The 576,716-nt window shown below is 38.9% G+C and overlaps 3 protein-coding genes across 5 annotated transcripts; 2 read left to right on the top strand and 1 right to left on the bottom strand.

Moving 5' to 3' along the window:
* The first annotated feature begins 2,642 nt into the window (after window positions 1-2,642).
* Window positions 2,643-49,026, top strand: LOC146002568 (SMC5-SMC6 complex localization factor protein 1-like). 2 transcript variants are annotated; one of them, XM_083140506.1, is made up of 6 exons: window positions 2,643-2,779; window positions 11,702-11,776; window positions 21,641-21,707; window positions 27,923-28,108; window positions 42,436-42,549; window positions 48,268-49,026. In XM_083140506.1, exons 1-6 carry the CDS (start codon window positions 2,720-2,722, stop codon window positions 48,663-48,665), a joined length of 900 nt encoding a protein of 299 aa, XP_082996632.1. In that variant the 5' UTR covers window positions 2,643-2,719; the 3' UTR covers window positions 48,666-49,026. The 2 variants fall into 2 exon arrangements, with proteins under 2 accessions (XP_082996632.1, XP_082996633.1); XM_083140507.1 differs by lacking the exon at window positions 27,923-28,108.
* Window positions 49,027-227,566: 178,540 nt separating this feature from the next.
* Window positions 227,567-364,703, top strand: Pus7 (pseudouridine synthase 7). Of its 2 annotated transcripts, none has more exons than XM_083140504.1 (13): window positions 227,567-227,710; window positions 235,288-235,641; window positions 237,065-237,153; window positions 240,137-240,249; window positions 254,706-254,844; window positions 275,453-275,570; window positions 284,846-285,052; window positions 290,938-291,091; window positions 294,996-295,190; window positions 305,889-306,033; window positions 315,821-316,013; window positions 346,032-346,183; window positions 363,831-364,703. In XM_083140504.1, the coding sequence occupies exons 2-13, from the start codon at window positions 235,307-235,309 to the stop codon at window positions 364,241-364,243; spliced, it is 2,253 nt and encodes a 750-aa protein (XP_082996630.1). In that variant the 5' UTR covers window positions 227,567-227,710; window positions 235,288-235,306; the 3' UTR covers window positions 364,244-364,703. The 2 variants fall into 2 exon arrangements, with proteins under 2 accessions (XP_082996630.1, XP_082996629.1); XM_083140503.1 differs by having other exon boundaries at window positions 363,828-364,703.
* A 4,234-nt stretch (window positions 364,704-368,937) lies between these two features.
* On the bottom strand, window positions 368,938-487,465 carry LOC146002239 (uncharacterized). Its single transcript, XM_083139956.1, has 6 exons — window positions 487,295-487,465; window positions 465,252-465,516; window positions 426,046-426,240; window positions 381,834-382,003; window positions 378,041-378,206; window positions 368,938-369,488 (listed from the first exon to the last, which is right to left on the bottom strand). Exons 1-6 carry the CDS (start codon window positions 487,463-487,465, stop codon window positions 368,938-368,940), a joined length of 1,518 nt encoding a protein of 505 aa, XP_082996082.1.
* Window positions 487,466-576,716: the final 89,251 nt, after the last annotated feature.

The raw sequence follows: 576,716 nt of genomic DNA, 5'->3' as shown, positions 1-576,716 counted from the left end.
ACTGAGAGGGGGGGGGGGGCAATTGGAAAACATACTACAGACATTTAAAATACCAGAAAAACTGATTAAACTGATTAGTCAGACAATGACAGGAACCAAAAGCCAAATTAAAATACAGAACGAACTCACAGAAGACATAGTAGTGAACCAGGGATTGAAACAAGGTGACGGACTTGTTCCTTTACTTTTCAATATGGTTTTAGAATATATAATAAGACAAACTAACATAGACAGAAACGGCACTATAGTATATAAGACCACTCAGATAATGGCTTATGCAGACGATGTAATTATCATTTCAAGAACAATGGCTGCAGCAGAAGAAACATATACTCAATTTAAAAATGCAGCTAAAACAGTTGGCCTACAAATAAACTTAAATAAAACAAAAATGATGATCCAGAGTCGAAAGACCAAGGCATATGATGCAAGAAAAGCAATATCAGTAGGTAATGACGATATTGACCTAGTAGAAGAATTTGTATATTTGGGAGCAAAAATACATAAAGATGGAAATGAAAGCTATGAAATCAAAAGGAGAATAAATCAGGGAAACAAAGTTTATTCTTCCCTATTGCCGATATTCAAAACCAGGGAAGTACACAGAGTAACTAAGGTTAAACTATATAAATCTATAATCAGACCAACATTGTACTATGGAAGCGAGAGCTGGACGTTCAATAAGAAATCCGAGATGGACCTGGATGCTTTTGAAAGGAAAATTATGAGAAGAATATGGGGACCAGTAAGAGACAGAGATGGATGGAGACTAAGATATAACAATGAATTGTACCATCTATACAAAGAATTATGTATATCCCACTTTATTAAATTTAAAAGACTAGAGTGGGCAGGACATGTCCAAAGAATGGATACCCAAGATAGTGGCTTATAGTAAATAGGAGGTAGAAGATCTCTAGGGAAACCCAGGAGAAGATGGATGGAGGCAGTGGAAGAAGATGTGAAAGGAATGTTAGGAATGAGAAATTGGAGGAGGAAAGCATTGGACAGAGAAGCATGGAGGGGCTCTATTATGGAGGCCGGGGCTCGATATCGGGCTGTAGCGCCATAGGAGACGAAGAAGAAGGGATACCACAAACATGTGCATGGGTATAACAATATATAATAATTACATAATACTAATAACCATGTTTGCTTCAGCATAAAATTTTACGAAAAATGTTGATATTTTCACTTTTCAAAGTACAGTGTGTGCATTGATGTGAATTCATTCATGTATTGTGGTACTGGTTTTTGTGTTCCTTTGAAGAAACTCCCCTCAATCCATTGAGAATGCTCTTAATCTGGGAACTACTTTTTCCTAGAATTTTGGCATTGCTGTTCAAATCTGTGTTGTAAAACATATTTCCAATTGCCTTAACACAAGGTTAGAATTCAATATTGTTTTTCCATAACATGGTTGGAGGAATAATTGTAAGAATGTGTTTTTGCTGTGTAATTTGAAGCATTGAAATTGGGGATATTTATTCTGTAAAACCTGTTTATGCTTGAAATTAATTTTTGTTTTAATAATTTGTCATAGGAGGTGTGGCTAGAAAAAAACCGGATTGATGTTGCTGCTGATAAACGGCAAGCAGGTCAAGGTCAAGCAGTGCACGAGTGTATAACGTGATATCCTGCCTATTGACTGCGTAATTTCCCAGGGAGAGCGGTGATCAGTTCCGCTGTAGCTTGTGGACAAAGTGAACTGTACATCTGTGCTCCGTCGGAAAAATGTTAAGTGTGAAAGTGGAACAGCATACCAATTTGAAGTCTGCTATGAAACTCGGAAAATCTGCCACAGGAATGTATGGTTTGTTGAAGGAAGTATACGGAGATGAGTGGTTTCAAAGGTTTAAAGAGGGACGAGAAGTGACCGTGGGCGACTCACGTCCTGGACGGCCTTGCATGTCAAAAATGTAATCAAACATTGCAAATGTTGGTGAATTGATTCGAAAAGATCGTCGCTTGAGTATTCGAGCTATTGCAAAACAACCAACATTATTACATTACGGTGCTGACGACCCTTCGTGAGCGACTAAGAAGAAGACAATCTGATTTGTGGAAAAGTAAGTCATGGATTCTTCGTCAAGACAATGCTCCTGTCCACTCGGCATTGTCAGTCAAGGTTTTTTTGGCCAAGCATGGGATCGCAGTGTTAGAACATCCACGCGACTTTTTTTTTTATTATTATTCCCAATGGTCAAATCAGCACTGAAAGGAACCAGATTTACGACCGTAGAATATGTGAAAACAAAAGCGACGGAGGTCATGAACATTGTTTCAGAAAATGATTTCCAGCACTGCTTCCAGAAATGGAAGATTCGTATGGAGCGGTGTATCGATAGTTCAGGGGAGTACTTTGAAGACAATAATGTTCGTATTGTACAAAATAACCAATAAAAGATTTTGTAGGAACAGTCAGTTTTTTCTAGCCACACCTCGTACATCCTGTATTAGGATCAGAGAGTCATAATTGAAATGAAATACTAATAAATATTTAATCGTGAGTGGTATATGTAATATGTATATTAACAAAAACATGGCATCCTATCATAATAATATGTCATAAAAAACGTTTGTAATTAGTATAAGGTTTAAAATCCTCTTAAAATTTTTATTCTTGCTTCTTCTTTCAGGTTGTGGTGTTCCATTTTCGTCAGTAAAAATAATCTTGTCCACGCTGAAGCCTGCTTGGTTAAATCTTCTAGTCAGCACCATGTTGTTGGAGAAATTTGGAAAGGTTAAAATTCTACAAGAGTTGAACCTTACAAAACTAGTAAGTTTAATAATTTGTGTACTGTTAAGTGATTGTAACTCTTTGGTGCAAGAATTGGGTACTGTGAATTCCCTTATTCTCTATAGGTCTTTGTTTATACAAAACGTTGGTGTAGTGTATAAACTGTGTGAGGGTAGTATAATCACTATTCTTTATTCAGGGCTGAACAAGAAATTAACTGTTCTCTCTTCATGTTGCGGAGAACAAAAACTGCAGAAGTAAGTAAATGCAATGGAATCAAGTACGTACTTAACATTATTAGAATGTAGTAAATACTAGATTCCAGTACATTTATTACAACCGTCTGTAGTTAATTAATACAGTGGAACCCAGATTTTCACATATTTCAGGGGCTGGTAAATAAAAAAATATAAAATACTTGAATCCAATTGTCCCTCGATTTTTTAACTGTGAAGTTAGTGTGACATTTCCTTTTCTTTCCCAATTGTAACAGTAACAGAAGTAGTACATCGATAGCTTCATGCAGCCAAACCCACATGAACTAAATTAAAACTTTTCTGTAGAAAAATTGAAGGAAATATGCTGTCACAGGTGCTACGTAGTTTGTGAACTGTCTTTGCAGGTGTAAAGCTTGAAATGAAATCTCATCCCTGTATAGTATTTTATGTATAATGAACAAAGTAAATCCTCAATGTTTTTACTTTTGAAAATGTTAAGTTCAGAATTAAAGAAACAAAAAAATCCGTAACTGGTGTTACACTTGTTTTGTCACTGGTGTTATGAACGATTTACAAATTCAAGTTCAGTACCAAACAGACATGCTGAAACTGAAAGTGAAACAATAAACACTCTGGATCCATACAATTTGCTTTATTTTAAAGATGTTAATCTTGAAAACATCTATTTAATTAGGTTTTTTTTGTACGATATTTCCCACTTTTATGGATTTGTTCACTTTTGATAAGTAACTACTACACAATCGGCTTTTTTGTGTATAATGCATTTAAAGAAAACCCTCAAGATATGTTGTGAAAAATGTAAATTCGTGGCAGAATTACTACCCTCTGTTGTAGGTAGGTGAGTCAGATGACTGCTTTTGGCTAACATCTATTAAGTTTAGTCATCTGATTGTGTGGGATCTCCATTTACGCTGTTAATTGACATTCCTCTGCTACCTAGGTAGTTTTAGATGTCCCAGTGTGTGTGAATTCGCCCACTAATAAATGTAAACGTTGAGAAAACATTAAAAAAAAAGTAGGCCAATCAGAAATTAGGTCTACAATCCCGTGTGAATTAATTGAAATACGACATTAACTACACACGTTACGTATTTTTTTTGTACTTATACCGTAATTCATCAATTACACTATTCAGAAACAATAAATTACAAATTCGTAATATTTCTTAATAGCTAATCATTTCTTCTTTCTGTTATATAATTTGTATTACACGATTTGTCATAGATTCATCATCATCACGAAACCATAGTCAAGTTTGAGACTCCATCATGCATAAAAAATATCTTGTTCCAATTAATTCGCATGGGACTGTATCATCACTCATCCCCATCTTCGCAAATTAGCCAAAAGTGGCACAAGAAGCAAAGTAAAATAAAGCAAATCAATCAATCATCTTTATCAGTGGGGTGCCCTGGATTTTTTGAAGGCGGCGAGAGTTAATTTTTTTCTGGAATCAGCCCTCTTTTTCATTTTGTCCTGCCTTTCATGTTTTTTTAGGAATACTAGGCCATTGGGGGTTATGACCCCCCACCCCAGGCATGCCACTTATATTTATGTACTCAGGTTGGCGACAGACCTGGAAAACCGGGAAAAGTCAGGGAATTTGAGGTGTCAAAAAAAGTCAGGGAAAATCGTCTTCATTGACTTCGAACACTCTTTTGACGAAAATTGTTATAACTCGGGCACTATGGGAGCTAAAACATCAGCGCATGCAACCATGTACAATTTAGAACACTGGACCGAAAAAGGGGGCTTGGGAGGGGGGCACGTCCCCCGAATTTCAATCGAAAAGACATAAAAATCTGGAGTTTGCCCCCCTCTTCTTCCGTTATTTGGGAAGAAGGCGCGAACTTTAGTATTCTTTTTAAAGAATGGACATTTCTGAAGAGAATGAAACATGTTTCATGTTCTTGGGTGTCATACAAGTTGAATAATAAGCCAAAATGTGATTTCTTTTTTTTGTTACGAAAAATAGGTAATTAGCATTTTTGGAGGAAAATTGTTATAACTCGGGCACTATTGGAGCAATCTACTTCGGATAAGTTTTGTTTTTCAGCTAAAACATCATAGCATGCAACCGTGTACAATTAAAATCGCCGAACCGAGGAGGGGGGGTTTGGGGGCGTGACCATCGTATTTCAATGAAAAAAAAAACAAAAATCTGGAGTTTGCCCCCCTCTTCTCTCGCTATTTTCGGAAGAAGGCGCAAACCTTAATATTCTCTTCAAAGAATGGACGATTCCAAAAAGATTGAAACTTGTTTCAAGTTGAATAATGAGCCAAAATGTGAAACTATTCGGAAATGTGTCATGGATATGTTGCGGAGAGGGCCGAGGTTGGTCATCAATATGAATTTACCTAGGCTTGCTCCAGACCTGTGTCAGAGTTTCAACCCAAACAGAAGAGTATGAGGATCCAAAATGCACATTCATTTTGTAATCTGCACCATGATACCATATGGTTTCATCGGGCCAGAACGACCTTACTCTGATGATACCATATAATATCATCGAGGGAGTAAAGGTTAAGCCTCTAAATATTACGTGCAAAATGCATTGAATTATCATTTTTTTCTTGTCCGTATGGGAGTAGTAAGGAGACGGAACTGTCAACAGATGGAGGGGATGGGAGCAGGTGGCGCCGTCCGATAGTTGTCTGACGTCGTAGTAAGGCATTTTGTTGGGCAAACTGAAGGAACATGGAAACAAATAGGTTCCATTGAAACATACGATTTTTGGGCCTCCCCCATGGCCCAGTGGTAGCGTCTTTGCCTTGTAATCAAGGGGTCCCGGGTTCGATACCTGGTGGAGGCACAAGTGGTTCGGATCCCACTTTAAACTGTAGGTCCAGTCCCGATTAGCCTTACTGTGCATAAAGTGGACTTAAAACAGCAACTCAAACTCGAACAAACAAACATACGATTTTTGTCGAATATCGGCACCCGACAAAGTATCTCATTACAACATGTGACAGAAATTGCATGCATGGGACTCTTATGATTTTTGTTCGATGTCTTCGGACTGCAACATTCAACAAAAATCGTATGCATAAACAAGAAGAGCTTTAGACTGCAAATATGCTGCTGAAATCTTGTTACTCTTCTGGCTTACTTCACCTCATTTAATGTAGCAGTGCTTTCATCCTCCTGACGTATTACTGGTTTCGCACAAGTTAACATACGTTTACAATCACATTAGATATCAAGAACAATCCAACAAAACGGGATATATATTGAATACTATCACGAAAAAATGAAACATAAATCTGAATTGGTGAACGTTATAAAAATTGGCAACTGCATGCTCCCAACCTCGAATTTACTGCAACACTAGTATTGCAATGAAATTAACACCATTTTCTGTCCTGTCTGTTTAAACTCGTGAGAGATGCTCATTAATCTCTCACTGAGTAACGTTAATGTCCAATATTATGAAATAAAATATAATAAATACGTAAATATTTTAATATCATATTTACTCGAATCATTCAATCATAAAAGCAAATCACTTTCTTCAAGAATTGACTTTTTTCTGCCAGCCCTGCTAAATTTTTACTTTCCATCTACTGATTTATACGAGGGGTAGCCAGAAAGTAATTTCCGATTGATTTTTCGCAAACGCCAAAACCGTGAAAAATGTTAATTGCTGCGAAGTTACGTTTAGGAATGTGCAGTGATGTCTGGACATATTTTTCGCCCTTTCTAAATATCGAATTAATGCGAATTTGACATAAAATGTGAATTGTTGGCGTTTTTAGGAATTTTTTAAAAAGAAATGACCTAAAACAACGAAATATTCCATGAAATCCAACATTCTTGTCTTTTCTAGGCCATGTTTGTGTACATAGAACATGCAAGTTTTCCAACATTTTACTCAAGAGTGAACTATAGAGTTATAAGTACATGGAATAATTCCGACAGCCACATTAAATCATGTATTTCCCACAATTTTTTCAACTTCTATCAAAACCATGTGCAGCACAGAGCAAAGTGGCAGGGTTCTAACAGGAGATCGAGTGCGTATCTACCGTCACACGGGAGCCACATCTCCGGGTTTTGTCACGCGAGATGTGTTTTGAATTACCAATCTAAGTTCGCACCATCAGCATTTGTCGAGCGAGAAATAATGGAGCTCAGTCGTTAGGGCATCTGACTACCATGCGAGAGACCCGGGGTTGATCCCCTGCGGAGGAGAACCGGGATGTTTTCCACCTATTCAAACTGCTCCGGCGCCCACCCAGCGTCACATCAAGCGGGTACATGGAGGAAACTTTGAGGGATAAAGGTAGCCAGGAGCGTGGTGCTGATCACATCACCCCCACCTTCAGCCGTGATCAAGAAAGTGTGGGTCCCTAACTCCACACCCCTATACACCTTCATGGAAAAGTGCAGGGGAGCACTTTACTATTACTTTTACTTCCTCAAAAATCTGTTCCAACGTATCAAACTGTCACGAAAATACGTAGACCATGTGATCTACAATTTAAAATAATCGTTTAAAAGCACAATGGAGTATTAAGTTTCGGTATATTTGGCAGATAAATGTTCTAAAACAAAAACGCGAATTTTGGGAAACGTAATACTGACAAGTCAAAAAAAGATAATACCAATTTTTGGTGCCATAATATATCGGTATCTGTCACGTGAGATTGATTGATTTTAATTTTTTGTGTGCGTCGCCACTTATGGTCATTATGCACCCTTCAGTATATATGGGGGAAACTCCATTATCTAAAGTCCTTACCTTAAAATTAAAAAAAGGGGTATGGAAAATAACTTTCCCAAAAGAACTTTCAAGATATCAAACTCTCACGAAGAGGCGTAAGCCATGTGACTTACAATTTGAAACAGTAGTTTAAAAATAACATGAAGGAATAATTTCAGATATTTACCAGAAAATGCGCTAAAATGAAAATGTAAATTTTGAGAAAAATAACTCGGTATAGTAAAAATAAAAAAATAAGAAAATACACCAATTTGAAAAAAAAATAACAAAATATCAAGGTCCCTACCGATTAGGCATAAATAAAACATGAATATCAGTTGTAATTTATTGCATTAGTAACAGTGAGTCTTAACCTAATTTTCGGCATAATCACCAACGTTGTTCTGGCATTTGTCGTAGTATGGCACTAAATTTTCTATGCCCATGGTGTATGTGTCTGACAGAAAAGACTGGAACTATCTCTACCGCACTGTAGCTGTCAAATCCTTGCGCTGCCAGAAACCTCTTCAGTTAAACAAGGAGATGAAAATCGGTACATTCAAGGCCAGGGCTGTACAGGGAGTGGTCCAAGATCTCTCACGCAAAGGGCCCATGTGTACTCAGCTGTATGGGGTTGTGCACATTCAATTGGCCTTCCGTGAATTGTCTGCACCATCATCTGACCATGCACGACGTCCTGTCTGCACACCTCACACAATTGCTGGTGGCTCTGTGCCAAATTCTGAGAGTGCATTGTAGACTAGGTTCGGTGGGAGACTGTATGACAGCTGCAATCTTTAACCTAGAACTGTCCTAAAACGTCTGCATTGCAACTGTACCAGATTACTGCTACATGCCACTTCTTCCTGCCTGCATGGGTGTGTGTCTATCTCTGACCACCAGTGCTGCGTATAGACACCATTGGAGCTTTTTTCAGGATGCTCCTCGTACATGAACTTTCAGAAGCTTTTATTATTAGTGTTTTCCTGTTTTAATGTGTGGTTAGGTAAATCAGGTACCTATACAATGCAATTCTATAAATTCCTTGCGTTAAATATCTAATACCTACATACCCTTTTCGACAGCATTAATGGTATAACTGCATGTTGTCAGTTTCACAGTACTTCACTTGGATATACTGCACTGAAGCAGAAATCCCATTGATAATGTAAGGAAATATGACACTTTATTTTGTTCGATTCAATTGTTTCACTTATATGCAAGAGTTAAGTTGTTTGGTTTACAGAGAAGAGAGAAGTAGCTTTATGCATTGAAAAATGAGTCCGCACTCATGGTTCTTGCAAGCAGAGGGTTCCAAACCTCAGTGGAAATATCAACATATAATACCAAGAATGTATAAGGAAACTGATAAATTACAAATTGTATTTCTTAATCAATCACTCTTCACTCTAATTTCATTTAGTCGTAACTTTAAAAATAATCAAGTATTTTATTTTAAACTTACTGCGTATGACAACATTCCGTAATCCTTCCCTAGCTTGTGAATTGTAATAATTTTCCAAATTCACTATTTTGCAGTTTGAATTCAAATCATAGAGAATAGAGAAATTAAGTCAATTTCATAGAAGATAATATTGGTACTTAACAATACCATACGTGGATCTGTGCGAGTTTATTATTTCTATTTGCAAAAACATCGATTTAGTTTAGTTTGTAATTGTCAGGGAAAAATGTAAATTTTGTCCTGGAAAACCTGGAAAAGTCAGGGAATTTCATTTCTGCTTGTTTGTAGCCACCCTGGTATTGCAATCAAAGTGTCCTGGATTCAATTCACAATAGCAACATGTAGGATGCTTTGGTTTCCATTTTAAACTGTATATTTAGTTCAGATTCCCATCAGCATACAGTAAACTAAAAATAAGCCCACTCATTTTTTTCTGGTTGCCACCTCAACCCCCCCCACCATGAATAAGGCATGTTACATTTTTCCTGTTAGTCAGCAACATATAACCTCCTTCCTCCCCCAAGTACATGTGCTTGTACTTTCAGCTTCATTCTAATTACCAAATTATATTTTTTTTTGCTGGAAAAACTTCAGATTAGAAGTAATTGAGAGAAATACAGACCCGCCCATTCAAAGGAAGAGTGTAGTTCATATCCAATATCAGATAACAGAAGTTGGCAAAATCTTCAGAGGCACTTTTTTCCACAGCCAACGAAAAGAGAGAGAAAATTTCCATGAACAAGTTTCACTCCCTTCTTCCTCGCGCTGCAATGCCAAGGGCCCCGGGTTCGAATCCCACTCAGGCTTGGTTGTTTGTGAATGTCCATTCATCAATCTCATCATTTCATCACTCCTCCCCATCTTCGCAATTAGCCAAGAGGCACAAAACGCGAAGTAAAATAAACTTAATCAATCAATCCCTTCTGCCCTATCCCATTCCCTGTGAACTTGAAAAGGATTCTGCAAAAGCGTGGGTAAAGTAGTAAATAGTGTTATAGTCCCAACATAACAAAATGTTATAAAATTTTCCTCAATTTTACATTTTCCACATTTTAAGTTTGGTCTCCTAAACACACTATATATAATTAAGGTTCCACTTTAGCAACTGTTCCACTTTTGGATCTTTCCAGCACTTCCACTGGAAAGCTTGCTTTTCGAATGGAGTTGACTTACTGCAGGACTTGCAATTTGAAAGCAACAGTATGATGCATCGTGCTCTTGATTGACATAATGTAATAATGATAACCCATAGAGCAACAGCCCATTGAGGGCCCTGCCCTACCTACCGATTGCCGGCCTCACTCCCACCTGATTCTACTGACTCACTTGCCCGAGGTGGGAGACCATCCAACAAGTTGCAGGGTGAGTTTTGTTTAGCACAACAAACCCCCCTGCTGTTGTTGTAGCTCCCCAATTTCCTCATGATGGTGGGTGGCCACCGGCCCCATACACATGGCGAAATCTCAGGAAAAAAGTTATGCTTCTCCCAGGAGGGTCGAACCTGCGCATGTCCTGTTGCCAGAGCCCAAAGCACGATTCCCTAGACTGCACGGCCAAGGTGCACGTACCTTGATTAACTACAACTAAGAAATACTTTTCTTGAACCTGAATTGTGCTGCTATTCTGCCATTTTTTTATGTTCTGGAGAGCGGAGGATGTCTTTTTTTTTTGCCAAGTGAGTAACAATATGGGTGCAGAGAGAGAGGATTGTCCATGTCCAATTCCTCTGTCTGTATGAAGTAGTTGTGTCTGAGGCTTATTTCCAGTGACTTGGATACCACAGTTACTTCTACTGGGGGTGATTTTGTTGATTGTAAGCCATCTTTCAACTGAGGTGAGGACTAGGTCCTCTGTTAATTAATAGAACCTCTACAAGTAAGTTTTGCACAAAAGTTAGTAATTTAGTTGCTTGTATTTGTTGGTATGTTGGCTTGCTCGTAACTGTTATGTTTATTCTAGAGTGGGGACAGATTAACTTGGCTCTTATTGTATCTGCAATACAGGCATATTGATGTACCCATTTATCGATACATTTTGCCAGTTCGATGTATCTATAAATAGCCTGTAATTTAGTGCAGAATTCTGCCATTTTGTTATTTGTATGCATATGAACACATTCATATCCCCTGTGGCCCTGTCTAATACAGTTTCTCTCTCAAAGCAAAGCAGTCACCAAATTCATTCACTACGGAGATTTCAGTGAACTATTCGTTCTTCAAGGAGTGATCACAGAACATCAGTTATCAGTATTATTGGCAAAACTTTCATGTTAGTCCAACCTTAGTTGTTTTGCATGATCTTAAGAACCTGCAGGTTGACTCAACAGGGATATCAAAATCAAATACCATATATATAATTTTTTTTTCATGGGCCAGTATGTTTGTGGTTAGAAACAATAATTTTAATTTAAGAAATGCAGATTTATATTTTAGAAGAAAAGAAAATTGAATTTTTTTCATCTGGAGTGATAACCCGTCCCTTACCACATACCGGTATTATGTTATGTCGAGTAACATCATTTTATTTATACTTGTTAATTTCTGAAATTTTTCAGGTGGATGTTTGGAATGAGCTTAACAGTAGATATGGGAAAGTTACTGAAGATAAAGGTCATTCTGAACCAGTTGAGGTAAGTTCCAAAAAGTTAGTCAATCTGCAATTTGTTACCATAGTTAATTTGAAGCCCTTGGGTCTCCGAGTGGCATGTTTGTGGATCATTCAAGACATGTGTCGTATGCCTGTATATGATAGATCCATTGTATGAAAGGGTACATCACCATACTAGTGCCCCACTAGGGTTCAGTTAATACCAGTGTATTTATTGGTTCAGGAATGTACATTAGTAAGAATTTAATTGCCAGTACCAGCCAATACTTTCTGAAGTCAGATTATCTTAGCATGGTCTATAAAATCAGGGTGGCTACTCACCAAGAATTCCTTGAATTCCGGGAATTATACGTGAATTACCGGCTCCGGAAATTATACGTGAATTCTGCGTGAATTTTTCTCCGTAAACGTGAATAATTGCAACTTTTTAAAATCTAAATCCCATTAAATTTGTACATGCTTAATAATACCCGAAGGCATTTTTTTTTAACAGTTTAGCTTTTATTTTTCTCGAGGAAGGAAAAGAAAGCTGCTTGGAAAATAAAGCAGAATTCTCTCAAGTCGTTTACTTAGGACACTAACAATCTGACAGATGGAAAATTATTGCAGGATAAGAAATCTTGAAGCTGATTAGATAAATTTGAGTTTGAAATTCTTATAGAAGTTACAATTTTTTGTAGATTAATATATCCCGTAACATTTGTGACTTGTGTTTATAGATGTATTTCAAGTCCCAGTATATGAAATGGCAAATGTATACTCCTCACCTTAAATTAAATATTTTAAATATGTATACCATTTAATTGAATTGAATTTGGATAGATTGGAATCACACAGACCTCTTATATTGTTAATACATTTGTGTGTGTGTGGTGAGATGTGGTATTACATAAGGTTGAAATAGAGAATACATCTCCTTGTACTGTTCGCCTTGCAAATCGGGAATTATACTTGAATTTTATCATGATTGTAGAGTGGCCACCCTGAAAATGCTACCCAGAAGTTTTGAGGTGGTGCAAATTAATCCAAATGCATAATTTTTGGTATTAAATGACTGACAGCTATGTCCATATTCTTGTTACTCCATGCAGTGCCTTGTAATAAAGGGGCCAGGCTCATTGCAGAGTGGTTCTGATACCTTAAACTGCAAGTCTACTCGAATTAGCTTACCTGAGCATAAAGAGGATTTGAAACAAACTTTGACAAAAGTGATGTTTACCACAATATGTGAACCTATAAATATCTTGAAGTTGACAACTGAACAATAGTGGTATGCTAACTTTTGTAAATATTCTGAGCTACTTTAAATTATTTAGTGTTGAAATATTGTTATATCTGTTAGGACCTGCATCAGTTCAGCCCTAAACATTATTCTTTCATCCTAGGAAACTCCCCCCCCCCCCTTCCCGCTTAATATGAAAGGGCAAAAGTTAGTTTAGAATGGATATGTATTTCCTCAATAATACAGTGGAAGCTCGAATTTATGTTCCCCGGTGTTATATTTTCCTGCATTATACATTCAATTTGCATAGTCTCAATAGAACAAAATGCCATACATTTTAAGGTCTTACACCTTGATCCCCTGAAAAATGTAAAATCGAGGTTTCACTACATACATGTAAGCAGATGGTAGCTGTGGTGTGTTTGGGCTTGGAAAGGAAACTACATATATGTTTAAAATCGTTATATATGTGCATGAATATTTGGGTTACATTAACTGTTTCTAATACCATACATACTCATGGAAGATTGGCACTGTTTGGCAAAACGTCAGACTTCTTCTATTGTGGATGTGAATTACAGGAACGTCAGACTTCTTCTATTGTGGATGTGAATTACAGGTTATTCATAGAATGAGTAAAATTATTTCCGAACGTACAGAGGTCTGCCATGTAAGCCAATGCTAGGACTGAATCAATACAAGTATCAGCACATGCTTTTCCAGGATCTTGAGTATCCCATGGAATCCACAAAATGTGCAATTTTCATTAATGACACTGGTCGACATGAGTTTTTATGTCTCACACATGACTGTTGTCTCAGAATAATTTCAGCATGCTGATTCCAAAAACCATTTTTACCCATCATGTCTAGTTTTTCAGAAAACAGCAATATATTAACTGCCTTAATTTTACAATCAAATGTGTAGTTCCATTATTTCCCCAATAGAATGCCCTGTTTAGATGGTGGCAAAATATTTACTTTCTACAATACATGTCCTCTAATTTGGAACTATAAATGCACATAGAATTGTATGCATTTAATCTACCTTCACATGGCACATTGGCATAAAAATTGTATGGATTTTGATTACGTAGTTCTGTTTTCTAAATCCTTCGTGAAAATTTCCTTCACCAAAAGTCCAACACTCAATGAATATGGTGTGTTGATTGAACTTCGTGACATGGAGAAAAATCCTGTTGGGGAAGAAGTTGATGTCATTTCTGTGGTCAGCATTCAAAATACTTCCAGAAACACCTATTTATTTGAAAACAACCGAAATTTCCCTCGCATACATTTCTTTTATTGCGTTCCATAATAGCTGTAATGGAATGGCGAAGATAAGAATTTTGATTGAAAAATCCTGACATGATGGGAAAATAGTTGATGTCATTTCAGTTATCAGCATTTAAAATATTTTCTGAAACACCTATTGATTTGAAAACAACCAAAATTTCCCTATTGTTGCGTTATGTAATAAATCTAACGTAATGGCTAATATGAGAAAATTGTGAAAAATTTTGACGTGATGGGAAAGAAATGGATGTTATTTCCGTGATCAGCATTCAAAACACTTTCAGAAACACCTATTGATTTGAAAACATCGAAACCTTTTTCTCAAAATGTCAACCAGTGATATTTGTAGAGCCACATATTTATGGTGAATAAAGGATCAAGATTTTGGTACAAAAACTTGGCATATTTTGAGGTCAAAAGCATTATATAAAATGGCAATTTTGGTGTTAAAATGGTGAATAAAAATCTAAATTTAATTTTAAGACTATACTTGTTACACAAAATTAACATTTTGATTCTAATATCACATTTATATAGTTACCAGCAAGGAACGGATTTATATGTAAATACTGTAGTTACGCATGTGTAATGCACTTGCGTGTATAATGCACTCCCTGGTTTTTGATAGGGAAAAGTGGCAAACAGTTATATATCATTTATAATGCGCAGTATAATTCAGGTGCAAGAAATGGCTTTCTTGTAGGTCGTATAGCTTTTGCTATGCTGAACAAGAGTGAATGACATCATACCTATTCAATGAGTCACCACCTGTTGCTATGTGGACCAAGAGAAGAATATCCTCTTGGGTAAACAATAAGTTACCAACACATGCCACCTCGCCCCTCTCCGTCCACTGTGTTTAACATCTCAAAGCTTTCACTCTTTAACCACCTTGTTTATTCTGTAATAGTAGAAAGCGAGATCAAAATTAACTTATGGATTTGTAGTGCTCAGGAAGTTATTTTCTATTATTTCTTGCTCAACGAATACCGCTGATATGCATCCCATGTGATGGGAGGTGTATGCTTGAATTCAAAAAAAATGTGGGACATGCCCTTTTAACTTTTATACGTGGTTTTGCTCATTTCCTCTTTACTTTTTCTTTAAAAAACATTAAAATATATACTTTTTCCATGACTAACATAACATTTATAGGAGGCACATTCAGGACCCTCAAACTACCAGTTAGCAGCACAAGATTTCTTCCATTAAGGCATTTACACACTCCCTATATGTCATATTATTCGGCCAGTAATGCATTTTAATTATTATTTTCTTCTTATATTTTCTTTTATCCAAAGTACCATAAAAATCAGAATGTTCCTTCGTTTTGTGATTAGCTCATTTCAACCACATTGCACATTAGTGTCGCCATCTTGAATGGAATACTGTTGCCATATTCAGAAACTACAAAGCTTGGGAGGTGATTCGACAAGTAAAAACAAGGAAAAAATGCCATGTGAAAAAATGTCTAAATTGGCTCTAATTGCGAGTGACAGGCGTGCGAAAATCGCCGCAAACTATGTTAAAGCACAATAACTCAAGAAGGAAGAAAGATATCAATGTCGGATTAAAATAATACAAAGAAAGTCGTACCTGACGAATACAATGGTGCAGCAATTGAAGCCCAGTGTAAATTGCGCAAGGCGACTCTCAAAGAAAGTGGGGAATCCCCTGATTGAAAATACAGGAAATGTACTACTATTTTCTACATCATATTGAGATCGGAATGTAACCAGTAAAAAATAATTATGTATGTCTACATGTCCCACTACTGCTGGGACAATGTCCCACACTTGGGGAAATAGGAAAATAACTGCAAATATCCTGTTGCACACGGTTCACATTGCGGTACGAAGAAGAAAAGAAACTAATTTGTCGCATGTCCCACTACTGCGGGAACACCATCTCAAATGGAAAAATATATGGGAAAACCAGGAAAAAACTTTTTCAATCCCCTAATGTTGACACACTACTTTGCAGTATGAAAAGCAAAAGTTAAACAATGGCCACATGTCATCAGGCTGTACATACTATAAGAGAGCTCCCCAAAGAAAGTGGGTAATCCTCGAAGGAATGAAGACAGATAATGGCGAGAAAATGCACACAATGGCATGTAACATTTCCAGGCTCAGCACATCTTGAAGGGATTCCCCTGCGAAGCGCACAACCTCCGCACATGCAGATCGACGGTATGTAGTACAGCGATCTCCAGCATCTTCACTCGCACCTTTCACTAAAGGACACTATGCGGTGCTGATAGGGGCTCACAAACACCGGTATACTCAGAGACGTTTTTAAAAATGCCTGCCATTGACTTCAAGACAAAGATTGCATCGGCGAAGTACTGATTGTCTGGTGCGTGCAAATACCTCTGGCATGACACCAATTGCCCCAGCAGCGGCACTAACACGAGCAACGAGGTCCTCGACACTTTCCGCAGGGGTTTCATACACGAGCCTTTTCATTTCTCCCCACACAAAGAAATCCAGTGGTTTGAGGTCGGGGGAGTGAGGTGACCACGGTAAAGGTCCATCCCTGCCAATTCAACGATCATTGAAAATATTGTTGAGTAAGGCCCTGGCTTCCCGGTTGAAATTCGTGGGGGCGCCGTCGTGTTGAAACCAGATACGTTGTATACCTGCCAGTGGCACATTTTCCAAAAGTTCAGGTAATACGCCATGTAGAAAGACCCGATAATTCCCAGCACACACAGTAGAGGGCAAAATGTATGGGCCTATCAAGTGGTTACCTACTACGCCACACCACACATTCACTGGGAACCTATGTTGATGGCGCACGATGATTGCATGCGGATTGTCCATATCCCAGATGTGGCTGTTGTGGCACTGGTGAACATTGCCTCATTGGTCCACAAAACTCTTGTTGGGAAATCTGGAATGGCAAGAGTTTGTTGCACGTACCATTGGTAGAAATCCATGTGTAGGGGAAAGTCCGTGGGCAGTATGTGGTGCACCTTATGCAATTTGTATGGGTGCAATCCCTCCTCCTGAAGAACGCAGAACACATTGCTATGTCGCATACAAGCAATGACGTGTGCGCTGGTGCCAGGACGGTCTCGTATCACATCCAACACGTCCTCTTCAAATTGCACAGTGCGATTGTGCCTATTGGGAAAATGTTCATGATATGAACACCGTGCTTCACGGCTGTTCTAGTTTGCCTCTCCCTAAACGAGATGCATATCAGCAAGCTCGTGGATAGAGTACTCTGCCATTGTCCTATTCGAGAACTGACCATCAACGGGGCACGTTCCCTCTGAGTGACGGATCACAACTACTGTGATTAGCACCCATGTAATGTCACACAGGTGTCCACGGAGTTGCTGCAAAACGAGAAAGAACACTGGAATACATTGTCCTGTTCGAGAACTGACCATCAACGGGGCACGTTCCCTCTGAGTGACGGATCACAACTACTGTGATTAGCACCCATGTAATGTCACACAGGTGTCCACGGAGTTGTTGCAAAACGAGAAAGAACACTGGAATACGTACTCTACGTACAATACTCCTTGGCGCAATTAAACCACACACACACGCCAGACTATACTCCACGCTGCGACTTGCAGAACAGACAGGAAGATCAACGGTCGACTACACTCAACGTAGTATCCACCAACGCTAATATGTAACAGGTGACCTACACTCCCAGCACCTCTAGTGGGGCTTTCTGTATCACTTAGCTGAAATCAATCTCAGCGTAATATGATGGCATAGCATCATTTTTGTTGAATTTCCTATTTCCCGAGATTTGGACGGTGTCCCAGCAGTAGTGGGACATGTGGACATATGTCGTCATTTTTTACTGGCTACATTCCGATCTCAACATGGTAGAAAATAGTAGTACATTTCCTGTATTTTCTCTCAGGGGATTCCCCACTTTCTTTGAGGGTCACCTTGCGCAATTTACACTGGGCTTCAATTCCTACACCATTGTATTCATCAGGTACAACTTTGTTTGTATTCTTTTAATTCGACATTGATATCTTTCTTCCTTCTTGAGTTATTGTGCTTTAAACATGGTGTGTGGCAATTTTCGCACACCTGTCACTTGCAAACGGAGCCGATTTAGACATTTTTTCACATGGCATTTTTTCCTTGTTTTTACTTGTCGAATCACCTCCCAAGCATTGTAACAGGCATTTTGCAACACCCTGTATAACATGAAAAATCAATGCAAGTGTCACAAAATCATGGAATGACCCTGTACAGTTTCATGTTGGCTGTCCGAATTGTTCCATGCATAATACGAACCACAGTTTTTGGGGGCAAAATATTTTTGAAAAAAGTGCACATTTTACATGAGTAAATACGGTACATATTTATGTATTAATCTTAAATTGGTTATATTTTGTATTATCTTTGCTCATCATGACATGTAGACTCGAAAAATTAAGTTTATTTTTCCATATTTGTACATACATCAGGTTTTGGCTCATATTTTACATATTTCAGTTATTTGTACATATTATTTCAGACATATACTCCATATTTGCACAATAACTACATGTCCTGGTGTGACTGAAAGAGTTGGGTGAATTTATTACGAGTAACTAAGTCTGAAGCGACGTTAAACAAACGAAAGTTGTAAATTTTTGCAATTTTAAGTCCATATTAAAATTCATATTTGCACGTTTTTACTTCCTAGTCATATCATAAATTCTGTTACAAAGTTAATAATGAACTACAGGCACAGTGAGCAAGCTAATGTATTAATATTTGGATGTTACAAAGATACAGGTCTTGCCAACACAGAGCACCAATCTCTGTTCAAAATGGCCACCTCTGGCCTTCCCACAGGCCCGAAGTCTCGGAGACCAGTCGTCGATCGCAGTATGCATGGTCTCGAGGGAAAAGTCCGCCACTTCCTTCACAAGAGAATGCTTGAGACTCGCAATGTTTGGATGCCTCTTCCTACAGACCATACCCTCCAAAACGAACCACAACCTGTAGTCCAATGAGCTGAGGTCGGGACTGCTGGAGGGCCAATCAGCTGGAGCAATGAAATCAGGCACATTCCTCTGAAGCCACTCCTGTGTGGTCTTTGCCTTGTTGGCCGGTGCTGAGTCCTGCTGGAATCTCCACGGCTCATTGTTGAAAATGGTGCGGGTCAACGATTTCACAAATGGCTCCAACACTGTCGCTTGGTACACTTTTGCAGATGTTTTCACAACATGTTCACAGAAGTGGAGGTCAGTTGTGCCATCGTTCGAAAACCCCCACCAAACCATCACTGAGGCGGGATGATGGCCTCTGAGGATCCGTGGTGTGTTTTCACGAGCTTCTGGGATGCCGAGGCATAACCACGATCGTTTTGACAATTGTAACACACTTCAATTGTAAAGAATTTTTCGTCCGGGAAAAGGATCCCCCTGTGGTCACCATTTGCATAACACTGAAGGAGTCAGTTTGTATTCTGCTCCCTCTGGATCTTAAGCTGTGGAGTGAGGAAGTGACCAGTACTTTGTCGATAAGCGCAGAGTCCTAGTTCACTTCGGAGCACATGCGACATCGACATTTTCAAAATGTTCAGCGCTCGAGCCATCACTGCTTGTTTCCTGACAGGATTTCGTCGAATTCACGCCACCACTGCTTTCATGAGCTTCTGGCTCCTCACACTGCGAGGTCTACCTTTCCTGGGGCGGTCCTCAATTGTCCCTGTGTCACAGTAGCAATTAATGGTCCGATGCACGAACATCCTGCTGATATTCAGCTTTTTCAGGGTGTTGAAAATGTCCGATGGTGATTGATTTGCCAACTTTGTGCAGTGCGATTACTGCCACACGGTTCTCCATTCCATTAGACTCCCAGTGAAATTCACCTTTCTGCTACCACAGCCAAACACACAATGATACTGGTTGCTGTTTGATCCAACATTGGGGGGTTACCTTGCCAACCAGTGTTGCCATCCCTGTCTAAACTTTGTAACAGAATTTATGATATGACTAGGTACATATAAATCCGTTCCCTGGTTATCGGAGTATTAGGCTTATTACTGTGTAAAGGAGTCCATTTTTGCTTCTCAAATATTTACATCAGAATGAATCAATTTTCCATGATTTATTTAACTCTCGGGATAATTAATAAAACATATCAAATATACGAGGAGGTACCCAAAAAAAACCGGAATCATAATGATGCGCGGATTACCGATCTCGTTACAGCTTGTGCCGCTAGGTGTCATTAGTATGGGATATCTTGCATCAATCTGCAAGTTGGCATTATTCTGTGCTGAGCGGTTCGTTCGTAGTGTTGCATTATTTGTGGTGTTGCGGCAAGAGTCTGGCGATTGTTGAGATGGCGGACCACAAGGAGCAAAGGACCTGTGTTAAATTTTGTTTCTTGTTGGGAAAAATGGCGACATGTCAACTGAAGACTTGCCAAGGCCTGGCCGTATTTCGACAGGCAGAAATGAAGAAAACATTGGTAAAGTTAGAGATGCCATTAATGAAGATCGTCGAAAGACCATCGAGCAAATTTCTAAAGAAGTGGAGTTGCCCTGGAGTACCTGCCAGCGCATTTTAACTGACGATTTGAAGACGAAACTGGTGTCTGCTAATGTGGTTACTGCACCATGACAACGCCCCAGCCCACACGGCCATGTCAGTGTGACAGTTCTTGGCAAAGAACAACACGGTGCTTGTGCCCCATCTCCCGTACCCGATTTAGCACCATGTGACTTTTTTTTGTTCTCGCGGATGAAGAGGAATTTGAAGGGGAAGTGATTCCATGATGTCATTGAGGTCAAAGACATTACGGACAAAACCTTGAAGAGTATTGCACCAGAGGAGTTTCGAAACTGTATTAACAGTGGGAAAAACGTTGGGACAATTGCATTAAAGCACATGGGCAATACTTTGAAGGTGACTAGAGTAGACATGCTTACCTGAATGTACCTACAACATGTACATGTATGGTCAAAATAAAACAAGGTGACACAATTCCGGGTTTTTTGGGTACCTCCTCATACATCTACACTACTTCTCAACATAATCACAAAGCAAATTGAGACCCTTGTCATATTGAAGTGATGTTCTTTATTCCCTCATCATAGGAAGGTCCAGCAGGCATGAAAACGAAACTAAATTCCCATGGCTACCAATATTCTACTGCCACACATGTATACCACTCATGAAGTGATTGTATCCATATCATGGAGGCACAATGCTGTGGTTCAGATCCCACTTGGCCTAACAGCATAAAGTGGACTTACATAAACATAATAGGAGCAAAGTTATATATTCCAAATTTTTCAAAATCTGTATGCAGTATGCATATGGTTACTTGTCTGTAATCTTTGTCCTTTGAAAATTTAACGACTGATAGAAAAATTCTTTTTTTTCCAGGTTGAAAAGGAAAAGGAAGCAGCTTCCAGGAGCAATAACATAAACATCAATAAGCGAAACGCAATAGGTAATATATTCAGGCAAATTTTACCAAACTTGCTTATGTTTGTTTCCTCCACTAGGGATGATTCCATTATTTGTTTTCTTTTCCCTAAACGTAGCTGTTAACTTTTAAATACCTCATAACATATTTTCTATCTTCACTATTTGCTGCTTCATGTCAAGGGCAAAATGGAAGAAAATTTTGATTCTTATTCACATGTTTGTAGAATATGCTGCTATGAAACTAGAGCAGCAAGAAAATTACTCATTCTGTTCGACGATTTTTTCTTTTTCGTATGTGGGTTAAATTAAATGTTCAGTCAATCCAATTCTGAGAAGAAGACATTAAAAATTTGAAAGTTCACGATTTATTTTTACACTTACCCTGTTTGGGGCGGATACTCATAAAAATCACATATCGTCGATATTAAATGAGCAAACCATGCAGTGGCACCAACTGACAATGGACCCATGAGTACCAGACCGATTAATTTGCAATGCAGTCATAAGAAAATCATTTGCAGTTTTGCAGTGCCAATATTCTATATTATAACAGAAATAATATCACAAGGTTTGTTTACTTACAAAGGGATTCTTATTACCAAAATATTTCAAAATTAACATTACATCTCCAACTAAATGTTATTTATACTATCAATGATTGTATTAATATTATAGAAGTTAATATAGTGATAACTACACATAAGAGATTGTAAGACTTGCCAGCAGTGCATTGGGACCCTAGACGAGAGTCATCTACTATTGCTTTTACTATTTTTGATATCTGCTGGTATCAAACCAAGGACTCTTTGTACCAACTTTTCCATTGTTGCAAATTTCAATCATAAACCTCTACACATAAATGAACATTTGACAAAAACTTATTGATATTTTCAATAATATCATATAGACTACATAAATAAAATGAACTAAAATTATAAAATTAATAAATATATAAATTTAATTAGGGCTGAGCCGATATCGATACTTGAAAATTGCAATAATTAAAATTTGTTCAAAATATATTCGTGTGTAAATTTTCTTCTCCAATTCTATGCATATATTACCAAGAGTTTTGCTGTAGAATATTCAAGAATTACATCAGAATATTAAAGTAGATGATATGTAATCACAGAATATAGTTTTTGTGCAGAATTGATGCAAAATGAAAAGTGCGTTTGAATTTTGTATAATTTCCAGGATAATTGCACTCCACAAAAGTGTCACGCAGCATTTTTGCGAACTCTGTGAAAGACCAAAATACCAAAATGTAACGGCTGGTATCATTAGATGAATTCCAACCAATATTTTCCAATATCAGTACCACTGGTATTGGCCAATCCCGATACATTGGCTTCGGTATCGGCTCAGACCTAAAATTAATATACATTCCCTATTTTCAGAATAGGGGAAGAGGTGACACTCACCGAAATGTATAGTCTACTCATTCTTGCATGCGCACACACAAATGTGGAAGCACTTTACATTGAATGTTTTAGTGTGCAGTTGTTTCTGAAAGCACAAGAAGGATCTTGAACTGATATTGCATGTGTCAATGACATGTTGCAGTGAAACCTTGTTCTTTAACGGTTGAAGGAAATTCTCTTCTTCTCGCTTCTTTCCTATCTTTCTATTAGTTTTTTGCATACAAGGATTTTGTGTTGCAAAATTTGTTCTTTACCATGCTGTTGTTTGAATGCTTTGGTTACTTGATGGTGTGTGTGCATAAAGTGGAACGTTGTTTCTATGTTTTTCTGAGGATCAAGATTAAAAACTTAAAATGTGTGGAATGTTTTACAACATACATGTTTATTGGGATTATGTAGACTGAATTATAATGGAGGAAAATGTAAAATCTGGGAACGTATAATCTCGGATCTTACATTTTCCTGCATTATGCATTCAATCTTGATGGTCCTAATACAGCAAAATGTTACATAATTTTCCTCAATTTTACATTTTCCCACATTTTCAGTTTTTTTCAGTACAATCGAGATTCCACTGTATTTGTGTGTGGAGCCAGGGAAATAACTCATATATTGTCTGTGTGTTAGTCCCTTTGATATTTTTTCTTGTAATATTTGCATGCTGGTAGCTTAAGAGCTCTTGCACACATACAAATATTTTGTTGGGAGTCCTTATCGGCGACGACACTGACACCAGCATGAACTTTGCATACGCGCTGATAAAATCTGAGTACTCACCGATACTTTGGTGGGGACATAAGAAGTTGTTGACAAAGTTCGAGACGAGATGGCTCGTGCCTGGAATGAAAGGTTTTGTTTTGCTCATTGCATCTTTGACATAAATACAACCGTGATAGAAATAAGAGACGTTACTGGGTGCATCCCAAAATGCAAAATCACTGAAATAATCGCAGCCAGATCTCTGGAAGTCAGTTCTTATACTCGTCCAACATGATCTTTTTCTCTCCATTTGGTGAAACTCAGGTTACAAGGAAGTTCCAGCCTTTTCACTATTCCGTGGGACCTTCGCTTTGGCTTTGTCCCAAAGGGAGGATGGGGGGCTATTTTAACAACACGACTTCTTCCTTGATGCAGCTTTTTCATAGCGAGTGTTCATGGATCCAGTCCGACTGTTAATTTGTTGAGGGAAGCTCCGGCTCGATACTGAACTGTCTGGTCATTCTGAAGAATATATCGTGCAGAACCACATGTGCAGCTATGCTGTTTACCCCCATTGGTCTCTGGTACCGAGGATATTGGTTTTGGAGACTGCACCTATTTTATCGGTGGATGTGGAAATGCTCGAAGGGTTGTATGTGTTCTTGCAAGTTCACATATTTGATGAGTGCAAGTACCATGTATTTCTACAAAGTTCAAGCGATGCATATTGAAGTTATAGTTTCTGGGCCAACATTTGTAATGGCAAAGCCATGCAAATAAAGGGAAGTGAATTTCTAATGATTAAATGAAGTTACTATTTCTTGTCGTGTAAAATAGGACCACGGCTATAGAGCCTTAGATGAATTGATCTAAGTAAAGGTCAACTCTACAAAGAACATTTGAAGAAGATTTGAGGGTGATAGTAGATTTGCATTATAAGAGAGAGTGGATACACAAACACATATTACACACACAGTTTGAAGTACTAAAGCAAGTAGAGTCCCATTACACAGTGCAACGTAAAAAGTTCTCTTGTTCAAAAACCTTTTAGAAAAACAACCTAAATTGCATTCGATCTCAGGATATAACTTTCAGTAGAACAAACAGATGTTACAGTACAGTTTTTGCTGAATGTACAGCATTTGATGTAAAATACCTAAAGTCCTCCATAATCAATATATATGACTCAACTACTCTTGATTGATTTGTTGTTTTAAGTCCACTTTATGCACAGAAATGCTAATCGGGACTTTACCTACAGTTTGAAGCGGGATCCGAATCACTATGTGCCTCCACCGGGTATCGAACCCAGGACCCCTTGATTATAAAGCGAGGAGGCCCTAAACTACTCTTGAAATGTATCTTATAAAAGTAAAGTGTGAAGTATTGAGAAATTTATTTATCTGTATATTCATGAGAGCTATAAAAATGCAATACTTACAAGAATTATTGCATTATTCTGTAATATTTAACAACGCTTACCTGAATCATTAGAAAAGATCAGTGTCAACTTTAGCAAAATTGGAGAAGCAAATTACTGATATTTATATTGACCAATTGTTAAAACTACCAACCACATCTAATTAAAACGATGCATCTTTTACATTCTGTACTAGATCGAAGGAACTTTCTCCTGATACTGTAAGAAACATTGGAAACTCTTATATTCTAGCTACATGTCATTAGCCTTGTTGTGACCATTGGCAGTGTTCCCACACATCAGGCACCAAACTTGTTTGTAAACGCACTTATGTATACTAGTTGTGTTCTTATGTTACTGTAATGAATGAATGCTCTTTTACTTTTCATTTTGTGCAAATACTCATGCTTTGCCATTTATTACTTTCATCACTTACAGCTTCAGTTTGCTTTGCACCTTGATTGCTGTTTATGTGGCCACACCTATATTCTTTTAATTTCAAATGCACATATGTCTATTTTAATGATTAGTAAGGTTACATTTGCGATACAGTGTTAGGCTGTGTTAAAAGTTACTTGTGGAACAATACTAGGCAACATTATGATAGGGTTGGCCAACTTGTAGCAATGTATGTTGGTTTGTGGGGCAGTGTTTTCAATTGCACTATAGCACTATGTCCTGTAAATAACATTTATATATGATCTTGATAAATACAGTACAGATATTGAAACATTTTGCTTCATACTTAGGTGATCTAATCTTTTCTTTGGGAAGCAGCCATTGTTGTGAAACACGTGGAGGAAAGTGTTTCATTTTCTGTGTGCACTTAACAAGCTGTAATGTACTCTGAAATGATTATCATCTGGAACATGTGCACATCTTTGTCTACTCTCATGTTGTACATACCTCAGGCAGATTGGAAGCATGATTAGTGATTAGTACATACTAGTTTTTATCCATCTTCAAGAAGGAACATTTGTATTGACACAAGTATGTTGAACAAAAATGCAGCTTAAGTATTTCGTTGCATTAGTCAACAGGATTTTGTTACAGTGGGAATACATAGTATTGATTATTTATTTCAGCTATATGCTACCAGGCTACAATTGCAGTCTCAATGTATTTCACTGTCAACATGCATGCAAGTTGAAATTGGCATTATTTATAGTTAGTGTCAGTAATTGAAAATTAAATTATTAGTTACAATGATTACACTATATTCCTAAACTGTGTTTGTTCGATATGTCCTTCCCATCTTTACAAGACATTGATGTCTCAAGCACATACCCTAGTATACCCTTTCAGTATAAACTTTAACAGCTCTTTATCGTATGGACAGTGCTGGTAGCGGATATCCTACGGTGTCGAGCAGTTGACTGATGTATGAACTAAGAACCAAGATCTTGTCAATGATAGGAGAATGTAATGATCGGAATATTATGCTACATGAAGTTTGCTTGGCAGTATCCATAGCATATTATCCAAAACTTTGGATGAAAATGTGTGTTGCTTGCAGAATGTTGAATTAAACACCTGTTTGATCCCTATGGTATCAAGACTTTTTCCCCTTAAAATTTTGAAAGAATTGGCATGCCATGTTACCATAATTAGAAGTGCCATTCCCACATTGTTTTGTCTTGTTACTTGCTCATGCAGTGCCTGAATTTCTCCTTGATATCTGTTTTCCTTGTTTTCAATGTTGCTTGAACGTTTCAACACATTTAACACCCCTTGAAGTTGAATTGATAATACTAGGGAAAGTAAAAAAATATCTGCACTTTTCACCATAACTTTTTTTAGGTTGGCCACACTGCCTTCAGCACTCGCATGCTGAAAGGTGGTACTCTTGTGGTTACGTGGCCGAGCTTTCATATTAATCGCTCCATTTTTCATTCTTTTCTAACAGAGTAAACATGGCTGGGTGACTATTGGAGTATCTAGTTTTTACTGACAATTCCGTGCCAAAATAACGAAGAGTGCCTTTTTGTTTATTTGTGTTTTTGTAATTTCTATTAAACTGTGATACACATGTGTAATAACTGAACTGGGAATTTTGAGGGAAAGTTACTCAATAGATGGGAAGTTTGATTCAGATGACCATTAAGACCCATTAGCTTAACATTTGTAAGAGTGCAGTGAAAAATGAAAGATTTTCAATCACAATTTATTTTATTTGCAAAATAAACTATTTTCTTTCAATTGCCTCCCCAATGTTGAAGTTGTAAGGACATTGCATTGTAATCAAAAGGTCCTGGATTCAATAAACATTATGCATGAGCAAGTAGTTTGGTGGATGAATTTTTACTTGAACTTACAACAGTGAAGAAGTTCATTTTTGGGATAGATGAAAGATTTTTGCATATCTAGCAGGACCGTAGTAGATATAACTTCCACCTCTTCCTTTATGATCATACCTTCCTCACCGCAACCATCATTCAAAGATTGACAAGTTGGCCATCCCTGATTAATAATGTGAAGAATTGTTTGACTAACCATTGAAAAGGAGAATTACACATTATTATGAACTTTTGTATGCTAACCGGTTACTATTTTTATGAGACTTAGCTTATTAGTTTATAAAATTTTTCAATAATGAAACTAAATTTCCTCATAATAGAAAATCAATTGGTTAGACTTAAATTGAATGGGGGGGATCAGGGAACTAATTTTGGTATATACTGTGAATGTTTGTAGGCGAGACAAAGCTACATGTTGCCTGCAGGAGAAACAAGGTGAAGAATGTAGTGCAGCTTTTAAATATACCAGGAATTAATGTCAATATTGGTGACAATTTTGGCTGGACACCTTTACACGAAGCTGCTATTCATGGGAGCTACGAATGTGTGGAAATCCTGTTGAAAAACTCCCATTCGACAAAGGGTAGGTCATGTTGCCTTCTGTATAGAAGGACCAATGGTAAAGTTTTGAGATACTCAATATTGAATTATCATACCTGATGATGATAATGCAGATGTAGTTGTGGTTAGGTTAGGAAGCCAATTTTCATACTTTCCCGAAGTAAATATTTATATTTTTACACTGTTACATTACCATTGTCAGTTACAGTTCAGTAATGCTGGGTGACGTATGCCAGGATTCAGCACAAAAAATGGAAAAGTTCCCTATTGCTTATCCCTGATCTCAGCTGACCTCTCCCAATCCCCATAAATTTTCAAAAAGTTCTTTTGTACTTTAAAATTTTGATAACTAAACCTAGGTAACTATTTTTTTGAATAAACAATCTGAAAATATTTTTTAAATGCTCATGGGATGGTGAATGTATCATAAGTCCAATGAATGTCTACAATTAAACATCTTGTACATGTGCAAAAACTTAATATATAGCATTGATACCACCAAAGATTCAGAGGTGATAGTGTGCCTTTTAGGACATTCCATACAGCTAGGTGGCAAAATGGAGTGAGGTCGTCCTTTAATTTAACCAGTTTCTGTGAATGGTGCCTCTTGGGTGTGTCATCTCAGTAGCGTTTCTATTGGAAGGAAAATGGATTTGTACCGTTTTCCAGTCACTCAATCTAATTTTCCAGTACTGCTGTGCTACTTAACCTTGTGCATGAAAAACTCAAGGCTTCGATACCTGGTGGAGGCACAAGCGTTTGGATCCCACTTTAAACTGTAGGTCCAGTTCCAATTAGTCTTCCCATGCACAAAATGGACTTCAAACCAAAACTCAAATTCCAGCGTGAAAATATTGTTTCTTGTAACAGTACCTAATTTTAGTTACCAATGGTGGATCCGGGTAGCCTGATTGATAGTATTTGGTTTGGTGATTTCCAGTTTTGACCCAGCATTTGTAACAGGAATAGCTATTTGAATTTGAAGTAGAAGGTGGAAAAATTGACACTGGAAATAAATGGACAATTCTTGACTTTTTAATGGCTGTTGCATCATGGAGATTTCTTTTCTATACCAAACATTAGCGTCTGAACTTCTGTGAAATAAGTAATGAGCAACAGGAATTGAGTATCCTCTAATAGATGCATTTTTTTTTTAACTTTCATACAATACAATAAAGTGTGAGAAAAGAAAAAGCTTTGTTGAGTACCTATATTTTAGGGCATAGTGATATAAAGAAGGGATAAAATTTTGAAACAAAAAGGGTCTTAATTTTTTTCTTTCCATCAGGTTAGATGACAAAAAATAAATGCACTCTTGACAGTATTTTGTGTTGACACAAACTGGAAATAAAGAAGACATTATGATTTGTAGGGTTTTGTGCCATGCAGACTTAGCCGTCAGAGCACTAGGTTCACCATATCAAGTATTTTGTGTGTCCCAATACAATACACAAGGAAAGCAAGGTTGGTGATGAGGGAAATGCAATGGAGGTGATAGGGTCTCTACTTTGGTGTTCACAATGATAGTACACTGACTAGATTGCAGGATCGAAAAACTGTGACCATGACACAAGAGCAAGGGACACAATGGTGTGCACAAAATACACTATTTTTACTATCAACAACGAAGCAGATTGCACAATTAGACAATAAGTTGTCGCCTTGATGTGGCACTCTTTATCTTCTAGGCGAAGTAGTTTCAAAAATGTTGTTTGTAGCAAAAGGAGCATCATAATGAAAGATAGCAACCCTCAACACTTGAAACATTATATTTTTCTGTGATTTTTGGCCCTGCTCCTTCGTTCATATTAAGACCGGTACTGTGACACACAAAATACTCAATATGGCAAACCTAAGGCCACGCCTGCATGATGCAAAACCCTCTAAATTGTCTTTTTTTTTTTCCGCCAAGAGGAAATATTGTCTTAGAAAAAAAAGTTGATCAACCCTGATAGAAATGAAAAACTAAGACGTCTTTCATTTTGAAGTTTCTTCCTCTGTTCATATCACTGTGTCGTCCTATGTATAGTGTAGGTGCATTAAAAAGGGGTAATTGATTATATCAAGCAAGAAAAGAAGGGTAGTGCAACACTATTAGTGGTTACAATCATGTACATATCCACTTAAAAGCACTTTTGGTACCATGGAACAAGCTTTTTGATACCCTATGCATAGATGTTCGCTGCCTAGGAGTTCAGCCAACCCAACACTGCTGTTCTGAACACCTCAGTTTCTTCAAATTGTTGAAATGCAAGCTACTTATTTAGCTGCAAGGTCCAGACTATATGGGGGTGATCAAAAAGTTCCTATCCAAACCTCTGAATCATCTGGAGAGTGAGGGTAGCAGAGGGTGGTCTAGCGTTATCGTGGATAAGAACAATTCCTAAGCACAGCATTCCATGGCGTCGAATATGTGTATGACACATTAATTTTGATAGTGTTTCACAGTATGGCTGTGATGTGATTGTTTTTCCCGGCCCCATAAAATCTACCAAAAGCACACCTTGTTGGTCCCAAAAAATATTTACCATGACTTTTTGTGCACATGGAGTTTGCTAGTACTTTTTTTAGCCTTCGGTAAATGTGGATGATTCCACTGCATTGATTGTTGTTTGAACTCAACATGCACATAAGATATCCATGTTTCATCACCATTCACAATACGGAGAAGAAAAAAAAATCATCACCTTCTCTCTTGGAGCAATGCAAGAATGTACAAGCTAATGTCCTTTGTTTCTTTTTGTGAACGTGTGTCAACATATTCAGGACCCATCTTACACACTGTTTGCAATAGTCTACTGTGTCATGAACAGTATTGACAGTGAAATCTCTGGAAATTCCATGCTGAGAGTGCTAATTGTGTAGTGACTATTTTCTTGTGCATGCTGCACAAGGTCATAGGTGTGAATGCTAGGTCCCCCCACTCCTCTCTTCGTGAACATTTGTACAACCTTTCATGAACATCTGACACCATTTCCTTAGATACAGCTTACTTTATTAACTTCATTAACTATAAAAACATACCGTACACTTCACACAAGTCCAGTGAATTTTGGCAGCATTATGACCTTTGGCGTTTAGAAATCGAGTCACAGATCATACTTCTCAACAAGTGCAGCCATTTTTAACACGCTCTTAATTCACATGATGACCAACAGCTGACTAGTGAAATATGATTTTGTTCCACCAAGGGACCAGTTGATGTTACTGATCACTGTTGCCAGTTACTTACAAATAATCAGGCCTTCTTTTTTTAATGCTGCTCATATTTTTCATTCTATTCTTCTTTCAACATTAGTCTTTCACACACTGACTTTCTTCAGGAACTTAATGGGTACATGTTAATTTTGTGAAATTAGTGAAATGTAAAATCAGTTAAAAAATTGTAAGGAAAATGAAACCTGACAGCAGCCATTGCAACTTATGAATGATTGGAGGCAAGATTTTCTACATATTTTTAACCTATGAAGTTCCTAAAGAAGGTAATTATGTGAAAAACCAAAATACTGAAAGAAGAATAGAGAGAGTGATGAGTATTGTATGTAAGTACTCTGGCCTCTCCCCCCCCCCTCCCATGTACTGTAAGAAATACAACGTTAATGTGGACCTTAACAAAAATTCTTGATGCAAACTGGCAAAGAATATCAGGAAGACATTTTAAATCCTCAATAGAACCAGAGTTTTCTCAACTTCCTTATTAGACAGTAATTAAGATTACGAAGATATCAAATGTAATAGTTAAATTTCACAGAGCAAGTTGAACTACTTGTGTTTCAAATGTTGCATTTAGTCTCCACTGATCCAAGCAATAACACTGACCATCAACATATATTGGTAGCTTTGTAAATAGCTTTACTTACCTGGCACCATGTGGATGTAATCTCAAAACTTTTCTATTGTGGCCCATGTGTGTTTGTGTGTGCTGTGCATCGTCATTTGTTGTTCAGAATGTGGCAGTAAATAAGTGATATTCTCAATTATTATTATTTTAACAAAATTAAGTGAATCAGAATCAGATGTTAAAGGGTTATTCCATGGTCCAGCACTGGGTTGATTTTTAAAAAAATTGTACTTTGTGTTGATAGTTCAACCGATTTTGATTTCTAATATTTCTAGTTAAGAATTTGTGGCCATTTTCAATGTACTGTATGTGCCTGGGGGATGCTTTTTCACAGCTTTGCAAAATTTTGATCATGCTAGGGAAGAGCAATTTTGTAACGGATAACTGAATATGTGTGTGTGATTTCAAATATGAAAACTAAAACCTTCCCACATGTATAATTTCTCAATTACATGTTTGTGCCATTCTGGCAGGGAGCACCCAGGTTAATGGTAAGTTTTCCCCCTAAAATTGGCAACACTGCTTAATAGTAGTACTTATGTTTGTAAGTTGAATTTGGTCTGTGTGTGTAAGAGATATATTACCATTTTCCTAAGTTCAGTTATTATTGTTGGTAGCAGTAGTGTCATTTTGCACTGTTTTAGGATAATGCTATGGCAACATCCAGGAGTCATGGCTGTCCAAATCACTAGATACATTATTTTATCAGGATGGCTCCTCACCAGGAATTGTGCATGAATTATTGGCTCCATGAATTCTGCGTGAATTTTTCTTTGCAGATGTGAAAAAATGCAACTTCTATTAATCCAAATCCTATTGATTTTATACAGATTTGTTAATGCCCTGAGACAAGTTTTTCACATTTTAAATTTTATTTTTGTCGAGAAAGGAAAATAAAACAGAATTCTCTCAATCTGTTTACTTTGTTAGTGTCCTTTGTCCTTTGGTGAATGGAGTGAGTAATAAATCTGTAAGGACTTTTGCAGAGACATGAATGAGTAAAAGCTACACACTTGATGTGTCTGCCACTTAGATATTTTGGCCTGTACAAGGTGCTGCTGCTAAATGTGCAAAATTTTCAGAATTTCAGAACCAATATCTTTGTTAGGACACCTGATAAGAATATGTGATGTCATAAGTGATAAAAATCCTGAGTTGTAGACTCAATGGGAGAATGAGATATGCCAGGTACAAATGTGGGGGAAAATTCAATGCTTTTCACGGTCATGTCTCCTGTGGAGCGGCAGTTAGCTTTCTCCTCAGTAAGCACATGCCATTTCACCCTTACACAAGTTTTCTAACATTGTCTGTGTGTAACGAACATCTGCAGGATAGCTACTCACTGGTAATTCCTTGAATTCCAGAATTATGCATGAATTCTACGTGAATTTTTCTCCATAGGTGTGAAAAGTTAGAAGTTTATTAATTCAAATCACATTGAATTTATACATATTTATAATTGTCCTGAGGCAAGTTTTCCACAGTTTAGATTTTTTATCGAGGAAGGAAAAGATCGCTGCGTGGAAAATGAAACAGAATTCTCTCAATTTGTGTACGTTGTTAGTTTCCTCTGCAGACAATGTATCTTACAGGCGCTTAAAGTTGAGTTTGAAATTCTAATACAATTAACAATTTTTTGTAGATTAGTAATATTTGCGACGTGTGTTTGTAGATGTATTTCGGGTCTTGTGAAATGGCAAATGTAAACCTTCCACGTTCAATTGAATATTTTAAATATATATACCGTTGAATGGAATTGAATTGAATTAGAATTTTTGGATACATTGGAACACATAGGCCCTTTATATTGTTAATATACAGTGTGGGTGATGAGATATATGGTTGAAATAGAGAAAACATCTGCTTGTACTCTTGAATTTTTGGAATGTTCCCCTTGAAAACTGAGAATTATACTTGAATGTTATATTGGTCCTAGAATAGCCACCCTGATCTGGGAATCCTGCTGTAAAAACACTTTCTAACTTGCCTACATGAATTTGAATAGTACCAGTGATCTGTAAACTAAAACACAACACACTTCACAAACATGTGCAAATTGGACACCTGCTATCTAGATACTGAAGCACTGATGTGTCCAGTGCCAAAGTCAAGATAAAGCTATGGGTCTAAATGCTGGCAGATGCATTCTCATTGCCCAGCACACTAACTGCCGCTCCATGGGCTACTTGACTGTAAAAAGCATTGTATTCGGGTGGGTGATCCATAAACAATATATTGACAAACGTTCTGTGAAAAATCTTGGGTACCAAAGAGGTGGAGAGAGACAAGGCTTTGTATTGAGAAGCATGGGAAGTGTAAACTAAGGATGTTGTTTGATATTTGGTTGTAATGCTACAGGAGAAAGTGAAGGAATTCCAATCACAAGAAAGTATACATAAACAGATTTGCAGGCATCTTTACAAGTATAGGGTTTTCCAATAAGAATGATATGATTTTACAATGAAATAAAATAAAAACCATTTCAGATACAACCAAACTTTTTATATTATTTTGAAGCATAGTTTATTACATTATATTTTGAAAAACACATAATTTAAGTGTCCACTTCGACTTTGTGCACACAAGTGAATTCGATGAACCCAATTTTTGATGACTTTGTGCAAAATAACTTGGGCCTAACGTCACGAATGCAGCGTTCAATGTTCAATCTTAATGCATCAAGGGTTTGTGGTCTGTTTGCATAGACTATAGATTTCAAATAACCCCACAAAAAGCAATCAAAAGGAGTTAAATCACAACTTCTTGGAGGCCAACTAACAGTTGCATTTCTTGAAATTATTCTTTCACCAAACTGTTCTTGCAATACGTCGATTGTGGCATTAGCAGTGACATGTTGCACCTTGTTGGAACCACATGTACTCCAAATCAATTTCATCTAAATTTGGCCACAAGAAACTGACCGCTCACCAGTCACTGTAACTGCATCTCATACCTAGTTTTGGAAAAAAAGAAATATGGTCGGATGATGCCACCATGCCATAAACCACACCATACAGTGACATTTCGCGGATGTAAGGGCTTCTCGTGAATCTCTTGTGGATTGTTTTCACACCAAAAACTACAATTTTGTTTATTAACAAATCCACTCAGCGGCGGCTCAAGGGGTAGAGCCGCCGTGCCATGGCACTACCCTCAGAAGAAATTCAAACGTCGCCAAGTAAAGTTAAATTAATACATTGATAGTTTACAGACAAGGAGATTCGAATTTTGCAATCGGTCAAGCTGACGTGACGACCGCTCCAACCTCCTCACTGCATCGCCAGCTGTTTCGTTCGTACCCTCGTGAGGCAACAGTCCGTGCCGTGGAAGAGCTGGCCTAATCCCAAAGTGTGCACTGCGGAACCCTGGTGCCGTTGCTGTCTTATAAAGGCACTGTCAAATGTTCCAATATTTTCACTCAAATGACACTCACTTCCAAATACAGTTATTGACAACGTTGTTCGAACAGATGAATTGTGAAAAGGAAAAGAAAGCAAAATAAGCTTTAGTACATTAGGAATTCTCCATACATGTAGTTATAACACACATGATGATTTATTTACAACAGTTTGTTACCCCATAAATTTTATTAATAACGAAAACATACATTTTAGTCTAAGCAAGCTACTTTTATGTCACATTTCTGTTCGTACACTTTCAATGAAAACAGAAAAAGAAACAAAAATGTTACAAACTGAGACAGTTTAATAGCCAGATGCATCATAACCCTTGTAGTAGAGGAAATAAACAATTTCACCCGGAAATGATTGCAACACAAATGTTTTTTGTGCCAGATTGTGCGGATGGTATAGTGAATTAGACATTAAAAATCCACCATCCAAATGTTTGGGGGAAATCCACCATCTTGGAAAATGGCGACAAAAATTAACCTTAAAAATTATGAAATTATAATATGTCTAAAACTGTGCATTGTACACAAAAATTGAAGATAACCTAAATGAAAGAGCAGAAAAGTTTGCTAAATTAATGTTTTTGTTTGATAGACCTATCTTTTATCTTAATTGAATTAGAAAAATTCAAATATTTTCTTTAATTTGTAGAATTTGCGTAAAAGTTGGTTTCCGACACAAGAAACAGCAAATATGTTAGAAACTATGTAATTTACATCCTAAAGTCACTGAACCAAATTCATAGCTTATGATTTCCTCTAGATATTGGTTTTTGTTTCGTGCCTTTAGTGTCGGGGGTTGAGGAGATATGTAGTTTAATGCAGAGTCATGTGTTTCCCTAAATTTACATGTTCCATTTATTATGATATTGGTGAGAATGTAATGCAGAGTGGTTCTTTTAAATCTCCCTAATTTCAATTAATTACTGTGAACGAAGTACGATGAATTGTGAAATAACTAACACCAAATGAAAGGCCATATCTTCAAGTTTTGTTTTCATGACTTGAAGTTGTCAGTTTGCTCACTACACAATGTCACTGTCGCATAAATAAATTATAAATAAATAATTATATTGTCTTCTGCAGTGTTTCGTTACATTGTTATATGTTGTTTTTGTTGTTTAAGAATGTATGCACACAGTAGCGGTGGTTAGGTGTGTCAACTGAGAAAGGGGGGAGGGGCATTGACCATTTACTTTACTGCTTACTGCAATTGGAGAGAATCGTATTTAAAATGGAATTTGGGTCAATCCACTGTTAGACGAGGCTTAGCATTAAGAGACCATGGTGGGGGGACAGAAAGTGTGTTTCAGGAGGGGAGGGGGACTGCTCCCCATGCCCTTCACCCCTAATTGCCTCTACCATTAATACATTGAACTAATATGATATGGTAAAATATGGTTCTAAACTAGTCACTTAGTCTTCGAGTCCATTCTAGAATTTTTCGTAGATACCTGGTGCGAACATGTTAAATTTCATCATTTCCTCTACATACTGACGTGAACTTGTCGCACAGGTGTTGCCCCTGATGCAGAAAGAGAACAACATAATGCATCACTGATTGAAGATAGAAACTCCACTTCCCAATATGCTCGACTTTAATGAAATTTCGAAGACTATTGAGCATCCTAATGTATTCCAGCCACAGAGCAGCAGCATCCTGTTATCTTTCCGAGTTGAACCAAATCTAGATAAATATTTTTCCACACCTCAGAGCTTGAACTTACATTAGCATCTGCTTCTGAATTGAGGAGGCCAACTATTACCGAACGTATCTCAGAAATATGTTCATTTGCAGTGCACTTTTATTCTTCCAAGTGGCATGTGCATAAACTATGAAATGATCCCTTGTGCCTCTGGCTAGGGCTTTTTCATGTTGATTAGATGTGTTGTAGTTTATATTACGTCAGTCTTCTGCCACTTTTGGCTAATCACGAAGATGAGGACTGATGATGATATGGTGGATGAATGAAGGGACGAAGCGGAAGACAACACAAGCCCCACAGAGAATTATACTGACTTGTCAGTCCAGACATCAGAGCCTCGCAAGTTTTTAAAATGCAGTCCAACGTGTACAATTTGGAAGTGAGGGGCTTTTCCACTGATCATACGTAGGTTATCGTTTGTTTAACAGTATTAACTCCGTAAATGATCTCAAGGATTTGTTGGAGGCGGAATCTTCTATTAGATAACCAACACATCTCAGGAAACTCATCTTGATGTGAAGGCCACGGAGCCTTAATAAGGGTTGCTGCAGGGGACTATTTGAGTTCTCATTGGCTACGATACAGAGTGCTTTCAGAAATATTAGTTTATTAAATGTGATTTATATTTGTGTGATTTGCCTCTTTGCCCACAAATATAGTACAATGTGGATTGAATGCATAACTGGAAGTAAAGAAATCGCTGGTTTCCCTTGATCAATCAACTTTTTCGATTATTTGCTGCAGGACCTGCCACAGATGAACTCGTGTTGTGTCGTCCATTTGTGTTTGTGATTGCCCATTTATCCATCCTTTAGCAAAAAGTGGCAGGAAAACTACTTAATCTAAACTAAAACAAATCAAATCAATCCGGAAATTCCATAGCCAGAGGCACAAGGGTTCATTTCATAGTTTATGCACGTGCTACTTGAAGAAGCAAAGATTACGTTGGTCTTCTCAATTCAGAAGTAGACGCTTATCTAAGTTCAAGCTCTGAGGTGTGGAAAAATATTGATGTACATTTGGTTCAACTCTAAAAGATAACAGGATGCTGCTGCTCTGTGGCTGCAATACATTAGGATTCTCGATATTCTTCGGAATTTCGTTATAACCGAGCATATTGGGAAGTGGATATATCTTCAATTAGTTACGCATATGTTCTTATCTTTCTGCATCAGGGGCAACACCTGTGCTACAAGTGCACGTCTGTATGAAGAGGAAATTATGAAATTTAACATGTTCGCACTAGGTATCTACGAAAAATTCTACAATGGACTAAGGCAAAGTGACAGGTTTAGAACCGTATTTTACCATATCATATTATTTTAATGTATTGACAAAAGCGGCGATTAGGGGTGAAAGGCATGGGAAGCTGTTCCTCCTCCCCTCCTGAGACACCCTTTTTTCTTCCCACCATGGCCTCTTAATGCTAAACCTTGTAATAGATCTACCAAAGCATCTGAAACCCTGGTGTGGGAGCAGTGCCGCTAGTTAAAGTTAAGGGGAAGCCTGTAGTTTGCATATTTTCCAAGGTTTCAGAAAGCTTGGTGGATCTATACCAGTGGATTTGACCCAAATTCCTTGTTAGTAAACGGTCAATGCCCCTTACCCCGTCTCCCTCAGTTTAGACACCTAATCACGGCTACTGTGTGCATACAATTTTAAACAAAAACAATATGTAGCAATGCAAGTGAATGAAACTCTGCAGAAAACAATATACCGGGTGTTCCGTTCAAATCTCCCTAATTTCAATTAATCGTAGAAACGAAAGTATGAATGATAGAGCAATGAGATTTCAGAGAATTGAAGAAAAACACACAAATTTTATTTTCCACACACTAATAAACCTCCACATGTGCCCCATTGGTAGGACGAACAATATCCAGTCTGTATTCAACTTCTTGTCTTCATTGAAAACAACTAGACCGATGATCCTGTCCTTCATTAGACCACACCAAACATTCAATTTTGGGCTATCGCGGACATGTTCTCTGTACACATGTGGGTTTTCAGATCTGTATGTTATTTGGGTTGACAATCCCAGACACGTGAAACATTGCTTCGTCTGAAAACAGGACGTTGTCAAGAAAGTGAGGATTCATGTCGATACTGCAGCATTTCCATACCAAATTCTTTGCGATGCAGCTTATCTTCTGGCTTCAATTCTTGCACAATCTGCACTTTATACTGATACAACTGAAGATGTTTGTGCAGAACTCGATGCATTGTTGTTAGACACACATTGAATTGCCTAGATGCCTTGTGGATGGTGGCCGCGGTGGCTGTCGGTAACGCATCTGACTACCATGCTAAAGGTCCTGGGTTCGATCCCCGGCCGGTTGAAATCCGGGAATTTTTCTAACGGAAGCGGCCAGGGCCTCCAACCAGAGTCGAATAACATGGGTACCTGGGGGAAACCCTCAGGGGTAAAGGCGGTCAGGGGCATGGTGCTGATCACATCACCATCACTCACGACCCGATCAAGAAAGTGTGGGGCGTTACCCCTGCACCCCCTATACGCCTTCATGGCGTGGTGCTAAGCACAGAGGAAAACTTTTTTACCTTTACCTTGCGGATGGATTTATTCGGGCTTCTCTGAACCCCGCTCAAATTTCTTCCACCTTTTCCTCTGACACAGGACGGTGAGCTCCACCACTAACACTGCCAGTTGTTAGAAACTTACTAAACCACAGCCTAATTGATTTAGCATCAGGTGCAACTCCTCCGAACACTTGTCTGAAATTTCATTGCGTTGCAATCACAGATTTTGTCTCAGCATACCACACCACTGACTGTGCACGTTGAACAATTGCCATTTTTATTTATGCGACAGTGGCGCTGCTTAGTGAGCAAACAGACAACTTCAAGTCATGAAAACAAAACTTGAAGATCTGGCCTTTCATTTGGTGTTACAGTTATTTCACAATTCATCGTACTTTTTTCACAGTAATTAATTGAAATTAGGGAGATTTGAATGGACCACTCTGTATTACATTCTCACCAATATCATAATAAATGGAACATGTAAATTTAGGGAAACATGACTCTGCATTACACTACATATCTCCTCAACCCCTGACTAAAGACACGAAACAAAAACCAATCTCTAGAGGAAATCATAAGCTATGAATTTGGTTCAGTGACTTTAGGATGGAAATTACATAGTTTCTTACATATTTGCTGTTTTTTGTGTCCGAAACCAACTTTTACGCAAATTCTACAAATTAAAGAAAATATTTGAACTTTTCTAATTCAATTAAGATGAAAGGTACCTCTATGAAACAAAAACCATAATTTAGCAACTTTTCTGCTCTTTCATTTTGGTTATCTTCACTTTTTGTGCACAATGCACAGTTTTCGATGTTATAATTTCTTAATTTTTAAGGTTAATTTTTGTCGCCATTTTCCAAGATGGCGGATTTACCCCAAACGTTTGGATGATGGATATTTAATGTATTATTCACTATACCATTCCGTACAATCTGGTACAAAAATCATTTGTCTTGCAATTATTTCCAGGTTAGGGTATTTTTTCCTGTTTGTTTCCTCTACTATTGGCCTTAATAACTGCTTGGTATCTACTGTGCATAGAAAAGACCAAGGTCTTGCAGATGTGTTGGCTGATTCCCTCCCACGCCCTCTTCAGATGTTCTTTTGACTTGCACTCATGATTATGGACACGTTTCTTCAAAAAATGTCCATAAATGCTCAATTGGATTCAGATCTGAACTAGTGTTTCCAACTGTTTTGATACATTCAAAACCAACCAGTCCTGTTGATGTGAGCAGTATGTTTGCCCTTGTTGTCCTGCTGGAACGTGAACTGAACTGAACACACGTGGCATTTCAAGTTATTTTTAGGGATGTTATTACAGACATGTTTGTCCATGAGTCCTCCAATGACTTGCATTTTACCAACTCCTTTTGTTGACATACAGGCCCAGATCATAATGGATCCTCCATCGTGTTTTACCGTAGGCATTGTATTGGCAACATTGTCCTGCGTATTTGCCATCCTCCACAGTCTGGTCACATCATCTGATCCGTGCAGGTTAATTGTGGTTTAATCTGACAAGATCACGTTTGCCCTGTATGAACAACATTGTGAGTAACTGTATGTGCTTATTTAGTACTTTTTATGTTTCTGAATTTGAAATGTTAATTTTTTTACTTAAGGCAAGCTACCTAAACACACTAACAGAATGTTGCAAGTACTAGATAGGCCTACATTCTGACTTAGGGCCGTGGAAAATCTCGAAACACTAAGGGCACCGTGAAACGAAAACGTTTGGCAACCCCTGGTGTAGAATAATGAGTGGGGTAGAACAGCAGCACCGGGTTGCCATATAATAAATAGTATATGGACATTGAATGTGGTTCATTAACTTCATACAACTTTATGCTCTCAAACCTGTAAAGAAGTGAAGGTTCATGTTTTAATGTGATATATGCAAGTATTGCCACGACTTGCCACTTTTGTCAAACTGAATAGTGAGTGAAATTACCAGAGTTAGTTAATGGATCCTGCGCTGCAAGATAGGTAGTGTTTTTTGCCAGCGTAGGATCTGTAAAATATGGCTGAAAAAGATGGACAGAATATGTATGTGTATTTATGTAAATATTCATAGAAGTTTTACATAATTCTAAATGATATCTTTGTTGCTAGTTTTTACAATTGTTGCAGGAATGGAGAATCATTTAAGAAAAATGGCGCCGTATCATATTAGGCTTAAGGGAAGCATCTTATGAAAGAGACCATGATCCATTTGTGATTGTAGGATAATATAAAAGGGAATAGCTTCAAAATGTATTAAGACCTGTCACTTTATAAGCAAGTCAGCATTATTTCACTGCTTAAATGCAATTGCATCATACGTTGCAAAATACAAGTCTTGAACAATTTGTGTATAAATTTATATATATATAATATATATAATATTCATAGTGTATAAATTCCTCATGAGGAATTTATACACTATGAATATGAATTGTTCTATGCATTTCTCAAGTGCATAAGCAAAAGTGCAATGCAACATGACATGAGTACAAATCAGACACATTAGTAACTAAAATAACACAGTTGCATCATCTAGGGATTGGAATTAGTAAGAAGTAGTTATAATACATGTACATAAGAGAAGGGGTGCAAATATAGCCTGTCCTTCATCCACAATATGAGTTTACAGCAAAGGGCAGACTATGCATGTTGTATGTGACGAATGTGTTAAAAGCACTGTAACATACCAGCATTATGAATACGGAGGTAAAATCCTATTTATGTAACATCTTTTCCTCTAGATTGTCACTGTTGATGTTATTGCAGCTTAACATAACATATTTCCAATTCTATAGCATATGTGAAAATATTGTGTAATATTTTTATATATTTTTTTTTAGAACCAGACCAAAAGCTAAATATTCTTGCTGCCAGTGAAAATGGAGTTACACCACTGCACGATGCTGTTAGGAGTAATAGCTTAAGAATTTGCAGCTTGCTTCTTGACGAAGGAGGTAAATTTGTGTTAATATTAATTTTATATATTGGTGCTAATTTAGAAGTAATTGCCCATGACTTCATAATCTTTTGTAGAAACTGTCTTTACATAAAAATTATCATTCCAATAGAGACTACAAATTAGTCCAGTCAGTAAATTACAATTAACCAAAATATATATATATTTTATGTCCTGCATCGTGGCCGTATGGTCTGAGACGTCATGCTTTAGCTCTGGTTATGGGATGTGTGCAGGTTCAAGTCTCCTGGGGGAAGCGTAACAACTTTTCTCCTGAGATTTCACTCTGTGTATTTGTATTTGACCGGTGGTCACCCACCATCATGAGGAAATTGGGGAGCTATGAACGAGTAGCCTAACCTGGACATGGAAATCTACAACAATGACTGGGGGATTCGCTGTGCTGATCACACACCCCGTAACTGGTCAAACGATCTTTCACCTCAGGTGAGTGAGTGGGATCGGGTGGGAGCGAGGCCAGCAGTCGGTAGGTAAGCCTGTGCCCTCAATGGGCTGTTGTGCCAAGGGTTATTATTACATATATTTCATGGAGAAACAGTGAAAACACAAGGTGCCAAAAATTTTGCGTACTGTTGCCATTACACCCCAGCTAATGAGCTGTAGGTTTCAAAAGTTCCATGTAGATTTTTAAAAGAATGATAGAAAATAACATGTGGATATTCTTATGTGATATTTCAACTTTCTTAAAAACATTTGAATCAGATATTTTTCTTCAGTTTCAAACCTTTGTTGAGAATAACTAATCTCGAAATCCAAACAAGCCCCGTTTTTCAATTAATGCCTTACAGAAATTTTGTAGGAATTGAAAATATGCTTAAGACTACAAATATTGCTTGTAGTGAAAAGAAGTGGAAAATTGTATTGAATTATTGTGGTAGAGATTTTTTTTCAATAAAGGTGTATTTTCTAAAAAAAAAAAAAAAACACTCTTGATCATAAATTCATGTGTACGTGATAGCTCTTTGTGTTAAACTTAAAATTTGAGAGTAAAGAGAGGAAGAAACATATTGTCTGTGAATGAGTAAATTTGCACGTTTGCTTATTTAGGGCAATGGAGTTTGGTGCATCTTACTGCCCTCTTAACATTTGATGCACTGTTCATATTATACGTCTGGAATTTATCTACAACTGGTGATTAGCACTGAAATGTTCATAACTTACACATATGTGCAAAAGTTCAAGGACTTAGCAGGCAGCAGCGAGTGTGTCCAGTAGGTGGGTTTGATTCGCATGAGGCTAAAAGCCTGTTCAACCAACATGATATTCATTTGCTGGCCTCCATGGTGGAGTTAGCACAGCATTCTACGACCCCAAGGGTCCCAGGTTCCTTGCCTGGGTATGGGTATTTGTGAGCTTCCCTTCATCAGTTTAATTTTATCACCACCCATCCTCATCTTCGCAATTAGCGAACAGTGGCAGGAAAGCGAAGTAAAATAAACTAAATCAATCAAACCAAAATGACAGTAATTGGGACCCAGCTCATTATTTGGCAATGCAGCATGGACAAAAGTGGGCCAACACCATCCTTTAATGGTGGTTTGCCTGTGGTACCCATGTACCTCAGAGCTGCAGATGAATGGATGTAGTGAGGCACAGGTACACAGAAGTGGAAGTTTCGGAGCAGACTTAATCAGGAAGATGGTATGTGTGTGTTTTATTTAGGGGGGAGGTGGGCATGTAGCTACTAGAGTTTCTTGTTAGACTGAGTCTTTGGTATGCAAAAGTGTATTCTCTACTCTCTTCAACTGAAGAAAAATATGACCACTTCAGACAGAGATAAAAAGGAGAATAGAGGGAGAGAGAAAAAGATATTTAAAAAGGAGGAAAGGAGAGAGAAAAAGAGATTTAAAAAAGGGGGAAAGGAGAGAGAGAAAGGGGGAGTCTTTCTACCTCCCTCTCTTCTCTCCCCTCTCTTTTCTCCCTCTCTTCTTTCTCCCTCCCCCTCTCTCTCTCTTCCTCGCTCCCTCTCTTTTCCTCTCTCTCTTCTTTCTCCCTCTCTCTTCTTTCTCCCCTCCCTTCTTTCTCCCTCTCTTCCTCTCTCTTCTTTCTCCCTCTCTCTGTCATAAAGAAGAAAGGAATGAAAGAAAAGAGGAAGAGAGAGAGAGAGAGAGCAGAGCTTATGACGGAATGGTGGTGTTATGCTGTCACCTTACAGTCAAGAGGAGTCCCAGGTTCAGTTCCTGGTGAAGGCGCAGTGCACAGTGGTTTGAATTCTATGTTAAACGTAGCTCCAGTACTGCCATATTGGAGCATAAAGTAAAAATATTTCAACCTGTTCATACAAGAATCAAGAGACTTAGTCAGGCTAATATTTTCTAAAAAGATAAGCTTTTAATGCCACTGTATGAAGTCGTATGGTGCAGGAGTGGGAAATGGTCAGTTAGTCAGTCTTTTTTTGTATTATTGACTATTTGATTTTTTGTTTTCATGTTTGCATTTCTGGTATACATGACTACTTTCCAGTGATTTTTGTTTTTTTATCACAATTAGGGCTGAGCCAGTACCGATACGCTCAGATTCCCACCGATGCTTCAAAATTGCAGTACTTAAAATGTGTTCAAAATATTGATCCATTTTGGTGTGGAAATATTCTTATCCAATATATATAAAGCCCCAATCCCACCACTCACTCACTCACTGACATAAATGTTCTCCATGAAGGAAGCCCCGGAGGCGAAAAACACCCGATTACGACCCCCCATGAAATTGTACCAAAAGTCCAAGAAAATTCAAAATTCGCTCAATCGGCCCTTCCTTAAGGGTGAAAATGCCCTTTTTTCACGTCCCTAGCAACCGTTTCCAAGGCTTTTCTTTTTTGCTCACATTGTTTCCTTCAATTCTTAATTGTCTAGCTACATTACATTTCTCACAGATCAATAGACACAGATGAATGAACTCATGGTTTTGAAAAGGTGCCTGAAACAAGGGTGACATCTACATAATAAGGAGTTTCAGCCCAGATACAATTACGTTATACTCAATGCGTAAATATCTACATCGTGCTTGTTTCAAATAAATGTTTAGGGGGTATAATGACATGCAATTCCTTAGAGCTTGCCGTGCTTGTTGTTCACCATGGAAACGGACGTTGCTAGGGAACTTAAAGAAAGTTTATTTTCACCCCGGAAGCTACTGTAAGGGAATTATGCTAGACTTTTCGAATTTCAAAATACGAGCATCAGAATTTATTACAGAGGCAAGGTAGGATTTTGAGGGGAATGACGGAAAACAGTTATTATCCAATTACGTTCAAAAATGTGAAAATAACCAAATACGTAAATATTGCATTTTAAATTTAGTCGCTATTCAATTCGTTGATGCAAAACATCCAACTACTTATGTTGAAAGTGTTATTATTTACTCAGTTCATTATGAAGAAAATAGACAAAAATAGTTTGAATATTTGTACCTTATTAGAGCCCATACACATATAAAGTTACTTTCTAAACTTTTCAAACTTATACATATGTTCCCCATCATCCAATACAACATGCAGACATTTTCAAAGTCATTAAGATCTATGAAGAACCCTATCTATAAGATGATTGCGACCACAACGTGGCCGAAGGTCACGCATGCGAGCGTGCAAGACGTGGCCAAAGGCCACGTCGAAAGTACGCGAGTCCAATATATATATAGCCCCAATCCCACCACTCACTGACTCACTGATATAAATGTTCTCCATGAAGGAAGCCCCGGAGGCGAAAAATGCCCGATTACGACCCCCCATGAAATCGTCCCAAAAGGCCGAGAAAATTCAAAAATCTCTCAATCGGCCCTTCCTTAAGGGTGAAAATGCCCTTTTCTCACGTCCTTAGCAACCGTTGCCACGGACATTTTTTTGCAGCACACATTGTTTCCTTCAATTCTTAATTGTCTAGCTACATTATATTTCTCACAGATCAATAGCACACAGATGAATGAACTCATGACTTTGAAAAGGTGCCTGAAACAAGGGTGACATCTACATAATAAGGAGTTTCAGCCCAGATACAATTCCGTATATATTGTTATACTCAATGCGTAAATATCTACATTGTGCTTGTTTTAACTAAATGTTTAGGGGGTATAATGACATGCAATTCCTTAGAGCTTGCCGTGCCTGTTGTTGTCCATGGAAACGGACATTGCTAGGGAACTTAAAGAATGTTTATTTACACCCCGAAAACTACTGTAAGGGAATTATGCTAGACTCTTCGAATTTCAAAATGCGAGCATCAGAATTTATTACAGAGGCAAGGTAGGGATTTGAGGGGAATGACGGAAAACAGCTATTATCCAATTACGTTCAAAAATGTGAAAATAACCAAATACGTAAATATTGCATTTTCAATTTAGTCGCTATTCAATTCGTTGATTCAAAACATCCAACTACTTATGTTGAAACTGTTATTATTTACTCAGTTCATTATGAAGAAAATAGACAAAAATAGTTTGAATATTTGTACCTTATTAGAGCCCATACACATATAAAGTTACTTTCTAAACTTTTCAAACTTATACATATGTTCCCCATCATCCAATACAACATGCAGACATTTTCAAAGTCATTAAGATCTATGAAGAACCCTATCTATAAGATGATTGCGCCCACAACGTGGCCGAATGTCATGCATGCGAGTGTACAAGACGTGGCCAAAGGCCACGTCGAAAGTATGCGAGTCCAATTATATACGTTAATTTACCAAGAAATTTGCTTTAAAATATTCAAGAATTACATCAGAATATTAAAATAATGATGAATAATGAATAAATAGTTTCTTTTGCAAAATGTGTGCAAAAAATTGAATTTTGCGTAATTTCCAAGATAAGTAGACTGCAAAAATGTTGCTTGCCATTTTTGTGGTCTTCATGTAAGACCAATATACCAGCAAAGTATTTGCTTGTATCTGTAGATGAATCCCAACTGATACTTTCCAATGCCGATTGGCATCGGCTAAGCCCTATTGTAAATATAATGTAAAGTAAGAATTTTTTCACTTTAATTTAAGATAAGACATTCTTTTTTTGTCACTTTTCATAATCTATTATTGTTATAGGCACAGCAGCCCAGGTTTGAAAGTGTTCCTTAGATTTGCCATGATTGCTGAAAATTTTAAAATATTACTGTTTTCTTCACTTTTAAAATATTAATTTGTTGATAGGCCATCATTAAATTAGTCATTACTTGGTCAGTAGTTAAGTCAGTAATATTGATTGATCCTTTGACTACTTTCCACCCATGGGGTGTAGATTGCAAGGTGGTATGTTCAACTTTGATCGTGTCCTGCTGAGAGGGAAGGGCTCTTCGAAAAGTTGAAATAATAATTGGAGGCACGAGACAACTCATTTGATCAATCTATTAATTTTGAAATGCTTCTGAAGCCTTCATTTTTTTGTATAGATAATCATTTTCCTGTGGGTGCGCAAAATATTTTTTCCTAATTTACATCATTGTAATATTTTTGATAAGTTAAAAATGTTAACTAAACATTTCATCAATCTGTAAAAGCATAGATTGAAAATCAGTATAACTAGAAAATGATAAGTACCTGTAGTGTGTGCAATCTTGCCACCAGTTTCTTGAGTCCTGGCCCAGCCACTTTATAGTGCGTACATCTTTGTCACAGGTGTGTATTTATCATGAATTTAGTACTTTTCATTTTTACTTAATGTTAATTTTATATTATTGACTGTTAGTATTTTAATGTTTCAGGTTCCTCACTGTTAGAAGCAAAGACTGTAGATGGTTATAGACCCATAGACTTAGCAGTGTCTAATAGAATGAGAGAACTTCTGCATACATACAGCAAAGAAAATTCAAGTGCAAATCCCAAATTTCCCAGTGACGGTGCAGTGCAATATTCTTCACAGGAAAGTGAAAGTAATTTGTTGTACCTACTAAGAACAACTATGCTCAGCTACATATGTACATATCAGACAGATACTGTACTGCATAAACTGTGCAATAAAGAAACAGGAACAAAATGCAATGCATTGGAAACATTGAATCACTGCAACAGAGCTGAGTTTCACGTTGATATAGATCGTTACATGAAGGACTTGAAAATGTTGCAGTGTGTGTCCAATCTGATCAATAACTCAGCTTCATGAAATAAATTTGCCGTGATTACTTTTAACTCCAAAGTGCATATTCAAGAACCCTTTGAAGAATAAAAAAAATGATGAAAGTACAAATACAGGAAAGATCAAAATTTGATTATTTTTGTAGAAAGGACAAGACATATTTTGAACAAATGTGATAGCGTGCTTTTGTGCAGTTGGTGTGTGTGTGTTTGTCTGTATACAAGAAAAATTCATGTTCCTTGCACGTGTTTATTTTTTTTATGTTTTACAGAAATTTATAGATTTCTAATAGTTTAGAATGAGTGAGTGAATTGTGTTTAAAATGTTTTCTTAAGTGACTGTGATTTTTAATGTTGAAAATTATGTCCATATATAATTTTTTTCTTCATTTGTTTTTATTTCATTATTTTTATATCTGGTCATTTTGTTGTAATTTGCTTTCTGTGTTTAGAATGCAAATCAACTGAACGCTTCTAGAAACAAATATTATGTTTGTTATCCTCCTGACGCCAACAGTTTTTAGTGGAGCAATTTTTTCCCCTTGAATTTGTTCTATTTCCAGCAGTTAAGACTCTGTTCATGTAAAACCAAAATTTGGTGGAGGCATGCCATTTTTATTTGGTCTTTGCAAGATTTGCTGAATTTATGGGCCGATCTTTCAGTTGGGAGGGGGTTTGCAGTATTTTGTGTAAATTTTTAGTACTGAACAGAATTCCGTTGAGGGTTTTTAGCATAAGTTCTATGCAAAACCAGGGAATGTGACTTTGAACCTGATTATGATTCCCTGCCCCCCCCCCCCCCCTCTCTTTTCGATATACCTCATTTACTTAAAAGTAACTAAAGCCCAATACAATTCATTCAAATCCATCTTCATCTTTGCCTTCCTACAGGTCTCTTACCATCAGAACCAATACAATTAATAATGTGATTTAATTTAAAGCAGTCATCCTTTATTTTCCTGAATTTAAAGTTGGTTTTTTTTTTAGGAAAACTGGGGCAAGAAATTTTTGTTCCCCGAACTCCCTCCCCCCTCAGGCACTCTACTGAATACCCAAGAAGTCAAAAGTATAAATTAGTATGAAAAGTAAATTCTATTTTCTCCCCTCCTGATGTCCTTTTTGTCATTGGTCTTTCTCTGTAGGTAGTGATCATTTTGGCTTCTGTTTGCATCCTAAATGAAATTAACATGTATTTTAAAAATCTGAACTTTGAAGACATTTCTGGAGCTGGGATTGCCTACAACCAACTTACTATACTGTTAGAAATCATTCCAAATGCATAAAGTGAAACTTCACTCAATTAGCCCATCTTGCATATCATTGCAATTGTAGAGAAACATCCTCTGAACATGAATGAACTATTCCCATTGGTTTGTTTTGTTCTGTGACCACTGCTGGTCTTTGAGTATCATGAACAGTTTTCTTCTTCTTCCCCCTCCCCCTCCTTCAATCTGTGTCATTTGTTTTCAAGATTATTAGTCCTCAGCAGCGGCATGCTTATAAATTTTATAGTTGGGGATGGGATGGGGTTGTATTTCATAGGTTGTGATTGTAAGGTGTGGGTTAACATTTTTCTTTAGTTGTGAGAAGAGTAGGATTTATGATGGTACACAACAGAATTAAAAATACAATTAAAATTTTACATTCCCCATTTTACATTTTCCCGCATTATACATTCAATTTTCGTGGTTCCAATAGAGGAAAATGCCATAAAATTTTCCCGGATTATTTTCCCACATTTTAAGTTCTTTAAACTTGGTCCCTTGAAAAATGCAAAATTGAGGACCTGCTTCCTTACTAGAGAATATTGAAATGCATCTCAAAACTGTTCATTTATCAATTATCAGAAGCAAAATCCAGTGTGCCGAGATTGGCATGGCAGCACACTTCATTCAACAAAATGGAGGGGGGGGGGGGGGTTGCGGAAACCTCCCAAACTGGGCGTCAGGAGCTTATGAAATTTTTGTGTGCTAATTATGAAATAAAAACATTAAAGTACAATTTTTTTTTAAATTTTATGTACCCTTTATATAAGTGATCATACCAAAGTTAGTTGCTGCACTTGATATGTGCAAATTGAGTGATAATGATGTCATGAGAATATTGTCTGCCATAGAAGGAGCTCCAGGTCATGACTTAAATGACCTTATTACAAACTGAAGTTCTATAGTACGTTGTTGTAAGCATTGGCAAAGTAAACTAGGTGCAAGACTCTTCAATGAACTTGACGTGGATTTTATCACTGTTCTTTGTGTAGGAAAAAATGCTTCCAGTGATTACAACTTGCAGTACAATGGAACAGTTATTATGGATACCTATAATTCGTTGAGGTGGTGGACAGCACCAAGATCATGCAGTGCACCTGAAACTACAGAAGTGCAAGTGTTTAGTTTTGATACCATGGCAGCAAAGACTAAAGTAAGAACCTTCCGACCTTCTGTAAACAACAGTCTCACTTCGAGTAACGTATCACTCTGCGCCAGCTGTTTGTGAATGGTGCGGCCATCATATGCTGCTCACTTGCAACCTTTAATTTTACGTAACATGGAAAAACGTATTCTTATTTTAACTGATAATCTACACATTGAAGTATAATAAATTTTCTACAAGTGATTAAATACGTGTTCTTGTTCAAGAATGAACATATTTTTCTATGCCAAAAGTTCAATTTATCTGACACTGGGTTAACAGATCCCCCTTCTTCCCTCCTCTCTCAGTATGACAGCGCCAAAGTTATACAAGAGGGGGGGAGAGAATCGTTTCAGTAAAAACCTTTTGGTTTTATTTCCACCAAATTATTGCCCAACATTGTTGACATGTGGAGTATTGTTTTCTCCTTTGGGCAACAAATATACCGCCAGTTTTAGCAGAAGCTAAACAAAGATTAGCCGGGGAATAAAAAGAGATTGTTTATCTTTCTCTCGGTTTCTCATGCACTAGAAAACAAGAAGACGATAATAAGCACATTATTTACGCACGTCTCATGCAAGTAATGTATTTTCTTACCTTGATTCAGTACTTCCTTTTTGAACTTGAGGCATTTTCGGCGCTAGACATCATTCTGTCAGAGTACGGTCTGTCAAATTTGCTTGCCAAAAAGGAACTCAGCGTGGCACAAGAGGCGATTTAACGTTGACTGCTAAAATTGGGGAGATCGTCATCAATCATCACTATCAACATCTTCTCCACAGTGGACAGGACAGCTCTTTGATTGAAAGAATACGAAAGCACCTCGCATTGTATTATTGCGCTTATCTCAAAATCGGTGTACTTGTTTATACGAGGAACAACGTGTTTTTTTTGCGGGACTGAACTTGACCGGTCGTTTTCCTTTCTTTTACCACACCGAAAACACAAAGGTGCAGACACACAATTACACTTGGACACCAACTTCACTGCTTGCTCAGGATAGCACCGACACAACGTCACATAAACGTTAAGAACAACCTGCTTCTTGCCACTTTTCAAACGGCTGTATTTCCGAAAGACTACTCTGAAAACACGTGAGACCTTCCTGCACGCATGGAAGTCGCCATGTTCGAAACTGGCGCTATTTTCTTGCTGTTCACATGATCAATTGTAATTTATACAATAATCACGTATTATTATTATAAACAGAAACCTTTAATGAAAATATATTTTAAAATGTATAATCCAATGTAATTTACACATTTTTCTTCCATTAGCGTACTTTCATAGAACTGACTACATGATGCAGAAGAAATCCGTTATTAGGCTGTTGCCAACCACAATACTTCTCACTAAGTCAAGTACAGAAATGGAAGTGGTATGTCGATTGTCGGCATATGATAGTGTGATTTCACATTGTCAGTGACGATCCTCCGGGGATGGGGAAGTGGGAGGTATGCAGGAGTCGATCTATAATACATCCTCACACTCCGGAATACTTTTGCGGGTGAAGGAGGGCAGGCCGTAGGGTGAGGCAGATTGATTTAAAATGAACACCTCACAACAAGAGAGAAGAAAAATGTGACAATATTTAAAAATTCACCCCCAAACATGCATTTTATTTTATATGTAGCGTACAATAAAATGTGACTGCCTCAAAATATTTCTGTATTCTACAGTGTTCTTTCCCCACTTTTATGCTTCTCTAAGTTGCCGTTTTAGTTTCCCTTGGTGTCTTTGCTGCATAATTATTAATTTAGTCAATCAAATCATATGTATTAGCTTACTTTCATTATCTAATAAATCATAACACTTTCCAACATCAAATAAATTTAATGAAGAAACTCCGGTTTCAAAAACGTAATTTATCTCATGTGTCACATTCTTTTAGCAAGGTTTTTTTAGTAAAATATGAGAGAAAATTAATTAATCCTTTGGTACGGAACTTCTTGGGGATAAGATGTACATTTTGTATTTGTTTTTTTTTTTAATTTAGCGTTGCTTTTCTTCCACTTTTGGCTAATCCCGACGATGAGAATGAGTGATCGTCAGGTGAAATTGATGAAGGGACACTCACAAATAACACCCATGCCGGGATTCGAGCCAGGGAACTTCGGTGATGAATCTGAAAGTCGGTCACCAGGCAAGATGTACATTTTTTTAATACATACATTCAATAACTTTCAACAGGTCATCAGTGATACACTGCTTATTTCGCATCTGTTGAGAAATGGAATGTTTTTACACCTTGTAGGCTATGTGGATTATTTTTTTTCAGAAGTTTGCAACACTTAGGGTACACGTGCTTTTGTTTACAGAAGGTCTTAAGTTCTATGATTCTCACTTTAGTCATATTCGAGGTACTTGCATTAGAGAAATTAGAGATGTATTCTGACATCATATCTATGAGATTGTTTGGATAGGCATGCTGGATTGCCCAAATGCTGTCCCTTCTGGCCAAATATTCCAATTTTCAAAAGCTTCCAGGAGATTCGGTTTAAAATAAACAATGGAATTCATTCCGGGTGTTGCAGATGAATACGTCAAAGAAAAGCTGCCGTGATGAACTTCTCAACTTTGGTCTAACCAATCTAAAGAAGAAGAACCTCCTGAAGACTGTTGAGAAATTCTCCGTTGTGGAATATCGTTTCGAATTCCAGGAGCCTATCATCGTGTTAGGTACATGGTTAATTCAGTTTACTGCCTTATAAATTTCCCTTTTCCAAAATCGATTTCCTCTCTCCTCCACTGAAGACAATGGTATTAGAGAGTGCATATTTCTTGCATATTTTCATTTTTTACCTATGCAACAGTGTCTCCTCTTCAAGATTTGCTTTTTGATCTTTATATGGGCATTAATGAACGAACATATTAGCAATGTAGCTCCAGAAATTTTGTAACCATTTGTGATATCTTGCACCAGATACAGCGGCATTAACATTCTTTGATAACATTGTTCTGGTAGAAACTAAAATGTTGATGGGAGAAGCTCTACATGTTTGAAAAGTACGAAGTAAAAGTGAAATGTTATCAATCCAAACGAGCCACTTGGAAACATATTTGAAAAAAGACATTGCAAACTTTATTTCTGAAGATTCAAAGGACGTTCTTTGAAAAGTTTTTAATAAATATTGACTTCTTGGAAACCATCCATCAGAATGGGGTGATCCTGACTACTTTCAGAGAGAACTACAAATTTTGAAAAGACTTGGAATTGTAAATGAGGGTGTGAAGCAGGAAGTAAAACTGATGCAGTTACAACAAAATGCTGACAACGAACAAGAAAGAAAAGCAGTTCATTCTCCAAATTGCATATCTGTGCCGATATGCAGATGTGAAGAAATGAACGTTATGTGAAGACTGCTGAAACCAATTAAAATGTTATGGGGATGGTTAACCCCCAAGAAAAATCAAACATCTTAATTGTGTTTGGGCTTAAGGGTTTCAAATAAATATTTAAAACTAAGTTTTTCAGAGAATTATATTCTCCATAAGTGTAACAATTCTGAGGGGTGTTTTGAAAATTCAACGAAAAATAAATTTTGACTTGTGTAGCTAAAATGCTTCCACCCAAAGAATGGACTTGGAAATTCTATTTTTGTATTTTCTGTCGAAAGTTAGGGGGGGTCACGTTAACTGCTGAACCAATCGGCTTTGACCAGTTGCCATGGTGAGGGGAATTCTCGTGGTATTCTGCATTGCCAAGTGTATGTCTGACAGCAAAAGTTCAGGATTATTGTGCGGTTTGTTTGTGCTTTATTTGTATCTGTGATTTTTTATACTGAAAGATGATGAGCCTAACGCGAATACACCGGCGAAATCGGAAGAAAAGAAAAAGTTGTCGGGCGTGGTATTCCTCTGCGTGGCCAGACTCGTAAATTAGTATGTGCAGTGGGAGATTATTTTGAAAATGAAAGAGATAATAATGGCCCTTTGATTCCATTTAAAAAAGTGATTGGGAGAACAGCAGCGGCCCTGGGAATTATCAGAATTATCACAACGTCCATGATGTCCATCGGGAAGGAAAAGTCCCGCTTAATGGAGATAGACGCATCATAACATGCTATAGTACCACTGGAGTAAGCAGGATTTTATTTCGGAGGGTTGGAATTGTAAATGTGGATGTTACAAAGCTGCATTTTTTCCGTGGGGCGGAATAAGTAATAAAACATTTCATAATTATTAGAGTTGAACGGATATCCACACCCATGCTGATTCTCTTACCTATCTCACCGATACCCTTGTTTGAAAACGACGCGTATTAATTAAAAGCTGTTCAAAATATTGGCTAATATTAGTGTGTTAAGTAAATACTTCCAATTGTGTGTATCAGTTTATTAGGGTTGTGCTTTAAACGTAAGAATTACATCAAAATCTGAAAATACTATTACGTAATCACAAAATACACTTTTCCATACAACAATGGTTCAAAATAACGGAAACTTGGAATTATCCATAAATTCAAGGACACTGTGAAAGTGCTTGCTGCATATTTGCAAGCCTCGCGAAAGATTAAAATGTTGGAAAAGTATCGGCCGGTGTCGGTAAATATAATCCAACTGATATCTTCCGATACTGATACCACGGTTAAATGTGGTTTAAAGACAAAAATGATATTTGGGAGGTTGATTTAAGAGGTTCTTCAGTTACCAATTTGTTTTTCCTGATTTTTTTTTATGCTTTTAGTTGAAACTTTTGAATTTCTCAAAATTTCGGAAGGGAACTGCAGCCCCATGAGTCCCCCCCTCAACCCAACCACCCATTCTATATCGCATAAATTCTGAATTCAACCTAAATTTCAGGATCTTACTAAACATGCTGTAGATACTCTTGTGAGGATATCAGTAAAACACATAATGTTCGTTCACTTCCAATCAATTTACAATTCCTATTTGATATCACTGTTTAGACAACAAGGAAATTAATGCAAACTATAAACGATGGATAATATTGAGTAATCGGAACTGGCGAGCAAGACGAATTATGTCACGACAAGTAACTGGACCCTAAACCTTGATTGCAGTGAGATGTTCATACGAACAGTCTCCACAATACCCTAGAAAGAATTCTAACCCTCCGCAGTAATTCAGTTTTCAGCTCACCCCCCCCCCCCCCCCCCTACCTCGAGAGAGTCCACCACCAAAAAGGCCAAGCACGGCGAAGCCTGTTGCCACGGTGTAGCAAGCGAATGCGTGGGTCTCCGCCTCCCTGCCTCTGCCTGAAATGCGAGCAAGCGAAGGGTGCATGTTGACAGGAAAAGATGTCCTGTACGACTGGACAAAAAAAAAATCAGACTCTCAGACATTTGGCAACACCGCTTTCCCCCCTTTCATATTAGCACAACTGGAGATGAAAAGTCTGGGGTTCCTCAAGTCCAAACTCTAATCAGAGCGACTTTAAGGTCCACCCTAGTACAACAGCTGCAGTAATAGTACTAATAAAAGTTGGATACAGTATAAGAGAGAAATTCTGAAGTATGAATACGGGCAATGTGGATTGGGTGAGTACAATTATTTTTTTAAATATTTATTATTGTGATTTCACTTATTTTTGTTGGTTGGTTTGGTTAGTCAGCCATAAGAAAGAAACAACTGCTTAATAGATTACAACTGATATTGTGCGTGTGGCCGTCAGATTTAATTCGTGCGGTTGTTACGCACACATTGAAGCTGTAGTTCAAACACAAAATACATAAATATCTTAAGAAAAATATTGTTCATCGCGAGCCACCACTTTCGCCCATCTGTCAGGCAAGTTACGGATTCCGTGGCAAAAGAAGTCCTCATCCTTTGAAGCGATCCAGTCAGAGACCCATTTTTCGATATCTTCTGAAGAAGTGAACCGCTGTCCAATCAAATCGTTATTCATGCAATCGAACAAGTAGTAGTCCGAAGGAGCAACGTCTGGTGAATGCGGCGGGTGGGGTAAAACTTCCCATCCGACATTTTCTAAATAGGTTTTGACCGGTTTTGCGACATGTGGGCGAGCGTTATCATGTTGAAACATAAGTTTATCATGTCTGTTCTCCCATTCTGGTCGTTTCCTGGCCAGAGCTTGCTTCAAACGCATTAATTGTCATCGATAACGTTCTCCATTAATACACCCGGTTGCAGCAGCTCATAGTACACCACACCTTTCATATCCCACCATATGCACAGCATAACCTTTGCAGAGTGAATATCTCGTTTCGGTTGTGATGGACCTGTTTCATCTGTCTTCACCCAGCCCTTTTTTTGTTTCGGGTTCTCGTAATGGATCCACTTCTCATCGCCAGTAACAATGCGATGCAAAAACCCCTTTCTTTTCTGTCTTTGAAGCAGCAATTCGCAAATGGTTTTTCGTCTTTCAACGTCTTTGTCTTTCAATTCATGTGGAACCCAATGTGACATCTTTTGAATCATTCCCATGGCTTTGAGGCATTTGGAAACTGTTGTTTGATCAACGCCTAATGCTTCAGCAAGTTCTTCCTGCATTTGACACGAATCCTGATCGAGCAATGCTCTCAATTCTTCGTCTTCAAATTTTTTTGGCTGTCCAGGTCGCTCTTGGTCTTCCAGGCCGAAATCACCACTTCTAAAGCATGCAAACCACTTCTGACACATTCGCTCAGCTAGCGCATGGTCACCATACACTTCCACCAAAATACAATGACTTTCGGTAGCACTTTTCTGCATGTTAAAGTAATGAAGCAGAACACCCCGCAAAAACACTTTATCTGCCACGAACTGTGCCATGTTCAGTTGACTACAAAATGCTGTTGTTGACGCGTCAATCAAATGCCCTATACTACGAACGATGCGCGCTGACAGGTGTTTTCAACGCATGTGTGGATAGACGGAACTGTGGGACGATACGCTCGTTACGCCATCTCTTGTCCAGGTGCACGAATTAATTCCTAGACCAAATACTTCTTTGTTGGATGTATGGAAATATTGTTATTCTCGTTTTTCACTATTACCACTGATTACACTATCACAACTCTTTATTTAATGGAATGTTAAATCGCAATGCAGTTGTCTGGAGACTTATTTAAAAATACCTGGAAAAGTCTGACTGTGATTTTGCGAAATGGTCTTGAACCCTCATTCACACATACCTAGGTATATTGCTTATCGTAAGCTATTTTGTGGTTTTGAATGAAAAAAGAATTCGTAAGAGAGATTTACAATGCACAGATTCTTATAGTCTATCCATATCATGGTACATTTATTTTCACTCTGACAGAAAATGTCAATGTCAACTGTGAATTTTTGTCATGTGGTTGCATACATATACGTAGGTTAGAAAATGCCATTCTTCGAGGATTCATAGCAACGAAATTAGTAAAACATGATGGAGTACATGAAAATTCTCTAAACATACAGAAGTCAACAAAATGTATAGCATCAATATGTGTGGAACGAAATATGTCTCCACCCTCCCCCATATTACCCAGGGCAGAATGGGGTACTCTGCCTAAAATCTATGGTAGATGCTGCATCCTATGGAGACTGATTTTTTTTCTTATTTTGTTCTGCTGCATCATGGAAAGAGAATCACATTGTAGAGTGGTTCATTTGGGAGAATCGAGCTTATAACTGCGAAAGGGTTAAAGCACGAAAGGGTAAGACTGTAAAACATAACACAGGATTAAACGTGAAAGGAAGAAGATCAAAACGAAACAATCTCTAACAGAATAAATGTGAAGGAATAAGCGTGAAATGGAAATAGCGCAAAAGTTTTAAAGTGCAAAATGGAATAAGCGCCAAAGGAATTATAGCAAAATTGATTAATTCCGAGACCAAAATTAAACACAGGAATATGCATGAAAGGAATAGCAACGAAACGGATTAAGTGTGTAAACAAGATGCAACACCGGAATAAGTGTGAAAGAAAGAACATGGAAACAGTTTAATAATGAAACCAAAATTGAACACAGGAATAAGCCCGAAAGAAATAACAGCAAAACAGATCATGCATGAAATCAAAATTGAACACACAAATAAGCATGAGAGAACTATACGATGCACGCTTTTAGAAGCGATATTGGGCAGGGCCACGCAGAGGGTGTGCGTGGCGATCAGCCAATGGCAGAGTGCAACGTTGTACAGTTAGGAGACTGCGGCGCGGAAGTTAAAAGCTGTGTTCAATATTTTTCTTGCGCGCAAGATGTTTTCATGAAGTCGCCACTTTAAGGTTCATCATAAGATGGGGAAAGACATTTTAAATCTGACTGTCCAAGTCCCATGAATTTCCGTCCCCTACAGCCGGAGTTATCGTTCCTTGAAGAAACAAGGGAAACATCACCTTTTATTTCCTTCCGCCTGTTTTTTTCTTTGCCTCCGTGTTGACGCACCTGAGTTGTTGTGTCTAGGGAAAACTGTGGGTGTTAAATTCGTCTCGATATAAACAATGACCCTTCATTGTTCTCAAACATTGAAAGTCGGGGTCAGTTTGAGTTCAGCATTTTCTTAGCAAGGCTGGTGTAAAATTATTTGCTTATCGTTCACTCGTGCGCCACGAAGAACAGTTTGTGAAAAGATTAAATACAGCCCATTTGTGCAATAGTGTGTGTTCCGTGTGTTCTTTTTATTTTAAATAATGTCACTCTCGAAACCTAGCACCAGTAGTACAGGCACCAAGGGTGCAAAATCTAATCATTAACCTCCAGGAGAGTGACTCGGAAATGAGTGAAGTCAGTGACACGGAGACCGAGGAAGATGACGAGAGCGGTGATGATGACCTGGTAGTTCCTCTAGAATAAATACCTTCAAGCTTCTTTCATGTATGGGTTTCTCGTATATGCTACAGTGATATGATATTAAAATCCTGTGTAGAAATATTCACTACAGTAAACCCTCGTTAACACAAACTCGCTTAAGACGAACACTCGTTCGATACCCGGTGGAGGCACATAGTGGTTTGGATCCCACTTTAAACTGTAGGCCCAGTCCCGATTAGCCTTACTGTGCATAAAGTGTACTTAAAACACCAAATCAATCAATCAAGATGAACACTCGGTTAACATGAACAAAATGTTGGTCCCGGCAAGGATGTATTATAACTTATAGAAAGTTTTATCGGTTAACGCGAATTTCGGTTACCACGAATTACAAACTGTTTTTTTAGTCCGTTGTGTCATTAGATCTCATTTAACATGAACTTTCAAAGTTTTTCATAATTTTATTCTGTTGTTCCTCTGTCATTTCTTTATCTAGGTATGTAAGAAATCGCTCAACAATCTCTATCATCTTGTCAACAGTCAACTTATACAGTATTGTAACCAACAGATTCAGATCACAATGTGTTCAAAGGTGTTTTATTTGCTCGACATTCGCCATCACCACGTCAACAATGAGCTTATACGTATTTAACCAATAAATTCAGTTGTGTGTTCAGATGTGTGTTTTTATTCTTTAAAACGTAGAAGACTGAAACCCCAAGTAGGAGTGTGTGTGCTTGATACAATAAAAGCTTTAACCACATCCTGGGAATCAGTGTCATCACAGCACACACATGAACTGAACATCCATAGCTAGATACAAATGTATACAAAAAGTGAATATATTTACAAGGAAAAGCACTTGATCTTTGAAGGTAGATAAATGTATATTATTATTAGCAGTAGTGGTAGTATTTACAACAAGACATTAAGATAAAAATTCATAACGAATCGTTTATTTTTTCACAGAAATATCCTTCCTGGGCATACATGTCATATTCGTATTTTTAAAAATGTTTCACGAATCATTAAACAAAACTTTTAACTATTTTTATAGAGGCAAATTAATTTAAAAATTTTATAGTTATTGTTTATTTATATACAAATTATTGAGAGCAATTTTCTAACTATAAATTGATTAATACATATATTACACATTTTAGCCAAGAATAGCAAGCACATTATTTTTGAGTATTTCTGATGATAATGATCTGACTAGATATCGTTAAGCTTGTAATGGAAATTAAACAATAGTCTAGTAAAGTGGCAATAATGAAATAAAAATGATGAAGCTATAACCGTGGTAATATCAGCAGATTTTCACTAAATGTTATTTTGATTCTTAATAGGCAATAAATGCTATAACAGTGACTTCTCCACAAAGATAAAACTAAAAGTCATGAACAAATATGCTATGAACTTGTATGAAGGTCCACACAACGTAGTGTGGAAGAAGCACATGACAAAACGACAGCTGCAGGTAAGGAAATGTAGGTTTACTGCTTACTGATAGTCTACGTATTATATACAAATACCATTTGCCCAACAAAGAACAACAATGTACATTCGGAAATTAATAATTTAAGCAATACGAACTAATTTTTTTCATATATTTATTTGAGATTTTCCTTTGTTAGTCAAATAGGATGCATTTATGATAAGGATGAAATGATTTTAACACAATTCTATTTCTTCATTCCAAATATGATGCAAATTGACTGGAATACTTTAGATATATTTTACAGTAATTTATCTAGAATTGGATAAATAGTAGCTAAACAGGAATTTATTGGAATTCCTTGTAAAATTTTCGGAAGTCCACATTTAACAGACAATACTTCTCCTATTGCATTTTACTGTTTAAGTATAGCGTTTGTTTTAAACGGTTGCACACTTTATGAGAAACTTCACAGAACTCAAAGTGCAAAAAATATATTTTCTAATATAAGGCAAATATCCCCCACTTAAGACTTTGTCAGAGAACCACCTCCCAGAGAAAATCGATTTTCAATAACACGATGAAACCTAAATTATCCTTAAGAAATTGCAATACTGTAATGAGCAAGCATCACACTCCAGCAACCATTCCTCCTTAAGATTGCCCACAGGTACCCATTAATAAGAGGCTGTGGGATTTCGAGAGTCACCTATGTCTGGGTATAAAAGGATAATTTTCCACCAGAATAGAAACCCGACATACTTGTACTTGAAGCTCTGCTGACTGTACCACTGCAGATCTAATGTTAGACACCCTAAAAAGTTGCCACTGTGTTGTCAGCATAGGCCGAGTTTCGCCTGTCCACTTGGGGGGGGAGGGGGTTTCTAACAGGGACTAACATTATTCCTCCTTTTAACAGTTACAAAAATCAGCATATTCATTTTCCTTTGGAAACAGGTGACCCCCCCCCCCTTCATATTATCTGACTTTTGAATTATATTACTCCGGTATTTGTGGTACAGTTCAGACATAAAATATAGTTGCAAAATTTAAGTATTCACTAACACTGTATTATTCCTGATTTGATAAGTTTCTTCAATATATTTTTGAACCTTGTCATATTTTCTGGTTTTACATCATTTGGTAGATTATTGAATATATTAATTGCCATCTGCTCGGGTCCATCTTGAACCAATGTTAGTATCCAAAGGAAATGGAATTTGTCTCAAGTGTAATTTTTATTGAAAGGAGTAAACACATTTTTACAGATGGATGCAAATCTATTAAAGAATACATTTCTTCTATAGAATAAAGGACATATAATGTTAATATGCTATAATCTGAATGAGTAATCCTGCGATCATGGTAATAATATATTATAATTATAATGCTGCAAGGCAGTTAAAAGTACTATCTATGAGTACATAGGCAATGAAATAGTAACAAATTAAATCTCTTTAATTTCTCTACAAGAAACCTTTTCATTTTCCTAATTTCTCTACAACTTAGAATGACTTGCGATTAGATTATTGAATAAACTTTAAAACATTACACAAAATTTACGTAACTGACTTATCTAAAACTAAAATTAAAAAAATCGAAATATAAGTGGTCTTTTTGTTCTTCTGAAGATTTTTTTGTCGGTCCTCTACAATTTCAATAGTGCTAAGGAAGAAAATTATCTAGGTCGCCATGCCGACTAAAAATTTCAGCTTGCCGACTGTGATCTTTTTCTGTAATATTGCCATTTTTTAAGTTTCAGTGTACGAGACTTTGAAGATTCTAAGTTCAAATTGCAGTACAGCGTAAGGTAGCAAATGATTTTTTTTATCAACGTTGTGAACATTCTATAGAATCAGTAACAATTTCTTATTCTTTGTCCCTCAACCCCCCATTTCCCGCTTTCTCACATAATTTAGCGATGTTTTGAATATGGTGATGCTCAGCTTATAGACTGATTGATTTGCTTTATTTTACTTTGCTTTTTGTGCAACTTTTGGCTAATTTGCAAAGACGATGATGATATTGATGAATGGACACTCGCAAACATCAAAGCCCAGTCTGGGATTCAAAACTGGGCTCCCTGGTGTCGTAGCGCAATGTTCTACAGGGGCTGGCTCAGCTTCTTATAGTATCCACAATTACTAGTAAATGGTTTCCTGGCGCCTGATTTTCAGAGCTGGCGCCTAGCTCTGAAGATTTTTCGACCACTGGTAATACGTCTCACTGCAGAAGAAGTCGTTTCGACGCTGGCCAAAGTCGCTGTGCATTGTTCAACATTTTGTGCAGGTTATGGAGTGATGCCTTATTTACAGATTTATTTTAATGTTTTAAGTCCACTTTATGCAAAGTAAGGACCTACAGTTTAAAGTGGGATCTGAACAACTATGTGCCTCCACCGGGTATCCAACCCGGGACCCCTTCATTACAAGGTGACGACGCTACCACTGCACCATTGGGGAGGCCTGCCTTATCTACAGATGTGCATTCTTGATTTATCCTCAGCAAAAGAAAATTATTTTTATTTCTGTCAGAGATCTTTTTATCCCCCCCTTAAAAATGGACTTGAAAGCATACAGGATACCATTTCTTAACTATGCAATTAACACATTCATGTTCATTCTAACGAAAAGTATGTGGTCTTGTGCAACTGATCAACCTCACCGAGCCGAGACGTACGTTTCATGGCATGGTGCTGATATTTTACATGTATTAAAGCATTCATAAGGTACTTGTAGGTAGGTTAAATGGACACTAAGTTTGAACTTGTCAATAGAAATTTGGTCAAATTTTGTGTGTTAGTTCGATACCTCTTTTTATGTCTGGGTTTTCTTAGAATGTAAATGTTCTAAGTATTTCTAAATTGTGTAAATGTTATCATAAGATTTAATGACCTAGGTTAGAACCAATGTTTTAAGATACTTAGAACATCAAGGTAAGAGTTTCGTTTACTGACTAATAACACACATACAAATTTGCATACCTAAAAAAGTCCTGATTAACCTATCTGTTACTAAAGTGGACTTAAAATAACAACAACCACCACCTCAAACTTTGAATACGCAAAGAAACCTACCTCCCAAAATGAAGTGCCATTAAGTGGGCACCCCCTCAAAGCCAAACGCTAAATTCGCATAGTGGGTGATCGTATAGTGTATTAAATAATGTAATACTTAGTGGGTAGGAAATAATTATCCCTGCTTGGAATGTGTCATTCATAACCAGAGGGTGGATAGTTGAAGACAGAAGAGGAATGGTTGAAGGCAGAAGGGGAAATTCCTTATCCCCCATACAAATCACACTCTGCATCTACCTTCTCTTGTATTCTGAATGGAAGCGTTATTTGAACTTCTTTCTATGTATGACTGCCACACCACAAAAGAGTAGCACACACTGAATGTTCAATTATTTTTTTTGTGCAGTTTCTCTTTCCTTAATTATTTGATGCTTATGTAGCATGCGCTATGGGGGAATAATGTCTGGTTTGGGTAGGGGGGCTTAACCAGGGTTGTTAAAGATCCAGTAATTTAAAATAAATTCCATTCCGGTTCAGGAGAGAGAATCAACAAGCGTAAATGGGTGCTGCACCATAAAGAACATTTTTATATGTGTATAATGTATTTCAATTCGGTCTAGGAACATTTTTCCGGATCATTTTAAATACAGTTCAGGAACCTTTCTTCCGAATTTGTTTAAATATGTGTAGGAACCTTTTTCCGGATCAGTTTAAATACGTTCCAGGAACCTTTCTTCCGGATTTGTTTAAATACGGTCCAAGTTCCATATTGAAATGAAACAATATCAGTGTGGCTACTCACCGGTAATTCCTTGAATTCCGGGAATTATGCGTGAATTATTGGCTCCAGGAAATATGCGTGAATTCTACTTGAATTTTTCTCCGTAGACGTGAAAAATTACAATTTAATCCAAATCCTATATGCAAATAAAAATTATTTTCGTAAACTTTTCTTAGTCTTATCAAGTTTATAACCATAGCTAGGAGGCGGCGGAAGTCTGCCCTGGGCGCCGAACTATCTAAATGAAAAAATGTAAAATTAATTGATTGATTTGTGGTTTTAAGTCCACTTTATGCACAGAAAGGCTAATCGGGACTGGACCTACAGTTTAAAGTGGGATCCAAACTACTGTGCCGTGTGGAGAAAAAATAATTGAAATCGTTTGTTCGAACACAAATGCTTTAGCACCAACTTCTACCCCCTTTTTGCATAATTCACGAGGATATTAACGTCTTTGATACTACTACTACTAATAATAATAATAACAACAATGTTGGTCCCTGCTGGGTGCATGACCCCTGTGAAGTTGACCCGACCCATTTTCGTTGCCCACCTCAAACCTAGTCAGGGCGTTAGTTCTCATAAAATTTTCGTTACTTGCGAAAATACATAGAAACTATCAAGGAAACACTTTTTCGACCCATATTCAACTTCGAACCGAAAACCATCCAGATCGATTGATTTTCGTTAGTTCTCATAAAATTTTTGTTAGTTCTCAAAATTTATCCAATTTATTCGCCGAACAAATAATTGAGGCAATTTGCAGTTTTTCAATTTTCACACGGAATTTTTATCAAAAAATGGTCCGTATTGGTAGAATGTAGAGAGCATGAGTCAGTTTTGTTGAAACTATAGTATTTTTTTCAAATTTGTCCAATTGATTCACTGAATAAATGATTGAGCGAAATGTGTTGGTATGAGTGGCGAAATTTCGTTTCCCACCTCAAACCTAGTCAGGACGTTAGTTCTTCGTTCTTCTCATAAAATTTTCGTTAGTTCTCAAAATTTATCCAATTTCCTTGCCGAACATATTTTTTCTTTAGTTCTTAACACTAGTCCAAGAAATATGGAGACCATTTGTGGTTTCCCTATTTTCTGCAGTCGAGTTTGACGATACAGCAGTCCATGTTAAGTTTTAAACAATATTGCCCGTTTTTTTTTTGTAATACTTAGGTAATTGTGACAAATGTATCCATTGTATTCATGAGATAAATGGGTTTGAAAATTTGGAGTTGAAAGTCGTCAGAGAAAACAGTTTCTCTTAGGGGGGCTGAGATTTCCACCTCGCAAAATGTTTCATATTAATTGAAATAGATTAATTGGCCTCAATTTTCTAGTTCCACGTCTTTGATGTATGTCACTAATGTAAAAGCACATTTGTATCTAAATTTAAAATACAGCTTTCAATTAGAATTGATAGGTACATAAGCAGTTGTTGGGAAAATATTGGCTTTCTTGAATGCAAGTCCTGTTGCATTTTGGCAATCTAATGTAGTGGTTCTGAACCGTTGTGACAACAAAGAGTAATAACTTAAATTTATTCTAGTCGTTTCCCTACTAATACTAATATATATATATATATATATATATAATATATATATATGGATGGATGGGTGATTGAATGAGTGTGTGGATGTATGGGTGTATGAATGGGTGTATGTATGTATGTATGGATGGGTGGATGGATGGATGGATGGATGGGTGAATGGATGGATGGGTGGATGAATTGATGGTTGTATGTATGTATGTATGTATGTATGAATGGATGGATGGGTCTATATGGATGGATGGATGGGTGTATGTATGTATGTATGGATGGGTGGGTGGATGGATGGGTGTATGTGGATGTACGTATGTATGCATGTATGGATGGATGGGTTTATGTATGGATTGGTGGATGGATGAGTATGTATGTATGGGTGGATGGATGAGTGTATGTATGTATGGGTGGATGGATGAGTGTATGTATGTATGGGTGGATGGATGAGTGTGAGTGTATGTATGGATGGGTGGGTGTATGTAAGGATGGTGTATGGAGGGATGGGTGGATGGATGGTTGGATGAATGGATGGGTGTATGGGTGGTTGGATGGATGGGTGGGTCGATGGATGAATGGATGGGTGGGTGGATGGATGGATGTGTGTGTATGTATGGATGGGTGGGTGGGTGGGTGGATGGATTGATGGATGGGTGGGTGGGTGGATGGATGGATGGATGGCAGGCTGGCAACGACTAGAATAAATTTAAGTTATCGCTCTTTGGTCTCACAACGGTTCAGAACCACTATATTAGATTGCCAAAATGCAACAGGACTTGCTCCATGACCAGATTCAGCAGCCATTAAGTTAAATTATACATGATGCACTTAAAAGACAGAATACAAATATCTTAAGCTACAAATGTAAAAAGGTTTCATAGTAAATTTTCTATTTGGATAATTTAAGAAACAAACTGTTGATTGATGGTATACCTTTGATAAGTGTTTCATAATATGTAGAAATATGTTTTTCCTTTTCTCTTGCTTCCTTTGAATGTTCATATGGCAAATTCAAGAGATGAATTTTATAGTATTAGATTCTATTTACAAAATATATACAAAAATACTTTAGATATGTGAGTATATGGTAGATGTAATAAGCTTACTGAATGTGATGATAAAATTTGGAAATACATCCATTTAAGAAAGCCAATCTTTTCCCAACAACTGCTTATGTACCTATCAATACTAATTCGAAAGCTGTATTTTAAATGTAGATACAAATGTGTGTTTAAATTAGTGATATATATCAAATATATGGAACTAGAAAATTGAAGCCTATTTAATCTATTTTAACTAATATGGAACACTTTGCGGGGTGGAAAAGGCGAAACAGAAAGTCGAGGAAAAAATCTCCGCCCACTAGAGAAACTGTTTTCTCTGACCACTTGAAACTCCAAATTTTCACAACCTATTTCTCTCATGAATACAATGATTACGTTTGTGAAAATTACCTAAGTATTTAAAAAAACAAGACAATGTTGTTTAAAACCAAACATGGACTGCTGTATCGTCAAACTCGACTGTGGAAAATAGGGAAACCACAAATGTCCTCCATATTTCTTGGACTAATGTTAAGAACTAAAGAAAAAAATATGTTCGGCAAGGAAATTGGATCAATTTTGAGAACTAACGAAAATCCTATGAGAAGAACGAAGAACTAACGTCTCACAGGAACATTCCTTTCGGAACCCTCTTTTTTTGCAATGATCTTCCAACACTAGTTTGACATCCTCATCATCTTTGCCCATGGTTAATATTTTTTCTACTCACTGAACAGCAAAAGAGTCAGTCGATTGCCATCGTGCGAGCTAGCCCACCGCAAAATCTCGTTCACTTATTATTCTTAACGACCGCTGGCAAAATTCTACTTGACTCTCATATGAAGACAGAGGATCCACTTCACGGCCACCTTAGAGATTGCATTAGCATTCTTCATGAAGACACCAAATTTGCAAAGATTCTAAATAGCTGTTTGATATTTTCGACTTCTTCTGCACCTATTTACCTAATCTTATTCACTTATGAGTAGTTTTGTACCATCTATTATATGTCAGGTTTATTAACAACTTAACCTCTTGACCATAATGTAGTCAGCATATATGTCCAAGTGACTGGCAAATCCTTAGGAATGAAAATTTGAATAAACTGTTGTGAGAGTACTTTTCACTCCATTTCCCTACTGGACAATAAGATTTACTTACTTGTAACGTTTACATGCATGCCGTATTACCCAACTTGAATTATAAGTTGTCACGAATTCTACGATACTACTGACAATTTTATTTTCGACTTCCAATTACAGGCTCAAGTCAGCATTGTCCACATAAACCGGATGTGGTAAAATGCATATCTTCTTCTATTTCTCCAAAGAACTTTAGCGTCCGAAATAACTTTACACTACAACAACTCCCCATAACTGGTCTCTATATAATACCCTATTATAAAAATTATCTAAATCATTTACTTGTATGACAATTTTTTTTCGCCATTATCATATTTATTATAAGAATTTGCAATTAATTTCTATCTTAAAATATAAATACAATTTACTATATACATTTTAGACAAAACATTGCAGTCGTTTAATCAAAGAGCTGCATATTCTCTTCACCTCACTCTCACAAACTGCCCATTGGGCGAGAGCGGACCCACGATTTTCCGTATCATTAAAATATGAAACTTCGACAGGACTTTCTTGTTAAGCATGTATATCACCTCAGCGACAAACTGTGAACTGGGATTCGAGTTTCTACAACCTAACCTTTTGAAAACGATTCCCACTCGAAGAAAATCCGTTTCCTCCCTGTTCCAGTGAATTATGTTAAATCTTCCCTTTTAAGGAATACTGATAAACTCTTCAAAACAAATTCAACCTAAATTCGCCACTACCATCAAAAAACGAGGGTGAGCTATCGTGTAGCTGCACCTTGTTGCCATCACAAAGGAATAGAATATGCTCACTTTTTCTTTCCATTCTTCCCACACGAAAAAATTCTTGTTTTTCAGTATTTTTAGAAAAAAAACTACCAATTTAATACATTAGTAAGATTTATCAGCAGTTTCAAAGTTCCCGACAAATTTATCTTAATATCTTCTAGAGGCTTGAACCTTAGAATATAATTTGTGCTAATCATTACAATTACAGTGTCAGACAATTTTTAACACGAGGTGAGCCTTTCATTCAGTTGCTCAGAACTACGGCCACTTACTGATAGGACTACATTTCTATTGCCTTTTTCATCTTAAGAAACTGTGTAGTTGTCAAATTTTGCGCCAATCTAACTATGATGCTATCAGTAGGGACATTGAATTTTCGCGATGCGCGAAATCGCGAAATGTGAAAAGAAGATGCAGTTTCGAACATTCGGCATGAGTTTTTTTCGCGAAGTAATGCGAAATGTGTGTTTTTCCATGAAATGAACGCTTTTTCGTGAAATAACCGTAAAATATCATCAAATTAAGTAGAAAACACGCAAAAACCGGCAATCGAGGTTGTGCGCAAACTGTCGATTTGTAACGAAACGTTTGCCTAAAGTTTCCTACCACTTGCAGCTGAAGAACGTTTTATCTTCAATCACATCAGGAATACGCTGCAAATTGGGATTTCCCATGCACATGATCTCAGTTCGAAAACTTCGCTCCCTGTCAAGCTGCATTCCTTTCTTCCCCCGATATGCAATTTAGAAATGAAGTGGTTTTTGGTTGGCCAGCTAAGTACTTGTGTATGTGTACAGTATATAAAAATGAAGTAGTTTATCAATTTATAGCTCTTTTGTTTGTTGTTTCCTCTCATGATGAAAAAGTGTGTGCCATTTTTTTTTCCACCGCTGGTATATACCGCTGATCTAACATTTTATTTACCGCTCTCCTCAGTTTTTATTTACCATAATTTTTTTTCCCTAGCTATCACCAATGAGTTGTTTGTTTTTAAACAACCGCTCGGTAATACTCAATTTATCCAATCTCCTATATCGCATGTACAGTAAGTCAAGCTTTATTCTATTTGTACATGGATTATTTTCACTGCAACCCTGATCTTCGTTTTCACGCGACACTCCTTCTAGTCACTAGAAGTTGGGACAACGTCGCTCCGACTTGGGACTCGTACGAGGAGTTTCCCTCCCACTTGGGGATGAATTCCTTATATTACGACTGCCATGTTCATCTGAAGAATCAAACATTGAGGAGGTCAACGAAACTTCACTCCCCCCTCCCTTTGAAACTCTTATCCTTGGGAAATGAAACACACCGCATATTGGCCACTATTATCTTTAATGTCTCAAAATTTTTAATAGCATGAACGACGTCCGAAGATGTCCTGCATGACAAAAATGCTGCTTTCATTTAAGTGGGAAAAGTGTACTTAACTGCGCCACAATGTGGGATTTCTCAGCTCTCGTTGAACTGATGTTAACAATTTGAAATTTTGTGAGCAGAATTGAAGTACTGTTACCTCATTACTCTTTACATAAGGCGCGTTCAAGATCTTTTACAAACAAGAGCTTGTCCACGTTTGTGCTCTCATAATGCGGCACGAATTACTTCTTTAACTGACCATAGTGCACAAAATCAACCTTATGTTAATTATTCCACTTCAAACCTTCGCTCAATAACTTCGGGACATATTTCAGGTAATGCACCTCCTTAAGTCCATAATGCTCAAATGCTTTCTCAACCTTCACGAGAAATTTCGAGGGAGTTACATTCTATATTAACACATTAAATTTTGGAAGCCTTATCAAGTTTTCAGGTTTTATAGACCACCCTTTCATACAATGTGCACTGATCATCATATTTCCTCAATAGCTTATGGTTCGGATCAGGAACATGCGGGAAAATGCCGTTTTCGCGTACCGTTGATCTTCTTGCCCAAATTAGATTGAAACTCGCCATTTTCCAACAACTATTGTCTCTTTTCAGTTTTCGCTACGTACACTAATAACGGAGTTGTCTATGGGAGATTGGTCCTGAATGAAATTATTTTGCTAAGAACTAGGAATAAAAATATCGGTGCATATACGGTAATAGAAACAATATTTTTCATATATTTTTAGTTTCATTTCCGTTCAACTTTTGTTCAGGTCATGTTAATTTGTCTATAGAATTACCTTCCCTTACATATGTTGAACAAACCTAATCTAAAAGTAATATATGTGTGGATTCGATCGGCAACCCATTTTTAAAGTTTTGTCTTTTACTTAGCTCTAGTATATGTATGACATATATTTTTTCTAAAGAAAATACTTTAAAAAAAAACGTTTTTTGAGGAAATGGTTACCAAGATCTTTGTTACACAATTTTCAGTTGTTCTATATGCAAATATAATCATGTAATATCTGCAGTGGCGAACCGTTTTAAGAGGTCGGAATTTCATTATATATTTGTCTATTACAGATTATGTTAGTTATAGTAATAAATAAATTAGTTATAATTTCATTAATTTATGTTGAATGTACGAGAATATACGTCAAGACCACCGACCAACCATTCACCCACCCGCCTACCGTCTCCAACCAACCATCCATTGGCCCACCCGCCCGCCATCTCCCACCCACTGTCCATTCGCCCACCCGCCCGCCAACTCCCTCCCACCCTCCAACACCATCCAACCATCCATTTGCCACCCGCCCGCCACTCCAACCAACCAACACAGATCCCTCCCGCCTTCCGCAACCACCCACCAACCTACTGTAGATATACCCGTCCTCCAACACCAAACAAACAACCGTTCGCTTGCCCGGCCAACAACTCAAATCTATGGCAGACAATCTAAATTACGGATTCTCATGTCCATTATATAATGAACTGGAATGACTGTTCTTTGACAAATATTCAAGATAAATCACTGGTTATTTAGAATCTTCGTTGAACTTTCAAATACAAGTCAGAGCGTCTAAATGATACCGATTCCTACGACATTAATCTAAACCACTGAGATTTTTGAGTAATTTTAAAATGCCAGTGTTTATTGATTTCGTTTATTTAGTTTCGATTTTCTAACGTTTTTCACTAAATATGAATGAGTAATGATAATACGACGGTACGCCACAGGAGCACTGGTCCCCAAATCGACCAAGTTACAAAACCCAAGCTCCATAACAATTGTGCCTCTTTCACTTTCCTTGATCCTTGAATAAACATGCAAACTAGTTTAACCTTAACGTATGTTTTATGACGAATTGTCATAATTGGCGCCCAGCATGGGTTGAATCGAACATGCAAAATGAAATAACATTGTATTTACACATGTGTATACATTTTATCCCTTTACTGTTGTTTCTTTTCTTTTATTATTATTATTATTATTATTATTATTATTGTTATTATTATTATCATCATTTGGTTTATACCGTAGGCCACCCAATCCCTCCAGGTAGTTTCGCGTACCTGATTATTGGAGGTGCGAAATCAACCAATGACGTGCCCCAATCATTTACCGCCTATTCCCACAAAGAGTAGCCAATATTTTATAATGCTTGTTAAATATGTGGAAAATTAAATTGGGTGGGTGTCGTTTAGCATCCGCTACCACTTGCTGAAACGCAGTGTTTGCAACTGTGCATCGTGAAAAAGTACTGAAAGACAAAGAACTGTGTTCATTAATGAAGTGATAAAATTTTGGAAAAGAAGCAAGGTGAATCGAGTTTCTATTTAAATATGGGACATAAGACTGAACTTGTTAACAACGCCAAGGTACTTTCAATTTTTTTTAAATAGAAACATAAGAATGATAATAAAGGGTAATCTAAAACATAAGTTTATATGACAGAAAGGCAAGATATGAAATCTTGCTCTGGCCCATAAAAAAGATCCTGCGAGCGCTTTTTGCAAACTGTCATCTGAAAATAGCTTTTACAAGTGATTGGTGACAGCATCTAAAAGTCTGTAGTACCCAGCCCTCGCCAATACTCCTATGGCGTCCCGGTTATATCTTGATACTCTGTTGCTGCTTGACTTCTTGGGCCTGGGAGGATCTTTTAGTTTTCATTTCGCGGATGGGTTGACACGGGTTGATACGACGCCAGTACAAGGGTGTAAATAACACCCCAGGCCCCCTCCCCCTCGAACCATGAAATATTTGAATACGAACCTACCAATACCTACATAAACAAAAAAATTGCAAATTTGTAAAAATTTCATTTTTTTTCTTTGCATAAATAAATGTGCTTGTTGTGTAGAAGTCTGTAATCTGCAATATTGGGAAGTTTGAGTTTTATAATCGTTGATGCAAGGCTACCACCGTGGCGGAGTGATTAGCGCGCTAGGACGCAGATAGTTCCTGGTTCGAGTCTCACCCTGGGCAGAGGTGTTCCTTGTGAGTGTGTTCCTTCATCAATTTTATCATATCGTCGCTCATCCTCATCGTCGCGATTAGACAAACTTGGCAGAAAAGCAACCTAAAATAACATTTCTCGCATCATTTCTGATCCTCATTGTCCCACGACTACCCCCTCCCCCTTAAAGAAATCCTGGGTACGGGACTTAGCAACATATACAAAATGACAACGAAACACGAATGCAAGACTAATATAAGTATGACATTTTATTGATAATCATTAGCATATAACAAGAATTAAATATAATATAAAACTTAAAAAACATTTAAACATTCTTACATATTTACGCCACTGCTTCCTGCCTGCATGGAAATCTCCATTTTCCAAAATGGCGCTACTTTCTTGCTGCTCATGTGGTAAGTTGTAATTCATAGAATCATCATGTATTTTAATTATAAACAGAAACATTCAATGAAAAGCTATCTCAAAATGTATGTGTAGATATACAGGGTGGCTCAATAAGTCACTTAACACCCCCGGTACAAGGCCACTGCAGCGCGCAACATGGAAATGGTGATGACCAATCTTTATCAGGCCAAGGGGGAACCACATTGACGCCACCCACACGGTCGGCGGCCATCTTGATGTCCGCCATCTTGAATTCAACTTCAGAATTTTAAATGGGAAGGGGGTCGTGCGACATATCAAAATGGGCTAGAATTTCACGAGAAATGCAATGGTGAAGGTTTTTTCGACGTATCTTTAACCAGTAAAAAGTTATGACTGAATTCTTGTACCAATTAGCTCCTTTTCGAGGTGTTAGAAAAATGCCTTAAAATTTGTTTAGCGCATCGGTAATGCATAGAGATCAAAGTGACGTCTAGGGAGAGACGTTCGCATGCCATTGCACATTATTTTAATCGGATACATCCATGAAGAGCTGCTCATTATGAATGGTTGTCGTGAACAATTTACAGTGTGACGCTTCCATTGAATTAAAAGTCCTTCACAGTGACAAGGCTAATGTTTATGTTCAGAAGGAAGTTTATAAACAGAATATTCGATGCTTTTTATCTGATAACCCATTTTTGACAGATCAAAGCTGAATGGTTAGTGTTGGTAAGTTAATGGTGTGACGTGCTGTGTGGAACACGATTGGTTAGTCAATTTTCCATCAACGGAACCTTAAATGCTTAGGGCTACTTGGATTTGTTAAATAAACAGTTTTTTTCATCCTTGCTTATGGAAGAAGGTACTTTTTACAGAGTTTTTTCAATAGGGAAGAACACCAGAACACTTATGGGAACGTTATGAACCAGTTTTTGTCCAAAGTTAGTTATCAGATAAAAAGCATCGAATATTCTGTTTATGAACTTCCTTCTGAACATAAACATTAGCCTTGTCACTGTGAAGGACCTTTAATTCAATGGAAGCGTCACACTGTAAATTGTTTGCGACAACCATTCATAATGAGCAGCTCTTCATGGATGTATCCGATTAAAATAATGTGCAATGGCATGCGAACGTCTCTCCCTAGACGTCACTTTGATCTCGATGCATTACCGATGCGCTAAACAAATTTTAAGGCATTTTTCTAACACCTCGAAAAGGAGCTAATTGGTACAAGAATTCAGTCATAACTTTTTACTGGTTAAAGATACGTCGAAAAAACCTTCACCATTGCATTTCTCGTGAAATTCTAGCCCATTTTGATATGTCGCACGACCCCCTTCCCATTTAAAATTCTGAAGTTGAATTCAAGATGGCGGACATCAAGATGGCCGCCGACCGTGTGGGTGGCGTCGATGTGGTTCCCCCTTGGCCAGGCAATGATTGGTCATCGCCAATTTCAAATTCCATGCCGCAGTGACCTTGTACTGAGGGTGTTAAGTGACTTATTGAGCCACCCTGTACAATTAAGACTGTATATCATGGAAAGGCCTTTTCCGAATTCGCCTTCCTTCTGCCGATAGAGCGCGCACAGCGTTTACACCACCAGATGTTTTGTCCAGGCAAGCTTCGCGAGGCCCTCAAGAACACGCCTCCTCCGGTACACGGGCAGTTAGTGATTGACAGGTCGTAAAACCCTTGCCATTTCTTTCCTCAGACATGTCCTAGGTTTTGCTGTTCGGGTCGATTGGCATCTTCATTGCCAAAAGCTGATCTTACCATTTCGTGTCAAAATTCCAGACGAACGATAATATAGAGTCCTGCAGCAACAATATGTGGCTTGTAACATACATAATTATGGAAGCTTCTCTTCAACGAATAAGGAGTCCCAGTAGTCTACTCTTTGACCTCCGGGGCGAGGTAGTTAGCACAGCGCGCTACGACAGCAGGGGTCCCGGGTTCGAATCCCGAGTAAGACATGGATGTTTATGTTCTGAATGTGAATGTTAAAAAATATGGAACTGAGTAAATACTGATATATGAGAAAAGCAGATAAAATATGACATCGGACTGCCACGTAGTAAACCCAGGTTTCGATTCTCAGTGTGAATGATTTCAAGCGGAAAATTTTCCAACATTATCCTTGCATAAAACCGACTCTGTGAATGTATTTGATCTATTTTTATAAAACTTTCACTGATACGCAATATATGCGCTAATTTAATCAAACTTGCATATTTTAATTAATAGGATTAGGTCTAAAGCAAAATATGGTCATTTAATACCATGTGGTCCAAAAAGATAATAATTGAGAAAATGGTCAACTTTTTCTATTTATATAGCCTATATTTTTGTTGTTGTAACCCCTATGCAAGGGTAGTATTTTCCTTTATATGACTTCGTTTAAAAATTGCGGCCATGTTTGACTTATGATTTGCGGCATTTTTAGCCTTTGTAGACAGTTGCGGTAATTATGATAACTCATCTAAGAAAAATGATAGCTTGGGTAAAAAACATTGTTTTCAGTACATTTCAAGCTACATTGTATGTTTCGTGTATTTTTTCAACATATTGATTTTGACCAAAATTCAAAGTTTAGGATATTTTTGTTAGGGAAGTTATGTAATATCCGAGAATTTCGGCTGAATTACTGTTATAGATCTTTGATCGTTTCTAGATTCTCCTTTTCAAAATTTTGAGCCCAGATGTCTCCGATCGGGGAGCTAAAAAAAATTATATTTACACGTAAAGATTACTCTATGACAGGTACCTGTGAAACAAAATATTCCAGATTGATATTTCATGGATAACAAACCTACAACAGGGGAGGGATTGGTCAAAAACAGGCATTTTACATTATTATTTACAAAGAAATGTTTGCTTTTTAATAATCATGTAATTAGAATTATTGTATTTATTAATTACATCATGCGAATGGCGTAATAAGTCCGTTAGTAGTGTTACGAATTAAATTTTCCTTTTCCTTTATCCCATTAGTTATGAAGAACTTCATCCCGGCTCGACAAATGTCACAAGGTCTTTCAAACTAAACAATAGACTACTTTATGCCAAATTTAAGTCAGATTACGTGTCAGTAAGCAGTTTTTTTACCTGTTTAGACCAGTACTTCAACTGCGACATTTGTCCGAACGGGAAGTTTACCGATTCTGGCCTATGTTAACTTATTCTTTATAGAATTACAACAAAATTTATTGCTTTGTTATTTTATTTAAATTTTGAAAAATCCAATTGTGTATAAAAAGATGTTTTGTTACTATAATTAACTACTTGTATTTGAAAGAAATTGGTAAAGCCACCAACCTGCATTATGCAATGTGTCTTGAAGGCATATTGGTGGGTGGGTGGCTCTTTACATATTCACAGTCTCGGTTATTTATCTATGCTCCCACGTAGTTATATAGTAGAGTCCCTTGTACTTAGATGCACCCCATGCAGTGGGAGAGCCCACTTTCCTCACCCTCTCCTCCGGGAATCGAACGGCAGTCAAGCTCTCCTATCGATGGTCTTTATCCTCCCAAAACTAATTTCCGAAATAAAGTATGACCGATTTTGAATCAGGTGCAACACAAACAACATTGGAGATATTGAATCGGTAGAGAAAACCCGATTTGCAGGTTGTACACTTATATTGGTTCCCGAGCGTTCGTGTATATAAATACAACCCCCCCCCCCCCCATTTTTTATAATTCTCTAGGCATTGAATTAGTAATGGAGGTTAGTATATTGAATCTCTCACCCGAAATTCATTATAAAATTTTAAAATGAATTCTTAATGATTTATTGATTTGGTGTTTTAAGTCCACTTTATGCACAGTAAGGCTAATCGGGACTGGGCCAGGCATGGAACCCGGGATCCCTTGATTACAAGGCGACGACGCTACCACTGCGCCATCGAGGATGCTCAGTTTTTAATGGGGATGTAATTCAAATTATTAATAGACTATTACAAAAGCCTCCCCTTTATTTATTTCATCCTGTTTAATGATTACGAAGGATTGTTGTTTCAATTTAGCATGTAGAAGGATTCGAACAGGTGTACCAGCCAGATTAAATCGGCGTTATCTTCCAACGTTTTGAGCACATACATAGCAACATCATCTCATCCCTGAAGATGAGAGCAATGTATACGATGGAAGGTAACGTCGATTGACGTCGCCAGGAAAGCTACAACTCTTATGTAGAAGGGTGGAAATACAAACGAGTTGGATGAGATAAATGAGGAAATTAATGAATGATAAGTCTGATGAGATGGAGGCCAAAAAAAAATGTACATAAGAAGATAAAGTGTCTACAATATAATAAGATATTAGATGGAAAACACAATAATTGATTTAGTAATAATTAGAGGTTATTGTAAGCATAAAAAAATGATGAATGAATGTTTTGATATGTTTGTTATGATTAGGGTGCGGATTTATAGGCATTTTTTTCTATCTATCTATCAATCAATCAATCAATCATATGTTTTGTCACTGCCGTTTACCTACTAACTATTCATACTGTGCTTCAAAAGCTGCTTACTTTTAGGGATATTTGATATCGAAGCAACACGTGTCTCTTGGTAACTGGCTCTCAGTAATAAACGCAATCAACATTCATCTTGTGTTGTCTGTTGCTTGTGTGTCCCTAGGACTGAGTTCTTTTTCATACCGTCTATCGTGTCGCCTTGGCCTGTTGTTCGCGCATGCATAGTGAATATTTTGCTTTAGACGGCGTGAAATATCCGTGTCGCTTGATTGAACGCAGGTTTGTGTGACATGTTATCCTATAGCTGTGCGAAACGTTGTGACAGGAACTGTTAATTTAAAGGAATGCCATTTCTCATTGTACATTGCATGAAATGAAACTGTGTATTTTCAGAATGTTGAAATTACTAAAGGACAGGGGTTTGAGGCTGAGAGCTTGAGTATAAATTCCTCGTAAGTAGGGGTAGTTAAAGTGTTTGTTTAATCGGGTTGGCCTGGATCTCAGGATACCAAGAATATAATGTTGAGGATTGCTTGCACTGCCCTAAGTCCTAGCCTGGCTACCTTAGTAATATTAGACGAACATTGATTGGATTGTTCTCTAGACGAACCAGTATCTTTTTATCTTCGTATATTAAAAACAGTAACTACTATATTCAAGGTCTGGTGCTCAAATTTCCTGCAGATCGGAAGTATTCTGGTGGGAAATAAATATTTACAGTCTAACTTAGAAACAGTGGGTGGATTTTCTTTACACCTACCATGAGATGGGTTGATGCCCCGACTACTGGAGAGGGATAGAGGAGTTTCTAGGAACGCAAACCCTTTCCGAAAATAAAATGGTCACTTCGCTGCGCCACTGTTATTGTTGTTAGTTTTATGACAGTTTTGCCATTCGCCGGCTTTACTGATCTTCAAATTTAACAGGTATTATTTATATATTTTATTCAATTTCTGTTATTTAGCGTCATCTTTTAGCCAACTTTGGCTAATCGCGATGATGATGAAGGGACGCCACCAAGGTCTAGTATATTATTGTTGTTGTTGTTTTATTTAATGAGTTCTAATTGTTTCATCATTTCACAATTTGTAATATGTAAATATCATAAACCATTGCATAAGAAGAAAGTATCGAAAGACACGCATAACATGTCGGTGCTTAGTAGTGCGGGGGAAAGGGAGGCACCAAACGACAATCCTGCCCAGCGACTGATCTATGGGGCTGGCGCCTTGTTTCAACTCTCGAACCTCGGAAAACGGAATTCGCCTGAATATGTGAAATGACGGCGCATAGGTTCACAGTTGTAATTTCGATTATGATAATCTGTAAATAATGAAGTAGATAAATAACGTTCAGGTATGTTTGAAGTAGTCGAGACCCAGAGTATGAAATACTAATAAAAAAAATGAAACCTGCAGAAATGAGGTAACGGCGAGGAAGAAGAAAGATCATCCGTGTTAGATGTAGTGAAACAGCATATTTGTTGGTGTTTACCATAAATGTGGAAGTACTGCGCAATTAACATAAAATTTCTTGCCCGATCATTTAGCCATACCATAGAGGTGTACCATTAAAATTCCTTTGAATTAATATTACTTTTCAAACAATGTATTTATATTTATTTATTTCGTCTTCTTTTACATGGCGAAGTTAAGGCTGTGGAGCCTTTTCTTCCACTTGACCATGTTTACAAAAAAAATTGAATGTGAAATAATTAAAATATTGAAAGAGAAAGAAAGAAAAAAAATATAAAATCAAAAGCTGCTTACTTTTAGGGATACTTCATATCGAAGCAACAGGCGACAAGCGACACGTGTCTCTTGGTAACTGGCTCTCAGTAATAAACGCAATCAACCATTCATCTTGTGTTGTCTGTTGCTTGTGTGTCCCTAGGACTGAGTTCTTTTTCATACCGTCCATCGTGTCGCCCTGGCCTGTTGTTCGCGCATGCACAGTGAATATTTTGCTTTAGACGGTGTGAAATATCCGTGTCGCTTGAGGATTTCACCAATTGAACGCAGGCTTGTGTGACATGTTATTCTACAGCTGTGTGAAACGTAGCTGTTGACTGGATTGTTCTCTAGACGTATGTGTCCCTTGTCACTTCGGTCTGCAGCTACATTGAGAAACGTTGCTGTTGACTGGCTCGTTCCCAAGCGACACGGAACATTCACATCAAGCAACAAGAGCCTATTCAGTTTAAAGCAAAACATGCACGAACAACAAACCGAGTCGACATGATACACGATATTGAGAGAAAGTCCCAGTCCGAGCGACATGCGACACGAGTAGCTTCTTTCAGTCATGAACAAGCTATGAAGATGTAATTGAATTCATTGTCACTCGCCCTCCTAGGGAGAACTCACACCGAAGCGACAAGCAACATATGTCGCTTGGGAACGAGCCAATCAGCAGCAACGTTTCACACCGTAGCGGCATGACAGACCGCACATGCCTACGCTCGATTGGTGAAATTCTCAAGCGACACGTGTCGCCGGTCGCTTGTCGTTCCGGTGTGTTTTCTCCCTCCATCACGATTAATGTATTCACATAATATCGAAAGTAAAATATTAATGAAACTAAAATTTAAAAAAAATGCAAGATGTAGGTTCCATTATTATAACATAACATTACATATAGTATAATTGAATGTGCAGTGAATTATTTTTAAAATTTAAATATCTACCTTCAGCATAGTTGTCTTACCTCTTTATGAAATAGATCGGTGTTCTCTAAATGTGAATGTATTGCCCAAGAGTGTTCTTTGTATAGACACAAATTGTATTTTTAAAATGCGTTGAAGTTAATGTGACTATAATTGAAATTATATTCAGAGATCGAGACGAAAACGAGAGAGCGTTTGTCACGGTATCTAGTGACATGTGAAACGCAGTTCGATATAAATTATTTTTGTTTATTGATTCAGGTTATGTTCAGATATAAAGTGTAAGGTATCTTATTTTGTGGATAAATTTGTATCCAAGCCAGACATCGGGAGTTGGGGACGGGTTTATCTTGAGTGACAGCGGAACTGTCTTTTCGGCTTAGGACATGACATATTTGCACCAGCGCGAAGATAAGGAAAGATTGTTTTCGCCGCTACCGAGCTTGAGTCGCAGCAGGCGTTCGAACCCATGTTCACGGATGACCAGGTACACCAGCTGGAGCTCGAGCCTGCAAGGATCGAAGACGCCTCGGTGACCGAGTTTCAAGACAATGGACACAGGTCATTTCCACCCCTCAGAAAGAGAAGCGAAGCCACCTTAGCGTCATTCCCAACGGACAAATTCGAAAGGGACATATAAACAAGAGTACCACGATCCCAGGGACAGTTTTTACCCGGATTTCACAGAGAGAGCATCTCCGCGCTACACTCTCGTGTGATTATTGTTTTGTGTCCGTGAACTTTGTTTCTTTACGTACCGTGAGCGAATTGCAGATAGGGAGTTACCAGTGTGCGCCTTATTTTGGTGAAGATTACGCGGTGATTTGTTTTTGCCAAGCGTGGACTACATAAGAATGGAGGGCTAAAGAAGATTGAGAAGGGAGTCTGTCGACTTCCCTGACCCCGCAACGATGCATCGCCATCTTCCGATGAAGCCAGTCAGCCAACGCCAAAGACGACACCAAAGCCAAACACTGCCCAAAGCCCGAAGGACGTTTTCAGAACGACGCCGATCGAAGCCAGAGGGAGAGATTGAAGGACGACTCCAGAACGACGCTTCCAGAACGACGCCGAATCGAAGCCAGTCACCAGAGAGATTCCGAACCGGCGCGTGACCACGTACATCCGACGCTAGTGGCAAGAGGAACGCCCGAAGTACTAAGGAGGTGCAAGTACAACAGATCGTCGCAATTATTCTTCGTCGCGATCGACCTTGGAGGACAATTTCGCCACAAAGGAACCGTGTGCAAGTCCCGCGTCCAGGAGAGATGAATGACCACGCCATGTAGCAGAGTCTGGTACAGTATACTTCAGAGGGTCTCATGTACATGTAAACGTGCGTCGTTAGTATCAACACCGTACAGTTAACGCCGAAGTCTCACTTATTCGCAAAGTTACTCAGGAAAAACCTAAACCTAACCCCGCGTCTGATAATTTTTGGTATTGTTGTAAAAAGGGGTTATTTCATGTTCTGATATTCTAATTTAATTGTCTGCATTCAGCGTTACAAGCTCCATTTCATTTCTTTAATGTTTAGTGTAAATTGTCAAAAGGTGTGCTCCATTTTTTGTGTAACCAACCGCCCCGTCGCGCCATTTAATTTGTCAATACTTGACTGATGAGTTTTTTTTTAATTGTGGAAAGCGTAGTTGTTTTTATTGCAAGGTCGTGTGCGTGAAATAGTATTATTTGTTGCATAGTGGTTTTTAAGGTAATTTTTGCTCGCGCCGACGATTGATTAGTGTATTCCGGCAGCTGGAGCCAATTAAGTTTTGCATCACTATGTAATTGAGTAGTTGTTCTCATTGGACGAGAGAGGCTGATGTGTAATACCCCCGTCCGGGAAACTAGTATAAAGTCGAGCTTACGACTCGATGCACACGTTCATTCGAACGAAAGATTTAACCACGCCGACCCAATTGTCTTAGTTAACCGCTTTCCGAGGGCTGGCACTTAAGTTAATTTAAAAGAGCACAGGAGCTGGCAGACAAATGCCCTAAATTCACATAAAGGTTTAAAAATTAAAAGGAATGATATGTTAATGAGATCCATGATTTGTATCCATACTTCACATGTAAAAATACCTCATGTGTGTGAAAGAGAGATAGCGTGAATGTTGTGAGAGTGAGGAGGTTTTGTAAACAGCTGTTGATTGCAATATTTTATTTGTTGTTACAATATATATTCACTTTTTACCGTTCGTCAGTGGTGTTATTTGACGTTTTTCAGGTACCAGATCCTATGCTATTAGTGTTTTATGATTGTTCGAATCTACATCTCAAAGGTAAACCAAACAGTTTAACATTTCAAGGTATTAATCTCCGCCTCGCAATAGTATGACAATAAACGACCGTCTCAGTACCGAACTTGATAACTGGACCGTGAGTCACGACCGGTTTCCCGTACACATAACGACGTTTGGCCCCGTGCCGGGGTATGATTGACACGTCATTTCGGGGGCCGTGAGTGCACTCGTTACACGTTTACATAACTTGGGACAAGAACAAGATTTAACGTTGAAAGAGTACCCGACTGTCTCACTTCCTTTCGCTGTGATTTCTGTAGGGCCTCCCAAGGCACGTATCTAGAAATACACCGAACCAATTGTGTCAGGAATAATAATAATAATATGATGTTTAAGTTAAAATTATATTATTATCCTATAAATAGGTAAAAGGATCGGATAACAGCAAGTATTCATTATCTAGCTTACCTGTAGTTAAGATCGGCATAATTTGCATAAAAAACAAGTGCCCTGGCAAAGAAATTCATTTCAAATTGATGAAGAATTGAATATTTATTGAATAAAAGAGAATGTTAGATCCGGTTAGCGAAAAGTAAAGTTCCTGATTAATATTTTATGCATATTGTTATAAATAGTAGCGTGCAAGCATAAATCTTTGGTAATTGGTACTGTCCTTCTAAGCCCCCTAATTCCAATCTTTCTTCCAATAAGTTCAAAGAGTGGGCCTCATCGATGGCGCAGTGGTATCGTCGTTGCCTTGTAATCAAGGAATCCCGGGTTGGATACCCGGTGGATGCAAGTAGTGGTTCGAATCTCACTTTAAGCTGTAAGTCCAGTCCCGATTAGCCTTTCTGTGCAAAACGTGGACTTAGAAACAACAAATCAATCAATAAGTTCAAAGGAAATTATAACCATCGATTATGTAATAAATGCTACACAAATATATTTTCATTATTTAATTTTTGCACTTGGTAAGTCTTTCTTAGGGAGGAGTCCGGACCCCTCCTCAAATAAGTCCTTGAGTTTCCTCGATGAAATTAGTAGTAATTATCTCGCCTTCTATTCAAGGGGTCTCAGGTTCGATCCCCGGTAGAACTACACGGTGGTCTGGATCCCAATGTATCCTGTAGCCCCAGTTCCGATTACCCTATTTGAGCATGTAATTGACTTACAAATTTAATTTTGCTATAATTTATGTAAGATTCAATTGGGACAGTCTCTGTATTAATGTATTTATTCTTTTGGAAAATATAAATAAGACAAATGAAACACAATGAAAAAACAGCCGGGTGAAGGAAATCAACTTTAGATTTTCCGAAATGGTCGGAGCACGGTCAAAAGCCGCCCCCAAGGGAAAAGACGATGCCAAGGGTAGAAGAAGAAGTAATTTAAGCCACGCCCACAGTAGTAAAACCTGGTCAGAGTCATCTATAGGCAAACGGCTGAACTTGTAGGACTTGAACATAACCCCGCCAGGCGATGGCGAGCCCCGGTATGGCTCGAATAAAGCCATTCTCAAAGGTGTTTGAAAATGCATATCAATGTTTGCAATGGCGTATTGTCACAATGGGCCTCTCAATTTGAAAAATAAAAAAATCAGTTTACTCAGGAAGGATGCAAGAAAGGCTTGCAAGGTTAAATTTTTACAGTAACTTAAAATCGGGCTCTATACGCCGATATAAAAACTGAGATATTTAACAGCTAATATCTATTAAAATATGGAAGTGATAAAAAAAAATCGATAATCACTGTTAAGATTCATCCTTTCTGATCAATTCACCACAAAGCTCATTCAAATGCCTCAAATAGTTTTCGAGTAAAAGTGTTCTGAATGAAGGTCTGTTTTTCCGCTGCCCATGATATGGCCTCTTAATATTTATATTTAAGAAGCCTTCTGAAATATGAAGGTAACACAGGAAAAAAGTCAATTAAAAAAAGCCGGCTCACTGCTTATGTCTAGCTGTGAGTTCAATGTCGAAAGTTGTATTCCAAATTTAGATACGAGTGTCCATTTAGATTATAGAGATATATGAGAACTTCGATGCAAGAAACATGCAGTCAAGTTTCATTTGTATTTTCATTGATTTGAAACACTTTGACGAAAAATACAGAAAAAAAGCCCAACTAAATAGCCGTGAAAACTAACTCGTTTTTTAAAGCCACCTTGTCCACTACAGCTCCCTCCAAATTTTGAGAAAATCAACATTTTCAAATGAAAACAGTAAAAAACTCGGGAAATCCAAATTGGTAAATGTAAACTCGCCTCAAAATAACTCCCAATTTCGATTACTACATTTTCCTTTGAAATTTAAAACGAAGGTTAAAAATTGGTAATTTGCAAATAATTTGTAGTGTATCCTACCCGTAGCTAAAGTCGTTTTCACGTTCAGAAGACACAATGGGCTCTTATGGACAATGCTTTTCTTATGGGAAAATTTGAGCGCGCTTTTGTGAAATTTCTCGATTTACAAATTTAGTTTACGTAAAATCTGTACCTGCAGTTTTGCAGGAAATTTTATAGAGAATACGATGGTGAACACATAAAACTGGTAACTTGCTTACATATTTTTAGATAAATTAAAAACCCAAATTTTCTGTGAAAACAAAATTTTTACATTGTTTTCATTCCTAACGTTGAAACATGCCGTAAAATTGAAGCATTCATTATGAAAAAAAATTGACACTGTTTTTAATTGTCATAGGTGATGGTGGTGGTGCTCAGAATTTATCAATACTTTAAAGCATATTCGCATTAAAAAATATTCAAATAAAGTATGTGGTGATTTTTTATATTTGTGCAGTAGAAAATGTCGTCGCTGGCCATTTTTTGTTCTGTGATTCCAAGTAAAAACTTCCAGCGACAAAGTTGTGGAGAAAATAATGAAATTATTTTTTATAACCACTCAAAGGTTCCCAGAAATATTACTTCCACGCATTTGGAGTTTCTTTTTTCCCCGAACCGCGCGCGAAGTAAGGAGACGTTGTCTGGCCATCTTGAGCTGACTCACCGCAGCATTCCGGCTAATCACCACCAACTTTTTCGAGTTGTTATTTTATTTCCATTCAGTAAAAATATTAACTTCATGCAGTTTGTTATAATAGAATTGCAATTACTTAAATTTAATAATTGACAATTATTTCCAATGCTGCTGTTGTGAGCAACATTAGTGCTGTCCTTTTTGTTTACATTACTGTCGACATTAATACTGAAATGAACATCACCTTTCAGTTTCCAAGGTACACATAAATTCATAGACACCATATTAACCCTTTCCAACAAGTGACAATATATGGGACTTCAAGATAGAAATATGATATGCCTTGCTTGAGTCATTGACGTTTTATCAGTTCAAGTGGGCCATAACTCATTTGTTTGTTTGGGTTGCAACTTGAATCTAACCCATGTACAGTGGGATCCACGAGTATTACCCTGCAAATTGTCCATCACCATGTTCATGCACTTTATTTGACCCAATAAGAGCTTCAATAATTAAAATAAAACTCAAAGCATGCTGTTGACAACTTCTACACCAGCATACATAAAAATCCTTCGCTTAAAAACACATTGCATGCAAGAGAAAAATTAATGAAAATAGTCATGGACAATTTGCACGCTAATACTCATGGATCCCACTGTACCAGGTTCCCCTTATTTGAGTGAGAGATCTGCTTTGGTCTGTTTAGACTTTTTTCCTCTCTTGAGCACTCGGTGATTTTTACTTTTTTAAGTGATTTCTGAAGTGTCATTGTTATAGACAACGTGTGTTTATTTCGTGCATTACACTCGCGCGTGTAGTGATCGCAATGGATCGTAGGAAAAAGGGTAAGATAATTAAAAGTGGCGAGAGAACAGCAATCTTACGTGTGTTCGCCTACTTGAAGGAAAAGAACCCCGGTCGTAGTCAATCGTTTATTGTTAGTGAACTTTGCAAAGCGACTGGTGTCAGTAGAAGCACCTTCTTTAGATTAAGAAAGGAAAGTGGCACTACACCGCAAAAAAGACAAGGTGGGCTTCAATATAAAACCAGCAGGGAAGTGAAGTATAATGACTTCGTACGTAATGCTATACGGCGGAAATTTCACACATTTCTGTTTCAAAATGCTCCCCCTACAATTAGGGCCGTAATGAAGGAAGTTAACGATGACAATGATTGGCCCAATTTCAGATATTCAACGTTTTACCGTTTGGTAAAAGAAATGGGGTTCGAATTCGAAAAGCGAGGAAATAAAGCACTAATGATTGAAAGAAACGATATTATATTGTGGCGACATTCATATTTACGGAAAATGAGACAATTTAGGAATGAGGGAAGGGATATTGTGTACTTAGATGAAAGTTGGGTAAACGTAGGGCATACTGTGCCAAAGATTTGGAAGGACAAAACAATAAAAACTCCTAGATAAGCTTTTTTGGCTGGATTATCCATGGGTCTTAAAGGTCCTACTGCTCGGGATCCACGATTTGCTTTGCTGCACGCCGGTGGTAAGATGGGGTTTGTAGAGGGGCCTAAACATGTTTTTTTTAGCAAAATAAAATGTTGCTGACTACCATGACGAAATGGACAGTGTGGTTCAAGGAGCAATTGCTGCCCAATATTCAGCCAGGGACGGTCATTGTTATGGACAACGCGTCTTACCACTGTAGAAAATTAGAAACTATTCCTACTTCCAAAACCCGTAAGGAAGAAATTAGGGAATGGTTGAAATAAAAAAAATATCGCCTTTTCAGATGATTCTCTTAAAAGAGAATTGCTCAGTGTCGTGAATTATGTACGCCAATTTAATATTAATTGCGTTGACTCGATTGCAGAAGAACGTGGAGAAATTGTTTGTAGACTTCCCCATACCATTGTGAACTGAATCCTATTGAAATGGTATGGAGTCAGGTTAAAGGGCATGTTGGGCGGCATAACGTTAACTTTAAAGTGAAAGAAATGGGACCTTTGATAAACATTGCGTTTCAATCAGTTACCCAGGAGCAATGGTCGAATTACTGCAGACACGTTGAAGGGATAGAAGAGGAAATGTGGAATGCCGACCTACTACAGGATGACATCGAACCTTTAATCATTAGGTTTAGCAGCAATTCTTCCAGCAGTGGCACAAGTTCTGACAGCAGTGGCCAATCCTCCCAAGACTCGTCGATGGAGGGTGTTGATCCATTGTCCGATTAAGGTAACAATAATGAATTTATATATATATGTAACACATTACCATATGTCAATGTTATTCTATGAAATAATTACAGAGAAAGGCGAATGAATATTAAATGTGCCTGTGTATTAAATTAAATCTAATGGGAAAATGACATGCTAATGAACTGTAACGTTCACAGTATAATATTAATATTAATAATTACATATAATTATCATTATATATACAAAATATGTAACACCTTCATTGTGAAGGAAGCTCATCATTTCCCGGCGACATGAGCTAGCGCTGTATTAGCAACACTGTGCGGTTTCTCCATAAGCGCCGTTGTGTCTTCTGAACGTTAAAACGACTTTAGAACGTAGCTGTGTAATAACTAGAGCTAGGAATTTTAGGTGCAAGAATTTGCCAATAAAGGTGCAAAAAAAGGTGCCAATATTTGTACAAAAAAGGTGCTAAAATAGGTGCTAATTTTCAGATGTAAAATTTATTATTGTGAGCAGTGCATACATATATGATTCAACTTGTCTGGATAAACACATAGAGTATTCTCTGGTTTTAAATCGTTTAATATAACTAAGCAACGAAGATTCTCTAATACATTAGAAAGCGACATAAAAGAAAACATGCTTCTTCTTACTTGCTTAGAATTAGTCATCTAGAAAACTGTTAAAATAGATAACATTCAAAATTTCTATGTTCTTCTGAGTGAGGCTACATCTGCGGTCACTAAGCATATGCTTGTAAGTTGAAAAAGAACGTTCAACGTCAACAGACACAAGTGGTGCGTATTTTGTTTTCAACCAGTAATCCACATCCTTGTTGGTTGCAACTTCTTGAACATCAGGGTTTTTGGCTAAACTTTGTTCTAACTTCTCTTTCCCGACCCCTTGCAGCTCTCGTTGCACATCCATCAAAACAGCCCACTGTGCTTCCTTTTCAGGACACTGCTCCTCCAGTTTTGTGATTGCCGTAGTAAGGAAAGAAAAGCCATGTCAATATAGAGTTCATCTTGCAATTCCTGTTTTTTGGCTTTTTCTACAGCTGAGGAATCACTAGGCAAAGCATCTAAAAATTTCGATATTGTATGGAAATGATTGCAAATAAACACTGCAGCTTTTAACCATGTACTCCATCTAGTGAGGATGGCAGAGGGTGGTAGTGGAAGTTTCGTAATTTCTACGCACTTCTGTATTCTAGAAGGAGCCTTTTTCAGTATTTTCTTAATGCTAGAAACAAATTCGTTCACATATGTATATTCATCTTTAAGAGCTTCACAAACTCGATGCAAAGCATGAACAATGCAAGTCACATGTTTTAAGTTAGGATACATATTCTTCAGATTAGAAAATGCAGCTAACATGTACGATGCTTGATCTGCAAGAACTAACCACACACTATCATATTTTACGCCCTCCGGCCACAATACAAAACATGCATCATTGAAACTTTGCATTACACTTGCATTATCTCTTTTGCCGAGAAAATAAGTTTTTAAAAGCATGGGTTTCACTTGATGTTCATTGAGAGGTGCTTCTAAAATGTTCAAAACGTACCTGTTTTGCCTATCTGGGGTTTCATCTAGTATGAAATAAACAGCTACCACTTGCCTGATCTGCGAGATTTTAGCTTCATAAAGAGGTTGAAGGTAAGATTTCCTTAAGGTACTCTCATCTGGAACTGACTTCGCAGTATATTTTTGCAAATATGATTTCATGACAGGATTGTTATTCAAAAGAGGTATTCCACACGCTATAAATGCCCTTGCTGTCTCACTGAAAAATTCATTTGTATTTCTGCAAGCACCTCACCAACGAATTGCTGTCGCTTCCCACCTTTACCATCTCATAGTTCTTTATTCCTGACGTGCTTCCCACTTTGTAGATGCTGCACAACCCGAGTGCGTTGTTGTTTGTCATCAACAGCAATAGAAATATCACACACATCACACCTCAGAACAGATCCATCACTCTGAATGCCATCACCGCTTAACTGTTTAACAATGTCCTGCAGTTTCCCAACATTTACTGTATGGTTTGGCATGGTGAACAAGCAAATCCGATGCATCGATCAGTCGATCACAGACTGCAGTTATCTTGCTCGGTGAGATGGGAGAAGGAAACGAAAACAAAAGAGCTTTCCTACAACAATTCGTGAACAATACAGCATAGGACAAAAAGAGCACAACTTCTAGCAATTGTAACGCGTCATGGTTGGCACTGTTTAAAGTCCGCGCGCTTACTACATTAAAGTCCAAGAACTGAAGAAAGCCGATTCATTGTTGTGCGGTAAACAAGAATCGCTTGCCAAGAAGCCGTGCCTCGAATGTAGGTGGGGTTAAACAGCGTGCAAGTTGTATTTAAAAAAATGATAAAGATGCAAAAAGGGCGAAAAGGTGCAAAAGGTTCTGAGATTGTGAAAAGGTGGAAAAGGTTCTGAGATTGTGAAAAAGGTGCAAAAAGGTGCAACCGAAACACCATGAGTAGAGTTCAATACGTGCTTATTTTGGGGATGAGTCACTTTTTTGCCCATTTTTCACAAAAAAATTTAAGGTGCAGCACCTAAAATTCCTAGCTCTAGTAATAACCACTTTTACAGTACTTTACCAGCCCCCTCCGAAAAAATATCTCGCGTTTGCTAGTGGTCGTACATAAAGTTTAACATGATGCTGTTTCTGACGAACGCGGTCCTTCCGGTGCAGTGGTAACTGTCGTTTTGTAGTCATAGTCAAAAAGTCATGGGTTCGATACCCGGTGTAGCCACGTTGTACAATTTGGATTCCGATGAAGCTAAATGAACATAATACCCTTGCAACTGCCTGTTGAGGAGATAGCAACGTTCTAAACGTTCATGTTTCTCTTTTATACTGATCGGAGGCCCAACTGGCAACTGGCCCACTTTTCCCTACATAGCTCTATCTGTCCATCAATCGTTTTCGGAGGTGTGTGCCTCTATGAGTGTCAACAACCTTGCGAAGTAAGAACTGCAGGGGTAACATCGCTCTTCCGTTACATTGTTGCCGAGAGTATGTCTGTTTCTTTGTCAGTTGCTTTTAGGGGTGTGCGGGATCCCGAAAAGTCGGGATAGGGACCGGGAAAAAAATTTCTCGTTCCGGTCCCGACTTTGGAAAATGACTTCCCGACTTCTCGGGAGTCGTTAATTCTCGACGTTTTCTGCATTGTAAATGTCTGGAACTTATCGGAAATTGTTAGTTTTTACCAGAAATGCAAAAACAATCACTTAAGGTGAAAATGACGTGTAGAATTCGAGATTTCAAGAGCTTCGGAAAATTTCGAACATTTTCCGTTCCGAAAATTTCCCGACTTTGTCTGGAAATTGAGAATTTTTCCCCTCCAGAATGTCGGGATTTAAAAAATTTCCCGTCCCGATCCCGTCCCTTCCCAAAAAATTCTGGCCCGCACATTCCTTTTGTTGGCTTGTTTGTTCAGTCTTTTGGTGTTTTGTGTACTAATTTTCCGTGATTTGTGTATTATTGTACAACTTTTATCCAGTAGCGGCGTTTTACAGTACGTTCGGCAACATGCTGTGTATCCGATGCTCATTTGTTTCGTCCAGCCAGGAATTTTCGGTGCCTTGTGACTCGAAAATGACCGATGTCAGTCGAAGAGAAGACCACTGACCGCTGTTTCCCAGCCGCCAGTTCGAATTAGTGATGGGCATAATCGAATTATTTGAATAATCGATATACAACCGATTGTTAGAGAAAATAATATATATGAATAATCCATGGTTTTCTTGAAATGAGTAATTTTGAAGCGATTATAGAATATGAATGATTTTTATACGATTATGGAATATGAGTGATTTTGAACTGAATGAATCGATTGTGCTTGCGCATGCGCAGTGATCGAAACTATATAAGGAGCGGTTTGCTAGGATGTGGAAGCTCTTGTACCGACAAGAGCACACCGCTTAGAAGTGTGACAATCTACCGCGCTGTTATGTACTGAAACGTGTCGGCTCAGTGGTCGAAGGCGTTTAGTGGTGGCATCCCGATCTCACCACCGGAGGATGTTCCCCACAATCTGTAAATCAGTTCCATGTAATCATCCTCGTCGACACAATTGACCTAAATTCGGAGCAAAACGACGTAAAGTAAATATTATTACATATTACATGACCCAGCGGCGGCGATTCGGACAGTTCCCCGCACTATGGCCTGAGAGAACACCACGAGAAAGCGAACTGTCATTAACCCCCCCACCCCCAGTGTTTGCACCCAATCGCCGCTACTGACAAGACCCATAGTAGTGAAATCATACCGTATATTGCCTCTTGAATTTTATTATATGACCGAGCAGGACAGTGAATGAAAGCGCGACAAAAAAAGAAAAAATACCAAAAAAAGTAAAATTGGCGATGAATTCTGGTAGTGTCAAGTCTTCGTGACTTGATTCTGTATGTGTAGTGTATGCCTTGATGAATTACAGAATTACGACCCGCCTACAAAAAGTGAAAAGAGTATTTTTCTTTAATTTTTTTTACCCGACTACTCCCTCCCCCAACTGATGTTCTTCGGTTCAAAAGCTTTAAAAGAAAAAAATTCGGCTTACTCCATCCGAATATAGATTACAGAATCACAGAGCAATGCCAGTACTACAATCCCACCCACGCACGCAAATGAAAACAGTAATCCTTCCCACGTAAAATGAGACGAGAGGCGCACAAAAAGAACTGGAGGAGGGCGCACCACGTATAGCAACCAACACGCACCGCTAGTTCAACCTCAACTGACTGAAAGATAGATAATCGTTCACTAACATTTAACCGCTGTTTCTGGTCCTTATTCCATTTTGACGTTAGGTTTATTTCTCTCCTTTACTACATGGAAAATGAATCTTATGTACCTAATAGATTTGGATCATATATTTCATTCATTCAATTCACTCGATTCGGCAACTGAATGGATCGGATACTGTTTATTTGCTGTAGCCGATTAATAGGTTACATATCGACTACGACACAGTTTGAAATGTTCTTAGAAAAATCGATGCGACGATGGTTGATAAAAAAGATCGAATAACTCAAATTATTAAAATAATCGATTGAATCGATTATTTTAATCGATTATGCCCATCACTGGTTGGAATAGCGAGCGGTATATATAAAGTAAAGCTTTATTTAAGAAGAAGAAAAATGGGTCGATATTACCGGCACTTAAAAATAATTTATTACTAGGTAATCGGTCATTGGTGCAAGATAAGGATGAATGGAATATTCGTTAATATATGTTAAAATTGGATGGTCCAAATCGACGCACATTTCTTCCTGACAGTTTAGTAAACATTTTTCCATCTGCCATGTTTTAACCATGCTTCTCCACTTGTCAGTGGTCAACTCTATACCATTGAAATTAGTAAGAACATTGCGGTCCTGGACGTCTTCCGCAATGAAACGAAACTTCCGGAATGATCTTTCAGCATCATTATCCTTCTGTTTTGCAGTGAATCTGATGCAACTTTTGTTGCCTGAGTACTATTTACTAGGGTTTTGCCTATCTGGGTGTTGACATGGATGGTGCCTTCACATCATACCAGTCCTTTCTGGTCAAAGAATCAACTATTTCGGTTCTTATTTCGGACAAACACAAACATCCATGTCCTAGCCGGGATTCGAACCCGGGACACGAAGGTATGAGAGGGGGACTAAGGGATAAAGGCTCTCGAGAACCACTGACGTAAATAAGACAATCACTTCACTTACCTTTCCTGAAGCACTGACGTCTTCTTGGTGAGACAAAGAACATCGCTTTTGTTCTGGGTAACCGAGCGGCCGCGAATTCGAGTCGACGTAAATATTGAAACTCCCGTTTAAATAAACCGTGCGTCTAAGGTGCATTGCGAAACCCTAGCGACTTCTTTTACCGACCGCGTTGATATGGAACTTTTCACAATATCAATATTGACATCTTCAAGTATCACAACAGAACAGAACTTCACTCTCAGCATTCATAGCAACAGTAACTTTCACTTGCAACAATATTTTTTTTTTGTATTGTTGTTAAGAGGCAAAAATGAGAAATTCTTAATTTAACCATACAAGCGGTGAGGGGCATGAAGAAGAAGAAGAAGAAGAAGAAGAAGAAGACACATTTATGGAAAAGAGTAGTTATTAAAAAAAAATATTATATCTTCTGTTTCAGTAGTTCCCAATGTGTGCGCCGCGGCGGCTTAGAGCGCCGTGAATGGCTTACAGGGGCGCCGTGAAATGTTGCAATATTTTCACTGAATGGTATTATTGTTCCAAATATGTGCTTATTTAGTATTTTTTACACATAAAATGTTTCTGAATTTCAAATATGTATTTATTTTTTAACTTAAGGCAAGCAACTTAACGACAGTAACTGAATGTTGCAAGTGTTAGATAGGCCTACATTGTGACTTGGTCGCCATGCACGGAAAAATCTTGAAACACTAAGGGCGCAGTGAAACGAAAAAGTTTGGGAACGCCTGTTCTGTTTCATGTTACGCAACCTCTAGGGCTTTCTTATTTACAGCAATTACAATTTTGAAATCGTTGTGACAAATAAAAAAATAAAAAATGAAAGTATGATGTGAAATTGTCCGCTTAATACAAGGAAAACAATAAACAATCGATATCTCATGAATATTATGTGAATTCTGGTGTTCTCCAAGGATCAAATTTTATGCCTATTTTATTTAAGTTGTTTATAAATGATTTGCCATTTTATGTTAGATATTCAAAGAACCTCATGTACGCTGATGATGTAAAATTATGTAAAAAAAATAATTCTGTAGGACATACATTCCAACTTGAAAAACATGTAAATGCATTATATAAATGGAGTTGAGTTGTATAAATTACCTTGGCAGTGGCGCAGGAACGTATTTCATTTGTGGGTACAAAAATTCAACCTTCCATATATATATATATATATATATATATATATATATATATATATATATATATATATATATATATATATATGAGGGAGAATCAAATGAAAACCTCAAAAGTGCCATTAAAAATCTTTTCTCTTTCTAGGCGTTTGGAAATTTGCAGACACAGTCCTTGACGTCTTTCCGAGCTGTTAGTATGAAGCAGTGCCGGTAGGTGGGGTTGGATGTGAGTAACAACTGATTCAAGATGGCGGCACCACTACGCAGTTGCACTACAGCGCCTCGCTGTAGTTGCACCAAGCAGGAACAGCGTGGAGTTATTAGATTTTTATGGAGTGAAGGTGTGAAACCGGTTGATATTCATCGGAGAATGCAGACGAAGTATGGGGACGCCTGTCTGTCACAACGGCAAGTCTACGATTGGTGCAAGAAATTCGCAGAAGGTACCACTTTATTGACTGATGCTCCCCGTCCGGGTCAGGCTCAGCGAGATCCATAGCCGCAGCAGATCGGCTTATTGAGGAAAACCGGCGTGTCCCCTGGCTGAAATGGCTTCCTTGCTGAATACGAGCTTCGGTTCGAGTAGTTGTATTGACTGTATTATAAACCCGAGAAAGGAAGAGCTCCCCTCAAGCAGGTTTGGCTACACTTAAAACTAGCTCAACATGCCCATATGAGCTTTTTGCTCTAGTGTGGAACCCTGCCTAATCCAAGATTTTTGTAAAAATGCCCTCGGGAATTTTCTGTGAAAGGAAGAGCCCCCTCAGATTTATTTGCCTACACTTACAAAAGGCACTTCTGTGAGATTGTTGTCCATAAATTTGTTAAAAATATGCTCCTCTTGATATTTTTTTTGGCCACACCTAAAACAGCCAAAAAGCCACACTCACCCATACATATTTACTTCTGGTTTAAGTTCAATTGGGCACCAGGCTCAATTTGCTTATCTAATATTAAAACAATGCAATTCTTCTAGAATTGCTCCGTGACCCTCTTATTTTTTACATCATATGTTTGCATGTTTCTCCTCTGTGTTAGTGTGTACAATTCCCGACACGGTAGTATTGATTTTTGTTTTGCATGTTTCAAGTGGTTCTTCTCTGCGTCAGTGCTTACAGAAATTCCCGAGTATTGAAGCTTTGCGTGCAAACAAAATTGCATCAGCCAGTATTGTGAGAGTGGCTGAGGAGAACAGATGTGTTGTTACAGTGCTTCTCATACTTACAGGCCTGTTTGGTTTAATTCATATTAAATATATTTCTGGTATATTGAACAATATTTTGCCTGATATTTGTTACATCCAGCTTGTTTGTTGTAATCATTTATATTTAGAGTCAGGCTTATATCTATCCCAGCTTGTTATACAAAAATCAATACATAACAAGGTTATTGCCATTCTAGACATGCATGTCCGTGCAGGCATTTGAGCTAGGTCAGTGTGGATCAATATTTATTCTCTTTTTCCACTTGTGGGCTATTAGCTTTACAACCTGTCATAAGATAAGCATAGAGTTTTGATTTAAAACCCAAAAAAGTTATATAATAAACCGAGGATAAAAATTAATAATAATATTAATATTATTAATATTAAGTATATACACTAAATATACAAATCACACTGCTGAACCCAACTTATATTTTTTATTCAGTATAAAGTTTTGAATTGAAGCCCAGAAAATCTTATATAATAAACAACAACAAAAATGCCAAAACAAAAATATTGTGACCAATGCAATAAAAATATATTTAGCTCTAATTGGGCCAGACACCAAAAGATTTGTAACCCAGACAAATGCAGAACTCCCACAAAAATATGCCCCAAATGCCATAGAAAATATAGCATTGAATATTTCACATATAAACATAAAGGTACTTGCTCTGCACAGTCATCAATATTGCCCCCACAACCATCTACATCTGGTCTGAAAAGGAAGCATGAAGCACCTGTTAATGCTGGACCTGCAAAGCAGCCACGCTATGCACCCATCCATAGCAGTTTTAATGGCCAATTAAGGGATTATCGGTTTGTATCAGAGCCAAGATGTGGTATTGAGAATTTTTTGAACAATATAAATCCTGATCTGCAGGCAATTCTTAGTGCACAAAATGGCTCTTATAAGCTCTCCCTCAAATTGTTTGCACAATATAAGAAGCCAAACGGCACAAAATTTACACAGCCCCACATAACAGAAACTGTACCTGTATATTCAAATGCAAATTCAGACACAATAATAAGCAGGTTGATAGATCAATTGAATATTAAACACTCTGAATTTGCGGCAAAAGAGTCTGGATGGAGCCTATGCGGATCTCCACACAAGTTATATGTTAATATTTCTGAATTCAGCCCATTACAAGGATCTACATATTTGCCATTACCTGACAATATTAAAAACAAAAGAGCCGTGGTTAATATAGAAAATACCGACCAGAAATGTTTTTTGTGGTGTATATTAGCTGCTTTGTTTCCAGTTTCAAGGCATCCTGAGAGAATAACTTATTACAAACAACATGAACATGATTTTGATGAAGCAATGGAGGGTTTAGAATATCCAATGTCTGTTCAGAATATTGATAAATTTGAAAAAAAGGCCAGGCATATCAATGATAAACAATTATCTATTAATGTATTTATTTGTTCCACTGGCCGTGGCAATTGTTTGATAGAACCTCTCAGAATCAGTACAATTGATGATGATACTGCTGTCCCGATTGATCTGCTCTTAATTGAAGGGGATGGCATATATCATTACACTCTGATACATAATCTTGAAGCTTTAGTGAGAACACAACTAGACAAATCCAATACAATATTCAAGTTGTGCAGAAGATGCTTAACTGTATTTTATGGTCAAAAAATGGTGAAAGGGGTTCGTGAAGAGAGTGCAGAAATTGCAAAAAATAAGTTAATTGAGCATTTAAAATACTGTAAAAATCATAAACCTGTTCATATGGTGATGCCTAATCCAAGTGAAAATGCAAAATTCAAAAAGTTTGAAGCCTTGTTGGAACACCCAGCATATATTGTCTGTGATTTTGAATCAAACCTCAAACCTCTTGCATTCTGCAATCCAGATCCTGAAGAATCTTCAATTACACCATACCAGCTACATGAACCTTCCAGCTTTTATTATGTGATTGTACAGGATGGTGTTGTTACTAAAAAAGATTCATACATGGGAGCAGATGCCATCAAAAAATTTGCACATAGAATAGAAAATGAGTGCCGTGACATAGCATCTAACATCTTATTAAAATCAAAACCCATGTTGCCTTTAACAGAGAAACAGATTGAAGATTTCAACAATGCAGAAAAATGCCCGGTATGTAAATCTGAATTTTCAGATACAAAAATCAAGGTGAAACACCATTCTCATACAGATGGTAAATTCAAAATGGCCCTGTGTAATAGCTGTAATATTAAGATCAAGAGACCAAAATTTGTCCCCATATTTTGCCATGGAGCATCCAATTATGATTTTCATCATTTGATCAGATATGAGGGGTTTGACAAGCAGAATTTAAATATTTTAGCTGAAAATGATGAGAAATATATATCTATTAGCAAAATAATTAAAGTTAATGGTGTTCCTATTCACATAAGATTTCTTGATTCCTACAGAATTTTATCTGCTAGCCTGGCCACACTGGCCACTCAATTATCTGATGATCAATTCAAAATCACATGTGCTTTGTTTCCAAATCAGGACCTGAAATTAATTAGGCGGAAGGGTGTATATCCATATGATTATGTTACAGATTTTTCTAAATTTGATGAGTGTGCTCTGCCACCACAAGAAGAGTTTTACAGCAAAATCAGAGGATCTGGAATCACTGATGATGATTATCACCATGCCCAATTGATGTGGAACAATTTAAAATGCCAGACATTTGGTGATTATCACATGGCTTATTTGAAACTTGATGTGACCCTCTTAGCTGATATACTGCAGGCATTCAGAAAATCTTCCATGCAAAATTATAGACTGGATCCAATATATTTTTACAGTGCTCCGGGCCTAGCATGGGCTGCAATGTTTTTAAACACTAAAAAGCAATTGGATCTGATCCAAGATCAAGACATGTATCTGTTTATGGAACAATGTATAAGAGGGGGCATGGTGCAATGCTCTCAGAGATATGCCAGAGCAAATAACAAATATATTCGTGATTATAATCCAGCACGGCCATCAAATTATATACTGTATGTAGATGCAAACAGCCTGTATGGTTATGCTATGATGCAAAAACTGCCATATGCAGGGCTTGAATGGGTTGAAGATTTCAATATTGAAGATCTTAAGGATTTTGATGACAGTGACTATGGCCTCTTCTTAGAGGTTGATCTGACAATTCCTGATGATTTGCACAACAAATTTTCTGATCTGCCCCCAATTCCCGAGGTTCAGTGCTCACCTGGCTCTAAACAGAAGAAATTGATGATGACACTGGAGCCAAAACAGGGTTATGTTATATATTACAAAAACCTCCAGTTCCTGATGCATCATGGTGTTCAAGTGACCAAAATTGGCAAAGTTTTGAGGTTCAGGCACTCAAGATGGTTGAAATCATATATTAATACAAACACAGAGCTTCGAACATCTGCAATGAGCAAATTTGATAAGGCATTGTTTAAATTGATGGTCAATTCTGTATATGGCAAAACAATTGAAAATGTCAGAAAACATACCGATGTTAAAATAATTACTGACCCCAGCCTGAGCAAAAAATTGATTGCAAAGCCTAATTTCAATTACAGAAGAATTTATGATGAAAATATGGCACTTTTCAACATGAAAAAAACAAAGATTAAGTTTGATAAACCTATTTATGTAGGGGCTGTGATATTGGAATTGGCCAAATTACATATGTTAAAATTGTATTATGATGTGCTGAAACCTTTTTATGGTGATAGTGTAAAATTGATGTACATGGATACGGATAGTTTTGTTCTTGATATTAAAACAGAAAATGTTTATCAAGATATGGCCCAGCCTGCATTGCTTGAATATTTTGATACCAGTGAACATACAGAGATTCAACACCACAACAAAAAGGTGCCCGGCAAGTTAAAAGATGAGACACTTGGTGATGTTATTGTGGCATTTGCTGGGTTAAGTGCCAAGATGTACAGTTTTGAAACATGTAGTGGTGCTGCTGCCAAAAAAGCCAAGGGCATTGGCAGAGTAACTGTTGAAAAAGAGCTCCAATTTGAAGATTATGAAAATTGCCTCAAATCATGTGGCACAATCAGAACATCAGAATCCAGAATTCAGAGTGTGGATCACTTATTGACTAGCAATATTGTAAGAAAAGTGGCTCTGGACCCACATGATGATAAGAGATGCATTTTATCATGTGGCATTCATACTTTACCATGGGGTCATTGTGATTTGAAAAATGGCAATCAATGCAAAATTCCAGAGCATGATTTGAAATAAATAAACATGCCTATGAACTTATTTGGGTTCAAAAAACAGGCTATTATGGAGCTGCCAACACCACAACCCTCTTCTGATATCATATCTAAACTAAGTGGCTTGTTAATTATTCATCTGAACAGCATACTTACAGATATTGATGATAAAACAGGCAAAATATTGTACATATTTAACAATAATTTAAATCATTACCAATTACCTGTAGGTGGGCAATTGCAATTTATTACAACCCCTGAGGGTGATGTTAAAATTTCAGTAGGGAGAAATATTTATAGAATTAAGCACTCAAACATGGTTTCTGGCACTGTTTATACTGTTTTTGCTGGTGACTGCTTATATATTGAAGTCCCTGGATCTTATGACAAGCTTATACCCTTTTTATAGAATTAAGAATCAGATATTCAATAATAAATAACCGCTAAAACAAAAATGCCTAATGATATATTTGGCCATACAAGACATGAAGATCACAGTGATGAGATTCTGATGCTTGATGTCAGAGTCAAGAAATTAAGAAGTGATTTACAAGCTTTACAAACCACACTCAATGCCAGTCTTCAATTAGAAATTACAAATTTGCAATCACAATGCATGGACCCTCTTCTTAAAATTGATTCTGAACTCAAATTGCTGCTTCAGAAATATACTGACTTGGCCACATTGGATATTTTTCAAAATTTAGAAGAAGCTGTAGCAGCTCTTCAAGCCAAATTTAAGACCCAGGCCACCAATTCTGAGCAATTGAAACAACAATTGGAAGAGCAGATAAATAATATCCAGACACAGCTCCAAACAATTGTCAAAAGCATAAAATCACAAGAAGATTTTGATCTAGTGATTTCCACTCTAAAAGAACAGATTCAGTCACTCCAAATACCTAATCTGGGCCCTCTGTACAATGCCATAGCCGAGGTTAAAGAAAAAATTGAGACACTTGAAAATTTTATGAACAACTTGCCCTCTTCTGATGCTTTAAGTGCAATAACTCGCAGTGTAGCAAATATTAAGCTGCAACTTGAAACATATGAAGATTTTGGAAAAATTCAAAGCACCATAACCTATCTTGAAGGTACAATAGCAGCAGTGCAAAGTGATTTGGCAAATGTACAAGAATCCCGCCTGCCCGGTATTGTACATACCCTTGTTAGTGTCCAGCACCAAATCACAAAGCTTGAAAACCTCAACACTGAATCTGAACTATCTCATTTTCATCATTTGATCGATGATATTCAAACAAAATTTGAAATTTTACAACAATCAACACCCTCTCAGGCAGATATAGCCCTGCTCCAAGATGCTATGCAGAATGTGGCTGATGCTTCTGAATGAAACAATGTAAAATTGGCACTTGAATCTTTGCAAAATACAGTATCAAATCTTCCTACATCACAGGAACTTAAAAATATTAAGAGAGCAGTGAATAGGATATTGAAATCAGAAGATATCAAGAATATCCAGGCAGAGATCAAACATCTCACTCAGACAGTGGCCACTCTACCAACAAATCAACATATTAATGAATTGCATGCCCTGTTTGAGGATATCAGAAGACAGGTCCATGATCTTACTGCTCAAAATTCAAAATTGGCAGTTGTTGAAAATTTGCAACAAATTGTAGCTAATATCAAGAAACAGCTAGGGACCATGGAATCCAATCAAGCAAATGCTCTGTCATTGCCACCCAGCTTCAAGAAATTGTGCAACAATACAAGAAACTTGTTGTGGACATAAAAATTAAGCCAGGCCATGATGATGTTGTTAGGACTATCAATGAGCACCTTGAATCTGTAACAAGCAGATTGCTCACAGCAGAAAAGGAAATAACAGGCATAATCGAGAATCCAAAACATTCAGTAATTCTTGAATTGTACAGCATCCCCAACAAAGAATATGATTCTCCATTTACACCAGGTGGCAAAATATATATGCTGTCCCCTGCACAATTTTATTACCAATTTTTTGTTGGGGGCACATTGAGACCAATCAAGATCAAATATTGGCTTCAACCACAGGCACACCACTACCCCACCTTATCAATAACAAATGCTGATAACAAAGTGAAAATCACCAGTGTAGAATTGGAGGATTTTACAGACCCCAATACATTGGAAACAGCCTATGCTGAAGATGATGGCTCTTTGGAATTTAAAATACAAATAGGGGACAAATTATATTTAGAAAATCCTGCAGTATCAGCTGCTGAACACCCCATAGTTGCAATATTCTTGTTTTCATATTATGTCTAGAGAAATTATTGTTGATGAATTACACAGACAAGCCAGACATAATTTTAAGAGACTCCCAGTAGTCACAAAGGGCATAGATGATTTATGGCAAAGCGACTTGATTGAAATGGCAAGTGGACAGTTGAAAAACTTAGACAAAATCAACAAGGGCCACAAATATCTACTCACTGTAATAGACACATTTTCAAAATTTGCCTGGGCTGTGCCACTCAAATCCAAGACTGGAACATGTGTTACAGAAGCCATCAGGACAATCATCAATCAGAGTGGAAGATCCCCGCGCTATTTGCAAACAGATAATGGCAAAGAATTTTATAATTCAGTGTTTCAACAATTTATTAAACGCCAGTCAATACAACATTATTCGAGTTACAGTGACCTCAAGGCCTCAATTGTAGAGAGATTCAACAGAACCTTAAAAAATCTTATGTATAAACAATTTACCCTCCAAGGTAATTATAAATGGATTAATATTCTTCCAGAACTTCTACAAAAATATAACAACTCGGTCCATTCCACAATCAACATGAAACCCTCTGAAGTAACTTCATCTGATGAGCAAAAATTGATCAGTACTGTTTATTATCCTAAATATCAGCCAACAACAAGAAAGGCCAAATACAAGATTGGTGATCAAGTAAGAATCAGCAAATATAAGCACTTATTCAAAAGAGGCTTTACAAGCAACTGGAGCACTGAATTATTTACAGTGGTTCAAGTTAAACCCGGGACCCTTAATACATATATAATAAAGGATCATCGAGGAGAAATTCTCAAAGGCAGGTTCTATGAACAAGAGCTCAGCAAAACTAAACAGCCTGACACATATCTCATAGAAAAAATCATCCGCAGAAAAGGCAACAAGTTACTTGTCAAATGGCTAGGACTTCCAGAACACAGCTGGATCGATGCAAACAAAATAATAATATGAACACCTGGGATGTTATAAAAAGGCTGCCAGAACCTGAACAGCAGAATAAGAGAAATGGCAACTTGCTGCCTGATAATATTAGGTGTCTTATTGTTGGGCCATCTGCTTGTGGTAAAACTACACTAATGGTTGATAATTTTTTATTGGCACCCAACTGGTTAGACTGGAAAAACAGGCACTTGTATATCTTCTCTAAGAGCTTGGAACAATTAAAATATCAGCAGCTGATGAAGCTATATGATGGATTGGATATAGCCACTTTTGAACCAGATGTTAAGCCACTCCATGAATGTCTCGATAATTCTGTTGTTGTATTTGATGACATTATACTGGATAATCAAAACAAGGTTAGAAATTTCTTTACACAGGGCCGGCACAAAAACATTGATTGCTTCTACCTGGCACAGACTTTTTCTAAAATACCGAAGCAGCTGATCCGAGACAACAGCAATTTTATATGTGTGTTTCATCAGGATCATACCAACCTCAAACACATACATGATGAATATGTAGGTGGGGACCTGAGCTACAATGATTTTTCCAAGTTTTGCAGCAGGTGCTGGAACCAGGACAGTTATGGGTTTGTCACAATTGATATGACAAGAACACCCAATAGTGGCAAATACAGAAATAAAATCAACAATTTTCTAGACATTGAAACATAAATAAATAACCATGAAAAGGCCAATCATTGATGATCTTAAGTTAAGAGATTATCTTGTAAAAAGATTTAAGGGATGGAAATCAGAGAACCGGGGAATTTATGAAAAACACAAACAGAACAGCCCATAATTGATGCTATTGGTGAATTAGGTAAAAATATCAAAACTGTTACAGAGCAAAATCAAAATTTGATCACAGAGCTTGTACCTGTAGCTGCAAGGAACATATTAGATTATCCATTCACCCCACTTTCCAGTATTCATACACGTAGTCCTATTGCTCCTAGAAGAATTGAAGCTACTCAGGATCCTATTGAATTGGGTCTTCTTGCTCAAAAATATTTAACCACACCTAAAGACAATAAAGATGAGGTTTTTGGCTTATATGCTGACACAGAGCGGGATGGTAGCATCATACATAGAATTGGCAATTTCAGAGTAACATTTATGGGAGATGATATGATTGTATATTCAGAATCTCATCTTGGAGAAAAAGGTGCTTTTGTTAAGTACCCCGGAACACCTGGATTGTGGGAACTGATGACTAGGAAAAGACCTGTCAGCTATACAGATCAAGATTATGAATATTACAAAGAAATATTAATAAAATCAGATGCTCTATACCAGAACAATGATCCCACACAAAAAAGGGTTAAGTCGAGCAGTGGGGCAAAATACAACAATTTAATCAAGCCCATATGGTCACAGATCAAGACTGGCAGTGGAATCAAACAATACAACACCCTGCCTAAAGAATTTGTATGGGTTGATGATGTCAGGAAACTTGTAGATAGGTTATTGGTGATAGCTGGGGAGGAAAATGCTGGGAACCACAATTTTTACAATGAAAAGGTTGGAATTATGGACATGATAAGCACCAAATTGTCTAATTTTATAGTGAATGACACTAAGGGGATTGGATATCTTATAAAAAATATTAATACTCTACCACCTAAATTTTGGAATATTTCTGAGGGTCGGGGCCTTGTTAATGACATTATAAACAAGCTGCCATTTGAACTACACATTCCAGGCTATCAGTATTGTGGTCCAGGCACAAAACTGGACCATAGATTAAGCAGAGGTGATCCTGGTGTTAATCCCCTAGATGCTGCTTGTAGAGACCATGACATAGCATACAACACACATTCTGATCTTGACAAGAGACATGTTGCAGACAAGAAATTAGAAGAGGCTGCATTTGGCAGATTTGTAAGCAAAGATGCTTCTTTAAGTGAAAAAATAGCAGCATTGGGAACCACCATAGCTATGAATACCAAACAAAAATTGGGGTGGGGGTTGTGAATATGTATATAATAAACCTACAATGAAGGCCAAAAGTGTTATGTATCAAATACCTTATGCAGGTCTCAAATCTCTTAAAACTATTGACAGTCTTTTGACCAAAAACAGCGCAAGAAAAAAAGCTCTTGTATTGCCAAGGGGCATGGTATGAAATTGTTACTTAGTACCCCCCAATTAAAAAAATTACAGCAATCAAGAAAAAAATCACATGTGGGGGGATTTATATTTACCATCCCTGCCATCTTAGCTGCTCTCGGGGCTGTGGGGAGCTTGGCTGGGGGATCAGCTGCAATAGCAAAAACAGTAATAGATGCCAAGAAGAATAAGGCAGAATTAGATGAGCAGAGGCGCCATAACCTGGCCATTGAGAAACAAGGCAAAGGTGTTAAGAGAGCCATGAATAAGTTTAAAAAAACAAGAGCCGCTTACAAACCAAGATATTGAAGCTTTAATCAAGCCACTGGGCATCAAACATTTTAGAGGTGTGTACATGTCTGATTCTTTACCAGAACAACCACTCAACAAAGAGTGTGGCATTGTTAATTTGGATAAGTACAAAAATCAGGGCACTCACTGGATCTGTTATCTTAAATATTTAAAAAATGAGGCATTTGTATTTGATTCATTTGGAGGTGTTCCACCTGAAAATTTAATAAAATATCTAAATTCAGCTAATCTTTATTACAATAATGCCCGTATTCAAAACTTCAAAGATGTTAATTGCGGACATTTGTGTTTATCTGTTCTTAGATATATGTCTCAAATAAATAAACCATCAATTGAAGATTTTCAAAAAGCCTTGTGGTATCTGAAACATCATGGGGGTATTCCATCTCACCAGCCAAAATTCAATATTGAAACTCAAATTGCATGATGACATAGTGTATCCCAAAACAATAGCTCTCAGAGCATTTTACGGCATGTACTTGATCCCTAATATTACACACCACAACAACAAAATTACAGTTGGGGATCAAAAAATTGTCATCACTCCAGGGCAGTATAATCTTTCCACTCTAAATGCTCAATTACCCAGAGGTGTAGTGTTAAGTCAAAATTCTGTCACTCACAGAGTAGAAATTGTATCTGCCACACAAACAGTGAATCTGGGTACTATAGGAGAGCTGTTAGGATTTGAGAACAACACAAAACTTGAACCAGGCATCAAACACACTGCTATGAATATACCTAAATTCTTAGCCATAGAGACTCTGAATATTCACTGTAATGTGGCTGAGGGTATGATCACCAAATCAAATGGCATAGGCACTCACAAACAAACTGGCATCATTGCAACATTCAAACCTAATTCTGAATTCATGGAGCCCATCATCTACAATCCATCAGTAGGGCACTATACCCGGTTCTAAGCCCTCATTTGAGGCTCGAATCATCATTTGAGGCTCGTCGTAGCCTTTTATGATGTATATTTTGAGGGTATAGAGTTGGCAACACTGTGGCCTATTACTGTAGCTTTTTATGAGGGGCCTATGTGCGCCCAGTGTTGCAAACTCTGTGGGCCCTTGTCGTAGTTTTTTATGATGTATATTTTGAGGACAGAGTTGGCAACACTGTGGGCCCTTACTGTAGCCTTTTATGAGGGGGGTCCATTGCCCTCTGTTTACATCTGGCAACACCGCCGTAGATTTTTTGACAGTGTTGTCAACCTACTGGGTTTTTCACTGTAAATTTTCATTAAAGGGCCTGAGGGGCCCATGTACTCTTTATGTTTGGCAACACTGTTGGGGGCCTAGTGTTGGCGACCTGTGGGCTTTTACTGTAGCCTTTTATGAGGGGGGTTTATTGTTTTTTTTATATTTGGCAACTCTATTGGATGTTTTTTTTTTTTTTTTTGAGGCTTGGGTTTTGCCAACCTATTCGAAGAAAATTCCACTATATGATCTTTCACTGGCTAAGCTAACCTACAAATAGGAATTGGCAGCACTGACGAGGCTCGAATCATCATTTGACGCTCGAATCATCATCTGAGGCTCGAAATCATCATTTGATGCTCGTCGGTGTTGCCAACCCACTCTACAAAAATTCCACTATATGATATTTTGAAGCTTTTCACGGTGTATGTTAACCTCACAAGCAGTGTTGCCAACTCGGGGCGAGGCGTAGCCTTTTATGGTGTATGTTAACCCCACCAGCAGTGTTTCCAACTTGTTGTAGCCTTTTACGGTGTATAATTTTTAGCTTTTTATGCTGTACGAATACTGGAAGCTTGACAGTGACAACCAACAGAGTAGGTAAACCTACATCCAGGAACTGACAACACTAGTTTCTGACAGTGAATTTGAAATAAAATATTAAACAAAATACATGAGTAAGCACTGTGAGTACAAATAGTACCAGTGTTATGCCCCCAACTCCAACTGGGCAACTGGGGGAAATAATTGTACAACAATTTGTACCTAATTGTACAATACTTGTACCTAATTGTACAACATACATATACACAGACATAAAAGAAAGAGCCTTCCCGTAACTTACTTCATGTACAATTTATATGATTTTACAACTGTGAAAAGAAAGCATATGTGTTCTGTATGCATACATTTATTCTTATTTTTCGAAGTTGAATGAAAGCACATGTTTTTACGTTCTCGTAATACTAACCTTGCTCCACTGATTTTAAATTGCTTCCATCCGCTTTTTTTTCTGTATTATTTCCGTATGCACGCAACATTCGCTTTCAATAGTATAATGAAACACAGAAGGAGTGTTAGTATAGCAGGCTCCGAGTTTACAATTTATTAAATTAAACAATAATTTATGTAAGAATATACTTGTACTTACCGAACACAAAATAATAAAAGCACATGTGAATGTTTGCGTGTGTTCATGTTATATGACGACTGAGTAAAAAAATAATGTTGACTCCCCAAAAGATAAAGTTCCTAGTTCGACATCAGATGCATGCAAATTTTATGTTTTGCTCTCCAAAATCTTGATTTTATGTTTGTGCTATTTGTCATACAGCAGAGGAGGAGGAGAAAGAGGGGGAGAGGAGAAGAGGGGAGAGAGAGAGGAGGTACTATCAGCGCCATCTATTAGCAAACAATAGAAATAAAAAGTAGGTCAAACTTTTTCAACACCCAAACATTTTGAATGTTTTCGCTTAGTAATACGATCTAGCTGAAGACGTTTAAAAGAGTACTCTTAGTCGACGAAGCTAATTGCTAGGGCCCTTATATTACTAAAATATTCTTTAATTTGCATATTTTTCATACCGCCATATGTTGTTCTAGTTGACTTCTTCCAAAAAAATGCTAATTAGCGAGAGTTAATTAAGCAAGGCAAGTAAAAGAAGCAAAATAGAACAACATATGTGCCGGCGTGAGAATATGTAAAAATTCGATTCAGAGGTGGATCGAATTAAAATTGGGGGATATTTTGCATTTTTTCCCTATAATGTACAAAACATTTACCGTACATAATTTTTTCTATTTACAACAGTATAAAATAAGAGGAATGTGTGACAATATCCATATTAACCTATTTGCTTACTATTTAAGTGCCAATTTTTTTGCCATGAAATACTATTTAAATTTGGCTATCTCCCGTGAAGGTTGCACAGCAAGACAAGATGTCAAATATTGTTTAAACTATCCAAGCAATTTAAGTGAAAATTTTATATATTGAAGTGGAAGTATAGTAATAAGTATGCACATATGCAGTTTACTTGAAAGATAATTAGAAACTCACCTAATAAATTTGATCACACACATCTTTGCATTCTATTTCCATTCCTCAACCTTTTATATTTTTCCTGCCACAGCCACCTCTTCCTCACTTTCACTACATTCTTCAATTTCAATAACATAAAATGAACCCCCGTGTTCATCTCCCGTTCCAAAATCCACATTTTCCTCTTCATCGCTATCGAAAAGCAACTTTTCAATTGCAGAATCATCTACAACATTCTTAAGCAACATGTTTGCAAGACGTAACAATTGAAGGTTTGTTTACATGAGAAATTACTGAACAAAACACGCTTGAAATGGTATGAAAAACTTAGCAGCACAAACATACACGTCATAGATTTGAAAGATCATACAACCTCTGCCATCTATTGAATGAAAAAGGAACTACGTGATGAAAATCAGGAACCCGTCGATTCGACAACTAGGTACAGGAAGGAAACGTCCAGTCAGGCCGTCGATTCGACGACTAGGTAAGCGGATGGGTTAATTAGAAAAGTATGTTGTATGCTAGGTTAGCTAATTGTGTCTTCTACAGCTTCACTGTATAGAGGGAAGATGGAAAAAAAGAGCTCTACGGAAACTGACGCTCTTAACAATATTGTACGCCCGTGAAAATTATATATAAATAAGACTTAAGCGTATTATCTGCTTTCATATCAGATTTTGCCAACCTGTGAGCTGTAGTGTTTAGGTGACAAGCGACCTGCTCAAATATGATACTGTTGACAATATTGTACGCCCGTGAAAATTACATATAAATAAGACTTAAGCGTATTATCTGCTTTCATGTGAAATTTTACCAACCTGTGAGCTGTAGTGTTTAGGTGACAAGCGACCTGCTCAAATATGATACTGTTGACAATATTGTACGCCCGTGAAAATTATATATAAATAAGACTTAAGCGTATTATCTGCTTTCATCTCAGATTTTGCCAACCTGTGAGCTGTAGTGTTTAGGTGACAAGCGACCTGCTCAAATATGATACTGTTGACAATATTGTACGCCCGTGAAAATTATATATAAATAAGACTTAAGCGTATTATCTGCTTTCATATCAGATTTTGCCAACCTGTGAGCTGTAGTGTTTAGGTGACAAGCGACCTGCTCAAATATGATACTGTTGACAATATTGTACGCCCGTGAAAATTACATATAAATAAGACTTAAGCGTATTATCTGCTTTCATATCAGATTTTACCAACCTGTGAGCTGTAGTGTTTAGGTGACAAGCGACCTGCTCAAATATGATACTGTTGACAATATTGTATGCCCGTGAAAATTATATATAAATAAGACTTAAGCGTATTATCTGCTTTCATGTCAGATTTTACCAACCTGTGAGCTGTAGTGTTTAGGTGACAAGCGACCTGCTCAAATATGATACTGTTGACAATATTGTACGTATATTGTATTGTATAGGAGACTAGAAGCATATAATTTGGCGAAAAAAAACCCAAGTAAGGTCATAGAGAATAGTTAAAAAAAAAGTTAACAATTATATTTTGTATTGCACAGCATTGGGTATTAAATAACATACCCCCAAAAAATCTCTGCATTATGCGTTCTGTAAAAAATTGCCCTACGTGCCAAACTGCTGTGTCAAGTAAAAATTTTCAAAGACACTGTCGTACTTGTGTGCCGGAAAAGCGAATATGTGCGACCAAACTGTGCTCTAAGTGTGAAAAAAATATTACTATTGCCAACTTCAAGCGACACCAGCTTACTTGCAAGAGCACTGGAACATCTCTACCGCAACCTTCCAAGCGAAAGGTAGAAGTAACCTCTCTCGATGCATCGCCACTTGCCAAACGCGTCAAGCTGGCGAAGAAAGCAGACCGGTTTGCGTTTGAGCATTTATTAGAAGACTTTGACATAACATCAGACAGCTTCTGCGATGTGCGTAGTTTTCTGGGGAGCGAGCGAGCTAAGATAATATCCATCCTCAACGATGCATTGGCCACACACTCCACTAAATTCTATGCTGTGCTACGCTGCAAGTATAAGAAACCGTCTGATGAAATATATAAATTCTTCCATGCCACAAAAGCAAAAACACTGCATCAGGCAAATGTCACTGACCTCGACAGCATCTACGACAAGTTTGTCGAGGAGCTTGTGGCAAAGCACGAGGAGCATCAGGCTAAAGGCTCGGGCGGTTCGCTGTGTGGCGACCCCCACGAACTTTGTCTAACACTTAACAAGTTCCTGCCACTGGCAGGGTCTAGCTATATTGCCCTGCCACCCGAGGTTGAAGCAAGGAAAGCTGTTCTCAATATTCAGAACAAAGACACCAAATGCTTCCTCTGGTCGGTGCTGGCAGCATTGCACCCTGTTCACTGGAAAAAACCACTCGTACCGTGTTAACCACTACACGCAGTATGAGTCGGAACTGGAGGATGCAATGGCCGGGATTGCCTACCCTGTAAAAGTCTCGCATATTCGCAAGTTTGAGGTTCGTGCTCGTGACTTGTTGGGCCTGCAATTAGCCATCAATGTTTACGGTCTCACCGAGAACAAACATGAGGTCCACCCCATCCGGGTGAGCAACGTGAGCAACAACAACGAGGCACGAGAAATCAACCTCCTGCTTATCAAGGACGAAACCCATCACCATTACACCCTTATCCGTTCCCTCTCTCGGCTTGTTTCGAGCCAACGGAGCAGTGATAGTCACCATGTCAAGGTGTGTCGCAGGTGCCTGTCCACTTTCGACAACCAAAAACAATATAAATTCAAACACTCTCGAGGACCCAACATTGCTGCTGAGAAGCTAGCTCGCCACATGCTCTACTGTGGTACCAACAAGCCTGCACAAACTATCCTGCCCGAACCTGGTGCAGTAGAGTATTTTCGCATGCACAGTGCTATGGTGAAGCATCCTGCCTATATTGTGGCAGACTTCGAGGCCTTTCTTCAACCTCTGTCTAACTGCCATCCCAACCCCGAAACATCCTCTACTATTCCTTTCCAAATCCACGAGGCCTCGAGTTACTCCTATGTTGTGGTGTGGCGAGACCAACATATTGCCTCCGAGCCCTATGTGTATCGCGGTCCCGACCCGGTCAAACACTTCCTGGAGATAATGCAACAGGAAGGCATCAAGATAGGGAAGGTGCTGTTGGCCCCCAAGCCCATGCTGCCTCTGTCTCCGGAAGACAAGCATCAGCACGAAATGGCTCTAAATTGTCCTGTTTGCAACTCAGTCTTCAATGACGATAACAAAAAGGTCCACCACCATGACCATTATGGGACCGGAAGCTACATTGGCCCGTGGTGCAACAGGTGTAACTTGAGAGCCAAGGACCCGCGCTTCATACCGGTCTTTTTTCACAATGGCTCGGGATATGATTTCCATCACTTGGTCACACATCTAGGGTACGACAATGCAAGAATCAATGTCCTGGCACAAAACGAGGAGCGTTATATTAGCGTCAGCAAGTGGGTGCCGATCCCCGACTCAAAAAGCAGGAGCATCGAGCTTCGGTTCCTCGACTCTCTGAGGTTCCTCCAGGCAAGCCTGGATGCTCTTGCTGGGAAGCTCAGAGACGACCAACTAGCCATTACCACATCAAGTTTCCCGAACTTAGATGTCGCACTCATCAGACGTAAAGGGGTCTACCCCTACGAATACGTCACCGACCCTTCCAAGTTCGAAGAAGAGTTGCTGCCTCCCCAGGATAAGTTCTACAGCCAGCTGAGAGGTTCAGGTATTACCGACGAGGAGTACAAGCATGCTCAGTCTATGTGGGTCAAGTTGGGTTGCCGAACTTTTGGTGATTACCACGATGCATACCTGAAGCTTGATGTGACGCTTCTTGCCGATGTGTTCCAGGCGTTTCGGGCGACTGCGATAAACATTTACAACCTGGACCCTGTATATTTTTACAGCCTTCCTGGACTGGCATGGTCGGCCATGCTCCTGCTGACTAAAATTAAACTTTCACTTATCTCCGATATTGATATCATGCTTTTCATCGAGAGAGCTATCCGGGGCGGCATGGTCCAAGTGTCGCAACGCTTCGCACACGCCAACAATCACCACATGGCCACTGGTTACGACCCCTCCCAACCATCAAGCTACATCATGTACACTGATGTGAATAATCTTTACGGGCACTCCATGATGCAGCCACTCCCAACAGGACAGTTTGAGTGGGTTGATCCTTTATACCACGACATCGAAAAAGAGTGCGACGAGTTTGGGTTTTTTGCCGAGGTGGACCTTGACTTCCCCGAGAAGCTGCAGGATACATTCTGTGACCTTTCGCCTGCTCCGGAATTCAAGTGTCCACCTGGCTCGGATCAACCGAAGCTCGTCATGGACTTGGAGCCCAAAAAGCATTATGTGCTACACTACCGGAACCTCCAGTGGTTAATGCAGCAAGGAGTCTCGGTCAAAGCAGTTTACCGCGTGCTCTTGTTCAGGCAGTCTCCATGGTTGAAGCCGTACATCGAACTGAACACCAAACATCGCACTGCTGCCACTTCGGAACTTGATCGCGATTTTTTCAAATTAATGAACAATGTGGTATTTGGGAAGACCATGGAGAATGTGCGAAATCACGTTGATGTGAGGTTGGTGACGAAGAAAACACAGTGTCGTCGACTTGTTGCAAGCCCACTGTTCAGGTCTCGAACAATTTACAATGAACAGATGTCTCTGATTCACATGAACCGGGGCGAGGTGCTACTCGACAAGCCCATCTATGTGGGAGCTGCAGTTTTGGATCTGAGCAAGTTGTGCATGTTCGAGACATATTACGACATACTACGTGCACACTACAACCACAATATCTCGCTCCTCTACACAGACACAGACAGCTTGGTATACCATGTTCGCACGGCCGATGCGTATGGTGATATAGCTAAAGTTCCAGCTCTTGTCAAGCTCTTCGACAAAAAAAATACCCGGCAAACTCAAGGACGAGAAAGACGGGGATGTGATTGTGGACTTTGCTGGACTTCGTGCCAAAGCCTATGCGATCCGGGCTGAGGGTTCTGTAACAAAAAAGGCAAAGGGTGTAAGCAGGCAAGTGGTTCGGGAGCACCTCAAGTTTGAGGATTACCTCAAGTGCCTCAGAACAAAATCGCCCATTCTACAAAAAGAGCATCGTATCCAAAGCGTCGATCATGTGCTTACAACTAATATTGTCAGGAAAGTTGCTCTGGATGCACACGACGACAAGAGGTGTATTCTTGAATGTGGGGTCCATACACTTCCGTGGGGCCACTATCGCCTCCAAACTAGTAAGGCCTGCCCAGAGTGTAACAAAAAGTAATAGGCAATGCGAAAAGAAAAAAAAAACATGCATGCATGGCACAGCAAAATTAAACTTCTGGAAACTGCTAATTGCAATTTGTACTTATATATATAAAATTCCACATTTCTTATTGTGTGCTATTTTTTTTATTTATTTAAAACTGTTCAGTCACTCTTTCATTCTTGACGTCATACACAAATGTTTTCTCTGCAATAAGAATGACACTGCACAGAGTATCTGCAGGCAAGGCGTCGTGGAACTCGCATAAAATCTTGATGTTGGTACGATCGTTAACAACCACCTGTTTTCTTTTAGATGTGTTGATGACAAACATGGGTCTGCGAGCTATGAACTCGTTGGGGTTGTAGTACATGTCCACATTGCCGGAGGTCACTCTCTTGTAAGCTGTGTACGCCTCGTAAAGTTTCAGGTAATCGTTGTTCGTAATGTTTAAGTTATAATTCTCGCGTGGAAAAACTTCATTCCTTCCATTTTTGAGGTAAACATTCTTAATTTTGCAATTATCAAACTGGCTAGAATCTTTCTCTTGGTTATTATCTTTCCCCGTCTGGAAGAGCACGACCGCAAACTCAGGCATATCGTACCGGATGCTGTTGAACTGCGTAGTAACATCAAATTCAAAATGGCTGCCGGAAGCAGGTTTCTGCACACACTGGTAACCGTAAAATTGGATGGGTACTTGGGGGTTCTTCAAAATGTCGGCTTTGTACTTGAGACCGTAGTTAGATTCGTATTCCACCACAGGCATGCGCAGCTCCATGAACTGGATGACGCACTTGGCTGCGTCGGGTAGAGTGTTGGCAAGTGCTGCACCGTCTGCACCCAAGGTGCTGTAACGCATCAGCACATCGTTGTCGTTGGCGCTTCTGCGAAAAGTGACGCGCAAGCCACCCTTCCACATAATCTCCGTGTAGTCGGAGAAGAAGCCTGGAAGCAAGCGCATGGGAAACAGTACTGTGTGGCTTTGAGTTTTGATTTTTGTATCTGCTTCGAATCCCCCTGCCTGGTAGTATGCTGCATCGGTCTTGGAGAGTTTCAGTGTTCCCACAGCTGTAGAAGTAATCCCAGGGTAGTCAACCCTATCGATGACGGTGCCATGCTTTCTAACTTCCACTTGCGAGAACAGATGCGGCACAAAATTGTCCACAAATCTTAAATTTGCATTGGCGTGGAATGCTTCGCCGTTGTCTCTCTTCACCACATCAAACTTGATATACAAATCAGCTCTGTGAGGGTGAATGAACCCATCCCCAACGTCCACATCGTATTCGATCTCCCTGTTCGGCTCGTTCAAATTGGCGAACGTGCGGCGATTGGGTGGGAAAGATTGCAACTCGTAACTTTCGATTTGCTCCATGATTGTTATTTATTATACGTTAATCTCCACGACGGCGGTGGTAGTAGCTCCGGCAAAATTCACCACCTCATTTTTTTCGTTTGTCACTGCCAATTCTATGTTGTCTATGCGATTACGAGATATAGGGAAGTATATCGGTGGTGAGGGTGTGTAGATAATCGGTTCCATGAATTCAGAGTTTGGTTTGAACGTAGCGATGATACCTGTTTGCTTGTGGCTGCCTGGGATACCATCCGAGGATTTGGTGATCATGCCTTCTGCCACATTGCAATGTATGTTCAAAGTCTCGATGGCTAGAAATTTAGGAATGTTGGCACCGATGTGCTTGATGCCAGGTTCGAGCTTTGTGTTGTTCTCGAATCCCAGAAGCTCTCCAACAGTGCCTAGGTCTACTGTTTCCGTAGCAGACACAATTTCAACTCTGTGAGTTACAGAATTTTGAGATAGCAGTACATTTCTTGGCAATTGGGCTTGCAAGGTAGACAGATTGTACTGTCCTGGCGTGATAACTATTTTTTCATTTCCAACAGTAATTTTGTTATTGTGCTCCGTGACATTGGGTATTAGGTACATGCTGTAGAATGCACGAAGAGCAATAGATTTAGGATAGATGATGTCGTCATGCAACGCGAGTTTCAAGACCGAAGTCTCGCTGGTGAGATGGAACACTCCCATGGTGTTTTAGGTACCACAATGCTTTCTGAAAATGCTCCACTGAGGGGTTATTTATTTTAGACATGTATGCGAGAACGGAAAGGCATAGGTGGCCGCAGTTAACATCGGTGAAACCCTGGATGCGTTCGTTATTGTAGTAGAGGTTGGCAACACTGAGATACTTCACCAACCTGGCAGGCGGTGTGCCACCGAACGAATCGAAAACAAATGCTTTGTCATCGTCAATTTTGAGGTAGCATATCCAATGTGTACCAGGATTTTTGTAACTGTCCAGGTTGACCACGCCATACTCCTTTTTCTTCACAGCAGAGGGTAGAGAATCGGACATGAAAACACCCCTGAAAGTTCCTTATTCCCAACAGTTCGATCAGAGATTCAATATCGAAGTTGGACAGGGCTTCTTCTTTTTTTTATATTTTTTCAAAGCATCGAGGTTGTTTTTTCGCTTTTTGGTCACACCTTTCCCCTTCTTCTCCATAGCCAGGTTGTGACGTTTCTGTTCTTCCAGCTCGGCCTTGTTCTTTTTTGCATCGATGACGGTTTTGGCGATAGCGGCACTGCCTCCAGCCAAGCTGCCCACTGCACCCAAAGCTGCCAAGATGGCCGGAATGCTGAATATGAAACCTCCAATTTTCTGCTGCTTCCGCGAATGCTGCAACTTTTTCAATTGTGGAGTGCTGAGCAGCAATTTCATTCCGTGTCCTTTAGACAAGCATGAACGTTTCTTTTTGAGTTGTTTCTTGGTGAGTAACCCATCGAGGGCACCCAGCGTTTTTAGATTCGAATATGGTATCTGGTACACGACGCCCTTGGGCTTCATGATGTAATTTTTTTTTTACGGTATGTTATTTTATATATGTTCAGAGATTTTTTGTTTTCCCTCCCGTGTAATTTTTTTACGGTATGTTATTTATATATACTTTGCAGCTATTAAACAAATTCGATTATGTGCTTTGTTTTCTTACCAAGAAGTTCTTTTGTCCCCTTGTACACGATTCGAGTTGTGTTCTCGATTAAAATGGATAGCTTCTCGTCGGATAACATGCTAGCGTATCGATCTGGTAAAAATAGACTGTATTGTCCGTTGAGCAACAGACGTACTTTAGGACCAAACTGGGTTGCAACAATTGAACCAGAAGTTATTGCATAAGGTTTGTCCACTTCCAATTCCTGAATTTTTATATATTCGACTGACAAATTTAGCATTTGTTTTAATGCCTGGACGTCACTAATTTTTTCACTCATATCGAAGAAATATTTTTTTTGGTCTCGTAGATTTTTTACAGTGTGTTATTTATAGAAAAAAATTTCGGCATTGCCTAATGCGATCAAGTGATCGATGATCCTGCTGGTTTCAGCATTTGAAGCATACCAGTCGTCTGTATATCGTCTCCTCCCCTGTCTCCATTCGTGAAGTTCGTCCATCTTATCAGCCAATTTTTCATCAGCAGCCCGAAAAAGAGCATAGGGAGAAGAAGAAGATTTCACACTGCTTATTTTTCTCAGATGATCCAGAAGTAGCATTTCACAGGGCAAGCGAAATTGTGGTGTTATTTTAACTAAATCAATAAGCTTTTTAACATCCTCGTGACTATCGTCGAAAGTAAATGTAAATATTTTGTATAACACTTCTGTTGGTAAGTCTGTTATATGCGTAGACATTTTTTTACTGTATGTTATTTAATTACAGCCCCCACCCCAATTTTCGTTTTGTATTCATGGCAATGGTCGTGCCCAATGCTGCAACCCGTTCACCCAGCGAGGCGTCTCTGCTAACGAGTCTCCCGAACGCGGCATGCTCCAATTTTCTATCAGCATCGTGACGCGCATCTAAATTCGTATATGTGTTGTAAGCAATGTCGTGATCCTTGCATGCAGCATCCAGCAGATTTACCCCCTTGTCTCCTCTCTCCAGTCGCCGTTCCAGTTTGGTACCCGGTCCGCAGTACTGGTAACCTGGCAGGTGCATCTCGAAGGGTAGCTTGTTGATGATGTCGTTCACGAGACCTCGACCCTCGGCCACATTCCAGAATTTGGGAGGCAGGGTGTTGATGATTTTGATAAGGTAACCTATACCTTTGTTGTCGTTGACAATGAAGTTGCTAAGCTTGGTGCTAATCATGTCCATGATGCCCACCTTCTCGTTGTGAAAGTTGCGATTACCTGCATTCTCTTCACCTGCGATAACCAGCAATCGATCTACAAGCTTTCTTACGTCGTCTACCCAAACAAACTCTTTAGGTAGGGTATTGTAGAGTTTGACACCGCTGCCAGTTTTAATTTGGTTCCATATTGGCTTGATGAGGTTCCTGTATTTTTCTCCACTGCTTGATTTTACGCGATTCTGTGTTGCATCGTTGTTTTGGTACAGGGCATCCGTCGTGATTAAAATTTCTGTGTAACTTTGGTAATCCTCGTCTGTATAATCTTTAGGTTGCTTTTTGGTGATAAGTTCCCACAGGCCCACAGTGCCAGGATACCTAGTCCAGCTGTTCTTCTCGCCCAAATTAATTTTCACGTCGTCACCTTCGAACGTGACTTTCGATTTCCCAATTTTCCAAACCACACCCTCGTTAGGTTCCACAGAGGGGTACAATCCAAACACCTCGTCCTTTTCAAATTTCCCGGTGCTCAGGTAATCTCTCGCCAACGGACCTAATTCAACTACCTTGTCCGAAGAGGTACTGCCTAGAACCTGACGTCTCAGAGGTGCAGCTCCAAGTTCGAACGGGGTAGTGTGAATACTGGATATCGGTGTAGGCACAGCATAATTTCGAGCAGCAAGTGGCACGAGCTCGTTGATTAAATCTTTATTTTGCTCGGTAACATCTTTGATGTCTTTACCTAGTCCACTTATAGCATCAATAATAGGTTGGTCCTGTCGCTTTTTCTCTTCGTAAATTCCGCGATTCTCTGATTTCCAACCCCTGAAGCGTTTGGCCAGGTAGTCGCGCAGCTTCAAGTTGTCGTCTGCGAGTTTGCGTTTCATTATTTGTTATTTATAATACGTCAAGACGTTTCTTGTAACGTTGCAACGTTTAGAAAGTTGTTTATTTTGTTTCTGTATTTTCCGTCATTGGGTTTCCTCGTCATGTCTATCGTGGCGAATCCGAAATCATCTTGATTCCAGCATGAAGAGCAAAATTTAGAAAACTGATTGAAGTTCATGTCCCCGCCTACATAATCATCGTAGGCGTGTTTTAAATTGGTGTGGTCTTGACGAAACAAGCAAATAAAATTAGCATTGTCTCGGAGAAGCTGCTTGGGAATTTTGGAGAAGGTCTGAGCAAGGTAGAAGCAGTCTATGCCTCTGTGCCGCCCCTGAGTAAAAAAATTGCGAATCTCGTTCTGGTTCTCCAGGATGACATCGTCGAAGACCACCACCGAATTTTCATGGCAGCAGTCTAGTGGCATTACTTCGGAGGCAAAGGTAGCTATGCTCAGCGCTTCGTACAGTTTTGTCAGCTGTTGATATTTTGCTTGCTCCAAACTTTTGGAAAAAACATACAAGTGCCTGTTCTTCCAATCTAACCAGTCGGGAGCAAGAAGAAAATTATCAATAAGTAAAGTTGTTTTCCCACACCCTGAAGGTCCGACAATAAGGCTGCGAATGTTGTCCGGCAACAATTCGCCGTTTTTCCTAGCCTGACACTCCGAGGGAAAATCTGGCAGTCGTCTCACCACATCCCAAGCACCTGTTACACAATCACTTCGTTTGCGTCGATCCAACTTTTTTCCTCGAGTCCCAACCATTTCACCAACAGTTTGTCACCTTTTCTACGTAATACTTTTTCGATAAGATACGTATTGGGGTATTTTGTTTTGGAGAGTTCCTCCTCGTAGAATCGCCCTTTCAAAATTTCGTCGCGATTATCTTTTATTATATACGTGTGACGGTTACCGGGTAACAATCGAGCAACGGTGAAAAGTTCTGTACTCCAGTTTTTGGTAAAGCCTTTTTCAAACATGCGCTTAAATTTACTAATTCTTACTTGGTCTCCAATTTTGAATTTCGGTTTTTTGTTAGTGGGCCGGTACTTGGGGCAATAAACAGTAGAGATCAGTCGTGCCTCATCAGACTTGCTGACATCGGTAGGCTTCATGCATATCGTGCTATGCAAACTGTGATTATAGTCATTTACAAGTTCCGGAAGTACGTCTACCCACTTGTGGTTACCTTGAAGCGTGAATCGTTTCCACATGCGTGTTTTGAGAGTACGGTTAAAACGTTCCACTATGCTGGCTTTGATGTGACTGAAAGTCGAGTAATGTTGAATATTTTGCTTCTGAACAAACTGTTGAAATATCGAGTTGTAAAATTCCTTTCCGTTATCCGTTTGAAGAAATCGAGGTCGCCTGCCACTTTCATTGAAAATAGTTTTGAATGCTTCCATTACGCACACACCTGTTTTAGCCTTGAGGGGCAAAGCCCATGCAAATTTTGAAAATGTATCTATAACAGTAAGAAGACACTTGTATCCTTTGTTGATTTTATGTAAATTTTTTAGGTTGCCGCTACTCATTTCCACAAGGTCAGCCTGCCAAAGGTCATCCACGCCTTTGGTCACCACCGCCAGTCGTTTGTAGTTTCGTCGTGCAGGTTTATGCAGCTCGTTCACGATACCCTGCCTAGACATGGCGCGAAAATAAGAATATAGCCTGGATGGGATTTCTGGCTGCAGACAATGCTGGGTTTTCTATATACAGCTTGTCACCTATTTCTATGTCGATAATTTGAGTGGCATCTTCGGCATAGGCAGTCTCGCGACTTTCGGGGTGTGTGAAATCGACCAGCTCAACTCCTCTTATTTTAGGCTCGTCGCTAATGTTCGTCACGGTCATGATTGGGTAGTGGGTTGCGTGAGGCAAAGACCAGTAGGAAACCTTGACGAACTGAAGTGTGCCAGCGAGGAAAAATTGATGATAGGCTTTTGCAGGAGTCAACATGTAGAGTTTGTAACCTGGATTGAAAGGGGAGGAGAACTCTCTGTTTGGTATGCTGTACAGTTCGATGACAATCGTAGACTTGAGATTGTCGATGCTGGCATTTAGAGTGTTTACGTTGGTTCGAACCTCAGTCTCCACATCCTCCAATCTGCCATTCACCGATTCCAGGTGTTCCTCGATAGCATGAACAACAGTGTCGTAGTTTGGTTTGATCTTTACATCGACAATAAGGCTCTTGAATTTTTCATTTAAGTCATGTAGTTGGGTGCTGAAATTGGCTATAGTCGATTCCTGACTTGCCTCGATACTCCCAATTTGCTCTTTCACGCTGGCAATAATCTGCTGCAGGCTTTCTACAAGCGTCAACTTGGAGCTCTGTATTACAAGGTCGTGGACCTGGGTTCTAATTTCCGCAAACAATTCATGCAGCTCGGTGATGTTCTGGTTGGTAGGTAAAGTCGCGACAGACCCCGTATCGATTCAATTTCGGATTGGATGTTTTTGATGTCGTCGGATTTGAGTATTCGGTTGAGAGTTCTCTTCACGCTTTTCAGTTCCTGAGAGGTAGGCAGGGTGGCCACCGTGTTTTGGAGCGATTCCAAAGCTTTTTTCACCGCGTCCAACTCGGAGGCATCGGCAGCAGCACGTATGCCTTCTTGCAGTTGCGTTATGTCATCCTGGGTGGGGGTAGATTGTTGCAGGGTTTCCAACTTAGTCTGTATGTCGTCGATCAAGTGATGGAAATGAGACAACTCGGATTCTGCATTCAGATTTTCCAGTTTGGCGATTTGCTGTTGGACGTTGGCCAGTGTATCCCTGATGCCCGGCAGTTTGGTTTCCAGCTCATCGTGAACATTCGCCAGATCATTTCTAATGACAGCAAGAGCATCCTCAATATGGGTTATGGTGCCTTGCAGCTTCCCGAAATCCTCGTAGGTCTCAAGTTGGAGTTTGATGTTGGCCACGCTACGGGCAATGGCGTTCAGTTCGCTGGACGACGGTAGATTGTTGATAAAATCCTCCAGCGTTTGGAGTTTAGTTTTTACTTCGTTGATGGCCGCATGCAAAGCATCCGTTTGAAGCTCAGCCTTGATGCTTTTCAACGTAGGGATTTCGAAAGATTGAAACTGTTCGCGCAATTTAGCAATACTAGCATTCACGCGATCGTAGTCGCCTTGTGTTTTAATGCTTTGGATGATAGTTTGCAGTTCGGTCTGGATGTTGCTTGTTTGATCCTGCAAGCGTTGTTTCAGCTGTTCAACGTCTGAGGTTTGCGTTTGTTGCAGCTTCAGAAGTTCGTTCTGCAGATTGCCCACACTCAGTGCCAGCTTGTCGAGATTGTCTATCGACGCGAGGTCGGTGTATTTTTGCAGCAGCGATTTTAGCTCTGCATCAATCTTGAGTACAGGGTTCAAGCACTGAGACTGCAAGCTGGCTATCTCGGACTGGAGGCTGGAGTTGAGCGTGGACTGGAGGGCCTGCAGATCGCTTCGCAGCTTCTTGACCCTGACGTCGAGCATGAGAAGCTCGTCGCCATGGTCATCGCGTTTCGTATGGCCAAAAATATCGTTAGGCATTATTGTTATTTATTATAGGATAGCTAATTTTCATTTCTATGAAAAGAGGGATGAGTTTGTCGTAGTCGTCCAAGAGCTCTATGTACAGGCGATCGCCAGCAGATACATCGTACGTGGTGGTACTGTTCATCCTATCGTGTTTGATGCGATAGATGTTCTTGCCAGAGGAAATTTTGGCCTCTCCTTTATTCTCGGGATTCATGTCAAACTGCAGTTTGCCGGAGATGGGGAATTGGTAATAATTCAAGTTGTTGTTGAATATGTAGAAAGTCTTGCCCACATCCTCGTCGTACTGGGTCAGGATGCTATTCAAGTGTATAATCAACAAACCGTTGAGTTTAGATAATAGGGAGGGTAACAGGTCCCAGCTTGCAGGTGGCGACGGTGCGCTTTGGGCGAATGCCTCCATAGCCTGGTTCCTGAAGCCAAACAGGTTCATAGGCATTGTTATTTTATTTTATATTTAGCAATTCGATTTCGAGCCTCAAATGATGATTCGAGCGTCAAATGATGATTCGAGCCTCAAATAATAATTCGAGCCTCGTCAGTGCTGCCAATTCCTATTTGTAGGTTAGCTTAGCCAGTGAAAGATCATATAGTGGAATTTTCTTCGAATAGGTTGGCAAAACACAAGCCTCAAAAAAAAAACATCCAATAGAGTTGCCAAATATAAAAAAAACAATAAACCCCCCTCATAAAAGGCTACAGTAAGAGCCCACAGGTCGCCAACACTAGGCCCCCAACAGTGTTGCCAAACATAAAGAGTACATGGGCCCCTCAGGCCCTTTAATGAAAATTTACAGTGAAAAACCCAGTAGGTTGACAACACTGTCAAAAAATCTACGGCGGTGTTGCCAGATGTAAACAGAGGGCAATGGACCCCCTCATAAAAGGCTACAGTAAGGGCCCACAGTGTTGCCAACTCTGTCCTCAAAATATACATCATAAAAAACTACGACAAGAGCCCACAGAGTTTGCAACACTGGGCGCACATAGGCCCCTCATAAAAAGCTACAGTAATAGGCCACAGTGTTGCCAACTCTATACCCTCAAAATATACATCATAAAAGGCTACGACGAGCCTCAAATGATGATTCGAGCCTCAAATGAGGGCTTAGAACCGGGTATAGTGCCCTACTTCCATCCCCAACATTATATTTTCCTGTGTGCCATAATAGAATATATTATATTGAATTGATGGTCACTAATGAAAAAGATGAATTAGTTGATTTTGCTGGAGCCACAACAACTGCAATCATAGAGACTAACATTTAAATAAAAATACATACAAGAAGAAAATGGAAAATATTGAGAGTTATGAGCTACAATCATTCCCCCCAAACAGGAGGACATTTGCAAATTTAAATCAACCCAACACAGAGGTTGAGGTTGATCTTGATGTAGGGGATGGTTTTATACACCCCCACAGAGCAGATTTATACATCAAATTTGATGTTGTAAAGCTCGATGGAACAGATTATCCGGCAAATTCAAATATAAGATTGGTGGATAATTTTGTACCGCATCTCTTCTCTGAAATTGAGATCAGAAAGCATGGCGTTGTTATAAACAGAGTGGATTATCCCGGCATTACCTCCACAGCTTTGGCCACATTAAAATTATCCAAAACCGAGGCTTCTTACTACAAAATAGGTGGATTTGAGGCTGGTGATAAGATATTATCTAAGAACCACACAGTGCTGTTCCCTATGCGCCTATTGCCAGGATTCTTCTCAGATTACAAAGATATTATGTGGAAGGGTGGTTTAAGAATTACATTTAGAAGAGCTGCCAATGATAATAATGCTTTGATGAGGTACAGTGCAATAAACTCTACAGGGGAAGCTCTGCCTGATACCCTACCTGATGAGGGCAAATGCATTATTCAGACTATGGAGTTAAGAATCCCTGTTGTTGAATATGAGGCCAGTTATGCTCTTAAATACAAAGCTGATATAATAAAAAATCCACAGGTTCCTCTACAATTTTATACTTATCAATGTGTACAGAAGCCCGCATCTGGTTCTTATTATGAATTTGATGCCACAAATTCATTCTCCAGTATACAATACGACATGCCTGATTTTGTCGTGGTATTGTTTCAGACTGGAAGACACAATAATCAGGAAAAAAATTCAAGTAAATTTGATAACTGCAACATCAAGAACATTTATCTTAAAAATGGCAGAAATGAGGTATTTCCTAGAGAAAATTACAATTTAGACATGTCCAAGAATGATTTCCTCAAATTATATGAGGCATTTACATCCTTCAAAAGAGTCACTACAGGCAATACTGACATGTATTACACACCAGATGAATTCAAAGCACAGAGACCCATGTTTGTAATTAACACTTCAAAAAGGAAACAAGTTGTGGTGAATGACAGGACAAACATTAAAATTATCTGTGAATTCCATGAGGCATTACCTGATGACACCATATGTAGTGTTATTCTCATAGGTGAAAAATCATATGTTTATGATGTAAGAAATGAGAGGGTCACAGAGCAATTCTAGAGGTCCGATTCAAACACAGAGGCCCTTTGATTATAAAACAATAATACCAACACTTTGCTGTCAGGAAATATATTACTTACCCAAATTTTATAGCACCTCTGCTCGTGGCAGAAAAGCTTTTATATATATTACCTACCCAAATAACACAGCACATCTGCCAAAATCTTAAATACAGAAATATGCAATATTTTGTAAGTTACAGACTTGGCCTTATATTATTGCGACAAGACCAAACCTAAATGCAATTCAGTTTGCATGACAAATATCCAAGAAGCCAATACTAGGAATTTCCTCAATATGATGGATGGCAAGTAATTTTCCCTGAAAGGGGCACAGTGTAGATAATAATTTCTCTTTGAGTCCCATGACAAATGACATGTAATTTCCCTCTGAAAAGGTATAGTGCAGGTTATACCAACAGATATAATCTCCCAGGCATTTACTAATTTCTCTTTGATGATGGATAATATGTTATTTCTCTCTGAAAAGACACAGTGTAGATTTTATCTGCTGGCATTAATTTCCCGGGCAAGCATGATTTATTGCTGGCCGAAACATGGGACTGATCAAAAGATTGGAAAGAACATGGAAGCAATTAATTATGTTTGTTCGCCCCTCTCCTATTGTATTGATTGGACAATTTTGCCTGCATAGCTGAGCTGATATTTTTATACCCAGACAACAGCAATAACAAAACTCTGGTGATTCCCAATAGAGAATAATTTTGCTCTGTTGTACAACACTTTTTACCAGGTTTAAGATCTGGGGGCTATCAACTAGCAATAATTATTCTCAAAATCTCACATATGGAAATATTATTTTGCCACATGTATTTCAATCTCTCAGGACTCAAACCCAGAAGCCTCCTGATTACAAGACAACAATATTAACATTTTGCCATCAGGGGAGGCTTCATATTTTATGAGAACTCAAATCCAAAAACCTCCTGATTACAAGGCAACAATATTAACATTTTGCCATCAGGGGAGGCTTCACATTTTACCAGGATTCAAACCCGAGCCTCCCGATTACAAGGCAATAAAAACCATGCACCACACTCTACTGGGTCTCAAAACCCAATAGATATCAATTCAAAATTCCTGGGATTTTAACAAAAAAACATACTATAAACAATAAAATAATAAGAGAACTTGGCATAGTTTTAAGTGTAGGCAAATAAATCTGAGGGGGCTCTTCCTTTCACAGAAAATTCCCGAGGGCATTTTTACAAAAATCTTGGATTAGGCAGGGTTCCACACTAGAGCAAAAAGCTCATATGGGCATGTTGAGCTAGTTTTAAGTGTAGCCAAACCTGCTTGAGGGGAGCTCTTCCTTTCTCGGGTTTATAATACAGTCAATACAACTACTGGTTCGGTACAACACATAGTGCATGACATACTCCGCTACAGAAAAGTGTCCGCCAGGTGGGTTCCTCGACAACTGACGCAGGAACTGAAAGTCCGTCGGGTTGACGCATGTCAAGAGCTGCTGAGGCGTTATGAAGAGGAGGGTGAGAAAATCCTAGCTCACATTGTCACCGGGGATGAAAGTTGGGTGCACCATTTTCAACCGGAGACGAAACGTGCAAGCAGAGAATGGCGACATTCGTCTTCGCCGAAACCAAAGAAGTTTCGCAGCCAGCCCTCTGCAGGGAAAGTCATTTTGACTTTATTCTAGGATAAGAAAGGTCCTATTCTGGAACACTACATGCCCCCACGTACGGCAGTGACTAGTGCTACCTACACCGACCTCCTCAAGAACCATTTGAGGCCAGCGATACGCACAAAGCGAAGGGGATTGCTGAGTACAGGTGTTTTGCTTCAACATGATAACGCCCGTCCTAATTCTGCTCGTGCAACCATGAAAACCATCGATAACCTACGCTTGAAGTGCCTACCACATCCGCCATACTCACCAGATTTGGCACCATCTGATTTCCACATCTTTGGTACATTAAAGGAGCACCTTGGAGGGCAGAGGTTCAAGTCTGATGAAGACGTCCAATCGGCGGTGCACGATTGGTTACACAGTCAACAGAAAGAATTTTTCTCACGCGGTATCGAAGCACTACCTATCCGATGGCGTAAGTGCATTGAACTGGGAGGGGACTATATAGAAAAATAATATACAATCAAACATTATCCCTGCATTAAAATAGTGGAAAAAAATTAATTGCGGTTTTCATTTGATTCTCCCTCGTATTGTGTACTTCACACATATAATGTATACCTAGGTAAAATGTGGGGCATGGGAAATTCCATTTTAGACGCGAATATAGAGTTTGTAAGGCAAAATCTGCCTAAATATTTTTTATTTATTTCTTTATTTTATTGTTTCTTTTTTACAATTTATGACTATTTAAAAAACAGGTTTCAAGGCCAGATAACAATTCCAAAACATATAAAGTTCTGGAGCTTGTTCTGAGCTCATTTTGAATTTAATGGGATGGAAAATCAGGAGTTCCTAATGTCAAAATTGCGAGCAAAATATTCTCAGATGCACCAGTCTGCTCACTTACTTCCCCATCTTGCACTTGAGATGTTGAATTACTGTTGTCGTAATGAAGAGTTTCCTTCTCACGATTATGTCGTCTTACCTCTTGCCCTGTTTTATCAGCCATAATATACACAAGTGTCAAAATTATACCAGGGCAATGAAATTTAAAAGTTGAGAACTAAACACATTTGTTCCTCAAAATCCGAAGATACACTTCTTTAAACGGGTCCTTTACACGGTCGCCAATGACTTGACACTCGACCTTTGCCTAATCCCAAATTACCTTTTAGTTAAGTTCACGGATTGCACAAACAAAAATGTAGACACATCATAATTACGAATTTATATCTATATTAACACAGTTGTACAATCACAATGATAGATAGTATTCACAGCCATTTCTTAGATGTTCAAATTTTATCAACAACTTTTTAAACAATTGAAATATGTATCAGTGTTGCAAACACCTGAATTGTTTTTACAATAAGTTCATAATAATTGTGAATGTCAATATTGGACAGTCACAGGTTGACGTGGGGTCAGCAGGTCGAACTCTCAACCGTTATAGGAGAGCTCCGAGACCGGGTTACGCTACTCACTCGTAGCTCCCCAATTTCCTATATACACAGGCCGAGAATCCAGAGACTGAACCCAGGCGGAGTCGAACCCATGCCGTCTCTTCGGAGTCCAAAGCACAGCGCCTTAGACCGCACAACCATGGAGGAGGATCGTAGTACTGGATAGTCCTTCAAATGTGGGTCTCCCCGATGGCGTAGTGGTAACGTAGTAGACTTTGTATTCAAGGGATCCGGGTTCAATACCCGGTGGAGGCAGATAGCAGTTCGGGATCCTACCTTAAACTGTAGGTCCAGTCCTTATTAGCCTATCTGTGCATAAAGTGGAAAAGAAAAACTCCAAAAACTCAAACTCCTACAAATACGATCTTGGCCTAGCTTTGAAGTTCTTTGTAGCTGTTTTTAAAACCCATCATCGTTGTCAATTCACACTGCGAAACCGATCCTGTTACTACAGCTATGTCCGTTGAACTGGAAACACTGCAAGCCAGACAACACCAACCTTATTTTCGCCTAAGCAGATTCTTCTCTAAACAGGGTTGTGCAGTTACGCGTAAGAAAAAGTGTTTCTACATGGAACGTAAATTGCTTGTAAAAAACTAGAATCAAACTAAAAAATTAAAAGGAAACATGTTTTTTTTTCTGTTTTTTTATATGTATGGTAGTTATCAGTGGTAGAAAGAAAGGCTTTAAAAAACTTTCGTTCCGAATTTGTATTTGCTCTTATATTTGAATTTTACAAACTGCCATTCGCAGTCACATAGTTAGCCTGTGTAAGTGTATAATATGCATGGAAATGGAATTTGAAGCTGTTACTAAAACTTTGAAAACCAATCCAAATGAATTGTCATTAATCGTTATGTTATAAATACAAGCACTAGTGCAAGACGTATATACAAAGAGGTTTCTCGATTTTAAAAATATGTGAAAAAACAGTTCTATTTTTGAAAATCTGTTAGAGTGGGTGAGTATGTGTGGTGGCTGTATAAACAATCTTCAGAAAGTAATGATTTTGTGCTGAAGTATGTGAGGAAATTAAAGTTTAAAATGTAATATAATTAAAGTAGTTCTTTTAAAAATATTTACTAATTTGAGAATATAAATTTCTTTTACATCTGCGTCAAAAACGGGGTTTCTTCGAGAAGAAAGTTACGTATAATTTACGTAAAAAACGTAACGAGTAAATTACCTTGCCAATCCTGCCTCTAAATCAATAATACTAATTAGTTTCGTAAACCTTTTAGAGAATATAGCAAGTCATGAGTTTCCGAAAATGAAATTCTTGTCAAGATGAGAATTAATACACCGGGTGGTCAGAATTTAAGTTCACATACTCTAGAGCCGTGTGGAGCCGCCTGGCACCTCTTGCATCAGACACAAGAGCAGAAGGAGGAACCTCCTTTTCTCACCACGCTCTCTTCCCTGAGCAATTCTACTTACCGAACATCTTTCAATTCTCAATCCCCAATTTCACAATTTTCATAATAAAAAAGGAACAAGTAATGTACCGTATTACCTGTACCCATTACCTGTATATTAAACTAAGCATAATAAAAAAGACAGAGGTAATGTCCCGGACCGTGTGCATGCTGTGTAAGGCATCATGCTTTGGGTTGTAACGAGTGCACTCACGGTCCCCGAAATGACGTGTTATTCATACCCCGGCACGGGGCCAAACGTCGTTATGTGTACGGGAAACCGGTCGTGACTCTTACGGTCCAGGTTTTCAAGTTCGGTACAGAGACGGTCGTTTATTGTCATACTAATGCGAGGCGGAGATAAATACCTTGAAATGTTACACTGTTTTGTTTACCTTTGATATGTAGATTCGAACAATCATAACACACTAATAGCATAATATCCGGTATCTGAAAAACGTCAAATAACAACACTGACGAACGGTAAAAGTGAATATATATATTGTAACAACAAAAAAATATTGCAATCAACAACTGTTTACATAGCCTCCTCAAACTCTCACTCATTCACTCGATCTCTCTTTCACACATATGAGGTATTTTTACATGTGAAGTATAGATACAAATCATGGGTCTCATTAACATATCATTCCTTTTTAGTTTTTAAACCTTTATGTGAATATAGGGCATTTGTCTGCCAGCTCCTGTGCTCTTTTAAATTAACTTAAGTGCCAGCCCTCGGAAAGCGGCTAACTAAGACAATTGGGTCGGCGTGGTTTTCTCTTTCGTTCGAATGAACGTATGCATCCAGTCGTGAGCACGACATTTAACAAGTTTCTCGGACGGGGGTAATACACATAAGCCTCTCTCGTCCAATGAGAACAAGTACACCATTACATAGTGATGCAACACTTAATCGGTTCCAGCTGCCGGAATACACAAATCAATCGTCGGCGCGAGCAAAAATTACATTAATAACCACTATGCAACAAATAATACTACTTCACGCGCACGACCTTGCAATAAAAAATTACGCTTTCCATCATTAAAAAGGACTCATCAGTCAAGTATTGACAAATTAAATGGCGCGACGGGGAGGTCGGTTACACAAAAAGTGGAGCACACTTTGACAATTTACACTAAATATTAAAGTAATGAAATGGAGCTTCTAACCCTGAATGCAGACAATCAAATTAGAACATCTGAACGTGAAATAACCCGTTTTACAACAATACCAAAAATATTTCAGACACGGAAGTTAGGTTCGGGGTTTCCTGAGTCACTTTGCAAATAAGTGAGACTTCGGCGTTAACAGTACGGTGTTGATACTAACAATGCACGTTTACATGGACATAAGACCCTCTGAAGAATACTGTACCGGACTCTGCTACATTGCGTGGTCATTCATCTCTCCTGGACGCAGGAGTTTCACACGGTTCCTTTGCGGCGAAATTGTCATCCGAGGTCGGTCGCGGCGAAGAATAATTGCGACGATATGGTGTACATGCACCTCCTTAGTACTTCGGGCGTTCCTCTTGTCACTAGCGTCGTATGTACGTGGTCACGCGCCGGTCCGGAATCTCTCTAGTGTGGGGCATCAATTGGACGTCGATCTGCAATCATCTCTCTCTGGTAACGGGCTTCGATTGGGCGTCGATCTGGAGTCGTCCTTCTCTCTCTCTCTCTCTCTCTCTCTCTCTCTCTCTCTCTCTCTCTCTCTCTCTCTGGTAACGGGCTTCGGTTGGAACGTCGATCTGGAAACGTCCTTCGGGCTTTGGGCAGTGGTTGGCTTTGATGTCGTCTTTGGTTCTGGCTGGCTGGCTTCATCGGATGGTAGCGGCGCATCGTTGCGGGTGCCGGGGAGGCGACGGCCCCCTTCTCTATCTCCTTTAGCCCTCCATTATTATGTAGTCCACGCTTGGCAAAAACAAATCACCGCGTAATCTTCACCAAAATAAGGCGCACACTGGTAACTTTCTATCTGCAATTCGCTCACGGTACGTAAGAAAAACGAAGTCGACGGACACAAAACAATAATCACGCGAGAGTGTAGCGCGGAGATGCTCTCTCTATGAAATCCGGGTAAAAACTGTGTCTGGAATCGTAGTACTCTTGTTTATATATCACTTTCGAATTTGTCCGTTGGGAAGCACGCTAAGGTGGCATGGTTTCGGTTTCCGAGAGGATGGAAATGACCTCTCTCCATTGTCTTGACACGCGGTCACCCGCGCGTCCTCAATCCTTGCAGGCTTGGGCTCCAGCTGATTCTCCTGGTCATCCGTGAAAACTGGGTTCGCCCACCCGCTGCGATTTCTAGCCCGGTCTCGACGAAAATAATCCTTCCTTTTCTCCGTGTTCGTGCAAATATGTCGTGTTCTAAGCAATGACAGCTCGGCTGTTACTCAGGAAAAACCCATCTCTCAACTCCCGACGTCTGGCTCGGATACAAATTTATCCACAAAATAAAATCAAACCTCACACTTTTATATTTGAACATACAATGAATCAATAAACAAAAAATAATTTATATCGAACTGCGTTTCACATGTCACTAGATACCGTGACAGGGTTGCAGGTTCGAGTCTCCTAACAACTTTTCTCCTGAGATTTCGGCCTGTGACCAGTGGCCACCCAACATCGTAAGAAGCTACGAATGAGTAGCGTAAACCGCTCGTGGCAACTTACAACGACGGGAGGTTCGTCGTGCTGACCATACGTCACCCCGTATCTGGTTGGATGATCTTCCACCTCCTCAGGTGGGACTTAGGCCTGCAGTCGGTAGGTAGGTCTGGCTGTTGAGCCACGGGTTATGGTTATTAAGGCAGATATAATTTCACTGGATCTATTAATGGAACAAACTACCAAATAGAGTAAGTACATCATCATACACAAAAAACATGTTTCAACGTCACCAAAAGTCACAACATCACCCCCCCCTCTCCCCTACTCTCTTGGCCTCCCCTCGTCCCAGTCTATTCGTTCTATCAAAACAAGAACAACCTGAAAGACGTTACTTCCTTCAGGTTCATGTAAAAAGGTTTCATTTGAAGTACTGTACTGTACTTATGATGCTAACAACGATAAGTATTTTATTTTTAGGTCCACTAAAACCGAAGTTGAGGGTTCACTATAAACAGAATTTGTAGTGTATTTCTTCGTGACTAGTGTTTTATGACTATAGACGAATGTTCACTATTACCGAGTTCACGGTATCCAGATTTGACTTTGTGTGTATTTCGCATGAAGATAAGCAAAATGTATACTTATAAAGAGTTTGAAAATAAATACTTTGCTGTTGGTTGATTGAATTTACTTCGTTTTTCTGCCAATATGTTATGAAGAAACTGAAGAAAAGATACACACAAACAGAGAATACACACCTCACAAAGGATTATGCTGGCTGTCGTTCCAAACGCCGAAGCCTCGTTAGCAGTCCATGGTGTACTACATGAAAGAGAGGTTAACATCAGGCCTTCAAAAAAAAAATCTTAAGAAAGTCATTTCACAATAGCTGTGGAGGACTTCTTCCATTTCGTTTCTTGTTGAAACCTGCTTCATTCTCACTTAGGAGAATGCAAATAGGAGAACTACCAAGATGGCAGCTATGGTACAAGTAGATGTTGGTGGAAAGAACCACAACGCCGTCAACGTCTCTAGTAGGAGAGGCAGGAGATAAGACCTAACAATAGACCTTTTAATTGACATTAATGTTTTTTTTTCTTATGATTAATGGCTTTTTTTATTCATTATCGAGGGGTGACGCTATTGTTAATTAATCAACCGGCACGTGTAGGGGGTGGGGGAGGAGATGAGTCATCGATGACTCATGCGCACGTGTGAGTTTGGAATTAATGGTTTTCCATTAACGCTCAAAGGATACTATTATGCATCCCGTTTTTTACCCTTACCTAACCCTATTGTTGTACTTTATATATGCGTTACAACTGGATATGAGTCATGGGTGCCTCATGCACACGTGGGAGTTTGGAATTAATGGTTTTCCATTAACGTACAAAATACACTATTATGGAGTCCGTTTTTACTCTAACCTAACACTATTATTGTACTTTATATACGCGTTACAGCCGGATATGAGTCATGGACGATTCAGGCTGGCGTGGGAGCTTGGAATTAATGGTTTTATATTAGTGCACAAAAGATACTATTATGGAGTCCGTTTTCGGCCTTTTGCATCTCCCATTTATGCTTTTTTATATGTGTTTCAGCCGGATATGAGTCACGAATGATTTATACAGACGGGGAGCCGGGTTTTAAGGTTTTCCATTAGTGCATAATAAATACTATTATGGTACCCGATTCCGGCCTATTCTAACCCAAGGAACCCAGTTCCGGCCTATTCTAACGCAGTTTATGCTTTTCCTATACGTGTTACGACCGGATATGAGTCAAGGCTGATTTATGCAGTCGGGGTACTTGAAGTTAATGCGTTTTATTCACTAACGAGGAACCGGTTTCGGCCTATTCTAAGCCAATTGATGGCGTCACTTGAGGTTTGAAGGCGTCGATGACGTCATGACTCACCATTTTGTCATGGGTGCTGGATCATATTAGGTATAATTAAGGATCTGGATTTATCAGGATTGAACTGGCCCCGAAGGGATCTGGAGTAGTAGATATTATAACACAATATATGGCGTTAGCCTATGTTCGCTTTAAAGGCGAAGAAATTGAACGATGTAGTCTCAATGAAAACGAAGTATACGGGCAGAATGCATGTTATTAATAATAATTGCATTTAATTGCAAATCCCCTCTACAAGGTTGCGCACGAAATTCGCACCAGAAAAGAAGAATATTTCCCCCATCGTCACCCAAAACCACGAGCGATCATTGCCGGACGAGGGTGAGAAAGGGTCTCCATTGTCAGTTCCCGAGGCCCCCCTACGGGAAATGTATGGGATAATAATTTGTAATGGAAGTCATGTGCCGCCAATATTTTAACACGCTTGTATTGATTTTTTGAGGTTCCAATTTTATTTTGCGGAAGTAATTTAGGAGGGTTTTTCTTCCTCTTTTTGTAACATTGTAAAGACTATTTGACCTAAAGCGTAAGGAATTTGGCTGAACTAGTAACAATCAGGTACAGTATCTTCAGGTTAAAGTGGATGCGATCCACTTTTTGCCCTTATTTCTAGGTTTCGTACCATGGACCCTTTGATTATTGCTTTATAAGCTACATGATGGTTGTTAATGCGTATTTCTTACGTAAGATTGACCAGATTTTGACTCTTAGGGCCAATATTTCACATTTTTCGCGTATTTTTACTCAGAAAACGCTATTTAAACGATTCAAGCAAGGTTTTGTATGGCAATTTAGACACACAAAGTGTGTTTCTTCAACTTTAGCTGAAGTTTAAACTTATCTTTTACTTTAATAACACAATTTCATCTATTCAGGAAACATTTTTTTTATTACATTTTGCACTTACAAAGAGATTTTTTTCAACTTTTAACTTATTATTTACAAGTTTAGGCTTATTTTTTACTCTAATAACACTATTTAAGCTATTCAGGCAGGAGTGTTTATTACATTTTGCACTTACAAAGAGATTTTTTTCAACTGTGTGTGTCAAGCAGAGGTCCGCCATATTTTTGGCCGCCATATTGATATCAACTCAAACATTTTCAATGGAAAGGGGGTGATGTGATATGTTAAATCAGTAGTGGGAAATATGATAGGATAAGGATCGGAAAGGAAGAGCTCTCTTCAGCAGATTTGTTTACACTTAAACCTAGCTCAACATGAGCATATGAGCTGTTTGCTCTAGTGTGGAACTCTGCCTAATCCAAGATTTTTGTAAAAATGCCTTCTCAGAAAGGAAGAGCTTCTTAGATTGATTTGCCTATACTTACAAAAAGGCACTTCTGTGAGATTGTTGTCCATAATCCTGTCAAAAATATGCCCCTCTTGATATTTTTTTTTACCCACACCTAAAACTAGGCCACCCTCACCTATATACACACCCACACCCACACCTACACATATTTACTTCCAATTTAAGTTCAATTGGACCTCATCCTCAATCCAATATTAAAACAATGCAATATGCAGAGCTCCTCTAGAATTGCTCTGTGACCCTCTCATTTCTTACATCATAAACATATGATTTTTCTCCTATGAGAATAACACTACATATGGTGTCATCAGGTAAAGCCTCATGGAATTCACAGATAATTTTAATATTTGTCCTGTCATTCACCACAACCTGTTTCCTTTTTGAAGAGTTAATTACAAACATGGGTCTCTGTGCTTTGAATTCATCAGGTGTGTAGTACATGTCAGTATTGCCAATTGTAGAAAACAGTAAACAAAATTTGCTTGTTTTAGAGATATTCCAGTATTTGATAAGCAACAACAACAGGGGCCATCTATGAGCAAATGTCTGAACTCGGTGAACACTTGGGAACAGGTCAACTTTTTTCAATACTACATCATTTTTAACTCTTTCTGTTAGTAATAGGGAATGGTAGTAAGCATTAGACAAAGTACTTTGGAGCCGAATATGCCTTTCTTAAGACGTCGTATATTACTAAAATATCTTTAATTCACATATTTCTCATACCGCTGTATCTTGTTCTATTAGGCCTCTTCAAGAAAATTGCCAATTAGTGAAAATTAATTGAGCACAACAGGTACTAATAGGGCAAGCATACAATGATATGGGGATATGTGAATTGTTGGTTTCTTCGATTCAGATAAATGGATCGAATTGAAACTGGGATATTTTGCATTTTTTTAGCTTATTTGTTGTAATCCACTCTTATTTAGGGTCGGGCCTATACCTGTCACAGCTTGTTATATAAAATCAATACACATGGCATTAGGTCGGTGCCTTCTGGGACATGCATGTTTGTGCTAGGTCAGTGCCTCTGAAGGCCGCTGCTTTCTTCTAGTTCTCAACCAACCTGGGAATCAATATATTGATTTGTTCTTTTGCCTTCAGCAATTGCCTTGATGGATTAGTTCCGGAGAGTCCCGGGGACACGGCGCTGCTGTACTGATTGCATGTACACCCAGCAGAGAAACGGGAGGTACGCACAGGAGCCCAAAGTGGATCCTAAATACAAAATAATTAATATCTCAAGAACTAATTGACATAGAGCTATGCAGTTTTTTTCTCTGTACTGAACCCAACTGATTAAGCATAGAATTTTGATCATAGAAACAATATACACTGATACAATAAAAGCCAATTTTTGGCAGGGGGCCAAAGTGGTTCCTAAATACAATATCTCAAGAACTAATTGACATAGAGCTATGCAGTTTTTTTGTCTGCACTGAACCCAACTGATTAAGCATAGAGATTAGATTTAAAACCCAGGAAATTTTTTATAAATACCAAAGCGAGAAATATTAACACACATACATACATACACACATACACACAAGCACAGTGCTGAACCCAACTGATCTAGTATAAAGTTTTGAATTGAAACCCGGGAAATTGTATATAATAAACAAACAACAAAAATGCCAAATCAAAAATATTGCAATCAGTGCAATAAAAATATATTTAGCTCTAATTGGGCCAGACACCAAAAGATTTGTGACCCAGACAAATACAGAACTCCCACGAAAATTTGCCCCAAATGCAATAGAAAATACAGCATGCAATACTTCACATATACACATAAAAATACTTGTTCTGCACAGCCATCAACATTGCCCTCACAACCATCTACATCTGGTCTGAAAAGGAAGCATGAAGCACCTCTTAATGCCAGAGCAGCAAAGCAGCCACGCTATGAACCTATCCATAGCAGTTTTAATAGCCAATTAAGAGATTACCGGTTTGTATCAGAGCCAAGATGTGGCATTGAGAATTTTTTGAACAGTAAAAAACCTGATGTACAGGCAATTCTAAATGCACAAAATGGCTCTTATAAGCTGTCCCTCAAATTGTTTACAGAATATAAGAAGCCAAACGGCACAAAATTTACACAGCCCCACATAACAGAAACTGTACCTGTATATTCAAATGCAAATTCAGACACAATAATAAGCAGGTTGATAGATCAATTGAACATTAAACACTCTGAATTTGAGGCAAGAGAGTCTGGATGGAGCCTATGCGGCTCTTTACACAAGTTATATGTTAATATTTCTGAATTCAGCCCATTACAAGGTTCTACATATTTGCCATTACCTGCTAATATTAAAAACATAAAAGCTGTGGTCAATATTAAAAATAATGATGAGAAATGCTTTTTGTGGTGTATATTAGCTGCTTTGTTTCCAGTTGTAAGGCATCCTGAGAGAATAACTTATTACAAACACCATGAACATGATTTTGACGATGCAATGGAGGGTTTAGAATATCCAATGTCTGTACAGAATATTGATAAATTTGAAAAAAGAGCCAGGGATATGAACGGCAAACAATTATCTATTAATGTTTTTATTTGCTCCACTGGCCGTGATAATTGCTCAATAGAACCTCTCAGAATCAGTGCATTTGATGATGAATCTGCTATTCCGATTGATTTGCTCTTAATTGAAGGGGATGGCAAATATCATTACACTCTGATACATAATCTTGAAGCTTTAGTGAGAACACAACTAGACAAATCTAATAGAATATTCAAGTTGTGCAGAAGATGTTTACGTGTATTTGATGGTCAAAAAATAACAAAAAAAGTTCCTGAATGTAATACAGAAATTGCCAAAAACAAGTTAATTGAGCATCTGAAATACTGTGGCAATCATAAACCTGTTCATATGGTGATGCCCAATCCAAGTGAAAAAGCAACATTTAAAAAGTTTGAAGCCTTGTTGGAACACCCAGCATATATTGTCTGTGATTTTGAATCAAATCTCAAATCTCTTGCATTTTGTAGCCCAGATCCTGAAGAATCATCTATTACACCATACCAGCTACATGAACCTTCCAGCTTTTGTTATGTGATTGTACAGGATGGTGTTGTTACCAAAATAGATTCATACTTGGGGCCAGATGCCATCAAAATATTTGCACATAAAATAGAAAATGAGTGCCGTGACATAGCATCTAATATTTTATTAAAATCAAAACCTATGTTGCCTTTAACAGAGGAACAGATTGAAGATTTCAACAATGCAGAAAAATGCCCGGTATGTGGTTCTGAATTTTCAGATACAAATATCAAAGTGCATCACCATTCTCATACAGATGGTCGATATAAACAGGCCCTGTGTAATAGCTGTAATATTAAGATCAAGAGACCAAGATTTGTCCCCATATTTTGCCATGGAGCATCCAATTATGATTTCCATCATCTAATCAGGTACGAGGGGTTTGAGAAGCAGAATTTAAATATTTTAGCTGAAAATGATGAGAAATATATATCTATTAGCAAAATAATTAAAGTTAATGGAACTCCTATTCACATAAGATTTCTTGATTCTTACAGATTTTTACCTGATAGCCTGGATACACTGAGCACTCGATTATCTGATGATCAATTCAAAATCACACGTGCAGTGTTTCCAAATCAGGACGCGAAATTAATTAGGCGAAAGGGTGTATATCCATATGATTATGTTACAGATTTTTCTAAATTTAATGAGTGTTCTCTGCCTCCACAACATGAGTTTTACAGCAAAATCAGAGGATCTGGAATCACTGATGAAGATTATCACCGTGCCCAATTGGCGTGGAACAATTTCAAATGCAAGACATTTGGTGATTATCACATGGCATATTTGAAACTTGATGTGACCATCTCAGCAGATATAATGCAGGCATTCAGAAAATCTTGTATGCAAAATTATGGACTGGACCCAGTGTATTTTTTCAGTGCCCCGGGCCTAGCATGGTCTGCAATGTTTTTAAACACCAAAAAGCAATTGGATCTGATCCAAGATCAAGATATGTATCTGTTTGTGGAGGAAAATATAAAAGGAGGCATGGTGCAATGTTCTCAGAGATATGCCAGAGCAAATAACAAATATATGCCTGATTATAATCCAGCACTGCCATCAAATTATATATTGTATGTGGATGCAAACAGCCTCTATGGTCACGCCATGATGCAAAAACTGCCATATGCAGGGCTTGAATGGGTTGAAGATTTCAATATTGAGCATCTTCAGGACTTTGATGACAGTAATTATGGCTTATTCTTAGAGGTTGATTTGACAATTCCAGATCATTTACACAACAAATTTTCTGATCTGCCCCTAATTCCCGAGGTTCAGTGCTCACCTGGCTCTAAACAGAGGAAATTGATGATGACACTGGAGCCAAAACAGGGTTGTGTCATATATTACAAGAACCTCCAGTTCCTGATGAAACATGGTGTTCAAGTGACCAAACTTGGAAAAGTTTTGAGGTTCAGGCACTCAAGATGGTTGAAACCATACATTGATACAAACACGGAGCTTCGAACATCTGCAAAGAGCCAATTTGATAAGGCCTTGTTTAAATTGATGGTCAATTCTGTATATGGCAAAACAATTGAAAATGTCAGAAAACATACCAATGTTAAAATAATTACTGACCCCAGCCTGAGCAAAAAATTGGTTGCAAAGCCTAATTTCAATTACAGAAGAATTTATGATGAAGATATGGCACTTTTCAACATGAAAAAAACAAGAATTAAGTTTGATAAACCTATTTATGTAGGGGCTGCAATATTGGAATTGTCCAAATTACATATGTTAACATTGTATTATGATGTGTTGAAACCTTTTTATGGTGATAATGTAAAACTGATGTACATGGATACGGATAGTTTTATTCTTGAAATTCAAACAGAAGATGTTTATCAAGATATGTCACAGCCTGAATTGTTTCAATACTTTGATACCAGTGAATTGCCAGACTATTTGAATATTCAACCCCACAACAAAAAAGTGCCCGGCAAGTTAAAAGATGAGACACTTGGTGATGTTATTGTGGAATTTGCTGGGTTAAGTGCCAAGGTGTATAGTTTTAAAACATGTAATGCTGTTGTCAAAAAAGCCAAGGGCATTGGCAAAGTAGCTGTGGAAAAAGAGCTCCAATTTGAAGATTATAAAAATTGCATCAAATCCCAGAATTTAATCAGAACATCAGAATCCAGAATTCAGAGTGTGGATCACTTATTGACTTCAAATGTTGTAAGAAAAGTGGCTCTGGACCCACATGACGATAAGAGATGCATTTTATCATGTGGCATACATACTCTACCATGGGGGCATTGTGATTTGAAAAATGGGAATCAATGCCCAATTACAGAGCATGATTTGAAATAAATAAACATGCCTATGAACTTATTTGGGTTTAAAAAACGGACTGTTATGGACCTGCCAACACCTCAACCCTCTCCTGATATACAGTCTAAACTGAGTGGCTTGTTAATTATTCATCTGAACAGCATACTTACAGATGTTGATGATGAAACAGGCAAAATATTGTACATATTTAACAATAATTTAAATCATTACCAATTACCTGTAGGTGGGCAATTGCAATTTATTACAACCCCTGAGGGTGATGTCAAAATTTCAGTAGGGAGAAATATTTACAGAATTAAGCACTCAAACATGGTTTCTGGCACTGTTTATACTGTTTCTGCTGGTGACTGCTTATATATTGAGGTCCCTGGATCTTATGACAAGCTTATACCCTTTTTTATAGAATTAAGAATCAGGTACTCTATAATAAATAACTACTAAACAAAATGCCTAATGATATTTTTGGCCATACAAGACATGAAGATCACAGTGATGAGATTCTGATGCTTGATGTCAGAGTCAAGAAATTAAGAAGTGATTTACAAGCTTTACAAACTACACTCAATGCCAGTCTTCAATTAGAAATTACAAATTTGCAATCACAATGCATGGACCCTCTTCTTAAAATTGATTCTGAACTCAAGTTGCTGCTTCAGAAATATACTGACCTGGCTACATTAGATAATTTTCAAAGTTTAGAAGAAGCAGTTGCAGCTCTTCAAGCCAAATTTAAGACCCAGGCTAACAACTCTGAGCAATTGAAACAGCAATTGGAAGAGCAAATAAATAATGTCCAGACACAGCTCCAAACAATTGTCAAAAGCATAAAATCACAAGAAGATTTTGATCTAGTGATTTCCACTCTAAAAAAACAGATTCAGTCGCTCCAAATACCTAATCTGGACCCTCTGAACAATGCCATAGCCGAAGTTAAAGAAAAAATTGAGACACTTGAAAATTTTATGAACAACTTGCCATCTTCTGATGCTTTAAATGCAATAACTCGGAGTGTTGCAAATATTAAGCTGCAACTTGAAACATATGAAGATTTTGGAAAAATTCAAAGTTCCATAACCCATCTTGAAGGTACAATAGCAGCAGTGCAAAGTGATTTGACAAATGTACTAGAATCCCGATTGCCCGGGATTGTAGATACCCTTGTTAGTGTCCAGCAACAGATCACAAAGCTTGAAAACCTCAACACTGAATCTGAACTGTCTCATTTTCATCACTTGATAGATGATATCCAAACAAAACTTGAAATTTTACAACAATCCACACCCTCTCAGGCAGATATAGCCCTGCTCCAAAATGCTATGCAAAATGTGGCTGATGCTTCTGAATTAAACACTGTGAAATTGGCACTTGAATCTTTGCAAAATACAGTATCAAATCTTCCTACATCACAGGAACTTAAAAATATTAAGAGGGCAGTGAATCGCATACTGAAATCAGAAGATATCAAGAATATCCAGACAGAAATCAAACAACTCACTCAGACAGTGGCCACTCTACCAACCAATCAACATATTAATGAACTGCATGCCCTGTTTGAGGATATCAGAAGGCAGGTCCATGATCTTACTGCTCAAAATTCAAAATTGGCAATTGTTGAAAATTTACAGCAAATTGTAGCTAATATCAAGCAACAGCTAGGGACCATGGAATCCAATCAAGCAAATGCTCTGTCTGTTTTTGCCACCCAGCTACAAGATATTGTGCAACAATACAAGAAACTTGCTGTGGACATAAGAATCAAGCCTGGGCACGATGAGATTGTTAGGACTATTAATGAGCATCTTGAATCTGTAACAAGCAGATTGCTCACAGCAGAAAAAGAAATAACAGGCATAATCGAGAATCCAAAACATACAGTAATTCTTGAATTGTACAGCATCCCCAACAAAGAATATGATTCTCCATTTACACCGGGAGGCAAAATATATATGCTGTCCCCTGCACAATTTTATTACCAATTTTTTGTTGGGGGCACATTGAGACCAATCAAGATCAAATATTGGCTTCAACCACAGGCACACCACTACCCGACCTTATCAATAACAAATGCTGATAACAAAGTAAAAATCACCAGTGTAGAATTGGAGGATTTTACAGATCCCAATACATTAGAAACATCTTATGTAGAAGATGATGGCACTTTGGAATTTAAAATACAGATAGGGGACAAATTATATTTAGAAAATCCTGCAGTCTCAGCTGCTGAACACCCTATAGTTGCAATATTCTTGTTTACATATTATGTCTAGACAAATTATTGTTGATGAATTACACAGACAGGCCAGACATAATTTTAAGAGACTCCCAGTAGTCACAAAGGGCATAGATGATTTATGGCAAAGCGACTTGATTGAGTTAGCAAGTGGGCAGTTGAAAAACTTAGACAAAATCAACAAGGGCTACAAATATCTACTCACTGTAATAGATACATTTTCAAAATTTGCCTGGGCTGTGCCACTCAAATCCAAGACTGGAAAATGTGTTACAGAAGCCCTCAGGACAATCATCAATCAGAGTGGAAGATCACCGCGCTATTTGCAAACAGATAATGGCAAAGAATTTTATAATTCAGTGTTTCAACAATTTATTAAAAGCCAGGCAATAAAACATTATTCGAGTTACAGTGACCTCAAAGCCTCAATTGTAGAGAGATTCAACAGAACCTTAAAAAATCTTATGTATAAACAATTTACACTTCAAGGTAATTATAAATGGATTAATATTCTTCCAGAACTTCTACATAAATATAACAATTCTGTCCATTCCACAATCAACATGAAACCCTCTGAAGTAATAAGCTCATCTGATGAGCAAAAATTGATCAGCACTGTTTATTATCCTAAATATCGGCCAACAACAAGAAAGGCTAGATACAGGGTAGGGGATCAAGTAAGAATAAGCAAATATAAGCACTTATTCAAGAGAGGCTTTACAAGAAACTGGAGCACTGAATTATTTACAGTGGTTCAGGTTAAACCCGGGACCCTTAACACTTATATAATAAAGGATCACCGAGGAGAAATTCTCAAAGGCAGGTTCTATGAACAAGAGCTCAGCAAAACTAAACAGCCTGACACATATCTCATAGAAAAAATCATCCGCAGAAAAGGCAAAAAGTTACTTGTCAAATGGCTAGGACTTCCAGAACACAGCTGGATCGATGCAAACAAAATAATAATATGAGCACCTGGGATGTTATGAAAAGGCTGCCAGAACCTGAACAGCAGAATAAGAGAAATGGCAACTTGCTACCTGATAATATTAGGTGTCTTATTGTTGGGCCATCTGCTTGTGGTAAAACTACACTAATGGTTGATAATTTTTTATTGGCACCCAACTGGTTAGACTGGAAAAACAGGCACTTGTATGTTTTTTCTAAGAGCTTGGAACAATTAAAATATCAGCAGCTGATGAAGCTATATGATGGATTGGATATTGCCACTTTTGAACCAGATGTTAAGCCACTTCATGAATGTCTCGATAATTCTGTTGTTGTGTTTGATGATGTTATACTGGATAATCAAAACAAGGTTAGAAATTTCTTTACACAGGGCCGGCACAAAAACATTGATTGCTTCTACCTGGCACAGACTTTTTCAAAAATACCCAAGCAGCTGATCCGAGACAACAGCAATTTTATATGTGTGTTTCATCAAGATCATACCAACCTCAAACACATACATGACGAATATGTAGGTGGGGACTTGAGCTACAATGATTTTTCCAAATTTTGCAGCAAGTGCTGGAACCAGGACAGTTATGGGTTTGTCACAATTGATATGACAAGAACACCTAATACTGGCAAATACAGAAATAAAATTAACAATTTTCTAGACGTAGAGACGTATATAAATAAACATGAAAAGGCCAATCATTGATGATCTTAAATTAAGAGATTATCTTGTAAAAAGATTTAAGGGATGGAAATCAGAGAACCGAGGAATTTATGAAAAACACAAACAAACAGAACAGCCTGTAATTGATGCTATTAATAATTTAGGTAAAAATATCAAAACTGTTACAGAGCAAAATCAAAATTTGCTCACAGAGCTTGTACCTGTAGCTGCTAGGAACATATTAGATTATCCATTCACCCCACTTTCCAGTATTCATACACCTAGTCCTCCTAGAAGAATTGAGGCTAGTCAGGATCCTATTGAATTGGGTCTTCTTGCTCAAAAATATTTAACAACACCTAAAGACAATAAAGATGAGGTGTTTGGCTTATATGCTGACACAGAGCTTGATGGCAGCATTATTCATAGAATTGGCAATTTCAGAGTAACATTTATGGGAGATGATATAATTGTATATTCAGAATCTCGACTTGGAGAAAAAGGTGCTTTTGTTAAGTACACCGGCACGCCTGGATTGTGGGAGCTCATGACCAGGAAGAGACCTGGCAGCTATACAGATCAGGATTATGAGGATTACAAAGAAATATTAATAAAATCAGATGCTCTATACCAGAACAATGATCCCACACAAAAAAGAGTCAAGTCTAGCAGTGGGGCAAAATACAACAATTTAATCAAGCCCATATGGTCACAGATCAAGACTGGCAGTGGAATCAAACAATACAACACCCTGCCCAAAGAATTTGTGTGGGTTGATGATGTCAGGAAACTTGTAGATAGGTTATTGGTGATAGCTGGGGAGGAAAATGCTGGGAACCACAATTTTTACAATGAAAAGGTTGGAATTATGGACATGATAAGCACAAAATTGTCTAATTTTATAGTGAATGACACTAAGGGGATTGGATATCTCATAAAAATAATTAATACTCTACCACCTAAATTTTGGAATATATCTGAGGGTCGGGGCCTTGTTAATGACATTATAAACAAGCTGCCATTTGAACTACACATTCCAGGCTATCAATATTGTGGTCCAGGCACAAAACTGGACCATAGATTAAACAGAGGTGATCCTGGTGTTAATCCCCTAGATGCTGCTTGTAGAGACCATGACATAGCATACAACACACATTCTGATCTTGACAAGAGACATGTTGCAGACAAGAAATTAGAAGAGGCTGCATTTGGCAGATTTGTAAGCAAAGATGCTTCTTTGAGTGAAAAAATTGCAGCATTGGGAACCACCATAGCTATGAGCACCAAACAAAAACTGGGGTGGGGGCTGTGAATATGTATATAATAAACCTACAATGAAGGCCAAGGGTGTTATGTATCAAATACCTTATGCAGGTCTCAAATCTCTTAAAACTATTGACAGTCTTTTGACCAAAAAGCAGCGCAAGAAAAAAAATTCTTGTATTGCCAAGGGACATGGTATGAAATTGTTGCTTAGTACCCCACAATTAAAAAAATTACAGCAATCAAGAAAAAAATCACATGTGGGGGGATTCATATTTACCATCCCTGCCATCTTAGCTGCTCTCGGGGCTGTTGGGAGCTTGGCTGGGGGTTCAGCCGCAATAGCAAAAACAGTAATAGATGCCAAGAAAAATAGGGCAGAATTAGATGAGCAGAGGCGCCATAACCTGGCAATGGAGAAAAAAGGCAAAGGTGTTAAGAGAGCCATGAATAAGTTTAAAAAAAACAAGAGCCGCTTACAAACCAAGATATTGAAGCTTTAATCAAGCCACTGGGCATCAAACATTTTAGAGGTGTGTACATGTCTGATTCTTTACCAGAACAACCACTCAACAAAGAGTGTGGCATTGTTAATTTGGATGAGTTCAAAAATCAGGGCACTCACTGGATCTGTTATCTTAAATATTTAAAAAATGAGGCATTTGTGTTTGATTCATTTGGAGGTGTTCCACCTGAAAATTTAGTAAAATATTTAAATTCAGCTAATCTTTATTACAATAATGCCCGTGTTCAAAACTTCAAAGATGTTAATTGCGGACATTTGTGTTTATCTGTTCTTAGATACATGTCTCAAATAAATAAACCATCAATTGAAGATTTTCAAAAAGCCTTGTGGTATCTGAAACATCATGGGTGTATTCCATCTCACCAGCCAAAATTCAATATTGAAACTCAAATTGCATGATGACATTGTGTATCCCAAAACAATAGCTCTCAGAGCATTTTATGGCATGTACCTAATCCCCAATATTACACACCACAACAACACAATTGCAGTTGGGGATGAAAAAATTGTTATTACTCCAGGACAGTATAATCTATCCACTCTAAATGCTCAATTACCCAGAGGTATAGTGTTAAGTCAAAATTCTGTCACTCACAGAGTAGAGATTGTATCTGCTACAGAGACAGTGAATCTGGGTACTATAGGAGAGCTGTTAGGATTTGAGAACAGCACAAAACTTGAACCAGGCATCAAACACACTGCTATGAATATACCTAAATTCTTAGCCATAGAGACTCTAAATATTCACTGTAATGTGGCTGAGGGTATGATCACCAAATCAAATGGCATAGGCTCTCACAAACAAACAGGCATCATTGCAACATTCAAACCTAATTCTGAATTCATGGAGCCCATCATCTACAATCCATCACCAACATTATATTTTCCTGTGTGTCATAATAGAATAGATTACATTGAATTGATGGTCACTAATGAAAAAGAAGAATTAGTTGATTTTGCTGGAGCCACAACAACTGCTATCATAGAGATTAACATTTAAATAAAAATACATACAATGGAAAATATTGAGAGTTATGAGCTACAATCATTCCCCCCAAACAGGAGGACATTTGCAAATTTAAATCAACCCAACACAGAGATTGAGGTTGATCTTGATGTAGGGGATGGATTTATACACCCTCACAGAGCAGATCTATACATCAAATTTGATGTTGTAAAGCTCGATGGTACAGATTATCCGGCAAATTCAAATATAAGATTGGTAGACAATTTTGTGCCGCATCTGTTCTCTGAAATTGAGATCAGAAAACATGGTGTTGTTATAAACAGAGTGGATTATCCCGGCATTACCTCCACAGCTTTGGCCACACTAAAATTATCCAAAACCGAGGCTTCTTACTACAAAATAGGAGGATTCGAGGCTGGTGATAAGATATTATCTAAAAACCACACAGTGCTGTTCCCCATGCGCCTGTTGCCAGGATTCTTCTCAGATTTCAAAGATATTATGTGGAAGGGTGGGTTAAGAATTACATTTAGAAGAGCTGCAAATGATAACAATGCCTTGATGAGGTACAGCACAATAAACTCTACAGGGGAAGCTCTGCCTAATACCCTACCAGATGCAGGCAAATGCATTATTCAGACTATGGAGCTAAGAATCCCTGTTGTTGAGTATGAGGCCAGCTATGGTCTTAAATACAAAGCAGATATAATAAAAAATCCACAGGTTCCTCTGCAATTTTATACATATCAATGCGTACAGAAGCCCGCATCTGGTACATATTATGAGTTTGATGCTACAAATTCATTCTCCAGTATTCAATTTGACATGCCTGATTTTGTGGTAGTATTGTTTCAGACTGGAAGACACAACAATCAGGAAAAAAATTCAAGTAAATTTGATAACTGCAACATCAAGAACATTTATCTTAAAAATGGCAGAAATGAGGTATTTCCTAGAGAAAATTATAATTTAGACATGTCCAAGGACGATTTCCTTAAATTATATGAAGCATTTACATCCTTCAAAAGAGTCACTACAGGCAATACTGACATGTACTACACACCAGATGAATTCAAGGCACAGAGACCCATGTTTGTAATTAACTCTTCAAAAAGGAAACAGGTTGTGGTGAATGACAGGACAAATATTAAAATTATCTGTGAATTCCATGAGGCTTTACCTGATGACACCATATGTAGTGTTATTCTCATAGGAGAAAAATCATATGTTTATGATGTAAGAAATGAGAGGGTCACAGAGCAATTCTAGAGGAGCTCTGCATATTGCATTGTTTTAATATTGGATTGAGGATGAGGTCCAATTGAACTTAAATTGGAAGTAAATATGTGTAGGTGTGGGTGTGGGTGTGTATATAGGTGAGGGTGGCCTAGTTTTAGGTGTGGGTAAAAAAAAAATATCAAGAGGGGCATATTTTTGACAGAATTATGGACAACAATCTCACAGAAGTGCCTTTTGTAAGTATAGGCAAATCAATCTAAGAAGCTCTTCCTTTCTGAGAAGGCATTTTTACAAAAATCTTGGATTAGGCAGAGTTCCACACTAGAGCAAACAGCTCATATGCTCATGTTGAGCTAGGTTTAAGTGTAAACAAATCTGCTGAAGAGAGCTCTTCCTTTCCGGTCCTTATCCTATCATATTTCCCACTACTTAAATCAGGCTAGAATTTCACGAGAAATGCAGTGGTGAAGGTGCAGAACGTATCTTTAACCAGCAAAAAGTTTAAAATATTTTCCCCTTTTTGAGGCGTTAAGAAAAAAAATAGAATGCCTCTAACGTGTTAGGAGGAACGCATCGAGATCACACTGACGTCTCGAGAGAGAAGTTTACGCGACATTGCATATTATTATAATCAACGACATTGAATATTGTGAATGGTGTACCAAAAAATACAATGTGACGCTTCCTTTGGAATGAAAAGTCCTTCACAGTGACGAGGCTAATTTTATGTTTACGGTGAAATAAATAAAAATAGTTTGCAATACCTGTGATCTGTTAATCTACATTAGTCAGATCCCAGCCGAATTGCTAATCAAGGGGTCCCGGGTTCGATACCCGGTGGAGGCACAAGTGGTTCGGATCCCACTTTAAACTGTAGGTCCAGTCCCGATTAGCCTTACTGTGCATAAAGTGGACTTAAAACACCAAATCAAACAAACAAACAAAACCAGCCGAATTGCTGGTGCTGTTAAGCTAATGATGTCGTATGGTGCATGGAGAACGGGATTAGTTGGTTCATTTTCAACAACGGAATCTTAAATGATGAGGGCTACTTGGATTTGTTAAGTGAACAGGTTATACATCCTTGCTTACGGAATACGGTACTTTTTTCAGTTTTTCATCAGGACAGAACTCAACCACAACATGGGAATATTATGGTTGTTTCTTCATGGTAAATTTTCCGGTAGATGGATTGGCAGCCCTGAACCTGTTAAAAGGTCTGTACGTTCCCCAGATCTAACACCATATGACTTTTACCTTCAGAAACATTTCAAGGCAATGGCATATGCACTAAAAATCAGTGATATTGAGCATCTCATTGCTGCTTGCGATGGTGTCGCACCTGCTACATTGCAAAATGTTCTATGTGAGTTTGAGAGGTCGAGTGTGTATTGACATTGACAACATAATGAACAGATATTGTAAGTGGAAGATATGCATATAACATTTTGCTGGTTAAGGATACGTTGGAAATACCTTCACCACTGCATTTCTCGTGAAATTCTAGCTTGATTTAACATATCACGTCACCCCCTTTCCATTGAAAATGTTTGAGTTGATATCAATATGGCGGCCAATAATATGGCGGACCTCTGCTTGACACACACAACTATGGTTTTCCCTGGGCCTAACATCTTTCTATCATGAATAATTATAGCGATCATAACTCCTTTACATTTTATAGGGGGTGTTAAGGGACCTTTGACTCGTCATAGTTCATGTAATGAGGCATTTATCAGTCACGTAGCTATACATATTATTTTGTATATTGTGATCCCATGGCAGTCCCAGCTTGATTTTTTCATATGTTTTAGAGTATAGCATGATGTGAAAAATATTTTTTTTCACGATTTTTGGCGATGACATGTTTTGAGATATTCAAGGTCAAAGGTTAAGGTCACGTGACAAAATTTTATTTTTATTCAAATGTTGGCTTGTTACATATCATTGGAAAGCGTGTTCAATTTCCTGTACAATAAACTTTATTTGGGCTTCCTAGGCCAAATAGGGGCGGAGTTACAGCACATTTAGTATAGCTAAACGGACTCATAAAGGGCAATTTCTGCTAACTTTGACCTCCAATAATTTAACAATTACAAGACAAACGAAACTAAAAATTTTCATAATTACTAAGTCCCATGGATAGTTTCAACTCCCCAAATTTCAAGAAAATCGGAGATGGTCAGGTTGGAAATTGCACTTATCTGTGTTGATTTGGCATGGAATGACTGTATGTTTATTTTTCCCCTTAAATATAACAATATAATGACAAATCACAGGACAAGACGATGATTACGTGGCTCTTAGGTCCACCTGCCAAACTTTTTTATCTTAGAAGAAATATTTACCCTTATAGTCTTTTATTCAGGGTACTTTTCAAGTATTACTGACTTTTTGGAGTGATAGACTTAATATTAGGGGTTATTTGCATCTGTTATATCATGCGAGTTTTATTTTTACTACAATCAGGACTAAATTCCACTGACTGAAGCTTAAAGCTTAGGCTCTATAGCATGTTGAATGGTTAATCACAGGTCAACATGAACTTTACAGAGGACTATAGGAGGCATAGGAACACACGCCAGAGCCTTATTAGCGTGCAAGAAGCACTTTCACGGAGTACTACGAGGAAACGAAGTTATTTTTTTTGAGTGCTTTACCAGTTACACAGTCAATATTTGCTATTTCAAGTAACTACATGTACCAGAACATCTTACAGCCCAACACTAACTAGACTTCTATTTATACTATATTAGGTGCTAAATGTAGCAAGAACACTGATTGTACATACTTTTGAGAATCCAACTATATCAGGATTTTTCTATGCAAGTATATTTTTATTGATTACTAACTTTAGCAAACCAATCAGGAATACGGCAAAATTCACTAAACATGATACTCTAGTGTAGGTGATTGCATGAAAAGTAGAAATTATAACAACCACAAGATTTCGCTTTTTGTTTTTGTGACTAATCGCGACGCTGAGGATGAATGGATGGCCAAAAATCTTAAGGACTGGATATATTTTACCACTACAGTCGCATATGTAGAAACACTAGAGTACTGTTAGCTTTCAAAATTGAGGTTATACTGTACTGTTTCTTAAATATTTTGTGTTTGCTTAACAAGTTACACTTATATCCATTTCAGGACAAATATTGCTAAAACTCTCAAATTTACTGTGTAAAAGTTGATATTACTGCTATCAGAGGAATTAACAACTCTACTTTACAAACAAAAGGTATTGTTTACACTTTATTTACTTCAATCAGAGACTAATATTTTACAGTAATTGGATCATTCAGCCCTAGTCAATACTTTACTGCATCAGAAAGTTTGTTATTAATGTAATAAGTATGCTATTTTGTGCTATTCTAAGGTAAAACGTTGTTTAATTTACTGGTTATAATGCAAAGTTTTGCACAATTTTCGATACATTCAATACCTTCAAACCAAACAATTGTACTTATTTAGATCATTTCATTTATATTTTTTTAATTAACTTATGTTTCTTATAATTAACAAACTAAACTAATTACTTTGATATGTTAACAACCAAATTTTTTACTATTTCATATTCTATTAGGTTCTATATTGCTGTTATTTTTATCAATTTATGTAAGAGCACACTCTGGTAAATACACACATATTCTCTTTTATACACACACACACACACACACATACACACACACACACACACACACACACACACACACACACACACACACACATCCATTTTTATATATTAGAAGAAAAGAAAAGATAATATTATATGTGAGCCCGACCCTGTGGCCGAGTGGTTAGCACATCGCCAAGGGTCCCGGGTTCGAATCCCGGTCGGGTATGGTTGTTTGTGAATGTCCATTTTCATCCATTTCATCATTTCATCACTCATCCCCATCTTCGCAAATTAGCCAAGAGGCACAAAACGCGAAGTAAAATAAACTAAATCAATCAATCAATCAATATTATATGTGAGTTTAGCGCAACAATTATCTTCAAACGTTGACGGCAATGGAGATAGGTGCATAGCAGATGGCAAGGGTAAAGGTCACATTCAATCATAAACGTCTCCGCAAAATATTTTCCTTTTGAAAATGCACTAGCTAATCATAACCCCAATCTGAGGGTAATGAACGCACTACAAAATTATTGCAAACACCAGCATCATCACTTAGATAATTATAATGAAAGTAAACCCTACGTTATGCCTTATTTCGAGTAACTGACACTCTTATTTCAATAAAAGTCACATATTTTTTAAACTAAAAACAAATTATTTCAAAATGATTATTTTTTAATAAAATATTTTATTTTACGAAATGGAAATGCTAAACTTTTGTGACAAAGAAAGTGACCTAGAGATGGCATAGAACAGAGTATTTGCTACATTTCCAAAAAGATGCAAAAAGAATTCCACACACAAAAGAAATATAAAGAAAGAAAGTTTAAAAGTGCCAATAATCTTTCAATATTGAACACAAAAGTTAAAATTATTTAAATAACAATAAAAGTACTTACAGTAAAAAAAAACCTTAATTAAAAATGATATACAAATAGAAGAGAATTTTATGACAAGATTAAATATTACGACTCGCTTATACCTCAAGTAATTTTATAATAAATTTCGGATGTAAATATGTTGATAAACTTATTAAAACTACAAATATTTTTCCACATAACAACCGGCAGAAGATTATTATAATATTATATGAAAGTGCACTGATACTATGCAATCCTCTTTTACTGTGTCTTCGTGTCCCACGTAGGCGTGTTATCCTCATTTTGCTTTGTGGTGCTCTCCAAATTATCCAAACCTTCGTTTTCCATCTGATGACAGGCATTTTATCATTTTCTTCCGCTTACAGGTTGTTCGTTCCTTCAGTATGTAATGATCGCATTGATCATTATTGGTTTTTGTGGTATTGTATTAATTTATTGCTGGCCAGCTACAAGGTAAAGACTTAATTAATATGTTTCCAGGTGTGTACTTTTATATGTTATTGCATGTAAGTATATGTGCGTTTTGCTGGACATTAGATTCCCTTTCCTTAGATTCCCAGTTGGGGGACCTGTCCTTCGAAAATACCGTTCTCTGGAAATTTCAAGTGCTACGGGGTGAACTTTCACGGACTCCCACCCCGTCTATAAAAGAGCCTGTTTGGCTTAACAACATAAAAACAGTTTTTCTTTCACGACGACGAGGAACCTTTCCTCTAGAGTTTAGTCCACTTATGGTGGCTAGAATGATGACGGAGAAATTTAGGCATCATTTGGCAAAGAAACCTTCTCCAAAAGTTTAGTTCACTCATGGTAGGTCACAGAGATAGTTAAGCTAACTTTGTGTTTGTGAAAGTACCAATGGTTAGGCCGTAGGTACGCCTTTGTTGAATTAAGGAAATTAGTTCATTTGGTAAATGCACATATGGAAACGCTATGTAAATATGTATATAAAAACAGCGTATAATAAATCCATGTAATCCTACAAGATAATGTTCTGATATGACGAACAACTATAGTACTGATTCACTTCATTCTTCCTTTTGCGACACCTTCGTACCTCAAGTTGGGAAGTCGCCTTCCATCTTCCGTTTACGGCTGTTCGTGCCTCAAGTTGGGAATTTCACTTCCTTATTCCTTTTACGACTCGTTCGTACCTCAAGTTGGGAAGTTCACTTCTTTCTTCCATTTACGACTCGTTCGTACTTCAAGTTGGAAAGTCGCCTTCCATCTTCCGTTTACGGCTCGTTCGTCCTTCAAGTTGGGAATTTCACTTCCTTATTCCTCTTGCGACTCGTTCGTAACTCAAGTTGGGAAGTTCACTTCTTTCTTCCGTTTAAGACTCGTTCATACCTCAAGTTGGGAAGTTGCCTTCCTTCTTCCGTTTAAGACTCGTTCATACCTCAAGATGGGAAGTTGCCTTCCTTCTTCCGTTTACGACTCGTTCATACCTTCAATTGGGAAGTTCACTTTCTTCTTCCGTTTATGACTCGTTCGTACTTCAAGTTGGGAAGTTCCCTTCCTTCTTCCGTTTACAACTAGTTCGTACTCCAAGTTGGGAAGTTGTCTTCCTTCTTCCATTTACGACTCGTTCATACCTTAACTTGGGAAGTTCACTTCCTTCTTCCGTTTATGATTCGTTCGTACTTCAAGTAGGGACTCCCTTCCTTCTTCCGTTTACGACTCGTTCATACCTCAAGTTGGAAAGTTTCCTTCCTTCTTCCGTTTACGACTCGTTCATACCTTAACTTGGGAAGTTCACTTCCTTATTCCTCTTGCGACTCGTTCGTAACTCAAGTTGGGAAGTTCACTTCTTTCTTCCGTTTACGACTCGTTCATACCTCAAGTTGGGAAGTTGCCTTCCTTCTTCCGTTTACGACTCGTTCATACCTTCACTTGGGAAGTTGACTTCCTTATTCCTCTTGCGACTCGTTCATACCTCAAGTTGGGAAGTCCCCTTCCTTCTTCGGTTTACGACTCGTTCATACCACAAGTTGGGAAGTTCACTTCCTTCTTCCGTTTACGACTCGTTCATACCTCAAGTTGGGAAGTCCCCTCCCTTCTTCCGTTTACGACTCGTTCATACCTCAAGTTGGGAAGTTCACTTTCTTCTTCCGTTCACGACTCGTTCATACCTCAAGTTGGGAAGTCCCCTTCCTTCTTCCGTTTAGGACTCGTTCATACCTCAAGTTGGGAAGTTCACTTCCTTCTTCCGTTTACGACTCGTTCATACCTCAAGTTGGGAAGTTCACTTCCTTTTTCCGTTTACGACTCGTTCATACCTCAAGTTGGAAGTCCCCTTCCTTCTTCCGTTTAGGACTCGTTCATACCTCAAGTTGGTAAGTCCCTTCCTTCTTCTGTTTACGACTCGTTCATACCTCAAGTTGGAAGTCCCCTTCCTTCTTTCGTTTACAACTAGTTCATACCTCAAATTGGGAACTACCCTTCCTTCTTCCGTTTACGACTCGTTCATACCTCAAGTTGGGAAGTCCCCTTGCTTCTTCTGTTTACGACTCGTTCATGCCTCAAGTTGGGAAGTCCCCTTCCTTCTTCCGTTTACGACTCGTTCATACCTCAAGTTGGGAAGTCCCCTTCCTTCTTCCGTTTACGACTCGTTCATACCTCAAGTTGGGAAGTCCCCTTCCTTCTTCCGTTTACGACTCGTTCATACTTCAAGTTGGGAAGTTCACTTCCTTCTTCCGTTTACGACTCGTTCATACCTCAAGTTGGGAAGTTCACTTCCTTCTTCCGTTTACGACTCGTTCATACCTCAAGTTGGGAAGTCCCTTCCTTCTTCTGTTTACGACTCGTTCATACCTCAAGTTGGGAAGTCCCTTTCCTTCTTTCGTTTACGACTCGTTCATACCTCAAGTTGGAAAGTCCCCTTCCTTCTTCCGTTTACGACTCGTTCATACCTCAAGTTGGGAAGTTCACTTCCTTCTTCCGTTTACGACTCGTTCATACCTCAAGTTGGAAAGTTCACTTCCTTCTTCCGTTTACGACTCTTTCATACCTCAAGTTGGAAGTCCCCTTCCTTCTTTCGTTTACGACTCGTTCATACCTCAAATTGGGAAGTACCCTTCCTTCTTCCGTTTACGACTCGTTCATATCTCAAGTTGGGAAGTCCCCTTGCTTCTTCTGTTTACGACTCGTTCATGCGTCAAGTTGGGAAGTCCCCTTCCTTCTTCCGTTTACGACTCGTTCATACCTCAAGTTGGGAAGTCCCCTTCCTTCTTCCGTTTACGACTCGTTCATACCTCAAGTTGGGAAGTTGACTTCCTTCTTCCGTTTACGACTCGTTCATACCTCAAGTTGGGAATCCCCTTCCTTCTTTCGTTTACGACTCGTTCATACCTCAAGTTGGGAAGTCCCAGTCCCCTTCCTTCTTCCGTTTACGACTCGTTCATACCTCAACTTGGGAAGTCCCCTTCCTTCTTCCGTTTACGACTCGTTCCTACCTCAAGTTGGGAAGTTCACTTCCTTCTTCCGTTTACGACTCGTTCATACCTCAAGTTGGGAAGTTCACTTCCTTCTTTCGTTTACGACTCGTTCATACCTCAAGTTGGAAGTCCCCTTCCTTCTTTCGTTTACAACTAGTTCATACCTCAAATTGGGAAGTACCCTTCCTTCTTCCGTTTACGACTCGTTCATACCTCAAGTTGGGAAGTCCCCTTGCTTCTTCTGTTTACGACTCGTTCATGCCTCAAGTTGGGAAGTCCCCTTCCTTCTTCCGTTTACGACTCGTTCATACCTCAAGTTGGGAAGTCCCCTTCCTTCTTCCGTTTACGACTCGATCATACCTCAATTTGGGAAGTTCACTTCCTTCTTCCGTTTACGACTCGTTCATACCTCAAGTTGGGAAGTCCCCTTCCTTCTCTCGTTTACGACTCGTTCATACCTCAAGTTGGGAAGTCCCCTTCCTTCTTCCGTTAACGACTCGTTCATACCTCAAGTTGGGAAGTCCCCTTCCTTCTTCCGTTTACGACTCGTTCATACCTCAAGTTGGGAAGTTCACTTCCTTCTTCCGTTTACGACTCGTTCATACCTCAAGTTGGGAAGTTCACTTCCTTCTTCCGTTTACGACTCCTTCGTACCTCAAGTTGGGAAGTCCCTTTCCTTCTTTCGTTTACGACTCGTTCATACCTCAAGTTGGGAAGTCCCCCTCCTTCTTCCGTTTACGACTCGTTCATACCTCAAGTTGGGAAGTCCCCTTCCTTCTTCCGTTTACGACTCGTTCATACCTCAAGTTGGGAAGTTCACTTCCTTCTTCCGCTTACGACTCGTTCATAGCTCAAGGTGGGAAGTCCCCTTGCTTCTGCTGTTTACGACTCGTTCATGCTTCAAGTTGGGAAGTCCCCTTCCTTCTTCCGTTTACGACTCGTTCATACCTCAAGTTGGGAAGTCCCCTTCCTTCTTCCGTTTACGACTCGTTCATACCTCAAGTTGGGAAGTTCACTTCCTTCTTCCGTTTACGACTCGTTCATACCTCAAGTTGGGAAGTCCCCTTCCTTCTTCCGTTTACGACTCGTTCATACCTCAAGTTGGGAAGTCCCCTTCCTTCTTCCGTTTACGACTCGTTCATACCTCAAGTTGGGAAGTCCCCTTCCTTCTTCCGTTTACGACTCGTTCATACCTCAAGTTGGGAAGTCCCTTCCTTCTTCTGTTTACGACCCGTTCATACCTTAAGTTCGGAAGTCCCTTTCCTTCTTCCGTTTACGAATCGTTCATACCTTAAGTTGGGAAGTCCCCTTCCTTCTTCCGTTTACGACTCGTTCATACCTCAAGTTGGGAAGTTCACTTCCTTCTTCCGTTTACGACTTGTTCATACCTCAAGTTGGAAGTCCCCTTCCTTCTTTCGTTTACGACTCGTTCATACCTCAAATTGGGAAGTACCCTTCCTTCTTCCGATTACGATTCGTTCATACCTCAAGTTGCGAAGTCCCCTTTCTTCTTCTGTTTACGACTCGTTCATGCCTCAAGTTGGGAAGTCCCCTTCCTTCTTCCGTTTACGACTCGTTCATACCTCAAGTTGGGAAGTCCCCTTCCTTCTTCCGTTTACGACTCGTTCATACCTCAATTTGGGAAGTTCACTTCCTTCTTCCGTTTACGACTCGTTCATACCTCAAGTTGGGAAGTCCCCTTCCTTCTTCCGTTTACGACTCGTTCATACCTCAAGTTGGGAAGTCCCCTTCCTTCTTCCGTTAACGACTCTTTCATACCTCAAGTTGGGAAGTCCCCTTCCTTCTTCCGTTTACGACTCGTTCATACCTCAAGTTGGGAAGTTCACTTCCTTCTTCCGTTTACGACTCGTTCATACCTCTTGTTGGGAAGTTCACTCCCTTCTTCCGTTTACGACTCCTCCGTACCTCCAGTTGGGTAGTCCCCTTCCTTCTTTCGTTTACGACTCGTTCATACCTCAAGTTGGGAAGTCCCCTTCCTTCTTCCGTTTACGACTCGTTCATACCTCAACTTGGGAAGTCCCCTTCCTTCTTCCGTTTACGACTCGTTCATACCTCAAGTTGGGAAGTCCCCTTCCTTCTTCCGTTTACGACTCGTTCATACCTCAAGTTGAGAAGTTCACTTCCTTCTTCCGTTTACGACTCGTTCATACCTCAAGGTGGGAAGTCCCCTTGCTTCTGCTGTTTACGACTCGTTCATGCTTCAAGTTGGGAAGTCCCCTTCCTTCTTCCGTTTACGACTCGTTCATACCTCAAGTTGGGAAGTCCCCTTCCTTCTTCCGTTTACGACTCCTTCGTACCTCAAGTTGGGAAGTTCACTTCCTTCTTCCGTTTACGACTCGTTCATACCTCAAGTTGGGAAGTCCCCTTTGCTTCTTCTGTTTACGACTCGTTCATGCCTCAAGTTGGGAAGTCACCTTCCTTCTTCCGTTTACGACTCGCTCATACCTCAAGTTGGGAAGTCCCCTTCCTTCTTCCGTTTACGACTCGTTCATACCTCAAGTTGGGAAGTCCCCTTCCTTCTGTCGTTTACGACTCGTTCATACTCAAGTTGGGAAGTCCCCTTCCTTCTTCCGTTTACGACTCGTTCATACCTCAAGTTGGGAAGTCCCCTTCCTTCTTCCGTTTACGACTCGTTCATACCTCAAGTTGGGAAGTCCTTTCCTTCTTCTGTTTACGACCCGTTCATACCTCAAGTTCGGAAGTCCCTTTCCTTCTTCCGTTTACGACTTGTTCATACCTCAAGTTGGGAAGTCCCCTTCCTTCTTCCGTTTACGACTCGTTCATACCTCAAGTTGGGAAGTTCACTTCCTTCTTCCGTTTACGACTCGTTCATACCTCAAGTTGGGAAGTCCCCTTCCTTCTTCCGTTTACGACTCGTTCATACCTCAAGCTGGGAAGTTCACTTCCTTCTTCCGTTTACGACTCGTTCATACCTCAAGGTGGGAAGTCCCCTTGCTTCTGCTGTTTACGACTCGTTCATGCTTCAAGTTGGGAAGTCCCCTTCCTTCTTCCGTTTACGACTCGTTCATACCTCAAGTTGGGAAGTCCCCTTCCTTCTTCCGTTTACGACTCGTTCATACCTCAAGTTGGGAAGTTCACTTCCTTCTTCCGTTTACGACTCGTTCATACCTCAAGTTGGGAAGTCCCCTTTGCTTCTTCTGTTTACGACTCGTTCATGCCTCAAGTTGGGAAGTCACCTTCCTTCTTCCGTTTACGACTCGTTCATACCTCAAGTTGGGAAGTCCCTTCCTTCTTCCGTTTACGACTCGTTCATACCTCAAGTTGGGAAGTCTTCTTCCTTCTTTCGTTTACGACTCGTTCATACCTCAAGTTGGGAAGTCCCCTTCTTTCTTCCGTTTACGACTCGTTCATACCTCAAGTTGGGAAGTCCCCTTCCTTCTTCCGTTTACGACTCGTTCATACCTCACGTTGGGAAGTCCCTTCCTTCTTCTGTTTACGATCCGTTCATACCTTAAGTTCGGAAGTCCCTTTCCTTCTTCCGTTTACGACTCGTTCATACCTCAAGTTGGGAAGTCCCCTTCCTTCTTCCGTTTACGACTCGTTCATACCTCAAGTTGGGAAGTTCACTTCCTTCTTCCGTGTACGACTCGTTCATACCTCAAGTTGGAAGTCCCCTTCCTTCTTTCGTTTACGACTCGTTCATACCTCAAATTGGGAAGTACCCTTCCTTCTTCCGTTTACGACTCGTTCATACCTCAAGTTGGGAAGTCCCCTTTCTTCTTCTGTTTACGACTCGTTCATGCCTCAAGTTGGGAAGTCCCCTTCCATCTTCCGTTTACGACTCGTTCATACCTCAAGTTGGGAAGTCCCCTTCCTTGTTCCGTTTACGACTCGTTCATACCTCAAGTTGGGAAGTTCACTTCCTTCTTCCGTTTAAGACTCGTTCATACCTCAAGTTGGGAAGTCCCCTTCCTTCTTTCGTTTACGTGTCGTTCATACCTCAAGTTGGGAAGTCCTATTCCTTCTTCCGTTTACGACTCGTTCATACCTCAAGTTGGGAAGTACCCTTCCTTCTTCCGTTTACGACTCGTTCATACCTCAAGTTGGGAAGTCCCCTTGCTTCTTCTGTTTACGACTCGTTCATGCTTCAAGTTGGGAAGTCCCCTTCCTTCTTCCGTTTACGACTCGTTCATACCTCAAGTTGGGAAGTCCCCTTCCTTCTTCCGTTTACGACTCGTTAATACCTCAAGTTGGGAAGTTCACTTCCTTCTTCCGTTTACGACTCGTTCATACCTCAAGTTGGGAAGTTCACTTCCTTCTTCCGTTTACGACTCGTTCATACCTCAAGTTGGAAGTCCCCTTCCTTCTTTCGTTTACAACTAGTTAATACCTCAAATTGGGAAGTACCCTTCCTTCTTCCGTTTACGACTCGTTCATACCTCAAGTTGGGAAGTCCCCTTGCTTCTTCTGTTTACGACTCGTTCATGCCTCAAGTTGGGAAGTCCCCTTCCTTCTTCCGTTTACGACTCGTTCATACCTCAAGTTGGGAAGTCCCCTTCCTTCTTCCGTTTACGACTCGTTCATACCTCAAGTTGGGAAGTCCCCTTCCTTCTTCCGTTTACGACTCGTTCATACTTCAAGTTGGGAAGTTCACTTCCTTCTTCCGTTTACGACTCGTTCATACCTCAAGTTGGGAAGTTCACTTCCTTCTTCCGTTTACGACTCGTTCATACCTCAAGTTGGGAAGTCCCTTCCTTCTTCTGTTTACGACTCGTTCATACCTCAAGTTGGGAAGTCCCTTTCCTTCTTTCGTTTACGACTCGTTCATACCTCAAGTTGGGAAGTCCCCTTCCTTCTTCCGTTTACGACTCGTTCATACCTCAAGTTGGGAAGTACCCTTGCTTCTTCTGTTTACGACTCGTTCATGCCTCAAGTTGGGAAGTCCCCTTCCTTCTTCCGTTTACGACTCGTTCATACCTCAAGTTGGGAAGTCCCCTTCCTTCTTCCGTTTACGACTCGTTCATACCTCAAGTTGGGAAGTCCCTTTCCTTCTTCCGTTTACGACTCGTTCATACCTCAAGTTGGGAAATTCACTTCCTTCTTCCGTTTACGACTCGTTCATACCTCAAGTTGGGACGTTCACTTCCTTCTTCCGTTTACGACTCGTTCATACCTCAAGTTGGAAGTCCCCTTCCTTCTTTCGTTTACAACTAGTTCATACCTCAAATTCGGAAGTACCCTCCCTTCTTCCGTTTACGACTCGTTCATACCTCAAGTTGGGAAGTCCCTTGCTTCTTCTGTTTACGACTCGTTCATGCCTCAAGTTGGGAAGTCCCCTTCCATCTTCCGTTTACGACTCGTTCATACCTCAAGTTGGGAAGTCCCTTGCTTCTTCCGTTTACGACTCGTTCATGCCTCAAGTTGGGAAGTCCCCTTCCATCTTCCGTTTACGACTCGTTCATACCTCAAGTTGGGAAGTCCCCTTCCTTCTTCCGTTTACGACTCGTTCATACCTCAAGTTGGGAAGTCCCCTTCCTTCTTCCGTTTACGACTCGTTCATACTTCAAGTTGGGAAGTTCACTTCCTTCTTCCGTTTACGACTCGTTCATACCTCAAGTTGGGAAGTTCACTTCCTTCTTCCGTTTACGACTCGTTCATTCCTCAAGTTGGGAAGTCCCTTCCTTCTTCTGTTTACGACTCGTTCATACCTCAAGTTGGGAAGTCCCTTTCCTTCTTTCGTTTACGACTCGATCATACCTCAAGTTGGAAAGTCCCCTTCCTTCTTCCGTTTACGACTCGTTCATACCTCAAGTTGGGAAGTTCACTTCCTTCTTCCGTTTACGACTCGTTCATACCTCAAGTTGGGAAGTTCACTTCCTTCTTCCGTTTACGACTCGTTCATACCTCAAGTTGGAAGTCCCCTTCCTTCTTTCGTTTACGACTCGTTCATACCTCAAATTGGGAAGTACCCTTCCTTCTTCCGTTTACGACTCGTTCATATCTCAAGTTGGGAAGTCCCCTTGCTTCTTCTGTTTACGACTCGTTCATGCGTCAAGTTGGGAAGTCCCCTTCCTTCTTCCGTTTACGACTCGTTCATACCTCAAGTTGGGAAGTCCCCTTCCTTCTTCCGTTTACGACTCGTTCATACCTCAAGTTGGGAAGTTCACTTCCTTCTTCCGTTTACGACTCGTTCATACCTCAAGTTGGGAAGTCCCCTTCCTTCTTTCGTTTACGACTCGTTCATACCTCAAGTTGGGAAGTCCCCTTCCTTCTTCCGTTTACGACTCGTTCATACCTCAACTTGGGAAGTCCCCTTCCTTCTTCCGTTTACGACTCGTTCATACCTCAAGTTGGGAAGTTCACTTCCTTCTTCCGTTTACGACTCGTCCATACCTCAAGTTGGGAAGTTCACTTCCTTCTTTCGTTTACGACTCGTTCATACCTCAAGTTGGAAGTCCCCTTCCTTCTCTCGTTTACAACTAGTTCATACCTCAAATTGGGAAGTACCCTTCCTTCTTCCGTTTACGACTAGTTCATACCTCAAGTTGGGAAGTCCCCTTGCTTCTTCTGTTTACGACTCGTTCATGCCTCAAGTTGGGAAGTCCCCTTCCTTCTTCCGTTTACGACTCGTTCATACCTCAAGTTGGGAAGTCCCCTTCCTTCTTCCGTTTACGACTCGTTCATACCTCAAGTTGGGAAGTTCACTTCCTTCTTCCGTTTACGACTCGTTCATACCTCAAGTTGGGAAGTCCCCTTCCTTCTTCCGTTTACGACTCGTTCATACCTCAAGTTGGGAAGTTCACTTCCTTCTTCCGTTTACGACTCGTTCATACCTCAAGTTGGGAAGTTCACTTCCTTCTTCCGTTTACGACTCCTTCGTACCTCAAGTTGGGAAGTCCCTTCCTTCTTCTGTTTACGACTCGTTCATACCTCAAGTTGGGAAGTCCCTTTCCTTCTTTCGTTTACGACTCGTTCATACCTCAAGTTGGGAAGTCCCTTTCCTTCTTCCGTTTACGACTCGTTCATACCTCAAGTTGGGAAGTTCACTTCCTTCTTCCGTTTACGACTCGTTCATACCTCAAGTTGGGAAGTTCACTTCCTTCTTCCGTTTGCGACTCGTTCATACCTCAAGTTGGAAGTCCCCTTCCTTCTTTTGTTTACGACTCGTTCATACCTCAAATTGGGAAGTAACCTTCCTTCTTCCGTTTACGACTCGTTCATACCTCAAGTTGGGAAGTCCCCTTCCTTCTTCCGTTTACGACTCGTTCATACCTCAAGTTGGGAAGTCCCCTTCCTTCTTCCGTTTACGACTCGTTCATACCTCAATTTGGGAAGTTCACTTCCTTCTTCCGTTTACGACTCGTTCATACCTCAAGTTGGGAAGTCCCCTTCCTTCTTCCGTTTACGACTCGTTCATACCTCAAGTTGGGAAGTCCCCTTGCTTCTTCTGTTTACGACTCGTTCATGCCTCAAGTTGGGAAGTCCTCTTCCTTCTTCAGTTTACGACTCGTTCATACCTCAAGTTGGGAAGTCCCCTTCCTTCTTCCGTTTACGACTCGTTCATACGTCAAGTTGGGAAGTTCACTTCCTTCTTCCGTTTACGACTCGTTCATACCTCAAGTTGGGAAGTCCCCTTCCTTCTTTCGTTTACGACTCGTTCATACCTCAAGTTGGGAAGTCCCCTTCCTTCTTCCGTTTACGACTCGTTCATACCTCAAGTTGGGAAGTTCACTTCCTTCTTCCGTTTACGACTCGTTCATACCTCAAGTTGGGACGTTCACTTCCTTCTTCCGTTTACGACTCGTTCATACCTCAAGTTGGAAGTCCCCTTCCTTCTTTCGTTTACAACTAGTTCATACCTCAAAGTGGGAAGTACCCTTCATTCTTCCGTTTACGACTCGTTCATACCTCAAGTTGGGAAGTCCCCTTGCTTCTTCTGTTTACGACTCGTTCATGCTTCAAGTTGGGAAGTCCCCTTCCTTCTTCCGTTTACGACTCGTTCATACCTCAAGTTGGGGAGTCCTCTTCCTTCTTCCGTTTACGACTCGTTCATACCTCAAGTTGGGAAGTTCACTTCCTTCTTCCGTTTACGACTCGTTCATACCTCAAGTTGGGAAGTCCCCTTCCTTCTTCCGTTTACGACTCGTTCATACCTCAAGTTGGGAAGTCCCCTTCCTTCTTCCGTTTACGACTCGTTCATACCTCAAGTTGGGAAGTCCCCTTCCTTCTTCCGTTTACGACTCGTTCATACCTCAAGTTGGGAAGTTCACTTCCTTTTCCGTTTACGACTCGTTCATACCTCAAGTTGGGAAGTTCACTTCCTTCTTCCGTTTACGACTCGTTCATACCTCAAGTTGGGAAGTCCCCTTCCTTCTTCCGTTTACGACTCGTTCATACCTCAAGTTGGGAAGTCCCCTTCCTTCTTCCGTTTACGACTCGTTCATACCTCAAGTTGGGAAGTCCCCTTCCTTCTTTCGTTTACGACTCGTTCATACCTCAAGTTGGGAAGTTCACTTCCTTCTTCCGTTTACGACTCGTTCATACCTCAAGTTGGGAAGTTCACTTCCTTCTTCCGTTTACGACTCGTTCATACCTCAAGTTGGGAAGTCCCTTCCTTCTTCTGTTTACGACTCGTTCATACCTCAAGTTGGGAAGTCCCCTTCCTTCTTTCGTTTACGACTCGTTCATACCTCAAGTTGGGAAGTCCCCTTCCTTCTTCCGTTTACGACTCGTTCATACCTCAAGTAGGGAAGTCCCCTTCCTTCTTCCGTTTACGACTCGTTCATACCTCGAGTTGAGAAGTCTTCCTTTCACTACGAGAGAGTTGACATTATTTAGGTGTATTCTCTTTAATGTGAGACGCATGTCTTACAAATATGATAAGTTTCTTTTCTAAAGGAAGTCTGTGTTTTTATTAACTGAGAGAAATGTAACTTAGTTTGGTGTTGTTCTGTGTAATCCTATTTATTCTATTTTAGCAAGGTGTTATCTGTCACATATGGATATTTATTAATTATTTCCATACTAAACGTTTCCTAAGAAATCTTTGCACATTTTGTGAAAAAAAGCCCTGCTTCAAATAATGCCTCAGTGAGGGTAATCGGGACTTGACCTACACTGGAATCCTAAACACTGTTCAATACGCCTCGACTGTGAATCGAAACCGAGATTGGTTGATTAAAAATTTGGAGTATACCACAACATTATCTGTTATGCACATTTATATTTTTATTGATTATTGCTACGTGCGTTTTGATCCAGAACCTGAGAATGTTATTTTTTGGATTATATTTTCCTTCTCGTGTCCCCTATCAACGTCCGGTTTTCTCAGAAATGTTCCAAATAGTGTAAACTTTCATAATATATCATGAAAATTTATTTTTGAGAAATAAGAAATAGAAGTTTTGCAGAAAAACTACAAAACTTTTTAGGAGAATAACTGCGAGTTGAAAGTCTTAATAATTCTCAAACCAAACAATAGTATTTTATATTTTGTAAGATTACGAATTGATTGTTAGAAGTTTTTAGAACTGAACTCCTATTTTTTTAGATTTATAAATTTACTTTAAATAGCATTTTAACAGAAATGCACTTTAGAAACAAGTCAACACCATTTCTGAATAAAAGGAGTCATTGAAATTTATACAGTATTAAATTGGTTGAATTATTTGCTTTAATTTACTTCGCTTTTGTAGTTTTTCTGCAAGACTTCTATTTCTTATTTCTCAAAAATATATTTAATGATTTATTATGAAAGTTTACACTATTTGGAACATTTCTGAGAAAACCGGTAGTTGATAGGGAACACCGTTTTGGAGATATATCAAATCAAAAAATATCCAATATGGCGGATTTTTTTCAAGGTGGCGGCCGGCAGGGCGCAGATATCGATTTACTACTCGATAGAAAATATCTTTAATGGTATAATAATTAATCGTACTAAGTCTGTTGCCTTTATGGAAAAAGTCAATGATTCGGGGCTTAGCCGCCGGCCTCTAATAAGGACGCACTTTTTGCACTATCCTCCATTTTGGGACACATTTTATAACGTATTTGTGATTCAAATGCATTAAAACTTATATTGTTTTAAGGCTTATGAATTGGGCTACCACTTTTATTCCAAACAATTTTCTGTCATTTTATTTATTCAAGTTAAGAGGCAAAACTTCAAACAGTACTAACAAGATTACATATTTTAAAGATTATTTTTTTAAATTACGGTAAATCCACTGACATTAGCGAAAAATTAAACAGAATCTTTTTCGTAGTCCATCTAATGAGTATCAAGTCTAAAACAACATTTTCTGTTTACAACCAACGGTTACTGAGATATAGGTCATTAACTGGAAAGTCCGCCATATTGGACGCCATCTTGAATTACTCAAATTGCTCAAGGTGGACAGAGTCACATAAATCGGATATGAAATTTACATAGCGTAAGCTTTCAAAAACAGTCAAAACATTTTACACGTACCTCAAATCAACGTTATGCCACTTTTAGGCATTTGGCACACGGAATTTAAGGGATTATCTTCTCTGAAGACACCCAAATGCCAACGTACGTAGTACACCGTAGACTCCATTTAGGAAACTAACGAGGCTTTTAGGTCTAGACCCACAGCGAATATAATCCTCTGTGGAAGTTTTGGTCTTGTTTATGTATTTTTGACTGTCCTTTCGTTAATTTCATCTTGTCACCATTCAATCTTATATTCGTAGTTGCCAAGAGTGACAGAAAAAGGAAGCAAAATATATCTAATCAAATTAAAATTCTTTTCATAAACTGTGACTGTGGATATAATGGAATAACTATGCCCTGTGCAGGACATAAATAAAAAAACCTTTCCGAGGCTATGTCGTGAATCGAATAATCAACACGATGTGCCACCTATAGACAGAGGTCGTTTAATATATTAAGGATGGTAATCATCTTGTCATTATGACTCAAAGTAAATTTCTCGTTTCTAAGATAGACACACTATTATTAATGTAGCGTGTAGCAAGCAAGTGGCGTCTCAAGGATTATACTAAATGGGTACAACCAAGACATATTTACCTAAAATTTCGAAACGGGAATGTTTAATGTGTTCAAAGGAACATGTTTGGCTCAAAATTAAAAAAAAATCTAACTTACATCAAAAGAAAATGTGGTGTGCGAGAAACAGTTTTAAGACATACATTTTTCTCAGGGTAAAATTAATTAATTTTATTGTCAAAATATAATTTTGTAACATATTAATAAAACAAATTGATTTTATGTAATTACATTTACACTCTTGAGACTCTTTTAATCAATAGGTATGAAAAAAAGTTTAATCTTTCACAATAAAAGTGATAAGTGCCATAGATAGTTTCACGTACAGTTGTTGCATGGTTTTCTTCCATATAGTAGTCTTCAGAATCCACAAATTTTGGCATTCCTTCTCAACCATGTTTTCATCATCTAAATTAAGTACACCTTACAAAATCTTACACACATCAAAATCAGACAGTTATTTCTTACAATATGTAATATTCATCCAATATATATTGGTACATTTGGTATCGAAAAAATATTACGATATTACTATGATTGGTGAAATTCCCCCACCCCCACCCAGCACAGCCAATACTACAACACGAAACACTCGTCACATCCCGGAATTGTACTCTTTGCCCTTGAGAATACCAAGAAGTTCGTACAAACCTTTGTAAAACGCTGTTATCTAGAGGCAACTGTTGCAAAATATCACTGTGTGAATATTCACCAATCCTAAATCCTGGTTTACAATGGTCAAGTAGACAGGAGAGTAGCTGGAGCGAGTAGGGAAAAGCGAGCTACTCTCCTCGTGTAAACAATTGGAGAGAGCACTGTAGCCAGCACTCGCTCCAGTAGTCAGAACAGTCGAGTGGCTGTCCAAGGAGGACAGCGATTCGACCTATTTGCTTCCTTCCCCTTCGATTTTTTCACTCGCACGTGGGCTGGACAATGTAAACGCTTTCTGAGGACTGTAGAATCTGTGATACGTTAGAGCCCTTGTTGCGCGTTCGCTTATTAATTATATATTTTTAAAATTAACAAGGAATAGGAGACGGTCAGAGTCCGACATCGTAACGTTTATGGAAGTTTACCGTGAACATGAGTAACATTATTGTATAATTGTACTAATTTCTTGTAAAAATGTGTAAATCGTTTCATACTTTCTTTTCATTTGCTAACGACGACGAAAACGGATTACTAATTGGTTCATTCTATCAAAGAACCATTCAAAGAGCACTATCTCGTTTTGCTAGACTCGAGTAGAAAGTATGTAAACAGCTACTCGCCATGGAAAGGTCGAGTCGAGCAGACAGGGCAGTAACTCGTCCCAGTAACTCTCCCGCCCACTCAACCAATGAAAACCAGCCTTAGTGTTTAACGGTTTAACGCCCTGTTTGAGCCCAAGGCTTAGGCAGTGTCCGAATCGACAGCTGCTGCCACCTAATGGACCGTTCCACTCGCGGAATCCCCGTACCGTTAGAGTCCGAATCCGAGTTGGAGATGAGTGGTGGAAGATTCGACAAGTGCACGCTTCAACTCACTGTAGCCCTCCCTACTCTCCTCTGCCATGTTGCAACTTTCACATTGTAGAGGCGACATTTATTGATTAGGTGATCTAAAACTCAGTACTGCCTGGATATTTCATGAATATAATACTGTATTATTGTTCAGTGTAGGTAGTAATTAGGTGGAAAGCATGACGATGTTTGGTTAGGGTCTGTTTTGCGTGACACCTGGCGTCAAAAGTGGCAACTGTACTGCAACATTTAGATTCGGACAACTTCGAAGCCATAGAAAAGAAACGATAAAAATCTCGTTTGCACATTCGGACATAGCCTTAGGTCCAAACGTACTTATGGAACCCAGTCCGTGGGATTTGTGATTTGTGTCCAGTTCGTATACATTTGAAATTTAACTTCTATCATTTTCAGTTTATCAACATTCATCCCAATGATAGTAAGTGACATAACATAAAACAATAAAAGAACTGAAAGCAAAAATGTCTGTATCAGTTTTCAAAGTTACTATTACTTTGCGTCTAGATTAAGTAAACAGCGATTGACAAGACCTCTGCAAGTTTAATATCATCTTCTTATGTTCAGGCGCGTTGCGTGATAATGTTCGCATGAGCACGTGAACACTCATGTATATATTTTAAATTACGTACATATTAAACACACACACACACACATATATTTAATTGAAAAAAATACTTTTTTGATGTTCGAATATATACACACAATTTACTCGGAGTTGACGTCTTTCACGTCTGATAACTTTTTTAGATAGTTGGTAACACTGACTCCTGTGTTGCACGGTTGCGATGAACACAATTGCTGTGTTGTGTGTTGTGAACTGGCAGCTAACGGGCTGTTGGCCACTATACCGCAGAAGTGTTCACTGGTCTGTGCGAACATATGGTGCTGGGAGCCCGGATTCAAGCGGCAATACTTCTTGCATTTGGCACCAGAGTGCAGCATATACAAGGCATGCCTAGGGGGACTCGAGACGGTCTGCACTACATAGTTGCAAACTTTAGTGTGAAGTCGCTAAACCTGGCGGATTTTAAATTCCAGTGGGCGCTAAAGTTCACGGAATAGTGACGAGCGACTTTTCTTTAGAAACTAGTCTGCAGGAGTTACATATCTTTCAAGGTTTATATGATTTACGCATGTGCGGCTAAGGGCCATTCAGACTGTGCAACTTTTTTTTAGTAATCGACGTTTTTAATGCAAAAAAAAAAAGAAGAACTCTCACCGAATTAAATTGCAAAGGAAAGTGCCGACTACATTTACATCAATTGAACGCGCATTTTTCTGGTAACTATACTCAGAATAGTATGGAGTCCTAGGCCTAAATAGCTGTTACCGTAAAAAAAATTAATTGATGTTAGTAAATTATTTTTACTATTCTCTACGTTATTGGAATATGCTTATTGTGTGAAGAACAAAATATAACTTTCAGAATACTAGAGATGCATTTTTGCTACACATAATATTTTCTTCTTTGAAGTTATAAAGTTAAAATGAAATATGCATAAATTCTCATTTGAAATTAAGTATTTTTTTAATGTACATATAAACGCACAAACATTGAAATTTAATTTATTGGTTGGAATAAACCTGATGTAAGTTGTTCTTTACAGCACTTTTTAAAAATATATTTTGCATTTTTCACCAGTAAATTTGATTCAGCAACTTTTAGCGCATGTTGAAGATTTAGCAACTTCTGCGTTTCAGTTGTTGGCAACACTGTTGCTGTTGGAGACCTGCAAGGGACACGTTATTTTTGGAAAGGTCAAGTTCCCTTCCTTTTGCGGGGCAATAAAAAAGCCTATGCTCTTTGGCGGCAACCGGCAAAACGCGGTTAGAGTGGTGTCGACTGTTGGAGAGCGCGATATCTATTGGCAAGCGTTTGGGTGACCTTATGTGCATTGGCTTTCAGACGTGCGTGCGTGCGTGTGTGTTGTGCCGTGTGTGTGTGTGTGTAGTGTAGTGTTGTGTTTTGTACACTATGAATACTGTTAGGAGTTTGAAAGAAACTCCATTTTCGCGAATGAGCGAAGCAGAACGAACTGAAGTAAAAAGGATGGGCCCTCACCAGCCGGACCTCTACATTGTACAAGAGGTAGAATACAAGTAAAATTCACTACAGTGGTTGCAACAGAAATTACTAAAGGAACTGTATCCTCTATAAAGGTAAGTGCCAGCATAATGTAGAATTTAGTTTCTCTTGATATCATTATTAAGTGCATTGTGTGTCGGTGTGTGGCGTTCAATTACTCGACCCACAGTGAGAATTTTATTTTTTTCTGTGTAATATCTAGAGCTCAATTATAGGCTTCGGCCGGTTATCCTTCAGGAGGGAGTTCATGTGCAAATGTATAATTGAAAGTGCATATTTAGAGTGTGTTCTTTGGCCACTTATTCGGACAAATCAGTAAGTAGTCTTGTTTGTAATAGATACATTTAAAAAATATTTTAATATATCTAAAAGAGAATTGTTATTCTTTTTTCATCGGACAGTTCTTGTAATTGAACAATTCACTCGAAGCATGGATGGGCAAAGGACACATTCTGGGCGTTTGTTACCATTTGCACATAGCTATACAAAAAGACTGCCTCTGGAACAATTAGTTTCGTGCAATGCATAAGATCAAGGATGGTAAATATGTTTGATTGATTTTTTTGGTGTTTTAAGTCCAATTTATGCTCAGTAAGACTAATCGGGACTGGACCTACAGTTTTAAGTGAGATTCGAATAACTAAGTTCCTCCACGGGTATCGAACCGAGGACCCCTCGATTAGAAGGCAACGACGGGTAAATATGTTAATAATAAGAGTGTGCCGCGGCATCCTGAGGGGCGCAGCGGAAAAATCTTGAAACTCTAAGGGCCCCGTGAAGCAAAGAAATTTGAGAACCCTTGCATTAAATGGTCAAAAATCAATCTCTCTGAACCATGGCAAAATGATGCTAGGAGGGAAAATACGAAACACGAGGGAAGAAGGAACATATGGAATGTCACATTGACTGATACGTCAATCATAAGCATCCCAACCGAGTTATTGTGGGCGGGGCGAGGTCATTCTGTATAATTCCCAAATATCTTACATACAATTTTTTTTCTTTTTTCTGGACTGGACGCGTCCTCCCCTCTGTCCCGCTAACGATGCACGTGCTTTCAATGCTGAATGAATGTGGTTGGTTAACATATGGTCGGTGTCCTAATAGAAAGTAGATTGCGAAGTATGGTAGTCTTGCATTGTACATACCTGAGATTGCATGTTATACTAATTAGGTTGCACTAACCATTACTAATTGTAAATTGCGTAATTAAAAGGGTGTTAATTGAATAAAAAATGTATTACTTCAAATATAGCGTGATTTTTGTGGGAAATAGTTGAAAATAAGTTGAACTGTTATTCCTACTTTTTCAATTGAAGATGAAGTTACAAGGGAGAGGAGTAAATCTCCATTCAGTATAAAAAAATTATTGTGAACACCCGTATGTGAACCGCACGCGACGCCACTGCTTATGTTGCTACTGAAATTACCGTATTTCTCCACATAAACGTTGCAGCCTGTTTTTCCAGTCCAAAAATTGTTTTCTGACTTTTCATGGCGTAATTGTTGGCTAAACTGTTACAAAGAAATGACATGCGTCGATTTGGACTATTCAATGTTAATGTATATATTCATGAGTATTTCGTGCAACCTAATCTTGCACGAAAGACATGTAGTAATAAGTAAATTATTTTTAAGTAACTGTAATACAGCCAAAGCTTTTGAAAAATGAAGCTACACATAATAGTCACACACCACGTTCTTTGCATGAAAGAATTTGATTAATATCTGCGACGATTGTGCAATGAAATACGGTAATTACTTCTCACTTGTTAAATGTATTATCACATCTAAATCTTATCATTATTAATAATAATGTATTATCACATCTAAATCTTATCATTATTAATAATAAAATAGAACAAACCTTTTGGTTTAAAATTGAGTAGATTCAATAAATACCTTGATGTTAGTACACCTTTATCTACCATAGAAATTTTCATTTTATCCATTGTTCTGAACAATGCAAACCTGGTCAACAATAGCTTAAATGTTGCTGCAAGGAAGAAAGAGTTATTTATTAAAGTAAATATTTGACAGGCAAACCATTCAAGGTCCTCGAGTTTTCGGTAATTTTTAGCTATTTTCGTTTGGTAGGATGTTGAAAGCTGGGCAACAGGACTGAGCCTCACGAGTTGTTTCATACGTTTAAAATTTTGGAGATTACTAAAATCATACTTTAAAGCAAAGTATATCTGTAGAATGCCACCATGGACGTCCGCAGGATTTTTTCCAGGGAGGGGCAAGCAAGGTAATTTTTCCAGGGGGGCAAAGGAGACATATTTTTCCCTACAATATTGATGCCCACAGGGAACTCCCTGGGAGATCGAAAAAGGAACCCATTGATTGAAGGCCGCTTGGCTTCTGTTTACAAGAAAATTTCTCCATATTACAAAAATGGGTTTTTCCAAAAACATACACTGATGTGGCAATTGTTATTAATCGGTGTGATGTACAGTTACCGGCAATAAAATTAGTACATTTACATTCTGAAATACTAGCTTCTCTGCAAGGTGTTAAGTGTGTTGCCTAACTCTACAGCTGTGGTAAAAGTTGTCGAAAATTTGCTAACATCCACTTATCACCTGAGAGATAGTCAACACACATACGGCCTTGCAGGATTAGGTGTTCCATTTTTATGTCTGTCACTCTGCATAAAAACTGATAAAATGTTATTATTAGTACTATTAAACAACATGATTCTTCATTTTGAACCTGCAAAGTAATTGTTAGGTTAGTTGCATGATGTGGTGCTTTGATTTGTAGATTTTGGTAATCGAAGGTTCAAAATTCAGAATATACCATGATTCGTTACGTTGTACAGTAAACGGTAAAGATAATGGTAGGCAAATTGTCCACCGCTATTTTCATTACATTTTTATTCTACACCCTGTGTTGTTTTAACGGAATGAAACTATGTTGGTTCGAAGCAGGATTGTTCTTTTGTTCTTTGCTTATTGACGACTTTATTTCAATTCATTGTCATCATATCGTGTAATTCAGACCGAGTGAAAATGGTGGTGGACAATTTGCCTAATGTTTCTTTCGCCGTTGGGGTACCTTTCGTACTTTCGTTAACGGGTTCAATCTACATAGTTGCCAGGTCTGGCGTACAGTGGCGCCAATTAGTCATTGCGGCGTTCCTGGCAAGGCTGTAAGGTACAAATGGCCTTGCGTCCCTCTTCCAACTGAAATAAAGAGGCCCTCGCAGATGGTAGAGACGTTGACGTTCGTTGTGAGGCTTTGAACTAACATCTACCTGTACCAATACAAAAACAAAATCTCATCAGTTGGAGATTTAGGACCAAGGGCTGTAGTCGAGGTGATACGCCGAATTTATTGGTTTCTGTCAATTATTCATATGCTCAATACTATAAACGGGAATTTGCCTGCAGAGTGAAGTTTTATAAATAAATAAATATTTATTAGTAGGGCTCGGAAGTTGATGCCTAACTAATTTCAAACAATGACCTAGAGAATGACCTTAAAATTATAAAAATTACATAAAAATAATTTTCGCTTTTAAAAAAAAAGCTTGTATTTTTTTCATAAATTTCAACAGAGTAGTTGAATTAGTCAGCACCTGTTGTTTGGTGTTTTGAACTACTGAAGCAAAGGGGAAAGTGATTAAGTGCTAATATAGTTTTCTTTATTTTCACTTCAAGCTTTCTTCTGTGTAAGTCACTTGCTTTCACAGTGGGCCTTGCACGGTACAGTCAGTAGTCGGTCAGCATCTGAAAATACAGTTGTGTTTCGCGTACATCAGATTATATTATTTTTAATATTGTGACTAAAGCCACAGATTAAACCGATTTAGTGGCCAACAAGAGGACCTCAAAGTTGGATCCACACATAATGTTTTAACTGCTGGAGGAAAAATAAATGTAGGCTACCACAATTGATTATTTCATCCCCTGCCAAACATTTCAGTTAAAAGTAATATTTTGCATTTCCATTGACCGTATTTTCGATTGGGAAAAAATTGCAAAATGATTGTTTGATTGATTCATTTGCTTTATTTTAGTACGCCTTTTTGTTCCTCTTTTGGCTAATTTGCGAAGATGAGGATGAGTGATGATATGATGAAATTGATGAATGGACACTGATAGATATCCTTGCCCAGGCTAGGATTCGAACCCGGGATCCCTGGCGTCGTAGCGCAAAATAATAACGATTATAACACCATTAAGCTTTGTTTCCATGATATGAAAAACTCAATATGCTGACCAAGGCAGAAATTTATTTTATTATAAAACATAAACTAAACGTTACGTTTCAACCTTCTAGCAAGGTCTTCTTCAGACTCTGTACCAAGTACACATGTAACAAGGTACAAAACAGGACGATATATATACACAAAAATACTCCCCTCCAGACTATTAGAAAGTTTTTCTGGAACATTCCAGCAGGTGGCTTTCCCTTGTCAACTGTACTTTCACCTGAAAGTGAATGTGGTTGGACTCTTTATCTCACGCTCTATTTCCTTCATTCTTCTTCCTTCTTCTCTCCTCTTTCTCTCTTGCCCTTTCCACTCTTTCTAACACCTTCTTCCATTCTTTGTTTATCATCAGTCCCCCATTCCAGTTCATTGTGCCTTCTTTACCTTTCTTCTCTATTTCATTTGCCTCCTTCCATTTTCTCACTAGTATTCTCTTCTCCCTTCCTATCTGCTTAGCCTCATCCCACTCTATGTCATGGAGGGGAGTTTTTTTGTGTATATATATCGTCCTGTTTTGTACCTTGTTACATTTGTACTACGTGCAGAGTCTGAAGAAGACCTTGCTAGAAGGTTGAAACGTTACGTTTAGTTTATGTTTTATAATAAAATAAATTTCTGCCTTGGTCAGCATATTGAGTTCTTCATAATAACGATGTTTTCTGGTAAGGAAAAGGACTGATATCAAGTTTTGCATTGTTTTCAAGGCTCAGAAAAAAGTTGCCCCCCCACTTTTGTCCCGTACTATACCAAACCTTATCTAAGAAGGGAAAGTAAACTGTCTTTGCCCCCTCCCACCCTAGTTTTGGTACCTTCACCCCTTAGTTTTGGAACCCAATCGCCACCTCTGCATATATGTATATGTATATAATAATTAGAAATATTGGGTTGATGCATAAGTTCGTAGCGTTTGGTTTTGGTATGGCAACACTGCTGTGTTACGAGTTCGTTTATCGTTAAAAGTTAATCATTTGGAGTGGCATTATTGTGACTGTGAAAACGTTTTTCATTTTGCAGATTTCAAGGAAGTTAGTACTATTTGTGCACAACAGAATATGGAGTGTCAAGTACAATAAAAGGGACACTTCCGACATATTCTTCTGTTTGAATTTAATAGAGGAACAAAGGCAGCGGAAGCGACTGAAAACATTTGTGCCGTGTACGGGAAGAATGCCATCTTGGAAAGCACGGCAAGAAAATGTTTTTGTCCTTTCAAAAATGGCAACTTTGACTTCATTGATTCTGCATGTTCAGGAAGACCATCCAGCTTTATGAAGACTGTTTAAACGCTTTAATCCACGATGATCCACCCCATTTAACCCGAGAATTGGTAAATGTGTACAGGAATGTTACCGTCATTGATTACTTTTATTGCCAACAACTCAGATGCCTTGCACCCGCAATTCAGCCAAATCTACCAGGAAGACTGCATCAAGTGTTGCTGCAACATGAAAATGCACGCCCACTCTCCGTTAACATAACTAAAGATGCTATCCAGGAGCTTAGTTGAGAGGATATTCCACATCCCCCTTACTCACCCGATCTTGCTCCATCGCATGTACACCTTTCCTGCTCTCTATTCAACAATCTTCAAGGGTAACAAAGGCGCTCCTGAAACTTGACTTGACGACGTCTTTAACTAAAAATCAGATTGTTTCTTCAGGCTTGGAAGAGAAAAACTGCCCAAGCGCTGGTAGACAGTCACAGACAATAATGGAGAATATATTACTAATAAGTTCCTGTCTTCTGTTCATCTCAAATAAGTATCAAATATAATAAAATAAAAACTTTTGCTGCAGTGATTAAAAAATACTACGAACTTATGCTTCATCCCAATAATTTGATTAAACTCTCTGTGCAGTGAAAGACGTCCTCTTTGGGTGAGATTGGTGGCATTGATATCGCCCCTTTCGTCAGGCTTTCTTAAGAGACAAACCGTTAGAAAAAGAAAATATGGTAGATATTAAAGCTGCCCACCAAAAATAGGTTTCTTTCAAAATCATCTTACGGTATTATCGAACACAACACTGGTAATGAAAAGACCGGCGTTCAAAGATGTGATTTACCAGTGACTGATTAAGGGTCACCTGGGCAATAATAATTCAATTTATCTTTATTAAGGCTCGGCTGGACCTTTGGCATGCAAATGGGCGATTGTTTTCAAATTTTCATCTCCATTCGAAAAACTTCTTGGATATTTCAAAACATGAAACATTACATCAGCTTGGAATTCCTTCTAGAGCATTGACGTGAATTTTCATGTAGTTTCCTTTCATTGTTGTCTAGATATTATCAATAGTTTAATAGACTTATGTAATCACAAAACTATTGATAATATCTAAACAACAGTGATAGAAAACTTCACGAAATTTCACGTCAATGCTCTAGAAGGAATTCTAAGCTGTTGTAATGTTTCATATTTTGAAATATCAAAGAAGTTTTTGAATGGAGAGGAAAATTTGAAAAAATTCCCCCATTTGCATGCCAAAGGTCCAGCCGAGCCTTAAGCTGCTGTTCTTCTTCCATCTAGCCCCACTGGAAACATATGATAGATACTAAAAGACAAAACAAAAAGAAACCTGAGAAACATATTAAAAAGTACGAACAAATACTCACTTGCAAAACTTACACAAAGATATGCATACGAATTGGCTCGATTTGGGCTTGGTGCTATTTAGTCAAAATTAATTAATATTCGATTTACAGATACATTTTAGACAAATCACAATATACAGCTTTCCTCAGTCACTAACAACTATATTATTACTGTTACTATCGCTTTTATATTTGTTTACTTTTGTTGTTTGCATCATTATTTAATTCAAAATTACGAAAATTCATTATAATCCATTGAAAGAACTGAATATCGCAAATATTAAAAATGTCGGACTATAAATAAGTGAGACACAGCAGCCATACACAACTTTTCAATTTAATTAAAATAGGGAAATTTTATATTTAATAATTTAATAACAATAGTTTCAAATTTGACACAGATAGATAAAAATGTCATTTAGACCTTTTTGGCAACATATGTTAATTAAGCCTCTCTCTACATTTATAATTTCCATCGTAAATCTCTTAAATTCTGTCACTCCTTTCTTCCTTTTCCTGTGATCCCTAATCAGAAAAATATTCATTACAGAAAATTTTTTACTCCACTTCAAACAAAGTATTTTGATCTTAGGTGATACCATCTGTTGGTAGTTGAGTTCCTGTAAGGTATTTTCTTTCCACATAATCTTGATACTGAACTAAATATTTGGTTTGTAAGAGGACTGTGCAAATGAACCGGGGGGGGGGGGGGCGAAGTGCCGGGGATTTATTTCCCCCCACAAAATAATCCTGACAAAATAATATTATTTCTATCCTCCTCAAAGAAAATATAATTGATACTCGTAGCATGAAGTATATCATTTTCTAATTGAGTTGACAACCTGATTTCTTATGAGTTGGCAACCTGATGTCTTAGGAGTTGGTAACTGTATTTGTGTTCATAGCCTAGGACCACGTAACATAGTGAGATAGTCCAGATTTTGGGCTCAGTATACGCCACTGTTGCAACCAATACTTTCCGATACTGATACCCTACTTATCTACCAAGAGAAAGTAAACTTTGGACCCCTCCTGGTTTTGCAACCCAATCGCCGCCACTGGCTACTACAAATAATTCTCAAAACTTCTATTTGGGTTGGCAGAACGATAGACTCCTCCGACCATTTCGTGTACGTTCACCTGGTAGAAACATTCTTTGATATTTTTGTGGCCATTTTTGATTCTTAAGATCTTTCACAAAATGAAGGTGAAGATCCTGTTTTTAATAGTATATTGTTTGATCTAATCAATCCTGCTGGCCAAAATAATGATTGGTGTAATAGCCCACTGAGTAATTTGATTAATCAACTGAAACGAAAAACAATATTCAGCGCTAGATGACGCATTACAGAAAACAAAATATCAAACCTTTCAATAGAGATCTCGTTTAGCGAAAATCTAGTCATAAATATAGAAATAATTTTAGAAATGATACGCCATATCTCTTGTGGGTAATCAACCATATGTTCTGGGACAAAGAGCACCCCTGTTAGAGGCCATCTTCAATTCCAACTTAAGCTTTCTTGTCGTAATTGTAATCGTATAAATAATTGTATTGTATACATACAGTTAATTTGAATCAAATAACAATGTTCTATTAATTAGTTAATACACTGGTGTCAATTTACATGGGTCTATGTGGCTCGAGCCCAGCCAATAATTTGTCATGTTATTAAAATAATAATAATTGTTATTGTAGAGCATTCCCTGACATTCGCTAAGAGACTCGGCGGCAAGCGGCCCGGCATCAGCGCTTGTCTTTCCCGGTGAACGGGTCCGCTACAGTCGCTAGAGTCGGCTATTAAAATTACAGTTTTCATATTGTGTACTAACCTTGACTACAGAAGGTGTTGAAAATGATGTCCCTCTGCTGCAACACATTCCTGGCATCTCCGAGGGAAATTGGCATTCACACGTGGAAGTTCGTCTACTGTAATTCTCCCGATTTCTCGTACAATACTCTCTTTTAATTCACGGATGGTGTGCTGATTGTCTTTGTATACTTTATTTTTTAGATTTCCCATTTTTCTTTCCACTTTTATTCAGAACTGACCCTGTTACTCTAAACTCTTTACGAGGTTAAATATAGTGGTCCTATGTGGAACGGGAACACCAGGAAATTTCGTTGCAAAACGTCGTCGCACTTCTCCACAATTCCTCTTTCCGAAGTAACACTCGACAAGATAAATCCTTTGTTGTAATGTAAACTTTTGCGGTGCCATATTAAGCCACAATCTTCAAACACGGACACGACACAACACAACTTCCGAGGGAGGATTATACTGGCGTCAGTCTGCAACGAACAGAAAGGGAAAGAGAACGAAGGCAGGGAGTGCGAAAAAAACAGAATGTAACGTGCGACTGTCGCGGACCCGTTCAGCGAGAAAGACAAGCGCTGACGCCGGGCCGCTTGCCGCCGAGTCTCGTAGCGAATGTCATTGAATGCACTGTATATTTGTTAACATGGCACATGGCAGGGATAACTTATGAGGTTTTCTTTTGAACTTATAACTCAAGTGTTTGGGGCACCCAGTGTTTTTTCAGAAGTTGGCACCCCTGAGTTTACACGAAGAATTCAATGTACTTTTTTACATTCAACATTAAAGAAGTAACATGAAACAAATACAAGATACTATAAAAATCAATATTACCATGTTCGAAGAGTTCAATATGCTTTGGTGCGCGTAGGTAAGGTTCAAATTTACCAAGGAGGGGGTGGTGTTAGGAATTCCCTCAATAAACCCAAGTTGCCATGGCAACAAATGTATATTCTTGTTAAGTTCATGCATTATTTTATACCTCCAAAAACATTTCTAACAGGTATTTCAATTAGGTTTTCAAAGGTAGAGTTCTTCAAGAAGGAAATGCTATTTTATGTTTTCATGAATCATCAATACATGTGCTAACAACATAGGTTTCTTTGGTATTTGTCTGTATATTTTTCTTGTTTTACTGCACTTTTATGCCCTTACAGGCTAAACGTACCTATTGGGATGAATGATTATCAGATGAGGACGAACAAGGCAGTGATTTGCACACACACACACACACACACACACACACACACACACACACACACACACACACACACACACATGCACAATCATTTATGAACATACCACAATATTTTGATTACATGGGTAATTTCTATTTATATTGTCATTAGCCGGCCCCATGGCGGAGTGGTTAGCACATCGCGCTACGACACCAGTGGTCCCGGGTTCGAATCCCGGCTTGCGCATGCCTGCAATTTCATCATATCATCACTCATCCCCATCTTCGCAAATTAGCCAAAAGTGGCACAAAAAAGCGAAGTAAAATAAAGCAAATCAATCAATCAATCAATTATATTGGCATTATATTTACATGTCATCATAAGAACGAAGCGTTTAAAGGGAGATGGAAAAAGAGATATGAAAGAAACTGTAGAAAATGAAAGAAAGGAAAAGAATTAATGAACCTACAGACAAAAAGAGAGGGAGAAATGAAGAAGCGAGAGAGAGAAGGATAGAAAGAAATAGGGCAATAGAGAGAGAGAAAGAGAAATAGAAAAGCTACATGTATAGAAAGAAATATAGAAGAAAAGGTGAATAAGAGAGAGAAGGAAGATAAACAGCAAAAGATCGACAGTAGTGTTGCCCACGAGACGAGACTTTGGCCTGTCTCGTCTCGTGGAAATGCTGTGAAATGCTGTCTCGTCTCGAAAACATTCGTTTGTCTCGGGACACATGATCAATCTCGTCTCGTCTCGAATCTTTAAAAGCCTGTCCCGTCTCGTCCCGTGGGCAACACTAATCGACAGATAGAGAAAGAAAAAAGAAGAAACTGACAGAGAATGGGAGGGAAAATATAGAAAAAGAAATGGTCAAGAAGAGATAAAGTAAACACGAACAAATAGGTACTAAAAGTGAGAAAATATAGAAATCTGGAAGGAAGAAACAAGGATAGAAAGAGACAAGAGAGTTACATATGAAAGGGAGGGAGGAAGAGGAAGTAGGCGACTTACCTTATTCAAAGGGGATCAGTGCCCGGATCTACAAATCTTGGGTCCTCCCGCAAAATATTGCCCAAGGCCCCTCTACCTATTTACCTTCACACACACACACACACACACACGCTGTGTGTGTGTGTGGGGGGGGGGTATGTGTGTGTGTGTGTGTGTGTGTGTGTATATATATATATATGCTGTTGCTGAGAGGTGTCAACTGTCGTCATTTCACATTGCTATCGAGATTACTTAGATTACAAAGCTAACCGCATATGAACAAAACGATTGCGGCGGTTTTAAGAGTTCACTGCAATTTTTTTCACGGTTAGTCTTTTAAATTACATATTTTCTTTTCTAGAATGAAGTATGTGTAATATGTATAAGCAAGCGCAAAATCAGCATTTGCCAAAAGCATTTTATCAAAGCGAATATTCTTAGGGATTTCTCGTATTTTAAGTAAAAGATCCAAAATTTATTTGTTTATTACTGCAGTATTCAAATGAGCCGCAAAGCCATGCATAACCTCCAGCGCTGCTTCTAAATTAAATTAAAAGACTAATGATTATGCTACCTTCGCACGGTCAAAATACCGGGACTTCTTAAAGCACAACCCTACAAGTAATTCTGCCGGCGGCCATGTTTAAGGGACCCATGAAGTGTAATATCCTTCAAAGTGGGTCCCGGACAGAAATTGGGTTCAGAACCACTGGCTTAGGGGGAACCACATTGGTGTGTTCCAAGTAGACGCCGCCATATTGGTGGCCGCCATATTGAATGCAACTCAATTTTTTGTAAATGGAAAGGGGGGGTGATGTGGTATATATTTGACACTGTTTTCTCACACCTGGAAAATGATACATTTTTTACAATCGTGCAGTCCTAACTTTTACCTGATTAAAGATAGTTTGAAGAAACCTTCACCACTGCTTTTCTAGTGAAATTCTAGCCTCATTTGATTCTACCACACGGGAAACACGGCTGGGTGTCTAAGTTCGGAATTTCCCCGGCTTTGTCCCCGCATAAAGCGGCTCTAGGGCCCACCCAGTCTTAAATCAAATGGTACCCGGGGGGATAAACGCGACCGCAGCGTGGTGCTGATCACATCACCTCCAAGATGGCCGAAATCGAAAATATGTGGGGCCCTACCCTCACATACTCTAAATGTGCTTTCATGGCACGGTGCTATATGCACAGGGAACTTTACCTTTACCTGTATATATTGTACTCGTTTCTGTACCCTTGAGTAACCGAGTTAATTTTTTACATACGCATATATGAACCCTCTACTATGTCAATGGCTGAGGACCCCCTAAATGCTTACTTGTCTCCCCCCCCCCCGCACTGCGGGGTTTTGCGGATTGTAGATCCGGCACTGAAGGGAATGTTCATGTCATGAGTTCTTATGATGAATACAATAAGAAACCAAGTTGAAGAGTACGGGAACCTTTCTTACCAGAAAAAAAAGCACTGCCTAACCATATTATAATCTTGGCAGGTAGGTTAGGTGGACATTAACTTTGAACTTGGCAATATAAATTTGGTCAAGTTTTCGTTCTTACTAGTTCGACAGCTCTTTTTTGCGAATGAGTTTGCGTTTTCTTAGAATGTAAATATATTAAGCGTTTCTAAATTACGTAAATGTTATCATAAGTTTTAATGACCTACGTTAGAACTAATGTCTAATGTACTTAGAACCACAAGGCAATAGCTTTGTTTACCTACTATAGGTCTTTTCTACTCTTACGGTGGCTGGTCCTAGTTCTGGTAAGGGAAGTGGGGATCGGGGTACAGCGCCTTGAATAACGTAGTGTGGAAAACGACCCAAGAAACTGGTTCCCCGAGACGATGACAAGTAGATGGCAGTGCGATCGACACAGCGGCTAATTTTGTTATGAAAGTAATGCGGCTTAGTTAGTTTTTGGAATATATTGTGTAGATTTGTTTCTCTAGAAAGGCGGTAAGTGAATTGATGGAAACAGTTATATTTGTGGAGTGATTTGCAGTCACGAAATGGTATAAATTTACACAGAAAAGTAACATAAATACGTTTTATGTGCAACGCAACACGAGCATCAACATATCGCATGTGAGGCTGGACGTCAAACGTTGGATTGTGTACACAAGTTTATTTTTGTATACTAATAAAATTGAAATAGTGTCATGAAGGGGAAAAAATGTTTCGTGGCGTACATATTATGAAGTCATTTTCCCGAAATGCAGATATTCGAAAGAATTTAATTTCATATTCCATGCAGTTGAAATAGCCGATTACGATGTACCTTGTCATCTCTATCAACAAATTGCTTTACATTCGTGTCGATTGGTAAGTAGAACTTTGGTGTTAAGGACTGTGCATTTTTACTCGTGACTTGGCTGTAAAATGTCTACCTTGTACTTGATGAAAATAAACCGCAAATTAATTAAATTAATTAATAATAAAATAAATAAATTAATTAATTAAAATAAACGAGTATTGTCTGTGTGAATTTCCATAAAAATAATATTTGTGACAATGACAATATTAATGAACCTTTCAGGACAATGCATACACAATACTAATTCTCGCAGCAATTGTCATGTTAACGTGTTACAATCCATACCTATGTTTTCTTCCGTATTGTTAATAAAAAACTCAAGGACAGGTCATGATAGACGGTTCATAATATTCTTTAATATTTTACCGACTACTTTACCAAATATCATAACAATTTTCTGATGCAAAGAAATGTTACAAAGAAAAGAATCAGACGTTGCAGCAAAAGCCCCATTTACTTCCATTATAAGCAGTCGAGCGCTGTACCCCGGTGTCAACACCAGCGCCTCTAGCGGATTTCAGTTTCGAGTGGAACCAGCGAGAGAGAGCAAAACCATGCCGTTTTCCACACTACGTTATTCTAGGCGCTGTAATCGGGGATTACGCTGCAACCCAAACCAGGCAACAGCGGTGTCGCCGATAGTCACAACGTCGAAGGGAGGAACTACTACGTGAACCTCGTTCTACTGGCTGCTGCGTTTCTTATCGTGCTTCCCTTGCCGTAACAGTAGAAACGACCTTTAGTAACATATACACAAATTTGCATTAAAAAACCGGTAAATTTCTAATATCGGACAAACGGCTGAAATTTGCTAGTTCATTTAATTTGAATATTCGTACTTACGTATTCTGCATTGAGAAACATTGTTGAAGGTGGCATTTCGCTTATTTCACGGAAATAAGCTCTATTTGCGACACATCGAGTAAGTTTTCTTCGTTTCTTTTTGCCTTCGGTAACACGCAAAATGGCGGTCACAGTTTCACTACCGTACTCGGCATGCAGTGTTTCCACCCCAGTGCACCCAAAAATACCTACGTAGCCCCACAAACCATTGACGTATAGCCCCACGAACCATTCATACATAGACCCACTAACCATTTCCGCTAAGGTTAGGTTAGGTTGGGTCACGTTTAGGTTATAATAGTTAAAAATTGGTTTAGAAAAAAATGCGTAGCCCACACAACATTCTCGCATAGCCCCACGAACCATTGACACATAGCCCCACACACCATTTGCGAAACGTACCTTCTTCAGTTACAAAAACACGTGTTTGGAAACACTGACCGGCATTGACCGTGATTACGTCATCACACACAGGTAACATCCGGCTGGATGATTTACCGGCAAAATTCAATGAACGATGCGAGAAAACACTTCCCCGAACTTCCAGAAGTATAAAGAAACTGCATTCGGTAAGTAATTTCTCCTGTAAATTTGAAGAAATCCGTTTGTCTGATATAAGAAATTTACCAAAAACCCTCCCAAAATGAAATTACAAGTACGCAAAGTGGTCTGTCAACTGTCGACTGTTTACTTAGAATACCCCATGTCCTTACAGTTTCAGCAAGCTTCACCCTGTAACAAACTTGATACAGCAAAGCTGCAGGTAGTAATTATATCCAGTGGCGGCTATTAAGGGGCACTTGCCCCTCACTTTTTGCCGCTTTAGCCCCCACACTATCCTAAACCTTATGTATACCGCGTTTGTTACAACCTGTCCCCTTTCCCGCGCTAGGGAGCGCTCGGCAGTTTCGGTGCCAATGAGAAACGAGGAAAAAATCGTCTGCTGGGCAGCGAGGAGCGAATGGAAGCCAGAAGAGATGCGCTTACGTAGACGCTGTTGCGACGTTGCGTATTTTAATTGGCTGCCTGGCTTTGACTTTCCCCAGCACCGAGAAAAGCCAGGGAGCAACTAGCGCGGGAACCGGGACAGGTTGTAACAAACGCGGTATAGGTACGTACCAAGGAAAAATAAACTGTCCTTGCCCCCCCCCTCCTCCAGTTTTGAAACCTTTCCCCTCCACCCCAGTTTTGGAGTCCAATCGCCGCCACTGAATATACCTTATGCTCTAACAAGGGAATATACAGAGAAAACTAATTGTTGCTAAAGACATCTGAAACTCTGGGGCAGTGCTTCAACTAAAACATTTGGGGGGGAGTGGCTTGTTTCCCCCTTCCCGGCTAGTTCCCTAGATACGTGCGTCTTTTTTCTTTCATATAACTGGGGAAGAACACTCATGTCTATTTATGTACTATAGTTAAATAAAGATAAAATTGAAGAAAACGATAAATATCACTTATCGCCTATTACGTAAAATATGCTTTTACTACAGATAAACGTATAATGCGTTTATCTGTGCTGTAACTAAACGCACATATGCAAGACAGAATCGCAGCTTTACGGGCCTTCTTTTATCAGAAAATTTAATTTGAGAAGTGTGGCAGTGACTTCGCGACGTTATTTTTGATCACGTACGCTACTTACATTTACACTTCACAAAGGAAGATATTACAAAACTGAAGACCATTTGCGATGTCACTACTTTCGTTCTGGAAAACGACTTTTCCGGATTTATTTACTGCTTGTTTGATCTTCCTCACGTTGACTGTGCCCTCTGCAGAACGTGCATTTTCGAAACTTAAATTAATGAAAAAATATGGAATAATACTTTTCGGCTAACAAACATATCCGTTCATTCCTTTATTTTGCATCTACCAGCTTTTCAACCGTTATTTTGTGCATTATAATTATTCGTTTTGTTGAACACTGAGCACAGGCAAACGGAACTGCCAAATATTGGACACATTGTCAAGCAGTTTGCCAAAGCAAGCGAAAGTTATAGTTTTTGGAATGTTATAGTTTTTGTGCTAACTTTACTATCGTTACGTATTTCGTGAATCTGGATTGTTCGGTATATGTTAAATGGACATTTATTAGTTCCAATGTAAAATGCATACTATTTACAATAAACATCAGTTGCACAATGTGGATTTCCGAGTTCTAGTTTCATTTCTCAAACTAAACAAGGCTTAAAAACATTGTAAGCACGATTTTGTATTGAAAGCATAATTTTAATACTATCTTCATAGTATGGGTGCAATGTGGCACCTAACTATGGGGGAGGGATAAAATGGTTTCTACCCATAAAAATAGCATCCAGGATTATTTTGTAAAATTAGTTATATTTACGAAACCATAAAAACTGCTCTTTGTTATTTTGTTCCTCAGGTCCCAGCCGCCCCCCGTGGCGAAGTGGTTAGCACATCACGTTACGACGCCAGGGGTCCTGGGTTCGAATCCCGGCCTGGGCATGGATGTTTGTAAGTGTCCATTCATCAATTTCATCATATCATCACTCATCCCCATCTTCGCAAAGTAGCCAAAAGTGGCACAAAAAAGCGAAGTAAAATAAAGCAACTTAAAAATACGAACCTTTACAAGCAGGAATGAGTATGAAGGGGTGGGAGTGAAAGTTTTTCTCTCCCCTTCCTGGCAGTGGCGCGGGTGCAGAATGAAATTTATAGGGTGCGATGTTGAAAGCGACTTTTGGAACGGCATAATGAACCTCACGAAACGCACGAACACATTTATGGAAGCGGGCCCTAAGGTTTTAGAGGGACTTGCACAGGACATACGCAACACATTAAAAATGTTGATTGATTTGGTTTATTTAACTTCTCCTGCCTCTTTTGGCTAATCGCATAGATGAGGATGAGTGATGAAATTGATGAAGGGATAGCCACACAGAACATCCATGCCCAGGCCGGGATTCGAACCCGAGACCCCTGGCGTCGTAGCGCGCTGGGCTAACCACTGCAGCACGGAAGCCGGCACATTAAAAAGGCAAGCACTCAAAAACAGTGTAAATCCGTCTAAAAATACTGTAAGCTTAAGTGTAACCCTACTTCAAATAATAAATAAATAAATAATAGGAGCCGGCTCTTCTCAAAAAGCTAAAAATATTTGTTAAGACACTGTCAGTACATTCCAACATTGATAATAAACAGTTGGAAAGATTAAAAGTTGCATTTTAAAATGTTTACTAATCTAAAATAAACTCCATGGAATAATTGTCGTCTCCTGCCAAGTGTCTTTTTCATTGCGTGATGCGTGATCGGCGCATCGAATGCTGGTCGCCGCTCTTTTTTCTGGTTTTCGAGATCGAAGCCCGGTACTTATTCTAATCAAATGGCTCCCAATTATCCTCACAATGCTGGGTCGACACCGAAATTTTGGGGGCTCCTCCCGAGAATCGAACCCTGGACGGCTCGTACCAAAGGCGAGAGCGCTCTCCACTTGGGTGCGCAGGAGCCCTTTTACTATTGTATGCTAAATAGCTCGTTATATTAGAAATTCGTCATATCCACGTCACAATCAGCACAGCCGAAGCACCTGACGGATCCACCTCTATCTCTTCCATCTTATCCCACAAGAATAACAAAACTGTAAAGATTGTAAATATAGAAAGTAATATACATTGTAAAGCACACACACTTGAAATTGTTTAAAGTTTATTGCTTCCGGAAAGTGTTCACAGCTGCACCTGAGGTCAATGTTATTAGCAGTATATCCTGAGGTTCAAAGAGGCGTGTGACAAAACATAGGTGATTTTTTTTTTTCAGTAACTCGATTTCGATTCTGAAAGAAGAGCATTCGAATTATTTTCAAAGACAAACTTTAGCGGCAAATGTAAGCAAAAGTAAACACATTATAATCACGTACATAATACCTACATCTAATCAGCAATCTTGCCCTTGTGTAGTAGTCAGAACGTTTGATATTCCTAGCCAAATGACATCTAGTTCTGTGCTCTTTACACAGCGGAACAAGATGAAACTGGTCGTCTCCAGATGCGGAACCTGGACTGTGACAATGAAGATCGGAAATTTAGTGAGTAGATTTAACAAGACCTCCCGGGTTCGATCCCCGGCCGGTTCAAATCCGGGAACTTTTCTAACGATGGAAGCGGCCCCGGCGCCCACCCAGCGTCGAACAACATGGGTACCTGGGGGAAACCCTGGGGGGTAAAGGCGGTCAGGGGCGTGATGCTGATCACATCACCCCCACTCACGACCGGATCAAGAAAGTGTGGGGCGTTACCCCCACACCCCCTATACGCCTTCATGGCGTGGTGCTAAGCACAGGGGAGCACTTTACCTTTTTTTTTTTTAGATTTAACAAGACCTGGGATTTTCATTCCAGTGATTCGACCCCTGCACGCAGCGGCACAGGAAAGGTTTTGATTTGAGAGGGATAAAGTTCAACTTGATCCTTCATGCATATGAATGTGTGTGTACATACAGATTTAATAACAGATCACGCAGCTTTCAATTATTAAATTTAAAATTGCACACCGCAATTAAAAAAAACTATTCACAAAATAATATTGATTTCTTTCATTTCTTTAAAAATTTTATGGCTAATTTTAAATTTTGTTTTACCAATTTGAAAATAGTTTTTCACACGTTTCGAAATTCCCTTTCGAAAATCCAGGCACGCCACTGGATACAAAGTACCTCCTTACCCTCCTTTCTGTGCCACTGGCACACGTACAGTCGGAAGTAAATTGCCGCTGTTGTGATTCACTAAAATATACTCTTTAAAATTCTATAATTGATATTCCCATTTGGCATACAGTTCAGAAAATGGTAATCATTCAAGGGGACAATAAAAGATGCAAGCTTGCATTTCAGGATAGGTTTGTAAGCTGCAGGACTTTAAGCGTGCTTAACCCGGGTTCGATACCTGGTGGAGGCACATAGTGGTTCGGATCCCACTTTAAACTGTAGGTCCAGTCCCGATTAGCCTTTATGTGCATAAAGTGAACTTAAAACACCAAATCAATCAATCAATTTAAGCGTGCTTAACAACGGCGAGTTTCTCCTCACTGTACAAAGTATTAAACTTTTTACTAATGTTACTCTACAAAGTAACTGAAACGTGTCTGTGTTTTGGAACACTCAACCTACATTAGCAACCACGAGACTATGTACTATATTCGAACTTTTAGTTCCTCTAAAGGTGTGGATATTATTACTCCACTACAAAAGTAAAACTTACTTGCACATGCTGCATTCCTTGATGTGGAGGCCTTGGTAGCTGAATATAATTTGACGCAGATCCCTGCCCTTGCCGTTTGATCTCTATACCTTTTTCCCTTACCATGATGCCGCGGACTGGAGTTCCACCCTCTTAGAGGCTCCTCAGCCTTAGACCTTTTGGTGAGTTCAAGCTCACCCATACCACCCCCCACCCTATGTCCCCTTGAGGGCCTCGTGGGCTCCTGCAAGCCCAACTCAGCCCCTTGGGAAGGCCTGGGCACCAATGGCGTATTCTCCCATGTTACCTGGTTTACCGCCGGTAAACTAACTCTTCTCATGTGCATAGAAATTGCAGCAAAATTTGAAGTTTCTGGACTTTTTTTTTTTTTTGCATTACTTGCATGCTTGCATTGGGGTTTTCTTTATATATGCAATTAATAAAAGTTATTGCAGTAAACCAGGTCAAATTTTCAGGATACGCTACAGCTGGGCACCCTGGCCTTCCTTCGAAGGCCCCGGGACCCTTAAGAGGCCCCCGATTCCCCAGGAAGGGGGGAAACCCAACACTGATGAGGAGATCCTGGACGTTGGGGGACTTCCAAGTCGAGAGAGACGTGGGGTACCTCCGCCTTCCACCCCTCCTTCCAGCCGGATCCCTCCCTCCGCTTGAGGATGAATCCCCCGGAGTTAGACGTTGTGTTGGGTGGTGTAGCGGAGGAGTGTGCCTGGAGGACGACCCGCCGTAGCGAATGACGTAAGGGACGAGAGATCAGCGGCGGCTGGTGCCTCCGAATGGATGAAGAGCCATCAGGAAGAAAATAAGAAAATTCTTCCGGGCAGCTCTTCACCTATGAGGGTCAGTCGGTGGAAAACAGGCCACCTCGTCTATCCCGACGTGTAGATGCCGCGGTTCCTCGAAACTCCTGTCACTGGAAGATGGTTCCGTTGTCACCTGGTAGATAGCAGTCCCATCGCATGCTTGTGTGAAGCAGTGCGAGTGTGTGCCGGGTGAAGTGCAGACGTGCAGGGACTTGCCTTTCGGCCATGTAGGCCAGTAAGGAAGAGCAGCGAGCAGTCGTGCGTTTGCTGGTGGCGGAAGGTGCTAGTACGCGAGACATTCACCGTCGAATGACGGCAATGTATGGGAAACATTTCTTATCTCTGTCGCGGGTAAAGGAGTGGAGTCGTAGGTTTGGCGAAGGAAGAGCGTCACTGCAGGACGATCCACGAACTGGACCATCTGGCACTGTCGCAAGTGGTGACCTCATCCAACGTGTGAATGACATCATTCAGCACGATCCACGGTGTTCAGTGAGGTACGTTGCACAGATCACAAGAGCAGGTCACGGCACGGTGTTTAACATCACGAAACACAGTCTCCAGTATCGGAAGGTGCGCGTACAGTGGTTCCCCACAAAAGACAGCAGAACAAAAGCTGTTTCGCATGGGAATGACACTAGAGAGAACCCTCCGATATAACCAGGAAGGTAGTGATTTTCTCTGTCGAACTGTCACGGGGGATGAATCCGTGTGCCATCTGTATGAACCGGAAACTAAGCGCCAAAGTCAGCACGGGAAGCACCCCAACTCGCCAGCACCGAAAAAATCGAAAGCTATGCATAGTTCTCGAGGCCACGTGTGCCCCATATTGTTCTTCGACCACAGGGAGCCTCCGCTTCGAATTTTGTGAGAGAGGTGCAACTGTAACTGGCGTGCGGTATACAAAAACTTTGACCCTCGTGCATCAGGCAATCAAATCCAAGAGACCAGGTTTGCTGTCGTCCGGGGTGGTGGTGTTGCATGATAATGCACGTTCGCATAAGGCCAATGTTGTCCGTAACCTGTTACACAGACTTCGGTGGGAAACACTCCAGCACCCACGTTATAACCCAGACATGTCCCCGTGCGATTATGTCATCTTTGGTGAACTGAAACGCTCACTGCGTGGTCGCCGGTTCAACTCGGATCCTGAGGCGAAGGATGGGGTGAGTGATTGGTTGTTGCAGCAACCCCTCACCTTCTACTGGGCTGCCATTGACCTACTGCCAGACCGGTGAAGCAAATGCCTCAATCCTTACGGCAGGCCCGTACCCAAGGAGCGGCGGGCAAGTGGGCCATGGTTTCCCCCTCGAGCCATGAAATATTGTAATGCGAATTTAAAAAACCGACAATTTTTCAGATTTTGAAAGAATTTAGATTTTCTTCTTACAAAAATGAATGCGTTGTTTCTGGGGATAGGCAAACTCCAGTATACATTATTTAGTAATTTTGTTTTTATAATCATTGATGCAAGGCTACTAGATAGTAGCTATTGGTCTGGACAGTTCACACTATCTTTAATTTCTGCCTTGACTTTTTTCGAACTGCAGTATTGATGAGAAAATGTCCTCTTTTCTTTGGCTAATTCACATTGAGACATGTTCTTCTAATCATTCCTAATGCGTTTCATTTAAGTTATAAATATATTATTTTCTAAACATAGATTATCATTATTGTAAATCAAATCATGGCTGTTCAGCGGTGCTGGTGTAAGACAATTAAAGGAAAATTGAAGACACTCTTAATTTTGGAATACTGTACTATTCGAATACTTTTGAGAATTGAATGTAAGCCATAAGCACCAATCTGTACTGCAGGACGTGCAGCAAGCTCGAGGACGCTTGGTGATTGTCGAGTCAGGGAGAGTTAAGGGGCGGCTATCGCTGAGTTGAATCTTCTTCTGTTGTTTTTTTCTGTTGCTTTGGACCATAATATGGCAACTCTACAATTGTGCGCCCAGCTGAAATATTACCATAGCGTTGGTGGCAACATCGAGGGTACGAAATCCCATTAGGGAGGGAATCAACGATCTTGTTCTAAAATCCCCTCCCCCCACATCAAAATTTTCCGAGGGGAAGAATTTGTGTTATAACAACACATATAAGCAATTAGTATTTACTTCAAACATACTTGACTAAGAATTATATCAGAAACACACACAGAGAAGGAAGAATAAAGGATGATGTCTGTCTGTGAATGTTGCATATCTTGTTCTTTCTTTCCTTCTTTAGAGCTGGCAATAGCATGGGGTTAAATATATATATATAAATATATATATATATATATATATATAGAGTTCCTTATCAGAGCTGTAGCTAGAGATTTCAGCGCCCATCACGAGAATAGATTTTTGCACTCCTTAGATCTAGCTGGCATATTTAGACATTGAAGAAATGCATATTATGTAACCACTTTCTTCCGTTGAATTCGACGAAAAGAAAAGTTAACATTCAAGAAGTGATATTTATATATTTATATACTTTGCGGTAGCAATCCCCTTCACAGCTACGGCTTCGTTCCTTACTAGTGCAATTTGATCTGCAATCAATATACTATTATTATTATTATTATTATTGGTTAAAGTATGGATCACATAAATGATACATTATAAACAACAAATAAAATATGATCTCCCGTTATATATCAAAAGGATAATTGTGAGCTCACTGATCAACCTTTCATGCCTACACTAAAGTTGAAGAATGGCAGAATTCTTTCTCTCCAACTCCATGTAAATTTAACTCGTACTAACAAGATAGACTTCAGGGTTGAGCCATCACGTTCAACGGGAGTGGATGTACAGTCTCGATTGTAAGTATGCAATTGGCTTTTAATTGATTCGTTACAACCTATAAGTGTGCATAACTGTACTAGGCAAGCGCAACACAATTCCCACCGCATTCAGAAGAACGTCAAACTTTGTAGTCAACTTCTAACTTAACAAAAAATCTGTATTCATTTATCGGACAAGCACACCTTAATTTTACATTCCTTCCAGACTTTTTGAAGTTGTGTTACGATTCCAATTGCAACTTGCCACTGATCGAACTGTTTTGCTTTGTCTTCTGAACTAGAAAATATATTAGAATTCATTAATTCATTAGGAATTGTCTTTTCATTTTCTGTCGAGACGAAGAAATTTAAATTCTTCGCGCAGGCCCTCAATGTACGCTCCTTGGTCATACCGGTCATACGTACTTATTCACTGCTCTAGAAATAACGGAACCTACACGAAACAAAATCTGCGACGCGAGATAACTTTGGATAACTTGAAACAGTGTTTCCATGACACTAGTTTAAAAATTCCATCGACTTCTTTTTAGCATGAAATGTCTCAAATTTAGATTTAAGGTAACTTCTAAATAAACCGGGATATATTGAGGATTTTTAAAATATGGACGGGACGACCGGGACACGCCTCATAAACGGGAGTGTCCCGGATAAAATGGGACTTATGGTCACCCTATAAGTAAGTAATGTAAGTAAATAAGTAAGTAATAAGCAAGCAAATTAAATAATTTCTAGTTCATGAAAATAATATATCTCGTGTTTATACCTATATACAGGGTGTCTCATAAGGAATAGCGCAAACTGACACTGGTGAAACTACACGATAATAGAAGCAAAAAGTCCCAGTAAACATGGTTCTGCAAACTAGCCGTTTTCGAGATAATCGCGAATATGTGATTACAAGCCGCCACTGATTTCATTGTTTGTAAACGTCGTCCTAGCTGGTAAAATGCTAATAATTTGTGCGAATGTGTGGTTACAAGCCGTCACTGATTGCATTTTGTAAACACCGAGTGCTTCACTCCTTGCGCGGTCCGAGGTTTGCTCTTTGTTTACAAAACAGAACATTTCCGAGAGATGGCGTTGTAATCAAACAGAACATTTCCAAGAGGTGGCGTTGCAATCAAACAGAACATTACCGAGAGGTGACGTTGTATGGATACAATCAGTACACAATCTCATCGTACTGTGGGAGTCTCGTCAGTTGTGCTGGACTGCGTAGTGAAAATTGAACCTTACAACAACGAAGAGTATGCGGATATGCATTTTGTGTATGGTTTGGCTAACGGCAATGCACGGGAGGCTGGACGCTTGTACCAAGAAAAATACCCTGCTCGAAGGTACCCTGAGAGTCGCACATTTACTAGGGTACACCAGCGCCTCAAAGAACATGGGAGCTTTGAACATGGTAGGAGAGCAGGTAGACCTGCATGCATTACGCCTGAAGTTTAGGATATGGTGTTGGAAGCAGTAGAACACTCTCCAGGAACCTCGACGAGGAGAATTGCCGCACAAGTGCCAATAAGCCGCAGTAGTGTATGCAGAATTTTACATCGCAATTCACTCTACCCTTACCACCTCCACCGAGTTCAGTGTTTCAGTGATACGGATTGTGCTCCTAGAGTGACGACGTGTCAGTGGATGCAACAACAGGTTGTACTCAACCCTCGTTTTGCAAGTAACATTTTATTTACAGACGAAGCGGGGTTCACACGCGATGGTATTTTTGATTTTCATAATTCTCATGTTTGGAGTGTACTAAACCCACATTTTGTTCATGAGGCACCACATCAACAACGTTTCTCATTGAATGTGTGGTTAGGGGTACTAGGTGATCGTCTCATTGGACCACACATTCTTCCAAGAAGACTTAATGGACCGAGGTACCTTCGATTTTTGCGGCATAATCTTCCAGGATTGCTTGAGAATGTTCCCCTTGATCCACGCCAGAGTATGTGGTACGTACATGCTTGATGTAGCATCGGCCCAGTTTGCTGCTGCTGTGAGACGACATCTAACACGCAGATATCATCAAAGATGGATAGGTCGAGGCGGGCCTCTACCGTAGCCTTCAAGGTTATCGGATCTAAATCCTTTGGATATTTGTGTCTGGGGTCACCTCAAACGTGTAGTGTACAACACTCCCATTGAATTGACACGGTTGAAGAACTGGAACAGAGAATTGTACATGCTTGTGACCAATTCCGAAATGATCCGGCGGTGCTCGAAGGAATTCGAAACTCAATGCGGAATCGCGTACAGTATTGCATCCAAATGGAAGGACGACACTTTGAACACCTCCTTTAACAAGTACGAGTGTACAGTAATTGTAACGTAGAACATACGTTCTAGTAAATTAGTGCTGTATTCCTTGTTAAAGGAAGTACGTAGAATGTTCAATAAAATCAATGAGATCTCCTGATTTTTCATACTGTATTATTGGTATTTTACCAAGTAGGACGACGTTTACAAACACTGAAGTCAGTAACGGCTTGTACCCACACATTCGCACACAATATTAGCATTATACCAACTAGGATGACGTTTAGAAACAATGAATTCAGTGGCGGCTTGTAATCACACATTCGCGCTTATCTCGAAAACGGCTCGTTTGCAGACTTATGTTTATATATATATAATCAGTTTCGGGCTTGCCTCTCTCTCAAAAATATTCTGGGTACGGGTCTGGCTTACGGAGATTACTTTTGAGGTGAGCACATAGTTTCACAGAGTGGCCTGTTTTCCACTGGCTGACCCTTATGTAATCTTACAATTTCTTCCCTCTGTCAGATAGATTATTCTGTATACGATACTAAAAGAGGGAAGAAAAGAAAGTTGCGTATAAAATAAATCAGAATTCTCTCAAGCCGTTTATTTTGATAGTGTCGTTCCCAGAATAACCTATCTGACAGACGGAACAGATTGCGAGATTAGGTCAGCCAGTGGAAAAGAGGCAACCCTGTATAACTATGAAAGTATGTACGCACCTCAAAAGTAATCCCCGTTGGCGTTGAGGCATTTGCCCCACCGGCCTGGCAGTAGGTCAATGGCAGCCCTGTAGAAAGTGAGCGGTTGCTGCAACAACCAATCACTCACTGCATCCTTCGCCTCAAGGTCCGAGTTGAACCGGCGACCACGCAGTGAGCGTTTCAGTTCACCAAAGATGACATAATCGCACGGGGACATGTCTGGAGCATAACGTGGATGCTGCAGTGTTTCCCACCGAAGTATGTGTAATAAGTTTCGGACAACATTGGCCTTATGCGGACGTGCATTATCATGCAACACCACCACCCCGGACGACAGCAAACCTGGTCTCTTGGATTTGATTGCCTGATGCACGCGAGTCCAAGTTTCTGTATACCGCACGACAGTAATGATTGTACCTTTCTCACAAAATTCGATGCAGAGGCTCCTTGTGGTCGAAGAACAATGTGAGGCACACGTGGCCTCGGGAACTCTGCATAGCTTTCGATTTCTTCGGTGCTGGCGAGTGGGGGTGCTTCCACTGCTGACTTTGGTGCTTGGTTTCCGGTTCATACAGATGACATACGGATTCATCCTCCGTGACAGTTCGACAGAAAAAATCACTACCTTCCTGGTTGTATCGGAGGAGCCTCTCTAGTGTCATTCCCATGCGAAACAGCTTTTGTTCTGCTGTCAGATTGTGGGGAACCACTGTGCGCACACCTTCCGATACTGGAGACGGCGTTTCGTAATGTTGAACACCGTGCCGTGACCTGCTCTTGTGGTCTGTGCAACTTGCCTCACTGAACACCGTGGATCGTGCTGAATGATGTCATTCACACGTTGGATGAGGTCACCACTTGCGACAGTGCCAGATGGTCCAGTTCGTGGATCGTCCTGCAGTGACGTTCTTCCTTCGCCAAACCTACGACTCCACTCCTTTACCCGCGACAGAGATAAGCAATGTTCCCAAAAAACACTGCTGTCATTCGACGGTGAATGTCTCGCGTACTAGCACCTTCCGCCACCAGCAAACGCACGACTGCTCGCTGCTCTTCCTTACTGGCCTACATGGCCGGAAGGTAAGTCACTGCACGTCTGCACTTTACCCGGCACACACTCGCACTGCTTCACACAAGCATGCGACGAGACTGCCATCTACCATGTGACAACGGAACCATCTTCCAGTGGCAGGAGTTTCGTGGAACCACGGAATCTACACGTCGGGGTATACGAGGTGGTCTGTTTTCCACTGACTGACCCTCAGCATTCAGAGCGTCCAGTCTCCGCTGCGAGAGAGGCCCAGATTACGAGACTAATAGAATAAAGAACGGAAAGAGCTAATATAATAAATAATGGGAAGAACTAATAGAGTAAAGAACGGAAAGTACTAATAGAGTAATAGACAGAAAGGACTAGTAAAATAAAGAACAGAAAGATCTAATTAAGTAATGAGCGGATACTAATAGAATAAAGATTGGAGCAAGTTGACAGCATCAGATACGTGAGAAGTATGTGCATGTATGTCGCTGTCAGGAAACCAGTGTGAAGAGAATATCAATAAGGCAGAAATGGCTGGACATTCTAAGAAGAAACTACCTAAGTTTGTTGAAGAAGACAACAGCTGATATGTGATATTTAGTTAAGTAGAACCTTCGCTCCTGTTATAAAGCATAAGGTACGAGATCGGAGAGGGAGATTTCAATGAAGAATCTTGATTGGGCAGAGAAGAATGAGTGAATGAATAATAGAAGAGAATGGAGAATAAGAAAGAGACGGAATAGAAAAGAAAATAGTGTGTAATCCAGTGGCTCATGGTGGGTCACATTCACCTGTCAGTTGATTGTGATTGTCTATGTCCTAGGTTCAAATCCTGGGTTAGGCATAGGTCTTGAGTTTGTTTTCCCCGCATTTCATTAATTCAACAATCATTACAGAATATATTAACTTGGAGCTATAAGAAATGACATAAATAATCAAAATATCCAAATAAAAGAAGAAAAGAGGAACGTCGTTTGCTCTATTGCAAGTACGCCCATACGTAATAGTGTAAACAATCCTAAACGTCCGTCTGTCTTACTGAAAGTGTTCTTGAGAAGAGAAATTGAACACATTCGGTGAGGCTTTATATGAGTGGCGGTTCCTAGTAGCCTGAACTTCATACCGAAGATTTGTAAATGTATTTATGTATTAGGAAGCCTCTACAATATTAACTGTTCCTGGTTAGAGAAAGTAACGCAATCAGAACTTGAGAGACGTACTTCAGAAGTATTAAAATATTGCACTGCATAAGACATTAACATAGAAGTGGTTTTCATTAAAGACCATTTTGGTATTAATGTTAGTATGTAACATCTTCATTAAATAAGATTTGCGGTTCGATGTACAGTGTGTTTTGCGAGCACAGGTGTTCCAACAAAATATAGAGATTGTACGAGGGTCACTATTTATATTTTGAGCCTTGGCAACACTGATTGAAGTTAGGCGCGATTTGACGTTTGCACGGAATCGTCTGGCACTATTGACCATAACGTACTTCAAATGTTTTGTCAATAGCTTCATTTGTGTTGTTTATGTTGCCTTGGAGATTGCACGACAACAATAAAATGGAATTAAATCGTGAACATTTTCGTGCGATGATTTGTTACAATTTTCGACGTGGATTATCAAGACAAGAGTGCATCGATGAACTTACTTCCACATTTGGCGATGAAGCCCCATCCTTTGCCACTGTGAAACGCTGGTATATCGAATTTAATCGTGGCCGCCATTCGCTCACCGACGAGATTCGCGAAGGTCGTCCAAAATCAGTTGTTGTTCAAGAAAACATTGATGATGCGCAAAACCTAATACTGCAAGATCGTCATGTGACATACTGCGAGACTGAGGCAACCATAGGCATTAGTTCCACCAGCATATATAAAATATTACATGATCATTTAGCTGTGAGAAAGGTATGTTCTCGTTGGATCCCACACAATTTGACATAAACTCAAAAAGACGCTCGCGTCAATTGGTGCAAACAAATGCTCAATAAATACAATCGTGGTGCTTCAAAAGACGTATATAAGATTGTAACAGGTGACGAATCATGGATATATGCATATGAGCCGGAACGTAAACAGCAGTCGACTGTATGGGTGTTTCAAGATGAACCCAATCCAACAAAAGTTGTTTGCGCTCGAAGCACATCGAAACAAATGGTCGCCTGTTTTTTCGGGAAAACTGGTCATGTGGAAACTGTGCCTTTAGAGGAACGTAGAACGGTCAACTCTGAATGATACACAACAATTTGTTTGCCAGAGGTCTTAGGTCAAATACGGAAAACAAACAAACGCCGTCGGATCATTCTTCATCAAGACAATGCCAGTTGTCACACATCTCGTCTAACAACCGACTTTATGAACAGTCAAAAAATCAAATTGATGGGTCATCCGCCGTACAGTCCTGATTTGGCACCCAATGACTACTTCTTGTTCCCGAATGTCAAGAATAAATTGCGTGGACAACGATTTTCTTCGGCGGAAGACGCCGTTGATGCGTTCAAAAACCATATTATGGAGGTGTCTCAAGAAGATTGGAAAAACTGCTTTGACAAATGGTTCGAACGAATGCAAAAGTGTATTGACCATAAAGGAGAATACTTCGAAAAACAATAAAGCAGTTTTCAATGCCAAATTCCTGTTTTTTCATTGTTAGGCTCAAAATATAAATAGTGACCCTCGTAATGTTATGCACATTACTACAGATGCAAATGCTTCCAAGTTAAGAATATTTGTCAAATAAGAACAAGGACTTTGTGATTGAATGGCGAGAAATTTGAGGATGGACATAATCAGTGTTTCGAAGCAAGGTTAGATGAATGCTACACTGCCAGATCTTTGTGACAGATTGAAGCAAGAACCTATGAAATAATCCGTGTTACACTTCCCTGAAAATACTGAAAATTGGAAAATGATCCTACGACGCCAGTATCCCAGGTTTGATTCCCGGCATAAGCTTGGGTGTTCTTTGTGCGTGTCTCTTCATCAATTTCATCATCATCTTGGCGATTAGTCAAAAGTGGCAGGGAAACGATGTAAAAGAACCAAATCAATCAGTCAAATTTAAAAATTCTTATTAGATAATTGTAAAGGTTCCTCTCTCTATCAGTGGGGTGGAACGAGTGACTATGGAAACGAGCTACGAGGTTAAAAGTTCTATGTTCGAATCCTGGGTAAGGCCATGGATATCTGATTCTGTCTGTTTACCTCATTACATCTATTAACCTAGAGACAGTGTTCCAAATGAGGGGGCGATGCAGATCCAAATTCAACCAAATCATTTCCCCAGCTGTCTCAGTCACCATGCTAAACGACAGGAGCATAGGAGCCTTAGACTAACCTCAAGGCTCGACCAAACACTCCTCTAAACTTTTTCCACTTCAAGCGCTGCCTGGAGAGGAAGAATAACGCATAATAACCTAAAACTGTGGCAATAGAATGTTGTTTACTTTGAATAGACTCTTCTGAGAGTTGTACCATGAGTCACTGGATAAACATCGGGAGCTGGTAAAGACGGAGAGAAGAACGAACTGCATCCATGCAACTACTACATCCCCTGCAACCCTTCCCCTACGGATCAAGAGGCGGAATGTTTTCTAATACAACTAAGAAGAGAGGAGGTTGGGGGTTTGGCCTCCCTCGACTCTCCCGTCTCTCACGACACCCACGACGACGAAGCCTTCCCCCGTAGCAACACTCAACCACTACACCACGCCGACACAACGTCAAAACTACAGAAGATTTATCCCCACGCGGCGCACGAGGGGTGGAAGTATGGAGTTGTCACCAACGAGTGCTTCTCAGCAGCCGCTGGTGCCTACGTCCTTCCCGGCCTGGTCTCGTCCCCCGCTGTCCATTCGCCCCTCTGCAGTGCTGGCTCTCCCCCCTTTAGGCCTGGCCTCCACGGAGTCCGTTTTGGCCTTATGGCCGTGTCCGAATCCGCGCTTCCTACCCTCCAAAGCACTGGCGTACGCAGGATTTTTATTTTTCGGAGGGGGCTGGAATTGTAAACATTTCGTAATTTTCATTTTCAACCTTCATTTTGAAAGTTGTTTAATGACAATAACTTTGATCGGGTTAATTGCGTTTGTATTTACCACTTCAGTTTTTCCCGAGTTCATTTACTGCCTTAGTTTGAAAATTTTGATTTTCTCAAAATTTCGGGAGGCTGTAGCCCTATCAAGTACCCCTCTTCGTACGCCAGTGCTCCTCCCCCTAATCCCTAAGCGGTTCTCTTCTGAATCTGTATCTCTGTCATAGTTGGAAGAGTTGGAAGGTGCGATAAGTGTTTGACTCGTTGTACCTCCACGTTAGGAAGGCGACTTGGGTGATATTCCAAGCATAGATAAACCACTGTTTCCAACTGACCACTGGCGGAAGAAAGCGGTAGCAGTGCTGGAGTGCTCCAGTGCTGGAGTCGTTCAATCCGAAAACCTTGAACAGGAGGGGGAGGGGGGGGGCGTTGAAGATTCGAACACGGCCTAAGTCTTGGGCCAAATCTAAAGGCGCCAGAAGAATATGGTGGGGGGGGGGCACAGTGAGCCGGATTTTTTTTTGGAAGAATCAGATTTAATATAAAACCAAATGCCATGCAAGGAATGCATATTTGAGCAAAGTTTGTTTTAGTCTTCAAGTTTTGTTTAGGGCAAACAGGTCGATCGGGATAATCCGCCCACTTGCCCCCTCTGCATGCTCGAAGTAGAACATCCTAGCAGGGAGATTTTTGGTTATATTCGGGATGGTAGGGTAGGAATGCTTGTAGATATCAACATGGAGACAATACGTCAGACGGGGATGCTTTATGCAAATTCTCATAATTGGGGGGTTTTCAATCAATTACAAGCAGGTGTAAATTTTCAGATTTAGGAATATCCTAGCGGTTTTTCGAAAATCGAAAAGTGCTTCTCTGGCGCCCGTCGAGGATCCAGCCGAGCTCGAGCCAAAACGTCTTCCATGGAACCCAGGCCTAACCCTACCCCTCCCCTGCCCTTCCCTTTCCCTCAAGGCTGAGGAACCCTTTGAAAATGGAACCCTAGTTTTCCCTTGGCCAAACAGGCGTTGTATCGAGGGGGAGGTTTTTTTCTTTTGAGCTAAGGGAAAAGATCTCTTTTTTTTTTGGTTACTTCAAATTTTTAACAGAACCTGAAAAAGACAGTGTAACTTTAGTCACATTTATTGGAAATTATCTAAAAAACGAAAACTTTACAAGTTTCCGAATGTCTTGTTAATAAAGGAACTTCCAAAGATCAAATGATTTATCTAGTGTCATCGACATTTCTGCTCCTAGGTAATACTGCAAGCAGAAGATTTGGATAGACCTGTCTGCTCTATCTGTCTGAGAATTTACCACTGGGCTACGAAGTTTCAAAGCGATGCAATTAATTACGTACGTAAAGTCCCGGTACTATATCCATAGATAATTAATTCGCACAAATTCAATACTTTTCAACGGTCCTTTTCCTCTTTCATAGGAGCTGACTAAAATGGCGACACACCAAGAGAAGGTTTGTAATGTTCTGAGTCAGCAATTCCTGTGCATTTTCATTTAACCATAAACAACGCAGGCCAACCTTCGTGGCAGACTGTTTAGCTCAGTACACTACGAATCCAGTGATCCGGGGTTCGAATTCCGGCCCGGGCATGGGTGTTCTTTGTAAGTGTCACTTCATTAAGTTCATCATATCATCACACTCATCTTCATCGCCGCAATTAACCAACAGTGGCAGAGAAGCGACGCTAAATAACACAAATGAAATTAAATTAAAACGGAGAATATGGAGTAATCTGTACTTACCAAGCCGTGGCGGTCGTTCTTTCAGGATGCAGCATTTACATTCAGTCCCTGTGTCACTCTGTTGCCTCTGAAAGATACGAGTAAGACACACATAAACCCAAGTGTAGGTAATGCCTATTATTGATTAACAACTAAAGCTACGTGTAACCGAGGCTTAATGAACAAAGGTACAAAAGACCCCTACTTGTTATCCCGTGTTACGTACTAAGCACGGTAAGACATTTTATTTTAGGACATGGGTCAACCTTCTCGTTGTAAACATCATCTGAGCCAAGTGCAAGGGCAACCCCAAGTTATTTACGGCAGGGTGAGGTCGGGCATCTTGAAACTCAATTCATTTCCCTCAAATGAAAGTCTGATTCAGTATACTAAAATAGAAACTTAAGCTAAATTGTTCTGTGCTACCAGCAGGCACGTATCTACAAATATGTTTCCGGAGGGTCGGGGGGGGGGGGGTAAATTATATATATATTATATATAAATTATATAATATATTAGTAGAGTTTGGAATACCTAATAAGCTTGTTAGTATGATAAAAATATGCACCAGTGAAACCGAAAGTAAAATTCGTGTGGGTATTAATATGTCTGACAAATTTACAATTCATGATGGTTTAAAACAAGAAGATGCATTATCTCCATTGCTCTTTAATTTTGCCTTAGAATATGCTGTTAGGAAGGTAAAAGAAACTAAAGAAGGACTAAAATTAAATGGTGTGACTCAGTTGTTAGCATATGCAGATGATGTAGACTTACTGGGGGATGATGTGAATACAATTAAAAATAATGCGAAAATATTTTTCAAAACTGTTAAAGAGATAGGTTTGGAAGTTAACAACGAGAAAACTAAATATATGCTTACAGGCCGAAACCAAGTGTTAGGTAATAATCAAAATCTAATTATTGATAACTCGTTTGAACCAGTTTCCAAATTCAAATACTTAGGAGTAATGAATGAAATGAAATGAAAATTATATTAAAGAGGAAATAAAAAGTAGGCTTAATTCAGGAAATGCATGTTACTTCTCTCTTCATAAACTTTTGTCTTCTCGTTTAGTATCTAAGAAACTAAAAGTTAAAATATACAAAACAGTAATTTTGCCTGTAGTATTATATGGATGTGAAACTTGGTCCCTTACATTGAAAGAGGAACATAAATTGAGAGTATTTGAAAATAAGATCCTTAGGAAAATATTTGGACCTAAAAGGGATGAGGAGACAGGTGAGTGGAGAAGGTTACATAATTTAGAACTACATAATTTGTATTCATGTCTAGATATTATTAGAATAATTAAATCAAGGAGACTTAGGTGGGCAGGCCATGTGGCACGAATGGGAGAGGAAAGAGGAGTTTACAGGATTCTTGTTGCGAAACCTGATGGTAAGAGACCTGTAGGAAGGCCAAGACGAAGATGGAGGAACAACGTTGAAATGGACCTAAGGGAAATCGGTAGGGATGGAAAAGAGTATATAGATCTTGCTCAAGATAGGGAAAGATGGAAGCCTGTGTTGCTGCAGCCATGAAACTTCAGGTTTAAGAAGGCTAGAGAGTTAGTTAGTTAGTTAGTTAGAGGGTGGGGGTCCGAACTATGTGTCTCAAAATAATAATAATTTTTAAACTAAAGTAATTAAAATATATTTAATTAATTAAAATATTATTACTTAAAATAATCAAATTAATTAATATTATATGAATAGGTAAAAAGACGGTATAAGAATAGTGATATAACAATACGTATTCATTATCTAGCTTACGTGTAGTTTAGGTGGGCAAAATTTGTACAAGAAAACTGCCCTGGAAAGGAAATTAATGTCAAATAGATAGAGATACATAAAAATATATCTTAGATCCAGTTGCAAAAAGTAAAGATTATGTTGAGATTTTATGAATGTTACTTTATAAGTAGGAATAAATATTTCATAAATCTACTTTGGCACTGTCATTCAGAGTAGTATTATCCCAATATAATCCTCGACTTCCAATAAGTTTGGAGGAAGTAAATAACTCTCGGTTAAACAAGAAGTATACGTATTTTCATTATTTCATATCAGTTATTTTATTTTATTCATTATTTAATTGTTGTAGTTTGTAAGTCTTTCTGGGGTCCAGACCCTCTGGATCCCCCCCCCCAAATATGCCCTTGCCTACCAGGTATCTAAATTAGCATGAAAATTTGAGCTCAAAAATTGTGCATTTATTCTAGTTCTAGTGGCCAGAAAATTGGACGCTTCCTTTTACGAACATATTTCAGACCAATATCTATGCCATAAAAATCTTGACATTTTTGTTCTCAAATTGCTAAAAGTGTAGTTTTAACTAACGTTTTGGTAATTGTTAGAGATTGGTAAGAATTTGGAAAACTTTCCATATAGTGGGAATATAATCTAAATGTCCATCAGCTATTCATTGATTTCAAAAAAGCATATGATTCGGTAAAAAGAGATAAATTATATAATATATTAGTAGAGTTTGGAATACCTAAGAAGCTTGTTAGTATGATAAAAATATGCACCAGTGAAACAGAAAGTAAAATTCGTGTTGGTATTAATATGTCTGACAAATTTACAATTCATGATGGGTTAAAACAAGGAGATGCATTATCTCCATTGCTCTTTAATTTTGCCTTAGAATATGCTGTTAGGGAGGTAAAAGAAACTAAAGAAGGACTAAAATTAAATGGTGTGACTCAGTTGTTAGCATATGCAGATGATGTAGACTTACTGGGGGATGATGTGAATACAATTAAAAATAATGCGAAAATATTTTTCAAAACTGCTAGAGAGATAGGTTTGGAAATTAACAAAGAGAAAACTAAATATATGCTTACAGGCCGAAACCAAGTGTTAGGTAATAATCAAAATCTAATTATTGATAACAACTCGTTTGAACCAGTTTCCAAATTCAAATACTTAGGAGTAATGAATGAAATGAAATGAAAATTATATTAAAGAGGAAATAAAAAGTAGGCTTAATTCAGGAAATGCATGTTACTTCTCTCTTCATAAACTTTTGTCTTCTCGTTTAATATCTAAGAAACTAAAAGTTAAAATATACAAAACCGTAATTTTGCCTGTAGTATTATATGGATGTGAAACTTGGTCCCTTACATTGAAAGAGGAACATAAATTGAGAGTATTTGAAAATAAGATCCTTAGGAAAATATTTGGACCTAAAAGGGATGAGGAGACAGGTGAGTGGAGAAGGTTACATAATTTAGAACTACATAATTTGTATTCATGTCTAGATATTATTAGAATAATTAAATCAAGGAGACTTAGGTGGGCAGGCCATGTGGCACGAATGGGAGAGGAAAGAGGAGTTTACAGGATTCTTGTTGCGAAACCTGATGGTAAGAGACCTGTAGGAAGGCCAAGACGAAGATGGAGGGACAACGTTGAGATGGATCTAAGGGAAATCGGTAGGGATGGAAAAGAGTATATAGAACTTGCTCAAGATAGGGAAAGATGGAAGGCCTGTGTTGCTGCAGCCATGAACCTTCGGGTTTAAGAAGGCTAGGGAGTTAGTTAGTTAGTTTCCATATAGTTACTACCTATATAGAACAATGATTTTTATGGCGCTAAACAACAGTCATGGAATAATCGTCTTTCTTCTTCAATTTTTTAATGTATTTGACTTTATATTTGTTCTCTCCAGCGCTCCATCCCTCTTTTCAGATTCATTGAGGCTTATCCAAAAGATAAGAGAAGCGTTTAAATCAAAGGCAGCTTCTAAGTTTCCATTGATGTTTAATTCTTAATGGTCAGCCAATTTTTGTCCCCTTATTCTCTTCTGTGATACCCCTTCGTTCTGCCTCTTTTCCCACTCGCTTCTCCTGTCTCTACTTCATTTCTCTTTCATTTTCTGTCTTCCTGTCACGCCTTTATTTCTCGTCCATCTCTATCTTTAAGACTTAGCAATCATATTTCTCTTACGTTTTCTGTCTAACTCTTTCTTGTCTTCTCTCCCTGTTTGTCCTTCTTTACTTCTCTCTCTCTCTCTTGCTCTGTGTGATTGATTGTATGTGCCGCTTCTTCATTTATATTATTTCCCCTCTCTCTCTCTGTCGCTTCTTTGTTTCTTTCATTTTTCTTTCTTTCATATTCATTGATATTCGGCGATAGAACCACTTTTGTTTTGCCGAAAGCGCATCTTGTTGCCTTAGAAGGTATATTTTACTTTCTTACCACATGGTATCATTTTCAAAATTTGACTTGCAAATTTAACAATAAGTGAAAATATAAAATCAAATCTCACCTGCTGTTTGTGCAGTTCCCCCCTTGCTAGGTGCTCCTTCAGTTCCACTTCCTTGGCTTTCTAGAAGACATTGAACTGATGAAGTCAAGGTGGAAGTTGAATGTTGCTGTAACTCCAGGTTGAATTGTGCTTCTTTCAAATTGTCGAAAGTGTTGCCAGATCTCACCTGGTCAATAGTCCGAGAGAATCTTTTCATCAGCGTTCAGGGATCTTCTGAGAAATAGAAATACATAATTTTTACCATTCAATTCGTAGCATAACTTTCTCTACAACGACACTAAAAAAAATGTGCAAAATATAATTGTACAGTTTTGCTACATCTGAAGGATATATATAGACGGGCTTCAAAGTTTTCAATTGTAAACAATGTTCTAAATTGCTATTTCACAGACCATAATTTCCTTAAGCTTTACGTACCATTAACTGTATCATTATTTTGAGTTGGTGTTTTAAGTCCACTTTTGTGCACAGTAAGGCAAATCAGGACTGGACCTACAGTTTAAAGTGGAATCCGAACTACTATGTGACTCCATCAGGTATCGAACCCGGGACCCCTTGATTACAAGGCGAGGTCGCTACCACTGCGCCATCGGGGAGACCCTACTGTATCAATTAATATCCATTTTGTTTTCATGTGTGTCTTATAGCAGTGGCATCATCAGTCATATTAACAAAATGTAAATAGAAACTTAAATGCAACCTAACCTTTTTTAAAAAAACAACAGATTTTTGCATTTTGGCGCCTCAGAGCTCAAAAAATTAAGTTTATTTTTATTAGGAATGTATATATAAACAATTCTCACCTACTGTTTATGCAGTTCTCCTCTTGCTAGGAGGTCCTTCTTCAGTTCTACTTCCATGGATTATCAGAAGACACCAAACTGATGACATCAAAGCTGGAAGTCGAACGTTGCGGTTTCTCCAGGCTGAATGGCACTTCTTTCAACTTGTCTAACACAAATCAAATGTGTCCCTAGTCGTTGAAGCCCACTTCTACCTTGAAGATGAGAGCGACGTAAGCTCTTGAAAGCTTGGAAATTTTGCCAGATCATCTGGTCGATAGATCGAGAGAATCTTTCCACCAGCGTTCAGGCATCTTCTGAGAAGTAAAGAAAAATATATTCCTTTAAACAATTCAACTTCTCTAAAATAACATAAAGAAATGTACAAATGTATAATTGTACTGTTTACTTCATCTACGGAACATTCCTTGGTGGGTTTCGACTTTTTCGAAATGCAGTCGTGATGCGAAAGTGTCACTTTTTTGTTGTTAATGCATATTCAGACATATTCGCCACTATAAGAATCATTTCTAATAGGATAATGTGTTTAGGGTTATGAGAACCAATTGAACAAATATTTTTCTTAAAAACTAAAGGAACAGATTAAAACTTATGCTACTTTTACAAAGAAGATTTTAACGAGTTAATCCAATGCTAACATAACTATTTTAACCAACATAACATTCCAAAATAGAATGTTAGAAACCTAAACTATATACGACCGACATTTCTCGTCTCTACTCAGGAAATTGGTTCAATATTATTCTCGTAATATGTTTAATTATTATTATATATTACTATATTTAGGTAATTAATCTTATTTTCTGTTTCTGTATGTGATACTGAAAATATTAACTTGAGCTCATTATTTTGTGTTCATCATCTAATATTATACTTTATATTTTGTACCTATCGTAGTCTTAAATGCAATTTATTGTGTGATAATAAAGGATTAACTGTTAATATAATTTAAATGAACATTTTTCTACACACAAATACTTGAGAGCATTAGTTGATTGCTGATATCCCAGTAATGAACGTTTTAGTACTTATCTTTGTAAAAATAGTAATGATCTCCTGTTCCTTTACACAAATGTCTTTCAATATAATTGTAAACAAAAACGTATACTGACTATTGAAAACCTGATTCCAGTGGAATTGAGTTTTAATCAGAGGACAATACACTACTACATTTTATTAGTATATAAGTAACACTTACTTTATTTTTTCTATGTGGATAATTTCTGGCCTTCCTTCTAACTAATAGTGAAATGCCAATTCATTCTTCCACGCTTTCAATTTAGTTACAAAATGTTTCATAGCTACTTTTGAAATACAAGCTCTACGGAAACTGTTTAGACGTGAGCATTGTTGTACGTACTGGTACATTGTTGTAAGCCATCATTGTAGCTGTTAAGGCTAGGGTGGACGAATGAAGAAACAATATATACCATTTATTATTAGTGATGAACGTAATAAAAAGGATGGAATAATTGGTATACACACAAATTAATGAATACTACAACTTATAAATGGTTCGCACAAGTGGCTCAAAAACACCCATGGTTCCAGGCACGTATCCAGAGGGGGCGGGCTTAGGGGGCTCGAGCCCCCCCGAAAGTTCTAGGTTTACACTAGATAAAATGAGGTTGTTGGTTTCTTGTAGTGTGAAATAAAATAATGTGACAATAATTTAAGGAGGGAAATAATTATCGAGGCAAGACGGAGAATGTTCCGTAACCCTGTTATTGATAATAGCACGTATCCAAGATGGGGCACAGGTGGCTCGATCCTATCCCCAGGAAATATTTCAGTTTACATTAGATAAAATTAGGTTTTTGGCTTCTTGAATAATGTGAAAATAATTTAAGGAGAGAAATAATTATCGAGACAAGACGGATAATGTTCTGTAACCCTGTTATTGATAATAGTAATCCAGGTGGGGTACAGAAGGCTTGAGCCCCTCTCCGTCCAGGGATTTTTTCAGTTTACATGAGATAAAATTAGGTTTTCGGCTTCTGGAATAATGCGACTATTAAGGAGAGAAATAATTATCGAGGCAACACGGAGAATTTTCTACGTATCCAAGATGGAAATCAGGGGGCTCGAGCCCCTCCACTTTCGAGATTTTTTTCTGTTTACATTAGATAAAATTAGGATTTCGGCTTCTTGAATAATGTGATGATAATTTGAGAGAAATAATTATCGAGGCAAGACGGAGAATGTTCCGTAACCCTGTTATTGATAATAGCACGTATCCAAGATGGGGCACAAGGGGCTCGACCCTCTCCCCAGGAAATATTTCAGTTTACACTAGGTAAGATTAGATTTTTGGCGTCTTGAATAATGTGAAGATAATAAATTTATAAATATGAGAGAAATAATTATCGAGACAAGACGGAGAGTGTTCTATAACCCTATTATTGTCAATAGCACGTATCCAAGGTGGGAATCAGGAGGCTCGAACCCCCTTCAGGAAATTTTTCTGTTTACACTAGATAAAATTAGGATTTTGGCTTCTTGAATAATGTGATGATAATTTGGGAGAAATATTTATCGAGACAAGACGGATTATGTTCTACAACCGTGTTATTTTTAATAGCACGTATCCAAGGTAGGGGGTTGAGGTAGCTCGAGGCCCCTCCCCCAACATTTTTTTATTTTACACAAAATAAAATTAGGTTTTTGGTTTCTTGAATAATGTGACGATAATTTAAGGAGATAGACAATTATCGAGGCAAGACGGAGAATGTTCTATAACCCTGTTGTTGATAATATTGCGCTTTCGGTGTTGTCGCAGCACACTTGAGCACTATGTAGAGACTTGTCAGCATTTGGAAGCTGCACAACAAAGGTAGCGCCACACGTAGGGCGATTCGTTGTAATTTCTAATCTCTGGAAGGCGGGAGAGGGTACGTTCTTGAATGAGGTGAGGAGTCAAATACTGGCAATATTAACGAATCGTTTTTTTCTGCGGAACGTTCTAGAATATAATGAGGATATAAATACGCGGATTCAATTTTTCGGTTGATCTGTGCAAAGAATCGGTTAATGAGATTTCAGAAGTAAGTGTGACAATCCATACAGTCGATTAGTGATCAGTCAGTGTCCTCCGGTTGCTTTATAAGATATAGTGATTCGAAAATTAAGACATTGACGACAGCAGAACTTCCGGGGCCTCAATGTAGTGCTAGTTCGGGTCGAGGGCCAAAGAGATCAAGCCCCCCCCTCTCCCCCCTCTAACTCTCTCTCTCTCTCTCTCTCTCAAGTGAATATTTCAGAAGTACCGGATATTAGAGTGGTTTTTTTTAAAGAGAAATAAGCTGCATAGATCAACTGAAATTCAATGTTTTGAGTGATGATTTAGTTTTGCCAGAACTAAATTTCGTATAAGCAGTCCGAGAATTTCATGGTATAAAAAAATACTTTTGTTTAAGCCTACTGGGTTCGAAACACATTCAAACACTTAACTACCATAAAGAGACAGCCGAAAATTTTATGAATGTCGAGAAGAGAAAGCAAGAAGATGTTGCATATGTATATATTTTAGGTGAAAATTGCAGGTTCTACCAGGACCCAAATCAGGACTCTACCAACTGAGCCACCAAGCTATCCTTGACTTCAACCGATTTTTCGTTAAAATGTCTACACAGTACACGTCCTGTGTATATCAAATCGCAAGGTGTTGCCTGTACAGCGAACAAGCACAGAAAATATAGGAGAGAGAAGAAAACTGAGGAGCATTCCCACCGGTTGAGGAGAATTTTTTTCTTCTGCGTCTACAAGAGCTACTACTTCGAGGTGACAATGACAGTGGCCTAGTAAGGGAGATTTCACACCGTGTCGCCTGAGGATTTCACAAGTCGAAATTAGTTTTGTGCAGCCTTTTGTGTCGCTACGGTGTGAAACGTTGCTGTTGATTGGCCCATTACAATCGACATGTTAGGGCCTTGTTAAGGTTAGGTGTGAAGGCAGGCAGACGACAGCTCCCTAAAGGATCATATCCAAACCTGCAGGAAGAACGCATCTTACTTCAATCTCCAATACGAAATGATAAAACTTCTGGTAAGTTGCTTTTAAAAAATGTGTCCGAGATAAAGAGTGGCATGCCCAGGATTTTCGGAAGGGAGAGGGGTTACGCATACTATTTTGGTGGTCAGTCCTGATTTTGCCATTTTTCCCCTGTCTTTGACGATCTTCTTTTTTCCTATTTTTTTTAAAAAAAAAAAAGGAATACTGGGTCAAATGGGGTTATGACCTCACCAACCCTCACTTGGGCACGTTACTGGAGATAAATGAGTAAGCATTTGATCATACTGGGAGACAAGACATTAGAGGGGTTGGGAACGGAAGGGTTTTCACTGTGCATTAATCGTTTCGTGATCCAGCTGTATTCGAGAAGACTTCCTTTGTTTCGTGGCGATATATGACAAGACAGCGGAAGTTGTGACAGGCATTTTTGAACACTTGTGAGTGCTAAGGCCTGAATCTGAACAATATGGTGGGTTTCGGATTTTATAAGAGCTGCAAACATGGGAGGACAAGACACGTTTGTGGTGTTCAGGCTCGAATCAGAGAGAAATATTCGAGAACTGTCTGCGTCCAGTTCGCAGCCCACAATTTGAATCTCGAGTTGTCGAGTGGATTTTCCATCCCGTGCATGTGTAACAGCTTCGTAAAAACACTCAAAGACACTGTAGATGTTTTTATGCCTGATGAGAAGAAATGGACAAACACACATACTGAGATGGTTCCGGCACACAATGTTAATGCATGGAAACAGAGGAGTCGAGTGGTAAAAAATGTTCCGATTTCACGTTCAGATTAAAATGACAGCCTTAAAGTGGCGACGATTTAATTAAAGGATAGTTGTTCCCCATTTTCTTGCCTCAACATTATGACCTCTTAATGTTAAGCCTTGTCTACCAAGAGAAAGTAAACTTTCCTTGCACCGCCGTCCGCTCCCCCTTTTTTGGAACCAAATTGTCACCACTGGTCTTAAACATACAATTGTGAGGTTCTTAGTATACCCCTTAAAAAATGGTGTTGAGCCCCCCCCCCCGAAAGGAATTCCTGGATACGTGCCTGCATGGTTCCATCAGTATAAAACTGCCAAGAGAGACAATGGTCTTGAAAATGTGAATTCGACAAGATTAGAAATAATCACTTCATTAATCCACTGCAATTACGAAGAATAATATTGAGAGAGAGAGGAGGTTGTGACGTTTTTCCTACGCTTTGCGTACATAAAGTATTACGTAATAATTCCGCGTGGAAAAGCGTCACACTTCCTCATTCTTCGTACGCCTTGCGTCTCGTTTGTCTTTGGTTGATTATACTAGTCCCCGCTAGAGGCCTCCACTGACCTCTCGCTCGGCGCTCGCTTCTCGAGCAGACACAAAAAAAAAACGGCAGTATCAGTTCCGACTTGGCAGACCTTCGCGAAGCTGTCAGCGTGACTTGGGTCACGAGAGGAAGGCAGGCAGAGAGTATGGTGCTGGTATAAGTATGCAAGTCGTCTCGCGGGCGAGACTTAAACTTTTTTCTGATTGTGTTTGCACGCTCTGTTACCGCTACTCTCTCTCTGAAATTCGGCACGTTAACGCGAGACTTCAACTTTTTTTCTGATTGTGTTTGCACGCTCTGTTACCGCTACTCTCTCTGAAATTCGGCACGTCAACGCGAGACAGAACTACCTTTTTGGGACGGACCTTATACGCTTGCAAGGAAGTTGCATTTGATTGGAGTGAGAAGTTTAACGACGCCCTGTTAGATTTCGTCAGTTTCCAGCAACGCGGACCTGTATCCAGAGCTATAGCCGAGGGACGAATTTGATGGACGTTTCCAGACGTTACCCCAATGTTCTGACGCCAGAACGAGAAGGAAGACAGAGTTCCGTTTGACTGACCGCCCTTTGCAGTGTCGAATTGGAGGTTGGAACATTTTGGAGGAATTTAATGGAGGTATGTACAGTGCCGATACGTTCTCTTAGTTCTGCGAAGTCCAAGTCGTGAACTGGGTTAGAATCCCGTGTCTTTATCACGATTGAGTCAAAAACTTAAAGGAGTAAACGAAGTAAGAACGGGCGACGAAAGTTTAAACTATTCTAAATTGCAACTAACGCATGTTGGCTAATTAATGTGACACGACTTGTTGAATATATTGTGATACGACAATGAAAATGATGGAACTTGCGACGTTCGCGTAACATTGAAATTTAGCGAGGCGTACGCGTGACAATTCCCATCCATCGTCGCGAATTCTTAAATGTTGAAATAATTAATATTAGGGTGGCACAATATCAAATTAAAGTAGTGGGAGCATCAAATGTAAAAAAGGGGAGAATTGTATAATTTATTGCGACAAAAGGATAACGCGTTCGAGGCATAAGAGACGAATTTTTAAGGCGCGTAGGCGGTTGTTTCCAACTTTTAAATGTTTATATTGCGTAAGGAATGTGCTATCAGATTAAAATGTGAAGGTACGTGCCAGCATTCCGATGAACAACGTGCACTTTCGGCGACTTGGGTCATCGCCGAAGTGCGTAAAGCTTGCAGTTTAGGCTACAAAGTGTTGTCGGATGTGTGAAAGTATAAAACATCCATATACGACCCTGTCATAAAACTGGAGGACTTTTTGCTGGTTATGTCAACAGCTTCTTGAAAATAAAACAGGAAGCGAACGGCTGGCCTTCATGGTGTCAGAACGACGAGGATAAGAAGAAGTACATACCGAAATATTTCCATAAGAAGGTTATTCTATTGGAAGAAAACAGTATCGAAGTCAATCCTGGAAAACGTACTCTGGCTAAACTCTGCCTTAATATTTTATGGGGCAAGTTCTGCTAACGGGACAACCTTTCTCAGACAGCCATCATCAAGGAATTGAAAGATTTTCTTGATAAAATGACTGACCCAAATATAATGATCGGAGGAGTGGTATTCATCAATCAGGACACCGTTTTAGTGAACTGGAAATATGTTGAAGAGGCTGTTAGTCTGAACAGGAAAATAGATGTAGATTTTCAGCGAAAAATGCAGGCTCGACCAGGACTCGAACCCGGGTTTCTGGCAATCCGTGCCATTACTCTACCACTGGTAGAGCAATGGCACGGATTGCCAGAGACCCGGGTTCGAGTCCTGGTCGAGCCTGCATTTTTCGCTGAAAATCTACATAGTACAACTCCTGTGTGCGCCTAATTTAATGGATTGACATCTCTACGCTGGGAGGAACCAGGCAACGTCGACGTCTATAGTGTTTCAAAGGCAACAGATCCCGTTGCAGTAGCACTTGCAGAGACGATTTCACACAGGTAAAACACAGTGGTAGAGCAATGGCACGGATTGCCAGAGACCCGGGTTCGAGTCCTGGTCGAGCCTGCATTTTTCGCTGAAAATCTACATAGTACAACTCCTGTGTGCGCCTAATTTAAAGGAAAATAGATGTTCCTATCGCAGCCACCAGAGCTGCGACAAAGCAACAAAAGACAACACGAATCATTTGTCGAGCAGATAACTGAACAATAAACTGACTCTCGAAGACAAATTTGAAAAGGTCACGGTGTCCCTATTTCGAGACTCGATGGAGCATTCGCATGCGAACATCTCAATTCGCCTCATATACCTATTTCATATTTTGATAAGAAAAAACCGTTGTAACAATTTGGGGGGGGTTTAATGGTGGTAGTGGGAAAATGTTGAGAATGAAAGAGATTATATTTTTTACTGCACTTTTGCGTTTTCTTTTCCATTCGATTCACACAGATCTGCGATAAAGCAATTAAACACAACGCAAAACCTTTGATTAGCAGAAAACTGAACAGTAAAATAACTTTTGACTACAAGTTTGAAAATATTAAAGGGATCCCTGGTTCGATAATCGATGACATTCGCCTACGGACATCTCATATTCCCCTTATATGTATTTTTCGTACCTTGATAAGAAAAACCGTTGGAACAATCTGGAGGACTTAATAGTGAATAGGGAAAACAGTTGGGAATGAATGGAAGTAAGAAATGGGCGTGTGTTGAATTTGATCAGAGAACAAACTTTTTATAATATTGAGCATGAATTATTATCCGAAAACGTTCCAGGGCGAATTACGTTTTTGGAAATTGAACAGTTTCTACACGTCATGTGATATATTGTTACAAATCGGATGATTGGTAATTGAAAAATGTGTCAAGACGGATTTGTTATCACTTAAGTGATATTTGGTGAAATATGGAGTGTTGGCACGCCATACTGGGAAAGAAATTGCAAAAGGACGCATATGAATTTTTTAGATAAGGTATAGTTTGTGATGTCATGTGATCTATGTTTTACCACTTTTATATTATCGCGAAGGTAAAGGAATAGTGGTAAAGATTGATTGACTTGGTGTTTTAAGTCCACTTTATGCACAGTAAAGCTAATTGGGACTGGACTTACAGTTTAAAGTGGAATCCGAACCAGTATGTGCTTCCACCGGGTATCGAAACCGGGACCCTTTTATTACAAGACGACGAAGCTGTTGCCACTACGCAATCGGGGAGGCCAATAGTGGCGAAGAACATAAGTATAGGTAATGTTACTTTCGTCACGTTATGATCAAGGTGGTCCCTTCTTCGATACCCGATGGTGACACCCAACAGCGCTAATAGCTTCTATCTTATGCCTCTCAAAACGCGTTCGAGGCGATAAGAGAAAGCGAATGTTTTATGCGCGTAGGCGGTTGTTTCCAACTTTTATCGAAGTAGTGTTTTGAGAGACATAAGATAGGTAAATTTGAAAAGTTGAAAAACCTGTCCGGAAAATTTTAAAGGGCTGTCCAGCCGGCCCTAATTGAACTAGAGTGAAAGGCAATTGTAGATTCGGAATCTGTACGTCAAGACCTTTCCATAGAGTATATGGACGGTGGTCTACGGTAAAAATAACAAAAACCAACATGGCGGCCAAGATGGCGGCCCCCATTGTCATAAAGAGCTGAGATGACAATTAATTGTATAATATTACCTAGTAATCGTGGGTGATGTATATTGTCAGCTCGTTGTTGTAGGTAAATTTGAAAAGTTGAAAAACCTGTCCGGAAACTTTTAAAGGGCTGTCCAGCCGGTCCTAATTGAACTAGAGTGAAGGCAATTGTAGATTCGGAATCTGCACATCAAAACCTTTCCATAGAGTATATGGAAGGGGTCTACGGTCAAAATAACTCTAGAAGGTACCATATTTTCTACCATGTCCTCGTATATTTCTGTTACATTTAGCCTCAGTGTGTAAAACGGATTTGAAACAACGGTTCAATCCGTTATTCGGTCGGCCCCTCAAAAATACCACATTTTTACAATGCTCTCCTATATTTCTGTTCAGATTAGTCTCTGTGCATAACACAAATTTGAAACATCGGTTCAATTTGTCATTCGATCGGACCTTCAAGAAAATACCACATTTTCTACCACGCCCTCATATATTTATGTTTCGATTAGCCGTAGTGCATAAAACGGATTTGCAATATCGGTTCAATCCGTCACTTGATCAATCGATCGGACCCCGAGAAGGTACCACCTTTTCTATTATACCCTCGTATGTTTATAAACAATTCCCGTTTCACTTATGTTTTCTCCTCTTTTACATCACCGTAAAATAAACTGAACTTTAGCGGGGGTGTTGCCATCTGAAAATAGATAGATTAATATGTTAGTTATATTTTACAGACTGTAATCACTGTCATATATTAATTCACACATAAACATGTGATACGACATGGGAGGCTTTGCGAAATGCTTACCATCACTATGAGCTAGGCGTTGAAGACGCAGAAAATTTCGCAGAGCTCACCAGGTCTGTTCCGAGGTAGCTGGAGGAGCAAGTTACAATCGATCGCGGTTCGTCGTGACCGGAATCGGCAAAGCCTCCAGATTTTTGAAAAAAGTTTAAATTTTTTTGACAAAAAGTTGAATATCTAAAAAAGTTATTTTTTAAAAAAAAAGTTTAAACATTTTGAAAAAAGTTGAAATTTTTTTGAAAAAAGTTTTAAAAAATCCTGAAAAAAGTAGAATTTTTTTTTGAAAAAAGTTGAATTTTTTTTGAAAAAGTTGAAATTTTTTTTTTGAAAAAGGTTGAAATTTTTTAAAAAAAAGTCGAATTTTTTTTGGAAAAAGTCGACATTTTTAAAAAAGTGAAATAAGAGTTCCCTCAGTTACGGCCCTGTTTGCCCTGGACCTCAAGTTTAGAAGGGTCCCTTAGTTACGGCCCTGTTTGCCCTAGACCTCAAGTTTCAAAGGGAACCTTAGTTACGGCCCTATTTTCCCCAGACCTCAAGTTTCAAAGGGCCCTCAGTTAGGGTCCTGTCTGCCCCAGAGTAAAAGTAATTGTACATTCGGAATCTACACATACCCCACTTTTAAGACTGTAGGCCCTGTACTCATGTTTCAAAGAACCCCCATTTTCGACCTTGTTTGGCCCACAGTAAAACTTACTGCAGATAAAGCCCTAGCTCCAATCCTCTTTGCCTCAAAAGTAATTATACATTCGGAATCTGTGCGTTTGGAACACCTTTCTAAAACTGTAGGTCCCGTACTCAAGTTTCAAACAACCCCTGTTCCGACTGTTTGTCCCCGAGTAAAACTAATTGCAGATAAGGGATCCCGGTCCTGTCTATCCTAAAACTAATTACAGATTTGGGCGTGTTCGGTACCACATTTTAAAACTGTAGGCCCTGTACTAAAAGCCCCAGGTTAGCTAAATTTTTTTCACAGGCACGTTCTCCATTTTTCGGTTGTGAATGTTTAATTTTTAACACCAGTGAATCTGTGGCAGGATGTAACAAGGAAGTCGTGCTTCTATGAATAGACCTCTATCGAATTCGCATTCCAGACGGAAATCGTTATATGATAACGATAACCGCTGCTAATTAGTCTACATCGAACATATGTGTTGTAACCATTACAAAGTTTTCCTTCTCTGGCGACGCTTCAACAGTACATGGCCAGCAAGGAAGTTGCATCCGTTCCGATAATGTCTAAATCCTACACCGAAATTAAAATTATCTCTTGCCCGCAGACTCAAAAAGGAAGTTGTGGTTGGTTATCTCTGGCATGCATAATCAGCAAGGAAGTTGCATCAGTTCTGTTAATAACCAAACCCTACACAGAACTGATATGTATGTGTTGTGACCATCACTGCAAAGCTTTCATTCTTCCGTAACGTCTTTACTGGTACAGTGTTGTATTGATGGAGGGAGATAATTTTGTACGTATATTACATCTATTTATTTCGATACAATAATAACATTTACTTGTATGTACAAACTCTTTTATTACTTTACACATTCTTTGTTAAAATACGGGTACTTTAGTATAGGTTTTTCGCAGTGGCGACGAATAGGTTCCAAAACTGGAGGGCATCCAAACTAGAGGGGCAAAGTGCCAAACTAAGGGGCAAAGACAGTTTACTTTTCCCTTGCAGGTGAGGTTTAGCATAGTGCGGGGCCACAAATAACAACAGGTGGGTAGGTGAAACAAATTCTTAACAACAAATGCGAACGTACATATTGCGCTCTCTGTATGTTTTCTACAAAATCACCGAATACTGACGCATTTCTTTTCCTTTCAATAATAAAGCTGAATATGTTGACCAATGTGTCCACCTTCACGTCATGCATATTTAGGGTGATTGGGACCGGGGTCTATTTTACGACCGATTGCTGTTTAATTTCAGTTTTATGCACATATAGGGTAATTGGGACAGGCCTAGGGGATATCCAGAATTGGATGTGTTATGGGCAATTCGAGATCATATTTGGAATGTTTTGTACACCAAGTGGACTTTATCTTGACAATAAACTTTAGTTAGACATTTTTGTACGTACTTTGGATATTGTGTGGATACAAAAAATACATTTTTAGACTACATTTGGATCTTATCTGGACACGATTTAGATATGAATAAAACTTGTTTTTTTTTAACATTTTCTGGGTGTTATTGGAATGTACAAAAGATGTTTCCTGTTTGGAACACATTATGGAAATTTTCGTACCATTTTATGGATATAACAGGGACTCTTTAAACATTTATTATGACACCTTTTATATGTCAAATAGCTGTATCCTTAACTGAATTGCATAATTCTTACGAAATCGTGTGTGCACATGGAAAACATCAAATTCAAACTTGGTGGTGTTTAATATCCACACACCTCTCAATATCACATAACATTCTCAAACATCTCCGCCGCCACACAATATTTTAAATCCACCAATAACACCCTTGCCCTTTTCCAATATTTTTGGTATACCCCTGAACTTTAACTCGTTTCCGAAAATGTAGTATGTCCCTCAATAATTACTTCCACAACTATATAATAATATTGACAGCAATTCCCCCATTTGTAAACAACCCTCATATATTATTTTCTTGTCGCACCCGCATTTATTCATCTTATCTTTTATCCCAAAATTTATATAACCGTAATGGTAAATATTCCTCCAATTCTTTTTATCCTGAGTGTTACATAACCCATTCGAGATTCCTACAAATAATTCATATTTTTGAATATATTATTTTCCTCTCTTATCGAACCCCATCTTCGCCTATTCCTCTTTTTATCCTCCTTATTTTCAACAGATACCACATTTCTTACCTACAAAAAACTAACAAACATTTCCCCACACAAGAACCGTTACCAGATCCTATTATCTTTTATCCCTTCTATTTGTACCTTTTTTTCCAATATCACGTTTTCCGTTAAACATATTTCAAACAGGCACAATTCCTGGAAGATTACGCCCAACCGTTTCCCTTCTCTTCTTCAACCGTCATAGACCCATTAACAGCCGGAAACCCATATCTTCAGCCCGACAAACACGCCGCACATATCACTCAACCGTTCCAAGAATACCATAACAATCGGAAACCCCTATCTCCACCACAACACTCCTTCCCGTCCTTTCCAATTAACGACCGACAAAAATCACAATTCCAAGCAACCAACCGTCGCCGAATTTCCTACTTCCCCCACCACAATTTCATCAACGTCAATTACCATCCTATTTCCCTAATTAAACGCACACTCTTATCTCATTCCCCCTCCCAATTCTCAGAATTTCAAAATCATCAACGCCACCTCAAAAACAGGAAACACATATCACAATTCGAAGAAAAACGGCGCGCACGCCCAATTTATGACGTCACAATTCTCTCAGCTAATCAGGGAAAATCCCTATTCCGATATAAACAGTTCCCTCCTCCCCATAATAACTCATCAACGCCATCTCTCCTCAAACAACGGAAACACGTATCACTATTCGCAGAATTTCAAACTCATCAACGCCATCTTTCCTCAGACACCGGAAACACGTACTCCAATTCCGAGAAAACCAATCGCCACCGAAAAACAGTCGCCTACTTTTCCTCCTCCCCAACAACCAATCAGAATCCTCCACCCCCACCTCCCAATTCTCAGAATTTGAAAATCATCAACGCCATCTCCGGAAACACGTACTCCAATTCCGAGAAAACCAACTGTCACCGGAAAACAAGCCACTACTTTTCCTCCTCCCCAACAACCAATCAAAATCCTACACACAAAACAAAACCCCGCCCACGCACGAATAAAAATCATCCATACAAAATAAACCACGCCCCTTTTATGACGTCATCACTCAAAACAATACCCTTGCTTGCCCACACACCTACATCATCAATTGATCTTTGATCGATCTTTTCCAATCAATTGATTTATCGGCTCAAACGCGGTCCCATAACTACTGTCTCCAAGTGGTCTCAGGCAAACGGTCTACGAGTAAATGCTGAGAAAACGAAATGTATTTTAATTGGCTCACGTCAGCTCATTTCCACAACAGAGAAGTCCTCCATCCCTGACATTCTTGTAGACGGAAAACCCATTTCATTGTCGCTTTCGGTCAAAGACCTGGGAGTCGTTGTGGAAAAATATCTCACTTGGAGTGAGACCTCAACGGTGAACTAGCAAGACGTCTACAGCGAATGCAAAATGCATTCGTGCGCTATATTTAGTGCTGCCCACGAGACGAGACGAGACGAGACTTTGGTCTGTCCCGTCCCGTCTCGTGAAAATGCTGTCTCGTCTCGAAAATATTAGTTTGTCCCGTCTCGTGTCCCGTCTCGAATGGTTCTTTCTCGTCTCGTTTTGTCCCGTCTCGTCTCGTAAAAGTGATCCGGGATATCATGTCAACAAAAGTCAAAAGCAGCAGAAACACGAAATATTTTTCCGGAAAATGGGATAAAGCTATAAATATTTTACCCATTGCGTGGTGAGAATAAATAAGGTTCGTTAATCATGAGGACATTAATATTAAAAATGCAGTTTGTTGGTTACTGATTGCTAGGTATCTTATGAAATCTACCTTGTGGTTTTTCTCGCTTCATACAACTGTCTATCTATCCATCGTACATTTATACCAAGTTTGTTAGAACCTGTCCCGTTTCCCGCGCTAGCGATCGCACGACAGTTTTGGTGCCAATGAGAAAGGAGAAAAAAGTCGTCTGCTGGGCAGCGAGGAGCGAATGGAAGCCAGAAGAGAGGCGCTTACCTAGACGTTGTTGCCACGTTGCGTATTTTAATTTGCTGCCTGGCTTTGGCTTTCCCCAGCACGGAGTTCAGGCGGTCTTCAGCAGCAACACCGCTTGGTTTATGCTAGAAAAGCCAGCGATCAGCTACCGCGGGAAGCCGGACAGGTTGTAACAAACACTGTATAAGTGACTGCTCTTTTTCATTACTGCTATACCTTTTGGAAGTCTTGAAATGTTTTCCAATATACCTTCTTTCTTTCTGAATGTCGAACTTCCGTGCACTATGAAAATGTACATTTTTTCTTTAAATTCTAAGCTTGGCGCTGGGGAGCAACAAAAAAGTTTTTAAATGTGTAGTACGAACACAAAAGACTATTTAAAATTTCAATATTTAGTATATTACAAATAGAAAGCATTTATTGTTCTTAATATTGTTAAACATCTTCTATGACATAACTTTCAAAAAGTGTTTCTTTGTGATATTGTGCTGTTTCTTATGCTCAGCTTATGACGCACATACTTCTTTGTTTTCCCTTTAGCCTCTAAGTCCGATACCACCACCGCTTGATCTAATTTATCCTTCGGCAGGCACGCATCTAGAAATATATGTCGGGGGAGGGTGTCTGAGCCAAGTGTTTCAGAAAAAATGATAATAATAACATTAACGACAACAATTAAGCAAATGTTTAAATTAATGCATTAATATAATTCATAGGTCTATTCACTTGAATATGTAAATAGAAATATAACAGCACAAATATTAGCTAATATCTAGCTTACGTGTAGTTCAGATCGTCAAAATCTGCATAAATACAGCTGTCGTGGCAAGAAAATTAATGTAAAAAAAGGTGATGAATTGAATATTTTCTGAATAACAAAAAAAGATGTTACATCCAGTTGACGAAAAATACAGTTCCTGATTAATATTTTATGCTCATTATTATAAGTAGTAGCGTACATGAAACTTCATTGATACTGTCATTCAAAGCAGTATGATCCCAATAGAATCCTTGTTTTCTAGTAAGTTCGGCAGGAATATGTAACCCTTGATTATGCTAAACAAATATATTTTTTGTTTAGCTAGAGCAAGGCCCCAGGAGGATGCAAGAAGCCTTTCCTGCAAAAGTGTATGTTTTACGAAGCGAAGAAACGTGACAAAACCACCACGTATGGAAGGCAAACCTGCATTAATTTTATATCGCACGTTTACAGAGCCGTGCCTCCTGAAGTTATAAAAATCCCAACTTCAATGATTCTTTTAGACATGCTATAGTTGAAAAAACTATGTTTAGATGCACCCAAAGTGCATCATTATCAGATTATGCATATAACGTGTTATTGGAATCAACAGTAAATTGGGTGCCTCCCCGATGGCGTAGTAATAACGTCGAGGTCTTGTAATGAAGGGTCCTTGCGTCGATACTCAATTAGAGTCACAAAGTGGATCGGATCGCACTTTAAACTGTAGGTCGGTTCGCGATTTAGCCTATTTGCGAATCAAGTGGACTTAAAAAAAATATATATCAACCTTAAGAATATTAGAATAAACTAATTCACCCGCAGGTAAGTCAAATTTCACATATCCCTCTCCACCTTCGTTCATATACTTCCTGCAATAGTCTTGTGTTGCAATTTCCAGACAAAGCCGAGAAATTTTCAGCTGTGGAAATCACAAATTTTACATGTAATTTTTCCTTAAGTTTTTGCCCCCTGAAACTTTTTAAATAAAAGCTAAAAATTTCCGAGAATTGTCAAGACACTTTTAATGCAGAAAACATCAAGAATTAACCACTTTTAAAAATGACCAATTAGAGGTTCCGGACTCGGGATCCAGAAAAGTCTGCAAATAATTTCGGGACGGGATTTTTTTCTCTCTTTCTTTTTTTACCGATCCTGGTACTGACTTTTCAGGATCCAGCTCACCCCTACTAATGACTCAGTCGGGAAAGTAATAGTGTTCAGCTCCCAGATGCTAGGTGAGCATTGCTCGAATACTTAATGTGCCCCAAGTGATATGATGATCGTTATGTGTGGAAGCATTCTCTAAGCATCACACTTGGCATGCTTGATGCTCTGCTCTTTCCAGAAAAGGAGGACATTTACATATTTCTAAAAAATCCGCCCGGACGCCGGACAGACACCTAAAGAGGAGGACATGTCCGGATACAAGAGGACATCTGGTCACCCTAGGTAAATGCTTATTTATAGACTAAATAGGCCTGTGTCGCTTGTCACTACGGTATGAATCACTGCTGTCGCGTGTCGCTTCGGTTTGAAACTTCACTAAGAGACGTACTTTACACCACAACACAATACGCAGATAAAAGATCAACATGCTTGTAACAAAATGCAAGTCGTACAAATCCTTTCTTCGTTCTGCATGTATCCACAGGTCTCTACGTCCTTCGGAAACCTACGAAGTGATACTTAACTCAATAAATTTGTTCCCGATCGAACTGTGCAACCATATGCTACACAGCTTACACTCTATTTCCTTGTAAAAGAATCTTTACTTTGCCCTCATATTAACGTCCATAGCACCTTAAGCGTAACCAGATGTTCGAGGGGAACCAAACGAGTGCGCATGCTCCGCAGTAGCTCCGCCTTTAACACAGTTCGTCATCAGATCGTATACATTTTGAGTAAACAAGCTTACGCCCTAACCTTATATAATTCTAATAAACTTGCCAGGCGTCGAATAACATGGGTACCTGGGGGAAACCCTGGGGGAAACCCTGGGGGGGTAAAGGCGGTCAGGGGCGTGATGCTGATCACATCGACCCCACTCACGACCGGATCAAGAAAGTGTGGGGCGTTACCCCCACACCCCCTATACCCCTATACGCCTTCATGGCGTGGTGCTATGCACAGGGGAACACTTTACTTTACTTTTTTTTTTGCCAGGAACTGACAACTGAAAGAACAGAAATATTGGCCAAAGTCGACAATCTTTTGTTTGACAGGGCCAGAATAATAATAATAAGAAGATGAATGAATGAATGCTGTGCTTCCGCTGTATTCTGTGATCTGTCTGTTTTGATTACATGTGGCAGGACAGTGTGCGTATTTAATGTCTGCGTTTAATGTTGGCATTCGTAATCAGTAAAACACGTGTTGGGACCTGTTACTTAGGCGAAATATGTTATAATTGTGAATAGTGACCTGATCTATACGAAATCGTAAGAATATATATTTTTTTCTACGTTCTACATCTTTCCATCACACTTGATACACCCGTTCTTTGATAGAAACCTGGCGGTTTACCTTGCTTTAAAAACAAACATGTTGGCCTTCCAAAGATGTTTTATATATTCAGTGTTTTTTTTTCTTTGAAGAAAGGTTCGGTACTCTTCAAATTGTTTTGTTCTGGAGTTCATCCTATAAAAAGGTGCCGGCACGGCGTATTCCCAGAAAATAAAAGGGGGAAAATACTGCATAGGCATATTCACGAATGTACGTATGAAGCTTACACGAAATGGTAACAGTTTAGTATATCGGAGACACATTTAAATCGAATATTTTGTGTTTCACATGGTTCGTACTTACCAATTGTGTATTGCGGAACATAGTTCAAGGTGCCATTATGCTTTTTACACGAAACAAAATTTTTCACATACATAGTGATTTTTTTTATTCCTTTCTTCGCTTCCGTAACACACAATGTGGCGGGCACATCTTGACTCAAGTTGTGGGTATGCAGTGTTTCCAACCTTGTTCACCGAAAAATATCTACTATCGTGTTCGTCACGTGTGCAAATTGTACCTTATGCACGGCTAGCTGACAGATAGCCCCACGAACCATTATGCACGGTAGCTGACTAATTGCTCCATGAACCATTTCCAATAAGGTTAGGTTAGGCAAGCATAGTTTAAAAGAAAAGGGGGTTGGGAAACACTGACAGGGGCTTACATCATCAAACGTACGGAACATTTGGTTCACGTAGTCTAAAGTAATGGAGGTAAGAGCTTTTGTGCATTGGAGAGATCTTTCTCTTGAAAAATACATGATTTCCCGGCCAAATATATTCCACGGTGAAGGAAAATACCTCGACGAACGTTGGAAACCTTGGAGAAACTAATTTCCGTAAGTAGTTTCTTCTGTAAAAATGAAGAAATGTGTCTCCGATATACTAAACTGTTACCCACAAAATTATTTTTCTTTGCTGAAAATGTGATGAGTAAGGGCTGGATTTATATGCACTAAATAAAGCCAAAATATGCGCTAAAGATCTTCAAAACAACCTATTTTTAGGTTCTGTACACCTTAGCAGGGGAAATAAATGTATCAGTAACTCACTGAACGCAATTATAGAAATGAAAGTGTAATAAATTGTGCATTAAAATTTCAATCTCCGCGAAACATTTCTAACTCGTTGATTTTTAATATTCGTACTTACCGATTCTGCATTGCGAAAGTTTGTTTTACATGGAGTTTTGCTTTTTAAATGAAAATATTACCCACTTTCGACATATCAAGTAATTATTGTTCGTTGTTTCTTTGCTTCGGTAACACACAGTATGGCGGTAACAGGTTGACTATCATTGTCGATGCAGTTTTTTGAACCTTGTTGACCAGAAAATACCTAGTAACATGAACCATGCACAGATAGCCTCAAAAACTATTCAATAACCCCACAAACCATGCATGGCAAGTTTAGGTTAGATTAGCTTAGGTAAGGCAAACATAGGGTAAGAATTTACAATATAGAGAAAGTCTCCAATTTCGTTAATTATCGGTATACTAACTAATTTTGGCCTCCTAATCACGAATCTGTTGTAAAAAACCCGGGGTCACGTCTGGAAATTGTACATTTTAATGAAAAATTGTTTGTTAGCCCCAAAACCATCCACGAACCATTCACACGAGCTTAGGTTAGGCCTGTTAGGTTAGGTTCCATTAGCACTCATTTCACCCCTAAATTCATCGAAAAAATAGGGATCGTACTAGAATTGAACATCATAAATCATTTTCTTGTAAAACAATGGCATGGTTGGCCACAATGACAGGAGATTACATTTTTGTTCGTAAAACTACGCTTAATCACCTATATATAAAATAAATCAATCGGCTTTTTTTTCAAATTTTCAGACGTGAGCCCCGGTTTTTTTCAACAGATTCGTGATTAGGAGGTCAAAATTAGTTAGTATACCAATAATTAACAAAATTGGAGACTTTCTCTATATTGTAAATTTGCTCCAAACATAGTTATAATTGTTGTTGAACATCAGAAAAATTCTAGATATTTTATGTGAGGATAACATATATTCTGGTTTTTCACCGTGCAATTTCACGACGCATCCTGTACACGTCATGTTTTCGGAAGTTCGTACTCAAAAAATGATGCACATTAACATGCATATTTACGTACATTCTCACAGTTACATAACTGTGTGGTTGGAAACACTAACCGGGGGTTACGTCACGAAATGCACGGAACATCTGATTCACGTAGTGGAAGGTAATGGATGCAAGAGCTTTTGTGCATCGGAGAGACATTAACGTTGAAAATACATGATATACTGACCGGATAAATTGAATGAAGGGAGAAAACACTTCCATGACCTTCCTAAAGTCTACAAAAACTCAGTTCCGTAATGTAAATTTGAAGAAATACTTTTCATGGAGATAAAAATGTAAGCAATTGAGCTATTTATAACCACCAAAAAATACTAATTTACAAATGTTTTTAGTTTCATGTAACGAAATGATTATAATACTGTATTACACAAATTTCTTTTGTAAGGATGTCTAATCGACCTTTCTTAATAGAAATATGGGTAACACTTTCATCTAGTCAAAATGGATTTCTTCATTTTTACAGAAGAAACTACTTACACAAATCACTTTCTGTAGCATTGTTGAAGTTCCCGAATGTATTTTCTCTTATTGTTTTATCTTTTTTTAGCGATAATTCATGTTTATACGTATAAAAATATCTCAATTGCCGTTGCTTCCATGTACTTCCTCTACGAGAACCTGATGTTCCGTGCGTTTGATGACGTAACCCCCTGTCACTGTTTCCAACCACCCCGTGTTTTTTCAAGTAGATGACGTGACCCCAAATTTTAACTATGCTTGCCTAACCTAACCTTACCGTGAATCGTTATACGACCCCAAATTTTAGGCATTAGCATAATTTCAAACCTGGGGAAAAATAGAAAAATAATAACACGGAGGTAGGTATTTTTTTTGTTTAGAAGGTTGAAAACACTGCATACCCACTCCAAATCGACAAAACACAAGCACGACGTGCGATGATCCAAATTGGGTGTCACGCAAGCAAAAAAAAGGAACAACAATAATTACTCGTAATGTGAAAAATGGAGATAATTTTGTGAGAAATTCATAATTACACCTTATAGAATGTTCCGCAATGCAGAATAAGTAAGTAGCAATGTTAAAAAGGATGAAATTAAAGGAGTTATATGTGTTTTGACTAGATGAAAGTATTAATGAAATATGTACGATACATCGTTGAAAAGGGTATGAATCAAGGATTACAGAATGTAAAATTTAAGGTGACGAAACTATTGGAAGTGGAAAAAAAGGTATATATTAAGAATACCGGAAGTATCTCAGATTACTTTCAAATTCGGCATACTCACTAATTTTGGCTTTGTAATCACGAATCTGCAGTTAAAAATTAGCGTTCACGTCTAGAAATAGCAAAATAAGCTTGCCAATTACTGCTATGCAATAACGTTTAAACCATGTTTCTGATATGAAGACGTCTTCCTATCCGCACAACGGACTTGCTACCGTAGTCATTACACAACGTTGCTCAAGTGTTGTGCATTAATTGAAACCCATTGGATGGAGCGTTAATTTGCTTGTGAGAAATATGGACTAATGTCTCAAATATGCATTTGTATGCACTATAAAACTTTTACCAGAGTAATCCACATCAAGTGAAATGGATAAATTCGTTGAAAGCATGTGAATTTTTCTTAAGGAAAAGAAAATATGCAAAAATCTGCCCCCTAGTGATGAGAGAATAACTCATGTATTTGAAAGGAGTTGTATTAGAGTCAAAAGGAACTTTGATCTTCCATGAGGATTGTGGAGGATATGATAATGTATGTTGCATCATCTGGGCATTTAGTAAATGAAAGTGAAATTGGTAACGGTTCCGAATGTTCAATGATTTTTTGAAACCCTACGACGTCAGGGTTTCCGGGTTTCAATCCTGGCCTGGATGTTTGTAAGTGTCCATTCATACTATCATCAGCCGGCAGTGGCGGATCCAGAAATTACAGTTGGGAGGGGCGAATTTCAGCCGGGTACCTCACTTCACCGAGAATCAGTTCCAAACTACAATTGCACTATTTTATATATAAGCAATATATCGTGCTGTAGATAGGAACCAAGCTAACTTTTATGCTCTAGAAATTAAAGTATTGTTTTACAAAAATAACTGTCCAGGGATGAAATAGGTTGTTTTTATTGTATGTTGTTGTCATATCACAATTCTCCCCTTTGCACTATAAACTGAACTATGGGATATGAGGAGTGAAGTAAGTAAACAAAGATAATGAAATCAAAGGATCTCTGGTTCGATCCCCTTTTGAGGCATATTGCACAAATAAAACTTTACTCAGGCCTGTTACACTTGGTGATAAAATATTGAAGATTTGAGTCTTCAAAATATTAAGCATAATAAAACAAATAGTAAACAAATAGGCCTAAGTTTCTTTTGTTTTACCATGATTTTATCATGCTACGTATGATTCGTACATGATACATACATGATTCGATTATAATTTACGTCTGTTAACACATACTGCAGAGTTTTAGCGATTACTTACTGTGTGTTTCTTTGACATTGGTTTTTCACTTCCATATACTTTTATTTAATCCTGTATTTGGGCACAGCCATTTGTTTACTATTGTCTTAATTACGAACTGCCCCTCCTACCTAGATCATGTGTGAGCATCAACAACACTGTCAAATGCATGAAACACTAGCAAGAATGATAAAATTTTAATAAAACAAGTATGTAACATGAAAATAAATTGTAGACTCTTTAAATTAAATTGTATTCTCCCCCACGATGTTGCAAATGTTTGCAATGTTCATTTGCGGTTGTAGTCTTGACGATTTTCTCTTATTAAAAACCGACGTCAGTCAGCCATCATGAAGACGTCCCACCGACCCTGATATCTCATTTCCATCTCCTTAATGTCCTGATGGAATGTCTCCCTGTTCTTCACGTGGTGTCCCTAAGTTTTCGGGGGAAGTAGTCAAGGTCCGAGTGCAGAAAATGTAACTTCAAATCCATGTCACAGCCGAGCATCTGCAGCTTTTGAAGCAGGCTTTTCACAAACTCTTCGTATCGGCCATCTTTGCCTGGGACAACAATGGAAATTTTTCAAAAAGGTATTGGAAACCAGGACTATTTTTGTCCTAGGCTTTGATTAACTGCTTCATTATCCCTAACCTAATGTGTAAAGCAGGTAACAAAACGTTCTGTCGGTTAATTAATGGGAACTTGGCTACATTTTTTGTACCTGTCACTAGTTTTTCCTTTTGGGCCAATTGGAAACTACCCAGTGTTTGTCGTGGGCTCTACTTTCCCCATTCATACAAATAACATTTGAATTTAGTGTACCCTCCTTTCCGTCACAATAAAATCCCAAACATCTTCAGATCACTGCACATGTACCACTTATGTTAATTGTATTTAATTTTTTCTAAAACAATGGACACGGTTTCATAGGTTTATTTAAGTGATGTTGAAGGAGCAGTTAACGCTGATGCCAGATGATTGTCATAAATTTTTTACACCAAAACGTTCATTTTTTCTGGATAACAGTTGTATGTAAAGTGCGAAAGTAATATTAGAAAGCAAAAGTTCAAAACTATGTTTCTTGCAGTGTTACTCTACCAATATTATCACGCAAGAAATGGTCTCTTTTGACACACATTTTTGTTTCCCTGTAACTTTTACCACATCATGACAGGATAACGTTTTCTTGTTTTCAACCTTTTACAATGTTCATTATTCATATGATGAAGTCATATGGGATGGTGAAAGCTAGGAGGAAGTAGAGGTCGTCATAAGTGATCATTGCTAGTGTGAATGTTCCTTAGACTTAATGTTTCGATGCATTACATATACATTTTTCAAGAACTAAGAAGATAATGTTCATACAAGTATTAACGTTATTGTGTTCTTAGCTCTTAAGAAAGCTGTACATCGGAGGGTTGAGGAAATTTTAAAGAATTAGTCACTAAAAAGAAATGAAAGCTTTTATTTATAACATTATTTGTAATATAGGGCTACTATAAATGAATCATTTGGTTTGAAAACACTATTATCCAAAGTATTGCACATACAGATACTTTAAAAAATGCAGTGTTTTGAAATCAAATGAAACATTTATAGTAGCCCTGTATGTCCGGTTTTATATAAAACTTTGGAAGGCAAGTAATTGTGCACTGGAATTGCTTTAAGTTTCAGATTTTTTTTTTTTTACTGATTGCAATGTCAGTCCTGATATGTCATCTTCATCTGAAATTAATATCTTGGAAATTGGCTTTGCAACATCACTAATAATTTTCCACTTTAGCCGTAGGGGACTGTTCACCCACTGTACCCCCTTGATAATTACATCGAATATTTTTTAATCAACAGATTTTGATGTTTACATGATATAAAATTGATTCGAGAACACAAATAATGGAGATATTTGATCCCAAAGTATGGCTCGCGTAAGTAAAAACCGCTTGTAGGCACTCTCAAATAGTTAAAGAACACTGCAGAAGATCACACGATCAAACTTATCACTCCTAACTTAAACGTCAAAAATTGCTATCAACAACACTAAACCTAACCTAACGACGTAAACTTATAAACACCAATAAACCTAACACCCCTGACGATAGTTTCCCTTTTATTTTGGTTTCATGTTTTCAGTCCTCCGTGTTTGATTTACTTTATTTTGTAATACATTTATGAAACTGTAGGCAATGTCCCATCAGCTGCCGTTGGGTGCTACATTCACTTGTGAAGCCATTGGCCTCTTCTGCTCGATTCTAAGTTAACAAAACTTACTTTACTTCACAATAGCACATTTCTGCGAGCTAAAAACAACTCAAAATGTTCATAAACAACATAATCTTTATCAACCATGCAAAAAATTTCACTTTCTGAAGGGGTACAAAGTAGGGTTCACAGATATTTCAGAAAAAAGATACGGGACACTTATTTTTCGAAGCTACGATGCACAATATGTCCTTCTTCTAACAAAATGTGTTATATCTTGTTTTAAAGCTTGACTACTGAATGTATCTGCTATGAAAAAATTAGGATAAGGAAACTTGTGTTTATGATGCTTTTCACACTAAATGACATTAATTTTTATAATTTTGTGCAGAACACAAAGTCAGTGGAGTTTAGTCACCCTCATAATTAGATTCTCTGCAATGCTCCTAAGAGTGTCTTATTATTATGGACTATGTACAACCGTAGCACAGTGGCTTAAACTTCTCTAGTACGAGTGAAAATGTAAAATAGTGAGGCCTGGTTGACTTAATAATTTCTATTGTTGAAGTACAGGACAGAAAGCTGTCCCAAGGACTTTTGTCGGAACAATGGCACACCCTTACAAAAAAGGGACATTCTCATATTTTATGGGACGTCTGGGAACCCTAGTACAGAGGGTCAAGTGTACCAGCCCTAGTACTAATTCAACTTTGGATGCTATAATTGTTTCATATCGGAATCACACTTACACTGATTATTTTTTTTTCAGTGCACATATTCTTGCTAAGATGGAGTCAGAGGATACCAAAGAGGACAATGCAGAATGTATAAATCCTGACTCCCTTAATTCCACAGAGGAACAGAAATCTGGTCCTGCAAATGAAGTTGAGAACTTGGAACAAGATACGAAGAGTGATGATGATGATAAGAGAGATGAGTTCCGAAGAAGATGGAAGAACAGGAAAATCGAAAAATTCCAAAAGAGAAATGAAACTCCTTTGCGAGATAAAGTATTACCAATTATTCTACCAGCAAATTCCCAGTTTAGGGTGACAGAGAAAGATGTTGGAATTACAGAATTTGTTGGTAATCATGAGGGGTTCAATGGTGTAATAAAAGAACGGTAAATATTATGTGTTACATTGTACATTTTGAAAAATGCTTGCAATTTTTTGTGGCATTATTTGACATCTACTCAAGGATTTTTTTCTTCAGACAGCAGTGCCATATTTATCATTATTATTGAAGTTCAGACATAGAATAGTGTGTGTATAAAACATGATAATGTGGACAATTAAAGTCCTTCAATTGACATGATTTTATTCATGAATTCTCCAATTTTTAAAAAGTTTTCTAAGAGAAATCATAACGAATTTATATGTAGTAAAAATGTGCTAAATATGTAAATACATATTTAGTTATTTTCACCAGAATATGGAGTTAAATATGGACTTAGAATTGTAAAAATTTACCTTTTTAATAATGTAAGACACTACATGTAATACAGTACTCTTACATTGGCATTAATTGTAAAACAACACAAAATGTGTTTTCATTTTCTGTTTCCAAAACCATGAATAACAAAATTTTGTTGTAAGTGTTCGAACGTGAATTTCGTTCTGTCATCTCTTAAGATGGATTTATTTTGACTAAAACTGTGATCAATATCGCAAGGAGTACTATGAGTATATTTCAAAATCTCAATGTCTGCTGAAGTTAAGTCCAAGTTTATCTTCACACTTGACTAGCCTTACAATTTTTTTTTCATATTCTGGGTTCTTATAAAGAACATTTGTAACAACCAGGAGCCAATGCTTGAGCCCTCATTTTCTCTGCTTGACAACAATTGTAAATATACAGGAATTTCAAGTGGTTTACAATAGCAAAAGGAATCAGTTGGAATGGGTTAAGAAAAAAAAAGCATTATTGTTCGGATGACAGAAAACTTGTAATTAATGCAATTGGAGGGTGTAAAGGAGGTCGTAAACTTTCGTTTGTTTAATGTCTCTTTGCACTTCAGTTATTCACAAGAAATTCACCCAACTCTTTTGGTCACACGAGGACATATAGTTATTGTGCAAATATGGAGTATATGTTGAGAAATGTTCTGAAATATGGAAATAATATGTAAAATTAACTAAAATGTGAGCAAAAATCTAATATATGTACAAATATGGAAAATAGAAACTGAATTTTCGAGTCGACATGCCATGATCCGCAAAGATAATACAAAATAGAACTGATTTCAGCTTCATACATAAATATGTATTTACATAAAAATACATTCCCTGCTTATAATAGAGAAAGCATTGGAAGGTTCCCTGCGACATAAAAAATGATCATATTTTTTAGGAGATATGAAACATTTCTACTTGTATTTCTTGTGGGCTGTGTTTACATTTAAACGCATTACTTTTACTAGATTCTAAGGAGTAACTTTGATCATTCAATTTTGAATATATCTGATAATTTAATATGAATTATAATTATTGTAAATTTTACAGTAGCTTAAATTTATGTTTACATGTACTTATGATATTTTGCAGGTATTCTGACTTCCATGTTAACGAAATAGACCCTGATGGTAAAATTGTCCATTTAACAGACCTCTCGTGTCCTGTTCATGAAGATGTAGGTAAGCAACACAAATAAAAGCACTTTATGAAGTTTGTTGACAACAAAAACAAATTCTGCATTTATCTTATGCAAAGTATTAAGTATTTAGTTCAGAATCTGAGTGATTTATTCCTTACCTTAATTGATGTACTGTTTTTACTCATGTATAATTCCAAAAAAATTGCCCCCAAAAAGTGGTTCGCATTATGCACGGAATAATTCAGGAAGCCAACATTAAAACCATGCATGTTTTCACTACGTCACTTTATAACACATATATATCAACAGGCACAAATACAAATTACCAGGTTGAATTTCTTTAGTAATATTTTTCTGTCAAATAAATACCAGGAATTGTTCATTTTAAAAGCCCTTGTAAAAGGTATGAAAGAAAAAAATTTGGTGTAAGTTGGTACCTAATTGTCACGTAGCGTTTTGGCATCTGAAACACGTTGTTTCGAACGAGCTCATTTTTCTTCAAAGAAAGCACCGCAAACGGGTTGCTGAAGACATGCTTCAAAGAGCCAATCATAACAGCTGATGAGACGTGGGTTTATGTTTTTGACATGCAAACCAGTCAACAAGCTTCAAAATGTCACTTCAATAACAAGCCAAAACTAAAAAAACACGTCAAAGTCAATCAAAAATCATAGTCATGTTGACTTTTTTTTTTTTTTTACTATTGTTGTATTATCCTCTCGGAATGTCTTCCATAGGGCAAACAGTCAACAAGCAATATTATCTAAGAGTTGTGAGGCATTTGAGAGGTCCCGGGTTCGGATCCCGGTTGGGCTTGGTTGTTTGTGAATGTCCATTCATCATTTCATCACTCATCCCCATCTTCGCACATTAGCCAAGAGGCACAAAACGCGAAGTAAAATAAACTAAATCAATCAATCAGCATTTGGGAGGGAATGTTCGCCGGAAAAGGCCAGATTTGTGGAAGAACAGTTCTGGATTTTGCACCATGATAATGCTCCATCCCACACATTGATCCTTGTATGCGAATGTTTGACCAAAAACTCAACGAATGTCATCGATCAAGCACCATATTCACCAAATATGGCCCAGTGTGACATTTTTGTTCCTGAAACTCAAATTACTACTTCAGATGTTTTGAGTCGATTGAAGCCACAAAACAAAATTCGCAGAAGGAGCTGAAGGCCATACCGAAAAGTGCCTATAAGAAGTATTTCAGCAACTGGATTATTCGTTGACATAACTGTATCACATCAAGTGGGGCTTATTTTGAAGGTGACAAAATAAATTTGGATGATTAAACTAATATTTTGCAATTCCTGGTATTTATTTCACAGAGTAGTATAAATGTAAAATTGCCATTACCCATGATTTTTCACTTTGTAATGGAACGTTTTGCGACACCGAGAAAAGCAGTGCTGCTCTGTTCTGGCAGAATTCAAGCTTGCATCTTCCATCACAAGGGATGTGTATCAGCGGTATTTATCTGGCGAGGATTAATGAAAACTAACTTCACGAGTGCTGCAAATCCATAACATAATTTTGATCTCCCTTACAAAAGTGAAAGCTTTGGGATGGTAAACACAGTGGAGGGAGAGGGAGGGAGGTGGCGTGGGTAGGTGACTCATTGTATACACAAGACAATATTATCCTCTTGCTCCATATAGCAACAGGTAACTCATTGAATAGGTATGATGTCATTAATGCTTGATCATAGCAACAGCTTTATGATCTACAACTAAGAAAGACATTTCTTGAACCTTGAATTGTCTGGGCATTATATATGAGATATAGTTGTTTGTTGCTTTTCACCACCATAAACCAGGGTGCACATTATACATGCGTAAGTATGATATGTAAGGAGATAACTTTGGTTTGGTTGTAGGATTTTTTAAATTTATTGTTAAACTGATAGCAAAATTACAGTCGTTTCTTGGCCAACGGATAGCAAAATTACAAGTCGTTTCTTGGCCAATCCCTGGTAGGAGCTCTCAATTTTGCTTTTGGCCCAACATCATGAGGACAATTGGGGAGCAGTTTTAATGGCTCTGGTCTAGAATGCCAGAAAACAGCAGAGATGAGTGACCATATAACAACCAATGAAAAGCCATTTGGCAGGTCTTGGCTCTCAATGGACTCTTTCTTCATATAGCAGTATGATAGTAGTGTTTAAAATAAGTCACAAGCTATTTCTAGAAACATCAGATTTGTAAAAATGTGAAATGTATGAGGCTGAACCTGTATCTCTTTCAACTGATAGCAATTCCAATATTTTTACCAATTCCCATCAATACAGATGTTTGAGCATTGTAATCTAAATTTCTTCAAAATATCATATCAGTCTACTAGCTTTCCTTTAGTTATTCGTAAATTCACAGATGGGATGAACATAATATGAAAATTACTGCCATTTATACACAAAATTAATGACAAATGCACATTTTTATAATTTTGATAATATTTAACTCTACAAAAGTGTGTTGCAGCAAGCACGAACTCATATCGGACATTAAATTTGAACCAATGCTGCTGATAGCGACAGTATTGGTTCACATCAGTAACATGTGTTGGCTCAGCCATAGAAATTTATCTGTATTCAACTGATGCACCATGCCATTATCAAGCCTTCCTGATGGTGTAGCGGTACTACTGTAGCCTTGCAAACATGGGGTGCCAAATTCGATTCCCTGTGAAGGAACTGCATACAGTTGTTTGGATGCCACATGAAACTGTAAGCCTAGTCCTAATCAGCCTATCTGAGTCAATCTCAGTAGTCTCGTTCCTTCCTCCTCTTCCTTTCCAGTTTTTATTTTTTATTGATTTTTCTTGTTATATGTAATAGGCCAATAGAATTCAAGCCATAATTGTGTAAGTTCCTTGCTTCTTCATTCCTTAGACTGCCATTCTTGTATATTTCATCTGACCTTTTTTTGAATTTCTTTTTGCTCTGTCTTTCAAGACAATTTTCAAGTTGCTGTTAGACGAATGTTTTTGAACATGGAACATTTTTTTGTATTTTACAGAGGAACATCAAAACACACAAGAGATAGATTGTACTATTTTACCAGCAGAAACATTAGAGAAACTAAGGCAGATATCAGAATCAGAAGATTCCGATGAAAAAGTAGAAATTGATGTGAGTATTACTTCGAGGTTGAAGTTCCTTCTTATTGTGTAACCTTAGACATTACTGACTGAAATTGCCATGAATTTATCTCAACATGTTACTGAAGTATCAGCAATTCAAGGTATGATGGTGTCTTATCCTCTCGCTGAGTTAAGCATGTGCTCAACAGTAAACTGTTCATACCATCGCCGAATGGAGTTGGCACTCTGTGCATCTTTCTTGAACTTTGGTCTAAAGTGTCGTTGCACTGTTTTGACCGACTGATATGCATGAAATTCAAGCACAGCATAAACTTTTTCAGTGCCTGTCGCCATCTCTACTCACTGCTGTGTGCTGGGCTTTTCTGACAGAAATCCGAAACACACCTGCAAGAGAAGAAAACTTTTTACTTTTTCTACATTACTGTAAAATTTCATGGCAATATGTGAAATATTATAGCTACAGCAAACTCATGAAACTGTTCCAATCATTTGTAATAACCCTGTATTTTCTCAGCACTAGCTTCAGGTGTGGATAATCATTTTTGAATTTCCAATACAACATTGGATCCTGGTCAGTGGTCACATGGAATAGTCGATTCAGCAATATATTGTTGTGTTTCCGATTTTGAGATAGGTTGATCCTCTGAATGAGAGTTTGCAATAATTTTATCACAGAAACTTCACAGTTATAAAGATCCATAACCTAATAATATAAAACTTATGAGAAGGTAAAAGGTTACATTAGGTTAGTATTATCAGTACCGGTTTAAATATCTTGTTTTTGCTGATATATCAATTTTTGCTGATATTTATACATCTTAAATCGACACCCCTATTACTTTCCATTTCTCATGTGACAACTACCAATGTTATGTCTCCCATGTTGTGGTAGGTGCACACTCGATGTTCTTCCACAACCCGTTGCTTTGATTGTTGATTCAAAATGTTCCAATAGAAGATGAAAAATCGTGGGAAACATCCATTTACACTTGGTTTATGTAGCTGTCGGAATTATTCCATGTATAACATGCACCATGGTTTTTTGTGGGGGATAAAAGTGTGGAATATGTGCATGAATACCCATGGTACAATTTATTATTTAGTTAAGCAAGGCGGCAAGAAATGTTGAATCATCATCATCCTTTGCCATTTCCTGCCTCTGCACAGTGTTCAATTCTCACAATCTAGCTGGAAAAGATTCCTAAGACTAGTTGTCTTGTCCTCCATTGATCTTATTAACCTCGTTTCATAATATTTAGCCATGCTTGGTATTGCTGTTACTCCTGCGCACTAATTTTGCTACCGAGAGTGACATAGAAAGTTATACTAATCAGACTACTTTCTGAATTTCGGATAGTCCTTATAACTGAAGTACTTTAGAATAAAAAAAAATATTTGTGTGGTTGAAATGAGCTGGAAATGAGCTCACGCTGCTGCTCCCAGAACTGTCAGATGCTGGTATGGTGGAACTGCCCCTTCTTTGGAGACCGGATGAAAGCAGACCTAGAACTGCTGGTGACAGTGCTCCGGACTTCTTGAATGGGAGTTTTTGGCACGATGATATTACCGGATCCGAGGATGCAAGCAAAATAAATGTGCCACAAATCTTCATTTGTTGCTATGACCTTCCCTGAACTTCCTAATGTCCTTATGTCTTACCTTTTGTACATCCTCTGACAGCTGCCCGATAGGCAGGATGCAAGACCGAATAATGTCTGCACCATGTACTAAAATCTTGTGAACTGTGACAATTCTCCCTGACTTCAGTTCCGCACTGGATCTGCAACTGCCTTGTTCTTCGTCCTTGGGCCACTCTCCTGGAACAACTTCGTAGGATGACCTGGACCACATCCACTGGACGTACCAGGAACACATCCGTATACCTCTGGTGGAAAACTGATTTGATCATTGAGCCACTGTGCGTTACCTCACAAAAATCTGTATTTATGCCTGTTACTCGCCAACCATCGGGCCCTAATTTTCACACAATACAGTTTAATTACACTGACAATGCGTTCTTAGACTTCTGGAGGACAATCTTGTATCCCCAATCTATCCACAACAAATCTGTACAGTTCTTCGCTTCTGTTTCGGGGAGAAGACTGCAGCCATACATCAAACAACTCCCGCCTGAACAGGGTGCACTGGGCAAAAAAACTATACACTGTTGTAAATCACGCACGTAGTGTTAACCTTTTACGCAAGTGGGAAGTTCGTTACGCAACATGTGCAAATTACCCGGGTGTACATTATGGTACTATTTTTGTAATCCTTCGTCAAGTTTAGACAGGGAATAACATAATACTTTTCATAATTTGGAAAAGAGAGACGCGGTAGTATATAAATACGGAGAAACTAGTACTCACTTTTATCCGCGAAGCTGTTTTTTCTTCTTTTTCAATTAATTTCAGTGGCCACTGCCACCATCCTCGTTGGAACTTGCTGTGCTGCTGCTTGGCGTGCGTCTTTTGTTCGTAGTTCTCTGGCTGCCGTTAGGTGCGCGGTGCGTCTTGGTGTGTCGTCTGCTATTTCCGGGCGATAACTGCTGCAGTAGTGGAATCCAAGTGTGGTGCGCTTGCCCGCTATCGATGTTTAGTTCGTGCGGGAAGTGCATTATGGCGTGCGTTTCCTTGATTTTGGAGTCTATGAGCGTGTGGGCAGTGTGTTTGACTCGAACCTTTTGAATTTTATGGCTATTGTATTTGGTCTTGCTAGACATATCAAATACAATAGCCATAATGGACAAATTTGTGGTACACCACACTAAAAAATTACTATTATGTGCTTCCTTGGTGTAACAAAGGCTTTGGGGGGTGATAAATGAGTTTTCCTGGCTTTTCTTGGATGGATGGCTAAGAACAACTTGGATATTCTTTGATATCCTATGGATGCTTCTATGGCGTCAGTTCTGCCGACCATGTGGTCTGGATTTCCACATGGGATGAGGGACACAAAACTCGCTATTTTGCTGAATTTTCACTGGGATCCTTAAATGCACTTGTGGACACAATATCCCACTTGGTCACACACACTTAGGCGTGTGTTTACTGTAACAGGACCTTAGATCCCTTTTCCCTTTATGTATCCTTTGTTGCTGGCACAGGTGGCCATTCTCACACTGGATTTTACCAGCAACTTCCAAGCTGACCTGCTCTCAGATGGGTCTGTAATACAAGTGAGCTTGACTAGCAAGCTCAGAACACAATAGGCCATCTGAAAGTCTCCTCTGTGACGTCACAGCCTTGACGGCTTCTCATTGGCCAGCTGGAGTCCTTTGAGATCTTTCCTTGTCTTTGGGAGAGTTGCCACTTTCTCCCACCAGATGGCTGAGTTATCAATTGCTTAAAAAGTATAAACAAAAGTGTTTTTTCAGCTTTTCTGGCTTAGTTATGCCAGATAATTACAAATGAGTTTACTTTTAATAAATTAGGCATGATTTTACCTATGGGTGAGTGTTATCTCTGATTTTCAGTAAAGAATAAAAGATTTAGTAAACATGTGATTTGGAGCACATGGTTTTTGTTCTCCAAAATGGCTACTGTTAGCCTAACAATGGTTGGTTCTTTATAAATAAAGCATTTCTACCCCTCCCATGAGTGACAACTGGTTGGTAATCATGGCCCATGATTCTAATTGGGGGTGGGGGGGTATAAGTTTCTAGGAAAATAGCTCTCACAAGCTTTCCCTGATGCCAACCTAATGGCCCTTGTACTTAGGTTGGCCTGTGGTTATTTGTGTGTGGGCATGTATGCCCAATGCTGATTGGTCATACATATCCCGGCCCCTCGGGAAAAAGAAAAAGGATTCGAGAAGCGATTCGTTTTTCTTTACCCTCACTAACCTTAAACACTATTATGCAAACACACACAAAAATAAATATTCACGGCTATATAAAATTAAATTACACATATGCTGTTAAAAGAAACACTTGAAATGGTCTTGCATATTGACATTAATATAATCCTGTAATAGACATGTCGAAAATTACCATACTTGAAATATACATCTACATTGATGCACTCTTGGAAATATACATATTCAAAATATTTGTAATACATTGAGGACAGAGTTTCTGCCTCCTGTTCCATTCCTATCCCTATGAAAGTTCTTGGGTGTCTTGAGTCATGACTACCCATTATGATAAAGAATTTATATAGATGTACATATATATATATAAGATACTTTGGTCACCGTACGTAATTTGTAAGACTGTTTGTTCTCTTTGCCTTGAAGGGAATGGATTACTCTACCCTTCCAGCACTTAGTTCAAAGAGACACATTTATAAAAAGAAGCCCTTGAACACTGTACTTGTGTACCTAAGTCTGCATACACACATTGGACTTTCTTTATACGTAGGTTCGGATATCACTTGTCTGTCCGCACTTACACAATATGCACTATGGGTATGTCCTGGTTTTCATGGTTGTTAATTTCCGCTTGGTAATCTTGGGGGGTGACAACCACTATTCGGACACTCCCCATGCTTCCTGTGCCTCAGGGGGCATGGTGGATAGTTCCCAACATCTTGCTTGCAATGTATCGCTCTTCACCCCTGAGCCTGTGTGTTTTGGGATGGTGGCACACTTGTGATGGGTCACTGCACACTATCACTTGCCCCATTACTTACACAATTTGGCTGTGTTGGTGGTGAATTCCCATGTTTGGCTTTGGCTGTACCTTGGTTGTGTCGACATTTACCTTTGGCCTACTCAAACATGGTGGTAGTGGAGATGTTTACTAATTTTGTTTTGGCATTTTTTAGCTCTGAGATATATTTCTTACCATACCCTCAAATAGGACAACATAAATGTGAAATACTCTAAATATAGGATATATTAGAACATTGAAAGTATATAAAATGCACAAAAATGAAAAATATGTCCCATATACTATTTACAACTGCTGTTCTGTATTCAGACAGAACTGAACCCCATCCACAACTTTGCTTAGCATTTTTGAGGCACTTTGGATGCTAAATCGGGATGTAATAGTTTGAGCTTGTCGATGTACAGGTTGTATACTTTGGGACTACATCTCCATAGCTTCATGTTATTTACATGTTGATTACTTATATTTCTACCATTGACACAATGTATAACATTAAAAATATTACATGTTACTTGACTAATACAAATAAATGGACCAAAGAATGTATGAAAGAGTTTATGAGTTTGTCCCTCTAGGGCCTTACTCTGCAAATGTGACTTGAGGAATACTAGGTCATGCAATTGAATTTCCCTCCTGTGTTGTTGCAGATCATTTAACTTCTTATTATTCTTAGCCCTTTTGTCAGCTGTCCAGGACACAGCCATGAAGAATTGCTGGTCCCATTCAGTCTGTTCTCCGACCGGTATATGGAAATGTTCCATAACCGGATTTCTCAGGGATGTATGCAACCGTAGTTCAGCTGGCGCATGCCCTGTAGTGTCATTTATCGAATGATTGATAATGTTGACAACAGCTGGCAACTTATCAGACCAAGTCTTGTGGTTTTCGTGACACATGAGTTTGAGGAGTTTACCCATTTCTAGGTGAGTCCTCTCTAACAGGTTGGCCGAAGGAAGGTACGTTGGTATGAAAAGAACCTGGTTCCCCATGCTCTCAAATGCTTGGGTGAAGTTCTTTGCCCTGAACTGTGGACCATTGTCAACTATTATTCTTTCGGGGGGTGAAAAGTGCATGAAATACACTTCCTTCATTTTCTTTACTATCGACGCTGTGGTGGCATTCCTGAGGGGATATGCAGTGATGTACCTTGAACATCCTTCGAGTACAGTTAAGATGTATCTCTCTTTCCATTTGCTGGGAGGCAGCGGGCCTACGAGGTCACAGAAGAGAGTTGCCCCCAACCTTTGTATGTGGTGGGTTTGCAGGATTTGGCGAGGAGGATGGAGATTTGGCTTGACCTGCTGGCATTGTACACAGTCATTGACCCAGGCGCTAATTGTCCCTCTCATTCCTGGCCAAAAATAGCTGCGGAAAACCTTGTTGTGTGTCTTATCGACACCAGGGTGCCCATCATCATTGTGGTAGGCGGTAATAACTTGGGGTATTAATGTCTGGGGGATATAAATTCTAAAATTATCCCTGAAATGGAAATCCCTGACTACCAAGATGTTGTTTTGGATCTGTTACTGATTGTCCCAGTTCCTACTTCTGGGGTCATTGCTCTGACTTCCTTTAGTCAGATGGTCAATGATGGTCTTACTCTTTGGATCAGCCTGCTGTTCCCGCTGGAGCTGGTCATTGGATAGATTACCCACTGATACGGGCAACAGATGTATAGAGTTTAGGTGTTTCACCTGCTGCTGCTGTTTGTCTGGTGCTTGTGACAGCATGTCCGCGAGGCCATTATCCCTCCCAGCCACATACTCTACGTGAAAGCTGTAGTTCTGCAGCTTCAAGAACCACCTGGTTAGCCGTACATTCCAGGTGTAGGCAGAGTTGAGCCATGAGAGACTCTTGTGGTCGCATAATATGGTAAAAACCTGGCCTTGGAGAAGGAAGGAAAATTTCTCGATGCACCACACAATGCTGAGAAGCTCGAGCTCCGTTGAAGTGTATCCTAATTCATAGTTTTTGAGGGAGCGGCTGACGTATCCGAGGGGTCGCTTTTCCCCATCTGAATACTGAAAACAGAATCCACCTACCCCGGATCCGGATGCATCCGTTTGAAGATAGAACTTCTGAGAGAAGTCTGGGTGGAAGATCTTACAGTCCCGTTGGACAGCTACTTTCAGCCCCTCGAAAGCATGTTGTGCCTTCGCATCCCATTGCCATTTAGAACCCTTCTTCAACAGATCATAAAGTGGTTGAGTATGTGTATTGTACTGCGGGATAAACTTTCTTATCCAACCAAACGAACCGAGGACCTTTTGCAATTGTTTAATGTTGGTTGGAGCTTGCAGGTTCGCAATCGATTCTACATACTCGAGACACATGGATATGTGTTGTGAGTTGACGTTATGTCCGAGGAACCTGATTTGGTCCCTAGCAAAGGAACATTTGGATAACTTGAGGGTCATGCCTGCATTTTGGAAGATCTCAAGTATCCTGTCAATGTGCTCTAGATGTTCTTCTAGAGTCTCCGAAAAGATTGTCACGTCATCGACATAAGCTAACGCAAAGGATTCTGTCCCACTTAGTAGCTTGTTCATTACTTCGATGAACACCTGCATACTGTTGACATGTCCGAAAATCAACCTCTTGAACTGGTACATTTTCCCATTGAACGTGAACGCCGTATATCTCCTGGACCCTTCTTCTAAGCCAATTTGCCAGAATCCTGAGGATATGTCCAGGGAGGAGAAATACTTCTTGCCTTGAAATTGTGAGAAGATCTCCTCCATATTGAGGGGCTTCATTTTCAGCGGTAGGATCAGTTTGTTGATCTCGCGCTGGTCTAGTGTAAGCCGCAGAGACCCATTTGGTTTCTGGACCACTAAGACAGGGGAGACGAACTCAGAGTTGGAGGGTTCAATAATGTCCCACCTGACGAGTTGGTCAATCTCCCTCGCTACCCCTTCTTTATACTTGATCGGTATGGGATAGTTCTTACGAGCTATATATTCGGTTTTGTTGAGGACTATTTTATGTTCATGCATGTTACATTTGCCGGGGCGGTCGCTGAAAACTTTTCTCCTTCGGGAGAGGGTTTGAAACAACGACTCTTGCTGTTCTATTGTTAGGGTTGCTGCTTCGGTGGCAGCTTTCCTTATATCCGCATGGGACGCAAAATCTGTCTCCTGGAATATATCCAGGGGGAAAATATCAATTTTGTGGATAGGAGATGCCCCGTCTGGTTCCGTCGCCAAGTCAACCGGTAAGAACTTGGTGACTGCGGAGCAAGAGCTACTCTGGAATAGCAATTGGTGTGATGCAAAATCTACTTGGGCGTTGACCCCATATAACCAATCGAGACCAAGGATGCAGTCGATGCTTAGCTCATTTACGACTAAGAACTCTACCATTAGCGTGACATTTTCAATCGTGACACCTACGGATGTGATTCCCATGATTTTCTGCTTTTTGGACCCTGAATAGTCTATCAACTTGATGTTGTCACACTTGATTAACCTTGGGCGTGACGCTTTTTGATTGATCTTTCTCCACATTCTGGAATGGAGTACTGAGATCTCCGCACCCGAGTCTACAAGAGCTCTGGTGGGCATGTCTACTAGGGTTACATTTATAAGGGCACCATATCTGCTAACACCTGTTTTATTAATGGGTACTACACTGTTACAATTATCCCTTACCAGTTCCTTTTCTATAGACTCGTAGTCGTCTAAGTTAAGGAATGATACATTTACTAATCTGGAGGGTTTTACTTCACCTTCGCCACCATCACCCCCTACGAGAGCAGCGTTGGCTAGTTTCTCGTGGATGGGGTGTATGGCATTATGGCGTCTACATCCTCCCATTGTCGAGGTGACTGACGTTTGTTGGTCTCTGGCTGTTGCTGGGTAAACCACCGTACCTCATCTAACGCCTTGAGAATCACGTCCATGCCCCTGGGACTGAGGTGAACCAGGTCGGGCCTTTTGTAACTGCCATACCCCATGGTTTCCTCAAATAAGGACATATTTAATTCTTGACCCTGGTGAGTAAACTTGGAAGAAACATCAAGCACTCTTATATTACCTTTGTTCTCCAGTGAGGTAATTTTACCTAGGAGAGAATCATACCCTGCCCAGAACTTAGCTCTATTTTCCTTAGCTAGTCTGGGAATTGGTGGAGGTGTCAGAATGATTATCTTCTTGGCACCTTTCCTCTTAAGAACCCCTACTATGCACTCGAGGTTCCGCAGCACTCGGTCGCTGTCTTCCCCTCGGAGCATCTCATTTGTTGCAATCATCAACACTACTTTATCGTGCACACTTTTAGTACGACTGAGTTCACTGAGCAGCTGGCTAGAGGATTGTCCCGACTTACATAGCCCTACATGGTATCTACCGTCATAGTCCCTTTGGACTGGGTACCCAAACTTGTTTTGAGCTAGCCTAGTCAACATTGAATCTCCAATGGCTTGATGAGCCTTAATGATTGGATGATGATTACACTGGGTTGAACATGGTGGGCTTAATCTAGGTTCGGCATCGCCCCTCCCCACTTCAGGACGTTGCCTATCTAGTTTCCCTGACTGTGGCTTTCGGAATGCACCTCAGCTATATGCTCTGTGGACCCGAGAGGTCTTAACGAACTCCTACCCTGAGGTTCTATACCCTTTCTTGGTCCTTTACCTTTTTTCCCGCTGATGGGTTCCTTAAACCTATTCTTATCCCTACGCCTGTACTGGTTACTGTATGCTTTATCGGGATCTGATGGACCACTTGGGTCATCCTTCCCACGACTCACGTACGTCTGGTTGACGTGAGGGGTGGTTCTCCCATATGGAAGTCGTGCATGCCTTGTGCTATCTCTCTCAGGGTTTTGTGGCGCCTGTACACTTTCATACCTGAGTATGGAATTGGCCACTGCCTGTAAAGAGGTAAAGGGGGCTAGGACCAGCTGATCCCTTAAGCTACGTGGCAGCTGTTGGATGACATGTGTAAAAATCTGGTGATCTGCAATTTCTGGTAAGGCCAGTCTAAACATCTTCACCTGTTTCCAAAAATATTTATGCATTGATCTATGTAGGTTAGGGTTATATTTGCCATTAAGGGCTTTTGATAATGAGGAAGCCCTCCACCCATCACCTTGAAAATACTTCAGGAACTGTTTCTTAAAGTTCACATACGATCGGAACTTGTGTTCGTTCCTTTCGAACCACTGGCGTGCCTCGTCCCGCAGACTATACGACACTATTTTAAGGGCATCTTCTAGATCTATTTCTAGAAGATCAAGATCCCTCTCAAATTCTTGTAGGAAATCAGAGGCCAGATTATTTCCCTGACCGCTAAACGTGGGCAGTTGTTTTAGGTCTGAGAACCTAACCCTGGGTGCACTTTTACCCCTTCTTCGGTTTTTCCTTTTCCGTTGGCTTCGGAATTCTGTGTCCGAACCTCTGGATGAGGATTCCGAGAAGTTATGTGAAACATGGTACCTTTGGGGGGAGGAATACCCACTACTATGATCTGACATTGGACCTCTGCTAGTGACTTCGGGAACCTTGTGCAAGTGGTTGGTGGCTCCGACGGCAGACTCTTTACTTTGGTGAGGACTTGGCTTGGTGCATGGGTTTACCGGAGCAGGTGATTTAGTAATGTACCTCTCCAACCCCTCTAGGCACGCCAAAATTTTCGTGAGGGCTGCACTATCTTTAGCCTGTTCGGTTGTCCGATCCTCCCCACTATTGTCTGATAGCGGAAGGGCGGGCTGCGGAACACTGTGACCCTCGGAGATGCTATTGTGCGAACTAGGTTCTTCAACCATACAGTTCTGCATCTCCCTCCTCAATCGCTCAAGAATTCTATCTTCTATGGCGATGGCACTATCACTGCGGGCAATTTCCCTGCAAGTGTTCTCCAGGGCATCTAACCTGCCTAGGAGTTGTGCTACGGTGGTCTGGTTGTCTGTGCCATTTACCCCTTGCGCTATTTCCCTCAATTCACTAACTTGTTCAGATAGCTGGACATAGTCCCTATTGACCTGTTTTTCCAGCTCGTTACATCTGATTTCTATGTTATTGATCCGGTCAGTATTTGAAGATACCGACCTAACCAATGCTTCAGAAGTTTTTGTCGTTACGTTGTGGATGGAGTCCAGTCTGGCCTGGAACTCCATACGAACAGCCTCCAGTTTCCTATGCATCTCTGCTGATGCCTGAATGATCTCCCTTCCCTGACTGTCAAGCTTTTGTCCCTGACTATCAATCTTTTGCCCTTGGTCTTTGAGCATGGCTTTAATTAAGGCTAGTTGGGGAGTCTCCACTACCACTGGGGGATGACATATGGCCGGCTGGCCGTTCTAGTGACTTTGACCTTGTATCCATTGTAGTGAATCTGCTACCTCTGAGTCTCATAATCTCGTATAAGGGGGGAATGTTTTTGTTATTGGGGGTTTTGCTTTGTCTATATTACGTTGCTTTAAAGTTGGTTTTACAAAAGGTTAACTTTAAATATATAATATATCAAAAACAGCAAAAACAAAAGAGAACCACGCTTTACGCGGCCACACGCAGACCCTATTCCACGTGTGGTGTTCCGTATAGTAACAGATATCCCCTGAGATATCTGTTAAGCAACAGACGAACTTTAGCCTAACTTTAATAATCGGTAACTAGAGGAGGGCTTAATAGGCTTATGATTCACTAAAATGATATAAGGTCAGACACCTTTAAACGACATATTTATTCATTGAAAAGAACATCGCTTGTGGCATAGCTGCCACCAAACATGAGCACTTCACTGTACAAGACACAAAAAAGATATACAAAAGATTTTGTACTTACATATCAGCTGTTTTCACACTATATCACTCATACCTGGGGCCTTACACACCCTATTTCACTCTTTATCGCCACATCCCGACACATGGACAAATTTGTGGTACACCACACTAAAAAATTACTATTATGTGCTTCCTTGAGTTTTCCTGGCTTTTCTTGGATGGATGGCTAAGAACAACTTGGATATTCTTTGATATCCTATGGATGCTTCTATGGCGTCAGTTCTGCCGACCATGTGGTCTGGATTTCCACATGGGATGAGGGACACAAAACTCGCTATTTTGCTGAATTTTCACTGGGATCCTTAAATGCACTTGTGGACACAATATCCCACTTGGTCACACACACTTAGGCGTGTGTTTACTGTAACAGGACCTTAGATCCCTTTTCCCTTTATGTATCCTTTGTTGCTGGCACAGGTGGCCATTCTCACACTGGATTTTACCAGCAACTTCCAAGCTGACCTGCTCTCAGGTGGGTCTGTAATACAAGTGAGCTTGACTAGCAAGCTCAGAACACAATAGGCCATCTGAAAGTCTCCTCTGTGACGTCACAGCCTTGACGGCTTCTCATTGGCCAGCTGGAGTCCTTTGAGATCTTTCCTTGTCTTTGGGAGAGTTGCCACTTTCTCCCACCAGATGGCAGAGTTATCAATTGCTTAAAAAGTATAAACAAAAGTGTTTTTTCAGCTTTTCTGGCTTAGTTATGCCAGATAATTACAAATGAGTTTACTTTTAATAAATTAGGCATGATTTTACCTATGGGTGAGTGTTATCTCTGATTTTCAGTAAAGAATAAAAGATTTAGTAAACATGTGATTTGGAGCACATGGTTTTTGTTCTCCAAAATGGCTACTGTTAGCCTAACAATGGTTGGTTCTTTATAAATAAAGCATTTCTACCCCTCCCATGAGTGACAACTGGTTGGTAATCATGGCCCATGATTCTAATTGGGGGTGGGGGGGTATAAGTTTCTAGGAAAATAGCTCTCACAAGCTTTCCCTGATGCCAACCTAATGGCCCTTGTACTTAGGTTGGCCTGTGGTTATTTGTGTGTGGGCATGTATGCCCAATGCTGATTGGTCATACATCTAAAGATAAAATGTTGAATATTTGCAGTATTTTTTTAAAGCACAATAGAATAAATGTTGAAATTCAGGAAAAAGGCCAAAATTCACATTTTATGCCAAATTGATGTTAGTTACAATGTGTTTAGGACATGCTACTGCCATACGTAAACACATTTCTTGGTTTATCACATTTGCAACAAATCAAGATCCTTCCTATAGGCTCAGAAATTTCACACACTGTAACTCACCGATCATCTAGTACTATATCATATGTATGCTGTTGTTGCACGTCCTTCACATGGATCATCTTCAATGCTGGTGTGGCTTCATTTAAATTCAGCAGCCCATATTGTTGAAGAATATAAGTCCCCATACACATTTGTGAACTTCTATTCAATGTTATCCATTTTAAGAAATAGACACAACACATTTACCCCAAACAACTGTATTAAAGAAGTGGTAAGGAATCACTTGCAATTTTACTCCTATCATTTGACAGATGTGCCAACTTAGAAAGAAAATCTTGATGATATCATCACCATGTATGGTTAAGGCTGAGATCTATTAAAACGACCCTCGTATCTGTGATATATTCAGTTCTTGGTTTTAGCACAGTAGAAAAATATTTTTTTCTTAAACTTTGCACACACATGGGGGATGTATTATGTAGAAGTTGAGAAAAGAAATGCAGGCTTGACCAAGACTCGAACCAGCAATAATGTTCTCCTTACAGGTCAAACGCCAACCTCACTTCCACGTAGTACACCCCAGTAAACTGCATTTCTGTAGGCCAATGGGGCTCTGGCATCTGGAGCTACAGCTAGTGAAATCCTTTGTAGGACTGTATTTTTTTTTTTATGAGCTGAGTGCCCCTTGACAGCCTCAGCTTTTAGCCTAGGTAAGGAGATTTTAGTTATGCTAAAAGGCTTGTTCCCGTATAATATGACAGGTGCAAATAGCCCACTGTTGGATTAAAAATTGTGAATACTCGAGTTTGAACTCGAATTAGACCTACGTGAAACAAGCATACCTTCAATTTGTTATCATTGTGCAAAGAAAAAAGTGCCTTTTTTTTTCCAAACAACCACTCTCTTTTAAATTCTATAAATAAAAAAAAAAACTTCTGGTCCGATCAGTGCAGGTAGAAAGGTATTAACTACAATTCTTGACTTTCAGATTTTGTAAAATTAACCATGAATAGGTATTCATCAATTTTGTGAAACAACTTTTTCTTAGTATTGGTTAGTCTTATAAATAAGATCTTGGTCTTGTTTGGAAGTTCTTTGCATCTGTTTTTAAAAATCCATCATCGTTAACAATTCACATTGCAAAACCAATTTTACGTAGATTTTTATTCAGCAGAATAAATGTTCATTGAACATGGCAACATCACTCATTCTGTCACTATAGCGATGTCCGTTGAACCATGAAAACTGCAAGCAGTCACTGAATGCAGTGTTGCCATGTTCAACAAATATCTTTACTCCCTGAATAAAATTGGTTTTGCAATGTGAATTGACAATGATAATAGATTTTAAAAACAGCTGCAAAGAGATTCAAATCAAGACCAAGATCATGTTTGTAGGACTACCCAATACTAAGAAAAAGTTGTTTCACAAAATTGACAAATCTGTTTTTTGTTTTTTTGACATTAAAAAAAATTAGGAATGGGATTTAAAATCTTTCTACCTGCACTGTATTTAAATATCGTAATGATCAGACCATTGCTTTTTTTTAAAATTTATAACGGTTCAAGTAGAGCATTCGTTTGGAAAACACCAAAAAACTGACCCTTTTTTTGGTTCTCGTGACGAAAAAATCTAAAGCATACTAAAAAAAAATTCTTGACCATAGATTAAGACAGAATCAAATAATCTAAATTTTGATGCAACTCGTTTTTGTGTAGGTCTATAGCTAATTTCTAATTGGAGTCCAAACTCTAGTATCCATAATTTTTAACCAGACAGTAAGTGTTGACGCATCCAGAATTTTCATTTCATTCAATCAATTTAATTATATTTTCAGGTTACTGATATGAGCAAAGATCAACGAAGAGCAATCCACGATGTTGTTAAGAAACAGTTCCCACATAAACTAGTGAGTAATACCAAGGAAAGGGATAATCAGAAATTCCTCATCATACAAAGGCATGAAAATAAGAATGGTATGTTAATTATTTTAAAGATTTTATCAATATATTTTATTTAATCACAGTGCACTTCGATGCCAGGGGTCCCAGGTTTGAATCCTGCCCTGGGTGTGGGTGTTGTTTGTGAATGTCCCTTCATCAATTTCATTATGTCATCACTTGTCCTCATTGTCGCAATTAGCCAGAAGTGTGGAAAAGTGACATAAAATAACCTAATTCAATCAATCAATGAATATTTATTTAAGCAATATCACTTAATAATCTATAGTTACCACAAATCAGAGACTAAAGAAGTGTACCCTTGTGCTCAAGACATGACCATTTGTCTTTCATTTCAACTATTTGTATCTCAATAACTACTGCAGCCACAAAGGTAAAATTTTGTGGGCTGATAGAACCTTTAAATTTAGGTAATTGCTATAGCTGAGTCGATACTGATGACGCTGATCCCCGTGGCAGAGTGGTTAGCACATCCCGCTACGATGCCAGGGGTCCCAGGTTTGTATCTCAGCCTCGGCATGGATGTTGGTTATATCCATTCATCAATTTCATCATGTCATCACTCATTCCCATCTTTGTAAATTATCCAAAACGCACAAAAAGTGAAGTAAAATAAAGCAAATCAATCAATCAATCGATGCTGATGTTGATGTATTGGTATTGGAAAGTATAAGTTGGATTTTATTTAGTGATACTTTTGTGTTATTTTAGTCTCTCAGGATCTGCAAAAATGCCACACAACACTTTTGTGAAGCCTGGAAATGATGTAAAATTCAAAGTTTACGTTAATGTTGCACCAATATTGTATGAGAATCTCTATTTTGGGATTGCGTGACAGTTATTTTAATATTCTGATATAATTCTTAAGGATTTTGAATCAAAACTCTGGTAAGTTGATGCTTGTAATTGGAGTGGAATGCTCACCCACTAATACAAATCAACATGTTGAAGGCCTCACCAAGTTCTAAAATCAAAATTTTGTGAACCAAAATATTTATGGACTACCAGTTTAGTTAATTTTTCCCCCTATTACTTCTTCCATGAGACTGTTCTAGAGAGCAATCAATACTGACTGATACTTATCAATTATGCAGAAAGTGCTACAAATTGAAACATCAAATTTTGTACACTGAAAGGTATGTCTGATACTAACATAATGAAGAAAAAAAAAGTTCGTGATCACATTGCCCATCTGCAGGAGTAAACATTTATTAAGTCAACAGTTGATACATGTAGAACCTTTGATGTCTTAAAAGCAAGTAATTTAGTGTACTGAAAGGCATACATGTTGATTGCTCAGAGGCTTCCGCAGATAAAAGATAATACACGATGTTCAGAAATTATTGGTCGATTTTGTAAGGCTATATTTTAACCAATAGTGTACAGAAATGCATGATACTACAACCATTTGACCCATGTGTGTGGCAGGACAGGTGTCTATAGCACCTACATTCTAGCCCATTCTAGCTAAACCTTCTCAAGCATGTTTTGTATGACATTTCCAATGGCAATGTTGATTCACCTTCGCAATTCTGGCAGTGTCTATGGAAGTGGAGGAACGTAAACATTAGGGATGTGACGAAGCTGAAAATTTACCGATGCCGATGTACTCACCGATAATTTTTGTAACCGATACCGATGCCGATATTTAACCGATTCCGATACATAAGATTATTAAACAGAAATGGGATGTTATTTTCAGCATGACAAAAATAAATTTGCTTTGTACATTTCTATTACATATCATATGTATATACACATATATTCTCAAGAGATGTGAATGTACATTTGCATCTACAAAATGTTATGTGAACCTTTAAGAAGAACATGGATTCTCAAGAGATTAAACATTAGTACACAAGCAGTTCTTTGAAATGCAAAATGAATTCCTGTTCTGCCAGATTCAACTTCAGAAATACGAGATTTGGAAGCATTTCAGGAAGTAACCTACTTCTTCCCTTATCTCAAATCTGTTCAACAACACTGAACACTCAATCACTGAATACTGATGCAGCAGGTATGCCCAAGTATTTTCTCAGCACTTGCTTCAGGTTTGAATATTCATTTTTGAATTACCAATAAACAGCAGATCTTGGTTCAGCAATGTACTGTTTTATTTCCGATTTATATTTAGGTCGATCCTCTGAATGAGAGTTTGCAATACTTTTATTACAAAAACTCTACAATAATGACGAATCATAACCAAATTTTCAATAAATCTTACAAAACTAGAATATAAAACTTAGAAGGTAAAAAATCTAGTATAACCTGTACCGGTTTAAATATCGGATTTTTGCCGATTCCGATACCGATGCCGATGTGTCAATTTCGGCCGATTTTCATACATCTGTAATCGGCTTCGGCACATCCCTAGTTAACATTGTTGCCAATGAAATTCCACAGACAGAAATCCATAGCAAACGTCACTCAAGACATGCTTGAGGAGCTTAGTATGAGACTAGTGCTCAATTCCTCTACTGCATTGCCCAGGGGTGAAGTGGTTCATTATCCTTTAAGAACGTGGATGACTTTTTCGGGAGTGTAACATGTTAAGGGTAAAAATTTAACAATGGGAAGTAAGTAAGATTATGAATTACTAAGGAAAAAAGCAAAACATGCTGTGAAAATCAGTGGCTGATTAATGTTATCGACTGTTGTCTGTAGGGGTGGTGTATGACTGCTTCTAATTGCCATCTATTAAGTTCAATTTATGCATCTGATTGTGTGGGATCTCAGTTTACCCTGTAAACTGATAATTAGTTGCTACTTTTTGAAGTCTTAGGTAATTTCTTGGGGGGGGGGATCATTTATAGCTGGACATCAAATTGTAATCATCTGTATATACTGTAATCAAAGTGTCCTGGATTCAGTTCACAGTGGAGACATGTAGAATAGTTCAGATCTCACCTTAAACCACATATGTATCCAGTCCCGATTAGCCCAACTGCATGAAGTGATAATTTTTCTTGTATGTATGCATTGCTTGCATTGTAGAATTATTTCTCTTGTAGTCTACAGTTTTTACAAGCATTTTTTACAAGTTTCCTATTAGTTTGATCAATCAAACTAAAAATAAATGTCTGATGAAGGAAGCTTGTGTTCTGAAACTTCCCAACAAAAAACTGTTTTTTTTTATGCTTGTAATAACCGTAAACTACAAGAGAAATAAAGCATGAAGTGAATTCAAAACAGGTTTTGTGGAACTTGCACATTTGTAGATGTCACGATAGGGGGATTGTTATGTACGCTCATGTGAATTGACAATTTATTGTTGGATCTAGCAATGTTGTGGAGGGCAAACATGCCTTCCACCAATAGTTTTCCTGCAAATGCCCATTCCTATGTTGGAAATAATTGCATGATTTATTTTCAGCATGTGAATGGTTCTGAAGTAAAGCAACAATTACAAGGTCTGTCCCAAAAGTAATGAGACTAATTCTGGAAAAATCATTTTATTGAAACTATGTTCAAATAAACTCAATATTCTTCAAAGCAGGATCCTTGAATGTCCATCGTCAGCAATGCTGGAAGGCTTGATATGAGATGCCTTTCAGAGCACTTGTTGCTGCTGCTTGGACATTTTCAATTGCCCCAAAACTGTCTCTTTTCAGGTCTAATTTGAGCCTAGGGAATAAAAAGAAGTTGGGTCTGGGATGTACAGTGGTTGGTGAAGTATTTCCACATTTTTTCTGGCCAGAAATCCCCTCACTTGCAGTGATGAGTGAGATGGCATTTTGTCATGGTGGAGAAACCAGGCATCTGCATGTTCAAATCTTCCGAAATTATAACTGATTTATGCAGTCCACCTTATCTGCAATTAACCTCACACTCAAACGTCGGTCAAAGTGCCAAAACAGACTTCACTTGAGTCACATTGCCAACAGTTCTGGACGTTGATGGGCGCCCTGAGGTTTGTTCGTCCTCCACGTCTTCTCTTCCTTCTTTGAATGCCTTGTTTGTGCTTTCGACAAAGTATGGTCTTCATAGGCTTGACTTAACATTTCAAGCGTGCCAATAGTGGATTTACCGAGTTTGATGAAAGCTTTTATTGTGGGTGCATTTTTAATCATAATGTGACACTGAAACAGTTTCTCACTATGCTGGCGTTCCGAACACTGGAATCCTCGGAAACAACAGTTGCATCAGACTGTATACCTGACATCCCCCACCAACCACCCTGCCCAGTAGATCCATTCCCCAACCCTTCTGACTGGCCTTAAAACAATTGTCTCGTTAGTGGGACAGACCTATATTATACTTAGCATTGTGTGCATTTCTCTCCTGCGCTGCTCTGTGTGTTCAAGATGTTTAGTCTTGTGTTAGTTAAGATTTTGTTTATCAGAAGGCAGAACAAGAAAAAAAATATTAATAAATTGACAAACATGTTAATAAGCAATACATATTAATAAATTACTAAATTATATCTCAAATATTTGCACTTGAAAGCACACTATTTATTTTAATAAGCACACAAATGATAATCAAGATATTAATGAATTTATTGCCAGACATAAAAAAAAATATTTTTGAGCAACAAAATTGTAACAGTTGGGCTGAAAAGTTCGTAGGCTGACTCATAGATGGCGTTACTAGAATTAAATCCATGTGATTTTTACTTAGTACTAACCTTCAAAAGATACGTGTATAAATTTCACAGCTGCCAGATAATTAGTTCGTGAGATATAGCATTGTGAGTGAAGCAGCTTTTGTTATTGTGAAAAAATGGATAAAAAAAGAATTTCGTGTGTTAATAAAGCATTGCTTTTTGGCGAAAAAAAGTACTGTTGAAGCCAAGGCTTGGCTTGATAAACATTATTCGGACTCTGCACCAGAAAAATCAACCATTGAGAAGTGGTTTGCTAAATTTAAACGAGGCGAAATGAGCATCGAAGACGATGCACGCAGTGGACGCCCCAAAGAGGCTGTTACCGACGAAAACATCAAAAAAGTCCACAAAATAATTTTAAATGATCGTAAAGTGAAGTTGATCGAGATAGCTGAGACTTTAAAAATATCAAAGGAACATGTTGGACATATTGTGCATGAATATTTGAACATGCGAAAGCTGTGTGCAAAATGGGTGCCGCGCGTGCTCACAATCGATCAAAAGCAACAACGTTTTGATGATTCGGAGCAATGTTTAGCGATATTCAACCGTAATAAAATTGCTTCCCCATCCACCATATTCTCCAGATCTGGCCCCCAGTGACTTTTTCCTGTTTGCAGACCTTAAAAGAATGCTCGCTGGCAAGAAATTTAGCACTGATGAAGAGGTAATCGCCGAAACTGAGGCCTATTTTGAGGCTAAAGAGAAATCGTACTATAAAAATGGCATCGAAAAATTGTATGACCGCTATAATCGTTGTATCGCCCTCGAAGGCAACTATATTGAATAATAAAATCGAATTTTGTCAAAAAAATATTTTTTACTATGTTAGCCTACGAACTTTTCAGCCCAACTGTTAAGTCAGTGTCAGGTTTTCAAAATGAAGTAGCTGCACAAGAAATGATTTTTAGTGACGTAGAACTGCCTCATCCATACAGCATGCAATTCCTGCGGCAATTGAAATTAGAGAATGTGAACAACCGAAGGCTACATGTCGAACGTTTATCTTTAATTCTAATTGCCAAATACACTCCAGACCATTGTTCCACAGATCACGACTTAGCATTTGATAGATTTTTTTTTATGTCACTGGAGTCCTGAACAAATTGTAGTTTACAATAGTGTTAATCTGTGTATGCTTTTAGAAGGAACATTAGTTCAGCCAATACGCAGCCAGGGCTATTGCGCTGTTGCCAAACTAACTGCTAGCGGAAGGAAAAGACAGAGAATTTGCTGTGTCCAATATTCAACGTTTTTGTGTCAAGTTCACACAGTAATATAAGTACAGTGAAATAATATAGTGAATATTTCTACACAGGATTATAATATCATATCACTGCAGCATATAAGAACTCAAATTGACTCAGACTCGCAATATTCGAGAATGCCCATGACAATGGAGTGTCATTGTGTGAATTGAGACCCATTGTTTTCCCAAGTCACATCAACTTGGTTGTGCCAACACGTTGGCAATGAAAAACAGACGAAAGGAAACTGAAAGGGTAATTGTCTGTGTGTGTTGAGATGTGTTTTTCCCAGTGTTTCTTGTCTTCAAGAAACGATAACTCCAGCTGTAGGTTTTGGAAATTTATGGGACTTGGGACAGTCGGGTTCAAAATGTCTTGCCCCATCTTATGATGAACCTTAAAGTGGCGAATTCTATGAAAACTTCTTGCATGCAAGGAAAATACAGAACATGGCATTTAACTTGCATGCTGCAGTTTCCTAACTGTACAAGGTTGCACTCCTACCATAGGGTGCTCACCAAGGACAGGCTCTTTGTGGCCCAGTCCGATATCGCTTTTAAAACCATAATCGAAAAGAACATATGAAACTGAACCTGGATGATACAGGTGTCATCGTAAGAAAATTAGATTGTCCATTTAACAACAAATTGGGCCACATATGCTTTTATCAGGGGGTGATATAGATAAGTGGAAGTACAGCTCACGAGAAGATCCCTAAATGAGGGGAGAGGATGTGCGGTGGGTCAGGGGAAAACTGGTCTATTTGCAGATTCTAGGGGTAGCAGGAAGTCTTCTGCTGCGGTCATTGTTGTTGTGGAAGTGCTTGTGTGTTGGTGTTTAATTGTGATTTTCCGTGGTGTTTGTTATGGCAGGTGTAAGGAGAAAAGGTGCTACTGTGCATAGTGAAGCACGTGAAATTGTCAGCAAAGTAATTGACTTCTGTGATCGTGAATCTGAAGAAAAGCAATATTTGCTGTCACCAATTACACAGAGCACCAACTGTGCGTCTCCAGCAACAGGTTTGTCGGAGCCGACAAGAGGATTTGGAAAGAATCGGCTGAACGGAATGATCGTTCACCGATGAGAAAGCTCGTTTCCCCAGGAAAGATTAGGAAAAGACCACCTTACCATAATGTGACTCTCTATGATTTTGACATGAATGTAATCCGGAATTCAATTCATGACATGTACATAAGTGAAAAAGTGTGCCGACCTGTGGTAAACTTTTGTCTGTCATACGACAAAAAAATAATTTTCCATGGAAGGAGGATTCTTTCCGTCGAGAAGAGCCGGCTTTCAATGGAAGACCTGCAGGAACAAAATGACAATTTTAATGGAGAGACCGGACATTGTGACATGGCGGAGCAGATATTTATGTCCATAAAACGATTTCGGGAAGAGAATCGCACGTTCGTGTATGTTGACGAAACGGCTGTGGACACCAATTTAATATCAAACAAATGTCAGTCAAATGATATTTCGGGTGTGATATCTAATGCAAGTTCTGTACATCGATTCATTGTTGTCCGCACAGGTTGCAGTAATGAGTTCATTCCCAGTGCAAGCCTGATCTATAAAACAGGCTGTTCCACAGGACTACCATGGGCAAATGAACAGCTCAAACTTTGAAAAGTGGCTGACAGAGAAGCTGGTCCCGAATATACTCCATCGGTTCGTTGTCATCATAGATAATGCTCCTTATTATACTGTGCAGGTGGATAAGGTTCCCTCGAGCTACAGCCTTAAGTCAGACATGGTAACGTGGCTGACAAATCATAACGTCCCGTTCGGCGCAAGCATGAGGAAAGTTGAATTGCCCAAACTAATACAGGCTAATAAGCCACAAGAGAAAACCTTCCGTATGGACAAGAATTAGCTTGGGTGAAATTTAAAAAATGTGTGCGGGATCATAATAAATCGGGATCGCTGTCGGTATCCCAACTACATGATCTCACTATACAGGGAATTGCATCTTGCAACCAAGAGGACTGGAAGGGGTACTGCGTGCACGTGGAAAAACTTGGAAAAGAGTACTAGGAGAAAGATGGGCTGATGGAAGACTAGGTCGAACGAAAAATTATTTCTTTTGGAGGAGCAGAGGACAGCGACAGTTCTTCAGAAAGCACCACAAGCTGCAATGAAGAGGATGATGGGGATGATGATGATCTGGCACAACCTCTTTCATAAATGCAGTAAGTTTAGCCAATTTTGATTTTCTTTATTAAGTTTTGAATTATGAATTTGTTTATTTCTCATTGGTTGCTGTTTTTTTTTTCAGCGACAGCATATTTTTGTATTGCTTATCCTGTACATTATTTAGCCGTGTTGTGTCAGAAACATTCGAATAAAAGAAATGATGAACAATGTCGATATGAAACAACCAGCCCGAAAATTTTCATGGCAAATCTAAACCGACAAAATAATGTTTACCATTGTTGCATTTATAGCTCTGCACATTGTAAGTGCAAATAAACATTCTCCGCTGTTGCAATTCTTTTTTCCTTTACAATTTTTTTTTGAACGCCAGTGCTGTAACAGCTAATTCCGTCGTTGAAAATATCTTAAACATTTGTAGTTAGTACAATCTATGGTACAATCGGCAGGATCTTTATAAAAAAAAATTAAAAAACAGTACTCTATCAAGAGATCAACACCAGATTGGCGATGATCATACCTTGACTGCTAATGTGAATACCCCCTGACCATGCGTGGACAGTGATACAAGCCTTACAGCGAGACGACAGCGCTTGTTTCTGACCCAGGGTGCACTCCCCCAACCCTAATAGTGGAGTCGCCTGCCGCTGCGTCACTTGACTTCCGGCAGGGTGCTTCTCCTGAGCAGTGAACTGTAGTTTCGTCTCAGTAGTACAAATGCTGAGAGAGAATGCACATCAGTTGTTACCCAGTGGCTAACTCAATGGGTAAGAGCTGGAATACATCTTCCAAAGGAAGTTTTTTATTTTTCATTAACATCATTAGGAGGATGTATTCGAAGCTTTAGTAAATTCCCTAACCTGTCTTCTTATTTGGACTGGTATCACAGCCAAAATTCTACACAAAACCCTGGCACATTTATTAGGATTGACATTGCTTATTATTTCTCCCTGAAAATGTTTAAAAACAACAAAAATGGTGAAAGAATTTTATGTGAGGTACCTGGATCAAATAATACTTTGATGCTCCTTACAGGAAATTTCCAGTGTAATGGAAGTAGCATACATACTTGCTAACAATGAAACAAATGGATGGAATGAAAGATGAGAGCCAGTTACAGCTGAAGGAGCAGAAGAATTTCTAAGATCAGTTATAACAACTAACATGAAGAGAGAAGCATGAATCATGTGGTCCAGGATTCTGATGAGTTACATCAAATACTGAATAATGTACAGGATGAGAATGTTGACTTTTGCAAACGAATGGAGCTGTAGCAACTCAGAATATTGGATGGTTTGAGAAAAATCGATGTCTCGAAGACAATCTTTGTTGAAGCTGTGAATAGAATAACCCCATTTTACTTGCGAAAATTGGAAAAAAATCTCATGGATATCCTTCCAAGCAAGCCTTTCTGATCAGGGATGGTGATGAACCATTTTGGTTATGGAAATCTTCGTGCATCAAGTGCAGATGTAGAATTGTACTTTAAAACTTTGAGAAACAGTTGTAAAGGGTGTGGCATAAAAATGGGCTTTTTAAAATTCAACAAAACTAATACTACATTTTATTACACAAAAATACACACACATCAACTACACCATTATACATTTTCATTTGTAAAATATGCACATACACAGTAACAGTCACATTCATGTGTTGAAAATTACGTCCTGCAGGTGACCACCATTTTGTCATTGACATTTGGTCAATCTGTGATCAAAATCGTCCATTGCACATTTCAACATGTGAATAGGAATGTTTCTGCTTCAGTGCACTTCCCGTAGCTTCAAAGTTCTTCAGGCACATCCCGATTGCATAAAAGATCATGTCTTCCAAGATTAAAATAACGTTGATATTCTTGTCTTGCAGTGGCAACAGAGTTACCACTTTTTTAAAATGCCCTCACAGCTACACCACATTGAGCATCGATCAAGCGATCCATGTCTGTAAATAGCGTACATTGGTAATGCAAATGACAATCAATAAGTGTTGCCAACACTATTACAGAAACTCTCCCATTTTTATACCACACCCTGTATAAAAAAAAACAGGACAAGCCATTAAGAGTGGATGACTTTCTACGCCTTCATATTGCGTCTATTAGCGGGCACATGAAGCAACAGTGCAGTCATCAGTTATAGCCCTTTGGCAATACCTGATAATGAACTTCAAGCAACACTTATTCAAGTATTTGAGCTCCAGTGCACTTCAGACTAATAATTAACACTGGAAAGAAACAGTCACATAAATTGTCCTTTTTATTGTAGCAGCTATTATCCAAGAGAAACTCATAGCTATTTTTTTTTTTTTTGCTGGAAAGCAGTTCTTGTATACTGACAAACTGCTCAATAACAATAGAATCTTCAGCAAATGGATGTGAGGAACGAAATGGGCAAGATAGAATATGTATGGAATGTGCCAAGGATAATGCTCAATTCAGAACCACTGTAAAGGAATATTTCCGTAGGACTGTTTTCATTCCTTCTGTGGATGACTTAATTAGTCATTAGTCATTACATTACATTTTGTCTTCATTTTAAGTTCTACCAAAAAATGCTTCTCCACAACATGTAGATGAATTAGAAAACCTCTCAGAGAATTATGGACATGATGCTTTAGGTACAACATTAAAGGCTGAATATCTCCTTTGGTGTCAGAAGTGGAAAAGTGATTGTGCAGAGTGTACAGCCAATGTGTGCGTTTCTGGCATTCTTGATAAGTGCAACAAAAAATTTTTCCCGAACATTCATCACCTCTTAAAAGTGTTAGCAACATTGCCAGTGTCAAGAGCAAGTGTGGAAAGATCATTTTCAACATTGAAGAGAGTGAAAACCTTCCTGCGCAATAGACTTGGAAATAAGAGACTTACCAGCAGTCCACAATGACATTAAGCATCTCTCTACATGAGGTTTTGAATATTATGGTGCAGAAACCAATATGAAATCCTTTGTTCTATTATAAGTAATGAAATATGTTTTTGTTGCATATATGGAATGTATGATCAGTTGACAATGCTTGTTGAAAGGTGCTTTGGTTGTATATAAAGTGTATGTATGCTCAGTAAACAATGTTTTCTTACATGGTTGGAAGTTTGGTAGTAGAAATCATGTGTACCAGCTGGACTCCCTTCCAAATTTTATTTCTGGATACACCCTTGTCCACAGCTGTTCTTATCGTACATGTATGACATAAACATTCATCTTGGTCTGTTGCAACATACCAACTCCTTGAAACCCTGATAATAATTTTCGGACATGGTGTATATCTGTGTGTGCATTTTGTTTGTGTTGTATATTTGAGATTTACCTAGAAGCTTTATAATCTGGAATAAAGCTTTCAAAGTTTGTAATATATTTTTATAGAACACCTATGAACATTATTTTGGAAGTTTACGATGACACTGCAAATCTTGAAGGCTACCGAAACACTTCACTCCACGTAATCTATCTCGTACAGTATATACATGTACTTTATCTCCTGTAAACACTAGAGGCACATATTTTTGGTAAACAAAAAAGCAAAATTTCGGTACAGAAACAGAGTCAATTTTGGGCTCAAAAGTGGTAAATTAAATAAAATTTCGCTGTTATGGCGGTGAAAAAGTGGTATATAAAATTACATTTTGGTTTTAAAAATGTGAATATAACCCAAAATTTGATTTAAATACTGCACTTACTACATAAAATTAACATAGCCCTTCTAATATCACATTTATGTCGTTAATAGCATATTAAGTTTATTCTTGTACAAAGGAGTCCATTTTTACTTCTCAAATATTTACAGCAGAATTAATCAATTTTTTCGTGAATAGCATAACTCACAGGATAATCCTGATTTCAGAAAGTGTCTCGTCGGTAAAGAATTCTGACTTCAGAAAGTGTCGCGTCGGTAAATAAACTAAATTTCGTGTTTAAGAGTCTATTTCGCATTTTGCAATTCATTTCACATTATTTTGTGACAAAAAAGGATAGGAAAATGCACCTCACACCTTTCAGAAACATTAAAGATTAACATTACGACGTGTTTTCGTCAAAAACAAATGCCTCTAATTATCACATAATAAGGGGTCGAAATTAGTAATATATCCAGGGCTGGCCTGGGGGAAATTTCCTCCGGAAATTTAAGAAACCTGGCAGCGCATTCAGACAATAGCTGAGAAATTTGGCAACCATGTTGACTTTCGCTTTCTTTTATTCACGTTCACATATAACGTACTTTTGTGACTTTTTAATTAAAGGTAAATATAATGAATGAATTTAAATTATGATCTGTTTTGATAACTGCTACTATTATAGTAATACATAATATAATTCTATATCATTGAAGTTCAACACTGAACATATGTAGAGTTGGAGTTGCCCAGCTGGTGTAATGTAAGCTTCTATTGTTGCTATGAATTTTGAATTCTTGCAACTATTCTAATGGTTAGTCAATCAATAGTTGAATGATGGTGATGTGATGTGCTTGTGCAGTTATATTGGAAGAAATGTTACTGTGTTAGTGTTACCGAAATACAATGTCTAACCAACAAATATTATTTTATTTCTTTCCGGCTTACCTCCGTGGTGGAGTGGTTAGCACAGTGTGTTACGTCATCACTCATCAGGGTTCGAATCTGGAATGGGTGTTCTTTGTGAGTGTCCCTTCATCAATTTCATCATATCATCACTCATCCTCATCTTCGTGATTAGCCAAAAGTGGCAGAGAAGTGGATTAAAATAAGCCAAATCAATCAGTCTTTCTTTTCTAAGAAAACCTGTCTTGAAGAAGACTTGTCTGTTGAAAGAAATGCTAGTGATGGTGAATTTCTTGGTGAATCTTCAGTTACTCTTTCACATTCTTGGGCCTCCCCGATAGTGCAGTGGTAGCATCGTCGCCAGTGGAGGCACATTGTGTTTTAGATCCCACTTTAAACTGTAGGTCCAGTCTCGATTAGCCTTACTGTGCATAAAGTGGACTTAAAACACCAAATCAATCAAACAATCAAATCTTTCACATTCTTTGAAAGAAGATTATTACTTCTGACCCATCGAGGGCTGTGCGATACATCGATATTGAGTCGATATTTTTCAAATATCAAAGTGTCAATATCATAAAATATCGATGTTGATATATCGATAATATCAATGTTGATATTTGATATCGATATTCAATATGTTGATGTCGATAATACCGTATGTCGATATTCAATATCAGTATTCGATATGTCCGTATTCAATATCAGTATTCGATATGTCCGTATTCAATATATAGATAGATATTGAAAAATCTATATTGCACAGCCTTAGACCCATCCTCAAATCATTCTGAACAAGTGTTGAATTAAGTACCAGCAGATATGGGAGTGTAAGTACAATTGAATGTACTTTGACCGTGACGAGGATGAGGGTTTTTTGAAATTTTGTGAAATGTATTTAAAAATGATATTGAAGCTCTAAAAATAAACAGGCGGAGTGTTCACATCTGTACATATCATTAAATTTAGAAAGCTACTGGGTACACAGGAAAACTCATGTCATTCAGTCCCTTGAATAGGGTGATGAGAAAATTAAGGAATAGGATGGGTCAGGATATGCTTCAAGCTAGTGCGCAGGTGTCAACTGAGGGGAGGTGGTATGTGAGGAACCCATAGAAAGTTTTATTGATGATGTCATCCACAGATATGCTGCAAAAAAGCCTTGCCCTTTAGTTTCCTGTAAATGCAAGTTATTGCATGCTGTAATATTACGAGGCGTATTCATAAAGTAAGTACCGTTTGCAACTATTGCTGCTGTAGCGATGCAGTCGCGACCATGTGAGTTCTCGCTGACGTCCTTCATCCGTTAGTTAGCCACAGGCACGCATGGGAGCAGGTCATGCTTTTTCTTCGTAGTTTTCTGAAGGTTTGAAATGTTCAAGAAAATCAATTTGCCCGCCAACTGTGAAGTCCGGTCTTTGATTTGTTTTCTCAATGCAAGAATGGTTGAATTCTTGCCTAGAGGACAGACCACCAACAAAGATGCCTACTGTGACACATTAATCCGGCTGAGTCGTGCAATTCAAAACAAAAGATGCGGAATGCTTAGCGAAAGCATTGTGTTGCTTCACGACAATGCTTGTCCGCATACTGCCCAACAAACTCAAAATTTCATCACGTCATTCGGCTGGGAACAATTTGTTCATCCACCAACAGCCCTGACTTGGCACCAAGTGATTACCATCTCTGTCTTCATCTGAAGAAGAAGTTTCTTGCTGGTCAGCGTTTCAACGAGGATGATGATGTCGAAGCAGCAGTGCATGGATGGCTTTCGTTACAGGTGGGGACATTCTATGATGATGGGATACAAAACCTAGTGCCACGCTACGACAAATGCTTGAACAATGGTGGAAACTACGTAGAAAAGTAGTTTAAGGTCTGTAGAATGCAATGCAAATAAAAAAGATACAAAAATATTTTACTTTATATTTTACACCCTTTCGGTACTTACTTTCCAAATACGCCTCGTATTTTATTGATTCTCATAATATCATTATTAAAATGATAGTTCCTATCAGAGGTAAAGGGTTATTTAAAAATATTAGTATTATTTGATGCCCATGACATTCTTCTCGTGAAGTTTGATACCCTCCTTCCCCCCTCCCCAGAGGAAAGTGCCTGGATCGGGTGATTTCAGGTTAAATCGGCCTCATATGGTAAACAACAATATTGATGGATGCCAGTGTATTTGTCCAAACACAAACAAGGCAACGATTCCTGTTGGTCATAAGCATTTTTCGGCCACAGTTATGATGCCGATTTGAGGTTTCTTGTGAGGTACACCCTCTGGGCTATATGCTCTGACACGCCTACAAACTTGGCCACTTCATTCACTTTGTCTCCATGTGCACTCCCAAACACAATGGCACCTTTTTGCAACTGTTGTCACGTCTGACTTACGGCCCCATTTCACAAACTGCTTACACAGGACTGAAGCTCATAATCTTTTGAAGTAACTGTTCAAGTCTTACCGCAGAGGTCACTGCTCATTGGCCCACCTTAGTACTATCAGGACATGATCTGTTGGGCTGGAAAGGACATCGGTGACATTGAAAGTCACCTGGGGGTGACTAATATTTGTCCGGGGTGTGTATCTTTATCAGAAACTATATATAACATGTACATATAAAACAAACACCACACACGCACCAACACAAATATAATATGCTACTAAAACTTATGAAAGCAATGGCATTAATTTACCTGCTTAATTTCAGCCACTACAAATTGGTAACTTTTTAAAGAAGTGAAAAAATATTTTAATTAGTGTTAAACAATTGCGAGGGTTGAAATGCAACCTCCTTTTTTATGGTCTGTAAAGTTTGCCTCTAAATTCATTATAATCCAATTCTTTGGAAACTCAGGACAATGAACTGATGGACTCCAATTAACATATATGCCACATTTAGTATTCTGCAGCTTATTTCTTTGGTTTTTATGAGAGATATCTGGAGTTCTGTTTTTTTCTTTCTTTCATAATTTTACTAAAGGGTGTCTGGAAATACTTTAAACTATATACAGAGATTTTATTGAAATTGGAGATGGTTATGGAACGAGACAATGGACAGCAGATGACAGAGCACAATTTGAGTCTAAAACAAAGTGTCAATGTGTTTTTCTCCTATTGAAAGCCACTGAATTTTCCATCGGAAGGGTAGCTTTAATGATTGTGACAGCAGTTATGAAACAAAATTGTGATGCGTATCCTACATCAATGTAAAGATGAGATTTCAGAGGATACGTCTATATATCACACATACCTTGCAGAGAGTAAGGTAAATAATAACCGGAGTAAGAAAATCATGCATATTTTTAAAAAAATCTAGATATTCCAGTCGAAGGCAGCCGAAGCTCAGCCGATCTCGAAGTGCAGTCACGCTGTCGCTATGGATGATGGGAAACCAGCAGCCTCATGTGACTGCAACGGCACCACACATTGGCTGCCATTAAGAGCATTCGCTTTAGTCAATTCCCTACTCCATTTTTTTTTACATTCTCATCTGTAAGGTGTATGTTATATATATGGACATATATATGAGAGATCTCATCTTTATATTGATGTATGATATGCATCTCAATTTTGATTCATAAGTTCTGTCACAATTCTTAAAGTAACCCTTCTGATGGAAAAATCATTGGCTTTGAACAGGATAAAAACACGTGACTTCTTTGTTTGTACTTAATCTTCCAGCATGACGTCACACTAATATGGTCCATTCTTGGTTTCTTCTCTTTTTCGTAGTAGTTAGAATGTTCTGTCCAGATTTGAGATGAAAAAAAATATTTGCAACCTGTAAAGGAGGAGGAGTCTAGAAATCCAAATTTTACTACTTGCACCCCTGCCCCATCAAATAATCTGACGGACGAAAGATGCAGCTGCCCAAAGAACCTCCTTTGTAATAGCCAAACACAAAAGTTTACGACAGAAATCATCATGGATTTTTCTATCCGTAGGACTTCTCCTTGGTCGTAGTACTCAAGAACGGTACTGTGTTCAATTCAGTTGCCACTCATGAATTGAGGTGTTCAGAGCCCAGGTGGTGTAACTCCATTCAAGACATTTTGGAGAGAAAGGCATATTTAGATAACTTAGTACACAGTTATTGGAACACAAACATAGTGGTGGCTCTATGAGCAAGAATTTGAAACTTATTCTAGGACTGAAATGTTGATACTTCACAGTTCTAAGTTATACATGTAATGCAATTTTCATGAAAAGTGCTCTGAACCCCTCAATTATCTCTGCACTTGTGATTACCAAATTATATGACTTATATCAGTTGGTCACCACACTTTTCTGCCTGAGTGGGCCCCATAATAGTAAAGTTAAGTTGCAGTCTCGACCTTGAGGATCCCTTTTACAACAGTCCCTTGTCAGTGATAAAAGTAAAACAATGCAGGTTAGAATTAACATGCCAGGGGAAGTCGCCATCTCACACACCATGGAACCTTGATTTTATATTGTTTTTTCAGGGGACCAAGCTGCAAAAACTTAAGATGTGGGAAGACACAATATCTAGGAAAATTTTATAGCATTTAGCAATGTTGGGACCTTCAGTGTTGACTGTATAATGTGTGAAAATGTAAAATGTGGAAACATAAATTCGGAGTTCCACTGTATATACAGTGTGATTCAAAAGTCCCTGAACTCTGATTTCAAAAATATTTTTCATGAATTAGTGAAGGGCAATTTAATTCAAATACTTTTATACTGTGACCCATAGCTTTATTGAAATTCGTGCTTACATATAACCAAACAATATTTACAGAAGATGCTGGAAAAGCCATCCATTTTCTCGAATACACAAATTCACGCGATGACGCATGTTGGACCGACTTTTTTCAATATGTTGCTTGGAATGTCCCTTACGGCTCTGATTATGTTGTTCTGCATATCTTGCAATGCCCTGGTGTTATTGTGGTACACTATTTTTTTAGATATCGTACATAAATAAAAATCTGGAACAAATCTGGTGAACGAGGCCACAATTTTTATGAGATCAGTCAATCTTGGAAGAACTCGTGGAGGATCTCCATTGTCTCGTTTAAAGTGTGGCAGGTTGCACCGCCTTGTTGTTGGAACCAACAATAAAGTTTCTCTTAAAGCATAAAGCATTGCCATGAAATTATGGATAATGTCTCAGTACACGGATGAATTAACATTTTTTTTAATGGTCACACAATTTGTTGCCTAGAAATTGCACACCAGACTCCAACTTTTTGAGAGTGAAGTGGCTCTTCATGTAATGCGTGCAGGTTTTCTGTAGCCCAAGTGCAAGTGTTCTGACTGTTTTCATGCCCGTCCAAATGAAACCAGGCTTCATAACATCACAAAATAAGCTTCCAACTTAGCAACTCTCTGTTCTTGTTTTACTTCTTGACGAATCCCGTGCGCGAGCTGTCCCGTAAAGCTATCCAGTGGTGCAGCACGTTTCCAAGGTTGCCCACGTATCACCATAAGCAACAATACTCAGATATATTTTCTAGTTTTACTGCAATGAATTCTTAAAATGAGAGTTCGGGGACTTTTGAATCGCATTTTTTTTAAGTTCGAGGCAAGGCTGAGACAGGATTGAGAAGAGTGTGTCATGGTTAGTGGGAATTTTCTTCCCTTTTCATTCAGAAGGAGCGAATAGGGAATAGATAATGTGCCAATCTTTTGCCTTTCAATGCTGACTGCCTGAAAGCAGACACTTTATGACTGAAAGAATTAGGATTTAAAGAGGAGGGAGTAATCTTCCTGATTTCTGGCAAAAGGAAATGTTTTTCAGAAGAGGAGTGCTCTAGTCCAGTGATTCTCAACCTTTGTCAGACTGCAGCCTAGAAAATCCTTTTTCTAAAAATTGATGACCCAATCCCAACAATTTTACACTTAAGTAAATAAGTTTCTTTACTCATAAATTACTATGTACCCTTGAAATTAAATATTAATAAATAAAACAACGAGCCACGGTAATTCAGTCGTTAGGGTGTCTGACTACCATGCGAGAGACCCGGGTTCGCTCCCCAGCAGGAGAATACCTTTTTTTTTTCAAGAGTACCTGGAGGAAAATGGGGTAAAGGCAAGCAGGGACATGGTGCTGATCACATCACCCCCACCTATGGCTGTGATCAAGGAAGTGTGGGGCCCTAACTATAAATTAACTATAAATTAGTCATCAACTACTGGATCTAACAAAACCTTGTAGTTTTGTCAGGTCAACATCATTAAATTAATTTGCTAAGTGCTGGTTTTCATTGGCATGTTGTGTTTTTGAACACAAGATCAGAATATTTCAACTACTAAATATTTGTTAATGGAAATTGCTGCATAAAGTAAAATGACAAATTTCAGTAGAACCTTTCATGGCCTGGTATAATTATTTCCAGGGTCCGGTACAGGTCCGTCCCCAGTGGTTGAGAAACACTGCTCTAGTGCAAAAACAGTACGAGCGCCAGGGGCACCAGCCACTTGCTTTGACGTGCTTCATGCAAATAAACATCTGCTCAGTGAAGTTTTATTCAACAGCCTTGCGCCAGAAGAGGCCATCTGTCAAGGGATGTGTGACAAATGCAACTTGTGGGCCGCTCCCTCCACTTAGCCATGCCTCCTCGCTCCCTCCTTTTGCATGAAAAGCCTAACCTTTCGAAGTTCAATGTAGTGTGGTGAATGAAACAGCTGGGAAAGCATGGAAAAGGAAGGAGAAGTTGTGTGGTCAACAGAACAGCCTTATGACATTGACACTGCTTGGGAAACGTATAAAGCAGGAAATGGGTGTTGGAGCGTACGTAAGGTTGAGGTGAACGTCCTATTGTTTAACATAGCATTTTTCTAGGACCTGGATGGCTGAATGTATTAAGTGGGAAAATATAATATCAGGGTTCCACTGTAGTTAGTTTTTACCATTAATGCTTATGATGGAATGCGAAATTCCCATTCGTTAATACCTCATTAGACATTTAATATTGATGTTTTGTATTCCTGTTCCCTGGCTTTATTGTAGTTAAGACTGTGGATTTCCATTTGTGGTCTGCATATTGTTGCTGTTGTTTCATTAACTCTTTCCCTGGCAAGAGGGAATTCAAATTCCACCCTTGTCGTGGCAGGTATTGAATAAGCACAAAGATACATGGAAATTCAATTTGTTTGATAACTGAAAAACAATGTTGAAAGTCTTCAAGCTTTCCTGACAATAAATGATGAATAGATTCTCTTGGGTTATTGATCACGTGAGTTCTGGAAGTCACCCAATATTTTTGTTTTAAAATATGCAAAAAATACATATACAGAGTGATCCATTTGAGATGTCAGAAAAGTAAACCTTTATACACAAGAGGTTAATGTACCTGTGACCAGCTTGTTGTAATATGAGCAGAAAGGATGTAAGTTTCGAATGAGTGAAGGTTTACAGATTTCAGCCACATGGTGGCGCTAATGTGCATGATAACAAAGGCGGTGGTCACTTCACAACAGCGCACAGTATGTCGTATGGTATGCAAAATTTTTGAGTATTACATGTATGCTACTGTTAGTAAACCTCCAGTCACTGGACACTTACATCCTTTGTGCTTATATTACAACAAACTCTTCACAGATATGTACATTAACCTCTTGTGTATAAAGGTTTACTTTTCTGACATCTCAAATGGATCACCCTGTATATTAAATATTAAATTACATGTTATGTCATCATAAAATTATTTTTTCTCTCACAAAACTGCTGCAAGTAAAGAGAAATTTCGAATTTTGCATAATTTCCAGGATAATTAGACTCCATGAAAATGCCGAGAGGCATTTTTTCGGAGTCCGTGAAAGACCAAAATGCTGGAAAAGTATCGGTCGGTATTGGTAAATAAATTCCAACCGATACTTTCCAATACCACTACCGATACATCAGCATTGGTATCGGCTCAGCCGTAGTCATTTTTCTTAACAGCCTAGAGAACTTACTTTCTGAACCTCGTGTTTATAAAATTGAGATCTTTGTATGGATTCTACTGATTGTTGTCCATAGTGTGCATGTGTATAGTATTACTTTTTTCAATACCATTTACGTTAAATTAACATTATCATTGATATTTATTCATCAAGAGTTCTGAGCATTTATTTATCTTTCTCAGGTGGAAGTTCAAAACGTGATAACTGGCCACGTGGCAAAGGCAGATATGTTCATTTTGTTCTCTACAAAGAAAATGCTGATACAATGGAAGCTGTAAATTTACTAGCAGGCAGACTGAGGTAAGGACTAAGGAAAACGAGAAGATTTTGTTTTTTTGACATTCTTGCAATTTCTTATGTAATAATATCTATTGTCAGTTCAGTCATTAGGGCATGTGACTACCATGCAAGAGACCAGGGTTTGATCCCTGGCAGGGGATACCAAGCCTTTTTCCCACCTGTTCAAGCTGTTCGGGCTCCACCCAGCATCGTATAAAGTTGGTATGTGGAGGAAAGGGGGGGGGGTTAAGGCAGCCATGGTGCTAATCACAAAATCCCCCCCCCCTATCTTCAGCCATGATCAAGAAAGTGTGGGGCCCTAACCCCACACCCTCCCTATATGCCTTCATGGCATGGTGCATTTTTAAAAATAATAATAATATTGGGTTGAGCTGAGTGAACCAATAACCTTTTACAGGTTTCCACCAATAAGTGAAAATTGTAACAATTCAAAGCAGTTCAGAGTATTAATAAATTTTAATATATATATTTTCTTTTGGAAGTATATCATATCAAAGTTCCAGAGTAAAATATTAATAATTTTACATCAGATAATCAGTTTCTCACCATGATGTTGCAAAAATAATGATTTATGCATTTTGCATATTTTCTAGGATATTTAAATTGCAAAAGTGTCCTACTACATTTTTGTGAACCCTTTGTGCAACAGCAGGACTCACTATGAGTACATTCCAGGTGACACTTTTCAGTAAGAATACTACGGGACTCAGTATCAGCTCAGCCATATAAGGTGTGGCTATTAAAAAGCGGGACTGATGGTATAAATTCCTTCACTGAAAAACCCGTACATATTTCATGGTATCACCTTCAATGTACACCCCTTCGCTGTCCATACACCGCTGGATACAGGTCTGCTACTGTTCGAAGCAGTGTTACCACTGCAGCTCACATTGTTCAGCAACTCTGTCCTTTTCACCTTCACTGCTTCCATGGACTGGAAATGGGTTCCTTTCAAGGTAGTTTTCACTTTGAGGGAAAAAAAGAAGTCACATGGAGCTAAATCTGAGGAGTACGGGGGATGCTCAAGCACTGGAATGCATTTATCAGCCAGTAACCACTTCACAGACAAGGCATTGTGGACTGGCGCATTATCCTGATGCTGCATCCAGGTATTGTTCTTCCAGAGATCTGCCCGTTTCCTTCACGCGTTCTCACAGTCAAGTCAAAATCTTGATGTAGTATTATTAATAATTGACTGACCCTGCAGCACCCAATCAATCAGGACAACACCCCAGATGTTAAAAAAAAACAATCAACATCATCTTCAATTTTTGATGTCACAGGTCGCCCCTCACGTTCAACTTCTTCAACCTCCTTAAACCTTTTGTGTCACTCAAAGATGCGTGTACATGACATGGTATTGTCCCCGTACAGCTCCCTCAGTTATTGAAGACACTTTGTTGTTCAATTTCACCAGAAATTTGAGATACACATACTGCTCAATCTTTCCACTTGGCATGGTTCTGCCACCATCACACACAACACCCACTTCCTACAGAGCTCATATGTACACTAACAGTTAGATTAGAACCTGACGACAGTACCTCTCGTGGTCATCACACTTCAAAGTAAATGTCTTCCATCTCTCACTTGTATTTCCCTACTAGCATCGGCAGCAGATGGCCAGTTCCATTATTTAATAGCCACACCTTGTTTGACAAGAGAAAATTGATGAAGTTATAAACCCTTCATTTGGTCAAGATTTTTGGAAATATGACAAAAAAAAAAAAATGTACAGCACACTGAAGCTAAGAATGAAGACATATGCCCCCTCTCCATTGTATAGTCATCTTTTCCCAGTTTTGAAATTAAGTCTCAGATAGTTGATGAGTAATACAGGAATACCTCGTTAATATGATATTGGTTAATATGAAGTACCCTTTAATCTGAAGTTATTCCCATTCCCCAGCCGGATTTTTAATGTATTTAGGTATGGATAAATCAAAATATGGATAGTTTTTAATATGAAGTTGTTTACAAGACCCTTTGGCAAATCTGGTTTCACTTAATTCAAAGTAGACACATGCTAAATCAAGATGAGAAGATAGAATGTGGAGAGAGCTTGGATGTTATTTTAAATTGACCTTGACTTGTTTCCTTGTCCTAAGAGCTTACTGGACTTGCATTTTTTGTTAATGTACACACTCAGGTCAAGCTCTTTCATTGCTGAAGGCACCACTTTGGAAATATTCATCAGTGCCACACGAGGTATGCGAGATATGATGGCAGTAATGTTGCAAACACAGACACGTGGCACCTGGATGTCTCTCCCATCCATCTAGCTCTAAACTAGGGTTTCAGCAGTTTCACAGCCTTATGGTAAATGAGTAAAAAAGTATAAAAAAGTATAACCAAAGCCATGTAGGCCAACTAAACATCATCAACCCGTAAGTTAACATAATAGTGAATAATGGGCTGCCTTGATGTCTAAATTAACTTTGAAGCCCCACACTATGAACTCACCCTCAAGTTCTAAAAAAAGGGCAGGGGAGCCATTGTCTGTCACCTCAAGAGAAATAGATTCCATGCTGTAAACACAATTTTTTTCAGAAGCATAAATGGGATAAGTCACATTCTTTAAATACTCTTTCATTTGGTGGTGTTCTAAATTGCTGGAAATATGCCATTAAAATGCTAATACATTGAAACCCCGTTTTTATGTTCCTGCTTAATGTGTTATCATCCTGGTTCCAGCAAATTGCTATGTTAAATAATAGGATGTTTACCTCGATCTTACGCTGGTCATAACTGCCTCCTCTTTTATTATTAGCAATCGTGGGGAGGGGGGGGAGGCAGGGGGGGTCAAAGCAGATTGTTTTTCACCCCAGATTTTGTTGCTTGTGTGTGCACACTGGCTGATTACGGGTGTGGGTGGAAGTGGATTCCCCTTCCCTAAGATGTCTGAAAAATTAGCATACGGGTAAAAAGTGATCGTCCCGTCTCCTTTCCAATGACATCTAACATGAAGCAATCAGTCCTGGATACATTCTTCAAAAGGAACAAATACCTTCGGACAAGTAAAAAAAGTGACCCACCTACCCCTACAACAGGTCATTCTCTTGTAATCAAGGGATCCTGGCTTCGATACCCACTGGAGGCACATAGTGATTCGAATTGCACTCTAAACTGTAGGTCCAGTCCAGATTGGCCTGTCTGTGCTTCAAACCACATTCAAACAAACAAACGGCTCATTCTCCACCACTGATGTGCACGGCAATGCGATAATTGCATAATTCAGGTACACCTTTTTTAGTTTGAATTCAGTTGTCTGCATAGACAATATTGCCCATTTGTCTGTTGCCTTGACAGTATGGTAAGAAGTCAAGCAGGGATCTTTTTTTTATTTCTTCACACTGCTGATAAAAAAGTTCTGTCTTCGACACTTGCATTATCTTTAAAATGCCAAGGATTTTCTCTTCCGCCACCTGTTGCTCTTAAGTTTCTGCCGGTCTCATTGTTTTTATGCTTCTGTTGGCACCAGTGTTTCGTCTAGCATCTACAAAGCTGTAGCTTGCTGATACCTGCTTGTAACAGCAATGACTTATCTAACACAAAGGAGAAAAACATCATTGTTTTGAATCTGCAGTCTCGCAAGGCTGTTTGATGACAACAAAATATGGTCTCCAGACACAAGAACAGGAGTTAAAACAACTTTCTGTTCTGCTACAAATAAATAAATCACAATGTTCAATGTAGGAATAATGGGGTGCTGATACCTATGAAGAAAAAAGGGAACTTTATTCAAGGGAAGCAGGTGTTTGACCTCCTTTTGATATCTAAAAATGTGCAAGTTTCATAAAGCTTGTTTAGAGTTCATTTTATGCTGATGGACTAATACAGTTTAAAGTGAAATCCAAACCATTCTACATGTCGCTATTGAAAACTGAATTGAAGACACTTTGATTGCTGTACATTGCCCCCTTGACATCTCAATAAGCGATCTGGCATAAAAGATCCTAACTGCTTTGCAAGGCTGCCTGCAATGTAAACAAGTGGGTGGGGAAAGCACTCGGAAGTGGTGGCAGTTCCACTGCATTTCTTTCGTATCAAAGACTGAATGTTCATTTTCTTTAAAACTGAATGTTCATTTTCTTTCTCATTTACTCTAGGCTAGCTTCAGTCTGAATTGAGTGATTATCGAGTACCACACTGTTTAATGTGTCCTTGGATCCCCATTTGGTGCAAGTTTTGTTTTCTTATTCAAGGTGGATTACAATGAAAGTCGAAGAAGGTAAGGTACATACATTACGTACATTGCCATGAAAGCACATATTCTCGATCTCTGTCATTTTGGAGGTGATGTGATCAACACTATGCTCTGGTGACCTTTACTCCCCTAGGTTGCCCCCAGGTACCCATTGATTTGAGGCTGGGTGAGCCACAGAGCAGCTTTATGTGGGGACAGTGCTGGAAAAATTCCAACCTTAGATCACCCACGCTGGGAATTTAACCCAGGTCTCCTGCATGGTAGTCAGATGCCCTGCCCACCAGTCAACCGCGTCGAGGAAGACATTTAACTTGCACTGCTCACTGGAAAGACGAGTTGGATGAATATGAAGTTGGTTCAGGCAATGAAAATATGGCATTTTTTACAATGAATTTTAGACAGACGTATCACAACGTAATTTACAACTGAGGAATGTGTGGAGTTGGGACAAAGAAGCAAAGCTCTATTGTCCACTTAATCCCCCTCCTCTCTTCCCTTCCTGCTTTTGATTTTCTGGTGCCAAGAGAGGTTCTGTTGCACAATGCTCTAGTAGGCCCACATCAAATTCAACATTAATTCTGCCCTATTATCTCCAGACTTTTGGTGTGACTGCTGTAATAAATGAGAGATTTTATTTTCTGTAGGTCTGAGTACAAACAGGTTTCTCAGGAATTAGAATTGTGAGAATTTCGTGGAAGAGCAACGACTGTGTACAATGAAAACAAAATATAATTTTTGGTGAAAACGTTTTTCATGTTCTATTTTCTTTCTCACAACACGTGCCCTGTGCATAACAGGGTTTATAACTATTCAAGATAAATGTTGTTACCATCTCTTAGGAATCTCTGTGCCTGGGTAAACCTACGTCCTCTCATTTTGTGTCACATTTTTTAGTCTAAAAAATTGCATGGTGTACTTGAGTCAATGCAGTTTCTTTATAAAACTTACAATATTAGAGTATATGATACATATAAATCTTATTTTGTGAGCTATTACCAAGTTGAAAAAATCTGTTACAAGAGTAATTAATACTCTTAATTTTTTATATAGTCTATATAAAGAGGCCTCCCCGATGGTGCAATGGTAGCATCGACGCCTTGTAATCAAGGGGTCCGAGGTTTGATACCTGGTGGAGGCACATTGTGGTTCAGATCCCACATTAAACTGTAAGTCCAGTCCCGATTAGCCTTACTGTGCATAAAGTGGACTTAAAACACCAAATCAGTTAACGAATCTAATTTATTTCCAGCTGAAAAACAGGTTCTATCTTGTGAAGTTTGTGTAACTAGAAGGTGTTTAATTCAAAGTTGACATATTTGGTCCCTTGAACCTCGTATTAACGTGTTTTTTATACATTGCTGAAGAACCTTGCTACATCCTTTTCCACCTAGTCTGGTGCCAGCCTCCATGGCATAGTGGTTAGCACATCACGCTACTACACCAGGAGTACTGGTTTTGAATCCAAGCCTAGGCATAGTTGTTCCTTGTGAGTTCATCATATCATCATTCATTCTCATCTTCACGATTAGCCAAAATTGGCAGAAAAGTGAGAGTAAAATTAATCAAATCCATCAACCTTTTATGGCAGTGATGATGCTAATTGAAGGATAATAGGTATGCCCATGTGCTAGCTGAAACAGTTAGTACAACCAAAACACGTGTGTTGCTCAGGGCCTAAGAAGTAATACAGCATGTCCCGCTTATACGTATAATAAAAAGAAAAATTCATAACATCTAAACAAACTGTCAGAATGATGTGATTGTTGTTTCATTTTAAAGAATGACTCAGAAATTTTTTTTAGCAACACATTCAGTGGCATGCGCAGTAGCCAGAATGTCTTGAAAACTGATATTATCAGTTTCTCAGTAGCCATTCGTCATGTGGTCACCACAAGAAAAGGTGTTTTGTGTAATAACGTCTGAAGTGAAGTATGTGACACTTGTGCAGAGACAATTTCGTGCACGTTATGGTTTGGGTGCTAAAGAGGTAGTTCCATCGTACATTTCAATAAAGAAATGGGAAAAACGTTATGCGAAACCGGTTCATTTCTCAAATCTCGTTAGAATTCCTGGATGAGCATTTCAATGGAAAATGGATAGGAAGAGGTTCGAATTTTATTGAATGGCCCTCACGGTCACCAGACCTCACTGTGTGTGATTTTTTGTTGTAGGGGTGTGTTAAGGACAAAGTTTACTGTACAACGGTTAGAGATTTGCAAGACTTGCGTGATAGAATTGTGGTTGCAGTAAGCAACATTACCCCACACATGCTTCAAAACGTGTGGCTTGAGGCTGAAAACCGGTTTGACATTTGCCGTGCCACTAACAGTTCACATGTGGAAGTGTGCTTGTTTTCTTAATTTGTAAAAAAAATTCTGAGTTGTTACATGTTTGTACAAAGTTTGGACAAAATATATTGGTAAATAAAAAAGTTGTGATTTTTTTTAATTATATGTATAAGCGGGACACGCTGTAGAAGCAAAACTGACCCTTAAAAAAACTTTGTTAGGTAAGGTAAAGATAAATTTCCCGATGCATTTGGCACGTGACATGAAGGCACATTTAGAGGATGTGAGGGTAGGGCATTCGTGATCTCGACCATTTTGGAGGTGATGTGATCAACACCACACCCCAGCTGCCTTTACCCCCAGGTAACCATTTATTTGTAACCATTTATTTGAAGCTTGCTGAGCCCCAGACACACTTTATGCAGGTACAGTAAAACCTGTCTATCCCGGAACATGATGGTTCCAAGCAAAATTTTCCATCTTAATAGTTTTCCTTCTTATACAGGGTTGACTTTAAATACAGTATAGAGTGCTGCAGGAAATAATGGAAAGACAGATTTACATTTCGCTTTACTTATAATGTAGAGTACTAATGCATGTACGTACATGAATAAATATGCAATAGAGTCGCAATAAGCGTAGCAGAGATTACAATTATGTAACTACACAACATGTTGGTACAATTTGTACAGTATTGTAAGAACGTACAGTACGTACTTATGTATTTTTCCCCCCACAGATGCTTCAAAGTTGGTTGACATGTTTTGCTCACAACACGACCAAGTACATAGTTTTCTACATCTTGCAAGAGTTGTATCAATTCAGAGTCGTTGCGAGAAGCAGCGAATTCTTGTAGTTCGTTGACATTGAAGAGTGCAGGTAACTGGATATCTTCAATCGCGTGGCATTTCTTCTTCCCCTCCGTCATCCTCTTCTACAACATCGTCGTCTTTTTCTTCAATGTGCTGCAGATGTAATGAATCGACAGCTTTCTCTACGTCCTGTCGCCAATTCGCTGTCGAAATTTATTATGTCCTCAGCTGCAATTTATAAATTATCCTGTTTACAAATGTCGGCAATGCAACCTAAGTTCTCCTCGAATTGTTCATGCTCGACAGTTGTGTCCTCGCAAGGGAAACCTACTTTACAAAGCATTTCTTTACTGTTTCTGGGGTGACTTTCTTCATTGCTTGTTGAATCCATTCATCAATTTCATCATATCATCACTCATCCCCATCTTTGCAAATTAGCTAAAAGTGGCACAAAAAGCGAAGTAAAATCGACACTCACAAACATCCATGCCCATGTCAGGATTCGAACCCGGGACCCCTGGCGTCGTAGATCGATGTGCATAGAGGGAAAGAGAAAGATTGAAAGATGGAATAAGAGAGATGAAGAAATATTGAGATAAAAGTGAAGAAGAAAAGAAAGAAACAAAGTCAGATACGTAACAAGAAAAATAGAAAGATGACGAAAAAACAGAGGAGAAATAGGCAAAGAAAGGTGGAGAAAGAAACTGAATCGTAACAGCTATGAGTATTGTAGCGCATTCTTTCATATCGAGAATGTTACCGATAAGTGAGTGGCAACAGAGGCGTGTTCCACTTACAGTATTGCATTATTTTCTTGCGAGTGAAAAAATAAAGGAATAAATTTCCATCTTACTGAAAATAAAAACATCTCGTTGGTCTTTAAATGGTGTTCCGTTTCCGCGTTAAGGAGGTTTCCGCCTTAAGCAGGTCATTTTCAGGTATAAAATCGGTCCGTTCTGGGGACTTTTTGTCTGTATTTACAGGTTTCCTTCTTATAGTGGTTCCGGGATATGCAGTTTTTACTGTACAAGGCTGGAAAAATTCTAACTTTGAATCGCTTACCCAGGGAATCAAACCTGGGTCTCCCTCCTGCCATCAGACACTATCGACTAGACCACCAACAACATCTAACTGTAAGAACTTAGCGCACATGACTACTCTAGTATGGACAGGGTACATTCAAAATATATCAAGATGAAATGCCAACATCGTACCTCCTACTAGCAATTCCATCCAAAATAAAGCAGACTTCAACTGTCTATGATGGATAGTTCTCATTCTATGAATTTTTAAAAACATTTCTGTATATTTGAAATTCTTTGCCTTGAAATTTGAGTATGTCATAACTTTCATATATAGAGGGTGTCATAAATGTGACTACACGTTTAAAGTAAGTGTAGTGTGTTACTGTACAATCTAGAGGGAAATGGTGATTGGTATAAACTTCATTTTATCATTTCAGATAAGAGTCACGTGACCAAATTTATGTCATTAGCCAAGATGGTGCTGAACATGCAGCAGCAAGTTACAGTTGCAGCATGGGCAATACCAGAATGGTCATGAGACTGATGAGACATGATTTTAACATAACCTTGTGGCCATGGATCGGGAAAGTTTGGGCATGTGACTCTTATCAGGAATGATAAAGTGAAGTTTCATGTTTAATGTACTATTCACCATTTCCCTCTACATTGTACAGTAACACACTATGTTTACTTCAAACATGTTGCCATATTTATGACTCACCCTATACATAAATGAACAATGAGAGAGATAAATAACTGAAATGTTATCGCTAGTTTTCAAGAAATAATGTGTTAAATCCCACCAAACGGCACTGGGACCGTTGTATAGCCCCAGCCATCCTCAAGGTGTTTTTTATTATATTTTAGAAAGTGAATTTTTATTTTGTTAGAAAATGTATTTTGAGTGTATTGTCAAGTATATCCTGCTCTTATTTTCCAACAGGTTAAGACCCAATATGATATCATTTGCAGGAACTAAAGACAAAAGGGGTAAAACAACGCAGAAAATGTGTGCATTCAAAACTCCACCAAGCAGATTGATGGAGGCAGGCAGGTACCTGAGGTGCTTCAGATTAGGAAATTTTACGTATGAGAATCATGTAATGAAACTAGGTGAATTGAAAGGAAACCATTTTAAGATAGTGTTAAGGTGAGTGGAAATTTCAAGTCAGTTTATGAACATTACTAACAGTTTAATTGAAATTTGGGATGGACCAATGTGAAATTCTTGCCTCTACCAATAAATTAGTAATGTAAAAATTCTGCAGTACCAATAATTAGAGGCACATATTTTTGGTAAATAAAAGAGCAAAATTTCCGTACAAAAACATCGTCAATTTTGAGTTCAAAAGCAGTAAATAAAATAAAATTTTTGTGTTATAGCAGTGAAAAATCAGATCAAAAGCTGTATGTAAAAATGAGATGTGGGTTTGAAAATTGCGAATATAATCCTAAATTTGATTTAAAAACTGCACTTATTACACAAAATAAACATATCCCTTCTAATAGTGCATTTATGTAGTTACCAGAGTATTAAATTTATTCCTGTATAAAGGGTCCATTTTTGCTTCTCAAATATTTACAGCAAAATTTATCAATTTTCTGTGAATTGCATAACTTGCTGGATAATTCAAACTTCAGAGTGTTGCATCAGTAAATAAATTTCGTTTTTAAGAGTCTATTTCACATTTTGCAGTTCATTTCGCATCATTTCGTAACAAAACAGGGTAGGAAAATGCACCTCACACTTTTCTGAAACATGAAAAATTAACATTACAATGTGTTATTTCATATTTCGTGTTTTCGTCAAAAACGAAATATACATGCCTCTACCAATAATATTCAAGAACATGAATGGTTCATTAACTTCCTTAATTTAAGCATGTAACCATGCAACTGCAAAGTATTTTGCTTTGAAATAGAAATTGCATATTTAGTATTCATGTTATGAATTCATCTGAATTATATGTATATAAAATAGTGATGAGATAGTTTAATTTGTACTCTATTGACATTGGCCAATATAGACATATTGGTGTATCAATTTTATCAGTAAATTTACCGATTATTTTGACGATCCATTAATTCTATAAGTATCTTATTATTTAATGCAAAATTCTGCCATTTTGTTATAATTTTAATCTCCATGCCCTACATTTTTTAAAAAAGTAATGTCTAAATATGCAACATCTTTTGCATTGCATTAACTGGAAACCTTTATTAAAGAGGGCAGTGAACCATTCAGGTTCTTCAAGGACCATTTGAAATTTTATATCGGATCTGTAGAATATCAGTTATCGGTATCAGTAAATTTTATATCAGTACTTTATTGGTATTGCCCAAAATTTCACATCAGCCCATCCCTAATATAAAATAAAAAACTTTAAATAAAAGGCAGAATGTTTTCACTAAATTACAGGTTATTTACAGATAACATCAGATTGGTAATAATACAAATAATTTTATTAACCAATTCTGGAATATACCTATATTTGCCAATACTGATTAATCTGCTCCATCCATACTTCATGCATTTAATTAACGTACGTAACCAGGTGATTGTAATAGATTTTGACTTAGAAAAAGAAACTGTTCCTTCAATATTTACTTTCCAAAGAACCAAGGTACATTCATTAAAACAATAACAAAATGGCAGAATTGTGCAGTAAACGACAGGATATTTATGGAAATATTGGAGAAATTACCAGTTCAACCCATAACATTAAACAAGGGCAGGAGCATGTTGGATGCAATAAAACTCGTTGAGTATCTGCCAGCTTTAACTAAGAGATTCATCAAAATTGCTGCAAGGTACATAAAGAAAAATCTTAGCTGTAGGATTAATTGTCAGAGAGAGATGAAGTCTGTTTTGTTTTCTTTCTTAAAGACTGGACGTTTAGCTTGGATGCTAATTGCCATAGACAGACAAATGATATATCGTTTTACTCGGAATGAACCATAGATTCGGACTATATAAAATTTATGCACATTCGGCGTATATATGGAGGGAGGGGGGGGGGAGGAAACTGAAAATTCCAAAATTTTTGAAGAAAAAAATAGGGGTTTTGCCTTCCCCCACCCTGACATTGTAACAATACACATGGAAATAATCGCTGGAGTGGTAGGAACAAGAAAATAATTGGACTATCATATGATCAATAGAACACGACTTGTGTCCCCAAAACGACGTCTGTACACCACTGACCTGTTCAGCAAAATGCGCAGTTACCTTGAAAGGACTGTAGGTCCGAAGCTAATTGCCCTAGATGGACGAATAAAGTACCGTTATACGCAGAATGAATCGTAGATTCGGACTACATACAATTTATACACATTGAGTGTATATATGGATGCGGGGGGAGGAAAGGAACCAGAAAATTCCAAAATGTCTGAAGAAAAATGCCCCTTCCCCCTCCGCCCCTGGACAACAATGTACAGGACATTGTCAAAATACACATGGAAATGATCGCTGGCACGTCTGGAACAAGAAAATAATTGCACTATTATCATACGATCAATAGAATACGCCTTGCAATCCCCCCCCCCCCCCCCAAATGACATGTCTGTGCGCCATTGACTCAAGCCTCGGATTGCAGAGTTACCTTGAAACACCTGTATAGTGGAGGCTAATTGCCCTAGACGAATGAATCAACTACCATTATACGGGGAATGAACCATAGATTCGGACTACATACAATTTATACACATTGATTGTATATATGGATGCGGGAGGGGAGGAACCGGAAAATTCCAAAATTTCTGAAGAAAAGTGTCCCTTCCCCCCTTCACCCCTGGACAACAAAGTACAGAACATTGTCAAAATACACATGGAAATGATCGCTGGCATGTCTGGAACAAGAAAATAATTGCACTATTATCATACGAGCAGTAGAACACGACTTGTACCCCCCAAACGACATGTCTATCCCCCCCCTCCATTTTATGGAAGAACAAGACGTGCAAGAGTCTTTACGGTGCAGAATATGTGTTAACAATAATGTAAAAGAAGAAAATCACAAATCCAACCAAAAATAGCGACATTATAATGTAAAAAGTATGAGCATGCTAGAGGATTTCGATAGAGATGCTCGGGATGCAAGGGGTTACATGTAGGATCTTATCGAGACGCTCGGGATGCAAAATGTTAAAGTGTTGCTTTTTACTTTCTATTACATGTAAAAGTGAACTATATAATAAAAAAGTGGTGGTTGAGGAGTTACAGCCCTTTATCTAAAATTTATCCCACAACAAAAGGAAATAAATGACTTTTTTAATCTCCTTTTGTTAATAATAGTAACAATAGATATATTGTTTCGTAATTCATGCATGTCATACCTTCATATCTATACTAATGAACCAAAAAGACAGAACTGTGTAGTTTTCAAGAAATGCCGCATTAATTGGTGCATTGCAGTGCTGGTTGATATATCTACCATCTGTCCTTGGCAGAAATACTGGCTCTTAAAGGTTCAAATACAAATAATTAGAAATGCAGTTATTTTTCACTATTCATATTGAAAAATTATATTAGCCAAATACACAGGAAATTTGGGTCTCCTTAAATTTTTTACATTATATATATGGGCAGTGGCATTCACCAAAGTTATTGGTGCAGTCAAAAAGTGCATACACATGGACCCCCCCCTTCCATGTGCATACCCACCCTCACCACCCCTAGACCTAGGGTTACCAGACATCCTATTTTTCCTGGACATGTTGTATATTTTAGCCGTGTGTCCGGCATCCAGGAGGAATTTGAGAAAAATCTTATATGTCCTACATTTTGAGCATCACATAATTAAGAAAATATGTTTTTCAGTCGAACAAAGAACAATCACAGGAATACATTACACAAGTTAGAAGTCTATGGACTGCACTTGTAAAGTCAATAGTGAAATTTATTTCGATTCTGACATTGGAAAGAAAATAGAAGTCCTGTGCTAGAACAGCTAGACTGAAGTTATTATTCAACTCAGTTTTGGGCCACATTCAGTTGATGCAGCTGTTTAATGCCTGAGTGAAATTTCTTGAAAAATTCAAGTTATTTGTTTGCTATTCCAGGCCATAATGCAAATTGAGAAATATTTTCATTTCTGTCAGCACAATGGACTAATGAGTGTCTGTAAAAGGTTTGGTACTGGTTCATTATAATTTCAAAAATTCTACTGTTCAGAGCCTCCCCGATGGCGCAGTGCTAGCGTCGTCACCTTGTAATCAAGGGGTCCCGAGTTCAATACCCGGTGGAGGCACAAGTGGTTCGGTTCCCACTATAAACTGTAGGTCCAGTCTCGATTAGCCTTACTGTGCATAAAGTGGACTTAAAACAACAAATCAATCAATCAATCTACTGTTCAGAGTTTCATAAAAATAAAATAAACGTGACATTTTGAGATAAATTGGCTTCTCTGAGAAGCACAACTTAAATTACGCATAGTATAGTGAAACCACGAGCAAAACAACTTGCGCATACCCGTGACTCCTGTGCACCATACCCCTGCGAGTAGGGGAGGTGGACAGTGGACCATGATTCCTTATGGCCCGAGGTGGAGGGAAGAAGGGAAAGCTGTGCGGGGACTTTTCGTCCCAAGGTTTTTTTTTCCTTGTGGTTGATCTATAAGAAGTATATTAATGATTTTTTATGATTTCAAATGTAGTTTAACACCGAAACAATGCATCGAGCGACTTCATTTGGCTTTTGGGGATGAAGCACCATCCAATAAGATTGTGTACAATTGGTTTTCCGAATTTCAGTGTGGTCGCACATTTCTCAGTGGTGAATTTCGTGAAGGTCGTCCATCCACGCATCCACATCTGTTTTGCCAGTAATGTTGATGTTGTGCATGAAATGATTGAGAGAGATCGGCATGTGACATATCGTGAGATTCAGGCATCCTTGAACATTGACATGAAAGCAATACATACGATTTTGCATGGTCATCTGAACGTATGGAAACTTTCAAACCATTGGATCCCACACAATTTGACCGAAGCTCAATAACAGGCTCGTATAAATTGGTGTAAAGAAATGCTCAAAAATTCAACCGAGGCAAGTCAAAGCTGGTGTACTACATCGTTACAGGGAATGAAACTTGGATCTATTCATACGAACCCGAAACTAAACAGCAATCCACTGTTTGGGTGTTTCAAAGTGAGCCGAAACCAACAAAAGTTGTTACGTTCAAGGAGTGCTGACAAGCAAATGATTGCTCGGTTCTTCAGTTATACCAGACATGTTGCAACAATAGCTTTAGAAGATCGAAGGACTGTAAATGCTGAGTGGTATACAACAATTTGTTTGCCAGAGGTCATCAATGAATTGCGTAAAACAAACACAAATCGTCACATTATTCTTCACCACGACAACGCCAGTTCCCACTCAGCACATCAAACTGTTGATTTTTTGTCCAGTAAAAATGTCAAATTAGTAACTCATTGTCCGTTCTCACCTAATTTATCACCTAATGACTTCTTTTTGTTCCCACACATGAAAAATAAGATGCGTGGTGAGAAATTTGTGATGCCTGAAGCAGCTGTTGACGCATTCCAAACAGTGGTTTCTGAGGTATCATCTTCAGAGTGGAAAAAATGCTTTCAAAATGGGTTTGAGCGTATGCAAAAGTGTATACTTGGATAAACAATTTGACATGTCTATTCATATTGATTGCAGAAACTTTTCCAGCAGCCCTCGTATTTGAGAAATGAATATGTAAACTGAAAATATGTCAATTTTACATTATTTGCTAACATGTTCTAATTATGTACATTATTTACTGCAAATGATGTGTGTCCTACATTTTGACTTAAAGCCCTACATTTTGGGACGGCATGTCCTACTTTTCCATTAATGTAAACTTTTCAGAGTACATTTTTTTTAAAAATTGTAGTGCATATTTTTGCGGTTTTGATTCATATTTACATGCATATTTTGGCATTTGTAGTGATATTAACCTATCCCTTACTATTGAGGCAGAAAAAGATGTATAATAGTAAGAATACAAGGAACTGTTACTGTTATAATTTTTTATTGTAAAACAGAAATGTGAGCGGAACTTCTGAGCAGATTGATCAGGCAATGACATCCTTTAAAGAAAAGGGCTTCATAAATTATTACGGGCTGCAGCGATTTGGCACCACTTCTATTCCAACGTACCACATAGGAAGGGCCTTACTGCAAGGAAAGTGGGAAAAGGTAAGACAAAACAAATTTAGCAAATTGTTATATATTGACTTGAGACTTGCTGCTGTTATTGAAAACTGAAGTGCATACCCTTGGTGTAAGAATAGAATATAGTTGTTATTTTAATGCAATTAACAAATCTTTATTTTTTGCTGGACTAACTCATTGTGCTATTTGAATAGAAATTGCCCAAAAATCTTTCAGCATAGGCACTATAGACACCAACGTTTTTGTGGCTCTGGCAATGAGGCAGTGGCACTGTTAACCTTTATCTCCAGGAGCCTCGCACACCTGTATTCCCATTGAATACGGCAACTTTTCAAGCATGAACTTTTCAAACTTGCTGCAACATATATATAAAAATAATAATAATAATAAAAAAGTAAGTTCAAGAACTAATTGTTGACTAGATGAAATAGATGAAATTTGTTTTGTTTTCTTTCTTAAAGACACGGCTTTTAGCAGAGATAAAATTTATACATTGTGCCTTCCAATAACACTGGTCTACAAAAAAAAAATATTTGTGAATGTTACAAGAACAAAACAAGCTGTTTCTAGAAGTTACTGAGCCCCTGAATGCAGATGTAATTTTAGAATTTCTCCATCGGGCTCAGATTTCCTGTAAAAATGTTTTTTTTTGTATTTTCCTACCTCAGCCTATGTTCTATATGTAATGGTCGAAAGGACACAAACTTTCATAAAAATACTACAAACGTAAGAGGTAATATATCTGTGTCAGTATACAAAGGAATGAAATAAATGAGTAACATGAAAGTGTATAAACATACTTAAAAATGTTTCCTTCCCGATTTCCTACAAAACTTTGTCTCGGTAACATCTCTTCGTAAGGTCCAGCAGTAGTCGGACAGCATTGCGGCCTTGATACCGGTTTTCCATTGGAACAACGTCTTGGTGAAACCATTCACCGTGTTTGTCACTAACGGCACCAAGGTTAGTTTGGAAGAAGTCCAGGTGATCATTCAAGAAATGTAATTTTAGAGACATGTTGCATCCCATACGTTGGTATGATCTAATTAGTCCATGTACAATATTGCGATAGTTCTCTGCTTTATGATTGCCTAGAAAGTTTTTACATACACTTTCAACATCTGTTAATTGTTGAATGAAATTCTCGTCATTCATCAATTCCCTTATTTGAGGCCCTACAAATATTCCTTCTTTAATTTTGGCATCGCTGATTCTTGGGAATTTCTGTTGAAAGTACTTGAATCCACGTGAAGTTCTGTGCATGGCTTTCACAAAGTTTTTAATTAGTCCCAATTTTATGTGCAGAGGAGAGAGAGACACATTTTTGGGGTCAACAAGAGGAGTGTTCGCCACATTCTTCTGTGCAGGTACTAATTCACTGCGAAGATGCCATCTTTTCCCACAATAGTGATTTTTTCTGTCTCTGCTGTTCCACTCGCATAAGAAGCAGCAGTGCTTTGTGTACCCAAGCTGCATGCCAAGCAGAATTGCAATTACCTTGAGATCTCCGCATATATTCCATTTGTATTTCTCATATTGGATATTTGTCAGAAGCTGTTTCAAATTCTCATACGTCTCCTTCATGTTAACAGCATGAGCAATTGGTACTGATGGGAATTTGTTTCCATTATGGATAAGTACAGCTTTCATACTAACTTTGCCGGAATTGGTGAAAAGATGTCAATCGTGTGAACTGTATTCATGGCCAAGAAAATCCATAACGGATGAGATGTCATTACAAAAAACCATGTCTCCTTCGTGGGAGAAATTTTCTGAGAAAATAGTATGGCGGTCACGAAAAAAAAAAAACACTTTTGTATCGCAAGCGAGGAGATACCAACCTTTCAGTCACTAAAAGTTCAGACTGTTGCTTAGACAAATTTAAATCCCTCGTAAGATCGTTCAGATCCCCTTGTGACAATAAGTATGGCTCCATTGATGCCAGCTCTTGCACTTTCTTCCCCGTGTTGGTCACCACAATCCTCTCCACTCACAATCACATTCTCAGGAGGCTTTGGTACCGGCAATTCTTCATTGTGACATACAAGGTTTCATGGCTGATAGTAAATTTGGGCACTGCACAGTATTCCTTGTTTTCGACATGATTACAGCTATTTTGGTCAGGCAGAAATAACAGTCTGTTGTGTGATCTGTTGGTTCCCTCCAACAGCAAACGACATGTGACGTGATCCTTTTAACCAGCTTGTCAGAAGTGTAACACAGGTCAAACAGCATATGTGGGGGTTCCATGTTTTGTCCTGGTCCGCAACTTTATACCCAAAATAAAGTTCATAGCACTTCTTTACAAGAGGGGTAATTCGTCCCTTTTGTGACTTAACTGTCAACTCGCCACATATATAACAAAACGAATTGGGAATATTTACTTAGGTACGAGGCATTTTCTTCTGCACTAACACTACACACGACTTCTGGAACTTCGAATCACAACCTAATCAAAGGGAGTCGGTTCCCACTCCATCAGAACTCACAATGCTGAGACACACGTGACAACAAAGAACATGGCGATTCTACGTGTTCGGACATGACTCATCGACAGTGTTGCCATGCCTCTCTCTTATTCATGATTTGGTGTGTTGCAACTGGAGGAAGATCCTTGGCCTTAGGAACGTGCTGGTCATTCTATAGTCATATAAAGACTGTTATTCAACAATATCTGTAGAGTAAATATAGGTTAAGCCACAGCCCAATAGGCAGAATTTTCACGAATTGCATTAGGTACAGGTTAGTGTGTAACAAGAAAACTGAGCCCGATAGGAAAAAACTGATTTCATTTTCGAATTCAGCATCATCGACTTATCTTAGAACACCACTCACATTCCTTGTAACAAATTTCATGTTGACCAGTGTAATCAGTGTTAAATTAAGATGAAGAAGAAAATTGGCATATGATGCCCGTGTCGCCCCTCAATAAACTGAACTGAATGAAAATATTGTAGTATGTGATGGTGGCACATTCCTACAAACATGCAAAGTTTAGTTGAAATCGGACTGATAATTCTTGAATAAAAAATATTAACATTATATAAAGTGACAGTGTTGCCAGCTTCAGGACAATTCTGGAATTTAGCTTCTAGCGTCGACCCTATGTATGCTGGATAGACCAAATTAGGAGAGAAGCATGACAAAAGACAACTCTATGAAAATATGTAATGCTCATGGTGAAAAAAAACAAACAACTGGAATTACAGCATTTGGAAATTTTGCATAATTATGAAAAATTTCTAACTTTGAGCCTTTGCTTCACTTCCCCCCCCTGGACCCTTAATTGTTCGATGTTAATTAAAATGTTGCTTTTTACTCTTTCTTACATTTAGAATTTAATTTCTTTTAAAAGATGCAGCAGTTTAGAAGTTATAGCCACTTTAATAAACCTATCCCATAATGATATGGGGTAACAATGGAAAAATAAGGACTTTTTCAAATTTTGCATGTTAATAGTAGTAACAATAGATATATTGTTTTGAAATTTGAGTATGTCAAACCTTCGTATGTATACTAAAGATCAAGAAAGACAAAACTGAAATATCATGTATAGTTTTCAAGAAATGGTGCATTAATCGCTGCTGTGTGGTGCTGGTCGATGTATTGACCATCCCTCCTCAACGGAAATACAGGTGTGGTTCCCAGATCAACCACCCAGACGCTAAAGGTTAAATATGCAACCCTCAACGGTGAGAAAAATTCAGTTTGTTTATTTCCAAGGCTTACTTCTGTTTTAGCCATTTCTTTTCTGGAACTGAAGATGCAGCCGAAGGCTATGAAAATGTACCTTTTTCAGTGTTTTGTTTTTCCTATTTCCTTCTCATTTGCTATAGCCCTTCTGGTTCTCCTTCCTTTCATATATGTGTGTGTTTTTTTTTTAAATGAATGAATTTACAGATGTTTATTTCATTCACGTTTGCTGCAGGCTGTTGAACTTATCCTAAGACCTCGTCCTGGAGATAAGGGAGAACTGGCGGAAGCCCGGTACGTGTGGTGGGAGACTCGCAATCCCCAGAAGGCTTATGGCTGCTTAAGATACAGAAGAGAAAGTATTGAAGGAATGCTGTTGTGTGGACTTGCAAGGTGCAACAGAAATGACTTTGTAAATGCATTGGAGGCGGTAAGTTATCACAGTTACTACTTAACATGTACTTACTGCTTCGTGTAGTAGCAAGGTTGCTACGCATCTGGAAAACCTGGAACACAGGGAAATGTCAGGGAATTTTGGCTTGTCAGGGAAAAATCAGAGAAATGTCATGGAATTATGCAGATTGTCTGGAATTTACGTGTATTTGAAGTCTGCAAGGGAAAAAGTCTGCAAAGGAAAATGAACATTCATTTCCATTTCTGGATTCAGTTCTTCTGATTCCACTCCCAAAAAAGATTCAGTTTAGAAACTTGTTTCTTTCGTTCTTATGATTCTCAGTCTTTTGCAAAATTATGGTTCCTTTGAATTTCTGTAATAAATTTTCACTTTTATAATACTAGATATTAGAAAGAATATCAAAGTAAAACTTGTAGTCCAGATATCTGATTTATAAGTACATTGACAATATGATCATAATTATCTGAAAGGTTGTTGAAGATGAGGTCATCATCTATTATTTTATAGATCTTAGTCTTGTTGCCATTTCCTATAGAATTCCTATATGCAAGGAAAATTTTTCCAGATGCTGTGTAAGCAAAAAAATACCATTTTGTATGACACTATAAATCCAACAGAAAATGAAAAATTGTGTATGGTTTATGAACTTTTTTGGTTGTTTTTATATTGTGGAGATCTGTTATGGTCAATTGATGTACCTTTGTTACCTTAGCCTGAAGGCTAGAGGCACATGATTATAGCACCCAATACATTTGATGCCGATTGTAATTTTACATTTTACCCTTCAAATTTTCACGTGTTCTTGTGTGTGTGGAGAATGAAATTTGCTAAAAAGAAGTTGTGAAAGTGAATATTCATAATAATTAACGGATTATATATTCAGGATTACGACAGACCTGGAAAACCGGGAAAAGTCAGGGAATTTGAGGTGTCAAAATAAGTCAGGGAAATGTCAGGGAATTTAGTCTTTTTTTAAATTTATTTATTTAAAGATATCGTTATGGAACTCTGCACAGGAACAGAAAATCTCGTTCGTAAGATTCGGCCTCAACTTTTAGGCCCCTTTTTTGCGCAACAACCACGGCGCCAGAAACCAGTGATGGCGGGAGGAGGAGAGAGAGAGAGAGAGAGAGAAATTTCTCTTGCCCGGGGTTCTCGGCGGGAATTTTAAATTCGAACACTCTTTGGAGGAAAATTGTTATAACTCGGGCACTATGGTAGCAATCTACTTCGGATAACTTTTGTTTTGCAGCTAAAACATCAGTGCATGCGACCGTGTACAATTCAGAATACCGGACCGAGGAAGGGGGGCTTGGGAGCAGGGGCACGTCCCCCGAATTTCAATGGAAAAAACATAAAAATCTGGAGTTTGCCCCCTCTACTCCCGCTATTTCGGGGAGAAGGCACAAACTTTAGTATTCTTTTCAAAGAATGGACATTTCTCAAGAGAATGAAACATGTTTCATGTTCTTAGGTGCCATACAAGTTGAATAATAAACCAAAATGTGATAATTTTTTTAACGAAAAATAAGGTAATTTGCATTTTTGGAGGAACATTGTTATAACCCGGGCACTATGGGAGGAATCTACTTGGGATAAGTTTTGTTTTGCAGCCAAAACATCAGAGCATGCAACCATGTACAATTCAGAATGCCGAACCAAGGAATGGGGGTTTGGGGGGTGCGACCCCCGAATTTCAATGAAAAGACCATAAAAATCTAAAGTTTGCCCCCTCTTCTCCCACTATTTGGGAAGAAGGTGCAAGCTTTAGTATTCTTTTTAAAGAATGGGCATTTCTCAAGAGAATAAAACATGTTTCATGTTCTTGGGTGCCATACACGTTGAATAATAAACCAAAATGTGATTTTTTTTGGAGGAAAATTGTTATAACTCTGGCACTATGGGAGGAATCTACTTCGGATAAGTTTTGTTTTGCAGCTAAAACATCATAGCATGCAACCGTGTACAATTCAGAATGCCGAACCGAGGAAGGAGGGTTTGGGGCACGACCACCGAATTTCAATGAAAAAAACATAAAAATCTGGGGTTTGCCCCCTCCTCTCCCGCTATTTTAAGGAGAAAGCACAAATCTTAGTATTCTCTTCAAAGAATGGACGTATGCAAAGAGATTGAAACATGTTTCATGTTTCTGGGTGCCATACAAGTTGAATAATGAGCCAAAAAGTGAAACTCTGTTCGGAACTGTGGCATGGATATGTTGAGGAGGGGGGAGAGAGGGGGAGGTTGGTCATCAATATGAATTTCCCAGGCTTGCTCCAGACCTGTGTGAGAGTTTCCACCCAAACATAAGAGTATGAAGGTCCAAAAAGCACATTCATATCGTAATCAGCACCATGATACCATATGGTATCATCGGGCCAGTACGACCTTACTCTGATGATACCATGTGGTATCATCGGGGGAGTAAAGGTTAAGCCTCTAAATATTACGTGGAAAATGCATTGAATTATCATTTTTCTTGTCCGTATGGGAGTAGTAAGTGGACAGAACTGTCAACAGATGGAGGGGATGGGAGCAGGTGGCGCCGTCCAATAGTTGTCGGACGTCGTAGTAAGTCATTTTGTTAGAGAAACTGAAGGAACATGGAAACAAATTGGTTTCATTGATACATATGATTTTTGTCGAATATCGCCACCCGACAAAGTATCTCACTACAACATGCAACAGAAATTGCATGGACTGCAACATCCAACAAAAATCGCATGCATAAACAAGAAGAGCTTTAGACTGCAAACATGCTGCTGGAATTTTATTACTCTACTCTTGTAGCTCACTTCACCTTATTTAATGTAGCAGTGGTTACGAAGGTTTTCTTTCATCATCCTGACGTATTACTGGTTTCGCACAAGTTAACATACGTTTACAATGACATTGCACTATTCTTAGATATCAAGAAGAATCCAACCAAACGGGATATATATTGAATACTATCACGAAAAAGTGAAACATAAATCTTCATTGGTGAACGTTATAAGAATTGGCAAGTGCATGCTTCCAACCTCAAATTTACTGCAACACTAGTATTGCAATGAAATTAACGCCACTCTCTGTCCTGTCTGTTTAAACTCGTGAGAGATGGTCATTAATCTCTCACTGAGTAAGGTTAATGTCCAATATTATGAAATAAAATACTAATAATAAATACGTAAATATTTTAATATCATATTTACTCGAATCATTCAATCATAAAAGCAAATCACTTTCTTCAAGAATTGACTTTTCTCTGCCAGCCCTGCTAAATTTTCACTTTCCATCTACTGATTTATATGAGAGGTGGCCAGAAAGTAATTTCCGATTAGTAGGGACATTGATTTTTCGCAAACGCCAAAACCGTGAAAAGTGGTAATTGCTGCCAAGTTATGTTTAATAATGTGCAGTGATGTCTGGACACATTTTTCGCCCGTTTGAAATATCGAAATAATACGAATTTGGCATAAAATGTGAATTGTTGGCATTTTTAGCGATTTTTTTTTAAAGAAATGTCCTAAAACAATGAAAAATTCCATGAAATCCAACATTCTTGTCTTTTCTAGGCCATGTTTGTGTACATAGAACATGCAAGTTTTCCAACATTTTACTCAAGAGTAAACTATAGAGTTATACGTACATGGAATAATTCCGACAGCCACATAAAATCATGTCTTTCCCACGATTTTTTCAACTTCTATCAAAACCATTTGCATCACAGAGCAAAGTGGCAGGATTCTAACAGGAGATCGAGTGTGTATCTACCGTCACACGGGAGCCACATCTTCGTATTTGTCACGAGATATGTTTTGAATAACCAAGCTAAGTGCGCACCATCGGCATTTGTCGAGCGAGTAATAATGGAGCTCAGTCGTTAGGGTGTCTAACTACTATGCACGAGACCCGGGGTCGATCCCCTGCGGGGGAGAACCAGGATGTTTTACACCTATTCAAACTGCTCCGGCACCCACCCAGCATCATATGAAGCTGGTACCTTGAGGTAACTTTGAGGGATAAAGGTAGCCAGGAGCATGGTGCTGATCACATCACCCCCACCTTCAGCTGTGATAAAGTAAGTTTCGTGCCCTAACTCCACACCCCTATACACCTTCATGGAAACGTGCAGGGGAGCACTTTACTTTTACTTCCTCAAAAATCTGTTCCAACATATCAAACTGTCACGAAAATACGTAGACCATGTCACCTACAATTTCAAATAATAGTTCAAAAGCACAATGGAGTATTAAATTTCAGTATATTTGGCAGATAAATGTTCTAAAACAAAAACGCAAAAACAAAAACGTGAATTTTGCGAAACGTAACACTAACAAGTTAAAAAAAGATAATGCCAATTTTCGGTGCCATAATATATATCTGTCTCTGTCACGTGAGATTGATTGATTTTAATTTTTTGGGTGCGTCGCCACTCATGGTCTTTATGCACCCTTCATTCGATACGGGGAAAATTCCATTATCTAAAGTCCTTACCTTAAAATTAAAAAAGGGGTATGGAAAATAACTTTTAAGATATCAAACCCTCACGAAGAGGCGTAAGCCATGTGACTTACAATTTGAAACAGTAGTTTAAAAACACCATGAAGGTATAAATATATTTGCCAGAAAATGCGCTAAAATGAAAATGTGAATTTTGGGAAAAATAACACTGTATAGTAAAAAATAAAAAATATGGAAATACACCAATTTGAAAAAAAATAACATATGAAGGTCCCTACCGATTAGGCATAAATAAAGATTGAATATCAGTTGTAATTTATTGCATTAGTAACAGTGAGTCCTAACCTAATTTTCGGCATAATCACCACCGTTGTTCTGGCATTTGTCGTATCATGGCACTAAATTTTGTATGCCCATGGTATATGTGTCTGACGGCAAAGACTGGAACTATCTCTACCACAGTGTAGCTGTCAAAGCCTTGCCCTGCCAGAAACCTCTTCAGTTAAACAAAGAGATGAAAGTCGGTACATTCAAGGCCAGGGCTGTACAGGGAGTGGTCCAAGATCTCTCACCTGAAGTGATGCAAAGGGCCCGTGTGTTCTCAGCTGTATGGGGTTGTGCACATTCAATTGGCCTTCCGTGAATTGTTTGCACCATTGTCTGACCATACTATCACTCACGACGTCCGGTCTGCACACCTCACACGATTGCTGGTGGCTCTGTGCCAAATTCTGAGCATGCAATGTAGGCTACATTGGGAGACTGTATGAGAGCTGCAATGGGAGAGTGGGACTGTATGAGAGCTGCAATCTTTAACCTAGAACTGTTCTAAAACGGCTGCATTGCAACTATACCAGATTACAGCTACATGCCACTTCTTCCTGCCTGCATGTGTGTGTGTCTATCTCTGACCACTAGTGCTGCGTATAGGCACCATTGGAGCTTTTTCCAGGATGTCCCTCGTATATGAACTTTCAGAAGCTTTTATTATTAGAGTGTTCCTGTTTTAATGTGTGGTTAGCTAGACCAGGGACCTATACATTGCAATTCTATAAATTACTTGCGTTAAGTTTCTAATACCTACATACCCTTTTCGTCAGCATTAATGGTATAACTGCATGTTTTCATTTCACAGTACTTCGCTTGGATATACTGTACTGAAGCAGGAATCCCATTGATAATGTAAGGAAATATGACACTTTATTTTATTCGATTTATTTCTTTCACTTATATGCAAGAGCTAAGTTGTTTGCTTTACAGAGAAGTGGCTTCATGCATCGAAAAATGAGACCGCACTCATGGTTCTTGCAAGCAGAGGGTTCCAAACCTCAGTGGGAATATCAACATATAATACCGAGAATGTATAAGGAGACTGATAAATTACAAATTGTATTTCTTAATCAATCACTCTTCACTCTTATCTCATTTAGTCGCAACTTTAAAAATAATCAAGTATTTTATTTTAAACTTACTGCATATGACAAAATTCTGTAATCCTTCCCTAGCTTGTGAATTGTAATAATTTTCCAAATTCACTATTTTGCAGTTTGAATTCAAATCGTAGAGAATAGAGAAATTAAGTCAATTTCATAGAAGATAATATTGGTACTTAACAAAACCATACGTGGATCTGTATGAGTTTATTATTTCCATTTGCAAAAACATCTATTTAGTTTAGTTTGTAATTGTCAGGGAAAAATGTAAATTTTGTCCTGGAAAACCTGGAAAAGTCAGGGAATTTAATTTCTGCTTGTTTGTAGCCACCCTGATATTTAATTGAGAAACATAAGGCCCAAAAGCAAAAATCACGATGATAAAGATGTCTAGAAAAAAATCATTTTTGGACTGGAAAACCTGGAAATGTCAGGGAATTTCATAATCAAAAAAATCGTAACAACCCTGAGTAGGAGAAATGTCATATTTTAATAATTTATCATTTTCAAAATAATTTAGTTTTAGTGATGTCTAATAGGAACCATTAGGTCTTCTGTTGGAAAGAGCAGGTTCTATTAGGACTGAGCTTATACCACTTTGAACCAATATCAATACCACTACTAATACTTGTACAGATTCCCACCAATACTTGAAAATTGTAACAATTGAAAGTAGTTCAGATAGCATGCTCCGAGTTTTGCTTTAAAATATTCTTAATTTCACACAAGAGAACCATTCAATCCCATAATCCAGTTTGGGCCTTCCCGATGGTGTATTGGTGTACAGAAGAAAATATTCCTATCTGGGGAGTGGGGATGCACCACCCTTGTTACCTACAGAGGGTTAATATGATACTTCTCCTTTTGAAATATGCCTGCTCACCTATTATGGGCTCCATTGCTGTACTGTTGCTTCCACCACCATCTTGTGGTGTGAGATGAAAGTGTGACCAGGCCATGAAATATCAAACCTTTTGTTTTCTTTGCAAGTGTTACCTATTTAAATTACCATTGTGTCCATCCTTCTGACACACTTCCTTTTACCATATTTTTGTCTTCCATTGGAAGCAGCAAACCTAAATTGTACATCTCGCACTAACTGAACTGTGTCTGATTTCCAAACTCCCTTTTTCTGCCATGTCTGCTAACACAATACCCAACATTAGCGACATCTTTGCTGTAAAACTAACCCTGATTGTTCAGTGAACAATGTGTATAATTAGTGTTTATTTTTAAATCTTCTTTCTCTTTCTTGTGTATATTCAGTGCCAAGTGATGTTATATATTATGTGCATGTTAGAAATTAGAAATCTATGGAATGTATGGGGGATAGAAATCTGTGGAACCTCCTGTAGACTTTTAGAACAGGAACTTTTACACCCACATATGACATTTGGGAATGACATGAGAGCTGAGCCTGCATAAACACATGGACATTGGCAGGCAGTCGTCGTAAGAAAGTCTTCATGTTCATAACCGTGACACTTGCGCTTGGTTTCAAGTGCACTGTGCATCGAACACATTCTACAGCCAAATTAGCAGTACATAGTGTTATTGTACAGTGCATCGTGTATTTGTGTATATAGTTGGTTAAATCTGCATATGTTGTCTTTGTGTGTCAGTTTTTAACCACGCATCGTACAGGAACAAATTTCAGACTATTCAGATCAGGGTGGAGTGCAGCCAGGTAGCCAAAGTTGCACAAGGCTTTTATGAATACTGACACTCAACACTGACCATGAACAGATCCAGGCTTGGTCAGAGCAACGTGCAGAAAAGGAATAGCAGAGTAGGTCTCACATCATTCTGCAGCTCCTCCAGTTTGATCTAAGAGGATGGGTGAAGGAAATGCTACTCGACATTTGGATCTTCTGTCAAATCAACAGTGGAAAGAGCCTCAATAGCTGTGTTCGTGTGTTTCTGATCTAATTCGTTAATATTTTGCAGAAGAATGTTCACATTTAACATTCATGTGTATTGCATCACTGGAGATGCAGATATTTGGAGAATCCTAGAACTTACGTCAGTTTTCACATTTTGCATTTTTGAGCATTGTCAAAATTCAATTTTCATGCCAGGAACTGTCAAATTCTACTCAGTTCGTAACTAAATCATTCTGTTGATCCCATGTAATGACCACCAGAGAATTGAATCCCTCTAGTTCACTCCTCAGTTCTTTGTCCCAAGATCTCGACTAAAAACACTTGCAAAAGCTACTCATTGTTTGCCACAAAGCCTTCCAATTACGTTACCTCCTTCTTGCCCCGACCACCATTTTCCCTTCCCAAACACCAGGCACCAGCGTCACAGAAGTGATTGTTGAACTGCCAGGATTGCCACATCTAGAGTGAAGATGAAAGTGCACACTGAGCAAGGTGATTACTTTATTTACGCATGTATAATGCGCACCTTGATTTTTGATGTGCAGGACAATTCAGGTTCAAGAAATGGCTGTCTTAGTTGTAGGCCGTAAAGCTGTTGCTATGCCGATCAAGAGTGAATGACATCATTCCTATTCAATGAGTCACCTGTTTGCTATGTGGACCAAAAGGAGAATATCATCTTCTGCATTCAATATGTCACAAACCATGCCACATGCCCCTTCCCCTGTGAGGCCTCCCCATGGCGCAGTGGTAGCGTTGTTGCCTTGTAATCAAGGGGTCCCGGGTTCGATTCCCAGTGGAGGCACGTAGTGGTTCGGATCCCACTTTAAACTGTAGGTCCAGTCCCGATTAGCCTTACTGTGCATAAAGTGGACTTAAAACACTAAATCAATAAATCCTTCCACTGTGTTTAGCATCCCAATTCTTTTCCTTCTGTAACCACCTTGTTTATTCTGTAGTAGAAGAAAGCAAGATCAAAATTTTATGTGGTGGGAGGTACGTGCTCGAATTCTACAAGAATGGTGCCACTTTTTTTTGATGTCTCAAAATGCTCCAATACAATGTGAAATAATCATGGGAAATGACCATTTCACTTTTATAGTGTTATTATTATTATTATTATTATTATTATTATTATTATTATTATTATTACAACAAAATCTAACCTGGTAATCTGTATTTGCCCCTGTTGATATATACATGTTATATGCAGTGACATAGTGAAATCATGCATGGTTTCATGTTGCCTGTCCGAATTATTCCGTGCATAATATGCACCACAGTTTTTGGAGGCAAACATTTTGGAAGAAAGTGAGCATTATACATGAGTAAATACGGTACATGGCCAGGATTATCGATGTGTGTGAATGGAGTGGAACAGATGTTCAATTGGTTAGGGAAGTTACTGAGTATCCTTGCTCAGGATGGGGTGTAGGGTTGCATTCACGGGTAATGTACAAGATCTCCCCTTGCGTTTGCAAATAGAGGTGTTGGTGGATTGGGGTCATGCTTGCTACCCACCAACACTGAGGTGAGGAGTGTGTGTGTATCAATCCTGATGGCAACCATATTCCTTCACCCGACCTGAAACTTGGCCACACGTTAGATGGAGAATTAACATTTAAATCTGAAGTCACTGAAGGGAAAATCACAGGCTTGGTGGCCAAGCATGAAGTGATCTTATCACCGAAGTCTGTGACTATTAGCCCCAGCAAGAGCATAGGTGTTCTTTGTAAGTGTCCCTTCATTAGTTACATTATTCATCAACTTCTTGTTCGTTCATAGTTTTCTATGAAAATTTATTTGTGAAACATGTTTCTGCTGAAACAGAAGTGGTTGATTGTCTCCACATGCAAGCACTTTTGCAAATGGTGCTGTCCATTTGCTAATATGACCTGTACCAAATTTCCTCTGTATCATGTCTTTGAGGGCATCAGTTATGAAAGGCATCAAGCAGCATCGGTCGCACTGTATCTGTGAGATACATGCGACAAATTGTTTGTTTTCTCGGAAATGATTAGGCATGCGGTTCTAAGTTTCACAGTAGCTTATTTTCTCTTTCCCTGAATAGATGACCAGTGTCCACCTGATGTCTGTGCTTAGTAGACTGTTTGTATCTGTGAGATTCAGAGCGATCGATTTAGTTCGGATTAATGCTAGCACAGTCTGCTTGCAGAATTTACCATCAGAATCCAGAAAAAGCACTGATGTCAATTGTTCGGTGCTATGCAGCAGTGACAGTGAATGCAATGAATACGATATCATCAGTGATAAGGGACTGTCAGTGATTGTGATAGTGAAGAGGTAAGAGAAGCTAATTCAGAGACTATTGGAAGGAGATGGTGATTGCGATGAATGACAGAGTGACGCATATAAATAAATGTTTGTAAGGTGACAATAAATAGTATACATAGTGCTGAAGAAATGTTTTAAGGTGCTTAAGGTGTATGTAGTACTAAATTACCGTAAATAAGGTGAAAATTAAGAAGTAATAATGACTACATTAGTAAAACTGTACTTGTGTCTCACAGATAAAGCATGACCAACCTTGGTACTTTTCCAGGTGCAACTGATGGAGGGTTAAGATTACTTGGTTTTCAAGAAACTTTTGATTTCCCTCATATATGCATTAGATGAGTGGTGTATTACCCCATCTTGTTGGAAATAACCTGTTGTTAATTTGCCATCTGTTAACTGATTTACAAATTCTCTATGTATGACTGTTCAAACATCACCTCATCCTTTTAAAACTTCACATGAAACTAGAAGTAATAACAGACTTGCAGAGGAATGTTTGACGCCCCTAGTAAGAGACTCATCTCATGCAGTTCACTAAACCTCAGTATCATTTTTTATTGTTTAATTACACAGGCAATATTGTTGTCACACTGTGCTTTGTTTTATGTTCATGTGTTTATGTTAAGGCCAAAAATTAATTTAAGTTTATTTTTTAGATTCCTCGCAATACTCGTTTGATGTACCTTCATGCCTACCAGAGTTATGTATGGAATACAGTAGTCTCCCGCAAAATACATGAATTTGGTCTGAAGCCAATGGAAGGAGACTTTGTTATTGACGAACCATTGTGGGAGGATCAAGGTAAATATTCACATAGAGATTAGATTTCATCCTGAGTGGCTAGTTTTCTCCACTTAAATGAAATTTTAAGTGCATGGACGCATTTCCTTTATTAAGTGATTTCCCATTTTTTAGGCTAATACCATATTTACTCGTGTATAATACGCAATTTTTTCCAAAATTTTTGCTCCCAAAAACTGTAGTGTGTATTGTGCATGGAACAATTGGGACAGCCAACATGAAACCACGCATGTTTTCATTATGTCACTGCGTATAACACCTATATGTCAATCGGCGCAAGTACAAATTACCATGGTGGATTTCTTTAGTAATAATTAAAAAAAAAACACTATAAAAGAAAATTGCCATTTTCCAATGATTTTTCACTTTGTAACAGAACGTTTTGCAACAGAGAGAAAAGCCACACCATTCTGGCAGGATTCGAGCATGCACCTTGACACGCACCTACACTGGTCCTCTAGAGCCTAGAAAAGGTAGCTAAGTTACCCTTGATCACACTTCTCAGTTAGCTATTGGGGTAACTAAATTGCAGGCCCTGACTTGGTCACTGGTGTCGGATTTTATACCTTTCATGAGTTAGAAATGAAAGGGTATGGAACTTTCTTCCAATAACATCTGGTTTATTATCGTTTATGCACAGTATACAATAACACTTATCCATTGGCAATTTTGGATTCAAGTTAACTGATGCAGATCTGAGTGCAAATCTGTAACGGGTAGCCCTTCCAAGATTAAACACGGTTGCTGTTTGGTATCGCAAGAACCCAGAGCCGAAGCAGCAGGCTTATGAGAAACTAACCCAAGCAAATTGCAGCGTCCACAGAGGACCGGGCAGTTCTCCCTACGAGGTAGACTTGTGATACCAGCAATCGGGTAAGATAGCCAAAATATACAGAAATCTGGTTCCTTTTTATACTAAATGGTTGTTAACAAAATACCAAGGAAACTTGGCCAATATTTACACGTTTCCAAACTTGTAAGTAACACACCTTTCTAAAATATTTTACCAATGCCCAAAACATTTACATAATTATTAATTTTGTTGTCTTTAAGAAATGTAGATTAATTCCTGAACATTCGAATCTCGTGCAAGTCACAGATAATTTATGCATGTGCAGATGTTGATCTCCCTATTTTCTAATGGAAGCATGACCAGATTCGACTGGGGCGACACATGGTGCCCTGTCAATAGAAAAAATAAAAAAAATAGATAATTTTTTTACAATAACAAGTTATTAGCAACATTTTTAGGGTTTTTACAATTTTTCATTTTTTTTCATTAGGTAAATTCAAAAATTTGGTCATGATATTAACATTGTCATGACAAAAGAAATATATATAGTTTACAATAAACTATCAACATTTTTTATATAGAACTTTAGTATGGGCTAACACTGCTACAATTAAGTTATTAATTCATATTAAGGGGAATAAACAACATGGTTGATAATATAAGACGTAAGCGAATTACTAAACATATATCCGCGAAACGTACTTGTAAATGTTCTATTAATTTCCCTTACCACGAGACTACATCCAACCGCCTAGCCAAGACCCTGAAACAATATGACATCAAACTCGCACACCCTAATCGACACCAAAATCAAAGAGACTGTTGCAATTATGCACTTTCCGCACAAGCTGAACTTCGACAGCGGTGAGGCTCATCATGTTTGGCTCCCGCTATTACATCATCTCAAAAAAAAAAAGCTGAAGGCTTGACCACAGCGATACACAGGATTGACTAACATATAAAATATAAAATTATATTAAACTACAGAGTTCAGAAAGAAAACTTAGACTAATACAGAGAGGTTATCAATTTACCTTGATACATAGGAACCCTATGTTTACATATTAAACCCGTTACTAATCTATCTCCTAAAATAATATTTCTATTAGAGCATAAATTTCTATCTCATGGTTGGAGGCGGGGGGCAGGGGGGGGGAGTAAAAGGAAAGCTGATTAGTCACTTCTCTCACCCGAGGGTGGAGTGTGTTCTTGGCAGTGCCAAGTTCACTTCTGTCGTCCTAAGACAGAGCGTAACTTCTCTCATCCGAAGATGGAGTGAGGCTATCTCTCACCTGAAAGTGGAGCGGATTCTCTGACCAGTGGATGGAGTCCAACCTCTTATCTCTCGTCCGGAGATGGAGCTCAGCTTCTCTCATTCCGAAGATGGAGCCGTTACTACTCTCGCTGGATAGGGCGGAGTGATTCTACTTTGCGGTGCTTGGTCTCTTGCCGGAGCGGAGCGCACCTCCTCTTGCCCGAAAGTGGAGTCCTCCCTTTCTGGTACTTGGTCTCTCGCAGTAGCGGAGTTTAACTAACTTGCCAGCCAAGCTTTTACCTTCATATAGGGTCTGCGATGTTAGCGAAAATGGGTGGAGAAGAAATAAACTAATAAAAGTATATTCCTAAAGTAAGTTTTCCAAAATAGAGGTGGAACTCATTTTTTTTTTTTTAATTTATACAATTCTCAATTTCTTAGATTCTTAGAAGAGTCATAAAAATAGAGGTGCGACTCTTACAATTTGTGATGAGACGGGTTCGTTACAAATCAAAGTATTTAAAATCTTGAATTATAACAAAAATTCATCGGTTAATAACTGTTAACAATAAAATGTCAACGTTTAGTATTTACAAAATCATGTCATTCTTGCTCTCGCTTCTTCCACCACAAGCTGCATGTGTGTTAAGTTCACTGAAGATGGATCACACCTTCCATACTGCACATCTCTCACTTGATCATCTGGGTCGTAACCATCCATCAACGGAAACGTTGAGTTACACTGATGTACCGGGTTCAAAGTTTTCTGCTTCTCTGCATTCTTTCTGGACATGGGAACAGGATAGGATGAGGCAAGCACAAGTTTAGTGATGCTAAGATGAATCTCTCAGGTTGCGTTCTTTACGAATTTTGGCCAACCAGGCATTGTACTTCCTTCTATAACTGGATGGGTACTTCCTTCTTCTTCTTCAATAACTGCAGCAACTCTGGTGCGAATGCTTTCTTCTTAAAATCTCCTTCATCAGCGGCCCATTCATCTGGATCTGGAGTTTCCTTTGCCGCAATGGAGTTTATAATCGAAGTCTTATCCCTCAGTGCTTCATTCTCCTCTTCCTGGCTTCTGCAAATCAATTTCTCCTTCACGACGCGACCTTCAGTAGTCAGAAATATATCTTATTGGCATCTGCATCCAAGTGAGCTTTGTATTTCTTAAAGAAAGGATATCCAAATAAAAGTTCAGCCTCAAGATTCTTCACAATGTAAACTTGATCCTCAAATGTTTCATTTCCAATTTCAAAATGAAGCTTCTTGTATCCAACAATGCGTGATCTCTCATGTCCTACAAAATCTCTTAACTTCCAATCTGGACATCTCTGTAACTTTAATCCGGATAACAGTTCTCATAATTTCATCCAAATGTCATAACTTGGGCTAGGATTTTGGTGCAATTGCATTTTTTTTGTAAGGCAGAAACATTCCATAAGTAGATAGGAACGTGTTTTACACGTAAGTGAATAAATTGGGATGCCTTTGTTAGGGCATTTTTCGAATTTTTTGACCCTTTTTGGAGTAGTCATGTTTTAAACTTTATAAACCATTTGTCATTTTTCGGCCTTTTAAAAGTCATATTATGCATTTTTCTACATTCTGGTGAAAGAAGGGGCATTTTACATGCAAATGTAACCCTTTGAAGGAGAAAGGTTCCAGACTCTCGTCTCATTGTCCTCAGCGTAATTCTGAATGACTATGTTTGAAGAAACAAAGATATTGTTGATTCAGCTCAAATAATTTGATTTCCCACTATCAATAAATACATTGTCGCCAGATGGATTATTGTTAAAAAACAAGGGGTACAAAGTTTTGTGCTCTGTATCAGACATTTTGTCAGGGAAGCAATTTGTACTCCATGGAATTGAAAGTGACTTAACAGCAAGTGATATTGTTCATTTGAAGTACGCTCCTCTTGTGTTGGTGGAAGTTGAGAGAAGTTTTTCCATGTACAAGGAAGGCTCTCTTGTCCGACAATCGACAATCATTCACTTTTGAAAATATGCATACTGCAACTCAGTACTTCAAGTGTAAAAGATGACAAAAAGTGAACTTTCTTACTTGTACTACCATACGCAATGAACATGTGATAGATACTGTAACGTTAATGTGTAATTTGAATTTATCTTGGTAGTTTATAAATTTGTTTTACAAATCTTTCAAGATTTTTAGGTCATTTTTCTAACTTTATAGGGCATTTTCTTGGATGTATTAGGTCATAAATGCATTTTTTAAAGGTCATTTTTTGACAATTTTAAAGTCATCAAAATCCTAGACCTAGTCATAACTCATCACGGTGCATTCACTTCCAGTGTCTAATGTGCACCTAATGTTTAATCCCAGCACTTCCACCAAAATTTCTGGTTTATTATTTGAGCTTTCAGTTAGTGTCCAAACTACAAATGTATCTTCTTTTTCAGTTAGTGTCCAAACTACAAATGTATCTTCTTTTTCAGAATTTAGTAGTGGTTTTAGGCGAAGATAAAGTACTTCTAAATTATCTTCAGTACAACTGGTGGTTTGCTTTCACAACAATTTAAATTGTGAGGCGTTGTAGAGGTAAGAGCTTCCTCTAAAACGAGCTTGTGTTTAAACATGCTTTGCTAGTTGATGACGTGTTCCATAAAACAGCTGCAGGGTTCAAAGGACGTGTTTCTGGAACTGCCTCCGTCTGGACTCCGCACTCCTTTTCCTTGGTTTGATTCCCATTCTTCTCTCAGGAGTCCGAATCATATGGTGTTTCTGCACCAGATGTCTGGGAAAGAATTTCCTTGAGTTGGGTTTCATCTCCACTATTTCTTTCGTCTAATCCTTTGAAAGGCCACTGGGTTGTTGGGAACAGGTCTTGTTTATTTCCTGAATCACCACCTCAATCTTTTCCAGCTTCTTATCCTTTGTCTCACTTCTTTGTATCTTCTTTCTCCTTCTTCTCGGACCTTTTCGACTAAGTTATTTAATTCTTGATTATTGGTCCCTATCATAGAAGTAAAAAGTTATTTATCTTCTTCTCTTTCTTGTTGCCTTTTATTCCTCTCTTTCTGCATCTCTTCATTCATTAGTTGCGTGCTTTCTTCTCTTAAGTTTTTCTGGAGTTCTGAGAGTAGGTGAAGTGTTTCTTCTTTCTGCTTATCATTTTCTTATTTTAAGCTCTCTCTAAACTCTAGAAGTAAACCCTTGGTCTCTTCTTTCTCTAACTGCCTCTGCTTTCTGTTTTCTTCTTTCTCTAACTGCCTTTGTTTTTTGTTTTCTATTTGCAGATTTTTAAACTCTGTAAACATCTGATTAATTTCATCTTTTTCCCTTTGTCTCTGTTTTTCATATTCTTCTTTCTCCTTCAACCTCTGTTTTTCCCCTTCTGAAGTCTGCATGCTCAACTTTGCCATAAAATCTAGCATCATCTGCTTTAAGTTTCCCTTGGTGATGATGTCAGCACTTGGTTCTGCAATGCACCGGTTACACCTCGTAATCTCGGCTCCTGGATCCTCAGGATTGGTCACTCTCAGAGCACAGCTCTCATGGACGTATTTATGGCAATCTGTGCACAGCACCAGATCTTCATCTTTCTTCTCCTCTTGGGTACAGCAGGTCAGGTTCTTCGTAGTCTTACAGGTCACTGCTTTCTGTGGTCCTGACATCATGGCTTCTCTTTCTCTGGTTCTGGAATAGGAATCCACAGATCGTCTGCTTCTACGGGAACTTGAAGAATCCACAGGTGGGTAGCTTCAGGTACTGTCACTGTCGCCAATAATCACTGACACGTACCTACACTGGTCCTCTAGAGCCTAGAAAAGGTAGCTAAGTTACCCTTGATCACACTTCTCAGTTAGCTATTGGGGTAACTAAATTGCAGGCCCTGACTTGGTCACTGGTGTCGGATTTTATACCTTTCATGAGTTAGAAATGAAAGGGTATGGAACTTTCTTCCAATAACATCTGGTTTATTATCGTTTATGCACAGTATACAATAACACTTATCCACTGGCAACCCTTCCAACATTATTCACGATTGCTTTTTTGGTATCGCAAGAACCCAGAGCTGAAGCAGCAGGCTTATGAGAAACTAACCCAAGCAAATTGCAGCATCCACAAAGGACCGGGCAGTTCTCCCTACGAGGTAGACTTGTGATACCAGCAATCGGGTAAGATAGCTGAAATATACAGAAATCTGGTTCCTTTTTATACTAAATGGTTGTTTACAAAATACCAAAGAAACTTGGTCGATATTGACACGTTTCCATAATTACACCATGCAATGTAGACTTTTACAATATTTACATAAAATAATCAAAGTTGTAATTAACATACCTTTTTAAAATATTTTTCCAATGCCAAAAACATTTACATAATTATTAATTTTGTTGTCTTTAAGAAATGTAGATTAATTCCCAAATATTCGAATCTCGTGAACTCACAGATAATTTATGCACACGTAGTTGTTGAACTCCCTATTTTCAAATGGAAGCATGACCAGATTCGACTGGGGCGACGCAACCTCCTGTTACATAGAATGTGTTTCAGTGGTAAAGTGGAAGTGGTTTTAAGTCTATTATTAAGCTAGATACAATCTGCAAAATATGTGATGAATAATTATATATAGACTCCCATGTCTTCAACTGCGATTATTAAATGGAAGTTTCGACTTTTCCTAACACAAACAAAATCTTCAACCTGTCCTGTTCCCGCTGATGTGCTTTTCTACATCATTAGAAGTTTGGTATTCCCAAGAGAACAAGTAAAATAATACTTCCATAAGCGTAATGCTAAGTTTTCTTTCCGTCAGCAACCACCCAGCACACGGACCTCTCCTTCTCCAGCTCGAAAGATTGGTGAGGGAGGAGCGGTTTCAGTTCTTCCTGTCTGGCTGTACATGGAAACTGTTCCTTATGCCCTTAAGCTGCCCATGACTACACACAAGTGAGAAAGCCAGAGTTGAAACACTTGGCATTCTGTAATAATTCCTAGATGGCACTAGAGGGGCAGGAGGTGGTGAGGTGTGAATGCCCCCCATCCTGGTCAACCAGTCCACCCCCAGAAACAAGAAACCTAGATAAATACTGTATATGCTCTTTTAGCCCAAATATGCATATTTAATGGTATTTAGATGTAAATATACTAAATTTTACTGCCCTCCCAAAAGATATTCTGGCACCCCTCTCTCTCCTCATATCTGAATTCCATGATCTACACAGACAAATCTTCTGCCCCATGAAGAAGAATACATGCAATCATCTTCAAGGTTACCCCCGAATGTCTGCTTGTACACCTTCAGATTTATTATGATTACCAAATGATATATTTTTACCAAGGCTGAGCCGATAGCAGTGCCGATGTATCACTATCAGCCAATAATAATAATAATAATAATAATAATATTAAGATCGTGTTTATTGAGAGGGCATGTTTCGGTTCTTACAACAAACCCTTGTGAAATTCATATTACAATTGACACTTTACACTTCTTGAAAATCACTGTTGCAGTAGAAAAATAAAAATAAAACATTAATACTTATAATGTAAACAATTAATGTACTGAAGGTACAGAGTTAAATCTAAAACCACAATTAGAATACAATTATTACAGCTAAAACTAAAACCAATACCTCATTCCCATTCATTACAGATAAGACAAAGCCAGGCATTATTGTTTGGACAGTAGAAGTTTCTTTAGGTTTATTTTGTGTGTTGCAGGGTGGAGCTCCCCTGAGGTCAGTGGTGGGGGGAGTTCATTCCATTCTTTTATTGCAGTGACTATGAAGGAATTGTTGTTCTGTGTGTGGGGATTGTGAATTGTATTTTTTGACGAAGGTTAATTTGTTTCCCCTTCTTGTATGGGGCAATTTGATCATATAAATATTTAGGTTCCTTATTGTTCAACATCCTGTACAATAACGACAATGCCAAAATGTTCTCCTATTTTTAACGTTTAACCAATTAAGTTCCTGTAAGTATGGGGAAATATGTTCTCTTCTTTTGACATTCAGTATAAATGTTATGCAACTGTTTTGAAGTTTTTGTAGCTTGTATACCAGTGGTATCAATATCAGAAAGTATCGGTTGGAATTCAGTTACCAATACTTTTCCGGCATTTTGGTCTTTCACGAACTCTGCAAAAATGCCACATGACACTTTCGCAGAGTCTAATTATCCTGGAAATTATACTAAATTCAAACTTTCATTTTATTTATCACCAATTTTGCACAAAATGTGGATTTTGTGATTACATAACATTTATTATAATTTCCTGGTGTAATTCTTGAATATTCTAAAGCAACTCTTGTGGTAAATAGATGCATAGAATTGGAGAAGAATATCTCTACACACTACTATTGATCAATATTTTGAACTACTTTTATTATTGAAATTTTCAAGTATCAGTATCAATGGAAATCTGCAATAGTATCAGTATTGGTTCAAAGGGGTATTGGCTCACTCCTAATTTTTACTGAAAATACTTCGAATTGTAAATAATTGACAGTAAAAAACATTCTAGATCCTAGCTTATTGAGGAATGTAAATGACTTTCCATTAAAAAGAAACATAAATCTTATCTAATATCTAATTGCATCCTCAGCAGCAACTTCAGTTCATCAAGGTTTCTTACTGGTCTTTGCCTCTAGCAACACTCTACCCGACCATAACTGTGATGATCATCAGAGACGAACCTAAGATAACCAATGTGGAATTGGTCGATTTCACACATCCTGAAAGTCGCGAGACAGTTTATGCTGAAGAGTGTACCATATAATTGAGGTTGGCAAACTCTCACAATCTTTTCTCTCCCATAGCCAACAGACCCACTAACAGGGAGGAAGGAAAAGTTTTCACAAACAAGTTTAATCCCCCCCCCCCCTGGTTCCTCCATCTGCTAGGGGGATTCCATAAAAGCATGGGGAAAGAAGTGAATAGCGATAGAGTCCTGTTGTATATTCTTCATGAGCATTTTTGTGCAAGAGGTTGAAAATCGACCAAAAACATCTGCGTCAAATTCTTATATTGTGTTCGACACCTAGAGAAAGCAGCATTTTGTGACAGTAGGTTTAGCAACGTTGTTCTTGTTCTATTGTAGGGCAGAACGCTCAATCAATTCTACTTGTTGGGAGAGAACAACACTTAAGTGTTGAACCATTGAGGCAGTTTGCACACACCATTGCCAATTGTGGTGGTGTTGTTCTACAATGCTTTCATAATTTAAGAACTTTTTAATGTCGTACCGTCACAAGGTAAACTTCCCCGTACATATAGCACCGTGCCATGAAGGCCCATTTAGAGGCTGTGAGGGTAGGGGATACATTCTTGATCACTGCTATTTTGGAGGTGATGTGATCAGCACCATGCTCCAGCCACTTTTATCCCACAGAGTTGCTCCCAGGTACCCATTGATTTGAGGCTGGGTGAGCCCCAGAGTTGCTTTATGCGGAGACAAATTCCAACGTTAGATCACCCACCTCGGGAATCAAACCCGAGTCTCCGATGTGGAAGTCTACCGACTGGAACACCATGGCTCAAGTCATACCATCATACCATGTAAAAACAACTTTTTATTTAATGTTAAGGTTTTTATTTCATGTGCCCTAATGTCACACAATCTCACATTGGTAATTACAACTTCTTCTATTTCAGTTTTTATTGTGTTCTTTGGAAATTATATACATATTATTGTAAAGATTGCAGCTATCAGTAACAAATATAAACACTATAAATTCCATTTAGCATACTTTTTTCTTTTCCAGAAGATGAAATTCCAGAGAAGAAAGTAGCTCCACGAATACTAACAAAAGATGATCTGGAGGAATCCAATTTAAATAAATTGGTTTTGCCTTTACCTGGATATGATATAATTTATCCAAACAATGTTGTCAAACAGTGGTATGACGAATTGCTGGGTGAAGATCAGCTTACATCAGAACTCAAGCAAAGAGTAAGGTAAGTAATGGGACATAATTAGGATTCAGCCGATACCAATACATGAATATCAGAGGATACTAGAGGTATCGGCAACAGAAAGTATTGATTTGAATTTATACACCGAAACCATCCAATATTTTTTCAAGAGTTTCAATATTACATGGGATTTGCAACAGTGGTGTGTGACCCTTTTGTGGAGTCTAATTATCCTGGAAATTATGCAAAATTTGAAATTTTCGTTTATTTTGCTCAAGTGTTATTTGAAAATATAGGTTTTGTGGTTAAATGACTCCAATTTTAATATTCTGCTGTCATTATTTGAATGTTGTAAACAAAAAAAGAAAAAAGAAAGTTGTAAGTTGATCCATACAATGACAGCAAAATGCTTACACCCGCTGCAAAATGACTTCGGACCTCATGTGAAATCTGCCTTAGCAAGCAGTCTATCACTTTGTAGCCTTGTATCTAGTGTTGTTTTGTTTCGAACACTGAATTGTTTCTGCATGAACGTATCCGGCAACAGTGTATTACTGCTGATAAGCGAGTTCATTTCATTTCATATTGTTAGTTGACGCAGGAAGGGTGACTTTCTGCTGTAGTGTGTGTGATAAATTGCTGTGTTTTCATGTGGTGCATTTTGTGTTGGATATTTTCCTACTGTATTTGTGTTAGATATTTGACTACTGTACAGGTGTATTTGTGATATGCCGGGAAAGTACTGTAGTAGTGTGGAGAAAGCCAACATTATTGCATGGCGAAGTGAAAACGTCCTGATAAAGACGATATGCAAACAAACAGGTCGTGCAAAATCAACCATAATGAAGGTACTAGCAGCCGCCACAGGACTGACTGCCTCCGACTGCCATTCCAAAGCACGAATTCAGTGGTGGGAGGCAAAGAAAAACAACCAAATCTACAGACGCTCTCCTAATGATAGAAATAAAGGAAAACCCTCGACTGACAGCATCAGAACTTAAAGAAATGCACCCAAGTCTGCTGGAAAACATTAGTGTTCACACGATCCAGCACCGTTTACAGAAATACTTTAATTTGATGTGTCGTTGAGAAGCCACTACTCACCGCCTGCATGAAGAAAGATAGTCTTGCTTTTACAAAGAAATATGCACACTGGACACCAGCACAGTGGAAGAAAGTCATATTTTCCGATGAAAGCTCATTTCAACTGTTCCGAGTGGGAGCTGCTAAGATTCAACATCCATCATCTTCAAATCGATACGACCCAAAGTATACGGTTCCGACCGTTAGACAATCTCAGTCTGTAATGGTGTGGGTGTGTTTTTCAGGTGAAAAGGGTAGGGCAGGTTTATATTTCTTACTGCAAAATGTGACAATGAACACAGACCGATATATCAACGTTTTAAGGACCATTTAGTGGATATGCTTCAGATCCACGAGTGTGATCTTTTCATGCATGATAACGCTCCTTGTCACACGGCTAAGAAGGTAAGGAAATTGCTTGAGGAACAACAGATAAAGATGTTAGAGTGGCCTGGGAATAGCCCCGATCTCAACCCAATTGAAAATTGTTGGCATCGTATGAAGCAATTCCTGGGAAAGAAGAAGATTCGGAACCTACAGACCTTCCAAACAGAACTGGAGAAAGTGTGGTGCATTGACATGAACTTAAATTACTTCCGAAGTGCATCCAAATGGTTCTCAAAAGTAAAGGCAATACGACTCCGTACTAATACATGCATTTTTTGCTGTATCTAATAGCTTAATAATAGCTTTTCATATGAATTTTCTGTATTTTTTGTGCTTTTGTTATGAGGTCCGAAGTCATTTTGCTATCAGTGTACATGTTAGTATTACTCAATATTTTTAATAATTCTTACAATTTTCGAACATCAGTATCAATTATAATTGGTATCAGCTTACTCGTGGATATAACATGTTTTCAAAGTCTGAAATAATTATTGTCTATTATTGACTTGGAAAGGGACCAGTGTTGTTTGGGCTGGATTGTAGCACATATGTATATTTAATAACATTGCATGAAGTTCATGCATTTATTGTGTTGAGTGTTGCAAATTCTGCTTCCCTCTATTAGGTATTAGGACAACGTTCTTTTCTCGAAAGACTGTTAACACATTATGTGTAATCAGGAAAGACCCATTAGGATTGAGAGAGAAACAAGTACAATGCTACATGTTGGTAAACTCAATTCTGTTGTAGTCCAATGTTTGTGTTAAATAGGCATGCTACCAGTGAACCAGTGTTTTAAGATTAAAATGTAGCAATTGTGATAATCATTTGTATTACCAAAGTTTCCATAGCAACCGGCATTGACAGCACTTTGGAGATTTATTTTATTTCACCGCGATGCGAGTCCGACCAACAAGCTATGTATGTGGAGAAAGTTGGAGGTAGCTAACCTAATTTGACAGTTCTGTCTCTTTATTTTCCCTACAGGCTGTAGTGGTTCATCCTTATGACCAACAGTCGAACCAGCAATAGTTCATATCTAGTTCGTGAGTCTACCAATCAATGGACTGTCATGGAGCAATTTGACCCCATATTTTTAGATCTCTCGTTAGGTTTAGTGAAGGTTTACTTGGTGTGGTCCTGAATTTTTTTTTTACTGAGGGAAGGGGTTATTTATTTTATACTTTTTACATCACATTATTGCCTGCCTCCCACCCCCAGGAACAATAATTAACAACAAGAGAGAGACAGAGTAACCAAAGGAAAGGGGGGGGGGGTCTTCCTCCATATCCCTTTCAAATACCATGCTGGGTTTACTGTTAGTTTAAAACTCCTGTAAAATCGGATATTTAAAATTTGAGTATATGGGTCTTCATGGTAATATATTGTTAAGGTAATCAAGGGTTTCCGAGACCAATACCCAGTGAAGGTGTATGTACTCTATCCCCATAATCTGTGGAGCAAAGCTGCATGTAGCAGCAGAGAAGGGGGAAATCGAGTTGGCAGAGCGAAGCAGTACACACTGCTGCTAAGGCTGGTAACGACAGTCGCTTTCCCCCCTCTACGCAATCTTGTTCCTCCCACGTGTTCATTGATGGCGCCGTCTCGTGATACTACTTGGGCAGAGATTTGTTTTCGTTCGCTAGCTCCAGAGATATCCAGGACAGAGTATAGTTGTTCAGATCCCACTTTTAAACTATAGGTCCAGTTCCGATTAGCTTATTGGTGCATACAGTGGACTTAAAACAAACTTCGGCAACTTAATTGATGACGTATGGAGACACTTTCAACTTTCTAAGTTCATCTGTACCATTGTTAGAGTGGTTTGACGCACTTATGAATAGAAAAGACCATACATTATTAGTTCTCTTCTCATTTGGGCAGCACATGAATGGAAATTCAAGCGATTCGTTGGCTGCTAGTACAATGTTCGTCATTGTGAAAGCAGTTTATATCCTGTTGTTCTCTTGTGTCTGGGCATTCCATCCCGATTTTCCTCGTATTGTACGCTGCTGATAGAGATTCCCTGTACAAGGGAGTAAGTGTTCACTGAAGACCATCGTCAGAGGCCTGCACAAGACCTGGAGCAGACCCGTTCGCGAGACATCGCTCCTGAAATGCCATGCAACCTGTGCAACATCCTCGCTTGAGCAGCTTGTATGCCCACCTGCCCAGATCGTTCCTGGCAGGCATTGTAGACCCGCCGGGTACCCGCAGTCTTACGATACCTAGTAGGTCTCAGTTCGTTCTTTCCATCAACTGCAGACCCCTCCCTCTGCATGACGTAGTTGCTTCGAGTAGAAACTGCACCGGGCCCACACCGTTCTGCAGTGTTGCCAACTGCAATAGATTTTCACTACTTAAAAAAGGGAACTCAAAGCTTCGTAAGCCACATCACCAATGAAATGAGATTTACGAATGTTGCTACCCCCCCCCCCCACACACACACACATTGAAATAGGTTTTCCGTGGCACAGGATCCATAAGTATATGTCGTAAACAACCAATATACGTATATATAGTGATATAGGGCAGGACTGAAACATGTCACGTTCGACGCTGAGGTCGCGAGTCAAACAACACACTGTTCTACTGCGAACACCAGGGCCGTAGCCAGCCAGGGGCATTGCCGTTACCCTCGTTTGGGGGGGAAGGGCAAGTACTTGGATAAACGTAACAACAACAACAATCACAATAATAGTAATAAAGTAGCATGAAAGGCATTATTATCCTCATAAATCACGCAAAAAGGGGGTAGAAGTCGGTTCTCACGCATTTGTGTTGAAACAGAGGATTAGAAATATTTTTTTCAACACGTCAATTTCGCATTAGATAATAATGGAAAACAAGCACACAAACTATTTTTGAAAGAAAGAAAGTGCATGATAAATGCATTCCGAATGTACATACATATGGCATGTAAAATTTCCATCTACAATATTTTCTTTTCACATGGAGCGACGTATTACATAATTAATTCATCCAACTCGTAACAAACCAACATTAATAGCAAATAATATCACGGGCCGCCATAGCATTCTCTGTTTTAAAACTTTTCTCACTTAGATCGTTCGGCGCTCAGGGCCGACTCCCGCTACCCCTTTGCTACGGCATTGAACTTGATGAGACTTGTACTTTAATGTTTGACCCACACCCTGACCCCTCCGCTAGACAATTTCCGTCCAAGGTTGTGAGCAATGCACCCTGCCCCCTCTGGTTGCGCCACTGCGTGCCTGGTTAAGGCACCATGCAATGAAAAACAATTAGTTTTCAGTGAGGAGATTTTTGTTTGCTCGATCATTCATTTAGATAAATGAAACTGTAATATTGCGTGCATTTCCTGGCAATAAGATAAAAACTGCTTACGCTGAACTGAAATCGCTAAGTATATAAATTCTCCTTGGAGAAGAAGCTCCTCCTAGGACTTCGTAGGATTTAGTAGCTACGTAAGTAGGCAACACTGGCTGCAGCCGTCCACGTGGTGATAAAACACCTGGAGCGACACGCTGCCGGAGGGCTGTTTCCTTCCAGCAGGTTTTGCAGGCGCCCGGGTCTTGTTGAATGCCCAGGTACTGTTGGAGATTTATCTATAAAAGTAACCATGTTTATTCTTTCTTTATATATTTTATATTGCATATAGCTTCAATTGTTTATTTGTGTATTTCAAATGCCTTAAGTAACCTGCACTCCCATTGGCTAATTCAATCTTAGCGCGGTGTCTAGTTGCCGCCATTTTAGCGCGGTAGTTACTTCCAGCCAGTGTGCGTAGAGAGGCCACTCGGGACACAGCCAGAAACCGTCGCGGACAATTATGGATACCGTAAGCCCAACGTGGCTACGTTTCATTAGTGGCGCGTTGTTGTAACACCAGCTGCAACTTCGTGTAAACAGTTTTCCCTAGAGAGGAGTGCATGGGAAGTGTAATCAAGTGTTATGTGCATATACCTTATAATACATAGTTATAGTTATCAGTGTGTGTGCCTGTGTTTTCTTTACAACTACCAAGAGGATCGCGGTGAACTTTGCCCTGTAGCGACACAATCCATACCAGAGAGATGTAAGTGGTACCTACAATTTCACTTACATTTAGATCCTACCGGTTCGGATCATCATTCATTTCTGGTCCTTCACAGCCGGACAGGTTCTACATTCAGTTTTGGTCCTGTACGGTCCGGAACGCAAACAGGTACCTTGTAAGCGCAGAGCGCCTTGAAGACCAAGAACCCGGGTAGAGATGCAAGTCGACTCGTTGCCGTGGGCAGGCGAGCAGGTAAACCTGTTATCGCGTGCAAGCGGGCAGTGGGTAGGTAAAAGGCAGACTATGCTGGCCTCTAACCATCGTGTCGCTGACTGGGGGAAGGTAATGTGTCGTATCTCTATATCCATTGGAATATTACTGTTCCTACATAGATATATAGTTATTGGGACCTCTCTGTTAACTATCGTGATGTATATAATTATAATGTTTGTTCAAAGATCTTATGTTGTAGATCCAACTAAACACTTGAATAGGTGTTCAGGATGTTACGACTGATTGATATGATTTGGTTTATTTTACTTCACTACCCTGCCACTTTTCGCTAATTGTGAAGATAGAATGTTATGACTTACGAGTGTTGTGATGCAAACACATGCATTAACAAGATAAACTGCATTTATTAAGAAACTCATAAACAACGTAACACTTTATATTATAACAAAATTATGTTCTACATTCCATCTTGTTTGCACAAACTATTCCATAGCAACAGTGGTTTGTTTCTTCTTCCTCTAGGAGGCAGCACTACATTCCTCCCAGAGTTACAAAAAATATAAAGAATTAATAAAGATAACCGTATCTATCAGGGGGTACTTTAACCCTGATCGACCTCCTAGGCACATGAAGAGTCGATGTGGATCTTGGTCATGGAGCAGCGTCAGCATCTTGGGTCTGATGTCCACCAACGTCTGGTTGTGGTGGAGTAGTTTTGGAGTCCGAATTTCGATCTCCCGCAGCACCTTCGTGTCAGGGTGGACTATCATCCCAGGCTTCTGGACTGTGTTGTTGTTGTTGTGTTCTATGACGTATCCAACATGAATGTACCACTTGTTGAGTTCCATCGGCAAAGTGCACTTCGTAAAGGTTAGTTCCAATCAACCTTTCTACAATCTCTGCCTGCTTGAAGTTAGGTGACAAGCACTTCGGCGATTAAACCCATACGGTTTCAGCAGGTGAAAATGTCCTGTAAGGTTTCCTGTGGTTGCTCCTAGGTTTGAAGAATGGAGGAGCCTCTGTCTTCTCATCATCTCTGGTATGATCACATATACAGATCCACCATGTTCTTGGATTCAAGGTGAGGACTAAAGCTGCCGGAAGACTACGTTCCTCTCCCAACCGGGAATTCCTCAAAAAACAGCAGCTACTCTTCTAACTTGGCATCGAACTGTAAAGAAGTCAGATGTGGATATTTGTGCAAAACCTTCAACATGCCAGACTTCACCGTGCGTATGTATCTCTGCAAGTCCGTTGCTAGGACTATGGTACAACGGTATTGTGATATGCTCAATCCCGAACTACTGGCAAAAGGAATGGAACGTGAGGCTGCTGAATGTTGGACCATTGTCAGAACTATCGTCTGTGGAATTCCAAGAGTCGAATATGACTGAAGAATCAAATGTATGGTCTGCGGTGTATCTAAGGACGATACTGGCCAGACATCTATCTACCCAGTGACTGTAATCATCCACAAGTAATAGGAACTTCCTCCCAGCCAAGAAGAAATGGTCCATGTGTATTCTTTGGTGAATCTCGCTTCCGGAAACCTATTCTGGACCTTTCTTGACCTTCGGATTTGAGGATTGAAAACTTTCCTCATCAATAGGTCTTTACTTGTTAAATGGTAATCCGGAAAGTGTATGCGTTGCAGGTGCAGTATCTTCACTTGACTACATGTGCATGGTATCGGCTTCAATACATCACCACCAGTGCTAGAAGAAGTAAACACCGAGTTTGAATGTAGGTGACCTGATGGAGTGTGAGTCACAACTGTATGAGATGACACTCTATGATGCACGGTTTTAGAATAGATATCGGGCGGAGCTACAGAGAGCGTGTCCTTGGCGAGCAGCCAATGGCAGGAGTGCAACATTGCTCAGTTAGGAAAAGCGGCATGCAAGTTAAATGCCATGTTCTGTATTTTTCTTGCACGCAAGAAGTTTTCATAAAACTCTCCGCTTCAAGGTTCATCATAAGATGGGGCATGACATTTTGAACCTGACTTGTTGCCACCGTGTTGACCCCGCTGAGTTGTTGTGTCTTGGTAAAGCTATCGGTGTTAAATTCGGCTGAATATGCACAATGACCCTTCATTGTCGTGGGTGTTCACGAACATTGTGAGTCAGTTAAGTCAGTTTGAGTTCAGCGTTTTCGCAACAAGGACGGTGTAAGATAATTTTACTCGTACGCCATGAAGAACAGTTGTGAGAGGATTCAATACAGCCCTTATTCTTTGATTGACTTGATTTACTTTACTTAGCTTCTCTGCCATTTACGGCTAATCGCTAAGATGAGGATGGGTGATGATATGATGAAATTGATGAAGGGACACTTACAAACACCTATGCCCATGCTGGGATTCAAACCTGGGACCCCTGTCGTCATAGGGTGATGTGCAATACAGCCCCTGTGTTTGATAGTTGTGCAATAGTGTGTGTTCTGTGAGTGTTATTTAATAATGTCACGCCGGCCTCCCATGGTGGAGTGGTTAGCATATCATGCTACGATGCCAGGGGTCTCAGATTCAAATCCCGGCCTGGACATGGATGTTTATGAATGTCTATTCATCAATTTCATTATATCATCACTCTTTCCCATCTTCGCAATTAGCCAAAAGTGACAGAAAAGCGATGTAAAGTAAAGCAAATAAAATAAAATTAATAATGTCGCTCTCGAAACCTAGTACTAGTAGTACAGGCACCAAGGGTAAAATATTACGTTCACAAGACAAAAATCTTATTTTTAAAGTGTATTCTTACTTCAAGGAATTGGCGTCGGAAGAAGTGTGTGCTGAAACAGTATTTTCTCATAGTCGAGAACTTACAGCTAAAGCATGTGGTGTATGTGTGCATACTGTGTTGCGTATTTTAAAACAGGGTAAAGTATCTACCACAGAAATTGGTGAACCCCTATTCAAATCATTGTACTCAAATATCACATGCATGCATTATATATAAAAAGTTGAATATTGGAGACAACGAATTCTCGTGAGTTTCCCTTCCGATAGCAGTTGGTTTGGCAACAGTGCAACAGCACTGGCTGCATATTGGCTGAACTCATGTTCCTTCCAAAAGCAAACATCATATAGGTAACCATGTTGTTTGCTCGTCAACTGAACTTTGTCTAGTAGTTTGTCCTACTTTAATATTACTATTGGGTTTCTGTTTAATCTTCTCTCTCTTTCTACAGTGTTTCTGCCAGTGACCACCTTTTCTACAGAATGAACAAACAGAATTCTTGGCTGGACAGTTGTCTTTAGAGTCATGTCTGTATGTATAGTTCAGACAACTGTAAGCAGTATATTTCATTCCATGACTCCTCGGAGTAGACAAACTAAAAGTATGTTGTTGTGGTTGTTTGCCCCCTTGCACTGTTCAACTTGGAAATTGGATCAAGGAGTGTGAAACTGTTGACTCTCGCTTTACATTTTCTGATTGTACTAACAATCTGGTTTCATTCTGTAAAATTTTATTTTGTAATGTCAGTTCTTTACATCACTGAATGTTCTGAAAGCAACTTCCTTCTAGTAAAACTTCCTTCTAGTAACTTCAGATCAAAGAAATAACACAATATTTTCAACCAAAGCTTCGTCCAGATAACTGCCGTAGTTACATTTTGTGGCTTGTTGCTTCAGTCTTATGAAATAGTCAGAAACTGTTTCACCCTCCTCTTGAGCACATCGTTGAAACTTAAAACATTCAACAAACTTAGGTTTGTAGTGTGACAAAATGTTATCCTTTTTGCGAGAATATGATAGATTCTGCACAATGATAGATTCGGTGCGACAACATTCTTCAAGACTTTAAATGCCCTTCCACCTATGAAAGCGATGAGTATAGGAACTCTTTGATCATCAGTGATTTTTTTGAACAATGCACAACTGCTCAAAACATAACAAATAATACTCAATATCTTCCGAATCTTCATCGAAAGCAGAAAATATCATATTTATCATTGTAGAACAAAGCTTGGAGCCTAATAACTATGGAAAGTAAGTGTGATCTGCATCTCATCAAAATGATTTCATGAATGTATTAAAGGCTCTGTACGTCTTGCGACCATTACTTGTTTCCTCACTAAATGAAATATTGATAGATATATACACACCACACTATTTTGTAAGACTATACAATGTATCCTCTTGATATGTCAAATTGTGTGAAACCAACACGTTTATGACAATTACAACAGCCTGTTGTATCATGCGGACAGTCAATCTGAGATGAATAAATTTACGGAAATGTAAGGTTCTTTCAAATCGTGCAATCCATGAAGCGACGAGTTCTTTCATAACGACTGCAACATAATGTTGTGCGATGCAAACACATGCATTAACAAGATAAACTGCATTTATTAAGAAACTCATAAACAATGTAACACTTTACATTATAACCAAATTACGTTCTACATTCCGTCTTGTTTGCACAGACTATTCCATAGCAACAGTAGTTTGCTTCTTCTTCCTCTAGGAGACTCCACTACATTGAGTACATTGTTATTGTATCCGTAGATGTCTCTTGAGGGTTCCTCTCCGAAATGACTTTCAGGTCTTGGGGTGCTCCTCTTCAAAATGGCCATTTGCACTGGGGTGCTCCTCTCCAAGATGTCCTTTTGTTCTGGGGTGCTCCTCTTTCAGATGTCCTTCAGCTCTGGGGTGCTCCTCTCCGAGAGGTCCTTCAGGTCTGGGGAGCTCCCCTCCGAAGTGGCCTTCGGGTCTGGGGAGCTCCTCTCCAAAGTGGCCTTCGGGTCTGGGGAGTTTCTCTCCGAAGTGGCCTTCGGGTCAGGGGGAGCTCCTCTCCAAAGTGGCCTTCGGGTCTGGGGAGCTCCTCTCTGAGATGTCCTTCGGGTCTGGGGAGCTCCTCTCCGAAGTGACCTTCAGGTCTGGGGAGCTCCTCTCCGAAGTGGCCTTCGGGTCTGGGGAGCTCCTCTCCGAAGTGGCCTTCGGGTCTGGGGAGCTCCTCTCCAAAGTGGCCTTCGGGTCTGGGGAGCTCCTCTCCGAGATGTCCTTCGGGTCTGGGGAGTTCCTCTCCAAAGTGGCCTTCGGGTCAGGGGAGCTCCTCTCCGAAGTGCCGTTCAAGTCTGTGGTGTTCCTCTCCGAGGTGGAATTCTTCAGGTCTGGGGTGCTTCTAAGGCAGAAAAGTGAAGTAGAAAAGCTGAACGAAACAAATTAAAATATATTTAGGCGGAATGTTGATATAGTACCAAAATTTATTTATGCGGAAGGTTGAGGTGCTCATTGTATACACTGTTCCCAGAAGAGAATGGAGTGCAATTATTTGTTCACCACATTGTACAAGTTAATGAGAATAATGTGTTTGTAAAAAAGAACGTGTGCTTTAGTTGACAAAGTATTTTTGTATTATTTATATCTGAATTATTGAGTGGCACTCAATAGATAGGGAAAGTAGATCTCGAAAGAACATTTCCTAGAATCCGTTGAAATTCAGTTTTTCCTTTTTATTTACTTTCATGCAGCCTTTAAAAGTAGGCACATCTCGGACAATATTCCATTTCTCAGTTTCCATCGGTTTTTCTATCTTATCCACTAGTCGTTGTCTTTTTCTTTGCTACAGTTCTCTCTTCTCTTTCTTTTTGTAATGTTCACATCCATTATCATGCTGATGGCTACCCCCTTTTTTCCTCTTTTTACAGTTGTTTTCCTTTTATTCAAACCAAGGAACACATTCCTAAACCTTGACTTCTTTTTATTGTAGTTTTTTCTTCACATTACTTCAATCTTGTATATTGTTGAACAAAAATCGATATTAAGAAGAAATGTATTTAACTTGTGCTTAAACAACAAAATTTGCGTGAAAGATGAAACAATGAAAACGTTGCATATATTAATTGGGATAATTATTAGCCTATAAATTCTAAATAAATGTTGCAAAAATATGCAAATAATATCATAACAAGATAAAACGTAAATATATACATGAATTATGAAAACAATTAAGTATAAATAATATAATCCAAGTTCTTAACTTGAAAGTTTACGAATAAGATAAATGCCAATATACGACTGAAATCTGCCTAACATTGCGGTAGTTACAATTTCCCCCTTGTCGGCATAAAAAAAAAGGCTGAGTATATCGAAGAATTTTTTTTTTAACTAGATACTTACTATCGCATAACACAAATAATATAACAGTTATAAAATTATACACTCAGATTACACTTGAGGACATAAGTACGTGAATGATCCAAGTTTTCTTTCAAAAACAATATTTGGCATATGTAATTTATAGGTTACATGTTAACGTCGAAACTTTGAATGAATGTAAATTAATATGCATGTACATAAACAATCAACTTGGATAAGATATACCTTCGTAAATATAAGCATTCTGTAACTTAACATTTTACAAGTGTTTTCTCGGAATTTATGTTCGTTTCCGTCATTGTTATTTGACCAAACTTTATAAAGAGCACAATCTTCTTTTGACCTACTTGTTTTGCATCTTTGAGCTCATCAATAATCAGTGTTTATTGTCTCGTCAACAATGGCATTTATATCTCTTTATACAATCTGCACCATTGTTGTTACATAACTCTCTAATTTGCTTCGGTCAGAGAAAAATAAACAAGACACAAAAGAAAATAATTGATTGTTACAAAGTTAAAACTCAGTTTAATAACAATGCATTTTCTTTTAAGAAAATATTTTAGTTTAGCTTCCAAAAGAAAGATCTTTTTCTTTTGCTTCATTTTTATCGCAGCATGGTAAAGAATGCAGTGTACTAGATTTTTCATCATTGTTGAACATGAAAACGAGAATGTTTGTTGAATAAAATCTCACTGGAAGTTGGTTGGTTCTTGGGGTAATATTTCCTTCCTTCTTTCAGGTGAACAGTGAAAGAATTTTAAATGGTCCAGGTTGTCATTCGATGCTCGTGCGCGATTTTTTGGGTACAGCAAAACAGCTTAGTTGTTCCTTATCTCGGTAGTAACAAACGGTCGAACATAAGTTTCGAAAAGCTTTGAAATGTTATGGGCTATATCTGAACTCTGCGTATGGGTTTTTAGAAATACTAAATCACCGGGTTTTAACTATCTTTCATGGGGAGAGTTAAGCTGCGCTTTGCTTCTGCATTTTTGACGTTGAGAGACTAGAAATAATTTATTGTTCCAGGATTGTCTATCAGCTGATTTCTCTTCATCTGGCCATAAAGCGGCTAGTCGTGAGTCGTTGGACAAGGAGGATTGTATTAAAGATTCCAAAATAGCATCACCGATGTTTTCATAATTAGAATCATTCATTAACCATATGTTTTCTGGTATAAGCGAGCCACAGCAGATTTTGAGAATTATAGGACTAGATAAGACATGTACAAAAGCATTAAGTTAGTTTTACTAAACAGCTGTTTTCCCACTTGGCACAAACTTTTTATGCGCATCGCGTTTGGTGATTGGCATCAATAAAAAGTTTTGAAACATAGGCACCTGTTTCATTAAATTTAATTCACTCTCCACTCCGCTAAATCTTTCTCACCTTTTGGGAAATTCAACCTCATAAGCCAATTGTAATTGAGATACATTTGGACTCTCATATAATTTACACTTCAGGTTTTATGCAATTGCCGTCTACTTATCTTCACAGGTACGATGCTCACATTTATACTATCCTTTGGCACTCGTATCACATATAATATTTTCGGTGACGGAGGATGCATCACATAGTTGAAGTGTTAACTTATTTACTTGAAAGTCTACTTTTCCTTTAGTAACCACATCGAAAGGAAACTCCGAAAACATGTCAGCAAGGAGATTCTTCACAACATAGATGTTGACTTTATGCCCATCAAAATTTCCTATGTCCACTATGAATAAACAAACAGTCCAGCTAAAGTGGTGTTACTTTTGAAGTATTACAGTCTACTGATAAGTCCTGGGCTTTATATATGGCTCTTTTATGTCAGTATTTTCACTATTTGACAGGTCTAGTGCAGTACTAACATCAGGTGGTTTTACTGAGCTGGCTCGCTCCTTGCACAATCCTTGCCCAACTCGGAACGATTTAATTAGGCAAGAGAGCGTTTTCACTATGACTGACTATCCAGATTCCAATAGTAGCACCTTGTATCATTTATGGTCTCTTTCTGCTCAGGTGTTAATTGCAGGTCTTCAGTATTAGCCTCTGTGTTAACCATTGGTCTGTGCTGCGGTGAATCAGATCTTAACCGGTTTGCACAGTTCCTGTGGTAAAAGTTTTCTCTTCTGGGAGGAGTCCAGCATCTGGTCCTGTCTAGGTGCTCGTCATTTTGCACCAGGCGGTTTTGCTGGTCTCGGCGATGAGGTTCCGGATACGGGTGATATTCTCTCGGAACCTGTCTGTTAGGCCACGCATTCTGCCTAATCGTGCGAACCTGTGGTGACCTGGTATTCTTCTGACGGCAAGAATTAAAGTCTTCATCACGATTTCGCTCACCACCTGCGTTCTCATATTGTCTGAAGCCAGTGGGTTCTTCGCATGACTCGTAGCTTTTCAGGAAAGCAGTGAGATCACGAATGTTTCTGGGTGCATTTGCAAGGCACAAATGACGTACACGGAAGGGCAATTATTCGATAATTAGCGTAACAACTTCCGGTTCTCACAGAGTGTCCGATAGATTTTTAAAACCCGCGTATATGCTCCAGGCATAATTTTCCATGCTCGTATTTGTCTGCCACGAGTACCGCCGTCTTTGCAAAGCTGCCAGTTGCCTTTGCTTGGACTGTGCCTTAAACTGATCACAAAAATCCTAATGGTCGAGAAACTGGTCACGATTAGCCGAGAGCCAGTGCTCTGCAGTGCCAATAAAAATTCTCGACAACAAATCCAATCGACACTCATCTGGCACTTGTATCAGATCGAAACTTACGTAGATTCAACTCGCGGAGGTATTTCTCGGCAGAATGGGCTTCGATGTTTCCATCAAACTTGGGCAGCTAGTTGATGTCTGTCATATGGGGAACTCAAAAAACATGATCTTGGCACAGGACACTGTCTTTGTCGCAAGGATCTTCATATCTTAATCCACGCTGCTGATAGTTTCTTGCTTGTTGGGTGGGAAGAGATATGGGTACCAGTACATGAGTAGTTAACTGTCTATTGTTACCCACATTGTGAAGTCCATCAGCTGTTTGGGGACCAGGAACTGACTTACGGTTTAATTCACGCTTGTTTGTCACTGAAGGAAGTTCTGGTTAAACTAAACCTGTACCTTCATGGAACGCTTTATCTGCACGTAGGGATAAGTTTGTTACTCGTTCACCAAGATCTATTATTGTGTCCATTAAGGTCGAGCATGTTTCATTGACCGTACTCTGCACATGTGTTCGAAGTCCCGAAATTTCACTTGACAATCGACCACTGAGTCCCATCACCTCTTCCTGTACAGCAACAACTTCAGTCTCTAAAACAGTCTGTTTACAAACAAGTTCTTGTTGTGCCGTAGTCTTTTTACAAACGAGTTCTTGTTGTGCCGTCTCCACCTGAGTTATCCTCTCTTCAGTTAACTGAATCCGTGCAGGAATGGAACTAAGTTGCTGCACTATTTCGGATAACTGAACCATAAGCTGTTCATGGCGTCTCTTGTCCTCCTTTTCGGCCTTCAATCTCTCATCGTACTCTCGGTCTTTCTCTGAGAAAGCGGCAATCAGCTGTTCATGTCTCTTTCTCTTTTTCATCTTTCAATCTCTCCTCGCGCTCTCAGTCTTCGAGAAAGCGGCAATCAGCAGTTCATGTCTCATTCAACTTTCAATCTCTCCTCCCGCTCCCTGTCTTTTTCTGTGAACACTGCAATCAGCTATTCATGTCGCTCACGTTCCTTTTCCGCTAGGGAGGCTACCAAAACATTGACCCACTCAGGCATCACTGTTGCTGGAGACGAAACATTAGTCATCAGAGTTGGTTGAAGTCGCACTTCGAAGCATTTTCTGGCATCGAAACTCCTGATCACCTCCATCCACAACAGTCTCTGTTATTGGACAGCACTCCAGGTGATAAAGAAGCCGACACTCCAAACATTGGTAACCTGAAGCGTTGCTGCACGGCTGGCTGCAGCACGCTGCTGAAGTATCGGAAGGCTCGGTGCGAACCTGGCTCCTGAGTACCCGACGATCACCACGATCCATCTTTGGGAAAATGGCAATGGATTGGGTGGACAAAACACTAAGGGAGCACTGAGCAACACTTCACTGGGAAGGGGAAAGTCTTCTTTCTTCGCGCCCCTAAGTTGTGGCACCACAAAAACAATGCAACGTGCCATCACTCGTAACTCTAGGTTATGGAGATCCGAATTGGCAACATACCGCTCCTTGCTCCGGCTTGTCAGTTGGAAGCACCAGTTCTCACCTAGGGATCGGGATTAAGACGATCCACATTCCTCCAGGAAGGAAACCACCGAATTGCGACACGTGACAGTAAATAAAATTCAAGTACTTTATAATTAAAATGTCCAAAATCTTTAATCACGAATCGCATGCGTACATATTGATTTGCACAAGTTAAAATTATAATTTGTTGGTCATGCACGCTCGTAGGCAGTCATAAGCAACTTATTTAACACGAGAGTCCGTGCACCACCTTCACAGTTAACACATTCGGGTCTGGCCTCATAATACAGCATTTTTACCTCTGGACTGCGGTTTTTGGTTGTTTTTCAAAAAATCATAGAAAAAATATTTTTAATTTGTTTTTATCTACCACACATTTCTTAAATCTACAAAACTTCCTCTTTTCAATGAACAAAAATTTGTTAAATTTTATTTTCATTTTCAGATATTTTTGAATATTTTTTTCAGCAATGTTTTGTGAAGAAGAAAAAAGTACAACATTGTAACAAATGTTAATATAGAGATATTTTAAGTTCGTAATCTGGAAATATCAATAAATAACTACATTAACTATCAATACATCTTTTGAGTCTTGCATAAGAATACTTCTTATATGCACATAACAAAAAATAATTACAAATTACAGGTAATTAGCTTTTGTATGAAAAAGAGGCTGCAGGACAGGACCAGACGATGCATCACTTGGTTCTGCGTCATCTGTAAAAATTAAACAAATACATAAATAAACGAAATAAATAAAATAAATTTTCATTTGACATACACTATACAAAATAATAAATGGAGAAACTAAAAATACATCAGTGCATGTAGGAGAATCAAGCAAGAGGGAAGATGAATAGACCCAAATAAATTACCTCTTCTCACTTCATTCATAAGATACTAGAGTTTGCAACACTGTTTATATTGTCAACAATTAATTATTACGAATATAACCTACCTTCCAAATCTTCAAATTGATCTGCATCATCAAAATCGTCGCTAACTTCAAACTCTGAGGCGGAATTTCCGCTATGCAGTCTGGATCTAACGACGCCATTCTAAACAATGCGACGTACATCAACCCGAACACAAACAGTCCCAGGTGCCAGATAAAAATAGCACATGAGTCACCTAGCGGTCGGAATTTCAACAGAGCGGCTTGAATGAACACGCACATGAGACGAAGTACGAACATAGCCCGTAGTTAATCGGCAAGGCGATTGCATACTGCAGGACGGGCTATGCCCATTGTGAGACCCCAATGTGTTAATAGCAAGACCTCAACTGCCTACCTCAAGCGTGAGGCGCAGCATAACATTGTTCTATCTTACAATAATACAAACTCCTAACATAAAATAATACAAGAAAAACTGATAATTTATATAACACATCAATGTTAATTAGCGATAGTAAGGTAAAGTTCAGGTTGGCAACAATTAAAAATGCCAACATGAAAGTTTTAACATCGCCAAAAACACATAGCGTGGTTACCCCACTCCTAACAAACAGCCAATAGGAAAACGATATTTTATTGAAAACAGAGGAGAAATACTTTGCTATAATATTACAATATTAAACTATTATAGAAATAACTAAACTGTAATGCGTCTGACTACCATTCTAAAGGTCCCGGGTTTGATCCCCGGCCGGTTCAAGTCCGGCAACTTTTCTAACGTTGGAAGCGGCCCCGGCGCCCACCCAGTGTCGAATAACATGGGTACCTGGGGGAAACCCTGGGAGGTAAAGGCAGTCAGGGGCGTGATGCTGATCACATCACCCCACTCACAACCGGATCAAGAAAGTGTGGGGTGTTACCCCCACACCCCCTATACACCTTCATGGCGAGGTGCTATGCACAGGGGAACACTTTACTTTTACTTTTTTATTCATATTTGCCCTTGCACATAAAAATGATTAAATAAAGATTTAGTTTATAACGAAGACAAATTACTTCAATCTTGTACATTGTTGAACAAAAATCGATATTAAGAATGTATTTAACTTGTGCTTAATCAACAAAATTTGCGTGAAAGATAGTAATAATCCTAGCCATTTTGGATTTGAAAACAATGAAAACGTTGCATATATTATTTGGGATAATTATTAGCCTATAAATTCTGAATAAATGTTGTGAAAATACGCGAATAATATCATAACATAAGATAAAACTTAAATATATACATGAATTATGAAAACAATTAAGTATAAATAATTTAATCCAAATTCTTAACTTGAAAATATACGAATAAGATAAATGCCATTATACGACTGAAATCTGCCTAACATGGCGGTCGTTACATCGTAATGGTACATTGTTTCTTTACTGTGGCTGAAACAACCAAAAGTCTGGAGGACTTCTTCTTAGGACAAAAGTCTCTAAGAAACCAAGAAAATCAAACCTCACTCAATAACTTTAATTTTTGACAGGTTTCCTGTGAAAATTTGTATGTGCCTCCTTTGTACATTTCAATCAAGGTCTGCCTAGAGCATATACTGCAAGCTGCCTCCTCGATGGCGTAGTGGTAACATCTTTGCCTTGTAATCAAAAGGTCTCGGATTCGATGTCAGAAGGAGGAACATAAGTCGTTTGGATCCTACTTGAAACAAAAACTCAGATGGTCCAACTCCAGCGTATGGTTCTAGGGTATACATACACGTACTTAGTATGTGGGGGACCTTATGAGTTCATGGAATTTTTTAGCCTTTTGCTACAGAATATTAATTTTGAGAATTAGTGGTGGAATTATGCCCTATTTGATGTTTTTAGAATTATTAATTCATTGGTAATTTACAAAACCATTGTTTTGCATGATCAAAAGGAGTCCAGTAATCCATGCACTTTTGTGTACAGGTCTGCAAATTAGCCAAGACATGTGATTGTGACATAGCTAATGCCTGCAACCTCCCTTCTTTGAGGGTGTCAGTTGTGAGAGACTTGTTGCGGTGTAGACATTCCTCCCACAAAATTAGAATGCGTCAGATCTGGTGATCTTGGAAACCATAGTCATTTCGAAATTAACGGGTCAACGAAATAACTTTTGAGTTCCCTCATGCTTGTGCTAGATGCAGCACACTGTGCCTTATCTCAAGGTCACGGGTAAAGTCCATATCATTGAGGGGTGTAATAGTTCTGCTTCGATAGACGCTTCCTTCTTACATGTACATTTTCATAGGGAACCACACATTTCTTTTTTCTTTTTATGATGAATCTTTTGGTTTTCTATTGAGAGAATCAATTGTATTTGTATGTGTGTCATTTAGCATCGCTTTTCTGTCACGTTTGGCTAATCATGACGATGGTATTATTTAGCTGGTGGTAAGAACAAACAACAACAGGGCCTCCTCGATGCATCGTTGCCTTGTAATCAATGGGTCCCGGGTTCGATACTCGGTGGAGGCACATAGTGATTCGGATCCCACTTTAAACTGTAGGTCCAGTCCCGATTAGCCTTACTGTGCATAAAGTGGACTTAAAACACCAAATCAAATCAAACAACAACAAAAGCACTTACCTGAAGAAGAGTGAGTTTCAAGTATGATGACAACTAGTGGCATCCATCGGTTGTTTTCAGAACTACCTTGGGTTTCATTTTCCACAAAAAACAGCTGCAGCCTTTCGGTTAAGCACGCACGTTGTTAGCGAAGGAACAAAGGGGCACGTTCTCCCCAACAATCCAGAGAAGGTATTGTGTAAACGGAAGATTTTGGTGTCTTACACAAGGTGGCCAATTGTCGTGTTCCCTGCTTCAGAATAACATACGAAATTATCGTCCAGAAGGCCAGTATGACTTCCATTATTTTCGTGTTACAAACAATTTGTTTCCATGTTACCATCTCAATAATTGAACAACCTCTTTGTTAATCTTAGTGAAATTGTTGCACTTTCCTTATTGTTTCACTGGTCTGTGAATGTTCACATGTCCTTAAGTGTCCCATCAACATGTTACTTACCGTTCTTCCACATGATAGTTGTTCTCGTTGGTGACAGACCTGGAAAACCTGGAAAAGTCAGGGAATTTGAGAGGTCAAAAAAAGTCATGGAAATGTCAGGGAATTTTGTCTTTTATTGACTTACTTTTTTCATGGAATGAATGTGCCACTAGTTTGCTTTGAAAGATGTTGTTATGTAGCGCTGCATGGGAACAGGAAAACTAAATCTCGGGCTCCTTTTATGCACAACACAACCACAGAGACAGAACAGAAACCAGTGATGGGTAGAGGATAGCGGGAGAGAAAAATTTCCAGAGGGGCAGGAAAATGTGATAAGCCTCAAAATATCATGTGGAAAATGTATTGAATTGTTGGACATTCTGAAGGAACATGGAAACAAAAAGGTGCTATGCAACCCTGTAATTTTTTGAATGTCGTGGTACAGCATTTGTCAGATGAATATTTAGGCTCCATTGATGCATACAATTTTTGTCGGATATTGCCATCTGACTAATGTTGAACTTCGACAAAATGTTCACTACAACGTACGAAAAAAATCACATGCATGGTTGATTTTTGTTGGATGTCTTCGGACTGCAACATCTGACAAAAATTCCGTGCATAAACAGAGCCTTTCTGCTATCTCTCTCTCTCTCTCTCTTTCTTTCTTTCTCTATCTCTCTCTTTTCTTCTTTCTCTTTCTTCTTTCCTCTCTCTCTCTCTCTCTCTCTCTCTCCCTCCCTCCCTTCCATATATATATATATAGAGAGAGAGAGTGAGTTTCCTTTCTCTCCCTCTCTCCCTTCCTCCTTTCCTTCTTTCTTACCCTCTTTCTTCCTATCTTCTTTCTTTCATCTGCCCCCTCCCCTCTTCCTTTCCTTTCCTTCCCTTCCCTTCCCCATTCTTTCTTTCCTTCTTTCTTTCCTTCTTTCTTTCGTTCCTTCTTCCCTCCCCCTGCCCCAAGTCCCCACTCTCTTTATCTCTCTCCTTTCCTTCTCTCTTTCCTTTCCTTTTTTCTCTCTTCCTTCTTTCTTTCTCTCTTCTTTTTTCTTTCTTTTTTCCTCCTTTTTTCTTTCATACGAGAAAGAGAGAGAGAGAAAGAGAAGGAAGAGAAGAAAATAAAGAAGGAAAGAGAAAAGAAAGAAAGGAAAGAAGGAGAGAAACAAAGAGAGGGAGAGAGAAAAGAAAGAAGGAAAGAAAGAGGGTAGCGGGAGAAGAGGGGCCGGACCTCTCTCTCTCTCTTTTTTTCTTTTTCTTTCTTTCTTCCTTCTTTTTTCTTCTTTCCTTCTTTCTGTCTTTCTTTCTCCCCTCTCTCTCTACAAAAGAAAGAAGGAAAGAAGGAGAGAGTGAGAGAAACCTTTCTTTCCTTCTTTCTTTCCTTAGATATATAGAGAGAGAGAGAGCGAGAGTTCCTTCTTTCTTTTTCCTCTCTTCCCTTCTTTCCAAAGAGAGAGAGGGGGGATCACTCCCCTTCCACCGTCCCTCTTTCGTTCTTTCTTTCTTGGAAAAGAGGGAGAGAGAGAGAGAGACTCTCTCTCTCTCTCTCTCTCTCTCTCTCTCTCCATCTCTCTCTAGAAAGAAAGAAAGAAGGAAGAGAGAGATAGAGGAAAGAGAGAAAGAAGGAAAGAAGAGAGATTCTCTCTCTCTCTCTCTCTCTCTCTCTCTCTCTCTCTCTCTCTCTCTCTCTCTCTCTCTCTCTTCCCCCTCCCACTTCTCTCTCTCTCTCTCTCTCTTCCCCCTCCCACTTCTCTCTCTCTCTCTCTCTCTCTCTCTCTCTCTCTCTTTTCCCCCTCCCACTTCTCTCTCTCTCTCTCTCTCTCTATGTTTTGTCCTTATTCGCGCTGAGTGCTCCTTTACTGCCTCTCTCAAGAAGATTTTAGACTGTGTAATTACGTATATAGGCCATAGGTCCAGCCATTAGTTTCCTAGGCTTAGATCACAGAAGTAATTCTCAAGAACTGTCACGTGGACACAATGGTTTGATTTAAGCCCATTTATACCTGGATAAGATAAACTGGGTCTACAGTTCAAAGTAAGATGCAAATTATGCAATGTGCCAGCCTTCATTGCAGGGTGGTTAGCACAGTGCACTGTGACACCAAGATTCCCGGGTTTGAATCCCAGCCTAAGCATGGATGTTCTTTCTGGGTGTCCCTTCATCAATTTCATCATATTATATCACTTCTTCATCTTCACGATTAGCCAAAAGTGGTAGAAAAGCGATGTAAGATAAATCAGCTCAACCAGTTAGTCAATCATCTTGGCCTCACACCATTGAAGAATCAGGGTAAAAGTTGAAAATTGTTCAGGGGATGACCTGAGAATGTACCCAAGAGTCAACCTTTCATTCACTAATACAGTGGTATTGATAACTCAAACATCTCAAATTCCTTGATAAGTCGAATTTTTTGTAATCGCCGTGAATTGTCCATAACACACAATACTAATTTCTACCTCAACAACTCGAATAAAACCTTGATAAAACGAATTTTTGTAAAGTTTATAGGATGCCTTTCGAACTCAATTACTCGAAGGTAGAGTATGAAAAACCTCTATGAGTCAAAGTTAAATTCTAATCACCTCTATAACTTGAAGTTTCAGTCGCAACTTGTAGGGTGCGTACGTACAACATCAGGTGATCAACAATCATGTCAGGACGTGCACTCCCCCCACCCTGCCGTATATGTAACCATCATTGTTAATGTAATGTAAACTTTAGACCTCTGTAACTCGAAGTCGGCGATTTTAGCCCTCAATAACTCTAACCTTGCTAAGTCGAAATCCTTGATACCTCGAGTATCTTTTTGTTTTCTTTTTGTCCTCAAGTTTGAGTTATCAAGGTTCCTGTAACTGATTCTTGCAGGACAACGAGGGTCAGATGTCTGTACCCACAGCCAGTATAATCTGTTGGGTCGTGTTGTCTAGTGTTTGTCCTTATGTGTGCTGAGGTTTTGTAGGGAGATGTTTTCCTCAAAGACAGCATAGTTTTAGTAGTCTGTGGCAGTATTAGTCTTCTTCCTCTTGCAGGTCTGGGTAACTAAAGCCCATTCTGTGACTACAAAAATTGATGATTCCATCGGCGATATGGTCTTCCTTTTTTCCTTTTGGCCTGTAAATGAATAATTTTCGATGCAAACGGCTATCTTGCATCCTCCAAACATGTAGATTCGCCTTTAACTGATATTTAAAATTTCTTCCACCATTGTGCTATCATAATGCTACAGTATTGGTTTTAGCTATTAATTTAGAAAGGGTCCTCCACGATGGCATAGTGGTAACATCGTCGCCTTCTAATCAAGGGGTACCTGGTTTGATACCCTGTGGAGGCTCTTGGTGGTTTGAATCCAACTTTATACCATAGGTCCAGTCCCGATTAGCCTTACTGCGCATAAAATGGACTTTAAACCAACTCAACCAACCAACCAACCTTCTTGGTCAAGTGCTGTATTTCGTCTCCTGACGTCAAGCTAAATACTTTTGTAGGCCAAATGTAATGCTGAGACATTTAAACTTAACAAGCCTAACCTAATCATGAAAGCATTCCACGCTTACGGCAGAAGATGAAATACGGTACATGACCAAGTAGGCTTGAGTTGAGTGCAATGAGTGATACCCTTATAGGGGCTGTAAGTCCAGTCAGCAGTTTGTTTGATCACAGACAAGAACTCTCTTGACACAAAGATTTTTAGCCCAGTTTATGACTAAGATAAGCTCATCTGTATTGGACCTACAATTTAAAAAGATTGATGTGGTTTACGTAATTTTTCTTCCACTTTTGGCTAATCGCGATGATAAATATGATGAAATTGGTAACGGGACACTCAAAAGAACACCCATGCCCAGGGTGGAATTCAAACCAGCAACCCCTGGTGACATTTTCAAGCGAGACCAAATGTTTCTCCACCGGAGATTAAACCCAGGACCCCTTGATTACTCCCCCTATAGTTCAGTAGTTTTGACACTTGGTTATGTATTGGTAAGACCCTTTGCTAGCCACCATCCCTCAGTTGATTGAGAGAGACTCGTTGAAATGGAAGCACGTAGGACGTCCACAGAGGTAGCTGAAAGATGAGCACACCGGTAGTTGAGTACTTTTCAATCAAGAGCATTTCCTGTTTTCGGCATCCTCTGTGCTTCATTTCTCTTCGCTGAAGGTAGACGGTCACAAAAACAGCTCTGGCATTTTCGTCCTTCGCATGCTCTGTGCCACATCCAAACACGTTGGAGCCGAGTTTATGTAATTGCTACATGCTCCTGTGCTTACCACAAACACCCATAGACAAGCATGGAATGGCTTTCATCCAGGAGAGAAAGAGAGAGGGGGAGAGAGCGAAAGGTCAGGGACATAAGGTATTATCTGCTCTTGAACCTATTTACAAGGCTACTGAATATAATTAAGAGTATTTGAAAATTAAATCCTTAGAAAAATATATTGACCTAAAAGGGACGAGGAGACAGGTGAGTGGAGAAAGTTACAAGATTTAGAACTACATAATTTGTATTTATGTCCAGCTATTATTAGAATTATTAAATCAAATAGGTGGGCAGACCATGTGGCACGAATGGGAGAGGAAAGAAGAGTTTACAGGGTTCTTGTTGGGAAACCTGATGGTAAGAGTCCTGTGGGAAGGCCAAGATGAAGATGGATGGATAACGTTGATGGTAGGGATGGAAAAGATTGGATTGATCTTGCCCAGGATAGGGACAAATGGAATGCTTGTGTTGCTGCAGCCAATAATCTTCAGGTTTAAGAAGTCTAGACAGTTAGGTAATATCAGGCTAATGTTTGGGTTGATTTTTTTAAACTTGAATCCATTGTCTGTTAAATACACAGGGTGTCTTTTTTTGTCAGTGTGGAAAACCTAGAAATCCTGTAAAAGACAACATGTTGCAGCACTAGTACAGTAAAAGTGGGTTTTTGAACCAAAAAATATATATACCAGCAATAAGTTGTGGAAAATCTGTCATTCAGTTTGATATACTGTACATTACTGGTAGTTACAGTAGAAATTTCACATCAAATACTCCAGGGAAGGGGATCATGCTTTGATTACTATAACATGTAGAAATAACTTTCTTCTTGCAATATTGGGGAATACTTGATAGAAAGATATCTGCAGTAATGTATTGCTAAAGTTTACACTATAATTGTAGCTTTGTTTAAAGAAACAAAGCAGTCCTTGTTAGTCAATACCATTCCTGATATGTACTTGTTTCCTTCCTCATGCCAAACAGTGAATTTCTGTTCAGTTTCCCTTTACATGTGGAATTAATATTCTAAACCTTACTTAAGTGGGTTTCTAAACGTGTGTTTAGCTAAAATATAGTAACCGTCCTTATGTACACTGATTGCCATAATGATTTAATCTTGAAAAGTTTGGTAAACACCGTTTTTTTAGGCACACTGATCAAAGTAGAGGTGCCACAGTAACACTCGTTATTATTTTAAGAGTAAATAAGCCTGGAAACGTTTACATACTGGAGATAGGTGCCTAGTAATTTTAGGCAAAGTATATCCTCAAACATGGGATTAAAACACGGGACAGTAAAATTTTGTATAGTGGTGGTTTACAGGGTGCTTATCAATATATAGAAGGTCCCCGAAAATTTCTCACTCACATCCTCTCGTGACCGTGAAAGATGATGGCCGTAGGTTTTCTTCTTACATGCTTTAATCTCTCATAACTTTATTCATAGTGGTGATATGTCTCGATATTTTTGTAGGATGTTCCCTAGATAAATTGAGTTCATGTTACCTATTCAGGGTGGCTACTCACCGTGAATTATGCGTGAGTTCTACGTGAATTTTTCTCCGTACACGTGAAAAATTGCAACTTTTATTAATTAAAATCCCTTTGAATTTATACATACTTATTAATGCCCTGAGGCAAGTTTTCACAGTTAAGTTTTTTTAATTGAGGAAGGAAAAGAAAAGAAAGCTGCGTTGAAAAATAAAACAGAATTCTCTCAGTCTGTTAACTTTGTTAGTGTCCTTTGCAGAACAATGTACCTGACAGATGGAAGATTATTGCAAGATAAGATATCTTGAAGTTGATTAGGTAAATTTAAGTTTGAAATTCTTGTACAAGTAACAATTTGTTGTAGATTAATATATCCCATATCATTTGTGACTTGTGTTTGTAGATGTATTTCGATTCTGAGTATGTGAAATGGCAAATGTAAAGTCTGCATCTTAAATTAAATATTTTAAATATTTGTACCGTATAGTCCTAATTGAACTACAATTTTTGGATAAATTGGAATTGCACAGACCCTTTATATTGTTAATATATTTGTGTGTGTGTTTCTGTAGATGTTGGTGGTGAGATGAGGTAATACATAAGGCTGAAATAGAGAAAACATGTGCTTGTTTCCTTGGACTTTTGGAAAGTTTGCCTTGAAAACCAGGAATTATACTTGAATTTTATCAAGGTCTTAGAGTAGCCACCTCTGTAGTGATGTCAGATGGCTTCATCAATAAACATGAGATGGAATGGGTTTGTATGGAGGGGACCAGCCTTTGAGCAGCATGTACTGCTTCACTCTGCCCACTAGACCACCCCTATCTGCCACTATGCACAGCCTTTTCTACAGATTCCAGGGGTAGAGTATAGTATTGCGATAGCAACTGTAGAGCTTCTTGAAAAGACGAATTAACAGACACTGATTTATAATGCCAGGTAACAGAAGCAGAACTCTACGCAATGACCACATGCCACTTAACAAAAAGTTCCTTGGCAGACTCATAGGGCTGCTGTACAACACTAATCATCAATTACGTATGTGTGGGAGAGGAGCCTATGAGACCTCCCACATAGCTGAGTGGTTAGTGTTTTTCCCTTTCCTTAAGGTGAAGAGTGACAGTTTTGCACCAGGTGTGCATTTATTTCAATATCGTCAGAATGTGCACTGCTACTGAAAAGAAAAAGAAAACAATATACAAGAGAGTGTGAATTTCTCCCCATGTTGCAAGTGGGAGCATTTTTGATAGTTGATTGCTAGAGAATATGTTTGAAGATGATTATGAATAAGAATTTTCAGAATTCCATGTCATCCTTAAGGAGAATAGAAACGCAACAAGTTCAAGTTATGGCTAATCAAATGGAAGTTTGGCTTTTCTCACCACAAACAATATCTTCAACCTGTCCCGTTTCCATGCAGTGCTGCCACCACATGTCAGTATTTGGAATTACAACATGTCACATGTAGAGATGGGAATAAAGCCATTATCTGAATCCAGGATTGACTGTTGCTGGCAGTGGCCAACAATGGACATATTCTTGAGTAATCACTCTTTTGAAATGCTCCTGGTTTGGTCTGTTTGTGTGTATAAAAGCAAAACTAGTAAATTTATATGGTATAACTGCAATTGGTTTTACAATATATAAATTTACTATAGTTTTGTTTTAAGACATTCACATAATATTACATGGGATTATTAAATGAACTGTCATTTTATCACAATTTTTTTTTTGCCATATAGTGCTGGTGGAAAATAAATTAAAATTTTGAATCTTGCTTAATTTTTAGGATAGTTAATTAGATTCTGTAACAGTATTGGATGATACTGATATATTGGCATTTGCTGAGCTGTAAGACGAACGTTGAGTAAGGAGACCTTTAGGATTATTATGGACTTATTGAAATATACACAAATCCTTATCATTTACAATGCTAATGGATTTTTATTAAATATTAACCAATACCAATATAAAATATACCAATACTGATTACTGATATTCTACCAATCTAGTATAAAATTGCAAATGTTCCTTGAAAAGCAGCTCATTAACTTGTCATTTAATGTATATTTTCAGGTGACTACATTATTTTTATGTTACCTAGAAAAAATCTGTGCAGCATCAGTATAGGTGTGTTTGTCACTGTTGAATTGTGGCTTTGAGCAGCCATGATTCTTGTAAACATATGAAATTCAAGCAAGGGGGCAGGAGATACAAACACAGACATTCGTGATTTAAAACAAATGTGCAGTTGGTACAGATGCAACGAACGCTACGTGGTGGTTATTTCCTGCAAACGACAAATAAAATTGGCTGCAAACAAAGCGGCTGTGCACAACCTGATGTAACATGAAATAATTAATAATTCACATTTGCATTCATTCAAAAAAGACTGAACTAAGTTACTCGGTATTTATAGGAATGTTGGATTGTTAATTTTATAAATGTGCTGATGCAGTCCTAGGTATTTTAGCATATTTTCATAATTCCATCAGAAATAGGGTTGAACTGGTTTCAATCTAGAAATATATATATATGGTTACCTTGCAGGGTGTGCATTATGACTATAATAATTTTCATTAATTTTACACCACCATTGTGTGTGAAATGAATTTTGTGATTAAATAACAGCTGTATTAATATTTTGATTATCTCACGTAAATCTGTGAATTAATATAGTTTGGTAGTTTGATGTAGTATAGGAATTCTTATATACTATGTGATCAAAAGTATCCAGACACACCGTGAAACATGTGTTTATCATAGAGGGCGACACAGTACTGCCATCTACTACATGGAACACATGGTCAGCGATCTCAGTAGTTTACGAACAGCGTGAGACAGCAATATGAGATAGTCTGAGTAACTCAATGGACTTTCAACGTGGTCAGGTATTTGGGTGGCACTTGTGTAAAAGGTCTGTGCGCCAGATTTACTCCCTCCTTAACATCCCTAGGTACACTGCTTCCTATGTTCTACTGAAGTCGAAACATGAATTGATGTGTACAACCCAAAGGCATGCAGGCCGACCTCCCAGTTGACCTCCAGAAACCATCAAGTGTTAAAGAGGGTCGCACAGCATAATCGTCAATCATCCATCACCACCATCACACAGAATTCCGAACTGCATCAAGATCTACTCCAAGCACCATGTCATGACTTTTCGGCGCGAGGTGCGGCAACTTGGTTTCCATGGCTGAGCAGCTGCCCATAAGCCAAACCACGCAGGCAAATGCCAAACACTACCTCACGTGATGCAAGGAGCGTCGAAACTGGACCATAGAACAGTGGAAAACCTTTGTGTGGAGTGGTGAATCACGGTATACAATGTGGCGATGCGATGGTTGGGTGTGGGTGTGGCGAATGCCTGGTTAACGACATCTACCAGCCTGTATAGTGCCGACAGTGAAATTCAGAGGTGGCGGGGTTACAGTGTGGTCATGTTTCTCCTGGAGGGGGCTTGACCCCCTTGTTGCTTTATATGGCAATGCCATGGCACAATCTTACATTGACATTTTAACTGCTTTCATGCTGCCTACCATTGAAGACCAGTTCGGGGATGACCATTGTGTCTTTCAACATGAACGAGCACCCATCCATACTGCAGGGCTTGTTGGGGAGTGATGTGACGACAACAATGTCCCACTGATGGACTGGCCTGCACAGAGTCCTGATTTTAATCCCATACAACATTTATGGGATGTTTTGGAATGCTGACTTTGTGCTAGACCACACCGACCCACATCAATACCTCTTCTCATTTTGGCGCTCTACTAGGAATGGGCTGCCATTCCCCAGGAGACCTTCCGCCATGTGATTGAAAGTATGCCTGTGAGAGTGAAGGCTGTCGTGAAGGCTAAGGGTGAGCCAACACTGTATTGACTTCCAGTGTTCCCGATGGAGGGTTGCCCAAACTTGTACTTTATTTACAGGTGGGTGTCCGGAATACTTCTGATCACATAAAGGTGCAATTGTATATTCATGCAGCCATTTTAACATACTCTAACTGAAATTATAACCAACAGCTGACTGGTGAAATATGAGTGGTGGGCCACCAATGGACAAGTTGATGTTACTTTGCAGGTGCGATCTGATCCCTGTTGCCAGACACATTTTATAAATAATCAGCCTCCTTTTTCAAAATGCACCTCATATTAATATTTATAATTATTTCAAACTTCAAATTTTTTAAGTATTTAAGCATCAGTACCAGTACATAACAGTTCCAGTGCAAACGTTTCCTGAATATGCATTCTCTCTTTGCCTCTTAGCTCAGTATGTTCATTAATGAAAACCAAATTAAAATATGTTATGTACATGTACTAAAACGATTGTTCTGTTCCATAGGAAATATTCACTTGGAGGTGCATACAGAAGGCTGATGTGTTTTCCTGAAAACTTCAGTTGGAAAATAGTGAAATACTCTGATCCAGCAAAGCCATTAATACTCTCTGATTGGGAGGTTCTGAATGATGAGAAACTACCTGAAGATTACAATGGTAAGTAAAAGAAAAATCCATGAGCAGTAGCATTAAAAATACGATTTCATATACTGCATGCCAACAGCCCGAGAAATCCCTCATCAGAATTGTAGATTCTGTTCCGATTAACCTATCTGTGCATGTAAATGAAATTTAAACCATGTGCCAACATCTCTCTAAAACATTTCACTTTTGTAGGAACTTCGACTATGTTTTTGTACCATATTTACTTTATTTATATTTTTATCCCACTTGACAAATACCCCAGCTATGTGAAAAGTAATTAAGCTTCAGACAAATTTAATTTTTTTAATTCCAGAATTTTTTTCTTGTTTTTCTGTTAAACTTTAAGAAGCACAATATTCTATAGTAGAACGTTAAAAAAAACATGTTCTTTACCTTTGTGTGTGTGTGAATTTTGAGAGTACATTAAAAGTCTTTGCTACCACCCAATTGTTAAATGGTAATAACAAATCCATCACTAGTGAAACCAGTTGAAGATTTATAGAGATTCGCTGTCTCTCTTGCATGTGCAACAAAGTTGTGGTCAAGCAAGAAAAAATTGACATTTTGCACTAATGCTTGTTTGGAATCTACAGAGCTTGTTGCTACATAATTTATAACGAACATAGGAATATTTTTCCCTAACACGTTGTTTTATTGAAGCTTAATATGCAAGACCTGTTAGCATATTATCATTAATGAATTTTTATATTTTTAATTTGTGTTCAGAATTACTAATTTTTTTGTGTACACCCTGTAATGGCATCAGTAAAAATGTAAAATCAAGGACTTAAGAAATGCAATAGATACTGTTACTTGACCATTGTAACTACCTAGAGTTGTTCAGAGTAAGTGCTCATTTTAACTGTAGGGTCATTCCACAGAATTTCATCACAAAAAAATAAAAATGGTTGCTCGACCATTTTTTATTTTCTTCATATTTGGTATGTTGAACCCCTTGGAAAAGAGAAGTCAAAAACAGGTTTGAAATTTTTTTTATCTGTTATGGTTTTTAAGTTACAGGGTGTCGAAAATCGCAAAATTGCGCAATTTCATGAAAAATCAGCTTTTACAAAATATTTAATATCTTCATAACGAATGAAGATATTTTAAAAATTCCAAGTTTATTGGAATCTGCATATGTTGCAGTACTAAAAAAGTTACATTGTTACGTTTTGTAATGAAAAGCAAGCTATGATCAGTGTATCTGAAATATCAGAACAAATTGTGCAAAATCGCTGAGTTTTTTTTTTTATTATTATGAAAGGGGGACAGATAACATGTTAATTTTATTTTTATGTTGTAGTAGTATGTTAGTTAATTTACCCTAAAAATAAGCAAGTTGTTAACTGCTCCCCTTTCTGAGATACAAGAGCTTAAATATCGGAAAATTAGCAAAAAACAGCTTTTTGACCACCCTGTAACTCAAAGGGGGGAGCAGGTAGGATTACCAAATTTTGAAGGTGCTTCATATGTGCAAGCATGTTCAAAATCTCAAAATTTGGTGTTGTTATTCAAACTACTTATGGAGATACAGGCATTTTCCTTTATTACATTTCAACGTCAATTTGTCATATGTCTCCTGGTATAAGAAACAGGAAAAATTCTAAAAATAATGTTCACACCTTAGAGGATGGATTTTTAAGAAATAATTATATCAATATCATCATAATATTGATATGAAAGCCATTTGGCAAGAAAAATTTAGCTTTCTTATTACTTCTATAAAAGGAAATTACATACATTTTTCTTTATGGCAATTAGAAATTAAACTTTGTTATCTTCCTACATGTGGTTTATCTTCTCAATTTCAAATAAAATTCTAAATTCTGTAAAAAAAGATCAAGATATTAACTCATTTCCACCACAGTAAAACATTCAGAAACAATCAACAACAATGTTAGAAAAATACTCATAAGTCCCATAAGTTCATTAACCTCAGTCACCATTTTGAGGATTTTGGTCTCAATGCTGAGTGGCATTTCTTCGCCACATCACATGGTAAGGGGCCATGTGATGGAGTCGGTGGAACCAGTAAGAGACTTGTTGCAAAGGCAAGCTTGCAAAGAACACATGAAATGCATATCACAACACCAAAAGAAATGTTTACTTTCTGCAGAGATAATATACCAGGAGTAAAATATTCATATGTTACTAAAGAAAAGGTTAAAGAAACAGCTGAATTCCTAGCTGAAAGATTTCATTCATCTATTACAATAAAGCATACTCGAGGTTTCCATAGTTTCGTCCCTGTTAATAGAACCACTATCAGAGTCCGTCAGACATCATTTTCTGCAAACTTCGAAGATATGAGAATTTCTAATGAGGAAGACTGTGGTTGCAATGTATTATTTCAGTCTGTTAAAATAGGGAGCTATGTGGCATGTATTTATGAAGAAAAGTGGTGGCTGGGAGTCGTCAAAGATATATGTGAACATGAACAGGACTTCCATGTACACTTTTTTCATCCTTGTGGTCCAAGTACAAGTTTCAAATTATCCAAGGATGACTATGTGTGAGTAAAATCAAAAAACATTTTGAAGGTTTTATCACCATTAGAGGTAACAACACCTACAGGAAGAGTACATAACATCCAACCAGAGATGAGTGAAGCAATTGAGAGTTGCTTAAATTCAAGACCATGAAATAATAGCCCCCTACTTTGTTAATGAGGATGAGGAAATATACATTGATTTTACCATTAGTTATGGCTTATCACAATTTTGTACATTTGCACAACTAAGCCTACCTACTCATCAATAAAAAAAACACTATTATACATTTTTCTTTTTTGTTTAACAAAATGGTTACTTTATTAAATTGAGATAAGTCCAAGTTGTAGAGTATGAGTGCTTATTGAACTGGCTGATTAAAAAAAACACCTAAAATATTAATGTAATTTGTATTATATGTTTTCTTTGTGTCAGAACAGAATAAAAAATAAAAATATTTGTACTTTAACAAATTTTTTTGAGTTTTATTTCTCTAGCGATGTAACGAATTGACGTTGAAATGTAATAAAGGAAAATGCCTGTATCTCCATAAGTAGTTTGAATAACAACACCAAATTTTGAGATTTTGAACATGCTTGCACATATGAAGCACCTTCAAAATTTGGTAATCCTACCTGCTCCCCCCTTTGAGTTACAGGGTGGTCAAAAAGCTGTTTTTTGCTAATTTTCCGATATTTAAGCTCTTGTATCTCAGAAAGGGGAGCAGTTAACAACTTGCTTATTTTTAGGGTAAATTAACTAACATACTACTACAACATAAAAATAAAATTAACATGTTATCTGTCCCCCTTTCATAATAAAAAAAAACCAAAACTCAGCGATTTTGCACAATTTGTTCTGATATTTCAGATACACTGATCATAGCTTGCTTTTTATTACAAAATGTAACCATGTAACTTTTTTAGTACTGCAACATATGCAGATTCCAATAAACTTGGAATTTTTAAAATATCTTCATTCGTTATGAAGATATTAAATATTTTGCAAAAGCTGATTTTTCATGAAATTGCGCAATTTTGTGATTTTCGACACCCTGTAACTTAAAAACCACAACAGATAAAAAACATTTCAAACCTGTTTTTTACTTCTCTTTTCTAAGGAGTTCAACATACCAAATATGAAGAAAATCAAAAATGGTCGAGCAACCACCTTGTGATGACATTCTGTGGAATGACCCTGTATCATATGAACCTTCCACAGTATTGCTCTAAAATTTTCAAAGATTCATGTGTGAGATGATGCTCTAACATGAAATTTTTGCCATTGCTGATAAAGTACCAATATAAAAGTTACTGATAACCAATATTTTGCATGATGCATGATTAATTTCCTTAATTAATGTACAGGGTAATTCTAAATGATTCATCGGGTTTTAAAGTGAAATAATTCCAAAACTATTATTATAATATGTGTGTGCTAATCATGAAACTAAAGAACGCATCTGAAAGTTTAATTTATCATATTTGTAACCTTGGTGCCTGCCGACAGATGGCAGCACAAACCTATTTTCCAAACTGGCATCTATGCAGCAGAAAACATTATGTGTTTCGGAATATAAGAAGTGTTTTTCCATTGTTACCATACAGCATGCATTCCGGAGACAGTTTGCAACTCCATCACCAGGTCACCAAAGCATTCTGCCATGGCATCGACAGTTTTAAGGAAATTGGTTGCCTGTGTAAAAGTAAAAGCACAGGACGTCCTAAGTGTTTCTGATGAAACAGCGGAGCGAGTTAGGGTGAGTTTTGTATGTAGCCCACAGAAGTCAACGTACCGCGCCAGCCAGGAACTTGATTTTCTGCATCCAACTGTCTGGAAGATTTTGCGAACCCGATTGCAACTGAAACCGTACTGCATACAGTTATTGCAAATATTACTGTTTAGTGACGAGGCGACATTCCATTTGAGTGACAAGGTTAATCGCCATAATGTTCGTATCTGGGGTACTGAACAACCACATGCTACAGGGCAACATGAACGAGATTCCCCAAAAGTGAATGTGTTTGCTGCAGTGTACAGTCCCTTTTCCTTCTCAGAGAACACTGTGACTGGTATGTCATTCCCCGATATGCTACAGTTGTGGTTGTTTCCACAAGTGAAAAAGGATTCCAATAACTTCGTATTCCAACTTGATGGCACACAGCCCCATTGGCACACTGAAGTGCGTCGCTACCTGAAAGAAGAACTCCCACGCCGTTGGATTGAGCAATGTGCTCAAGATGACTTAGTGCTTTTCCCATGGCCTCCTAGATCTCCCGACCTAATGGTTTGTGATTTTTTTCTTTTGATACATTTGAAAGACACAGCGTATGTGCCACCACTACCAACAACTTTGGTTGAGCTGCAGGATTGCATTACAGCTGCTTTTACGACTATTAGTAGGGATATGCTAGAGTGCATGTGGGTCGAACTAGACTTATCGCATAGATGTGTGTCGTGTGATGATGGAAGCCACGTTGAACATTTGTGAAAGTATGTCTGAAACTTGGACAGTTTCTGTTTATTTTCATGTATCATTCTTTATTGTACGTGTTATATATTTTTTAATGCAGTTCTTTCAAACCTGTTGAATCAGTTATAATTACCCTGTATTGACCAGGTTATTGTAATTGATTTTGTTTGGAAAAAGAAACTGTGTATTTAGTTATTAACTTTACAAAATTAGGGAATATAATACATTTTAACAAACATTAAGAATGGGATAGATTAATTTGTAACTTGGTGGTACAGATCAATTTAGTCGTGTCATTGTGTTTATCAGCAAAATTTTGGTAATTTTACTTGTCCAATATATCTATAAAGTCTATAATTTAGTGCAAAATCCTGCTGTTTTGTTGATGAATGTTAACGTATTATTCATACACCATGGTTTTGTAAGTAAATGTCTAAATAAGCAATTTATTTTCCGGTGATACAACCCATTGCAGTCATTAATTAAAGAGGTTAATGAACTATTTACTGTATTTACTGCATAATTGTCACACATTGCTTTTTTTTCAGTTGAAAATTTGGTTTATAACCTTTCATCACGTAATCGTCGCATTGGCGCATAAGATAAAAAGAAACAAAAATCAATGAAAGCAATGCAGAATCTTTGGACATAGAAGATTACATTAGAACGCTGATTTTATGTTCAACGGTTTTACATTTTCCTGCATTATACATTCAATTTTCATGGTCCCAATAGAACAAAGTGCTATAAAATTTTCCTTGATTTTACATTTTCCCGCATTTTAAGTTCTTTCACTTTGGTCCCCTGAAAAACGTAAAATCAAGGTTTCACTGTATACTTTGGTACACTGCAGTAAATTTGCTCCAGTGTAAAATTTCGGCTGTAATGCACAAATCATTAACAACTAATGTGTTAACTTTTTTCCTGACTGGAAAAATGTTTGCTAAACTTTCACAAAGAAAATATGTGCTTGGATTTGGACTATCAATTTTAACACATATATGCAAGTATTCCATGCATTGAAGACGGTCTACCTTGCAATAAATGATTTTTAAGTACTGTTAATACCAGCATATTTTCTTTGTAGAAAAAGCTACACTATTTTGCAAAAAAAATAAAAAAAATAAAAAAAAAATATTATAATAATAATAATAATAATAATTGGCATAACATCTGCAACAATTATGCAGTGAAATACAGTGTGTTCCTTAAGCAATATTTGCAGTTTCATGTCAGATTAGTAAAATTTTCATTATTGATACCAACAGAAAAGTCATATTGGTATTTCTAATGAACATGAAAATAATAACAAATTGTTGGCACACAGTGCTTCGGATTCCACTTTAAACTGTAGGTCCAGTCCTGATTAGCCTTACTGTGCATAAACTGGACTTAAAACACCAAATCAATCAATCAATAACAAATTGTTGGAATTTTAAGCTAAATTATAGGTTCTTTGCACACAATACACTCATATGACTACATCTGCCGAAGCTGATATGAGTACTGATTAATTTGTCCCCTCCGTAATTAAAATAGCTGTCTTTTAATTCCATCATCTTCGTTTTGTTGCACAAAAGTGACACAAGACTTATTTTGCAGAATTTTGAGGATATTTTGAGTCCGCCAAAGTGTTAGGCTGCATTTTGTGAATTGGGTGCTCCATTAAATTATAAAATTTCAAGTGATTATTTTCAATGCCAGTGCATTTGTAATTGTGTCCTCTCCAACCCTGCCACTACAAATATGAGGGTCATTCGGAAAGTAACTTCCATTTGGGTATAATAGAAACACCAGAACATTGTGAGAGTTTTAATTATATACAACTGAAAGAGAGAACTCTAAGCTATTTTTCTACATAAGCACCGTTTCTGTTGAGACACTTATCATATCGGCGAACAAGGTTTACAATACCCATGTCAAAGAAATCTGCCACCTGTGCATTCAGCCATGCAGTAACACTGTCCTTGAGATCCTGGTGATTGTTGAAGCTCTATGCCTCTAGCCACTTCTTCATTTGTGGAAAGTGATGATAATCACCATACGGGATACTTGTGGAAAGACGTCTGACAGTTCGGTAATCGTGAACTGCCGATTGTCACGAATTTTGTCATTCACCTTGGAGACCCGTTCTTTTGTCACAATTGAAGGGCATCCACTCCTTGGCGCATCATGGATCTTCGTTCGTCCATCCTTGAAAGCACAACACTATTGCCGAACAGCACTGTTACACATGATGTTCTCCCCATACACGGCACAACTCTCCCGATGAATTTTGTGCTTTCAAAGATGGACGAACGAACATCCACAGCGAGGCAAGGAGTGGACGCCCTTCAATTGTGACAATTGAACTGGTCTCCAAGGTGAATGACAAAATTCGTGACAATCGGAAGTTCATGATTACCGAACTGTCAGACGTCTTTCCACAAGTATCCCGTATGGTGATTATCACCTCTTTCCACAAATGAAGAAGTGGCTAGAGGCACAGCACTTCAACAATCACCAGGATCTCAAGGACAGTGTTACTGCATACCTGAATGCACAGGCGGCAGATTTCTTTGACATGGGTATTGTAAACCTTGTTCGCCAATATGATAAATGTCTCAACAGAAACGGTGCTTATGTAGAAAAATAGCTTAGAGTTCTCTATTTCAGTTGTATATAATAAAAACCCTCACAATGTCCTGGTGTTTCTTTTATACCCGAACGGAAGTTACTTTCCGAATGACCCTCGTATTTATTTTAGGTCTGGGAGAGATTAATCGATACTCTATCGGTATTGGCTGATATCGACATATTGGTGATCTGTTTATCAGTAAAATTATGGATTATTTTACCAATCCGATAGATCTATCAATATCTCATAATTTTGTGCATTATTCTGCCATTGTAATTTTTATGGATAAAAACATACAATCTCCATGTCCTTCTTTTCTTAAAAGTAAATCTCTAAATATGCAGCTCCATTTGCATTGCAGTCATCTCCTAACACACATTTATTATGAAATTTACGAGAGCGATATGAAAAATAAGGTCACGAGAGATCTAATAGGTATCATATGTCCCTAATTGCTGTGCGATAAAGGTATGCTCTTCTGCTTCGAGCCTGGCTGGAAATTCGAAGAACAGGAGGGATATGATACCAGTGAGAGTTCATTGTTTTGGATCACTCTCGTGTATAAAATATTTTATATCGGCACTTTATTGGTATCGGCCAAAATTTCACATCGGCCTATCTCTAATTTATTTACATACTTTATAGCAGAGTGGATAACGTTACGTATCCCTCATTTTCATTTTCGAGTTACGTGTAGCTAGGCAGCCTGACAGGAAGTATAGGAAAGTGTTAACTTCAGCACCAGCTCAGCGAAAAGCATTCGCCATTATTTGCAAAGGAAAATTGATGAGAGAGAAAAAGGGGAGGAGTTTTGATGAGGAGGAAGGCAAGTTGGATCTGGCTCGGGAGAGACAGGGGAGTTGGTGCTTGGGTTTTGAAGAGAACAGGAGAGTGGTTCGGGAGGAAGAGAAGGGGATTTTGAGTTTTGGAGAGAGGAGAGTGAGTTTGATTTTGAAGGAGATTCAGGCTGGATGCAGACTTTTAAAAACTTGTTTGGAAGTGGAGTGCAGCGAAGCTGAGTGATAATTTAAGAGGCGAACTTCAGCAAGCGAGTGACAGTTACTTTACAAATCCTTCGGTCCACGCTTCTAAAGAGAGACAGGTAATATGCTTTTCTAATGCCATCCTTTGCCAATGCAGACTTAAGGTCATTGTAACCCAAATCTAGAGAGTTGCCATTCTATAAAGTGTTCTGTAAATTTATGTTTATTCAGGTACCTCCTGCAGTTAGCAGATGCAGCCAAGCGAGAGCTTACGAGCTACCGCTAACCCCCAATAGAATAATTACTTTCATCTAAAGGGCTAAAGGTTCGATCCCCGAACCTTTCGAGGTTCATCCTTCTGTTCATCTGTGTCACAAGACGTGGTGCAGGTGCGGAATTTCATCAATTTCTATACAAAATGTGATGAAAATTAACGTCATTTAGCCCCCTCCCTAACCCAACGATTTGGCTTTTCTTTTGACACAAAGGGATGTGATGAAAATGTATGAAATAACAGTCAACAGCGAACCCCTTTAACAACAGGAGATTCACCCTTTCTTCCAAATTAGAGTAATTAGTGCACTATCAACGGTAACTAATGTTATTTCAAATTGCACGTATTGGAGCTATCTAAACTTACATTGGTGAACGTGAAAGTCTTATATAGAAATTGGCAGCGACGATACGAATGTTAATTATGTAAGATGTTGAAATTTGAGTCACTTCCCACCCTGATAGGCTAATCACCGCTGCAGTCACGCGCAATACAATGCGGAGGAAAATAAAATAGAATGTTTTCTTCCATAGCCGCGGGCGCTCTGGGTACAGCCCAGCGCCCTAGCTTCGTCGCGGTTGTCCGCGTCGGGCTGGCACTGTGGTATCGGGAGCGTCCGTCATTCCGCTTCGCGGAAGGTTTGTTGTCGGACTTTAGGGAGGCCCATTTTGCCAAAAATGCGGCCGGCCCAGGGACGTCCTTGGATGTTTCCCTATCGCTTCGCTCCTGGTAGCGCTGTGGTTCGCTCGCGGACCCGGTACCCTGCCTATGACAGATCTCCCATCTGGAAACTTTTCATCATTTCCAGGATTTAATCTACTTTTGAAAAGTGCAAATTCAAATTTGATGATCCTTTGACGCAAAATTTAGATTGAATTTTTTACATGACTTTTGTACGTGATTTATGTGATAAGTGATATAACAGTGCAGTAAGCTACAGAAATTATGTGAACGATTTTTTTTTACATTTTATGTTCGCGATAATTTTGCTCAGATCATGTTTCAGTTTTACCTTTCACGTATTTTAATTAATTATATCCTTAACTAAAAGTGAATAGTAAGATTATCGCTAAGGAGGAAAATAATTTAGTCTTGACTCCGACTCATTTGAACTATGTATTCACTGAGTCCAGCAGCGAGTATGCTGTGTCATTTTTTTCTTTGTTGTTTATTAATTAAAGTTTTTTAAAGTTAAACTTTTATTTTCGTTCAAAACTGACCGTAACTTGTCGATGATCAAAAATGCATGAGCTATAAACTGTTCAGATTATTGCCAAGAGGATATTAATTTTAAATAAATGTAGTTTTGGGAACGAACAAGGTTCCGCGGTCGACTCATTTATATTCGTAATGACACAATGCTCCTAGCTCCTCAAAGAAGGATGCTTAGCTTCAGGAGATAGTCGAGGAATTCACGAGTCAGTCGTTTTGCCTTACGTTACCTTAATTAAGGACTAAATTGTTTTATTAAACTATGTGTTGACATGTGAAGAAATGAAACGCTTATTATACTTCTGGCAATGAAGCAGCAATTATGTCCGCTACTGTACGCCGGTCGTACGTAGTTAGAGTGACGCTACCATTAGTTCAGAGTATAAACCGCTCGATTAATTAGTGGATTCTGGTTTAGAAAAAAAAGGTGCTTTAGTTATATGCATAAATAGGTCGAGAAATGAATAATGGTGAATAAAGCGCATATATAGATAAATAAAGCAGTCTGCTATGGCAGAGTGTAAGATGTTTTAAGCCAATGAATAGGCTTTAGTGATATGAAACAGTACGTACACATATTATATATATATATTTCTGTTTCAAGCACCCAAAAGTTAGGCAAAGCCAACTTATAATGATTTAACTGGACACAATTAAGAGAGCACGGCGCGGATGTTTCTCACATGTTAGCGAGATTTTTTTGTTGATGTTATATTTTTTACCCTCTCTGAGCTATTGCTTTGATGGACAGTTGAATATTCCTCCTACGCATTCATTTTATAGCTCACGACAAATTTTAATACCTTAAATTTCATGTGTATTTATATTATATCTTCTGTTGAAACTTGAAGCCCAATTATGATATTTATATTTCGAGTTACGGCATTCATCAATATCAACGTTCCTTAGCGTTAATTAACAGATTTGTGCTTCCCTAATCACGACGTTAATCACTTACTCACTGAATAACATATACACGTTAGAGATTGTTTAAATTAAGGTAAAATTGATTGTCAATTTTCATTAAATAATGTTAAAGTTTTGCGAATTTGTACCAATATTTAGAATTAATAAAGCAGAATCTTGTACGCCTTCCGCCTTAAGACCTCATCGTGTTTACATTCAGTCAGACCCTAAACAAGCGGAGAATACGTAGTAAATTGAGCAACCACTAACACATGAGAACGCGTTTTAGCAGTCACAGAGGTTTTGTAACATCATCTCATCTCTGTCCATCACAAGAACACGAATAACAGGCAACAGCTATTTGGGCGATTTTACGAAAAGTATTAATTTTATATGTGAATATTTATTGGTTATTAAACACATGGATGTACTTTGCTCAATTTATTTGCCAATTATGCACACTAGTTAGACGGAAGAGTGTGACGTTCACAGGGCGACGTTAGAAGTTTATGCAATGCGCATTTATACAGTGAGATTTATCAAGTAGAATGAAGAAATGGTGAAAAATACGAAATAATATGTAAATGCGCTCAGTGAATACCATTTTCTCCAGTTACCCAGGGATCCCAAATAACTGGTGAAAGTACCTTCTGCTATCGGCAGAATGGCGATAATGTCCAGTCTGAATAAAGACTTTAGTAAATGTTACGTATATATAAATATTCAAAGCATATTTTAATAGAGACCCGTGAACAAAATGTTTTCTTGACCCTTCGTGTCTTATAAAACTAGTAATGGCTGAACTATATTCACATACTTAAGGCTTTATATTTTTTCTCCCCCTTTTTGCCCACCCACCCTACATATATTTAGTTCCAAAGAGAATAGTTGTAATTTGCATTAATATAAAAGAATAGGAAACGCATAGCTACGATATCCTTTTAAATATGTCAATATAGAGATAATATCACGCCTAATTAAAGAGAATTCAGCGCACTAAGTGGTCCAAAAAGGATTGCAACCTTTTTCACTTTGCATAGTTTGTTAGTAAATATAATATTATATCTTAATCTCCCGTCAGTTCAGGTGCTATCATTTTCGGAAATATTTTTCGAAGCGTTTCAGTATCCGTATCTACTTTGCATAAGATATTAATAATAGCGATCTTTGCCATATATTTTCTTAATACGATTATTGTGTTCTCGTTTCCCGTGCTCCAAGCCTGTAAAAGAAAAGTTTGAAATACAAGATTAGCATAGGACTGAATGACCCAGATAACGATTTCATTTCATACGGAATCATTGTTATGATCAAGTTGCATAGAACTCGAACAAGATACATTCACAAATGTGTAGTCACGTTTGTTACGTAACGACACGCGCTTGGATCTTTGGCGCATCCACTATTTCTTTCTGTCCAGAGCGCCGCGATGAATTCGAGCTGCAAATCAAGAATTTACCCCCCCCCCCTTTTCCTCTTCACCTCCAGATTTCCAGTGAAGCTTCGTCCCATACCGGCGACTCAAATTTCTTGCAAGTTAATTTCCTCCATTCCCTTTTACCGGCGTCAGTTAATTCCAGCAAACTCCGAAGGCTGCGATTCAGCGTTCCCATACACCCAGTAACCTTGGACAGTTCCGGCCGAACGATGAAAATTGATACAATGACAGGCTTGCAATATGACAATGCACAATGGCTAACTCCGCTCCTTTTCCAAGGAACTGACTATGAGCAGAACAATACATCTCCCATTACTTTTTCCTGACTTCGCACAATCTGTTGCCTAGCGGCGACTCTATTGCTCTCGCAGCCGGGCAAGATCGAACCATGTTCCAGCATGCTTAGCTTTTAGAATTTCCCCCCCCCAGAATTCCCCCCCCCCGAGAGTTATTCTGACGTCATGACTTTCTTGCACTTCGGATAATAACTCGATCCAGCGTTCGACGTCGAAACATCAATTCCAAGTTGGCACTTCGAAATCTTCATACATCTAAGACAAAAGTTCAGTACTAATAATGGTGAACTGTTGGAGTTATTTAAATAAAGCATTCACATATATAATGTAGTATGGATATGACAAGTACTTTGACAATTTATTTTTGCTGATGAGATTGTTCATATTCCAATCAATGGACACGACAATTGAGATGAGGCATGTTCAATTACATTTTTAGTTTGTTTACAAATTTCTCTTCAACTAGTACCTAAGGGATACTACGTCATTATTGCGTCACTTCAATTCCTTTTACGTCACCTACATAATTAACATTTGAAGATAAATTCAAAGAATTTGGTTCCTCTCATTTACTTTTGTTTATTATCACCTCTTTAGATTTAGAGGCAATTATTGCAATTTTGTTAGCCTTCAATCAATATTTTCACCACGTTTACACTCCCGTAATGGTAAAATAATGTCTCATATCGTGAACCTTCACATTTTTAGCATATCAGTTATTTAAAATTGATTTACATTCTTTATTGCTTTTTATTATTAGTTATTATATTTTATTTGACATTAGGCCCCATTTTTAGTGATTTTGTACCTTTATTTGAATGGCATACTCTGGGTTATTGTGATTTTAAAGACTGTATTTTGAAACCTTTCCCTGTTCCTTTTTTTTTTAATTGGCCACCTCATTCCTATCCTCACCTAATAATGTCTCGTATCTCCATGACGTCTACATCGAAAAGCAGAGACTTCCTGAGACGCCTTCAACTTGGAATTCTACGCGCCGGTGGCCTTCAGAGAGCAACTCCATTTCCCATCGCCTCTCAGTTCGTGGAGTCAACAATTTCAGTTTTCACCCGGCATACATAAACCCGCCGAGTACTTCGCATTACCTCCTCGAACTCAGGACTGCACTGCGACCGTCGGCCGATGCGATTTGTGCCAGCCACCAGAGCACACCTACAATTTTGTCCCATTTCTACGCTCCGGCCCTCAAGATGCAGCGGAAGTACTGTCTTTATTTCCGCTGGAATTCCAGACAGAACTATATTCCAGCTCAAAGTGATGCAGTGGATGAAAACTTTTCCCGTCATGTGTCCCAGCCTACAAGTTTCAAGTGGCCAGAAGAAAACATGACACCTTTTTCCCCATCTTCAGTATCCATCGATTTGTTTACCATTCAGACGCCCGTACGCAGCAAGACCAGCTTTACTTTCATGTACGGTCCCCACCACAAGTGTGTTACCATCTTCGAGTGCAGGCATATGCAGCCCGCCAAGCACACCTACTTTAGCTGTTACTTCTACAGCAAGGCAGACTTTACGAGACTAGGTTCCCTAGTCCGGTGAACAGCATTCTCCCCTGGATGATTAATTTTACAGTACAGTTAGCAGCACAAATTACTCCAACTGTTTCTTCCTTCTGTTCACCCGCCGATCTTCAAGATTTACCCCCCGCCTCATCAAACGTCCCTCACCCAGAATTTTACATCCAGTGGTACAATCATGAACACTTCTCGTTCCTTAAACTACAAAAGGACCGATATTCTCACGTGATGATTGGGATGTAAATTGTGACCCCCTCGTTCCGGTTTTCGCAGTTGCGAACACTTTTGCACGGACTCCATGGAATGCAGTGGATACTACACGCAAGTGCTTTCGTGTGTTTTCAGAACATTCCGGACCTTACATAGGAACTTTTACGCCATACAGCAAGGACTGTAGGATTTTCATTTTTTTTTATTAACCAAGATATACACATATAATGGACATTTAATTTTAATATTCCACTCATTATGTATTTGTAGTGGCCTAAGTTGGGTTTCTTTACTTATCACGTGTGTATTCAAATATCTATTCATATTTAATGGACGGTGTTGGACAATTTTGGTATTTTAATACGTAATGCAGTATAGCATTATTTACTATAATATGATATATTTTCAACGATCTTTTTTTCTCTCATTTTTATTGGAAGATGGTACTTATATCTTCTATACATATATTATTCTCTCAAAGAGATTCAATGGACGGAGAAACTTGCGTGTGCTTCGATACAATATATATTCACCAGGATCCTCTTATATTAGTGCAAATTGCCTTGCAATTTATTGTGTCGTGAGCTGTTGCTCTCATATTCCTAATGTTTTGGTGTTAACCCCCCCCCCCCACATGCTTAGTGGGTGGAGCCACAACTTATGGCTTTGGCCATTCTGACGTCAGTTCAGCTGACAAGTGAGTTCAGTGGTGTGTGTGTCTGACGTATCAAACATAGTTCTCTGACCCGAGCTGACGTTACAGCTTAGCTCGTGTTGATAAACATTTCTTGGAAGCCAATGTATGCGTGCTCAGCATCAATATTGTAGTACGCACGCGTTCATTTCATTCATGCTAGAGACGAACGAAATATGGCATTGGACTTCTCATTTTTGATTGCCATCTCGGCTTTTAATTTTAGTTTGCTCCCACAGAGCTTTTGTCTTGATCTTCGATAGTCCAAATTAGATTACGACTTGACACCTGTCAACCGAATCTAATTTTGACTGCAATTTTTTCCCTCCCCTTTAGTTTTAGAGTTAGTCTGTAGTGTTCATTTTCGCTGATGTGAAATGTATTTTTATTTTTCTTCACTAAATAAATAGACCTTCTAAGGGACTGCATTGGCATAACCGGCACTGTACCTGCAACTTGTCTAAACGTTTTAAAAATTCAAAGGAATTTTTTTCGCCCAGCTGGATACCGTTACGTATCCCTCATTTTCATTTTCGAGTTACGTGTAGCTAGGCAGCCTGACAGGAAGTATAGGAAAGTGTTAACTTCAGCACCAGCTCAGCGAAAAGCATTCGCCATTATTTGCAAAGGAAAATTGATGAGAGAGAAAAAGGGGAGGAGTTTTGATGAGGAGGAAGGCAAGTTGGATCTGGCTCGGGAGAGACAGGGGAGTTGGTGCTTGGGTTTTGAAGAGAACAGGAGAGTGGTTCGGGAGGAAGAGAAGGGGATTTTGAGTTTTGGAGAGAGGAGAGTGAGTTTGATTTTGAAGGAGATTCAGGCTGGATGCAGACTTTTAAAAACTTGTTTGGAAGTGGAGTGCAGCGAAGCTGAGTGATAATTTAAGAGGCGAACTTCAGCAAGCGAGTGACAGTTACTTTACAAATCCTTCGGTCCACGCTTCTAAAGAGAGACAGGTAATATGCTTTTCTAATGCCATCCTTTGCCAATGCAGACTTAAGGTCATTGTAACCCAAATCTAGAGAGTTGCCATTCTATAAAGTGTTCTGTAAATTTATGTTTATTCAGGTACCTCCTGCAGTTAGCAGATGCAGCCAAGCGAGAGCTTACGAGCTACCGCTAACCCCCAATAGAATAATTACTTTCATCTAAAGGGCTAAAGGTTCGATCCCCGAACCTTTCGAGGTTCATCCTTCTGTTCATCTGTGTCTCAAGACGTGGTGCAGGTGCGGATGTGTCTCAAGACGATAAAAACATATCGGATTTTTTTTATCTAAATAGATTTTTTATATATTTTTTTAAAAAACATGCTTAAAAATTAGTGGTATGGTTTTTGGCACCATACATATAGATATATGTTTTTTTATAGAAAGGTCTTTTCTAGTAAACGGCTCTGTAAAATATTTGAAAATTTTGAATAATGCAAATAAAAAATAAATTATATGTAAATGTATATTTTTCTGTTTCTGATACTGTACATATGAACCTAGTATGGAAATGTTTGTTGAGTGTGTTAATGAAACTATAATACATAATTTCAGTAATTTTTTTTTTCAGTAAAATAAAAAATTCTGGATGTACTCCACAATTGTAAATTAAAATATTTTTTAAAGTCTTTGTAGCTGAATTTTGGTATTTTTAAATGATAGTTTGCAAAATATCAGCTTTCATATTAATTACAGTTTAATGATAATTACACTATTTACAGTTTAACATGATTAGCATTTTGTACATTTTTCTGCACAAAATGTTTGCTCTTTTTGCCTATAAAAGTTATTGAATTGTAAATCTAGAGAAATTTAATTGTGTTTACATTTGCTTTCGTATGAGATCACCCCATTAGGACATATATTTTGTTTCCTTTCTTTTTCTTTCTTAGAGCCTAATAAACACTATTAAATGATTACGAGATTATTAGGGCTGAGCGGATTCTGATTCAGTAATGGTATCGGCTGATACCAGTGGTATCGGTATGGAAAGTATCTGTTTGAATTCATCTACTGATACCAGCCGATTCTTTTCCGACATTTTGATCTTTCACTGGGTCCACAGAAATGTCATGTGACAAATTTCTAATTATCCTGGAAATGCAAAATTAAAACTTTCTTTTTATTTTACACCAATTTTGAATGAAAAACTGTATCTTGTGATTACATAACATCTCTATTAACATTCTGATGTAATTCTTAAATATTATATAGCAAATTTCTTAGTAAATTGATGCATATAAGTGGAGAAGAATATTTACACCAATATTAGTCAATATTTTGAACAAATTTTAATTATTGAAATTTCAAATATCGGTATCGGTGGTAATCGGTAAGAGTATCGGTATCGGTTCAAAGTGGTATTGGATCAGCCCTAGAGATTATTATACCACTAATTATTCATATTCACTAAAAGTGATTCTGATATCTACAAAATCCTTATGTATGTTATTCTATAAATTATTTATTTAAAGTGATTTAAATCAACCTGATTTAAATAAATGCACCTTGCTTTATAGTCTCTTCTTTCTTGTCCCCAGAAGGAAAATTCACAGCAGTTGTGCTTGAATTTTCCCTACCTTCATGTGTGTACGCAACTATGGCACTGAGGGAGATCATGAAAAGTGACACATCTACCCAGTACCAGTCCTCATTGAATGACTACGCAAAAGAGACGAACTGTACCGACAGATTGGAGGTTGGTGCGTCAGTGAGTGCTAAAAGATCATTTTGCAGTGACAACGATGCTGTTGTGAAGAAGGCCAAGTTAGAGAAGGAAGCACAACCAGAAGTCTCTGCGCAGAAAGATTGTGATGGGCAGGACAGTCACGCAAAAAGTGAAGACTCGGTGACGGACAAAGTAAACAGTTCAATTGAAGTGAGTGAAACGGTTGATGGAGGGGAGGTAAGTAAAGATCAGCAAGTTAAAATTGAGAATCTGACTGATGTAACATGAAACATTTCAAGTTTCAGTCTTAATTGATTTTTTGTAAGATGAGGACTTTTGTAATAAATAGGTGAAAATGACTTTTTTAAAAATATTTGATGTAATTTATTTTTTTAATAAACACCTTTAAGATTATCACAAGAAATGCAGAAAAATGAAGTAACCTACTTGATAATAGGACCTACTGATATTTTGAGATTCAGACATAGATTTATTTTTCGTTGGTTTACAAGAACGTACACATTCATTGTTATCATTGAACAATGGGAAAAAGTGAGAATACATTTGTGACATATATAGTTGCTTTCTTCTTGCATGATTGGACTGAGATAAAATAAATTTTCTTTAATTGTTCGCTCATGGAACAATATACAATACATATGTACCCACATACTTTTATGTTTGGGGGAAAAAGTTCCTTAAATTTTCATTTTATTATTTGTAGCAGTTCTGCAAACTCGTCTGTCAACTTGTGAAAAAATATAATTTGTCAAAAGTAACACATGTTTTTGGTTTAAAATGCAACAATCAGAATTTAAGTGTACCTTTTTTATTCCATCATGAAAAATGAAATTATACATACAGGTGTTTTTAAAATTGAGTAAAAGAGAAGTATTGTACATAAAATTGTAGTGACATTACCATTTTGAATAATCTATATCTTCTTTCATCATTTCATTAGTTTTTTTATATTCCACTGGCTCTTGTCTGCACTTTCTCATTAAATTAATTAGTTTCTGTAATTTTTTCAATCATCATCTTCATCATCTTGTTTAACAGATTATTGGAATGGCTAGTTAATATGACTAGAAGTTTGAAATGCTGCAGCCTTCAATACTCTCAACATCGCTGCATGAAATGCTAAATTTTTATGGTTAAGGCAAGGAAGGAATTCCGATGAGCGATGGTAGCAAAGAGTATATTCACCATAGAACAAGGTGGCCACTCCAGGACCATGATAAAATTCAAGTATAATTTCTGGTTTTCAAGGCAAACTAAAAAAATTCAAGGGTGTAAGCAGATGCTTTCTCTATTTCAACCTTACGGTTTACCACCAAGCCACACAAATATATTAACAATATACCTAGTCTGGCCATAAATACTGTTATTAACTTTCGGCTTGGACTGTGCATCCGGTAGTCAGGCTCATAAACCATGCTTGTGCTGAAGTTCACTTCTGACCATTGTGTGTTCAGCTGTGAAAGAGCAAGCTTGCATCTTCTTGTGCTTAGCATGGAGTGGGGCGAATATGAAAAGAGATTAGCCGTGATTGCTCTGCATATGGTTGGGAAGTCACTCACAGATTTTCCAGCCCCTAAAAATCCCGAAGATCAGCAAAAGGTTTGTGTATCAGACAATCCAGAGATTCACTGATACTAGTAGCATGAAAGATCGCCCAAGAGTTAGTCGACTTCACACCGTATGAACAGTGGTGGCTCGCATTCGCCGAAATCCCATCCGGAAGCAAGTGATAATGGCACAGGAGCTGAACATTTCACAACAATCAATGTTCAGGGTACTTAATAAAGACCTTGGAATTGGAGCTTACCGGTGGAGTATTGGAAATTTCATGACGACACAAGTGAAGAAGCAGAGGGAACTGAAATCGGGACGGCTCCTGCAGCCGTACATTGCCAATGGGCATTGCAGGATTCTCTTCACTGATAAGAAATTGTTCACCACTGAATAAAGTTTTAACCGCCAAAATGAAAGAGTGTATGCTTCAAACTCTCGAGATGTTTGTGACAGAGTTCCCAAAAATCAGAGATGCTTCAGCCCTACTCAGTCATGGTTTGGTGGGGGGTGAGCTATGAGAATTCCACCAGGCCTCATTTTTTAGAAAAGGGCTTAAAAGCCGTGCGAAAGTGTGTGTGGAAAGTGACCTGGACCCTCTCGTGACACTGTTGAACCAAACAATGTTTCACAATGAATCCTGGATGTTCAAGAAATATTCTGCCTCAGCTCATAAGACAAGGATGACGCGACGGTTACTGGAGACCAGTGTACTTGATTTAATCTCCACTTTTGATTGGCCATCTGATAGCCATGATCTCAGTACCTTGGACTACAAACTGTGCACAGAGCTAGAGGGGACTGTCTGGAAGAAGAGGCACCCTATAATTGAAAGTTAAAAGCGCTCCTTGATAGCAGCAGGGGCGGACTTTCCCATCAAGACCATCCGTGCTGCAGTAGATGCCTTGCCAGGGAGACTTCGAGCCTGTGTGAGGGCGAAAAGTGTACATTTTGAAAACTGATTGGTGCTATTTGTGTGTAATATATGTAAATGTAACATACTATAAGAACATTTAAAAATCTGAAACCACATTCAATTTATTCACAAAACAGTGTGTAACAGTATTTATGGCCAGACTAGGTAAAGGATCTGTGTGATTCCAATGTATCCAAAAGTTTTAATTCAATTTAATTAACGGTATAAATATTTAAAATATTTAATTTAAGGTGCAGAGTTATTTGCCATTTCACATATTCAGACTCGAAATACATCTACAAACACAAATCACAAATTTTCAAACTCAAATTTACCTAATCAACTTCAAGATATCTTATCTTGCAATAATCTTCCATCTGTCGGGTAGATTGTTCTGCAAAGGACACTAACAAAGTAAACAGATTGGAAGAATTCGGTTTTATTTTCCATGCAGCTTTCTTTTCCTTCCTCAATAAAAATTAAAGCGAAACAGAAAAATTTGCCTCATGCATTTTTAAATATTTTTAAATTCAATGGGATTTTGATTAATAAAAGTTGCAGTGAGAAACATTCACGCAGAATGCACACAAAATACCCGGAGCTAATAATTCATGCATAATTCCTGGAATTCAAGGAGTTCCCAGAATTCAAGGAGTTCCCAGAATTCAAGGAATTCCCTGCGAGTAGCCACCCTGTAGAAGTATGATTGAATGATTTTATTATATTGTAACACATGAAGGGTACAGGGGAAAAAAGATGAATGTCACAAGAAACTGGAATGGAATTAAATGAATTTTAATGTTTGAAACGCTCTTACATCTACAATTTGGCTTAGCACTGTATGAAATTTTTACATAATCTGAAGCATTATATTGTTTAACTAATGATATAACAGTGTGTCTAATAATTTAAACACGAAGAACACATTTTTGACAAAATTCGTTCTTAATGCACATTTTGCAGGTGAAAAATGATGAATGTCCATTATTCGCACAGAAGAAAAAGCAAAGAAAGATGAATGTCCATTTGAATTGTAAAATACTTTAGTAAAGAATATGAATGCTTTGTGAAATACACAAATGAAATAAAATGCTTTTTAGTGGAAAGAACATGAACATTAAATAGAAAAAATGACAACTGTCTCTTATAATATACATTATTGGTATTAATATTGGGTAACTTCAAATTCTTTTGAGAGTCAAAACCTACTGCCTCACGTGAAGTCATCTTCTGACTTGAGAGACGTGCTTGGCGTTTCCTTGTGAAGAAAGAATCTGCCCTTCGCAAATGGAGCTCTTGAGTGTTGAGGTCTTGCAACTGTGCGTGTAATTGAAGTTTCTCTTCATGAACTGATGAGTTAGACAGTTTGTTCTGAAGAGTTTGTTTATTGACTTTGAATTCATCGCATGTGCTGCACGTATCTGTCCGTGGATAACCAAATGCGATGTTGAATTTTGTGTTGAAGAGATGACGATACGTTTCATATGATGCAGGGTTCGTGTTTTTTTTCCTTATACATGGCATGGAGCTTTTTTATGTTCAATTCTTCTGATAGATAAACACGTTCACTGTCATGAAGGCTATAATGAGATCTCCTGCTTCTAAGGGATTTTATGTGGAAGTATATGGCATTCAGAGTTCCCGTTTTAATTTGTTTTATGCTTAGCACGGTCATCTTTACCAGCAGAACCTGTTAGTGCTAGTTTAGACTGAATTGTCTGTACACACCTTGCACTGATACCATATAAAACCAAAAATGCCTTGTAACAAACAGGTAACTCAGCCATTACACCACCTCTAAGTACACGGACTTTGTAACTGTATGAATGTGTATGTAAATTGGCGTCATCCTGATTTTGTCTTGGCCTTCTTCGTGAAACATCGTTAACAGTAATTAAACCCCCTAGATAACAGTTTTGTGCATTATAATTGTCCATTCTATTAAATTGCACAAAGAATTTCAAACGAGAGCACTTGCAGTCTGTTCCTGTTTCATGAGAACTACACAGCATTTTCTTTCTAACATCAATCACCCTTCCAAGATAGGGCCTCTTCTTTGTTCTCCCAAAGTTATCATCCACTTCTGGGTTACTCATGGCGAACAATGTGAAACCAACAAAACCTGCATTCAAACTGACAATGTCAGAACTGAGACGACAATGCGTCTGTGAAGTAAAGGCTTTTGCGCAATGAGTCCGTATCGTACGCAACGATCTATTCCTACACAATGGATGGACAATCATCATTTTTGCCCTGTAAGCCTAGGACATCTATCGTTTTTCCCCTGCACACGTTTTTTTAAACCTTCATTAAATATGTGTGTCTCAGCACTTTTAGCCTGTTTTGACATTTTAACCGTTAGTGTGGACTGCCTTTAATATCAAGGAGGCAAAATATCAATTTTTGTGATTTTGTGACATTCATCTTTTTTCCCCTGTACCCTTCACATGTTTAGGGAAAGAAAGAAGCAAGACAAACTTTAAGTAAAAATTGTTTACCGAATAAAGCCTTCCGGAGTTGACTCTGTCTTGATATGGCTTGGCAAATTTGCTGCATCAGCACTTGTTGAAGGACAAATGAGATCAGCATCAAATCCTTTCCCAAGAATCTGAGCCTCTAGTAGTTTGTGGATTTCTGCCGTAAATGGGAACGAGAACTTCCACAATGCAGCTCTTGCAAAACGGAGATTCATGTGGATCAAGTCCATGGGGTTTGAATAGTTAAGCATTTCCGCACTGTTAGTGTTGTATAAAAGGGACTTAATTCCGAAAGAAGGGCAGTTGTACAGCCAGGAGCAGTTGTCCAGTTGTTTTGTCATTTCCGAGATATCCACGCTTGATGTTCCAGAGATGCCTGCATATTCTGGCTTGTGGAGTTGAAATTGTATGCAGAGGTGGCAGTATCCACTGTTGAGGGACGATCCTGTTTTATGGCACCCAAGACAGGTAGACAAGTTATCTTCTTCATGCGTTTTCATGTGAGCACGCAGGTTGCAAGCTAGAGCAAACCTTTTGTTGCATAGTTGACATGTATGTGGTTTGTCACCTGAAATGAGGAAATACAAGATTGGTGAAAGAAAGAAAATTGACACTGAATTTTCATGACTTTAAGTTTATTATTAGAGAAATATTCAGGTCCCTAACAAGAACAGAGTCAGTCTCTCTAAATCCATAACAGTCTAATAGTTTTGAAACTAATTAGTCAATGTAAACTGTCAGTGCCATTTCATAAAAATGTAGGAGACAAATCAAGAGGCCTACCACATCTCTCCATCACAGACACAAACAAAACACACAATTTTTCCAGGAAATACAGGGTGATTCAGAAAGAACAGTACTTTCTAATTTATGTTTCACCCATCATAATTAATTTATGTGCGCATGAGTTGCACGTTCTGTTGAGGCAACTTATGAGGGTTTATATACAGAGTGGAATCGAACTCTACCGACAAAACTTTCACAGGTTGTTCAAGGTTGTTGGCTGAGTGTTTTGAAATAAGGAACCCATGGTCCCCAGTACATTATTAGAGAGTAATGTAATGTTGATGTGTAATACTTGTATTATGTGGTTTGCACCGTGATAGATTGGTTCTGATAGATTACAAAGAAAAATTAATCAACTACTCATCACCTTCTGTAATATCATGAAGAGCAATACAAAAATACAAAAAATTACATGAGTAAAGAAACAAACCTAGGGCAAAACGTGTACTTGTTTGTTAAATAACTGTACTGTATGTACAGGACACTGTGTTGTCTTCAATACATACTGTTTCTTTAAAGCAGGTGTTCAAAATGTTGATTGTTGAAGCAATGCAGGAAACCAAATCTGAGATAGGACTGAACATTGTGTTCGTCTTGTCAGACTTTTTGTAGAGGTCATGCCTCGTGCCAAGAATGTAAACAGTATGTGCAACAGTGAATATCGTGGCAATCAGTTGAATGGTACTGTGCTGAGTAAACATACGCAAAGGTAGTTTAGCTCAAGAAATGAATCAAATTTCATGTAAACATACACAAAGGTAGTAGAGTTTGAACAAAAGAAAGAAATGCAATTACTCTGTAGTAAAGTACCGGGGACCATGGGTTCCTAGTATCAAAGTGCTCAGCCAACATCCCCGAACAAACTGTGAAAGTTTGTTGGTAGAGTTCAGTTCCTCCCTGTATATATTTATTTTCAGACTGTAGTTCATTGTTGATACATCAGGAGGTAATGGTTGCAAATTGGCTGATCACCGACTGAGAAAGCTTTCTGTGTCATGGAATTTGCAAGAACAGGGTCCATGATGGCTGCTCTTTAAATACATATTGAACAGCTTAACATGAAGATATTTCCTCAACACTGTTGGTTATGGAATATCAAGCTGTGTACTGGCTCAATGTGTTGATTTCTGGGCACTGTGTTGAAATAATTCCTGGATCCATTCCACACATTCTGCCTTCCAATGCCCTTTCCTTTTCAAATGCATCCAGTCTGTTCACCCAAGCATGGATTGATTGTCTGTTAGGTGGTGAGTTGTGAAATTGAGTTTAAAAAGGTTTGACGCACTGTCAGCATGGACTGACTCTGTTCTTGCAAATTCCATGACACAGAAAGGTTTCTTAATCAGAGATGGCGCCATTTTGCAACCACTGATCTCCTGGTGTTAATTTGTATTGAAATACAGGCTGAATAGTTACTCCATCAGTACTTGCAATTCATGTTAACATATGTTAATTATGATGGGCGAAAGAGCAATTGAAAAGTGACAATTTATTTTTGAATTGCCCCACACAAGTTCATTGTAAGTAAAGACAACAAATTCACTGACATATTTGTCGAGAGGATCAAAGTTGGAAATAGGAAACACTGTGGGAATTGTGCTACTTTAGTAAGTCTCTCTCTCAACTTTGCACTTGACATGCATTTGCATTTGTAGCTAAACACACAGCCATGAAGTTGTGGCACATGTTCACACTGTTGCCATGATGGAGCACAGCACCATGTGTATGGAGGTTTAAGAGAATGGAAGATCTCATTGTGGAGTTGTAGATATGGGACTCCATTTCTGGGACCTGTAACGAATTTCCAATTCATACGATCACCAGCTCTGGATCGAATGGAACTCGAAAGTGCCTTGGAGAGAGGTCGGGCTGATGCTTGGATGAGGCAACGCAGCCTGGTTATCGTTGTCACACAGTGCATGGGAACCAACAACTTTAGTCCCACTGTCGCTTTTCTTTTCCCATGTGGCACCTAAAAAATTCTACCCAGCTGCCTATTTTAATGGCCATGCATTTAGTAGTATCTCTGTGAACTTGTAGAACCACACTGATGTTGGAGTTGTAGAGAGGAGTGTTACCTTTTCAAATGAATACAAGATTTATACAGTGTTAACAAATTGTGTCAATTTGAAGTTAGTGTTAGTATATGTTAGAGGGGTGTCAACAACTAAATACAATTGTTTGTTATGTTCTTTAGGAAATGCCAACTTCCGTGGTTGAGTGGTTAGTACAGTAAGCTAGGATGCCAGGGGTCCCAAGTTCGAATCCCAGCCTGGCCATGGGTGCTCGTTGTCCCTTCATCATATCATCACTCATTACTGGCAGAAAAGTGAAATAAAATAAAATGACACCTCTCTATCTATAAGAAGAATTTTGGTATGACATACAGACTATTATTGAATAAAAAAATGATGATGATGAGGATTGAGTAATGATCTGATGAAGGAATACTTACAAATAATACCTATAATGAATTTGTTATAATTATGTATTACCCTTTCTGTAAAGAAGAGAGTAATACATTGTTGTTTTTTCTTCTTTTGAGTACACAAGCGTCAAATGGATATAAATTGTGATATATGATAATTCACAGATACAGGTTCGAGTTGCATAATTATTGTATTGTATAACCAGCCATCACTCAAAATTCTAGCAACAAACTTTTGTTGCTGACTGTATAAGGGTGGACCCAAATTTGTTTCTTGCAGGTGGACCCTTGATGATTTTGTTACACCACTGCCCAGAGACTAACATGATACCAAATGTCTATTTGTCAACAAATGTGATGTGACGTGGAATCATATGGCTGCATATTTTGTTCTTTTTTTTTTACTCTTGTCCATCTGTTTTATGTATTTTTACTATATTCCCTGAAAAAGAACTTTGGTGATAGAATTTAAATGTAAGGTTGGTGTAAAAGTAAACTTGTACTTAAGATGGAGAGTGTGGTAGCATCGACATGTTGCTAAAACTACAGTATATCTTTAAAAAAAAAATTTTTACTATTGAATGACAGATGTAACTCATTTCATCACACCTTTCCCAGTACAATATTGGTTTTTGTGTATATTTTAGGGATGGGCCGATATGAAATTTGGGCTGATACTGATAAAGTATTGATATAAAAGTTACCAATATCAATGACCGATTTTCTACCGATCCAATGTAAAATTCTAAATGGTTCATTGACCTCCTTAATAAATGTACATTACCAGATGAACCAAGCTTTTGCAATGCAAATAAGCTGCATATTTAGACATTTTTACTTTAAAAATAAAGTTCACAATGTATGCTATATGTTTATATCCATAAAACAATATGACAAAATGGCACAATATTGCACTAAATTGTAATATATTTACAGATATGGAAGTGCATAATTTGTATTCATGTCCAGATATTATTATAATAATGAAATCAAGAAGACTTGGATGGGCAGGCCATGTGGCACGAATGGGAGAGAAAAGAAGAGTTTACAGGATTGTTATTGGGAAACCTGATGGTAAGAGATCTGTAAGAAGGCCAAGACGAAGATGGAGGGATAACGTTGAGATGGACCTAAACGAAATCTGTAAGGATGGAAAAGATTAGATTGATCTTGCCCAGAATAGGGACAGATGGAAGGCTTGTGTTGCTGCAGCCATAAATTGTTGTGTTTAAGAATGCTAGGAATTTTGTTAGTTATAGGTATATCGAATTGGTAATTTTACCAATACACCTACGGGTGGTGGACAAATTATTATGAACACCCATATGAAAACAGGTCGCAATTCATCCTTGCAGTACAACCACGCCACCTAGTAGAGAAATCTGCCACCTAGTGATCATGAAGGTAGAAGTGTCACTTTTAGTGATGGGAAAAGTCGTTCTTTTTGTGGATTTGATTCCTTTCGTTCCGCTCACCTAAAGGAATCGATTCCTTCAACTCGTTCCTTCGTTCCACTGGAAGTCTGTCCGACTCCGGCCATCTCGTTCCATTTCACCATGATTTCGTTCACTCGTTCCTTTGCGGAATCATGATTCCTGGAATCATTCCCTCTCATTCCGAGGAACGAGGCACATGTTTCGTTCCTTCTTGCCAGGAGAGGAGGTGGGGGGAATTGAAAATAATGCAGGATGGAGTTTTGTGCTGACGATGACTTGGTAATATGTAAAAAGTAAAGTAAAGTGCTCCCCTGTGCTTAGCACCATGCCATGAAGGCATATAGGGGGTGTGGGGGTAACGCCTCACACTTTTTTGATCCAGTCGTGTGCGTGTGTTAATTACACGTAGCTAAAAGGTAGGCTTATTCAATGTTGTTTTGCAGCATTTTACACTTCCTGGCTGCAATGCTCAACTCACTAATGTGATATACTTTACTTTGAAAGGAGAAAATTATCATTATTTTCTTGTAGTTTACGGTTATTACAAGCATAAGAAAACAGTTTTTTCTTTGTGACGTTTCAGGAGAACACACGCTCCTTTCATCAGACATTTATTTTCATTTTGAGTAAAGATACAGTTATAACAATGGTTAGTAATTTTTAAACAAAAAGAATCCCTTATATAATGGATGTTGTCAATGTTACATTGTTGTAATATAGCAACTTAACTGTGAAAAAAGCAGTCTGTTTTATTTTTATTTGAGATTTTTTAAATTATGAATCCCAAATATCATCAGGTAATTCAAATTCATCATTGTTTTCACAAAGTTTCTTGATGTTTTCTGTTACATTAAATTTTAAAGATGGTGGCTTACTCCATTTGTGAAAAAGAAAACTCCATACTGGATCTACGTTACCATTTTCATTATTTAATTTATTCCAGTGTTCTTCTGCAATGAACGAAGCTTCCCAGACATTCAACTCTGTGTTTCCAGTTAATCTTCTTAAAACCCTTCTCTTTTTAATCAAATGTTTCTCTTCGATGATATGAGTTGACAAACCTGTTCTTGGGTTTAGATTTATAATGTCCAAATCGTGTTTGTGCCATCTTATTGCCATTTTCCTTGCTGTTTGTCTCACATAATCCTTTGAACATGAACAACTTATATTATATATTCCTGTGGTTTCCACATCTGGTAGAGAGTTTCTCATTTTGAATTCATTAAATGTACATTCCAAACTTCTTGGTGATTTAAAAACAATTTTGAAATCAAAACTTCTAAAAATTTTTGCAATTTTATGTGAGAATCCCTTGTGGAATGGAATGCACACAAATTTCTTTTTAACGGATTTTTCATCTTTGTCTGTATTTCTCTTTTCCTTTAGTTTTCTTGCGACTTGTTTTTTGATTTGGTTTATTCTGTTAGTGTGAAAGCCATTTTCTTTTGCTATATTAAAAAGCCTTTCTTCTTCATTTTTGATATCCTCATTATTAGAACATAGTCTTTGTGCTCTCAGGAAAAAAATTAAAAATATGTTATCCATTGTTATACGCGAATGTTCTGAATTGGCATGAAACGTCACAAAGAAAAAACTGTTTTCTTATGCTTGTAATAACCGTAAACTACAAGAAAATAATTCTATAATGCAAGCAATGCGTACATACAAGAAAAACGAGAAAATTATCACCATGCATTTTATTCCCATTTATTATTAATATTAGCTATAACAAATAGTAGTCACACTAAAGGCGATGGAAATAAAGCTATGAAAAATATGCCATGTGGTAAAACAAAATCTCTCAAAGAGGCCGATTGCGTGTAATTGCGTAAATATATCAATACCGGGTTTTTAGAAATATACGTTTCTCTTATGTCGACAACAAGAATGGTTCATAACTGCTATTTTCTTTTTACCTTGTATATATCCTTGATAAAGGTTGTGTAATTCGAGGAAAAAGGGAGAGAAAAATGAAAAATTGAACCATCGAATGTAATTAATAAATTAAATTGTCATGGATGCCAGATGATTAGTGAGCTCTTCTCTCAATGTAAATTAAATTTTATTCGATGTTTTTATGATTCAGATTCATATTTCAGCAAACATTTTATTTTACGAAGCACAGGTGTATTTCAAACACACCCGCACCCTCGCATCTCTCCAGGCTGTTTGGTAGGAATGAAATCTCTGAACAATTCATTCCGACTCCAAATTCATGTTCTGATTCCAAAAACTCGTACCAAGGGCCTTCAAATGTACAGTCACGCTATTGGGGAGCTGGGAGCAAGTTAAAAACTGAAGTAACGCCCTGCCCCCTCTTCTTCTTGTCTTCTTCCTTCTGACCTCGATAGCATGTAAAGGAGGGAGAGAGTTTAGCGACGATGATCCCAGCAGGAAACTTTCCCAGGAATGGGAAATTTTGGAGCCAAGGAAGGGAAAATGGCGAAACATCTAAAATGTGCCAGAAACGGTGGAATTAGACGTCATGCATTAAATAATTCCCTTTCCCATTGATGACGTATAAACACCTGAAATGTATTTTCTTTCAGTTCGAACTCAGTTGATCATGATTGAGTTAAAAAGTGTTACAACGTTCAAGTAAAAATATTGATTAACAATAACGACTCAAATAAAACTGATTTTGTCCAACGTGAAGAAAATAAATTAACTACATGCTCAGTGATTTATCCACCTCTAAATAACACGGCTGTAATTTTTTTTTGCAACAGACCTTCTTTAAATTTATTCATGAACATCTAATTTTGTAGCCCCGTTCCTCGTGCTACAATGGCAGGGGTCCCGGGTTCGTACCCATGGATGTTTGTGAGTGTCCATTCATCAATCATCCATCACTCATCTCCATCATCGCAAATTAGCCAAAAGTGGCACAAAAAGCGAAGTAAAATAAGCAAATCAATCAATCAATCTGATTTGGTGCTAAATTTGCCTTTACATCACTTACACCCTCCTAGATTAGAAGTTCTGGATAAATCTCGAAAGTAAGGATAATTTATTTTCAAAGTCAAAAGAGGAATTTTGTGCTACACGGGAGTGAAATTTTTGTCTGAGCCAGGGCAGAATTTTGCAGAATTCACATTGTACCTGCTGTTTATACCAGACCACTGCGCTTCGGAATTGGCAAAATACAACTTTCCTCCTCCCCCCCCTCCCCCCTTTCCCTCTCCTCAGAGTGCCTTTTCAATGTTGAGGAAGATAACGGGAAAGTATGGGAACAAAAGGACAAGAGAAGCCGCTTGTAGAGGTTTCTCGCATGTGTTGACAACGGCGCAAGCGCAGTAGCCTCGTAAACAACCGGAATCGATTCTAGCTGACTTCCGTAATTGGAACGATTTGTTTACTTACTGGTTTCGTTCCGGAATGACCCATCACTAATCAGTTTATCAGCAGCATTCGTATCGGTTGTATATGAACATTCTGCTACCAGCCAAATGCCATTATGTTTGACCTCTCAAACTTTCAAAATGGCATGATCATTGGAGTGCATAGCTGGAGCCTCAGTGACGAAAACAGTGAACCTTGTGGAGGTTGCAAAGAGCGTGGTGTAAACTGTGATGACAGCCTACAGTAAAGAAGGTAAGGCATAATTTTCTTAACAGAAGAGCGGTTGAAATTTGAAGCTTACTGACGGAGATAGGTGAGTGTTGAAGTGGATAGTGGCCAAAAGCACAAGACAACGGTGTCTCAGATAACCTTCAAGATGAGCACCCATCTCCAGGGCCGTGGACAACCAAAACTATCCAACAGGAACTGTATGCTGGGAACATTCATGGCAGAGTGGGTGTCATGCCCATTAGCGTTACCGTGTAATGCTGTTCTAGCATCGAAAATATTACCGAGAGCACAAAGGCTGGACACAACAGCAGTGGGGACAGGTCATCTTGTCTGACGAATCTGCATTCACATTATTCTAGACCACCGGCCATGTTTGGGTGTGCAGAATGCCTGCAGAAGCCTTCATGTTGACTGACTCCTTCCTACTGTTAAGCATGGAGGAAGTTCGGTGATGGTGTGGGGAGCGATATTTTGGTGTGGTCTTGGACCACTTGTAGTCCTCCATTGGGAGATCACAGTAGATGAATATCGCAGCATTCTGGACGAACATCTCCACCCTATGATCCAGACCGTTTTCCCTGGCGAACGACCTGTGCTTCAAGACGACAATGCCCCTATTCACACTCCTCTGTGCACCAAAGCATTGCTCCATGAGCACGACTATAAATGGAACATCTCATCTAGGCTCCTTAGTTGCCTGATCTCAACATAATTGAACATTTATGAAGTATTTTGAAGTATTCTAGGTTTCAGCCACACTTTGTGTCATATCAGGGTGTTCAGATTTTTTTGTCCACCACCTGTATATCGGTTGATACCGATAAGGTACTGATTAATTTGTCCCATCCCTAGTATATTTAATAACCAGAGGGTGTGACAAGGAACAATCTAAAATACCTGTATGTAAGAACAAGTGATTCCTAAGATTGGTCTGCTTACTGAAGCCCCTGCTGCAAACAGAGCATCTATAGGGCCAGGATCCGCTGTGTACGTACATGTGGGACTTGAGGTCTCCAGGTGTTGGGAAGGATTTATGACACAGTGCACACTTGTGAGGTTTCTCCTGTAAAGAAAATGTTTATTCTACAGTAATTCTTGTAGTGAACTTTCTTTTTATATTTTTCTTAATTTCCATGTCTAATCACTGATTACATATTAAAACACATTAATTGTCAACAGAATGTTTCCGATGGAGTAGCACATAAATGACATCTTCCTCACCCATGGGCAGAGTTTGCATGCTTGGCCAGTAGCAAGGCAGTGGTGAGTAAGAAGGGAAGTTAATTGCATGTACAAGGGTCATGCAGAAAAAAAGGAACGCTTTGATAGTGTTAAGTTGTTAACAAGTGTTTTACATTGTTTTGTTTTAGTTTACGTATTACTGGTGCTTTTCTGTAGTGTAATAATGCCACGCTATTTGTACAATTTAAAACAACTAAATTTTATGTAGGACTCTTATGTCATTGTGAATTCTTATAGGGAAGTTAGAAGGCATTTTACAGCAGAATTAGCAGATGTTCCCGTTCCACAGAGGGAGAGTGTTTGGATACTTGTGAACAAATTTAGGGAAAGAAGGTCTGTTCTTGATAAGAAGTGAAGAGTAAAACTGCATGTACTTACTGAGGAGAAATTAGATGATGATGGAGCATGGTTGGAACATACTCCTCAAAAAAAACCCTAGTGCACAAGAAACTGACATTTTTAAGTCGTCTGCGTGACGAGCTGCTAAGCTTTTAAACCTGAAGCCATACATTAGAAAAATTGAAAGAAAATATCAGGAGAGAAATTGAATCAATTTCGGAAGAGGAACTGATGCGTGTTAGTGAAAATTTCCTAAAAAGATGCTGTAAATGTGTGGATGCAGGAGGACAACATTTCCAACACCTCTTATAACAAGGTAAGTGCTCATTATAATTGTAACTGTCAATGTAATTGTATGAGTTTATTTCATTACATAGCTAGTGGTTCCAGTTATGCGAATGTTGCATCCAGTTTGCCGGCAGATGTGCTCTCCCTGCCCGGCACTCTAGCTACTGCTCCACTGCCAAGTCAACCATGAGACTCACTGTACAGTGTGTCCGGTTGAAAATATACCAATAAGAAATGTGAATAACTCGGCACCCGTTGGTGATAGAAATGTCCGGTTACGTTTATTTGGAAGAGGGAATCATATAATTTTATGATAAGCAAAAGAAAATTGCAGCACTCACCTCAGTAGATCTCAATGTGAGATCCTTTGGTGGCTCGACAATCATCAAGTCGGTACTCAACCTCAATCCATACATTGTGCAACATTTGACTTGTCACAGACGCACATGCATTGATAATTCTTTCTCATAGATCGTCCAACCCTTGCACAGGTGTTCGGTAGACAATAGTCTTGACATACCCAAAATCCACATGCAGTTATTGAACATGAACGTGACAGCCCAAAGTTAAATGAGTGGTGTGCTTTGACACGAGATTCTGTAATTGGGCTACTTCTTCTTTGAAAGGGCTACAGTTACGGAAGCAAGTTACCTTGAAATGTTAGAACAGTATGCTGTACCTTGTATACCTCATGGTCCAACAAGATGTCCCCCCCCCCTACCGCATTATACCCGTTGTGTCAAGAACTTCCTTCATAACCATTTCCCTGACAATTGGATTGGAAGGGGGTTCTCTGAAATAGCCTCCAAGGTTGCCCGACTTGACTCCTTTGAAATTTTTTCTGTGGGGAAATGTCAAGACTATTGTCTACCGAACACCTGTGCAAGGGTTGGACGATCTATGAGAAATAATTATCAATGCATGTGCATCTGTGACATGTCAAACGTTGCGCAACATATGGATTGAGGTTGGGTACCGACTTGATGTTTGTCGAGCCACCAAAGGATCTCACATTGAGATCTACTGAGGCGAGTACTGCAATTTTCTTTTGCTCATCATAAAATTATGATTCCCTCTTCCAAATAAACGTAACCGGACATTTCTATCACCAACGGTTGCCAAATTATTCAAATTTCTTATTGGTATATTTTCATCCGGACACACTGTATTTAAATACACGGATAAGCCAGGGTAGTAGAATCATGTGCAGAATAAGAGTGAGGGTGGGACTTAAGAAAACAATAATGAGTTGTCAATTAACAGAAGAGTGATTAGCAACCACCCCAGAGATGTTTAAAGTTACAAATCAAAAATTAGCCCCCCCCCCTCCTCTCCCCTTATGTTCCTTAAAGAGATGATTTCCCTCTTTTGGGGAAATCCCCATGTACTTCTCCATGTAGAGCTCCCACCTGTGGAGAAACATATGTGTGAAATAGGGCTATATCCACCTAAGAAAGTCCATCAACTTGCAGAAAAATATCCAGTTGGTTTGACATTTTGAGGAGGTAGCATGCCTTAGGGAGATTTCAGATCTGAGCAACAAACAACATGGGTCCCTTCAAGGTAAAGCATAATATTCACTGTGCATGCGCAAGCAGCAGACCAAGGTGACACGATGTACAGTACTGAGAAAACGGTCCAGTTTGAGCAACATGTGTTGCTCCAGTTTGGAAGGTTGCATTTATTTCTGATGACCGGTTTCCAAACGAAACGTGTCGCATGTCGCTTTGGTCTGAAATCTCCATAATTGCTCTCATTCTGGCCATGTAATTTTACGTGCTTCACATGCATGAATTGGAAACATGACTTGAACACCAGGTCCTGTAATCTATACACCTGACCACAAAAATATATTAAAATGATGGGGGAAGTTGTTTCATGTAATAACAAGGTTTAATCAGCTTCCCCATGGTGAAATCAACATGGCGAAGCACATGGAAACATTGTTATGTTATACATTCCTTAAAATTCAGCAACCACTCCCCTCACCAAGATGCCGAAAACTATGAATCATTAATTGACATAATTGTTGTGTGCCAGATATCTAAAATAAAGAAATCACCCTTAGAAATTACTTCCTTCAATGAACATTCCAGACAGCAATTACAAATCGTTAATCCACCACTTACACTTCAATGAGCCACATTGGTAGAGTATCTGGCTACCATGTTGGAAGACCCAGGTTCGAATTCCAGGGCAGGTGATCTGAACCAAGAATTTTTCCAGTCATTTCCCTGTTTCTGCGTGTCTATGAGGCCCACCCAGCCTTCTATAATGGGTACCTGGGGGGTAAAGGCAGCCGGGCATGATGCTGATCACATCATCCCAACTATGACAAAGCTCAAGAATATGTGGAGCTCTATATCTCAAAATCACCCCATATGCTTTCATGGCATGTTTGCACATGCACAGGGGTAGCTTTACCTTACGTTACCACTCACACTTGCTGTAACCACCATGCCATACCAGGATACCTAAGTTTGATTCATGAAAGTCTCACCCAGGCTCTAATAAATATGCACCTTTGGGGAGGGGGGGTTAAAGGCAGTCGGAGGCTGGTGCTGATCACATCGCCCTCGACAAATGGCTGATATTGTGAATGCCTTACCTTCACACTCCTCCCCCTATATGCCTTCACGGCATGTTGCAATATGCAGGGGTAGCTTTTTATCACGTCAAGGTGCAGCTTTTTAGTAGATTGAGATGAGTTAGATTATATAGTTTCGGACATTATATTGTATTATCTGCATGTTTGATGTTGAAAATCTAAAGTTTTTACTGAGAGTGGATACTGGAACAGAAGAAAAGTATGTATTCTCACCTTGTTGTGTGTCATCCGGTGATAGTACAGATTGGAGCTGGCCGTGAACCTTTTCCCACAGACCTGGCACTGGTGGGGCTTCTCCCCACTGTGGATCCTTCTGTGGGTGTTGAGTGAGCTTGATGTGGAGAATCCTTTGGCACATACTTCACATACGTGGGGTTTCTCCCCTGAAAGAATACCATTTTCTATATTTTATTTGTGTATATTTGGCCCTCCCTGGAGAAAATCCAGAGGACATTCATGGTATAAACGACAGCAAAAAGTAATTCATTACTGCGTACAACACAAGTATTCTTATACTTTTAACTTGCAGTGTGAAAACGAGCGATCCATTTTTTATAGATGGATTACGTACTCAAAGCCACAGCATTAACTATAAATCAGCAACTTGGCAGAAGTTTTCCCCTAAACTGACAAAGCAATAGTGCCAGCAGTCAATAGCTGAACACATCAATAGCATTTTTTATTGTCAGCATATGGGATCTGACCAGCAAGAAATTATTGTTACGGGAACAATAGTTATATATGCACCTTCTGGAATTATAATTATTTTTGTCATAATATTTTGTTCACAAAGTTTAAAATTACAACATGTTTAGAACATTCGGATTTAGATGACAATTTCCTCAATATATTCATGAGATTGTAAGAAGTATGTACAAGTTATTGAATATCCTGTAGAAAACAACATTTTTCTTGATTTAATATTTTCATGTATTTTTCCTACTTTTAGGTAACTTTACCATAAGTTTATGTTATGTACAGATAAGCTAATTGGGACTGAACCTACAGTTTAAAGTGGAATCCGAACCATTATGTGCCTCCACTGGATATCGAACCCGAGACCCCTTGATTACAAGGTGACCGCGTTTCCTCTATGCCATTGGAGAAGCATTCACAAACTAGGAAAAGCATCGTCCCATCCCACCTGTCCCTTTTTTACACCATGTTAAACATAGAAGCACCCCCCTACCTAACCAGTTCCTTCAAGGGCTCATAACATGAAATTAACGAATATCACACCTTTATCTTATTCCTATTGTACAACATGTTATCGTTAATTTAGGTACATATGATAAGTTTTAAATGATTTTTCAAAAAAATTAGTAACCAGTATTAAAAGAAATATACAGGGTGATTCTAAAGGTATAGTACAAACGAAAACCACAGATACCTCCCATGAAATAGAGACGAAAGTTCCCCTTCCACTTTGCCGAGAGATGCCTCCATGAGGAGCTAAACAACGCCGAAAACGTGTGAAAATGAACTTCACACCTCTGTACAGCCAGTACCAGTGAAGATAGAAAGGCGGAACAAACGAAGTCAAAAGAAACACCAAAGTCGCCCATCCGAAAAACACTAGGCGGCAGCTGCGCAACGCATGCGCATGTGGTTCCACAAAGGAAATAGGAGTGTCCCGCAAGACAAGTGAAGGGAAAGGGTAGCGATAGACAACGGTAGGGAGAAAAGAAGCTATGAAGCATGAAGTAAGAATTGCACAGCGGGAAACAAACACCATGACTGAAGCAGTGCAGTCGAGAAAAGTAGTGCGGGGTTGCAGAACCACGGGAGGACGACGTAGGATGTAAAAACACACCGAGAATGCAAGCAAAGTGGTCCGTGACACTCGACAGGCAACAGACGCGTACATGGTTCGGGGCAGAAATGGCGGCGCTGGCGGTGCAGTGCAAGGGGAGTCCCCGAAACACAGTGGGGAGACACCGCAGCAAGAACAAAGCACGGTGCAACAAAAGAGAAAGAGGACCGGACGGGGAATGGTACCTGCCAAGGAGACAACAAATGCGGGACGAGGGATTCCCCGTAGCAGCACCGAGGGGATGTCACACAGAGGTCGTGCGCCAGCAGGACAAACACAGCAACTACGGGCACAGGAGGTTATTGCTAATGAAAGGTGCACGTACAGACTGACGTTGTAACAAACGTCGTGATGGGGCCCAATCATCCTCTTAGAAATGAAGCCGGAGGCACATCGCTGGGTGGGAGCGGGTGAAAGGCTGCTGGAGTGTCGTACGAACCCCACCACTCCGTACGGTGGACGACACTAATGGACGAGGTCGGAATGTTTCCATCCCGATCACCAGGTCCACCGTTCCCAGACCTGACGCGGCTGCTTGCTTCCGAGCGCAACCCCAGCCGAACAACTCGAGTCCCTCCTCGGCCGCAGCCTTCCGCTCCGAAACCAAGCGTGGCTTCACACCACCGCAGCCGCACACTGCCGCGTGGGTGTGAGACCGGGCCGAGCGCAAGGCTGGACAGATAAACTGCGTGGGACAATCGTGTGATGAAGCTACGTGGGGTATGCACGTCTGTTCAACTGCTGGGTTACCCCACATTGGTGTACACAAACACCACACGATCGTACGTAGTGCTCCCCGTCGGCTCGAGCAAGACGGACGAAGTACGTGTTGTGGGTGAATGGGGCAAGAATGAAGGACGCTACATGTGTTCCACGATGACAAGGCCCCAGAGTACATGGCCCCACCTGACGGCAGTGGTCAGGTAGTGAAGAGCACAGGCACGGGTGGCTCAGGAACGTCAGCTGATTGTACCACAGCGCCGTGCGGACGTGTGGGCTGATTGGAAGTGCAGCGTCAGGGAGCGTGTCAGTGAAAGAGACGGTGCGGTGGTGGTGTGCTTGACGTACGACAATTGAGTACGTTGTTTCGAAGCCGTTGTGACCAGTGTGTGTGTGTGTGTGTGTGTGTGTGCGCCACCTGTGCACTGCAGTACAGTATTCCATAATTGGCACTATCCTCACCGTACCATGGAACGCTACACATTTGTAGAACTGAGGGACATGAATTTTGTCTACGGCCTTGCAGATGGCAATGGCCGAGCAGCTGCACGCCTTTATCGCGGACGGTATCCGGAGAGGCAACAACCCGACAGCAGGTTGTTTTCGAACGTGCACCGTACCCTTGGTGAATTGGGTGTGTTACGTGCAGGCCATCATGTCGGTCACCCAAGACATGTGCGCACCGCGGTGGTCGAGGAGGACATACTTGCTCGCGTGGACGACACACCGTCCACTAGCACCCGTAGCATTGCACGTGCAGTGGAAGTATCACAGTCGACAGTGTGGCGTGTCCTTCATGATGATCTGCTGTATCCCAATCATCCACAGCGAGTCCACTCGTTGCAGGCTGGGGATTACCCACGATGTGTGGAATTCTGTCAACGACTGTTGCAGTTTTGTACCGACGATCCCCGTTTTTTGTGCCATGTGCTTTTCACGGACGAGGCAACATTCACCCGTGAGGGCATCTTCAATTGCCGAAACAGCCATGTGTGGGATTATGAAAATCCACATGCAGCAGTCGAGGTGCACCATCAGACCCAGTTTGCAGTGAATATCTGGGCAGGTATCATCGATGAACAGATTATCGGTCCATACCTGCTGCCACCACGTTTAAATGGCCGCCTCTATCGCACCTTTCTTGCATCAGTCCTTCCAGAGCTGCTAGAAGATGTACCCCTCAACGTGCGACCTCGTATGTGGTTTCAATTGGATGGAGCGCCTGCACATTTTGATGGCACAGTGCGAACCCTTTTGCGCCATACCTACCCACACCGCTGGATCGGCAGAGAGGGCCCCGTCCCCTGGCCCGCCCGTTCGCCTGACCTCACACCAATGGATTTCTTCTTGTGGGGCCATGTGAAAACACTCGTCTACGAGACCCCGGTGCCTGACAAGGAAACATTGGTAGCACGGATACTTGCAGCATCAGCCGAGGTGTGTACCATGCCAGGGATTTTTGATAGGGTTCGCCAGAATTTCCTGCGACGCTGCAATGCCTGCATTGAATGTGGTGGTCGTCAATTTGATCAACTTTTGTAACAACGTCAGTCCGGGGTACGACTACGTACTACGTACTATTCCTATCTGTAAGTGCACCTTTGCGTGGCAATAAACCTCCTGTGCCCGTAGTTGCTGTGTTTGTCCTGCTGGTGCACGACCTCTGTGTGACATCCCCTCGGTGCTGCTACGGGGAATCCCTCGTCCCGCATTTGTTGTCTCCTTGACAGGTACCATTCCCCGTCCGGTCCTCTTTCTCTTTTGTTGCACCGTGCTTTGTTCTTGCTGCGGTGTCTCCCCACTGTGTTTGGGGACTCCCCACGATCTGCATGTGTTTGTTTCCCGCTGTGCAATTGTTACTTCATGCTTCATAGCTTCTTTTGTCCCTACCGTTGTCGATCGCTACTCTTTCCCTTCACTTGTCTTGCGGGACACTCCTATTTCCTTTGTGGAACCCCATGCGCATGCGTTGCGCAGCTGCCGCCTAGTGTTTTTCGGATGGGCGACTTTGGTGTTTCTTTTGACTTCGTTTGTTCCGCCTTTCTATCTTCACTGGTACTGGCTGTACAGAGGTGTGAAGTTCATTTTCACACGTTTTCGGCGTTGTCTAGCTCCTCACGGAGGCATCTCTCGGCAAAGTGGAAGGGGAACTTTCGTCTCTATTTCATGTGAGGTATCTGTGGTTTTCGTTTGTACTATACCTTTAGAATCACCCTGTACATGTTAAACCCATTTCATGTATCTTCTTGGTTATGGGCAGCGGGAATATCTAATAGAAGTATGATCATTACAAAGCATACCCTTACCCTTCCTTCTCACTAGTGCTCCTTCTTACATTATTTTATTATTTAAATCTGTACAGATAATAAAACTGCCGCACACCTTGTCTCCCCGTAAGCTCCATAGCAACTTTGTAAGTCTCATTTTTGCCTTTAATTGAATGCACAGAAATGCAAGATTGCTCAGGGGTCATTTTTCCATGGTGAATTTTTTAAAATTTGTTGTTCATGAATTTTTAGTAAAAATGTTCATTATCGAGTACTTATTTTATCTTAATGTTGAATATCTAAGCAATTGGGATATCTGGATATCAGATCAGTTATAATTATCTGGATATCCGTCATGTTTATATCAATTATCATCCTAGAAAGAGTCAGTGAGAAAAAAATTTCCATGACATATTTTTCATTCAAAATACTACCTTCATATTTGTCTATTAAAAGTGAAATATATTCTCTATAATAATATGCTATAATAATCCAAATAAATTATATTTGTGTTTAGTCGAAACATTAACTTGGAAACATCCTAATTGCAATACCCAGATATGACGGGGGGAAACCCTGGCGGGTAAAGGTGGTCAGGGGCATGATGCTGATCACATCACCCCCACTCACGACCGGATCAAGAAAGTGTGGGGCGTTACCCCCACACCCCCTATACGCCTTCATGGCGTGGTGCTATGCACAGGGGAGCAAAAAAAAAAAAAAATGAAATATATCGCTTATGTAGGCACGCCATCATTCTCAAACACTACAGTTGTCGCTGCCTTGTAATCAAGGGGTCCCGGGTTCAATACCTGGTGGAGGCACAAGTGGTTCAGATCCCACTTCAAACTGTAGGTCCAGTCCCGATTAGCTTTACTGTGCATAAAGTGGACTTAAAACACCAACTCAACCAATCAAACACTACAGTAAAAACATGTCAAAGATGTAACACTGCTATCAAAATATATAGAATGACGGGTATCATTATAATAAACAATGGAATCTATTATCCAGTATGTACAATTACTAAGGGTTTCTTTTTTTAATATTCATATGGTTGTTAATTATTTTGTTTATGCAAAAGTAGCAAAGTAGCGAGTAACGCACAGGAGTATTGTAGTGAACTACATTTTTGGAAGATTAGTTGTAGCTGTAGCGAAGCTACTTTTGAAATGTAGCATTCTGATCACTTGTTCATTCATTTGTTGCTACAGTTATCATGCCCCCATTTCGATTCCTACCAAACATTATATTACAAAAATAAAAAAAATAACGTCAAGTAGATTTCTAGAACTGCCGAGAATTTAGTTTAGTTTCTTTTTCTATGGAAATATACTGCAGGTAAATGGGGGCAAAACTCCAGGACCTCGTACTATTGGAAAAAAACTGCTTTCACTGGGAAAAACCACTAGTATCAACTGGAAATAGTTTTCTAGGCTTGTCTTAGTAAATAGTTGTACATTTTAGTATTTTTAGAGTATCTGATGTTTTTATCTGCACCAAACAGAGGTTGTGGTCCCCAATAAATTCACAAGGAATGCCACTACTTTGAGGTACAGTTTTTAAACAATGTTTGCGATTGGTTTACAGTAGATCTTAACAATAACATTGCATAATTAGCATCGCCACGGTTTCCATGCAAACAATGATAAGATAAAATAATAAATAGTTTGGAAATGAAAGAGAAGAAATCTACAATAAATGTACAGGTATGATTCATGATTTCTTGTTTTTGTTTAGCACTTACTGAACAAGGCCTCTCCATAGATATAGTCGAGAATCCGAACGAGAATGTTTTGTGTTAGCAGTGGTGCTGGAAATGGTACCAAATTTTTGGGATGATGTATGGTACCCCCTAATCTTTGATCAGAATCTTTTCCCTTGTATCCCCAAAATAGTCAAATAATTTGACACATGAAAGTTCAAAAAATCTTGTCTTTAGTAGCTGAATGCAAAACGTTTCTTGTTTATACATTATCTCCTTATTAAAAAGAATCAAAACCATCGTGTATTTCACTGCATCTGTGCGCTTGGAAAACTTTATGAGGAAGTGAGAACTGTTAAAAATCAGTGCAAATGATGAAATGAAGCCTACATCTTATCTGTCCTTGAATTGTACATATTTTTAAAACCTGTTAAAAACTAACTTGAATATAGCCATAACATTTGTAAAACAAGAGTCAAAATTTCTGAATATTGCTTTTTTATTGGCAGTATTAGGTTATGCAAATTTTATCTTACATATTGATGTTATGTGGTCCGATCTAGAATGGAATGAGCCTTGTTCATATATGTACCTACTCAAAAACACAAAAATTCACACACACACACACACACACACACACACACACACACACACGTGGAGTTTGAACTTTGGTAATCAGCAAACAATACCAAATTGCCTCAATCCCTTACATTTTACACACTATCTGTGATGTTTTGGCAGGGGAGGAAACTGTTTTTTTTTTCTTTCAGTTGCTGGTGTCTATAGAAAAGGGGTAAAACACGTTTTTGGCTCCTTTTGGTCAATTCGGGACCACAAATTTGTACAGTATTGTGTCAGTGATTATTATAATGAATGGCACGTCACGGTGATCCAACATAAGATGGACAAAATCATTTTTGGTACGATTTCCCATATATTAATATATGTTTGTTATAAAATTTAAATAGCTTATTCCATATTATGTCTTAGCGTTAAAATAAATTTATTCAGTCTACTAATACAATGAAACAAGTGAACAAAGCTTGCATAAAAAGTCCTGCAGCAGCAGTCTAGACGTCATTCTCTCAGTTTGAGTTAAAGTTTCAGGGGATTGATTGCGAAGAAGTAAACATTTTAATTAACTTCATCACTGCCTCTGGAACAGGAGAGGTACAAGTAGAAACTATGCAGCAGCTTGCTGCTCTTCTGAGAGGTGCTGCACCACATGGTGGGCATGAGTTTCGATACAACAGCTTCTAGGACAGGAACGATGATAATTTTACATTCTCTTGGAACGATGTATTGGAATAATTTTGTTGTATTGAGCTTGCAGGCACCATATCTACAAATTGATCGTTTCTGCAGTATTTGGCATTGGCCCTATCAGAGGTCCAAATATTCAACATTTTCACTGTTTCCAGGAGTTTGGGGCAAAACGTAGTCAGTATAATTGTATGGTGCTGGGAGACATATGACTTAAAGTGCCACATGAATGAAAGCTGAGAGATGAGGTAGATATATTTATACAAGATATTCTTGTGCATAACTAAGATAATAACTACATTCCCTGTGAGGACTATAAAGAAATTATAGAACTTTGCCTGTTGGTACTAGGTGAGTTTCCAGAAAAGGAGTATCATTTCAAATCTCCAGGGGCTTACCACATGGATCGCTGGATGTGTAAGTAATATATTGCTTGAAGATATACCTTTTCAGTGAATGTTTAACCCAAAAAGGAGAAAAAATGTAAGGGAAGTGTGCTTCTTTGTAAGTCTCATTTACTTGAGCATGGATTTCCTGCCCCACGACAAGAGATGCCTCGATCAATGATTTACTTATATTCAGGTCTTGGAGCTGAGCTGTTTAGAGAGAAGGTATCTATCAAAAAAGATAACTCGTCTTAATTGTTGTGATGAAAATTTGAGTTCAATATGCATCAAAATGGCTCCCAAAGCTTAGAAATAAAAAGTCTAATTAATTCAGCATCCCTTTACACCTTACGTTTGCTTCCAGCTGATGTTAATGTCATGTTCCAATATGAACTTAAGATCTAGAGTCACTCTCACAAAGAAGAAGCCAAAGCAACATTCAGTGACTATTATATACAACTTTAATGAATCAATAACAAGGAAAGAAAATGAAATATAGAGGCTAATTCAGGTCGTCTTGACCCACAAAAAGTACGTTTCACATGCTTGAAAGGGTATTTTTAAAATTTAAAATTAGATGTGTGACATAACAAGAACAAATTTCCAACCACCATATTTTACATTACTATAATAATTTTTATGTATCAAAAATAAACATGTTGGAGCTATGTTTAATGTGTGACCGCAATATGCTCCATGGGTACTAATCAGAACACATATTCAAAGATAAATATAATTTTGATATTCAATACTTATATTGTTATTGCGTGATCCAAAGAAGTTTAAATATTGGAGTAAATACAAATTATACAAAATCAATCATTACATTGAAAATGTGTTAAATCTTAGATTCGATATCTTTTGCCACCATGATATGCCTACAGTCATAATTATAAATGCAAACTAATTAAGAATAGGCTACAATGTGTTAATGGAAAATGTGAGAAAATACCAAAACTACTTCTGAGATACAATGTGATCCATTGAAGTGTAGACCACCACGTCGGTTTTTGCGTTATCGGCAAGTGAGGCATTCGCGGCCATTTGTCGCCATCATAGTGGGTCAATGAAGCAAATGCACAACAGTTTCCCTAATTATTTTAAAAAGTGATTTATACCAGATTTATAAAAGGAGGTGTTCAAACTAGTCGTCTTTGATGCGCACACATTTTTTATACGTCTTTATTAAGACCCCCACTAACTGGCGAGGAGGCTAGAAACCAGTTTTTATGTAATTCCTGAACTTAGACAGGAGACTGTGAAGTGATAAGGGTGCTTGTTTTGTGTTGTGTGGCCTGTTTATTAGTCTGGCGACCGTGAAGTGAGAGGCTGCTTGTTGTTACGTATTGTTTTTTTCTAGTGTATTCAACCGCAAAGTATGTTATGGCTCAGCACATGTTTTCTACTGCACAGCGTGTATGTATGAATATGTAAATCTTTGTTTGTTTCCTTGTTCATGCCTTATGTTTATATTTGACTTTTCTTGTTTTTACCTTAAACCATTTTGACTTGTTCTTGTTATTTGTTAGAGTTTTCAGTGTAAAATGGTCTTAAAAGTGCTGTATCTGAAACTTTGAATAAATAAAATAAAAATAAAAAATAAAATAAAAATATTTGTTAACTCAATCGGCACCTGAAGTTCAAAAGCGATTTGAAACAAGATTCCCGGGTGTAAAAGTAAAAGTTCCATGTCGTCAAACAATCCACTCTCTATACAAGTCAAATCCACCCACCCTGGAAGAACTGAAACGTAACATCTGCCAAGAAATTACCAACACTTATCAATGGGAACTGCAGTGAGTTATGGGTAACTTCATCAAGAGGTGTCAAAAATGTTTGGACAATGAAGACCGCTGCTTAAGCACCTTATTTCACAAATTGGTAAGTAAATAAATCACTCTTTTAAACAAGCTAGGGAAACTTGCGCACTTGATTCATGGACAGTCTACCTGGCATACGGCTGCGAGCATCTCGCTTGCTAATATCGCAAACACCGATGCGGCAGTCTACACTTCAAAGGATCGCTCTGTATATAAGGGATACAGAAATTTAAAAAATCGAAGGTAAGGAAAGGTTTTGTCACAAGACGCACTACATGCTGAAATTGTGACTGCAATTTCTGCTGATTTTTAAAGTTCATGACAAGAATAAACGATAAAGTTCTAACAGGACCAAGAATAGCTACAAAGTTTTTAATTTCACATAAGATATCTCCTGCATATTATTCAATACTTGTATGTAGTAGATTCACTTCAACTATGCCACTTTCTACATCACATGAATATGTTCTACTGAACGTTTAAACAGTGACACATTCAGAAACAAAAGCGGCGATTGGGTGTCACAACTGGGAGGAGGGAGGGAGCAAAAACTAAGCATTAATAGGCCATAGTGCTGGGGCAAAAAGTAAGGGTGCAACTGCCCCAGTCCCCAAAGCCCCCTTGATCGCTGACACTTTTAATAAAGTGATTTACTAGTGGTTTTCCATTGCAGTCTGGAACAGCTACATATCTTCGGGCACACCATGAAGAGGAAAACTAAACATCCAAAGAACATGTCTATCTATATTTAATGGTGTCTCTCTTCATTAAGTATGTGGACAACCATCGAAGATCCAAGGAAGGTGTCCTTCTTCATTAAGTATGTGGACAACCATCGGAGGTCCAAGGAAAGTGTCCTTCTACATTTAGTATGAGGACAACCATCTGAGGTCCAAGGGAGGTGTTCCCTCTACATTTAGTATGTCAACAATCATCGGAGGTCCAAGGAAGGTGTCCATCTACATTTAATATGTGGAGAGCGATCAGAGGTCCAAGGAAGATGTACCTCTACATTTAGTATGTGGACAACTACTAGTGGTCCAAGGAAGGTGTACCTCTACATTTAGTATGTGGACAACCATCAGAATTCCAAGGAAGATATACCTCTACTCTAAGTATGTGGACAGCCATCGGAGGTCCAAGGAAGGTTTCCTCTACATTTAGTACTCGGAAAACCATCGGAGATCCATGGAAGGTGTCCCTCTACATTTAGTACGTGGACAGCCATCGGAGGTCAAAGGAAGGTGTCCCTATACATTATGTACGTAGACAACCATCGGAGTTCCATGAAAGTTGTCTTTCTACATTTACTACGTGAACAACCATGGGAGGTCCAAGGAAGGTGTCCCTCTACATTGGTAAGTGGACAATCATCAGAGGTCCAAGGAAGGTTTCCTCTACATTTAGTACCTGGATAACCATCGGAGGTCCGATGAAGGTGTCCCTATACATTTGGTACGTGGACAACCATCGGTGGTTCAAGGAAGGTGTCCCTATACATTTAGTATGTGGACAACCATCGGAAGTCCAAGGAAGCTGTCCCTCTACATTTAGTACGTGGACAACCAACAGATGTCCAAGGAAGGTGTCCCTCTGCATTTAGTACGAGGACAACCATCGGAGGTCCAATGAAGGTGTCCCTCGTCATTTAGTATGTGGTAAAACATCGGAGGTCCAATGAAGGTGTCCCTATACATTTAGTACGGGGACAACCATCGGATGTCCAAGGAAGGTGTCCCTCTACATTTAGTACGTGGACAATCATCGGAGTTCCAAGAAAGTTGTCATTCTACATTTACTATGTGGACAACAACGGGAGGTCCAAGAGAGATGTCCCTCTACATTTAGTACATAAACAACCAACGGATGTCCAAGGAAGGTGTCCCTCTACCTTTAGTACGTGGACAACAATCGGAGGTACAAGGAGGATGACCCTCTACATTTAGAATCTGGACAACCATCGGTGGTACAAGGAAGTTTTCCCTATACATTTAGTCTGTGGACAACCATCAGAGGTCCAAGGAAGGTGTTCGTATACATTTAGTATGTGGACAACTATCGGAGGTCCAAGGAAGGTGTCCCCCTACATTTGGTACGTTGACAAACCATCTGAGGTCCAAGGAAGGTGTCCCTTTTCTCTTGGGACCTGGACAGCCATCGGAGTTCCAAGAAAGTTGTCCCTCTACATTTAGTACGTGGACAACCATCGGAAGTCCAAGGAAGGTGTGTCTCTACATTTAGTACGTGGACAACGAAAGGATGTCGAAGGAAGGTGTCCCTCTACATTTAGTACGTGGACAACCATCGGAAGTCCAAGGAAGGTGTCTCTCTACATTTAGTACGTGGACAACCAACGGATGTCCAAGGAAGGTGTCCCTCTACATTTAGTACGTGGACAATCATCGGAGTTCCAAGAAAGTTGTCATTTCTACATTTACTACGTGGACAACAACGGGAGGTCCAAGAGAGATGTCCCTCTACATTTAGTACGTGGACAACCATCGGAGGTCCAAGGAAGAAGTCCCTCGATATTAAGTACGTGGACAACAATCATATGTATAAGGAAGGTGTCTTCTACATTTGGTACGTGGACAACCATCGGAGGTCCAAGGAAGGTGTCCTCTACATTTGGTACGTGGACAGCCATCGGAAGTCCAAGGAAAATTCTCCCTCTACATTTAGTACGTTCACAACCATCGGAATTCCAACGAAGTTGTCTCTCTACAATTAGTATGTGGACAACCATCGGAGGTCCAAGGAATGTGTCCCTCTACATTTAGTAGGTTGACAACCAACGGATGTCCAAGGAAGTTGTCCCTCTACATTAGTATGTGGACAACCATCAGAAGTCCAAGGAAGGTGTCTTTTACATTAGTACGTGGACAACCATTGGAAGTCCAAGGAAGGTGTCTCCACATTTAGTACGTGGACAACCAACGGATGTACAAAGAAGGTGTCCCTCTAAATTTAGTACGTGGACAACCATCGAAGGTCAAAGGAAGGTTTCCATCTACATTTAGTATGTGGACAACCATCGGAGGTCCAAGGAAGGTGTCATCTGCATTAGTACGTGGACAACCATTGGAAGTCCAAGGAAGGTGTCTCCACATTTAGTACGTGGACAACCAACGGATGTACAAAGAAGGTGTCCCTCGACATTAAGTACGTGGGCAACCATCGGAGGTCCAAGGAAGGTGTCCTCTACATTTGGTACGTGGACAATCATCGGAGGGCCAAGGAAGGTGTCCTCTACATTTGGTACGTGGACAACTATGGGAAGTCCAAGGAAGCTGTCCCTCTACATTTAGTAAGTGGACAACCATCGGATGTCCAAGGAAGGTGTCCCTCTACATATAGTACGTCGACAACCATCGGAATTCCAACAAAGTTGTCTCTCTACAATTAGTACGTGGTCAACCATCTAAGGTCCAAGGAAGGTGTCCCTCTACATTTAGTACGTGGACAACAATCGAAGGTCCAAGGAAGGTGTCCTCTCCATTAGTACGTGGACAACCATGGGATGTCCAAGGAATGTGTCCCTCTACATTTAGTAGCTTGACAACCAACGGATGTCTAAGGAAGGTGTCCTCTACATTAGTACGTCGACAACCATCAGATGTCCAAGGAATGTGTCACTCTACATTTAGTAGGTTGACAACCAACGGAAGTCCAAGGAAGGTGTCCCTCTACATTTAGTACGTGGACAACCATCGAAGGTCCAAAGAAGGTGTCCTCTACATTCTGTACGTGGACAACCAACGGATGTTCAAGCAAGGTGTCCTTCTAAATTTACTACGTGGACAACAATCGGAGGTCCAAGGAAGATGTCACTCTACATTTAGTACATGGACAACCAACGGATATCTAACGAAGGTATCTTTCTATCTTTAGTACGTGGACAACCATCGGAGGGCCAATGAAGGTGTCCCTCGTCATTTAGTATGTGGACAATCATCGAAGGTCAATGAAGTTGTTCCTATACATTTAGTACGTGGACAACCATCGGAGGTACAAGGAAGTTGTCCTCGACAGTAGTAGTGGACAACCATCAGAAGTCCAATGTACAAAGGTGTCCCTCTACATTTAGTACGTGGAAAACCATCGGAGGTCAAAGGAAGGTTTCCGTCTACATTTAGTACGTGGACAACCAACGGATGTCCAAGGAATGTGTCCTCTACATTTTGTACGTGGACAATCATCGGAGGTCAAAGGGAGGTTTCCCTCTACATTTAGTACGTGGACAACCAACGGATGTCCAAGGAATGTGTCCTCTACATTTGGTACGTGGACAATCATCGAAGGCCCGAGGAAGGTGTCCTCTACATTTGGTACGTGGACAACCATCGGAAGTCCAAGGAAGCTGTCCCTATACATTTAGTACGTGGACAACCGTCGGATGTCCAAGGAAGGTGTCCCTCTACATTTAGTACGTTGACAACCATCGGAATTCCAACGAAGTTGTTTCTAATACAATTAGCATGTGGTCAACCATCGGAGGTGCAAGCAAGGTGTCCCTCTACATTTAATACGTGGACAACAATCGGAGGTCCAAGGAAGGTGTCCTCTACATTAGTACGTGGACAACCATCGGATGTCCAAGGAATGTGTCCCTCTACATTGAGTAGGTTGACAACCAACGGATGTCCAAGGAAGGTGTCCCTCTACATTTAGTACGTGGACAACCATCGAAGGTCCAAGGAAGGTGTCCTCTACATTTTGTACGTGGACAACCAACGGATGTTCAAGCAAGGTGTCCGTCTACATTTAGTACGTGGACAACCGTCGAATGTCCAAGAAAAGTGTCCCTCTACATTCAGTACGTGGACAACCATCGGAGGTCCAAGGAAGGTGTCCTCTACATTTAGTACGTGGACTACCATCGGAGATCCAAATAGGAAGACCCTTTACTTTAGTACGTGGACAACAATCGGAGGTCCACAAGAGGTGTTCCTATACATTTTGTACGTGGACAACCATCGGAGTTCCAAGGAAGTTGTCCTTCTTCATTTAATACGTGGACAACAATCGGAGGTCCAAGGAAGATGTCACTCTACATTTAGTACGTGGACAACCAACGGATATCTAACGAAGGTATCTTTCTATATTTAGTACGTGGACAACCATCGGAGGGGAAATGAAGGTGTCCCTCGTCATTTAGTATGTGGACAATCATCGAAGGTCCAATGAAGTTGTCCATTTACATTTAGTATGTGGACAACCATCGGAGGTACAAGGAAGTTGTCCTCTACAGTAGTACGTGGCCAACCATCAGAAGTCCAAGAAAGGTGTCCTCTACATTAGTACGTGGACAACCATTGGAAGTCTAAGGAAGGTGTCTCTACATTTAGTACGTGGACAATCATCGGAGGTCAAAGGAAGGTCTCCCTCTACATTTAGTACGTGGACAACCAACGGATGTCCAAGGAATGTGTCCTCTACATTTTGTACGTGGACAATCATCGGAGGTCCGAGGAATGTGTCCTCTACATTTGCTACGTGGACAATCATCGGATGTCCAAGGAAGGTGTCCCTCTACATTTAGTACGTGGACAACCAACGGACGTGCAAGGAATGTGTCCTCTACATTTGGTACATGGACAACCAACGTATGTCCAAGGAATGTGTCCTCTACATTTTGTACGTGGACAATCATCGGAGGTCCGAGGAATGTGTCCTCTACATTTTGTACGTGGACAATCATCGGAGGTCCGAGGAATGTGTCCTCTACATTTAGTACGTGGACAACCAACGGATGTACAAAGGTGTCCCTCTACATTTAGTACGTGGAAAACCATCGGAGGTCAAAGGAAGGTCTCCCTCTACATTTAGTACGTGGACAACCAACGGATGTCCAAGGAATGTGTCCTCTACATTTTGTACGTGGACAATCATCGGAGGTCAAAGGAAGGTTTCCCTCTACATTTAGTACGTGGACAACCAACAGATGTCCAAGGAATGTGTCCCTCTACATTTAGTACGTGGACAATCATCGGAGGTCCGAGGAATGTGTCCTCTACATTTGGTACGTGGACAATCATCGGAGGTCCGAGGAATGTGTCCTCTACATTTGGTACGTGGACAATCATCGGATGTCCAAGGAAGGTGTCCCTCTACATTTAGTACGTGGACAACCAACGGACGTGCAAGGAATGTGTCCTCTACATTTGGTACGTGGACAACCAACGGATGTCCAAGGAATGTGTCCCTTCTACATTTAGTACGTGGACAACCAACGGATGTCCAAGGAATGTGTCCTCTACATTTGGTACGTGGACAATCATCGGAGGTCCGAGGAATGTGTACTCTACATTTGGTACGTGGACAATCATCGGAGATCCGAGGAATGTGTCCTCTACATTTGGTACGTGGACAATCATCGGATGTCCAAGGAAGATGTCCCTCTACATTTAGTACGTCGACAACCATCGGAATTCCAACGAAGTTGTCTCTAATACAATTAGCACGTGGTCAACCATCGGAGGTGCAAGCAAGGTGTCCCTCTACATTTAATACGTGGACAACAATCGGAGGTCCAAGGAAGGTGTCCTCTACATTAGTACGTGGACAACCATCGGATGTCCAAGGAATGTGTCCCTATACATTTAGTATGTGGTCAACCATCGGAGGTCCAAGGAAGATGTCCCTCTTTATTTGGTATGTGTACAACCATGGGAGGTACAAGAAGGATGTCTCTCTTCATTTAATCTGTGGGTAACCATCGAAGGCCCAAGGAAAGTGTTCCTCTACATTTAGTAGGTTGACAACCATCAGAGGTCCAAGGAAGGTGTCCCTCTACATTTAGTACGTGGACAACCATCGGAGATCCAAGGAAGGTGTCCCTCTACATTTATTACGTGTATAACCATCCGAGATCCAAAGATGGTGTCCCTCTATATTTAGTACGTGGACAACCATCCGAGGTCTAAGGAAGGTGTCCCTCTACATTTGATACGTGGACAATCATCGGAGGTCAAAGGAAGGTTTCCCTCTACATTTGGTACGTGGACAATCATCGGAGGTCCGAGGAAGGTGTCCTCTACATTTAGTATGTGGACAACAATCGGAGGTCCAAAGAAGGTGTCCCTCTACATTTAGTACGTGGACAACCATCGGAGATCCAAGGAAGGTGTCCCTCTACATTTAGTACGTGGCCATTAAACGTATGGCATGCAAAGGGAAGGCAAGGAATTTTCACTTCTAAATTGAGGTAATGTTTTATTTTCAATTATTTAAAAATTAAATAGCATTTATTTCACTTTCCAGCACAAAGAGCACAATGAACCAAACGAAATTTTTATCTCCACGTTTTCCAGCAGGCAGTGAGTGGCAAGCGCCGTCGTGCCCCCACTGGTGTGTACCTATGATCAGTTACAAATTTGGGACTTAATGTACATTAAGTTTATTTTTATGTGTAATTCCTTATACTTCCTTAAAAATTGCAAAAAATTAAATATGTCATTATGTCAGGGAACAGACTACATAAAAAGAGGAAGACAATTTTTACTAAATCTATATCTTTGCAAACTGACAATAACTTTAATTTAATAGGATGCCAGTAATATCACAGGACACCACGACGTTAACGGTTTTCTATTTTTATATGTCTTGCTTGTTCGACACCTCATTTGTCCTTAGCTTCCAGGCAACCACCTCGTGCGAACCCCCCCTTTTTTACAACTCTCTTTCTAATATATAATTTCTTTTACAAAGGTAAGAGCTCTTAGAGCCACAAAAATGGTCACATACATCAACTATAGACGTGAATGAATCACTCCGGTTCTTCATGAAATACTTGCCGTTTTATATCGAATACTCTGTCAGTAAATTTTATATTGGTACTTTATGAATATCCGTTGGGAAAAATTATACCTACATATAGTGTCACTGCTTCTCTACTCACCCCTTTCGGTTTCTTTCTGTCTGATTTCATTCTCTTTTTCAAAATCCTGTATCTTCTTCAACCACTTTTGCAGTTAAGTTTCAGACATTGTTACACTAAGCAGAACGACAACACACGAACTGAGATGCTATATTGAGATTCTGACCTAATGTCTAAGGCATTTGACCGTTCTCTTCTCTACCACTCCAAAATCATCCATTTCGCCCAAATTACAGAAAATAGTGTTGCTAACCATAGTAACACAATTCACTACAAGAAGTCAAACCTGTATCTTTGAATATCTTCCCTTACTTTTATCGTACATTTTTCACATGAAAGAATCGAAAGGAAAATGCAACGAAATGTAAATTTAATTGACTCAGGGGTTCTATTTACAAATCTGTAACGTATTTAAGAAATATTTATTTAGGTATTCAAACGCTGAACTGTCAACACTGTGTGCGGTATGTGCTCCCTGGAAGGAGGGCGAGAGGTCAGTTTGACATTTTCCTAAGCCTTGTCAAAGAAGCTGGTGTTTCCAGGAAATTACCATGCTGAACATTCCACCCTCCTTCTTTGACACTTTGGTTGTAGTTGATCGAAAGGTCCATTGGACTACGTTCTTGTAGAGCTACAAATGGTTCCTTTATTTTGAAGTATTGTTATTTTATTGTTGATACAAAAATCCATGCTTGGGGTGTTCGTCAAAATTTGGGAGGGTGTTGGGGGAAACGTCACCGTAATACATTGTAATGAGGCTCTTATCATTCACATAGTTATACATATTATTTTGTATCTTCTGATCCCATTGCAGGCTCAGTTTAATTTTTTTATGTGTGTTAGAGTATAGCATGGTGTGTCAAATATATGTTTTTCACGATTTTTATCGAGGACATGTTTCGAAATTTTCAAGGTCAACGTCACGTGACAATATTTTCTTTTTATACAAAGGTTGGCTAGTTATACATAATTGGAAAGCCCGTTCAATAAACTTTATTTCAGTTTCCTAGGTCAAATAGGAGCAGAGTTACAGCACATTTAGTTTAGCTAAACGGGCTCCGAAATTGCAAGTCCTGTGAACTTTTACCTTGAATAATTTGACAATTACAAAACAAACGAGACCTAAAAATGTTCACAGTTACTAAGTTCCATGCATAGTTTCAAGTCCCCAAATTTCATGAAAATATGAGATGTTCAGATGATTGAAAATTGCACATATCTATGTTGATTTGGCATGAAATGAGTCTCTGGCTGTTGTACGTATGTTAGTTCAAGTTGTGTCTAGGTTGTATCTGTCTATTATAAGATGGATGATGTAATAGTTACTAATACTCATGTGAAGGAGTGAATCGTTATTGTACTGACAAATAAAAACAAAAACAAAAAGCTGAAGTTATGATGCAACTAAGACTTAGCGTTATAACTTCGTACACAGTAAAATGTATTAAATAATATTCCTCTTCATTTAGTATGTATGCATTAAATCTACTTGAGATATTTTCTTACTTGAGGTTATACCATGATTTTATACTCTTATTTCAAGAACCTTATCTAAGAAAAGTTTGAATGGAAGTACTTTTACATATTAACAATATATATTTTCATTGATTTTAGTATATTCGTAACTACTAGCAAGATGTGTTCTATATTTGTTAAGTCTACCTAAAGATTGCATTTCAATATTTAGAAATATATTTGAAAACTTGTCTGAAATCTATTATTTTAAATTATTATATGTGTAATATTTTTATAGCACGCAGATCTCCAAAATGATTTCCATCAAGTGCGTGCCAAACGAGATTTTGGACGCTCAACTTGTCTAAATATTCGGAAAATATGTACTAAGAAATCATATAAATTAGCTTTCTTTGTGCGCGTCTTATCTTATACAATATTCGCAATATTTTAGGTGTTTCCTGATGACTCAAGAGACAAGCATCTAATGTAACAGATGTCAGAAATTGCAAGGGTGTAGATATTGAATTTGACCATTTACGATCAGGATCAAATATCACAAGATCATTAACAATTGGAAAGAGAAATGGACGTCCGGAATGGGGGGAGAGTGAAGGTGAGTGTTTTGTGAAGGTGCCTCAGAGAAGGTATTCTGTGGCGAGCAATGGCGAGGAAAAAGTTGAGGACAGAATCAATCCGGGAAAGATTTGTTTTTGAAGCCATGGTCCAGTTGAGCAGTATTCAAGAATGGGGGAGATAAGGGATTTGTAAAATATGCTGATAGATGATTGGTTTTGGATTTCAGTGAATTTGTACAGAAGATCCAGAAGACGCATTGCTCTTTTAGTAGTGTTCGTAATGTGCCCATTAAAGTTTAGTTTTTCGTCGATGATAACTCCGAGATCTTTTTGAGAGGAAATTTTTTTGATGGGATTGTTTTCAAGATAATAAGCAGAATCGAGTTTGTTTCTTTTTAGGAAAATGGTGAGGCAGGAGCATTTCTTAGGATTCAATTGAAGTTTCCACTAGCGACACAACACAATTAGTTGTGTAAGAGCTTGCTGTTCGTGTTCTGATTAGATTTCTGTGAAGAGTTTACAGTTATCGGCAAACAGAAGTATATTTATAGGGAGAGAGGACAGTCTGTCGGGGAGATCATCCATGTAAAGAAGAAACAAAAGTGGGCCTAAGACGCTCCCTTGGGGAACTTCAGACAAAACAGGAAGAAAGCTGGAAGAGGTGCCAGGAAGGATGACACGCTGCTCACGTGCACTCAGATAGTCTTGTAGTAAGGATAGAAATTTCCCATGGATGTTAAATCTGGATTTTTATGAAGAAAGAGATTATGATTTATTTTATCGCAGGCTTTTGAAATGTCCAAATATATAACGTCAAGCTGGGAATTATTTGAGATAGACTGAGTAGCATGTGAAAGTAATACCGATAGATTGGTCAAGCAAGAGCTGCCTGAAAGGGAGCCATGCTGAGCAGTATTTATAAGGGGAGATGTAAACTTTAGCAACCTGTCGTTAATTATTTTCTCACAGACAATGGAGAGAGGTGACAAAAGAGAGATCGGTCTGTACGAATTTATGGAATTCTTGTCTCCAGATTTGTAGATAGGTACAATATTGGCACGTTTGAACAAGCCGGGAAACACACCTGTAGAAAAACACTTATTAAGTAAGAGGCACAGATGGTGAGCCAAGGAGTCAGCAGTTTTACGAAAAATCATTGTCAGGATTCCATCTGGGGCTAAGGACCGGCGCAACGGCAAAGAGGAGAGGAGAGATTTTACTTCTTCAGGGGAGGTTAGTTGGTATTTTTATATGAAATTGTGTGTGTGAACTGACAGCTTTGACTATAGAAAGAGGTTCAGAAATTGTCTCCGAGGAGAAATTTTCATGAAAAAAAAACATTAAAAAGTTTCGCTCTCTCATCTCCTACAGTGGTTGTAGAATTATGCACAATTTCCATCGGCACACGCTGGTTCTGCTTTCTTGAATTAACTAACGAAAAGAACTTCATTGGATCAGTCATACACTCTTTATTTTTGAATAAGTTTTTTGAGTGCTTCCTAATATCACAGAATGTTTTATAAGTGTGTTCATTGGGGTACTGCTTCCACAAGCTCCAAGCCTGTTTCTTGCTTTTCAAAATAAGAATTAGTTCACTATCAAACCAAAACGGGTATTTCGCAGAGCGCGCTCTCTTGGTGGGAACAAAGTCATTTATTGCAGCATGCAGAACTTCCACAAACATCTCCACGGCTTCGTTGATCTCTTCCTGTTCCAGCAGAAACCAGGGGTAGGCATCTAGTGCTCGGTGAATTTCATTCCAGGGGGCTTTTCGCCATAGGTGGCGCGGTCCGTTCTGGGGTTGGATGTTTTTGACCTTCTCAGCGGACGGGAGGTGCACAGTAGGGGTGTGCGGGATCGGGAAAAAATTTCCCGTCCCGGTCCGGACTTCGGGAAATGACTTCCAGACTTTTCGGGATCCCGAGCAGTCGGGAAATACCGAATGGCCATTTTAAAAAGTTGTTAATTCTCGACGTTTCCTGCATTGCAAGTCTCTGGAACTTATCGGAAATTGTTTATTTTTATTCCAGAAATGCAAAAACAATCACTTATGTTGAAAATGACGTGTAGAATTTGAGATTTCCACAGCTTCGGGAAATTTCGAACATTTCCCGTCCCGAATGTCGGGATTAAAAAAAAAATCCCGTCCCGTACCTTTCTGAATATTAAGTTCCACTCAAATTATTTCACAGGCTCGACTCAGATCACCACGTAGTTTACAGTTCCATTTCGTGTTTAAACAAATCATGACACCACCCAGGTTGATTTTGACGGTCATTTCTAAAAATATTAAAGTGCTTGGCGAACGGATGTTCAGCGTCACTCACAGTATCATTCAGCCAGGTCCCGGTAAAAAAAATGTATTAATTCACTGAGGTTTATAGCACAATCAGAGACCTTGTTTTTATTACTTTGTATATTCTGATAATATACAGAGAAAGCAGTTTCATTTTGATTTGAGGGACTGGGGTTCAAGTGGATGTCGCCGCACATGAACGCGAGACTTATCAGGTGAAAGTGCCGGGCGACGGTTTGCTTACCTCGTGGTTGCTCCCTTTGGGTCGGCGACCGCGACGTGGCTGCGGAGAGTACAGGTACACATCCAGCTGCAGGAAATAAAAAAAACTCCTATTTCCGAGGTTCCGTCCATCAAACTTAGAGTCAATACTCACACTGACACTCTAGAAAGCTGTTCTCCACAAATACGACATTGAAGTACGCAAATATAACAAAACACCAGAAGAACAATGACACCGTTTGCGGAGAGGAGAAACATTCTCCGAGTACGATCCACCATCTAGAAAAGATGGAGCTAAATTGCCATATTCTTACAAGTGAAGACCCTTATTACTCGATATTTCTTTTAATATTAGTTATGGGCCAGAGTGTCTGACTAGGGGGCGCCCGCCCCCTGCTGCTCCTCTGGCAACGTCGTTGGTCACGTGAGACTGGGATTTCACACCGAACATACAAACGACAAGCGTCTATCCAGTCTGTACAAAAACATTCACTGCGCATGCGCAAGACAAAACTGGCTCTAAAAATGACACAAAAAGCAATTAAACAATTGCTTATATAAAATGCAAGAACAATGAAACCTTAATGTCATTGCTGCGGGTATTACCACGGCCACGGTACCCGACTGGATGAAACAATAGAAAGTGCACCAAATTGGGAAGTAAATAAAGTAGACAACTGGGACATTTTAAAAATAGCATTACCAAAAGTTGCAGAATGAGATGTGCGTGAACAAGAAACAGCCAGGTACAATATAGTTGTAATATAAATTTACACACGTCTGCCTCTATGTAAGAGTGCAGTATGGATAACTCTCAATAATGCAGAGTGTCCCAAAATAGTGTTTACACTTTTTGAACGTTAATAATGAGAACAAACAGCAAGTATGAAATTTTTTTGCGTGTCACATACCTTAAAGTTATAGATGTTCATTGGCAGCAATATTTTGTTTGCAATGCTACAGAACAGATCGACAAATCAACAAACAGATATGGTTTCCACAGGAAGGGAAGCGCAGGTCGCGTCAATCGCATGTTTCATGTCATCCAGTGGCCATGCTTTGTGTGGTACACATCGTTCTTCAGTTTCCCAGAGGTAGAAATCTAACGGTGTTAAATTGGATGATCTTGGTGGTTATTTGACACTTCTTACATTACTCAAAATAAAAATTGCTCACCTCTGCCACTTTGGGTACACTAATGCCTACCACCTGGTGGGCTGTGATGGAACTAACAACAGAATACCTACACACGCTCCCACACAAACTCAATTATAAATATTGCAGCTTCGAATACAAAAGACCAGTTAAGTTATATTTAACTTTATTTATATCCGCTGTTTATAGTGTGACAACACTGACTTACACAAGTCAAATATGAATACATATGAATATTCAAGAGATTAGTGCACGAAACTAGCATGATGTAACAGAATAACATTTGTACAAGAAGATGGATGTGACAGAAGGATGTCAGTTTTTAAGGTAAACAAGCAGAAGCGGATCACGAGGAGGGGGAGGGGGGTTATAGCCAATGGTGAAATTTTAAATCCACAGTCGTGATCACTCAAATGTAGGGTACAAGACAAATATTGAGGTATGTACAATTTCTGTTTTTTTAAATTCCCCTTTTTTGGCCACCAGACTACCATTAACGATTTCCGATTTCCGTGTGTTCAAATTCTAAAAGGACGAAAGTTCCAGAAGCCTCTTGTCCAATATATATATTTTTATAATTTGGTGTTTATGTAAATATTTTAATATGTTACTATTTTTAATTTTAATACTACGCATTATTTCACAGCACCATGTTAACGAAAGTAAAACGTTCTGTTTTGTGAAAGTGTCCATTTCGAGCCCTGATCTGAATATATTACAAAACAAAAACATAAAATATTCAATGATGTCCATAATGGTAAATACAAAAGAGGCGGACCGGTATATAAGACTGAAGAACATTTCAATTTATAAATTTTTATTTGTATTGTGACCTGTATATTTCATAAAATGTAAATTTAATTCTTTTGTCTAATATTATCCATCCCATATACTGCTAAAAAGGCACGAAATTTGTCGCAACTAAATCTTCCTTAAATTCATGGCAGAAAATTGGTTACCCAAGGTTATGTCCGATGGACACTGATTATTGTAGAATTGGCAAATATTACATGCAATTTAAAAATCTATGTACAAAAAATGTTTTATCATTTATTATTATTGAAAACACAAATTGCGTTAGCTCTTCATAATAAATATGGAACGAAATGAACAAGAAACATTTGGTGAATAAAAATTATTATATGTCTACAAGTAAAGATTTGTAAATGCATACGATCCTCTTTGCTGTCATTGAAACAATTAGAGCATACCAGAAGCAAGGAATATCTCCTAGACCTAATTTAGCCAGCATAGAGAGATATTTTCAATTGACAAAACTTGAAACATAGGGGTAGAAACTATTGGAAATGAAAATGTGGAGGGAAATATTAAGCAGAAATATTCAAGCATAAATAAAATCTCAAAATTTAACAAAAAGTCCATTATCTTCCAGAAAAGTATTTAAAAAAACTGAAAATGACCTAACAATAGCCCCTTTCAGGTAAATGGATATTTCCACGTGTACATTTAAGGATGTAAAATGGCCTAATGTGCCGACGCACCCAAAAACTTTTACATTAATTCATTCAATATTTTACGGCAACGGTATCTGACACATCAAGTTCAAGATCATCTATTGCCTGTCCATTGCATTGTTGTCGTTTCTCTCTCAAAAAGAGTAGTTGAGTGTTCCCGCGAGAATGGCAAAATAAGTCTTTTCTCCTTGTTTTGTAAAAGAAAGTGGAGAATAAACACCAGTGACGGAAGAAAATTGGAAGTTTAATTAAGAAGACAATACACCAAACGTACAGACGTAAAATACAATTTAGTAGTTGTTGTTCGTTCTAAAATATGCAAATAAGTTTATGTATGCATTTGCATATGCAATATGCATTCTTCAAGAAACGTTTTAATGTGGATTTGTATGTTTAATATGCACAATTATATAGTTCGACCACGGAAGACAAGACTAGCTCAAGTGGATGAATCTAATCGCAAAAGAGGCTTCAGGCCAATATTTAATTTCTACGTATGCTTTGGCTGTTTGTTATCGCTCGTTTTTTCACAAAAGCAACGTAACTAAATTGGAAATTTCAGTCAGGAACGGACGATTTTCACGGAATCTGATTTCCTTGTTTATTCCATTTACAGCCATCTCCCCTAATTTGGCAGTAGACTCGTCCAGTTTGCGCATGCGCACTTTAATCGATGGTCTCGACTAACGCAGCGGACAGTATCGGGCACTGGCATACGCAGGATTTTTTCTGGAGTTGCTGGAATTGTAAAGGTAGATAGTGTATATCTAATTTTCTAGGGGGCGACACACACAATGAGAGATTTTGCATATTAAAAACTTTCCACTCTCAAAAATGGCAATTGGAGTAATTTTAACACGAGTTTGCATTTACCACTCTGGTTTTTCCATCAGTTCTTTTTTTTTTTTTTTAATGTCCATTTTCTTAAAATTTCGGAGGGAGCTGTTTCCAGTTGCGTGCCCAGGATTTTCGAAAGGGAGGTGTTACTTACACTTTTCTGGTAGTCAGCTCTCATTTTGCCATCTTTTCCTATCTTTGACTTTGTTTCAATCAGGCCTTCCCCGCAGAATCCCTCGAGGGGACCGAATTGTTTATTTCAATCAGGCCTTCCTCGAAGAATACATCGAGGGAACCGAATTCTTTGTTTCAATCAGGCCTTTCCCGCAGAATCCATCAATAGCACCGAATTCTTTGTTTTAACCAGGCCTTCCCCTATCAATCCATGAGAAGACCGAATTGTTTGTTTCAATTAACCTTCCCCGCAGAATCCATCAAGAGGACCGAATTCTTTGTTTTAACCAAGTCTTCCCCGATCAATCCATCGAGGAGACCGAATTGTTTGTTTCAATCAGGCCTTCCCCGCAGAATCCATCAAGAGGACCGAATTCTTTGTTTTAACCAGGCCTTCCCCTATCAATCCATCGAGAAGACCGAATTGTTTGTTTCAATCAGGCCTTCCCCGCAGAATCCATCAAGAGGACCGAATTCTTTGTTTTAACCAGGCCTTCTCCGATCAATCCATCGAGGAGACCGAATTGTTTGTTTCAATCAGGCCTTCCCCGCAGAATCCATCAAGAGGACCGAATTCTTTGTTTTAACCAGGCCTTCCCCGATCAATCCATCGAGGAGACCGAATTGTCTGTTTCAATCAGGCCTTCCATGCAGAATCCATCAAGAGGACCGAATACTTTGTTTTAACCAGGCCTTCCCCTATCAATTCATCGAGGAGACCGAATTGTTTGTTTCAATCAGGCCTTCCACGCAGAATCCATCAAGAGGACCGAATTCTTTGTTTTAACCAGGCCTTCCCCTATCAATCCATGAGAAGACCGAATTGTTTGTTTCAATCAGGCCTTCCCCGCAGAATCCATCAAGAGGACCGAATTCTTTGTTTTAACCAAGTCTTCCCCGATCAATCTATCGAGGAGACCGAATTGTTTGTTTCAATCAGGCCTTCCCCGCAGAATCCATCAAGAGGACCGAATTCTTTGTTTTAACCAAGTCTTCCCCGATCAATCCATCGAGGAGACCGAATTGTTTGTTTCAATCAGCCCTTCCCCGCATAATCCATCAAGAGGACCGAATTCTTTGTTTTAACCAGGCCTTCCCCTATCAATCCATCGAGAAGACCGAATTGTTTGTTTCAATCAAGCCTTCTCCGAAGAATCCATCAAGAGGACCGAATTCTTTGTTTTAACCAGGCCTTCCCCGATCAATCCATGAGAAGACCGAATTGTTTGTTTGAATCAGGCCTTCCCCGCAGAACCCATCAAGAGGACCGAATTCTTTGTTTTAACCAGGCCTTCTCCGATCGATCCATCGAGGAGACCGAATTGTTTGTTTCAATCAGGCCTTTCCGCAGAATCCATTGAGGGGAGCGAATTGTTTGTTTCAATCAGGCCTTCTCTGCAGAATCCATGGAGATGACCGAATTTTTTTTTCAATCAGGCCTCCCTCGAAGAATTCATCGAGATGACCGAATTGTTTGTTTCAATCAGACCTTCGCTCGCAAAATTTTTTTTTTCTTTCTGTAATGCATTGTAAATTACCAGAGAGAGAAGTAAGACTTCCCTTAATTGATTTTGTCTTAAATAAATGAACAATTGTCATGAGTGATATTAACGTGCGCATTTGAGACACAATTTATATCAATTTTGCTGCCGCTTTATTATGAGGTGTATAAATTGATTATGAAATAAATTTAAATAATATATGTTGTCTATATATGTATTAAAGAAACTTCGAATACGTACACAATTTAGTGTTAGCATGTTGCAAATGCATTTCTCATTTGACGTCGCTCCATATTGCATATGTGTAAAACATATGTTGTACATGAAAGTTATACATGCCATAATTATTTTCTGTCTTTCAAAAATACACTTTATGTGCTTGTTTTCCATTGTTAGTTAATGTGAAATTGAACGTTTTAAAGAAATATATTTGAAATCGTTTGTTCTAACACAAATGCTTTAACACCGACTTCTACCCCCGTTTTTGCGTAATTCACAGAGGATATTACTTCTGCTGCTGCTAGTTCTACTACAACTAATAATAATAATGTCATTATTATTATTATTATTATTATTATTATTATTGTAGACGGTAGGGCAAGAGTGGCGTATGCAAGACCCTTGCTCAGCATAATATACATGTGCTCCAACTTGGCAGGAACATTGCGTCAACCCAGGGGTCATACACCTCCGAGTATAAAATAGCGAGACGCAACGTCTCAGCCTTCTCATTGCTCTATCGCTACCATGAACTGTCAATCGTAAAGTGTAGAACTGGACTGTATCGACCTATCACCCCGAGATAATAGGTGTGAGCGAAGCTGGAGGCTGGAAACGAACACCTCTACGCCTTTAGCCAGCGACCATATCTCGGGGGGACGAGATACTAAATTATTATTTTCACGTACTTTATTTGCGCCATGTTGGAAGTTTTACCATAGTGCTAAATGTTACGGTAACACGATTGTGGTTTGTACAAATCCTTTAATGTGGTTAAATATACTACAATAACTATAACACGTTTGCACACAAACTGACGGATCAGAAATGACTAAATCCAAGTAGACTGACATAATGCAATGTTTTTTCTCGCTGTTGCGAGCGATATACACCATGTCACATTGAAGTCACTCCCAGAATTCCGTGTTCTCAACAAGAAGTTCCCAGCGGGAGGAAAATAAAAACAAATGAGGAGCAGAATGTGATATCACATTGAATCTTAAACACACTTCAAGAGGTGGGCTATGATCATATTCAGTGTTATGAAGCTGTCAGTATGGTAAATGAGATATTAAAATAACTTAGAGAGAGTTTAGAAAACGTGAACACAAGAAAAGAAACTTCCTAGCATGGGAGTATTTAAGGGGAGGGGGTCAACGGGTCCAACCTCCCCCTTTTGGTCCAGTAAAAATACCAGATTCCCTGTCTATCCGCTTGTTAATAAAAAAATATTCGGACTTATTTTATTCTCCTAAATTCGATTGATTGATTGATTGAATTGCTTTATTTTACTTCGCTTCTTGTGCCACTTTTGACTAATTCGCGAAGATGGGGATGAGTGATGATATGTTGAAATTGATGAATGGACACTCAAAAACATCCATGCCCAGGCCAGGATTCGAACCCGGCGTCATAGCGCGATGTGGTAATCACTCCGCCACGGGAGCCGGCTCCTAAATTCGAGACGTATAAGACGGGATAAGGATGGGAAGGAAATTACGTAATTCCACACACTAGATGGCACTGCAGACCAAGTGTCTGCAGTTTCCTGATAGTTTCGGAATTTCTGTGATAAGAAACTGCATTGGAACCGTCAAATCAGTTATAATTTTTTCCCCTCGAGTCGGCTTAAAGAAAATTGTTTTTTAAAAACGCAGTGCAAGAAAACCAGGTAAACATCGTAACATTCTCAAGTTGTTTGACACAAGATGAACAGAAAAGTATGAATACTATTTCGGGAGCTATGATAGGGGGAGACATCAATGCCAAACATACTTCCTGGAACAGCAGAGTGGCCAACCCGGCTGGAAATAGACTTTATGATCTTCTTCCGCAAACGGAGTTTTCCATCAGCGCACCGCTTGACCCCACCTTCTACCCAAGAGGGCGAGGTCAGCCAGACGTATTAGATGTCGTCCTTACGAAAGGAGTCGGTTACAGCACCACACCCTACGTGGAATCAGATCTTCTTTCCGACCATCTGCCAGTCTTTGCTTCCATCGCACAGGGAGTCTATTGCCAGCGATTCTGTCCCCTGCAGGAACATATCACTGACTGGAACAACTTCCGTCTTGAAACACATCACCAACTCGACCTCAGTATTCCACTGCGATCCCCTCGGCAGATCGACATGGCTATCTTACATTTTTCCAACGTACTGGTAGACGCCTGGAAGAGAAACACCCGCACAAAGCCTGACCCTGTGGCCACGACAGCTTCCCCGGTGCTCTTCATCCTGTTGAAAATAACACGATGGGCGCGCCGAAGATGGCAGAGAACCCAATATTTGCCACATTATGCAGAATGGACCCTCATAGGAAGGCATCTTCACCAATTCCTTCTTCGGGATCGTGTTGCAAGATGGGACAACAAACTTCGAAACCTTTCACCAATGGATCCTTCCTTTTGGAAACTGACGCGATCGCTGACCAACAAGGATAAAGCGCCTCTTTCCGCAATAACCACACACCATGGTCCTGTCCTTGATCCTCAGGAACAGGCCGAATTGATGGCTGACCACTTCGCCCAGAGTTTCACCCCCAACAGTGACTTGCGGGATGCCTCCACAACACGTTTGGTCAATGAGCGCATGCCACTCGGTCTCGACGTGCCTCATGTCACCCCCCGAGAAGTGTATGCAACGACTCGTCTGCTGAAATCTCGCTCGGCCCCAGTCATCGATCGTGTTCCTGCAGAAGCGCTCAAACACCTGACAAGAAAAGGCTACGTGTTCTTAGCCAAACTTTTCACACACATGCTTCGCCTTGGTTACTTTCCCCGAGACTGGAAACTAGCAAAGGTAATCGCCATTCCCAAACCGGGCAAAAACCCGCAAGAACTCAACAACTATAGACCAATCAGCCTCCTGACCCATGTGGGGAAGACGTTCGAATGAGTTCTTCGAACCAGACTGGCACACTTTTGTGACCTTCATCACTTGATGCCTGACCACCAATTTGGCTTCCGGTTACATCACGGTACAACAGAACAATTGTTACGTGTGGTAGATACAGTGGCGGTCAAATTCGACCGCAGACAAAAAGTATTAGGACTCTTCATGGACGTGCAAAAGGCATTTGACAGTGTGTGGCTCCACGGGCTTTTGTACAAACTCCACCGAATGCACATTCCGACCACATATTGTCAGATCCTGTCCAGCTTCCTCTTCGGGAGAAGTTTTGTTACCACTATTAACGGCCACCAGTCGTCTTCACGCCCCATTCTGGCCGGCGTTCCGCAAGGTGCAGTGCTTTCTCCTCTTCTGTTTGCACTCTATGCAGCTGACATTCCAACACCAGAAACAGGCATGCTAGCCACGTATGCCGATGATACGGCAGTATTTGTCTGGGATAAACGTCTCGAAAACTGCGAAGACAAACTGAAGAAGTACACCACCCGTTTTGAGAAATGGGCCACAAAATGGAAGATCAGGATAAACCCGGAGAAGAGTTTTGTTACGGTCTTTGTTACGCCTGGGCCCCGTACCAGAACGAGCTCGAGTCACTCTCTTCGGGCGCCGAGTGCCTCATCGTGATCAAGTGAAATATCTGGGTGTCCTCCTGGATAGACGACTGAAATTTGGACCTCACACAGATGCGGCCTGCAAGCGCGCACGCATGCGTCTTGGCTACCTATCTCCATTGCTACGTGCGCACACTCTTCCTTTTGCCACGCGCCTCCATGTGTTCACTTCGATGGTTCGTCCTATTCTACTCTATGCCAGTCCGGTATGGACCCAGATGGCACAGACCCATCACAAAAAGATCCAGATTGTGCAGAACAGAGCGCTACGCATGATTGGGTCCTACCCCAAGGACACCCGTATCACCCAGATTCATGATGATCTGCAATATCCAATGATAGAGGAGACGCTCCAAATCGCCAAACAACGCATATGGGCCAAGGTTCGAGCCCACACCAATCCATTGATAAACTCCATCGGGACACTCCGTCCCCGACGGCGCAAGGTACCTCTACCTCGACCATGACAAAGTGAATCACACTCAGATACTAGGGAACCTAAGTAATCTCTTCATATGGTTTTTAACAAATGTATAATATGTGCACCTGTGCTTGTATTCAAATTTCATGTAAACTATCATGACAAATCTTTGTATATCTTGTATGTATTGTTTGTAGTTAGTTGTAATGTTGGGCACATACCCACGACCTGTCTCCTGCGACAGTAGCAGGAAACACTAATGTAATTGTAATTATCAATGTTCCTGTACAAAATCACTATGTAAACAACCCACATCCCAGTTCAATAAACAATATGCTGGACATGAAAAGTCCTGACTTCGAAAAAAAATAAAAAAATCGGGAGCTAGTTCACCGAAAGGAGTCGTTCAAAGGAACTACGAGGTCACGGAGCATGCTTTCGGAGGAGGCAGTTCCTTTTAGAAAGGCAGTTCACTGGAGCTTGCTCGTTGGAGTCGTCCACAGGACAGCTACCATACCAACACCGTCACCATCAGCAATCAGAAACCAAAGACGGTCGTTCTCTCTCGCATCGCAGGATCGACTGGGAGCGAGACTGCTGGAACGGTTTGCAAAGCTCACGACTCCTGAGGAACTACTGCGGGTCATGGCAGTTCCTTTTCGGGAAACAGTTCACCGGAGCTCGCTCACTGAAGGAGTCGTTCAAAGGAACGACCGACACGACTAGCCGTTGGTTTCATGCAGTTGAGGCGAAGGGGGTAGGAGAGAACTGTTGCTCGAAGTTATAATAGTTTGAGTGAAAAGAATTAAGGGGAGGGAACTCCGCCTACTACTCCACTTACCACAAGAAAACAGAGAAGAGTACACAGCAGGAATGAAACAATGTACCGGACAGGGTGCAAAATCATTGACCACTGTGGAGGGGAGGAAGATCTTTATATATTTCAACGTAGCCAGGGGAGGGCTCATTAATCTGAAGCCCCCAAAATCCTACAAATGTGTAATTGAAATAGTGTATAGTGAAAATAAATCTTATTTTCTTAGCAGGATTAAACATCTTGCATAGGCTAACAAGTTGTAATATACTGATAAATTAATCTTCAGGTCTTCTACCATCCACTTTTTCGCTTTTATATGGCGTCTTCTGATAAGGGATGACCCCCCGATAATAAATTCTGGGTACGGCCTAATTGGATTGGTTACGTTACGTCATATGCGTTTTCGTACCGTTAGGTAAACTGACAATTAAACAAGGACGTACGCAGTATTTTTTTTCCGGAGGAAGGCAAATGAGGCATATTTTCCCACATAGTAGTGGATCAATCCTTGAGTTTGAAATTCTCATGTTCATCTACACGTAGATTACATTGGGTTGTAGTTTACATAGACTACGAAGACAATCTAAAGTTCATTAAAATTAATTTTCAAGGGTTTCATGAAAGGAAAGTGACATTTTTAACTATATTGGTTCCTAACAAAATGAAAAGAATCCCATTTACAACAAAATTTCTCTTCTCTTTTATTATCAACTATGGAAGAAGTTAAATAGTATGCAAAAAACAACAATAGATGCCAGTCGTGAGGCAAAAGTGGTCTTTTCCCCATAAAACACTAGAATATTTCCTATATTAGGTTTCTTCCTAGATGAGAAATTGTTCGAATTTGGAAGAAAGAGTATGAAAAATTCTCCTCACACATCAGCAACTGATACGCAGTACAATTTTCTATTTATTCCACGGCGCCCTTTGCTAAGTTATCACCTTTCGCCATGTTGTTTACTTAGACTACGTAATCTAAGTGTATAAAATAGTCTACGTGTAGAATGTAGACTATCGTTGTTTACACGTAGACGCACATCACTGCTCACGACTCCGAGGAACGAGGAACTACCACAGAGGAACTTCTAGTTCACTCCAAAGGAGAGAGCAGTTCACAGTTCCCAAAAAGGAACGACTCGTTCACGAACGACCAGGCCCGTAGCTAGAATTGATCTCCAGGTAGGGCTCACGGGTTATCAGGGAGGGCTTTGTAAACCAATTCCATTTTTAAAAAGTTTAACAGTATTAAATGAAGGTAAATTATGTGTGTGGAGAAAGGTCACTACGTTACATAAAATTTATAAATATCAAACAAATACTACAATTTTCTACATCTTTTAAAATATCTCTTGAAGTGTTAATTTACTGGTACTGAAATCATCCCTTACACACTCCATACTGCTTTAGATGATACAGATATTTACATCAAACAAAAAAATGCACAATATTCAATCACAGTGCCTACAGTACATTCCATCCCCGGCCGAATCAATGAAACTCACCTTCGTTCCCAAAACTTGGGAGCTGTTGACCTTTGATGGAGATGCGAAGGAATTTGCATGATGACATCAAAGTCACAGATTTCTGTGTAAATAGAGGCCGCAACAGGGACCTTGAAGGTACGGATAAAGAAGCTCCAGCATGAAAGAACTTAAAAAGTCTACATAGTCTTCTATACTAATGTCCAAAATTAAAGCAACAATCGGAAATTCTTTCCCGTGTGTCCATTTGACCACACAATACGATCACGTGATAGTAATATTTATGACGTCATAGACAACTGGTTTAAATAGAAAATAAACTAACCTTAATGTGCCAGGATTTATCAACAAAAAAATCACGATAGCAACAGGTTAAACTTGGCAAATTTATATTAAAAAAAATCCCACGAGGAAAGGATTTCTGTTTGTAGCTTTAATTTTGGACACTAGTGTAAATACTTGCAGCTATTTAGACTTCAGCTCATAAACAAGATGAGCGAATGTACCTAATAGTAACAGCTGCTGTTCATGTTCTGTGGATTTATCCTTAAAGTTGTGAGCTGTCTACATTTTCACTCTTCACTGCAAACAAATTATACAAAATAGTTTTACCTAATGTCAAGGGGGGCTGATGACAGTGCCAGGGTGGCTGACGGCAGTGCCGGGGGGGCTGACGGCAGTTCCAGAGGGGGCTCAGCCCACCCCTGGCCCCTGCTTGGCTACGGGCCTGCGAACGACCCATCACTATTCCGGTCAGCAGTATCCTGTTCACTTATGAAATAAAGCAACCCTAATCATACCAAAAGTTGAACCCCCTCCCTTACGTGAACTATATACGCCCATGCTTCCTAGCATAGGTAGTTTTGCCCATCCAGTTGGGGGAGGGAGGGGCTAGCTGGGAATAACTTTATTCATGCTATTACAAAAATCATCAGGGACATTCTCCTTGGGAGACAGGTGATCTCCACATCATCTCATTTAATAGAAATACGCTATTATAGATGATTGCAAATATATTAAAGAACACCTTTCTTCTTTAGAATAAAGAAGGTATAATTTTGATATGTGATAATATTAATGGGTAATCCTGTGTTTATGATACTGAGCAAATTATAATGCTGCAAGGCATTTAAAAGTACAATCTACATAGGTAATAGAATAGTAAAAATTTAAATTTCCTTAATTTCTATACAACGAAACTTCAGATTTTCCTAATTTTACTACAACTGGGACCACTTGTTGAAACTAGACTTATGAAAGAACTAATATATTACACCAATGATATATTTGTCTATCTAAAACTTCAATAGAAGTGCTCTCTTCTTTGTTCAACTGCATAAATACTTGAAAAATTCTTTGTCGGTCAACTACAATCTCCATTTCTATGATCAGTGATATGAAAAAAAAATTTCTTGCCCGTGGTTGACCTTGGCCATGTTTTAATACGTTTCATTTGAGAAAAAGACAGTTCAGCTGTAGCCGAAGACACTGGCAGTCATCCGTAGGTATGTAGTAAACCTACGTTCAACTGAAAATTATTACCTACTCAGGGTGCAATTTATTATTTTATCAACTTAGTTGGTTTCATTTAATTATATTAAATTAAATTATAATAATATGTAAATTAATTATTATTAGATAAATAGGTAAAAAGATGGTAAAATAGTATGTATATACATTACAACACGAATTCATTATATAGCTTACGTGAAGTTAAGATTGCCCAAAATTGTATAAAAACAACTGCCCTGGCAAGGTAATTAAATTGAATATTTATTGAATAACAAAAAAGGAGTTGGATCCAATTGTAATAGTCAAACCTATTAGGTCAGTCAAAAAGTAAATGCAATGTTTTTCTTTTCCTCCGTAGGTTGGCTGTACACCTTTCTGCACTCGCAAGCCAATAGATAGTATCGTTGTCTTTGCCTGTGGCAGGTTACAGCATCATCACTTCAGTTCGCTCAGCAGTGTTGCCAAGTAAGCATGGCTGTGCTACTGTCTGTGTGCACCATAGAAAAACAGCATTCTGTTATCCGTTTCTTCTGGTCTGAAGGTGTACCAGGAGTTGAAATCCATAGAAGACTTTCAGCACAATACGGTGACAATGTTTTACTGCTGCAAAGTGTTTACCAGTGGATTGAAAAGTTCAAAAGAGGTCGCACAAATGTGAAGGACGAGCATAGAGCAGATAATCCAGCCACATCCACTACTGATGACAACATTGATCAAGTCCGTGAGCTGGTTCTGAATAACTGATGAGTGACTGTTGATGAAGTGGCAAACCATATTCACGTTAGTCATGGTTCTGCATTTGAAATTATCCATAACAGGCTCAACTTTCATAAAGTCTGTGCGAGATGGGTCCCTAAAGAACTCTCTGACGAGAACAAGCAAAATCATGTGAGAATCTGTCAGCAATTATTGGACAGACATGCTAATGAAGGTGAAGCCTTTTAGAAACGAATCATCACTGGAGATGAAACATGGATCCATCACTTCGAACCTGAGAGCAAACGCCAGAGCATGGAATGGAAACACCCTGAATTTCCAGTGAAAAGAAAGAGTCAAGCGTCAACACTCTGCAGGAAAAGTGATGCTCACACTTTTTGGGACTCAGAAGGGGTAATTATGGAACATTATGTGGAAAAGGGGACAACAATAAACAGTGAATGATACAGTGATATGCTTTCGAACAAGTTGAAGCCTGCAGTTTCAAGCAAACAACGAGGTCGATTGTCGGAAGGCATTCTTTTGTTGCATAACAACGCGCGTCCCCATACCGCTGTCAACACCGCTCAAATTCTTCAGAATCTGGGCTTCGAGGTGTTAGAGCATTCTGCATGCAGTCCCGATCTCGCCCCGTCAGATTACCATCTGTTTGGTCCACTTAAAGATGCTATAAGAGGACGTCGATTCGACACAGATCAACAGGTGAAGGAAGTGGTGCATACGTGGCTTGCTGCTCAACCAAAAACCTTCTTTTCTCAGGGTATCGGAAAGCTTGTGGAACGTTGGACCAATTGTATTGAAGTGCAGGGGGACTATGTCAGAAAAATATATCATTGTAAGTTTTCTATTGTTGCTGTGAAAAATTAAAAAAAATGATTGCATTTACTTTTTGACTGACCTAATAATTGACGGTGATCACTTTCAATTGCCTATTACAATTGACGAAAAGTAAAGTTGCTGATTAATATTTTATTTATGCCTATTATCATAAGTAGTAGCATGCATGATCCCAATATAATCGTTGCCTTCCAATAAGTTCAGCAGAAATAAATAACCATCGATTATATAACAAATGTCTAAACAATTATATTTTGATTAATTAATTTTAGTACTTGGTAAGTCTTTCGGGGAGGGGGTCCAGACCCCCTGGACTCCCCCCTAAATACATCCTTGTCCACCAGGTATATAACATGGGAGAAACCAATTGTTTACAAGGTCTCGCACAGTCCATGAAGTTAGAACACCCTTATAATCTTATAATCGATTACGTAACACACGTTTTATAAATATAATGTTGTTGTATAATACATATCACATGAAAATATGTATACGAATGCTTATATATTCATAATGACACACAATACTATTTTTTTTGTTTGTTAGTCGTCTTAATTATTTGTATATCTTGCGCAGATATATTTCTTATTTGTCTGCTGCACCTCAGAACTATTTACTATTTAATTGTTATTTTCATTAACCGCCATCTCCCGAGAAATTTTTCAATCTCTAGCATTCATATCCACAGGATAGCTATTCTACTGTTTGATTTTGATTGTAATAACACAGTGGTTCATTTGATGCACGGACAAGCCCCTTCAAAAGTCCATAACAGTTACTTAAATAAATAAAAATGGTGGGGGCGTTTGAGAACTTCCTCTTTCACATTTTCAGGGTTGTGAAATTGTCCAACAAACCCATTTAGGAAATAACATCAGCTGGAAGAAAGAGTGGAGGATGGATAACAAAAGTAATGTCAGAAATGTGAAGTAAAATAAGAATACAAATCTATTGGTGGCTACCATCTGTGGAACGTGCTTGCATACATACAAATGACAGAAATATGTGTTGAATTTCGATCGTTCGAGCATTTTTCGCTTGAGCGGAAGACCTATCAACTCCTTATGTCATCTAGCGTCGTCCGTGTGAACTATCAAGCGCTCGAGTGAAACTACCTCATTGCAACATTCTAGGTACGCTGTCCCAGAATTTCTACACACATGGTTTGGCAGGAATTTATAACTGAAAAGTGCCAATTTCACACTGATCAAAATCAGTGTCAATATTTAGTGCATAATTTGTGCATTCTATCCCGAAATTTGTGCACGTTCGTTTAAGTAATCAGAAGCTTTAGAAGTTCTGAGATCAATTTTAGACCATACTTGCTCGAAATGAACCAGAATCAATGCCAAGTTTAGTGCATATTTTGTGCTAATTTGTGCAAGCTAACTGGAAATTTTTATAATTATGTACCGACATTTCATTAGGAGCGCAAGGAATGTTGTTTCGCTCCCCCTATATGGTCTGAGATTACCTGCATAACAGTTCGGATACGATTTCTATATTCTAATTTTTTGGGGTATTTGGTCTCTTCAAATAATATAAAATTCAACATTTATATATTTTTCCAAAATACATGTAAACATTTTATACCTTAAATGTACCATATTTAATCCATTAGATGAATAAAAGAAAGTGTTTAAGGGTATTATCGAAGGTGGGTTGGGGAAATATCCAACTCTTACATACTAGGCCTTAATTAACACGTGGGTTCTGGGGGGATTCTCAATTAAAGGTTGGGGGGTTAAAGGTTCTAGGTCTTATATTATGGCAGGTATTTTAGTTAGAGGGGATTGAGCATTATATTGAGGGGGTATCCAATTCAAGTGCATTACTTTGTCTTATGGTCGTGTGCACGAACGAAGATCAAATTTTAAACTCGGATCGGGAAAGGATCACTGGAAAATTCCATTGCACGAAGTCGGTTCAACACTTGATCGCGATCTAGGAACATCAAAACGAGTTTATCTTCTGATCGGCCATTCGCCACCGTTTTGGTGGCTGATCCTGGTTCACGATACTGACGCTTCGACAGCAGGCAGTTCTTTTTTAATATTATCATTTTTCTACACTCTACTGCATCCTTGTACTCGTCGACAAGGTTGATTAGTACATCTCTCAAATTCAGAGAAGTTTGCAGCCCGAATTACTTTCTTCTCCTATATGTTGATACTTTAACACATCACACTACTCTATGCGGTTCTTGATTGTAATTTGTTTTAGCCAACCAAATCAGGTATAGCCTTACAAATTAATCTCGGATCAGTTGAACGGAATCTCGTGAATGTCGTTTTTCGTTGGTGCAATGCAAATCTTTAAAACAAGTTCATTTGGAGTGGATTAAAGTTGATCTCGTTCATCTGAACTTCGAAATAATCGGCGTTGGTGCACGCGGCCATTAGACTGTTGCGGTAATTCTGTTGTGGAGACTGAGAATTAATTTTTTGGAGGAGGCAATATCCACTCTTCAACATCAACAGTAAGTCGAAATTTGGCATGGAAATTTTGGTGGTAGGATTGAGTATTAAATTTAAAGGTGGAGATAGGGAGCTCTTGATAAATTCTTAAATCTTAGATTGTCAAGAGATTTCTGTAGTGGAGAGAGAGAGTTAGAACATTTAATTTTGTAGACCGTATTTAGCGATATGGTATCCACACGTTTTTGGCCCGGAACGTGCCAAAAGAGAAGTTGGAAAAGAAAAAATATCTCTGGATGCTAAGAAGTATTGACACCCCATTAAGTTAATATTCTTGAAAGCCCGCAAAGAAATGGGTGTAAAAATTTTCTTGCTCGCTTCGCTCGCATTAGTGTGTTATGACATTGCGTGTTTCGCGCTTTACTGAGGTGAATGTGAAGTTTTATATTATAGCTGCATTACAAGACATGACCGATATTCTCGATATTCATTACTAACATAACTTCTTAAAATACGAGCAGGTGCATCATTTGGAACAAAACTATATCGAATTCGCATTTCTAACTTCTTGATTTATATGCTTTATTTTACTTCGCTTTTTGTGCCACTTTTGGCTAATTTGCGAAGATGGGGATGAGTGATGACATGGTGAAATTGATGAATGGACACTCACAAACAACCATGCCCAGGCCGGGATTCGAACCCGAGAGACCTAGCGTTGAAGGGCTATGTGATAACCACATTTTTTTTTTAATTTTTTTTTTTTTTAAAGGAAAGTCCCTACGGAAGCTCCCCCCATCACACTTCATTCACTCATATCATTTCACTGAAATATCTATTTCAGGACTTTTAAGGACAGACAATCACAAACATCCATGTCCGAGCCGGGATTCGAACCTGGGACCCCTGGCGTCGTAGCGCGATGTGCTAACCATTCCGCCACGGAGGCCGGCTTCTAACTTCTTGTCACAGGAAAATTTTACTTTATCAAGTTAAATATGCACTGAAGATAAAATCCACGTAATTTTTGTGATGGGTTACTAAAATAATTATATTTATCCCAAGAAAACGAGGGGTCTTTGAAAGGGAAAATGTATTATATTATCGCCCTGAGCTTAAGAATTTCTGGCTAGTGTTCTGTAATGTCTAGTGAAACAATAATGGAATCGGTTATTCGGCTGGAGCATGTTATTTGGTTTGCCAAGGTTGAATTTTCTATCTTTATCTTAAGTTGTGTAACAATTTGTGTTAAATACTCAAATTATGAGTTTTATAAACCCAATCAAAAACACAATTTATATGCATATTTACAAAATTTAATATACCACATTTAATCAATTATTGTGCTAGATTTAAGTTTTTATGTAAATCGAAGGATTAAAAAATATGGACAGTTTAACATGGTATTTCATTGAAGTAGATATCAATTATTACGTATTCATCCAAACTATTTTCGGGGGATTATGATGAACGATTTTAGAAGCGGTCTTGAGTGATGTGCACCACTGTTTAGGGAGGAGGGGCAGATCAATTATAGTGTTCAGTAAAGCTAAGAAAAAGTTACTGTCGATAGACATGCTGTCGTAATTAAATACTTTGTTGGGATTACGATATGGTTTGAGGGCGCAAATGATATGATTTTGGAGGGACGAATGATTTGATTGGGGGGGGGGGACGCATCGCATGATTTTGGGGGGATGCGCCATTAAATTGTGGGGGGATGGGCATCCTTGTTTAATGCCAATAACCACGTGCTGCCATCTGAAATTAGCTTATCTTCCTCAACCGTTGTTTTAATCCTGCATTGCTTGCAATAATTTTCAAGTTCTTTTTTGTTGTTGTTTGGTTAAAAAGAAGATGGACGTGAGGTCAGCAGACATGATCGACAAGAAACATTTTTCTTCTCGTCGGTTTCGAGCATCTCGTTAAGAAAAAGCTAGTCAGCAGGAAAGGGGGGTGGGGTGGGGGGGGGGACGAACAGAAAACTAATGAAGATCGGATAGAGCTCCGGATAGTACGGTATCAGGTACGGTTCAGACGAAGGCGCCTTATAATCTTCGCGGAACGTTTGTAAATACTGCATGTTTTCGGCAAGCAGCTTTAATCTTTCATGTTTTAATTATCTTTTTCGATGTCCCGCCATCCCGTAATTACCTGGGCCGATGCTATCACCCGACCCAGCCAATGACTCAGCTGATCTGCAAGGGTCTACCAACCCTCCAGTCGCACGACCAGATTTCCAACCTTGAAATCTTTTGTGTCCGATAAACCCACTTTGGGTTTTTTTTTAATCTCGGCTCCATTCGACCGATTCTTTTCTTCTTTTTCTTCCTTGTCGATTAGCAACAAGAAATTTCTTTCCTGTGGTGTTTATGGTCCTGCTTCGACAGGGTATTACACAGTTGTTTTGCCAAGTTGGTAGCACGCTTTGGAGAGTCAAGGTTCTGCCAGCATTTCATCGATTCGTTACCAAATTTACACTCAGATAATTTTCAGGTAACTATTATCCCCAAACCGGCACCTCCGGCGATTCTTTGGTAGTATAGAAACAGGCGTGTAATGAGTTTTTGAAGATTATATGTACCCTGTCCCAAACTATCTCCGGAGCAAGGCCGCGCATAGCGCCAGAGAAGGGGAGGAAATCGAGTGGGCAAAGCGAAGCAGTACATGCTGCTGGGAAGGAAGGCAACTGCAGTCACTTTCCCCCTCCACGCAATCCCGTCCCTCTCCCGCGTTCATTAGTGGAGGCGTCTCGCGTCACTACTTGCGCAGAAACTTGTTTTCGTTAACCTGCTCCAGAGATAGTTGGGACAGGTTATAATAAGCTAATGTTTCTCAGCCGCCGAGCCGCAAAATGTTTTGAAATTTGTCATTTTTAGTTTGCGCAGCATTTTTCGTAAATAAATATTTTGTAGTGAAAATATTCTGATGAATTGTAACACTTCGGTGCTCAAAATGCAAATGCCAATAAAAATCAGCACTTACCAAATCAATTTAATGTTGTTGGCTTGCGAGAACAATCAGATTGTTATGGTCACTAATTTTTTCTTTCATACTTTCGCATTCTTAATTTTCCCTGATTAACGTAACGGTATGAAGTGCGATGGGCATTAAAAACATTTTATTTTATGTTTATGTAAATATTTGATATTAATTATTATTAATTGCAATGAAGCGCTTTATTAATCTCGTCCTTGCAGTAGTCAGAGACAAAAAAGACAGCACCAAGTTAACGAAAGTAAAAGCGTTCCGTTTCGTGAAAATAATAACTCGGAGCCCTGTTTTCAACACTTTCAGAGCATGTCACTAAACACCGTCTGAGCAACGAACAATAAACCTTTTTTTTACTTTATTTATTTTTCAAAGGTTTATTGGTTCCTAAGTGAAGACGTTTAGTAATGTCATTATTTGTACCGTCGTTTTTACATCTTACAAGAATTTTTCACGTAATTCATAAGTAGGGCACGGATTTCTATGTATTTACATATTTTTTTTAACGCCTACCTCTGAGAATTTGTACGTTCACAGATCACGTGTTTTTGGACCTCCTGACAGAATTTTTTTAGCACATAAAATTACATATTTTCGTTGTTTTCACATAAAATTAAAAAAAATATTAACGATAGAGCATATATAGTACACATTTTCCTTTTTAAAATAACAAATTTTACATTTATGGTAAAAGTAATGAGCCCCAGTTACAACCGAGGTGCAGATGAAACAGTGCTGCTTTAAAGAACCAGTGCGTATACATTAGTTTCGTCTGCGTTTTCCGTGTTATTTTTGCCTATCACAATTAAATGCTTCGCTCTCAGCACAGCTTCACCTTCGTTGCAGTTCCTGGAATTCACATCGCATTCACAATGTTTAAAAATATCGCGTAATTTAAACGTTTCTTCCATACCAGCAATGACAACACGCTGCTATTACATGTACTATACTACTGAATGTAAACAAAGATTTATCCTACATAGAGCGGCCGCATTGGAAGCGACACTAGCGCTCAGGTGGTAATTTTAATCGCGAATAGCTAACCGTGAACTTATTTCTTCAATTTGTACTTACGTACCCGTGATTCAAGCGCCACGCACGTTTGTTGGGTCTTGTACTTTCACTGCCAGCAGGTCCGTTACTCGCCCCTGCGGCAAGCGGCAACGCTGTTCTCATATACCCAACAGTCTATTCTTTTCGCTGGACGATCTATAGTTACTTTCATGTAATTATCCGACTGCTTCCTTCACATAGAAGTGTCCATTAACAACAACAAACAAATCAAAAACATATCCGTCTCGAAACAACTCGCGTTAAATAAATTCGAAAGCTCAACCGGATGGTCTGTCTACTGAAAGCAACTGACATTTTTGTTCCAGTGCTTTTTGGAGAAAAGAGGAAGAAAAAGTAGGCGAAAAATACAACTGCTTATTATCAACAATGCTAAATTTTTTTTTAAAAAAACATAAAATAACTCACACTGAGCTGTAGGCAATTATCGAAAACAACAAACAGACCAACGGAATAAACAAAAATTCTTAACAACAATCAAAAGACAGTCGCTGATATTGTATAGATATTGTATAGACACCATAAAGTACTTCATAATTCTATGAAATCAGTTCATTATGAATATTTTTATCCAATCTCTTGTCTAGAAATTTAAATTTTATGTGTAAAATGTCACACACATAACGCTGGAATGCCCCGATTGTCTCTCGGTACCAATGGATTGCCTGTTGAATACAATAAAAGCGGTATCACTTCAATACCAAACATTCTACGCTGAAAGTGAAGACATGGCAGAACGTAATATAACATTTCATTAGGTTGAAAATAGGTTATGAAAAAGGGGGTGCTGAAGGGGCTGCAGAAGAAAATCAAGGGGTGCGCAAGCACACCTTGGCCCCATTCCTGGCTCCACCCCTGCATGAACATAATTACCTGTGTGGGTTCTCATGTGTCTCTTCAGCAGTGACGGTCTATCAAAGGCCTTGCCGCAGACCTCACAGGGCAGAAGAGTCCTCTGGTGTTGTCGACGAGAACCTCCACCACCAGTAGAAGCCTCGACCAGTGAAGTTGGAACAGAGGCAGCTGTTTTGTGAATGAGGAGCGAACGAGATAAGTCAAGAGGTCCTTCTGTAAAGAAAAGAACGTTTACTGAACATAGTTCTTTCTATACCTTACGCAGACAAATCGTTTACAGTTTTACCATTATAAACCCTTTAAAAAATATAAATTTGTAAGAACAATTGGTGTCACGTGATACAATAATGGCGTGTTTCATGTACCTACGTCACAAACCGTTGCATTGTGGCTTCCAGCAGCCATGATTGAGGCCAGTTCTTGTAAGCATACGGAATTCAAGCGGGCGGGCGGGAGGATATTGACATTCGTGATTTAAAACAAACGTGCAATTGGTGCAGATGTAACGAACGCTACGTAGTGGATAGACATTTCCTTGCAAACGAAATATAAAATTGGTCACAAACATGGCGGCTGTGCGCATCCTGACGTCACTTGCAACCCACGGGCAATGAGAACTTGGAACGAAGCTCTTTCGAAAACCTTCTTGAAGTGTATAGTTTCACACTTACTTCCCTTTAAACAATTCGTTGCGTTAATAATTAATTTGTTTTATTTCACTTCGCTTTCCTGCCACTTATGGCTAATGGTGAAGATGAGAATGAATGGTGATCGGATGAAATTGATGAAAGGAAAATCACAAGCAGAAAGGGTCAGCACGTAACACAGGCCCCAGAGGATTATACTGGCCGTGAGTGCAGTCGCCAGAGCCTCGTTAGTCTGCAATACAGTCCAGAGTGTATTACGTGGAAGTGAGGTTGGGTGTTACGAGGTTGGGTGTCCTCGTAAAGGGTCATCCCTTAATTTCTGAAGCACTTTCAGAATTACAAAATATTAATAGCCTATATTTAAGACTTATCCCCCTTCGGAACAAAGTTAACAAACATATGGTTAATTCTTTTCAAAAAAGGAAACACCAGGGACTTTACTTATCAACCTTTTTGGGTATTCAATAAATCAGTGGCACAGCGGTGTACAGCGTCAGAGGCGGCAACTTAAATTATTTTTTTTAAACGAAGGGAAGGGTGCAAATTTGGCATAAACAATATTTTATATATGTATAAATAAATAACTATAAACACTATCAAGTCAATTATAGCTCATTGGAAAGCTACAAGCGTCTGCTTTTAGACAAAAGCAAGACAAAGTGATTTTAACTATGTATGTTCTCTATTCAGACAAAAATGTTCGTAAAAGTGTAGTTTTTCGTTTTTTTGGATAAGTCGAATTCAATAGTGTAGCTTCGTGTAAAACAGTCGTAAAAATATGATTTCTTCTTTTATTGAAGCTTGTTTATGTGGAAATATCTCAGCCAAATATAATGGTACTATCAGCTGTGGAACAGCCACAATTAATGATTAATTATGATGTTTCAATCTCGGTAATGGTCAGTCCAATGGTCATGAATTGCATATCAAAATGATGGCCGTGGAATAAAAATAAAATTTCCATATCTCATTCTTGCACACTGTGCGAATTGAAAACAACAGCGAGAATTGTTTATCTTGGCAACCGGTTCCCGCGCAATTCACATCGTTGCTAAGAACGCACGAGTAGCAAGTGAGCGTCGCCGCTTTCCCTTTAATTGCGAGTCCAAGCAACTTTGACACGGTAAATGAGCCGAATCAAAGTGTTGCGCATAAGGAAAGCATTGTAGAGATGCCGAAATTTTCTTTTGTTACGTTTCTGCTAGGAATTATTGCCTGCACTAGCACATATACATATACATAATAATTCTTACGTGCATCCTATCCAGGCAGTAGGTCTCTCACAAGTTGTATTGAGTGATAGCGGTTCTGTGAAGCGATTTTTTTGTTGCATGGAAATGGCAAGATATCATAGTGGTGCAAAATAAATGATCATCAGTGACATGAGATATTACGACCACGAGAAACGATTGGGCGCATTTCACGACATAAACCAAAGTGTCAAGTGCACGGTGGAGTGTTTGGGGTTTCCTTCACCACAGTGAAAAAGGTATGTAAAGAAGAAAGGGAACAACAAAAAGTTGCATCAACTAGAAAGGAAGGAAAAGGACAACCTAATATTTTATTTTACTGGGCGAGTTCTTGCAAGGTGTGGTGAGAAGAAAGATACATGGCTTTTTTTTTTAAATTATGCAATTCAACAGAATTCATTATGAACAGCATTTCATACTTTTACATTTCACTCAATATATTCATTGAAAATGTATTAATGTTTTTAGCCCTTCTGTGTTTTTTAATGAACCCACAACTCCGTGCTTATTACAAGAGTTGCAGCTGTGAAACCGATCAAAATATAAAAGCAATATTTCAGGTGTGATGTATAGCAACACGTTAAATGTTGAAACCACCACCACTACTTAACACGATGATTAAGTTCATTTTGCGCGAGATAAACACAATTTACATGCATCTTTGCTAGAAATATATTTAAAAGATATAAATTTTAAAATGTTAGTTGGCGTGAAGGCTTCAAATGCGCAAATTCTTTAAATATATTTTTTATGCGTTGCTATCGCTGGTACGCACCTCCCTCTGTTTTCCTTTGTTATGATATCGGTGTACATAGCAGGTGCATTATTATTGTATGCAGAGAAGATTGGATGTTTCATCGACTTCATTCAAATCGTCCTCATCGAACATTTTTGCATTCAATATATCTGTTCAAATGTGCAACTTAAAATAATACTGGAAAAATGACGTTCATATGAAGCTGAGTTGTTTTCTCTTTCTCTCTCTTTAAGTCCATTTTATGCACAGGTAGGCCAATCGGAACTGGACTTACAGTTCAAAGTGGAATACGAACCACTATGTACCTCCACCGCCTATCGATAGAGACGACGTTCATATGAAGATAAAAGCTAGAAAAAAAAACATGCAATATAGCAGTACTCCATTTGCAATGTAAGAATTATTTTATTCATTATTTTATGCTGCAACAATACATTGGATCGGCTAGACGGAACGCACTTCCGCGATTCTCGCGGCGAGCAGCGATGCGGAAACGCCAGGCATAGCTGTGGAACTGTGGAAGTCTCTTGCAGGCCGCTGAGTCTGAGATTTACCCCACCCGGCCATACGTCATGCACCCGTTTACCATATTAGGAGTGCGAAACAATTAATATCTGGATCCATATTTGAGGTACATACGCCAAACTTCTGTAATTCGATCAAATGTGTTATATCAACAGTTTTTATTTTTTTGCAATTTGATTGAATTTGCATTTCAAGTTTGCACGTTTCCCTAAAATGTCATTTTTTAAAAATATCTAGTAAAGATATGCATTTGATTTTTTCCACAGAGGTACAAAAATAATCAAACTTTAACTACACAAAAACTCAATATTATATGTACAGTTGATTATGAACTGTATGGTGTTACGTTTCCCGTTCATGAAAATTGGACGAAAAACTACACTTTTCCGTGAATTTTTCGTTATAATAAGAAAACAAAGTTAAGATTAATTTTCATATAACGCTTATTAAAAAGTAGATACTTGAAGCTTTCTAGTGAGTTATATTTGATTTTTTCCCTCCCCCGAAGTACAATTTTACAAGCGCGTAAACCGAGGGCTCAATATTTTTGTCACGGATGTTGGGGGGGAGGGTCGTCGCCCCTCACATCAAACTTACCAACAACACCCACGGGGTCCATTTTTCAATTGATAAATTTTGAAGTTTCTCATTTGACATGAAATAATTTACATGCGTATCGATCAAGTTCGATCTCCCCCCGAGTAATAAACTCCACATTACATGAGTTTGTATTTATGTTTTTGTTATTTTATGTCGGTTTTGGCTAGTTGTGACGATGAGTGACGAATAGATGACACTGATGAAGGGACACTCACAAAGACTACCCGTTCTCGGACCGGGACTCGAACCCGTGAACTTCTGTGGCGATCTCTGCCTTCAATGATATTATTGCATTTACAAAAGAATATTGTTACGAAGGTTGGATTTGCAATATTAATTTACATCAAGGTATTTAAAACATGTTTTAAACGCATGTGTATCATTAAAAAAAACGATATCTATTGTTTTGCCAGTCGGATCAGAAGTGAGACTCGTTCTTCATCCTTCATCCTTCATCAGGCTCACTGCTGAGGTTTTCTCACTTAGGGTCATTTGTTCAAAGACGGCCAGTTTGTAAAGACGGCCTACCTGCAACGTTTTGTTGTGCAGCGCCGCACGTGGCGAAATTTGGAGCTAACGGTGCCTGTTCCAACACGCAGTGAGTCTTTCTGAAGTGGGGTGACATAAGCGCCGTGTTGTTTAAATGAAGCATCCAGCTGCATACTCGTAAATACAAAGGTAAGTGATAAAAGTATAACGATCAAAATGGCTGATATAACTCTCTGCTTAATGAAAAACTCTAGATAAACAAGCGAATCTGTAGTTGTACAAAAGTCAGGTTTATAGGAGTGTTAGATAGGTGTGGAGCATACAACGCTGCTTCCTGGTTTGAATTCCATAACGTACAAGCTTTTCGTTTGTTGTTTTCGCTGCATGATACGCGTTGGGGTAAGGTGGCCCCTTCTGTGCATTAGCCATGTGGGGTAAGATGGTCCCCACTAATATTGTTATACTAGTGGAATATGTCGTGAATTTAGATTAATAAATATGTGTCTTGCAATGATATGTAGTACAAGAGTTACAAGGCTCGCCTCCTTCATGAATGCACATAACATAACCAGGTAATTAGCAGCTGTCATTAGATTGTTTAGGCGGGAGCATTTCTGGCGACCAGAAACAAAATTGTTCAAATTAGTGTAAGTCGTACTTTTGTATTGTGTGAACTTTATTTTTGCTGTAAGCAACAAAAGTGCCAGTGTAGACGTGGCTGTTTCCGGGTTCTCGAGCACAGGTCTATACCCTGTGAACAGATACGCAATTCCACCACATTACTTCAACATCGCTGATACTACTGACAGACCTAGGGCTACTGCAGACGATGTCACAGCCTCCTCCACAGGTGCAACCACTCCATCCAGTGATCCCAATGCCGATGTTGGCCTTGTTCAATCTCCAGTCAGATCTAGGGCTAACTCACATGTCTCAACCCCCACCTTCGAGCCCATGCCTTCAACATCTCGTGGGACCATAAATGGAAATGCAAGCATGGTGCGGTTTGCAGATATAATGAAGGTACCACGTCTTGATACTGCTGGGCACAAGAAGAAAAGCAGATGTGCATCTTCTGAAGAGTTAACTTCCCTTGAATACATAGAGAAAGCAAAAGGGAGACATGGACAGTCAAAAAAGGAACGTACTAAGGCGGAAAAGAGTTGTGCAGATCGAGGAAAAGGAATATCAGTGAAACGTAGTAAAAACCATTGTTCTAAGTGTGGCGGTTATTATTACAATGCAAGTGATGGGAAGGATTGGTTCAAGTGTAACGATTGATTGCTAGGGTTGGTTCCATGAAGACTGTTTTGGGCGAGATAGAGTCCAGGTTGGAATATGTGCTGTTTGTGGTGATAGTGATGGTTTATAGTGATGATAATGATGGTTTATAGTGGGGTACATGGAATATGGAATGCTGACGTTTTTTTTCACTTGTTTATTACATTTAATGTAAGTTTTCATATATCGGAGTACCATTTAAGGGGGGTCCATCTTTGCACAGCCAACTTTTTAACGGTGGGCCGACTTTGACACATGTTTGTAAAAACGGCCTACTTTACACTACCTGCAATTTTGATTTATTGTGCAGATAGGATGTTTGGTTAGTGGATATTACCTGTATTTTCTGATAACCTAAATAACAATAGTGTTAATAAAAAATTTGCTTTTTCTTCAAAATTAATATTTTCTTGTTATTAAGGGAAAATGTCCTTAGAGGTGCCGTCTTTGAACAAATGACCTATGTTCCTTTTGGAATATGATTTCTAAGAACATCCAGAAAAATCTTTACTTTGTCTTTAAAATCACACCTGGTAAGTTCATGTGTCCTTATGCATTATTTGGTCTAATGCAAGTAACGGCTTCAAAGGATCAAGAAAAAGATAATTCCAACACTGATTGTTGTCAACTAACTTTTACATATGGTTGTCACTAAAAAAAAGAAAAGAAAGAGTGCACCAAGTGGCCATACCCAATTGTACGGGCATTAGGCTGTGGAAAGAAGAAAACATATTAAGAAGATAGCATAGCTTCCTTTGTGCTATTTCTAATAGGATATTGTCCCCTTCTTTGAATCGCAAAGCCATTTCAATGCAATTTCGCGATGACTTGCCTTATCCTTAACTACTCACAAATGGAGAATGTTAGGAAATGGCATTTTATAGACGAATGAAGAATAATTAATTAAATTAATACATTAACAAACAAGCCTTGAAATATATTTCATCTTCATTGTTTGCATATTTGTGCGAAATTAGTCAAATGACAGCATAAAACAGCAAAAAAAAAAAAAAAAAAAATACGCAAGAGATTCGCTAAGCTTAGAGCGCCGAGCCCGACCCTGTGGCCGAGTGGTTAGCACATCGCGCTGCGACGCCAAGGGTCCCGGGTTCGAATCCCGGTCGGGCTTGGTTGTTTGTGAATGTCCATTCATCAATTTCATCATTTCATCACTCATCCCCATCTTCGCAAATTAGCCAAGAGGCACAAAACGCGAAGTAAAATAAACTAAATCAAATCAAATCAAACTTAGAGCGTCGAAAAGAGAGTTCAATACTACTCCTCGTTTCCCAACCACCCTGTACGTTTCGTACTTAGTGCAACGAAGTCAGCGCAGAATTTAGCGAATCTGACTATATTTGGTAGCGTTGGGCTGATCTCGACAGTCACATCACACCCAAAAGGATATACCTGATCCAACTCTAGCCCCGCCCTTCGTCTTCTGACGTCCGAGTCAAGTGCATTCGTTGTTACGTTAGGCATAAGCACACTGAAATTTTTGCGACGTCACAAGTCGAAGGGCGGGGTGGAGCTAAATAGATTGATTGATTTGATATATCTTACTTCGCTTTTCTGCCATTTTTGGCTAATCGCGAAGATGAGGATGAATGGTGAGAAGATGATCCATTGATTGATTAAATTGATTTATTGTACTTCGCGAACTATAATCTATACCGCATAGGAGCTTAATAACAATTGCTAACTTGGTAAGGTACGTTATCACTTTTATTTGTGTCCATATTTCAGTGCGACCTAATAGGCAATACAGTTGATACAGTAGTAAGGTGAACTCGGATTTTGGCTATCACTTCGTAATTTGCAAGGAGTATCTCAAGGGGTCCCGGGTTCAATACCCGGTGGAGGCACATAGTGGTTCGGATTCCACTTTAAACTGTAGGTCCAGTCCCGATTAGCCTTACTGTGCATAAAGTGGACTTAAAACACAAACTCAATCAATCAATCAAAGCAAGTAATATCACACGATTTATAACATCTAAAAATGTTATATTTTGAGAGTCATATAGAATCACTCGATTCACCCTGAAGACCCAACAGTAAGTAGATCGTCCCTATATATCAGACTATTATTCGCAAACAATAAAGTACAACGATAAATACACTGCTGAATTTCAGAATCGGATAATGCTCAAAATACCCCTTCTCAGTCGCTTAACAACACACTTCATTCCTTCAGACTTCACTTTTAATTAAAATTTTTAAAGTTCGTTTACAACGCGTAGAAGGTGATTCTACAAGTGAAAATAAACACAGAAGTTCATGTGACGAAAGGCCGAAAACGGCACCCATTCGGATTCATTGAAGTGGGAAAAAGTGCGAAAATTATGTTTACAAGGAGGCTGCCGTCGCACACTTTCTTTCAAAGAGTGCAAACTCGACTTCGGGAAACAGGATCAGTGCTACCACCCCGTCGAGAAATTGGAAGACCACTGAGTGTGCGCACAGATCAGTTTGTGGATGCGGTGTTAAATGCTGTCAGGTACCGTCCTGACAACAGTACGCGCGCTATAGCCAGTGCCCACAACATCTCCCATGTTAATGTGTGGCGCGTCCTGTCCGAAGAGTGGATGTACCCTTTCAAACTCCAAAAGGTACAAAACCTTATACCTCATGACCAGAGGCGTGGCGTGCATGTAGCCGGTGTTACCGCAGGTTACAGAAAAATGTAAAGAATTAAAAAGATGTTTCAATAAAATGACAACATTGTTAAATACGTTAATGAACACCGTTGCCGTCGAGTAGATATTGCCTATGAAATTTTTTCTGCAGCCGGCAGAAGCGAAGAGGGAGGCCGTTCCGCTACCCAGGAGATTCAACACGGGAGAAGAGGGCGCCAATGCAAGGAAAGAGCAGGGAAGGACTTTGGGGGCATAGTGTGCTATGGGGTTATTCATATGCCTGTTAAGGGTCCTGTTGCCGTTCAGGCCTACCGGATCAGCCTGTGTTGTCACATCGGATTGGCAGAATAGAGCTAAATCCCGCCTAAAATAGGAATACCATTTCTGTGAAGCAACTAGAGGTAGACTGCAGAGCCAAGGCTGGCTTGAACTACAACTGAGACCAGTTAGGTAATATACGAAAATATAGTTCCTGTGTGATTCGTGATTTGGACAAACCTTGCTCCAAAATACTAAGTTGGCAACAGTAGTACGTACAGCTGGGTTTCCCTCCCACGAAGGAGCGTAGTTCTGTCGTCTGCTCAGTGCTCACCACACAAACGTCAAACTGTCCCGAGAAAAGTGTGGTTCTTCTTCTTCCCCTTCGCATCTCATTGCAAAGAAACAGAGACAGATAAAGAATTGACAAGGGTCTACCACTATTCATTGGATTTTCGTGGTAACTGTCTCATGAGTGGTAGTTCTTTCTAGGAGTGTTTGTGGCTAAATCACTGTGCTGATTGCAAAACAAGAACGAAATGAACAAATATCTAGCTCGAAGACATGTTTTTTTTTATATATACCGGGTGGGGTGGGGGTGGGGGGTTGATAACGTCTAGCAAGCATAATTGTCGTACTGATAGCCGGTAACACTTTTGAAAAAGACACGCCACGCCACTGCTCATGACCTTGGCCCACGTGTGGGGTTTTGCCAATGGTTTTTGCATCAGATGGACTATTCCGAATTTTGTGAAAAGGGTGTTGTGGACCGATGAAGCAACGTTAATCAAAACGAACGTGTTCAATAGTAAAAACAGTCACGTTTGGGATTTTGCAAATTCACATGCAACTCTCCTGGCAAACCATCAAAACAGATTTGCGGTTAATGTGTGGTGTGGGATAGTGCATGACCATTTGATTGGGCCGAACATTTTCTCAGTTCGCCTGTGTGGTGGGACATACCATGCATTTCTTCGTTATGTTTTGCCTGAACTGTTTGAGAACCTGCCCTTGCCACTGTGGCAAGGACTATTGTTCCAACACGATGGTGCACCACCACATTTCGACCAAAATGTGCGTCACTTCCTCAATGGCTTGTTCCACAATCGTTGTATTGGTAGGGGTGGGCCTGTGCCGTGGCCAGCAAGATCGCCGGACATCACTCCTCTGGACTTCATTCTATGGGGAGAGATGAAACGAATCGTATACGAAACACCTGTCGTGTCAGCCGAGGATATCGTTGCACGCATTAATGTTGTCGCAGCGACGATAGCAGACACCGCGGAGGGTTGTTTCCTCGCACTAGACAATCGCTGATTCAGCGTTGTCATATCTGTGCGGAAATTAATGGCAGACAGTTTGAAAATCGTCTGGATGTGGTTCCCTCGGCACCTCCACTCTGCCCACAGTGAACATGTCGACACATATGCAACCTAGCGCAGCAAAACCACCATCTTTGTTTTTCACTATTGCACTGCACTCTTGTTTCACAATTCCAGCTTCTGAAAACATTTTACAGGTACATTTAAAGAAAATCTCAATCACTTTCTATAATTATCTTACGTGCAGTGAATAAAACAAATGTGGGTCTTTTTAGTATCGCGGTAAGTTTGTGAAATATTAACAATAGCGAGTCAACGTAACTTAAGAAACGAAAATAAAATGATGGTCTAAATATGGCCTACGACATGTGATCTAAATATGGGCTACCAGTTGTGCTTCATAGAGTGGAGTTGGGGCCAATTGCAAATCATGAAAGATGACACTGAAGTTCCTTTTCGATCAAAACAAATACGATAGAATAAAATAGATTGCAGCCCCCCTATAGCCTGGTGTATGGGGTTGAAAAATGACTGGTATTCCAGAATTTCAACGAAGTGATATCAGCGCAGAGCATTGGAACAAATGAAAATTTATAAATGTAATTAGCCAGTGGGTTCGAAAATTGCAGGGGGCAAGAGGCAAAAACTAGGGGGGCAAGGGCAGTTTACTTTCCCTTGGTATATAAAATTTAGTGTAGTGCTGGGTCAAAAGTAGAGGGCAACTGCACCCCCCGCCCTCCATAATCGCCGCCACTGTAATTAGCTGATTTATGTTATAAATTATCCATAAGTGGTCATTAAGTAATTTTTCAGTTATGGGAATGGACATTTCTACTATGACATGAGTAAAGTTTTAAATCTATTCATTTTACTGATAATGACACCAAATTGAAATGTGCAAAATATCTCGGCGATTTTTGTTTTGGTTCTCGAGATACACGCCTTCAAACACTGCTGAAATTCACCTTCTACGTCACAGATTTGAAAACGTCCTCTGCACAGACTAGACAGGCCTGACGTCATCCTTTAGAAATGCGTGCAGGCAGGACTTCTGCTCGTCCCGTAAACTAGGGTGGGTTTGGTAGAACCTGTCCCGCTTCCCGCGCTAGGGAGCGCTCAACAGTTTCGGTGTCAATGAGAAACGAGGAAAAAATCGTCTGCTGGGCAGCGAGGAGCGAATGAAAGCCAGAAGAGAGGCGCTTACGTAGACGCTGTTGCGACGTTGCGTATTTTAATTGGCTGCCTGGCTTTGACTTTCCCCAGCACGGAAACTGTTGAGCGCTCCCTAGCGCGGGAAGCGGGACAGGTTCTACCAAACGCGGTATAGCATGGGCCATGCAAGCGACAGTCATTTCTTACTGCGTAAAACAAGTATCTTGTTATAACTTCCAGTGTAAAAACAATGTGTGCTCCATTTATTTGTTGGATATGAATTATACCCAATTATATCCCTATATATCAGACTATTATTCGCAAACAATAAAGTACAACGATAAATACACTGCTGAATTTCAGAATCGGATAATGCTCAAAATACCCCTTCTCAGTCGCTTAACAACACACTTCATTCCTTCAGACTTCACTTTTAATTAAAATTTTTAAAGTTCGTTTACAACGCGTAGAAGGTGATTCTACAAGTGAAAATAAACACAGAAGTTCATGTGACGAAAGGCCGAAAACGGCACCCATTCGGATTCATTGAAGTGGGAAAAAGTGCGAAAATTATGTTTACAAGGAGGCTGCCGTCGCACACTTTCTTTCAAAGAGTGCAAACTCGACTTCGGGAAACAGGATCAGTGCTACCACCCCGTCGAGAAATTGGAAGACCACTGAGTGTGCGCACAGATCAGTTTGTGGATGCGGTGTTAAATGCTGTCAGGTACCGTCCTGACAACAGTACGCGCGCTATAGCCAGTGCCCACAACATCTCCCATGTTAATGTGTGGCGCGTCCTGTCCGAAGAGTGGATGTACCCTTTCAAACTCCAAAAGGTACAAAACCTTATACCTCATGACCAGAGGCGTGGCGTGCATGTAGCCGGTGTTACCGCAGGTTACAGAAAAATGTAAAGAATTAAAAAGATGTTTCAATAAAATGACAACATTGTTAAATACGTTAATGAACACCGTTGCCGTCGAGTAGATATTGCCTATGAAATTTTTTCTGCAGCCGGCAGAAGCGAAGAGGGAGGCCGTTCCGCTACCCAGGAGATTCAACACGGGAGAAGAGGGCGCCAATGCAAGGAAAGAGCAGGGAAGGACTTTGGGGGCATAGTGTGCTATGGGGTTATTCATATGCCTGTTAAGGGTCCTGTTGCCGTTCAGGCCTACCGGATCAGCCTGTGTTGTCACATCGGATTGGCAGAATAGAGCTAAATCCCGCCTAAAATAGGAATACCCTGCAGAGCCAAGGCTGGCTTGAACTACAACTGAGACCAGTTAGGTAATATACGAAAATATAGTTCCTGTGTGATTCGTGATTTGGACAAACCTTGCTCCAAAATACTAAGTTGGCAACAGTAGTACGTACAGCTGGGTTTCCCTCCCACGAAGGAGCGTAGTTCTGTCGTCTGCTCAGTGCTCACCACACAAACGTCAAACTGTCCCGAGAAAAGTGTGGTTCTTCTTCTTCCCCTTCGCATCTCATTGCAAAGAAACAGAGACAGATAAAGAATTGACAAGGGTCTACCACTATTCATTGGATTTTCGTGGTAACTGTCTCATGAGTGGTAGTTCTTTCTAGGAGTGTTTGTGGCTAAATCACTGTGCTGATTGCAAAACAAGAACGAAATGAACAAATATCTAGCTCGAAGACATGTTTTTTTTTATATATACCGGGTGGGGTGGGGGTGGGGGGTTGATAACGTCTAGCAAGCATAATTGTCGTACTGATAGCCGGTAACACTTTTGAAAAAGACACGCCACGCCACTGCTCATGACCTTGGCCCACGTGTGGGGTTTTGCCAATGGTTTTTGCATCAGATGGACTATTCCGAATTTTGTGAAAAGGGTGTTGTGGACCGATGAAGCAACGTTAATCAAAACGAACGTGTTCAATAGTAAAAACAGTCACGTTTGGGATTTTGCAAATTCACATGCAACTCTCCTGGCAAACCATCAAAACAGATTTGCGGTTAATGTGTGGTGTGGGATAGTGCATGACCATTTGATTGGGCCGAACATTTTCTCAGTTCGCCTGTGTGGTGGGACATACCATGCATTTCTTCGTTATGTTTTGCCTGAACTGTTTGAGAACCTGCCCTTGCCACTGTGGCAAGGACTATTGTTCCAACACGATGGTGCACCACCACATTTCGACCAAAATGTGCGTCACTTCCTCAATGGCTTGTTCCACAATCGTTGTATTGGTAGGGGTGGGCCTGTGCCGTGGCCAGCAAGATCGCCGGACATCACTCCTCTGGACTTCATTCTATGGGGAGAGATGAAACGAATCGTATACGAAACACCTGTCGTGTCAGCCGAGGATATCGTTGCACGCATTAATGTTGTCGCAGCGACGATAGCAGACACCGCGGAGGGTTGTTTCCTCGCACTAGACAATCGCTGATTCAGCGTTGTCATATCTGTGCGGAAATTAATGGCAGACAGTTTGAAAATCGTCTGGATGTGGTTCCCTCGGCACCTCCACTCTGCCCACAGTGAACATGTCGACACATATGCAACCTAGCGCAGCAAAACCACCATCTTTGTTTTTCACTATTGCACTGCACTCTTGTTTCACAATTCCAGCTTCTGAAAACATTTTACAGGTACATTTAAAGAAAATCTCAATCACTTTCTATAATTATCTTACGTGCAGTGAATAAAACAAATGTGGGTCTTTTTAGTATCGCGGTAAGTTTGTGAAATATTAACAATAGCGAGTCAACGTAACTTAAGAAACGAAAATAAAATGATGGTCTAAATATGGCCTACGACATGTGATCTAAATATGGGCTACCAGTTGTGCTTCATAGAGTGGAGTTGGGGCCAATTGCAAATCATGAAAGATGACACTGAAGTTCCTTTTCGATCAAAACAAATACGATAGAATAAAATAGATTGCAGCCCCCCTATAGCCTGGTGTATGGGGTTGAAAAATGACTGGTATTCCAGAATTTCAACGAAGTGATATCAGCGCAGAGCATTGGAACAAATGAAAATTTATAAATGTAATTAGCCAGTGGGTTCGAAAATTGCAGGGGGCAAGAGGCAAAAACTAGGGGGGCAAGGGCAGTTTACTTTCCCTTGGTATATAAAATTTAGTGTAGTGCTGGGTCAAAAGTAGAGGGCAACTGCACCCCCCGCCCTCCATAATCGCCGCCACTGTAATTAGCTGATTTATGTTATAAATTATCCATAAGTGGTCATTAAGTAATTTTTCAGTTATGGGAATGGACATTTCTACTATGACATGAGTAAAGTTTTAAATCTATTCATTTTACTGATAATGACACCAAATTGAAATGTGCAAAATATCTCGGCGATTTTTGTTTTGGTTCTCGAGATACACGCCTTCAAACACTGCTGAAATTCACCTTCTACGTCACAGATTTGAAAACGTCCTCTGCACAGACTAGACAGGCCTGACGTCATCCTTTAGAAATGCGTGCAGGCAGGACTTCTGCTCGTCCCGTAAACTAGGGTGGGTTTGGTAGAACCTGTCCCGCTTCCCGCGCTAGGGAGCGCTCAACAGTTTCGGTGTCAATGAGAAACGAGGAAAAAATCGTCTGCTGGGCAGCGAGGAGCGAATGAAAGCCAGAAGAGAGGCGCTTACGTAGACGCTGTTGCGACGTTGCGTATTTTAATTGGCTGCCTGGCTTTGACTTTCCCCAGCACGGAAACTGTTGAGCGCTCCCTAGCGCGGGAAGCGGGACAGGTTCTACCAAACGCGGTATAGCATGGGCCATGCAAGCGACAGTCATTTCTTACTGCGTAAAACAAGTATCTTGTTATAACTTCCAGTGTAAAAACAATGTGTGCTCCATTTATTTGTTGGATATGAATTATACCCAATTATATCCCTATATATCAGACTATTATTCGCAAACAATAAAGTACAACGATAAATACACTGCTGAATTTCAGAATCGGATAATGCTCAAAATACCCCTTCTCAGTCGCTTAACAACACACTTCATTCCTTCAGACTTCACTTTTAATTAAAATTTTTAAAGTTCGTTTACAACGCGTAGAAGGTGATTCTACAAGTGAAAATAAACACAGAAGTTCATGTGACGAAAGGCCGAAAACGGCACCCATTCGGATTCATTGAAGTGGGAAAAAGTGCGAAAATTATGTTTACAAGGAGGCTGCCGTCGCACACTTTCTTTCAAAGAGTGCAAACTCGACTTCGGGAAACAGGATCAGTGCTACCACCCCGTCGAGAAATTGGAAGACCACTGAGTGTGCGCACAGATCAGTTTGTGGATGCGGTGTTAAATGCTGTCAGGTACCGTCCTGACAACAGTACGCGCGCTATAGCCAGTGCCCACAACATCTCCCATGTTAATGTGTGGCGCGTCCTGTCCGAAGAGTGGATGTACCCTTTCAAACTCCAAAAGGTACAAAACCTTATACCTCATGACCAGAGGCGTGGCGTGCATGTAGCCGGTGTTACCGCAGGTTACAGAAAAATGTAAAGAATTAAAAAGATGTTTCAATAAAATGACAACATTGTTAAATACGTTAATGAACACCGTTGCCGTCGAGTAGATATTGCCTATGAAATTTTTTCTGCAGCCGGCAGAAGCGAAGAGGGAGGCCGTTCCGCTACCCAGGAGATTCAACACGGGAGAAGAGGGCGCCAATGCAAGGAAAGAGCAGGGAAGGACTTTGGGGGCATAGTGTGCTATGGGGTTATTCATATGCCTGTTAAGGGTCCTGTTGCCGTTCAGGCCTACCGGATCAGCCTGTGTTGTCACATCGGATTGGCAGAATAGAGCTAAATCCCGCCTAAAATAGGAATACCCTGCAGAGCCAAGGCTGGCTTGAACTACAACTGAGACCAGTTAGGTAATATACGAAAATATAGTTCCTGTGTGATTCGTGATTTGGACAAACCTTGCTCCAAAATACTAAGTTGGCAACAGTAGTACGTACAGCTGGGTTTCCCTCCCACGAAGGAGCGTAGTTCTGTCGTCTGCTCAGTGCTCACCACACAAACGTCAAACTGTCCCGAGAAAAGTGTGGTTCTTCTTCTTCCCCTTCGCATCTCATTGCAAAGAAACAGAGACAGATAAAGAATTGACAAGGGTCTACCACTATTCATTGGATTTTCGTGGTAACTGTCTCATGAGTGGTAGTTCTTTCTAGGAGTGTTTGTGGCTAAATCACTGTGCTGATTGCAAAACAAGAACGAAATGAACAAATATCTAGCTCGAAGACATGTTTTTTTTTATATATACCGGGTGGGGTGGGGGTGGGGGGTTGATAACGTCTAGCAAGCATAATTGTCGTACTGATAGCCGGTAACACTTTTGAAAAAGACACGCCACGCCACTGCTCATGACCTTGGCCCACGTGTGGGGTTTTGCCAATGGTTTTTGCATCAGATGGACTATTCCGAATTTTGTGAAAAGGGTGTTGTGGACCGATGAAGCAACGTTAATCAAAACGAACGTGTTCAATAGTAAAAACAGTCACGTTTGGGATTTTGCAAATTCACATGCAACTCTCCTGGCAAACCATCAAAACAGATTTGCGGTTAATGTGTGGTGTGGGATAGTGCATGACCATTTGATTGGGCCGAACATTTTCTCAGTTCGCCTGTGTGGTGGGACATACCATGCATTTCTTCGTTATGTTTTGCCTGAACTGTTTGAGAACCTGCCCTTGCCACTGTGGCAAGGACTATTGTTCCAACACGATGGTGCACCACCACATTTCGACCAAAATGTGCGTCACTTCCTCAATGGCTTGTTCCACAATCGTTGTATTGGTAGGGGTGGGCCTGTGCCGTGGCCAGCAAGATCGCCGGACATCACTCCTCTGGACTTCATTCTATGGGGAGAGATGAAACGAATCGTATACGAAACACCTGTCGTGTCAGCCGAGGATATCGTTGCACGCATTAATGTTGTCGCAGCGACGATAGCAGACACCGCGGAGGGTTGTTTCCTCGCACTAGACAATCGCTGATTCAGCGTTGTCATATCTGTGCGGAAATTAATGGCAGACAGTTTGAAAATCGTCTGGATGTGGTTCCCTCGGCACCTCCACTCTGCCCACAGTGAACATGTCGACACATATGCAACCTAGCGCAGCAAAACCACCATCTTTGTTTTTCACTATTGCACTGCACTCTTGTTTCACAATTCCAGCTTCTGAAAACATTTTACAGGTACATTTAAAGAAAATCTCAATCACTTTCTATAATTATCTTACGTGCAGTGAATAAAACAAATGTGGGTCTTTTTAGTATCGCGGTAAGTTTGTGAAATATTAACAATAGCGAGTCAACGTAACTTAAGAAACGAAAATAAAATGATGGTCTAAATATGGCCTACGACATGTGATCTAAATATGGGCTACCAGTTGTGCTTCATAGAGTGGAGTTGGGGCCAATTGCAAATCATGAAAGATGACACTGAAGTTCCTTTTCGATCAAAACAAATACGATAGAATAAAATAGATTGCAGCCCCCCTATAGCCTGGTGTATGGGGTTGAAAAATGACTGGTATTCCAGAATTTCAACGAAGTGATATCAGCGCAGAGCATTGGAACAAATGAAAATTTATAAATGTAATTAGCCAGTGGGTTCGAAAATTGCAGGGGGCAAGAGGCAAAAACTAGGGGGGCAAGGGCAGTTTACTTTCCCTTGGTATATAAAATTTAGTGTAGTGCTGGGTCAAAAGTAGAGGGCAACTGCACCCCCCGCCCTCCATAATCGCCGCCACTGTAATTAGCTGATTTATGTTATAAATTATCCATAAGTGGTCATTAAGTAATTTTTCAGTTATGGGAATGGACATTTCTACTATGACATGAGTAAAGTTTTAAATCTATTCATTTTACTGATAATGACACCAAATTGAAATGTGCAAAATATCTCGGCGATTTTTGTTTTGGTTCTCGAGATACACGCCTTCAAACACTGCTGAAATTCACCTTCTACGTCACAGATTTGAAAACGTCCTCTGCACAGACTAGACAGGCCTGACGTCATCCTTTAGAAATGCGTGCAGGCAGGACTTCTGCTCGTCCCGTAAACTAGGGTGGGTTTGGTAGAACCTGTCCCGCTTCCCGCGCTAGGGAGCGCTCAACAGTTTCGGTGTCAATGAGAAACGAGGAAAAAATCGTCTGCTGGGCAGCGAGGAGCGAATGAAAGCCAGAAGAGAGGCGCTTACGTAGACGCTGTTGCGACGTTGCGTATTTTAATTGGCTGCCTGGCTTTGACTTTCCCCAGCACGGAAACTGTTGAGCGCTCCCTAGCGCGGGAAGCGGGACAGGTTCTACCAAACGCGGTATAGCATGGGCCATGCAAGCGACAGTCATTTCTTACTGCGTAAAACAAGTATCTTGTTATAACTTCCAGTGTAAAAACAATGTGTGCTCCATTTATTTGTTGGATATGAATTATACCCAATTATATCCCTATATATCAGACTATTATTCGCAAACAATAAAGTACAACGATAAATACACTGCTGAATTTCAGAATCGGATAATGCTCAAAATACCCCTTCTCAGTCGCTTAACAACACACTTCATTCCTTCAGACTTCACTTTTAATTAAAATTTTTAAAGTTCGTTTACAACGCGTAGAAGGTGATTCTACAAGTGAAAATAAACACAGAAGTTCATGTGACGAAAGGCCGAAAACGGCACCCATTCGGATTCATTGAAGTGGGAAAAAGTGCGAAAATTATGTTTACAAGGAGGCTGCCGTCGCACACTTTCTTTCAAAGAGTGCAAACTCGACTTCGGGAAACAGGATCAGTGCTACCACCCCGTCGAGAAATTGGAAGACCACTGAGTGTGCGCACAGATCAGTTTGTGGATGCGGTGTTAAATGCTGTCAGGTACCGTCCTGACAACAGTACGCGCGCTATAGCCAGTGCCCACAACATCTCCCATGTTAATGTGTGGCGCGTCCTGTCCGAAGAGTGGATGTACCCTTTCAAACTCCAAAAGGTACAAAACCTTATACCTCATGACCAGAGGCGTGGCGTGCATGTAGCCGGTGTTACCGCAGGTTACAGAAAAATGTAAAGAATTAAAAAGATGTTTCAATAAAATGACAACATTGTTAAATACGTTAATGAACACCGTTGCCGTCGAGTAGATATTGCCTATGAAATTTTTTCTGCAGCCGGCAGAAGCGAAGAGGGAGGCCGTTCCGCTACCCAGGAGATTCAACACGGGAGAAGAGGGCGCCAATGCAAGGAAAGAGCAGGGAAGGACTTTGGGGGCATAGTGTGCTATGGGGTTATTCATATGCCTGTTAAGGGTCCTGTTGCCGTTCAGGCCTACCGGATCAGCCTGTGTTGTCACATCGGATTGGCAGAATAGAGCTAAATCCCGCCTAAAATAGGAATACCCTGCAGAGCCAAGGCTGGCTTGAACTACAACTGAGACCAGTTAGGTAATATACGAAAATATAGTTCCTGTGTGATTCGTGATTTGGACAAACCTTGCTCCAAAATACTAAGTTGGCAACAGTAGTACGTACAGCTGGGTTTCCCTCCCACGAAGGAGCGTAGTTCTGTCGTCTGCTCAGTGCTCACCACACAAACGTCAAACTGTCCCGAGAAAAGTGTGGTTCTTCTTCTTCCCCTTCGCATCTCATTGCAAAGAAACAGAGACAGATAAAGAATTGACAAGGGTCTACCACTATTCATTGGATTTTCGTGGTAACTGTCTCATGAGTGGTAGTTCTTTCTAGGAGTGTTTGTGGCTAAATCACTGTGCTGATTGCAAAACAAGAACGAAATGAACAAATATCTAGCTCGAAGACATGTTTTTTTTTATATATACCGGGTGGGGTGGGGGTGGGGGGTTGATAACGTCTAGCAAGCATAATTGTCGTACTGATAGCCGGTAACACTTTTGAAAAAGACACGCCACGCCACTGCTCATGACCTTGGCCCACGTGTGGGGTTTTGCCAATGGTTTTTGCATCAGATGGACTATTCCGAATTTTGTGAAAAGGGTGTTGTGGACCGATGAAGCAACGTTAATCAAAACGAACGTGTTCAATAGTAAAAACAGTCACGTTTGGGATTTTGCAAATTCACATGCAACTCTCCTGGCAAACCATCAAAACAGATTTGCGGTTAATGTGTGGTGTGGGATAGTGCATGACCATTTGATTGGGCCGAACATTTTCTCAGTTCGCCTGTGTGGTGGGACATACCATGCATTTCTTCGTTATGTTTTGCCTGAACTGTTTGAGAACCTGCCCTTGCCACTGTGGCAAGGACTATTGTTCCAACACGATGGTGCACCACCACATTTCGACCAAAATGTGCGTCACTTCCTCAATGGCTTGTTCCACAATCGTTGTATTGGTAGGGGTGGGCCTGTGCCGTGGCCAGCAAGATCGCCGGACATCACTCCTCTGGACTTCATTCTATGGGGAGAGATGAAACGAATCGTATACGAAACACCTGTCGTGTCAGCCGAGGATATCGTTGCACGCATTAATGTTGTCGCAGCGACGATAGCAGACACCGCGGAGGGTTGTTTCCTCGCACTAGACAATCGCTGATTCAGCGTTGTCATATCTGTGCGGAAATTAATGGCAGACAGTTTGAAAATCGTCTGGATGTGGTTCCCTCGGCACCTCCACTCTGCCCACAGTGAACATGTCGACACATATGCAACCTAGCGCAGCAAAACCACCATCTTTGTTTTTCACTATTGCACTGCACTCTTGTTTCACAATTCCAGCTTCTGAAAACATTTTACAGGTACATTTAAAGAAAATCTCAATCACTTTCTATAATTATCTTACGTGCAGTGAATAAAACAAATGTGGGTCTTTTTAGTATCGCGGTAAGTTTGTGAAATATTAACAATAGCGAGTCAACGTAACTTAAGAAACGAAAATAAAATGATGGTCTAAATATGGCCTACGACATGTGATCTAAATATGGGCTACCAGTTGTGCTTCATAGAGTGGAGTTGGGGCCAATTGCAAATCATGAAAGATGACACTGAAGTTCCTTTTCGATCAAAACAAATACGATAGAATAAAATAGATTGCAGCCCCCCTATAGCCTGGTGTATGGGGTTGAAAAATGACTGGTATTCCAGAATTTCAACGAAGTGATATCAGCGCAGAGCATTGGAACAAATGAAAATTTATAAATGTAATTAGCCAGTGGGTTCGAAAATTGCAGGGGGCAATAGGCAAAAACTAGGGGGGCAAGGGCAGTTTACTTTCCCTTGGTATATAAAATTTAGTGTAGTGCTGGGTCAAAAGTAGAGGGCAACTGCACCCCCCGCCCTCCATAATCGCCGCCACTGTAATTAGCTGATTTATGTTATAAATTATCCATAAGTGGTCATTAAGTAATTTTTCAGTTATGGGAATGGACATTTCTACTATGACATGAGTAAAGTTTTAAATCTATTCATTTTACTGATAATGACACCAAATTGAAATGTGCAAAATATCTCGGCGATTTTTGTTTTGGTTCTCGAGATACACGCCTTCAAACACTGCTGAAATTCACCTTCTACGTCACAGATTTGAAAACGTCCTCTGCACAGACTAGACAGGCCTGACGTCATCCTTTAGAAATGCGTGCAGGCAGGACTTCTGCTCGTCCCGTAAACTAGGGTGGGTTTGGTAGAACCTGTCCCGCTTCCCGCGCTAGGGAGCGCTCAACAGTTTCGGTGTCAATGAGAAACGAGGAAAAAATCGTCTGCTGGGCAGCGAGGAGCGAATGAAAGCCAGAAGAGAGGCGCTTACGTAGACGCTGTTGCGACGTTGCGTATTTTAATTGGCTGCCTGGCTTTGACTTTCCCCAGCACGGAAACTGTTGAGCGCTCCCTAGCGCGGGAAGCGGGACAGGTTCTACCAAACGCGGTATAGCATGGGCCATGCAAGCGACAGTCATTTCTTACTGCGTAAAACAAGTATCTTGTTATAACTTCCAGTGTAAAAACAATGTGTGCTCCATTTATTTGTTGGATATGAATTATACCCTAACAGTATAGCAGTATTTACTATAATTCAGCCACTCGGTAGAGGGTTTTCATTAGGCTGACAAAGCAATACTGGTAAGGTAACAGTGAATGGCTGAACACGTGAACAGCCTTGTTCATTGCCAATACATAGGTTATGACTGGCAAGAAATTTTTGTTACAAAAATGTCTTTTATGGAATTACAGATTGGTGGGGGGAAGCAGCAGACAGTCGCACACACATACACACCCTACGTATATACTTAGGTGTGTGTGTGTGTGTGTGTGTGTGTGTGTGTGTGTATAATATCATTAAATATGTGTCAAAAATTAAATAATGAAACTAAATTATAAAATATACAATATATTATATCGACAATCCTTCATTCAAAATGTAATTGCAAATTGAAGATTTTAATGTAGTTACTACTGATGCTATGCACAATGATTTGCCTAAGGAGGGAGGGACAAAAATTGAGAGAAGATAATAGTTTCCTGTATAAAATCCACGTATAAGTGCTAATACGTGTTTTATTAATATATTTATATACTTCGCGTTTGCTAACGAAAGCCGATGAGAAATGGAGAAGATATAACAAGTCGGTCTTATTTCTGTGTAATGGGTATTGCTGGTTTCAGTGTCCTTAGAGATGAGGCTCTTTCTTGTCCGTTCTTTAATGTACGTTTTCGATATTATTCCAGTCAAATATATTCGAATCCCAAATTAATTGTCTATGTTTCTTGTTAAAACAAAAACTCTCCTCCCCGGAAGAGATGGTGGAGGGAAATTTCAGGACAAGATCATTGGTGGGGGGGGGGAATTCCACCCTGTCCCCCCTGGATTTCGCACCCTGCTTTTAGAACACTCGGGTTTACGCGACAATTTCTTCAATATAAGAAGTGATGTGGTAAAAAAAGGTACGCGGAGTTTTTAATTTCCTGCAGTAAATGACAGTTTTCTTCAGTTAATATACAAGTATATATGGCAAATTTATGTATTTATCCTACTTTTACGTCGCTTTTCCGTCATATTGTTTAATGGTTAGTATGTCTAATGTCACATTTCTTCCCACTTTTGGGCAATCGCGACAATGACTACGAGCAGTATGCAGGATAAACTCGCCCACTCCCACTGCCACCAACACCAACCAGCACAATCTAAGTATCACCCAACCTGCCCACAAGACGAGACAAAACTTTGGTCTGTTCCATCTCATTTCGAAATATTTGCATTTCCCGTCTCATTTTATGAGATGAGACGGGAGCGCAGGAGAAGGCTCCTCTTTGTGAGATGAGCGACTTTTAACATCGTGAGTACAGGAGAAAGCTCCAGTTCGTGAAATGAGTGACTTTTAAGAACGTGATCACAGGAGAAGGCTCCATTTCGTGAAATGAGCGACTTTTAACAACGTGAGCGCAGGAGAAAGCACCTATTTGTGAATGAGTGACTTTTCACAACAGGGAAGAAGGATGGCAACAAGTTACAGAGTGAGCAAAGTTTTTCAATGGTAGAATTAATGGACCTTCATTCTTCTGGAATGAATTTATTACAACGAGACTTCATTGGAGAAAAACAAATGTATAAAATAACAGGTTTATTTGTTATAATATTTGTGAAATACATATTGTTTCCAAGATTCGTAATTATTTTGGAATTTTTCATCTGCTTTATATATTTTTTTTGTATAAGAAGAAAACTATGAAGTTAATAAACTAATTACAGAAGGTCGTTTCATGTCCATGGTAACAAAGTTAGAACCCACCTCACCTTAAGAAAAACCGTGACGCCACGAGCGGTGGTGCTGCACGTGATACTCCTGTCTTGCAGGAATGGCCCTGCAGCGGAGTTTCCTTTGGAGGAGACTGCGTTGAAGAACACATTGGTCCAAAAGATCATATTCCTCCTGACAAGCTTTCCAAAGACCCTCAATTGTGCGGGGCCATCTGCTTCCCAAGGCTCGTTTCAACAACGGAAACCCACAAAAATCCATGGAAGAGGCATCGGGGGATTTCACAGGGATGTCTGTAAAGGGGATTGCATGAATGCCCGTTTCACGTGCCATCCGATCCATGTATGCCTGCGTGGACTTTGCCGTATGACTGGAAGACTTGTCCTGGTGGATGACAACACGAGATGTGTCGCTGCCATAGAGAGAAGGAATACCATGCCTGTAACGTGGCTCCAAAATATTCGTCTGGTAATAGGATGCATTTATTCTAGCCTTTTCTTCCACTCTGCGCAGTGGAAGTTTGCCGTTATGGCAGTAACCACCAACAACCATGAACCCGCGTGGTAAACTTTCAGCACATTCACGTACCCACTCAGATCGACCTCTTGCATCTCGTGGACGATAGTAGATGGCCCCTTTTTTTTTACCACATCCCGACAGATACACCCATGCTTCATCCAGGGACACCACATACTTCCAGCGGTCCCCTGCCAGATGGTGTTCGTAGAGCTTCCGACTGTTGGTCTTCCTCAAGGAATATAGAAGTATTTTAGGAAGAGCATTCCGAGACACGGAGCTCTCCCATTGGTGAGAAGCCGCAACGAGCTCTGACGTGACCAAGGGGATCTGTCAAGGGGCGTGGCTCCCGTAGCAATGGAAGCTTACGGGAAATATTTTCATTTTTAATTGTCCATATCTTGGTTCTATTAACCATTTGCAACAGAATAATAAGCAAAACGCAAGGAATAAGACCTAGGCAATAATATGAAGAAGTTTACAGCACGCAATTACAATAAATGGCGTTATACAAATCAAACAAAAAGTAATCACGACTATCCTCTTATATCGTCCCTACATTGAAATCTGAAGTTGCGTATGGGTAAATAAATACAACTTACGTATTAAATATTTCGCTACCACACCAATACTTATTATCCTTCATACCTTCAAATTTTCACAGATGTTTGTTATTAATAATTTGTTCATTATAATTTATATATCTAGTATACATAGGATGTCGCTGTCGCTGTTGTTATATGACGTCGCTTTTCTACGTTTTTAGGGTAACCGCAACAATAAAAATGAATGATGAAATTATAAATTTGATGGGCTAGATGAGTGTGGCAAGCACTGGTGTACGCAGGGGGGCTTAAGGGGCTGCAGCCCGCCGAAATTCTTAGAAAATAAAAAAATCAAATGAAGACAGTAATGAAGTAAAAAAAAAACAACTTTAAAATGACCCCCAATAACTATTTTTGTGTTTGAATAACTTTTAAAACGAAGGATTAAAATGGTAATTGGAGCTCGTATCTAATGAAAATAGAACAGCGACAACGGGATATCAGCGAAATTGATTTTCGGCGATACATTCTATGAACCAATCTCATTCTGTTCAGTAAAGATTAGATTCATGGCACTGAACCCGCGTACAATTTGAATTGAATTAACATAATCCTTGAGTGAGGTGGAAATGGGTTTTGGATATTTTTTTTGTAGATGTGAAAATCTTTAACTAGTGATGCAAACATGCTTTCGCTTACATTAAAGTTTACAGGTAAAATTGCAGAAATATTCTACCTAAACTGATTTGTGTTTAAAAAACCGTAACATCAAAATACGTTTTTTAGAAATTAATAAATAAATAATAAATGGATAAAATGCAATGTCGTGGGAAAGCGTAATCCCTTAATAAATTCAAGGAAACTCGTGCCAGCTCGATGGCGAATCTGGTCAACCGCGTGTTCGACTTTGAATCCCATCACTGAAGTTCCCGACTTGGAGTCACGTCGTGGGCATTGATGTTCTTTGTGCCTGCCCTTTCATCAATTTTATGTGATCAACACTCATCGCCGCGATTAACCAAAAGTGGTAAAAAAGCGACGTCAAATAACAAATACATGAACAATAGGCCTGGCCTCTGTCTTGGTTTAGCAATGTGATTTGTTAATCACTATACGGTGGAGGACGAGGCGGAAATAAATATCAGTAAGAATAAAAATTCATTACAACTTACCCTTCCTGGAAACTTATGATTTTGAAGACGATGCTACCCACTGTCGTCTTTTTCTCGCTGCACTTGCTTCCATGGACTTGAGTTTCATTAGTTTATTCAAATGTCGAATTCTAATAAAAGTTCTTGTTCTGACATACAGGGAAATAATCTTTTCGTTAACTTCAGGAAATTTTGACTGAAGTACTGTCTTTTGAGTGTCCATAACTTTATGTTGCTTGGAAACAGTTGACCCATGGAAGGATGCAAACACAATCTCAAATTGAATAACTTTTTTCCATATCCGAACCACTACGTGCCTCCACCGGGTACCGAACCGGAATCCCTTGATTATAAGGCGATGACGCCACCACTACGCCATCGGGGAGGCCCTCAAAATAGAAATAGATGTGGTGCCAGATTCCTTACAGCCCCAATTGGTACACTCTGCAACAGCACAAGAATGTTTACCTTTGGCACGCTTATTCATGGTACAGACACCGAATACACGTAATACGACCTAAAATTACTCACTTTAATATTCAAGACAAACAGCACAAGCACTTCTGTAAACGAATACCTGATCGCTACTACTGGACCTGCAGATTTTTCTGACATCTGGGAGAAATCTGTGCCTTGAAGTTGGCTTATACCGAACAATGAAAGCCATGTCACTTTCGGAAACGGGAAGCAATTACTTTCCATTTGAATGTTCCCAACTGCAGGTATGAACCCCCTCGGTGTACGTCAAATCGTCTATCGTATATCCCTTACCTGGAGGAATCGCTAGCGTAACGCTCTATGAACTCAGAAGCGAACCTTGGTTGAGGCATGGGTGTGTATCATTGTGTGTTATCTATTTCGTTTTTCATTTTCATTACATTGCCCTAGTCAACTCTATATGTCAAAAATCGACGTGAAATAAAACAGATTGATTGAATTGGCGTTTTAAGTCCAGTTTATGTACATTGAGGCTAATTGTACCTACAGTTTAAAGTGGGATCCGAACCACTACGTGCCTCCACCGGGTACCGAACCCGGGATCCCTCGATTATAAGGCGATGACGCCACCACTACGCCATCCGGGAGGCCCTCAAAATAGAAATAGATGAGAACGTTAATTGGTTCAGTAACGATCTCGCTACCCAGCGAAGGTTTAAGGCTCGAGTCCCGCCTGGACATTGTGTCCCTTTGCGGGAGTCCATCTATTTCATCTATTCATTACTCATCCTCGCCTTCCAATTAGGTAAAAGTTACAGGAAAGCAACCCAAAAGTAACAAAAAAAATATTTGCCTCGTAATGACGCAATTTGACAAGGACGCCCGCAAGATGATTTCACATGAGAGGCAGCAGTGCTCAAAGAGGGAAAGGTTTTGGAATGCTATCTCTCTAGTTAAGAATATCCTCTTAAAGAAAATTCCCCCACTAGGATAAATTGCATAGACATCCTCCACATTTTGTCTATGATTTTGCAATATACTCGTACTTATTATGTTATGCAGCAGTAACTTCAATTAATTCTTGTCAACAATAAGTCTCCCCTGCAAAGAAGTTGCTGAAATTCTACTGCTGGAAATTTTTAAAATACAACACTACCTGAATATATTTACAATATATTGACATAATTTGATGCATGTTTCTTCCGTATATAAAAAAAAACACTACGTGTTAAATAAAAATTAAATAAGAAGGATACTGTTATAGACATTCGTATTATTGAAACTGATGGCAATATTTGCATTCATACGGCTTAGACGTTTATTATTGCGTAACTGTAACTTCATAATAATAATAGTTTTATTCACACGCACACAACACCGAAATTTTGGAGCTTCCCGTGGATGCAACTCGACAGGACTCATACCACTGCATTTTACATACTAGTGACTAGCGAGACTCTGGCGTCTGGACTCGTGGCCATTATAATCCTTGGTGGGGCTCATATTGTGTTGTCCTTACATTTTTATGGTTGTCCCTTCATCCGCCTCATCTTATCACGATTCATCCTCATCTTCGCGATTAGCCAGAAGTAGCAGAAAAACGAAATAATAATAAATCAATATGTATGTATGTGTCGTTCATTTAAAGACGAATTTATACTGGGTTGATCGCTACTATGAGGATGAATGATGAACTAATGAGTGGAGAATGACACAAACATTGCTATATGCCTTACTATGGTTCAAACTGGGGCCTCTGGCTTCCTAAAGCGTTATGCTGTCATGGAGACCCGTTATATACATGTAGAGGGACTTACTTAATCCTTTCCGTTCAATCTTACTCTCTCGATCCTGTTGCAGTTATGTCCACGCTATAATTAATTAAGTTAGTAAACTATTTGCATGAAAATATGCGCACGAGAGACTACTCCCACCACCCTCCAGCACACACAGGCTTTTCAAATTGTTTCACTTTACGATTTTTCTAGTGTTCTCTATTGTGCTCGTCTCAAGATGAGGCTCTCATCTAATAATCATTTAACTTCATTGGTGTGTCTCGTAATCAAGGGGTCCCGGGGTCGATACCCGGTGAAGGCACATGGTGGTTCGGATTAAACTTTAACATGTAGGTCCAGTCCCGATTAGCCTTACTGTGCATAAAGTGGACTTAAAACACCAAATCAACCAATCAACCAACCAACCAACTTTATTGCTGCGTGTAGAAGTGTAGACAAATAGTGTTAAAGAACCAAAGACATTGATTCCCTTTTTGCTGAATTCAGCATGAATTTGTTCGTTTGCCATCCTCAGTTAACTTGAGAAGGTACGGGAAAGCAGTGAAGAAGAACTACATGTTATAAACATTGCTTCCCAAGAGTTATAATCGCCTCTATGAGGCGATAAACTTGTATGATTTTACATGTTATTAAGCGGCCCGCAGCTGAGGGATCCCCTTTTTGACGTCACTCTAGCAGAAGACCTTCACGTGCCGCCGTAGCGCGGGAAGCCGGAATAGCACCCCCTGGGTCTTCCTCTCCTGGACATGTGAGGCACGCAACTTATGAACTTGAGCCTTGTGCTTCCGCACAAGTTGTAAATCTTGGGCTATGATGCGATTTACAGTTGCAGGGAAACATTGCACTGCCTGTGCAATCGCTCTTTGCGTTGCAGGGTTTTCACATCGCACCAAGGATCTCACTTTCCGCACAACATCGGAGGAACGCTTGGGCTTCCGATATGTCCGAGGCCCACTTTGACTGGTTCCAGCAACAGGTACGGTGCAAGCTTTATGGCGATTTAACACTGCATTGATGCCCTTCTTTGACACATGGAATGCTTTCATGTGGCACTGTTTAATTATCTGGCCATAACTATAACCAAAGCCGGAAAGGGCACAGATGTACCACTCCCAAAAGACTGGAATTTTTGGTGTCATATAAACACTCACTCACACACCAACCATCGTTTTTGCAAGTCAACACACAGTACTCTCGTCCTACTGGCTCTGGCTGCTCTGTGCTATGCCTACGTGCTGCTCCTTGGTGATCGAAATCGTTACCATCAACGTGAAACAACCTTCTGTATATTAGTCCGAGAACTATGGACTTTGATATATTTGTTTCAGTTGTTTTTCTCCTGAGATATATTTTTAAAAAAAATATTGCTCTTTTGTTTTACGGAGATTTGATTCTCTTCTTTTTTTAAAGTTAACTTTTTGGATAATTGGTTATTTTTTTAGATACTTCTTTGCTCTTTTTAATATTATGTCTCTGTTGTCGTAATTTTGGTTTGGTATTTGTTTTTTCTTTTAGCTTGTAAGATAGAATTTATTCTTGCTGTCATCTCTTGGACAATTGTTCTGTATTCGTACATGGGTATTATTTTGTGTTTCTTTACTAGTACTAGCTACTTGAAAATATCAATTAATGGATTGATGTAGTTGTATGGTATGTGAATACATTCGTGGCTGAGTATGTCTGACCTTTGCGATCAGTAATTCTATTTTCCACTAAGAAATCGGTGCAGTGAACGAAAATTAGGGTCCTGCCCGATAGCGCAATGGTAGAGTCGTCACCTTGTAATCAACAGGTCCCGAGTTCGATACCCGGTGGAAGCACGTAGTGGTTCGGATCCCACTTTAAGCTGTACGTCCAGTCCCGATTAACCTTACTGTGCATAAAGTGGACTGAAAACACCAACTCGACAACAACAATATATGAAAAATAGGAAAGCTGTGTGTGTGTGTGGTGTGCACGCATGCGCATGTGTGTAAAAGAATAAATGGTCGGAACACCATAGAAAAATAATACATGGTATTATATTGCTATTGAAATATAAATACTAAACCCTTGTAATATGAGTTTTTGACTCCCTGAACGGTGTAGTGGTAAAATTATCGTCTTGTAATCAAGTTGTTGCGGAATCGATACCCGGTAGATGCACTTAGTGCTTTGGATCCCACTTTAAACTGTAAGTCCAGTTCCGATTAGCCTGTCTGCGTAAAGTGGACTTAAAACAAAAATAAATAATCAAACAAACAATACGAGTTTTAAAAATATTGTTGTTCATGCCATCTTATTGTGCGATGGTTGCTAATTATACTACGTTTTTACGAGTATATCATATCAGTATTTAATAATGTTAACAAATGGCACTACATCAATGTACCCAGTCCCCCTCTGGTGCACTATGCAGAAAACGAACTGTCTCAGGCTGCCAGCAGCCATTTTATGAAAGTTATTGTGTTAGGGATGGAACAGATTAGTCGTCCTTCTTATTTTAAAGTAAGTAAGAAATGTTTGTGTATACGTCCTTGAAATTATCCAATGTTAATATTTTATACATACTTTGAAAGCTCGTTTAATTATCATTTTGATCACATAGTTACATTGTAAAAATGTTTTTTGTGTCAAAGGAACGATACCTATTTTTGTTGCAAAACGTGCTCCAGAAGTAAGTTCCTAAGGTGGCCAATGGAAGACCACCCTGAGATCAGGTTACACTCGCCTCTGGAATTTACACTTTTTTCACATTAAAATACGTTTTATTGTAAAGGTGACCACCTAATAATGTTAAATTTGCACATACTTTCATGAATCACTAAATGTTACTAATATGTCGGGTTTATATGTTAAATACTTGAGTGATCATTTTTTTTTCAGAAGTGTTTCTTCTATTTATTTCGGTATGCGTCGTTACTGTACTACATAATGCATGTCACCAATCAAAATTTTGAGACTAGCAATTTATTTAGTAAATTATATAAAAAAATGATTAAACATGAATAAATATGTTTTGTTGAGATCAAGCAACATCTTCTACGAAACTATAAGCAGTGGGCCACCGTTGGTACCCATGGGCCACCTTGGGAACAGATGCAACGGTTTTGTATTCGTAATTCTTTTTTTTTTTTAAAAAAAAGTTACAAGCAATTTTATAAAATATTTATATGGTAGGCTACATATTGTTAATTAGTTATAAGAGTTGTTTCTTAAAATTTCATAAATATATGTCTCATTGGAGATTTGTAAATTTCCCTAGAAGCTTAATTATGCCCCCTTTGGCTCACCTACCTTAAAGTTCCAAAACTGGGGGGGGGGGGGGGTGCAAACTAGGGGACTTTCTCTTGGCAGATAAGGTTTAGCATAGTGCGGGAGCAAAAGTTGCAAAAAGTGAGAGGGGGCAACTGCCCCCCTAATCACTGCCACTGAGGAGAACAAAAAATATGAACCGTCTTTGTCTGTTTTTAGTTCATTTTCTGCAGAGACTAATTGCAAATGGACGTTCTAGGTGCAGTAAGATCAGGATCGCTGAAATGTTTCCATCGGAAGTCAAACCTGTAATTCCTTGATTACAAGGCGGTAGGTTAATTAACAACTACTGTGCTGCCTGGGAAACCTAAGGAAGGAGTCTTAGTCATGTTCAAAGATAGTGTACACAAATTGTTTATGTTCATCCACTTGTGCGACGTGAGGGTTTAGAATAGAAGCACAGGCTACACTCTCAAACAGTGCTAACAGGCACAAATCCACCCCGTGTTAGCGCACAGAATGTAAAATTAAAGCGATTGAAAATACTGTTGGACGATTTATGTGTCCGCCTTTATTTGAAATTAACTGTACAGTGGAATTCACTAGTATTGCTCGGCAAATTATCCATGGGCATTTTCATTAATTTTTCTCTTGTCCAATGTGTTTTTAAGCTATGGATTTTTATGTAGGCTACGCTAGTGCAGAAGTTGTCAACATCTGATTTGAGTCTTATTTCAATTCTTGAAGTTCTTATTGGGTCAAATAAAGTGCACGAACATGGTGATGGACAATTTGCACGGTAATACTCATTGATCCATCCATCCCACTGTACATACCCGAATCCATGTTACAATATTTAATCAAGCCGTGTCTTGAAATCTGGCTTTGGTACTAGATTTATTTTCTTAGAAATACATTAGTATTCGATCCATAATCTAGCCACCGGAAGTTCTGGGTTCGAACCCCAACCTGCACATAAGTGTTTCTGTTTCTTCGATAACTGAATTCAACCATCACTCATTCTCACAATTGCGAACATAGAGCTTTCACATGAAAGTGACAAGCGACAGAGAACATGATCCTTGCAAACTAATCTTAAGAATTAATGCAATCTTTCACACCGGAGTGACGTGTCGCCTGTGGCTTTCACGTCACTCGGTCCGGGCTGTTTTCTCAATAGCGTGCTTCATGACGCTTCGATCTGTCGGTCGCACATGGGCACTCAATGCTTCTTACAGACTGAAAGGGGAAGTAAGTGTCTCTGCTGGTGTGTGCAATTTGTGGTAGAGTGTCGATGTGAGTAATGTGAAATAAGAAGTACAAAATGTAGAAGGTATGAACAATATATTACCTCGTATTGTAGATTGTTCATATCACGACCGATATTTTTAGATGAATGATGGGATATTATATTTAACGAGGTTATAGTCTTTCTTGTCTCTTTCCACCGATTTCTCACACTCAGGTGTAATTATTCTTAACATACAAATAACACTCACGTTTAAACTGTCAAAGTGAATTTACTTAAAAATAATAAACATGAAATAGGGTAGGGTGGTACATTTTCGATATAGGTACTATTTCGATCACCCGTTCTAAAAAGTCGAATATTTTGCTTCCTGTTATTGGCAACGCAGATTTGAGGAGTAAGAGTTGTTCGGGTGTGTTGTGCAGAAACATCGAGAAATTCTACGGAAAACCCGGAGAACCAGACGTAATTTTGTATGGCAAGGTGGGTACGTTGGAGATAGAATAGGTGATTTGTATATAAACGTCTGCCTGTCATTTTGCGTGCCCCGTGTTTATGCTTGAACGTAGGATACCGAAATTCAGGTCAAACGTGGACAAGCATGTGGTGGCTGTAGCATATGACATCCGTAGCTATCTGGTGAGAGATAAGGGAACTACAGAAATATTTGAATCCATGCACAAAGTGATACGATCGGCGGAAATGGTACAATTTCGATCAGCGAGATATACAGTTTGAGTTCCATTACCGTAACACGTGCAACACATGACTTCACAAAGTAAATGCGTTGTTCAATTTATTGTTACAAATGCTTTGCAAACGAACACCGAAGAAGGTATATCAACAGTATTCGTCCCGAGTTCTCGAAAATGTCGTGCAGAGTATTCTAGAGGGACACTTACATATACGCGGTCATCGCAAACTTTATCATGTTCCATTTGCCACCCTCCAAAACAAAGTAACGATGGCACGACAAGAAGCAGCGGGTGTTCCTTCCCCTTCCAGGATTGATGTTGGCCATCCAACAGTTTTCTTCAAGCAGATGGAAGACGCAGTTGTGGAGAGACTGATGTATTTGGAAGGGCGAGGATTGGGATTGACACCGAAGGAAGTGCGGGTAGCTGCGTAACGATGCATGTAGTCAAACAGAGTTATTAAACTAACAGAACATGCAGTTTGTTTCTATTTTCCTCCTGTAGGCCTACGCCATAGAAGAAGTTGCATACTGTTTCTTCACTCAATGTTGATCCAAATTGTACGGGACGGTGATCAGATTTATATCTACCTAGATACAATTCTAATCAAATTTTATCCGACCAAAATATTGTCCTGCTGTCTACAGTAGCAGAACTAAAAATGGCATGTTATGCCAGCGTCTTTAGTAAAAGGTAAGCATTTCATTGGCACAAAAAACTGTAATTTTGCTGCCTATTTTTTTCAAGTTATATTGAATTTAATTTTTTGTGATCGAAAATGTACCACCTTACCCCATAACACAATAACATAGGGGAGACCGGGGTGACAGCGGCGTAGTGCCCACGTAAAGCTTGTAAGTCCACCTTACAAGTTGAAATTATTGAAGAAAACTTATTTCATTCCCGTATTTATCGCTTGAACACACACAGAAATATCAGACTGCAAGTAGGAACTTTTAACGAAACAATTGAGGACTTGTTTTGATTCGAGTTGTTTCTCTGTAAGGCTTCTTGAGAGGACTTACGTGTAGGTGAATGGAAGAAATGATTTGGACTCGCTCATGGCGGGTGTGTTTGCTTACGTAGTATCTTCTCAACCAATGACAGGGCACCCCGATTCTGGGACAGATGTAAGGCGCATTACGAGTTTGTCCCCAGGCAGGCGAAGCTTACGCTGGCATGGTTGCCGCTCCGTATGACTCATATGCTTGCCACGGTCGGAAGAGAACAAAGAAATTCGACTCCCGTGTTGTTTCAACAATGCTTGACGGGAGGTGTAACAAAACGGGTGTCATTTTAAATGTGTAAACTAACTATTAAGTTCACAAACGAGATGGTTTAATGTTGGATATTACCTCCATTAGAAGCAGCGAAGTTAACGATAAAAGAGGAATGTCTGGCAATCCTAGATCTGGCAGCGCCCGCAAAGTTTGGCGCGTGCATAATACTTGGTGCGTACTGAAAGTCGTGATCAACTTTTTATTTCAGACGTAAATGTTCACGTAGAGCGATGCGCTGTATAAGACAGTTAGAACCATCTATTGTGACAACATACACTTGAAAGTGGGGTGATCGGCGCAGTACGTATGCGCATTAGCGAGTAGCGAGTAATGGCTCCGTTTGACACGTCGTTTCGCCAGCGTGCAGTAATTGAATTTCTGTTGAAGGAAGGTGCATCGGCATCAGATATCCACCTCCGATTGCAGGAAGTGTATGGTGATCAGTGTATGGCTGCCAGTAGCATCAGGCGATGGATAAAACATTTTAGAGGTGGAAACACAGACATCAGTAATCTCCCTCGCACAGGCCGCCCGAGAACTGCCTCGAACAACAGGAACGTGGCTCGCGTCCAGGAAATCATCCAGGGGAACAGGCGTGTTTCGGTTAGGGAACTTTCACACATTGTTGGAGTAGGGCACAGTGCTATCCAGGAGATGATTGGTGTACTGGGTTACCGGAAAGTGTGTTGCAGATGGGCGCCAAGGGATTTGAATGCGGCACAAAAACGAAACAGAAAATATGTTTGCACGGAACGTTTGGCGCGGTACCGAGCAGAGGATGGAGGCGAGGGTTTCTTGAAGTGTTTGGTTACTGGAGACGAAACCATTTTCCACCTCTACGAGCCTGAGAGTAAACGTCAAAGCCTGGAGTGGCGACATCAAACATCACCAAGAAAGAAGAAACCGAGGACAATATCATCAGCTGGCAAAGTAATGGGAACTGTCTTCTGGGATTCGGAGGGTGTTCTTCTCGTGGACTTTCTCACTCCTGGGGAAACAATCAATGCATCTCACTACGTGCGCACTTTGAGAAAACTTCGTCGTGCTATTCGTGAAAAACGTCCTGGCAGGGATAGTGTTATCCTCCAACACGACAATGCCAAGCCCCACACAGCACAGCTAACGAGGGATGAAGTTGCCAGATTTGGGTGGGAACTCCTTCGACATCCTCCCTACAGTCCAGATCTGGCTCCTGACTTTCACTTGTTTTCTTTTCTGAAAGAACACATGCGGGAAAACAGATATGACACCAACAAGGAAGTGGAACTTGCCGTTAGGAGAATACTCAGACGTGCCTGAACGGAGTTCTACAACAGAGGAATTTTCAAACTTCCAGAACGTTGGCAAAAATGTGTCGATTTAGATGGTGATTATGTTGAAGACTAATAAAGGTATGTACTTTAACAGGCATATATTAGATTCTTTTTTGTACAGTTTACTTCCTTCTTGTAACATGTTGATCACGACTTTCAGTACGCATACTTAGCTTTATGATTTACAGATTTTTTTTACCTTTTCCTTTCACTAAGTTGCTTGATATGCTTTTCAAAATTTGCGCAAATATCGTAACCATGATAATAAGTAGTATTCTCGAATGCATTTGCTTGCATTTGCAAATTGTATTCTACGCATTTCCCACAAATGCCTTTTTTAGTGAAAGAAAAATAATAAAAATATGACATGACCTTTCCAGAAGAAGAGTTTGTGTCCTTAACTAAGCTGTACGCAAAATTTTTAAATTGCTACCAGTTGAAAGTTGAGCTACAGGTAATTTATTCTGAAGCCGAATATCGAGTAAAGAGTGTGTTTGAACTTCATGAGTACTTGCATACTACCCATTTGAACGAAGCTGTTGAACAAGTGTACAAACTAACAGAATTCTTCCTCACTGTTCCTGCCTCAAGCTCGTCGGTGGAAAAATAGTTTTCTGCACTGAAGAGGATTCACACATTTTAATGCAGCACACAGACTCAGGCAAGGAAATCTGACTTCGGACTTATATCCATTGAAAAGGAGCTGCTAAAGACATTGACCAGAGACTCCCGATTCTACGACGACGTGATTGAGGTGTTCAGACTAAAGGATCGTCGGATCGAGTTATAGTATAAATGAGAATTTTCATTAAGTAATATGCTATTATTGTTAACATAGAGTGTGTGCATTTTGTGTTTTGAAATTGAGTGTGCCCATACATGACTTAGATTCAAATAGATTCTATTTAGTTAAAATGTTTTTAGGTTTTCTTTATCCAATATTCAGGTCAGGTTTATCTAAGGAGGCCTTACACATTTCATAGAATTACGCTACGCCACTGCGGGGTGAGTTGCCCATAGGGATGAGTTCACAAAGTGTGATTTATTCCTACTAGACGAGAGTTGGCAACATTGCAGTGAATATGCTTCATCTCTAGCACCAACTCACAACTAAGTAGTTAAGCGTCTTGTTCACGAAGTTTTGTGTGACGAATATCGTCATTTTCTACTTGCGAAGTACATTTTCTCAACTCTATATTCATTCTTATACATTTTCAAAGTAAGCACGAAGTTTTTGGTAAAGCTATCGAGAAGACTATGGTAAGTTGCAGTGGCGGATCCAGAGGAGGTGCACGTGGCTCCATCAAAATTCTCGAGCAATTTATACTTGTAATACGTAATTTACAAAATTAATAAAAAAAATATTATTAATTATATGTACACTTTTGAAAAGTTTTGCACCCCGTATATCGTTAAAAATTGCTGAGTGCCGAACATCATTTGAAGTTGGTGCCCCCATACACCACTGAAAGTTGGTGTCCCCGAACATCGTTGAAAGTTGGTGCCCCCGTATGGCGTTGAAAGTTGGTGCATCTCGAACATCGACTATGTTTCTTGCATAAATCGTTTGTAAAATTTCTCCCTGTTCTTTGTTCCGTCATGAAAGAATCAAAGGGCGTGAAAGTAAGGTTTAAAGCGCATTATCCTACCCAACACTGTATGCAGGTGGTGCGATCAGAACTAAGCTCCCACTTATTCAACAATGTTCTCATACAATGCAACGGTCTACGTTGTTTATTTATTTTTAAGAAACAGCTGAATGTACGAGAAGAAGAAAAGTTCTTGTCAGCTTTTTAAGACAATGTCTTACGTAAGTACGAGTACCCATGTGCATTAGGTGTTACATTTCTTTGCACGTATTTGTAAATCTTTCCTAACTGAAGTTCATTTTAGTGAGTGAGAAGTCAGTTTTACCTGTCTGTCACGTCCAGCTTGTGAATTGTCGAGTGTTGAAGTAAAGCAGGACTGTAATGCGGAACATTTTAAACTGTTGCGTGTTGACATTCGTTGCCCGTATTTGAAATTGCTAAGTGCTGCGAAGAATGTTACAAAAAAGATCTAAGCAAATTAGTATTTTACATTTCTTTAAGGAAGTCAAAACCAATTCGGAAGAAGACTCAGAAATGTTAGGTGAAAAGCAGGAAGTGAAAAGTAGTTCCAGTGAAGAAAATAACACAAATATAGCCTGTCTAAATAAGTCTGAAAGTTCAATTTGTGCAAGTGTAGCTACAGTGAGTGAAAACAATGAAGAGAATAGTTGTAGCAGTACTTCAAGTGAAGAAAAAGAGGAACAATGTTTAGGTGAGTGTGGATATTCTAATGATATTGGACACTTTCTTGGAAGTACTTTAATAAAGGAGGAGATAAAGTACAATATTCTGCAATATCCTTGGATTCCTCCCGTAGATTAAACTTTTCTGTGTTCGCGAGGAATACGCTATTTTTAATATATATATATATATTTTTTACAATGTAATTTTTAAATATATTTGTTCTTAATAACTTGGTCGCATGTACAGATGACTGGAATTGGTACTTAAAGAAATATTAAAGTATAAAAGACTTGTTTCACCATGGTAAACTTTAATTTAAAGCAGAACTGTAATCTTCATTAGTATTTATGTGTACACTTTTGGAAATTGGAGCCTCCACAAAAAAACTGAATCCTGGATCCGTCCCTGGTAAGTTGTATCGATACTACATTCTTAAAATTTGTTAAAGTGCATTGTTTAGCAGCAGTATGACCAGAAATTCCATTATGGCGATCGGGGTTAGTTGACATTATTGTAAGTCTATTGACAAAAATGTTATTCAATTAATTGTTTAATCAAAAAGAGCTTAGCGTAGACAGATTGTTTGTACCAATATATCTTACATTTGGATTATGGGAAAGTCTATTGCATTTGTATTTGTGATATAAAAATTAAAATAACCATTGGGTAAAAAATTCAGTAAACGCTTTTGTAATTTTTTTTTCAAACTTTTGGAACATTTATGATTCATATTATACTGTTCATTTGAACACATTTTGTAATCTGTAATTTTTAAGGCAGTATATTATTTGAAATAAAATATTCCAAACCATATGAGGGATAGAATTACACATATTGTCAATTGACGCCGCACAAATCAATCAGCCCATATACGAGGTGAGAATACTGACACGTTTTGGAAAAACAAACAATAACTTTGCAAGTTTTAGGAGCATGGTGTAACAAAGATTCATAGTGGTCGAGGAAACTACAGGTAGGATATTATTCATACTATTTTATTAATAGTAGATAGAAATTTTTAAGAGCTGCAGGAATATAAACAAGAACATTGTCAAATCACCCCGGTACTGTTATAACATAAATCTTTGATTTCAAGAAACTTACCTTGTAGCAAGAAACCGATGCTCTGGTTGTACCCATGGCAAGGAACGCTCATGGGAGGGGACTGCTGGAACTGGACCACGAGGGCACTGTGTGGAGGGATGGAGCGGACGACATCAAAAACTGGCTGCCCGTCCAGCAGAGAGGCTGTGAGGTTCACGCTCTCCGTGCCGTGAGATGTGGAGAGAAACCGGATCCAGTTGCATTTTCGGATTCTCCGGTCGTCCACTTCCTGGACCACTTCGTAGCATCCAAACTGGAGCTTCACCTGGAATAAAGGAACTTCATTTTGGCACCATATACGTTAAATGTATACGCAGTTTTCCAATATGATCGTCATATGGTGTAACAATATTTCTTCCTAATGCAGGGTTGTTAAAGGTTCCCGGAATTTTGAAGAAATTCAATTCCGGTCCAGGAGAGAAAATCAACAAGCGCAAATAGATTTTGGACCATAAAGAACCTTTTTATCTGTAAAGTATTTAAATTCGGTCCGGGATCCAAGTTCTGTATTGAAATGAACAATGCGCAACTTGGACCGAATTTAAATTGTGCGAGAAAATAGGTTCCGGTCCTGTTACGGAACCCAATAGACCCCATTAGACTGGACCTTTAACAATCCCAGGGTTGTTGAAGGTCCAGGAATTTTAAATAAATTCAATTTCAGTCCGGGAGAGAAAATCAGCAAGCTTAAATGGGTTCTGGACCGTAAAGAACCTTTTTATGATTAAAGTATTTTAATTCGGTCCAGGAACCTTTTTTCCGGATCAATTTAAATACGGTCCATGAACCTTTTTTTTTTCCCGGATCAGTTTCAATACCAAAGTTCTGTGTTGAAATGAAACAATACGCAACTTTGACCGAATTTAAATTGTGCGAGAAGAAAGTTCCTGTTGCGGAACTCAATAGAACCCATTAGAATTTATGGATTCCTTGGACCTTTAACAACCCTGACAATATGTGACAAATAAGCATACGTATACCCTGTCCCAGCTAACTGTGAACTAAGGCCGCGCATAGCGGCAGAGAAGGGGAAAAATCGAGTGGTCAGAGCTAAGCAGTAGACGCTGATGTGCAGGCTGGTAACTTCAGTCGCTTTCCCTCACTCCACGCAATTCCGTTCCTCTCGTGTTCATTGGTGGAGCTGCCTCGGGTCACTACTTGCGGAGAGACTTGCTTTCGTTTGCCTGCTCCACAGTTAGCTGGGACGGAGTATACCTAGGTAGTTTTCTCTTAAAGTAGTTATTTTTAAAATAGACAATTACTTTTCTTTTTACATCTTCCCTGCTATTGTGATTTTTGCCAGACTAATGCTATATTCTGGTCAGATCTGACCTCATTAAGTAAAGTTTTGTTATTGTAAACTACAATTCAAATCACGTTTCAAGTCAACAAGAGAAGAACTAAGAAACATGTGGACGTGTTAAAATACAGTGGTGTAAGTAACTTTTTTAAAAAGAAAAATAAGTCTGACTCACAGCACTTTGCTGATCAACGCAACAGCTGTTTCCTTTATCACTAGACCTTAAACTATCATCTGTTGACAGTTGAATGAATCTCTGATTTACTTCACAATTTCTGTTAACAGGTTGACTTATATAGATCTGATTTCTGTCTAAGTTGTTTTTTTTTAAAAAAGTTACTTACACCACTGTAACTTTGACCCGTCCATGTTATGAAGCGGAGATTGAGAAAAGTTACGCAGAGGAAAAAGTTTGTTTAGAATAAGCAAAAACTAGTTTCTTGTAACCAAATATATTTTTTAAATAGGCGACAAACAAATTATCATTCACCAGAACAGAACCAGTAATCCTTCAGTAATCGGTCACATTTGCTTAGTTAACAACATTTTTGGTCAAAATTAGCTAATTTAGTAAAGACTATCAATTTTTTTTGTTTGCGACTACCATAAAGTTTTACCGAACGTGTCTTGTTAATTCAGTTCAAACAATTTCATTGTTTCTGTGTAAAGTAAGAACAATATAGAAATTGTGCTTTACAAAAGACCATTACGGTTTTTGTGGGAAAAAGGCGCTGTATTAGGGAGAGTATTGTGACATCAACAATTACAATATAACACTGGTTAACAAAATGAAACTTCCTTTTGCATACGAGGAAAAGTAGTTTAAGAAATTTTTCAAATATGGCTCGTCGTTTCGTTTGGATTATGCAACGTAATGCTGCAAACGATTACTTTTCTTAAATATCGACGTTCAGGGGATGAACTGTTCGTCCTGACCTGCTGCCTCATTTTGCATGGTTTCTGTTTCACCAACCTCAATTCCATTGTACGCATATCGAGTCTTTTGTACAGCGCGATTAATCACAAGGGGACGCTCGCCAAGTAGAAACAGTGCAATGCAAAATGACCATCTTTCAATCATCCGCTGCCTACCGTTCGATAGTACCGAAACGCATTAGCAAATGAGCATCAATTGTTACGAGACAGGCAACTCAACCTTTTGTGCAAGGGCAAAATAGTGGCATTTTATACATCCAACTTTCCCCTCATTTTCTGCCGGCAGTGACATTATCGACAGCGTTTCGCTGTAAATCTTTACCTTGCTCTAAAGAAGAAAGCTGGATGAAACTTGCCCTGCTGTCTTTGCCATTATTGTTTATCATCGCATTGAATTATGGGAGCCACATTTAAGCTCTCGCCGATATCGTGGAAACATAAGCCCGGTTTCAAGGCCTAATCGCTCTGGAACTGATGAAACATTGAACGAACTTCTTTTTTCATGTTACCATTTCACCGTCGTTGGGACGCCCGCTGTTCACTTGTTCGCGGTCTAATGGCCGCCTCTCATTACAAGATTGCTTCCATCACGGGAGATCAATATGGAAGAAATGACGTAGCAAAATCTATGACCACCGAGAAGGGGCCGCGGTGCCTACAGGTCTAAACTAATCAGCATTCCAATCTAGTGTGATGATACAAGATTGTGTATCGCCGCAAATAGGCGTATCGCTGTTCCAACACAAGCACAAGCTACTCTCTGAAAGCCCTTGCACACGTTCGCTTTCCAATTTTGAAACAAGAACAGGAAAAGTAAAGATTCAAAACTGTTACACAAAAAAGGAATTCAAGTTCATTTTGTGATTTCCTTTCGGAATCATGGACGATTCATAAATAAGATACTGTGCCACCTTATTTTGCATACCCACATTAATTGTCATACAGCGATTATTGATTATTTGTGTGTGGACAAATTACCTGTCACTATTGCTCATTAGTTTTGAATTTTTGAACAGTGCAGTTTAAAGATGCGTAGAATCAAATTGACAATCAGCATTTTCGCTTCATCTTTTTTGTTATATTGTATGCGCTTGCCTGGGTTGGCTTTGTACTGGTGATGATAAAGAGTATATATTTTGTTGTTCACTTATTTGTTTCAATCCTGAATTTAACAGTGAGAACAAATGGCAGAAATATCGCGAGGCGAGTGACAATTTGGTACAGTGGGATCCATGAGTATTACCATGCAAATTGTCCATGACTATTTTCATTAATTTTTCTCTTACATCCTATGTGTTTTTAAGCGATGGATTCTTGTATGCTGGTACAGAAGTTGTCAACAGCTTGTTTTGAGTTTTCCTTTAATTCTTGAAGCTCTTATTGGGTCCAATAAAGTGCACGAACATGGTGGTGGACAATTTGCACGGCAATACTCATGGATCCCGCTGTACCAAATTGTCACTGGCTCTATCTAATACCACAAAGAGGTACGTGTCCAATTTTTATTTTTCACAAAATAACATTGTGAAAGGGGTGTAGATGCTAACGGCGCCAGAGGGTACAGGGGGCGAATACCCCTAGAAACGAAGATAAAATAGATAACAGTTTGAACGGAGGTATGGGGGCCGTTGTTCACCCGTAAATCGATTGATTGATTTGGTGTTTTAAGTCCACTTCATGCACACTAAGACAAATCGGGACTGGACCTACAGTTTAAAGTGGGATCCGAACCACTATGTGCTTCCACCGGACCCGTAAATCGAACTTCAGCCAAAAATGATATATTCCATGCATATACTTTTATTTCAGCAAAGTAGTTTGCGTTAATTATGATAATGGATTTACAATTACAAGTAAGACTGTTGCAGATTACTGCAGGAATACGATATCTTCAACTGAGAAGAGAAAGGATAAGGAATAAATAAACAAATTGGTGACTACATGATTATCTTTATGTGCCTCGTTATACTACATACACCACAATATTTTAATATACCGTACAATGTCTATAATTTGACTAATTGACTGATTTACTTCCTTTTACTTCGCTTTTCTGTCACTTATGACTAATTACGAAGATGATAATGAATAGTGAAAAGATGAGATGGATGTAATGACAATCACAAACATATTGGAACGACAGAATACGAGATCCACAGAGGATGTGAGTCCAGACGCCAGAACATCGCTAGTGTGCAAAATGCAGTCCAGGACATACCTACTACGTGGAAGGGAGGTTGACATTTGGGTGTCTCCAGAAAGGGTCACTCCTTACCCCAAAGGTGTCTGCTGCATTAAGCGTTCCTTTGATAGTTAGCACGCACCACATGACCAGGGTTGTTAAAGGGACAGGAACCCTTAAGTTCTAATGGGTTCTATTGGGTTCCGCTGTGGGACCGGAAGCTTTTTTATTTTGCACAATTTAAATTCGGTCCAAGTTGCGTATTGTTTCATTGATAAAAGGTTCCTGGACCGTATTTTAATTGTCCCTGAGCCGTATTTAAATTGATGCGGGAAAGAAGGTTTCTGGACCGAATTTAAATTCTTCCTGAAAAAAGGTTCCTGGACCGAATTAAAAATTCATTCTTGAAAAAAGGTTCCTGGACCGAATTTAAATTGACCCGGAAAAAAGGTTCCTGGACCCAATTGAAATGCTTTAAATATGAAAAGGTTATACACTGCACTAGAACTCATTTACGTTTGCTGAGTTTCTCTCCCAATCCGGAATTGAATTTATTTACAATTCCTGGACCAGGGTTGACCGATTAAAAGTTGCCTTCTAATCAGGCCCGTAGCTAGAGGGGGGCAGGGGGCGCAGTTGCCCCCCTGAGAGCCTGCTCTGCCCCCCCCCGGTGAAAAATACAGAACACATTCCTACCTGGAATTCTCTCTAATCTTTACAATTATATCCTAGCAACATAACATAGACATTTATTGACTTTGTGATTAATGAAGGTGTGTGGGATTCCGTACAATGTCGTATCAGGATTGGGGGGAAAAATTCCCTTCCAGATTAGACTTCGGGAAATGATTTCACAATTTTCAGTATCTAGAACAGTTGTGACATTTTGAGTAGTATTGTATTAATGGTGCCTAATGTGTTTGAATGTTTTGCTATGAACTTTGAATTGCTTAAATTTTTGTTTCCCAAGTCTATCTTTTGGTAAGAGTGTGGTAGAGAGAGGGAGTGGATATTTGATTTTTGTTACTTTGCGTTGCTTCTCTGCCACTTCTAGCTAATCACAACAATGAAGGATGACATTAAATTGATGACTAGACACTCATAAATAGTGTCGCAACTACACGGGGCAGGTGGCATTGTCCCCTCCCCCTGACCTTGGACAGAAGTCCATTCTAGGGGAAACAAACATTGAAGTAAAAAACAAGACTAGGAGAATCTGAGAATAGCAGGACAATTGGATATTCATGATGGAATTAGTTTTTACGTGTTCCTTGCATTTTTCTACCAGACGGCCTTGAGCACTTGCAAGGGGCACAGACCGGCAATTGCCCCCCCCCTCGATTTCAAATTTTATACAAATAAAAAAACATTTTGTAAAATTTTCTTGCTCGCTTCGCTCGCAATGTCTGCTATTTTTATAGTCCAAGTTCACAACCATAGCTATGGGGCGGCAGGAGTCGGCCCTGGGAGCCAAAAGATCTATATGGAAAAAAAAAAAATAAAGAGAATTCCATGGTGCCCCGTCAAATTATTGCACCCTATTAAAACAATATCTTTCTATGAAACTTAATGTAAAACATTAATGATGACACTGTAATCCAAGAAGTCATTGACCAATCTAGGGATTCCTCTTTGTTTGTCAGGTGTCAAAACATGTATTTCAACTATAATATAATACAATTCACACAATATTTTGCAAAATGGTTAACGTAACCAGTAGGCAAATGTTGTCTGTAGTGATGCAAGAGTCTCCCCTTTGAAGGAAATAGAGTCCGTGGTGGGAACCATGTTTTAATGTTTTAGCAAGTACAAAAAATGTATTACAAATTTTTACACAATTCATCCAAGTGTAGGTAATATGTAACCATTATTATTTAATTAATTTGATTTTTCTTGCAAAACACAACACAATGGTGTTGTTGGATTCTCGTTAGATTCCTTTGTGCAAAAAATCTTGCATACTGGAAACTAGAGGGAATCATTATGAAGCATGATTTATAAAGGGCTCCCTTAATCAGTTCTGCAGAGAGGCCCAAAGTTGTTGGTGCATATTAATTATCTATTAACATTATCGATCTGTAAATATCAAGTAGATACAGTCCCTATTAGCCTACCTAGGTATTTATGTTAAACTTCATATTCTTTGGCAATCTGGAAAGGTCATTATCGAAATATTGCTATTTGATGTTGCTCGAAGTTCTTTTGTTCGTTGCAGTTTCAAGATAACATCCCTTTTCTGTTACTTATCTCTTTTGGGGGAGGAGGCAAGTGCCTCTTTGTACCCTGTTATATCTGCCAATGCAACACAATATATTAAAAATTTGCCCCCTCTAGGATTGACTTGGCCCCCCCTACAAAGAATTTCTGGCTACGGGCCTGCTTCTAATAATGTCCGCGAGTACGTTTTACATTGGAATGTCGCACTGTGGTTGTAGAAAGCGTAGCACAGGGAATAAATAATAACGATGTTGTTCTCTCGTGGGCCAGGTTCAAAAACTCCCTTGTCGAAGACGCAATATATTAGTGTGGTGTCACATCGAGTTCAAACAAACCCGTCATATGTTGCTCCGGCATCCGATCCAGGAACCGCAGCCAATAGGAGCCGTCGATGAGGTAACGTGAGGCTCCTGTGTTCCCAGGACAGGACGGGTAGTGTTGCTACAACCAAGTGAAGGAACATTGTTTCCTATACAGGGACACTGTTAGTTGTTACCGTAAATATACGGTAAATACCAGTAAATATTCTACCCTTTAAAATTTATCGGTCTGCGTATTAAATTACAAAAACGGGACTGCACCGTTCTGTTCGTGAGGGCAGGCGTATTCATGTCGTCACTCCCTGTGTTGTGTCATGGTGTCAGTAATTGAAGTATTAAACGCAGACAGACATTCATACATTTCATATACTTATATAGACCTGTAGTAAGCTTTGAGGTTTGTATACTATCTTATCTTGATTAAGTCTCGGGTTCGATAACCGGGGCACATAGTGGTTTGGAACTCATTTTAACTGTAAATCCAATTTCAATTAGCCTATCTGTGCATAAAGTATATAACCATATGCAAGGTGTAAGAGTGAAAGGCAAAATAAATGTTTAGTTCGTTTGCCACCAGATGGCTTTAATTTGAAAAAAGAGGCGTGGCTGAAATTTCGGAGGTCGGAGGAAAGCAAGCCTCATGTGGGAACTTCACTTCCCACTGATTAGCAGCAGTAATGCCAAAAGCAGGGAAATTTCCCTCGGCACAGGGAAATTTGAGGGTGAAAAGGGAAAAGGGAAATTTAATGAAAAATAGCTAAAAAAAACAGGGAAATTAAACTCACATTTTCGTTCTTTTAAAAAGTTGTGTACTTTCTCCAAATGAATAGTTAGCAACAGTGACACTTTTCTTTCAGTAAGCTTTCTTTCTCCCTGTGTGTGTGACTTCGTGTGTCCTGTGTCGTTGCAAGGAGAATGGAAGAGGTGACTGATAGGAAGCTAGCTACCTGCAACTCCCAAAAAGGTTAGAAAACGTCGTGGGGATCTATCTGCGGATGAAAAGATATCTGGGAAACGTGTGGAAAAATTTCGTATTGAGTGGCAGGAAGACCCGCAGTTCAAAGGCTGGCTACAACCAGTTAAAGGTAACGAGTGTAAGCGTAGGTGCATAACATGCGATGTTGTTTTAAATTGAGGAAAACGTGATCTGGAAAAGCATGCGAAAGGACAAAAACACAATGTCAACGCGGAAATGCTGAGAAGTACACGCTACATTAGCAACATAAAGCTAACATTGTTTCCTGAACTTGTGATTGTCTCAGAAATATTTGCACTGTGAGAAAAGCGAGCATTTTTTTCTCCTTTGAAAACTAGCAACATATTGGATAATAATAATTGTTTCCTAAATCCTTGAATATCATAGAAATGTTTGTATCCCAAGTGAGGCGAGTGGGAAAATTTTCTCTTTCTTTTTGCCCAGGAAAATTTGAAAAACGTAGAGTACCCCACCCCACTTCGGTGCGCCCCTGTTACCTTCTCTTGTTCGAGAATATCTGCCCATTACTTCACACTTTTATGATTTTTATAAATATTTAATAATAATAAAGTTTGTTCCTCAGGCAAAACAGGCGTCAAAAGAAAAATATTAACACCAGGCCCCTAGCTAAGCTTTGACAATGGGTGGGTTTCAAAGTCCGATAATCATTGCGCCGCAGACGAAATTTTTTTTTGGTTTGGAGATTTTTTCAATACATTAGTGTTTTATTTCAAAATTCAAATGTTTATTTTAGGATAATTATATTATGAAACTATGATCAGTTTCTAGTATTTTATTCAATGGGGGGGGGGGTTTGAACCCACCGGACCCCCTTATATACGGTCCTGATTAACAGTTATAGTAATACAAAGATACAGCTTCAGATGTGTTTTGAAAATCGAGGGAAATTTAGGTCGAAAAAGGGAAATTTTACAGTGGTAAATGGGAAATCCTGCATTCGGAGATTGGCAACACTGATTAGCAGAGGTTAGAACACGTTAAGTTGAGTTCTCTTTGAGTGTTGAAAGGGGTCATCTCGGAATGGAACAAAGTACAGGGAGTAGTTGTTTTGTAGTGGTTTAGTATTTTAAGTTTTTATGTAGAGTATTTAGTTGGGATTTTAGTTAAAGCACTGCACACTTTGTTCTATTCAGAGATATGTCTTTTGGGGAGAAATTAATATTAAAATGACATTACTATAATCTCTTTTGGGTTAAATAACTTGTAAGGAAGTCTAAAATTATGTAAATATTTAATTGGTTAATTTAATTGTTTATTATTTATTGTATTTATATTAGGGGTTTATACTCTTATAATCATTATTTATGTAGTATCAAGCCCTTCAGTCATTTTGTTGTCAAATAAACCTCAAGCCTTTTATGTATAATTTCTAAACCTACAATTTTACATCATAAGCCTTCCACTGCCTTATCTTTATATTTCTGCTAGGTTGATATACCGACTTCAGTTGCAAGCCTTGTGTTCTAATGAAGGGCAATATTTCTTAGTGAATAATTGTAAAGGAAAAGCAATAAGAAGCTGGTCATAAGTAGAGCTAAAACAGCAACTCAAATTAAGGAAAATTAATGACTATAAATTTCAGTTGTGTGCACCATACATACTGTACTGTACTTTTTAGAAACGGAACCAAAACTTACGTTAATTACAGTAATATATAAAAGCTTAAATGCTTTCAAAACAGTCAGGGTAATCTATTAAACGACATTTGGAAGGCAGCGGAAATTGACGGCCGTCCTGTTCACTCTTTACAGTGCAGAAGCAAGCAGTGTGTTCAACTCAGGCCCGTACACAGGATTGTTTTGAGAAGATCTGAAAATGTGGAACAAAGGGAAGATCAGAAATGCTGTGGGGTTATTTTACGTTGCTTTTCTGCCAAGTTTGTCTAATCACGATGATGAGGGTGAGTGATGATTGGATAAGATTGATGAAGGAACACTCAAAGAACACATGGCCAAGCCGAGATTCGAATCCGGAGCCCCTGGTGTCGTAGCGTTCTGTGCTAACCACTATATATACATGTGTGTGTGTGTGTGTGTGTATATATATATAAGGAAGGCCCCTATGCGGTAGCCTTCTCCGCACATCACATCACATCAATTAATCTCAATTTTTTTCATACACGATAGACAATCAGAAACATCCACATCCGAACTGGGATTCGATCCCGGAACCCCTGGCGTTGTAGCGTGCTGTCCTAACCACTCCGCCATAGAGCTCGACGTCTTAGCCACGGTGACAGGCGAAATCGTGTTGATGTACTAGATGTGACCAACAATGATATGATAATATTGCAGCTAGAGCGAAACTTACAATTGTAGAGTTGCATTATTATGGTTCAAAGTAACGGTAAAAATTCAACTCACCTATATGTCTATATAGAATTTAAAGCCAGTCGCTTACAGACAAAGGGTATCGTACTACATACAGCTTAGTGCTTATTGTTTACATTCAATTCTCAGATGTATTCGAATACTATTGTGTTCCTCAAATTAACAGTGTTTTCAAATTACTTTTAATTTTCTTCTAGCAGCATCACGATAATTCTATATTTAGAAAATAATACATTTAAAAATCAAATGATAAGTATTAGCAATTATTATTATAATAGAGAACATGTCTGAATTTGAATTAACAAAAAATAAAAATACGAGATATTTTCGCAGCACGACCGCTTCCAAAAAAGTCGGAGCAGAGATTAAAAGGAATGCATTATCCCGACAAAATCGGGACGCCTCGTAGCCTTGCATCAATGGTTATAAAACTAAAACTATCCAATATTGTAGACTGCAGACTTCTGGAACCTGCCTCTCTCCACAACAAACCCTTTTATTTATGCAAGGACAAAATTGAATATTTTGGAAATCAAAATCGTAGCTTCCTATGGATTCATATTTAAATATATCATAGCTCGAGGAAGGGGTGCATGGCCCCAATGGCCCTTCCACAGGTTACGGGCTTGGTTCAACTCAGCAACTGGAAACGGCATGTGTGAACTAACTACCCAATTGATCTCGCCATGATGGGTCAACACAGCAACACCAAAAGTGAGAACCCTAACCACTCGGCTACGGGGGAGCTCACTATGATCGTGATAATAATATTTAGTGGTTCTGCTAACAATAGTCGTAAAAATTATAAGCAGGGAGGTATTTGACGGGGGATAAGGAAGAATCCCCCCCATTCCTCGGACACCGCTTCCTATTCTCTGCTTTCATATTTTATCCAAAGAGGATGATAGACAGATATGCTTCCAAGAAATGACTGAAATTTTTCAAATACCACTGATTTTTTATAAGTACTCCTAAAAGTAAGTATTTTGGTTGTAAAGTCCATATCTGAAATAATTGGTCTTGCTATGCAAGGATAGAACATGGAATTTCAATAAAAGGAAAATTAATTAATTTTATAAGTACTCTTAAAAGTAAGTATTTTGGTTGTAAAGTCCACATCTGAAATAATTGGTCTTGCAATGCAAGGATAGAACATGTAATTTCAATAAAAGGAAAATTAATTAATTAATGATTTTTATAAGTACTCTTAAAATTAAGTATTTTGGTTGTGAAGTCCACATCTGAAATAATTGGTCTTGCAATGCAAGGATAGAACATGGAATTTCAATAAAAGGAAAATTAATTAATTTTATAAGTACTCTTAAAAATAAGTATTTTGGTTGTAAAGTCCACATCTGAAATAATTGGTCTTGCTATGCAAGGATAGAACATGGAATTTCAATAAAAGGAAAATTAATTAATTTTATAAGTACTCTTAAAAGTAAGTATTTTGGTTGTAAAGTCCACATCTGAAATAATTGGTCTTGCAATGCAAGGATAGAACATGTAATTTCAATAAAAGGAAAATTAATTAATTTTATAAGTACTCTTAAAAGTAAGTATTTTGGTTGTGAAGTCCATATCTGAAATAATTGGTCTTGCTATGCAAGGATAGAACATGGAATTTCAATAAAAGGAAAATTAATTAATTTTATAAGTACTCTTAAAAGTAAGTATTTTGGTTGTAAAGTCCACATCTGAAATAATTGGTCTTGCAATGCAAGGATAGAACATGTAATTTCAATAAAAGGAAAATTGATTAATTAATGATTTTTATAAGTACTCTTAAAATTAAGTATTTTGGTTGTGAAGTCCACATCTGAAATAATTGGTCTTGCAATGCAAGGATAGAACATGGAATTTCAATAAAAGGAAAATTAATTAATTTTATAAGTACTCTTAAAAGTAAGTATTTTGGTTGTAAAGTCCACATCTGAAATAATTGGTCTTGCAATGCAAGGATAGAACATGTAATTTCAATAAAAGGAAAATTAATTAATTTTATAAGTACTCTTAAAAGTAAGTATTTTGGTTGTGAAGTCCATATCTGAAATAATTGGTCTTGCTATGCAAGGATAGAACATGTAATTTCAATAAAAGGAAAATTAATTAATTTTATAAGTACTCTTAAAAGTAAGTATTTTGGTTGTAAAGTCCACATCTGAAATAATTGGTTTTGCAATGCAAGGATAGAACATGGAATTTCAATAAAAGGAAAATTAATTAATTTTATAAGTACAGTAGAGCGTCGATTATCCGAAGTAATTGGGGGACATGGGTGTTCGGAAAACTGGTTTCTTCGGATAATCGAACTGTACATGTTTATTTGCCAAAAAGAAGTACTGTACAGTAAATTTATTCATAAAAACAGGCATCTCTTTAAGTATTACAAAGTAACGTACAAAGGCAACTTTAGTAGGAATATATAGTATGTGGTACAGTTTATTAAACAAAAATATGTACATATTACATACGCATTTTGCATGAACAATACATACACCGACAGAAGTGTGCTGATTGTTGAAACACAGCGACTGGCAGCTTGGCCGGTCAGCAGCGCCTTATGAAGGCCCCATTAGAAGCAATGTTCCGCCAGCGGTGGCTCAGTGCGGCGACTACTGTGGGAAACTTGGTTTTTTGGAGTGAGGGGGATGATGGACGGTAGGGTGGGAGAGTAACAGGTGCGAGCGAGTACACAGTTCGGTTAAGCGGTCGTTCGGTTGACCGACGTTCGGATAATCGACGCTCTACTGTACTCTTAAAAGTAAGTATTTTGGTTGTAAAGTCCACATCTGAAATAATTGGTCTTGCAATGCAAGGATAGAACATGGAATTTCAATAGAAGGAAAATTAATTAATAAATGATTTTTATAAGTACTCTTAAAAGTAAGTATTTTGGTTGTTAAGTTGGCAAGATTTCGTAGTTTATAGATAGAGCAACGGCGCTTGTTGGGGAGAGTCGTCGCCGTCATTTGAATGGCTCACACCGCATAATTTTGCGATTTCTAGCCAAAGTTGCTGAGTTCAGGTATTATTATCACAAGCAGTGGCATAGCAACTTATCGCGAGGCCCTGGACGGGATTAGAATGCGAGGCCCCCATCCGTTCTTTAAATTTGAAATCACAAAGTGAATAGTTGCAAACCTTCAGGGATACTTCAGCAGATGATTATAATTAAATAAAAATATTAAATTACTGACGAAAATTATATTTAATAATGTGCGACGGATAAATTTACACTTGGCATAGGTATACTGTATATTCTTATAATAACTTTGTTCTTGTAACAACCAAAGTAGTAGTAATAGTAAGTTTTTAAATGTAATCTTCAGAGACTAAGACATAAATGAAATATCCTCATAATATGCTAAACTTTTTTGAAAATTAGAAATGCACACTACAAATCTTTAAATATAACCTATATTATTGCTAATGGGTTTTACATTGCTTCCTCACTTCAAAATTAGAAAGATGTAAATATCACAAACAATGCAGGAAAATATCGAAGAATGCACACAAAATGTTGGTGTTTGGTAGAGCGGGGGGAAGGAGGAGGCGGGCGCTATACGACGCCTCTGATTAGACGTATTCATGCAAATTATGACGTTAAACTAGAATTTAAAGCCAGATAAAAAAGAATGTTTTAATTTTTTTGCCCATAAAAATTAGTCTTTTCCATATACTCTTCTCATTTCTATTTATTACATTTTTCGTATCAACCCCATGGGACGCGAGGCCCCTTCAAGCGTGAGGCCCTGGGCGGTCGCCCATTTCGCACACCCCTTGCTACGCCACTGATCACAAGCAATTACATATGTTTCAACATCATAATTAGTATCGTCCACTTTCTTCGAAACACTATTGACTTCTTACTGCGTGCTTTTGTCCATTCTGGTCTTATGACGTCTAAATAATTGTGAGAGTCTTGAGCGTTTAGACTGTAATCCGATGTTTTCGAGCGAAACTACTAGAAAGTATCCAAATAACTGCAGTGCGAGGCTCAGATATGAATGGAGATATTGATATCGGAAATGAAACCTGAACGCGTAATATTTTCTTTAATAAAATGTCTCGATATTGTTGTCTTAAGTGGCATTTAAAAAATAAATTATTGAGCGATTGTATAGTTTCACAATGACACTGACAGGAAGTCTCTGCACGCACCCGATAACAATATAATTTTTAAAAATAGAACTTCAGATGCGAAGTAGGATGCAATTATTTTAAAGGTTAAATAACTATTCCAGAATTATTTTTAAGTGGTGTTTTTTCCATAGTTAAGAAATGGTATACTGAATTCTTAACATTTTAGCGTTCAATTTAGTTTTCTTTCAGATGTGGTAGGGATTTAAAAAATATTTCTACAACCGGGGATACAATTTTTGTGTGTGTGTGTGGGGGGGGGGGAGGTCCTGGCATCCTCCCGTTAATTCGCACACTACTCTTCTCGTTAGAACGTAAATTGAATATACTCGTATGAAAAATTCACCCAAATAAAAATTGTTTTACCATGTGACGATGTGACGTATTAAGACATACAAGGCAGAGGAAGTTGCATGCATAAATGCCCCCCCTCAAGGTTTCTGGAAAGAGTTAATGTAATTCGAAAGGTGAAATTGCAGAGATATTTTATAACAAAAAGTATTGCTTATGGAACTTATAGGCAGTAAGTTATTACAGCTATTATTATTATTATTAGTATTATTATTATTATTATTATTATTATTTGAAATAGGGTTACATTTAAGCTTACAGTCTATTTTACACTATCTAACTATAAAAAAGAGCTTTTTGTCCTACATGAATTAATGTTAAGGATACAATCATGCAAATTGTGTATAGATATACAGAATATGGAAATTACAAATGAATGTATTTAAAAAACATAAGTAGTATTAATAGTAATGCAATAATAATAATAACAACACCAACAAATTCAAAAAAGGATAATCGCACTAATATTAGCAACATTATTATTATTATTATTATTATTAATATTGCTTTATTATTATTATTATTATTATTAATAATAATAATAATAATAATAATAATAATAATAATAAAAGTTTCTGTGACTCTGCCCCCTCCTGAGAAAAATCCTGCGGGCGCACTTGGTTGCATACGTTTGTTTATTGGGCAACCATGCTTTTAGCATGGTTTGATAAGCATTTTTTTACACTTTTCGTGTCTATTTTTACCGAGACGAGAATAAGACTTGGGTTTAAATCTCGAGACGAGAACGAGAACGTGAACGAGATAGGCTTAATCATTCACGAGACGAGACAATGCCAGGCTTTGCCGGGCGTGTTGCGTAACTACCAGGGGGGTTACGGGCAGTGATGTGTCGTAGACTACATTCAACGTGTGGAATACATTGCTTATAACTTACCTAATCCATGTAGGCTTAACGCAATGTAAGCAACACTAAAATTAATCTACAACACTATTTTGAAGAAAAGGGATCATGTTTCCATCATTCTGGTTCGTTTCCAGCTACAAATAATTCTATTTACAACAAAACTTCTCGTAGATTTTTTTCAAGCATCAAGTAAAAAGCAAAGGGTAATATGTAGACAAGACATGTGGCAATTCAGAGACAAACCTGGCATATTTTTCTATCAATCACTCAAATATTTGATTCTGTTGGATGGTTAGCAGAGTTTTGTTCGTAATAATGGTAAAGAAGAGTGCAAGGTACTTCTTATATTTATTTTTATATATAATTATGCCTATCGGATCAATTCATATGACGTGGTTTAGCAGTGATCGCTCGATTATTAAAAATAATATTTAGTGTATGATTTTTCTTATGTCTCTATAAGTGAAATATTTTATAATTTTTTTTAGTTTTATTTTAAGAACACTTTCATGCGTGTCCCGTACCGTGGTCGTGCGGTCATGCTTTGGGCTCCGGTTACGGGACGCGCTGGTTCGAGTCTACTGGGGGAAGCGTAACAACTTTTTTCCTGAGATTTCAACCTGTATATTGGACCAGTGAGGAAATTTGGGAGCTATATGAATAAGTAGTGTAATCTGGTCATGGAAACTTATAATAATGAGGGGGGATTGTTGTGCTGACCATATGTCACCCCATAACTCGTTGGATGATCTCCCACCTTGGGTGAGTGAGTGAGTAGGGTCAGGTGGTAGTGATGCCGGAAGTCGGTTGGTAGGTCCGGAACTTCAACGGGCTGTTGAGCTACGGATTATTACTCTTTCTGCACTTTTATGCGCAGATATAGTCTAATCGGGACTGGACCTATAGTTTAAAGTGGAATACGGATCACTATGTGCCTCACCCGTTGCGTAATGTCTTATTTTCATAATTATTAATATTAAGTGTGCGAAGTCAATGATATATCATTTATTTCTCGGAGATGTAAGCTAAAATTTATTTCGTTATAAATACATTAGTTGATTTGAAAATTGTAAAACTTGGAAAGCGAAATGTTTATTGTTTGTGTCAAGTCCACTTTATGCTCATATGAACTAATCAGTACTGGATGTACAGTTAGAACCTGGATCCGAAGAATTATGCAATGCACCTCCACCGTGTTTTGAACCCGTGATGCTTTTATTAAAAGGCGACCGGGTAGCCACAGAAAATATTAAAACAACACATGAAAGTAGCTAGTTTACATTAAACCGTGAATTACACTTTTGAATGATATGTGCACACCTGATCCGTGCTGTACTTCTATACAGGGTTTTCATCATTTTTTGTTAATTCTTTATAGTCTCCTAAATTATCATCGTATTTGAATACAATGTTAATTGTATATTGCTTTTATACTTATTTTAATACTACGTTTCGAGATTGCACCTTTTCTCTCGTTTTCAGATGAAGAAATTTCATTTTGCCAGGTAGTTAAAGTAAGCTAGCTAAATGTATGTATGGTTACAAGCACTAATGTAGAACTATTGTCAGTAACATTCAGATAATTACCATCGTATTATCGTCATGGCAGTTAAAATTTATTATAATTGATTGATCGATTTGCTTCATTCTACTTCCCTCTTCTGCCACTTTTGGATAATTGCGAAGATGAGGATGAGTGATATGATGAAATTGATGAATGGACACTCACAAACACCCATGCCAAGGCCGAGATTCGAACCCTGGCGTCGTAGGGCGCTGTGCTAACCACTCTGCCACGAAGGTACGTAAATGTATTACTGAGGCGAGAAATGAAATAAGCTCATCTTGCTATTACATCCAATTTATGGGAAATTATTTGGCAAGAACCGAGCTTAGAAATTAAGTAGCATTCCTTTCAGAAAATATTTTATTTCAATTGACCATGCGCTTATATTACTGTGAAGAACTCTTTGCTCCTGTTAATTTACCTGTATCTGTAGTGCTCATCATGCAATAAATCAATCTGCAACCTATTCTTTCTATCCACTTTGGTATTTTACGTCGCTTTCTACCCTTTGGGCAGCGGCGGCGCCCGACTTTCTGGAGGGGGGCGGCACTGGATGGATGTCAGAGATTTAAGTGGGCCACATGTTTTAGGGAAAATATATGTTCATCATTATCTAATTCATTTTATTTTTATTGTGAAATTTGCATATTATCCCGGGTGTCCGAATTGAAACGCCCTAATTTCAAATACTTATATTAAATATAATATACAGGCAAGAACATTGTGGTATAGGTGGTGTATGGTATAGCATAGCTGTGGAAATATTAAATTAATGAATAGTAAGGATTCGTTTATTTTGTATCGTTCCAGGGGGTGAAAAGTAAAAATGACAACCAATGCTGAAAAAGCGCCAAGTATGTGTTGGTACGCAGAATTGGGATCAATTATTGCAAGAAATCCGTTCGTACACAAAATTTGGGAGAGCAATCTCACGTGATTTCTTGGGACTTCGTGCAAATGCATCTGCAATGCGCTGAACGTTTTCCTCTGATGTTGGTGATCGGCCGCCACCATACGGACCATGCCTCTTAGGGACATATCCTGTCTCTAGAAACGCTGCTTTCCACGCCTTGATTCTCTTGGCATCGGGAGGGTCTTTGTGATACTCTGCACGCAACCGTCGTTGAACTGCAATAATGGATCCCAATTCTGCGTACCACCACACAGTTTGCGCTTTTTCAGCATTGGTTGTCATTTTTACTTTTCACCCCCTGGAACGATACAAAATAAACGAATCCTTACTATTCATTAATTTAATATTTCCACAGCTATGCTATACCATACACCACCTACCACAATGTTCTTGCCTGTATATTATGTTTAATATAAGTATTTGAAATTAGGGCGTTTCAATTCGGACACCCTGTATTTTGATAAAGTGGGCTAGCCAGATTTAAAATGAGTCGTTTCCAAAGGTGTTCACAGAGGAGGACCAGGGGGCAATGAAAAGGTGTCATATAATTCAAATTTTGAAATTGTAGAGTGAAAACATAGACGAGGGGTGCCATGAAAGACAGAAGATAAAGTGCCCATGCAAATTAGCCTTATAGTGCTTGAGATGTTCTTTTAAGAATTCTCTTAACTGGGGGGAAAACTTCACTCCACGTTTCCCCCACTCTAATCACCTCCCTGAGAAAATATCCTGCGGGCTGCCTTGGTCGTTATCCCTCTAGCCCATCCTTAGCGACGCCCCTGCTCTTTTGCTAATAGCAACGATGAAGACGAATGATGAACTGATGATATAGATCAGTGGTTTCCAACTTCAAAAGGTCCGAGGGCCAAAATTATATCTAGCAGTTGATAGGCGGGCCGCATTTTTTTTTTGGGGGGGGGTAAAAATTACAAAAAATGTAAGTACTGAACTGAAAATGTAGTACTTTCGCATGACCTAAATTTCTAAAATGAGGCAATAAAACAATAGAATTACAAATCAAAATTATACGATTTATTTCACAAAAACCCAATACTTATTGATGAATTGAAAGAAATTAAAGAAAGACACACCATACAAATAAGAATCCTTCATAGTAAGTGTTCAATGTGAAAATTGAAGCCGATCTGCTTCTTTTATTAAAGTTGTATTTGAAAGTCTCAGAAGGTGAAGCAGTGAAGAATCTGCCAGTATACTTCTGTAGTGGTTCTTGATGAACTTCATTGAAGAAAAAACACTTTCACACGTATATGTGCTGCCGAATATCGATGTCATTCTTTGCCCAAAACTACGAAGGTTTGGAAAGCGTTCATTTGAAAGGTATTTGAAAAACTCTGGGCCCTTTTCTTGCCTAGTTTGAACGAACACATCGCCTTGCAAATTACGCAATTTAAGTTGGAGAGAAGCTATTTTAATTTTCAATGTTACGTTTTTTTTTGGAGATATTGCTCATTTCGATATTTGCACAAAGTTTAACAATCAGTCACAGTACAATCCGAGTTGGAACACTGGAAATGTCTTCGTACTTCGTGCGTAGTAAAACAGATCTCTATAGCGCCACTCTGCAGTTTGTTTCTGAACACAAAGAGTGAAGCCTTCGCGGAAGCGGCCGAGTTCATTCCGCATAGCGAAGGGATGGAATGCATGGTGTGAAGAGAAAGTTACGTCACTTTAGATTCTTCTGATTATCATTATTCACTGCAAAATCAATTCTACCTGTGATATTGTCTTTCTTCACAGAGCATCTATTCCTTCAGTAAAATAAGAACGTATTTTAATAAAAATAAATAAAATTAATGTATTTTGCAAACTGGCATCGCGGGCCGCAGAAAAAGGCAACGAGGGCCGCATGCGGCCCGCGGGCCGCCAGTTGGAAACCCCTGATATAGATGATGGGACAAATGTCTTACCCAGCGTTTGAAATTGGGATCTCTCTGATTTCGCAGAGTGTTACGTTGACCACTCTAACACGTTTGTCGGGTGCGCCGTATTGCCCAAGTTTATAATTTTGTTATATGCCATAGAGAGGCGGTTACCCCCCCCCCCCCACCACCACCACACACTTTTTGCCACTTTTACCCCTGGACTATGCTAAACCTCATGGACCAAGGGAAAGTAAACTGTCTTTGCCGCCTCCTCCCCACGTTTTGCAATTCTCACCCCTAGTTTTGGAACCCAATCGCCGCCACTGATCCATAGTGAAATTCCTTCTTCACTCAAAAGCATGCCAAACTTTTCCCACACTGTGCGAATTAAGTTTTTTTTCTTTGGTGCACATGGTCACGCAGAGTTGTACATGTATTTGTGATTTCATTTCGGGAGGTTTTTTTTGTGTATGTAAATTTATATACGTTACCAGTTAGTAAACGAAAGTATTGCCCTAAGTTCCTAAGTGCTTTAAAACACTGGTTCTAACCTAGTTCATTAAATGTTATGGTCACATTTACATATAATTTAGAAACAGTATATTGGGAAGAAAACCCAAACTCATACAAAAAAGAGGTATCAAACTAATAGAATCGAAAACTTGAAGAAATGTTTATTTCCAAGTTCAAATTTAACGTCAACTTAATCTACCTACAAGTTTCTTGTGAGAACTTTAAAACACGTAATATATCAACACTATGCCATTGAAACTTAAGTGGAAAACCGCGTGCTGTTGTCTCGGCTCGGTAAGGTTGTTCAGTTTCATAATAGTGTCCTCTTTTAATGTACAAGGCTGCATACTTTTCGGCAGGGAAATCTTTGATGACTCAACCATTAAAGGACACGAATGATTTTTATTTGTGTTTGAAGGGGATGATATAAACATTCGTGACGGGGATAAAAATAAGTTTCTTTTGCGGAGGTATTTTTTTTTTGTGGGGAGGCAATCCCCAGCATCCCCCCGTTAATTCACACACTGTTTTCCCATGTCAGATTTTGAGCTCTAGGTCCAACATCTCTTCTACCCCATGCATACGTCACCCCATATATTTGTACCTTGATCAGTACTAAAGAATGACAAAATCTGATATTTCTTCTCAAAGAGATGGGTGGAAGATTTGTGATGCCGCCGATACAATCAGGTGATGCCATAAAGGTAAAAGGTAAAGTGCTCCCCTGTGCATAGCACCACGCCATGAAGGCGTATAGGGGGTGTGGGGGTAACTCAGGTGATGCCATAGAGTTAGTTAAGAATGATTAACATGGCCAGGATTTTGATGACTTACAAACATCTAAAATATGATCTATAAAATGACCTAAAATTATCAATAAAATGACCTAAAAATGACTTAAAATGTTTGTCTTTATTTCAGGGTATGACAGTACGCACAGTTCTTACTTGTGTAACGTTAGAACTGAAATTACAAGGCGTATGTGAATTTTAGGTATTAAAATCTTCCCTTATTGAGAATTCTGGCAGTAGGTAACAATCAACATGCGAGGGTTCTTGAAAGTGAGGAACACTTGGACAACACATTTTTGTACTTGGCCTTTTCACATCTACTGACACAACTGCAGTATACTTGAAATGCACTAAAACAGTGGCAGTATGTAGGAAGTATCAAATGATTCACCGGTTAGCAATTGAGATAAGCGACACAAAGTTTTTGTATCCAGAGTTTATGTCAAGAACGCTTTCCACATTCTTCAATACCCTTCTTCCAACTTCTCCTTCTACACTTTTCACAATTACGTAAAACGCGAAAATTGACAAAAAAAAATGACGTAAAACTTAAAAAAATAGAAAATATGACGAAAAATATTCACAATAAAATTCACGTTTTTATGACCAGAGGTTCGTATTGGATTTTAAAGAGCAATGTACACTACATAAGGAAAATAAAAAGATGTCATGTCATCAAAATCCAGTCCCTGATGAATGATGATTAACAATAATAGAAGAAAGCGTCATACTTACATCATCTTCAGCGACGCAAACTTCGACTGGAATCTTCCCGAGCCTTACTGTTCCTTGGAACGGATAGAACCGCGTTCCCTTGTCCACGTGGACGCTGGACCAAACCTGAACGCCTTCCGACCGGGTCACCGCGAGGCTCAGTTCCACGGGGATGAGAACCAGCGTCTCCATGGCGTCGCGGCGGTGCGCTACTGATCCACGTTCGGATGATGCAGCAGCGGATGCTGGGCGGAGCCTCAAATGGGGCGGGCGTCAACCCAGCCAATCCCTAGGCTTCTTTTCTCCAATGCTGGTTCTCGTTGGCCCGTGCTTCAAGGGCGGAGCTGGGAATTATTAACTTTCGTCGGGGGAAGGCAGTTCGCATCATGTCGGTATTGTCCTCTAGACGTGAGGAGAGAGAAAAATTGTTCTGTTGATTCGCGTTGGATGAACCGAGCTTTCATATTGACAGCAACAGATTAAGCTTCTTTTTAGCTTCTTTATCTGTGACGTACGATGTTGATTGATGACCAAGGTGCTCAAAAGAAAATTTGACAATGTGCGAGGAGACGTCTCATATCCAGATGCCCCTCCTGCTTCTCCCACCTTTGCCTTGACTTGAAAGGGTAGGCAGCGACATAGGCACAATCAACATCTCCACCAAAGCAATGGAAGTAACTCATTCATTTCGCTTTTTCATGTAGCATTAGATCATTCTGCTTTATATTTATAAACGAGAATCGGATATCGAATACCAACGGATTTGGGTCCTAATGTAGTTTCAAGTACGGAACCATAATGCGAAGATGAAGTAACGAAGTGATTTATCAACACACTCTTCCCAAATTTTCTCAACATCCTTTTAAAAAGAGAGGGTGAGAGAGACGAATTCTCTCTCTCTCTCTCTCTCTCTCATTTCTAACAAAGGAACAATTTATGGTCAATTAAATTTACTCCTGCACACTCCTAAATACGAACTTACACAGCCAGAGATAAAGTTCTGGATATACTCCTTGAGCAACGAATCCAGAATTCGGTAACTAAATAATGCAGAAATTGAGAATCTGATAACGAATTTCGGATTCTGGAATCGGGTAATGAATCCAGAATTCGAGATTCGGTTAAGAAATCTTGGACACTACACGTCTATGAATAACGGATTCGGACTCGAATAATTTTGGAATCAGGTAATGTAATGATTCGCCCGCCAATAATGGTATTAGAAATATGAGATAAGGCTAATGGCGTACACTAACTATATTCGATCCGACATGGTGTTAGTTAAATGATGGATGGCTTTAAGAATTTACTAAAACGAACATAACGAATTCTTCAAATATTCTCTTATTAGAGCAAGCATTTACCTGACATTTCAAATACTATAGCTGGTTTGCAACGTTTCAAATGTACAGAATTACTGATAATTTATCTGTGGTGGCAACACAACTTTCATTAATGTTCTCCGTAAGGTATATATGCTTTTAAACTAACTAACGAACTCTCTAGCTTTCTTAAACCCGAAGGTTCATGGCTGCAGCAACACAGGCCTTCCATCCGTCCCTATCTTGAGCAAGATCTATATACTCTTATCCATCCCTACCAATTTCCTTTAAATCCATCTCAACGTTGTCCCTCCATCTTCGTCTTGGCCTTCCTACAGGTCTCTTACCATCAGGTTTCCCCACAAGAATCCTGTAAACTCCTCTTTCCTCTCCCATTCGTGCCACATGGCCTGCCCACCTAAGTCTTCTTGATTTAATCATTCTAATAATATCTGGACATGAATACAAATCATGTAGTTCTAAATTATGTAACCTTCTCCACTCACCTGTCTCCTCATCCCTTTGAGATCCAAATATTTTCCTAAGGATCTTATTTTCAAATACTCTCAATTTATGTTCCTCTTTCAATGTAAGGGACCAAGTTTCGAATCCATACCCACACAAGATATGTTTAATGTACTTTTCAATTAAACACTTGATTCAAATTTGTACTTTACTATGATTTACAATTAGAGGCAAGGGAAAATATTCAGTGTGGCATTTGAAAAACAAAAATGTGGGAGAAATTCCATTTACTTCTCTTGAAACATTGGAATATTATGCCAATTATGTGCATAATATCGCCCTAGTGACAAAAAGTACCAATCAAAGGCGATAATTCTCCCTCATCCCCCTTCAAATACTATCATGAAAATATTGCCATATTTACCGCCACCAAAAATGTTAATTCTTTCCAAAGATTATGCTAACATTTTAGTACTGTAATAAACAAAGTCTGAAGTAGATATTAACAATTGAGTGATTAATGATTCTGAATAAATTTGTGTGATTTTAAAAAAAAATATGGGCAGGAATACACATAACAAACAATAAACTCCTAATCGGAATACTTGTCCTCGAACCTTGCAGCATAAGTGCTGCCACCTATCGCACCATCCGCACACCATTCGACTCATCAAGGCCCACGGATTATAATGTCGCAATTATGAGCGATTATGTGAGTCAGCAAATTCATCGGGCCGGTTCTATAAGAATCACCCTGTAGTTCTATTATACATTTATAGTCACTATGAGATTCAGCTTTGGCGATTGGGTTCCAAAATTTTGGGGAAGGTTCCAAAAAGGGACAAGGAAACTTTAATTTCCCTTGGTAGCATAGTGCGAGGGCAAACCTGGGAAAAGGTGGGGGCAACTGCCCCCCACGTTCTCCCTAATCACCGCCACTGATGAGATTCATCACATAATGAAAGGTGGATTTGGGATTTGAATCAGATATCGAATCCTTAAAGTTAGGAAACCTGAATCACACACTAAACTGGTCCCTTGTATGCGATGGAAAGATATCTGATTCTGTGAGATATTTTTTCTTCTTTTCTTGTAATTAGTTTTTGTGACTTTGGATATATGCAGTCATGTTCCTTTGCTGATAATATCCGTCTTTCAAAATATACCTAAAATGGAATATTATGGTTAAAAAACATCATCTATATGTATAGTGTATCATTGTTATTAATCTAGAGTCAGGACAAGCTAACTCCTGGCGCGGGAACAGCTTTTATGGCCGTGATCCAATGTTCCAATATTTGCGTGCAAAGAAACTTGCGGTCAAACAGACAATTAGGCCTACCGTTGGCCCCGTATTTGGGAAACAAGCGGCAACCCTTAGAATTCCTACTTCTCGAAGCAGCCATTAGGGAAACAGAATTTTGTCAAAATAACCGTTCTGCTCTGTGGTTGGGGGGAGATACTTTGGCCAAAGATTAAGCAAAGTGTTGATTCGTTTTCAAGCTATGCTATTTTATGAGTCTAGAATCATCGTAAAAACATGTGGCACTTCACGACAGAAAACACCTGCCTTACTTTTCATCTACCTATTCTTTAAACAGTATGCAGTTAGTCATATTTTCAGTGCTCGCTTTTAAAGATGGGTATTCACAATGTCCGTTTTCTATTGAATAATTGATTGATTGATTTGGCGTTTTAAGTCCACTTTTTGCACAGTAAGGCTAATCGGGATTGGACCTACAGTTGAAAGTGGGATCCGAACCACTATTTATTTATTTCCCTTCAACAGATACAAGTCTCCAATTACAGAAGGTAATATCAAAATATTACATTTTCATTTACAACTTGTATGTACGCACATACACATTCTCCCTCCTTCCTCCTTTACACACACACACATATTCACAAACATAGACAGATAATACATAATATATATATACATACATCTTGGTGACAGAACAGGTTTACTGCTTAATTGTGACAACAGAAATTTTCAGCTATTTACATATTTCATCTGAATTACACAAAACAAGTATCACAAACACTGGTACAATATATCATTACAACAAACTTCAATATGACAAATCCAATTCTCATAATAAATACATTATTAAGAGAGATACCCCTTTAACATATCCATAAATTTGGTTCGTGTCATACCGAAATCCAAGTCCACCAAATTATTTGAGATCTTGTTATATTCAAGGGACATTTTTTGTAGCGGGGAATCTTTATACATTTCTGTTCTTGGGATTTTGTATGAGAGTCTATTACGTAATTGACCCTGTCTCACATTAAACCATATTCTCTCTAGTATAGAACTACTCTCAATATGTCCATTTATTATTTTATACAGAAACATTTGTTGAGAAATTTCACGTTTATTTGACAGGCTTATAAAATCAAATTCATTTAAGAAATCATTGTATGCTATGTGCCTCCACCGGGTACCGAACCCGGGACCCCTTGATTACAAAGGCGACGACACTACCACTGCGCCATCGGGGAGGTTATTGAATAACTACAGCCATTTACACATCCGAGCACTGCTATATTCTATATAATCGCGGGCTCAACTGGCGGCTGACGCTGACTTACGGCTCCATCTGCCACCCAATCTTCTTCGGAGGTGTGTGGCTCGATGAGTGTAAACAACCTCAGTTGCGAAGTAAAAGCTGTAGGGGTAACATCGCTCTCCCGTTGCAACGTTGCCAAGCGTAGGTCTGTTTTTGTCAGTTGTTTTTATTAGCTTGTTCGTACAGTGCTTGGGTGTTTTGTGTAATAATTTTCCTTGCTTAGTGTACTATTGTACAACCTTTATCCAGTAAGGACGCTGATCAACTCTGTCTGTCTCTCTCTCTCTCTCTCTCTCTCCCTGTTCTACAGTACGTTCGGCAACATGCTGTGTATCCGATGCTCATTTGTTTCGTCCCGCCAGGAACTTTCGGTGCCTTGTGACTCGAAAATGCCCGATGTCAGTCGAAGAGAATAAAGCTGATCGCTGATTCGTTGTTTCCCAGCCGCCAGCTGGAAATGCGACCAGTATAGTTTCGAAGTTTTTGAAACTAAACTCAGAAGTAATTTCGGGCATCACTTGCACCAAACGTCAATATTGAAGAACGACAACTGCTACGGCAGTTTAGTGCGCATTTTGAGAATGTTCACTGAAACGTTTCGAGCTGGACTCATTTCCAGAGAAGTAATCAGCACTGTCAAAACCAGAAACCAAGAACCCCTTGTATGGACGAGACAAGGGAGATTTGTTTATATTTAAAGCTTTCAGTAGATATATTTTAGTGCTGACCAGACGGACACATGAGCGACATAGACGTGCGCAGACCCTCTGATTAAGGGGAACGATAGCCTTGACGAAAGTTCAACCGGAGAAAGAAAAATCTCCTTCCATCTCACTGTTTTATTGTATTGATGGGTACTAAACAGGGGCGCATATAGTACGTGTCCGGCAGCGGCGTAGTGTCCACGTAAGGCTTGTAAGTCCACCTTGCAAGCTGAAATTATTGAAGAAAACGTATTTCATTCCCGTATTTATCGCTTGAACACACATAGCAATATCAAACTTCAAATAGAACTTTTAACGAAACAATTCAGGACTTGTTTTGATTCGAGTTGTTTCTCTGTAAGGCCTCTTGAGAGGACTTACGTGCGGGTGAATGGAGGAAATGATTTGGACTCGCCCATGGCGGGTGTGTTTGCTTACGTAGTATCTTATCAACCAATGACAGGGCGCTCCGATTCTCACGCACTGTAATGCGCATTACGAGTGGGTGCTATTTGGCGAGATTTCTGTCCCCGCTGCGTCTGTTTGCACGGTCAGAAGAGAACCAAGAAAATCGACTCCCATGTTGTTTCAACAATGCTTGACGGGCGGTGTAGCTAACAAAACGGGTGTCATTTTAAATGTGTAAACTAACTATTAAGTTCACAAAGAGATGGTTTAATGTTGGATATTACCTTCATTAGAAGCAGCGAAGTTAAAGATAAAAGAGGAATGTTTTGGCAATTCTAGATCCGGCAGCGCCCGCAAAGTTAGGCGCGTGCATCCCAGTTGCCCGTAATGTTAAAAGCATGCGCGTAATACTTAGCGTTATGATTTACAGATTTTTTTTTACCTTTTCCTTTGTCTAAGTTGCTTGATATGCTTTTCAAAATGTGCGCAAATATCGTAACCATGATAATGAGTAATACGAGGGATGATCGAAAAAAAGGTTACAAAGCCTATTATGACGTATGTGTTAGACATAGCTGGAAGATCAACGCACCTGATGATGGAGGGCACTCAACACTAGTCCTCGATGTAATCACCTTTTTTGTTCAAGCACTTGTCACAACGGTAGATGAGGTTTTCCATACCGGTTGCACAGAAATCCGCGTCAAGTTCTCGTAGCCACCGTGAGGCCTCTTTTTTGACATCATCACATGTCAGATAATGGTGGCCAGCCAACCAAATGGTAGTCCCAGCTCAGCTGATATTGAGCGCAATGTTCTTCTTTTGTCCTCACGAATACACTCATCCACAAGAGCACAGTTCACGTCAGTGGTTGAGGCACTGGGCCTACCGCCGTGTCCAGGGTTGTCATTAACAATACTGGTCCGTCCTTCTTTGAAGGCACGACACCACTTCGCTACATGTGGCCTTGAAATTGTCCCCTCCCCATTCACCTCCACAATCTGCCTATGAATGTCAGCAGGTGTAGTGTTTTTCGCCCACAGGAACCGCACCACTGCCCTCACTTCTACTCTTGACCAATTTTCTACACGAGTCACCATTTTAAATGTCCGCTTCTCGGGTATACATGGTCAGAATCCTACGTCCTCAAATTCGCAACAAGACAAACATGTTATTAATTTGCACATAAATTTTCGTTACGTTACAGTGAATAAAACAAAAGTTATATGCTTTGTAACCTTTTTTTTCCAAATTCCCTCGTATTTTCGAATGCATTTGCATTTGCAAATTGTATCTTACGCATTTCTCACAAATGGCTTTTTAGTGAAAGAAAAAGAATAATAAGAATAAAAATATGACATGGCCTTTCCAGAAGAAGAGTTTGTGTGCTTAACTAAGCTGTATGCGAAATTTGTCAATTGCTACCAGTTGAAAGTTGAGCTACGGGTAATTTATTCTGAAGCCGAATATCGAGTAAAGAGTGTGTTTGAACTTCATGAGTACTTGCGTACTATCCATTTGAATGAAGCTGTTGAACAAGTGTACAAACTAACAGAATTGTTCCTCACTGTTCCTGCCTCAAGCTCGACGGTGGAAAAGTAGTTTTCTGCACTGAAAGAGGATTCACACATTTCAACGCAGCACACAGACTCAGGCAAGGAAGTCTGACTTACTGATATCCATTGAAAAGGAGCTGCTAAAGACATTGACCAGAAACTCCCGATTCTACGACGACGTGATGGAGGTGTTCAGACTAAAGGATCGTCGGACCGAGTTACAGTATAAATGAGAATTTTCATTAAGTAATACATACATATGCTATTATTGTTAACATAGAGTGTGTGCATTTTATGTTTGAAATTGAGTATGCCCATGCATGACTTACATTCAAATAGATTCTATTTAGTTAAGATATCTTTGGGTTTTCTTTATCCAATATTCAGATCAGGTTTATCTAAGGAAGCCTCACACCTTTCATAGAATCACGCTACGCCACTGGTGTCCGGACACACCGAAAATGACTCTATTAGAAGAGTTTCAGCTTCCGTGGCACAAAATTCATTTCTTCCCCTCCCCCTTTATTTTCCTTCTCTGTGGTTCGGACTAATTTACATATAGAGTCGAATTACTTTCGGAACATCTCCAGCGGACTGCGCGTGTCTGTCTAGCGAGCCTAGTGGGCGTGTAGAACCTGAGTGAGGGGCTTAGCGATAGGTTCTGGGTTGAGATGACGTCGCTTGGTTAATTGGCTGCTTCGAGAGTTGTGACTCGTTCCGAAGCTTCAAATGCATAACTGCCAAAGATGTTACGGAAATAATCTCCCTCTACACATTATTTCGTACAGTAGATTCAAAACAAGAACACATAATTTATTCATTTCCAATGAGTGACCAATTTATTCCGCGACCATATAGGTGTAAGATGACTAGTCTAACGAGTAAAATGCTTCAGTCTTAATAACAAGTAATTTGCTGGAGATCGAAGTGAGATAGTCCAATTTCATAGGAAATAAACCCACCGTAGTTACTTGGAACTTTCATCGGCTTGAAAATACTTTATTTTTTAAAGAGAATAATATTATTTAATAACGGTAATAAGGTTTCTCTACAGTACACAAACATTTTTTTCAAGTGAGGGTATTATGAGGGACAACTGCTTCCCTTGCCCCCTCCCCCGTGCGCACGCTTATGATTAGCGAAATAGTCGAATATTAAAATTACTCTCTTCAAATCAGCAATTACCAAACTTTGGTTAGGTCGTTTAGTGCGATTGATGTGCCCTATACATATTTGAAATTATTTTTTAAAATTACAACATCCATGCTACACTACAACCTCCCGTGGCTACAAGAGTGAAGATGCCGGCCCCTGTGGCGGAGTGGTTAGCACATCGCGCTACGAAGCAGGGGTCCCGCGTTCGAATCCTGGCCTGGGCATGGATATTTGTGAGTGTCCATTCATCAATTTCATCATATCATCACTCATCCCCATCTTCGTAAATTAGCCAAAAGTGGCACAAAAGGCGAAGTAAAATAAATCAAATCACAAATCACTACAAGAGTGAAGATGAGAACGAGTACATATGGAAGTCGAAATGCATCAATTGAAGGTTATACACTTTTGATGCATTGATTGGCACAGTTAAGAAAGAGGTGACGGGAGTTTTCCGAAGGTCGCCGTGGAAAGTAGTTTATTTAACATGTGTTATTTTTTGTTGAATATAACGATAAAGAGTTGCAGAAAAACGAGAAGACGACTTTTCCCCTTCTTTGTAAATCTTCAACTGGATGACAAATGAATGCAATGCCGGTTTGAGAAATGTGCGCAAATTGCAATATTTTATTTGAATTTGTGTCGCCCCTGTCAACACATGCTTTTTCAAGCAAAAAACTATTCAATCTGTATTGTATTAATCTATGTTGGAATCTTTCTTTAAAAATGTGTTATTGTTAATGTTACAATAGGTAATGAATTGTTTAACTTAAATCAGGAAAAATGATGAAACTATGGAAATATTAAACAACTATGTAGTAACCATGGTAAATTGTAAACAAAATTATGATATAAAAGAGCTAGACTTTTGTAAGCCTACGGGACATTCTCCTGGTTGCCGAAAGGCTGATGGTTCAGGGGACGTTGGGTAATATCTTGCTTCAATCTTCGGATTGACTGGTGTACTTGTACTCCATTTGGCAGATATTCTACAAACCCAACTCTGAATAAGGCGTTCTCCTGCATCATCAAAAGACTAGGGTTATAAACTTCGGTACAACTAATAGGTTTAGGCCTACAAGTTGTACCCGGTGAATTGTCTGTTTGAAAAAGTGTTTGTATAACATCAGGAAGTTTAAATAAATCTTCGAGTAAAAAGGTCTTAATGATCTTTCATTTCAAACATACATAGGTGATAATTAAAAATAAATCCTACACCACAGACCTCGCAAGGGCTTGGTCCTACTAACCCTTAGAAGCCTTTGAGAAGTCCGATAAAAGGGTTATAACCAGACTAACCTAAAGCCCTAAAGGCAGAAGGTGCGTGTCAAATTTCCCGCAAAAAAATACGTATATGAACCAAGAATGGGGGCGCGATTTGTGGGTAGCATGGGCGGAAATGGCCATTATGATCCGTACTGACTCAATAGGCTCAATACAGAATGAAAGGGCAGAACAGGGTGCGAAATCATTGAAAACTGGGGGGGGGGGGGGAGAAAGTTCTTCATCTTCAAACCCCCTCTCCCACAAACATATGTGTATAATATACGATATACATATTTGTAATGTTAATAAAAGTAAAAATAAATTACTCAATTAAAAATATATTATTATTATTAATAATACTATTATTATTAATTACATAAAGGAAATTAATTTGTTACTTTTATACATATCGGATATTGCAAGAAGCTAATTTCTTTACCAACCGGTTAAAGATGGTAATAAATAATGAAATAGTTCAAGTGGTTTTATTATGTGTAAGTTTTTGTTTAGTTTGGCCAAAGATCCATTGCTTTCCCACACCTAGCCACAGGTGCTTTCTGGTTCGACTCAGCAGCCGCAGCCAATATAGCCCTTTCATGTGCGAAGCAATTTTTAGAAGAACATCCTGATGAAATAGACTGTATTACGTTCTGCACTCATGCAAATTCTGACAAAGAGATATTTGAAGGCGAATTCAAACAGCTGTTCTCGTTTTCCGAATGTACAGATGAAATGAAAGAACGACATGCGAGAAAGAAGAAACCTAAACAGAAGCAAAATCGTAATCTTGTTACTTCACTTGCCAGTGCACAGGAAGGTAACGCTGGAATTTCAGAAAAATTTCAGAAAATCACACTTCCTCTAACAAAAATCAACAACCTTTTCTTTGTTGACATAACTGTAGGAAACAAGCAAATACCAATGCTTTTAGATTCAGGTAGTACCACAACTGTCATGAACAGGCAAGACTTACCTCGAAATATCAAGGTAAAACAGAAATTTCATGTCTTAAGTGCTTTTAACAATTCAAAATTTTCACTAACAAACGAAACCGACTTACACTTCAAATTGGCCGATCAACCTTTTCTGCACACGGCACTTCTGTATGAAGGGTCAGGGAACCTCAACATTTTGGGAAATGATTTTCTAACAGCACATAGAGCCGTCATAGACACAAGTAGACGAACCTTGCAAATTACTCGTTTTGGCTCCTGGAAATTGCAAAGAGAAAAGAATGCTCAGGAACAAGTACACAAATTATCCAAAATCGCCACGGAACATTTAGAACAGTGTATCCAACCCACCTACACAACACAGGAGGAAGTAAAACTAAACCCTAGAGAACAAGCGGTGGTAAAAGTACAGCTTCTAAATTGCACAACCAGCGACAGTAGCCATATATTAAACCCCATTCCCAGATTTTCATCCCCTAAAGGAACTTGCATCCCTACCTCCCTCATGCATGAACACGAACCACACGTCCTCATTACAAATTTTTCCAATGATCCAGTTACCATTCCGACATTTACGACGATAGGGAAAGCTGATGCTGTCTTGGAAATAATTGGCCAGCAGGAAACGGGAGACACAAACGGTCCTGCCGAGGCAAGGACGGAACCTATCTGGAACCCACTAAAGGAAAATAACAGCGACGATAGGAAGCCACATCGACATTTTTTGAAGGAAAATTCTGAAGAACTCCAAAAGCGCATTTCTGAATCTCGGAACAACTTCGACAAAACGAAGATCGACATCAACCCCAACGTCTGTGAAGAAGACCGAGATAAACTACTAGAACTGACACACGAGTTCGCTGATGTCTTTAGTTGGAAAGAGGATGATATAGGAAGTTGCACCCTGTATGAACTGGATATCGATACAGGAGATTCGCCTCCAGTGTACACTCGACCCCACAGGATACCACCCCATACACTTCCAATCATGCAAGAAGAAATCAAGAAACTGCTACAACGGGTGTCGTTTCTCCTATTTTAGCGCCACGCTGGAATTCTCCTATTTTGCTTGTGAAGAAACCAAATAACACGTACCGCGTCTGCTTCGACGCTCGTCGAATCAACGCCGTCGCCAAGAAGATAAGTTTTCCGGCACCTCATCTCATAGACATTGTAGAGAGGGCGGCAGGTTTCAAATATTATTCATCTATGGACATCCTCTCGGCTTATTTTCAGATACGCCTCACACCAAGTAGCCGTGAAAAAGTGAGTTTTCAAGTGCCGCAGATGGGGACTTACGCTTTTAATTATGCCCCACAAGGATTTGTCACGTCGGGAACAGCGTTAGCGATAGCGCTGAATTTAGCCCTCAACGTCGTTGACAACCGCCATTTGTTCTTCTATGCAGATGATCTCCTGGCAGTCTCTGACGACATACCCACTTCCTTGAAGATATTGCGTCACACTTTTGAAAGACTTAGGCTCGCTGGATTAAAATTGGCTCCTAAAAAGGCAAAATTCCTGTACGATGATATTGTCTATCTTGGACACCATTTATCCGAGAAAGGATGCGCTATTTCACCTAAAATGCTAGAAACTGTTAAGTCGTATCCGACCCCTACAAGCAAGAAGACTTTACGCCAATTTTTGGGCCTGGCAAATTTTTCCCGTCGTTACTCTCCACATTTTTCCAAACACAATAATTGGTCAAATTTCTTACCAACAGCGGTCTCAGCTATCAACAACACGCCGCATTCATCTGCACGGTACTCACCTACCTATTTACTGATGGGTTATCATCCCCGCAACTTACCGGATGCGATTTTTCAAACCCCGCCTCAGCATGTGAGCAATTATGAACGGCTGGAACACATGAAGCTTTCGCGTCGATTTGCACAAGATAATCTCCTCAAACGCCACAGAACGGACAAGGCACGGCTTGATCCTCACTATTCTCAAGCAGCGTTTAAATCTGGCGATCAAATACTTTTGTGGAACGATCGACGCTTATCAAAGACGTCCAAAGCGTTTTCAGGCAAGTACGAAGGCCCCTTCACAGTAATCGAGCGACTTGACAAAAACCATTATAGAATTGAAGGGATCAAGCAAGGAAAACGGTTTGAACAAAAGGCAGCATCGGTCAGGATGAAACTTTACACACCACAAACGGTAACTCTCGATCGACCACGTACAGAAGATGATAATGTGAATGCCTTAAAGTTACATTCAGGAGTGCAAGCGGATATCCCTCGAACTCTAGAGGGACTTTATCTGGAAGAATTCACAACTAGTGAACTTTATATATCAGAAGTTGACAACACTGCAAGAAACATTGAAACACTGGCAGTATAAAACAGCTACTTCCTAACGAAGACGATCATCATCATCATCCTTCATAGTTCCTTGCCGCGACGAAAATTCGAACAGAAATAGTAACAACTCCTCAACTATATATATTGCACCAATAACTCGCAGAACAAGAAGAAAATTAAATATATCTCGTACACGCGACAGCACTCGCCGCAACATTTTTTTTTCTTTCTCATACAAGATTGTACCGACCTTTTGGCATCGTGACGTCACTTTATGATGTGATTTCACACAGAGTAGGATGGAATTCTGAAGACGATACCGTAGCAACACGACCTTCTGCTTCGGCAGCATTTTGTGTACGTAAACAAAGAGCACGAACGCGATGAATATAGCTACTGCATATGGGAAGAGAGATCACGTGTTCTCACTGTTGGCGGAGACAATACTATGCACCATTCGCTGTAAAATTCTCATTTTGTGACTTTTCAATAATTTATAACTACCTTCAACACGCCAAAAGCCTTTACAGAGCATGTATGGGCCAACGTCTTATCCACCTTTTCTCTTCATATTTCTTCAATTCATATAACTTCTTACATATAAACGGCAATATTACCAATCTCATTAATATATGACAGCATGTTAACTTCTAAATGTTTATTGTGCAGATGTGTCCCAGCTATCGATGAAGCGAACTGAGAGCGCTGCATCGTTAACAACCGACCAAACTCTCACACAGAAACACATTTTTTTTTACTGATACCACACACAACTCACACGATTTGGACAGAAATACCAAATCAAGTCCCTACCTCTTATTATTACATCTGCCATTTTTATGACACATATTTACATTAACTGTTATTACATAATTGATACTCTCACTTCCATTTATTTTTTCTGAAGACTTTTCATTGTGTTTTGCTATAATTGAATGCATACTATGTATCTAATCTTATTATTTACACCCTGATGAAATTTACCAATTGCTCCTGTTCACGCTCAAAATTTTATTTTATGACATATTAAACACTGATAGTGATCATCATTTGCTGTGTCATCACTAATGTACCTTCTCATAGATATAAGGTGAAGTCATTTCTCCAGAGTACATCCAGAAGTCATCCATAAGTGGCAAGCAGATTTCGCATCGAATTAATATTGTTCCTGAACTTTTCTTGTGAACATATTTTGTCTCCCATCAACTTATTTGTGTATTCTTTTCAACATTTGAGACCTACTAACTTATCTTCGGATCAGTGTTACCAGTGATATATTTATTCAATTGTTTTCACAGTGTCACGTACATGCACGTCGTGCGATGAGATGCCGCTGAGACTACCTTAATTGCCAATTTTGGTTTCATCCGCTTCGGAATACATGACAGAAAAGTGTTACACTTCAATTAGTGTATTATTATTGTTATGTTCTACAGTGCACTACATAGGCTACTTGCCTACTGCCCTACGACGAATCATGTTATATACGGGGTGTAATCATTTATTCAGGGAACTGGTCGTTGTACATATTTAATCATATCTTAATATTTTTTGTCCGTAAAGAAATGTGATTGTCCCCTGGCCAATCCCATTTCTTTTCAGGGGGAGGTGGCATGTCACGAGCCGGAAATAAAATGCTGTGTAATCAAAAACGCCAGCAGTCCCCGGGTGACGAGAGGTCGCCGGGGAGTCTTGGTCGAGGGAGCGAAGCGCGAGGTGTGTTGCGAGTGACAGTGTTAAGTCGGTCCATTTAAAAGGTTTGGGCGAACCCACTGATGACACCTTCGATGGACCGATAGAGCGCCGCGTCGTGACCCAGCCGAGGAACCGCGAAGGAAATCAGGTACAGTGGTGACACTTTGTGTTTTATCATTGTCAGTGTTTACATATCTCGTTGGCTCGTGCGTGATCTCTCCCCCCCTCACTTGTGAGATTCTATTAAATATTGGTAAGGAGCAATGAGCGTAATTTATTCCATTCTTCATACACACATCCTCTTGCAGCCAAGCAGTTTAAGCCGGCGAACGGCCTAAACGTAACATTATGATAAATCAATTAGATTTCATAGTTATTATTGTCTTGCATTCTTGTTTTACTTTTATTGTGCGTATTTATGTAGATTTGTTAATGATCTCTTGAGAGAGAGTGCATTCAATACTCACAACTAAACTAATTTGTGTGTGTTTTCGATATTATTCTTTGTAAAATATGTTTGAAATTAAAAGTAATTGCTTATCTTTTGCTTGTTATAACAAAAACTCCCCCCCCCGGAAATATTTGGTGGGGGGTATTTTTCAGGCCAAGATTGTTGGTGGGGGAGGAAATCCCCCCTTCCCCCAAGATTTCGCAACCTGGTCCTGGAAAGGTTCCTGGACCGAATTTAAATTCATCCGGAGAAAAGGTTCCTGGACCGTATTTAAATTGACCCGGAAAACGGTTCCTGGACCGAATTGAAATACGTTACAAATAAAAGTTTTTTACGGTCCAGAACACATTTACGATTGCTTATTTTCTCTCCTGGACCGGAATTGAATTTATTAAAAAATCCTGGACCTTTAACCACCCTGCCAACGATCAACATGATTGGACAAGCCAACCCCAGGCGTCAGATATTCAAGCTTCCTCGCTTGTAGAATTGCCTCTTCGTCGCAGTCGACCTTCTTTCGTCACCTTATGCTGTTGCAGTCGTCAATGTCATTGCCGTCAACGCCGTCTTTCCTTATGAAAGACAATCAGAAAAAAAAGAAGCGAATCCGTCGGAAAGAACGAACATGGTAACAATCAAGATAGTCTGGGTTTCCAAATATGAAGCCAGCGACTCCAGCCAAGAATGATAAACAAAATAGTCCATTACTGCGACAGTTGTGGGAAGGACACCTAGAGATGCGACTAATTTAACCCAACTTGCCATTTGAAAAAATACAAGCATTCTGAGTCCTAGCAAAAGTACTGACACTCACTAGTAAATGAATCTCTCACTGCAGAAAGGCAACTAGTCTAATATTTACACATTTCCTCTTGTGTGACGATAATATTTTGTAATTTCTGAATGAATCGTTTACCGCAGAAATGACACCTGTCCGCTTGATATCAATGGGCATGGCAATGCCTTCAATTTTCCGTCTACTGCAGAAAGGGAACTTGTCCCGGACTAGTTCCCTGTCTGCAGTAAATGAGATTTCGTAGTGGCGCTAAGGTGGCCAGTTTACGAACTACGCTCTGTTCTTTGACAGTACAGCTCAAACCCTCGGTGTGGACGTTTATTGCAGTGTTTTCTCTTCGTTGATTGTGAATCATATTGTGATTTCAGAAAATGAGCACCTCTGCTGACGAAGGAAAATTAGTTAAGAAAAGGAAAGGAGTCTTGAACTTAGAAATGTACAGAAGGAATGTAATTAAAAAGAAAAAAAAAGAAAAAACCTGTCTGAGTGATGACTCTTATGGTAAAAATGTCCCTAAACACCTGAAAAAGACTTTAAGTATTTCAAAATACCGTGAGATGACCTTCTCATCTTAAACTCCGCATAGTGTTAAGTGTAACATGAATATTGGTGGCTTCATAGTGGACACTTTTGGGCTGAGGAAGTCTGCTGAACAATTTGAACTGCCTTCCAGACAAGCCTATAACTCTGTACTGCCCATAAACAACAACAAAATGGATGACATCACAAAAACGTTGGTCTACATACCTGAAGACAAGATGCTGTTTTGAAGTTCAATGACATCATGGCCTATCAAAACGGAAACACATGCTGAAACTAAGATGACTGAGTAACTTGTAGTTCCACGTCAAATATTATTGAGGAATGTTTAAGAAAAAAAATGTTCTTACAATAAAGTAAGTTTATAAATTTCATTGTGTTTTTCTTTAATCAATTCAATCCAAAATTCGTTTGAACACTCAATTTAATGCAGAAAGGGAACATGTCCAAAACACAAAACAAACTCCCCCTCTATCCCATTAAGTCATACACAAATTTTGCATTCGTATTTTCATCACGTATACTTCTATTAAGAAAGGAAAAATACATGTCATGATGGAAATATCATAAAGATAGTGTATGCAGTTTTTTGCCTCTCCTGAAAAAATGTGAAATGTGGACATGTTGCCTTTCTGCAGTGAGTGATTCAAATAAAACCCGACATAATAAGACCTTGACCTTGACGTTGAGCACCAAAAAACACGACATCAGTTGATGCATTCTTAGTGCATCACACGGAACAGCAACTGAAAAAGTACCCTTTAATGTATTTCTCTGTATATAATGAGCTAAGAACGTGCATCACTATGCACTTTATACGTATTTGTTAACGTCGAAGAACTGAAGGAAGCCGCCGCCACGAACGTGGGTGGGGATAAACAGCGGGCGAGTTGTTTTTTCGTCCAATCACACTCAACCTTCAGCCAATGGGAGCAGCTGTCATTCTACTCGTCTACTCCACGTGGAGTCTCAGTTACATGACTGCGGATACGCTGTTGCCGTACTTTGCAACTTCAATGTGGAGACCGTGGGAAGGTGCTTGTGCGCGGAGGGACAAGGTGGCGTAGAGTAGATGTGGAGAGTAGATATGTGGCAACACTGTGCGTTGAATGTGATTGTTGCAGCTGGTGGGCGCGCTCCGTGGCCTTCAAAGCCAGCCGGTCGTTAACGTAGCTAGCGCGTCGTCTTTATCAATTAACACATTTTGGTTCTGTGTGTAGAGAGAGATGAAGTTAAACATATTTAAAGGGAAAAGGAACTAAGGTGTATTGCGTGTTTGCTTACCCTTAAAGTTATAAATGAAAAGTCTCCCTTGAATGACCCCTAATTATAAATTCTTATCTTTGAACAACTTTAAAGCGAAGGCTAAAAATGGTACTTTTTATACTGTATCCCCTCAGAACGCAGCTCTGTAATATTAACCTTTACAACTCGAGCCCCCTCCGAAAAAGAAATCCAGCGTCCGCCAGTGGTTACAGCTGTCCTTACCGGTGACCTATTGAGCTGAGATTTGACACGTGAACTATTGAGAAGTAATGTTATTTTTATTTCCTTTTGCAGTTCGGTACTATTTCATTTTATTGTTACCTTACCTAGAGGTTCGTTGCAGGCAGGTCGTATGTTTTTGCAGAGAAGCGTGACATGTTCGAGTTCTTCATTTTCTATAACTGTTTGCAGCTCAGGTGCATTCTAGATTCAACCATGACCATCAATGATGGCTGATATATTGGTGCCACTGCACCTTTACAAAAACTCCGAACCATAAACGGCAAAGAAAAATATGTAGGAGAATGGTACACAAAGTTCCAACTCCTTTGCGACCATTTCCTTCTTTTCTGGTAATTAGTTTTTGTGGCTTCGGAGAACCAAAAGGAAGTGGAAATGACAAGAGAAGATTTGAAAGAATCCACAGAGGTTCCCCGCCATTGTGTGAAATACGTGCAGCAGCAGAATCGATGATCCGTGACGCTGTTGCCACTTCTGCGAACCTTGCACTCCCCGCTCCGCCGCCCTCGCTGGCAGAGTTGCCAACTTCTGTACGCTTTAAAAACTGGAAACGTACGTATGTTGAATGGACATCATTTTTATCCTTGGGTAGAAGTCACTTCACTTGCATAGTAGCGATTTCTGTACGTAATTAATTACTTGTATGTATGCTTTCTTCATGTGATATCAATTGCAATATGTGCTCCGACCGCAAGTCGAGAATTCACATTTGGTGTGCAAGTGAAACATTTTTTTTTGTGGAGGTGCCAGGAGATGTCCATTGAAAAATCAAGGTGTTCACATGCAGGAATAATAATAATAATAACTTAATTATAAATTAACTTGAGAAAGTGTTAAGTTTTAAGATGTACAAAGAACGTTCATTACATAGTCTCCAATTATTATATTTATCAAAATAAAATCTAAGTGTATGACAGCCATAAAGATTTGGGAATATTAATAGACTCCTCTCTCATATTTGATGAGCACATTTCAGAAATTTGCAAGAGCAATGAAGATGCTTGGTTATATATTTTTCTCATGGAAAGTTTTAAGAAAAGAAAGTACCTTAATATACCTGTATAAAACAATAGTTCGTCCTATTCTTGAATATGCTAATGAATTATGGTTCCTACAATATTATACAGCTATCAATCACCTTAAAAAAGTTGAATCAGTTCAAAAACTTTTTGTCAGGTTATTATCAGACCTCGAATTTTAGGTTTTAAATCTGTTTTTTTCCCTTTACAGGTATAAAAGAAATAATAAGTTATGTCAGCGTTTCGTTAATAAACGAAACAACTGATGAAGTTTTATAGTGCCTAAAAAAACCTATTTTGCTTGTTATAACCTATTTTAGGTTTATGCGCCTAAATGAAGCTTTTTTTTAGGTTTTTATATATTTTAAAAGGTTTTACAGAATTTTTATGTCACACAGAGGCATTTGCTTTGTTAGGTCACGAAAAAATTCAATGAACGTGTTTGAAACGTACTCTCTGTCGATTTCCCTTTCTCCAAATCCATGGTGATTTTTCAAAGCTCTAATGTCACGAGCCTGGATTAAATGCTAAATCAGCAAACACCAAGCAAGTCACCGGTGACGAGAGGTTGCCGGGGGAGTCAGAAGTTAGTGGCCGAGAGAGTCGGAAGCTAGTTGCCCAAGAGGTGCGACTCGTGGAGTGTGTACTTTCGGAACTGCCCAACCTTTGCACGGACACACTCCACGAGTCGCACCTCTTGGGCAACTAGCTTCCGACTCTCTCGGCCACTAACTTCTGACTCCCCCGGCAACCTCTCGTCACCGGTGACTTGCTTGGTCTGGTGCCACTGTTACCTGTACAGTCCAAAGTGCAAACTTCTGATCTGCGTGGTCTTGCTCACTTTCGCGTCACTTCGGTGCTTTGTGGCATTCACGCCTTGCAAACTAACATTTAAGCATTGAAGTTTGCACCACTGACTATGTTTTTGTTGAAAGATTATTTTCAGCATATAAGATGATCCTCACAGACAAAATTGCGGAGTTTGACTGTGGATAACATGAAAAACGATGGTTGCCTAACTATATGGATTAGGCAACACACATAACATAGTGTAGTGCAGATTTCAGGATATAGGTGTCCCATTTTCATTGCCGGTGACTATACCTAATCAGCATTTTTCAGGAATTTTGAAATATTTAAAGTTTTTTTAACCTACTTCAGGATTTATCGAGCCTGACTTAAAAAATTTTAGGACCTATTTTAGGATTTTTAGAACCAATTTTAGAGTTTTTCGAACCTATTTTAGGAACCAAAAAGCACACTTTTTAGAACCTAAAAATCCGAGGTCTAGTTATTATACACGAAATTTAACAACAATTACTGTGAAGAACATTACTCTGAATGGTTAACACAGTTTAATATGTTTACCTTGGAAGAAAAAAGAAAAATAGGATAAAAGGATAAATTTTGTACAGAAGATCTTAACGTTCCAAATAGACAGTGAATACTTTTTGAATAATATATCTTATAAAATTCTCAGAGGAATATCTCAATTCTTACACGTCTAAAAAAGGCTAGAAGTTAGTACTGAACTTGTGGAAACATACAATATGGAAAACTCAATATGCTGACCAAGGCAGATAATTTATTTTATTATAAAACATAAACTAAACTCCTATTCTAATAGTCTGGAGGGGAGTAATTTTGTGTATATATATATCGTCCTGTTCTTGTACCTTGTTACATTTGTACTTGGTGCATAGTCTGAAGAAGACCTTGCTAGAAGGTTGAAACGTTACGTTTAGTTTATGTTTTATAATAAAATAAATTTCTGCCTTGGTCAGCATATTGAGTTTTTCATATCATGGAAACAAGGCTTAATGGTGTTATAATACAATATGAATTTATGATGGATGATGTATAAGATTGTATGATCCACTCTATTATTTTATAATTATGTAAAAATTCTGTAATTTTGTACGATCAATTTTGGCATAGTGATGTACCTGGTTGTCAAATCGTGCTCATCACTTAAATAAATACATATATTATTATTAGAGCCGCGGTGGTCTAGTTGATAGGACGTCTGACTGGTACGCAGGGGACCCGGGTTCGATTCTCTTGGTGGCTGATCTAAGGTAGACATTTTCCGGCCTTGTCCCCGCATAAAGAGGCTCTGGGGCTCACCCAGCCTCAAATCAATGGGTACCTGGGGGCAACCCTGGGGGTAAAGGCGGCCAGAGCGTGGTGCTGATCATATCACCTTCAAAATGGCCAATATCGAGTATGTGTGGAACCCTATCCCCTCATCTCTTAAAATGTGCCTTCATTGCACTGTGCTACATGCACAGGGACTGCCTTTAGCTATCTGACAAATTATCAAGTAACATAGCATTAGGTCAAACGTCAATGTGGAAGACAAAATTACTAATCCATGTACAGTAAATTTCGTGCGGTTGGCAACCCTGCTCACAGATCAACTGTTCGAATGGGAACTACAAAAGGTAACGAATCCCTCAACAGTTGAAGATTCGTTCCGCACCTGTCGCACTAGACAGCCTGAAAATCAGGATTTGGGAAGCGGTTTACACAGTCACTACGTCGAAAATCAATAAGGGTACGAACTCCCACCTCCTCAACATTTCTTTCGATCAGTTTCTTCAGTCATTGCGTTGACAATTGTACAGGTCGCTTTTCTTGGAATCTACTTCGTCTCAAAGCAATAGCACTACTTGTGGAAAAATTGCTCTATCCTCTCCTTGGATACTTTGGCGCACACCCTGCTTGGAGGGACAACTTGCCGAAAAGAAGTTGGAAGATTTTTCAGATGTCATCATGGTGAACGAATGTGGTGTGACTGATCAGTATCGTGGGTGGAGAGCCCGCGTCTTCCAAACCTAATTTTACGCGGAAGAACAGTGGGGTTCCTGCATTGTTATGCGCTAAAGAAAAGTGTAGGCTGATATAAACTGGTCGACATTTTGAAAAAAGAAATCGGATTTTTCAAACCAATAGGTGAATCTGAAAGTATTTTGAATGCTGATCACGGAAATGACGTTCATTTTATCCCATCACGTAAGAATTTCTCACAATTTCACAATCAAAATTCTCATATTCGCCATTACATTACATTTATTACATAACGTAACAAAGCAAATTTATGCAAGGGTTGTCTCCAAACCAATTCGCGACTAAAATTATCCGATATGCCATCTGGTGAGATTATCAGGAACCACTCCACGTAGGACACCTCGCTGCACTTCGCCGTGTTAAAGCCGTTCAAAGCATGGGGAACATGCGAGAAAGTAACGTCTACTGTTCAGTTTTTTGCTCTAAATCGTTTTGTGGTTCAGGACAAGTGAAAAGCTTACATGTGTTTTCCACCTCGTGGAATCAACAAAATGAAATGTTTAAATAAATCAGAGAAAACAACTGATTGACAAGATTGGCATAACTAAAATGCAGCAAGGAAATTACGAAGAATGTACGAGTCTGTTCATTCAATTTTCCGAAATAATCTTTCGGAAAGATGATTTTATTGCCATGAAAGTAAGTTTTAAATTGTTCTTTATGAATATAACATTTTTTTCGAAAGCAATCTATTATGTATGTAATTTGGAACAGGTGCAAGTCGATTAAGTGCAAAAATGAAAATAGTTTGAGAATTAATTAATGTCCGTAATCATAAAGGTAAGTCAGAAAAACATAATTTACATGCTAATGTAATGAAAATAGCCTCAATGAAATTGTTGTTATTGTTATTATTATTATCATTATCCGGTGTTGTTATTAAACCAGCCAGCTTCTTTGGGGAAAAAAACTGCAACAGCATTTCCTCCCAAACTTTGCAATACAGGTGAATTGCTTTATTTTCAAATCATTTCTGAGAGCCCCAGTTAGGCAGTTACAACCGAGGTGCAGCACAGATGAAACAGCACCGCTTTGAAAAACCAGTGCGTATACATTAGTTTCGTGTGCGTTTTCCGTGTTATTTTTATTATCATAATTAAATGCTTCGCTCTCAGCACAGCTTCACCTTCGTTATAGTTCTTGCAATTCACATCGCATTCGCAATATTTAAATATAACGCGTAATTTAAACGTTCCTTCCATACCAGCAATGACAACACGCTGCTATTACGTGTACTACTACTGAATTGTAAACAAAGATCTATCCTACGTAGAGCGGCCATATTGGAAGCGACACTAGCGCTCAGGTGGTAATTTTAATCGCGAATAGGTGATTCTGAAAGTATTTTGAATGTTGATCACGCAAATGATAAAATTTTCCCCCTATAACCTAAGGATTATTCACAATTTTACAATCAAAATTCTCATATTCGCCATTACATTACGTTTATTACACAACGCAATATATATACACACACCAGAGGCGTATATTCTAGGCTATTTACGCTACCTACGAAGCCCAGGTTCAGAAGAGATGAAAAAACGATCGGAAAATGTGTATAAAATTGTTCATTTCAAAAAGAAGATGGCGTTTCGGGAATTGGTACACTTATTTCTTACAAGTTGTTACACTAATTACTTCCGAGTTGGCAATCTTGCCCGCTTTCGCAAAAGTAGTTCCGTGATTTTTTAGTCTATGAGCCAGCCAAGAACTCGGTATAATTTGGGGGTACTAATTTTCCTTCATGCCATAGTTATATGGGTGTGTAAGGATACCAAAAAACTATGATTGACATCTCAAAGTGGTAGCTAATAGAAATGGCGGTAAATCCAAAATGGCGGATGTTGACATTTGAAAAAAAAAACGATCATATCTCTGAAAGTAATCGTCCAATTTCAACTAGACCTCCCCGATGGTGCAGTGGTAGCGTCGTCGCCTTGTAATCAAGGGGTCCTGGGTTCCATACCCGGTGGAGGCACATAGTTGTTCGGATCCTACTTTAAACTGTAGGTCCAGTCCTGATTAGCCTTACTGTGCATAAAGTGGACTTAAAACACCAAATCAATCAATCAATCCAATTTCAACTATCTTTTGAAATGAAAACTGAATATGTGTTCTATATTTAATGTTATCTTAGGTTTTTCGATAGGAGCAACCGTTAATTAGTTAATCACGGATTAATAGAACAAAACCAATTTTTACTATTAATTTTTTGTTTATTATTAATTTATTAATAATCTAGACATCTGAGAAGAAAATGTTACAAACAAAAATTGTAGCGTAAACGCTTACCTTTAATTTGACATATTACACTTGTTGCTTTTGACGAATGAATTATGTAGTGTGTAGCGAATTTTTGTAGCAGGATGTGTCCTTAGTTCTATTTAACTACAGCTATTTCAAATGGTATTGACTATTGAATAGTATATTTCAGTTATATACATGCAATAACATCTAATAATAATAATAATAATAATAATAATAATAATAATAATAATAATAATAATTGTTATTGTTAGAATTGTTATAATTATTATTGTTGTTATTATTATCATCAGTTGTTTTAGTTGTTGTTGTATTACTAAATAGCCATGAATTTTGTTTAAAGGTTACCGATGTTCATGGAAGAATGTTACTGATTGATTGAAATTGAAATTATGGATGCGTGAACACTTAGGCTATTTGCAACCGTTACATTATAAGGTATCAAGCCCCTTAAAACGTACAAAAAAATCATCATGCTTGTCTCTAAAATCTCCTTACCCACGGTATAAACCGAAGCTATCTTAGGGCACTCAGCACATATATGGGCAAAACACAGGACAATATGCAACCATACTTAGCACATCGCGCTACAAGTCAGGGTTCCCGGGTTCGAATCCCGACCTGAGGATGGATGTTTGTGAACAGTAGCGTAAATAACAAGCTCTGGGCTCCCCTACTTGTTTACAAAATAAAAGCTTTCCTTTCTAAAATATTAATTCACACCTACATTTACATTAGGTATATACAAACATGAAAATGCATACATGTAATTTCAATGTAAGAACTTGTAGAAAAGTGTAACTGTCCCCAGTGTGGAGCAATTTGTTGCAATATTTTAAATAAAATTAACTTTTCAAATGTTACTTATCACATTAGTATATTAACCAATTTCTACAGTCACTATAGTAACGAGTAACAAACAAAATAACATCAAAATTGAACAGAGTAGCACAACAGAATTTTCTTCATTCTTTTCAGATTATGCTCAAAACTAAATAACAAAATATAATTGTAAAATGTCTTTGAATTAAAGAACTGTTGCAATAGCCTCCTCCTCCGGTTGAAAACCTTGACATCATACTTTGATGTAGAAATACATATATTTTTCAAACGTAACATCTTCAATGTATCATCTTCACTTCTTCTTCTACTACTTCTTTGGCAGCAATCTCATTCCTTTCACATCTTCTTTACAGCCATCTTCAGTAGATTTCTTCTTTACTGCAATCTCATTACCATTACTATTTCATAACCATCCATTTCAAAAGGTTTTATTCTTCACGAGTGCACTTCTTCCGTTTGAAACTATATGTGCAAATGAAGCCCTTCAATAAAAATGCGAACCACATTTCATTCAACTTACATTATATATATTCCTTCTTATCATTCTTCCAGAGACACTTTGTATAATTCTCCCTTTTTTTATTCGTGTCAACACTTTTCCTTGATACATTGACATACACCATACTGATGAGAATAGAAGCCAAACATAAGTTCTTACATAAAAGATAATATGATGATCAACAAAACAGAGATAATAAATTCATGCTGGTTTACACATGATAATAAAATACATAATGCAAACAACTGAACTCGTTTTTGCACAAAATTACAACAAGTTCAACCCTTATGTACAATTAAAACATAAATCAGTATTTCTTAACAACTCCTTTCTTTTCTCCTCCGAACAATTAAAAGGTTTAATGTTTTCTAGGTTTTGTCTACCTTTTGTTCCCTTTCCATCTAGAGAAACTACAGTCGCACAATTATTTCTTACTTCTATTACCAAGAATGGGCCAATAAACAAATCATACAATTTGTAGATAGTTTTGTTTAAAGCAGAGCTCTTAGCATGATTTTTAATCATGATTAAATCTCCTTTGACAATATTTTTGGTACCAGAGCTTGTTTGAACACTTTTAGAATTTCTTCGTTGTTTAAGTTTTTCTTTTAGCTCCAAGTATTTTGCCTTCCAGGATAATTCTTCAATATTCTCAGGCCAATCGACAATATTAGTTATATTATCTTAAACTTGATCGTGTAAAAATAGTTCCGCAGGTGTAAAACCAATAGATTCAGAATATGAATTGTTCAACAATTTGACAACGTTTGTCAAACATTTAGCCCAAGATTTATGATTATCCTTGCAAAATAACCTCAGTAAACGCACAATCTCTTTATTGTAGCGTTCAATTGGATTAGCGTGTGGTGAATATGGCGAAGTAAAAATATGCTTGATGTTCTTGGAGGTAATAAAACTTCGCCACTCCTTAGATTTAAATTGTGAACCATTATCACTTAATATAATTAGACATGCAGGATAATGATGAAAATACGATTGGTTTAGTTTATTGATAATTTCCATAGATGAAGCTTTACGCAAAGGATAAACCATAATAAATTTACTTGCAAGATCCACTATACTTAGTATATATTGATAACCTTGAGAAGCTGGTAACGGACCAATCAAATCTAATGAAAGGAATTGATGTATTTTAGGAGTTAATATGTGAAGATCTTCTCGTGTGATACGTTGCACTCTCTGCTTTGACTTGGCACATTCAAGACAATTTCTCAGATATAATTTAATGCTGGCTTTCATGTTTGGCCAAAAGAAAAATTTTGAACACTTTCTGAACGTTTTTGAATAACCAAAATGTCCACATAAATCATGATGATCATACAGTACCTTTTCCACAGCTTTTTTAGGTACAAATATTCTCCAGTGTTCAGACGCAATAGATTTATAGAATAAGATATCTTCATGCATTCTAAAATGTCCTCTGATTTCGAACTTAGAATCTCCTTTGTTTATCGCAATTCTTAACTTTTGACACTGTTCATCGTTCTGTTGAGATTGTACCCAATATTGTGGAGTATCTTGGGATAGAAGATCGATATTTGTATTATTAACGTAGAGTTTCGATGTGAATAAATCTCCCTGTGCCCTTGCAAGATATCTGCTTAAGGCATCAGCCACAATATTGGTAGAACCTTGAATATGTTCAACAGTAAAATCAAAACTTTGAAGTTTTAATGCCCAGCGGTTTAGTCTTGGGTTTAAACTTCTAGCTGACTGCAGCCATGAAAGTGACTGATGGTCACAATGAATAACAAATGTTCTTCCACTAAGATAAACACTAAACTTTTCTACTGAAAAGAGGATAGCAAGACATTCAATCTCATGAGTTGAATAAGTTAATTCTGTACCACGCAATACTCTACTAACATATTGTATTACTAACGTTTCATCTTCATCTGATAACTGCCATAAAACTCCTCCAATTCCAACTTTGCTTCCATCAGTGTTAAGATGGAAAATTTTACTAAAATCCGGTTGAGCTAATACATCAGGAGATGTAACTAGTTGTTTCAAATCATTAAAAGCTTGGTGATGGTTCTCCTTCCAGTCCCACTTGTTATTTGATTTTAGTAAATCATACAAAGGAGCAGCTATCATTGCAAATTTGTGAACAAATTTTCTCCTCCAATTTACTATTCCTAAAAATTTCCTTAGAGCCTTCTTGTTTTGAGGAACTGGAAAATCCATGATTGCTTGGTTCCTTTCAGGATCAATATGAATGGTTTCTCCAGAAATCACATGGCCTAGGAAATGTATTTCAGTTTGGAAGAACTTGCATTTCGACAATTTAATAGACATATTAGCTGTCTTCAGAGTTGATAAAACATAACGTAAATGTTCTAAGTGGTTTTTAATTGATGGAGAGAAAATTAAAATATCATCAATATAAACAATCAGGAAAGAATTTGTATGATTGCCAAATATTTTATGCATTCTATCAACGAACACACTCACGGCACTTTTGATTCCAAAAGGCAAAAAAATGGAACTCCATCAAAATACCTCTATAAGAAAATGCCGTAAACTTAAACGACCTTGGTGTCAAAGGAATCTGAAAATAACCGCAACTAAGGTCAATAGATGTGAAGTATTTTGCTCCCTTCAATCTTTGTAGTAATTCCGAGATAGGCTCTACCTGTGTCATCGGAGAAATTACGTGTTGGTTTAATTTACGGAAGTCGACCACTGGTCTCCATAAACCTCCCGCCTTTGGGACTATGTGGAGTGGATTCCTATAGGGAGATGTGCTTTCTTGTATGACGCCCCACTGTTGCCATTTTTGTAACTCTCTTTCCATATCATCCCGTCTAGCATAAGGAACAGGGTAAGTGGGTGCTATTATTGGCACATCAGTATCCAATTGTATATCGTAAGCTTCCACATTTGCTTTTTTAGGTCTGTCAGAAAATAAAACATGGTATTCGAGAAGAAGATGAAATAACTGATCCAAACAATCAGATGGAAGAGTGTTGTTCATGTACGCTGCACGCCGAATATCTTCCTCCGAAGCGATGTCAGATGTTCCTTCAATTTGTGAAGTGGTTGAAATTGGTAATTTGCAAGAACGTACTATTCCCTTCATTGACGGAAGACTTTCTTCAGATTGCACTAAAAACGGAGTTATTATTTCCTGACCTAATGAATTCGAAAGCATGACGGTTGCGTTGCTGTAATTTATAATCGCCTTATATTGCCACAAAAACGGCGAACCCAAAATTAAATCAGCGTGTAACTGTTTGACAATATACAGTCCCATGTGGAAAAATTCATTTGCTATTTGAACTGTTACATATTTGAAACCCATTACCTTTATACGTTGATCTCCTGCAAAGCAAGCTAATTGTATTCCTTCTAATTGTTCCAATTTTGCTCCTGGTATAATTGAACTTAGAATTGTCCAGATTTTATAATCTAATAGATTACACTGACTTCCAGTATCAATTAAACAATTTAAAGACAGATCCGCAATTTTACCTTGTATTTCTGGATTCTCAATTTTTGGTATTGGAGTACCGTTTTCTGACATAATCCACTCTGGTTCAGAATCGTACCATTCTAATAAAAATGCTACAGATAAAACCTTATCTCTGGTAACGCCTAAAGATTTAATTTTATTATAATCCTTCAGACATTCCTTAACATGTACTAAATAAGGGTTATTAACACTACCATCCAGCTCCTTTGCATTAATTTGTGGCAAGGTAAATCGGAGCATATCACCCTGCCTAAGTTGTTTAAGTAGTTAGAAGAATGTGCACTTGTGGTAGTAGTAGTAGTCGGAGTTAGGTGTTCCATATTTGCAGAATTACGCTGCAAGTTGGTGCTGCCTACAGTAACACTATTTCCCTGTGAACTATGAGATGTATTACCATACTCTATTGGTTGTTCGTTGTAATTTCCAGTTCTATTATATCTTCTGTTATCAGATGTTGGGGTATTGCCAAGTCTGAAATTCGAATTATTTACGTTATTATTAGTTCTTTCAGACCTTACAAACTGCCTTCTTGAGGGATTGCGTTCAAATCTTCTGGGAGATGGGCGATGATTTACATTGATTCCTGCATTTTCAGTCTGTGTTGTAGAATCATAAGAATTCCGCTCAACATTTACTTGCCTGACGAAGTATTTTGTTCTATCGAAACTCCTCTTCTTATTAGCCCTGTCATCAGAATCTGTATTATCACCGGGCAAAGATAAACTTTTATTCTTATCACTCGAATACAAATCAATAGTCCTTAATTTCTGCGTCAGTTGCTTAAGATCTGTAATGTTATGGCAGCCCACATTCTTTGAAATTGACTCGGGTAGCTGTTTCAAAATCATTCGTATTACTTCAACTTTGTTTGGAGTTTCCACAAGGTTACAATAAGCAGAGTACGTTTTTAAAGCGTATGCTTCCAATGACAAACCTGAAGCTGGGTTGTATTTTCTAGATCGTAACAATGTCAACTGACTTTCTAATAACTCATTAGATGCAAACTGATCAAGAAATTTATGTACAAAGTTCTCATAAGAAATGAAACTCTTCTTTTCACTGTTGAACCGGTAAGCGCCTACATTATAAAAACACTTACGAATTATACATAATTTATACTTGGAAGGAACACCAATTATGTTTAACATTGTAGTTAGTTGTTCGATAAATTCTCTAGCAGACTGTTTTGAAACATCTCCAAAACGTGGCAATTGACTGAGTTCACTAACTCGTGAAAATCTATTAGAGCATTTATCAGACTGATTATAAGAATTCCATGTAGAATCATTATTAAGCCACATCGGGTTATAAGTACAGTTTGTTCTAGTACAAGGACAATGATTTACATTTAAGTCATCAGGAAACTGATCATGGATTAAGGAATGACATGTACTTTGACGTTGGCAACCACATACTGAAGTTCCAAGACCTGTGAAATTTTCTTTATTATCACAAGCAACATAAGTTCTAGAAGGTATGGAATTTCTGTTAGATGTAGAACAAATTTGATTTGATGTGTCTGTAGCACATAAAGAACTAGGTGCATTACTTTCAATATCACAAGTATGTACGTGCTTATTATCATACAGCAAAGAGTTGTTCAACGAAGAAAGACATGAATGGTTATTTAGTGAACATGTACAATGGATTTTGTCAACAGTAGGATTGCTATTAGTAAATTCAGTATTATCTAGAACACAATGCCGCAATGCATATGTATTTTTGCCTTGTGAAGTGGAAGCTTTACCAAATTTATTTCTACTTTTATTGTGAGCAGATTTGCCCTTGCACAATTTGGTTACATTTTCCTTTGCAGAATTCAGTTCAGCATCAGATGTATCATAGCCAGAAGAACCTGTATGAAATGTTTCGCATTTATTGTGTTCACTAAAAACAACATGCTATAATTTAGAATTTAATCTTGTATCAGTTTGGCATGCTATGTGCCTATGTTAATTAATAAGTGCATCAACATTACTTAATTCTTTATCTGGTTGTAGAACGTCTCTAACCATACTAGTATAAATAACATCGCTTTGCTCTAAGCTAATGCATTTCTCATTTAAATCCTTAAGCATAGAATCAAATTCTTGCAACTTTACCTGCGTAGTATTCATATTTGTTTGTAGTGTACTTATAGAAGTTTCATGTTGGCACAACTGGTTTGATAAGTGTTGTTTTAACTCATCATCATGATGGTCTAGTTTTGATTCCAGATCACTGACTTTCGAATTTAATAAAGTTACTTCATCATTTATACGTTCATTTAGTAACCTATTAGCTGATTGACAAGCTACAGAAACCTGCTGCAACTTATTTTCTACATGTTGGAGCCCTTCATTCAGTTTTTCAGTACTTTGCTGCAACCTAACCAATTTTGTGCCCCAAACTTCACAGTTTGTTTGTAAACTTTCGCGCAGCGTTTCAGTGTTCTGATCAAGTCTATCTTGTAACCTATTCTCCAAAGCTTCAGTGTTCTGAAGTAACCTATTCTCCAGCGTTTCGGTATTCTGGAGCAACTTCTCTTGCAACCTATTCTCCAGAGTTTCGGTATTCTGGAGCAACTTCTCTTGCAACCTATTCTCCAGAGTTTCGATATTCTGGAGCAACTTGTCTTGCAACCTATTCTACAGAGCTTCAGTATTCTGAAGTAACCTATTCTCCAGCGTTTCGGTATTCTGGAGTAACTTGTCTTGCAACCTATTCTCATGTTGGGCCAAACTCAAGTGAAAAGCAGATAAAATTTGGTCAATATTGGGATTTACTGTATCCAAGTATGATTTTAAAGTGAATGGATTGAATTCTGGATTGCATGTCTTACAGTAATAGTCTTCTTTCATAGAGCTGAATATTACACAGTGAATAACTGTAAGACCTCTACAATTTACATGTTCCCATTTCTTGCATGACGTGCATTCAATCATGTGAGTGTCAGAAAATCTGTCCTTACAACAGATTAAATCCTCCATTTGCTTACCAGAAATGTCCTCTTCGTTGCTTACTTCAACATCATCACTAAGATCCGGTTGAAGACACACGCTACTTCGAAGGACGTAAGGCACTTCTCTTTTCTTCATTATTGCATTATCAGTTCAGTTCTTATCAACTCACAATTTTCGAATCCTGGCTCTAGGTCGCCAATTTATTGCAACTGTCCCCAGTGTGGAGCAATTTGTTGCAATATTTTAAATAAAATTAACTTTTCAAATGTTACTTATCACATTAGTATTTTAACCAATTTCTACAGTCACTATAGTAACGAGTAACAAACAAAATAACATCAAAATTGAACAGAGTAGCACAACAGAATTTTCTTCATTCTTTTCAGATTATGCTCAAAACTAAATAACAAAATATAATTGTAAAATGTCTTTGAATTAAAGAACTGTTGCAAAAGGTTAACAAAATAAAAATATATACGTCATAATTATGCATGAAAATACATCAGTTTTAAGAAGTGAGTCATGCCTCGCTGCATGGGCTTGTTTTAAGGCCAATTTGAAGTCAGATAAGCTAATCGGGGGAGACCCCTCAAAGTGGAATCTCAACTTCCACCAGGAAACGAACCCACTTCCCTTTGATTATAATGTGATAACAATAGTATAGATTTTTGTACTTCCAAGTTTTATATCAACAATGGTTTCAGAGAAAGATAACCTGAGAATTAATTACATCAGTTGAAACTGCCATAAACATGGAAAATATTGATCTCTTGTTTGTGTCCATCGTTTAAAGTTATTGTCCTTACTTAACAAGTCCGAGATTTGATTTTTCGGTGTCGACTTATAAGTTACTAGTAAATCTAATCCTGATTAATATATTATCGAATTAACTTTCTACTTTTCTAGTTATTAACATTCTCTGCTTGCAGTTGTCGAGGTATAAAAATGTAATATGTTTGGTTGAAAATATATTTAAACGCCGAAAGGAAAACTTTCGTGAACTACTATCGGGCTTTCTTAAGCTCGTGCGCCCCTCGCACCGCAGGGGCTGCGGGTGTGTTATTTTCGACACTGTTTGTAAGTGTCCATTCATCAATTTCACCATATCATCACTCATCCCCATCTTCGCAAATTAGCCAAAAGTAGCACAAAAACCGAAGTAAAATAAAGCAAATCAATCAATCAACATGCAACCACACAAAGGTAGCATCCCTGATGGCTTAACCCTTAGTACGCCTGGTCTGACGAAAGTAAGCCCAGTGTAGCCGAGGCTTTGAGCGCGAAATTTGAATTCGTATACATAATGGAGAAAAATCGTAATAACTCTGGCACTATGGGACCAATCTACTTCGGATAACTTTTGCATTGCAGGTAGAACATCAGTACATGCAACCATGTAAATTTGGATGCCCCAACCGCAGGGGGGGGGTTACGGGCGGGGGCTGCATCCCCCGAATTTTAATAAAAAACATACAAATGTGGAGTTTGCCCCCTCTTCTCTAGCTACTTTGGGGAGAAAACCGGAACTTTTGCTTTTTTTTTCAAAGAATGGACCTTCCGCAACATAATTAAACTTGATTCATGTTTGTGGGTGCAATACAATTTGAATAATAAGGCAAAACGTAAAACTCTGTTTTTATACTCAAAACAGCGAATTTTAGCCAATTTGCATATTATTCATAAAATTCTTATAACTCGGACCCTATGGGACCAATCTACTTCGGATAAGTTTTGTTTTGCAGGTAGGACATCAGTGCATGTAACCATGTAAAAGTTGGATGCCCCAACCGCGGGGGGGGTGGGGTTACGGGCGGGGGCTGCATCCCCCGAATTTTAATAAAAAACATAAAAATGTGGAATTTGCCCCCTCTTCTCCAGCTACTTTGGGGAGAAAACCGGAACTTTTGCTTTTTTTTTCAAAGAATGGACCTTCCGCAACATAATTAAACTTGATTCATGTTTGTGGGTGCAATACAATTTGAATAATAAGACAAAACGTAAAACTCTGTTTTTTTACTCAAAACAGCGAATTTTAGCCAATTTGCATATTATTCATAAAATTCTTATAACTCGGACCCTATGGGACCAATCTACTTCGGATAAGTTTTGTTTTTCAGGTAGGACATCAGTGCATGTAACCATGTAAAAGTTGGATGCCCCAACCGCGAGGGGGGGGGTTACGGGCGGGGGCTGCATCCCCCGAATTTTAATAAAAAACATAAAAATTTGGACTTTGCCCCCTCTTCTCCAGCTACTTTGGGGAGAAAACCCGAACTTTTTTTTTCGTTCGCACTTGCATCTTGTGTAGCTACTGTGAATCTATTTCTTCCCTTTTGACTCGGCTCTTTGTGGAAATATGTCCGGAAGGAAACAAATGTGCGTTAGGGAGATCCATGAGCTGTTATATATACGAACTGCTCAGAAAACTGCTCAGAACCGATTAATGCGAGGCCTTTCCTAACAGAGGAGGGGAGGGAGCCTTTGCAATCGTTTGTTTTGTCTATACTTCTGGATAGACTCACGCTTCTGGCCTCTGTCTATCGTCAAGCTTCATTGCATTTCTAACATAGAGGCGACAGAAAGCTGACACCGCAAAACCTCATCCAATCCCCCCTCTCCTTGACCCCCCCCCCGCCGCCACTACTTCAGCTGGATCACCAGATCCAAACACGAAGAAGAATGTGTGACTTATCAGTGCTAAATCACAGCGTTGGAAGCTTGGAGGAAAACAGCATCGTAAATACCAAGCATTTATTGTGTCTATCAACTAAGGAGCGGAAACACGTGACATATTCCTAGAAAGGGGTTGAGGAATTTTGGAATTTTCGTAAACACGATTGCAAAACATGTTCCCGAACGAACTGTCAGTGTTTCAACCTCAATATACAAATATAAGTGTGGCAAACCCTCGATAAATGTATCTAAAGCTGTTTGTTGCATATCTGCAACAGCGGCTACAATGGGCATACTTTATTTGTTACATATATGCAACGGCGGCGGACTCCTCGTCGCCTTGTAATCAAGGAACCCCGGGTTCGATACCCTGTGGAGGCACATAGTGGTTCGTATCCCACTTTAAGCTATAGGTACACTTCGGATTAGCCTATCTGTGTATAAAGTGGACTTAAAGACAAAAGCTCAAATCAAACAACCCTACACAGGATTATGCTGGCCGTAGGTTCAGTCGTTCAGTCGTTAATGAATAAGACATCATCACTGAAATTTAGAACATCTTGTAATACAAATTACTGTAAATGGTTGCATGTATGAGTGATATATATTGTATTTATGAAACTAAAATTGATTGATTGATTGAATTGGTGTTTTAAGTCCACTTTATGCACAGTAAGGCTAATCGGGACTGGACCTACAGTATAAAGTGGGATCCGAACCAATATGTGCCTCCACCAGGTATCGAACCCTGGACCCCTTGATTACGACGCTACCACTGCGCCATCGGGGAGGCCCCCTTATGAAAGTAAGAGAAATGAAGTGTATGAGCTAGAATAAAGTACAGAAAAATGAGGATGAATAGTGATATGATTAAACTGATCAAAAGATACACACAAACACAGATTACAAACCTCACAAAAGACTATACTGGCTGTCGTTCCAGGCGCCGAAGCCTCGTTAGCAGTACATGGCGTACTATATGGATGAGAAGTTGACATCAGTGCCTTCAGAAAATCACGCCATAGAAAAAGTATTTTATAACAGCTCTGGACTGGACTTCCATTTCGTTTCTTGTTGAGACCTGCTTCATTCTCACCTAGGAGTTGTATCATCTGCAAATAGAAGATCTACCAAGGTGGTACAGGTAGATGTTGGTGGAGAGCCCCACAACGCCGTCAACGTCTCTACCATCTGTGGGGGCCTCTTTTGTTTTTAGTTGGAGAGGGGCACAAGGTCGCTTGTACCGTACGGCCTTGCACCGAAGAACCAACTATGTGCTCATTTGAATGGGGTTCGAATCCCGAAAAATATACATATAAGTTTCTATCTCAATAATTTACCACTCCTCCTCCCCTCCTGGTCGTCACTTTTAACATGGACAGAGAATAATCACAAATGAAATGAAATGAGAAATTAGAAAATACAAGTTTCCCCAAATTTATTCTTAAAACTTTGACCCTCCATAAAACCTAAGCGAAATATGATAGTGAAATTCCGTTTCCTGTACATATACCAGCAACTCGTCAAGTTGTATTTGTAATCTTACTGACAAGAACGGTGCTGCTCCACCACTGTGAGTACTTTGTGTTTGACATGTTGGGGAAAACCCGGTAAGAAATTGAATAACGTCTCAACGCTATTCGTCCAACCAAAGGCTACATTTTCAAAAACAAAAAAACGTCAATAGCGTTTCTATTTTCCTGCCTGTAAAAGTTGTAATAATAATTTTGGAAGACACTGTACATTAGAGTAAGATTGTTAACAGAACATTTGGTAGAGAATGTAACAATAACCAGAAGTAAGTGTGACGAATGTACATATATGCAATCTGCCGTTCAGCTTCACCTAACCTAATATTAATATACAGTATGTCACATATCTTTTTCACGAGCTTGGAAATCTAACCTAATTGTTTCAAAACATTAAATCTGCTTCTGTTAATTATTTCCCAACTTTCTTATTTTGCCTTCCGAACCAGTGGCGGCGATTCGGTTCCAAAGCAAGGGGGGACAGGGACAGTTTACTTTCCGTTGGTAGGTAAGGTTTAGCATAGTGTTGGGGTAAAAGTGGCAAAGAGTGGGGGACAACTGCCCACCACGCTCCCCTAATGGCCGCCACTGTTTCGTATTGTTTCATTTTATGAATGAATTTCATGAAAATCTACCTTGAGGTGTGTGTGTGTGTGTGTATATATATATATAACTATAAACATATGTTTCTTATATTCTAACAGGACATCAGTAATTTGTTCTAAATTCTTAATTACGTATTTTTATTACTGGTAAACTAATTGATACATTCCGCTGAGATACGGGCAAGGGAAATTACAGAATTCTCAATAGATGGTAGCACTTTTAAAATTATATTTATCTATATTAAAAAAAGTTAGATTAAATAAATTATACCTAAAAATTAACAAACTGTTTATACTTATTAATATATTTATATATTATCTAAAACTTTTGGACTAAAATGTAAAATTTTCCATTTATTGACTAATAATTAATTAACGCATCTAATCACCCGCAAGCATTTTTATGAAAACATTTAATTAAGCGAACCTTATTAGTTGTCATTTTTTTTTACACTTTTGAGATGCAGATTATTCTAACTCTGCTATGCTTTATCGGCGTGCATTACTGTGAACGGTGTAGCACACGCATCGGGAGGCTTTGCACGCTCAGGGCATTCAGGGTCAATCAGAGGCACGTAGCGGCGCTGTAGGAATATCTGACTACCATTTCCATTTTTTGGGTTGATAGTTCAAATCGACCCTTTCTACGAGTGCGGTGAAGTCTTGGTCACCGCCTAAAATAATCTTCCAAGGCACTTTTGCTCTGCAGTGACACTCATACGAACTGGTCTCTATAAGAGATAGGAGGGCATTGAATGTTCTTTCTTGTCCCACCCCTCGGAGTGGTGACATAGAAACGCAGGTTCCTAGACCTCTTTTATAACGTCTACGAACTACTGCAATGTCAGCCAGACACAAGAACCTTCCCTTTATAGGGATGGAGCACATCAAAGCCAGTTCAGCAGGCAAAATGACGCAGTCTACGCGTTTCAATTACCGACCAGAGAATTTTCTGGTTCCCTTGGGAAAACAAGGCGTTGCATTATCGCAACCTACACCCACCACAGATAAGGCAGCCCTCAAATTCGGGGAATCTTCCAACCAACCTTCAGCAGAATTTGCACTTGTTGGCCGGCATCGCCGCCAAAGGTCACTTACGGACTTGGACAGTCTCGCCCAACTATATGAAGGGAGACATCCAACAAAACTGCAAAAAACCATGCCGTTATCAACTGACGTCCCAACTTCAAATACATTTGCGCCCCTGGCACAAGATCCCTCAGGTGACATGGAGATCCCCCAAGAAGAGGAAACGCAACCACCTACAACAACTCAACCTAAGAAAGTCCCAAGGCCTCCACCTATTTCCGTGTTCGGAATTAAGGAAACTTACGCCTTCACCTCTACTTTAAGAAAGACGCTTAGTCAACCTCCTCACATACAGCACAATAGAGAGAAGGTCACCTTCCAAGTATCATCCAGGGCAGATTATGATAAAATAATTGCATTTTGCGACCAGACCACCGGCCACCGGCATCATTCGCAGTGAACGACCTGTGAAGGTGGTAATACGAAAATTACCCATCCATACCTGTCTGGGCGACCTGGAGCAGGACCTGAAAGACAAGAACTATACACCTATATCAGTTCACCAAATGTCTCGCAGAAAGAAGGACTCAAATGAACGAGTGTTGATGCCACTCTTTCTGGTGTCGCTTTCAAGAAACTCCACCACTCACGAAATATACAAAGAAGGATATCTTCTTGACTACAGAATTAAAGTACAGGTATACAAACCACCCACCACACTACAGTGTTATCGCTGTCAGCGAATGGGACATGGTCGAACCCAATGTAAAGCACTGCCCCGCTGCCTCAAATGCCGACAGGGACACTTGACAAGGGCTTGTCTTAAAACAGATACCACTACCCCAGCCAAATGTGCCAACTGCCAGGGTGATCACCCCGCAAACTTCAGAGGATGTCCAGTGTTCAAAGCCTACACGGACGCTCAAACTTCCACCAACAAGAAGACCCAAAAATATTCCCCAATCATCACTTCTCAACAAACACCTGCATGCAACTTCTGCAAAAACCACTTCTTCACAACAAACCGCGACAACATACGCAGGCGCAGCCTCTCCGTCCAGACACACCCCAACCAAAACCATCACCAAAGAGGCCCCCTCCACAACAAATATATCAGAATCGACTCGGGATGACACATCAGCCTCAGACATTAAACTCATTTTTGAGTTCTTCAAAGGAATGAATCTAAGCAAAATAATACCACATGTTAAAAGAGGTATTGCTCGTCTTACCTCTGCTACGGACACAGCCACAAAAGCAGCCGCATATATCGATACCATTGCCGAAATGATTGACGATGGCTGTTTCTAGTCAGTCGAAAATTCACCACTCACTTACCATCATGGCTTGGAATGCAGATGGGTTAAGAGGACAGAGACATACCCTCATCCACTTTCTTCAACATAACAAAGTAGACGTAGCACTGATCAGTGAAACACACTTCTCCCACACAGTCAAAATCTGGAAATTGCCCAACTATCTCATATACCGACTGGATAGAATTGGAAGGCCGAGAGGCGGATTATTATTAGTAGTAAAAAGGGACTTTCCATCTCAGCAAGTACATGTACCACCTTTGTAAGGTCTAGAAGCGCTAGCTGTGCGTATTCTAACTCCCGGAGATTCACTCATTCTCGTGGCTGGACACAGATCTCCTGCTGCGGAACTTCTACCAGATGATTATGACAACATAAGTAAACTAGGCAATAAAGTGGTTCTTGCCGGAGATCTCAATGCCAAGCATACATCTTGGCATTCACGGTATCCTAATAATGCAGGTGACCTACTGCATGACTACATACTTCGATCCACCTTCACTATACAAGCACCCCGGGAACCCACTCACTATCCGAAGATGGGTGGCAGGCCTGACGTGCTAGACGTAGTCATGAGTAAAGGGGTGCCACTTTTCACAGACCCGTACGTAATCTCTGCTTTGGATTCAGACCACGATCCCGTCATGTTCCAAGTCTCCCACCGTACTCTTACTCAAGGAGTACCACCCCTTCTAAGAAGCAAGACAAATTGGGATAAATTCAGAGGGAATGTGAACTCACTTCTCGATCTTCATGATAGGCCTCAGACACCCCAGCAAATCGATCAGTCAGTATCACATCTCACCCACTCTCTGCTCAAAGCTGAGGCAGAAAGCACAGAAGTAACACAGCTACACCGATCGTCACAAATGACAGGTAGTCTTCGTCTCCAAATGTACATCCAGTTAAAACGGTGGGCGAGACGAAGGTGGCAACACACAAGGAGTCCCACATATAAAACTCTTTGGAACTCTCTCTGCTCCAAGGTGAAAACCCTCATCCAAAAAGAAACTGCACATCACTGGAATGACACACTCAGTGGCCTTTCAGTGAATGATCAGCGTATATGGAAATATACCAGGGCATTTCTTCGTCCCAAGGACTCATCACACACCAGAGTCATACAAGGATCAACCGGACTGTTACATGAACCACAAGATCAGGTTGAAGTCTTTGCAAATGCTCTCGAGGCACAATTCACTCCAAATGAAGATCCATCAGACGAGCATACAATCGCACATGTTAACAGGGTGATACGCACTTTTACCACCAGAGAAATGGAGCACATGCTAAAGCTGACGCCCCCTCGAGAGGTAGAACGCCAAATCCGAAGACTGCCTAAAAACAAGGCTTCCGGGCCAGATGGTATACGACCCGAACTGCTGCGACATCCCACTCGCAAATTACTTGTATACATTACATACATATTTAATGCCACCCTACAACTAGGCTACTTTCCCACTGCATGGAAGAAGGCAAAGGTAATAACATTGCCCAAACCTGGAAAGAGTACTCTCAAACCGGAGAATTATAGGCCAATAAGTCTCCTTTCACACCTTGGGAAACTCTTCGAAAGAGTATTTCTCTCAAGACTCAACACTCGTGACACACGTAGAAACCTCCTCGCTCCTACCACACCATCAATTTGGTTTTAGGACCAACCACAGTAGCACCTCTCAGCTGGTCCGTCTGGTAGACTACATCACAACGGCATTCAATAGAAAACAGTTCGCAATAGGGGTTTACCTAGATAGTATAAGCAAGGCTTTTGACAGAGTCTGGCACTCTGGTCTCATATATAAACTATTACGACAAGGTTTCCCGGATTGCTATGTCCGACTCCTCCAATCTTACCTGAACAAACGCAGTTTCTTTGTCTCCTTCTCAGCGGCAACGTCCCAAACCCGGCTCGTATTAGCAGGTGTACCTCAGAGAGCAGTACTTTCTCCACTTTTGTACACGCTATACACAGCAGATGTCCCGACTTGAGAGAGGTGTTTCCAAGCCACTTACGCTGACGATACCGCATTATTTGCAGCCAGTCGTCGAATAGCCTTATGCTACCGCTACCTTCAACAACAACTCGATGAGTTCCAAGCGTGGGCTCGCAAATGGCGTCTGAAGGTGAACGCCGCGAAAAGTGTATGTGTCATCCACACAAAAAGAAGAAAGTATGAACTCAGACAACTTTCATACTACGGACAAGCAGTGCCACATGAAGACAAAGTCAAATATCTAGGGGTCACCCTAGATCGAGGACTCACGTTTGCCTCTCACATCCAAGATGTGGCCAACAGAGGACTACGAAAAGTCTTTGCACTTTTCGTTATGTTTACATGTCCGGAACTCATACTACAGACGAGGCTACATCTACTCCAGATGTACATCATTCCAACTTTGACTTACGCGGGCCCAGCCTGGCAGCATGCCGCCTATTCACATCTTAAACGACTAGAACGGGTTCAAAGCAAAGCAGCTCGGATCATTTCAGGCCACGACATGTACACACGCAGCACCCAAGTTTTAGAGGATCTGGAATTAACTCCAGTGATCCAGCAGCTTCGAGACGCTCACCAAAATTCTGGCAAACACTGCCGAGACATACAAATCCGGAAATTGAACTTATGGGAACAGCAAACCCCTTCAGACACACGTATGCAATGCCACGGCCATGAAACACAATTTCCATACGAAGCATTCCTTCTGTTGCGACAGTTGCACACACAAGATCCACGTATAGCCACAGGCACTTTTCATTAATTCCACACACACTTCATTTATACAATTTTCATAGAGTCAAGGGCCAAAACAGCTCGACACTCAACTTCAAAACGTCAGATTTATGCCATGCCATGCCATGCCATGCCATGCCATGCCATGTCATTTTATGTTTGTATCTGTCACAAAAAACTCTTTGGAATGGCAAGAGCTTTCTACAGCTCTTGTTTTAAATTGTGACTGTCTTCTACATTCACAAATAACCAATATTTACTTTATTTCGATTGCGTACAAGTTTATAAAATTAACAGGGAACTATTGAGATTAAGAACGCTGTATCATTGTCGATATTTGTTTTATGTTGTTGATTCCGATTCGTTTTTGTTATATATATGTAAGAAGATTGAATTAAAAATGTCTTGTGTAAAAAAATCGAAAAAGGAGTTTATATCAAATGTTATAAAGTGAAACAATATTTTGGAAGTTGAGTTGTGTTGCTTAATTCTTGCAATGTAAGTATAATAACATTATGAAACCCAGTTGAGCGCTGAGGACTTGCAATTTAATTCAAAAATTGTGTTAGTCTGCTCATCCTTCGCGTACAATATATATTCAGTGTGAAGTATCGTTGCAAGAAATTGGTGGCCAGTGTGCGGGAATTTGGTTACACTGAAGAATTGTAAATTTTAGACTTATTAGTGTCCCTTCCTTTGTGTACTTCATATTTTCGTTCTGTTGTCGTGAATACAAATTAGTGCAATGACAACGAAGAATGTTCCTATCGTGCCATTACCTACGGGTACTTCAGATTTTAATGCTCAATTATTGGTCATGTTTCGGGAATTGAAGGAATCGAATGACAGCGTAAGGCAAAAGTTGTCTGAGCTTGAAAAATCTCAGAAAGAGCAGTTGTCATCTCAGAAAGAGCAGTTGTCTGAGCTTGAAAAATCTCAGAAGGAGCAGTTGTCAGAGCTTGAGAAATCTCAGAGAGAGCAGTTGTCAGAGCTGGAGAAATCTCAGAGAGAGCAATTGTCAGAGCTGGAGAAATCTCAGAGAGAGCAATTGTCAGAGCATGAGAAATCTCAGAGAGAGCAATTGTCAGAGCATGAGAAATCTCAGAAAGAGCAATTTGCAGAACTTGAAGACAGAACGGTGAAGTGTATGGAAAATATGAACAACACTGTTAAGGAGTTGGGCAACTCACTCCGGATGGAGATTGGGCAGGTTGCTGAAGCTTGCAAAACAGCAAATGATCAAATAAAGGGACACGTTAAAGTATTGGATGAAAATTTCCAACGGTTGAATATATCTGCTGAAGCGAATACCAACAGCATTCGTAAGTTAGAAGATAGTGTTGCTGGATTGGGTTTGCAGGTAAACGAGCAGTGGAATGTTATCAGCCAGATTAGGGAAAATAATAATGAAGGTTTAATTCAACGTGTTGAGATCTGTGAAGCACGATTAAGTGATGTAACAGCTAAACTGCTGATGACTAATACTTCAACAATCCATAGAGCTGCTGGGAACAATGGCAACATTACTGAAATTTCACGTAATCCAGAGCATCCTGTACCTTTATCCTTGTCATGTTCCAGTGCTTCAGAAGATGAATCTTTTCCATTGCATATGTCAGGAAAACGTAAATCTACAGGAAATCCTAAATCTAATTTGTCAGCTCCTACTTCACCAGTTAATTCTCGATTAAAAAAGCCTCATAAAACTTCACATGTTAGTTATGTTGATCCAGCAAATAATGCTTCACAATCTAGCAATATAGACTCTGATATGTCTGAAGTAAACAAAACTAGATATAATTCGCAAGCAACTTCTGGTAAACGATTTAAACCTAATTACAACACCAAGCACCATAGGCACGCTACTATCATTGATTCTGATACAAATAAACCATCTACTTCTAAGGAACAACCACGAAAGTATCTACGGTTGAATGACTTGAATATGTTGCCTAAATTTTCTGGAAATCCAGAGAAATCTAGCCCAAGGAAGTTTATTAAAACCTTAACTTCACATTTGGATTTGCTTCAGATTCCAAACGTTCAGAGATTGGAATGTATTCGGAATTGTTTTCAAGGACCAGCCGAGGGATGGTACAATACGCACGTGGATTCCTTTACGACATACAAACATTTTGTACATGAGTTTCTGAACCAGTACACTTCATACTCATTGACGCAGGCTCAGTTGTCCGAATTGAGGAACAGAAAGTATGATCAAAATAGCGGTATGAGCATGGAGGCGTTTGCCACTCGTACTTATTCAACATATTACAATTTGGTAGAGCGTCCTAAAGATGCAGAAGTCATAGACATTTTGATTAATCAGTTTCCATCAATTACGGCACAGACGATATTAGGTGCTGGCCTAACGAAGGTTGACGACGTTATTAACTTATTGAAGAGACTAGATTTGATAAAGACCAGATCTGGTAAGAAGTGTGATTTGCCTAGTGATTTTGAAGTGAGAACATCCAGGTTTACTAAGGATTCAAATGCGTCAGATTTCAGAGATAAACAAAGGTACAAAGTTCAGACAGTTAACACGCAACCAAGAAACAGCGAGCAAAATCCTAATCAAAGGAATAATGGACAGTTCTCTCGCAACAATAGAGATTCTAATTCTGGTTCTACATCCGGTGGTAACTCGTATAATAGAGGGCAAAATGTAAATGACAATTCTGATCGGCGTCAGGACTTTACATTCAGAAGAAGGAATCAAAATAATTATGGCAATCAACAGTTCTTTAGAAGAAACTTAAATGCAAATAACAGAAGTTATAACAATACCCAATTTCGACGAGACAGTGCGAGACCACAGAATGATAGACGTTCTAATACAAGGCAAGGTTATCTACAAACGAGGTCCAATTCAGATCCTAATGTGGCTTGTTTGCCTTATTCCCCGAACAATAGTCAAGGTTTAATCAGTGAAGTAAATTTATGTTGTAATTGTCGTCAACCCTGTGAACAATCATTCGCTTCTCTAAACAGTAATGCTATTTCAGGTAGCCGATTGAATGAAAATGCTGTTTCATTTGATCCCAGAGAAACACAAGTTAAAGAATTAATACAACCAACGATGGAGTCACAGTCAAACTAACGCCGTGGGTAAATGTAGCCCGATTTACTCGCAGTGAGAATACAGAGGGCTGTGTTGCAATTTTTAACACAGAATATGGTTCACAAAATGTTCAGTCACAAAATACAAATATTTTTCCTGTATATGATAATTTTAAAGACAATGACCAGCTAGCAGTGTTTTTCCAATTGGAATGGTACGAAGAGGAACCCACTTGGACCATGGATGATAGTGGTGTACCATTTCCTATTACCGATCAACCTGTTATTTTTGGGTCCATTTGTAATTTAACAATTCGATGTATTATTGACAGTGGAAGTCAATGTAATCTAATGAGTTACGAATTATGGTGCAGTATCAAGTCCATTGTACAAAGTGCGAGATTGGAATCCATAGATCAGGTAAAATTATTACCATTTGCTGGACAACAAAAATTTCGAGTTGTTGGTAGGAAAATCCTTCACCTTTTAATACAGTCGGAGACTTTTCCGTTGGAAATGTTTGTGTTAAAACAATTACATGCAGATATAATCTTAGGTATACCATTCCTTAGGCAATATAAAGCTATACTGAATTTTAGACAGGAAGAAGTTACATTGGTATCTCCTGAAAAACAAGAGGTGACACAGTCTTTGTTACGACTGAAGCCTAACGATCAGCATGTTGATAAAAGGGTTCAGTGCATTTCGGCAGAAAATTTGCTGATGAACACAAATTCCGAAGAAATCTACATAGTAACTGAAGAGAAAATTGTATCAACAGTACAAAATTGTAGTAAACTCTCCTCAAGTCAGCAAGCGCTCTTACGTGAGTTGCTATTAAAATATAGAACACAGTTTTCGAATAAGCCTAGACCCGCTAATGTTGAACCATACAAGATAATGTTGGATACTGATTTACCAATTCGTGCTCCAATTTATCCGGTTCCCTTCGCTAAAAGAACAGCTTTGGAGAGTGAATTGAATAAGTGGAAGAACTGGGGCATTATAAAGGAAATGTCGTCCCCTTACCTCAATCCATTGCACATAGTTCCAAAGGCAAATGGAGAATGGCGTCCAGTGGTAGACTTCCGTCGTTTGAATCAGCATGTGATTTCCCCTCTCACTCAAGTCGAACCCATAACTGAACTTCTGCAACACTTTCATGGTGCTACATTCTTTAGTTCGATTGATTTATCATGTGGATTTTTCCAGATACCGCTAACTCCAGATTCCTATCCATATACGGCTTTTTCATACAGAGGGCGCCAGCACGTGTTCTGTTATTTACCTTTTGGTATTAAATCAGCGGTGTCTGTGTTTATGGATCGCATGAACAACCTTTTTGGACCGGAAACCAGTTCTTTTGTGTTGGTATATATTGACGATATTCTTATTTTTAGTTCGAATGCTAGTGAACATTTCAAACATTTGGAGTATACATTGCAGGTTCTTCGAAAGGCAAATATGTCCATTAAGTTTGCAAAGTCCAAGTTTTTCCAGGAAGAAATTCTGTTTCTTGGACATGTAATATCTGGTACAAAAATTAAAGTGGATCATTCTAAGGATGCAGCATTGTTGCAATTTCCAGTCCCAAACAATAAGAAATCACTGAGAAAATTCATTGGATTGGCGAACTGGAGAAGCCGATTTATTCCTAACTACTCGCATATAGTCACACCATTATACAGCCTGTTACGTAAGGATACTATTTATGAATGGACTCCGATACATCAAGAAGCTTTTGTTAAGTTAAAGAATGCATTAGTAGCTGCCCCAGCCCTACGACAGCCAGATTTCAGTTTGGAATTTTCTATATCCGTCGATGCTAGTCAGAAAGGATTAGGAAGTGTACTGTGGCAAGAAGCAAGTGATGGAACACGTGTCATTCAATATGCCAGTCGTACACTTCGTGGTACAGAGGCGACTTACAGTACTCATGAACTAGAGTGTTTAGCTATTCTTTTTGCAGTAGAAAAATTTTCGATATACCTTAAGGGAAGGCATTTCCACATATACTCTGATCATAAGTCACTTTCCTGGTTGGAAACTGCAAAGTCATTGAACCCTCGTTTAACGAGATGGGCACTGAAATTACAGTCCTATGATTTTACCTTTCATCACGTGTCAGGTTCCTCTAATTTTATAGCAGACACTTTAAGCAGGTTCCCAGTGAGTGAATATAATAAAATATCTGGAGAATATTTGTATATAAATCAAGTGATACTAGATTTTAAACAGGAGGAAGTCTCAAATATGTGGTGCTCTGCACAAAGGTCAGATGAGACCTGTAATCGTATTATAAATTCACTTAAGGATGACTCCTTGCATAGAATTTCAAGTAAATATTTTCTTCATGAAGATATTCTGTTCTATAAAGCAAAGCCTGAGGAAAGATGTAAAATTTTTGTTCCTGAGGAACTTATTCCCTTAGTGCTGCATAAAGTCCATGATTTAAAAGGCCACTTTGGTTATGATAAAGTTTTAGCACAGTACCAGAAAGTTTACTATTGGCCACGCATGAGAAGGAGTATTCGACGTTATCTAAGAGATTGCTTGGAATGTGCAAAATCTAAATCAATAAGCCAGCCAATATTTCGGGACGAATATCATATATTATCTACTCAGCCTCACAAATTTCTATCAGTAGATCTTATTGGAAAACTTCCCAAATCTAAATGTTACGAATATTTGTTGACTATTGTGGATATTATGTCAAAATACATTATGATTTATCCTCTGAGAAAGGCCACTACCAGAGAGATTGTTAATCGTTTTGAGGATGGTTATTTCAAGCATTATCCTGTGTGCAAAATCCTTCTGTCCGATTGTGGTAGCCAGTTTACTTCCAAAGAATGGAAGTTGTATCTGATTTCAAAAGGAATAATTCATTTAACAACAACGTCTTACAATCCCAAAGCTAATCCCATAGAAAGGTATAATAAGGAAATTGTAAGATTACTAAGATTATTTTGTCATCGTGATCACACCACATGGTCACTTAAGATCGATAAGGTTATAAAATTAGTAAATAACTCCTGTTCGAGCATAACCGGTTTTACACCTAATGAATTATTTTTGCACGAGGAAGTCCGAGACTCCATAACATCTGAACTCAATTGGCCCGAGGAAATGCGGAAGTTGCCATGGAAGGAAAAATTATATTTGGCAGAGAGAAATTCAAAGAGGAAGAAGAATAAATCAAAAATAAGGAATGCTCCCAATGCAGTTAAACTGAAACCAGGACAATTAGTGTTGGCAAGAAATCGACAAATGAGTTCTAAACTGGATAAACAAATTCATAAGTTATTTCAATTATATATTGGACCATTTATGGTAAAAGAAGTTAAAGGAAATTTCGCATCTTTGTACACTTTACATGGTGATAATTATGGAAAGGTAAATTTCTCTAATTTGAAAATGTTCAACTGTTCCGAGGAGAAGAAAAATCAGTTATTGGGAAGCAATTGTAACGAAGTTAATTGAATTTAATAATTGTATTGTTCTATTTAAGCATAAATTTATCTCATTGTGATTGTAGAATGATATGTGGAAGTCAGTCATTATAGTTGTGAAATGTGCTACTTTGAGGAGAACGTTTATTAGTAAACTTGTCGCATATTGTTGTATGTCTAAATATTATGCAAGGATCAGGCATGTTTCAACCAAATATCTTGTATATATATAGGGATCAAATAATGATAATCTGAGGCAAGTTGTTTATTGCATGAGTAATGTTTCAATAATTAATGTACTGAAGAGTCGTGTTATGACTGTACATATTGTATTTTATATATATTAAGTAGTTTAGCCAACAAGGAGATTGGGTTCCGCAAGGCTACTACTAAGTATTGTTTCTCGTATGTGTGAATTATATATGCCTCATAATTTGACCCATAATTTTTATGTCTTGAGAAAACTCCTTGTGATCTGCACATTTTGGATAACATACAGGGTGATCATAAAATGTTTGATCCCTCGAGTAGTTTTCTATACAGAGTGGGGGGACTATGTGACTGTCTTCTACATTCACAAATAACCAGTATTTACTTTATTTCGATTGCGTACAAGTTTATAAAATTAACAGGGAACTATTGAGATTAAGAACGCTGTATCATTGTCGATATTTGTTTTATGTTGTTGATTCCGATTCGTTTTTGTTATAATATGTAAGAAGATTGAATTAAAAATGTCTTGTGTAAAAAATCGAAAAAGGAGTTTATATCAAATGTTATAAAGTGAAACAATATTTTGGAAGTTGAGTTGTGTTGCTTAATTCTTGCAATGTAAGTATAATAACATTATGAAACCCAGTTGAGCGCTGAGGACTTGCAATTTAATTCAAAAATTGTGTTAGTCTGCTCATCCTTCGCGTACAATATATATTCAGTGTGAAGTATCGTTGCAAAATTTACAAATTAAAGATAAACGAATAGGAATCACCTGAAAGAAATATAATCTATACTTCACTATCTTTTAATTCCCGGTGGCGTAGTTATAACGTCCCGGGTTCGGTACCCGTTAGAGGCAGGTTTGTTAAGGTCCAGGAATTTTCAATAAATTCAATTTCGGTCCAGGAGAGAAAATCAGCAAGCGTAAATGGGTTCTACACCGTAAAAAACCTTTTTATCTGTAAAGCATTTCAATTCGGTCCAGGAACTTTTCTTTCGGCTGAATTCTAATACGGTCCAGTAACTTTTATCCAGCTCAATTTAAATACGGTCCAGGAACTTTTTTCCGGCTGAATTTAAATTCGGTCCAGGAACCTTTTTTCCAGGATTAATTTAAATGCGGTCCAGGAATATTTTTTCCGAATCAGTATAAATAGGGTCCAAGTTCCGTATTGAAATGAAACAGTATTCAACTTGATCGAATTTTTAATTGTGCGAGAAAAAACGTTCCTGTCCTATTGAAGGACCCAATAATATATACGTAAGGTTTCTTGGACCTTCAACAATCCTGCTTCTCATTACGGACCTGACAAAAACAATTATCCACTTGTGAGAACGAGAGACTAATCCAGATGCTGGCTGTCTCGAGAATCTAAGGAACAAGGCCGTGCATAACGGTAGAAATGGTCGAAACGCAAACGCTGCAGCAGGCCCGTAGCTAGAATTGATCTCCAGGGGGGCTCACGGGTTATCAGGGGGCTTTATAAACCAAGTTCATTTTTAAAAAATGTAACAGTATTAGATGAAGTTAAATTATGTATGTGTGAGAGGGGATCATTAAGTTATATAAAATTTATAAATATCACAGAAATACTACATTTGTCTACAGGTTTCAAAACAGCTCTTTGAGTGTTAATTAGCTGATACTGAAATCCATACTACTTTAGATGATACAGATATTTATATCACACACAAAAAATGCACAATATTCAATCACAGTACCTACAGTACATCCCCCCCCCCCCGACCAAAGCAATGAAACTCCCCTTCATTCTCAAAACTTGGGAGATGTTGACCTTTGATGCAGATGCGAAGGAATTTGCATGATGACATCAAAGTCACAGATTTCTGTCTAACGGGAGGTCGCAACAGGGGTAGCGAAAGTACAGATAAAGAAGCTCCCCTATGAAGGAAGTTTCTAAAGTCTAGAGAAGAGAATCTTAGACTTCAGCTCATAACGTAGCATATCCGTTCGGTTTCAGAAATATTGACCCTGGCAGACCTTGCCAGCTCCTGCTCAGAAATGTGTAGGATAAGCCTTTTACAGGAAATGGTAAGAACACTGGCCTTTGGCTAGAGATGACGAGAGGCCAAGCGAGGGTTTAAATAGGTGGGCATGAGAACGACACGGGGCCTTTTACTTGGAATCATCGGAGAAGCAGGACCTATTGGTCTGTTTTCTAAACCGATCAGGGTAAGCTATCCTTCACCCTTATCTGCCATTTCACGGCGCCCTTACCAATTTCAAGATTTTTCCGCGGAATCCAAGTCAGATTAAAAAGGGCCTATCTAACACTTACAATGTTCAGTTAGAGTGGTTAGGTTGCTTGCCTTACGTTAAAAAATAAACACATACTTCCAATCAGAAATACTTTATATGTAAAAATTACTAAATAAGCACATATTGGAAACACACATATCGTAGACTAGCAAGTAAGTATCATTTCAATGAAAATATTGGAACATTTCGCGGCGCACACTTTGAGAACCACTGGCCTAGACGATTCAATGAACAGAACAAATAACTTAAATTTCAAAAGTGTACATAAAGTCTTACAAGTACTCACCGATCCATCATTCAGGATTAATTTATTGTTGTTACGTAGATACCCCTGCACTTATCAATAATGCCTTGTCGCATTGTTGTGTGAACGGAAGAGAAGATGAACATCAATGCCAAATGCATCCTTCCAGTCCTATATCAGAATATTTGACACCAAGTATTTGGAAAAAATGGCAAGACCGAATACCAGAGTAGGATATATCGTCCGTGTTGAACGTTACAGGATCCATAGTTAAAATTATGGCTCGAACAACAGCAACAACCAAAAACAACCACTCCACTACGGAGGTCGGCCAGTTTCTTTTCGAGGCATACACAAGCGCGTAGTTAGAATTTTCATTACTAACTAATATTTACTTCTATGAAGTAACGAGGCGAAAGTGTATATTGAACGATGATTCAGCTTTTAAAGGATGAAATAAATGAATATGAGGTAAAGTGTAAGGTGGCTGTCACTTTTCCCTGCTGTAGAAAGAGTGCTACAAATGATCGCGGCATAAAAATTATATTTCTTGTCCCAAACTAAACTACCTAATTCATTTTTAAAATAAGTTAAACGCAGCTTACTTGTATTTGCATTCGCTTATGGGGATATTTCATTCTAATTTCCAAGGGTTGGAAAACAGCATTTCTTTTTCTTCAAATTATAGATATTCTTAGTTATGATTGTCAAGTGTTAAAGAATAGATTAGAAGATTGCTTTCTTTCCTTAGAGGTAAGAGGCAATTACTGAAAAAGATTGAGCAGTATCTGTGAATAAAGTGTTGGTGAGTTTTTTGTATTAATTAAATTATGAGTAATGGTCATATGAGTTGCAATTTTTTTCGTTGTCATCTTTTTTATGACTTTGCCATGCCATGTCCTCTTTTTTCCCTACGGAAACTGAATTTTACACTTCCTGTTTTGGCAGATAGTTATTCGGTATGTCCCAACATATTTTGTATGTCTGTAGGAAGCAGGTAACATAAGTTATTTTACACATATGTTTATTCAGCGCAGTTTATTCATGGACAACACAAAACCTCATAGAGGAATAACTGACTGACTGTTGCTTCAGACGGTAGAGCCTCATTGGCATGCAACATTGCAGTTACCGGTTAATCTTCAAGTAAGTCTCGAATTCAATACTGAAGCAAGGAATAGCACATTTAAGCACAAAAAATGTTAGCCCATTTAAGAATATTTGAGTCATATTTTAGTGTCTGAAGAATGTGTTTTAAAATTTATTATTATTGCTACTTTAGGAAACAGAAAATTCCAACAGTGTATTACCTCTGACAAGTGTACATTTCTCTGTCACATGTTCTAACTTTGTTATCTTTTCTTTTAAAATACAAAAAGTTTTGAATGGCGCCCTCTGTGCGTGGCGCCCTACGCTTCAGCTCCCCTACTGTACCCCTCGATACGGGCCTGAAAATCTAGAGGTGTGTTTGCTTGCATGAATGGGTTGCTTGCCAAAATTCTCTCTTTTTCTCTCGTTTACCCTCTCTGTGTTTTCTTCTTCTCTCTCTCTCTTTCTCCCATTGTACCTTTCAAATTTTCATTCTCCCTCACTCTTTCTTTCTCTTTCTGCTTTGTATATCCTCATCTCTCTCGATCTCTCACTCTCCCATTTCCTCACTAACTTTCGCCCTTCATCTTTTCTATAGCTCTTTTTCTTTCTTGGGTCTCGCCGATGGCGCAGTGGTAGCGTTGTCGCCTTGTACGCGACGACCTCTACGACAGACTACTTTGGACGAACACTGGGAATTTCTGTACCAAACGACAAGATGGCGGACCAGTTACAGCAAACCGTGATCCAGCTGCAGGCTCAACTGGCCTTGATGAAAGAGAAGCTAGCTTCGTATGAACAAGCACCGGGACCGAAATTCAACGTCCAGGATGCCATTCAGCTAATCGCGACGAAGGTCAAGGAAGGTCACGGGACATGGTGGAAGCCAAGTATTTTCTCCCCATTCATCGGCTCCAGGGACAGCTCACGCCAGAAGAAATCACTTTCTTCTATGACCGCGTCCGCATTCTCTCCATCGCTTTTCTTCGTGGTTGACGTGTCGCGGCCCACAATGCGACGACGACCACAGTGGCGGGCTTAGACATTGTGGAACCCCTGGTGTTTGTGTCACAGCAACGTCGCGCTCAACCTTCTCGCGATGGTCGACAGCCCTTTCGGGCCAAACCCAAGCAGGAACCGCGTGTGTAAAGCAACGCTTCAGCCCATGCCACCTCGCCAAAATCCCGTCGACACCTTCGAAGATTTGGCTCGGAATCTCGACGGTCCTCCTATTGTGCTACAACCGGAAGACCGCGAAGATGGCTGGGCTTTTTGGCGTCCTCTCATCGAAGAACTCAGTGGCATGGTGAATATACCGATGAAGGCAGTGATAGTGACGGTGATGGTGAAACCGAATCCGTTACCTCGGACCTTACGGATGGTTACGGACCAACCGAAAGTGTAGGACTTCAAGTGGAAAGGCGGATGTTGGATAAAGTGTTACCTATTTTGGATTTGCAACCGCCAGGGCGTTATCTTACACAGAACCCCATCACCCACACACGGCCAGCGAACTGCATCAGGAAGATACGTGGTCCAACAATTAAGTAATGAGACTGATTTTATATTGTCCCACGTGTGCATTCTACAGGTAATGGACAAAATAATATGAACACCAATGCAATTGCAGAAAACTTGTATTAGTAGGGGGTTGGGCCCCCCCTTGCCTGAATGACAGCTTGTATCCTACGTGGGATAGACAAATAAAGGTCCTGTACAGTGTGAATTGGAATACGTAGCCACTCCTCGCACAAAACAGTCTCAAGTTCCGAAAGTGTCATTGGAGGTGGAAACCGATTACGCACTTTGGCCTCCAAAATACCCCACAAAGGCTCAATGATGTTAAGATCGAGGGATTGTGGACACCAGATGAGATGTTCTACCTCATCACTGTGCTCATCAAACCATGCATCAACGCACCTAGCAGTGTGAATAGGGGCGTTATCATCTTGGAAGATGGGGCATGCATCTGGAAACAAAGTCTGAACCATGGGATGGAGGTGGTCACCCAGGATGGTGCAGTACTTCTCTGCGTTGATTCTCCCACGCAGGACGACAAGTAGGCCAACGCCATTCCAAGATATGGCCCCCCAAACCATCACAGACCCCCACCATGTTTCACGGTAGGCACTAAGCAGTCAATATCAAATGCTTCAGCAGGAGTTCTCCACACATAAACACGTCCTGTGGTCTGAAATAATGTGAAAGACGATTCGTCTGACCATATCACATGTTCCCATTGCTGCTGTGTCCAATTCTTGTGCTCTTGGCACCACCTTCTTCGTGTCACTGCATTACGTGGAGTCACCAACGGTTTGGGGATGGCAACTCTGCCATGAATGTTCATAGAATGCAGCTCTCTTTGAATGGTTTTCGTTGATACAGGGTCCTGGAGGTGATTGTTCATCTCTGCGGTTATCTGGGACAGTGTTGTCTTGTGCTTTCGAGTCACTATTCGCTTCAACACACGTCGATCCCTGTTGGATAACTTTGTTTTTCGCCCACTATTCTCCTTTGCAGACGTTGTCTTTCCATGTTGTCTGTAGGCTGTCAGAACAGTTGACACTGTGCTCCGTGCTACACCAACAAGTGTGGCTGGTTTTGTCACAGATGCTCCAGCCAGGCGGGCTCCTATGATGATGCCTCTTTTGAAGTCTGAAAGGTCGGACATACCTGCATTTGACGGATAGCTGACTGCTCGCATGCAACTCTCACACCAGCTTCTGATAGACTGATATGTTTGCTTTCATCGCCACTAGATGGTTGAAATCTCTGCTGAGTGTTGTTCCTTTTCCACGACGGCGTATATAGGCCTTTGCAAACCAAGGTGTTCATATTATTTTGTCCATTACCTGTATATGTAAAGTGACGCGTTCATGATGTAGTGTGGTCCATAATCCACAACCTGGCAACACCTCATGAACTTGCGATGGGCATGCTGGGAATTATGCCGCCATGTCGTGAAGGAGGTGCAAGGGTGTCGTCACGTAATAGCTATGGAGCAGCGAGTGAACATCAAGTTTCATGCAAGACATTCTGAAAACTGCTTGCGGGAATAAATATTTCTTGAATTCTATTGTTGTGGAGGACAAGACAGAGCATTTTCATTACGGTTCTTGTGCAAACCGACAAATCGCAGGGTAGAAGTTGCTAAATTTACCAAGAGGGAAGAAAATGCAGTTCGAAAAATCAAAGTTGAAGACAGCAAAGGCATTATTCATAATGTATTTGTTCCAGAAGATAAAAGTGTAATTGGCTGTTGCTATCGTAGTGCTCTGAATGATTATGAAAGAGAACTGACCCTCTCCGAGCTCAGTGTCCTGCTCCACGATAATGCACGGTGCCAGGCAGCAGTGTTTGTCTGGGTATTCCTAGTCCAAAAACAAGTGAATGTGTTGAATATTCCTCTCTACTCTTCATATTTATACCCCTGTAGTTATTTTCTGTTTTGAGTGTCCCTCACCCCTGATGTTTCGCGGGATCACACATGCATACTATGTATAAATATCGAGAAAACGAGGTGTCCCAGACGTACCCACTGACTCACAAACTTTTTATGTGCACAGCAAGTAACTATTTGAGCGATTGGTTGCAGGATATTGCACCATACTTACGCTAAATATATTGATAATGTACTAATTAATTTTTATTATGAACAAAGACGAACCAGATTTGGAACGCAGGCAGTAGCTTGGGTGGCCATGAACTAATTAATTAAAACAATGTAAGAGATATTGTATCTCGTAAACATTTCATGTTGTAACACTAGTATATGTACAACGGGGAACAAAAAAACCTCGGGGTCTAGATTCAAATCCAGTAACCAGCCATACTATTACATTTTCTACAGTTCTCATTCCTGTAAGGTTAGTGCTGACGTTGCATGTTTAATAATTAATAGACAGCAACATTACTCTCCCGTTTTATTGTCGGTTTTTCAACAGTGAAAACTCCAGTAGTAAATAACCTGGTAGTTTAATGAACTTTTGCCTGTAAAATAGAAATTTGCATATTTTATGTAGGAGTATGGGCTACGTAAAATTGGAATCTCCAACCTCAAAATAGCCTCGCTCGTCCCTACCACCTCCTCACTCGTATTGGGGAGTTACTGCTTTTCAATCATCGTTGCGTTTAATCTAACTTTATAAATATGTGACGTTAGGGACAACGTTTCAAAACTGTCATGAATTTTCAAGAATCTCACTTACTATTGTCCATTATAATCAACTTTATATGCTATTTCGAGCGAGATACATAGTTCCGAAGCACTGAAATTGTCCCCTCTCCACAGGAATCGAACCATGTCATTAAATGATAAGACGACTGCATTAGCCACTACACTCGGTGAACAGCCAGTTTTTGTAATGTTAAGTTATTCTCGGAATCGTAACTAAATTATAACAATAAAAACAGTTAAAATATCATTCGAACCATTAAAAATATTCTTAATGCTCCTTAATTATTTTTTTTTCAGAATTTCAAATAGTGAAATCATTCTTGAAAAGGCAGGCAAAGAAAACATTCCCCCCCACTCCCACGGCTGGTCCTAGGTGGAGGCCATACAATATACTCAGGGCCTGTAACTAAAATATTTTAAAAAGTCTGAAAAATCGAAGATTTTTGTTCCTTAGTCTGAAGTATAGTGTACTATGCAATTCCAATTTTCTACTATTGCATAAAAGCAGTAAGCAGTCAGAACAAACCAAAAAATATGCGAGGTTCTAAATTGGTGTTTCTTTTATGGTTAGACGTTCAGTATATTTAATTTTAGTGCGCTGTGGTGAATTTACATTGTTTCCTGTAAAATAATATTACCACGTCCTGATTTTATAATTAAATTAATAGTGCATATGAGCTATTTTTGATGGAAATATTTGAACACGAATTTTATTTAATACTTGCTTAAAATATGATTTCTATAATTTGGGGTATTTTTAAGTGTGTCAAAACAATCCATGAAGCTATGAAAAGTCAGATTAGTTGCTTCATTGGAACCACCAGGGGCATCTAAACCCACAATAAACTGTGCACAATCTTTTTTTTATATATGGCACGTGACACCCTAAAGCGCTGGGCCTCGGGAGAATGCCCGAGTTGTCCCTCCCCGGGTCGGCCCTTCCCGCTCGCCCCATCCCCCCCGAAGAAAAACCAGCGTGAGACGAAATGTGGTACGATGTATTATCGTGTGATCAATATTTACGTTCATGTAACTGATTTTTGCGCAATGGCTAAAGGATGTGATGATGATAGTCATGAATGAAGGAATCATGTATGGGCTTCATCGGAAATCGAACACCTTGTTGTTAAACTTTTAATTTTGGCGGCTTTACCATAGTGAGGCCATGAATTCTTCAAAGGATATTTGGTTCCTCAACAACGCCCGTTTCGCGGAAATATGTCGGCTTGGATCAATTTAGGAACGGCAGACCGTTCTTATCTGAGTGCATCGACCTCTGCCTCCCACCCCACCCCACCCCTCCCTGGAGCATAGGCCGTGTCCGAAAGGTGCAAGACCGTACTTGAAGCGAGCATCCTCCAAGTATGGTATTGGAGTGCGGTCTTCAAGTCGTGGACTGGAAGTGTTGTCTTTAGAATTGCACTTCGACTGCAACGCCAAATATGATCAGGAGATAAAACTGAGTACTCGTTGTTTTCCTCTCCATTTAAACACTTGTTTTTCACAATAGAAATCACATAGCATTTTGAAATGCTCGTACACATACATTTCCACACATTAAAAGAACTATAACCAACAACTTGCTGGCCCATAACGTATATCTACCTGTGCTGCTCACTTTCTACCCCCGTGATTTTAAACAAATGAACAACGAGTGTGGAAACCGCGTGACCTAGGCCGTGTCCGGATTGGCAAGCGCTCCCTCCCGTTCTCCCCCGTTGCTCTCGCGTGCCGTCGAAGTCACGTCCAAGTCGTCCGAATCTACATGTCCCCTTGTAGTACGGTTGTCACTTTTCCCGCCAGGTGTCAGCCCGAACTTCACCCACCGCGCTCTGGGGCGCAGGCGCATCGCACGGAAGCAGAAGGCAGACGCCAAACAAACATGACAATGATTTCCACCAACTTACTACTCATATTAAAAATGTAACACGCTATTTCATCATTTACAATTTTTCTACATTCAGTATTATCGATAAAATGTTAAAGTATAACTGAGTTTTACATCCTCTAATCAGTAAATGTTGTCTGTACAAAGTGAAAGTTAGAATATGGCTGCCAAGCGCAGCGTCACAGCGAGTTCAAGCGTGCATCTGTCGCGCCTCTCAGCTCTCCCCTCCGACTCCACGTCTGCCGCGAATTCGGACAACGGAGGTTAGCTGAGTCCCCGGATGGAACGGTGCTCTAGGTGACATCTGCTGCCGATTCGGACGCGGCCTATGTCACCAACCATCTGTACTGCACCCTGTGTACTTGCGTCCTTCTGTTCTTGGCGCTTTCGAACTGTACTAGGTGACGTCACTTCCTCCAAGACCATACTTCAAGTCTGCACTTTGTACCTTTCGGACAGAACCATTGTTACGAGCGAGGACATCTGTAGAAAACCTGGTGGAACTGGAAACAGTAAGAGGGAATTCCTAGGAGAGACAATTCACGTTTGCACTTGCTTTGAAAAGACGAAACTGCCATTCCTAATCTGCTTAGGGATCTGTCAAGTACTTCTTTTCTTGTTTTTGCTGTTAGAGGAAACCTCAGCCCACGTTCATTTGACAAATGGAAAAATATTTTCTCAAATTTTATTCAAAACAAAAAATGAACAGAAAAAGTAGAACATTTTTTATGGCGCGACTGGTGGGGCAAAAATACCATATTGCCCCCCCCCCCCCCATCCCGGTTCTGACGTCCCTGCCTACAGCGGTGCTATAATGTGATTTCTACTCTTGCGGCGGCCGGTCCTAGTTCTGGCAAGGGAAGTGAGGAACGGGGATTATGCCGCAGACTAACCAGACAAGAGCAGAGGTACCGAGATACAAGATTTATGCCTTTACTTCAAACTAAGAGCCAGTCTTAGAAAATAAAGTTCATATTTGTGTTCAGGAGGTCAATTTGAGTAAGGTTTGATTGCTTGATTTGGTATTTTAAGTCCATTTTATGCACATTAAAGCTAATCGGGACTGGATCTACAGTCTAAATGGGATCCGAACGACTATGTGCCTCCACCGCGTATCGAACTCAGGCGACGACGCTACCACTGCGCCATCGGGGAGGCCTCAATTTCAGTAAGGAAAAACTATACTTTCCTTTCTGTAACAGAAAAAAGTGAAAATTTGTAGCTCAGTGTAATCAGCATTGCATTTCTTTTTGGATTCCTAGTTAATACACCACAATGGCCAGCCGTTTGCTTCAACTTTCGTTTTGAGAAATGTTTTGATGTACTCGGCAAAAATATACCACCTGATTTCTTTCACCGGGTCATATGGTTCAATATCATATTCCCATACCTCATGTTATTCTAAAATTTTGTAATTTTTCTGAAATGCCTTCTGAACTTCATCCACAACCCAGGTTCCAGTTATTGCTCTCTCCCTGACAGTATGGTTGTATTCCTCCTGGTTCATTTCATCCGCACAAGTTCTATAGAATGTATACACATAAAGGGAAATTTAATTCTGAATTGGTTCGATGTGGTAAAGCATGATGCTACGGATCTCTCGGCGGAAGTATTGTTGGTTTTGATAATCCCCTGGAAAGAATATAAATCTGGGCATTCTTCCCCTACATAAATTTTCACCGGGTGTCCAACTGGAAACTTTCTAGCTTTTCAACAATAGGGGTACAGGCTACATACATCCTTATATTGAATTCTCTCATTTTCTTCCACAGTGTAATGTAGTTTGGTAGCATTAGTCTTACCACCATAAAACGCCCCACGGGGAATCTAAAAATAATGTTTCATAGTTTTGTCATTCCTCAAAATTTGGCCGAATTCGCACTCCCACATCTCATGGACAATGTAGTTAAATGCTTTTAATCTGGTAATTTTATCTTCTGTTCTCTCATACCAAAAAGACAGAGTGTCATATGAATCATCATGAAGTAGTTCTGTATGTGAAGTAGGCAAACATTTGACACAACCATGTGTTCTGCACCCTTGATATTCAAATGCATGTTCTTGGCCATTTTGATCTTTGAAATATCCATCTACTTTCAAGACGTTGGAAGTATGTTGAATTTCGATTTTATGGACCGTCCCCGTGGCGGAGTGGTTATCACATCATCCAGGGTTCGAATCCCGGCCTGGGTATGGGTATCATCAGTCATTCCCATCTTCGCAAATTAGCCACAGGTGGCAAAAAAACGAAGTAAAATAAAGCAAATCAATCAATCGATATTATGGTTCTTATCCTCCCATACTAACCTCTACAGACTGATCCTATCCGTTGTCAGGAAAAGTTCCTATACTTTCTGCTTTCATTTTTTTTTATGGAATACCTTGTTACAAGCTGAAGCGACGGTGATATCTTCCAATAATAGGTTCACTGTTGTTTCTTTTCAGAAGGGGACATGAATTTCAGAAAGGCAGCACGTAGTACATTAACATCTTCTATGCAGTATTTTCTCAACTCCTTCTCCACATCGAAGACTACACCTGTTTTCTGTTGTTCACGATGCCATTTCAAGAACCTGGTTCTCTCATTCACCATCTTAGAATATAAACCGTAAAATTCAAAACCAAGTACACATCCTATTTTTCAAGGTATTAAAAAAATGAGGAATATACCCTTTGGACATAGGGTGGGGGGAGGGGGAGATCGAATGCTTTCGGTAATTTATTGAGCGCCATTGGAATATAGTTAAGAGAATCTATGAAATGGATGTTATGGATCTTTAAAGATAATATTTGGTCTCTATTTATGATAACTGACGGTGTTTACTTCATTGTTTTGATCATTATTTGCAATACGAAGTGCGAATCATAATCTCTATTATTGTGTGCAATACACACAATATTGTTAATCTTGACACTGTGGACTGAAAGAAATTGCAGAAAATTGTAAACATGGTCTCAACTGTCGAAAATATGCTGTCTTTTCTCACAAACACTGCATGATTACAACATATCCTTGTTCTCAATGCAATTATAGAATACATTTTGGCACAGCAAAAGATTTGGAATATGCTATTAAAATGATATTGAAATGGTTGTTTATGTACACCAAACTTAAAGGTACACGCCCAGGTAATGAGGGGGCCTTAATACATCACATTACTACCAGGTGGTCTGTCATATCCTGTAATCTTGTAATCACGCATATAGTCCTGAAATTTCTGAAGTTCTGTAGTTCCCCCACCACCACTCAAGTTCACCCCAGCTTCTCTGCATAGGTTATCCACTTCTTTTTCATAACATATTTACGTTGCATAACATACTGATTGCATTTTGTAGGTTTATTTTTGTAAACATTAATACCTCTCGCCAAAGACCTGCTATCGGAATTCTTAATAGTTATGATTCCTTTTTTGAAGTATACAGAATTCTTCCTCGCTCATTGCATTTTATCGTACACGTCCTTTCACTTGTGGCATCTGGAAATGATGGAGATATACGAGCTGCCCACAATACGTCCATGTTCTTCGCCCGTACTTCACGAAAAAATAACCAAAAGGGTCGATCAGGGTGATCTTCATTCCGGATAGTAAAACCAATTTGGTCATGCTCGGCCACATGAAGGTACTGGATCAGTTCTTGCAGTCCCTCCTGAACCCAGTTCACCGGATTCTCATCGTTTGGTGTCTCCCGCAAGCGAGCACGGACCATTCGCCCTTCCGTATGAAATCTCTGGTAACGTCCTCTTGTCTCTTCTGTCACTTCAGCATGATGTAACTCTGCATCTTCGCCACCGCCTACACACAGAAAACTAATTGCATCATATCGATTGATGCACCAGAATGCATCGATTGATGCATTAAAGTTGTTTTATGGCATCTTCAAAGAATCAGATTCACATTTGATGCATTTGGGTGCATTTTTGTATGTCGTGAAAGAAACACAAAGTGCATAATTTGATTCAAGTGAGGATTTATTTCAGTCGAGATGCACTTCAATGCATCAGTTGATGTTCCTTGATGCACCTTCCTGCATCTTTTTGGATGATGCACTTATTTTATTTTACCTAAAGTTTCAGATACAGACAGTACTGAATAACCATTTTACACTAAAAGAGTAACAGCAGGAAGATAACAATAACAATAACAACAAAATAGAGTACTACACTGAAACAGTAACAACAGGAAAATAACAATAATAATAACAATTGTTCTGGCAAGAATATGTCCACATTTGGAGACAGGTTAGTGTATGATCTGATTGTTTCAAATATGTTCTTATTTAGTAGTTTTTACACATAAAATGTTTCTGAATTTGAAATATGTGTATATTTTTTAACTAAGGCAAGCAACCTAACCACAATAACTAAGCGTTGCAAGTGTTAGATAGGCCTACATTCTGACTTGAGCGCCGCGGAAAGATCTTGAAACACTAAGGGCGCCGTGAAACGAAAAAAGTTGGGAACCCCTGGTTTAGGTGCACTATCAGCTTGGTCACTTGTAGTAGCGGCTAGTTCTTAGTTCATGGGAAAATATTTTGCAACAGGGACAGTGGCGTGCCCAGAATTTTCGAAATGAGGGGATTAAGTGTGCATTTTTAGTAGTCATCCCTCATTTTGCCATCTTTTCTTGCATTTGACTTTCCTTTTTTAAGGAATACTGTGCCAAAGGGAGGGGGGTTATAACCCCCACCAACCCCCCCCCCCTGTGGGTACGCCACTGAACAGGGATGACAACGTTCTCATAAAGAGGAAGTGCTCACAAGGAATATACAGGCCATGTTGGCTTGTACCGATGCAATTCATGGTGTTTATTTATAAACAGGAAACGGATTTATCTGTAAATACATATTTATGTACTATGAAGCTGATATCAATTATATTTTGTATTTTCTTTACGCATCATGGCATATAGTCGAAAAATGCACTTCTTGTTTTATATAAGGTCATATAATAGGTTTTGGTTCATATATATTTTTTTTTTTTACATAGTATTATTTACATATTTCAGAGCATTTCTCAACATGTACTCCATATTCTCACAATAACTACATGTCCCCGTGTGTCCGAAAGAGTTGAGTGAATTTCTTGCGAATAACTGACACATTTGAAATACACTCCCATTACATTTTGTGGTATTGAATGCAGTTTTAGTAGCTAAGTATAAATCTATCTTAAGAGACAACAGAAGCAAATTCTTATTCGAACACTTACAACAAATTTTGTGTTGTTTTACAATTAATGTCAATGTAAGCGTACTGTATTTCATGTAGCTCGTGTAGTGTCTTATATTATTAAAATGTAAATGTTTACAACTTTAAGTCCATATTTAACTCCATATTTTGGTGAAAATAACTAAATGTGTACTCATTTTTACTACATATAAATCCGTTCTCTGTTTATAACAATATAGTCTTCATGCACAGAGGGTAATTGGAAGTGATGCAAAGTACTGCGATGTGGCTGCGTCAGGTTTTGCAAGAACTCTCTCGCCGTTTTGTTATTACTGCAAAGGATGTTGGTTCTATTGAACCAGGGATCCCTGGCATCGTAGCGCTACGTGCTAACCATTCCGCCACGGAGGGCGGCGATATGTTGATATTTGAACACATTGGAACAACCGATGAGGAATATGGCTATATCTCATTTGGAATCTGTTTTAGCAATGTGCAAAACATATTTCACGAGCTTTATACCAAATGTTGCTTCTGGACCAAACCAGGAAGTGGAAGTGCGCGGGCAGGTAAACTCAGTGAACTAAATGCATCATATCGATTGATGCACCAGAATGCATCGATTGATGCATTTAAGTGTGTTTTATGGCATCTTCAAAGAATCAGATTCACATTTGATGCATTTGGGTGCATTTTTGTATGTCGTGAAAGGAACACCAAAGTGCATAATTTGATTCAAGTGAGGACTTATTACAGTCGAGATGCACTTCAATGCATAAGTTGATGCGTTTTGATGCACCTTGATGCATTTTGATGCATCTTTTTCGATGATACACTTAAACGTTTCGTTTGAGCTACATAAACTCTGTAGCTCAGACCAAACGTTTAATAAATATAATAAACAGCTTAAATTTTAAAAAGTACATAAACTCTTACAAGTACTCACTGATCCATGCATTAAGGGGTGGTATTTGATTGTTGTTACGTAGGTACCGCTGTATTTATCAATAATGGCTTGTCGCATTGTTGTGCGACTGGAAATTGAGTATCAATGTAAAATGTATTCTTCCAGTCCTATACTTGTATTAAAATATAGGGTTTTCCAATAAGAACGATATGATTTTACAATGAAATAAAATAAAAACTATTTCACATACAACCAAACTTTTTATATTATTTTGAAGCATAGTTTATTACATTATGTTTTGAATACACGTCATTTAAGTGTCCATCTCGGCTTCGTGCACACGAGCGAATTCGATGAACCCAAATTTGTGCAATAACTCGGGCCTAATGTCACGAATGCAGCGTTCGACGTTCAATCTTAATGCATCAAGGGTTCGTGGTCTGTTTACATAGACTATAGATTTGAAATAACCCCACAAAAAGCAATCTAAAGGAGTTAAATCACAACTTCTTGGAGGCCAAGTAACAGTTGCATTTCTTGAATTTATCCTTTCACCAAACTGTTCTTGCAATACGTCGATGGTGGTATTAGCAGTGTGACATGTGGCACCGTCTTGTTGGAACCACATGTCCTCCAAATCAATTTCATCTAAATTTAGCCACAAAAATTCTGTTAACCCATTAGTGCCCAGAATATTTTTTTTTCAGATATCTGTTTTATACTTGAATATAAGGCTATTGAGGGTCAGATATTATGCTTAACTTCAGTTTCGATATGATATCTTTACTTGTTAAAGAGTGGAGGGGGGCCCACAAATGTGGGCACTGGGCACTAATGGGTGGGGTGTTTACTTGCCCACAAATGTGGGCACTGGGCACTAATGGATCTCCTGATATTTATTATGATAGAGCAATTATAATAAGTCACTCTTCTACAAGAGCTTTAAAGTAATTTATAATGCAAAGGTTCTAAATTTATGAAAGTACAGTTGGTCTGTTAAACATTTTATACACAGAAGTATACTAGAATTTACATAATATCTCCTTGTATATATAATGGTAGAGTTTTTTTCTTAGTAAATTACTCCCAAAATATTTCGTCTACATGAGCTTCAAATAAATTTATAATGCAAATTTCTGGATTTAGAAAAGTATCTCTTCGATTTTTCAAAAGTTTATTTGTGTCTGTGAAACCGTTCAAAACATTTGATGTGACATCCCACGTTGCACTTTCTTGCACTTTTTCCAAGTATTCTTCTGCACTCTCCACATCGTATTTGTGTTTTGATGGTATATCAGATGTGAAGAGCACCATCTAGACGTATATTATCGTCAACTAGTTTCTTCCCAGTTGTGGATACTCGTGACTGCCTTGGATGCTCTTGTGTGTACCTAGACAAATAATTCTGAACTACAAAGCGGGTGAATGCGAGAAGATCTAGACCGTGCTGATGTCCAATGGGTGTTAATCTGTACAGCTGCCAAGCATTATTCATTGTAATATTTAAAAAATAAGCAATGAGTTGTCAGTACCATTTTCGGTTTCGAATTGTGATGCTGTAAGTAGATATGTTCTGATCCATTTGGTCTATTCCACCCATGTAAGTGTTGTACCTCGCAATGCAAGCTGGCTGATCTATAAAAAATATGCTTCTTTTCTGCTCGACACCATCTTTTACTTTTCCCCAATGAATGCACACCACAGCTCTTCCATGCTACAGTTACAACGTTGTTGTCAATGTATTGCACCAAAGTTATTGCAGATTTTGTGCCCGACCTGGTTATACGAACCACGGATTTCCTTCTTGAACACTTTGGAATTAATGAGAGGAGCATTTTCAACTCGATTTACTCAGATTGTACCAACTGCATCATGCCCTTTTTGAAGTAAGGAGTCAAACAATCTGAGGGACGTAAAGAAATTGTCCATGTACAGGCAATATGTAGTTTCAGGTGGCATTTTGTTGACCAGTTCCGTAACAACAGAACCACCTACTCCAAGTTCAGGAATAGTATTACCTGTTGAGGCCCCCTGGTATGGTTCCACCTCGAAGCTGATTACCAGATAAATGTGTGATGTCAAAATCTTCTTCAGAAGCGCTATCCTCATCGCTGGCCAATGCATTTTCAGGTGGTTGAATATACACATCCGCATGAAGTACGTCATCCTCTTCAAGAAGAGCTGCGATTTCTTCAACATTTAGCCTGGGCACAAAAAAAAATGCTTGTATTTATCTGATACCATTAGATATAAACAAAATTTCAGTCAACTTGAAAAGAACGAACGGCAAGGAGGCATTAAATGACAGTATTTCCAAGCCTACCTTTTATGCCCTTCCATTTAGAAAAAAATCCGATGGCTATATAACAAAACATATAAAAAGGAAATCCGTTTCCGCAATGAAGAAAACTCATAAACTTCATTGGTTTTGGTATATAATTTATAAATGCGATGTAGTAAATATTCTATGTTCCTTTTGCAATCAATGTTTTTGTGTAAACTACAATTCATGTGAAATATAGGTCTATGGCTCAAGGTTAAAAAAAAAAAATAGCTACGAAAACTGCTGTGGAAGTTCACCCACCCTCTTGTGCCCAGTGCCAACAAAAGTGGGCAGTAAAAATTAAACCCTTACTGTTACTATGCTATGAAGTTCAAAGAACCTTTTACTTTATAATAATAAACATAGATCATAGTAGTTTAAAATGACCCTAACAAATAATAGGTAGACCTGTTTAAAAACAATGAGAAAATAACTTACCTTCTGGAACTCGCCATGCTCGTAGACTTATCAACTACAACGTACTTCAACAATAGCTCATGCCAAAACGAATGCAACGTTCAATTTGATAACACTACAACAGATCACTGTTGTCAACTCGTAACTGACAATACCAACAATTTCACAATCAATTTTTATTTACATAGTTTGTGGGTATGATCAATAACTGCCAACAGGCGCCCACAAATGTGGGCACTGGGCACTAATGGGTTAACATCAATGGGTACCGTTCACCAGTCACTGTAATTGCATCTCCTACCTCGTTTTGAAAATGAAAAAAAAAAAAAAAAAAAAATGGTTCGATGATGCCACCATGCCATAAACCACACCATACAGTGACCTTTTGCGAATGCAAGGGCTTCTCGTGAATCTCTTTGTAACGACCGCCATGTTAGGCAGATTTAAGTTGTATATTGGCATTTATCTTATTCGTATACTTTCAAGTTAAGAACTTTTATTAAATTATTTATACTTAATTGTTTTTATAATTCATGTATATATTTACGTTTTATCTTATGTTATAATATTATTCGCGTATTTTTGCAACATTTATTCAGAATTTATAGGTATAATTATCCCAAATAATATATGCAACGTTTTCATTGTTTAAGCACAAGTTAAATACATCTCTTCTTAATATCGATTTTTGTTCAACAATGTACAAGATTGAAGTAATTTGTCTTCGTTATAAACTAAATCTTTATTTAATCATTTTTATGTGCAAGAGCAAATATGATTTATTGATAAAATCAGTTTAGTTATTTCTATATAGTTTAATATTGTAATATTATAGCAAAGTATTTCTCCCTCGTTTTCAATAAAATATCGTATTCCTATTGGCTGTTTATGTTAGGAGTGGGGGAACCACGCTTCGTGTTCTTGGCGATGTAAAAACTTCCACGTTGGCATTTTTAATTGTTGCCAACCTGAACTTTAGCTTACTATCGCTAATTAACATTGATGTGTTGTGTAAATTATCAGTTTTTTTCTTGTGTTATTTTATGTTATGAGTTTGTATTGTAAGTTAGAACAATCTGTTATGCTGCGCCTCGCGCTTGAGGTAGGCAGTTGAGGTCTTGCTATTAACTGTGAAGGCGGTGCGGGGACTCTCGTGTTAAATAAATTGCTTATGACTGCCTGCGAGCGTGCATGACCCAACAAATTACAACTTCTAACTTGTGCGAATCAGTATGTACGCGCGCGATTCGTGATTAAAGATTTTGGACATTTTAATTATAAAGTATTTGGAATTTTATTTACTGTCACGTGTCGCAATTCGGTGGTTTCCTTCCTGGAGGAAGGGTGGATCGTCTTAATCCCGATCCCTGGGTGAGAACTGGTGCTCCCAACTGACCAGCCGGAGCAAGGAGCGGTGTGTTGCCAATTCGAATCTCCATACCCTGGAGTTACGAGAGGTGGCCAAGGAATATAGAGATTAGGTAAAGCCATCCGAAGATTGCCGATCTTGCACGAACGCGTGACGTCACCGGAGAAGCAGTGAGCTCGGCTGAAGCAGACGGCCCCTAGCATTTATATGGGAGATTCAGAGAGCGAAAGTATATTATTACTTTTAGGAGGGGGAAAATCATAATTGTCATCCTCCAAGATGGTATTGAGGCATCCTTTTAATGATTAGTAACATAATTGAAAACGCGCTACTTTTAAAAGGGGGCAAAGTACATGTGAAAAAATGTATTTTGAAAATCCATATTCCTGAAACTTTCTGACCGATGCGCTACAAAGAAAGTTGCGTGTTCTCCTTTAGAATTTCGTCATTTTACAAATCGTAATATAATTTTAACAAAAACGTGGCATGCTAAAGAAGAATTAAAGAGTTTAAAAAATAATTGATTAATAGACTTAGTTTATTTTACTTCGCTTATCTGTCACATATGGCTAATCGCAAAGATGAGGATGCGTTATGATATGATGAAATTGAAGAAAGGAAAGACCCATGCCCGGGCGGGGATTCGAACCTGGGACCCCTTGGCATCGTAAAGCGTTGTGCTAACCACTTCGCCACGGAGGTCAGCATTACAAGGAAATAAACAGAAATTGTCATCTATATTTTAATATGCGAGAAACATTTGCGAGGAAGTTATTGAAGTAACAAATAATTATTACAAGACATTGTGATGAAAATTATTAATATATCTGAAATATCGAGAGTTGACCTTGCAGTCTCTAAATGTACTTTTAGGGTTACGCAAAACCTTTACTCAAAATTGTTAGTGTAAATTTATAAGCTATTAAAATTTAAAACTTATTCCTGTTCGAAAAGAGAAACTGCCAAGTCAAATTAATATTTCGTAGAAATACATATATTTGTCTTTCATGAGGCCAAGAGAGTATTTGGAGGGGACGCTGGCTTGGGAAGGCTATAGCCCCGGATCTCGATCTGCAAAGGGGCTTCCAGTGGAAAAACATTCCTATGAAATATTTTGATTTTTGATTTGATTTAGTTTATTTTACTTCGCGTTTTGTGCCTCTTGGCTAATTTGCGAAGATGGGGATGAGTGATGAAATGATGAAATTGATGAATGGACATTCACAAACAACCAAGCCCGACCGGGATTCGAACCCGGGACCCTTGGCGTCGCAGCGCGATGTGCTAACCACTCGGCCACAGGGTCGGGCTCCTATGAAATAGTCCAGAAGAAGGGGCGAAATGATTTTTTTTTAAATGGCTCAAGAATACAAAGATATTTGACAAGCTTAGTCTAAAACTTACATCTGAAGTCGTATGTGTGCGTGGAGGGGGGGGGGGCTACGTGAGGTAACACAGTGGAATATGATTCACAATACTAAAATTAAAATAAATATGTGGGAACAATAGAAATCAAAATATGTTGTAGCTAGTAACAGCGCAATAATAAAGATGGAGGGGTAAATCATATTTTCCCGGGGCAATCATTTTTATTATTCCGTTACATACGACACAAAAATGCATATTTTGGCTAAAAGAGCATTCATTCATTTATTTATTTTGTCGTTTTACTGGGGACAGATAAGAGAGAGAGAGAAATTGTCGAACGAGAATTGGGGGGGCGTTCCTGCCCCCCCCCCCCGTAGTGTGGTCACTGCCTATGGCTATGCTGGAGAAGAATGCACCAATTAATACGCTATTAAATAAACAGATACTTTTAAAACTTATAATCAAATTATTTGTGAACTATGATTTAAATTTAGAGAGAGCACATACCTGTTTAATTTAATTTGGATGAGTTAACTTCTGAAGCCTGCCAGTTCCGAGCCTTCTTCCGGAGTAACTACACTGCCCTTTGAGCCGTAGCTGCTGCGTTCAGGTGGCGGAACGAGCAGAATACTAATTAAAACAAATATGTGACAAATATATATAAAAAAAACAACGTGTTGCGGCGCCAAAGAAAAGACAGAAGAAGAAGAACGTGGAGAGTGCAGTGATATTTTACGGGAAGCAGCAGGCACGTATCCAGGAATTCCTTTCGGGGCGACGGCTGAACACCATTTTTTAAAGGGGTATCACAATTTTATGTTTAAGGCCAGTGGTGGCAATTGGGTTCCAAAATGTGTGTGTGTGGGGGGGTGGGTGGACAAGGAGACAAGCATTAAGAGACCATAGTGTGATAGTGTGGAGGCAAAAGAATGGGGAGCAACTATCTCCTAAATCGTCGTCACTGTTTAAGGCTGTCATTTTAATCAGAACGTGAAATCGGGACATTTTCTACCACTCAACTCCTCTGTTTCCATGCATTAATATTGTGTGCCGGAACCATCTCAGTATGTATGTTTGTCCATTTCTTCTCATCAGGCATCAAAACATCTATGTACCAGAAGTGTTTTTACGAAGGTGTTACACATGCACGGAATGCACAATCCACTCGACAACGCAAGATTCAAACTGTGTGCTGGGAACTGAAATCAAACAGTTCACGAATATTTCTCTCTCATTCGAGCCTGAACACCACTAATGTGTCTTGTCCTCCCATGTTTGCAGCTCTTATAAAAGCCGAAACCCACCAAATTGTTCATATTCATGCCTAAGCACTCGCAAGTGTCCAAAATTGTCTGTTGAGTGTGTGTCGAACCCAGTAGCCTTAAACAAAAGTATTTTTTTATGCCATGAAATTCTCGGACTGCATACACAAAATTTGGTCCTCACACAACCAAATCATCACTCAAAACTTTGATTTTCAGTTGATCTGTGCAGCTTATTTCTTTTTTAATAAATCGCTCCAATGCCCAGCCCGATACACTTTAGAGAGAGAGAGCTTCGATCTCTTCGTCTTTCGACCCGAACTACGCGTAGCACTACTCGAAGTTCCGCTGTCGTCAATGTCTTTAGCTTTGGGACCGAACTGGAACTTGTGGTAGACTTCGTTACTTTACGGTACTTAGTCCATTTCATTTTCGAATCACTAGATTTTATAAAGCAACCAATGGACACTGACTGATCACTAATCAATGTATGAATTGTCACACTTACCTCTGAAGTCTCCACCTATTCTGTTGTACAGATCAACCGGGAAATTGAAGTCGCGTATTAATATCCTCATTATATTCCAGAACGTTTCGCAGATATCACGATTCGTAAATATTGCCAGTAGTTCGACTCCTTCTCTTTTTCAAGAACGTTCCCTCTCGCGCTTTCCAGAGATTAAAAAAATTCAATGAATCCGAATCGCCCTACCTGCGGCGCTACCTTTGTTGTGCAGCTTCCAAATGCTGACAAGTCTCTTCTACATAGTGTTCAAGTTCGCTACGACAACACCGAAAGCGTAAGAAAAGTTTACGTGCAATATTATCAACTACAGGGTTATAGAACATTCTCCGTCTTGCCTTGATAAGTATTTCTCTCCTAAAATTATCGTCACATTATTCAAGAAGACAACAACCTAATTTTATCTAGTGTAAAATGAAAACTTTCCTGGTGGGGGAGTCCAAGAGTTACGATCCCCACCTTGGATACGCGCTATAAACAATAAGAGGGTCCGTAGAACATTCTCCGTCTTGCCTCGATAATTATTCCTCTCCTTAAATTATCGTTACATTATTCAAGAAGTCAAAAACCTAATTTTGTCAGTGTAAACTGAAAAATTTCCTTGGGAGTGGGGGGGGGGCCTCGAACCACCTGATCCCTACCTTGGATACGTGCTATTAACAATAACAGGCTTATAGAACATTCTCCGTCTTGCCTAGATAATTATCTCTCTCAAATTATCACCATATTATTCAAGAAGCCAAAAACCTAATTTTATCTAGCGTAAACTGAAAATTTTCTGAAGGGGGGCTTGAGCTTCCTGATTCCCACCTTGGATACGAGCTGTTAACAACAACAGGGTTATATAATATTCTCCGTCTTGCCTCGATAATTATTTCTCTCCTTAAATTAACGTCACATTATTTTATTTGACACCACAAGAAACAAAAAATCTCATTTTATCTAGTGTAAACCGAAAACTTTCGGGGGGGCTTGAGCCCCATAAGCTCCCCCCCGTGGATACGTGCCTGGGAAGCAGTCACGTTTATTACACCCTTACATTTACATACAATATTATAAAGTTCTGCTTTTAGATCTCGCACAATGCCTTTTTCACAAAAATGGGCAATCTCGCATTTTTTTATATCAATCAAGCTGTGATATTTTAGATTTCTTCCATTTGTTTTCACAGCTATCCATAGCATTTAGGCATGATTTCAGTTGACAAGAACAAAATAATCTTATTTCAAAACATAGAGTAAAAAGAAATCCAACGCGCTTAAGTTAAAACTCCCTTACATTGGAAGCCTGGAGAGAACAAAACAGGGGTTCCTTCGTAACACGATTTCTTGAAAACCATTTTACACATTTGAATCAACTTTGTGATAAATTGATTAGAAAGGATGAATCTTAACAGTAAAAGTTGTAACTTTTCCCTTGCTACTATATTTTAGAAGATATTCGTTGTCAAATTTCTCAATATTTGCATAAGGAACCAGCCTTTTCCGTGCCGAGTGTTTCGATGGTGACGTCATGCATCCACGGACAACTGCGCATACGATCTGCGCCGCCGAACGAGCACCCCCTGAGAGGTGGCACGTTGCATTGCATTTAGTGGTGCCGCAACGTGGGGCGTTGCAGTGTTTTGTGGTGCCGCAACGTGGGGCGTTGCAGTGTTTTGTGGTGCCGCAACGTGGGGCTTTGCATCTTGTGGATTGTTTTCACACCAAAAATGACAATTTTGTTTGTTAACATATCCACTGAACCAGAAATGAGCTTCATCTGAGAAGATTTTTTTTTGCCCAAAATTATAATCCGTTTCAAGTTTCAAAAGAACGTCTATTTTCATAAAATTTTTGGATAATAACCAAACGTTCTTGAAGCGTGTATTTAGCCATGATGAATTGTCACAGTATACTAAACACAAATGACACCTGGTGACAGTTATTTTATTTTGATGACCTTAAAATTGCCAAAAAATGACCTTTAAAAATGCATTTATGACCTAATACATGCAAGAAAATATCCTATAAACTTAGAAAAGTTACCTAAAAATTCTGAAGGATTTGTAGAACAAATTTTTAAACTAATTACCAAGAGAAATTCAAATTACAAATTAACGTTACAGTATCTATCACATGTTCATTGCATATGGTAGTACAAGTAAGAAAGTTCACTTTTTGTCATCTTTTACACTTTAAGTACTGAGTTACAGTACACAATGAAAATCATATGTAAATTTTCCAAAGTGAATGATTGTCGGTTTTCGGACAGGAGAGCCTTGTACATGAAAAAACTTCTATCGAGTTCCACCGACACATGGGGAGCGTACTTGAAATGAACAATATCACTTGTTGTTAAGTCACTTTCAATTCCATAGAGTGCAAAGTGCATCCCTGACAAAATGTCCTATACAGGGGAACAAAACATTGTACCCCTTGTTCTTTTAACAATAATCCGTTTGGCAACAATGTATTTACTGAAAGAGGGGGAAATCACATCTCTTGAGATGAATTGTTACACAACAGCTTGTATCAACAATACTGCACAGAATTTCTTTGTTTCTTCAAACACAGTCTTTCAGAACTTCGCTGAAGGCAATGAGACAAGAGTCGGGAACTTCTCTCCTTCAAAGGGTTACATTTGTATGTAAAATGCCCCTTCTTTCCCAAAAATGCAGAAAAATGCATAATGACTTTTAAAAGGCCGAAAAATGACTTCTACGGTTTAAAAAGTTTAAAAAATTACCTTTATTTCAAAAAGCTTCAAAAAATTAAAAAAATACCCTAACAAAGGCATCCCAATTAATTCACTTACATGTAAAACACGTTCTTATCTACTTATGCAGTATTTCTGCCTTATCAAAAAAAGATGCATTTGCCTTAAAATCCTAGCCCTAGTTATAACATTTGAAGCATAGTTCCCAGTTCATTTCAAAATCATATAATTCTTATTGGAAAACCCTATATTTAACCCCAAGTATAGGGGTAGAAAGGGTGAGACCAAATTTCCACAGGAAACATATCAGAGTAGGATATATCGTCCATGTTGAACGTTAGAGGATCCATATATAATATTGGTACTCGAACAACCGCAACGACCGAAAACTGAGATTAGGTAATAACGATTTACAGAAAGATATTCTGGATGACCCAACATATTTGTTATGTCTGTAGAAAACAGGTAAGAAGTAATTTTATACAGATTTTTATTCAACAGAGTAAAGTTGTACGTGGATCGTTGCAACACCGCAGGGAACTGACTCGCAGTGACAGCCCGCATTTGACATGGTTCAACGGACATCACTGTGTGCTGTGTTGCCCTGTTGCATGTACATCTTTACTCCATTGAATGAAAATATGTAAAGAATCGGTTTGGCAATGTGAATTGACAATGATAATGGATTTTAACAACATATGCAAAGAGCTTCAAAACATGACTAATATTGTATTTGCAGGACTACCCAATACTAAGAAAAAGTTGTTTCGCAAAATTGATAAGAACGGTTTTTGACAAATTTTAAAAATCTGAAAATTAAGAATTGTGTTTAAAACCTCTCTGGCTCTACCGTGCTAAAATTTCATCATGATCAGAGCACCCTTTTTTTTCTTAATTTATAGAATTTCAAAGAGACCGATCGTTTGCAAAACTTTAAAAAAAACAGCACTTTTTTGTTCTCAGGACGACAGGAAATAGAAATGTGTTAGCATAGATTAACGCAGAATCGAAAGAGCTAAATTTTGATGTATTTCGTTATTATGTGGGTCTACTGGTTAATTTTTAATTGGAGTCCAAACTCGAGTATCTATAATTTTTAATCCGGCTAGTTTGTCTCTCTATCTTTCGTCCCTTATCTTTTCTGTTTATCTACTTCTTTCTTCTAGCCTTATTGCTTTCTCTCTGTCTCTCTCTCTCTCTTCCCACTCCTTTCCATCTCTCTTGTGTAATTCTCGCTCTATACTTAAATCCTTCTAAAAGTTTAACGTACAAGCTATTTCGGTAGCCAAGGTTTTCCAGGACAGTACTGATTTAAATCCACTGTTCTCAAAAATGCTTTCGGAACGCCTATTTAAGAGACATTTTCCATTTATTGTCATAGCACCTTCCCACAATCCCCACAATTCCAGGAGGGCGTTAATGTTCTGTAAAACCTACGTCGTTGCAGCGCCTACGAACAGCGATTCGGAAAAAGATGAAAGAACTTTTCACCACAGGAGTCGTTCTGCTTCATGACAACACGACTCCACACATAGCTCACAACACACGTGACGTCCTGGCGGTTTTTGTGTTCCAACATCCACCATACAACCCGAACCTTGCTCCGAACGATTAATTTATTTTTGCTCCTTTGAATAAGCATCTCGGAGGATGACGGTTTCACTCGGATGATGTGTAGCACGAAGTAAGGGTTGGGCTCCGACGACAGGACACTGAGTTCTATGAGACAGGCATCATGAACCTCGCGTAGCCTGGGATAAATGCCGGAATCTGGGAGGGACTATGTTGAGAAGTATCCTTTCACGTGAGTCCGTTTGTATTCGTCTAATAAATACCTACGGGAATTTACAGGCTTTGTATTCCTTCTCTCCGATCACCACTCGTATAACCATCCGACCAGTTACGGGGTGACGTGTGGTCAGCACGACGAACCCTCAGTCGTTATTATGGGTTTTCCATGACTGTCTTACGCTACTCATTCGTAGATTCCCATTCGTAGGTGGCCACAGTTCCCCATACACAGATCGATATCTCAGGAGAAAAGTTGTTACGCCTTGTTGAGACTCGAACCTGCGCATATCCCATAGCAGGAGTCTAAAGCTTGACGCTGATATCATCTGGCTCCCCGTTGCTTAGAATTACTTCATGATAAATAAAAGTCATTAAGTACAACACCGAACGATGGTAATACCTGTTTAATTGTGTGAAACTAACACATAATATATCACAATAAAAACGTATTTATGTATACATTTATTCCATGTTCGTACATCCATATAACAAAGTCTTGTAGTCATGGTAACGCACACAGACTATACACTTGGTTACCTTTTCTTTATAAGTTGCATCTATCAGACGCCTTAAACCTCATGGCAACGGTTTGGAATAGCATACTGTATTACTGTATTTTAATTAGATTTTTAAGAAATATTCGATACTCAAGACGAGACCGAGATGAAATTCGAGACGATAACGAGGAGGAGTAAGTATTTCCAGTGCGAGATCGAGACGAGGTTGTTCATTCATGAATCGATACAAGATTTTGTAAAGTCTGGGCCGTTCACTAGCTTGCCCCTCACCTCAGCGAAATATCAAAAGCGAACTCTTGCATCATTAACACCGCATACTACCGGCAGATGAGGCAGTAACAATACACGAAGGGAAGAGGAAATGCCGTGAAATTTTCCCGTAAAACGAGTAAGAAACTATGAACGTTATTCAGCAAGACAAGGATGAACTTGTATAGGGGCAGATGGCGAGAGATGACTAGCAACACAGCACGCCGCTTCAGCTGCCTGGCCCCTGGACCCCTGAGGCTTGGCGTTCGATGAAGGCCAGCGAACCAATCGCCTGCTCACCAAACGTCAAACGATTGCGATCTATCGATAACGAAAATTAAGTTTGATGTAACAATTTTCGTCTTAGCTTCATCTAAGGTTGTTGACCACTGCTGGAATTAGGTTTGGCTAGATAGACAACCACGCCTAGAAACAAACTTAAAATATCGCTTAGCCTTAGTACAGTAACTTATAGGCAGTGTTTTCACAAGAAAGGATATTTCCATGGGTACGGGAAATTCAGGTAAAGTTTTAAGTAAGAAGTGATATTTTTGGGAAACTAGCAATAGCAAAAAAATTTCAAGATATCAAAGTCTCATGTTAGATTGAAACTCATTCCAAGTGTGAAAGACATTTTCCTCTATTGTTTTGCGTAATTTATTTCCCAGAATGGTCTATAGTTAAAAAATTTAATTTGGCTTTTGAACCATCAATTAAACTCTTAACATTTTTTTAATAACTCAATAAGGTGTTCGTAATGAAAACTGTTCTCAAAACATTTTTTAGTGTAGAAATTGTATTATTACTACCAATAACAATTGTTATTTAAAATTCTAAAATATTTCGTAAGATGTTCAATCTGATATAACTATTCTCATTTTCTATTACTTCCTTATTTTCAGTTATTCAATCAAACCTTATATTTTTGTGAATTCATGTTTTCCATGGACTTATGAAAATAATAATAATAGTTGAGGAAGCTTTCTGATCGTGATTTCGATTTTTCTGAGATAAAGGGTTTGATTTCAGTATTGTTTGTTTATGCTCAGATAGGCTAATCTGGACTGGACCTAAAGTTTAAAGTTGGATACGACCCCCGCACCCGCCTCACACTGAGGGGTTTTGCGGTTTATATATCCGGCACTGCTTATATACAAAATCATAAATGGAAAAATCAACGACCGTCTCTTACAAATGTCCACTTCATAGACCTAGCCTGGCCTTTACACTGAAAAATATAACCATTGAGGATGAATTTGTGCAACTTTGAAAGTTATGCAACAGAATAATATTATTCATATCAGAGGCAGACTATAAAATTATCAATCGGAATTTAAGATGGTAACGATTATTTAATTTCTGAGTAAGTTGAAAGTCATGAAGACAGTTAAAATATAAGTTGAAAATTTTACATAAATAATTTTTTTAAAAATACAAAAATAATGTGTCAATTGAAAAAAAAATATATATTTAGCTCAAATATTGATTTTTTGTATGATATTTACGCGTGTTTCCTCCCCAGAAAGTATTCTGGAAATTCTTCTGCCCCCACCCCTCCTTTTCTTATTCCATCAACCTTCTTCTTTAAATTGGCATTTTCATTCCTTAACATCATTTTACATCGTCACAATCTTGCCTACTTTTATATTTATTGCTTGTTACAATTTCAATGAGTGTTTATATTTATTTTACAAAAATATTTCGTATGCCTGTAATCTGTTGCTTGCTGCATCAGGTGGTGTTATATAAGAAGTATGATGATTAGTACGTAGCAGGTTTGACAAAAAAAAAACTAATATTTTAAATGATAAATACGTATGTTATTATGTACTATTTCACAATCTGCATATTTGTTGTGAATTAATAAAGGTGCAACTATATGTTTGCAAGATGCATGGTTGTTACTTTTTTGCAAGATTCCTCATTCAATTTCTATTTGCAAAGTATGTATTTTTCTTGTGTTTGTAACATTCAATGAGTTTAAAAGTATTCAATAATTACGAAGTGAAGTTTATTATTCGAAGTGAGGAAGTAAATTTTACAATTACATTAAAAAACGACAGTCAATAATTATCTTTCGGTTTTTAAGATCAAACTTCTCCTTAAATTACATTACTTCGTAATTGTTAGTAGTTTGAGATTATTAATGTATTTCCATGATTTTGTGATTACCTGACAGAATGTTGAGAAGGCATGTTTAAGGAAGGTGAGGGGGGGGGGGGGTGAATGAATGATTGCAACAAATACTTCAGCTTATGACGTCAGAAACCTTTAATGAGGCATAGTTTCTACCGTTCCACCACACTCTCCAAACTAATGTATGTTTCGGTATCCTGATAGCCCCGTCTAGTCCGCTGCACTTTTTGATTCTCTCTGCACTTGCGTGTCTATAGCTTTTGCCTAGTCTTACGGCGGGCAGCCTACATGCTGGCAAGGCAAGTGGGAAGCGGGGAAGCCACCAATCCAGCGCGATAAGAAACACATCAGCCTGTAGAACGAGAACCTCCTCCTGCGACGTCATAACTCGCGGCGCCAGGGCTGTTGTCTGGTTGGTCTGATGCGTATCCCCGCCCCCCACTACCCTTGCCAGCATGTAGGCTGCCTGCCGAAAGACTAGACAACAGCTATAGTTGGTTACAAGGTGCAACACCCACTCGTCTACTTCGTTGGTTTGGTGTCAAGCAGTGTATTTGGTGTCTGCACCGTTTGCACAACGTTCCGGAGCTGTGTAGTGGGCGGGCGCCGACTTGTCAAAATTATTGGGGGGGCTCTGATCACTGAAATAAATGAATGAATGACTCACTCCCTCCCTTTTTTAAAAATAAAAATTACGTCTTCGTATAGCAGTTTTTAAGCAGCTATTACATTCCTCGTGCAAATGAAATGTAACATGAAAAACGTGTGTCTGCTCATTTGTAGATAACAATTAACATTTTTATTTAAAAGTAGGCTATGTATTTACAATAAGAGGCCAACATAACAGATTTATGCCGGCCTCGGTATCCGAGCGTGTTGGGTTGTCGGCTCAACTCTCTTTGATCCGGAGGTCTCGGATTCGAGTCCCGGCGAGGGCATGGGTGTGTTTTAATGTCCGCAACAATCTTGTAAAGAAAGGACATGTGACGGGCTCAAAGAACCTTAGTGTTGACGTACCCATAAAAATACCGAATATTTACAATATTTAACAGTTTTATTTAATTATTTACATAAATGCTAACACAAATCGCAGGCAAATAGTTTTACTTTTTTGTTCTTGCTACAATATTTTACTTTTTAAATTTAATTTTGCAATAATAAATAAACACATAGCACGCCGTACTTTAGCAATAATGCCTTTGATCATAGACGTTCCCGGTTTCGCAATACAGACTTTTCATAATCTTTCCTTGCGTACTTTACTGCAAGCCAGTGTTAAATAAACTCAAAGACTTTAGAATTATTTTCCCCTTATTTTTTGGACTAGAGAAGAGATTTCGAGGATAACTTAATATCGTACATATCAATATTGCCTGAAAGTCGTGTTTACGACCTCAAATTTTTCAGAATTCACTAAACAACATACTGGTATATTTGTCATATCACCTAGTTATTTTGAAACTCTTTTTAGTAAAAATGTTAACAATACTCATAATTATATACTTAGTATATAGTAATAAATCATATGTTTTGCTGTCACCGTTCATAGCCCGCCCCCCCAAAGTTGATGGTTTAGCGGTCTCAGCCCCCGAAATTTGATAGTCTAGAACATTTCAAATGTGTATTTAAAGTTAAGTTCATGTTGCACAATTCAGAGTAAACTTTACAAGAGAAGCAAAATAATACATTAGATCCTCTTAAGCAAAATTATTTGAAGGGCTCTGCCCACACATCATTAACATTGGGGGGCTCGAGCCCCCCGAAGCCCCATGGAGTCGGCGCCTATGGTAGTGGGTGGTGTATAGTCACGTGGTGCGTGCTAACTAATCAAATGAACGTTTGAAGCAGCAGACAGCAGAGGTGTCAACTTAAGATACATTTTTGGGGGGCAAGGTTGGCATATTTGGAAATATTTTATATGTGTAAAAATATGTAAAATGTGTGCCTCTACGAGAATTGTGGGGGGGGGGAAGAAGGTGCCTTGCCCCCCTCAATGTTGGCGCCCATGGCGGACAAGCATTTTTTGAATCTTCTGAACTTCAACACCGCTATTCGTCTACTTGGTTGAACGTAATTTCTTTGCAACAGCCTCACACCGGGATATACCTGCACTACACCTAGTGTCAAAAAGTGCAGCGAACTGGACGGGGCTGATATATCGTTTCACCTGCAATTCCGGTACGTGTATTGATGTAATTCGGTAAGCAATAGGGAAACTGTGGATTCAGAAGTAAAGCCAGGCTTCCAACCTCAGCCGGGGAGCAAAAAGTGAATTCATTCCTCGCGTTGTCTCCCCCACCAATCAACTCTAAACACAACACACGAACGACCAGGGCGAAGGAGTCGAAGGAACGATCAGGGCGAACTGTGACGAATCAAAATTGAAACACGTTGGTAAACAATCTGTACTGGAAGTGGAAGATGAAGCGTCCTTCCAGGAACTGTCACCTACAATCGGCCATTCGTGGTGGACAATGGCGGTAAAAGGTGATTTCCTCCCTCTCCCTCGATGTTTTTTTGCTGTCGATTAACAAGGGTCCACCTTTCCGCGAATATCGACTGCCTTAGGTGTGGAAAACTCACGCTACTTTGCATTGTCCGTCCAGAGCCTATGCCCTGTATTTAAGGGGTGGAGTTGCAATGGGTACAACACCCATTCAATGCTTTAGTAAATAAACATTTTGTACTAATTATAAAAGAATAAACAAGATTCAAAAATTGACATTGTGGTTAAGAAAGTGTTAAAAATGTAATTATGATTTGTCAAGGGAACCGCTTGGGGATATTTCTTGCATGCCAGAAAATTGTATATAATTTGAGAGTATTCATTTTTCATTACATTGACATGTATGTCCTAGTATATCTTACAATAGCTAATATTTTAATAAATTATATGAACGTGAAACGTTACAACTGAAATATTTAATATTTTGCTTATTTAAAAAACAAAACACAGATCAAAATATTAAAATAGTATTTTCATGGACATTACAAGTCAGCCCTGGCCCAAAACCATGGTAACGGTTGAAGTTTTTGCGTGCGATGACGTGTGACCGGCCAAGTGAATGCATCACTTCAATGTGAAGTCATGTGAAATGACAAAATGACAGTGTTGCAGTATTCAGATATTAAACACCAGAACAAGAACAATGACTAGATGAGGATGTGTACTACAGGTTATGGAAAAGGAGATGCGATAACCACTAACGCCGTCAAACGGTTGGGCGGGAACTTTACGTCACATACCATGAAGAAGTAATAGGATCTGAGCTGATTATGTCCTTTGCGATTAGTCCACTCAGAATTAGTTCACTTCATCAAATGATTTACTCCCTACATTCCTGCTCATAATAAGGAGTCGAAGGTATCTTGCTTAAGGATCTTTCTTCGATGTAAACCTAAAAGTTGACTTTTCAGATTACGTACATAATCTTCTGGGCAGAAATGCGCACTGCAGATTCTAGCATTAGCATGATTCACGTTAGCGTTTCCACACGAATCCAAAGCTCGGTGACCGAAGAATCCTTTTAAAAAACGTATATATTATGTTCAACGTACTTGGAAGATGTATCTTGTGCTGAACTAAAATAAATAATAACAACAAGTGGTGTGCGGTATCTTGGAAAGTCGGGACCGGGATAGGAAAGAAAAATTCCGTCCCTATCACGACTTCAGCAAATGGCTTCCCTAAATTTCTGAATCCCGAGCAGTCGAGAAATACCGAATGGTCATTTTAAAACGGTATTAATTCTTGACGTTTTCTACATTGCAAGTGTCTGGAACTTATTTGAAATTTTTAGTTTTCATTCCAGAAATGCAATGAAAATAACTTAAGGTGAAAATGAGAATTTAAGATTTCCAGACTAGTCGAGAAATTGCGAATATTTCCCGTCCCGAATGTCGGGATTTAAAAAAAAAATCCCGTTCCGATCAAAAATATTCTGTCCCGCATAACAATAAGTACAGTGGGATCCATGAGTATTATCTCGCAAATTGTCCATCACCATGTTTGTGCATTTTATTTGACCCAATAACAGGTTCAAGAATTAAAAGAAAACTCAAGACAAGCTCCAGACAACTTCTGCACCACCAAACATAAAAATCCATCGCTTAATAACACATAAGATGCAAGAGAAAACTGAATGAAAATAGTCATGGACAATTTGCACGGTAATACTCATGGATCCCACTGTACCTATCTATGGGCCCGTTCCGAAAGTCGCACGAGTTTAACGCGTTAAACGAGTTATGGTAACGGGCCGTTCCATAAGTGCTTCCGTGCGTGCTGTCCCAAAAGTCGCATTCCGTGCGTTTCGTGCAAGAACGAGATTCACCAAACGCACTGGCCAGGATGCTGGTTTGTTCCGTGAAAATCGTCTGCTCCTTGCAGACAAAGCGCGTGCTGATGGATTCAAACTGCACTAGTTCGGAAAATGTATTATAATTTTAACAGATAGCGATATGAAGCAACATGCACAAGATAAGTATGCCTTGACCATTCTTAGAATGTGATTAAAATGAGTAACAGTAGCCATAATAGAGTTTATTTTTGCCATAAGGACATTCCTTCCGCTGACGCCATGCGGAAACTTTCTCTAAACAAAACGCTGCGCCTGCGCTTTCGCCTAGCGTGTTCCATAAGTCTGTAAAATAACTGGTTTCACCAGATTCACGAGCCCAGTTATTTTCGTTGAATGCGTTCGTTTCGTTAAGACTTTCGGAACGCACCCAATATTTATTTTCAATTTGTCTGAAGCCGCAAAATGTAAATGGGTGGAAATGCTCATTTGTGTACTCGATTTCGTGTGTTCAGTTTCTGGCATGGTTTCCTATCTGCATAGTGCAACACTAGCGCATAGATTTAGAATTCATTTCATGGATACATTAACCTCTTACCGTCGTTTCGTCATTACGAGTAAACAACGGATTGGCCCAACCTATACTTCTAATAACCTTGATTACAAGTGACGTGTGTGAAACGAATACTTTTAAAACGTTTAGAAACATTTAATTTAAATGCCTACTTAATAATAATAATAACTATTCAAATGTCAAAATTTTTGTACTGGTCAAAGTTTAATATTTTCGGTAAGTGTGCATTTAAAATTAGCATTTTCAGTCGACATGTGAATGTTTGGATATGCATCTCTGTATAACAATATATAAATCTATGGAAATAAATATTGATTGTTACAATGTATTTAATAACAAAACAATAAATGCGAAACAGATTGGATGAATTATGAACCGTTGGGCCGTTCTTGTCGCAGATATAATAATGAATCTATCAGAAGGAAGGAAAAAACAATGGAATACAGGAATTTTTGTACAATAAAAATGTTGCATAATGATGATAAAATGAATGGGGTAAATATGGTAAGTGAAATTTTGGTCTATATCGAGTTTATTAAGCAGAAAGGTTATTAAAGCTATACTGTAATACTGTAGAAAAATTGTTTTCGTGTTGTATTTAACCAATTTCAGAGGGTTCAATGAGTCCACTGCATGACATGGCAGTTTACGCGATAATTGAGATGGCTCTTTTTACCTTGTAACTCAATAATGACTAAATCATCACTTATACCATGTTTTACAACCGATTTATTCAAATAATACCTTGAATTGAGTAGTATTTAAACTGTGAATTAAAGGTGTGAAATAAGTGATTGTTAGTAGTTGATAATTGAAGGTGTAATTATAAAGTTAATGCATTTGATGGGAGAATAGAAAGTTCTTTCGTTTTTTTCTTAAAACTACGATGGCAAATAATAAACATGGGCATGGGCGTGGCCAGAAATTTTTGGTGGGGGGTCGGGCAAATTATAAAAATTGAATAGCAGAAAAAATAACGATGAGTATTATTTCCACGGTTATAAATGTCATTACACAACAATAAATATTATAAACTAATAACATTTTTTCTCAAAATAATAATAGTATTATTATTATATAAATGTGGAGATTCGATCCACCAAATTTGTGAATACCAGCACAACTATTTTCCACTATTTCTTTTGAATTTTCTTCAGTTAGTATCTGAAATGCATTTTGATATTACCTTTTGCACGTCTCGTTCAAGGAAAGGCTTTACATGTTAGCAGGATTTTTTTTTCATAAAGTCTGTTGTGTGACCTCTCACCTACAACTGTAATTATAGTTTTGAAAACTGTGGAACCATTTGTTATTTGCATGAAATGGTAGAATACAACCTTGTTCCTGTATGTATTTTTCACTCAATGTTTTCGATGGAATGCATTTTTACTTTGATTATTCTGTTCGAATACTAACTAAATGTTCTTAACAATAAGAGTAACAAACTTTCGGCTTTCTTGAATCTTTATATGCACGATGTCAATTGCCAGAGGGGGGGGTCCATCGACCCGTTCGACCCCTCCCCCCGACGCCCATAACCATGGGATACATGATAGGACATACTCTCTTCTAAGCTCGTTTCTTCTTTCTCGACGTCTTATGCAGTACTCCAAACACTCTTCCATAGAAGTTATTACATTTCACCTTATTGATAAGTCTAGTATGATCGTTTTGAATTCCTACCAAACACATAAATTGTGTTACTGTTTGTGTGTTACTTTAAAAAAAATTCAACTAGTGATTGATCCAAAAAGATAGAACAACGATAAAAGAATAATTTAATATAAGTACAGTCAGCGGCAATGAAAGTGGGACACCTAGATCCTGCTTCCCTCGAAGGCGTTATGTGTGTTGCCTAACTCTACGGTAGTGGAAGATTGTCATTAATTGAATTGTTGTCTTAAGTCCACTTTATGCACAGATAGGCTAATCGGGACCCCTTAAGGTGACGATGTTACCCCCATCGGGGAGGCCAAGATTGCCATTAATATCCACTTATCGCCGTACAGTTAGGCAACACACATAACGAGGAGAGTATTTCACGATATAGGTGTCCCATTTTTATTGCCGCTGACTGTACATATGTATGGAAACACTGTTAGCAACCCTGAGAATTGAGGGTTAATTGAGTGGCCAGGAAATTGGTTGTGAGATCAACATAGTCCAATAGCATCTATGTATCTATACTAAGGCGTTTATACTCGTGCTTGTGGATGCACGGTAACGAGTGTTTCAAGTGAAATTGCTTAATAAAATAGACTTTGTATTTATTGTAGAGATATGGAGACCATTAGACCGAGAAAACCTCGTCATGTTAATATTCACACTTGTTTATTTCCTGAACTTGTCCGACCAGCGAGTGATCCCAAGAATGCGCTAGCTTGTAACTTCCGTAAAACCAGGAACTGGAAAGGCAAACGCGTGGATCTAAACAGGATCTACCGCGTTTGAAAGGTTTAACAACCTTTCGACGCCTATAATGATAAAAGCAAGCTCCTACCCGGAGCTAGCTCTCTTTTGATTCTGACACTCATCGACGCTACATGGATAACTAGTCCGATTACTTTACAACACGCTACACTGCTAACTACGACGATGGAACACGGAGTTACCGCTGCCTAGCATGCTACAAGGCGCAAGGGATCGCTTGGCTTGGTGAACTGAGGATCGCTGGATAGAACCTTGGAACTATCACGATTCGGTCTGCGAGAAGCATTAGGACAAGACATCACACACATCTACCAGGTATGAACAAGCGTGAATAACCTTTTACACCAACTTTCCATATCTCTACCCTCCTACGGAGCAGGTTCAGCCATCAAACATTATTAAGCTCTACCTAAATGTTTAAATGAAATTTCCCTGTACCTCTCAAAGCCCAGGTAAAACGGGCTTACAACATTATATTTAACGGAACAAGATTTCTTATTATACTTCTCCATATATCTCTTGATATTCACGAGAACTTTTGCGTATGAACATCTCTAATGTTCTTTTTTTTTAACTTCATGTGGTATCATGTTTTACAAGGTACAAAATACCCCAATATAATACACTTGGTACAGTGGGATCCATGAGTATTCCCGTGCAAATTGTCCATCGCCATGTTCGTGCACTTTATTTGACCCCAATAAGAGCTTCAAGAATTAAAAGAAAACTCAAAACAAGCTGTTGACAACTTCTGCACCGGCATACATAAAAATCCATCGCTTAAAAACACACAGAATGTAAGAGAAAAATTAATGAAAATAGTCATGGACAATTTGCACGGTAATACTCATGGATCCCACTGTACACCCAACGGCGAAAGAAACAGTAGGCGAATTGTCCACCACCATTTTCATTCGGTCTGTATTACACAATGCGATGGCAATGAATTGAAATAATGACGTCAATAAGCAGAGAACAATGCCTACTTCGAACCAACATAGTTGCATTCCTTAAATCAACACAGGATGTAGAATAAAAAAGTAATGAAAATAGCGTTGGACAATTTGCCTACCATTATCCTAAGACCACTTTGTTATGTAAAGTGGGTCTTTCAAGATGATGTGTACACTAACGAACTCTAGGGTTAAATATAAGAAGTAGAGATGACGTCAGGCGTGATCTGATTGGTGCTGCACAAGACGAGCTCGAGTGTTCAAGAGCGACCAGGAAGGCTGAATCACTCGAGTTCTGGGTAGCACGCCGATCAGATACACTGCACGTACACTAGCGTTATTCATGTAAGGTAGAGTTCGTTAAGTCTAATTGGTATTTGGTATGTGTCTTTAATTTAACTTAGATGAACTAATGGAACGATAGAATGGTTCCAAAAGATTTTGTTAACCTTATTATTAGAGACCGGATGTTTAGGCACTAAAAACATATAAAATAGGCAGGCAAATAAGAACTTATAATTTTCAAAATAGGCAGTAAAATAGGCATTAAAATATAAATAGGCAATAAAAAAAGGCAATTAAATTTAACTCAAAATAATGAAGATAGACATACAAAAAGATATAGGTGTTGAAAAAATATAGAAACATAACTGTACATTCTTTATAGTTGCTTAAAATAAACCAGGAGCTCATCATTAGAGAGAGACAGCAGTCCAATATTGTACTTAATAAATCACTGCAAACAGAAGTCACGTCAGCCCAAAATTTTCCATTGTATAATGGCTACACACAATAGTCTGACAAAATAAATTGTTGGCTACTTCCAACCAGTACGCAAATTATTTAAATATACACTTTATCACTGCAGACAGGGTTATTTCAGTTAAAAAATTTACATTATATATTCCACACAGCAGTTCGAACTAAGAAACTGTTTACATGCATTTCAAGTTTGTACTGTACGGTTTGGCAGTATCTGAATAAGAAGCACTAATTGTGGTTGCACATCACAAGAAGGTATTTCTTTAGGTGATCAACCGACAAGTTATGTCTGCGATCGGACAACACATTCTTTAGAATTGAAAAATATATTTCAACCTCCACAGATGTTACCGGAGCATACTTAAAGCACGCGAGAACATATGGATCTAACTCAGTTTGTATATTTTCACCTTTCAGAACTTGTTGAATTGCCCTCAATTTGTACAAGTCCTCATTAGCTGCAATAACTCGCTAACTGTTATTTTTGAATTTCTTGGAAGCATCGGAAACTAATCCTGGGAACAGGAAATTGTATGCACCGAGTTCAGTCATGTCCCAATTTGAAAGAAAATGCCTAAAATAGGCAATATCTGGCATTTATGAAATAAAAAGGCAATATCGTATGAAATAGGCAAAATAGGCAAAATTAAATTGCCTTTAAATGAAGCTAATCCCTACCCCCTGGCCTTCGCAACATTCGTTTTCATCATATCTCGAATAGGAAAGAATAGGCATTTTGCCTAACATCCGGTCTCTACTTATTATATTTCTCAATTTGGTTTCAATACGTGCAATAAAACTCATGTTAATATATAACTTCATCTGGTTTCTTTGAAACATGCTGGTTTTGATTGTAACATCTGTATTTTTCAATGAACATTCTCGAGACGCATAGGACTATCTATAGCATGTTCCACTGCGCGGTCACATCAGCCTCGTTTCCTCACGGGAGTTTGGTTTTCTCGAAGGAACCGAGGGTGGTGATAAGAGAGCATGGTTGATCGTGTGTTTTCAGAGGCATGTTCATTTGACCTTGCATACCAGCTGTCGGTTTGTTCTGCTCGTTACATTGAAAAATGCCAGTATTCAATCTGTTCATCGTAAAAGAAAAGGAAAATTTAATTGGATATGGAACAGAAGGGGGGAGATCTGAAAATTAGAATTTAGTATTAACGTATGTTTCTAATTACAGATACACTATTTGCAATATAAAGAAAATGGATGGTGTGAATTCTTTATTAACCTTAGATCAGGTGGGAGACTCGGATCTCACGCAATATCGTGAGCCTTTTTCTTCAACTCGTAACAGAGACCAGCGATCTGAAGGTAATGAGAATAATCCTATTAATGTACTCGACCAAAGAAATGTAGAGGTACAACCTAGTTATAGGGTTCCTATCAGGACTTCCTGGGTAAATAGACTCCCTCGTCACAATTTAATACAGTTCTCTGATTCGGACGAAGAAGTTAGGCTTAATATTAATGAAAGAAGTAACAATAGTGTTATTTTTTCTGATGGTGTGTTAAGCAAGTTAACTAGTCATATTGCACAGAATACGTTAGTTCAAGCTATTGCTGATGTTCCGCCCGTGGTATCCGAATCTTCGGATAATATATTTCAATTTTTGCTAGCAATAGAGAAAATTGTGGAAAAGGGGTTGTTTCTCTTGAGAGAAATCATGTTGTCAGTGTTAAATAAAGTGGGACAAGGATTGTATAGTTTATGGTTGACTTGTATATCGAAGAACAGCATGTGGCAAGAAGTTGTAAGGAAAGTACTGGAT

This window comes from Lepisma saccharinum, chromosome 18, assembly GCF_977018435.1.
Source record: "Lepisma saccharinum chromosome 18, izLepSacc3.1, whole genome shotgun sequence".
Classification (NCBI taxonomy): Eukaryota; Metazoa; Arthropoda; class Insecta; order Zygentoma; family Lepismatidae; genus Lepisma; species Lepisma saccharinum.
The sequence above is the reverse complement of the archived record's forward strand: the minus strand, read 5'-3'. Positions and strand labels throughout refer to the sequence as shown.

What these genes read in the sequence shown, in the direction of transcription:
- LOC146002568 (XM_083140506.1), top strand. Translation starts at nt 2,720, where the DNA reads ATGTTGTTGGAGAAATTTGGAAAGGTTAAAATTCTACAAGAGTTGAAC. An exon ending in CAATAAGCGAAACGCAATAG is followed by an intron (nt 21,708 to 27,922) that starts GTAATATATTCA and finishes GAATGTTTGTAG; the next exon opens with GCGAGACAAAGCTACATGTT. An exon ending in AAACTCCCATTCGACAAAGG is followed by an intron (nt 28,109 to 42,435) that starts GTAGGTCATGTT and finishes ATTTTTTTTTAG; the next exon opens with AACCAGACCAAAAGCTAAAT.
- Pus7 (XM_083140503.1), top strand. Translation starts at nt 235,307, where the DNA reads ATGGAGTCAGAGGATACCAAAGAGGACAATGCAGAATGTATAAATCCT. An exon ending in TTACTAGCAGGCAGACTGAG is followed by an intron (nt 275,571 to 284,845) that starts GTAAGGACTAAG and finishes ATTTTCCAACAG; the next exon opens with GTTAAGACCCAATATGATAT. An exon ending in TTGTAAATGCATTGGAGGCG is followed by an intron (nt 295,191 to 305,888) that starts GTAAGTTATCAC and finishes TTTATTTTTTAG; the next exon opens with ATTCCTCGCAATACTCGTTT.
- LOC146002239 (XM_083139956.1), bottom strand. Translation starts at nt 487,465, where the DNA reads ATGGAGACGCTGGTTCTCATCCCCGTGGAACTGAGCCTCGCGGTGACC. An exon ending in ACACATGAGAACCCACACAG is followed by an intron (nt 382,004 to 426,045) that starts GTAATTATGTTC and finishes GTATTCTTTCAG; the next exon opens with GGGAGAAACCCCACGTATGT. An exon ending in ACCGGATGACACACAACAAG is followed by an intron (nt 378,207 to 381,833) that starts GTGAGAATACAT and finishes TTTTCTTTACAG; the next exon opens with GAGAAACCTCACAAGTGTGC.